General features: G+C 32.2%; 43 protein-coding genes, 1 long non-coding RNA gene, 1 other non-coding gene and 2 pseudogenes across 58 annotated transcripts; 26 read left to right on the top strand and 21 right to left on the bottom strand.

Moving 5' to 3' along the window:
• Window positions 1-615: 615 nt before the first annotated feature.
• On the bottom strand, window positions 616-19,564 carry LOC144844484 (RUN and FYVE domain-containing protein 2-like). Its single transcript, XM_078701417.1, has 14 exons — window positions 19,403-19,564; window positions 10,900-11,082; window positions 9,974-10,091; window positions 9,465-9,566; window positions 7,826-8,023; window positions 7,104-7,272; window positions 6,672-6,773; window positions 6,363-6,479; window positions 5,580-5,747; window positions 5,076-5,173; window positions 4,442-4,528; window positions 3,522-3,746; window positions 2,887-3,013; window positions 616-2,705 (listed from the first exon to the last, which is right to left on the bottom strand). The coding sequence occupies exons 1-14, from the start codon at window positions 19,551-19,553 to the stop codon at window positions 2,562-2,564; spliced, it is 1,989 nt and encodes a 662-aa protein (XP_078557543.1). The 5' UTR covers window positions 19,554-19,564; the 3' UTR covers window positions 616-2,561.
• Window positions 19,565-19,717: 153 nt separating this feature from the next.
• LOC144844385 (ragulator complex protein LAMTOR3-B-like) lies at window positions 19,718-23,453 on the top strand. Its single transcript, XM_078701276.1, has 6 exons — window positions 19,718-20,044; window positions 20,330-20,364; window positions 20,493-20,551; window positions 20,662-20,795; window positions 21,384-21,447; window positions 22,929-23,453. The coding sequence occupies exons 1-6, from the start codon at window positions 20,033-20,035 to the stop codon at window positions 23,009-23,011; spliced, it is 387 nt and encodes a 128-aa protein (XP_078557402.1). The 5' UTR covers window positions 19,718-20,032; the 3' UTR covers window positions 23,012-23,453.
• Window positions 23,454-42,423: 18,970 nt separating this feature from the next.
• On the bottom strand, window positions 42,424-53,430 carry LOC144844824 (protein NDNF-like). The gene is made up of 4 exons (XM_078701912.1): window positions 52,746-53,430; window positions 45,787-45,996; window positions 45,517-45,635; window positions 42,424-45,209 (listed from the first exon to the last, which is right to left on the bottom strand). The coding sequence occupies exons 1-4, from the start codon at window positions 52,799-52,801 to the stop codon at window positions 43,840-43,842; spliced, it is 1,755 nt and encodes a 584-aa protein (XP_078558038.1). The 5' UTR covers window positions 52,802-53,430; the 3' UTR covers window positions 42,424-43,839.
• An 18,239-nt stretch (window positions 53,431-71,669) lies between these two features.
• On the top strand, window positions 71,670-78,318 carry LOC144844762 (uncharacterized). Its single transcript, XM_078701817.1, has 12 exons — window positions 71,670-71,708; window positions 72,227-72,301; window positions 72,830-73,084; window positions 74,189-74,351; window positions 74,576-74,709; window positions 74,985-75,236; window positions 75,341-75,435; window positions 75,598-75,778; window positions 75,962-76,149; window positions 76,662-76,898; window positions 77,065-77,213; window positions 77,311-78,318. Exons 2-12 carry the CDS (start codon window positions 72,238-72,240, stop codon window positions 77,567-77,569), a joined length of 1,977 nt encoding a protein of 658 aa, XP_078557943.1. The 5' UTR covers window positions 71,670-71,708; window positions 72,227-72,237; the 3' UTR covers window positions 77,570-78,318.
• Window positions 78,319-84,889: 6,571 nt separating this feature from the next.
• On the top strand, window positions 84,890-93,744 carry LOC144844996 (low-density lipoprotein receptor-related protein 6-like). Its single transcript, XM_078702112.1, has 8 exons — window positions 84,890-84,944; window positions 87,832-87,902; window positions 89,687-89,929; window positions 90,077-90,236; window positions 92,240-92,379; window positions 92,818-93,069; window positions 93,366-93,476; window positions 93,705-93,744. The coding sequence occupies exons 2-8, from the start codon at window positions 87,842-87,844 to the stop codon at window positions 93,734-93,736; spliced, it is 999 nt and encodes a 332-aa protein (XP_078558238.1). The 5' UTR covers window positions 84,890-84,944; window positions 87,832-87,841; the 3' UTR covers window positions 93,737-93,744.
• Window positions 93,745-96,270: 2,526 nt separating this feature from the next.
• LOC144844858 (A disintegrin and metalloproteinase with thrombospondin motifs 3-like) lies at window positions 96,271-113,476 on the top strand. The gene is made up of 14 exons (XM_078701953.1): window positions 96,271-96,450; window positions 101,649-101,685; window positions 103,506-103,861; window positions 104,913-105,051; window positions 107,823-107,995; window positions 108,562-108,645; window positions 108,938-109,085; window positions 109,261-109,366; window positions 109,524-109,667; window positions 109,919-110,066; window positions 110,394-110,504; window positions 110,769-110,874; window positions 111,037-111,187; window positions 111,675-113,476. The coding sequence occupies exons 1-14, from the start codon at window positions 96,403-96,405 to the stop codon at window positions 111,859-111,861; spliced, it is 1,938 nt and encodes a 645-aa protein (XP_078558079.1). The 5' UTR covers window positions 96,271-96,402; the 3' UTR covers window positions 111,862-113,476.
• A 216-nt stretch (window positions 113,477-113,692) lies between these two features.
• Window positions 113,693-118,248, top strand: LOC144844815 (A disintegrin and metalloproteinase with thrombospondin motifs 5-like). The gene is made up of 11 exons (XM_078701905.1): window positions 113,693-113,773; window positions 114,224-114,271; window positions 114,643-114,758; window positions 115,030-115,113; window positions 115,579-115,720; window positions 116,050-116,155; window positions 116,483-116,620; window positions 116,869-116,986; window positions 117,128-117,329; window positions 117,560-117,701; window positions 117,872-118,248. The coding sequence occupies exons 1-11, from the start codon at window positions 113,704-113,706 to the stop codon at window positions 118,068-118,070; spliced, it is 1,365 nt and encodes a 454-aa protein (XP_078558031.1). The 5' UTR covers window positions 113,693-113,703; the 3' UTR covers window positions 118,071-118,248.
• A 576-nt stretch (window positions 118,249-118,824) lies between these two features.
• Window positions 118,825-123,842, top strand: LOC144844702 (AP-1 complex-associated regulatory protein-like). The gene is made up of 6 exons (XM_078701728.1): window positions 118,825-118,988; window positions 119,516-119,588; window positions 119,720-119,842; window positions 120,308-120,477; window positions 122,241-122,314; window positions 122,962-123,842. The coding sequence occupies exons 1-6, from the start codon at window positions 118,948-118,950 to the stop codon at window positions 123,348-123,350; spliced, it is 870 nt and encodes a 289-aa protein (XP_078557854.1). The 5' UTR covers window positions 118,825-118,947; the 3' UTR covers window positions 123,351-123,842.
• Window positions 123,843-124,942: 1,100 nt separating this feature from the next.
• On the bottom strand, window positions 124,943-128,949 carry LOC144844542 (cilia-and flagella-associated protein 96-like). The gene is made up of 8 exons (XM_078701497.1): window positions 128,826-128,949; window positions 128,274-128,403; window positions 127,772-127,991; window positions 127,439-127,576; window positions 127,210-127,285; window positions 126,838-127,017; window positions 126,428-126,606; window positions 124,943-126,124 (listed from the first exon to the last, which is right to left on the bottom strand). Exons 2-8 carry the CDS (start codon window positions 128,362-128,364, stop codon window positions 126,076-126,078), a joined length of 933 nt encoding a protein of 310 aa, XP_078557623.1. The 5' UTR covers window positions 128,365-128,403; window positions 128,826-128,949; the 3' UTR covers window positions 124,943-126,075.
• Window positions 128,950-129,943: 994 nt separating this feature from the next.
• LOC144844677 (marginal zone B- and B1-cell-specific protein-like) lies at window positions 129,944-133,831 on the bottom strand. Its single transcript, XM_078701700.1, has 4 exons — window positions 133,466-133,831; window positions 132,527-132,639; window positions 131,688-131,792; window positions 129,944-131,298 (listed from the first exon to the last, which is right to left on the bottom strand). Exons 1-4 carry the CDS (start codon window positions 133,727-133,729, stop codon window positions 131,109-131,111), a joined length of 672 nt encoding a protein of 223 aa, XP_078557826.1. The 5' UTR covers window positions 133,730-133,831; the 3' UTR covers window positions 129,944-131,108.
• A 1,180-nt stretch (window positions 133,832-135,011) lies between these two features.
• Window positions 135,012-143,556, top strand: LOC144844681 (uncharacterized). 2 transcript variants are annotated; one of them, XM_078701706.1, is made up of 14 exons: window positions 135,012-135,167; window positions 136,437-136,567; window positions 137,017-137,096; window positions 137,497-137,754; window positions 138,215-138,476; window positions 139,050-139,105; window positions 139,435-139,476; window positions 139,996-140,085; window positions 140,419-140,505; window positions 140,818-140,892; window positions 141,508-141,576; window positions 141,887-142,006; window positions 142,652-142,717; window positions 143,061-143,556. In XM_078701706.1, the coding sequence occupies exons 1-14, from the start codon at window positions 135,162-135,164 to the stop codon at window positions 143,336-143,338; spliced, it is 1,620 nt and encodes a 539-aa protein (XP_078557832.1). In that variant the 5' UTR covers window positions 135,012-135,161; the 3' UTR covers window positions 143,339-143,556. The 2 variants fall into 2 exon arrangements, with proteins under 2 accessions (XP_078557832.1, XP_078557830.1); XM_078701704.1 differs by having other exon boundaries at window positions 139,432-139,476.
• Window positions 143,557-164,980: 21,424 nt separating this feature from the next.
• On the top strand, window positions 164,981-199,203 carry LOC144844926 (pituitary homeobox 3-like). Of its 2 annotated transcripts, none has more exons than XM_078702039.1 (3): window positions 164,981-165,239; window positions 187,746-187,969; window positions 196,827-199,203. In XM_078702039.1, exons 1-3 carry the CDS (start codon window positions 165,005-165,007, stop codon window positions 197,352-197,354), a joined length of 987 nt encoding a protein of 328 aa, XP_078558165.1. In that variant the 5' UTR covers window positions 164,981-165,004; the 3' UTR covers window positions 197,355-199,203. The 2 variants fall into 2 exon arrangements, with proteins under 2 accessions (XP_078558165.1, XP_078558166.1); XM_078702040.1 differs by lacking the exon at window positions 164,981-165,239 and adding an exon at window positions 184,648-185,128.
• A 14,671-nt stretch (window positions 199,204-213,874) lies between these two features.
• LOC144844932 (uncharacterized) lies at window positions 213,875-240,270 on the top strand. Of its 2 annotated transcripts, XR_013612481.1 has the most exons (5): window positions 213,875-214,187; window positions 222,549-222,911; window positions 223,241-223,353; window positions 237,375-237,405; window positions 240,026-240,270. It is a non-coding gene; the product is annotated as an uncharacterized LOC144844932 (long non-coding RNA). The 2 variants fall into 2 exon arrangements; XR_013612480.1 differs by lacking the exons at window positions 237,375-237,405; window positions 240,026-240,270 and adding an exon at window positions 231,865-232,196.
• An 18,767-nt stretch (window positions 240,271-259,037) lies between these two features.
• Window positions 259,038-270,827, bottom strand: LOC144844922 (aminopeptidase A-like). Of its 3 annotated transcripts, XM_078702031.1 has the most exons (22): window positions 270,736-270,827; window positions 269,789-269,840; window positions 268,716-269,013; window positions 267,996-268,140; window positions 267,507-267,635; window positions 266,990-267,110; window positions 266,032-266,186; window positions 265,617-265,730; window positions 265,044-265,178; window positions 264,673-264,738; window positions 264,386-264,451; window positions 264,022-264,191; window positions 263,457-263,536; window positions 262,980-263,107; window positions 262,612-262,667; window positions 262,354-262,501; window positions 261,856-261,932; window positions 261,189-261,290; window positions 260,720-260,890; window positions 260,204-260,344; window positions 260,025-260,106; window positions 259,038-259,918 (listed from the first exon to the last, which is right to left on the bottom strand). In XM_078702031.1, the coding sequence occupies exons 2-22, from the start codon at window positions 269,808-269,810 to the stop codon at window positions 259,775-259,777; spliced, it is 2,550 nt and encodes an 849-aa protein (XP_078558157.1). In that variant the 5' UTR covers window positions 269,811-269,840; window positions 270,736-270,827; the 3' UTR covers window positions 259,038-259,774. The 3 variants fall into 3 exon arrangements, with proteins under 3 accessions (XP_078558157.1, XP_078558156.1, XP_078558158.1); XM_078702030.1 differs by lacking the exons at window positions 269,789-269,840; window positions 270,736-270,827 and having other exon boundaries at window positions 268,716-269,237; XM_078702032.1 differs by lacking the exons at window positions 268,716-269,013; window positions 269,789-269,840; window positions 270,736-270,827 and adding an exon at window positions 268,519-268,618.
• LOC144846693 (5S ribosomal RNA) lies at window positions 261,403-261,520 on the top strand (annotated as a pseudogene).
• A 514-nt stretch (window positions 270,828-271,341) lies between the features above and the next one.
• Window positions 271,342-281,149, bottom strand: LOC144844925 (uncharacterized). Its single transcript, XM_078702038.1, has 6 exons — window positions 280,858-281,149; window positions 279,030-279,088; window positions 276,131-276,526; window positions 275,319-275,478; window positions 274,328-274,383; window positions 271,342-273,622 (listed from the first exon to the last, which is right to left on the bottom strand). The coding sequence occupies exons 1-6, from the start codon at window positions 280,983-280,985 to the stop codon at window positions 272,991-272,993; spliced, it is 1,431 nt and encodes a 476-aa protein (XP_078558164.1). The 5' UTR covers window positions 280,986-281,149; the 3' UTR covers window positions 271,342-272,990.
• A 1,106-nt stretch (window positions 281,150-282,255) lies between these two features.
• On the bottom strand, window positions 282,256-288,724 carry LOC144844923 (uncharacterized). Of its 3 annotated transcripts, none has more exons than XM_078702034.1 (6): window positions 288,527-288,724; window positions 287,229-287,299; window positions 286,438-286,806; window positions 285,952-286,130; window positions 284,486-284,531; window positions 282,256-284,070 (listed from the first exon to the last, which is right to left on the bottom strand). In XM_078702034.1, the coding sequence occupies exons 1-6, from the start codon at window positions 288,673-288,675 to the stop codon at window positions 283,295-283,297; spliced, it is 1,590 nt and encodes a 529-aa protein (XP_078558160.1). In that variant the 5' UTR covers window positions 288,676-288,724; the 3' UTR covers window positions 282,256-283,294. The 3 variants fall into 3 exon arrangements, with proteins under 3 accessions (XP_078558160.1, XP_078558162.1, XP_078558161.1); XM_078702036.1 differs by having other exon boundaries at window positions 286,438-286,545; XM_078702035.1 differs by lacking the exon at window positions 287,229-287,299 and having other exon boundaries at window positions 288,527-288,676.
• On the top strand, window positions 285,594-342,897 carry LOC144844930 (15-hydroxyprostaglandin dehydrogenase [NAD(+)]-like). Its single transcript, XM_078702043.1, has 8 exons — window positions 285,594-285,648; window positions 338,797-338,891; window positions 340,268-340,394; window positions 341,009-341,115; window positions 341,296-341,392; window positions 341,598-341,674; window positions 342,101-342,252; window positions 342,375-342,897. Exons 2-8 carry the CDS (start codon window positions 338,799-338,801, stop codon window positions 342,484-342,486), a joined length of 765 nt encoding a protein of 254 aa, XP_078558169.1. The 5' UTR covers window positions 285,594-285,648; window positions 338,797-338,798; the 3' UTR covers window positions 342,487-342,897.
• On the bottom strand, window positions 289,040-295,422 carry LOC144844879 (uncharacterized). Its single transcript, XM_078701982.1, has 11 exons — window positions 295,354-295,422; window positions 294,326-294,464; window positions 293,802-293,869; window positions 293,324-293,716; window positions 292,583-293,052; window positions 292,350-292,504; window positions 292,075-292,142; window positions 291,581-291,967; window positions 291,017-291,162; window positions 290,634-290,685; window positions 289,040-290,258 (listed from the first exon to the last, which is right to left on the bottom strand). Exons 2-11 carry the CDS (start codon window positions 294,433-294,435, stop codon window positions 289,414-289,416), a joined length of 2,694 nt encoding a protein of 897 aa, XP_078558108.1. The 5' UTR covers window positions 294,436-294,464; window positions 295,354-295,422; the 3' UTR covers window positions 289,040-289,413.
• On the bottom strand, window positions 296,164-301,184 carry LOC144844825 (uncharacterized). Its single transcript, XM_078701913.1, has 7 exons — window positions 301,115-301,184; window positions 299,641-299,765; window positions 299,164-299,198; window positions 298,549-298,911; window positions 298,290-298,441; window positions 297,899-297,944; window positions 296,164-297,545 (listed from the first exon to the last, which is right to left on the bottom strand). Exons 2-7 carry the CDS (start codon window positions 299,763-299,765, stop codon window positions 296,689-296,691), a joined length of 1,578 nt encoding a protein of 525 aa, XP_078558039.1. The 5' UTR covers window positions 301,115-301,184; the 3' UTR covers window positions 296,164-296,688.
• Window positions 303,461-305,334, top strand: LOC144844710 (QRFP-like peptide receptor). The gene is made up of 3 exons (XM_078701738.1): window positions 303,461-303,526; window positions 303,861-303,934; window positions 304,358-305,334. The coding sequence occupies exon 3, from the start codon at window positions 304,366-304,368 to the stop codon at window positions 305,332-305,334; it is 969 nt and encodes a 322-aa protein (XP_078557864.1). The 5' UTR covers window positions 303,461-303,526; window positions 303,861-303,934; window positions 304,358-304,365.
• Window positions 309,469-312,680, bottom strand: LOC144844913 (uncharacterized). Its single transcript, XM_078702022.1, has 5 exons — window positions 312,501-312,680; window positions 311,520-311,596; window positions 311,073-311,408; window positions 310,305-310,604; window positions 309,469-310,112 (listed from the first exon to the last, which is right to left on the bottom strand). The coding sequence occupies exons 1-5, from the start codon at window positions 312,665-312,667 to the stop codon at window positions 309,724-309,726; spliced, it is 1,269 nt and encodes a 422-aa protein (XP_078558148.1). The 5' UTR covers window positions 312,668-312,680; the 3' UTR covers window positions 309,469-309,723.
• LOC144845179 (uncharacterized) lies at window positions 313,877-315,138 on the bottom strand. Of its 2 annotated transcripts, none has more exons than XM_078702342.1 (3): window positions 315,008-315,138; window positions 314,389-314,685; window positions 313,877-314,301 (listed from the first exon to the last, which is right to left on the bottom strand). In XM_078702342.1, exons 1-3 carry the CDS (start codon window positions 315,036-315,038, stop codon window positions 313,937-313,939), a joined length of 693 nt encoding a protein of 230 aa, XP_078558468.1. In that variant the 5' UTR covers window positions 315,039-315,138; the 3' UTR covers window positions 313,877-313,936. The 2 variants fall into 2 exon arrangements, with proteins under 2 accessions (XP_078558468.1, XP_078558469.1); XM_078702343.1 differs by having other exon boundaries at window positions 314,389-314,472.
• Window positions 325,112-328,987, bottom strand: LOC144844931 (uncharacterized). The gene is made up of 5 exons (XM_078702044.1): window positions 328,891-328,987; window positions 328,278-328,430; window positions 327,180-327,250; window positions 326,326-326,430; window positions 325,112-325,609 (listed from the first exon to the last, which is right to left on the bottom strand). The coding sequence occupies exons 1-5, from the start codon at window positions 328,896-328,898 to the stop codon at window positions 325,410-325,412; spliced, it is 537 nt and encodes a 178-aa protein (XP_078558170.1). The 5' UTR covers window positions 328,899-328,987; the 3' UTR covers window positions 325,112-325,409.
• LOC144844924 (uncharacterized) lies at window positions 329,640-338,370 on the bottom strand. The gene is made up of 5 exons (XM_078702037.1): window positions 338,126-338,370; window positions 335,074-335,213; window positions 333,033-333,380; window positions 331,633-332,053; window positions 329,640-330,204 (listed from the first exon to the last, which is right to left on the bottom strand). Exons 1-5 carry the CDS (start codon window positions 338,221-338,223, stop codon window positions 329,640-329,642), a joined length of 1,572 nt encoding a protein of 523 aa, XP_078558163.1. The 5' UTR covers window positions 338,224-338,370.
• A 109-nt stretch (window positions 342,898-343,006) lies between the features above and the next one.
• Window positions 343,007-345,251, top strand: LOC144844929 (uncharacterized). Its single transcript, XM_078702042.1, has 3 exons — window positions 343,007-343,374; window positions 343,558-343,707; window positions 343,981-345,251. Exons 1-3 carry the CDS (start codon window positions 343,368-343,370, stop codon window positions 344,664-344,666), a joined length of 843 nt encoding a protein of 280 aa, XP_078558168.1. The 5' UTR covers window positions 343,007-343,367; the 3' UTR covers window positions 344,667-345,251.
• An 849-nt stretch (window positions 345,252-346,100) lies between these two features.
• Window positions 346,101-348,292, bottom strand: LOC144844870 (tripartite motif-containing protein 2-like). Its single transcript, XM_078701965.1, has one exon. It carries the CDS (start codon window positions 348,264-348,266, stop codon window positions 346,101-346,103), a length of 2,166 nt encoding a protein of 721 aa, XP_078558091.1. The 5' UTR covers window positions 348,267-348,292.
• A 3,184-nt stretch (window positions 348,293-351,476) lies between these two features.
• On the top strand, window positions 351,477-355,376 carry LOC144844768 (methyltransferase-like protein 27). Its single transcript, XM_078701826.1, has 6 exons — window positions 351,477-351,750; window positions 353,073-353,203; window positions 353,464-353,586; window positions 353,907-354,045; window positions 354,393-354,485; window positions 354,779-355,376. The coding sequence occupies exons 2-6, from the start codon at window positions 353,087-353,089 to the stop codon at window positions 354,961-354,963; spliced, it is 657 nt and encodes a 218-aa protein (XP_078557952.1). The 5' UTR covers window positions 351,477-351,750; window positions 353,073-353,086; the 3' UTR covers window positions 354,964-355,376.
• A 1,116-nt stretch (window positions 355,377-356,492) lies between these two features.
• Window positions 356,493-357,920, top strand: LOC144845520 (uncharacterized). The gene is made up of 3 exons (XM_078702909.1): window positions 356,493-356,664; window positions 357,107-357,319; window positions 357,647-357,920. Exons 1-3 carry the CDS (start codon window positions 356,593-356,595, stop codon window positions 357,845-357,847), a joined length of 486 nt encoding a protein of 161 aa, XP_078559035.1. The 5' UTR covers window positions 356,493-356,592; the 3' UTR covers window positions 357,848-357,920.
• A 10,775-nt stretch (window positions 357,921-368,695) lies between these two features.
• LOC144844927 (uncharacterized) lies at window positions 368,696-372,653 on the top strand. The gene is made up of 5 exons (XM_078702041.1): window positions 368,696-368,813; window positions 369,292-369,515; window positions 369,946-370,004; window positions 370,495-370,949; window positions 371,343-372,653. Exons 1-4 carry the CDS (start codon window positions 368,696-368,698, stop codon window positions 370,937-370,939), a joined length of 846 nt encoding a protein of 281 aa, XP_078558167.1. The 3' UTR covers window positions 370,940-370,949; window positions 371,343-372,653.
• LOC144846686 (5S ribosomal RNA) lies at window positions 370,297-370,414 on the bottom strand (annotated as a pseudogene).
• Window positions 372,638-404,762, bottom strand: LOC144844994 (A disintegrin and metalloproteinase with thrombospondin motifs 3-like). Its single transcript, XM_078702110.1, has 23 exons — window positions 404,327-404,762; window positions 403,556-403,604; window positions 402,820-403,208; window positions 401,075-401,189; window positions 400,033-400,229; window positions 399,018-399,101; window positions 395,624-395,762; window positions 392,823-392,931; window positions 392,215-392,355; window positions 390,856-390,991; window positions 390,470-390,589; window positions 388,016-388,149; window positions 387,343-387,406; window positions 385,546-385,657; window positions 384,315-384,448; window positions 378,562-378,682; window positions 377,214-377,294; window positions 376,499-376,662; window positions 375,847-376,012; window positions 375,513-375,648; window positions 374,895-375,099; window positions 374,324-374,462; window positions 372,638-373,989 (listed from the first exon to the last, which is right to left on the bottom strand). Exons 1-23 carry the CDS (start codon window positions 404,387-404,389, stop codon window positions 373,763-373,765), a joined length of 3,225 nt encoding a protein of 1,074 aa, XP_078558236.1. The 5' UTR covers window positions 404,390-404,762; the 3' UTR covers window positions 372,638-373,762.
• A 2,374-nt stretch (window positions 404,763-407,136) lies between these two features.
• On the bottom strand, window positions 407,137-412,750 carry LOC144844302 (small ribosomal subunit protein RACK1). The gene is made up of 7 exons (XM_078701144.1): window positions 412,540-412,750; window positions 411,072-411,240; window positions 409,833-409,980; window positions 409,253-409,348; window positions 408,127-408,237; window positions 407,783-407,923; window positions 407,137-407,530 (listed from the first exon to the last, which is right to left on the bottom strand). The coding sequence occupies exons 1-7, from the start codon at window positions 412,646-412,648 to the stop codon at window positions 407,357-407,359; spliced, it is 948 nt and encodes a 315-aa protein (XP_078557270.1). The 5' UTR covers window positions 412,649-412,750; the 3' UTR covers window positions 407,137-407,356.
• A 3,768-nt stretch (window positions 412,751-416,518) lies between these two features.
• Window positions 416,519-418,180, top strand: LOC144844992 (aggrecan core protein-like). Its single transcript, XM_078702109.1, has 4 exons — window positions 416,519-416,817; window positions 417,033-417,057; window positions 417,319-418,119; window positions 418,167-418,180. Exons 1-4 carry the CDS (start codon window positions 416,533-416,535, stop codon window positions 418,178-418,180), a joined length of 1,125 nt encoding a protein of 374 aa, XP_078558235.1. The 5' UTR covers window positions 416,519-416,532.
• A 7,549-nt stretch (window positions 418,181-425,729) lies between these two features.
• LOC144845196 (uncharacterized) lies at window positions 425,730-426,815 on the bottom strand. Its single transcript, XM_078702377.1, has one exon. The coding sequence runs from the start codon at window positions 426,766-426,768 to the stop codon at window positions 425,917-425,919; it is 852 nt and encodes a 283-aa protein (XP_078558503.1). The 5' UTR covers window positions 426,769-426,815; the 3' UTR covers window positions 425,730-425,916.
• Window positions 426,816-433,047: 6,232 nt separating this feature from the next.
• Window positions 433,048-435,028, top strand: LOC144845214 (aggrecan core protein-like). The gene is made up of 4 exons (XM_078702396.1): window positions 433,048-433,346; window positions 433,563-433,587; window positions 433,850-434,963; window positions 435,000-435,028. Exons 1-3 carry the CDS (start codon window positions 433,062-433,064, stop codon window positions 434,767-434,769), a joined length of 1,230 nt encoding a protein of 409 aa, XP_078558522.1. The 5' UTR covers window positions 433,048-433,061; the 3' UTR covers window positions 434,770-434,963; window positions 435,000-435,028.
• Window positions 435,029-445,652: 10,624 nt separating this feature from the next.
• On the top strand, window positions 445,653-450,563 carry LOC144844316 (serine/threonine-protein phosphatase 2A catalytic subunit beta isoform). Its single transcript, XM_078701163.1, has 7 exons — window positions 445,653-445,868; window positions 446,941-447,150; window positions 447,429-447,602; window positions 447,868-447,957; window positions 448,435-448,596; window positions 448,880-448,998; window positions 449,349-450,563. The coding sequence occupies exons 1-7, from the start codon at window positions 445,761-445,763 to the stop codon at window positions 449,419-449,421; spliced, it is 936 nt and encodes a 311-aa protein (XP_078557289.1). The 5' UTR covers window positions 445,653-445,760; the 3' UTR covers window positions 449,422-450,563.
• Window positions 450,564-453,915: 3,352 nt separating this feature from the next.
• Window positions 453,916-453,989, top strand: Trnan-guu (transfer RNA asparagine (anticodon GUU)). Its single transcript has one exon. It is a non-coding gene; the product is annotated as a tRNA-Asn (tRNA).
• A 996-nt stretch (window positions 453,990-454,985) lies between these two features.
• Window positions 454,986-467,125, top strand: LOC144844311 (germ cell-less protein-like 1). Its single transcript, XM_078701158.1, has 16 exons — window positions 454,986-455,132; window positions 455,691-455,814; window positions 456,199-456,295; window positions 456,575-456,672; window positions 458,101-458,147; window positions 458,494-458,559; window positions 459,019-459,084; window positions 459,693-459,777; window positions 460,246-460,333; window positions 461,160-461,291; window positions 461,916-461,985; window positions 462,970-463,051; window positions 463,382-463,443; window positions 463,748-463,831; window positions 464,351-464,438; window positions 464,828-467,125. The coding sequence occupies exons 1-16, from the start codon at window positions 454,987-454,989 to the stop codon at window positions 464,996-464,998; spliced, it is 1,506 nt and encodes a 501-aa protein (XP_078557284.1). The 5' UTR covers window position 454,986; the 3' UTR covers window positions 464,999-467,125.
• Window positions 467,126-467,658: 533 nt separating this feature from the next.
• On the top strand, window positions 467,659-469,694 carry LOC144844748 (very long chain fatty acid elongase 4-like). 3 transcript variants are annotated; one of them, XM_078701795.1, is made up of 3 exons: window positions 467,659-467,768; window positions 468,434-468,559; window positions 468,786-469,694. In XM_078701795.1, the coding sequence occupies exons 2-3, from the start codon at window positions 468,434-468,436 to the stop codon at window positions 469,347-469,349; spliced, it is 690 nt and encodes a 229-aa protein (XP_078557921.1). In that variant the 5' UTR covers window positions 467,659-467,768; the 3' UTR covers window positions 469,350-469,694. The 3 variants fall into 3 exon arrangements, with proteins under 3 accessions (XP_078557921.1, XP_078557922.1, XP_078557923.1); XM_078701796.1 differs by lacking the exon at window positions 467,659-467,768 and adding an exon at window positions 467,829-467,939; XM_078701797.1 differs by lacking the exon at window positions 467,659-467,768 and adding an exon at window positions 468,049-468,159.
• A 1,226-nt stretch (window positions 469,695-470,920) lies between these two features.
• Window positions 470,921-475,287, bottom strand: LOC144844763 (very long chain fatty acid elongase 6-like). The gene is made up of 2 exons (XM_078701819.1): window positions 475,226-475,287; window positions 470,921-474,506 (listed from the first exon to the last, which is right to left on the bottom strand). Exon 2 carries the CDS (start codon window positions 474,490-474,492, stop codon window positions 473,659-473,661), a length of 834 nt encoding a protein of 277 aa, XP_078557945.1. The 5' UTR covers window positions 474,493-474,506; window positions 475,226-475,287; the 3' UTR covers window positions 470,921-473,658.
• A 1,148-nt stretch (window positions 475,288-476,435) lies between these two features.
• Window positions 476,436-480,344, top strand: LOC144844126 (thioredoxin domain-containing protein 15-like). Its single transcript, XM_078700864.1, has 4 exons — window positions 476,436-476,511; window positions 477,066-477,498; window positions 478,334-478,461; window positions 478,574-480,344. Exons 1-4 carry the CDS (start codon window positions 476,463-476,465, stop codon window positions 478,783-478,785), a joined length of 822 nt encoding a protein of 273 aa, XP_078556990.1. The 5' UTR covers window positions 476,436-476,462; the 3' UTR covers window positions 478,786-480,344.
• A 75-nt stretch (window positions 480,345-480,419) lies between these two features.
• Window positions 480,420-485,686, bottom strand: LOC144844125 (core histone macro-H2A.1-like). 2 transcript variants are annotated; one of them, XM_078700863.1, is made up of 8 exons: window positions 485,550-485,686; window positions 485,313-485,426; window positions 484,912-485,018; window positions 484,349-484,666; window positions 483,856-483,946; window positions 483,493-483,582; window positions 482,615-482,798; window positions 480,420-481,973 (listed from the first exon to the last, which is right to left on the bottom strand). In XM_078700863.1, exons 2-8 carry the CDS (start codon window positions 485,401-485,403, stop codon window positions 481,808-481,810), a joined length of 1,047 nt encoding a protein of 348 aa, XP_078556989.1. In that variant the 5' UTR covers window positions 485,404-485,426; window positions 485,550-485,686; the 3' UTR covers window positions 480,420-481,807. The 2 variants fall into 2 exon arrangements, with proteins under 2 accessions (XP_078556989.1, XP_078556988.1); XM_078700862.1 differs by having other exon boundaries at window positions 485,313-485,686.
• Window positions 485,687-486,816: 1,130 nt separating this feature from the next.
• Window positions 486,817-546,388, top strand: LOC144844305 (uncharacterized). 2 transcript variants are annotated; one of them, XM_078701147.1, is made up of 13 exons: window positions 486,817-486,945; window positions 500,883-501,047; window positions 524,880-526,231; window positions 526,450-526,590; window positions 531,532-531,660; window positions 537,250-538,014; window positions 538,353-538,481; window positions 538,623-538,825; window positions 539,180-539,579; window positions 539,799-539,863; window positions 540,442-543,128; window positions 543,695-543,882; window positions 544,381-546,388. In XM_078701147.1, exons 3-12 carry the CDS (start codon window positions 524,941-524,943, stop codon window positions 543,852-543,854), a joined length of 5,970 nt encoding a protein of 1,989 aa, XP_078557273.1. In that variant the 5' UTR covers window positions 486,817-486,945; window positions 500,883-501,047; window positions 524,880-524,940; the 3' UTR covers window positions 543,855-543,882; window positions 544,381-546,388. The 2 variants fall into 2 exon arrangements, with proteins under 2 accessions (XP_078557273.1, XP_078557274.1); XM_078701148.1 differs by lacking the exons at window positions 486,817-486,945; window positions 543,695-543,882 and having other exon boundaries at window positions 500,877-501,047.
• Window positions 546,389-547,547: 1,159 nt separating this feature from the next.
• On the bottom strand, window positions 547,548-552,001 carry LOC144844300 (peptidyl-prolyl cis-trans isomerase-like). Its single transcript, XM_078701142.1, has 5 exons — window positions 551,809-552,001; window positions 549,227-549,257; window positions 548,956-549,141; window positions 548,098-548,173; window positions 547,548-548,004 (listed from the first exon to the last, which is right to left on the bottom strand). The coding sequence occupies exons 1-5, from the start codon at window positions 551,875-551,877 to the stop codon at window positions 547,872-547,874; spliced, it is 495 nt and encodes a 164-aa protein (XP_078557268.1). The 5' UTR covers window positions 551,878-552,001; the 3' UTR covers window positions 547,548-547,871.
• A 1,407-nt stretch (window positions 552,002-553,408) lies between these two features.
• Window positions 553,409-560,926, top strand: LOC144844317 (uncharacterized). The gene is made up of 8 exons (XM_078701164.1): window positions 553,409-553,552; window positions 555,051-555,222; window positions 555,615-555,773; window positions 555,950-556,078; window positions 556,499-556,590; window positions 556,988-557,187; window positions 558,165-558,277; window positions 558,823-560,926. Exons 2-8 carry the CDS (start codon window positions 555,070-555,072, stop codon window positions 558,898-558,900), a joined length of 924 nt encoding a protein of 307 aa, XP_078557290.1. The 5' UTR covers window positions 553,409-553,552; window positions 555,051-555,069; the 3' UTR covers window positions 558,901-560,926.
• A 2,535-nt stretch (window positions 560,927-563,461) lies between these two features.
• Window positions 563,462-574,302, top strand: LOC144844310 (5-phosphohydroxy-L-lysine phospho-lyase-like). 2 transcript variants are annotated; one of them, XR_013612416.1, is made up of 13 exons: window positions 563,462-563,516; window positions 564,707-564,825; window positions 565,539-565,698; window positions 566,279-566,353; window positions 566,981-567,080; window positions 567,783-567,896; window positions 568,508-568,590; window positions 569,102-569,202; window positions 570,211-570,335; window positions 571,304-571,458; window positions 571,705-571,794; window positions 572,258-573,556; window positions 573,639-574,302. XR_013612416.1 is itself a non-coding variant. In XM_078701157.1 (12 exons), the coding sequence occupies exons 1-12, from the start codon at window positions 563,464-563,466 to the stop codon at window positions 572,607-572,609; spliced, it is 1,527 nt and encodes a 508-aa protein (XP_078557283.1). In that variant the 5' UTR covers window positions 563,462-563,463; the 3' UTR covers window positions 572,610-574,302. The 2 variants fall into 2 exon arrangements, 1 of the variants encoding a protein (XP_078557283.1); XM_078701157.1 differs by having other exon boundaries at window positions 572,258-574,302.
• Window positions 574,303-576,716: the final 2,414 nt, after the last annotated feature.

Raw genomic sequence — 576,716 nt, 5'->3', positions numbered from 1 at the left:
CCTTTAAGAACAAAGCGTATGAATGGCACACGTATCAATAAGCAAAGAAAGGGTTTTTCATAACAGTTTGTTTTTCAATAATACTTATCCATTAATATATCTGCCGACAAAGACCCCGAAGTGCTCTTATTATAAGCTGGCATACGAACCCAAACTTCGTAAAGAAATGTGGTTATGAGGGCCTAAAACAATATTTGATGGCATACGCGCACATTGACCAATAGTAGGCTACACGCTTATGAGGTCACTTCAAGCCACTTTTATGTTTTGTTAATGGTTGAGAGTATTACCAACGGCTTACTGAAAAGAACTTACTTTTTAAAAACACCGTACATTAAAGTGTCGGTATTGTGTGTGTATTTAGATAAAGTATACTCGATATCAAGATACCCCCTTCTCCGTTGCTTGTTGCTATATTTAACTGTTGTTTACTCTAGTTAACACTTTTGAGTGTTTATTGTAGAACATCTTTAAACTAAAAATAAACTAAAAAAATAAACTATGCATGATCTCTCTCCTAAAAAAACATATTAGGATTGTAGGGAAGAAAAAAACGATAAACTCAAAATAGACAAATTATCAAAAATACAAGAAAATATACGCAGTATTGTTTTGAATTTCAGTAATATTTAATTCCACATAATTTATCTTAGCATTACAATTTAATATTCAGGTAGCCATGCTGTGCATTACAGTAGGCCTACAGTCTGGTATTTCATATCACTAGTGAAATTACTTTAAAAGTCATAGGCTTACAAGCTGTAGTTTTAGCAATTTACTACAAAATTGTGACAGACATCGATGGAAGGTGACAGTTAATTTCAAACGTCATATTAATCTAACATAGTTTTACATGTTTACTATTAAATAGTCAGGTAACAAAAATAAACTCTTCTGCTGAATAAACATGGCGGCCATCAATTGAATTATGAAAGCACAAAGGCACATTTAAGATACAATATAGATATATACAGTACAGTAATATGGTTTCTGGATTTTCAACATTCAAATCTTTACGGCTAATCAGAAATGAGATACGACTCTTTTTTCCGATAAATAGATCTGTTGATAAATAAAAGCATCATCCCAGCTCGAGCGATCATCCAATTCTCTGATCAGCAGCGGAAAACATTAAAAAAGTAACTTTTTACAGGACAAAAACAGTTTTTCATTAAACATTTGAAAATAAAACTATATAGGCCTAACTAGATTTAATAATCATAATTAAGGTTGTCTTGAATAGTATAACTTTGTAAGAATGTATTGGATGCGATGCCTTCCATCGTGTGTTCACCTTACAATGTCTATTATTAGACCTTGACAATGGAGGCATATTTTCCTGTCGTCACCACACTAGCACACGATCTGACACTACCGCTACTGATAAAGCCTGCAAGATTTGTTGATCAGTCTGAGAAAATCATCACAGGCCCTCATTTGTTAGCTTATACAACAGTCTTTAAAAATCAGGCAGCTGAAAGGTTTACAACAATACAGCAGAACTCCTATTAAGGGGAAACAATCGGGACCGGATAATTGTCCCTTAATATGGGTGCCTCCTAAATAGAGGCGTTCACAAGGAGGGATTCTACTGTATTAATACAGTACTGTAAAAACTGCTACACTTGTTTAACGTATAAATAGAAACCGAATATAAGTTTAATTCTTTGGTTTCATAAAGGAAGAAATTGAATGTTCAAAAAATAAATTATAGAAATTATTAGTAGTATAGTATGTAATCATATATATATATATATACTAAAACAGATTATTTATATAAAATTATATAACAAATGAATTAAAATAATTATAAAGTATATACATATATTATGTATAATAACAAACATAAAGGTAATTTTATAAACATCTTTTTTACAAACATATTTTACGCATTATGACATTGAAATTTGACATCATTATACAATTGTCACAAACTATAATAACAAAATGAATAATAATAAAGTTTAGAAATGTAACATATGAGGATGGACACATTCAATTACATTGTAAACATGATATATCGAAGATGACATTTGAGAAAAATAAACAGTTTGGTGTCCATTTAAAACATAACGGACCATTTTATGGTGTGTTGACCATGGCGAACAAGTACACTCTGTGACTGCCTTAGGCCTGCAAAGGCTGCAATCATTGTTACCTCTCAGACTTAACAATACTAGCATTGATCATGGAAAGTAAGGCATTCGTATAATAGTACTAAAAAAGACATTGAGTTGCCACAACTTTAATAAAAACCCATAATTGAGCATCGATTGATGTTTAAATCATTTCATTTTTATAGCAAGCACATAAAGTTTTTCACAATGCTGCATGTACACATACAATTTACACATTTTGAGCATAAACTTTTTTGTAACCGCTGAACATTAATCTTGATCACTTAATTCCCATGATAAACATTCAAGCCATTTTGGTGCTATGTTTATACCATATAATTCATTCATTCATTCATAATATATTCATTAATATTGGTGCTGCATGGATTTCGAAACAGTAAATGGTAGAACATACTAGGCCCTGGCAGTAGTCCCATTTCAGAATTATGCAGACGATGCTGAGTACCTCTGTAGTAGATTTGTATGGCACTTGTCACAAACCCTAACTGGCTTAGCTGATGATGGCAGAGGCATGTAGTTATCTGAACAAGAATTGCAATAAATTCCTCCACAGCTTCGACAATGGTGCTGTAACAAAATAAATTCAAATTTCATTCCATGTTACTTTCCTACACTTTTATGCCTGCCTTGCAGTATGATTTATTTTCTAAACTTGAATCCATATGACATAAAATAAAAACATAGTATAGAAATGCGAATAGAAATGTACAAACATAACGATCTGTTGCAACTGAAACACAATACTTACTTTACGACGAGCAACAGAAAACTGTTTTTCACACAACATACAGGAGAGGGAGTCTTTATCGCTTGTCCACACTCGTTTGTCTAACGCTGTTACCGTTTCTTTCATATCATCCATCTTTAATTGAGATCTACATGCAATTGAGAAACACAGGAATAAGAAATAAAAAAACAAATATATAAAATAACTTTCATTAATTATACATAGATTTGTAATTATAATATAACAACATTCATTTTAAACAATAAAATATTTAGATTCATTTTCCAATTACAACTTACAGAAAAAGAGACTACTAAACTTAATGTTACTATAGAGGGCAGCATACACATAATAATAAGAACAGGAAAACTACTGTACATTTACAGATCAAACAATTTAAGGTTACTATAGTTCAGATCACTTGTTATACACAAAAAAAAATAGGCTGTGTAGGGGCATGACTTCAAACTGGTATATCTTTTGTTCCGACATTTCTTGACAACACCCATTTCTTTTTCTTTAAAAAAAAGTATAAATTATAACATTGTTGTTAAAATGCTTGTAAGGTATCTGATTGGTTCCGTGGTGTCTTGAGCTACGAGTGCGCTTGAGTTGACAATCAATAATATATCTATGGATTAAATACAATAACTTACTCGCTAAGTTTTGATCCCATTTCTGTTAATGCTAGTTCTTGCTCTTCACAAGTTTGTTGTAAAAGTGTGTGTTCATCTGCTACTTTGTTATACTGTTGCCTTAAACTTGCCAGTTCCTCAACATCTTTTTGAAGCTGATTAACCAACTCTTTCTCCATGCCAAGATCCTTCTGTAACTGGTTGCGCCACTCACGTTCAATTTTTAAATCTGTTTCTAAAGCAGAACTAAAAGAAATTGAAAAGATATTATTTTGTAAACAATTTCACATATCTTTCACAGCTTTTTAATGACATGAATTAAATTCCCAAACATACATTTGATTAATAATAATAAGGCCTAACTGGTCAGATATTTTTTTAGGCCATTTAGTGTTAAATGAAATTATGACTTTTTGTTGAAAAAAACTAGTAGGCAAAAATCTATAACATAAATAGAGGGCGCTATTGCCTTTTGAGAGAGATGTTGGTCTGAGTTCTCAAGATAATAATTTTTACAAAAATTATATTAGATTTCTATAATACTTAATAGAAAATGGTTTTTGGTCATCAGAGTTTGGGAAACATAAACTTTTAAGAAAATAATTGTATGGAACCCTTTCCACAAAATTAGATACAGCATTAGTGTGGTGGAACAGAGATAATTTTACCCCCATAACATATTACATTTTTATTAATAAAATTAATTTCACATTCTTGATAATTACAGTATGTAAACAAAAGCATACAACAATTACATTTAATAAACAACAAACGACAAATATTTATTTGTGACAAAGAAATGATAAATTTTTGGTTTGTGGCAGAAAGAACATGTTTGTTGATCTGTACAACAAAATCAATTTTCTACAATTATTATTAGTACACCAATGTCCATCCATGCTGCCTTACTAAAACTGGCACTCATACTCTGGAAGACTCACCGTTTGAGGTCCTTTTCTGCAAGAGTTTGCCCCAGTTTACGAGCAGTTTCCATGGCCGCTTGTTTATCATTTTCACATATCTTTAACCTGCATGCATATATGTAAGAAGATGGAAGGCAAATAAAAGAAAAGGAAATAAAAACTTAAAGGAATTACTAAATACACAAGTAAAATAATAGTGATACATAAACAAAGGTTCCAATTAACTATATTTAAAAAACAAAACAGTGAAAGCTAACAAAGTTGATGTGTATTGCATTGTGGATATTTGACGGCAAGCAAAACTTTATGGTGATACACACAGAAGTAACTACATATCATTAGCATTGAACCAAATAAGGGCATATGGGTTGGAAAAATAACATAATTAAGTTTTAATTTGCTTTTTGTTAAGAATGTATGTTAAGTATGGAATATTCTATGTGCAACATGTAACAATACATATTGTTTAATAAGGTTATGATGAGTTTAGGAAATATTACAATAAGTTTGGTATAAATAAAAAATTAAAAAAAGAAATAAATATTTCAATGTAAACAGTCAACATGGGTAACATGCACACAAAGTCAGAACACAATGAGAAATAACAGGTGAATATATGTAAATTTTATGCAAATTGATATTTACTACCCACCTTTCTTCTAGTGCTTTTATAGTGGCAGCCATTTGAGCTGTTTTTTCTTCTAATTTTACAACAATGTCAGTCTTGTGTTTGGCAGTACTTTCAAAATTCTGAATTACAAAAACAGTCATTTTATGGTACAACAAACACAACCTGATATGCAAGTCGGCCTAACTTGTGGTGAGGTAGGCCTATCAGCCTACCTTCAAATTCTGAGTAATATTCATGCATCTATGTTGGTCATTAGCACAGACTATATGTTGTTAACTTAGCCTGGTACAGGGAACTGGTTCAATTCTAGTCCACCAAGTACACACAAATATAAGTTGCCTATCTGTTAAAGTTGTTACTAAAAATACTAATCATGCAAGTGATCACATTTTAAATACAATAATAAATAACAATACTCCTCCAAAAATCTATTTAAACAATAAAAACACATCCAGAATTCCAGAACCGTATTAAGCCAGCCTAAGGGTGTTGTGTATTGGGAGATTTGACTGCATTTTAACCAACCTGTAGTTTATTATATAAGTCTAGGTTGATGGTCTTTATATCACCCAGTTGCTTTCTTAGAGATACTATTGTGTCTTGCTTTTCATGGATGTCTTTTTCCAATAGTTTCATTGCCATCTCCATTTCTGTCTTCATACTCTTTTGCAATTGTAGGTCCTGCTGTAGTTCCTACAAAAAAAACCAAGACAAATTAGTTTAACAATATCATGAAAGTAAGTTCATCAAAAAATGTCAATTTTTTTAGTATTTTGGAAGTTTAAGAATTTTGAAAGACCACGCCTAGCAATTGGTAGTGTTCTGTATCTTCAATAACCAGTAGTATTTGGTAACTAAACAAACGCTACTCAAAATGTAAATGTTTATTAAAGTTGAGCCCAGACAACTGTGTATAATGCAACCCAACCCAATGTAATGTTGTCTATGCTCGTCACATTCTACAATATTAAACATGTTTAATATTCTCAAAAACTACTATCAAACGACTCATCACATTGGCAACCTGTACTCCACAGACAGAACCCAATGTTTTGTTTCATTGGTTGAAATGCTATCTGAGGTGAGCTTTAGTGGATAATGGCCAAAGAGGATGTCTGTAATTACTAACATATACCATCATATATGTTTGGGATGTATGGATTATCATAAAAGGTAAGGCGCTGTCTACACTATCAAAAAATGTGTGATGTGCTCAAATATGGTTGTGATATACTTAAATACAGTAGTGAAATGACATTTTTTTTTCACATAACATTTGATAGAGTGACAAGGCTTAATACAACTTGCATTGCGTTCATGTGTTTGACGTTGCAGATCGTCTTGTGCAGACTTGTAGAGTGAATCTAAACCAGCTCTAGATGTGTTGTATGCTTCTCTCTCAACATCCATATCAGCTCGTACAAGCTATAAAATACAATTTCCACCTTAGATTCAACTTAGATACCATTTTACTATTTAATATTTGTATTGATGGTCGGTGGCGAGTCGGGGTTATGGGTAAATGAACCCCAAAATACATTTGAAAACCACCTTGGAGTTGGGGCAGGGCGACGGCCCAATCTGGGGCTGGTATCTTCACTAATAAGAAAAACCAACCTCAATTTTCTTGTTGACATCTTGAGAAAGTCTGGCATTCTCAGTTTGATACTTTTCATTCATTGCTTGAATACTTAAAAGATTGTTATTGGCAACTGCAAGCTGAAAAAGTAAAATATTGTTACATAAAGAACTTAATTACAAGAAACTTAAGTTTTGTCAGTATGCTTGTATATGTTTTACAAAGAAATGGTTACGAATAAACGACCTACATCAAGAAAACACAAAAAGACTGAACTGGATAACTTTTCTGCAAAATTTTACTGTACATAAATTTGTTTATGTTTAATTATATTTTTGAAAGTTTGATCTTTATATTATTGTACACAATTCCCCAAACTGATTTAGCAAGAGTAGTTAAACAAATGTTCTTTAAAAAAACCATTTTCTTGTAAAATATTGAGTTCTTTAATTATAAATGTACTATATTACCTCTTGCTTCATCTGAGAGTTATTCTCTTCAAGACCTTTGACCCGAATTTGTAATGAGCTGATCTGTGCATTTAGATGACGATTCAATTCTTCTAAATAATTCTTCTGATCCAAGATAGAAGACAGATCTGAATTCTGGGATGGGCCACCTCCACCATCAGTCGAACAGCTGAAATGAATTTTAGAAGGAAATAAAAACATGCCGTAGCAGTGACATGGGTAGAAGATGAACTCTGGGATGGTCCACCGCCACAACCCATTGAACAACTGAAATGAATTAAGAGGTCATAAAAACATGCCGTAGTGACATGGGTAGGAGATGAACTCTGGGATGGTTCAACTCTACATCAGTTAAACAGCTGAAAAGAATTGTAGAACATAAACATAAGTCCCCTAGTCACATGGGTAAAAAGCCAACCTAGTGCATTACCTATGCTACTATGTACAATAGTCATGCTAGACTACCCATGAACTTTGTAAGAATTTTGAATACAACATGTTATCGGTATGTGTGCAGGCAATACTATGTATAGGTAGTACAGGTGGTATAAAGTATAGGAAAACTGGAGAGAGGTTAATTCAACTTTATTCCTAAATTAACAAGCCAAAGTCTCATCAGCCTTAAGCCAGCAGGCAGTCTATTAGCATGGACAATTTAAATAAGACAAACCCAAATTTATATAAATGTAATTTAACTGTAGTAGTAGTTACAAGTTGCATACCCAGCACCAGTATCCTCAGGTTTCTCCAAGTAGTTTCCATCTTTCATAAAAACACTGATATCAAGAACCGATGGAGCCGAATCTAAATCATCTCCTTTTAAGTACAAGTTACAATCAATAACATTCAAGCCAACTAGAAGTCCTGCAATGACAGTCGCTTCCTCTTCCATCAATGCAGCTCCAGGGTCATAGAATTCACTACAAAATAAATGTGACGGGTTAGATAGGCTATAGACACCATCTTTAATAAGCACAATCTAGTAATTGCTACAGGCATAAGGAACAATTTCAAAATGATTGTACAGCATTGTTTACTGCAGTGACTGCCTTACCATTCAACAAACAAACATTATTTATTTTTTGTATATGGTTTTGTAATTGGTCAAAATACAAAAACGTTATTCAAATTATCTAGTAGTGGAGCTGTGGCATGCCTTCCAATCCCATGGTCCAGGGTTCAATCCTAAACTAGTGCCATGTTCCCTCCTTCTATGAGTACATTCGGAAATCAATTTTTTGTTTCAAAACAAAAATTGAAAAAAGCTGTAATACTTTAATTACATGTGTTTTTTCTCGTATTCTAAAAGATTCAAAGTTGCATAGAAAATGGATTGAACTTCTGTATATATAATTTCATGTATACTTTTACGTGTGTTAACTAGTATCAGTATAGCCATAATAATGTGTTGTTTTGTAAACTATAGTAATCAATAATATAATAATGTCTACAGTCTACATCCAATAAATCCCAAAACATAATCCACATGTATTTTAAGGCACTATATGTCAACAAATAATTATTAGTCCTCTCTCCATGACGGTTGTCACATAATGCTTTGTTTTATTTTGTATTGTATTTATATGTTTCATATGGACAGTTTGTCTGAAATAAAGTTGAATTGAATTGAATTAACTCACGACTCTTTCAACTCCACTCCTTAATCTTCAAAAGAAACTTAGTTTATTCATTTTATTCAATTCACAACCAACAGCGATGAAACCGCCACTAACAGGTTTATAAGCATGATAAAGTATTAAATAGTGTATCCATCCTGTAATTGGCGAGTCACTCGAGTTACGATATTTAAATTCCTCTTTAAACGCATTCAGTACTAATATTATGTCGGTCATTTTGAAGTTAATATTTCTAATGGTTTGAGGCAATTAAAACAATGAGCAAATAAAAAGAAGATAAAAATGCAATATGGCATTTACAGGTTGTGACCTGAACATGTTGCAGTTAAATTAAAAGCGTATAATATGAAATGATGTGTTAATGATTGACACTTGTGACTTGATGGTTGACTAAGATAAATAACAACACAACTTCAATCTCAATACTCTTTAAAACAATTTTGACATTTTCATTCAACTATTACCATTTAACCTATTTTTCAAATAATAACAACTTGTTAAAAGTTGTAACCGGGTTTGAGTGTGAAGGGTGAATTGAGTGAAACCGCGACAGAAAAACACATCAGTGATATTCTGTTTTTTATTTTTAATTCTGAGTAATGTTTACAATTATCTGTAAATGTCAATAAAAAACTGTTTTTGTGTAAAAAATAGTAAAATCACTAATATTATCTTTTAATAGAAACAAGATTAAAATTGTGTTTAACAGTCAGCGATTATTTACCCGAGTATGTCCTTCCGTTCAATCAGTGCTCGGAAATAATCGGATAGTTTCTTCTGCATGAGTGCTAGTCTTAACCATGCTCGACTACGACCGATATTTGTCCTAAAAAATCAATGAAGAAGAAACAGGAAACAGCAAGATTAATCAATGGTACTGAAATTGATTGCTCTTTGCTTTTTTTCAATAAAATAATAAAGTCACTGTCTTTTATTTAAAAAAAATTATTTTAATTTCTCAAACATTGCTGCAGTGCTCTACTTTTCTCAATTTCTCAATTTAATTTATTTTTTACAATATAATAACATACAGGATAATAAATACAATGAAGTAATCATATGGGGGGAGGGTCATATAAGTCAGAAAGACTTATAGTTTGACCCACCCCAAGATATAACATTAAATAAAAATACAGTATGCAATAATATTCATACTTAATACAAAATAAAGTTTAAACGGAATAACTTATATTACCGGAACAGATGAAAATTCACGATTCTATTCATACTTACTTTAATCCTGGTAGATTTCTGACACTATCTGTAATATCCTTAGCTTCTGGCATAATCTTTTCAACTGCTTCTAATGCGCTCCAAAACTCCTTCTTCTTTTCTAGAACAAATTTTTTACCTAAACAAGTATTTAATGAAAGAATACAGAGTTGGTTTCGTGCATATATTGTAATTTAAATGTAGCTCAATGTATAAAATTACTATATTTCACTTTATATTTCAAAATAGAACATAACCATTTGCAATCCCAATGACATACATACTATTATTTGCTTTTGAAAGTAGGCTTGGGTGATGGTTGGAGGACTTCATGAACTAGGTCATTTTTATCAGGATTTGGAGTGTTTATAGATAGTTTACAAACTATATGGTTTACAAACTTGTGCGGAATTTGTAAAGAGAATTCAACTGATACTTAATCAGTTCCCACCTCTAGCTCTCAACTAAATTAACCTCTTACCCCCTCATTTTTAACAGTATTTTCTACAGTACACTGCATTTTATTGCTATACTTGTCAGACACATGCAATTAAATATCATCAATTTAAACCTAATGATTTCTGACCACACATACACTGCAAATTCACCAACAGCAATGACAAGATTCCGTAACGTGTGGTCCAAGCAGGATATAACACATTTAATATTACCGCAATATATTTAACAAGCAGACAGGTGGACAGACATCCACATTAATTGGAAAAAACATTAATTTTTTAGTAAATGGAGCATAAAGACCCCTGGTATTGGTAGGGGAAGGAAATGACATTGAAAATAAAAGTACTGTGATCATACTTTTAAAAACAGAATGTAGTACTGTTGTAACTAGATAAAAAAATTGTTCGACCTGCTACTATAAGCTAACTCAAACCTTGTATGCTTATTCTGTAGCGACAGTAGTTGGTAAATCCTGTAGTAAACATTACCTTTCAGTCCATGTGCCAAAATGTGCTCCATAACCACAAAGAATTGCTGTAGTGGTATATGTTCATCATCCAAGATCCGTCCTTCTTCTAGCGCTGACTCAATAAGTGCTTTGATGCACAGCTTAGCAATGTTGAGCAAGTTAGCTCGTTCTACAAGCACTGGGTTTTTAAGAACACTGTCATCTACGAATGAAAATTATTTAAGGTAACAAAATATATTTAGCGAGTGAGGATACAGAAATGTGTGTTACCTAATGGGAGACCAAAGCAGATGATTATTTACTTTTACAGTATAAGAAGTTGAAAAAGCATTCCCAAAAACAAACAACACAATCCTTAACACTTTTTGAACATAAGGTGTTTGATAGACACACAAACTGTATCCTCTATTATAACAGTACATGCCTGAGCTTATACTTGCAATTTGATTGGTTAATTATTTGTATAAGAAACTGTGTTCATTAGCATAATATATAATGCAGTCAAAAAATCTGGACATTTATTAATATTTTGCTTAAATCAAGATACCTGTAGATAAGGTTTATTTATCAAACCAGTTTTTTTACCTTAAGAAATAGACTTTGAAAAAAAAAGTCATTGACTTTCTAAGGAAGTTTGACCTGACACCTGTAGAGGTTTGAATTGTAATTGTAATGTAATAAAAAACTTCACAAATTATATGTACAGATACAGAATTCATCTTTGGTTTAATCCCACATGTTCTTGCCATATGTATGACACTTTTCTCTATGCACTTTAGCAAACTGGTTAATTAAATCATGATACTTGATAGTGTTTTGCATTGACTGCGACATACATGTCAAGCTTGACATTACTTGTATTAACCGAGGTTAACACATGAATTTTAACTACATTAGGGGTACATAGATACATACTATTTTGTAAATTAACATTACGTTTGATTGTAAATGAAACATGACATTAAATGAAAGCAAAGTACAGAAAATATAAAATATTTAATAAAAAATATATTTATCCAAAGGAAAATTGCTGAAAAAATTACAATGTTGTGGGTATCAGTGGCTGGATCTCAATGGAAAATGCAAAATAAAAAAAGCAAAAAACTAAATCAAAAAGATAAAGTAAAACAGCCAGAAAAATAAGCTTGAGTTTTCGGGCAACACTAGCCCTTCATCAGTGATTTAAATAAACAAAACATGAAAAGTGATATCATATCTACGGGTGATCTAGAGTAACATCATGTTTTTGTCTTAGACTGAGTATTTATTTTTCCAGGATATTAAGTATAAGAAAGTGCTAGGAAATTGATTCCGACTGGAACATGGTTCAGTAATGAAATGAATTATATGTGTAATATAAAATGAAATACAAGATTGCAATCAGCAATGAATAATGCATAAAGTGGTTTGTAGGAAACATTACCATGGCCTCTCAAAACTAATGTACTAATTCCACACATGATGTACGGTAACAGCAGTAAATCTTTACTTAAAACTTGCTTATTTAAATGTATGCACCATTTTGAGATTTCAGATTTTAAACAGTTTTTTGGGGTTAGGTCTTATATTTTCATATTTTGACCTCACTACTAATTGGACGAATCTCTGAAATATTTATTCCTCCTCTTCCATTTACTAAAAAATCCGTTATTTTATTTTCATCTAATAAAAAGGTAATACAATGATATTTTATACCAGGCTAGATCCAGGGGTGGTGCCATATTTGACAGTTAAAATGATATTATAAACCACTATTTGATATTTATTTTCGACAGAATATTAATATTAAATATTAACCCTTGTTTCCGGTCCTGTATGCAGTGTAAAAAGTACTGTTGTGACTCTGAAAATTTATGGTTAGGATGGGTTTAATTAAAATCGACAGGATATATATTTTATCATGTGTCTGCAGCTATCTTCTCCTTTTGACACAATAATTACCATGTACTGTATCTTGGTTGAAGAAGAATGAATTGTCTACTGCTACTAATATAACTACTGTAACACAATATGCTTCACTGATGACCATGTCAGAGATGGTAAGTTGTAATGTATTGAGAAAGAGGGACATGGCAGAACACATCCTCCTCCCCCTCTTATTTGCTGGGCAACAAAATTGGAGTCGAAAAATGCATTCCAACAATATGTAAATGTAAGCAATTGTTAGTTATGACCTTTGGAGAAGAAAATATTTTGTTTGCAATACATGTTACAATAATGAACAAGGTACTTAGACTGCATACATTTTACAATAGAGTAGAGAACTGCATAATCTGTCTGATGTGGGAGAATTCAACAAGTCAATTAGTTACTGTAGATGTACAGTAGGCTAGCTGTCTATGAATTAAATTGAAACAACATTTTCCATAAAATAATATGTGCTTGATATTTTTTTTGAAATAATTATCAAAGAGTGATAGGGTGGTATATTTTTATAGCATAACAAACAACTCACTGTACTAATATACAAGATATTATCATAATGAAAAACACATCATTGTACATATATAAATGTGCACATCCTATTAAAGTATTAAACACAGACACAAATTTATTTCTAGGTTTATTGGTAATCTGGTGCATGTATTAAAAAGCACTTCTATCATTGAATATCTTTATAGATGAAAATGGTTTAAACCCCAAGATACAAATACAAATCACACATTAATAATTTAGAGTATCTTCCTAAATTCACTGTACTAAACTATCATAGCAGGGAGCTGTATTATTATGCACATAACCCTTATAACTTATAAACACTAATTATCATATTGTACTCTATAAAAATATACAAGAATGCGAATTAAGGTTCGTTTTCAATTTCAGTATAAGCATTTTGATGGGTTGTATGATATTAATTGAAATAAAAATATTATTGTATTTTGGACAATATAAAAAAATCAATCATACTCATTCACTTGATATTTGTACTACGGAAATAAGAAAAAATAATGTACAGTATATGTCACAAATTATTATGTTTACAGTAACCATGGAAAACAAGAACAAGTAATGGCATTATGTTAGATAGATTGTCAATATTAGGAACAGTTTTTATAAATTATATAATGAGTATTATTAAAAAAGGTATGTAAAATAAATAATGATAAATGAATTAATCATTAATAAAATAACATTGAACGTTTCTTGAACATAATCATTTTAGAAAGTACTGGATAAAAAAAATCAATCAAAAACATTTGTTTTCTTATCAAATATAACAATGAAATGACAAAATCTAAAACATGTATCAAGCAGGAACAATAGGAAGAAATACACTAATTGATGGTTGATTGCAATGACTTCCTCTATTGGTTGTTTCAGAGTTCAATGATATGATGACAACATAACATTTTATTAAAAGTAGTGTATTTTTCCCAAGATACTTATGATTTAACATGCATGCAGTGCTATAACAATCAGGTTTAATGCAATTCAAGTTAATAATTTAAAATGTACTTGACTTGAGTAAATGGAAGCATTACAGTATGCTGTGCGTCTGCAAAAGTAATGTAATTTAACACCATGCATTGCGAAGATTCAATGAAGTATAATGTTTACATAGAAATTATCTAATTTTGTTCATTAGTATGATCAGGGAAGAGTTAAATTCCCTGGTATGATACAGTGGTTACTATACTTAGAATAGGAAAGAGTGTAAATGCTAGAGTACAGTATGTTTAGATCTATGGAGTTTAAGGGGAGTTTATGCCTTTGTATTGCAAGAGAGGTCACGTTATTTATATCGTAATAGCAAGTGTTCAGATTCGCAGATTTGGGGAGAACATCCGGCATGCAATGGGTAAATTTGATTGGTAGAAGGTCAAAATCGTTGATGCATAACTTTTGTATCGAAGCGTCGCACACTTGTACCTTGAGCTGTCGTAATGAACGAAAGTAAATATCCTTGCATTTAATTTGTGTTGATATTTCTTGCAGTTACTAAATGCATCTGGGCCCATTATTCATTTTTCCCCTGGTTCAGACCTATAGAGTTGTACGCCTCATACAATACGAAAGCATAACTCTCTAGTAGGTCTGGACAGGCACTTAAAGTACCAATCTATGTACTACTATAATATTAAAATGAAAGATGTATTGTCCCCCTGAAAAAATAATTCTTAAAAAAATTTTTGTTGAATATTCCATTTTAATGTAACATAATAGTTATCCACTTTGACCAAAAATTGGATAAAAAAAATATATATTTACCTGAAAAAAATGTACGGTAATTTAAAGCAAAAAATGGTCAAATTGGCTGCCAGCCAATGGATTTTTGGTTGATTTTAAAGGCCCCTTCCCTACGTTTTTTAGATCTAATTTAAGATCACAAACTATATTTAATGTAAAAATAATACTATATGGTCCTATTGCGATAACTTTTTTCGTCTTTAAACGGTTAAAAATGTGAAAAATAAGTCGATTCTAATAATTATAGCGGCCCGCTATAAATCCCAAAATGCATTGCGCGCAGATTGATATTTTTGTTTTTCAACTGTAATTCGCCCACTTTTCGATCGATCGTGAGGCCAAAACAAATGGAAGACTCCTAACTTTTCAGTGAAAATACCGGGTTTTCCCCAATTTGTATCAACAGAGTCTGGCAAAAATAGAAAGACAATTAATGCAGCAACTATACAACGTCAGGCTAGGTATATAGCTAGCGTACGATGTTCGTACGTTACCGATGTTTACCAGCTAGGCCTACAAAACTAAGCCTAGCTAGGCTAGGCCTAAGACCGTCCACGAGAGGTCGATCGCCGCGAGCTACTTAGGTAGTGCATTGTTTCTCACTTTTTATCATAATTTACCATAAAACGTACATGGAATGACATGGTTTAATGTTTTTAAAGTGATATATATGTATTATTTTCCAAAAAACGTCCAAAATTGCAGGGAAGGGGTCTTTAACCATTTATTTTGTCATTTTATAAGTGAAAACATTATTTTGTTTGTTTTTTTTTCTATGGAAGTGATTAACTTTATTAAAACTACAAAATAACATATTCAACGTGTGATTTAATTAATCTTCATTTTCATGTTTTTGGGGGACAATACATCTTTAAATAGATATAATTAACATATTAATAGGCGAATATCACTGTTGCAATATTTAAAAAGTCAAGTACATACGATCCTTTTTTTTTAAAGTTGAGAATGATACTGTAAGTTGTTGTCTTTAAGAGTCTGCATTAAAAAATGTTGAAGTATGATAAAATGAAAGAAATTAAAGAGAAACCTCATCTGTCATGTGACCATTTCTACGACATGTGCAATGTTAAGTGTATGTTTCACAGCATTAATTACTTGAACATGAATGTCAACCATACTGTACATGTGTAAAACCATAACAATATTATCATGTTATCAAGTCAAAATTATGAATATTTTTTACTCAATGAATCAAAGTACAGTACAACATACAGTAGTATGTAAAATTTATTTATTAATATTGATAAATGTGATTTTATCTGAAGTCATCATGAAAGACTGGAGGAGAGTTTACTTGGTGGTGCACCATTTTAATTGATATTTTGACATTTTAAAACATAAATACAATCAAATTAATTAGATGTAAATATTTAAATATTTCTAATCAATGTTTTGCATCCCAATTTAGGTCTAGATGCATTTAATAACTGAAAAATCAAAAAAATTTAAATGCAAGGATATTATTAAAATGTGCATAACCATTGTGATTTTTTTTATAATCATATCATGAGAATTTTAATTTTGACCTTGACCATTTTAAAAGTAAAGTACAATATACACACTCCTTGAAAATGACATCATATTGTTAACAATTATATTATTGTATTTAAACCTACCATCTGTTTCCTGGTCTGATTCAGCCCCTTCCTCTGTACTAGAATTCTGCTGGGCAACAGATACGTCGGAAAGCTCCCTAAGGCATAACCATTCCCCATCCACAGACACACGGAAATTACACAGATAAATTGTATCATTTGCCATTGTACAAATTATTTTTTACAGATGCAGCATAAAATATACTGTCAAACACTCCCTTATCTATCTTGTTAATGCTGAGGCTCAATACGTCATCTTCTTCTAACTGCTGTTGGGAAACCTTGTAATTAATTTGTTGCTGTGTTAGCCTCCTCGCAGGTAAAGCTCACCAGGTTTTTTTGTCTTGATACTGTACCATACTAGTATTGTAAATATGCAATGAGCAATATGTCAATATATGATTATACTCCAAGCACTTATTGACGACCACGAGGAATAAATGATGCCAACGTTTAAATAAACCGACACTAGAGACTGCTATAATTTATCCAATAATTTGCATATAAATATCTGTTCATAACGGCTTAAAACATGTATCTCGTACACAGCCAGTGAGAGTGTGGCTTTTAAGATGACATGCAAGCTGATTGGGATCTGATTAATTTGTATACGTCAGAGACTACGGTATCTTCTATAGATTTGATAACACATTAAACGCTTCATTGCCAAATTGGGAATACAAAATTGTATAGGAAAATAATCTAAATTTATGTAGATAATAGGAAAAAACGATTATACAGTAAGAATATTTTGCCCTCTAAATCATTTCTTGGTAAATTGTATTTAAAAAAAAAAAGATTTTTGCTCATAGTGTACAGTAAATGATTAATTTTCAAATAAATATAATATTTTATAATATTGTTTTTTGATGTTATCCTGTTTTATATGTATTTTCTTGTTTTTCCATTTTTACTGCATCCTACTTATTCATTGTACTAGGCCCAACCATTCACTTTTTCAGTTTATACGGATTGGACCCCATTGGAAATAAGTTTACTTTTTATTTGTCGACTTAATGGGTTATCCTGGTATTCTTTTTTAATATGTACATTGTATATTTTAACTATTTTATGAATATCGAATAAAATCAATCAATCACAGAATAAATTGTTCTCCAAAACAATAAATATGAATAAATTTAAAAACTTTAAATAGACCATTTTATAGCTATTCACTTTCACAAAAAAAAAGAGATTTACAATTAAGTCCAACTGAATCCATGTAATATTAATAAGCTAGCAGAACAATAGACAAATATTATTTTTTTGTATCAATCAATCAACTCTGATAATAGGCTCAATTTGTATCTAGCAGGAAGATCCAGATTGATACAGTATTTTACATGTTTAAGATATTGCAATTCCATGGTTAGCTTTACAAAAACATACAGGCTTATTTGTGAGTCATCTCCAGCCCTCCTACTAAAATGCAATTTTTACCGTTATTTTGGATAAACCAAAAAAATCTCCAAATATGTATTCATTCAATTTATATTTTTTCTACCACTTTAGATATGATAGAATAGAAAACATACAGAAGGTAAAAAAAAAATCATTTTTTAAAAACAAAGGCAGCTTGGAAATCTGGATGTTTATAATAAATGTGTGCGTTGAATAATTTTCTGCCTGACATACTGTAAATCTTCTAATTGTAACCCTGGGTTATTATTCTTATTGTTTTTTAGGGTGGGTTACTATTAGAAAGGGGGTTACTATTAGAGTAGTGAGTTACTAGTATTACTAATCTTAAATTAGGCACCTGAAAATATTAACCCACCCCCAACTTTTCCGGTCAGCAACTCATAGCAAAATAATAAAACAGTACAAATAAACAAATTTGGTAACTTTATTTTATAAACTTAAAAACATGCAATCCTCCTCCACTCCCGCGATCAACATGCATTATCTCCTTATTTTCAAAACACGGCTGCATCATAAGTGTTTGTGACTCTAATAGTAACCCCCATGGGGTTAGGTATTAGTTGGGAGGTCTGAGTAATAACAAAAATAAAAAATATGTTGGGTACATGTTTTCTTTGTCTCCTGTCTAAACTTTACAAACATTTCTAGAGGTATTATATTTAGTTTTTACTGAACTTATTTACTTTTGCTTATCGATTGAATGTTCAAACCAAATCTTAACATCCTACTTCTCTCTTTGGAACATAAAATAATTAATAATGAAACAATACAAGAAACTTTTTATTAAGATACATATAGGGACTAAAAAGTGAAAAAAAAGTGTAAAAGTATAAACAGTAACATTAAAAATCTTTAAAAATTGTATTGTTAACAATTTAATTATAGATAAAGACACCGGTGTAATGACAGATTTGAAAAATTACAGTACTCAATAAATAATTACTTTATTGCAACCAAAACAAAATAATTATACATTGTTAATTAGGGACTCTACATCTATGTAGGCCTACTTGTTTGTAGCTACCGAAAATTATAGCTACTGTAGGTCTGCATTTAATAATTTAATTAAAAGTAAAAACAATATTTTATTTAAAATAATTGAATTGCTAATTATTCATTTCATTAATTAACTCTCTGGGCTAAATTAACATGTCGGGTTAAGCTAGGACCGGCCTAGACTAGCCTAGGCCTGGTAAGTATTATTGATCGGGTGGCTGGGTTGGGTTTTGGGCGTGTGCAGTCCAGTCAGCAGTGAGTGCAGGAGGCCTAACTAACGGTCCATTTTCCTCTTACCTCTTCTCTTTGATACAAGCTTCTTTGGTTCTACTTTTTTCGCAATGGTAGCCTGTGGCCATGCCAGACCCTCGTCATTTTCATTACTTGGGTTATCATCACCAGAAGCTAGTCTCATGAGAGTTTTTTGCTTCAAATTCATTTCATTCATGCTTGACGCCATTTTTGTTGTTGTTGTTAAAGCGCCACCAACGTTGGTAAATCCAACCGTTACATTGGGTCTTAGCACAAGGAGCGAGCATTTTAACTTTTTGACGACTGGTTAGAGCCTATATATTGTTGATCTGTCACGAGATTCGTAAATTCACGAGACGTTATTTCTTCAGTACTCCTCCTTTTGTGTCTAAAATTTATTTGTATTTTAACAATTAACATTGAGTAGGTCTTAAAGTAGTTAAAGTTAAACGTATATCACGTTGAAGATCCCTACATTGGTATCAACTAGGCCTATTTTAAATCCCATCCTAGGCCTAGGCCTAATTCGCCTTTACTTTTGCCTTCTGGTAGGGTTGGGACAGGGCCCTGTGGCTTCGGTTGGTTTGTAAATCTACCTACCACTAGGCCTAGAGTGATTCAACGTTTGCCTTTGTTATTGTGATCGTTTATATATACACATTCAAACAAAGTTGAATGATGTCTCAAGTAAGTCATACTTTATTTATTTAAAAACATATTTGTTACAAATTACATCAATCAATAATAATATTATTAATAATATTAATATTGTTATTGACATTTTTAATGCAAATAATTGGCCTATTAATTAGATTGGATGATGAAAGAAAACATCATCAGTCATTCATTATAAACATATGGTCTGAGAACAACATTATTGTAATATACATGCCTACTTATATATAAATATATGCATTGTGCACACATTATAATTAAATTAGCATTAATTTATTAATTTTGATTGTTTTACAGGAAATAAAAAAATATTTTCATATGCTCATGGAGACGTAAGTAAAACTTTGAAGGGGAATATTTTGTTCTCATCATTTTAGTCTACGTATCACCAACTCTATCCTTTACTGATGATACTGTTATTAAGTATTGACATTCTATTGATATTCTTTTAATTTTATAGAGTGGATGGCCTTGATGCCATAGTCGTTTCAGATGGAGACGGTGTTCCAGTTCTTAAAGGTACAAACTTTAGTTTGTTGGTTATGACAATCAGAATTCACCTTTTCGCTACCAAATGCAGCTCCCGAACTGCTCATTCACTATACTAAGTACCCTTTTTTTCCTTTTAGTTGCATATGAAAGTACACCAGAACTGGCACTGCGACCAAGCTTCTTGTCCACATTTGGGTTGGCTAGTGGTCAAGCGAGCAAGCTAGGTCTAGGCAAAAATACAACCATCATAAGTACATACCAAAATCACCAGGTAAGTAGTAATTCAAATCCTTGGGCTGGCCCAAAATGTGTTTTAAAAATTAATTTGACTTTATACTGTATTCAATACTTTGTACTTACTGTATATTATCATTTCCAAATAGACACGACCTGAACAAACAACAGCAAAAGATTTAAATTTTTCGTGCAGTGAAACAAATGCACTTATTTGACTATATTTTTAGATTGTAGAGCAGGAATAATTATTCTGGCATTGTAGCTTTATTTAAACATTCTTTGTTGTCCATCGGAGTCACATTAACCAGTTCTGCGTTTCTTTGCGAAAAAATACACCAGTTAAAATTTGATAATTCCCTGATGGTAATAAATCGGATGCATTAGAGTTAAATCAAAGTTAACAACACAGAGGTATAGTCAACCGATCAAATACAGTGGATGTAACTTAGATATGATTCAAATCAACTTAAGCATGTCATAGAATGACTTTAACTCTAATGACATTCTTTATTTGCTTGTTCTTGATAAAACTTACAGCTGGCTTTGTTAATGGGATACTGTACAAGCCCAGAACACCTGTTTTGACGTGTAAGCATTGATTTGATTTGCTCCTTTTTTTCAGGTCATAATGTTCAACAAGCTTCCTATTGTAATTACATTAATAGCAAGGTTAGATGCAAATTGTGGTGAGTTTAATTCTTTTTTGGAAACAATTCCTTAAATATGCAAAATAACTTTGTTTTTATTTTAAAGCATAATTGTCAAAATAAAAGAAAAAATGTTTTCAAAGACCCAAATTGAATCTGGTCTTGTGAAGTGCCAAGAACCGTTTTCAAATCTCTTTTGAGGAAGCAATTTTAGCTGAGGTCTCAATTTAATAATACATCACCTCTTAATATTCAGGAAAATTTGACTTATTTGACTTACAATGGGATTATTTACAAGACCAATTTTGAAACAGCTAAATTATATGAATCTTACATGATACCAGTGATTAACAGAAAGAAATAACATCTTAGTCTATTTATAAAAATCTATAAACCGACAATAGCCCTTTCTCCTCGAAAAGAAATGATGATGGTGGCTTGTGGAGAGGCTCCCACTTGAGGCATACCATTTGTGGGGAGGGGTGTTCAATGAAAATTTCTACTTTTCGAGGTATATCTCGCTCTTCAAGGAGAAAGTGCTATTGTCGGTTTATCCAGGTAAGCTAGCACTCTTAGACTACCAACACCACTGTTGGTTTGTGTAATCCATGTATTGGTTTAAAACATATTGCTTGTGGGGTTTACAGTATGCGGTATACTATAGAAAGAAAGTTTTTAAAACAAAATTGTACTTTTGATTGTGTTATATACAAGTCATGTCAAATTCTCATTTATGGACTTTCTCGGACAGGGCCCAATTGGGCAGTAAACCATTGAATGCAGTACTAAATACCAATTTATTGAGAAAGAATTATGTATAATGTAGGGCAGGTCAATTTAAAAAGACCCATGCAACCTGTATTGTCTATCGATTTCAGGAACTTAGAATGGAATGGATAACTACTTTTGTTAAATGTTCATAAGGATATTGAAAAACTACTAACTTACTTTTCCTGTCTGTGTAGAGAATCTGCCACTATTGTAGTATCAGTTCAAAATGTAACATTGAATGTCTGTTTATGTACTTATTTGTGCAGTGTTTACCAACGTGTCCCACATTAGTGTTCCACATTATTCGGCTAGTACTAATAAAAGCAAGCAGACACTCTAAAGGGAATATCCAACACACTAACAAAAATACATGAAAGAATCAACTGAAATTTGACTCTGGGAATTGCAATTTTTTCTACCTTTTAGCTATACACCAGGGCATGATAAAATATATGAAAATATGTAGTTTGAATAAACATGTCAATATACACTGTATATTGTACTAAATATGAGGTTATTTATGCATTGCACTATGTGTAATAATGGTTTAGCATGTGTATGTATTGCCAATTTCCTCTAATGATGAACAGTACAGAAAGTATATTGGTGTTTTTTTCATTCACCATTTATGTTTGTTGAATTCATACTTAGACACAATGTAATATTAAATCATGGTTTATCACTTCACACTCATCACCGATATTAAATTGGTTACGTTTAAATTTCTTAATGCCCCCATTTTTCACCAGGTATGCTACTAGCTCTGGAGTCATCATTTGATGAGGTCTTACAGGAGTTAAAGACTGCTGTTGATGTACCAACAAACGGTTGAGGTCAAATGAACTGGATAGTGTGAATAAAATACTATTATTCTGAAGTGTGTACAGTGTACTAATTTTTTTATGAGAGGAGTTATACATGTTTCATTATTCTGTTTAATCGAGATTAACTCACAATACAGAATATTTATTAGCATGTTGTCTATGCTTTTTGTATTATTGCATTCCTACAATACAGAAAAGGATATTCATTCTATTTGAAGATCGATAATGCATTTACATTTTCCTTTTTTTCTCTTTTTCTTTTTTTGATTATTTTGTATTTTATGGTATGTTTATTACAATTGGAAAAAGAACAAAATTGTTTTATTTCTTTTGACAAAATTACAATAAAATTAATTGATTGATATGTGAATAGATAGGTATAGAGCAAGAGTGCAGTACCACGATTACAAACTCATAAACACATAGAACAAGACCAGTGCTGGAACCCATCCTCTACCCAGGAAAGATTGAAATTAGTAATTCCACTCTTCCTTGTTCTACCGACTTTATGATAATTATTGTGGAGTTGAAAAGGCTGGAAAATTCCTATGTTGCTGATACACAGTATAATTATGTAAACCTTAATCCAAGTGTATATACTGTACTGGTAACTCAAAGAAACTGATTTTCCATGTAAATTATATTGTTAAAGTAAATACAAAGATTTCAATCTTCTAAAATAACTAGAATTTAGAGGAATAAAACTATATTATACTATACAGTACTATGTTTCATTATGTTTGTGTTTGAGGTTTGTACCTAATTGTCCATGTGATGACAGCCTTTTGTATTCAAACGCAAGTGGTATGCATGTATGGTTTCATGTATGTAGTAATCTGAATATTCGGGTTCGAATCTTATATTTCGCAAACGTCGTTGGAGTTTTTATTTCATCTGAAATTATTCATTGGATCTTTTCTTCTATAGTGAATATAGTTTTTAGAATATACGTTTTTATGTCAATTTGTGTATATAATATCATTTAATTGCTTATGTATATTGACATTTGTGTGTTACATAACGTAAATAAAAAAGGTCAAAATAGTGTTAAGTACGCTCGGAAACTAAGTTCCACCTCTTTAACTGTACTTTACATAGTATCAGGTTGCACTAAATGCTTATAGCGCCACCTTGTAATATAAATCGCAGCGAATACTACAGTATTAAGAGCGAAATAATATTATTAATAAGTTTATATATTTCACAATATTTAAGTTTAAAGGTTAATACAAAGTAGAAAAACATTTGATTTGAAAATACATGTGTGTGAATAGCAAGATAGCGGGTAAGGGTAATTAAACACATTCGATTTCTCAAGGTACTTTGTAAACTAACATTTAACAAATATTAATTGTTTTGTGATCTAAGTAAACAACGTGTCAAAAACTAAATTGATTTTTGGGAAACATTTATATAGTTCGATATTAAAGATGATGTCAGAAAACTTACCGCACAACTTGCATACACTGATAAGAGTAAACAACGTGTCGTGAAATTGATATTGGGGAAACATTAATTATGTAGATACCAATTTTCCGAAATTTCAGAAATCAACCGTACAACTTACATACACTTTATATTAAGTAGGCCTAACTGACTGAAACAGTTTGTTTCCTATGAAGGAAGGGTTAATATTAAGTACTGTACAGTAGATGTCCTATCATTAAAGTGTGCCCATAATGTGGGTATCCCCCGTCTAGGGCTTGGCCGTGTGTTAACACAATTAAACACGTGAATTTCGGGTTTTATAAGACATGGCATGACTGTTAATGTTATTAAAATCATATCGCATAGTCTGAAAACTGAGCACAAGTTTGAGAACAATTCATAGCAACTCATTACACACAACAGCTCACACTTACAACATGATTGATGATTGTCTTGACATTTCACTATCTTAACACACTTGGCGGTTTAAGAATGATTAGTTTTTTTTTTCATAACCCACACAATCTTTAAAAACAATTAAATATTAAAGCTATCAAAATGTAAATGTGACATTTGGAAACTAATTGCGTGAAGGTTAGAGCTGTTTTTTATTCGATAAAAATTGCATTTGGCGGGTGTTCAGCAGTAATTACTGGTTCGTAAACTTGAACTGTATTAAATGTGGGTGTGTAAAATTGCGTACCGTAACTATTCGAGGCCCTGGAGTAAAGGGGTGATTATGTCCCTTGATTAATTCAAGCATTGGCGTGGTGGAGTTTTAATTTAGGCTTACAATAAAAACAATGTTATCCACAAAAACCTTCTGAGGTACAACAAAATTGATGTTTGGCAGGCAACTTGTTGAAGTACAATTAATTTTAATTATAAAGCAGTAGGCCAATAAATCGGTTTTTTTTGGCAAGATGATGGAAACTATATCACAGGCCTATATCCATATTTTGTAAATTTTACTAGCTGTATGCATTGTCTGTTCTTGTCTCTTTCAAAATAAGGAATTATGTGCTGTGTTTTTCTCTGTAAACAAAATGACATTGTAAATTTTAAGGAACATCGTAGGCCTATAGTAGAAAACTTTCAACAGAAAGTAATAAAAACACAATACGCTAATTTCTGGTCATTAATTTCATTTCCTTATTTATTCGGTGTATTTCAATATATAGGCCTACATAACAAAAAAACTGAAATTGGGGAGACCAGGGTCAACCTAAGTGAACTTAATCACTGTAGCTGAGCCGGTTGACCCAACCCCAAAGTCAGTTTACACATAAAAGACACAGAATACAATTTAAGCCAACTAGCCTACTTTTTCTTCATTTTAGTTAGATAAATGATATACATTCACTTGGTACGTGGTGTCCGGCATCTTCTGATTCACATGCGAGTTGTTTTTTCCTTTACATCGTCAACCCCAACAAGATTACTATCTGAATGATGCGTATACTTTTGAACTTCCGCTGGCTCTAAAAGGCGTAATCTTTATAACCAGTTTTCACATTTTTCAGTTACACTTCCTCTTTTTAACGCATAGCTTAAGCAACATGCAAAAAAACGACGTGTTATTATAGATGACATATTATTGGCAACATGGGTAAAGTAGTTTGCACGAATTGTCTATAAAAATAAAGTATTGTGTGACTATACTAAAGTATCGCTGCCGTAAAATCGTGTCTTAAACACGGTTAACGTATGTAGTTTGTTAAACAAAGGCACAGTTATCATTCATGTTTAACAGCAAAGTGATATTACCTATACATTACCTCATCAATACGGTATATTATAGGGCCTATTGCAAAAAGACATAGCCGACAAGACCTATATCCTTATTTTTAAATGTGCTATAAAACATACCTTCAACCTAATTATGACAGGTTCGAACTATGATTAGAGCTAGGAAATATTTGCATAAAAATACATATTTGAAAAAGGTATACACACTTCAATTCCACACACGTTCCCATGATCAATATGACCTTAGAAAAAATTTGACGTATAGGCCTACTGTAGTACATTATAAATCAGTTAGATGATTGTAGTATTTGATTATTGCATCATTAGTACGTGCATTAGGCCTAATTTCTTCAAAGCCTGTCGAATCTATTATTTGACAAATTTGAGTGAATCCGATAAGTCCGATTCGAACGTTGACTGATGCTGTCAAAGGAAAAGGGTAGTCACGTTTCAGACCTGTATTTTACTTCTAGAATCAGCTTGTTAAATGTCAGCCTTACATGTATGTAGTGACATGACAGCCTTATTAAGTTTTCTAGAGCACAATGTAACAGTGTAGTGTCACTCATTTTTTTTACACGATAATCTAAACAATATACTACTATAATGCTCGGTTAAAAACGTTGTGCCCTCCTAAACTATTTCAAATCGCGATGGTTTGAAGCATAGGGTAATTCTCCATGCTTGAACTGAGACTTGTGGTAGGCCGATGTTTTTAGTGCCTGTGTATGATTTGTTGGTTTCATTTGACATCAATTTAATGTTAATTGTCTGATAAACAAATAAATGATTTCATATTATTTACTACCGTATGTTAGCCCCTAAATTTAAATCATTTTGAACATTATCTGTAAAGCCTATTGAATGATAGTGAAAATATTCTGATGAGGAGGTATCTGAGGATTGGTCACGGGGACTTTCAACGCCTTCACGAATTATGTCGATACAAAACATAACATCCATCTGTTTCTTCAAAAGCTTAACACCCAGAAACGAATTTACAAATGATGGGCTGACGGCTGATGATATCCCAGTCAAAGGGGGCATGAACCCATTTCCACACCTTTTCGACATGGTCATTCAGACATTTAATTCGCACACCGCTTCAATTAACTGAACCCTCTGCCGTTGACGAAATGTAAACAACGCATCATCAGCCCCCAAGCAAACTTGTCCATTCGTAAAATTTGTATATTTTCAACAGAATGGTAACAGTTATAATCACAAACAGTGATAACAAAGACAAAGTACATGTTGCCTCTTCTCAGATCAGCACACATTCATCCCCGTCCCGCGCGGCTTTGTTCGGCTCTCGCGTGTGCCTGTTGTGCTTAGCGTTACTTTTTAAACACGCTTGATTTACTTATGTTTATTAAGTCGATCGTAAGACGTTACTAATGATCTTTTACGAATCTCAATTAAGTAATCGATAATTGTATGTTTGGGCACGCGTATGTGGTTTGCTAATAACCCCGGTGGAAAAGTAAAAGACATCGCTTTAGAGAATTTAGAAACATGAACATATATCGAAGCTTTTTTGTTTCCTATTCAGTTAAACACATTAAATATGATATAATGTCACATCATGGACCTGGTCACATTGACTGTCATCATCCATCCATACTCGTGTCACAGAAATAACACGAAGGAAATACCTTGAGAAAAATCCACGCAAATCCACAGATAATCTAGTTTTATCATAAACATTATAAGGAGCGGATAAAAGTTAACCGAATGGGCATATCCTATAACTTGTTTCTTGTCTATAACACCTTGAAGTGGGAACGAGCAATATACATAATACAGTCTATATCAACTTATAAAAACATACAATAAGTGTGCTTAATTACATTTGGTTTGAAGAGGTTTGAACATTGTTGGTAGAGTGTTTATGAGCCAAATTAATTATTACGTCATTACGCATGTGGTTCTTTGATTAATTCAGTCTTAAAACGTTTCAGAATATACGGATACATTTGATTAAAGTTTAAAAAAAGGAAAATAAAATTAGAGAACCGGTACTTTTTTCCACCTATGTATATAGAATTCAATATGCTTATCGTAATATGTTTAAAACTCCACAATGAATGAGTAAAATCGAATGACTTATGTTGCTGAATGTACGGTATCACACTTGTAGCGCTGCAATACAATGTAGGATAGTATTCCCAGGGTTCAATTAATTTACTTTTTATTTAGTTGATTTGCTGGATTTCCTTTCGTTTTCTCCAGCAAGCAGGATTGCGTGACTCTTGCGCAATTTTGACCGTTTATGTGATGTATAGCTTCGAGTCGGCCTACAGTATTCGTCTAGTAGGTTAGAGACGGCGATTCAGAGCTTAATATTGGTAAACAAAAATTTAAAACACAGGCCACTTGAGAATTGGGGGAAGTCTAGCTTTGAGTTGCTTAAACAGAAATCGCTTGAAAGCTTGGTAATTTAATATAAATTGTATAGTGACACTGTAGTATAGAATTTGCCTATGATTAGTGGATAAATTATAGACTACAGTGCCGAGTCGTTTCCTAAAAGTATCAGCCGATTCTCGCACGGTAATAGGCCTATAATATTCTTGGCTTGACAAGAGTGGGAAGCTAGAGTATACTAAACATTCAGGCAGACAACTAACAACATAACGTATTTTGCAATGTTTAGTGAGGGACCAGTGTACTCAGTAGATAAGAGACTACAGATTCTTATGTATTCGCTCATTTTGGTCAAAATCAATTTCAATAGCAATATAAAAAAAGATTACAATCAATACAGTAAAAATGGTATTAAAAGATAAAAAAAAAATATTTAAAATTGAAAGATAAAAGTAGGATTCTGAAGAATAAAATGTGCGGTTACTGAAGAAATAATCATGTGTACTCTTAATCTTATGATAAATTTATTGATAGAGTGTTTGACCATGAACGTTTTCACCCGATTATGGAAACACCCACTTTCAGCTATGTTTTTTAATGGAAATACCTTGTTTTTTGGCCCAAACCCATGTTCTTTTATCCGTGACAAAAGGCCTACCAAGGTTATTTCTAAGTTCTGTGCTAAATTGCCTGCCAATTTTGAGCAGCTAACCAACCGCACTATAAGCCCAATCTGTTGTCATAAACGCAACAAATGATATAATTTACTAGCTTGTTAAACAAAAGTGAAATTTTTAACGCAACATTTGATAATTTTTATGCTTCGCTGATCACGGCGCCTTTTGCCGTTGTCCACTCACAAAACGTGTCTTGTACTCACGCGTGCCGCTGTAAACTCATTTTACCTTCACCATGGACTTATAAATAAGAAAAAAATATTAATATCTAATATATATATCTGATTTATAGGTCCATGCCTTCACGATCAAACATTAAATAGAAATGTAGCTTTGTTTTCTTTTATTTATAGTTTATGTTTTTTTTTGTATTCGTATTTAATGTTATATTTTGGGGTGGGTCAAACTTAAAGTCTTTTTGACTTATATGACCCTCCCCCCACATGATTACTTTTTGTATTTATTATCCTGTATGTTATTGTGTATTGTGCTTGTAATAATACCATATTTCTTGCATTTTAATAATTAAACTACAACTACAATTGCAGCCCTATAAATTAGCATTCGTCCATTTACGAATGACCCACGATTCGACAAATGTAGGGCCTATACCAATATCCTACTAACAAATAATTATTAAATTCTATAAGTTAAATACAATTAGAATTCGTATTACAAGTATCTACTTACATTTCAGACTGTACCTTGCATTTAATTATTAATTCTCACACATGTCCATGCATTAGCTGTCTTGTTGTAATGTTTAGAAAACAACAATGTTTATTATTTACCAAATTTGAGCATAAAAATAAAAGTTTTGAATGAGTTGGCCTTTGCCTATAGGGCTAAGAGTAAAGCTATGTCTATACTATCAAACTAGTTTGACAAAAAAAGTGTGATGTGCCCAAATCTGGTAGTGATATTCTTTAATATGGTATAGTAGTGATATGACATCATCATGTCCATATATGGGAACATCACACTTTTTTGTCACATAAAGTTTAATGTTAATGTTTGATGTTTGTAATATTTTCTTATGGTAGCCTACATAGCTGCTGCAGCTATAATCCATTACCTAAAACACTGCAAAAAGTCATGGGTCTAGCTTACATTAAAACAATGGAATTAACATTTTTTTTTCATACATCGTTTTTTTTTCATCACATAAGGCAATACAGTTGAATTTAATGTTGGTTGTCATATACTACGGTATTTAAAATTGACGAATTGCTGAAGGTTAACATTAATCAGTACAATATTCGAACAATTGATTTTATTACCTTGAATTATATAAATGTTATGTCTCCTAAAGGCAAAACGTACATATATAGTAATAATTATTATATCATGATTTAACCATAGGACAGCAGCCAATTTGCGCGTTTTAGTCAACTTGAATTTATGGTTCTGGACAGGCTATAGAGTATACGAGTGTGACTAATGAAACGTGTTGTAAAGAACACAAAACATAACATCCCTATGCGAATAAACGTGACACAAGAATCATCAGTTTGCCCTTGGGTGACTGTATTAAAAAATGTAACACCAAGTGCAAAATTCGACATTTGCATGATATTCATTATTGTGGTTTTTAACTCGTGCCAGCAAAACGCGAATTTACACAGACGAGCGGTAACGGTAATAAAAATATAGAATCTGTTAGTTATGACCATTTACACACAGTGCGGAGCGGACGGGCGGATAGATACAGATTCTACGTTGGAGAAGCTGCGCGGTTACCGTTATCGCTGGTATGTGTAAATTGGTCTTCTTAACGCCATTGCACTATTTGGGCGCAAAAACAGTATCGGAATAGCAAATATAGACTCATTTCATTCGTGTGCCAATTTTGTTTAAGTGTGCATAGAGTAACATAATATGAGTTTCACATTGGGTTATTTCCTGAACCCGTATGGTAATTCTCGTCATTTATCTTTCATTATATCTTTCTTTTACAAGCAATCAGCAAATAAAATTAGCTTTACAATTACATTTACACATTTTTAAACTTGCATTTGACGTTGACATTCATTTTTCCACTGTAATATTGAAATATAAAGTAATCCGAAACTAAATCTACTACATGTTTGTATCTCATCGGTCATACACGACCGTATTCATATGACAGATTTCAAAGCGTAAAGTAGAGCACGAAATTGTAACACTGCATGCCTATACCCCAGGAGCGGAACCAAATAGTGAAGGGGATATCTGCCCAGAGATGACAGAGGCATGACAGTTTAATTCGGTAAACATAACATAGCAAATCCATCTTCAATAAAGTTGAACCAGCATGCCATCATGAAAGGAACAAGTTAGACTTTCAAATTGTTCGGTACGTTTATAGGCATCTACGATTCTGCAACGGTCACTTGGTAGATGTTAACTGACTATTGAAAGTCATCTAGATATGAGTTTACGTGTATTAATAGGCTGATTAGTTATTCAGAAAACAAAATGCATACTCATTATCAAGAGAAAGTATAGTCCAAACAGAAAATCATCTTTCTCCATCATAAGACGTAAACTCCAATACATAGTCAATTTTCAGGAAGGCCTTCTAATGGTATTTAGGAAAAATGGTTAAGATATACATTATTAAGATAGACATAAGATTCAGAAGATCTGCTTCTAGACAAAAATTATGCATTCATATTCATTAATAGTGCACGGTAGTTTAGAGGGCAAGTTACAGATGTATGTTGCATGCATGAATTTCCATTTCTTTTCAACATGCAATTAGGCCTATAAAGACAACTGTGGATGTCGTATAAAACATGTTACATTATTATCACATTTTATGCAAAATAATGTGATTTAATTATGAATCTTATAACATTGTAATGTAAAGCTTTTCTTGTGAATGACAAAACGTGATTTTAAAACCTAACTCTCACGTCTTTGACCGGTTTACACATCTGTAAACTCTAGTTAAAACACATTAGTCGGTGAAACGCACACGATCATGACAATGTTTCTAGATGTGTTTCGACATGATACATCATTACTTAATTAAGGTCAGACAATGTTCACTATAAGGGTTAAAGATATTGTCTCTTACGCAGTCATTAACCTCGATATAATTCGAGGGATTGCTATTGGTAGCGTGCGATATCTGCCGGTAGTTTTTAACTTTAATTTCAGAAGGCGTTTATACCTTAAGGGTTATTAACAACACATTACTGTTTGCTGTTAGACCTACGGTTTTAAAATTAAAGAAACAGCCATTAATTTAATTTATTTGATCAATTTAAATCATTCTATATAGCAATAATTTTAACAGATTTTAAAGTTTAAGCCTGATTCAGAACTACCTAAATTTCAAATAATAGGCTAAGCCACATTATCTTTTATCTCCACGACAAAGGTTGAATTAAATTATATTTCCATTTTGTGTTGTCAATAATAATATTTGTTTAAAAAAAATGCATGCATCATTAACACACAGTAATGACTAAAAAAACTATTGAAAAAACTAATACTTTATGTTAATTTGTTTTATAATGAGTTTCGTGAAGAGTTAATAACAGCTTCGTTTTATAGGCCCTATACTTTCCCATAAAAAAAGGTTTGTGCATATAACAAACGAAATAATTTAAAGTTTTGCATCTAATTCGTTTATATTTACAAAACCGAGACCAGTAAAAGGGATAGATGGAATTGTAAATTACGACACCCGGCATATTGATGATTTTAGGAAGGTTACGTTTTTAAAAATTACCAATGTCTGTTCAAATGGTTAACTGCACTCTCATGAAAAAAAAATACATAGTTATTGATAATATATAACTATTCGTAACAATTCTACATGTGGGAATTTCGTGTTCGGATCTGTCTTTGTAGCCTATCACAACATTATACGACACCTAGAATCGGCATTTCATTTCCTAAATTAGGGACCGTGACCTGATTGTGACTGTTAAGAAAGATTAGAAACATTAAAATAATGTCATTATGCCAATCCGATGACACTGCGATTTCTTTAGTGTCGAATATTGTGAACTAAGCCATCTTTCAGCCGACAATGAAGTCTACAATAATAGCTTATATGAACTTTCTGGTCGTTTAATAGGTCATAACAATCATTTTGATATATACAACACATGGATCTGACGTCGGGTGTGGTTGTTTAGGCGTACCCCTGTTGATGAGACGTATGTCTGTTTTAAAACATGTGAAATAATGTGAAAATGCATTTAATATTAAAAAAAAATAACAGAAACGTAATGTTAAACGCCTTTGATTTCCTTTTAAGTATAGCAATTCATTATTGTCCGAGGCAGACATGACTTACCATATCATTATCATAGATATGTAAGACATGACGTAAAAATGTCTTCCTATATGTACAAGTAAATTTCTTTCTTTCATAATACAAACGTATGAAATCTGCCACAATGCTCATAGCCATTTGGCTGACCTGATACGGATTGCGGATGTTATCCACTTGACACGTATAAACCGCTTCTAAAAAGCTAATACATCAACCAATTGCAAAGACTAACTTTCAAGACATGATATCATAGTTCGATTTATTCTTAAGGTGGGTTCCCACTAGGACGAATGATTATCTATTATTTCGATCCTTTTGTTTCTCGATATTTTATATAGAGCTTCGATCATCAATGATTTGCACACCATATTAAAACTCTATATTGTATTAATTTTTAATTGATAGTTTCCGCTGTTTATTTATACAGTATCCGATTTAATTAATGCCTAATTGTTTTATTACAGTAATGTCCTGGCGAACGTTGTAATCGGGCCAGACTTCAATTCTCGTCATGTACGCTTGACATAAGGTCAACTATCGTACGCGATCGTACATAGTTGATATAGTTTCTTCAACCTTTTATTTTTAATAATTATATATATTTTTAAATAAAATGATTTGTTCGCATGTAATGATGACATTTTTTAGTTTTTTAGCTATAGCTCACTATGTCAGTCAGTTGGTTGTCGGTCGGTCGGTAAACACTAACTCAAATTTGCGCACGCGACTGCAGCCATGTATGGCCTTATTTCTCTATTAAAAACTATAGTAACAAATATGGACAACTGGTATTATGATAACTGTAAAACATACTGATAAATAAAATTATCAATGAATTCAACCAAAAAGAACAGTATCGATTTTTGTTAATTTACTTACCGTACATTTGAAAATGTTGAAGACGTTTATACAATAATTCTATTATTATTATTATTCTATCAATAGTCTGCGCTTTAATATTCACAATTGCTTATAAAATAGTATCACATTCTAATAATTGCAATTCATATTTTGATTTGATTGAAGCTGATGACTGATAGCCTATCTGTAATGTTAGTGTGTTGATAACGCCATCAATCGTCATCATGCATTTCGTGATCCAATATGAATTCGAATGATTTTATTTGTGAATCGGCATCGTGCTCTGGGCTCTAAACTACACGTATCTATCAATCAACTTGGAGGCATGACGCATAACACTCACTCGCCCTAATCAGAGTAACCTGCTTGCTTATGCCACCTACGCTTAAAGAAACTAAATAAGTCAAAACGGAAGCATTTGAAACTAATTTATTAATGATAAATATAGAAAGAGACAGGTGGATGTTAGGTAAAACATAACTTCTATAAACCACCGCTCATCTCGTCGTTGCGCCAAAATGAGGATACAACAACAACAATAAAAACAAAAATAAAACGACTTTTGTATGCTTGTTATCTTGTGTGTGTATGTTCATTTTTGACCTATGCAATTATACAACATTCATTCAGCTTTAGAAATTTCCAGGTAATTGTTAGATTCATTTAATTGAATAGAGTTAATTTAGATGTCATTTTATTATAATAATTATTTGTTTTATTACCTCCTATTATGTAGTCGATCTCGTGTGTTTGCATATTTGTTTCTTTCTAGATTTGTTAGTTAGCAGGATTACTCAAATAATTATTGTCCAATTTTCATAAGATTTTAAAGGATGGTTTTATAACTATATGGGAACACGTCATGTTTATATGCAGGCGAAGGTTTGCGCTCTCTAAGTGCCCTTAATATTATACAGTAGATTAATTTGCATTTACAATGAAATGCCATTATTCTGTACATACTTTCTTTTAAAACTACCAGCACAAGGCCTCTATAGTACTTATGTTTTGATAGATGATTTATTAATATTTCATTCCCATAAGTCGAGTAGATGAACATACGATTATAGTGGGTGGGTGGAGGGGGCTAAGTTAACTAATAACCCAAGGAGATTTAGTAGTTTATCACTGTCTTGAGTATTCAATAAATGACGTTGAGACTATTAAAAAAAGCTAGCAAAATCGATATGGTAATTATAAAAATGACGATGAAATATAGTAGTATATCATAAACTACTCAACTATTGTATTACGACAGGCTAAACGATTAAAAGACGATTAATAATAATACTACACCTATAATAAATTTAAGATTTGAAGACAAGTTTGTGATGCTTATATTTTGTGGCCGAAGATGCTAATAACAAAATAAATTGCATGGTCACTCCACATACAATACACGAAAAACAGGTTAAGTTTAATTCGCAGTTGACTCATGACATTTGATTGGTTAAAAATTGGATTTTCTCACAAAGACAGACAATGTTGGTAGGCCTAAATATATTTAGGTCTGAATACCGTACGAATGCAATAGGCTATACATAGTGATAAGGTAATAGGTTAACACAAACAGTTTCACTTTTCCGGTCGTTGATTGGTTAAAAGTACGATTACGTCAGACTTGCGGGACAAGTTTCTTATATAACAATTGGAATTTCGGCCGACGAGGAATACATTCCCGAAGAGGTCGTCGAAACCGGAACTTCCTCTATATTTCTCCACACAGATCATACTATAGAAACTCACTCAATTGCCTCAAATCATGCTTTCCATATGTTCAAACAACATTAAAACTTGTCTTACTCTGACAGTTGTTCCAGCTGTCCTGGTAAATAACAGACTTTAAACGATTCTGGCAATCGCTCTATTCACTCACAAATGTTTGCCAAAAAATGTTTATTCTTTCCTAGATTATGTTTTGAAATGTCATAAATTGAAATTTATTTGTAGATTTGCCTTGAAAAAAGGGTGTGAATAAATTGATACAAATTGAATTAATTGGTTACATTATATCAAAACAACATTGAACTGAAAATCAAGTATAGTTTCAAATTAAGTCAAGTCAATCAAAAAGTGTATTCTCTTCTTTCTTCTTATTATAATAATAAATACAATTAATAGGAAGGAGGAAGATCATGGATGGTAATTATTTGAAAAATTGATCAGCTAAATGAATAAAAGATATGATAAATATTTAAGTAAAAAAGATTTAAAAACAAGAAGGCGAATCACGAAAGGCAATCCTGTTCTGGAGGAACCGGAGGTTAAAGAAATACAGAAGAGAATGCAATGATTTTTGTAGACATTTTAGGTAACATACGGTAATATTAGAGAGCGATATTGAGTAGTGTATGATTGATAACCTAATCGGACAAGCATGATGAGAGGTATGTGATCGAGACCTGGCTGTACCGTATTGCTTGTATAAGGTAAGATCGCCTCGTCCATCAGATGGGACGTAAAGCCGATGCACATAATTTTAATGCACATGTGCAAGATTATTCGAATATTAAGGGACCGGGGGTGAGAGTGAAGGTGTGGGGCGTCTCTGAGTATGCTTATCATGTTGATGAATAATACATATATTTACATTTATTACGTCTTATGACTGCAAAAACTATTTATAATAACTAAAATCATTCATAATACGAGGTCATAGAAACATATTTGACGACTTTCATCAGCTTAATTTCTTATCGTTAGAAATCTATTTGCCAACCTTTACCATGTGAATTATACAGTGGAAAATGTTATATAAACTGTTTTCGTCTTACTGAAGACAGAGAGTTTCCTGTGTATCTGTTTGACTGTTTAATATATGTGGAAATACATTTAAATTAAATTTGACAATATTATACAGCTTTTTTATACACACTTACCAGAAAGCATTAAATATAATCTGATCTAGAAACGGTATAATGTAACAAACATAATAAACACTATAATATATAACCATTAACGTTTACTTTTGTATAAAGCTTTTTAGAAAAGTTTAAAATATTTTTATCAGAATGTCCTTTAAATCCCACGATAATTTAGACTTCATCATTTATTAATATTATTGTAATTTAATAGTCCCCATAAGTCTGTTTTATTATACAGCATTTAATTCGAATACGCCTACATACGATTTGGAATATTAATAAAAAAAGTTTGATGAAATTATGTGTATTGTTGCGGAACGAAAAACTTTTGATCCAGAGTGTTGTTTGATATTAATTTAAAGAAATTTAAAAAAGAAACTGAAGACGTATTATTGATTAAAAATAAATGTAGGCATTTATGTTGATGATGAATACCGTAAATTGGTGTTTACCATGTATTTCCCCCATGAGTTTACAAGCAACAGTTCCTGCTCTGGTCTTAAGTTCTGTCTACATTGTCAAACTTGTGATGTGCCCAAATATGGTAGTGATATGCCCTATATGGGCACATCATATTGTTTTGTTACATAAACTTTGATAGTGCAGACAAGGCTTTATGATTGGTCAAATTAAGAGTCATATGAAACTTTTTTTTTTAATTAATTGTGTGCATAATTCAACTTAAGAGTGTTGGTTACTCTGGTCTTAATCAAAATAGTTTTTAAACATAAGTCAGTCTTCATAAATGATAGAATAAATTACTGTATTCTCTGCATGAATACATTCATTATATTATTGTCAAGGCATCACAACAAAACTTCAAACAAAAATGTATAAGCGATGAGGCGCTTAGTTATCATACGGTATGGTTATTTTCATACCTTAAAATAATCATACCGTAAATGATCATTGGTGCTGAAGAAAACAAGTTGAATGGCTGAATGTTTGTACGTTTAGTTTGATTTTTTTTATTATTGAATAATTGCATTATGATCGTTATCATTTTTACCGATGATTCACAATGACAGATTATAATATTAATGTAGTCTGTGAATCAGTTTCAGAACATGCATGGATGGCAATACTGCTTTAAAGTTTGACCCAGAACAGAAAAAGGAGGAAAAAACGTTTATTTCAATAACTATAGACATTACAGATCAATTTTAGAAACAATATGTACCGGTGTTGAAGAGTTTTATACACAATATTGAAAGAAATTAAAATGAAAATAAGATTGTAATTGAATACACCTATTTAAATGTTGTGTGTGCTGTTCGCCGACTTTAAACGCAGTTTATAGTGGAAAAATATACATTTAAAGCAAGGAATACTCACACATGTGACGTCATTTCTGCTTTAACAAAGTCACGTTACTGTTTTGTAAAATTCATTAGTATCCCTAGTTTATCATAGGCATTCAACCTCCTGATGTAACAAAACATACCTCTATCCATATGACAAGAAGTGATATTGTTTTGTACATTTCAGTATGATACGTTAAGTGAAGACGTTAAGTCTTTCAAAAAGTTTCAATCAGGGATAGGGCACGTTACACTGTAATGCAAATGTAACGCTTTGTACTGTCACATTTGCAATAGAATTGTCACACATTGTAATATAACATGCCTCGTATCTAGAATTGAGCTGCCACACTCTGTAGCACTTTACTTTTACGAAGTGCGACAGGGATAGGTTCAATTAAATTAAGTTCAACCAGGAAGAAATAAGTATGCACTTATTTGTGCATGATTCATTCATATTAATGAAAAGGAGAGCAAAATAGAATTACCAACATAAAGCCTGCCATTCGAACAAACACAAAATGACACATGTAAAGGAAGCCCTTGCAAAAATTGCACTAAACGAATTTAACAGAAAAGAAGAAGACCAAAGTAAGAAGAGTACCGAAATCTACATGGATCACGAAAAAGGAAATTGAAAATTATATATAGACAAACCATCCTGCATAAGAGCAAAATGGTGTAAAATATTGGATAGCGTGAGGTCGCAAGATGATGATCGTAACTGATGATGATGACGACAATGATGACATTATTTTCTATAGAACTTGTGATATGAATAATTTGGTTGAACTTTGAATGTGACATTATCAACTCTAGGCAAATGTGTTAGAATGTCTGAAAAATAATACATTCTTACTTCGTTGATATTGTATTAACAATTTTTTTTCTTCACTTTTTTATTTTGTAGGCTTAAATGTAACTTCTTAGACCAATGTGTTTTAGACATATAGAGTATGAGTAGTTTTATAAAGGAGATTGTCTTGGTTTAATATCTTTCCCGTACTTTGTATAAGTATTTAGTCCTCACAGCAATCTAAATAGTATTGTAATTTTAATAGCAGATTGGATAGTATAACATGATGATTTTATCTACACCTGTATTTGACACTCTTTAGTATTGGTTAGTAATACACAACAAATGCACGGCACGAAGGTGTTAATAAAGTTTAATCTTGGACCTTTGACAATCAGTGGCTCATGACGATTATAATTACCTTTTACAAAGGTTAATATAGTAATTTAAACAGCCTACGCAAACAAGATTATGTCCATGATTATTTTACAAGATTGATGACATTTTGATTTTAAAAGCTATTAATTTCGAATGATTTAATAATTCTTTAATTAAAATATTAATATTGATTGATCAATTAGGGTTGAATATCAATATAATGCGTGCGTGTATTTATTTAAGCACAATGGGTGTATTCAGTAATGCAAAAGCAAACAAAAATTTAAACTGATAACATATTATAATATAGTTATTTTAAAGGGGAGCTCTGGGGTTAACATTTCTATTGATTATAAAATAAACTTTTGGAACAAATCGAACCCCACTTATTTTCCGACAGCGGTTAAGCAGAATGAGCATCGTGAAATAAGCACTTTTAAAAAAAGAGTGGTAATTACACGACTCTTTTATTAGAATGAGAAATTTACTCCCATGGATATAAATTGAAGGAATTCCTTTTCACTTATGGTGACACAACATTGTTGTTAAAATGAATTATTAAATAAAAATAAACCACCTTCTTTTCTGATCAGCTTGAAATTCAAAATGTGGTATCAATGGAACTGAAAAAACGCTAATAGTTTAATTAATTACATTGCATTTTAATTACATTGTATTTTAATTACACTGCATTTTGATTTTATGTATATATGTTTTCAACTTATCTACTAACCGAACAAAATAAGTGCGTGGTGTTTGGTATCGTTGAATATGCCTTTAAAATCATATTCTGAAATAGTATATCAATATGTAAACAAATTAATATGTTTATGAAAACTAAATATGTAGGACTTTTGTCATACTCGAAAAACCCATCACTGACGTCATAAACGAAGGCGCTAAGTTGAGGTGACGAAGAACCACGCTGACGTCTTTTTATAAAATGTTATGCTTGATATTTTGCTGTAGGCTCTTATTTTCACATATGCGAGTGGATATCTAATTCATGTCGTAAGCTGACTGAGAAAACATTACAAAAGTACTTCTGCCCTACTTCTTATAAGTAATGGATGGTTAACTACTTACCTAAAAACATTTTAGATGATTACTTTATATTAAGTTTGTGGTATGACTTATTTGATTTATTTTAACAACTTAATTTTGCAAACGATTTTAAATTAAAAAGTAGACCCAAGCGAAAATTGAAATAAACAATATATTTAGGTATTAGCAATAACAGTGTAATTATTTGTATTATGATCTTGCATATTCATTTTATATCGCAGGCATAAACAATTTTTTGTCTACAATGATGAATCAGGGACCTGACCTGAAACATGCTGTTCACGTCATATTCATTGTTGATCCAGGTTAGGCTATTCTAAGAACATTAATGCGAGTTAAGGGTACCTTCATGGATTTTCTGTTTAATCAATCTTTCCTTGTACAGCATTTGCATAACCACATTATAATACTTTAATTTATCCACAACGACGAAACCAACAACATACTTTACTTACTTTGTTTATAGTTTAGAAACTCCATATTCATAGGGAAGTGGTATCGGTATCACAAGAACAGTTAAATTGAATATAGGAATATACACCTACCCACACCTACACGGGATCAGTACATTTTTCAGTTTGTCAAAGATAGAGATTATGTAATACCACCATCGAAAACCACCATTAAAAACTTCATAACATTACACATTTTACATTTCATAATCAAAACAAGGTGTCATCTTCATATTATCAGATTACAAAATGGTCATGTAACAATCTGTCATTGTCATTTCTCACGATATTATCAATATTTTTGATAAGATCCGAGATCAAACAAAAATGTTATAAATCATCTTATTTCATAAGCATTCTCATGTCGACGAGTAGAAAAGTTGAATAATATAACATAAAATCATGTTGAACTTTAAAATAGGCCTACAGGAAAATTCGAGGACCAAAACTCGATTCAATAAAGTGTGTGAATTATGAATGTAGGCCTATAACAGACGTTCATAACCGGCGGTTGAAATGACCGCCGGCGGCCGAAATAATTAGATAGCCATATCTATAGATTTTACCCCAGTGTCGTAAACCCTGTCTGGTAGAACTATATACGAGATATGGTCAAAAGTTAAGATATTTAGTACTAATAATAATGATAATTATATTTGGGTGTTATATTTCCATTATATAGTAAATCCTGTGTTTATGTAGGTCTAATGTAAGTAATAATAATTGACTGTATTGACTGAAGAAGAGTTTTATCCCTTTACGACTAATGAAATCGAAGATGTGTGCACAATTGTCAGACGAAGAAGAAAGACACTATAAAATGAATTTGATATAAAAGGTGACTTTTAAATTTTGAATTTTAATTTCAAAGTATAGAACAATCAAAGTGTTTTTTAGTCTCTCTACAGCTCACTATGTCGGTCGGTCGGTCGATGGGTCGGTTGGTAAACACTAACTCAAATTTGAGCACGCGACTGCGCAGCCATCTATATGGCCTTGTTAACTTCTGTCCTGGCTATTGGATATTGTATTTTGCACATAGTCGCGAAAAATAGGTATCTATGTCAGACTACATGGAAACCATCGTTGGTTTGTGTATTTCAGTACACCAAACTATAAAAAAACATCGAAATAGTGTATGTTAGGATATTAACAAATTGACTGAAATAAAAAATACTTTGTTTGAGCTGTTAGTTTATGAACATTTATTGATATGTTGTTTGTTTAGAACGCCATCCTATTTTCACTATTATGTATTAGGCTTCACGACGAAAATATAATGGACCAGTAATATTTAATTTTGGAATGATCATTACAATATCAAACTGCTTTACACTTTACAATAATTAGAATATAATTACAGCAGTAACTACGTCATATTTACGCACTAATTAACATTGTATTATATTTAATATACGTGATTAAGCTTGGTTACAACTTGAACGCAACACAAGTAATCTGACCAATCACGACGCGATGGACGATCCTAACTGTCGCTTGTGATTGGTCAACTTGAATGCGATCACAGTACGTGGCACCAAAGTAAGATCAAAGTGAGGTACTAAATACCTTGTGATAAATTCCGTTATTACGACAAATCTAGTAACAGAATCTATTACGAATGTGTTCAAACATGCGCACAGTTTTTCCACTGATTGCTACCCCTTTGTACCCAATAGTATATCGAAAAGTCACTGTAATAATAATCCAAGTACACTAGTCTAATTGTTATAGAGGGGTACTTACATAATATATATAAAGCTTTTTTATCATCACTGTATTCAACATATTTCACTATTTGTTACCTCAATGAAGCTCTCTACATTTAATAACATTATTAATATATAACATCATTATGATATTTTAAGATATAACATATACAATAAATATAATTTAAGGCTGCCTTGCCACTGAAAACCGTTTTATTTCAGAGCAATTAAATATACTATTTTCGACGTGCCACAGATCAATCAACAACAGATTATTAATTGTCAGATAAATAGTTGTTTTATAATTTATACATTAATTATTACATACATTTTATATTACGGCTGGACTGGACAATAGCGGTTTTATGCAAATGTGTGTATGTAAATAAATAAATCACATTTTAGCACCTCCGACTTGACAATAATAATCTAACTAAGCCAGTATTCATGAATGTCCGTACCTCTTCTACACTTGAACGTATTTATTTATTTATTTATTTTAATTGGATATATCTTCTCATAAGATTATATATCTCTCTGATAAAGTATTGTTCATTGTGCTACTATACAGCCTTTCTTGATGTAACACCTTCACAATACGGGTTTTGAGACCCGATCGTCATCACCAAACAATATAACGTTCTTTCAAAACTAAAATATTTTTACAATATCTTTCGAGCGTACTAATAATCACTATACGTTATCAGTATAACATTAACAGCGCCATTATCAATCATAAGATTGTCCAGATTATTATCAGGAGCGTTCTTTTTTCATCATCCAAGTACATTGACATTCGTGGCACAGTGCGCGCGGAGATAACCATGTTACGATTCATCTGATAACATGGCGAAGATGTTATTTTGCTACTAATTTAATGACTGTAGCCAACACTAACAGTTCAGACAATTCGTCGTCAGCAGTATTTTTTCGTCTTAACTTTCACGCTTCTATAAGCTAATGACTGTTTTCCATCCCTACTGACGTACACATCAAATATGTAATTAGTACCTTTTTTAAGATTTTCCACTTTTTTAACCATAACCGTGTCCTGCTCTGATGGATCGTTAACTTTTGTGCAGAACACTTTTTCACTCCTCTTTCTCATTCCAGGTCCGTGACACGAGTTCATAAGACGTAAGTTTTTTCTACCACCACTGTCTGTTGACGTATCTTCACGTCTGTATAGACAATATTGAGCCGTTTCACTTGAGGTTAACCAACCAAGAGTAACTGAATTGCATTTGCGCAGATTTCTATACGGATTTATTCTGTTATCATCCGGCATTCTTGGATACGGATACTTCCTTGGTTTTGTTGTTGCAAATATTTTAAAGTGAATAGCCTCTTTCAATGAACCAACAACTCTGATATAATACGTTCCTTTTGCATTGTTAACAGTGAAACTTTGTAAATCTTCAACAACACCAGATTTCACAACACTTGTTTCTTGCCAGATTTCCACAATAACTGGATGTGTACATGGCTGTACAGTAACTAAAAGCTCTTTATCTTTGTTTCCAACGTCTATCTGGAATGTCTTTTTCGGTTTTGATTGCTGCACTGAAGAATCTAACATCTTTCCGTCCTTTAGTATCACCACCTTCTGGACTTCTTCACCAGCAGGTGTTGTGACTTGAATGTGTTGGTAAACTGTGCTACGGTTAGTTTTAGTGTCAACAGCAAAAACATCGAAGAAATATGTATGGTTAGCAATTAGATTTGTAAACGTGTGCATTTTCTTCGTTCCAATACACTCAAGTGTAAAACTGGAATTGGTTTTTATTTGAGTTTTAGTAAGCGATTCGAGTTTGTTTTTTCGTTTTCTCAATCCTTTAGAGTTCCTCCTACCCTTTTCATTACTGAATCCAAAGCCTACGTTAGGTACAATGGGTCGACGATCTCCGTACAGACGTGATTCAATGCCACATAATGTAGGGTAATTACGCTCAGTATTCATTGCCACGCAGTATTTTATTGGCTGAAGGTAAACGGTCTCCGATAGACTAGATTTCCACGCAAGAGAAACGCGATCTTTGCGCACCGCAGTAACATCGACTCTTGAGTCTGATGGTAAAACAGGATAAATGCGATCAGAGTTTGGTGTCGTGGTGGCGTAGATCTTAAAACTCGAATCATGGTCTACAGCCCGCACCTTTAACATGTAAATCCCTGCTGGTGAATTAGTTGATGAGTACGTACTAACATTAAAGCCTTTGTATGTTTTTAATATCGATCCTACTTTGCTTGACTGCGACCGCTGATGTTCTAGCTGATCGTTAATACCTGGAGATTAAACAAAACATCAGTGTTATAATTTGGGATTGGGAATTGGCACGTCCTCGTTTTTTGTTGCATGTAAAGGTGTGTGAAACGATGTATTTAATTTAATATTACATAATACATTGACAACGAATCCATGCCAATATGTTTGGCTCTTTAGGCGGTTACACAAATGGGTGGTTTACACAAAAATGTGGTTGTTTGTACATTTCACGGCTCAACACCCACTGTCTTAACTTCTTTTCTCATTTGACTCTTTAACTTACTTATTGCCACATATTACTAGTTATAAGGGTAATAAAACACCAACCTGAAGCGCTACCCTCTTCGGGTACTTCAGGTATAGATAGATTCCATTCTAATGTCGACGCACACGGTGTTATTGTAACTTCTAAAGGAGGACCGTCTTCTTCAACCAAGAAAAAATACCTGAAATGTTGAAGATTGGAATTGAATGAATCGATCGATCAATGAATCAATGGAAACCTCGTCAGATTTATTTACATGGTATTTCTGTAATTCTCATATTTCGTAATTCGATGTTCACTGAAATTAGTCTACAAAAAGGTGTTTCGCTTACCGTGTTATTTTTTCTGTGACGGCGTATGCATTTACTTCGGCCCCGTCCGGTATGAGACTAGAATCATGGAATGTTTCAGGATTTCGCATTTGGTGAATAAATAACTCTTCATCTCTGGTTGGCAAACTCTGGCATTGAGTTGCTGTAACCAGCCAGGCTAACATTAACGTCAAGATATCTTTACATGCAAGCATAGTTCGTGTTGCCCTTCTGAAATTAAAGATAAAATACATTTCAAATGAATATTAATGCCTTAATGTATGGATTTGGTTAAAATCAATAACTCAAATTTAATTGTTTGTTTACGTTTTCTAATTTTATTTATTCGAACTTCATGAGTTTTCCTTTCTTTTTCTTTCTGTTTTTTTTTCTTTTCATTTGTTATTGCTTTCTTCTTTTTCTCTTTTCTTTTTTTTAGGTGTTTTGCTTTTTTCTATTTTCCTTTTTTCTCCCTGTTTAGTTTTGTTTGATCGTTTGTGCATTGTATACTACTTGCTTTATTTAGGTATTGTGTTCCAAATTATTAGTGTGCATTAATGATAGTTTGTGTCAATCATGGTTGTTGCAAATGTCGGGTCTACCTTATACTTATTTAGGCCTATTTGTATAATTTGTTTATTGGAACATGTTGAGGACATGATACTTGTGCACCTTTTTTTAAGTAATAATTTGTATGAAATGTTTTGTTATTGTTATTCAATTCGCAAAACAAATTTTAAGGCGCTCGGACAAATCCATAAAGTCAAACAGCCCGCGTGTACAAGAACACTACCCTTATTGTAAAATTAATCTTTATAATAGGCTTCACTCAAGCAATTGTTAAACAGTTGTTCTTGCCTCCAGTGAGCTTAAGTATTTCAGCATGAACAAGCCTGCTTAGATTCATTAGTGATGTCCAGGAGGGTAAGATATACATGATGCATTATAGTAAAACAAACTAACGTTTTATAATCAAATAAATTGATCCGATTAGTGGTATAGGGGTTACATTTCTACTGAACACAATAGAGAATTGAGTATGGCACGCGCACTGCGTCTGCCAAATTAAAGACCGTTTTGTTTGGAATTAATCACCGCAAAGTTAATAGGTGTACTAAGACAGGTGTTGGACATTATACACAAGCGTATTAATGTGATGAAATACAAAACTAACTTGTTTAAATATAACATTATTGATTTTAGTTAAAGGTAACTTTTTTGGTAATGATGATCATTATTGATAGTAGAATAATACATTTTGTGTTGAGTTCTGTCAGTACATTCTCCTTGCAAAAATCCTAAAACCACTTCCGCAGCCCAAGATGTTTTTTGCCGGTTTCATCTGTAAGTAGGCTACTTATGATACAATTGAGACATTGTAATACACACATTCTCAACAAACTCTTTGCCTCAATAAACCTTTGTATAGAATGGCGTTAACAATTAACAGTACATCAGTACTATCTAACAATATACCCGTGTTACTTTATGCTTGTTCTTATCAATTATAAACATTTTATCTCATTTTTATTTTCCATTACAATGTTCTCTTTGTTAAATCTAGTTTCGTTGCACTTTCATTTGTCGAAGAGAGATGATTGGGAGACACATATTTGGTAGATATGTGCTTGCAGAATCAGATTTTCTCTCCAAAGATATACTGTATTTCTTCTCTAGTGAAAAGCTAGCACATATTATTTTGAATATTGCAAAACGGGGATATACCTCATTGCTTAAATACTTAAGTCAGACCCGAGCCCCATGGGACGGTCACTCAGAAAAAAAAAAAGGTTAGCGTTAAGGTCGAGGACGTATTATATAGTATGATTTCAAGTCAGCTATATTTCAAATCGGTCATATTAAAGTCAACGAATGATAATTTAAACGGAATCTTTAGAATAAAATTATTTTGTTGAAGAAAAAATTTAAAATTCATGTGTTGTTTTCAGTGAGACACATGTCGACCGAAAGATTGTTTTACGCGTATTAATCAGATTAGCCGAGAAAAGAAAACCAAGGTGTGTGTAACGACAGTTTAGTAACTAAATACGTAGGATAAAATTAACAAATTAACAATTGTAACATTTACTTAGTGGCAATGTCAATCTAATAAGGTATGGTATACATTTACCTATTTTGCTACCAGCAATACAACAATTTGAAATACGAATCAAGGACCGCTCCTGTGTATCAATATCTTTCTACGAAAATAAGTAAACCACTGCGAAATGTATACGTACCAATAAACAAATAAAAATCAACGCAGAGATGATATCAGTAAGTCTACGTTTTATAGTGTAACTCAAAGTGTAATTGATATAAGGCTTCTATTAATTAGACAATCTTTTTATTTCTAGCGTGAGGCTTCCAACTAAAACTACAGACCGACATTATTGAATGATTATTATTATTATTATAAAATAGACGTTTGAACATTTGTATATGGATATCATTTAGTAATCCATGATCTCTCGTCTATAGCAAATATGTTTCCAATGTTATTACTTTACAGTATATCACAAATATTAAAGGTCATTAGTTCACTAAACAAAATAATTATCCAAAAATAACTTGTCGAAGTCTCTGCATAGGCAACAATTCTTGTTTAGGCCTATAGAAATAATATGTAAACTATTTAAAGATGTTTTGTTCTCCTGAAAAAATAATTTGTAAAAATGTTTTTGTTGAATATTCCATTTTAATGTCACATTAATAGGTAATTACTTTGGCCAAAATTTGGATAAAAAGACAATTATTTACCTGAAAAAACTTTAAAAACAAAAAGTCATATTGCCTGGAAGTCAACAGGTTTTTGGTTGAATTTAACCGTTTATTTTGTCTCTCTTTTTTGTAGAAGTGATTTAACTTTATTAAAAATGCAAATTGGCCTATTCAGTCTTTTTTTTATATTAATCTTCACTTTCATGTTTGTTTTGGGTACAATACATCTTTAAAAATTAAACATATTATAGGTAATCATTAATCTATACTAATTTAATAGGATTGTTTTTCAAAGTTTCGCGACAATGATAAAAGCAAGAAAATCCACAAAGCAGAAGTCGGTCGGGTAGAGATTCCACATTGCTTGTAGGCCCAATGTGTGGCTTTTGTTGACAGAGATACGGAAGCATGATTAGAAATTTTGATACATTTTTATCTTAATGTAATTGATGAAACTTCTCCATTATATTAATCTGTTATAATAAACTCAGGTTCATAACTGTTGCGGCGATTGACACGAATATTTAGTTCACTTGGTCAGGTAGGATTGGACCACCACCGATTCGTCAAGCTGAAGTAGCAGAACACAGCCTAGGGGAGTGTTGAAAAGTTTGTATTGAGGTCAGGCTTTTATCAGATAAATTGTCTAAAAAAATAAACCTTGTCTCCATAAGCTATAATAGTGCCTCGGGGATGGTTGTTATTCGACCGTTTCTCTGGATATATTTATTATGTGAATATTTTACAACTATAATTATTATGTCTGCCGATAATATTATTGTTTTTTCCTCGTTATTTTTTGTCCCCCACCTCCACCATAACATTCAATATGGAGTATCAATTATAATTGAATTAAGTACACAGGAGCTTCATGAAGTCGAATAATAATGGAAGAGACTGCCTCTACTGTAAAAGATAGACTGCGTATATATCTGTGTTTTTACAGATTTTTACACAGATATAAATAATTATGATGATTTTGGTGATTATGATTGAGAAGTAGTACTATAAGTAGAGGCATTAAACGGTTTAGCAACATTATGATTGAGCTCAGATGAAATAGCTCCATGCTCTAATTATGAAGATTGTCATAATGACCAAATAAGTTCTTTGGTATTCGTATAACTAATTTACCAAAGTAACCAGATAGAACATAACATAGTGTTGAAAGAAATTACACACACAATATAGTGTTGAAAGTAACTAGTATATACTCAAAATATTTATGGTTGAAAGTAACTACTACAGAAAAGTAACTACACAAAAAAAGAAAAATAGTTGAAATAACTACACAAATTATGGGTTGAACTTAACTACACGAAAAATATGTTTCTATAAACTCACCAGCAGCAAGAGGGAATGAAAGACGGGTATGACCAGATAAAATACCTTTGCCAGAATGGAGACGGATGGGAACAACTCAGATATTAACGATAAAGATTATCGGGCGAAAAAACAACTGATAATACGAAGAAAGGGGCGTACATTAAACCTCCATGCTCTCAGATTAAGTAAATCTCCATATGAGCTTTTAAGAAACATGAGTAAAGGGTGATTTATTGAACGATCAAAAATTTGAACAGCGAAAAGAGTCCAGAGAGACGGACATAATGCTTCGTACTTCTTGCTGCATTTGTTGCTTCTGTAAAATGGGTCTATCATCATTAAAACTATTTAATCTATGAAATCATTGAAATAAGGATACGGAAATAATTTTATTGGAAACAAATATTGTAATAAAAATATTGATAAATAAAGAAATATGTACACGGTTTGTTCATTAATTTAACTTTTCCAAATGAACGCAACTTATCTTATTCCCATGAAATAAAAGCTTTTGTAAATAAATAGTGGTGTTGTTAGAACCAGATTGTGAAGATAATGTTTCTCAAATGAGTTGCCTTTAGGTAAATTAAGTAAATGTTTTTCACTATAGTTATTTCACAACCGAAAGGCTAATTTCGGGATTTTCTGATTCAAAGTTTGGTACTGAAACACGCACTCTATACTTTGAAGGAAGGCCTTAAGCTTTAGGTTTGGTGGAAGACGGATGTTTTCGTCCAAACCCATTCCAGTAGAGCAACATTAATTTATTTGAAAAAGTATAATTTACATAATTGTATATACAGTACTATACTACTATTTAACGAAAAAACGTTGAAGATTTTCCAACATCTGGTAGGCCCTATATTATGACAACCTTTATTTACGGGCGAACTTTGACATAATTCTATTGAAAAAACTTTACTATTAATTAGATCACTTAAGAATTTTGAGAAAAAACTAAAACCTCTCACGGAATTATTTTGCTTAATTCATAGTACTTTTCTATATTGGGACACTTGGTTTCCTTAAATCAGTATACATAAATGTACATAATGGCCATATAAATATAAAATATCTTAACCGCACAATATGTATTTTCTTTGTATGCCGTTTGTTGGTCGGCATGATCCTAAACACTACAACTGGTCCTAGCACCTTACACATATCCAGTTATGTTGAAGTGATTATTATGTTACAGATTACAGATTCAAAAGTAAATGTGAATTGGAATATAAAATGACAACGCCTATGCCACATAACGGTCAATTATTAACCGTTTACGTAGTTTTATTTTGACATCAATATTAAGGTATAACGGGTAGACACCCTGTAATCGAACGTCCATGAATCAGTTCCGTTCTAACTTCTTTTAAAGAGGTCAAATTCAACCAGAACATGAATTGTTCGCCATGCAAGTATACTATATTGTTTGCATGTTAAAGAAATATTATTCATAATAATATATCAAAATAGTAAGATTGCAAAAAAAATTGTAAAAAAAAATCACGCACGTTTTAACGACGAATTTAGGTCGTAGACACAGTTAATTAATGTGTTATTGGAACTTCCGATTGTAGTACTATGTGAGTTAGCATCCAGTCGAGTGTACTTACTCTTAGACAGTCCATGCTTAACCGCAGCAAAGAGACTACATCATTGATTAACAGACAATTTATAATGTTTTCTCGGTTATTGACCGTCAATAACGTTTATTTCTTATTCACGTTTAGTATAATAACAGTTTCAGTGTTATCAACATTTTGTTATCGAAAATCGATTTTACATTCATCTGTTGGTATGTTTCGGACATTTAGACAGTTTTCGCCATATATCAAAACATTAACTTGAAATAAACAAGAAGTTGGAGAAACGTCTGTATATAGGAAAATCTTTTATACCGATTGTGATTGATATGATTGTAGACTGTTCTGATATGAAAACGAGCGAGGGCGTTGTAATAGAGGTTCTTTTATAATGGTAGGCCTACTCTAGTTTTAAGTCACTACACAGTTCCGTTTTTTTTAAAATTGAAAATCACTATTGCACAAGTAGGCCTATTGACTTTTATTTCTGTTTAGTAAATTAAGCGCTGACATGCAGAATCGATAAACGTATCAATACATATAATCTTATACTCGTATTGTAAGTTTAAAATTAATTTCAAGTGGATTTGTCTACCTCTCCGTGAAAGTCTAAACCGGTTGGATGAATGCCACCCCGTAATTAGTAACGGCAGCTGTCAGAGTATACAACCGGTGCTGTAATCTTTACAAGAATATTTTTCTAATTAATTAATCAGATTAATTGATTGCTTGTTTATAAAGAAAGTTTAAGTCATTATGAAATACAAACTTTTTAAATTAAAATAATACAATACGTTAAACATAGATGTTAAATCTTTTTTAATATATAGGCTCTAGTAATAAATGATATACTGTGTTTTCTGTTCCAGGAATTTGTCTTTAGGAAGAATAGGCCTAAAACTTTTAGTTTTTTGGATATTTTATATGTCTTTTCTTCTGAAAATGCATTTCGATATAAATACATATTTGGCATGGTAAATAACACCTATAACACTCAGTAATTCAAACTTATTTTTCTCAAACGGTTTCTACTCTAACTAAGTCTTGCCGAATTAATGTGATGTACAGTATGCTTGATGGCATACTGATAATACTAGTATTACTACAAATTTTACATTCTTAGAACTTTTTCTGATGTGTATATTTGTAGAATAATTGGCATTTTAATTTATTTTACACAATATTAATTAATTTCAACAAAACAGCAGTTTTGGTCTACCCAATTACAAGATAAAATATTGTTACTGAACCAGCCGTACTAATATTGGAAAACATGCACTAGTAACCTAATTATTGTAATGACATTATATATAATATCAATTTAAAAAGACCATGTTGAAGATGCATTACCTTCTATCGATACATTTCCGACTACGTAATCCAGCCCGGTAAATTCCAAGATTCATCTTGATATAAATAAATGTTTGTAATTTCGAAAAAATCAAGAAAAGTTAAGATCCACATTCATATTCAATGATTTTTACATTCCATACAAAATAATAGTTTAGTCATTTCAGCAACACACGATCCATGTAAACGGTTGTCTATTAAAATCCACGATTAAATTCACATGGCATGCAGTCTTATGGTCGTATCAGATTATACTCAATCAATACATTTCCTGACTCCGACAAACGGCAGAACATACAAAAAAGCCCTTATAGTTGGTTTGTTACTATTTTACAGTTGGTTGAACTAAAACGCAGGCGTTGGTAATGTGGTACTGCACACGCGTCCTATTCAGTTGAGGATTAAACTAGAAGTGAGCGCACCGGCTACATCAGGCAGTATTAAAGCATGGCAGCTCCTCCTTTTCTGCGTCTATATTCCCTCTCACTGAACTCTATGGAACGTGAACCGTTTCTGACAGACTAATACCAAAGGCGACTGGTGTATATGTGTGCCTGACGAGTTGTGAGTAGCACAGTATTAGTAATCGGAGTCGGTTTAAATAACCCAATAAATTCGATGTATATTTAGAATTAAGGTGAAGGTTCCTTCGAGAAAACCCGATACATGTAAAATATATTATGCTGCGTAAAAGGCTTCGTTCGAGGCACGTGTGCTTTGGGCCTTGTAAATAATACATTATTAATGTTATTGAAGAACTCTTCATAATGAGCCAATGGAATTTTACCTTGGTGTCATTGATTTCTTATTTCAGAATAAATAACGCATTTTATAGGGTTGCAAGATTTCAAATCAAATGACAGCAAAAGAATGACACAAAAACAGGCTAATTAAAGGGTCATGGTGAATCAGCTACGTGCTATTAATGGAGCAAAATGTATAATTGAAGATTTAATGTTTAAAATGTACTAATAACATTATCCAAAAACTGCTGTGTAGTCATAATTAATTCAATACAATAAAATCGTCGATTTTATTATAATAATGTAATGTTAATAAGTATTAATATTTACAGTTTTCTTTAATTTATTTGTCTATATTGATATTGGCCTAATTTGCCAGTTCAATCTGTCCCTATAATATCATACGGTACCCGATACGGTACGATAAAAAAACCACACACATTCCCAATTTTTTTTTTTACGCGCTCTTCGTAACGACGGAGGCGAAACGCTTGTTCGTTTACACACATACAGTATTATATGAAATCCTCAGTAGCACGAGTCATGGCGCATTAGTCTGCTTAGATATGACAAATCACATATAATTTACTGCTTTTGGCCATCCTATAATGTTACAAGTCACCACCAATCAAATACAATATATTATTACTGTTGGAATAGATTATTGGTTTGTCAGTTCGGAAACCACAAACCTTACCGGGATACGTTTCTAAAACAAGTAAACCTGGTAATTATTTTGAGAGGCCGTTGCACTATCAGTCAAGTACACTAATACAAAAGGTGGCGCTATATAGATATTTCTGTTTAATTTAGAACAAAAAACAAAATTGAAGAATGCATGTATTTTACAAGCAGAATAAAAATAATGAAAATAATGCGGATTGATTGTTATGCAGTATATGGACCTAGCAGGTTCAGTACAGAGTGTAGAGCATGACGCATACGTCCTGTACAAATTGTACCATTTTCATCGGCGTTAACGTAGGCCTACTTGTGTATCATATACCGTACCCGACGAATTAATCATCAGTACCGGTTAGTTTAGACCTATTCATGAATGATTATTGCTTATTTCACATTATTTAAAAAGTGTTTTCATCCGGGTGTAAGTGCATAACGACATACTCCATATTACTTAAGTAAGCACAATTAAGTTCAAGTTGTAAATCTCTTCTTTGTTATTTATGTATACACGTTGTAATAACAATATCATTTAATCAATGATCTCATGAGAGAGAAACAATACAAATATATTAATTTTCTAAAGGAAATTTGTCTTCAATGAACGTGCATAAGACTCTTAAAAATATTGATTACTAAGAATAAATTCTACCTAAGATGATCAAATCCGTCTTTCAAATATATACACAAACATTTACTTTCAACGTTCAGTAGAGAAAGTTAATTGCTTATTTCACGAACATTTTTACACAATCTATATACTCAGTTATAAGAACAAAATGAATTTGGAAACATGAAGATTGTTTACATGAAAAGGTAAAAACAACCAACAACTATTACAAAACGGTTGATAAAAATAGTTATTTTATAAAAAAAGCGTAGGCCAACATTGGAACATTTTGATGCTAAAACGCGGAAAGTTTTAACACAATTGACTGATACTTGATTTGTATGAAGTGTATAAAGGTACTGGATTATAGAAATGATTTTGGCCTATAACTACAGTTTGTAACCATAATTTTGTGGTTTATTTTTTTTGTTTAATAAAAAAAAGATTATTTTTTGAGCGTTTTAATTCTTCCTGAAATCCATTGAAATGGAGTTTCTTGAAACCTATTTAGAATGATGTAGCATTATTCAAAGTTTATAGGTTCAAGTTAAAGAGTGTTTAAATGGTGTGAGTAAGTCGAGCGCCGAAAGTACTTGCAGACGATCTATCGACAGGGATTGTGTGACGCGTTACACTAAAAATTATGCGTCTGTTAACAGCTAATTGTAGCAAATAGTTCACTGACATGAGACGTTTTTAGAGTCAATCGGTCAGAATTGTCCTTCCGGTCAGCGCTCTATGCTGCCTGACTCATCTTGTACAATTAAGTGCCTGGGAATCCCTGATGATAATTAATATAGTGGCTTTTAAATTATCGATTTCAATATTATAGCTATCGTATACACACTATACCTTAAAAGCGCGTGTTACAGTTTTTAGTCAATGGATTTCTCGAATATGTGCTAAGATTCAATCCATACGTACCAGATTTTCGACGACTATTAATAAAATACTCATATTCTCATACAGGTGTCGTCTTTCTTATTTCGGATTCCATCAACATGTCCCCATTAGCCACGAATTCATCGTGTTAAATCGATAGAATAGAACGAGGATATTCGGTGCGTTTAAAATATTTATATAGTATAAATGAACACCCGTTTTATGGAACAAGGGGTTGTACTTGGTTTGAGCTGCTTGTTGAAATCAAATTGTTCTCACGCCCACCTGGTCTCGAGATACCGTTCAACACGTTCACTCCTATGCTCTACCTTCTCTCACAGGTTTAAGGTCAGACAGTTTGCGAGTGCCAAAAATGACACAGGAAAAATTTACTAACGACCCTTTGGCCTGTCAGGTGCAATTTGAATGACTATCAAATGGGCTACCCCAAACAAGGCATCACGAAAGGGGATCTCATCAAATATCTGCCCTAGGCCCATAGCTCTTCAACTAACTACTTCGCAACGGGCAGTATTTGTTTTTGTCTGCGTGTGCGAGTTCAAATGGGGACACCCAAGGACAGACCTGTGCAAAATACGCTCCACCAGTAAATAAATGGTGGCACAGAACAATAGAGATCTCAAATGTGATAACACGTGACAAAGAACTAAGTGTATGTCCAGTACGAAAAAAAATGTCATCAATTGCTAAATAAATGTGTAGGCCTCCTACGTGTAACGCGAATGTATTTATGTATCGTGGACGACTTGGATATCTGTGTATAACGCATTGCATCATTCATAGATGTTCACATCCAAGTTCATAGTAAGACACCTTTTAAAAGGCTGAATAAAGTACGGTTGCTAAAAACTAAACCTTTCAATTTTTATCCACAATTACCATAAATGAATTACTATTAGGCCTACTATATATTACATTGTCACCCAGAGTCCACTAATGCCACATCCATTATTTAAAATAATAAGCTAATTTAATGCACTTATTTGTGAATGTGATTTTTAAAAAACACTTCATAATCTTCATAGGGCCTAAATTAATAATAATAGATCGTGTGTGGTTTTTTCCTGAAAAAATATTTTTTGGCAAGTTTGCCTTTAGATTAAAAATAATAGAGTCTTAATTTAAATGACATAGCCAACTAAAGAGACGTGACATTTTAAATAGTTCCTTGCCGGGAATACGTAATCGGAATACGAACGTATCAAGGTGTAGACAATTCCAAAAGTTACAACAAGGAAAATGATCTTGAACTCATTTTTAACTTTTCTACTATGGTGGATAATTGTAAATTATTTAAACGCAGCGAAATAAAATAATAAAAACAATATTCTTACAGATAAATGTATACAATTTATAACTATTTTTTTTTTTATCTTTTATGGGTCTCTCCCATTTATATTCATTCGTTAATGTATGCATATAATTATTTTGATTTACAATACTGTAATTCATTATTATATAATACAATAAAATAATATTATAGATCAAGTTATCAATTTAAGGCAGCACACAAACAATGCTTTTTTCATAGTACTGTATACAAATATTGCACATACATTAAAATGATATTTATTAGTTTACATTTTTATTTATACAGTTGTTTAGGTAACTAATAAGTTTCGTTTTTTTGTTGTTTTGTTTTTTTACAAGCAATTTTCATGAATATACATAGTTATTATTTATAACATAGATGCTATGTCTTTTCTCATATTTTTTTCAGTTATAAAGAAATGATGAAGTGAGGCATACTTCCATTTATTTAGTTGTTTTAATACTACTTTGTATATACATAGCAAACTAATAGAAAACACGTGATCATACATATGTATTTCCAGTTCCAAGTACTATGTTTTTGAAATTTTCCTCATATTAAATCTATTTAGTGTATTTATAACTAGTTACTGAAAGAAATAAGGAAGAGAGAAGCAACATTAAGATGAAAGCAATCTGAAAAAGGAGGAGAGGAGCAATTAAGATGAAAGCAATCTAACAAAGGAAGAGAGAAGCAACATTAAGATGAAAGCAATCTAAAAATGGAAGAAAGAAGCAACATTAAGATGAAGGAAATATAAAATAGGAAGAGAGAAGCAACATTAAGATGAAAGCAATCTAAAAAAGGAAGAGAGAAGCAACATTAAGATGTAAGCAATCTAAAAAAGGAAAAGAGAAGCAACATTAAGATGAAAGCAATCTAAAAAAGGAAGAAAGAAGCAAAATTAAGATGAAAGAAATATAAAAAAGGAAGAGAGAAGCAACATTAAGATGAAAGCAATCTAAAAAAGGAAGAGAGAAGCAACATTTAGATGTAAGCAATCTAAAAAAGGAAGAGAGAAGCAACATTAAGATGAAAGCAATCTAAAAAAGGTAAAGAGAAGCAACATTAGGATGTAAGCAATCTAAAAAAGAAAGAGAGGAGCAACATTAAGATGAGAGCAATCTAAAAAAGGAAGAGAGAAGCAACATTAAGATGTAAGCAATCTAAAAAAGGAAAAAAGAAGCAACATTAAGATGAAAGCAATCTAAAAAAGGAAGAAAGAAGCAACATTAAGATGAAAGAAATGTAAAAAAGGAAGAGAGAAGCAACATTAAGATGAAAGCAATCTAAAAAAGGAAGAGAGAAGCAACATTAAGATGTAAGCAATCTAAAAAAGGAAGAGAGTAGCAACATTAAGATGAAAGCAATCTAAAAAAGGAAGAAAGAAGCAACATTAAGATGAAAGAAATATAAAATAGGAAGAGAGAAGCAACATTAAGATGAAAGCAATCTAAAAAAGGAAGAGAGAAGCAACATTAAGATGAAAGCAATCTAAAAAAGGAAGAGAGAAGCAACATTAAGATGAAAGAAATATAAAATAGAAAGAGAGAAGCAACATTAAGATGTAAGCAATCTAAAAAAGGAAGAGAGAAGCAACATTAAAATGAAAGAAATCTATAAAAGGAAGAAAGAAGCAACATTAAGATGAAAGAAATCTAAAAAAGGAAGAGTGAAGCAACATTAAGATGAAAGAAATTTAAAGAGTCAAGCAACATTAAGATGAAAGCAATCTGAAAAAGGAGGAGAGAAGCAACATTAAGATAAAGCAATCTAAAAAAAGAAGAGAGGAGCAACATTAAGATGAAAGCAATCTAAAAAAGGAAGAGAGAAGCAACATTAAGATGAAATCAATCTAAAAAAGGAGGAGAGGAGCAACATTAAGATGAAAGCAATCTAAAAAAGGAAGAGAGAAGCAACATTAAGATGAAAACAATCTAAAAAAGGAAGAGAGGAGCAACATTAAGATGAAAGCAATATAAAAAAGGAAGAGAGGAGCAACATTAAGATGAAAGCAATCTAAAAAAGGAAGAGAAGAGCAACATTAAGATGAAAGCAATATAAAAAAGAAAGAGAGGAGCAACATTAAGATGAAAGCAATCTAAAAAGGGAAGAGAGGAGCAACATTAAGATGAAAGCAATCTAAAAAAGGAAGAGAGAAGCAACATTAAGATGAAAGCAATCTAAAAAAGGAAGAGAGGAGCAACATTAAGATGAAAGCAATCTAAAAAAGGAAGAGAGAAGCAACATTAAGATGAAAGCAATAAAAAAAAGGAAGAGAGAAGCAACATTAAGATGAAAGCAATCTAAAAAAGGAAGAGAGAAGCAACATTAAGATAAAAGCAATCTAAAAAAGGAAGAGAGGAGCAACATTAAAATGAAAGCAATATAAAAAAAGAAAGAGAGAAACAACATTATAAGATTAAAGCAATCTAAAAACGAAGAAGAGAAGCAACATTAAGATGAAAGCAATCTAAAAAAGGAAGAGAGAAGCAACATTAAGATGAAAGCAATAAAAAAAAAAAAGGAGCAGAGAAGCAACATTAAGATGAAAGCAATCTAAAAAAGGAGAAGGGAAGCAACATTAAGATGAAAGCAATCTGAAAAAAACTTTCTATAATCAATCAAGGCAATCTTACAATCCTGTAAGTCAACGATGAGTTGATGAGATAAAATTCTTCTTGAAATCAAATAGATTAGAGCCTAGATCGTGTTATAACTTATAATAAGATTCGGATAGTTTTAAACCATTATCCCAGCTTCTAGTTAAGAACAAGTTAAGCATCAATGTTTATTGGCCCGTTCATATCATATAAGCTGCGATTTCTATTCGATAGGTCCTGATCAAATTAAAACAATGGAAATGTGTTTAGCCTGGCTCTTCTCAAAATTTATAAAAACCTAGTAGGAGTCGTGGAACCTTCTCTGAAACAACAACGTATTTAATATGTTCGTAGAGGTTCTCGGCATGGGCCATCCCGCTGATTACGTTTTAACACAAGAATTTTCTAATTATAGCTAGAATCTTTTGTAGGGTAGCCTTATTACTGCATAAACAAGACGTTTTTATACCGTTTACATTGTTTTTGCGTAAATTTGATTATAACAACTATAATAACACGATGGTAATTGGAAAGATTAGAAAAACTACCGCTTAGAAAACAACATTCCAAAGAGTTAACAATGCAATGTATTTAATTCTAGTTTTAAAACAACGCCATTTTCTAATCAAGTTAATTCAAATTTATTTTAAACATTTATTGGTAATAATAAACAATAATATTAAATCACTGAGCAAATAACGATTTCATAAATATTGAATCTAAAAGTTTTATTGAAATCAATAACATTTCATTTTTTAAATTAAGTATGTTATGGATTTTATTTCGATTTTGCTTATTAGTTTGTTCTTTCAAAAATATATAATTATTATATAAATATACTAGGGCCTATTATTATTTAAAGTTCAAAATCTATCTATTAGGTAGGAGTATACGATAGTTAATTTAACTTTTGTAAAATTGAAACAGGAAATATTTAAAGAAAACACTTTCAAGTAACCAGTTTTTTTTATAACATTTAGATTCGGGTGGGTCTATAAATTTATGTTAATTAAGAGTTGAGAGTTATTGTGCCCACACGCACACGCAACTAATTTGCACGTAGACACTTTAATTCAAAGTAATCATATTTTTGGTTAAATTTACATTATTTCACAAGGTCATAGAACGCCTATCTATTGATGTTAAATTACTAGAAAATACAAGAAGTTTACCGACATCACGCTAGTTGCTTTAAAAAACATATTTCTCGCGACCTTCGTTAAGGAATAGGTCAGATGTTTAACTTCCCGTCTCCGACTCGGCGGAGGTCGTATTATCTAGCGTTATCGATACCATAGCCAAAGTAGGTGAGATCTAATTAGGCATCTGTGCATCCAGGTGGTTGACTTAAGTTTATCACCTGCAAAATCACCTGTATCGCGACTAAGTAGAATTAATATGAAACGCCAACATCGTCAAATATTAGTACGTACGTAAATCACTTATATTTATTTAATGATTCCATAATGTTAAATTCGTAACAAAGACGCTATCCTAAAAAACATTGGCTGTCCTGCTTGCCTCATCATCAATTCGCTGTTGCATTATACAATGAGATTGCGATAACAGTGAAATAAATTGCTTAAAGTGAATCGCTTGCTATACCAATTTTATTAGGCCTCTATTGCTGTGTACGTCCTTTCGTTGCGTCCTAGTCGGAACCATGATAACATAATAGGTCATATTTCTTTCTGTAGCTTACCATGCAAACAATTAAGCACCCTGATATGTCATAAATTAAGATAAAAATATTAACAATCTAAGCCTACTAAAGTATATAATAACTTTTCAAAATTAAAATTAAGATGGGGGAAATGTGATATATGAGTTTAGCCTACCTTGAATATTGTATTCCAATACTGTTGTCAAATACCGTAACTATTGTCAGAATTTAAACATACATGGTACCGGATACATTATTTACAAAAAATAAAATTTATCTTTCAGAAAGAACGAACATTGCAGGCTAATGTGGTATCATGCGTACAACGTCTTTTCAGGATCAGTTTATAAAACTATAAACGATTTTCATGAAATGTCTTGTCGCAGTTCAGTTTCAACTTTTCAGAGCAAATTCTGATCATCAATCGGTTTACAATACAACGATTTTCTCTGAAAGGAACCTTTTCATTTAACACATACAAGAGGCTTTCTTCTGGACCCGGTCATGTCATATAGTTAGTATTCCATGTGCTGATTACTAATCAATCGATTCGCTCTCATTAGTGTATCCGAAGCAAATTAATCTCGTATACAATGTTTCGAGGTGATGTACTCAATGTACAATGATGCACACTAATATTGTAAAAAAAAGTGATTGACATTAATTGAAGAAAATTCCTGAGTAGAGACGTATATCAGATTATGGTGAAGGTAAAAAGGTCACTATATTGCATTATGAAGACGTTTTATTTGTTTATACACTGTTTAGAACGTGTAATTTGTTTATGCTAACTTTACAAAAACATTGCAAAGTACTAAAATTTGTATATTATTTTTAAGATGTCAACAAAATATTATGTAATAAATATTATGTAATAAATATTATGTAATAAATATTATGTAATAAAAGTGACATCCTTTCTTTATTATGATTTTGGATTGAAATTTGCTAATTTTAGATTTTATCAGATCAGATTTGACTCATTATTCAAATTTAAAGCCGAACTTTTTAAAATTTAGATTTCTGATTGTTAAATCCCTGTTTTCAGTTAACAATGTGGTAAACATATTTTAAACAAGTTCGTATATAGGCCTACATAAAAATATTCTCTTCTACACAATAATTGGTATGAAAAACAATGGTATTAGAACACTGGGGAGTGTTTTACTACATGTATTTTAGTATGTAAAATAAAATCATCAACATGTATAGATTTAGTAAAATATGTGATCTAATCATATAGCAATGTCAATGAGGTATTTAAATTCCATCTTTACTATAAAATTCCGATGTTGGCACATCACCCTAAAAAGTGCTTCAGACATTGGGTGATGATGTGCAAGCTTGTAACTGGCAATACATATTCTCACGCATTAGAAAGAATTTATTATCCTTTATGACTTAGCAATTATTGACTGTATTATTTTGTATTTTTTATGAAGCAATTTTGTTTATCAACATCTGGTTGTGCTTCAGCGGCTGTTGATGTTAATTTGGACATCACCGCCTCAAGATAACACCCCATGTTCTCACTGTCCGTCAGCACGGAGCACAAACAACCTGCTACAACAGCGTACATAAGGTGATTACACAAAATGAAATACACGATAACAGCCATATATTGCGATCTTTATTGATTATCTTTTACTAAAAATAACCCCATGTTACAAAGCTGATCTCATTGATAACACTACCAACATTCAGTAGGCCAAACCGATCCAGCGAATAAACTTCTGACCCCTTGATGTAATTTTAAAGATCGAGAATGAAACGTTTCATTTCTGCAAACTACCAATCAAATGCATGAATATAATGTTATCTTAATATAAATCAAATATGTAGTTGATAAAAATGTCAAAATGTGCATCAATCGAGCACGTCTATGATCGCTAAAATTATAGTTTAATCACAAACAGACAAAACCCAATCATAACTAATCATAAGGTTAGTATTGACTTCAACCTTGTATTATCGAATCCCTTTAATATTTATCAATAACAATAACATATACCTTCGAAATCAATTTTAACGCACTGATTACCATCAAACGTATGTCAAGTTTCTGGTATTAATACATGAACATAATAATAACATATTGCCCTCCACTCTGGGAAAAATTGATATTTGAAATTGGAGGTACATATTTCTCGGCTTATTTCTTAAATACTTTCAATTGTACGATAATCGCGGTTCGCATTATACACCTGTTTTGTAAATGATTATTGAACGCTAACATCTGTGATAGAAAATGATTGTTAATGGACGTTCAACACAATATTGCAATAGTTTAACATTACTATTAAAATGATAGTTACATTGTCAATAGATATGTCAATCTGATCTATTAATTTGTCAATCAACTCCTTTACAATGACTGACTCATTTGGGAAATATGCAATCTGTGTTTCAATAATTTTCGATGATTATCATTTTGTTGGTATGTTGAAACACTACAGTATAACTGCCCATTAATTCACACTTGCTCCAATTATTAAGAATAAAAAATAGAGAGAAAAATTAAATTTTTAAAATCTGTGTTAATAATTGTTGATGATTATTTTTTTGTTGGTTACTGTGTACCCACTAAAACATTAAGCCATTGAGAATAAATAAGTTCAATGTGTTCCTATTATGATCTATCGGATGAGAATATAGAAATACGCGCATTTTAAAAGATTAGGAGCATTTTTGAAAAACATAAAACACAAAAAAAAATAAACAAGAATTGAAAAATAACAATTAAATAGATTGAGCGCTCAGAAACTGAGGAAGATACAAGGAGTGATCAACAATAGAAGGTGGCAGAGGGCGTGCTATTTAATGTTTCGACCCATATTGAAGATACAGATAACTCGAGATTTTAGTAAGCTTTTGCGACCAATATATCAATTTCCTAAAAATCAATAGGCAGGGTCTGTTGGTATATAGCTATTTGTAAAAAAAATTGATAAAAATAAAAACGTCAGGACCATAAGTTAGAGATTGTTATATAAAATATACAAATGAAGTTGGCAGTTTCAAACATTTTTGCTAAGTAGTCCAAGTAATGGTACATAAGCTACTATAGTTTGTATGGCCAGGTTAATGTTGAATGGATTATCATCATAGACCAATGATAGAATAGTAAGAATGTGTGTGTTTTGTTGATACACATAACGACCTCTTAATTATCATTGTATTCCAGAATATCGATTCTCAAAGAATGTGGAAAATACCCACATGTTAAATAATCAAGGTAAACTCAAATAGCCTACAAGCACAAAATTGTAAACTGTCCTTGTGTCCTTTCTGTCAAAACAAGCATAATATTATTTATAATTGGTATAATACAAAATAATGATATAAATAAATAAATGCTAGTAATTACAGTATGTTATAAACAACATTGTATTCACTTTCATGCAATACAATCGACTCAAATATAAACAATTAACAGTGTACTATTTAGTTTTGTTTATGCAAGTTCATTTTAAAGAATTATTTTATTCATTTAATTAATGAGGTTTACCATAACATGTTTAGTTGATCAGACAATAACGACCCTGGATTGCATGATGTACCATAAGCGCGGGAAATGTTTTGTTCCAAATAACACTTCCTTCCTTATAATACCAGAATATCTATCTGTCTTTTTCTATACTGTAAACCTGTTAGGCTTGACGAAAACAATGTTTCATGCCTTTTGAATACAACCGCAGCAATAAAGCGCTACTTTAGGAGTCGAGTCCCATTGGAAACTGATCGACAAGTACGTTCTTAATGTCAATTAGCCTGTAAGCGGATTACTAGTTGTTTTGCTAATTATGTTGTTGAAGTAAACAAGTTAGACCTAAATTGCCACAATGATCTTTATTCTAAAGATTAGGTTGTATGGTTGTTTCTCACAATAATTATACAGTGACCCAGCTTTTTGGCCCTCTAATTTAGTATAAGTATACGTGGTATCGAATTAAAAAAGTAGTCTTTGTGTCACGTTTTTGTATGCAAATAGATTACATTATTTTATTAGCTATTAAAACACAATACTATCTTCTGTGGCTACACGTTCATAATAGAAAAATATGCAAACCCCCCAGAAAGCATTCCATATCTTAAAAAAAAAAAAAAAATGTTTTATTCCTCCTCATTTATATGTCCTCATAAAAAGTTTAGTGTATAGTGTATTAATATTGGCATTGCTAATTAAGGTAGTGTTTTCATACCAACCGTTTCAGACCTAACATATTGCTTGCTTATAAATAAGGTGAACAAACAGACAGACAGACAGAATTGATAGTAAAGATACGAATGGGTGTTCAATTGAACAATAAACGCTTTTGCATCGCTTAGACGTCTATCTTTCATAACATGTTTATAACTCATATATAAAATCTATTTATGTATGTAGATCTTGGTTCATGCAAGTCATTGGTACTGAAAATAGGTCAGGTGAGGACCCATTCATTAGATCTAACAAATTTATAAAAATTAAAATGTTTAATGTGTGATGGCAACTGTTCTACTTTTGCCAACTTTGCCTATCAATTGCTCTCCTTAGGCCAGTCCATTGTTTTTAACAAGTAATTTTTAACATATTTATTTACATTATACAAAGAGGCTTGGTGTTTAAAGTAGTTATTTTTTTTTTAATGTTTTTTATCCGTGTCTTTTTTTAATTGTTATTTTATATATTCACTCATAAGCCAGAATTGGCTGGTCTTGTATTACACAAGAGTGCGATTAATAATATAAAAATTCTTTTTATGCATTAGCTTGATATACAGCAACAATTACGAAATAACGAATCATTGTATCAGAATATATTTTTGAAAAAGTGATATACAATGCATAGTAAGCACTGTCTTGGTATTAACAATATGTAAACTAAAATATAAGGTTTGAAAACTTACCAATTGGGATCTTCTTGATCTGAAAGTAGTTATTTGTTGGTATTCTTGAACTCTTCTTTTCTACAAACAACTTTTTATGATTTTTTTGTGATTCAATTCCTTACATCCAAGAGTTGGAATGTCGCTGGAGAACTCAAAGTTGAAATACACATGTTGCAACTGTTACAGTACAAGACAATTTCCAATAACCCTTTCGGATAACTACTAAATAAATATTAATAAAAGTGTCTATAATAAAGGTTGCCGAAAATTGATGAAACTCACAGGACTAAGTCATCAACAATAAGGACGTCTACGGAATAAGCAGGTTAGGTAATGGACGGGAGGAAAGAAGGGATTTTATTTACAAGGAATTCAGTTTCTTATTGGGGGTCTTTGTAAAATCAAACAATGGCCTTCATTTATAGTGTTCGGCTTGAGATAAGCGTTCAATATTTATCGATTTTACCAACATCAATAATCGCGGTGTTGCGACGTTTGCGTGCGGGTATTTTGTTTTGGATTCCATGGATGTCTAACACGTTGTTTTCTAAGTAATTACAAAATGGAACAACTAAACATGACAGAACTATTGCCGTTCTTATAAATGTTATAATTTTGCAGCTATTTTGCCATTCTCTATTAAACAAAATTGGTGTTTGATTTGATAAAAACGAATCTCAACGCCCTAAGCTCTGTCTACACAATCAAACTTTATGTGACAAAAAATGTGATGATGATGATGATGTCATATCACTACCATATTTGAACCAATCATTTTTTTGTCAAACTAGTTTGATATTGTTATCCATTCCAAACAATAAATTAAAGAATAATATATTTAACTCGAACAATATTTACTAATATCTTCATATAAATAAAAAGAAGTCTTCGCTTTCTGTCAACCGGTTTTTTGATTTTAAATGTTTAGACTTGCATGCCATCATTGTTATTAATTATATATATATTTGGATAACGTCATATATATATATATATATATATATATATTATATACATATATAAAATATATATAAAATATATATATATAAAATATATATATATATCATATTCGAGTCTCGGTTGGGGCGACTTTTTCTCATTCTCACAGATTTCCTCATCTTTATCGTTTCAAATTAATTAATTAAATTTCAGTATATCACCGGGCGGTTTAGAATTAATGTTCTTTGCCTGATTTGTTTATATATATCATATACATATATAATATATATATATATATTAGGCAATGAACATTAATTCGAAACCGCCCGGTGATATACTGAAATTTAATTAATTAATTTGAAACGATAAAGATGAGGAAATCTGTGAGAATGAGAAAAAGCCCCAACCGAGACTCGAACTCGGACCGCCTGCTTGATATGCAGATGTCCTAACCAAGCGACTCTTTAACATTCTCGGCGTGGTACGGCGGAACAGCACTAGTCCTCAGTTGTACCCACGCGCAACAGAGATCAAACTTTCAGTATTTTTGTTCACGAGGCGGGATCTCCGAAGAGATACTTTTATATATATAAACACATTAGGCAATGATACCCACAGCATTGCCATTCTTTCAGTTATTTGCCTTTGGATTTATATATATATACTGTACTATCTGCAGATTGGATATATATATATATATATATATATATAAATCCAAAGGCAAATTACTGAAAAAAATGACAATGCTGTGGGTATCAGTGGCTGGATCTCAATGGAGATACAAATAAAAAAAGCGAAAAGCTAAATCAAAACGATAAAGTAAACAGCCAGAAAAGTTAGCAGAGCTTTCGGGCAACACTAGCCCTTCATCAGTGCAAGTGAGGGAATTTGGATAAAGTCATAGCATATGAGTTGGCAAGTGCTGCCTGGGTGGACAGGAATAAAAGAAATATAACACTAGATTTGAACTCGTCACTACGGACGAGTTAGGTTATCCGCAGCGCCAACGCCACGTGCACGTCATACGTTAGAATATTGCGCACAGAAAAACGATTATGCCATTGAAAAAATGTTAGTGCGCTCTCTATTTTGTGTCACGTCTAAGTATATACAGTATAACACTATATACTGTATACGTACTACATACAGTGCAGAATAGGTGAAAATAAGTGACCAAAGTTATTGACGCTTTTGGATATGATGACGTCACAAAAAATTTAAAAATGGTAAATCATGCGAAAGATAATTGATTGACCTAGACAATATAAAAACATGGGGGAAAATGAAATACGGATAAGTGGAGATGCGCTCTATTAAATGTGATGAGCTATGACGAAAGAGACAAAAATCCTCTATTTTATATTCGAGTGGCCATACGATGACGTCACACTATCGGGTTAGCCATATCAATGCATGATTCGATATCTACAACTCATCTACTTTCAGAATATGTAATAAACAATAAAATTCACCTTGTAGTTTAGAATCTATGACTGTTTAAAAAAAGGCATAATTTTGACAAATTTTTGAATTTTTTCATCAAAAACTCGCGCAAATTATCCAATTCCACGTGCTCGTATGACGTGACTTTGAGTCGAAATTGTTTAAAAGTTGGTAAAATTACTAGAAAAGGCTGGAAAAACATAAATCACGCGAAAAAAGTATGTTTTTAACGCTATGTGCGCACGTGCGCGTAAAAATGTGCGCGCGCGTGGGAATTTTTGGCATGCTCAAAATGACATGAAACGCATAGAAAGTTGATTAGAAATTGATTTTTCGCATTTTAAAATTTTAAACGCGCGTGCGCGCGTAACTTTCTGTGAAACATGCCATTTTCTCTCCATAGAAAGTTAGCGCATGATATAAATTAAACTTTTGCTAAGTTTCAATTTAAATGGTTTAATGGTTTTTGATCTAAATTAAATACGCGAAATTCATAAAATCGCGCGTAACTTACGCTGCGTAACTCGGACGGGACCGAAAACCTTATTACGACATCTTCAGATAGAGGTCAATCTTCTGATTAAGTTATACAATGTTATGTTGAGAAGATTTAGAGATACACGCGCAACAAAATTTTGGGAAAGAAAGAAGAATAAGAAAGAAAAAAAAAAAAAAAAAAAAAAAAAAAAAAAAGATCCTGACAATAACAAGGGGTTATCCGCCAAGTGCGGATAACCAAATAGAAACAGCGTGTTGAATAGTGGGTGGAGACTGAATAAGAGTAGAAAACAAAGAAGGTAGCTTGGTAGAGATATAAACATATATATATATATAAATCCAAAGGCAGATCTCGTCAGTGCAGCTCAGGTTTCAAAATGAAATATAGCGCAGAACTGGCACACCACAGACTATATTATAGTCTGTGGTGTGACGTCACAATGATAGGTGGCGCTAGCGCAACCAAAAATGCGTTCAAAGTTACTATGTTGATAAACTATAGATATCTGTATTTCTATCAAAAATTATGTATCTTAGCTTGATTTTTTAAAAATAAGAATAAATAGATTGTTAAAAACAAATATTTAGTGATCTTTTGAAATTTTAGTTTGTTTTTATTGAAAATAAAGCCATTATATTCTAAACCATTGGTGACCTTGGAGTCACTAAGGCAGGTTGAACGTTTTCTAGCTACGAAACAGCGCCACCTACCATCGTAACGTCAGCACTGCAGAACTCTAGGGCACGAAACAATAACAAAAACAAAACGATATCCACAATAGAGGTATTTCATTAACCATTGAAATAGCGTCGTCAAACTTCTAATTATTTGCTTTTTTACCACACCATTTTTTTTTCAGTTGTTGGATATTGCCCTTGTGATTTGCCGTAACTCATTCATCATTTTCGAAAACCATATTCAAGAAAAATATTGTATTATCCTTGGTATAATATTAGTTTTCAATAATGTTATGAATGTTTATTATTATTGTATTAGTTATTCTTATATTGTTTTTATTATGATTAAACCAGACCCCTGACGGGGACAGACGTTCCAATGTAATAGGCATATTTCTTTGACTAGAATTCTCCACGATATCACTGGAATAGCCTAGTCTATAATAATAACCGTCTACACAACAACCCACAAAATTAAAGACGTAAATTCCGACATTAAGGAAGCTTACCATGGCAATAATGGTAAACGATCGGATCCACGGACTATCAGGTTCAAGACGATCGGGCCCATTTTAGACATAAGCAAAAGAATATCGGCCCAACGCCTATACTATCGTTCAAATTGCAGTGTCTTGAAGCAATGGTATAGAAAACCAATGATTTATACATTTTTTGTGGTATTTATCAAGTTTTTATAGGTGTTAGAACTACCGTTTAATAACATAATTTATTGATACTGCCAAAGTTGATTTAATATATATAAATAAATTAATAGAAAAACATAATTTTTCTTTTTTGGTAACCCATTACAAATTGACTTTATTTTGCTACGTTTCGGCTACTTGATCGATCATCGTTTTTTGGTGCTGTCTGGCGCCACCACTTGTTCTTATGTCAGCTATTCGCTGGCGTTATTTTCTGTTGTTCTGATCCAGATGGATTCTTTTACTTTTCCTGCTAGATAATATCCTCTCGTATAGAAATCCTTTATTTGTGTCCGATTATACATTACGTCAATTATTAATATTAATCAAGCATAACGCATTCGACTATTGCCATGACAGAGGTAATGCCATAGTAGTGGCAGCCTAATATTATTTACCAATGATCTCAGACCTTGTACTCAATTGTTATGAAGTGAAGCTTCACTCAGATTGTCTCAGCTTATATTATGTTTAAGTATGTTTAATTGAAACTGAAAAAAACAAGGCCAGCAGCCATTAAGTCGCGTGCTACAATGCATAGTGATACCGGACCGACAGACATACAGACCGACAGACAGACAGACCGACCAACCGACCGACATAGTGAACTATAGAGTCGCGTCCACGCGACTAAAAACAGGGACATTTCTAAACAAAGCCATATACATGGCTGCGGTCGCTTGCTCAAGTTAGTGTTTACCGACCAACCGACCGACCGACCGACAAAGTGAGCTGTAGAGTACATGTGTTCAATGTGTAATTAGATTTAAGGATAATAACGGTATTAACATTTACCAACCGACCGACCAACCGACCGACATAGTGAGCTGTACAGTACATATTGTGTTCGATGTGTAATTAGATTTAAGGATAATAACGGTATTAACATTTACCAACCGACCGACCAACCGACCGACATAGTGAGCTGTAGAGTACATATTGTGTTCAATGTGTAATTAGATTTAAGGATAATAACGGTATTAACATTTATAAGGGAAAATCATATGAATCAGAAACGGTATAGTTTTATTTGTCTTTGGTATTATGATAACACTGATTTTGTTACTCGGAAAAACCCATCAATTGATACTACGTACTTTGCCCGTGTAGGAAGTTGTGTTTGATGGGGTGACGTCATGGACCTATCATTAATCACAATTCAAAATCAAAACAACTGAAGCGAAGAACTGAATATGACTAAACATTACGCAATTCTATTGAGCCTAAAATGTAATTTATAATATTTGCTTCCTCATAATTTTGCACAAATCTGTTTCGATGATCATTCAGTGAAGTCTAGTTTAATATTATTATCTGAGTAAGTAATATAATTTATTTATAAAATTAAGAGTTAGGATTCTCAATTAATACAATAGTATTACTTGTAGACCATATTATAAATCCAAAAAAGTATTATTACAACTTACTGAAAACGTTACGATGCTCTGGGTATCAGTGGCTGGATCCCAAAGGTAAATCAAAAACAGACATAAAGAAACTACTAAGCTCATGGGAACACCATTGCTTCATCAGGTATAATATGTAACTGTTACAAAACAGTAGCATTCATGTGAATGTAGGCTGCATAGAAAGAGTTTTTAAAAATGTGTTTCAAAATATAATATTTGCTGTGTATACACCATGTTATGTACTATATTTATCATTTAAAAAAACAAAAAATAAAACAAACAACAACTCATCATCGTAGCGTGATTATCATGATAATTAAGATAAGAAAACAAATAAAAGTCTATTAAATAGACAAATGTTGTGATACTCTGAAAAGACGTATTAAAGGTATAGAGATGCAAGTTTCCGTTGTTTTTTTTGTTATAGAGTAAAGTAAAATGGCAGAATTATATATAAATGTAATGTATATTCTACTGATGTTACGCATAGGACTCGTTGTCGGTAAGTATTTTCTATAATAATGAATGCATTTAAAGCCATTAGCCTATGTTACTGTCAAACAATGGATTACATCTTTTGAGTACATATTTTTATACACGAGAAGACGTATGATGTGTTTTAAATGAATCTTAGGGCTATAGATTATCCAAAAAATAGAAATACAATAATAAGCAGGTGTTACGTTTACAAGATACAAGATAACTTTATTGTCAAATAGTTCATCAACGAAAATTTGAAATTGGTTTTTCTTATGGCAACTTAATATAAAAATAGAGTAAAATCAATAAAATGTTAAAACACAAAGTAAAATACACAGAACTGTAAAATATGTACAGATAAGGATAAATGCTATCAGGTGTTCCCAGGTGTTCGAAAATACCATTATTATGTATATACAGTAAACACAATGGCCAATGCCTAAACATATAGGCCTATTGAAATAAAACCCTAAAAAGAGGAATGAATGAATGTATTTTATTTATTGTTACTGTAAGTATTTGTTTTCAATTAAACGTTATTATTTTACAGGTAGTGGGCATATTGTCTTCGTTACCAACCTTGACCCACCAGGCATTTATATGTCAAGTTTAGGTTCCAGCGGCAGCAGTACGGATCTAAGTTTTACATTAGCAATTGGGAATATTCAACTAAATAGACCAGTGGCTCTTGATTATGATCCTAACACATCAACAATATATTGGTCTGACGTAGGCAAGTCTTCCATTGAACGCTATTCATTTGTCACTGAACAACATGAAGTTTTAGTGTCTTTTGAATCAGGAGGTTAGAACAATTCTATTCTTTTATTTTCTCGATTTTATGAAAGATATAGTCCCATTGAAAGTATTTTTTTTAAATATTTTTGTTGAAAATGCTATTCTAATGTCATATAATAGTTATTGGATCGAAAAAAAACATTATTTACCTGAAAACTGTAATGTAAACAAAAAATAGTCTAATTGACTAGAAGTAAATAGGCTTCTGGTTAAATTTAACCGTTTATTTTGTGTTTTAAACATTTTTTTTCCTACGGAAGTGATCAACTTTATTAAAACTGCGAAATGTTTAGGAGAATTTTATTCAGTTACAATTAATATTTACAACCATCTGTTCCATTGTTAAACTTACGTCACAATCCACGCTGTTCTACAAATATTATTTTTATGAAAACTTTTGGGGAATACCAGTTGTTAGGAATGTTACTATATAGATATTTACATTAGCATTAGACAAACAGCGTGTAATTTGTCTATTGTGTAGTATACAAAAGACTGCTCGGTTGATATAATATATATATGTCATAAATTGACAGATTTACTGTCCTGGAAAGGCGAGTCAATAAACTTACAACGAGAAATATACTGTCCATTAAACTAATAGAAAACATTTATTATTGTTTTATAACACATCACCTACGTTCTAAGGTAACACACAGCTTCCATCCAAGGTGGAAGCTATGCCAGCACAACAGTTCTTGATGCGACACTACAACCCCTTGCTTGCATTTCATTCTCAAAATGTGTACAAAAAGCTGAACGTGAAATTAACTATCCGTTTGGTAGAACTTACTATTTACGGCACGTGATACGTTATTAACCAATCAAAAGACAAAATGTGTTATAATAATGTAAGCATCATATGTAGCCAATTCGTCTCATTTTATGTATTATGTTTTATTCAAACCGTACCTTACGGCTTATTTTCAAAATGTCTAAAACCTAAAACCATAATAATACACTCATAGAATTGAATTTTGTATTGTGTTAAATTGTATATAACCTCTTGAAGGTTCGAACTTTTGTAAAATATACCTTTAGTCTTCATATATAAATCAAGACTTCAACTGTACAACATTAAGGTTTAGCTTAATTTTTTTTTTAAATAAAGTTGTGGATGGTTTAGCCATTGATGGAACTGGAAATAAACTTTACTGGACAAGTACTGCAGAAGACCGAATTGAAGTAATAAATCTGGATGGAACGAACAGAACAATTTTGTTTGACACATCATTAGACGAGCCACGAGCAATTGAGATAGATACAACTAACGGGTATACCACTCAATTTTCAATTAACTTGCTAGGCCTACCTGTTTTCACTGACCTAAGTCTCTCCGTATAAATTGATATTGTTTTTAATTTTATTGATAATTGCTTCCGTAAATAACGTGTGGATTACGTTGAGTATATTCTGTCTATTTCAGTCACTGATATATCTGTTAATATTAAAGTACTGTAAACTAATGTAATAATTAACAGAAATTGTGCTTCCCTAGATACCTGTATTGGACTGATTGGGGTAGCGGAACACAGATGATAGAGCGCGCGCAATTAAACGACTCGAGTACCAGAACCGCGCTAGTGACGACAGAACTTGTTTATCCAAACGGCCTTGTTTTATCAGTTCCTGGTAAGTCAAGCTGTTAATCATTGTTAACCCCACCCCTACCCCATTTCCCCCTGTCGTTCGTACACCATTCATAAAACACTCGAGATAAAATAATCGAATACGATTCATTACGAATCTTGAAAGTGCACATTTTATTACGATTTTGAATAAAAATTAATCTGGTGAAGTTTTATATCGTTCCAACATAATTAGTGATTGCACCCGCCATCAAATGCCTAATCAGGCCTAATCACTTGAATTTGATTTCAAATTGGTTCAATATAATTATTTCCAAGATGGAAAAATGTATTGGTGTGATGCTGGAACTGATAGAATTGAAGAAGCTAACCTAGATGGAACCAACAGAAGAACAATTATTTCTGTCGTTGGAAGGCATCCTTTTGATATTGAAATTTATGGAAACTATCTGTATTGGTCCGATTGGACAGGTGCTGGTATATACCAAGTTGATAGAAGAACTGGAATTTCATCATTGAAGGGTAGCGATAGTCGACTTACTCAACCAGGGGGCTTATGTATTATCACAGGTAGTATTCTCTATTTTAAATGAATCCTATCAAATCCAAGTCTAATTTAACGTTGTTTCATATATTACTGATAATGAAACATTTGTATACGTGATTTATTTTAGACTTTGAACCACCAACTCACTGTTCAGTTTTAACTCCACGAGCCTCAACTTGTGTTGGAAATGCGTTGGAAATTGGTGATCGATATACAAAATCGGTAAAAATGTAAACATTTATTTTCAGAGAAAAAGTTGAATTAAAGTATTGTATGTGCCCTCTTACTTGTAGAAGTAGCCCAAATGCCTTTTAGAGATTCATTCAAAATCAGTCGAATTTCCAATTGTTGTTGTGGTGTAATTTATTGAACGATTATTTTCAGACGGAGTGTGTGATCAAGTGGTCGGCTTGGATGGATGCATCGGGGGTATCTTCATATGACGTGAAAGTTTGCAAAATGATTCCTAGTAATAATGTACTCGATTTACCTAACAAGTGTACTACTCTGAATGTTTTTCAAAGTAGAGAAGAATATGAAGCAAGATTTAATCCAACGTCTCCAGGTATTACTTTGTTTTCAATTTTCTAAAAAGTGAAACGAAAAAAGGAAGACAGACAATTCCTTCTTTGAAGGGTGGATGTTGTTAAATTGCAGTCGCACTAACAGATATACTATTTCTGGTAGCTTCATTTTATGTTTTTTTTTATTTCGCCAAATAAGAAGCATAAGCTATTTCCATACACAGGTGTATACTGTGTGGTTTTGAGTGTCAATGATACTGCTGGTAACACTCGAAATGCACGACGTTGCTTAATTTTTGATAACCAGAGTGAAATATCAATAGCAGGCGACAGTTCCATTCATCTCACCGTTGATGGTGTGAAGTATAACAACGATTCAGGAGTACAAATACCCATAAATGGAAACGAACAAGTATATTTTTATTTTTAAAATAGTTTGATTTTAAATTAAATTATGTGTATTTGTTTGTAGTAAATGTTGGCTTATAATCAGATGATAAAACAAGGATAACAAGTACATATGTACGATATTCGATGATTAAAAAAAAACATTATTGTAAAACAACATTTAAAATAAAAATATTAATAATATTAATTGTCATTAATATCAGTTAACTTATCAACGGATTTGTTGTATTAAATAACTGAGATAACGTCAACCACTGATTAGGCGTTCAATAATGTTTGTATATATACTTTTGATTATGTAAGTAAGTAAGTAATATTTATTGCTTTTCAAATACAGTACAAATTTATAAAACAGTATAATGTAAATGAAATAAAAAGAGAAAACATTAAATATAAAAATACAAGACTAAACTAGAAAAAAGCATGGGATGGCCCTTTAAGCCCAGAGACTTGTTTCTTTTAATAACCATATTATTATAACCATGTCTTAATCCACCTAAACTGTTATGTTGATAGATTACGTTATCGTGGAAGAACCGATTTCATAACAAACTACATGTCAATGAAGGTTTGCTACTCACAATTAAGATCGATGACGTATTTGAAGAAGCATACGATTCAGATGCCCCGCCAACAGGGCGTCCTCTATCAGCGATTTCTAATAAAAACGGAATTGTGAGATTCGAATATGCTGTGACACAAGATGGTGTAACAGAAGTCGAACAAAAATGGGAGTTGTTACCAAATGACTTGGTACTTTTAATAATTATTATTGTTGTTATCAATTAAATAGGATGATACAAACATGTAAACACACCAATCTGATTGGCTTTTACTACTTTAATATGACAACGGAGTAAGATACACGATATTTAAAAAAATGTCTTTACAATGTATACTATGTGTTTTACAATTTTAGGATGAAATGGTAACATTTGAACTTGAGACCGAATTAAACGATAAGCTCACATTTTGGGTACAGGCTACAGACGTGATTGGAAACAGGAAAACTGATTTTGTATCAATCCACACTGATCCATCAGAAAAGTCAACAAATGAATATATCATGTATGTAACGTCTATCTATTATATGTTTCAAATGTGATTTGTAAAGAAATACGCTAGTTAGACTGTGTACATTACTACTGATACATTTTATTTTTAGAGCACTTTATGGAACTGTTCCTTCAATCGTATTTGTTTTACTTTTGGTTATCATCGTTTTTGGGGTTTACCGTCGCCGAACACCTGATCAAGTTCCAGACACCCCACCTTCCCCGGGTATTCGCTATGTTCCTACTATATATGGCCAGAGGCCGGAAAGACCAATTGATGAACGTGATGATGAACATCTCTACGAAAGTGTTGTAGGATCTTTTATTGCTGAACCACCGGTGTCTGAGCATCCATATTATAAAAATTAATATATTATTAAAACTACATTAAAAAAAAATTAAAACAATATACTGTATAGGTGTCTTAGTCAAACAGCCATTTACTTTTCTGTAATACTGCAATATCGACGTCAGCACAGTTTTAGAGAATGTAGGCCTATAGTTCTGTTTTATTTCATATGATAAAGTCTACTAATAACTTATATTTTTTAAAAATAATAATAGATGAAAATGAAGTCTGTAATATTTTAAACAACGAGAATTTAACAATATTTGACTTCAAAATTAACATCACATTAACTACAAAATGCGTATTACAGAAATGTGTATTATTTTAGTATATCTCTTTATTGCTATAATCATGGAAGAATGGAATCCCTGCTATAATTATCTATTATTTGTGTATCATTTGTTTGAGTTACAAAATATTAATTTTCAATTGCTGGTGTTTCAAATTATTAATTTCCAATTTGTTATGATATAACAAGACAATATTACTTTTAACCTTTGAAGACGCGAGGTTTCTACTCCCAAGTGACTGAGGCTAGTAGGTTTAGGAAAAATGCGGAATACATTTTTATGACTGTTACTTTCTGCAATGTATTAATGTTATGTGAAAAGTTTCTGCCTTCCGGAAAAATTGCATTTATTTTACTTAGGTCAAAAAGTGCAATTCAGTGACCCCAAAAGGTCAATCCGTACATACACGGGCCTCGAGTCCCGGAGCAGTAAATTACTCCTATGGGAGTATGGGATACGGGCCACGTCTTGAAAGGGTTAAAATCTCATGTTATGCTTTCTTAGTTTTCAAATTCTTAAAAAATAAATGTGTATATTACTCATGCATTGTATTAGGTTTATATATTTGAGTTGTTAACACAAAACATAATTGTGTTTTTACAATATAAATTAATAAAAAAAGAGGGAAATTGCACACAGTGTTCTTATTATCCTTGGTTGGTAAATATACAATTAATAAATTTAAAAGACAAGGAAGCAGTATTGTGTAGGGGGTTACCTGACGTCAAAGAAAATAGGAGTCTATCGGGTATGCACTTCATTTGTTGCATCGCACAAAAGACAAACAAATAAAATAACACAGAGCAAGTGATCCGTTTAAAGATGTAGGCTAGTGTCCCTCAAAAACATAAAAACTGATTAATAATAATAAGACTGAAGATTAATTAAATTATAGACTATAGGTTTGACGCGCTGAGTGTGTGGCAACTCGGGCAGCTGAGGAAGGTATTGTTTTCCTCTAGAATTGTGTTTCCACTCTGAATTTATATGCGTTGATTTTTCTGTGTTACCTGTTTACTTATAGTGGCGTACCATTGTTGTTAATTAGGTGATCATTTAGAATAAAATGATCACCTATTGTTATTGTATAAAATCTTTATTATTTTTTTTTTTCTTTTTATTGTTTCTGTACACTATTTTGTGTAACAATTATCTCAAAAAGTTTAATGTCAATGATTACAAAAATTTCAGAATATCTTTCAAATAATATAACTTAATCCTAATAAGCTTTCCAGCGTGATCACTCATCCGTGACGACATTTATACGCCATTTTGCGAAATCACATTATCAATCATATCTCCAAAATTCATTATCACATATTAATGAAATTCACTACACGTAAACTTCAGATCAAGGGTAAAAATATTAGCAAATAAAAAGTTGCGCGTTTCAAGGTCATGCATTTGAAATCGCGCGCTAAAAATTTAAAACGCGCAAAATTAGGTTTTGATCAATTTAGAGCATGAATTAGGCCATTTGCGTGTTTCCAAAAATTACTGCGCAAAAAAAAATTTTGCGCGCGCGATACTTAAAAAGCGTAAAAAATATGAATTTTTTTTACAAATCTCATTCTACTCACCATCCTTAGTACATTCACCAAATTTGAGTCAGTTCCGACTTAAAATAACGCTATACGAGCACGTTAAAAATGACAAAATGCGCACATTAATTTTACAAAAGTTCTGAAAATGGTGAAAAATAGGTCTTTTTTAAAATGAAAATAATTCTTCAGAATGCAAGATGACCCCCGATTTTTTTAACTTATTCTGGAAGCCATTGAGTTGTAGATATGAATTCATGTACACATTTTACGTACAAAATGTTTTGACGTCATCAAATGGCCACTTGAATTTAAAAATTAGGATTTGTTATCTTTTTGTGTAGATTATCACATTCAACAGAGCGCATCTTGGTTATGTGTGCTCGAATTTCGCACAACTTTCAGTATGTGCTTGCTTAATTAATTATCTTTATCATGAGTTGACACTATCTTCATTTTAATGACGTCATCACGCGTAAAAACTTGAATAACGTAGGCCGTGTAATTTCACCTTCGCAGTAAATTTGAATATCTTACAGCTCTTCAGAATTGAAGGTTACCTTGATGATTATAATTTATTATGAAAGCTGATGAAATGTAGATATTAATTCATATAAAAATTAAGCCTATCGGATGTTGTGACGTTAACATATGGCCAGTTGAAGTGAAAAAGTAGTTTTTTCATATTTTTCGTCAAAGTTATACACAATTCAAAGAGCGCGCACAGCGCTTCTACGTGCCAAATTTTTTTCCAAATCTTATATTTTTTTGCTCAATTAATTTATCTTTCGAAATTGTCATCTTAAAGTTTAGTTTGATAACGTCATCATGCCAAAAAATTAGAACATGTGTGTCCCGTAATTTCACCTATGCTACACTGTATATAGATATACAGTATATACTGTACATATTGTATATGGCGTATAGGCACAACTCAGCACTATAAGCATATAATAGGATGGCATACATCAACATTTTCCGATCGTATGTTAACGTACGTGCATGTTTAAAAAAAATTAATTTCAGTAAAATGATAAAAATGATCACCTATAATTCGTCAAAGTGACGAATTAAATTCTAGTTTTGAATTATTATTGGCGTTTTGGTGTAAATATCCCGAGCCGGTACCTAGCCCTGACTCGCTCCGCTCAACAGCAAAGCAGGGGACAATAGAACAGTTCTCGGTACCGTATTGTTCCAGCTAAATTCACATACTCGGCCTAAGCTGTTCACTCATCGACTCGCCTGAGGTATTACGTAACCAACATTCCAGAGCGATTGTAATTCAGCAACATCTAATTTGCATGTCGGAGCGGATCTGCTGTTTATATTATGCGGTGCTGAACTGTCTGTATCCAGTCTATTGTAGTCAGTGTTCCCGGTACGGTGTTTTTTGGTGATTGTTTTCGTGACTGTGTTTGGTGAATCGTCTGTATTATTAGTACTGTATTAATCTTGGTGTGTTTCTTTGGATTATACTGCAGTCTTTTTCCGTTGATTGATATTATTTGTGGTACGGAATTTTGAGTCGACATAGCGTTTATCAACATGTGTCTCACTAGAAGCGAGTTTTATAGAATTGGACAACTGAACTTAGCAGTTCCCACCAAAGATGTTTTTATGAGAATCAATGAGCTTGGAATAGCATCAACCAAGCCCCGCGGATGTCGTGCCGGAAAAAGAAAACAGAGAGAAATAAAGGTTAGAATTACACCACGTAGAACTAGAAACGGGGAACACCGATCGTCGAAAAGTCAATGTAGAACGATTAAGCAAGATAATCTAGTTGAACTCTCTAATGGGAAATGGACTCTTCCCTCTTTATTTATGACAAATGCTCGATCTCTAAATAATAAAATGGATGAACTGGCTACACGCGTTAGGAAATCTAAACCTGTCGTGATTGCAATTACTGAGACTCACTTAAATCCCGCGTTTCCTGACAAGTTGATAGAGTTAGAGGGATACTCGATGGTGCGACGTGATAGGCAAAATCGCAGCGGTGGAGGTATCATCATGTATGTTCGTGAAGACCTATCTTATCGAGTTTGGTCTGAACTTAATAACGAATCACTGGAAAGTGTGTGGATAACAACCCGGCCAAAACGTTTGCCGCGACAATATTCGAACATCTCCTACGGCCTTATCTATCACCCGGAGAGTTCTGTAAATAATGATTGGGAAATGGCGTCTCACATTACACAGAGTTTAGATTATATTTGTAGTAAACATCCGGAATCATGAATAATCGTCACAGGAGACTTCAACCGAATGAGAGACAACCTTATTGTTAAGTATCCCTTAAAACAGATCGTTAAAGTTTCAACTAGAGATCGCGCATCACTTGATTTAATATATACTAATATGAGCGATGTTTTTAATGCACCTACTAAAGAATCACCTTTAGGACTGTCTGATCACAACGTCATCGTATGCACCCCAATCGTAGGAACATTTAAATCGCCTAACGTCTTCGCTTACCATACAAAACGTAGCTGTAAACCGGGTGCCAAGGAAAACTTCGAACGCGACATTAATAACATTAGATGGCAAGATCTATATCGAATGGATGGATGCTGTAACCAGTTTGAACTGTATCATAAGAACATTTCTGAACTCTTAAATTTACACTTCCCCCCAGTAACGATTAAAAGACTTCTTAAAGATAAGCCATGGGTAAATAATGCGTTTAAAGGTATCGTTTCTAGACGGCAAGCAGCTTTTGCAATTGACCCCATGTCTGCCGAATATAAGAAACTTAGAAACTTATCTAACCGAATGGCTAAATCTTTGAGAGGTGATTTTTATCGTAATAGTATTGCCCAGTTATTCTCGTCCGATTCTAAATCTTGGTGGAGGGGTATTAAACAATTTCTTAATCTCGGAAAGGGTACTAAGTACTTTAAAACTATGGCTAATGAATTATGTAACGGGAACGTATACGATCTTACCACGAAAATTAGTGGTTTTTTCCAGTCCCTGATTTCTGAGTTCAAACCTCTTGAACCAAAAACCAATGATTGTAACACTGTAGTACCACCCCATTTAATTATCACGCCAGAGACAATTGAGTCTAAGCTTAAACTTGTGAAATGTAATAAAGCCCCAGGCCCGGACGGAATCCCTCCGTGGGTACTACGTGATTTTGCCAATGTCCTTTCCAAGCCAATAAGTGCAATAGTTAACTCCAGTTTAAGGGAAGGGGTTCTCCCCATGCTTTGGAAGTCAGCCGATATAATCCCCATTCCAAAGGTTAACCCACCTAAGGTTCTTGAGAATGACTTGCGTCCTATTTCGCTGACTTCCACCACCATGAAAGTTATTGAAGGGATCGTAGGGGAAATGATTTGGGTCCAAATTAAAGATAAAATCAAGTTGAATCAATTTGGTTGCTCTAAGGGTGTGTCTACCACTGACGCTCTTATACTTTTGTTAACCGAATGCTTTAATGCTACTGACCAAGGAGATGAAATGAGATTATTATTGCTTGATTTCAAAAAGGCTTATGATTTAATTGACCATAATATATTAATTGATAAGTTGTATAATTTAGGGGTCGAAGACCATTTAATCTCTTGGATCTATGCTTTTCTATGTGATAGAAAACAACGTGTTAAACTAGGCGATGAAGTGTCCCCTTGGACAGTCGTTAAGGGTGGTATCCCCCAAGGATCCTGGTTGGGGCCCATGTTGTTTATCATCTTTGTCGACGATCTTCTGGATGGGGTGCCGTGCATGAAATACATGGACGACACCTCCATCCATGAACGCGTCGGCAACGATGGGGCAACTGTACTCCAAACCACTCTTGACGAAACTGTCCAGTGGGCTAAGGATAACAATATGTACCTTAATATTAAGAAAACGAAAGAGATGAGAATTAGTTGTAAAAGGTCAAAGACTGCTTTTGAGTCACTCCATGTTGGAGATTGTAATCTGGAACGTGTTGACGAATTTAAACTTCTTGGTGTAATTATTTCTCATAATTTGTCATGGCAACCTCATATTGATCAAATGATTAGTAAATGTAATTCTAGAATGTACTTTCTCAAACAGGTGCGGAGGGCAGGCCTGGATGCCCCCGCACTTGTCCAATTTTATACTAGTATCATTAGACCAATATTAGAATATGCGGCCCCAGTTTGGGGATCAAATATTACGAAGCAACAGAATCAACAACTTGAACAAATTCAGAGAAGGGCCTTTAAATGTATTTTTCCGCATGCTACTTATTCCGATGCCCGCAGCTTCCTTGGTTTTTCTACCTTAGAAGACCGCCGTGTTCGACTGTGCAAGGATTTTTTTGTTAAAATCAAAGACCCCAGTCACAGATTGAATCATTTGTTACCGGAGGCTCCTTCTGCTGCTTATAATCTTAGAAGACTCCGTGAGTTCTGTATCCCTAGAGTTAAAACTAACCGTTCAAAAACGTTTATTATTAATCACGGATTATTCCAAAAATGGTAAACATTTTGTGTTATGTTTCCGCGACCTTCCGTACCTTTGTGTGTAAATATTATTGAAAATTTTTGAAGTTTTTAACATTTTTTAAATTTGTAAACATTTTTAATACTTTTAAATTTTTATCCTGCAGACCTATGTCTTTAACAATTTGAATTTTATATTTATTGTTTTTATAATAAGTGATTTTTAATTGTAATTTTGTTTTAATTTTTTGATTGTATGTTCTACATTTCTGAATGTCTTTTATATTTGTATATTGCATTTTATTTTTCTGAGTGAAACGCTTTTGTTAAACTTCAATCTTTCGTTTGATTGCAATAAAGTTCTATTCGTATTCGTATTCGTATTCGTAGGTTATTTTGTAGTTTTAATAAAGTTGATCACTTCTGTAGAAAAACAAAACTAAAAAAAAAATGTTTCCACTTATAAAATGACAAAATAAATGGTTAAATTCAACCAAAAATATATTGGCTGGCAGCCAATTTGACTATATTTTGCTTTAAATTACAGTTTTTTCTCGACCTAATTTTCGGTCAAAGTGGATAACAATTATGTGACATTAAAATGGTATATTCAACAAAAAAATTCAATAATTATTTTTTCAGGGGGACAATACATCTTCAAGGATGACTTAAAATTAACATAACAATCGTTAGGAAACACGCCAAATCATACAATATTTCAATCGCAATTTGCATGGTGCATTAATTATTAGTTTAAATTTCTGTGGAATTATCTTATTATGTATATTTCAACTTTTTCCTACAAAATTTACATACAGACTCGATATCTTATATCTTAACCTAGCCCTACCCAAAACCTTTTCGTGCATAACCATATTTTGAATTCTAGATATTATTGTGGGGGTTTTTGTGTTTTTTTTTATAGAAATTCACAATCAATTAGGTCAGGTAAATTGTCAGTACTAATACACATTTATTATGAATATTATAAAGATTATTCTTAGTTTTCCTACCATACAATAAAATATTCACTGAAGCATAAATAAATCGAATCAAAAGAGGACCAACTACCTGTTTGTTACACGGATTCCATTCGTTCGGTAGAGTTTACAACAGCTTAAAATAACTTGTCTGTGGGTAAGTTTTATTGTTAAAAAGTAGAATTACAGTACTACGTACATCTGAGATTGAATAATTACTATTGTTTATACAATTAGTTCAATCAAGGCATGGAGATATGATCAAGGCAATCTAACAACAGGACACTGAGCTCGGCTTGCCAAGATAGGAACTCGTACAGTCCTTTGATCTTATTTTTGACAAATACCAACAGTGTATGTACATAATCTCCGCGACTCGCGGTGTCTGTTGAGGGGCGTGGAACTGATCGTGTCGCAACCACAGATAAACCCTTTGGTCCCCGGAACTCAGCATCCTGTTGTTAGATTGCCTTGGTTCAATAAGCCTATCTATTTGATTAATCAATTCTGTAACCAATTATGTTGAATGATTTGTTGGTTTTTCAAATCTTAATTAAATTGTTATTAATTTTCTATGGTTATTTGTTATTCGTTTTCTGTAAGCCTCACACATTTATTATTAACAAAAGTAGACCTTTCTTATTCACTATTTCCATTTGACACTGTAGAAATTCGAAATTCAAAAGAATTCATACAATACAATTGTTTTAATATATTCACGTTATTTTAAAATTTACAACAGTGCTAATAAAATAACTGCCAGAATGGCCGTGCTAAGCTAAATGTCATGGGTGTCTAGAAAACTCAGATCTCAGATCTGAGTTTTCTAGTTCCAAAATGGAACTAGAAAACCCAGATCATCAAATGGATCGTTCCATTATTATCAGAGGGTAGCTTGTTTGAAATACTACGTACAGAATTATACGTTTTCTTACTAATAATAATAATTATTGTAACTTGTAGTAGCGGCCTATGTTAAATCATAAAGAAATACAGTATGCACCTTTTAAAATGTAGGCTTAGCATTTAGGCCTAGCCTAGCTAAGCAAACTCAATTCAAGGCTCAACGTGTGGGCGCTATCGCGATGTATCGCGAAGAGTAGGCCTAACCCGGGTACTAGGCTAGAAGTGGTCAACTCGTACCCAAAATAACTCGTACCTATTCCCAACTTGGCTAACTCGTACCTCAACAAACTCGTACCCACACCAACTCGTACATACCTAATTTTTAAGCCTACATTTTAACGGTAACATGCACTGTATTTTCTTTATGATTTAAGCCGTAGGCCGCTTCTACATGTTACAATATTAGTAAGAACATGGAGGAAATATACAGTATATTTCCTCCATGGTAAGAAAACGTATCAGTTTTAATAATACTCTAGTATTTCAAATGACCTACCTTCTGATTAATAATGGAATGATCCAAATGACCTACCAACCAATCATCTGAGTTATCTAGTTCCATTTTGGAACTAGAAAACTCAGATATTGATATCTGAATTTTCTAGATCTAGAAAACTCAGATATCTGAGATCTGAGTTTTTTAGACACCCAAATGTTATGCATTCAATAGAACATGAATCCAGTCATATGAATTGTGTGACCCTTGACCCTACACTTTCCACACTCGCCATGAATTATACTATTGATCAAAAGTGTTTTGGCTCGATCGGAGCAATTTTTAAATTACATGAACTTAGTGGCGCCCTCCTTGATATCGGATTCATACTCACCCTATCCCCAGGATTGTTTTCTTTTCCAAGTTTTAGCTCGACCGGAGCAATTTAAATTTTCTGAGATTTCATCTTGACCTATGACCTTGACGACCTAACTCGTTTTTTCTTATACCGAGTTGCACCCACCGCCATGTTTCAGCTCGATCGGAGCAAATTTTTTATTTACCATGATATTTGCATTGCATGACCTTCGGTGGTGCCCTTCTCGATATCGGATTCATACTCACTCAAGTCTGAAGACCGTGCGACTCGTCGTAGTCTCTGAATAAACCCTAGATTTATATTTAAAACAAGAAATATTTCTTACAAAAAACGCCGCTCGACATTTTAAAATTAATCATTGTTCTTTCTATATTAATAATTTATAGAAATATGTTTTTGTTACCATGGAAACGTGTAACAAAATAAAAATATGTAGGTTAATCGCAAAACTACACAAAATCTAACTAATTTCTGCTAATTTTCAACAGCATTTGAAGGAAGACATGTGTACCTTTCCAACAATGTATTATTTGCCAACAAATATTAATCTACTAATTAAAAAATGGCATTTAAAAATGATCAATTTTGAACTTTAATGTGCTGTGTGTGTGTGACCTCAACCTTTAGGCATGCAACTGAATACCCTCTAGAGACAACGTGACTTCACGGTGGTACAAGTGAGAAAATTCTTCCGTCTGTTGATTCGCGTCAACCAATCAAAGGGCGAGAATCCAAAATCGTTCAACCGTGAGCCCTCATAGACTCTCTTTTCCCAGACATTGTTTGGGTCCAGCAGCTATAAATTATAGTCGAGTTTACAAATTTCCAAAACTGTCGACCTTAGAACTATAGCTACCGCGATGATAAAGCTTCTTAATGAGTATGTCCTCTTGGGACATTGCTGGCTAATGCCGCGGCGCGAAAAACTTAATCCCCATGGCAGTGGTTTAGTATATACATCGACCAATTTAGCCACCTTCCCGAACTCCGATCAAAACCCAACGGACAAGATATGGATGGGGAGATAAGCCGGTTAGACCAGATGGCGAGTTTGTAAAATGTCGCGTCTGAAACTTAGTAGACTTTTTCGCGATTTTTGGAAAGAAGGAAAGAAAAAAAGTATCGTTTGTGAAACAAAATCCAGTTAACAGCAGCTGACTGGATAAAAACTTGTGGTAGTATATAGTGTATTTTACTGCAATACATCCCATTGTTGAAATGGGGGAAAAAAAACACGACATTTGATACTATTCGATATCATAATCAAATGAAAACACATCCCTAAGTGTGTTATAATAGTCTCTGGTGGTATTTTCTGTTTAGAAGCAACACGATGGCATTCATACTTTTTGCAATGTACCTAATGACGTCACACGTAGGATTCATTTTCGGTGGTAAGTAGCCCATATTGAACATTGTCTTTAGGATTAGTAAACTAAACATTGTCCTCAGATAGGTGGTAATTCTACCGTCATGGGCTGTTTTGTTAACCAGATCACCATGGGAGAACCCTCTACCCGTCTCCTTAACCTATTGGCATTTTGACTCACTCAATAATGCTATATCATCAGTTTTAAAGTTATATAGCTGTATAATACAACTCCCAAACAGCATTTCTACTGTAAACAGCTTAAAATAATTTTACAATATTTCTATTGTACTTTTTCCCGCATACTTCTTTTTGTCATTCAAATTATTACAATATACGATTTTTATAAGATATTTATTCTAACTTTAAAAGAAGATTCAACGGCATCTAAATAAAAATTATATAACATACGCCTACGGTCGACGACCACTCAACCGGACCGACTTACCTAAAACGTTCCGCCGTTTTGATTTAGCCTTTTACTTGTCATTATTTGCATCACTATTGAGATCCAGCACTGATAATAACAACCAGTGAATCCATAATTACTTAATTTCATCGAAGCGTTTACAGAGATTTTGGTCTTTAATGCAGTAGTAAAAATATATGAATAAGAATATATATCATATATCATAATTTTTACTCTACAGCTCACTATGTCGGTCGGTCGGTCAGTCGGTTGGTCGGTAAACACTAACTTGAGCACGCGACTGCAGCCATGTATATGGTCTTGATAAAGTTATATAGCTGTATATACAACACCACAAACACCACAACAGCAATCATAAATAATTGTAAATCTCGGAAAATATCTAATATTCTTTATTATAGACCATTTTATAATTCTACTGTAAACACCTTAAAATAATTTTACACTATTTCTATTCTTGTCATTTAAATTATTACAATATACGATTTTCATAAGTTATTTCCTCTAACTTTAAAAGAAGATTCAACGGCATTTAAATAAAAATTATATAATTACTACGGTCGATCACGACCACTCAACCGGACCGACTTACCTAAAAACGTTCCGCCGTTTTGATTTAGCCTTTTACTTATCATTATTTGCATCACTATTGAGATCCAGCACTGATAATAACAACCAGTGAATCCATAATTACTTAATTTCATCGAAGCGTTTACAAAGATTTTGGTCTTTAATGCAGTAGTAAAAATATATGAATAAGAATATATTTGCTACACGAGCGTAGTGATATTCAGGACATTTCAGCGATTTAAAATTGTTCAACATTTTCGCATCACACGATCTATATGGCCGCCTGATTTTTTTAATTGGATTTTTCAATTCAATTCAATCTTTTATTTCGCAATCTCTTGTTCTAATAAAAATAAACATAATTACGATAAGTTAACAAAAACTCGTTATGCAAGCTGTTGAATTATATGAATTCATGTAAAAAGTTTGCCTATCCGATGTTCACGTCTTTAGTCATTATAATTCACCACATTGAAAAGACCGAGTATTTCGCTTCTAGATCAAGTTCAAATGTGTATGTCCAATTTCCTTCAAATTTAATTTCTTTCTCAAACAGACAATGCTTCATGTTAAATTTCGTTATCATTAAAACATTCCAATTAAGGTCCCCGTGATACACCTGCTACAATCACTATCAGCACTTTCGACATAAGTTCCGTACATCGCATTATGTCGGATAAATTTCTTAAACAATCCTATTTCATTCACACTTACTATTTTTGTAAAAGTAAATATCAGAAAATCATGGTCAACTTAACGAATTAAAATCTAGTTGTAATTATTGTTGATACAAAATTGTTACTTTACAGGGGATATAATGTTTGTGGCCAACCTCAACCCTCCGGGAATTTACTCTTCAAACATAAGTCCTGAGAATACAAGCTTACACTTTACTGAACCGATACAGGAAGTTTCACTAAGCAGACCTAAGGCTCTTGATTATGATCCGAACAATTCAACGTTATACTGGTTTGACGTGTCATCACCTTACATTGGATGGTATTCGTTTGCCACTAACGAAAATGGAGTTGTTGGTAATAATATATATGGAGGTAAGAACATGTTTTAACTATTTATGTATTATACTATATTACTATATTATTAGATGTTTATCTAGTAACTTTTTCTCTATTTTCACTGTTCTATATCAGCTTTCTATTAATATGTTAGATCTATAGAATATGCATTTTCATTAATAGTTGATGCTTTAGCCGTTGATGGGGAAAAAAACAAACTTTATTGGACGATTTCTGCAGATTCTAAAATCGAAACAGTAAATACCGATGGAACGAATAAAACGATTCTAGTTGATACTAATTTAGATGAGCCGCTTGCGATTGAGGTAGAAACTATTAACGGGTATGTTATAATGATTAATGAATTACTATAGATTCACTCACTCACAACTCTATAAAATAGTAATAATGTATAACAATTAGGCATTTAGGGTAAACTGGGGTAAGTGGGACACATAAGCATTTATTCATTCAGAATGTCCATAATTTAAGCTGGAAATGTTTGAAATTACTCACAATGCAAGAACAGGTACCCTAGCACATTATTAAAAAAAAAAAAATTTCATAGAGTAATGCATTATGGGAGGGGTGTTAGGTAACTATGGGTGTGTCATCGGTCCACATACCCCAGCGAGTTGGGGTAAGTGGACCGGCTTTAACTTTCAAAGTAAACCATAATAAAACACACTATATACAACATTTTAGTGTTCACTTAAGAACCTTTTAATCAGTACTTCAATTGTTTAACTTTAATATGTGCTCAAACCAACAATTGATGAACTCAAATTATTCATTTGATTGTTATTTTGGCCGATTTCACAATTTTTCCTAATTTCGACATACATTACAAACATACGTAGCAAGTTCTTTATTTTTTCCATACAACCCAGTGCAAGATTCATGAAACCATAAACTACAACCTCCAATACATTGCCACCAATCATCATCTTCATTATCGTCCCAATAAAAGCCATTGCAGTGGCCACAGTATTCGGATGGATCATTATTTTCAGGAGACACGGGTCGGTCTGTTTTTGCATTTTTCGCCTTTTTCTTTCTTTTTCTTTTCCATGTGCTCTTGTCTTTTCAATCTTTTGTCTGTTTTTTCTTGATCTTTTTATTTTCTTTTTTCTTCTCTTTCATTTTTCTAAGAATTTTTGTCCCTTGCAATTACTATAGATAAAATTGAAAAATATTATTATTAAAAAATATTTAAAAAGTAATATGATAATAAAAACTGACTTTCAATTACCAAACATTACTTTTAGAACCAAAACAAATTATATTTCATCAAATGTGTAATGTGTAAACTACTGTTGTTGTGATAAAACACTTGGTGTTCAAGAAAAAACATAGAAAATGTATACACATATATAAGAATTTAATACTGGTCCACATACCCCACTAACGGGGTAACTGGGACGCCTTATTTATAATACAATTAAATAATTGAAAAAATATCTGAAATCATTTTCAAAACAATTTTATGTTAAAAATATGTATCTAAAATACAACTAGATACATGGCTGTTTAAATTTATGTTTTTAACTAAAATTAAAATAAAATTTAAAATTACTCCACTAAAATAATCCTAATCCAAGATGGCGCCGGAAAATGTATAAATTACCACCAAAATATTACATAAAATTTGAAATAATATTAACATTAAATCTTAAGGGAATGCATTTATATTTTTGTTATATTTATATTAAAATGTGTGGAAACTATTTTTTTTTTAATATCACGATTATTTACGTTTAAATTATCAAAATAAAATCTGTCACTTATATGAAGACACAACATTTACAATGTCAATAACTATGATTTTGAAACTTAACCCTAATTTTAAAATAAAATTATGAAAATATAACTTACCCCTAGGCCTTGTTAAATGAACAGCAAGCAAGCCCACACATGCCCGACACACAGTGGACGAAAAAACTATTAGAATCGGCCAAAAATAAGGCTAAAATCGTACAAATATAAAAGGAACTAAAAACACACAAATCTAGAAATACTAATGATTGATTTTAGATGAAATAAAATCTAACTTAGAATCAATATTTTGTAAAATTAAGCAATTTTTCTTAACGGGAACACAGCATGCAATACCTCATTCGAAAGCTAACAAAATCTGTTTGTTTGTGCAAATTTGATTGTGTTCTCTGCTTTAACAATAGAGGGATATAATCCTGTTTAAATGCAAAGTGGTCCGGCTGCCCCACCGGACCACTTACCCCAGTTTACCCTACTGCTTTTATTGGTCGAATCTACGTTGTTGTAAACAAACGTTGTCAGAGATAATATATATATTTAGATAGATATAGATAAATTATTCTTTATCAGAATCAGATACCTTTACTGGTCTAATACTGGGAACAGCGTGCAAAATATAGAGCGAGCGCCATTAGATGACTTGAGTAAAAGAACCCAAATAGTTACGGGCGGACTTGTGTATCCAAGTGGAATTGCTTTATCAGTTTCCGGTAAGAAATTTGTATTATCAATATTATTGTTATAAATCTTGGTTTTGTGCTAATATCTCAAAAATGCCCTTAATGGCAGACTAATTGTGGAGACGGTATAAATAATTTGTTTCGTATTTGCAAGAATGTCCGACTACATTACTGAAGGGCCTACTAATTCTGGATTTGGACTAACTTTTATAAGGCCCATACCTTGATTGTTAATTAATTGTATAGCTATTTCAGACCTAACTAGCATAATAGTTAAATAAAAGTATCAGTTGTTTGAGGTAGTTTGGGGCGTTTTAGAGAATTATACATGTTATTTATTTTTATAAAATGTTACAAAAATGTGGATTTTTTTTAAATGTAGTAGGGCTAATCACAGATTGAAATCTGTTTATTGACATTGAATTGAAATCTAGTATTGATATAATAATTATAATCATTATCTTCAAGATGGAAAGATGTACTGGTGTGATTCGGGAACTGATGTCATTGAGGAAGCTAACCTTGACGGAACCGAAAGAAGAATTATTGCTAATGTGACAGGACACCCTTTTGATATTGAAGTTTATGAAAACAATCTGTACTGGACAGATTTGACAGGTGGCATACATCGATTGGATAGAATGACTGGAATACAATCAAAGGAGAGTAGCGATAGTCGGTTGCTCCAAACAGGATCCTTGTATGTAAGCCCCTTTAAAGGTAACCTTTTAAAATATTATAGTATTCAAACTCACATTGTTTAGATAATATATCAAATCACAGTCTTTACTGCAGTACATGCAATTTTGTGCTGCACCACCATGCCACTTCGCGAGTGTTAAATTGGAGTTAATGTCTTACCTTCGCCAATTTTCTCACATGCCTTCTGTTTCACACAATCATTAAAATACATTATAATTTAAATAAAGGGCTCTAAATATCTATATCCCATCATTGTATACCATAAAGTAAAGTAATAAATATTTTCATATATTTTCATTAATTTATTTATAAAGTTCAAGATGATTGCGGTGGATGCATGAATAATGGAAGCTGTGTTTCTACTGAAGATGATATAAGCGCCTGCACATGCCCGACTGGCTACATGGGAGAACTCTGTGAAACAAGTAATTAAAAGAAAGATTATTTCTCATAGAATGCCCACGGTTTAGAACATTAGGATAAACCCTAACTCATTTCAATTGGAATTAGGTTTTTGTCATGTGAAGTCAATTTCAAAACAAATATTCAAAATTGTATATCATTTGAGTAATAACTAAACGACATATAAATCATTCCTCTTATATTTTCAATGTCTTAATTTAATTTGTTTCTTGTTTTTCTTCTTGTTTCAGTTGTTGGATACTGCCCGTGTGCTTTGCCATAACTCGTTTGTCATAAATCATTTTCAATATGTTAACCAAATGTATTATTGGTATTATATCTATCGGTAATGAGTGTTTAATAATTTTAGCATAGTTTTAATCATAGTCATAATCATAGTTTTTACTTTTCGTTGATTATAATATTAAAGATCGTGGCCAATTTCCTCGAAGTCTGCTGTAAAGCAGAAACGGTCAAGTGAATAGAATTCGAATACAAATTAACATAATAAGCGTTTTGTCATTTATAGGCCTATGTATTATGTCAAATATTATTATATATTATTATATATTATATTAAAGTTGGTTGTCTAATATAACCGTATATAGATCTTCTTTCCCACCGGACGTTGGCCGGCGAGCAGTCTTAAAGTAAAGTAAACTGAAATTGCATTTTCTCGAGAACTACTCGTCCAAAAACCTTCATTTTTGTACAAGAGGCAAGAGCTATAATTTTGGATGTGTAATTTTAAAACATAATTTGATTTAATGTACAGGTTTTTTGATACGAGTAGTTTTAAAAAGCTATTTCTTTTCAAATTCACCCGTTTGTTTTTGGCGTTCCTGTTCTATTGTTAGTCAACTGAACCTACCTTTACACCAAATTCATATACATACTTGTAGTGAAATTAGTCTACACACAGCATTAAGACACAAAAATATATATTCATTAATCAGAAATCTTTTGTAGGAGAATTTCACAGTAGGTTTTCTGGTTGTTTATTTAACTTACACACAACTCGAAGTCTGGTAATTTTCAGTTTATTAATCAGAATAGTAACTTAAAGTTATTCTTTACACATATCAGTCCATACAAGTAATTCCTCCATTAAAAGTTGTATCTTATGATAAAAGTGTCGATTTTTCAGTCTTAATTGTTTTGATGTTTTCCGTATCAAAGTAAAGATACATTGTATTTTAACGGCAGAATATTAATACTATACGCCCACTATATAAACTTTGTCAATCAAAGTGTGTACGACTAGTATTTATTTATATATATTATTATTAGGTCAGAGGTCAATATAACAAATTACAAATAGAAATATGTATGTTGTAAACAATTGAGACCAAAGGAAACCCTATACAGTTAGCAGTTGAAAAGATATATACTATGATCATACATTAGGCCATTTGTCACTAACATTTTAAATAAAAGAAAAACGTACGTAAACATAAAATGAAACAGTATGTCATCAAAGATCAAATAAAGCTCTGTCTACACTATCAAACTAGATTGACCAAAAAAATGTGGTAGTGATATGACGTCATCGTGTCCATATATAGGCAATCGCATTCTTTTGTCACATATAGTTTGATATTGTAGACAGAGCTTAAGTTAAAGAATTACATGACATATGAGCTGTTGATACATAACGGTATGGTGAAATTGCAACATAAATACATAGAAAGAAAAGAAGTGAAGGAAAAGGAAAAAACAGATTGAATTAATAAGTTCTTTAACAAAGTAAAACACATATTTAGAACAATATAAATTTAGAAACTCCAAAACTGTATATGCCTATAAAACATTGTATTGTATGGCTTTCTTCATAAAGAATGTATTTTCTATACCAACACATTTTTTTGCGCCAATTTTTATAATAACTGTACACGCTACAAATAATAATTCATGTTTAGATTTGCGTATTAAAAAAAGGCAGTTATACGACGTTCCGCAACCTTTTTTGACCACGACCCCATGATCCTATTTTGGGAATTTTCGTGACCCAACATTGATCTTACAGAAACACTCCACACCCATCGGCATCATCTTTACAATGTTCTACATTTGTTCCTAATTTGCTGACATGTATTTGTGTTCTCAAAATTGAGGGCGCTAAGCATAACATTTACGAGATCGAATCCACACAAAAAAAATACTGACTGAACCAAGATTTAAGTGACCCAGTACTATTGTCATGTCCTCTCCCTACATCTGGTAATGTCGTGGAAGCGACCTCAATGATGTGGCAGAGACATTGTGTCGTTTCCAGGCGTCACTAGATGCATAGACTTGCTTGTGTGGTGGAACGGGGGACGTATAATTATGTGAACCCCACACAGCAGTAGCTCCATAGCTTTAACTTAATTCCACCACGACCAGCATTGGGTTCGAACCCATGACATCCGTGTTGTTAACACGACCCTGCTAAGTCGACTGAGCTAACCGGTCATCTTGGATATAAACAGGTTACTACCAGCTTTGACGGTCATGAATATATTTATGACGTAACGATGAATTACGTAATTATGAAGTACGTATAGATAGACTATTGTCATGTCAAGTCATGTACTGTGGCGTCACGGGTAATGCTCTGCGGAATACAATAAATAACACAAGTTGCTCTTAGGACGATTAAAGATTATTGCTCTTTCCTTGTTTTAGTCTATATTTTAGGTTTAGATATTGAGAAGGCCTAGGACCTTTACAGTATTTTATTTATTATTATGTATTCTCTCCTCATAGAGGTGGACTAATAACCATCAAGAAATGCCTAGGTCAAAATGACGTCACTATAAAATGGAATAGTCTACGTCTTAAAACCTACGGAAACGTAAGTAATTCCAACAGTCGACAGTCACCTTCAAGACTGCCTTGACATTGAATGTTAAAATCTTTGTTCCACGCCGATTGGGAGCAAGACGGTTTATCAGCTACTGGATAAAGATGGGAGATACTCATAAGGTTCTAGTGCTTCTGACTGTGTCTGTTCAGGTAAGGTATATTAGGTTAGCCTATGTATTTATGTAATGTGAAATGTTTAAGATGAGTAGGCCTACTTGGTGGAAATCACGAATAAAAAATGTAGGCCTAGTCTACGTTGTTTCTCAGATGTCACAATTCTAGGCGTTCAACAACTACAAAACTTTCTAAATAATCGTACTTTAATATATTGTCTATATCATGTGAGCACACAGTAATAATAAGACAGAAATATAATGTTGTGGCGCGCGTTGGGCTAGGTAATAGTATTGTTGCTGTGATGCCTACCAGTCAGTGTTTATTATTTATATGTTCTACGTATACATTTTTAATGGGTAGGCCTATACATTCATGAATTTATGCTTTATGTGTATATATTGAAAACAAGAAAACACAATGACCGTAGTTAGATTTCTACAAGTATAATATACTCTTAAGGATTATCCTACATCACCATGCCCAATTAGCAACCCAAATTTAACCTAGTCCTATCTCCCAACTAACCTCCTCCACCCACCTACGTTTGGTCACGAGAAATGTTTCTTTAGACATTGAATGCGTTTTAAGCACTGCACTATTGTTACTGCTGTGCACACTAAGCAATAATTAATTATACAGTATATAAAATTAATTATATTGGTTACCGTACTGTAGTTATTGCTTTACTTATGCACCTACTGGAATTTAAAATAAATATATAAACGCATAATGATATAAATGGATTTATATACAAATAAAACTGTAATCTGACCCTGCGTATAACGATTAAGGTAGCACAGACGCTCAAAATGAAAGTTTAACACCTCTGCCCAGGGACGTATTAATATTTAACCCTCGAGTAATCTATTTATGACTACTAGTTTTATATAATTTATATCACTCACTTATTTTAATAAACATTTCATTGCATAACTATACACGGCATATTCTAAGTTACATTCACATAATAAATGATGTTCATGTGATTGCACTTTTGCGTTGTTATTGTAGTATAGTCATAAAATACAGCTATCTTCTGTCGGAATATTTTCTGCCTCCTGGTTTGTCGTCAACCGAAAGTTATAAACAAACTATATTTTAAAGGCACAACTTAGCCTATATATACTGAGACTAACCATGGAGAAATAATTTTAGCTATAACATGCCATCTTTCCCAAAGATATACCTATAATTGTACCATTGCACTCATAAACATTATTAATGTGTAGGCCTATATCATCTCAACTATAACATAACAATATTTAGCGTGTTTTGCTTGATATTTCAATTTCCCGTTGATTATAATGACATAACCGACTAAAATACAGCAACCTCTAACTAGTTCAACCAAAGGATGTTTAAGGTTGGTTGCTATCACGATGAAAGTAATTTCTTTGCAATGGGTAATTGCTCATTTCCATAGATCCGAATAGGTTGATGATAAATGTGTTTTTTAAGAAGCAATTTCTCATAAAAAAATACTTGTTACATTTATTTCATAGCTCACAATACACCGAAAATACCGAAGAAATTAACCTATCTGAAAAAAATCATCTCAAATTAAAAACTGGCACCCAATTAAAATGATTTTCTTATTACTAATTAGCCGGATGAAAATTACAGTAGTGATCACATCGATATAGGTGAATTGTTATCATTATGTTATGTTATTAAAATGTATAATTGTATAGATTGATAACGTCGTTCTTTTTCTTTTCTAGGTAAAACTGTCATTCATTTAGCAGTTATATATCATAGTGTATTACGATGAATAGAAATAAAGTCACCAATAGCCAATTAAGTTGCTTAACTGCAATAATCTTACAAATACAAATTCATTTCCAATACACACACATCTTTAAACTAATTTGTATTCTGTCAAATTACACGCGAACTTGTACGTGGCAGTTCTGTAATGTAAATAACGTGTATAAAAATACCTGTCAAGCAGATTTTTAATTTATTTTTACATTTTTAGTAACTATTTCCAAGCAACAACATGCGTTACAGTTCAATAAAAAATGTTCCAATCTTTAAATTCACCATTGAAATACATACAGTAGCATGCAAAACCCGTAGTTTCATTTGACCACTTACGGTACAAATACAAATAAGTTGATAGCCTGTGTTTGATCTTAACCCTAAAATTGAAAACTGGTTCCATTAAAATTTGGTCTGTCAAGAAGATAATTAGGCCTATTTATATTGTAAGTATACACGAACATTTTATTATATAAATAATGTTCCCAATGCTTTCTCACTCATACGGTATTATTATTAATGGATTGTGTCAGCATCCCCAATGTATTATAGTGAACTTCCCGATTACAAATTAACGGAACCTTACAATATATAAATATATGGAATCGTGTTGTATTAGTTTAGTCATCACTCTGGGCACTCCACACAATGTAACGCTGTTTCCTTTTGATTTGATTCTAAATCAGATTCTCAACATTCCAATTTAATAAGAATATTCACTATGTTGACTTTCAATGAATCAATATCGATTCGTATCGGTTGTTATTGATAGATATAGATAAAATAAAATTGTTTATATTGTGACATTTATTCTAATCTATGATGAATTAATAAAGACATAGGTATATTATAATGCTATTGAGATGTGCACTGTAATGTTAAAGCAAGTATTTTCGTCACCCTCACTTCTGAGTCTTTGGTCACTTTAAACTATTTTGATGTTCAGGCCTATTTATGTGAATCTGAACTAATAATGATGCTAGATGTTCTAATATAGGTTTACTTAAATGTAAAACATTAGAATGGTCCACATGACAAACCATTAAATGATAGATGATTTAATAAGCTTGAATGTATTAAAACCTTAAACATCAATCGTGTGAACAGTTGCATGTTCCATAAAATTAGTTTTTAATGAACTTCCTGGTGTTATTCATTGCCAAGGTTTTCTTCTTTAAGCCACAAATAAGTTACATATAATCCCACAAACGTCCTTTAGGCCTATGTGAAAAAACTTTGATTCTCTATTAACAATTGCCTGAATTGATTTCGAACATACTGTCCAACTTAAGAAATGTATACAACATTATGTTTTAATGTGTATACTCTCACCAATATATATAATATTTTAAATTTATTCCATAACCTTATCTCATTTTTTACACACCCATCCTGTCACACTGTATTCAGATAGGCATATTACGAGTAGAATCATTAAGGCCGAGTTAAAAAATAATATTGGTAGTTTAAAGTAGGGGCCTATAAGGTATGTGTGCACTAATAACTCAATATTATGTTGATACATCACAGTTAATAGTAAAATTCCTAATACAAAAAAAATGGCCTTATGAATGTTACCACAGTTACCAAACATAACTCCACTGAACAATAACACAATTAGACCTAATAACAGATACTAAAAAATGGGATCGTGTCTAGAATGTTTTGTAAAAAAAACAACAAAATATCATAAAGTGGGTCTATGTACTTCTTATTTATCCGACAGTGACTCATAAGTTCGTCTGCAAATCAAGCCAAGAATGTACTCTGATAAACACACTTTGAAGTGATAACATTTCAAACGTCGTAAGATTGCTATCCACTTATAAACAAAATAATGAAGTACTAATATTTAAAAAAAAAATACATACATAAAGACACATAATATTTACATGAAAATTGAACGCAGAGCTCTTCAAATTGTATAAATATCTGGATACTATTGTAGAAAAATCCATTATTTCTAAAATATCTTCTCCGAGTGCAATCTTTAACAACAATAAGCCTAATAACATTTTTCCAATGTATTTTTTTGTATAATAGCTGTAGTGCTTTTTGATTTGCATCATAAGAGTGACATCCACTGTTGCATGATATTATCATTTTTGGATTGATAACAATGATCGTAAATTGTAGGCCTAGAACAGAATTTCCTTTCGGGCATTGTTTGAAATCGTTTCTAAATCTGGATTTATAAATATTATTAGATACAATTATTTTGTAAATTTTCACCTGTGTTTCTGTAAACATGTTACATTTGGTATTTTTTACTAGGGCTATCTGTAGAAAACTTTAAACCTAATTAATATATTAGTTTACGTATAAGAGTTATCCTTCCTTTAGGAATGCCAACATTACACGTTTCTACAATGTCTTCTATATAAGTTAAGACTGAAATAAGATAATAATTCAATGAATGTTGTACCGTCTGATATTCAAAGTCAATAAGGTAATGCATTTCGAATGGATGAATACTACCTCAACAAATTAGAGTTCAACGATTCCTGGTTAATCCAGTTTGTGTTTTCCTTGAAAATTGTGACATCCCTTATGGTTGTAAGCAAGGCTAAGGACAGTCAGCGTAAGACCCATGGGGGATGCGATTAACTCTCATCCTTATGGCACGAGATGTTTAGACAATTTCGAAGGAAATTGGAGGTGTGATATCATGTAGATGTCCGACACTTATTATCTTTTTCCACCCTAGGGCAATAGATGTTGGCCCCTGTAAATTATGTGATTACCCTAAGGGTGTGTATAGTATTACGTCGGTGAGGTAAATTACAGCATGGAGGGATGATTACAGTGTATACTTAGTATATTATCTTGATTATAAAGTAAGCTATACTAGTATATTGAATCAGAACTTAGAAAATAATGTAGATGGGGTAATCAGTTGAATCAGTTGCAAACATTTGGAAATGTATGGTTTTTTTTTCAAAAGTAAATTATTTAGTAACCGTAAGGCTGAAAATTAAATTAAACCTTAATTCATGGCTAAGTACAGATAATTTAAGTTGATGTACGATTTGATCACATTAACTGTTATTTATATGACATTCGCACTAATCACATCAAGCTGCCTTCTAATGAACTGTTGAATGTGACCTATATTTGAAGGGGTAAGAGCTTGTTATGTTTGTCGAGAAAGATAAATGATCGTCAACGCGACCAAAAACGTACGTAGCAAAGAAATCTATTCAACATGAAAAAAATGAAAGTCTGAGAGACAAATGAATTATTCTAATGTTTTCTGTCACTTATTTATAAAATGACAAAGCACAATTGGTCTATTGGTAATACCAGGTCTCAATTATACTTTTGTATAGTTTCTTTTTGTCTAAATTGGTATATTTATGAAACAGATTTGAATGATAACAGTTACCGTGCTGTCGCAAGTTAGCTTGTCCGTCACTCGCTTGACTGATAATTATTTGTGACTAAAACCATTTACTAATTTTGTATTTCAGATATTGCTAATATGTGCCAGTCCAGCAGAAACTGAGGGTAAGTTATGCATCAAGTGATTAAGTACTAAATTACATTAGAATTAAAATTTGTCCCAAAGTTATTTATGCTACATTGATTTATAATTTCTACATACTTATAAATATAAAATGTGTATTTAGTATTAATAAATACGGAAATGAAATGAAACACCCATGTTAGTATGATTAGATGTGGGTTACGCCGTCCTTACGGGTATTAGCAAAACAGTCATTCTGTCGCCTTATTACACGTGATCATTCCAATAAACCAATTTAAGCAAATTATTAATAATATCAGATTGACACTTTTCGATCTCAACTAGTTTAGGTTAGATATAAATATTTCCAAACGGAAATGTTTGTCTTTTCTTAAAACTAGTCGACGCCTCAGATAGTGCGTGGGTATATTCCTAGGCTTCCTAATTATAAGTTGATAGGCCTAACTCTTTTTGAACAACCAATATGACAAAGTTCGTGCGCACGTGTACCCCTTTCTTTCTTTGCACCTCTTTGGTGGTTGACTCTTATGTGAAAAATTAACATATCAAATCAACGAATGAAGAATGCTGTGCGTAATTCAGTATATAGTGATTATGACGAGAGTACTATTTAGTGTAAATTTATAAGGCATAATAACGATTACCACTGACCTGAAATTTTGAATTTTATCCAAGTGCCTCAAGGCAAAAATTGTCGCAAAGTTAAGGAAGAGCTTAAGTTTCCAGCAATTTAATTGGGGATACATTAAACAGTAAACGATTGAAGCGCTGCGGTTATAGTTTGCGATGCCTTTAATACCCACCTCTCCATAACAAACAAATTAGTTTTATTATATTCACACAACATAAAAATGTAATCAAATCCGATTAAATCTAAACAAAAATAATAAATATAATAAATGTACGGTATATCATGTTATGATACATTCACGCATAAATAAATAAATGAATGCACATTTGATAAACTAGTAAATTGTAAATAGTTCGATTCAGATCAGTTTACTGTATATGCAGCCGAGAGCTTAGCTTCTGAAACACAAAAGCAATATCAAGTCTGATTAAACCAGTCAGTTAAATAGTTAAAAGCTGAAAAAGGTTTCAACAACATCATAACATCTCTTGTTATATATCCGGTTTGAGGTTTGGCATTTGTTTCCAATATTATTGAAAACAAATACCAAAGAAGAATATTCTACCTAACTAAGGATATTAAACCTAGTTTATGAAGAAAATCTTCCTTACAAAATATGTTAAATGGCAGACTGTCTTCCTCGGAAATCTAAGACATCAAACTTCGTTAGCGCTGGCTTTGATATCACAACTTGAACTGACGAGTTCTTAATTATTAATAATTAGTTATAATTATTTATTGAGTCAAGTTTTCCGAAGTACACAGAAATAGTTTAGTGTGATAATAATGATGAGTCAAATCCTTTATAATGATTATACATTTAGATTTCGTAGCCTGTTTATGTTTAAAGTTCTCCTGCTCAATATAATACCAGGGGTGCAGGTTGTATTTTAGCAACATATTAGCTTGAATATGAGTGCGGTTATAGTTTGTTTAATGAGGTTATGTAAAAAGAAAATGCATAACCTCAGCTCGCATAGTTAGGCCTACTGATAATTACATATTTGTTATAAATAGGCCTAATTTACCGTATTCTTTATTGGAATTTGGAACATCAAAGTAGGCCTAATTATTACTTTGATGTTCCAAATTCCAATGCAGAATACGGTAAGTTATGTAAATAAAATATAATACATTACGTGATACTCTCTCTTTGGAACAGAACAGATATTTGTATTAAAATATTTTGCGTATAAACATATCTTACAGAGAGTGTAACAATGGTTCGGCCGTTTGTCTCAAACTCAGAGGGTGAATTTGTATCCTTCGAATTATTTAATGAAGAAGATGAGATCAGAAAAGATTATAATCGTGTACGACGAAGTAACGAGGCTGGTTCAACCAATGACCCAAATAGGTACTTTGGTATGAATTTTTACGGTGTCATCCTGATCCTAAACCTCACCCGTAATGAACATTTACTTGGCCCAGGCTTTTCAGTAGAAACAGCAACTGAGGACGGAATAGTAGACGTCAGAGCATCACATGAGAAACAATGTTTCTTTGTTGGCAGCATTGTCGATGATGAATTCTCAGAAGTAGCCATAAGTATTTGTGATGGAATGGTGAGTGTCAACCATTTATTACTTTTAATATACAAATAATAGTAATAATTAGGTGAACGATCTATATCCTGTTATTCAGGATAAATACATCAAACTTTTAGGTTTTATGTATTTATCCTGAATAAAATGAATTTAAAATGGTAAAATATATTAAGGAAGAGAAAATACAAAATGAACAAGACATATTGCAGAGACTTCCAATTGGACTCCTGACAAATTAGCTTTTGACTTTACGGAAAGTTAAAAGAGTTGGCAGACCAAAAACTAAATCTGGATATGAAACATAAACAAAAAACTAACAGAAGCAAAATACATCCATCGAAAAATTAATGAAAGACCATTGTATGGCTTTTTGTACAACTCGACTCAAAGAGAGTCATAGAAATAAAAAATAATACAATATATCCTTATATCCTCAAATACTGTATATTTGAATAAAGACATTATTTAGTAGCAGTCTTTAAACTTAATGCCAATGATATTAGTTTGTTGAACTTGAAACGTAATGCTCTGATTTAATGATTATGAGCAATGATGACGAGAGTTTTATGATATAGTTATTAAGTAAAACTGTCTGAAAGAGAAAATTAGTGAATATTATTACTGTATGACTTTTCGTAAACTATTTGTGATTCAAATTCCCTATAGCAATATAACGTGCGTGATAACTAATAATTACGCACTTTATCATCTCAGTAGAATATTATATTAGGATTGGTCACTATATTATACAGCTGATGATCGTCTTATCAGTATTAACAAGCCAACCCAAAGGAAGCGAGTCGTTTTATTGCAAACATGGTTCAATTTGACATTGATTACTTGAATGTAAATACAGTACAGTGCAACTTAACTACAACTATTACGATATACACATAATAAAATGATTGTGTGGTTCTTATTATATTATAATTGACATTGAAAAAAAAATTGATAGTTTCCGTTGAAAATGTTTATTCAATTAAACGGTACTTTCCATGCGGACAGTGCTTTAAAGAATTTTGATCTAACATTTAAAATTATACCATATTGAATATTTGTTGTATTGCAGAATGGTGTATTCAAATATCAAGGAGGGGAATACATAATTGAACCTATAATAAAAGATAGAGAAAATACAGACGCTGGAATGCTTCACAAAATTACACACTTTAATCAAGATACCAATACTATATTAGACTTTAGAAATGGTGAGTCGTTTTTTAATTTCATGTAATTATCAAATTTAAAGTATATAATAAAATCCTCATATGTTTTATAAATCAATGGTCCTTAGCGTGATATCTTTCTGCTATGCCATCCTAGGTAGTAGCATTAATGCAAAAGATAGAGGAAGGATATTTAGAATTGTGCGTAAATAAAGTAGAATGTTAAACGTTCCTGTAAATGATCTTGAATTTAAGTTTGATCATTCTGTTTTAACGCTGGTCAAACGTATTATGTACAATCACAGCCATCCGCTGTTTGCAGAGTACAACCTACGGCGTTCTGACTGTCGTTTGTGTTGTATCCTATCTAGAACTACTAGGTATCATAATTCGTTTATTCCCAGCTCAATTATAACATATAACAAGGTGTGCAATAGATATTTTTTTGTGTTTTGTAGTATGTCATAATAATAATAAAAGTTTTTGAATTTGAATTTGAATTTTTTTAAATTTAATTATTATTGTTCCTTTTGGATTGCGCAGTTGTGCGGTTATAGTCGGATTGTTTTCGAGGAAATGTATTTGAAAGTCTGCTATTAACCAGCTTTTGTGTATTCCCAGTTTAAAACTTAATTATTGCTGTCAGTGTGTGACCACTTTGATCCTGTACATTTATGACTGATGATGGTGATTCAAGAAATGTTATTGGTCCATGGAAATGGAAATTCGTTTTGCTTGGTATAATTAAAACAATAAAACAACAAAGAAATTGCAATTATTAAAATAGATTAAAATGCACAAAGTATTGAAGGGACTTCTGGATTCATAATATAACATAAACCGAATATAATAAATATTATTATTATTACGTAAACGTTTACCTAACAATTTATTTTACTCTATCTTATGCCACGTTCTGTGAACTGAGTAGAATAGCAATAACTATTTCCATCACCGTTGTCACCAGTGGCCATAACCAAAAAGTTGGCTTCTTAGATAATTCACTTTCATGGCCTAATTTTGTTTGGCACTTTGTTTTAAAGATTATTTTAATTCATAGCATCGTTGGAAGCAATTTGCTGTAGTCTTGTCTGTCAACAGTATCATACGACTGTTTTCTGAATACTTGATAAACAAACAGAAGTCAGTATTCCTCCCTGCCATGTCACTCATAATATTCTTAACTGTGATGATCTTGAGAATTAACGACTGTCATGAATGATTTTGGATAAATTGTATTGCAATGAAATATTGACAAGACTTAACTGTTTTCGTATTTCCCTCAAAGGTTTTTCTTTAAAGAACATTTACACCACATCACATTGTTCTTTAATATTATTATTCCTACATGAAATGTTCATCAGGATAGTGATCTTCTAAGCATGGCTAAATATTAAGAAAATGATGTAGGATATAACGTGACGCTAAGAATGTTTAAACGGATTTTGGTTGGCGAGTTGATGTTATAACGGTAATTGCCAACTACAGATCAAAGTGAGTTAAAATTAGACGGCGGAGAAATTACTTTAGACCTGCTATGTATTTTAGCAGGTGTATTTCCCATCCTATTAAAATTTTGAAACTGGTACGGAAGTCTTACTTTATCTGTTATCCTACATTCGATGTAAATAAATGGACAGTGTGTTTCTACTTCCCATCGCGGTTGAATTTGTTTTTGTTAAGTTAATGGAATCTGGAAACACTTAAGTGAGATACAGAGTGATATGAAAAACGTATGGGAAGTATATGCCGGTCAATTTCAATTCAATGTGAAGATCAAGGGATGAACATTTGCACCTGTGCCTAGTTGAACTGCTATTTAGATTTACTTAATACAGTCGCATATCGGTTGGTTGTCGCATTTCTCCATTTAGTATTATTTCATGAAATATCATTGATATATAATGTAATTAAACTATAAAGATAAAATCAATGGGTGTCTCAATCTTAAGGATAGGGTGCTGCTGTGAACGCCCCTTTTGAATGTAAATTCTGGCGACGTCCATGCTAAGCAAGTACCGTACTTAAGCTCAGAGTTATCGGATATTTAATTCGTTAATATTTTGTTAATGTTTTCCACAATGTGATGTGTGTCTATGTTGGTGGCTGATTCAAATAGCTGATTTCAAATGTCTAAGTCAATCTAAATCTCCAGCTTACCTAAGAATCAATGCATTATGTGGTCTAACATAAATATAATTGAAACAGGAGGACAACACTTACCTGTTCTGCATTGGAGTGTTTTTTTATGAGAATATAAGGAAGGAAGTCGTTAAAGTGATCTTATTTCTATTTCGTATAAATTCTAGGAAGGGTAGTGGGGTGATATTATATTTAATTGCTTATTAAATAATATTGTACAATAAACTCTTTATAATCAGTCTTGAATCGTAATACAAAAATAAAAGCAGTGGGTTGGAATTCAACAATTTATGCACGACACATTCAAATAATGATGGGAATACAAATCTAATGGATAATCATGTACAACATTTTTTTTTAAATAAAAAAAATTAAATTAAATTACATAAACAGTATTTTCATTTCAATCATTATCATCAGCTGTTGTCAGTCCACTGCTGGACGAAAGCCTCAGCATGTTTCCGCCATAGTGTACGATCTCTAGCTGCTCACTGCCACTGCACTGTACCCCAATACTTGTCTATTTCATCTCGCCATCTCACTCTTTGTCTTCCTCTATTTCTGCTCCCATCCATCGGTCTCCATGATGTCATTAGTCCATCTATTGTCTGTTCTCCTACTGATATGTCCAGCCCACTTCCACTTACTTAATTTACTTATCATTTCAATAGATACACCAGATCCAAAAAATAAAAACAAAAGAGCAGATAATAATTTGAAAAGAAGACAAAAACGAGGAGCTAGCAAGTACTACGCAGAAGTCATCGTTAATGTTGACTACTCAATGCAAGAATTCCATCGAACACGTGATCTGAAGGAATATGTATTAACACTCATAAATATTGTAAGTAATATAATGGATGTGAAATTGTGACTATAGAATACCATAGATGAAAGCTTCTCGAATATGGCATCTAATATTTTTATAGTTATATTTGAAGTTGAAGGATTATTATTCTTTTACTGTACTTTTATTAACAAAAACTCGGTTTCCATTTTAACTTAATATTTGTTTAAAGATTTAAATCGAACAATAACAAATAATTATTTTTATTAACAAAATTGTAACCCTAAAATGTAACTAGGTTTCCATTTTAACTTAATATTTTTTTAAAGATTTAAATCAAACTATAAAACATAATTCTAAAAGAACATTTAATGACACCTGATATGTTACATATATTAAATGATTTACGGTTTCCCCAATTATATAGAAATGTGCAAGTTATATATCACTGAAATCTAATATATCATAATAATAAGTGCAATATTTTTTTTAAAGGATATATCATATTACAATTAAAATCTCACTTGTGTTCAATTATAAATGAGATGATTGATATTTTATCCAAATCACTAATGGTACTCGTTGTACTTAATTTGTCACAAAAACATATAATCTTACAACAGGTAGACCAGACATTCCATCACCAAAGTCTTGGAACAGAAATCAATTTCATCGTTACTAAATTGGTTAAAGTTGGCCAATCAGTGGTAAGACTAGTTTTCTTTTACTTACGTCACCGTTTACATTTTGTACTAGTTTTAGTTTAGTACTGCCTTTTTAACTGTGGTATAATATTGCATGACATTAACTCAAATAATGTGAGAAAGTACGAAAAGTGCACATGACACCAACATTCATGAGTACAAGTGTCTGTGTATTCGAGTAACACAGTGCAGACAAATACATGTATAAATAAATGTATTAAATAAATACATTTATTGCATTATTATTGTTATAATTATTAAGATAAGATTTTTGTTTTACCATTTTAATTTATAGTCGTCAAAAATGATTTCTCCGGACAGTATGGAAAAGAGTTTGGCCAAAGCTTGCGCTTGGTCTAGTCGAAATACATATCAAGAAAACGGAATCGGCAAAAAAGCAGATATAAACATATATCTAACCAGACTAACAACAAAACGAGCTGGTAAGAAACATTCATAGTCAGCGTGTAACAACAGTTAACAACAACAGTTCACAACAACAACAATAACAGTTTTACAAAAAAATACACAAAAATTGAAAGTTAAAACTATAATCGTATACTATAATCACATTTTGAATTCCTTGTGCATTATTGATTCCGAACTTTTCTTAATTAGGATATGCTCTCGTCGGTACAATATGTGGAGATCGACAGAGTTGTATTATTGGCAAAGATTCAGGGCTTCGGTCAGCGTTGGTTTTGGCTCATGAAATTGGCCATTTGTAAGTAAACAAGATACCTATCATTTTTTATATAACAAATAAACTTTTTCATTAAATTAACTTTTAGTGGCATAATAATTCCAATATTCGACTTGAAGTGACTAACGTTACAGTATAAAATTGCTTTTCCATTGGTCATTTACGATCGTTCTTTTAGACTTGGATTTGAACATGACAATGCAAAGTCTGGATGTCAGAGTGCGGCGGCCAAGGGATCATTGATGGCAGACAAGATTACATCACAACTTGCTGGTTTCTTTTGGTCAACATGTAGTGCAAGACTTCTCGAGAAGAACATCTCGTATGTAAATCTTTCTTTATATATACCGCGAAAAGTCAAGGTTCTATCAACTCTTACCCTCGAATTAGTACGGTGGATGTATGGCATAGACCAATGTAGCATTTTTAGCAATTTAATTAAATGACTGTCTCCGAAGATACAGTTAGGCCTGAAACTGAGAGCAACAATGAAATTAATAAATTGAATATAAACTATTCAATATTTATCGTTCTAAATTCTTCTTATACAATGCTGTCGTTTTGATGTTTCAGAAGTTACAAGTGTCTTCATGACAACCCGTTCGTTGGTGGATTGAGACAGGATAGCCTACCAGGAATCAAGTTTACACTCGATGACCAGTGTTACTTTATGCACGGTGGAGATTTTGCACACTGTCCATGGGCAAATAAGGCGTTCAATGTACGTATGTTTAACATTATTTAAGTTATCAGTTTTGATCGAGGCCAATATGTTACCACTAGCCACCTCCATTTCATGTTTTAAATTAGCTAAGGTCAATATAGCGAAGAGACGAAATCCTAAGAAAATCATAATAAAAATGTTTGACAAAAATGGAATATTCATTCAATTTATTATCTAATTTTTTATTTCCAATATAATTTAATAATTAGTCTTTATAAAATCTCAGCTAAGAAGTCTTGCAACTTCACGTTCTCATGTTCTCATACTGATATCTTCAGGACAGACGGATTGATTTGAATTACCCAAGATTCTTTTATATTACAGAAAGATCCATGTGAGTTACTACTGTGTAGTTCAAAAGGCAATCGTAACTACTGTCTGCACGATATTGCACAGACCCCTCCATTGGAAGGAACAGAGTGTGGGGAAAATATGGTATGAACAACAAACTTTTTACCTTTTTTAGTTTCTTTCAGTACCGTATCGTATACCGGATCGTCTTTTCTTATAATTTACAATAATGACGGTAATTAATTACACACATTTCAAGAAAATTATCTGTAATACTGTACTTAGAATACCATCTTGTCTTTTTAATTGTTACAACCCATAAAATCAGAGTATTATCAATAGAAAAATATCTTTTATGATTTGCGTAGTGGGCTTTCTAAATATATCATGTCGCGTGTTAATTTTTAGTGGTGTCGAAGAGGTCAGTGTATACCAAAAACACCTTTAACGGAAAAGAAGAAGTTTTCTTGGGAACCAAAGGGATGGACAGAATGTTCAAAATCTTGCGGAAAAGGTATGATATGATAAAATATTAATGAAAAATAATCATGTAAAAATGTACCATTATTATTATTGTCAAGTCTCAGCATTAACGTTATCTTGCTAATTAAATCGGAAGCATTATCAATACTATGCAATCCCAATTATAAGAATTATGAACAAATTTGATTACTAGGTTGGAGCTACAAAAGATTCCAATGCCGACGACTTGGAGATGATAAGATCGTTAACAATAAAGCCTGTAAGAAGGGAAACTATAATCAACAATCAGTAAAGAAAGAGTGTAATATCAAAGCGTGCACCGAAGAAAAGAAAAATAAACCAACGTAAGTTCACTCACTCTATTCGGAGCTGACGGACTTGTGGCTCTCCACATTATTATCATCCATGTACTCCATTTCCCCAGTGTTTTGAAACTAGCGTCTCTTCGTTAGGCCTAGTCTACCTAGTCTACGTGCTCTCTGTCTAGAATATCAAAGAACGATCCGTGTAAGAAATAGTTTTCTCTACAAATTAACAGTTGCAACAGAGTATCCTTTACAAACTGATTTAATGCGTAAACTAGTACTGTAGTTATTTTCAGAAGTTGAATCAGCATTTTAATTTTAAATGAAAATATAATTTCAGCTTCTTAATAGAACCATTGTGTTTCTTTTCATAAACACACATTTCGGTTATAAGCAGCTGTGATCAACACGGTTATTGATATATAAAAGCAAATACTATTCATATGCTATTCAATAAACATAAATATAATAGTATCATTGTATAAATTAAACATAACATAATAAATATTGATTTTTGTCTTATCAGGTATGCTTGGAAATTGTCAAAATGGAGCCAATGCAGTGCAACATGTGGAGACAATGGAAAGCAAACGAGAAAAAGCAAATGTATCCGAACAGTGAATGGAACCACCAAGTCAGTAAATGTTAAGAAATGTAAAAAAAATACCAAACCCAAAACAAAAAGAAACTGTAACCGCACCTCATGTGCTTAAATGATTGTAAACAATGCTTATTTTTGCATCATTTGTGTATTTTAGATAGTTTTGTAACTGTTTTAAACTGGTTTCTTGTTTAACATAATGTCCTAGGTCAATTCATTCGTGTGAATCGAAAGCGTTCATAATGCGCATGCGTATTGTAGTATTCATCTAATGCGATAACAATCAACGTGTTATCTCTTTACTTTGCCTAAAACTTGTATTGTCAATTTTATGAAATGTTTTAGACATTGTGCCGTTACCATACTCGGATATTATTTTAACCTGATTTGTGTTTCTTTGCTGTTTCAAAACACATACCTGGACTTAGGCCTACCATTGCCTTGTCTGTTGTTGTAGCACTGCATAATCAATGTTTTCGATATTGTATTATTACAATCAATACAAAAAGAAATATAATATATAATGCTGTGTGCATTACACAAAGAAGAACTTAGGTGGCCGAAATCGTAGTATTAATATTATTCAATTCATTTAATGCATTGTCATTGTTTAAAAGTTTTTTTGTAAGCTTATTCAAATGTATGCTAGTTAAGTCTTCACTTTTAGCCAATAGAATTGCAATTATCTGATTCATGTTTTCGTAGCTAACTGTATTTCAAATTATTGCAAGGAATGTTCTCATGACATGGACAGGAAATAAAGTCAGCGAAAACAGAGTATAGATCAATATCCGAACTCACTGAGGGCATTAGCGTCGAACATGTTGATGCAGTGCCAATTTGTTACTTCTCAAACAATGTACAACTAAGCAGTATTTTCTATGTAAAGATGATATGACTAAACTTTGACTTCAAGAAAACGTATCGAGGCTTTCAAAAATCCCCACGACTACGTGACTGATAAGTCATTAAAAAAAATCTGAATTACAACATTCACTCCTGTGGTGTACGAATTGTCGGAATTGTTTAAAACTCGTGCGATGATCTGTAAAAAATACTACAGGTAACCTACTTCAAAATAAAACTACTGAGGAATGGATCATGATGAACGTTAATTAATCAACACATGTATATTTTAAACATTATTATCTTATTACCAATGTTAAAATACTTTTTTAATAATACTCATAAGTGTAAAGAATATAGGCCCACGCAGTATTATACAATCGGGACATTGTGATGTGTGTGGCCAAATTGAAATTGAGGTATTTACAGAAGCTATCACACCAATGAGGTTTCATTACGCTCTTTCCATATTGCTACCAAAGCAAATAAAAAATAGTGTTTCAAAACTTTGCTAATGATTGGTACCTTATTTGAGAACCTACATCTCATTGTTAAAACGTCATTATTATTGCTACTGTAATGTCGGTTACTTTCTGTGTAGCTGTTGCGGTAAACAGTTTATAACCAAATCCATAGGGACATAATAGTAGACTAATAATCTAGACAATATCAACATTAGTTAATGTAATTGTTTTCGATGACGTCGTATGTGACTGTGATTCTATAGTCTTATCTATGACCTATAATTTAGATTTAATTTGAGTATTGTAAAGATTTTCTGTAAATGGAATCATTAACCTTTCCTTTGATAATAATCAGTATTATATATTACAATGCTATAGTGCTTATGTAAAATAAACTCATCATTTATTTTTACATAATATTGTGTTCGGCTTTTGTTTGTGGAAAAATCAATGTATATAATTATAGATAATCACATCATCATTGTCTTTATAAATTCGTCATTTTCAAATACAATATAATTTTATTATTAACCATCTGACATTTTATGCACGGACTTGTTTACCTGACGATGTGTTCACCTGCGGCATGCCAGTTGCATTCTTGCCGAGCATTTTTGTTAAAACTCTAAAGGAGTGCACATGCTATGCAGGCCTGGATATTTGATCACAAAATGAGCTCCATTTTATTTAGTAATAGTACATATAATAACTGGGGTAAGATTAACAAACATCTTCACTTTGTTGAAAGCAATCATTCTGTTTAAGTCAGTGTTTCAACCATGACATGTTTACATCTTAAATCTTAAATGACGAAACCCTGCTTCTTGGCTATCTTGACTTTACTTAAGAATATTGATAAAATATTAGCCTTTGTACTGATTAAGGTGTGTATTCTGTATCAGGAAGGTACTATCATTTTATTATTGCCTCATGCTACCAGTTATATCCTTAAACAATGCTTCCTTTTTCCTTTATCGTGCAGTATGAGGTCATTTACTTAATTCCTTGTTTAATTACCTCCCCCAAACATACACAAGTTTTACTCAATTAGGCCTATATGTCAGTTCGGTTAGATTGTTTAAGAAGTAGAACTATTAAATTCAAGCGGTGTTTGACGTTAAAGAATGGCGATACCAGTCTCAATTGTCTATGTTTTTCTGACAGTAATGTTAATAGCTGATTCGGAGTGCTACAATCCAATGACGTCATACGGTATGTTTTATTCTAATACTACACATTGTTGTTCTATGTACTGAATTACTTTTCACTGTACATGTTTTTCTTACTTGTTTTTTAAGTAAAATTAAAAACGTTTTAATTACTGCTTTTCACAATATGGAAATCGTTTCTTGTCAATGCTTAATAATTAATATTGCTTTAGGAAAATTCTGAGCAAAACAAGTAGATATAGGACAATGCTTTTACGGATAAATTCCTGCAGGAAATAATTCATGGCGGGTCTTTCCCTTCCACACATCAATTCAAAAATGTGTTTAAGTTTCTGAGAAGAGGGCACCTTTTAAATTACATTATTATAAATACAGAGTAGCAAATGAGTAGGCCTATTTATTCTCCCACTACAGAAAACAATGGTGGTTCATCTGCTTATCATATCAATGCAATAGTTTTCAGTGAGTTCAGTATGCAGGAATATCATGGGGAAGATGTGTCAAGATACTTGGCCACACTGGTGCAACTAGTAAGTTGTCAGACACGTATTAAACATAACGACATTATCAAATACATGACAAACTTCGCATAAATGGAACACTGAGCCGTTAAAATGTACTCCTAAATGTTATCTTCAAACTAAGTAAGCCTGCGTCATGGCAAATGGCAGAATAGTCGATCAACTCTGTCTTGAGACTGTTTGCAAACGTACTTTTTGAAATAGACATAAGAACTGCAATAATGTACATTTTAAAACGATAGACAATGCAAATACATTTTTCAATTCAATCTCGTTACAGGTGAATGAAGTATTCAATAGAAAAATCCTAAATCTGAATCTTACCATTTCAATAACCACAATGTATTTAATGAATGAATTGGAGGTAATGTATACAAATATACATTTTATTATTATTATATGGCAATGTAACAACGTTTTATGTGACAAAAATATAGGTTACCGTTTTAAAGATGAATATACCAATGACTCGATTTGTTTTGTTAATGTTATGGTGCCACATAAAATATGGTAATGTTGACGTTTTCTATAATCAATTTAAAGGAAACTTTGAATTACACTTTCCTTTTTTTCAAAAATCTATCTAAACTATTGTATTAACAAAGCATGCCTCTACGCAAGCGCAGCTTTGGCAACCCAAGTTATTAATAACTAGTATCAACAAACTTCACTAAATTCGTTCACCATTATATCAATAATAGGCTTAGGTTTCAATTAAAACAAGAAATTCCTTTCTTGCATATGATACTATTATAATCCTTTTGTTTGGATATCAAACTCATTAATTTGTTGAATCGTTAGATTATTATTTTAGTGTTATTATTTCTAGTCTAAAGATAAGATAATTGAGAACAACAAAATGAGAAGTCTGCAAAGATCATGCTATTGGGCTTCTAAACAAATCAATGAAAACGACACTGAAACAACAGACCTTGTTCTTTTCTTTACAAGAAAGAATTTTGGAGCAGTTGGTATGTTTTATAGCAGATGAATTGTTATCTTACGTTAAATAATGTAACAATAAAATTCTTAAAATACAACCTCAGGTTATTGTACTTTTAAAGAAACGTGGGAAACATTGGCCGTTTGGTTGTTGGATTTTTTTATTTATTTTTTTTTGGAGTATGGCACAATTACCAAAGATGTCAATGTGATGGTATGTAGAAGATATACGTTGGTACCGTATAAGTCAGTTGAATTATATTTCAAACTTGTAGGCCTATATTGTTAACTGTAATTAGTATCTTTGAAGAGGCAAAGTAGACGCATTTTCCAACATTTGTACTCTACGTGTTTGCAGGTTATTCACCAGATAATGGAATGTGTGATGGACGGAAAAGCTGTGCTTTGATAAAGGAAAGTGGTTATATGACATCTATTGTCATTGCTCACGAAATAGGTCACCTGTAAGTCCCCGTATTTATTTACATTCTTAATTTATTTAATCACATTTTTAACAGTCTTTACCGTATTATAAAAAAAAAAATTAAAAGACTAAAATGCACAGTGTAGACTGTTTTACTTTATTAGATGTAATTAAACTCTGTTTACAGTGTGGTTAGGCATACGTCAGTGGACAAAAGCAAATTCTGAATGTTCTGTAATAAAGAAAACAGTCTTCTGATCTGATAGGCTACTTGGTTATATAATAATATATATAATTATATAATTATATAATTTCTTTATAGTTTTTCCTGTCTAAACTGTAAAACAGATTTGTGTTATCTTGATAGTTTTGGACTTGAACACGATGACAATTGTATTTACGGTGATGTTGACTTTAGTATTATGGCAAAAACACTGAAAACTACTATATTCTCAAATTATCAATGGACCAACTGTAGTCAGACCATATTATTGGACACGATAGGGTAAGTTTTGTAGGTGAATGTTCCCGAAATGCAATGATTAATCACATAAGACATTCTAAGTAGTGTAACCAAGTTTACAATTCATTCTGGAAACACAAGAGGCTGTGAGTGGTTTTAATATTTTTTTAATGGTTGTACATCCCACTAACATTTTATCTTTCTTCATTTAAAAACATTTTTTTTTTTTTAGGATTTTACGATTGTACATTCTCCTACAAACATTTTATCTGTTTTTTCTCCATTTGTAGTGATTTTAGTTGCCTTGAAGACAACAAACCGTCGTTTAGCAGGAGTGATTCCACTAAATGTGTCCACGTTGCTGGAAGAAACAAAACAGCATGCCCATGGTACACAGAAATTGATGACGTAAATATATTATATCACATATCAGGTTTAAAGGAATGATAAGATTGTTCCATGTCTTTAATTTACGGAATCCAATGAAAATTGACAAACCAGTTGAATAAATAGAAGGAACTTTTTAATTTGCATTTGCCTATATTATAGAGTTGCTTTTCTGGTATTTGTGTGAGAAAGAGCAGTGTGAAAAAACAGGACCAAACCACGCCCACAATTGTATACCAGGAATCACCAAACGAAGCATTGGATACCACTCCCACACAACCTGTCACACTTGCGCAGGAACCACGACCTGGATTTGACTGGGTCCTGAAAGGCTGGACAAAGTGTACTTTCCCTTGCGGTGGAGGTAAGAGCGGTGACATGAGAAAATAAACGAAATTAAATATTACATTGCAAAAAATAATAGATATCATAGTCATGAATACTCATATGTCCCGCTTTTTAATCTTGCTTTTGAACACAAGGTATACTGAACACAGGCCGTAAACATCACGTAAAAACGCGGAAAGAATATACAATTACAATATAATAAAACAACTTAACATCTTAGTAAACTGTATACACTTTTATTTCCAGGAGCAAGTTATAAAGAATACGAATGTAAGAGTTTGAGCGACAACACAGTGAGAGCAAACATTCATTGCAACCGCGAAGGATTCAAGCCATCCGCCAAGGAATGCAACACACACCCATGTGGGCCTATATCAAATGGACGCACGTAAGTATTGACATTATTTGTGGATATTTTTATAATATCTCCTGTGGATGTACTGTATAAGCGCATTTATCTCATTTCCTATCAAAGTTGTCACGCCTTTTCACTCGATTTTACTCGGTTTTAAGTTTACATATTGCTTTTTTTAATTGATCTTTATTATACATTTTCAGCTTCCGATGGAAAGTAGGGTCTTGGTCCGAGTGTCAAACTAAAACATGTGATTCAAAGAAGCCTAAAGGTAAAAAGACAAGGAGTGTAAAGTGCATTCGAACAATGAATGGAAAAGACAAGTCAGTGAATAAATCAAGTTGCATGAGTATCCGAGAAATGCCAACTACAAAGAAAACATGTAGGCCGAACTGTAATTAAATTGTGTATTTTTTCACAACGCTTGGCCTACAAGAGGGCCGATAATATTTTTATTTTATTTTTCAACATCAGAGTAATAAAATTAGAGTAGTTATTGAATACTAAACAAATAATCATCTTTAAACATAATTAAGATGGACAGGAACATAAACTACAAGAAAACTGAAATAAATTAGTAACAATTTTTATTTTTTTATTTTTTTCATCTATGTAATGTTGACTCGATGCTGGTATTGGATATTTCTTTGTCAAAACTACTTTAAAGTTAAAACTTGGTCTCTGCAAATGATGTTTGCATATTTATTTTCCTTCTTTAGACAGCGTATGGCGAGGCTAACAGAGAACTGTTCATATTGTTCAAGTGCAAGTTCAAATGAAAATAGGTCTACAAAACCATATAATCAAATAATTTAGCCACCTAGTCAAAATAAGTGCTCAAATAAGCTATTTATTAAGGTCGCTGCTACCGTAGTTCTTGTTACCAACAGTATACAATAGTGAATAGCAGCTCTGTCACAATAATGGCAATTAATAATACTTATACAAACTTGTATAGATACGCTGAATGAAGACTAAAAACGATGGCTCAATCAGTAGACCAAACTTATTGGGCCAAAAGAACCAAGCATATTTGTACACTAAATGGAAAGAAATTGAATGCAGCTATGGCGCTCCATATGCAAAGTGAGTGTATCTCACGTGATGCGTAACGTCAGCATACATGTGATCACACGGGCTGCGGGCAGCAGTCATCGACGTAAACAACAACAGCCGTACGATCGGTGGCCTAGGGTAGCTAGGCCTGCTTTTTTGTAGTTATGTCAGCAGAAAGAAGTACTTAAGTTATATTTTCTATAATAAATGATTATACATAGTAATGGGGAATTGTTTGGAAACACTTTTTGGAAGAAAACCACGGTGAGAAATAAGTAACCAATTTTATTTAATAGGCCTAGCTAGGACAGCTAGAGGCCACTGGGCCTAACTAGGCCTAACTAGGGAGCCAGCATGTAGCGTACTCTGTAGACCGGCATCTCTAGCCTAGGGCTAGGCTAGTACAGTAGGCTAAGTAGTACTACTAGCCTAGTACTAGCTAGGCTAGGCCTACCTACTAGGCCTAGTAATATAGTATTTTAGAAGCATGGAGGAAAAAAATAAATAGATTGTGAATGGTAGAATTAGGTAGGCTAGCAAGGTAGCTCTAGATGCTAGGCCTAGTCTAGTTAATAATACTTAATAGGCATAAGGCCTAGGTTGTATAATGATATAGATAGGGCCAAAACAAAGGCAAATACTAGCTAGAGGCCTGTACAGACAGAGCAGTACAGTAAACACTCTGTCAATAATATTTATTACAATAATTCAGTGTACTGTAGGCTTACTGTTTCATACAATGACTATATAAGTTATAACCTATCCTATTTATATTTATTTTTCGTTTTCAGAAGAAAAGATTATTTTCGTGGAAGGTATCAAAATTGTGACGTAGGAATAGAATTTGAGAACCTAATTGAAGATGTATGTATTCCTATTCAAAATGGGTTGCCTATTCATTTCATTTTACATTTTTTAAAGAGCATTAACATTTAAAAAAAAGTCTTCTGATAGATAGAACTGTCATTAAAGATGAATTTTACTTTATTCTCTAGGATGGCTGTCAAGCAGATGGTAATGCAATTATTACATACGAAGAGAGGGAACTTTTGAATGACCATAAATATAGAGATTTAGTAGCAGCCCAGAAAAAAATTGATGCAGAAATTGATCAAAGGGTATGGTTATCCACATCGAAAATTGTTTTTTTTTTTATGATTGTTTGATGGTAGACGAGTAAAGAACTGATAAGTTTTTAAGAAAAAACGAAGTAAAATAGTGTCTAATTTATATAACAATAATAATTACCTAAAACTTTTTTAATAATTTGAATTGGCTGGAGTTCTAAATTAATTTCGTAACATAGCATTTCAAATATTAATTTACTTTTTATGGATTCACATTGTATTATTACCCATATGATCTGAAAATGTGGAAAAAAAATCATATAAATATTCACACATGATACTTGTTTATTTTTAATTGTTTTTGGCAAAAAAACTTTTAAAATTGCAGTTCTGAAAATATGATAACTTTGTTTTGCATGTTTTTGTGATACTTCAGTACTGTTTTAAAATTATAATTCTTAATTTAGATATAGAATACGAATTAATAAAATATATAAAAACTTTTTTAAATATTAGTTACAAAGAGAAGAGGAGGAGATAAAACTAGAAGAGGAAGCTTTCATAGCAGCTAAAAGAGAAGCTTCAAGAATAGCAAGACAAAAGAAATTGATTGATGATGAACATAAGGCAAATAGTAATGGTCAAGTGAAGTCATGGCTGGGAGATGATGAAAGCCAGTGGGAAATGTATGTACTATTTATTAACATTATTCTTTACAATTTCAATAAATGTTCAAGACTATTAAAAATCAATTTTAAATTGATACATGTATTATATATTTCTTTTATGAAGCATCATGTCCCATTGGCACTGTCCATCATGTCCTATTGGCACTACCCACTATTTCCCATTGGCACTGTCCACCATGTCCCATTGGCACTACCCACTATTTCCCATTGGCACTGTCCACCATGCCCCATTGGCACTGTCCACTATGTCCCATTGGAACTGCTCACCATGTCCCACTGGAATTGCTCACCATATCCCATTGGCATTGTTCACCATGTCCCATTGGCATTGTTCACCATATCCCATTGGCATTGCTCACCATATCCTATTGGCATTGCTCACCATGTCCCACTGGAATTGCTCACCATATCCCATTGGCATTGCTCACCATGTCCCATTGGCATTGCTCACCATGTCCCACTGGAACTGCTCACCATATCCCATTGGCATTGCTCACCATATCCCATTGGCATTGCTCACCATATCCCATTGGCATTGCTCACCATGTCCCATTGGCATTGCTCACCATGTCCCACTGGAATTGCTCACCATATCCCATTGGCATTGCTCACCATATCCCATTGGCATTGCTCACCATGTCCCATTGGCATTGCTCACCATGTCCCAGTGGCTATCCACCATTTCCCATAGCACTACCCACTACAGTGTCCCATTGGCATTGCTCACCATGTCCCATTGGCATTGCTCACCATGCCCCATTGGCATTGCTCACCATGTCCCAGTGACTATCCACCATGTCCCATAGGACTACCCTCTATGTCCCAGTGGCTATCCACCATTTCCCATAGCACTACCCACTACAGTGTCCCATTGGCATTGCTCACCATGTCCCATTGGCATTGCTCACCATGCCCATTGGCATTGCTCACCATGCCCATTGGCATTGCTCACCATGTCCCAGTGACTATCCACCATGTCCCATTGGACTACCCTCTATGTCCCAGTGGCTATCCACCATTTTCCATAGCATTAGCACTACCCACTATGTCCCATGGACATTGCTCACCATGTCCCATTGGCATTGCTCACCATGTGACTGTCCCATTGGCACTGCCCACTATATCTTGGTGGCTATCCACCATGCCCCATAGTACTATACCCATTATGTCCCATTGGCACTGCCCACCATGTCTCGGTTGCTATTCACCATGTCCCATAGTACTACTTAAACTTCTCCTTCATGTTCCTAAATGGAAACTTCAGACATATGGCCATCGTGCATTTTCCTGTGCAGCACCCATTTTGTGGAATAAACTGCCAATCGACATAAAGACATCTGAAAACATCAACACTTTTAAAACACGACTAAAAACCCATTTTTACACAGAGGCATTTCCTTCTTAACTTTGTCAAGCGCCTTTGAACATTATTATGGATACTGGCGCTATATAAATCTGATTGATTGATTGATTGATTACTTACCATGTCCCATTGGCACTACACACCATGTTGCAATGTCACTACCTGCCACAATTATAATACTTTCCACCAAGTTGCAATTTCACAGTGTAACAAACAAAAAGCAGGCTAAATAACATTAAAGTGGCAGTGGTATATGTTATCACGTTATTCTGAAAATGAGAATTTATTGACGTCTTTTTGTTTTAGGAACAATTTTTGTACTACTAAATAAAAAAATCCTAGTATGTTTTTAATGCTGTCACTATGTATGAATTTAATTCTCTGATTTCCATTGTAGAGCTGGTGGTCAAGATGATTTTGAAATGTTTTTAGATTCTGTGAAAGCAAGATCATTGGCTGTACGAGCAAATGGTAGGTTTAAACTAAAAAAATTGGCTTGAACTTGTAAAAGATGTATTTCTCATGTACAGTAGGTTACACTGTCCACATACATTGGTGCGTTGTATGAAGTAATGCTTCTAAGTTCCAGTTTATCAACGGGCAGTTAAGAGTTTATTTTAACCTGTAAATTTATCTATAAAAATTACTAAATAGAATATACTTAATCTAGCCACTGTCACTCCAAGTCATCAAAATATGTTTAAACCATGACAAATATTAAAGATGTATTGTCCCCCTGAAAAATAATTAAAAAATTTTGTTTTTGTTGAATATGCCATTTTAATGTCACATAATAGTTATTGACTTCGAAAATTGGATCGAAAACAAATTTATTTACCTGAAAAAATGGAATTTAAAGCAAAAAATGGTCAAATTGGCTGCCAGCCAATGGATTTTTGGTTGAATTTAACCATTTATCATGTTATTTTATAAGTGAAAACATTGTTTTTTCCCGTTTTTTTTCTACGGAAGTAGTAGTGGTAGTTTAGTAAAACTACAAAATAGCCTATTCAAAGTCTGATTTAATTAATCTTCATTATTCATGTTTTTGGGGGACAATACATCTTTAAAGAAATAATTTATATCAACCTTTTAAAATACATGATCTTTAAATTCAGGTATGCTTATTACTGGAGATCAAGATACTAGCCCACCTAACGAAAAGTCGTACAGCAGTACAAAAGATCAAACTGTGTCATCGGATGATGCATCGTGGGAAGGCAATTTTGTAAATGCTGATATGACACCAGAACCTATTGTTATTGCCGCCCCTCCTGTGTCAGTGGGTAACCATTTTGGAACAACAGCTAGAGAAACAGAAGACGTGTCTAATCAAACCACATTAAAGACTTTTGATGCACAGCCAATCAAAAAAGACATTCCAAAACCAGTAGAACACGCTGCAAAGGGCTCCACCTCACAAAAGACCGTATTGGATTCCAGTTTGAAGGACTTTGATGATTTCTTAGATGAGCTTGAGCTCGAATTAGATTTGTCCGCATCATAAAACAGTTTAAACAAAGTATAATTACATTTTCTTAGTACAGTTTACTCTTCCAATACTGGACTCTCTAAAAACTAGTACTCTTTTTAACCATTAAAACACTTTCTTTTAAACCAGAATTTCTTCAAACTCGACACATCTAACCCAGAAGTATCCGGTATTAGGAGAGTTGACTGTACTCGTATATAAAACTTTACATTGTTTCAATAATTTTTTTGTTCATTATCATCTTTGTATTACAAATTCTATTTTTAGCTGTTTAAATGCTTGCTTATACACTCATATTTTGGTATAGTGATTCATACTGTATTTGTTCATCATCATCATCAATCTTTAATATACAGTAAACACTATTTTAGCTGTTTTTTTCTAACAAATTACTATGGAAATAGTATGTTACAGTACTGTAAAATGGAATTTAGCCTATACAGACATTAAATATTGGTTACTGTATGTAGTCCAAATTTTATTTATTAAAAGGACAAGGTAAGGATATTTGGTAATTCAAGTTTACACTTTTATATAAAATGTATTAATACTCATAGGTAATAACATCACTATCTGTCCTTAAATAATAGTTCATTCTTATATAGCGAATATAAGCAAGCTCTCAATGCGCTGCACAATATTACCCAAATCATTTTTTTAATCATACACGTATGGAAACATAATAATACGTAATCAGTGCAAAGTTGTGTCTTGATCTAACCAGTACCCATTCTATACCCCTGGGTGGAGGGAGGCAAATGTAAGTAAAGTGTCTTTCCTAAGGATACAAGCAATGCAGCGAGAGGTATTTAAATTTAAAAGAAAATATCAATACTTGTGTATTTTGAAAATAATATAAATTTAAAATGTTTTTCTTTACTCTCTTAAAATTATGATTAATTGTTTTAAGCAATATTTATTTTAAAAATACTGTAAATGTTCAATTTATTGTCATTTTGTTTATTATTTTTTTATAACATAGATTTTGAATTTCATAGTTTAAAAAACTAAATTGCATGTGCTGTACATAATTATTCTAAAATAAGCAATTAAAATTATATTTTATTTATTCCTTTAAAAATACTGAATAGTAAACTTTAGACATAATCTAATACTGTAGTAAATTAAAATGTATTATTATTATTAGTTAAATATTGTTCTTCTACAAATAAAAATAAGAATGTCATAAAAAATAGATTTAGAATGAATTTAAGATATTAAATATTAATAAAGAATATGTTGGTAATACCATAGAGAAATTAAACTAAAGTGTCCTTTGTAAAAATAAATATTTTCTGAACAACATTGAATTCTTACATCACGGTGGTTAGGTTTTCACAATTTTGTATTTTCTATAAAATATATTTCTTTTATTGCACATTTAATTAAAAGAGTGTATATTTTGCTTTTTTTCCATTCCAAGAAAACTTGTTATTTATTTGAATTTATGGTTCCTTATATTAAAATAAATTTAATCATATTTCAAAGATATTAATGAATATTTTGTTTGCATATTCCCTTTGTTCTATAACATTTGTTTTGGTGTGGAAACGAACAGCAACAATTACATGAACACAAGTAAACAGTACAAAGAATAAAACAGTAAATAGAAGAAAATTGAACAACCTTACAGTAATGAGATAGTTGATAAAAAAATTACAGTTTTACTTAGTATAATTTATTAAAATCGGTGTATCTCACATATTTTGTTACCATTAATTTACACAATGTGGACAACAAGTTCCTAAACTAATGCATATGCTATAAACAAATAGTGTATATTTATTACAGCACAAAATAAGCAAATGGGTTCCATTAAGAGTAAAATTCACAATATTAATTTATATATAAAATATATATGATCCTATACTGAAGACATTCAATGTTAAAATGTATGTGAAACAAGCAATTACAATAAGTTTGCATAATTACATCTGACATAATAACAGATTCATAGAAGAAAATACAAAAATTAGTTATTTTATTAGTAGTTTATATATAATGCGGCTTTATTTAAAACATTTTAGATGAAGCACATGGATTTTATTGCAAGAGTCATGCAGTTGGCCGCGCCAAGATTTATTTACATTTATGTATATAAAATGGATAAAGTTTCATTTTAAATTTGTTCTATGGGGCTTTAAGTGTGATTTGAAATCACATTGCATGTTAAGAAGTTATCTGGAAAACGGTATTATGGAAGATCCTTTGCTACAGACTTAAATAATTTAATAGTTATTGGCTATATTTTTAGTACTACTGTACATTGATCTGAATATTAACACATATATATATATATATATATTTTATATCAGACTGAAAAACGACATATGACAAGTCAAAAGTAACAAGGGGTTGGATTTAGATAATCAACATATATTGTTGAAGAAAGTCTGATCGCAAAGTATTGTTGTGTTTCATCAACACTGACACTATGAAACACTATAAACAATAACGGTTCGATGAAATGGCTACCGTTCTAGCAGTCATATCCTAAAACTCTCAGCAAACTTTAAGGATCCATGAGGATATATTATTATCAAAATATTAACTTATTTAACATCTTTATTACTTCAAATAGTACAATACACACACAATATAAAAATATACAGAAATGTTCATAGTTTACAGGTGGTTTTCATAATTAATAATCCATTTAGGAGCTTTGGTTTTTATTAATTTTTGGTACAGTAGTTAATGGCTATCAAATAATCTATAACTTCAATTTGTTCTGTCCTTATTAAGAATAAGATGATTGTGCAACCATAAAGTTGTTACGATTTATTCGTCTGCAAGAAAAAAAAAATTAAATTTGAGATATATTTTATACAACCAATGAAGATATTATTAATAATAATGATATCCTGGATTTATATAGCGCCTAATGTTGGAAACCTCTAAGCGCTGAATATCATTACATACATAAACATACTCCCATAATGCAGCTAGTAATCAGTGCAAAACTGTGTCTTGATCAAGATAATGCAGTCACATTTTTGGTACTGTACCATTTTGGTTATTCGTAATTCATTTTTTAAATTTAGTTTTTATTGTAATAGTTTATTTTGTTGGTACTACACCATTCCACTTACCTAATAACATTTTGTGTGACAATTGAGTTTGTTGGGGCACTTTTTGGTCCTGGTGATGGCATGAATATTTTCCCACTGCTGTTCATTGATGGTGGTCCTTTCTTTATAACCTTTACCCTGTATGGATCCTCCGAATGCGAGGGGTAAGGGTCAAAGGTCCCTGCTTTTGATCCAGCAATCTAAAATAATTTCAGTAAAAAAAAGTTTCACTAATAGTAATACATTTATATGACTTAATTCAATTACAGAATATTTTATGGCAAATTGTATTAACTTTTTTTGCATTCAATAGCCTAACAAAATAACAACGTATTGAAATATTTATTTTCAGTAGGTTCGTAACCAAAAATACTCATTTAAGTATACATCGTGTTATGTGTAAACTTTTAAAAGTAAAAATAAAATTCTACCTTTTTTGCAGGTGAACTTGGTTTAAATGGTTTAAAGTCCTTTTTGACACTTGGTTGTTTTTTAACAGGTGGAAGAGGCCTATCATTTACATATGGATTACCATCAAAATAAGACTTAGGGTGCATATTTAACTTGAATGATCCTCCTTTCATTGCCTTTTTGTGCTCACCTAATTCCTTCTGAAATGCAAATACAATCAGGGTATAAAGGTAAACATATTTGCTAAAAAATGAATAAGACACAAAACAAATATCAACTTTGGTCAATTGTGATATTGCCTGACTGCCAAAAGCTAAGTAGATTTTGTTACGCTTTTAAGCAAAACATCTGACCAATAGAATAGAAAAATGAATTATTGATGTCTTACTTACCACTCTTAATTCTTTTCCTTTGTCATAATGATTTGAAGAATATGTGTAACCTTTGCCAAGTGTTAGACCTACAAAACTGCACAAAATAACATCTAAATTATTGAACTGTATACATGTTGTACAATATGTAAATATTACTATTGTTAATATTTTATACATTTTACTAACAAAGAATAAAACAAAATTAACTCATATTTTTCATTTGCATCTAACAGTAATTATAACATACCCATAGCCAGTTCCTATTTTTCCTGGGTTGGTAATAACATTCTTTCCTGGTGATTTATATTGCTTCCCACCTTTCTTAACCGGACTAAAAGCTGATACCGGACCAGAAAATGTACCATAATGATTTCCATTTCCAGATCTGTAAAAGAAAATGAAATATGTTTATAAATAAAAATAATTTTATAGATCTTTTTTTAAACTCTTAAAACTCATTTACTGATCATGTACGGTATACAATAGGAGTTAGCTATTAAATGACCAGATTGCTCATGTTTGTATTTTGGACCTAAATTGTTACAGAATACCATAATTATTTAAGCAACAAAGCACTCACGGTTTTTTATCACCATTGCTGGGCAGAAATGCTTTTCCAATGTTTTTCTTTGAATTTTGTATCCTTTCTTGCCGTCGCCGCTTTACTGGATCACTGTACGCTTCTCCTTCTAACACACGGTTAAACTTGGAATCAAAATAGCCCACCTGGTTTGACGATCTAGTCTTTGATCCTCCGGGTAACATTTGTTTGTTCTTATGCGCAGAAACATTAAATGCTTCTATCAAACAAAACAAAAAAAGGTCACAGATGATTAAAATTATATAACGTTTAATACTAAATAAATAAAAGACAAATTTATAATACTGTAACAAATACATTTTTGGACAGCACAAGCAAAAAGAATGCTGCAAAATAAGACATATTTAAAAATGGTTGAGACTTGAAACTGAATGTCTGTTACATATTAATAATGGTTTCTGTATTGTTATTGAAAAAGTTAAAATCTATAAAAAATAAATTTAATATTTGCATTAAAAAATATATATATTATTACACTTACTATTTCCTCCTCCAACATATCGATCTCCTATTGTTGTGTATCCCATCTCTTGAAAGAGACCAAGTCTTTCCATATCCGTTTTTCCAGCCATATTGTTCAATTCTACTTAGCCTTAGGCCTACCCCTGTTCCTGAAATAAAATAAACATGTTAATCAACTTCAAATAATGAATACTGTAGGCCCTACTAGGCCTACCCTAAGTTAGTTAGTAAATGTGCACTTACATCACAAACTATACTAGCCTACTAGCTAGTACTACAGGCCTAGGCCTATGTAGGGCCTCTCTAACTAGGCTAGGTACCTGACCTAATCTAATTAATAATAAAGGAGGGGTGCTATATCTGACGATAGACAGGCTATTGCATATGCCTAATTAGTAATCAATCTAGGCTACCACCACTCCTAGTCCTAGCTAGATATTAAGTACAGCCCTCCTCGCGGTGGTGTTGGACACAATACAAGCAAAACATTCTACACATAGAGGCCTACTAGGCCTACACTATATACAGTGCCTAGCCTGTAATGTATCTATTATGGCTTACTTTTACTTACGATTGTTTCTTTACTTTAGCAACGTGTATTATTATGTTCTCCAAACGATTATCAATATGTCAAAATCATAATAAACAAGAAAGTCCTTCTCAAGTCAAGATGCTGTGTTGTGTGTGCCGCACACCGTGTGGGGGAATGTGATGTGTACACAAAAACAACAATACTGGCTTTAGTTGCTAGGAGACAAGTCAAGTAAAGTTTATGACACGCCAAAATTGCAATTTCCCAAGTATGTTGGGTATATTTTAGTTTCCTTGTGCATCACTAATATTTGTACGCTAAACGTTATTATTTATTAATTCAAGATGTAATATGTATGTAATTTATTCGTAAAACATTGAAACCGTCATTATAAACTCTGACAAAAACGAGATTATCAATAAGCTCTTTTGCGTGTCATAGTTAAGCAAACTCTGCTTGCTCAGTCCCCGAATAAGGTCTGGTTTTAAGTTAAGTTTGCTTTAACTTTTGGCATAAAGAATTAAAAATGTGCTTATGCGATCCTTGTTCACTCAAACAAACTTATCTGTAGTATCATTTAATGTTTACAAGATATATTTAATCGTACGGTACGTAAAAATAGGCCTATAATAGGCCTAAACAACCAGGGAAGAGCAAAATTACAATTTCACTCTTCCTGTACGATTGAAACTAATTCAACGACCAACGAAATATCAATACAGATCACTAATTCGACAAGAAGATGGAATCCAGTATGTGACATGTCAGACTCTTTTGATGTTTAGGGCCATTTGTTTTTACGTTGGACAATTTGTTTTTACATTTAGGACAATTTGTTTTTACGTTTCGGACAATTCGTTTTTACGTTTAGGACAATTAAGATTAAATGTAATACCACATGCATTTCGTTCGCATGCAGCGCATCCGGGACTCGTCACTACTAACTACAGTAGTAGAGAAGAAAAAATAAATGATATATCATTATAATTAGCTATAATATTACATGCACTAATGCTGGGCGGGAGCGAATGAATCGATTATTTTCATTCATGGACTGGCCTAACGAAGATTGCTTATAAAAAGACCTAAACATAACCATTACTAGGGCCACGAAATAAAATAATCAGCAAAACGATTACAATGTTCACCATACCATAGTTGCATACCGTTTTATTCATTACTATTACAATATAACCATAAAACAAAACGCATATAAATACTTTTTTCCTTTTATACATTTTGTTATTTTATCTTCGTACACTTTTAGTTTATTTATTTTCAGTTCTAAAGAATTATAATATGTTCTAATTATTCTAAGTATTTCCTGATTCAACGCTGTATTTCAAAATACAAAACAGTGAAGCATTATGGACACCAAACAATGAAACATTGTAATCCATATGTACATCGTTGCATCTGTAACACACCCTAAAATACACGATTATAACATGCACCTGAATACAATTATTATACAGTAGTAGGCATTATAGGCCTAGATGTGCAGAGCTAACTAATAAGTTTTAGATCGTAAGTTTTTCCCGACAATATACAAATATCTTATCTTTCCTACAGTTGCACCATGGATAAAACATAACAAAATATATTTCCTCCATGGTTGTTATTGGTCAATTCGCTTGCGTTACGTTACGCCGTGCTTACGTCCAAGCTCAATACTTGCGCTGAGAAGCTTGTAACAAGTATTGTAGGCCTATGCATATACCACCGAGTCTATTTTATGAAAATTGATATAATTTTCAAATTAATTTGTTGAATTCTAATAAAAATGTCAAATACCAGTAGTGCTTAGTTTGAAAATTCATAGTCTATGAAAATGATATTTCGTTATATTTTCGTGTATTGAAATGAAAATCATAATATAACGTTTTTTTTATAGTAGGACTATATACTCTAATAATAAAAATGCAAGCTATAAATGTTGTACGATAATAATATGGAATGTTAAAGTATATTATAAACACTAAATATATAAATATTATTTTATCAGTATACCAAAATAAAAAATGAATGATTTTAAGGGCTGAAACAGTTTGTCCGAGAACGGTTTTTTTCACTTTCACTGAAGTTAAATAATAAAATTGGCCAAAAATGTCCACCTCACGTAGGCATACTTATATATAACAATTAATTATACACAAATACAAAAGCATATATCATTAAAATATCTTGTAGAATAACGTTGTTCTTATGACAACAGAAACCAGCAATAAATGAAGAAAGAACATTTAAAATGTAATGCATTAAAATGTATATAATAAAGTAGTAAAAACTTATATTTCAGGAGATAAAAAGATAACCTAAATTTTATAGTTCTTCTTTAGATTTTTGTTTCTTATTTTTCTTTTTTTTACTTTTCTTAGTTGGTTCTTTATAATTGTAGCAATCTTGTCCAGGTTGTCTACATACAAACTCTTGTAGTTTGCCTTCCTTGTAAGCCTCATAGATCTCTTCCTCGCCCAGTTCACCAACATATGTATCACACAGTTGCATTAATCTGAACGTAAACAAAATCATCAGAATATGACCACCTATTAATATAACTAAATGATGTCACAATACAAACAAACCTTGCATAATTATATAATTTTTATGACATAACATGTATAATTATTTTATACTTTTTCGTACAGTAGCTGCTAGTTATTTGGTGACATAAAATTATTATAATTTTTTTGTTTGCATATTTGGGCTTAAATCTTTACCCAATCATCATTTAATTATGACTCCAAATTAAGCAATTTAGCCAAGAACATCACATGGCAAAAATTTTTTCAAATAATATTCTTATTAATATTTTTCTGTCAATCAGTACAATGTTTACATCGGGTTAGAAAACATGACCCAACAATCCATAAAGGTCAATAATATTTAAAGCAAAAATACCTTCCAGGCCATTTTCCGCCACCAGCCATCACTCCTGGCACATCAGCTGTTTCAAGACCTGGTCCAGACAGCCTGGGTATCCCCTTGATCTCTTTCACTCCAACACTGTAATAAGAACCAACAAAACAAACACATGGATGCAGCTAAATTAAGAGTGGAAGAAGGTATGGGCAGATGTTGCTGCTTGTTTTGATCCTTAAGGATCGTTAGGCAGTATTCCAAAGAAGGAGAAGATGAAGAGAAAGCCTAAAGACAGAGAAGAGTTGCGAAAGGATGTCCAGAGAGACTTTCTTCTTCCGAAGGTCTTTGATTGATATATGAGCCTGTGGCCATATTCACCAATCACACTTAAGTGATATATTTCCCTTAAATATTAGGTATTTCACTTAACTCAATAAATATAGTATTTCCCTTAAATTGTCTATTCATTTAGAAGGAGATTTTGTTAAATTTATATCTCGGTATCTTTATTCAATAAATAAAACAATAACAATATATAAATACAAAGGCAGCACAAATGCTGAATTGACGTATTCTTTACAAAAAATAGAATAAAAAGAGGGTAAGTGTTTCCCTTAGCCTAAGTGTGAATGGTGAATACGGCCACTGGTTGCTAACTCACAAGGCACCTGGACAGTATTGTACTAGCCCAGTAATTATTATAGGCCTACTAAATCAAACCTTACATGCATTATTTTGTTTTGTTTATCTTGTGTATTATTATTACTATAAAAGTGATGGGAGAATGTGTATTAATAAGGGTTAGTGACAATTATTTTAAGTTGCTGGTAAACTGGTTTTAGATTTCTCTGTGTTGCCGTCTTGAAATGGATGCTTACTTGTCAAATTGACTTCCGCAGACATCTTCAAAAAGGTCGAGTATTTCAGATTCAGGTAGATTCTTCTTAAGTGATGGACGTTTCTTATTTGCTATATCAAACTTTTCTTGCATCTAAAAAGTGTACGAGAAAAAAAATATATTTTTTGATGATAATAATAGAGAAAAAATAATTCAATATGTATTTTTTTTATTGCAGAGAAAAGTTAATTTTTATAAGTTAAAGTTTATAAAATCTATACTTTATTCAGTACAGTACAGGCCTCCATGGTATAGATGATTATATTTTAATACCCTGTTTTTATTGTTTCAGATGAAAATTTAAAACAGTGAGAATTATTAATATAAATTTTGCACAAACAGATATATTCACACATTTACTTTTGTATGATCACTCGGAAATTATTGTAGTACATTGTTTTAAAAATCAATAGATTAAAAATTTCAATAATGTGTGAAGTTGTTAATTGGAAACAATACACTGATAGGTGAGGAACTTCACAAACAGCTGGTTTTGTATTTTGGTTTTAATGGGGTTTTGTTTTTTATAAGTCAAACGTCCAACAAACTATATATAAAAAAAATGCTTGATCGATTGACTAGGATTGATGTAAATGTTACTTTTTTTTAGGCACAGATACTGGAACATGTTAAAATGTTTATAAAGTAAAATGTATGTAGGCCTAAATACACACTAATTTAAACCATGTCCATGCCACCTCAACTAAAATTCTAAAAATATCTCCAATAGGTCTATAAATAAGTATAAATAAATAAAATGCCTATTTAGTATTATAGTAGGGCTAAGCCCACTTTACTCTTAGTTTAGGAGCTTGTTTATGCCTAGTAGGCCTAGGCCTAGTCTAGCTAGTTCTCGATCCTCAGTCAGTCCGATAGGAATATAGCCCACACCTGACCAGGAATAAGAAGTGTAACCTACCCTAAAAGTTAGAAGTCTACATGCGTCACATTTAAGTGCATCTGGCATGTGTTGTGAATGAGCATGTTCGTCATCCAGGTCCGGCGTCTTGAACGAAAGTTTGCCTGAGGTTGGGAAGTCTTCATCATCGTCTTCATCATCATCATCCTCGTCGTCTGGGGTAAGTGTCATTCCTTGTAAACTGCAAGTGCATCGATTTACTACGAGAGTAAACCCGATTAACAGTAAAAACACAAGGTTATGGCTTCTTGTTACCACTACCATAGCTGAGTACTTTAAAGATTACTTAAATGAGTAATTTTAATCCTTTCAGCCCAGGCCTAACAAAATTCGATCTCTGCTAAAGCGTCGTGTTGTTCATAAACACGTGAATTGAACCAATGAAAACTAAACACGTTTAGAGCATGTGCAGACAATCATATATAGCGCCACCAAATTTTTAATTATTATGATCCCACATTAATATTTATGGGGGAAAAGTGCTGAGATATTATACATTCTTTTTCTTTTTTTTTTATTCAGTTGACAACCAACAGCGATGAAACCGCCACTAACAGGTTGAATCTAAACATAATAATAATACATTCAAATATGCAACAATAACATAAACAAAGATCGGAACATTATAGAGATTTAACAATTTTATCCTTAAATACATTTAAACGATCATAAAATAAATCAATATCCAAACAAGTAACACGTGAATTTTATATATTTTATATTTTCTGAAAAAATTAAGAATATTTTACCTACTGTAACTTTCAACATATAAAACACAAATTATCCTGAGATTCTGAATTACAAACTGGTGAAATTTCTTTAGAAAAGGTTCTCTGCCATAAAAAAACAAACATCGGGTCAAACTGTGAATTGATGATTCGCGTAATAATAATTATTATGAAATTGCCGTGAAATTATTATTTTTTTCTTTCAAAAAATCGGAATAAAAACCCTAATTGATACACTTTTACACATAGGAATCTGAATATCAACAAATCGACAAAAAAGTGACTGGAGAAAACTGTGAAATTACCAACATGAGTTATTATTAATATTATATATAGAAACCAATGATGCCATTTCCTTATGGTGGTATTTATTAGGTACACTTGGGTATGCAATATTTGAGACGACCTGACCTTAATGCTATAAAAGGAAATCATAAAGAATAACTTTAGTTCCTGTTCGAGTGGCTTACTCCAGTGAACCATATCATTTTGTTTTGTCCTTGAAGTACTACCGAGATGATATTCATAATTAAAGGGTCTACTTTCTTTTGATTGAGGGCTTATTAGCTTTAGTTTCCAACCATCAATTTAATTAGGCCTAGGCCTAATATTTATTTTTGAACTTCTCAATAATCTAAGACTTTATTTGCTCGTTCAAAAAATAGCGGTTAAAGGATTGATTATAAAAACTGTTTAAACTAAAAATCGTCTGCTGATATATTTCATAATAATAATTATTCTTTGTTTAGTTTTTTTTGTTTTCTTAAATAAATATGTTCCGGTTACGTTATTAGCGGAGGTGTAATATCTGCCATATTATTCGCTGGCATTGGCTCAAAACCAGGAAGCATTGTTTTGTTTGGATCTGACGGCAACGGACAATTTCTTAAACTTATCCTCGTGTACTCCTCGCGAGCGGTTAATACAAGATTAGATATCATCCTAAAGACAAGATTAGTATAGACATCATGGGGGTAAGTTGATCTTGATTTTATAATCACTTTAGTAATATGGCATGACTATTGTATATAATAAGACATGGGACTGACTGGACTACGGATGGTATAAATATTTAGGCCTTCTCACATTGCTGAGACTGCCCCAAGTTTACCACTGCTTACCACAGTCATGGCTTGGATTACAAAAATAAACAGTTGTTGTATAACTCTGTGGTAGTTAATCGTAAGATGTTCTATGGCGTGCGTTCTAATATAGATAATTGCCATATTGAAATTGTACTCTAATATGTAGTAACGTTTGGGTAACGTAATAATTGTGTTACGTCACTTCTTTAGTTACGTAACGATCTTCAGGACAGTGAAAAAAAGTATAGGCCTATTTAATAATCAGTCACACAAACCGGGACACAAACGTTGGAATGCCTTTGAAATGTTATAATGATTCAGTTTAGGTTACATTTTAGTTTAGTTTTTTTAGTATAGGCCTATCAATATGTGTATAAATAAAATGTGCTTATACAACTTTAATAGTAATCAGACTAAGGGTTAGTATTCGATAATTATCAAATTGTCGTTCGATTAATCTTTTCCACTTATCATATATGCCAGGCTATACATTTTGGAAAATAGGCCTATAAGCATGGAGTAAATAATAATTTCTTTTTATTCCATGCTATAAGTATACATATAATGTATGTATAATAAACTTAACAATGTGTAATGCGTTCAATAAGAAATAATATTTGAAATAGTTAATGCAACTAACGGCACAAGATGATGATTTAAGTGAAATAGGTTACCGGGGTCTTTCAAGGAATACAACCTTGTACGTGGTCATGGGATATGGAATTAGGTACGTCAACAAGGAAATTATTGTATTAAATTCCTGCTTAACATATTATTTTTACTGGGTAGGTAATAATTCATATGTAGGCCTGACCACATTCAAATAATATCAAACGGGCAATCAATCCAACATATTTTTAGTATCGCCACAAACAAACAATTTCAAACATATTATGATATTCATCTTTTAAAAAAAGTTGTTACTATTTTAGATTCTAAAATATCTTCATTTTTATGGGTGGGGGGAAAGTGAGGGTTATATAATTATTTTCGTTTTACTTCTATGTATTTTATTTCTCTGTAAGCATTTTATGTTTATCTTTCTGTTTACCAAAAAATAATATGTAATTGTTATCATTTTTCATAATATAATTGGAAAGTGGCCAATCTTCACCTCATTGATAACGCTATACAACATTTTTGTTTTATTCTTTTCAGGTTTTTAACCATTCATGGCTGGAGATATCTCATCTTTGGCTGTTAATGGTTGTGGTCTATGTCAGCATGAATATGAAAGGAGGAACGTTTTGTCAAGCTCTCGATGAAGATGATGACGATGATAAATCAAGGTATTTATTTTCATATCTGTATTAATTTTGTTGTTTCTTTGTTTTATGTTAATCCACCTGGCCATTCGAAGTTTCTATTTTGTCTGGAAAATAAAAAATGGAATTTCGAGCTAAAGTATTATACGTATGAAACGCCATATGTGCCAAAATATATATATGTTTTTACCAATATTAACTTGAAATTCAGTCTTGAAGCTAAACTTCTGTGATATTATAAATAATGTTATTGAATATATTTCTTTAAAAAAAAACAGGAGTAGAACACGTTTTCTTCAATGTCTCACAATTAAATCACGACAGAACTAAACTTGTCTGATCTCTGGTGCCCACTCGTTAAGTTGAAACTCCCATCAGCGATCGCCTTATATCGGATAATTGCAGTAATTGTGGTTTAATAATCAGGGTGTGTGCGTGTGTATGTGATATGTCTTTGTTGTTATATTTCATAGGTGTAAGAAGTACGTTATATACACACAGAATGATTCAGGAGAATGGAAACATAATAATAATTTACCTTGCTTCACCAAAGGTTTGTTGCACAATATTTTGAGAAACCTTATATATTACAATAGCATCGACTTATATTTATTGGTTAAAATAAGAACACATGTATCTTCCTCATGTTTTACAGTACGAATTATTATTTGTAATTCATTGTTGACATAGTTTAATTCTATTATTATTATTATTACCGTAAAGGGTTACTTGAAACCCTGAATCTATCTGGTCTAATATAACTGGGCATTATTATAACACCAACTACAACTCTGTTCGAGACATTGGTTTTATAGTTTTTAATGCAAATTATCGAGAAAAAAATCCCACCCGAAATAATATTATTAATTAGGAATATTGAACTTAAAAAAAAACAAAAACAATTAGGCCTAGCCTAAATGAGAAAAATTGTCATATGATACTCTACATTTCAGCCTCTGGGTCAAGTGAGACTTCGCCAATACAGAACTTGCCAATCAACGAGTGTTATGAGCTCGACTCTCTTTGCACAAATTTTACACTTTTCTTGCCAAAATTTGCTGATGATAGTGATCATTCATTTATGGAAACTGTGTTAAAGGAAAGTGGCTACGAATCATATCGATTCTATTTCTTTGAAGAAGAAAGTTGTTCAAAATTCGTTTACAGCTCTGGAATTCAACCTCTGTTGATATGTGAAAACACAACACAAGGTATGTGTCTTAATCAGTTTGTTGGTGGTTTTGTAAACTGGTTGTTTTTTAACCAAAAGCAAAGTGATTTTGATTAAATCAAACAAAATTATCAAATATTTATTAAACAACCAATAATTTTAACATGTATTTTAGAAAATCAATATTTAGATAACTTGAATAATGGAGAATATAAACAATGAAGAAAAGATAGCAAATAACGTACTAATTAACAATAAAAATAAACCAGAATTAATGATGTGATAGGAATAATTAGTATGGGAAGTTACTTTATACTTGCCTATGTACTTTTTGTTATTAAACCAAATCAAGTGTACTATTGGTTGACATGACTACCTCATTTTATGTTGTGGTATTTAAGTTAATTAGTCTAAATCACAAAGCACGAGAAATAACGATTGAACAAAATGGATTTGAATTGCTTTATTTACATGATCATAAAACTGCTTTTATCACCTAGATATCCGGGATGATCCAAGCTTAGACTCGCAGACAGATCCTCCGAATCGACGGTTAACTCCAATTTACAAAGCTCGGAATAATGGATTTTCTTCTGACAATTCAACACACGAAATAGACCAGTTTGCTAAAAGTTCCATGTTATTGCATGTGGCGTACGCCCTCACTGGGGTAGCAATCTTCTCGGCTTTTCTTACGTTGACTGTGTGTTGCGTTAGTCATCATAAACGACGTAAACACACTCTGGACAATGGCAATTACGAGTAAGTTTTAAGTTTTTATTGGGAATCAGGAGTAACTTTTTTTCTTGTACACAATTACACGAGTCCCTCTATTTTAATATCATGTCGTTCTTCCACCTATTTCGTATGACACTAAGTATAATGACAGCAAGTTAATTTGCACTTTAAACGTTACGTTGACCCTAAAGCTTGGTTCTCACTGGAGACAAAACGTAAGGACGTAACGCAACGCAAGCGTGTTGACTATGCGTGGTTCCCACTAGAACGCAACGCAACGTAACGCAGCGACGTATCGACGCAAAGTGTTGTATTGCGTAATCACAAGTGGGAACCGACGACTCAATAGTGCTGCAAACATCGCAGGTTTGATTTCACGCAGGCGGGGGCAAACACAATTATTGGAAGGGCATTTTCTTACGTTGCGTAGATTGCGTTACGTTGCGTCGCTAGTGGGAACCAAGCTTAATGACAAGCGAAAGTTAGAATAATACAACGCTTGTGATTGGTCAACTCGCTTACGTTGCGTTTACGTCGTTGCTTTACATCCTAGTGGTAAGTAATGTTATTAATCTATTGACTTTTATGTCTTCATAGCGCCGAATTTAACTTAACTGTTGAAGAGGATACACCACTCCCACCACAAACAGAAGGTGTGTACTTATGCTATTGCTATGTCTCCCATAACACATCATTGTACATTCAACTTTGCAGCTTCCTGGGTATTTTTGTGTTACAGTGGTGGCGCCAAAATTTGTCGAACGCGGGGAGCTCCGTTGATATTAGACATATTAAGTGTAGTTTTAGTCGCTTTAAGGCGAAAATGCTTGATGGGTACACCATGGATTAAGGAATGCATTATCCATGGGTACACTCAGTAGGGTATTGTTTTATTCTAGCGCCACCACTGGTGGAAATCTGTTTGTTAAAGATGTTGTTGTTCTAACAGTTTTATAAATATCGCCCTCTTTGTTTCTAGTAGCTAATCATGCACGACCGGAACCACAACCTGTTTCAAGTAAAGGTAAACTTAATTCTTATTCCAATGATTCTTAGTATTCACCACATCATTACCGTTATGCTTACATCTCAAACAATTACACACATTGTAATTCAGATAAATAGGAGTTGCTTTGAACTTTTTTAACAATTTGTATCTTTTTATTATTTATATTTGAATCTTTCTGATCTACCATGTTGGTCTCACTACATTTTGTTCGCACTAATGTAATTTTAACTTTTAAATTGTTTTTAAAGAATACAATGCCTAAATGAAATAAAAAATAATGTAACGAAGTTTTGTCTAAAATGTGTGTTCGCCGTTATTAGGCTGCATAATCCAAATACATTCAGTAATAAAACAGTTTGACCCTCCTAAATTCTGCATAAGTTGGCCTAGTAAGTCGTTTGCTAACTAATCAAGTTTATGTATTATATCTTTGATATTTCAATTTCTTCAGATATCAACAGTACACTAGTTAATTAATGATTGCAGTTCAGATAGGACTGATTAATAATTAGAATTGTATTTTATTTTTGATAGTGAAATTTGAATTCAATAACGCTATCTACAATACATCAGGACTGATCACTACTGTAATTATTCAACCAGAGGAAAATCAAGCTGGTGGAGGTGATGAAATATATTTGTATTCACATTTTCTTCACTCATAATAATCTATGCCATATTTTAGATTCCGTTTAACATTTCTAATGTTTAATAATAATAAGGCATTGACAATCGGTTAAGCAAAAAGTGCATTTTAAAAAGTGGTAGAAATTCCATTTAAAGCTCGAATGATGTCATCAGCGTTACTTCTTCAAAAATATTAACACTAACACCTTTAAACTTATATCTTCGGCAGACCAAGGACGTTTATAAAGGAATAATACGAATATTATTATTATTAATATTTCTAATATTACTTTCAATTAAATATTATTAATGTATGAACATATTTTTCAGATTCAAATATTCCTTTGGATCACCAACAAAATGGCCACTGCCATCAAAATGATAAAGTTCAAAAAGTTCTATCCAAGTCCAACAAAGGTAATTCTTCTAAGATTATTTATATCTTTCCCTGGTAATAGATATCAAAATATAAACCAACGCCTATTACCGGATACCAGCCAAATCAAGTTGTCGTGTTCACTTAAGAATTAAAACACAAAAACTAAGTAAAGTACTTATATAATATAATACCGAATCTGTATTGAATTGAGAACATATTTATATTTCCTTGTACTCCCGGTGAAAATTCTTAGATAAGCTACTTATGGTGTATATTATGGGGAGCATAATAAGATGTAAGAACAAGATAATCTTATCATTTAGTTTTTCAACGATGATTTTTGTCAATAGATATTGATCAGATAGGCAGTTCTACATTCCCATCTGGTGAATATCAAGAGTTTGCAGTTGAATTGAAATCAAAAGGTAAAAACTGATAAACACATTATATTCTCAGTATAAATATAATTATAATGAATCCAACAGAATCGTACTTTGAATGTGGTTTTTAGATTCAATTTCACCTATATCTGAGATTTAAATCATTGTTCATGGCAATTGTATTGCGCTTAATATATATAAATTGATTAAGCATTTGCTTATAATATTAACATGTTGTTATTTGCAAATACTCTGCTTGAAAAACGATTTATATATCGACACTATTACACAATCACTTCCAGGGACCAAAAATAAAACGTAAAAATGCATCCTGTTTCAAAGCAAAATTCTTGCACAAACGAAGCTTCTATTTAAAAACGAATGGCTGTGTTTATATAAATTAAACTGCAAAGTACTGAAAAAAGGGAAGGAAGGTTATTTAATTAGATGCAAAATAAGTACAGTTATAAGAAAAATCTAAAACATAGAAGACAGCCGGGAGCTTTCAGAAAAACATCTTTCGTCGAGCTATAATGATAGTTCTTGATATTCCTATAGTAATGACGAACAGGTTATATATGTTGTAACAAACATGGAAATAGTAGAGAAAATGTATATACTCGATAATTTAAAATATTTAATGTACTGGTTTTTTTTTAGTAAAACGAGTTTTGAGTAACCCGACTTATATAGATGGTGTCATAAGAAGCCCAATTCAAGCAAGACAAGGTAGTCATAATGTTTTCATAATTTTTATTTTCTAATAGTACACGACACAACTAAATTGACCACAACAATCCATATTGCATTTGAATATTTACACATTTTCTAAAGACAATATTGTGTCAAGCTATTATTAGTAATTAAACTTTCAATTTTGGAAATGTTCATTCTATAACCAAAAAGAAAAAGATAACATAAAATAGAATATATAGACCTTAAATAGATTTAAAAGAATCACAGGCTTGTGTGACATAATCTCGTCATGAAAATATACTTAATTACAAGTGACAAATATTTGTTTATCATTATTTTACAGTTCCAAATAAATCTCTTTCAAGTGGAAACTTAAAATCGTTAAATGCAATTACACAAGCAGCAGAAGCACCGCTACCAAAAAAAGAAATGCCAATAAAATTACCAAAGAAAGAACGGACAGGTAGGCTACACACTCACTTATATTTATTTGTATCAATTCTAAAATTGCGTTTTAAGTGGGGTTATATTGAAGACTGCACACAATGAAGCATGCACAAAACATTGACTAGCGAAAGCTATCGTAAACTCAATGTTGCTTTTGATTAAAAATAGGTCTAAAGAAATGATAATTTGATAAATCAAATGTGTTCAACTTCCATAACCCCGGGTAATGTAATGTAGTTTTTTTTTTCCGAGATGGCCTAATAATAATATAAAAACTTGATAGGCACAGAGAAACTCTAAACCATAATACACTGGCCAAACATGATTCGAACCCACACTTTCTGTTTAGGTCTATTATACGCAGACATCCTACCGTTCATTGGGACATTCATGGTATCGTTTAAATTCGAATTAATTACGATTCTCAATAATAAGTACTGTGGTTTATATAAAAAGGCCGGTTATGGAAAATATTATCAGATAGTAACTGATAAATGATGAAAAGAGAGATTAAAAATAATCTTCATTAATGATTATTGGAGACGTGAGAGCAGCCGCGTGGTCCAAGAGGATTATACCACGCCCTCTCAGTTCTCAAAATAGAATCGTGTTAAACATTGTTCTCACAAAATTCTTGCTTTTTTTGTGATGTCAATTTTAGGAAATTATCAGGTAGATACAGAACAGGCAGCTAGAAAAGAAGAAATTCGAATACACAAATCACAAGGTAGGCCTAACAGCAACTAACATTATTAATTTTAATTCCTTAATGTAGTTTTTAGTTTATTTTCTAATTTTGAAATTTCTTTAGAATTTTAACAAATATAACCCTATAATTATTTCAAAAAAGTATTTTGTTTATAAAATTGTTTTACGTACATATTATTAGATCATAGACTGGTTGAATTTGGTGATAAGCCCTTTTGGTAACCCCAGCTCTTGAATGAATAAAGACTGTTCTGGGGAAAGTTTGCTTTTCACGTAGACCCGCCACTGGGGAGCACTGCCTTGCTACATTTAAATATAAAAACAGAATTGTTATGATACCAGTTGATTTGATACAATTTCAGATGGTAAAAGAGTTGATTCCCCACGAATTGAAGACAAATATCCTGCTATCCAACCGCGGGATATGAGCTATATGTACGTACAATTACCTAAAGAGTGGTCTCAAAACGTTCCGATAGAAGAACCAACAGTTCCTTACGCATCCACCGATGTTACAAAAACCGTTTTTAATCATGTATCCGTACCAAAACATAGGACTAACGGTCAACGACGTATTGATGACGATGGTGTTTATGAAACATATGACAGATCAAACAGAAAGATCAACAAAGCAGTTTGAACTGATGGTTGTTAGATTTTGACATTGTTGCTGCTTGTGATTGATAACATAAATTGTAAATTATTTATTCATATCAATTATTATATTAAATTATATTAATTGAACCGTTTTATCTATAACTATCTAATAAATAGGCCTATAGGCATAACATACGTGCCTAACATTCATGTTAAAATCATGTAAAAATTCCGTGTAAAGTATTTGACAGATAATTATTAATAAAGGTATAATTGAATAAAAAAGGTATTGTTTATGTTTATATGACTCTTGATATATATATATATACTATCATATTTAGGCGAAGCTATTCTGTCAATGATTTACTTTTAAGGTTCTCCTTTATCTTGTATTTTATTAGATGGTCTCTCTATGAAAGCAACTATAATGCAAAGGCATCCAATAACCAACGTTAAACTCATAGCACTCATCAACACTATTGTTACTACTAGACCTGTGTCCATGCCAATCTTTTTATATGCATTTTCCATCACATGGGTAACGCTTATAAAATTAGACATACGGGTATTTTCACCAGTTTTCATTTTGTCTGTAACGCTGAAATTGTTGTCGGTCGTCACTACATTTCCATGTGTTATCCACTCTTGGACGCCTCCAGTATCCACCGGCCCATTGGATGTGTGTTCACTACTTTCACTTGTGTATTTTCCATCTATGAAGCTGTGTTCTTCTGTCGTAGTAGAAATGCTGTCCTCATAAACATTTATATCAGGCGGAATAGTACTTGAACTTTCCTTGCCGCCAAAATAAACATAACCGTTGGTAACGCGAATATTATCCCTACTGATTGTCTGCTGTATTACGTCAGCAGTAACTATAGTGTCTGTAGCGTTAACTAAACTCCCAGTTTTACCGCTAACACTCTTGTCAGAATTGGTAACAGTTTCATCAGTAGGCCTAAGACTAAATTTATTTGACGTTTTATCGAAAACACTTTGATCAGAACTATTAATAATATTTATATATCCGCTTACAGCATGTTCTTCATCAGAATGAGTAGCATGAATAGCAATATATGTATTTGTAGTGGTAACTTTTCCATAAGTATCATTGAACACTTGATTATCTGCAGAAATAACCATTGTATCAGTAGAAATGGCATGATCAGTTGTAGCCTTTTCTTTCGTAACGCCAAAGACATTTATATCACCAGTTGCAATACCATTGCCTGTTATAATACTAGTATTAATGTCAGCAGCAGTTACAACTGTCTCATCTGTAGTCGTACCTTTTCCATCAGTAATATTAAACCCCTGGTTGTCTGTAGAAATAACCATTGTATCAGTAGCAATAATTGCGTATTCAGTTGTAACCTCCTCTGTCGTAACGCCAAAGACATTGACAACACCATTTGTAACACCGTTGCCTGTTATTCTTCTAGTACTAATAATGTCAGCGACATTTACTGTAACTTCGTCAGTTACAACTATCTCATATATAGTTGTAACTGTTCCATTAGACTCAATAAATTCTTGGTTGTCTGTGGAAATAACCATTGTATCGGTACCAATTGCTTGTTCAGTTGTAACCTTTTTTGTAGAAATACCCATTGTATCACTAGCAATTGCCTGTTGAGTTATAGTTTCCTCTTTCGTAACGTCAAAGACATTAACATCACCATTTGTAACATCGTTGCCTGTTATAATACTAGTAATAATGTCAGTTACAACTATCTCATCATATCTCATCATCGTAACTTTTCCATTAGTCTCATTAAACTCGTGGATACTTGCCTCTCTTTTGGTAGCAGCGTCTTTTTCAGTAACTGTAACCACTTCGACATTATTGACATCTTCATTCGCAACATTGTCACCTGTACCACTGGTCATAGATCCTCCGATGGCAGTAGTACCATCACCGTTGGTGCCAAAATCAACATTCAGATTTTTAACCTCATGATTCGAAGCACTCACCACTTCTTCAGTAAATACATCTTTCTTAAAAGTATCAGCACCGTCCAGGACAATTTCTTCCGTCCCATTCCAGTCTCGTATCGTTACAATCACGTCTTTGCCACTAGTCATGCTGCTATCGGTATCTCCTATACCTCTTAACATATTTTCATCTTCTTCAGAACCTATCTCTTTTGTCTCAACGACACTTATTTCTTCAATATTGCTTATAACGGTATATGCAAATGCTTCTTCTGTATACATAGCGTTGCCATCACTCTTTGTCGTAAGCCCTACTAGGTACAGACCATTCACATCATGGTCAAGAATTCTTGTTGTATCACTTTTAGAAGCAATTTCGTTTGTGGTATTTTCAATATCAATTTCCTCCTTTTCAGGGTACCATGTGTCTGTTCTGTACACAATCTCAGTATATGTCTGGAATGAATCTTCCGTACTGTTGACACCACCATAATTGTCGTGTTGTGTTGAATTAATACACTTTCCACTTCTAAAATATTCGCAACAATTATGCGGATATGTAGAATGGGCACAGTGCATTACATTATTATCTTCGTCTCGAAACCAAATACTGCTTGTTTTGTCGCATTTGTTGTTAGTTGTTTGTTTTCCTGAAGTATTGCACTCGTTAGTTAGGTCTGAAATCAGTTAAAGGATACATTAATTCTTCAAAAATAATTTCTTCATAAACAATGTTTATGATTAATATTACTATACTGTATAAGCTATTCTTAAATTGTGTTTAAAGACTATGAAATACTTGTTATATCATGTCTTCAAATGAAAAACAACTGAATATTGAAAGATATGGGTACTTCCATTAACTCTCTTGAAATACAAATAACTGAACTGTACAACTCAGAATTCATTTTATAATGTATTCGGTTATTGCACAGGTGATCAATAACATACCTATATCACACTGGGTAATTAAATCCAACTTCCTATACCATATGAAACGATAGGGCACCGATGTAAACTCAAAAACCTCCTTTTCATCTTCACAAAAAACTGAAATCAAGGTGATATTGTTCTTAAACTCGATGTGGATCGTCTGGAATAAATTATTCAGGGAATTTGTTGAGTTACCTTCACGTACATCAAGTCTATACACATCATTTCCCATAACTTTTTCAATACTTATGTAGTTTTCTCCAATTTCGTAGTTTGATGAGAAGTAAATGACATCATGTCCTTGCTGCTTATGAGAGAGGAAAAGTAATTCAATTTTGGACACTTTTTCCAAAGGTATCGCAAAGTATAACTCGTTGTTGTCCTGTGAACAATCTGAGAAAATAATAAGTGTTTGCAACATTACAGTTAGTTGCATAATTGTTTTATTTAATACATCCTGCAGCAATATGTCTCCGCAATGTAGAAAATGGAATATGACCACTAACAGTGTAGAGTTTTATTATATTAAAATATATTATACAATTTGTAGAAAAAGAAGAAAAGAAAAACGTTACTTACTGAAGCTACAAATGTTATAAGACTATCAAACAAACAATCTTATTAATTACATTTATTTAAATTTAAATTCTGTAACGTTGTTTAAGACTACAATAGATGGGCCTATGTTGAAAGTAAAATTAGAAAATGTTGTCTACCAACATTACCATAATGTTGCTAAATTATGCTAAGATATACCTGATTCCGACTTCCAATTCTATATCAACAAGTGTAATTCCTGGTTAGTAAGAATGAAAAGGATTCTTATTGGAATAATTCCTAAACTTCTTTCAGAACAATTAATGTTCATACAAAACCATACTGATATAATTTAAAATTGAGACAGATTTTACAACTATTCGCAGCTAACATTTCAAGATAAATGTTGACAGGCCCGACTAAAACAAGACTTTCCTATGAATCTAACAATGACAATCATCCGATTTTCTGTCACAAACTATTACAGTCATAAGTTTAGGCTTCGGTTTGGAATTAAAAGTTACCTGATCCCAAATTGCTGTTCATTAGTGGTGGCAATAATGCATCTTTCATAGATATTTGCAAGACAAGTCCTAATAAGAAAGCCAAATGTTTTTCCATATTCGCACTTACTACTGCACCACATTGCCGATTATTGAACTACGGTATTCTTTGCCGCAGATATTTATTTAAAAACAATTGTGAATTCATGTTTCAAAACGTGAACTGAAAATTATCAAACTGAAATTTAATTGGTTGTAGAGAGATGCCAAAAATAACTAGTTAATTTGATTTATTTTTTAACGTTATTATAATGCAGTAATGTATTCATCAAATTTGATATTAAATTGTTATAATTGATATTGATGTAATTTAGATAGTAGGCCTATTATACGTAATGTATTGCATTTTGAATGTCAACAAGAAATTAATTGAAATGATTGAATTATTATTATTAGGCCTACTTCCTTAGAAAATAATGTTGACAGTTATAGGTATGCTTCAAATTCAAAGTCGAATAGCACGCAGGCCTTTATTAACTTACGTTTTCTACGGTAGTTGATACTGTAATTGTTTAGGGTCATTTTTAATTCATTTTTTTTTTTCAGTTTTGCAATTTGTATCAGTGGAGGCCTAGAGTGACTATCAGTGACCATTATAATTAAATTAAATTTACTCTTTATTTAGTAACGAAATACTTGTGTCATCAGATGTACAATTGTAAAATCCATTTTTAAAATAAATTATCAGGTCAAGAGATCATTAATAGCATCCCCTAGCCTGTTACTAATAAAATAAAAGGACACCAAAGCAGGACAGGTAGAATGAGATTATAATTCATTTTACATATTATTTGTATTGTTAACCGTTAAAGAAATTCTACCAGGTGCATACAATAGCCTTGGTATGATTCCTTCACCTGCGAATCGACTTCAGTTGAGAATCACTGGCTGCGTAAGAAGGCCGAGGTAGTAAGATGATGGTAGGTCAACGGGCATCCTCTCAGCAGGTATCATTATCTACAGGAAGTGATCCTTGGTTCACGCCAATCATCTCACTACGAATCCGTATTTATGCGTTAAATCATTTAGACGCTGATCCCATATTTCATAGTGTCGATGTCAGAGATTTATTCAATTTGTTAATTCTGGTTGTTGTTACCTCAGCTCTAATTGAGCTATTTTTTATCCTCTGTTAAACAGGGTAAAGCAAACTTTATCCAAGACCTTTTAATTAACTGATGAAATGTATATTCATTTTCATCACGTACTATACTTACTGTAGGCCTACTTATAATATACATTATTAATAAATGTGAACATATAGACTATAACAATGTATTTTAAGACATTATTGTACACAATAACTTACAGTTCGTATACTCATCATACTCCTATTTTTTAACTTATATTATAATATATATATATTCTTCTCTGATTATACATAACTACTTCCACTTCTTCACTGTTTAATGATGATTATGAATATCACTTTTTGTAATATTAGTTTAGGTTCTAAACAAGACATTATTCCAAATATTTTGTTCATACATTAACATTTCTTAATGTATGTTTTAGCAATCAAGTTTCCATTTTATGTTAATTGTTGTATGGACATTCATTCATTCGTTCATTCATTCATTCTATTAATGTGATGGCAACAATTTTTTGTTACATTATTTGTTTCACTAAAACACGTGTACATCGCAATAAATTTAACTCGACATGACAATAACGCGACAGTAGTAAATGACATAGATCACAAAAACCGCCACTTAAATTAGCAGACACATAATTCATTTTACGTGGAAATCTTCTCACACCTTAACAATGACAGAAAACAAAATGGAGGCATGTCTGCTGTTTATGTCCGAGTATTATTATAATTATTCCCCGGATTAGAGATCATTATCGCTATCTGCACAAGATTATGGTACAATATTTTTTTTCAAAAAAACTGACAGATCTAGAACGTTGATCACTTTGTGTAAATATAGTAACACAGAATGGCCGTTCAGGAAAGAAGTGAGATTACTCTTCGTTGGGCGACTTTGCCCCTGGGTCGAGGAGACAAACCTGGATTTATAAAGTGTCTTATCACAAGGCCATGTTCAATGTGTAAAACATTTTGAAGTCGTTTCATACCACTGCGTTACATGATTTCATGTGGATTTATTAACACTAGTTTCAGTAGTCACGACTGCCGATTGTTTTGTATCATTAAGGCCTAATATCTTTTCTTTTCAGTGTGATGATTTCCCAATTTAGATATTAATAAAGATGGAAATCATATTATTTCATTGCAATGAGCTAATTTAGTTAGTTTAGAATGTCAAATATAGTTTAAATTTGTAAAAAAATAAATGTAAACCAGCTCTTTAATCTGTAAATGGGGAAAGGAGACCATTTGAAATCCCGAATATCTTTATTTATTATTGATCAAATAAAAACATTTGTTTCATTTTCAAATAAAACCTCATCATTATTCCTAATTTTCGTCAGTTATGTTTACATCCTTACTTTCAGTAATGCTTTTGAAAACGTGTTTAATGGTAATTTGTTCTATTTTGGAAAAAATCGAATTAATTTGAAATATTAATGAAGAGATTTAATTTAAATGCATTTAAATGGCGTTTAATTGGTTTTATTTGATTGATTTAATTAATTTAATTCATGGACGAACTTTCAGTTGCAATAGATTATTGAATCTTACTCATTTATCTGAAAAGAAATTGAGACACGTCCATCGTCGGGTTTGTTATGATGTGTTTTTTTTTTGTAATCTGTTCTTTAATCATAGAACCGGGTCTATCCGGGGTCGGTCACTAGTGACGTGCTAATGCATTGCACCTAGCATGTTCGCCCTTCCTCTTCTCAACTAATGAATTAGGCCTAACTATTCGTACGTTTTCCGTTCTTCAGTAAATTTAATTAATACAAGTCTCTTGGCCAAGAATCACACACATAATTGCATTAGTATTTGTATTGACATAAACTGACAATAATGGTTATAAACTAATTTAATAAAAATAACTATTATTAATGATACATCTGAAATTCAATAGTATCGATTTGGTCTTTTTATACCGCCCTCTATAAACGATACAGTCATTAACATTGATCCTAATACTATTTCTTATGAGTTAAAATGACTGAGAGTTAAACATATTATCCCCCTGAAGAAAATAAAAAATGGCATATTCAACAACAAATTGCCATTTTAATGTCTCATTAGGCCTATAGGTTTTTCACTTTGACGAAACATTGGATCGAAAAATATATATATTTACATTACAAAAACATTTTAAGGAACACTTTTTAAAGGGGAAAATAGTTAACCAGAAGCCCATGTCGGTAAACGATTTTTTTGTTAACTTTGACCGTTTATTTTGTCTTTTTAGAAATGTTAGAAATAATTAGGTTTTTTTCTGAGGAGTTGTATTCTTTCTTGTTCCACTTTATTTTCATGTTATATGGTACATCTTTAATGTGTAACTAAAATATTAGTAGTAAATGATAAAGTTTTTATTGGAAAATAATATTTTCCACAGAATAATAATTATTATAAGTATTTTTTTGGCAATAAGCCTGTGAAGTTACTTCAATTAGAAGTGGTGTGTGGTATAGATGTGTTTTCAATGTATTTAAACGATTTATATATAAATATCCTTTTATGAAATTCTGTGTTCATGGGCTTAACGTCTGGAAGGACAGCATGCATTCGTACCATGGTTGCAGATTAACAATGTCTCTCCCAAACGTGCCCATTTGCTAATCCACCTTATTCATTTCGACTCCTTGAAAACAGATCATGCTTCTACACTCGGGGGTATATTTTTATCGGTTTTGAATATCTACACATTCAAGTCATCATATCGCTGACAATTTTGGCCAAATTAAAAGAGATCTTCTCAGAATGAAATAAAACGAGTGTCAAGGACAAAACAGTCATTTTGCTGACCATTAATATTATATCCTACCGTCTTTATTTCTGTCTATAATAAATTACTGTTGGCTACCTATATCATTTGTCTATTAATCTCCAATTTCTATGAATTTTGATAATATCTAGCCAATAAATATTTATTTCCATCCGCTGAAAATAATAATCAATTGAATTTATTGTTTTTAACCGCACATTTTCATATCCAGCAGTTCTACATGCAATGTATCCGTGTATTTACCATTCAGTTTACCACAGAATATCGTTCTCTGCAAAAATCAAAACCAGACGAAAATAAAAATATACAAGTTGTTTTGGTGTACTTAAACCAATTATTCTCTTTTCAATACATCTATTATAGTTCACAACATAATATTATCAATCCCAACCCAAAATACCTAGTACAAAATCTTGAAAACAAACTGACCTGGTCGTAGTAATGACCATCGCTTCCCCGTAACAATAATATTATACCCTACCATTTACTTGACCATATTCCCTTTCAGGCCTTAATAAATATACTGGTCTTATAAAACATCTCGTTTATATTTCTTAGTAGTTGTTCAGAAGGTGAATACGTCAATGTTCACTAGAGCATATTGTTCTTTGTTAGGTGGGTTTACCATCTATATGCAAATTACCTTTAATAAAACGTTGCACAGGTGGAGTGTGGGCCAGTCGACTAATGCGGTTCGTAGTGGTTGTAGCAAAAAGCCAAAAAATGGCCTGTTGTGATGTGTATAATTTATGTGGTTGTCGACCAGTTAGGTTCAGTTAAGTATAGTTTACATTTGTTTTGAGACTCCGAAAGAGTAGTCCTAAACTGAATAATTCCGAACAAACTAGGTTTGATGTAAATTGACTTTATAAGATATCCATCGGACTGACAATAACCGAATTCAACTAAACTAAACATCTTCAGCAATCCGGTACACTGATTAAACAAATTAAACGAATATAGCTTTAACCAGAGAAAAGTGAAATTAAAAAGATTCACTTCCCTGGTTAAAGCTATTCGTTTAATTTGTTGCTGCTTTAACACACCCTACAACCACACATTCCAGGTCATCTCCCCTCTCACATCACGCCTTTTTTCACTCGCCCTTTCCCCAATATCTCTAGGTCTACTCTCATAGTATGATACAAATCCCGCAATATTATTAAGGCTTGCTTTAACCAAAAGAGTGAATCTTTTTACTTTCACTCCTCCCTGCTTTAACACAGCCTACAACACGCCCCTCGCCCTTTCCCCAATATCTCTAGGCCTACTCTCATAGTATGACACAAATCCCGCAATATTATTGAGGCTTGTCAAGTGATAGGTGCCCTCTATAGTTGTGATCGAAGAGAAAATCAGAATCATTGGTATTGTCAAAGGTCACAAAATGACAGAAAGAATGGCAGAAAAAGGTATGTAAACATTTTAACATTATTTTAATGTAACCATAAGTGAATTGTGTACGGTAAAAAATAATTTGTTGTCGAAAATTATTAGTTTACGATAAAAGTTATATTTTGAATTTATTAATTGGAATTCCTGATAATTATGATATTATTAGTAGTTGCTAGTTCACGAATTTAACGAACGCAAATAAAATGACATCACACTATGTTTATGACAATATACATATAATAATAAATACACACAATATCAGAAATAAGCTTATACTACAAGGTGTGGGACACAGATATTATTTAGGAAACCTTCAACAAGGTTTGATGTCTTTTATTGTAAAAATTGTAGTAAAGTAATAATTTTATTTTATTTTGATTACTTACCGGTAACGGTACGTATTATTTGGATTTATAATATGTTTATTAAACTTAAATTAAACTTAATTTATACATTTTCTCGCATCTAGTAAACAAACTACGAACAGATACAATATTGAGCTTGAAATTATGTTGATATAAATACTATCTTTTACAAACACAACATTATTTTAGATGTTGGAAGAATTTCATCTGGTTGTGGAATAGGTATTAAATACAATTTCTTTTAGAACAACCAAAAAATAATATAAGCGAACTTACAGACGATGAAACGCCAGTTGAGAATGGACCTGATAGGTTTCGAAACGTACTGTAAGTTCGCTTATATTATTTTTTGGTTGTTCTAAAAGAAATTTTATTTAATATTATTTTAGATGTTTAGAAACTGAAATATACAATTATGAAATAATACTTATATTAAAGATTTTAAAAAAGAAATCAAACTATTAATTTGAGTATAATTAATTATTCATTCGTTCAGTTTTAAATTGTTTTCAAATGAGTAAGATTATAAGTTACTGTAATGCAAGTCTCATGTTAAACTTTTTAACCATTTACAGAGTAAATAAAATTCAGCATGGATCTGTCATTCATCCATTCTTTTATTTGATCAAAATCAATTTAAATAACAAGACAAAATACAAGAAGAAGCAATAGACAAAAAGTTGGAGTTAAAATGGTATAAAATGTCATTAAACATTAAAACTATAAAGCAGGAAAACATGAAATAAATGTTTCTTTTAACCTCAGTAACATTATTTAAAAAATATATACATATTCGCGGTAAACAAAGTTTATGTATTCTTTATTTTTCGTTTATAATTTTCCGCAGACAGAAAATAAATTTCACTATTCTCGAAAAACAAGAAGAAAATCGGATTGTTGTCTGTTTTTCTATCTGTATCATGAGAAAGTTGCCGTATAATCATGTAATCAACTGATTTACTTTTAATATTGAAGTTTTAATTTTGAAAGTTGATCAATTATTAGTAAAGATGTATATTGTCCCCCAATAATTTTTTTTTTAAGAAGATGAATAAAATTAGACTTTGAATACAAATAATTAGTGAATTCTTTTAAATAAATACAAAATGGTTAAATTTAACATTAAAAAAAACTCCATTGTCTGACAGACAATTTGACTAAATTGTTGCTTTAAATTACAGTTTTTCCAGGAAAATTAAATGTTTTTGATTAAATTTGTGGTTAAAGTGAATAACTATTATGTGACATTAAAATGGCATATATTTAATAATGATATGTTATAAACATATTAATCAAAACTTACCTCAACAAAGTGGTTGTTATAAAACATTACGTTTGTAGTACGGTAAAATTGTAATTGCGAGATTTTGATGTACAGGTAAATGGCGTATAAAATTGTTGTTTTTTTTTCATTTTTAAATTATGTGATGAACATATTAATCAAAACTTACCTCAACAAAGTGGTTTTTATAAAACATTACATTTTTAGTACGGTAAGATTGTAATTGAGGAGTTTGAAATTGAGAGATTTTGATGTACAAGTAAATAGCGTATACGATAAGTTGTTTTGTTTTTTTAAATTGTAAATACTGAACACGTTATTTGTATTTTACCTTAGGCTCAATGTATTATTACACATTTTCTTTCTAATAATTATTATCTATTAATTTTCGACATAAATTTAATATTTGTTTTTATCAACATTGCCGTATCGTACAAACCATGATAGTATAATTTTATCATAATAAATTTATATCAATCTGGCAATCAGATGAAATATCAACGAGTGTATAAATCCAATTTTAACATTCACTTTATCCTAATGAGAACTGCATTATCAAGCCGCTACATTTTTAATATTTTGTAACTGCTATCAATTCCATTAAAGTCCGCGATATAAATATGCCCATAAATCAAGTGATAGTGCTCGCATTATACACAGAACATTTCAATGCAAGGTCACGTTGTACGAACTGTACGTTAAATAAAAATTAGTTTCAAGCCTAGAAAAAAAATAATTAAAAGCTATAGATATCAACAAAGTAAACTATTGCCGCCATGTTGAAAGATTCGTTGAGTAGCAGTAAGTATGTCTCTGATATTTTAGGATAAAAAGTATGAAGTCAATGCATTTTGACTGATGAAATTTCTTTTTCTTGTGAATAACGAAATATGAACGGTATTATTATTATTGATAAATGAGTAAGGACTTGCGCGTACTGTTTTAGTCTTCAAAATATTGACGTTGATTGACCTGCGCAGGAAGTCGAATGGGATTTTGGGATTTATTAAGTAGGACTTGACTATGACCTTACAATACGACTCTTACGATTGTGTATAAACACTAGCGTTTAATCAATTGGCCTACTGTAGTATTTTTACTTTATAGCAAGAGACATATGTTTTTAAAAACATATGGGATATTCATTGTATCATTAATTCGGGTATTTTTCCTAATAAACACATAAACAAACACAATGTTAGTAGGCCCAATTGTTAAAGCGAAGCTAAGTCTATCTTATTGTTAGATCTTAATATATACGGAGGCTTAATATAAACACTGAATTGAAATTCTACATAAAAAGTCTTAAATAATACAATATATTTGTAGTAAAATGTAGCACTAGTTCGGTATTCGATTGTGTGAGCATAAGGTGTGTTGTATATATTATCGAATAACTCGAATTCGAATTCGTTTTTGCATAATGTTATACGGTATCAGACACAAAGAAGCGTATGATTGTTTCTTAGAAAAATATTTGAATAATAAAGAACAAATATTAATTGTAATGAATGTGCAGGTTGTTTTGGAAAATATTTGTTAATAATAACCATTATATATCATTATATATACACCCGTTGTAATTCGATGGGAAAGCGTTTAAACGTTATTTATCGGCGGTTATATCGAAGATTACGGAGGTTATAAGAGAAAACTAACTGCTATTTGAGCACTCACATCGGTTAACTCAGATATGATTCGAATCAGCTTAACTCCGTTGCGTTGTGTGTGAACGAAGTCGTATTCACACACATTGACTATATGGTTTTATAATTTCAGATTCCCGATCTTGCCACGTGGAAACTCATAATGGTGCAGATCATGCACGTTTATAAATATAAAAATGACACATTCAGTACATTTGCTTTGTTTTTGCAATTAGCTAAATCAAGTATAATAACAATAACATTGTGAGATCGAGGTTCGAATCCAATTCTCGTCACATTGCTTGTATCCTTAGGCAAGATACTTTACTTACGTTTGCCTCTCTCTCTCATTGGAACCCGGTTAGATCAAGACACAACTTTGCGCTGATTACTAGCTGCATTGTGGGAGTATGACTGGGGTAATAATGTTCAGCGCTTAGAGGTTTCACAACATTAGGCGCTATATAAATCCAAGATATTATTATTATTATTATTATTATCATCATTTTGTAGTTACATTACTTTTTTTCATAATTAATATTAACTTTTCATTGGTGGATGTTTTAGCTTTACCGAAGTTAACATGTGATTATCAGTTTCAATTTACTGCGAGTCTAAATCAATAGAGAAATGATTCTATACATTGAATTGCATGTACAAGTATGTGAAAGAGCCTACCCATTGGTTGACACCTCCCTGGGTAGTGATTGCTTGTCAGTGAGTCGGGATCTAACATCGCTGTAACGTTGATTAACGAGAATTGTCCTATATTACATCCATTATCGTGTTCCTTGCCTAATCCGTCGTCAGCTGGGAATGTTCTTAAATATATCTTGGGAATAAATGTTTTGTAAAAATATCAATAAATTTTCCAAGTATTTTACCAGGTATATAGAATACAATATTTCATTTTTAAAAGGATTTGCTATGATTATTTCAAATGACTAATATTATTACGATTGCTTTCCGTATTAAATTTCGACTATTTTATTTTGAAATTGAATGTTTTAATGAGTGTAATATGACAATGACTTTTGTATCTTTGGGTAAATTATTATGTTTTAACTGAAAATCCAGACCGTAGCTGTTGGTGCTTGTAATCACATTGTATACAGTATGTCATTTATCAATATAAAATACCCAACTTTTATTACACGTTTTATTTTTTTCTTGTTTGTTTGATTCAGCGATATATCATCAATTAAAGCTTCTATTTATTAATATTTGTAATATACACATACATAAAATAAAATATTATCATAATTACGTTACCCGTATTACAAATTAATAAAAATTATAATTTGTTGATCATTTTCAACAATTAAATCATTATTCTTATTGCGGATAGACAAGCTCCCATTATAAGAAATCTGTTGGTGCTAAGAAGCACAAAAACAAAAACGGAACAAAGCGTGTGATATTCATCCTTTTTAGGAAAAACAATAAAAATACATATAATAACATATTATCATAATTACGTTACTCGTATTACAAATTAATTAAAATTATAATTTGTTGATCATTTTCAACAATTAAATCATTATTCTTATTGCGGATAGACAAGCTCCCATTATAAGAAATCTGTTGGTGCTAAGGAGCACAAAAACAAAAACGGAACAAAGCGTATGATATTCATCCTTTTTAAGGAAAAACAATAAAATATTTATGGTATCAACATAATAAAATCAATAATTTCTCAAAATCAACGAAGCGTTTTTAAGAACACCATATTAAGAAGAGGAGCATTAATGCATACCGTGGCTTATCAATGTATTGATTATATACATTTTTTTTAAATAGTTGCTTTAAGTATAGCATGAGAAAATGTTGGCTCTTATGAGCGTTATCTAATAACACACTTAACCAACCAAAATTTCCAAAATAAGCTCATAGGAAATTAATTAAAGCCATGCTTCTGTTAAAGGTTACTTATACAAAATAAGCCAGTCTGAGACATTTATTTACAAAAAAAAATAGGCCTAAAAGAAAAATAAAAAAAGAAATTGCAAAATGTAGACATAAAACTGCACATACATTACAGACACCTGTCTGAACTTCAGATAACACTGCAGACAATGTATAGGCCTAGATTATACCATTAGAATACTGCAATCAAGCATTTAAATAAATCTGGGAAAAGACATTGCAAAACATATAATTATGTAAAACTATTGGATGGTAAAACGAACGTTACTCTTAGAATAACATATAGTTTCACTAACATGTTAGCTAACGGCGGAACTTTAATCGAACGATAAGTCGGTATTGAAATTTATAAACGTATTTTAACCGCTAACAGTTCCCGCAATCGACGTGTCGAATCCATTAAACAGTATGATGAAGTGATAGTTTTAGTAAATGAACTCGGTCCCTAATTCTACTGATTTGACAGAAAATGGTCGTTTAATAAAGTCGACTTTTATTCGTTGTTTTATAAGCAATTATCTATTTGACTTGGTATAAGAGAGGCCTTGCAAATGTTACATAATATTACATTAACCTGTATATAATCATGCCTTTTTTAAAGTTTGGTTTTCGGTACACCATGACGTATGTTTTTTTTTTTTAAACAGTTTTGGTTGTTATGCTATTGTCTGAGAGAAGCTCTGCAACTGTTACATAATTTAACTTTCCCCTGTATATAATCATTATTCCTTTTTTAAGTTAGGTTTGCGGTACACCATGACGTATGTTTTCTTTTTTTAAACAGTTTTGGTTGTTATGCTATTGTCTGAGAGAGGCTCTGCAACTGTTACATAATTTAACTTTCCCCTGTATATAATCAGTATTCCTTTTTTTAAGTTAGGTTTGCGGTACACCATGTATGTTTTGGTTGTTTGATACAACCGTCTTGTGGAGAATTTGCCATTTGGATAACAATAATTCGTTAATTATTAATCCTCATTTATGTTGACATTTAGGCCTTTTAATATAATATTTTTGGAGCAATAAAAGAAGAACGCTGTTTAGATCTTTATCATTTTTATGTCACGGAAGACCTTTTTATTTTCAATATGAGAGCTTATGATACATGCAATCGCTGTATCATGATTGCAACGTACCTTCAACCTGGCTCAGTAGCATTTAAATGGATCAATGTTTTGAAACATGAGTATTATCAAATTATTCAGTGCTTTTTATATTTTTAATTTCGATTTTAAATATGTATATACTTAAACAGGTTATCTCGCTAATACGCATCAATATATGGATATGCTGGGAGGAATTATTGGTTAGAAAATGTATCACTAGGTTTATCTAAAAGCTCAAAAGGAAACCTTTTCTGAGTGAATAATCTGTGAAAAAACCGCATCGAAGGAGAATAAAGTAGGCTAATATAGTGCTCATGATATTAATACTGTAAGGATGTCTGTAGCACGAACCGTTCGTGTTTTGTCGCAGACCGTTTGTTTTTCTTTAGAGTAGTCTACAAAATCAATCAAAACAACGTAGAAAGAATACTGATTCTGTTGTTATTTGAAATGCAGTGGCCTATGTGATGATAATTACATTTCTTTACAGATTAGGCTAAATTATTAGGCCTATTTATTTTGTTTGTTAGCGGTGCATCTTCTCATGAAGAATTGTATATAGTCAACATCGCACTCGATCGACACAATCGTTTCATTTAAGGCATTTAACAATATTAATATTGCCAAATTGCTTATTAATGAACGGATCGCTAAAGATTGCAGGAGCAAAAGCTTGGAATAAGATCCCTGTAAAAGTTCAAGAAAGTTTGTCTGTAAAATAGTCTTAAAATTAATTATAAAAAGCATTTCTCACGTATTAATATTAACGTTATATTAAAATTCTAATTAAAATATAACAATCAGTAAATGTTACTGATTGTTATATTTTTTCTATTTAATTTTTTTTATATTTTTTTTATAGTTGTTTCATTGCAGGACCATATTGAAAAACAGAAATTTTGTGATCCTTTCTTTTCTGAATTATGTTATCCTGCCTAAATATGTTTTAGTAAATTAATAAATTAAATAAATATACAATTTTATACCTATGTGTTCGCTTGTAATTAATACATTTTTATGTTTAATTCCGGCTTAACACATCGTTTATATCAATTAAAAACTGATACATTGTGTAAATTATTTAAATTGTTGATGAACGCATTACAAAATTGTGCTGTTGTGTAATCTAGGCCGCTAGAGATTTCGTGTCTGTAATTAATGTTTCGTGTCTGTAAAGCGACAGTGTTGCTCATTTATAACGAGATAGCAATAGTACAAGAAAACTTTAAAATCTTTCCATAAATGGACATTTCCTGAATTGTGATTGAAAATAATAAAAACTGACTGCTTTCTGGTTAGTTCTGTAATCACCCGGAAATGATTCGTAACGCATCACAATCTTCCACGTAAACGCAAACTTCAGATGTTTTCAGGCTCTAAGCCAATGAAAAGTGCTTGGTGACTTTTAAAAGTTTTATATAGAAACACATAAAATTATTATAGTATTTGCATTCCTGCTTTCAAAATAAGGAAGGGGGCTTTGTAAAATTTAAACAATGGTGTGACACAATCAGTACCCAACTCCACACCCCCGCTCACAATCTATTAAAAAATATAATCCTACTTCACTGCAGATATAAATGAAAGTAAATAAGGTACAACAACATGATAAACTTTGTAGATAGTCTGTGTTAGCTATCAAGTGGCTATTGGGAATTCATTTATAGAATTGTAGTCAGTCGTTTAGATGTGCGCACATAATGAAATTATAGTATCCAATAAATGCATTTTAGCCCAGTCGCTGGTAATCCAACCTTATTGCGTTAACACTTTACATAATGATTCGCCAAATATACACCTGCGCTAGTTAATCACTTTACAGTCGTAACTTTATGACAAGTCTATGCGCGTTGTTAAGTAAATGTACCCAATCTATGTATTAACATACTGGATTAGAAAAGCGCATTATCGTTTATGCCTACTTTAATACTCTTTGTAAATGAAATAATTGCTGTTTATTTGTGGGATTCCAAATAGTCCAAAATACAACTAATATATATTTCAACACTATCGACTAAAACCTGTGGAGAAAAAAAATAATGTAAACGCTATTATTGAACCGTAACGAATGTAATACATTACTGATTGCTTTACAGAGGCGAATAATTGAATCGAGTATTTTTTTGTAACGTACCGTTTAATTTAACAAACACCTAGGCCTACTCATTTTATTTCATAAAAAGTACAAGAATTCACAAATAGGCCTACAATAATTGGTGCAAAACAAAAACTTTACTCAAAAAACTGTGTTTAGAGTCTAAACACAAAGCTCCACACGATGCTTGTCCCCTCTTTTTTGACGCGTTTAATCGCTAAACGTGTTTAGATTTAATGCGCTTAGCTATAGCTTTATCAAATCTGCATTTACTGTATTGCATTGACTGACTTGATATCAATAACATTTTATTCGAACTTTAAAGATGTTCTTTCGTGTTACGGTTTTTTGTTAATAATTAATTAAGTAATAATTGAGTATAGTTGTTTTGATCTTTTGTAAAAATGTCATTCATTTTTTTTCGAATTAAATTATTTGAGTCATTAGGCCTATTTTTTCTCTAACTTTTATTTTACTTACTCTGGACGCACCTTCATTCAAGAAGTGTGCCACTTTTTCAAAAGTGTAGCTTCCAAATTAATTATTATTATATAACCATGATATAGGCCTACTGTACGTTTTAACCGTTATGCACTATATTTGCGTATTCACTTTAATTTCACACTATTGCACGCGTGGAATACTTTAATACAGGGCTTTTACTTGGTTGTTTGATTATTTTGTAAGTGCATTGATTGTTTAGTAGCACACGACGACTGATTTACAAGCACTGTGTAGGCTTCATCATCAGTAAATTGTTCTCGTTGTACGTTACTGAACCAGGTTTATGACATAAAATTCCACATCACTTTAAAATATCAGCCAGTTGTAGTAATGGCTGCTAATAATTTTGCATTTGTAATTAAGTATTGATCTCATGGGAACCTATTAGGCTGTTTTCCCATAGGGTCTGCACATTGCCTATATATAGAATACAAACAAGGGCAATACAAAGTGTTATAATAATTCAATACAACATTATATATATTATTTTATTATATTATATATATTATTTTCATATAATTATTATAGAATCAAATATATTTACAGTGTAAATTCGCGTGAAAACAGGCTTAACTGTGAATATAACTATTGACATAATGCGGAGTACAGTTCAGACAATATCTACGCATATCAAAAATATCTGAACATAAATTAAGATAAACAATTTTTATAAAGACACATGAACGCAAGTAATTTCCAATAGGCCTAAAGTATAATTCTTCATACCAATACATTGCAAAAATGTAGGCCTATTTGTGGTTCCTTATAGCTTCCGATATCCCGGGAAATCATTTTTGGAACAAAGAAATGTTGCTCATCTGATTTTATTTATCATTATCAATCACAGTGTAAACATTAAAAAAGATCGTCAAAATATAATTTTGTAAAAAAATAAAGATCTAATTACTTTGGAAAGTAGATAGATTTAGATATGATGCACCATCGAACTGACGCGTTTCAAGTCTTCTAAAAACAAAATAATGAAAATGGATTCTAAATTAGTTTGAATCTGGGTCATGACCTTATTTTAAGTGCAATAAGGCATGTTCATCCTCATCATGTACAAAAAAGTCATTATTCCTTTATGTTTGACATCCAGTTGATGATGTACTTATCAAAAGTAAAAAAGAAAACAAATATACCATCAATCAAACTGATTAATTATAACATGTTAAGTGTTAGGCCTACTATTAAATGTTGTAATTGTTTATAACCGCAAGTTGATTCTGTAACATTGTCCAGATCCTAAATTATCTGTTACATAACGTACACACTTTGACATTGTACATGCTATTCGGACATTTCCTCAAGTTTAAAATTATGTCCTGTACCAAAAAAATACAATTTACTATGGGAATCATTTCAATAATGCCACAAAAAACAGAATAAATTAAGGCTGGACATCATAACAAATAAATAAAAATTATTATGCAAATTAGAATAGCATTTAGGCTTAAACCTATGAGACAAGAACTTCTAGATAAAACAAGTATAACTCCACGAAATATGTAATAAATATCAAGATCAATCGTTTTGATTTTATTTATTTTATTTCAAAAATATCTTTAATAAGGGTGGTCTACCCAGCCGAAGCTGATCATAGGGACACTCACACCAAGACAGTGACCTGACATATAACAACAATTAAAAACAAAATTAAAATAAATAGAATTTATAAATATAAACAAAATATAATAAGGGAAAAAAAAGAATCAAAACAGACATAAATTAAAACAATGATGAAATAAATTTGACATATTGGAGAAAAAAGACAGGAGATAGGAAGCAATTAAACAAGGAAGAGATGGTTTAAAGATGTATTGTCCCCCTGAAAAAATAATTCTGAAAACATTTTTTGTTGAATATTCCATTTTAATGTAACATAATAGTTATCCACTTTGACCAAAATTGGATCGAAAAAAAACTGTACTTACCTGAAAAAAATCTAATTTAAAGCAAAAAATGGTCAAATTGACTGCCAGCCAACGGATTTTTGGTATAATTTAACCATTCATTTTACAAGTGAAAACATAATTTTTTTCGTTTTTTTTTCTATGGAAGTGATTAACTTTATTAAAACTACAAAATAACATATTCAAAGTCTGATTTATTTAATCTTCATTTTTTATGTTTTTGGGGGACAATACATCTTTAAGACAACTCCATAAAGTCACTGATGCGAAACACCAAAATAGCCCTCCTCAAAAGCAGAATCAAGACGTGTTGTGAGCATTGTTTAGATACGATCAATGCTTTAACAAAATGTGTCAGATCAGAGCCGTTGCTTAAAACTAAAAGATTCCTCTATGATTCTTTTTTTAGGCTCCAATATCCAAGGAGTTGAAAAGTGTTACGCGTTTAATAGGCCACTGAACAAAATCGAATTAATTTGATAGAGTGTAGACTCTAACGCCATATATTTTTACCATTTGTCTTATTTTTTATAATTATAAACATACTGTATATGCGCGTAATTGTATTAATATAAACTTACTGGTAGATATTACTTTGTGAATACATACTGTATACGATTGAAAAGAGTTGATGGAATTACATATTTAAATTCTAAAACATTTAATATAAATGTACTGGTCCCCCATATTGTTTGTATCAATAATGCTTATTGCATTATTTAAATTAAATGTTGATTAACATTAAATATTAATTTTTTTTTCCACTGGACGCTAATAATAATTCTAATACTGACTAGGACAGGAATTCTAAAATTACGGTATGTTTGGCTGTGTGATACGGCACTATCTTTAATAAGGATAAATCGGCTTAAACTATTGCATTAACTTATTGTAATGTAGGCATATCTGAATTAAAATTCTTAATCGATAGTAGAAAACGTCTTACTTATAGTTTTAGCACATTTGTGGGCGTACTGAGGCTTCAGATTGGTGGAGTAACACATCTGTCCATTGTTCTTAGGTACGTCCTGACTCCCGTTTAGTTTTATTTTTTTAAATTCATGTGGGTACACCATCCCCCTCTGTTCAATGAGTCTACTCAGATGTTCTTGTTCGTGTTTGCCTTTGTCTTTATAATTTGAATAATACACCTGTTACAACAGAAAAACAAACTGTGTTTGACACAAACAAAATGTAAGAGGTCGAAGATGGATCGGAGAATATATTAATGTGTCAGGTATTGAATTGTTATGTAGTTCAGTAGCTTTTAGATGTTACACACCTAATTTAACTCGCTGTCATTGCGTACTCAGCCATGTCATAATTGTATCCCCCGAAATCCTTAACTTATTTGAGGTTTATTTACTACACAGTTATTCATTTAATGTACGCAAGCATATGGCAAGTCCGTATAGTGCAGTATAGGATCTGCTATGATTATACGGCTATTAACATTTACGCTGGCTTTATATTATAATATTGTTGATTGAGCGATCAAGAAACTATTCTTAAGCGATTTGCCTGCATGTTTCTACTGTCAGTTTGCTATTCGTTCACAACCATTATTATAACCAATGTGTTCATCTCCAGTTCAAAAGGATTCAGCCGACGGCGCGACGAAAACGTTCACGATGGATCCGGGACCAGTTCGATATAATGGCAGACAGGTGAGGTGGCAAGGATCTAGAGAATTCGGATTTCGACCTCTTCGTTATGACCATTTACTGTGTGTATCATCGAACGATTTCGGGGATGTCCGTAGAAAGGAAAGCAATAAATTGGGACCGGACAAGCCACACTTGAAGCCGTCCGTTCTAACGCCCTGCATCAGCTCCGGGCTACAAGCAGATACGTCAACCAAAAACGGTAAGTTAAGTTGTGGTTCTATTTAATTTATAATATTGTTAATTGGATTTCGTACATTAATGTAAGTTTATATCTTAATCATTTTAAAAATTCATATTAGGCTACTATTATTAAACAATTAAACAGTTTTGTCGTGCACTCACACCTGAGAAGTACACACAAATTATGTCTGTGGCGGAAACGGTAAAACGTAGGGGTATTTTTTTAAGGCAATGAGGGTTGAGGAGGGGGAGGGGGTGGTTATGTCGAATCATGTATACCTACTTGCATGGTAATGTTTTTATAAACTCAAATAGGCATTATTCATGTAAAGTGATCCATTTATAATACAATGTGAATTATTTATTAAGGTTGCAGCGTAGCGATTAAAGAACCATAATACTGAACTTCACCTCCGTTATGACTCGAGTTTAGTTTTACTCTTAAATAATTACCGGTTCCCGTTCTCATTTGCAACAAAAATTCAGAGAGACTCGACAAATAAGCGGACAGAGCAACAATGCCCCACACACTCTTGTCGTCACTTCAGGAGGTAGGCCTTGTTTGTACCCAGCCAAATCAGTGAATTACCTTACCAGTACGGTATGTCTTGCATTATAAACGCCGTCACCGAGAATTATGTTTCGAATGATATATAATCAAATGTACATATTTCTTTATCGTTATATTTGGACATTCAATCGATTTGTCACATTCAATATGTTAATGTTTTGGCAACATGACTGCCTAATTACTTTATGATGAGTACATATATCATTGGACGTCCATCGTTAATACTCAATTTCTATTCTTATTTATTAGACAATTGATCACTCACACTATCAATACATTTTATATTAACATCATTACAAATGACACGGTACATCACGGGCTTACAATATTTTAGCAATAGAAAGTTTTTAAGGTGAAGACACAATGTGTATGTGATCTGATCATGGGTATACGTCCATACATTTAATATTCTTTACAAATAGTGCATGTATAAATCTTAATACATGTTAAGACTACAACTTGGATGTAGCAAATAATATTTGCAAGTCAAGTAAAATCATCTTTGTAACGATGGATAAAAACTAGTATAACCTAATGATTTCTATTTCTAAATCTGACACTCAGTTGATGGAATTTGTCTCTCATAATCAAAATAAAACTGGTTTTGTATGACCAAGTAAGATTCGTGGTAAAAAGGGTAACAGACGTACAATGTAATTGGTTTTCTCATATCTTTGTTAGAAAATGAGTTATTTAGATGCAAATTAGGCCTATTACTGTATTTTCTAGAAATCTATCATTATTTTTTAAGTATTGTTTTTTTTACATTAATGCAAGTGAAAAGCAGCTGTGTATAGTATAATGATTCTATAATAATGGTACATTAATAACAATATATCTTTAAAACTTTGATTAATTGATTTAGTTGATTGATTGATAACACATTTTTATTTCTGACTAAAAACAACATTTTAAAATAATACAAAATGATATAAATGCATTGTAGTCGGGATCAAATCAAAAAGTGCAAAGGCACTTGTATTATATAAGATAAGATAACTTTTTATTGTCATGACCACAACAAGGCGAACATGAAATTTGTTTTCCTTGATGCTTAAATTACACACACAATACAAAAAAATATAACACTTAACAGTAATAAATACCAATACTTAAAATATATAAAGACTAACATTAGAAAAATGACATGGTTACAAGAGGGATAAAAACAATTAACTATCTTTGAAATGTTGAGTTGAAAAGAACATCGAGCAGTATTGCATATTAAAGGACGGATTCTACCTGAATTATTAACTACATAAACCAAAACAAGGTGATATACAGGTCTAAGTAAGTAAATCAGAAATTAAGACAATACAAACAAGGGGAAGGTCACATCGGCTTGTTTAGCATAGTTAAGGAATACTCTTCCTGTTAACGATAGTTTATAGGTTTGAATCATATATAGATGACGTTTTATCAGGCGGATTTAAACATAGAAATGTTCGTTTAAGTTATATTATCAAAATAGGTTTTAAAATCATTTTGGATTTAATGTGGTACACTGTTTTTATTCTATTGATCCAGCAAGAAACATTTTAAAGTAGATTAATGAATCGTTTCATTTTTTAAGATTTAAGTTTTCAATTTTATATGGAAAGGTGAATTGTTTAATTAATTCGGCATACGACTGTTCAAAACAACTAAACTTCTGTAGCAATATTATTCGCAATTTTATTTCTTATTATGATGGTTAATGTCACAACTTCTTTACAATCACCTAAATTATTTATTAACATGTCATTTTAAAATTGATATATTTTCATCTGTTCACACTCGTTCAATTAGCTACTTCCATTTCCGCTTTAAAGGTTAGAAGAAGAAAGTGTGATTTGATTTATTCAAACTATGGGCCTACATTTTCTAACTGATATGTTGGCTTACACACGTGCGCTGATTATCTAACCGGATTACATTTTTAGTAACTTTAGTTTGTGTTGTAATTGTTTTTAAATAATACTTTAAGCTTAGTTTACACTGGACAACGCAGGAGAGTTGAAAAGTCACAAGGACAGTTTAAATAATCCAGCACTTGATTGGTCAAATTGCTTGCGTTGCGTTTCGTTGCGTTCAATCCTTGTCTGAAGCAAGCATTATACAAGTCTGTGTATTTTCCAAAGGTATTAAATAATTGTGGAATTGAGTCTGTATGCAGTACTTGTCCTAGGATAAACCAGTCTTAATGAGTACAAGCAGAAACATCCATGGCCTAATTACTAATGAAGTAAAATAAAAAGCTATGCGAGATTATAAAATATTATGCTTCCTCGTACAGTAAACCATACACGCAAGTAAATAAATAAAGAATAATATACTTTTATTTGTATGTACATACTGTAATCCAGCAAAATAAAATTCTCTTATAGTCTGGAACTAGTATGGCAATTTAGAACCAATCCTTTCTTAAATCATAGAACTAAATTAGAAGTTATTTTGTTTCTTTCAAATCTTTACTATGGGAAGTGCACACAAAAAACAATATATCGTCAACATGCAATCCTTTCGTTGTTCATGACGCACCATGCGACTATACGCAGCACGGTCCAGGCGAAAAGTCTTTTTGCGCATGCTCAAAAACAATTTCGTTGTTTTGTATTATGATTTAAACAGTCCGTAGTAAAAACAAATCAAAATTGAATGTGTTACTCTAATGATTTTCTTCCATTATAATCACGTTTTTATTTCATTTATTAAAACACCGGGACTTATTTCAACCTTTTGGATGTCACAATTAAAATATATAAAAACAAACAGTATGTAGTATAACATTCACTTAACAATTAATGTATTCATTTAATGTATCACATTTTTTCAATAAGCTTTTGTTTTGGTATAGGCCTACATAATTCGGTGACGTCAGCTTTCAGAGATTCGAAAAACCAACTTAGAAAATTACAAAAACAAGTATTGGAAAAAAGCACCTTGTAATTATTCGAAGTGATCGTTAAACGTTCATCGATAAGCCATTGTCGAAATTGAAATAGATTTACGATTTACTCATTTCAACATATGTCTTAACTTTTACGTTTCATTAAAAATGAAAGGTTTTACAAGCTATAACTCGTTGTGGATATTTTACCGTCGCGTTGTTGACATTGCATTTGATTATGGGAGCTTTACATTCATTGATTTCAATTAACTGCAGAATTAATCCAATATTCGTTTATATATTTAAAAAAAAAACAAATTTCAAGTCCAACACTTCCTCCTGTCACTGGAAAATACCAACCTTATTTTTGTCTTGACATGCCTACAAAGCTGTGCACTGAAATGAGCCTGGCTGTTTGATAATTTTTAACGTAAAACATGACGGCCCATTAAGCGTCGTGGAGCAACTAAACACAGTCATTCTTGTTACATTAAGGAGGATTAGGGAAAACTGACAATTTACGATAACAAGGAACACAAATAGCAATTAAGTACAAATTTGATACGGTTTTACTAGTATTATTTGTTCTCATGTCAGGGGAAAGTGGATGGAACATAAAACAGACTTTCTAGTTTATCTTCTACAAGGATTATTTGTAGACTTTGGGTGAGAATTACGTCGGCTTGTGACTAAGTCTTACAGGCTTTTACCTGACATTATTTGAGTTAAACTACAGCCTTTGATTTTCAACACTCTTTCTTTTAGTCTATGCATTTCCATCAGTAACTGTATCTGAGGTATTAGTTTTAAAGTGGTGTAAATGCTGCGAAAAGAGGGGACGATTTTCTTTAAATCCCTGAATAATGCGCATTGATAATGATTTGGGTTTAGTTGAGTTGTAGCTGAAATTGATTTAGCTCTTGATGTATCATCAAACCGTTTATCCATTGAACTATTTGTATATTTTATGATTAATTATACTAAAACAAATTCCACAACCATTAGCGTGCATAACTATTGAAGAAAAGAAAATCGATGAACAAAACAATCGATTTACATTTAGAATAAAGAACAAACTAAAAAGTTTGGTATACATTTTTAATAAAGCCTTAACAACAAGTTTATAATTGAAATATATGTTATTATAAAAAAATTATTAGAAACAAAATATAATAGACGGCTTAGTTACTAATACAAGACTCAAACCAGCAAATAGAAATAAATATCTCAGTCTGCGTATGGTATCAGTTCACTTCGGTAGGCCTACATAGGCAAAATGTTATTCATTATTATATAACAAACAATTCTAGCTTTAGCACGCACCATACCCGATAATCGTACAATTGCTTCGTTTATAGACGAAGGAACATATCCACACAATGTCATACTCAACAATCGATTGCAGCCGGCCCTTTTATATCCTTTTAGTTCACAAGAAATGGGTATCTTGTCTTTGTCTTAAAATGTATACGATGGTTAATAGAACAATTAGCCATTAAACATCCAACATAGCCATACAAACCACCAGGCTATACAAACAAAATATGACATTGATAGTAGATTGTAACACATCTTACATTAACAAAATCTTTGATAGAAATATCAAAGGAAGATTCTAACGGATTTATATTGACTTCTTTGTTTATAAATATGGATATAATGGATAGGTATGTATCCATAATTAACATTATGAATTTGAATTTAATTTTTATTTCAACAATATAATAACATAACATACAGGATAATAAATGCAATGAAGTAATCATCATGTGGGGGGGAGGGTCATATAAGTCATAAAAACTTTAAGTTTGACCCACCCCAAGCTATAAAATTGAATACGAATACGAAAGAAAAAAATATACATAAACTAATAATAAATAAAAGAAAAAAAGCTACAATGTCTATTTAAACAATTTTATCCTATCTTAACTGGTCTTGAATGAATAGCACTTATAGTTCAACTTCCATTTCAATTGAAGTAAAATAGTTAAATAACTGGTAAACGTACTCTTGTAAGCGTATCCTAATCAGTGACAATAATGTTTATTTTAGACCTTTTGATAGATTTATGGTTCAAAAAGGTCGTTATTAATACCAGTGAAATTTACATTTTTTACGACAATAACCTAACAATCCATCAGAAGAAAACGGTAATTATCTATCGAATATTATTTTGTCTTAAGATCTTAAGAATTGATCCATGTGCTAAACATCTATGAATGCCCATTCACAAACACCCCGACTTCATTGTTGATTTGTTTTTCTTCAATTATTATACTCTTTAAATCTGACTACACGAACGCTTCGAACTTGTATCCGATTCAGTCAGTTCGTTCCGGCCACCATGCATTAAGATTAAGTCACTAATATTGTTGTTGTTTTATTATTATTGTTGTATTAAAGGTATTCCGAATCAATGTACTATATAATTTGTCTGATTTAATATTGTTTTTGATACTGGTGCTTCTAATTACGTACCATGAAATCATTCTTTTTAAAATCTAAAATCCTTTCCAACCCATAAGACTATGTCGAAAGAACATAAAGGGCGGTTGACATAGCATTCACATGTGCACACAAAAGAGGAAAGATGTTTGTCAAATAAATCAGCATTAGAAGAGCTTAATGTAGTGGTTCCTACCTTTCTCAGACAGAGAATCAAATTGCAAGAACAGAACTCTGACTGATAGCATATGAAGTAAAATACGACAAATTGATCTCCGGATCGTGGTAAAGACCGAAATGTTCTGGATAAGTTCGTATTAAATGCATATATCATATAATTCTATACAACACGTTAGTAACTTACACTGAAATTGATAGAATTGGGATTGGAGGAATGTTCGAACAATGATTATGTATACTTATATATTGTAATAAAACTATCAATAAACAAGACGACGTGTTGAATGTTCATTTAGCACATGAGTATGTGTATCTTTGCCATTTGATTGGTTGTTTTCGTATCACGTCCTGTGCATTAGTTTCTTTTATTTCAACGATTGAACTTACCGGTACTATTGCACGGTCCGATTTATGTAAACGTTAGGGAATATTGTGCGCCGCAGCGGTATGAATATTGCACGCGACCGTATATTGATCTTTGCGGTCAAAAGTACCACTTTTATGCATGGCGGGTTTATTGAATCAAAGTTGAACTACAGAAATATTTATTTTTATTCCTTGAACTCTGGGGAAATAATTTATATTTAACTCGGCTCCGTTGAATAGACAAATCCAAGAACAAGAGAATGTCACTTTTCTTTAAAGTTTTTTACTCTTCTTTAAATATTCAATTTTGTTTACTTTCTGTTGAAAATTTAGTTCACGGGTTCTGAGGTTAGTAAGATTTTGGAACAATAGTGCTAGTTTACTGCCCAGAGGGCCCATTAACGGCGTGACGGAACAGATCTACCATATCTTATAGAGATTTCCTTTCTCATGATTTGAACGTGTTGTGAGTTACCAATTATCGTTATTCAATTATGTGGAGAGAGGGTGCGATCTGAGTAATATATCAAAAACTGAATGCTAGATTCAAAGTAAGCACGTTCCTATAATCTCTCTTTAGATTGAACGTTCCGGGTAGGTCCTGAAGATTAATAACACATCTCGACGAAATATGTCTGAACCAACTTTTCCACAAAAGTCAATAATAATAAAGCGTTATCGTTCGTTAAAATTTTAATTCAGACCTTCTTTTTTTCAATGAACTCTTTGTGTACACCATCAACTGAATAGATACCAACTGTTCATTATAACAAAGTCATACTTCACTTTATTTTACATTGTAAATTATTCATATAATCATCATTAAATCAGGTATTAAAAACTGTATTTTTTTTTTCAAATTACAACTTTACCAGACTTAAAAATTACTGTTATATACAGATAATATTATACAGACATTGTTCAAATATTGTCGATAAATGTATTATAACACCGGGACTATCGAAGAAATTTAGCCCGTTTTATGTGCATTTTTTCATTTAAAGTATAAAATCAAGTAAAAATAACAATTATTTCCTTAATTCATAAACAAACATAAATATAATTTAATATTTTACTTAAGAATCATTGGAGTCGTGAGAGCAGCGTGGTCCAAGAGGATTGTACCACGCCCTCTCAGTTCTCAAAATAGAATCGTGTTGAACTTTGTACTCACACAATTCTTGCTTTTCTTCTAATAAATAACATGAAGTATGATCAACTTGTGAAAGACTTGTGTCATCACACAAACAGAATATCCTAAATGGGTGCTCAAAATACATTGTCAACAGATGAGCTCAAAGAATAACATTCATGCTACCAGTGTGACATTTCCCACAATGTTTAAAACTGTCTTCTTTCTATTTATTTAACATGTTATCAAATTCAATATAAACTAGAAACATATAATTTGTATAGGTAACTGCAAGTTTTCTTAACATTTTGTTTGCTGAAAAACTTTCAACATAATGATTTTTTTAAACATTAAACTATTAACTATTTAAACATACCCACACAATTTACCAATGTCAACAAAAGCGAATGTCTACAACATATATATACTATAATAATTACAGTAGTATTAAGATCATAATATAATTAAATAAATAATAATGTACAATAATAACAAAATCTATAATTGATATATTAATATGACTTGTAACTACACAAAAGGTATTGTTTTTAGTCGCGTGCAACGGGACTCTACAGCTCACTTTGTCGGTCGGGTGGTCGGTCGGTCGGTAAACACTACTTGAGCATGCGACTGCAGCTATGTATATGGCCTTGTTTTAAATATTTTTACACACAGAAAACGCACAGAAATATAACTTCGATTGAATAAGAACAATTTGGAAAATTTAGGCCACCGCACAGAAAAACCAGTCCCAACCCCGGTTGTATTAATTTAAATGGTAATTCATATTTTTATTTCCCCCTTACATCCAATCAAGGATTTGTGTTATAGCTTGCATTTTAACAGTTGGATAATAAATAAACTAACTTTGCATGACAACTGCTACCCAAACATCGTTGACTCCGACCGACTTTCTTGAGAGCATGTTCTAACATGAAGTTATGGTTTCCCACAAGGCATTGCAGTTTCTTCACCATATTAATCCATTTGAAAATAAAAACATCCGGAACTTTCCATTACCATGGGAATGTGTGAGTAAAATCGTGACAAAATGATAATGAATCGCTAAACTTACTTACAAAACTGAATTTTAAAAACAATACTATGTTTTCAACAACACAAACAAAGTTAACATACGTTCACATACAGCCCAACATCATTGAAATAATGTATTACTTTTACAATATGATTCACTTTCTTTTAATCGACGATTAGTGAAGTGAAGCTTAATTCTAGATTATTATTGTTTAATTAATAGCGATATACCTTAATCCAAAGTTACGACAGAAAGTAATCAAGAATGAAAACGTAGATTTATTTGACATAAACACATAATGATGTGTTATTTATGATTTAGTAATGGTTGTTCTATAATGTTTTAATCTATATGTTTTCACTTTCAGTAATACACTAGATCAAACATTCAGGTGTGCCCTATTATAAACACAATAATATAGTCAATGTACTTTATTTCTTTAAAATAAAGATAAATAAAAGATGAAAACTAATTATTTTCTATATAAAACGAACTAAACGTTTAACGTGAAGAAGACTAAATTTTATTTTGTTGGTATTGAATGAAACAATGTGTGGGCATATTCGTCACACACAGATAGGCCTATGCATAACAATGGGTTAAACTAATATTGATAATTCTACTGTTGTTACGCACAACGTTATTTTGTTACCATTTTTCTTAGTTCCTTACATTTTATAATGTTAATAAAGGCCGAACAAAGACCACAAATATATGCATAAACACTATAATACCAGGGAAGAGTAATTTAACTCTTCCCTGATAATACATACAGTATAATATGCGCATAATATAATGATTATCAGAGAAATCAAATGTGAACTCTTCAAATTTGTGTCCTGGTTGTTTAAATCTCAAAATACATTCATGATTGGAGGCACATACACATTTTAAAACACCAGGTAATATACTGAACAATGAAAAAAAAATTCTGTGTGAATGAGACATTAATTATTATTAATCATACGTATTTATATATACAAATTAGGTGGTAGACAAAACCACTTCATCCATTGCGCATTGATGGGGGTAAAACTTGAGTTGCGCTATTATATACGTTCTTACGATTCGTCCTAGTGAGAACCAAGCTTAATCTGTAGCATATACCTGGTAAGGCGTCCCATAGTCTGTGACATGATCCAATCTTACAAAGAACAGTTCCAAATTTAGAATGTTTGACATTTGCCCAGACTATGTGATTTGATGATAATGTTAGAATGTGTTCCGGTTTCTTTTTACAGAGTTTTGGTCATCACAATTAAATTGGTATAATAAAATACCTAAGTAATGAAATTCAACAATTAGGGGCCTATAGCAGTAGAACAATTACCTCAAAAATGACAATTTAAAACGGAATGAAAGACTCAAAAGCTGTAGAGCACTGCATATTGAAATTAAAGCCACCCGACTGTTGCTTCTGGACACTGATGGCGGTGCTCCACATATATATGCTAAGCGCAATGTATTCCATTTCAATAAGTTTAATATATTCCTTAGAAAGAAAGATACCTGTAACAAACGGATATTCCAATCATGATGTACCTGCATTAATTTCATGCAAAGTTAATTCAGGGATGTCGAATTAATAAATGGGATATTTGTTTGGATTTCAATAGCATTATTTGAATAGAAAACTCTATTATTTTCTAAGCAGAACAAACATGAATAACTAATGGATTGGTAAGATTAACCATCAGTTCTCTATAAACGAAATTTACTGATGGTTCTTTAAAATGAAAGATTTAGAACATAAACGGTTAATGGAAAGTATTTTGGTCAAAATATAAGAGTACATTTACGGTACCTATATGTCTTTTGTAGGCCTTGATACTGTCGGATTTCTGCATGTCAAATGTTCTTGTGTGTGACGAGGCCTGAAATTATTTGAAAAGTACAAAATTTACTGCATTTTTATGAATGTTTATTCAGTTTTTATTGGTTTACATAGGCCTACACGTCGTGAATATTCATAATTATTTACTTCTAAAATGTTACCCAGCTTACAATTTAAATTTCACGAGCTATATATATATATATAAATATATATGGGTATAGGCCTAGTTTTTAAACATCATATTGCACACATCCAAATTGAACTGTGAAAATATTAGGCCTATTCAAAATTAAACGAGAGCACTTATAGCGAACATGAATATTAATAATATACAATTTTACAAGTTTTTAGTAATCGCATTATGGTTATTTTTATTTTATTAAATTTGCAATGAAAAAAAATTAAATTAATAAATTGTATCACTTTTTAATTATATATTCACTATTTTTATCTTAATCGAATAGTACCAGATTGCGAACAATATGATTTTAATTTGTATTAGAAAAAACATGACTAATAAACCATCATGTGTTCAAAGCCAATGCTTTCAATACGTTTGCGTGTCCTTGATAAATGCCATATTTTTTTATATACAAACATCCATGAACGTAGCTGCTAGTGCTTAACGGTTTTGTAATGACATTGACATTAAAACTGGGTAACTGCGATGAACAGATACCTCACCAGGCGGTGCGGTGCGGTTCCACTTAATTTCTATTTAATTCCGATAATCAGCAAAACGGTTATTTTCTAATAAGGAATGATACTACGTTTACTGCAATTGTTATTATAGTTTAATTAGGGATCTTCCTGGTACAATCTACATGAATACACTCTTCCTCTCTTTCTAACCAAATCTAACAATCCCTCTCCTCAGCATCTGAGATACTTGATTTGCCCGCAGGAGCATTGAACGCATTTCTCGCGGCAGTCCTATTGCATTTTCTTGAAAGCATGAATACACTCTTCCTCTCTTTCTAACCAAATCTAACAATCCCTCTCCTCGGCATCTGAGATACTTGTTTGCCCGCAGGAGCATTGAACGCATTTCTCGCGGCAGCCCTATTGCATTTCTTGCAAGCATTCAATCACTCCTCACATGTCACATGTCAAAAATGTAATATCGAAAGTTATACCTATAAATTAATTTTTCCCGTTTCAATAATCACCATATGATATGATAAACACGTTTAAAAATGTGGGCACTAATTCGAGTACCAGTACTTTATACCTTATTTGTTTGTATGTAAATAAAATAATTGAAATATTTCGGAAACTTCGGAAAAAAATCCATGTTATAGACATAATGTATACTATTATATTTACTTTATTTCTTGTACTGTAAACATACAATGTATTAACCGACAGAAATAACGTTTAGTATACCGTATGTAATAAAATCCGAAAAACAAATTGTATTTCAGATTAATTTAATTATAGATCAACTAAATCAAACATATACGAGATGCAATTCGCAAAAATAAAAAAAAGTGCAAATTACATATTATATTTATATCCTAACAATAATCTGAAATAAAGACATTTTTATTACGGATAAACGTTTTAATAAAGCTGTCAATCGAATCACTACCGTAATTTATTATCACATGTGAAGAGAGATGAAATTGGGCTAATATTTTGCGCATAAATCGCAATAGCAGTGGTAAATGTCGTAGTCTCTAGTGAAATGGTGTCAATGTGGAAGCTAGATATTTAGGAGAGCACTTAAAGATGGGTTTTACTGATGTTCTCCAGGGAGAATGTGCAGTCGATTACATGCACACTAATGAATGTCAAAGGAAAAAAGATACATTTAAATGAGAAACATATATTATACTGCAATTACCACTGTTGGTGTTAGCGAAGTTTAACTTCTAAATGCACATCACAATATTGTTAGAACGGAAACATTAGCTGAACAATACTTTATATTTCTCGTTAAGAATTAATTTAGAAACATTTGATTTTGTATGGAATAATAATTAGTAAAAATCGGAATGTATATAATGCCAAGTTACTTTACGCCAATCATAATTAATTGAAAAATATAATCAATAGGATGGTAATTAACCCTCAACTAGCACACTCTACCGACTGCAAGACACTTCCATTTTGTTGGCCTGTGCATATAGTTCAATATAAATTACCGCTGTTAACTAAGCCTGTTAAACATTGCTAAAGTCGTTTTCTATATATCAGGTTTATCTGACATGATAAACTTAATCTTCATTTACAATTATGATTTTATTATAATAACTATTAACACTTATGATGTTATCTTTCGTTCAAGTTGGATTAGCGTGCGGATCAATGTTTCGCGAACTGAATCAATTGAATTTATTGTTCGCAAGCTAGTGATTGGATATCCACTATCACGTGTAGTGTGTCATGTGACGTGTAACTAACTAACATGACATTTCCCGTTTTATGCTAATTGTAGAAAGCCTATTTGAGAGATTGAGTGAACTGGATTCTGTTTTAGGAGAAATTGTGTATTCTTAAAAGGCTTTCCGTAAATCGTTAGGGTTATTCAACAAATAAAAATATGTATTAGAATGAAGTGCGAGTAGTACAGCAATAATTTACGATAGATGTGAACAATAAATGACTAATATGTTTTTATTTAATTGTATTGTGTTGGTTTTTTAATTAAATTATTTTTAAAAAAATGTATAACTTTACTTGATTTACTTTTAATATGAAGATGTTTAAATATATTTTTTAGAATTATTGTGAAATCCGTTTAGTTATATTTTGGACACTGTTAACTACAATTTCCAACATTTCAAAACAGTTCAAATATGTTCTTACAATGATGAGAATTTGAAGAAAATGAAAGTAATTACAATCATAGCAATAATATCAACTATAAATATTCACTTTAAAAACTAAATAATAAATATACATCTAATCACATTTGATAATATGTTCATTCTTTTATATGCTGCACAATCATTGATATAAATTATTTAGTTATTATATTATATTTATTTATAAATAGATATTTTTCATGAATTCATGAATTCATATGAAACATAAAACAGAGGGAGAGATACAAGAGCTGTCATTGATTATAGTGTCTCTCCAATGGCCATTGCATAACAAATATACACATGCAAAAATAATATTTAAATTGCAAAATAAGATATAAAAATAAGAATAGGCCTATACAACTATAATTAAAACTGATCATTCCCCATGCTACAATAACCTGTGTAATTTTTATAACCTAGTCTTAATTTTCGATCCAAACAGATTACTGGTATCCAAGCTATTATAAGGTCTGCTAACGCATCTTGGACAAACTTGACTGATGCCAAATCGTTTGTGTTTTCAATATATAACATAATGTAATTGATTTTAAAAACATGACAAGATAAGAAGAGGGCAGTATGTATTCATATTTGTTGAACGAAAGCAATATTTTCTTTCAGTTTAAGTCTATTTAAGAATAATTCAGCAGAAGATTTTCTCTTCACGTACTTGTTAGTTTATCCACGGTTTATCCGGCAGGCTTCAGATAGAGGGGTACCTGTGTAGTCGCTTATCAATAATTATATTTAATTATAAACTTCATAAAAAATACAATGCAGTACAATTGTTTGTTTTACAACATGTAAATTATAGGTTCGTTTGCGCGTAGGCCTACGCTAAGCCTCGATCACACTGGACTTCATTTAATCAAATTAACTGAGTCGCCGACTAATTGACCAAAAGAATAGTCTAATCCGAACGCTGTATCATGGTTATTAATGTTATGTTTCACCACCACTACTGGTAAAATTACGTTGCTGTTAAATCTTGGTAAAACTACAGTCACCGTATGAGTGCGAACATGGTCCATGGTCTATATATTGAGTAAAGTTACCGCGATTAAGTAACACCATTTTTCAGTCCAGTGCGAACAAGGCTTTAATTGAAAGCACATCGTGTTTGTGACCCAAACTTTATTCATTGACACGTATGAATGTGTCATTCATTTACATTGAACCCAAAGTAAAAAGAACTTTCTTGTTTTTCACTTGCTAAGTTATCTTGTATTATTTTAAGTACGTGCTTTTACCAAGCAGACCTAGCACATTTCAATATGCACTTGGTTTAATACACATGACAAAGACACATAGCTTAATGTTTCTTGAGATTATCCACTGTTTTGTTTGTTTAATTAGGCCTTTTCATGGTTTACTATTCATTTGTCGTTTAAATGACAGTAACATTTAAAGAATACAAATGAACATAATAATTTATTCACTCTTTATTCAATCTTTCAAAATCACAAAACACAAAGGCATAATAAACACATTAAATTTACAAATCAATCAATATTTATAAATTCTTCAAACTTTCAAAAACATATTTTAATAACAAGCAAGCAAAAATAAATTAGTTAACAAATTCATATTTTTGCGCCGTATACTTTCCATTTGCAACCTTTCGTTTTTACAATTACATTTTCAATATAATTATTATGTTGTTTTATTTATTTTTATTATCAAATATATTTTCTTGCTATGTGTCTGTTTACAACCATCGAAAAAAAAAAATATGATAATATAATAAGCGAGAAAAAAATACATTAACCTACATTTGTATTCCAAATTAACCGAATTTCTATAGGAAATATGGGGAGCCATTTCTAAAATACTACCATTTAAAAACGATGTAACGTTAGTTCCAAAATTCATTGATTCTGAATTTTAAAATGTGTAGTCCTACTCTGATTATATCCTTAAATATTTTAAACTATCAATTGAGTTGCATGTAACAAATTAGGATAACTATAGTTAATAACAATATTTAGTATTTCCCTGTGATAAAAAATCATCTGATAGGAAATATACTAAACTTATAACTTTGTATATCAATCAAAAGTATAACATAGACGTACATTCATGTGTTAATATAGAAAAAATAAAGGAAAGTAATGGTCTGTATGCGTACGTGATATTTAACGGCAATTCTGTCTGCTTATTTTTTATTTTTAGAAACGACTACCGTACATTACGAAACATACATCACCTAATAGAATACAAATTTATGATCCACGAATACATACACACATAGACATAAATGTATTAAAGGAACTCGCGTGTATGTGTACAGAAACATTGCGCATTTGACATGTATGCTTAATTACATAATGATCATCATAAATATGAACGAGAAAAACAGTCTAGCCCATATATTCCCCCTGATGTAACTGGTATTTTAACGACCTAGATTTAATAATGGAATTTCCAAGTTGATTTATAGATTTGAAAATGAAATAACGGAATATCAATAAAACAACCATCTTGCGAATAAGCCGAGGTCCCAGTGGTAAATGTTGGAGTGCTAAATGTTTTTCATTGATGCTTTTAAGACCGCATTTGTTTAATTTACTGCAATTGTGTCACTCTCGGATTAAAACTGAAAGGTTTGTTCATTTATACCTAGAATTACATTCAGAAATCGCGCAAACACCGAAGGGATTTTTTGTAAATATGCATGTACAAGCCCCAACGTTACAAACTTGATAGAAAATGATTTGCCTTACCAATGTATCGTTATACTGCCCTCTACGACATTTTAGCTCTAGTTTGTTCATGAACTATAACCTTTAATTTTATATTACTTTACATACATAATAATATACGTGTTATGTTTTTCTCTTTGTGTGAATGTTTAAATTTACTTAGCGTAAGTTAATAGAAATCTTAACTATAAAAAGGGTGATTTTAGTTCTATTTTAATCAATAAAAATATGGTTTTGTTTAAACAGCCAAACAAAACAAATGGTTCTGGAAATTAGTCGTATGATCAATCAATGTTTAAATATTGTTTTGATCGCAAAAGTAAACGCAATAGTATAATATTAATTCTTATTTTGTTAATCTGTATTTTGAATTTCTTTGTTTATATATAATGAGGCCAATTGACAAAATATGTTCTCTGTTGTTAAGGAGATTGGATTTCCCTAAAATGTCACCGGTAGAATGCTACATAATACGTGTTATAATTGACTCTCTTTGGCCTCTAAACAAATTTATGAGAATTACTTAATTATCTAATTAGACACTTACATTAGTTTAATAGATACTTACATCATTGGTTACAGCTCATCAATTGTACATTACGACTCCCATAAAAGAATTGGCAATATCAAAATTCTATATTCCTTTTCAATAATATTAAACTCTTTGTTTCGCAAAAAACATAGATAACATTTAAATATTAATGTTAAACAAATTAGTTTTCCTCTGTTATTTTTTAGGAAAAAAAAAAATTACTAGTGAAATAATCTGTATGCAATGTGCCACTATATAAAATAATCCAAGTTGTTTTACTTTGGAGGTAGAACTTTATTTTATCGATTTTGTTTTTGTGAAATATATTTACTTTGGCATATTCGTTTTGTGTAAAAATACATATCTTTCCACAATTTTGTTTTAATTTTTCCCATTTATAAACAGTAACAAACATTCTGCTCATGATCACAACCCATAACAAAAAGAGAAGATCAACTAAAAAGAAATTTGTTCAACACTCAGCATATTTCTTTATCTGCATGACGTTACAGAGGGATTCTATAATTATAAACTTACTTATAATTAATAAGTTGCAGAGTTTGAAATACATTAATGAATGAAATTAAAGGAGTATAGGCCTACTCACGGTAAACTTTTTCAAGATCAATTCGAAAGGAAGGTTTTGGTTTCCCTCTTATCCCAGCAAGAAACTTGCCCACCTACCGAATAGAAATAAATCAATTGATGCTATTAAGAGCTAGTGTCATACCTGTAATGTTTTATCGTGAGAGAGAAAGCACTTTGGTAATTTAAAACATGTTAGCGGAAGGATTCTGTCAAAACTTTTAAAAAAATAATTGTGTTCTTTCCTTCCGTTCCACTGTATATCGAAAATTTTAATTTTAAAATAATAGTTGACTTTTGTATGTTTTACTGTTTAGGCCTAATGTTTTAAAACTCTTTAAAAAACAAATAAAGTATTGATACCATTCATTGTAGGCCTACAAAACAAAGGCCTTAACAAAAGTATTATCATTATTGATTTTTAATTGGTTGTAGATAAGATACCTTCATTTAGTAAATTAATGTTTTTGTACACATTTGTTTTCTTTTTTTATTATTATTTCTTTTAAAAACCTAAGCCAATTTATTTTAAATATATTGAAATAAACGATATTATTTTATAGTTTGCGCATGTTTGAAACTGTTGTACACAATTGAATATTGAATCCAAAATAATGATATTTAGATTTTTAAATTTACTAAAAAAAGGTAGAAAAAACCAAGGACATGTGTATATCTTTACTTTGTTGGTAAATCAAGTGTATTTTCCTATTGCTTTCTATTGTAACAATTAACCAAATCGATGGATTCATTTGAGATTAGTCTAAGTTAGCTTTATACTCCCGGTATAGACTTACAAGATCCAGAATAAATATGACTTAAATCAGAACTAAACACAGACTTGTGCTGAGCATATCGTAGATTGCATTGGATTAGCATAAGGAAGGCCGAGTTTAGAGTAGACTAGACGGCGGATAACGATGTTTCATGCAGGTAAACAAAGATATTTTCAATCTTACAAGCTAGGCCTAGGACTAGGCTAACAATCGTTTTGCTTATTTCGTCACATTTTTCGAAACATTAATTAACGCGATTATTACTAAAAGAAATTATATTTTCTCATTTTTTTATGTTTTGATAATCTAATTTAACTCAGTAAATTAATAACGTATTTGATAGCACTGTATTATATCCCCTTCAAATAATCCGGTAATCATTGTTTAAGGGCTATTGATCAGGGGATTCTGTTGCCAAATAGCTACTTTGTGGGATGAGTGTATATAATCAATTATATCGTCTGTAATGTAAGCGTGATACCGTGGTGTCTGACGGCCAGAGTGCATTTTGTTACCGGTGTGTGTGTATAATTTATTGTCATGAATTTCTAAACTAGAATTTTGATATGTTTCAAATTTAAACAGGTGTAATTTGGGTAATTGTTTTGCTTTTTTGTCTCTATGGAAAAGCTTCATTAATGTTCACATGATAATTATTCTATTACTTTCGTCTGTTTTCTCTGTCTCACATTTCAACCTTTCAAAATAAAAACATATCAAATGTCATTCCAGATAATCTATAATTTAGTATTAAGTAACAATAACATATTTATTTCTTTTATAAATAAATAGTTAGATTATTTATTTATTTTATAAATTAATAAATTGTGTTTTAAATAATGTCATTTATATTTTATTAGAAGCCTGTCATTATCATTTCAGTTGATAATATAATTGTTATGAAATGTATATTCTCTAAATCACTGCATTAGGATTATTGTACTGTAGATACAACCTACAGAGTAGAAACTGCATATAGCGATTCTAAAGTTATACCAAAATATTCTGCATAATACGGTAATCTACAATTCATCTGCTATACGGTAGTTTTAGTTTTAGAACTTAATCCAAAAGTTACTTTTCTTTGAATGTGTTTTGACTTTTTCGTTCACCGTTGATTAGCCACAATATTGTGTTTCTTTTGGCCTAATGGAAAGTTTTGTTTCATTACGCTTTAATCTTTAGAATGTTCAAGACTTTGGCATTTTCAAAACTATGCCTACAGAAAATCGTAATTTAATAATAAGTATTTAGCATCAGGTATATTTAGTTATAACTTTCTTAGAGAGAAGTAATTTTAATTGATGTGTTTATTGAAGTAAACAAAACAATTTTTTTTAATGATAGAATGTGTAAATCCTTACTTAACTTGTTGGTATGTAAATGATGTACCGCTATTCCTATATACAAACCTGTAAAACAAAAAGTGGTTGACGAAAACTGCCAATCAAAACACCATGCCTGCGCAACCGATTATGCTTATTGGTTGGTTTCGTTTTGCTATATCCAATTGTTCAACTATGTACTCGGTTGAGTAAGCTCATAGTCCCGCCCATTTTAGCTATACAGTAATACTTGAGAGATGTCGTCTATTTCACATAGAAGTTTTATGCGCATACCAACATAGGTTTGTGCGCTTTATGAAAGAGCACAGTTTTCCACTGACTATTATTAACCCAAGCGATTTTTATTGAATCATTCCATAGTCTCTCGATTTCTGGAGGAGTTAGTGTGATCTGTCTTTTGTGGTGTGGTCTTCAAATAATTCCACAATATTTATCTGCTGATCTTTTGAATTCAGATTAGATAAACTTCTGCACTTTATATTTTGAACCTGGTTCGATCGACGACCAGGTACCGAACTCTTTGATACGTTGATTATTACGAGTATGGACGGTTTGAACGATTCGCTACCGATTCTTGAGGAACTAGTGAATTCAGAAGGATCCAGAAATCATTCCAGACTTGCCGATATGACAACACTCCACAGTCAACCCCCAGCCCAGTGTCAAGCAAGCCCTGAGCCACAGACGACCAACTTAGGGACGACAACCCCTCTATCATCACGTAAGATGCGTTATCATTGTTTGTAAGACATAGTAAATCTCTTTTGATCTCTAGGATTTTCATTGATCCACCTAACTAGGAGTTAATTAGGTAACGCAATTTAAACTTTACATGTTTTGGAATTATGACTTGATCTATTTAGGATTAGAAATTATCGCTTAGGCCTATTACCTGCACAGATCAATTGAGGATTATATCAATGATTCTGGTTGAACGCACAGACACAGTATCGGTTGCAACCTAGCCCTCATAAATACAAATCTTAGTGGCTTAAGATATCACCATGCTGATTTAACTGAAAATATTATTGAGACTGAAGGATGTTTTCCTTTAGTTGTTACTCCTGATCCATAGGCCTGCGCCAAGAATAGTTGTTAGTGTTATACAATAACTAGTTTGTACAGTATATCTAATGTGTTAGCTGACATGATCTGTTAAAAACATTATAAAAAAATGATAATTGCATCTGGTTACTCTATTGAAACTCGTTCCACAATCAATTTTATTTTCTAATTCACCAGGTCCTTTACAAAATTAATGTTACGATATTCATCGGTCCGCTCTCTGCTAGGCCTTATACATGACACCAGGTATACACGTAGGCCTACTCTATAACATTTAATAGGCTTTTCTTGGTAACTGAAAGTATTGTGTTGAATCATGTGTATTCATTTAGAAAGATCTTTCGAAAATAGATCAGTGTACCACAGACAGGTAAATTGAACGTTTAGAATGGTAGAAGAATGATAAATACATTTATCTAATTGCCAAATATACAAAGGTGTTCGTATTCAGTGAAGGACACAATTGACACACAATGGTACCTCACTGAATAATAACTACAGTACAGTTACTTTTTATATTATTTGCTAGTTGGTTTTTAATATTCATATTCTATGCACAAGTTATGAACTGTGAACACTAATATGTTATATTATACAGTGCCATGACGCTTTGTTAGTTATATAACAATACATAATACTACTGAGGTGAATACAACTGTATGTTGGTTTCTGTAATATTATCTTTATCGTGCCTTTTTGAGGTTTTTATATAGCATGTATTGATATCGAATATTATGTTTTAGTTTTCGTGAAAGTTGTAGAAACCATATGGCTGTTGAATACAGTTTGTGGTGTCTAAGTGTCCTTGGTCAACTTTCAATAACTAAAACATATGATAGAAGCATATCGACTGCAATAGTTATTGTTTGAGAGTTCCTTTTTATTCTATTGACCACAGCCGGGTCGTGAGCTCGTAGAGGAACTATTCTACTCACTCCTTCCTGGCACACATTTAAATAACCTCCATATCTCGCACCCAATAACAATGTAATATTGGGACGATCTACCAGTTCCCATGGTGTTCACAATCTGGACCACTTGGACAATGTGTGATGGTAGCCTCTGTATGGTAACTCAGCACTCGGTATACTCTAAGTTCTAGTTTCACTGTCCCGGCAAAATGATAACACATTTAACAATGGGATATGCTTTCGAGATTATAGTTGTTAATTAATACGAATTTCCTGCTAGCCTTGTCCAAAGCATGTTTTGGAGATCCAGTATAGCTAATAGTAAAAAAGAACGCTTCCCAGCTTTCATTACAATACCCTGGTTATTGTAGGCCTATATTGACTTAATGTCACCGGACCGTATACAGACCGCATCGCCGTGTATACTCATCTAGCATCTTGCTTTGTGATAATGTTTACTTTTTGCTACCTAAATTCGTTCGATTTCATTTTGCTAATTGATTCAGTTTTGATGGACAAACTATGCGCATACCTGCTGGTATGGGTTATAAAGGTCATTTTATAAAAGTTGCTGGGTCTAAAAAGTATCTACTATCCGAGTTTTCTCGGACATGGCCTGTCAAGTTACAATTTTATCTGGCATTATTTATTGTATTATAACAGTTAATAGGCCAAACATATTTGCATTGAAATAATGCTATGGGTATATTATGGGTTCAATTCCTTTACCTGTGCCCAAGATATGTAAATACAATTTTATTAATTTAATTCTTTTTTTTATTCTTTATTTGAAAGTAGAAACAGTGGCGTAATGTAAATTAAGCTTAGCTCAACTAACATTGTTGTAGAGTTTTATCCTCATCTTTTGCAAGCAAATGCAGGCTTGGGTTGGGTTAGCCAAGAAGAAACATGAAAACACAAAATTTTCCTGAAATAGATTTACAAATACATTTTATGGGCCTACTGATGGTTGAAGGTCCTACTACTGCGTGAATTAATCAGAAATTCTACCTTTTTAATGTTCGTTTGTACTTAAAATATTTAATGCATTTTAAGGTACGCATAATCTAATCAAAACTAATTAAAGTGATCATAAGATACCGGTATATTACAATTCTTGATAATGTGAGAGTTAATAGAATAATTTGATTCTGTGTCTTGAATATATACTTTTATTTTAGTATCGTTTATAAGAACTATAACAATTGATGACCACTTTCTAAATAATTTATGGCGCAAGTTTTTTAAAACATAATGTTCCAAAATTCCATTGGGGATGGCAATCGTAACTTTTATATCAATGCGCTTTCAATCTTTCTCTTTAACTAGCCATATTAAACGAAATGTCAATTTATCTTACAGCTAGCACAACCGCTGAATCTAACAATGAATGTAATCACGGTAACGGGTCGGAAGAAAACGGCGATGATGCGAAAGGGCGGCGAAGACAACGTCGTCAAAGAACACATTTCACCTCTCAACAACTTCAGGAGCTTGAAGCAAATTTTGCAAGGAATAGGTATCCAGATATGTCAACAAGGGAAGAAATATCGGCCTGGACGAATCTAACTGAGGCAAGAGTAAGGGTAAGTATGGGCCTAGAAACCCGTGTAATCAGTTATTATTTTTCTGACAAAAACACCATAAATTCACACATAGTTTATAACACCACGTACATTATGATATCCATACTTTCTACGCGTGCGCTAAGTTGTCTGTGACGTAAGAAATACACGTACAACCGTAATAATAATAGTACCCACATTTGCGTTTTGTTAATCATTGGGTAAATATAAATAGCAAAAAATGATTTAATGGAATACAATTTGTAATATACTGTACTGATATTTAGAAAGTTTTAATTTGTATGTATTTCAAATGCCAAACTATTTCTGATATTTTGTTTCAATTTTTGCTCCTGAATAGTGTTTTTGTATCTGAATCAGGCATTGTTTTTCATATTTAGGGAACTATGCATTAGAATAATTATCATTATAACATAACAAACAGCATTACTATTGAGCAACATATTATACATGAGGTACGGGTACGATATGTTAAACTAGGTCTACGGTAATTCTACCGGTATTTTCTTTAATTATTTCATCGATTGTTATGTTTCATAACAATAGGCTCATACCGTAGATTATTACAACGGCAATAATTTCTATTGTATTCATATGAGTCAGTGGTCAATACTGGCCATTTTACGATTTTAGATTTGTTATGTTAATTATAATTTGCATATTTATTCCAGTCATTGATAATTTTTTTACTCCGACTATTAATTGTGGTTCTTGTTATTTCCAATTAACAAATTGTATTCATCATGGAGAATTTCAATATGCTTATTATAATTTCTTTACATCGTTAATACTATTTGTATTAAGATATGTTCAATTTGTCCATTCTATTTTAGCTGAAGTATTATAGGCCTTTATTATATACCATGTATCATAACCAACCAATATTTAACTAAAATCTACAAAATCTCTTTAATAACACCGACACCCTATGTTTTTTGTTATTCTTTCTAATCTTTATTTAAACTTATTAATGCAAGTGTAAATTAAATGTGATTAATACACATCCACGTGAATTAATTAACAATATACTCATCTTATGCTATCCGTTCACTTTTGGTCGTGTTTCTGTAAACATTGAAACTTGTTTGTGATGGTGGCAAGACTCAAATTAAATGTCATCTTTATTATCTTTAAAAATGACTGAACTAGTAATGAGTAAATAACGAAGTAATCGTGATGGCATATGCAATTGTAATTGTCATTTTAAAATTGATTCATACTCAAATTCTACATTAATATCATCGTTTAACAACGAATATAGAATACAGTTTAAACATTAATAACAATATTTAAAAATCAGTGCGGTGGTTGTTATAAATTATGATTAAAATATCACAATTAAGTGTGTGACGCGTGTTGTATTAATGTATGTTGTAAGTTGGACTCGGCAAGTCTCGTTTGGTATCTAGTTTTTCACGCAAGAAAGTAATTCCTAATACCTATTATTGGTCACATATTTCTTTAATTTAAAAACTTTTTTTATTAAAATAATAACAGGATATTTGCCCTGTTATGATGTAATTAATATCCTTATTACTTCTATTAATTATTATTTTTATCATCATCAGTTCTTATAGAACGTTATCAGAATTTATCTAATTTTTTTGTATGTTATCAGGGGAATTATGAAAATTGTAATGAGAATGCTAATTATCGTGTTTTGCTGCTACGTTATTATCAATTAATCATCTTGATGACAAGACACAAATTAAAGAATAAAACAATTAGCAACGCGTCTTAACTACTTACTGAACGATCATATTCATAATTTGGTGCATAAAAACCGCGTGTTTAAAGTAAGCAAAGCCCCGGCTGCTAACGAGAGGTCGGTAGTGAGAGGTCGCATTTACAAATCGACCAGAGGGCGTTTTTTTTAAATCATTGGTTAATTTTATTTTAATGTCTGTGGTCGAAATGAAGCTTAAATTGGTTCAGTTTCGTATATCGGTACCATTTATTGATGATCCAACATATAAGAAGAGTGTAGGCCTACACGAACAAATTTGGTTTTAGTAGACACGGTACTGATATTGTACTGGTAATACCGGCGTGATTGCTGAAAGTATTTCAATGATTTAATTTAGAGATAATAAATAAAATAATCATTTACTTTGTTGTAAATGTTAAGGTTATTGCAACCCTCTCTTATGACCCCCATGGCCTGAACGAATGTTCTAAATTGTCCCAAAGGATTCTGGAAAACATAAACTCTCAGAAATGTCATTTTTATTATTAAAATGTTTTAACAATTCAAGCGCTGATGAATTCAATTTTCCTCTAATTGGCCCTATACCTTAATACGATTTAAATAAGAACGGAAATTATTATGATATTAAGCTCTTGAATCTTTCACTATGCTGTCATGCATAAGTTAAATGTTGGATATGTTTCACTTATTCATTATGAAGGGAATGTACTCATTAAATCATTATCAATTACACTAGATTGTGATCATCTTAAATAGTTAAAAGTGAAAAACTGTGGTTTTATTTTTCAATCTTTTTTATGGAATGTCTCATATAATATTTAAGAGAATATATAATAATTCGAAAACTGACTTCATAAAAAATATTTACTTAACTAAAACCAAATTAAGCACATGAATAGATAAATCTGGTCCCAGGTCCTATACATTTTCAACTTGTGATTAATGATATAGTAATTAATAATATATAAAGCTACAATAATTGCCATGTTAATTATGATTATAGCCATGCACTACAACAATCAAAAATCATTTTCTTCATTAACATCATTAATATTTCGAAGCGATTAAAATACTGCGGCGTTTAGGTGAATAGCCTAAGGGGTACTTATAGCGAGTGACTTTAAGCTTGCTTAGTACTAACTGTTGACAGTTCGGTGAAGTACAGTAACCCCCGGGACATTCTTAAGGTGAAGTTTGTTTATAAGGCTAATTTGTTTTGTACTATACATCTTTTAAAAAAAAAGATCAATGGATCAATGGAAAGATCATTCCCGATATAGCCAGCATAGACCAACAGTTATGTCCGCCTCGGCGTTCCATACCTATGCATTATTGATCTTTGATATGTGTTTTAACAAAGCTATAATATAATACAGGATTTTTTGGGATTACACTTGATTAATCCACATGAAATACATAGATCTACAATACAGCAAGGGAAGTTCACTTTCTCTGGGAAAACGTACATTAATAAGATATAATGTTAATATGAAATACATTTATATCGATGGTGTATGAAATTATTATTTTTCATATTAAAGAGTTTATTTTATCAGCTTCAAGCAAGCTCAAAGGTTATGGGTTTACCACCTGGAGCATAGGCTATAGGCGATAGCTGGAGGCAGGAAACCAGTCGTGATATTCCTAAGGACAAGTTTTATTTGCTATTTTTCCCAAGAGCCAGGGACTTCCCTACAAACCACAACGACACAATCGGTTCAATGTTGAATAATGGTATCTGAAGGAAATCATTGTCCATACACACCCTATTACACGACCAATTCGTCTATAAAAACATTAAAACTGTAACTACACATTAATATTGATATGTATTAGTCAGATATACCACATTAATGCAGTGCTAAGCCAACGTTGATAGTATTGATTATAAAGATTATGTCCATTGGCTGTTTAAGCTTAACATATTGTTCAAATGATTTCCGCCTTTATAAATCTTTTATAGACCAATAATATGATAACTTATTATATATTTGATTTCTATTAGACCTATTTGGCGTAAAAAGATTTTGATACTTTAGATTAGCCTAATTACGCAACCAACATTGTAAATTGCTAGTCAATATAAACAACTATTTCATACGATAGCCTACAATTACATGTGTTTATAAGAACGAATACTGAACTTGTAACGTGTGTATCCAACATACCACCACTCCTACTTATCTGAATTGTATTATTCATTTTAGGTTGACAAGATAAGAAAAGACTATTATTAATTCTGTTTTAATCAATGTATAATCGTATATCAATATCTGACAGTACGGTAGATCATCAGAACTTAATATTATTTCTATTTTTGTGTTATTATATTGTGTTAATAAGTGAATAAAGATTAGAAAATGCTTAAGTCGAAGAACATAGATTAATACGATGGCGGACATGGTCTTAGGGGAATTGGCAAGGAAGCTTTGGTTTATTGGCAATCGAAATTGATTCGAGAAACACGTGGTTAAAAATCAAATCGTGCTACCGTTACATTCATTAAGTGTAAGTAAATCCCATGGGGTCTACATTGTGTCGTACAACATTGTAAACACATAGGCCTAATGACATAGCCACACTAGACACAACATGGCCTCCTAACAATATTTTATTACACAGTAACATGAAGGAAAATAGTTTCCCCCAATGATTGAAAGTATATTAGCTTGCTAAAATAGTAAGCATAATGTATATTTGACAATTTTTAATAAAATGACATTGGCCTAGGCCATGTCTCTAAACTATTATTTCTCGGCCTGATGGTTTACGTATTAAACTTCAATGTTGGGTTATTTTGTATAACAGTTTACAGAATTAAGCCACCTCCATCCCTTCTTTATTTTGCTATTTTGATTAAGACAGTGGCATCATCAAATCATTTACGGTAGGCCTAGGCCTACATTGCATGTTGACGGGATGAAAGAAACTCTCGCTGGGGAAGAAATATAAGCATAATGTTCCTAATAATATTTGGTGTCCTTGGAATCTAATTATGTGTATATATAGTTATGTTAACACGTCTACTATCTAATTTACACCGGATAACAATTTGTTGTATTCATCTTCTTTGACCTTCTTCATTTGACCTACGTATCCTCAACACACCTTTTCATCCCACATCGTGCTCAAGGTTTTTTCCCAATACGTTTCATTCCGTGGTTTCTATTATATTTATTCAAGTTCAGAACAATATAACATAAAAGCCGAGGCCATAACAAACCAAATTCATTAGTCATGATTATTTATGTTTTTGTTGACATCGTTATGAATTATGAATACACAGTTTATCATATTCCTTACAATAATATCCAGTACCGTTTCTAATCAAACAGTTGTTTTATATTTTAATCAGATTTAGAATAATATAGATCAGTAGGGAATTTTTGTAAAATTTGCTGTTTAATTATGACTTTAAACAGCAAGTTTTAAGCTGACTATTGTTGCTTAAACTCCTTTCAAACAAATTCTTTAAATTGAATAGAAAAACAGAATAAAAGGTGACTTTTGAAAGAATGAAAGAATGGTGAATAGTTTTAATACCTTTTGCTAATCTGAATGAAAAAGATATATATATATACATTGTGTACAGAAAGCTTCCTTGAATCAATGAAAGTCTATCTTAGCAGAGTTGTTGAATACTGTATTTAACCATGGGGGGTTTAACAAATATGACATAATGATTCTTTGGTTTAAATCCATTTATTCTTTAAAGAAAGATGTAATTAGGAACAAAATGCTATTTTAATTCAACCTGGCTAGTCACTAAATACATTATTGATATCATTCATGACACTAAACAATTATTATTTTTTTATAGGCGTTTATGCACATGTGTTAGTGTTTATGTGTTGCTAGGCCTCTGTGATTAAATAAAGTTGAATTAAATTGAATTGAATAGAAGACGCGTATAGGAGAAGGAGGGCTGTCAAATATAGTGATAAATTATGTTGGTATATCTATTAGTATAATACTTTGCCATATCTATTCTTGGGATGCACTACAACTGCGGATGTACTTGTATGGTTCAGGTGAGCCGTTTCGATAGGCCTATCCCTTTAGACAGCCTTAAACGCTCCTGTTTTGTCACACCTTGTTGGTTTGTGTCCGCCATCGTAAATAGAATCAAGGGTAAATTGTATTTTATTTACTTCACACTGTATGTTTGTGATATATGCTTATCAGTATTCTACCCACATCATTATCGTGATCAAAATTACTATTAAAACTACAGACAGTAATAAAAGTGAATCGTTGGTCTGCCTCAAATCCACTTCTTGTCCGAGTAAACATGAATAACAATCCAAATAATCACTAGACCTAATAATGGTATGAATGTCTTTGTAAAGTGGCCGTTAATTAGATAAAAATTATAATATTAATAAGTACTCTATACAGTATTTTTCTTGTTCTGTTTGATTATCGATTTTATTTGAATTTATTTAGAAAATCATTAAAAAATACATACAAAGTGATAACATAAATTACTGACATTACAAATAAATACATTCGATAACAACAATCAAGCGAATTCGTATAATTTCTAATACGATATCTATGTGCCAACAGCTGATAAGTCATTACATAGGCTGGTTGCTTCTAGCGTTTCTGGATTACGGAGAATAGGATATAATATACAGTGGGTGACAACTTGTATTGAATGTTATTAGTTTTAACATGGATAAATTACTATATAAAAATGATACCATAGAAATATATAAATATATGATCATTGTTGTTGTTATTTTAACAGATGCATGTTCAATCTAGTTATACCGTTTCAACCGGGAATTCTTCAAGTTCTGAATCATTTTTATTTGATATTTCGAAATTTTCACTTTCCATGTCGGGTCTTCGAGATAATAATATTACTCGGGGCAATTTGTCGTCCACTAATTTAATCACAACTCGACACAATCTGTTAAGAACATTTGGTATACTTTACAGGTATTGTTTGACTTCGTGTTTTACCAAAATTAGGTCAACTTTGACTAGTTTTTCAAGATTTATAACAAAAAAAACATAAGTTATTAGTTGAAGTTTCGATCACTGTTATCAAAGCTGACTTTCCCTACAATGTCATTAATTCAAGTGGCTTAAAATACATTCATATACTGTTTGGTTAAACACACGACTAAAGACTTAATCTAACCATGATCTAACTTAATACAATGTAACGTGCATCTCAACACAATCCAGTGAACACACTGCCATATAAACATCAGAGTGTTATTCGTATTATATGTATGCCTATATATTTGATATTGAAACGCGGTACAAGCTTTAACAAAATTAACAAACTAAAATAGTCATCTAAATATAATATAATATGAAGCGCTTAGAAGCACTGTGCAATAAGAGATTATAAGAACGAATATAATTATTATTAATATTACAATTAGGGCAGTGAAATTAAAGGCGGCTTTATATTTGTTTTCTTTTTGTTTAAATGTGGCTCTTATATGGTAATTGAGATAAACTAATTATTCAATAATGTTGAATTCTATATAAAAACGTATGCCTAACTGTTGTAGTGTGAGCATGGAAAATGCTAGGTTCTATTAAATAAAAGATAATTGTTGTTACACTCTTGAAAATCTGTAACCTTATTTCAATCAACGTCTGATAACTAACAGTGCTAAATTGCCGTCAATTAAGATATCATTCACGGTACCCAATTTGTGGAGGATCTATGTGTGGGAACAACACACAAACTGAAGGATAACACACCACTTCCATTGAATCCGTCCACACATACCTTTTAAAAACCGTCCCATTTGCAGTTGTAAAACTGGTGATGGACAAAGGCTGACGAATTCTTTAATTGTAAAATTGTCGTCAAATTATGTGTATCTGCCAACGGGCTAGATTAAATACATCCTTAATTTTGACCCAATTTTCCAAGCAACCTCTTTTATACCTCTGATGTTTACACTGGTCTTTCTCCCTTCATACAGATAGGCCTACACTACAAGATTTTTCCATTTGAGTTATTTTATTGTAGCTATAAATATTACTTCTTAATTATAGCATTAACGAATTTTTTTAATTGGACCTGCCATTGGTTTAAGTTTAATTTACGTAATTTACTATATCGTCATTATTAGATACGGTATTTTAACGCAATTGTGTTTATATCGTCTTAGATACGGTATTGTGGCGTAATTGCGGATCGTCATCATTTCTTTGTTTCTTCTTCTTTTTCCTAAGTTTAGTAAAAGCAAAATGTGGCTCTTTAAAATCGGACAGTCAAACTAAATACAATGTAGTAGTATATAAAACTCATATCTTTCATATATGAATTGTTCATATTTCATTAGTATAGGACAATCTAGTAAATAGTTATAAATAGTTATAATGTTTTAAAGTGCGCAGTGACAGCTCTTTATAATACATAATATAAATTTAAACGAAAGTTATGATACATCACAACAATAATTAAGATTAAATGTAATTTACATTACCTTTGCATATTGATGTTTCTCTGTCTACCTTATTTATGAACGAATTCTGTTGTTCCCGGAGGACTATTGTTAGTAAAATTATTGTAGTAGATAATTGGCTCTTTCTTGAGAAAGGAATACTACATGCGTATCAAGTAATTTCCACTATTTGTTTGATTATTATACTAATAAGCCTTAGGTGAAATATGGATGTTACAATAAGCTCATTAAATTAAGAGCTAGAATATTCAACAATTTTGAATACACCGTATGTCATCGGTACATCGACATTGGAATAACGATAGTCATTATTACAAGATTAGAATAATAGTTTACAATTCTTTCGATTATTATTTGGCAAATTAGTAATAAAATAATAGCAATAATAGTAATAATAATAACATGATAAAATAATAAGTTTAAATTAATAATCAAGAAGTAAGAATCATGATAATAAACCTGTATTATTTAAAAATAAATGCTGATTAGATGCGGGGTATCTTGGCTTAGTTACACACTCTCATCAATGGTAGTAAATGCGTAAACCATGATAAAGAACTTCAAAATACGTAGTAAACAATACGATTGTCTGTAAGGTTATAACATATTTCAACCTATAATATAATAGTATTGAATAGCCTTATTCATTGTTTGAATATAATGCGTCTGGTTTTATGTCTGACTGTCATTTTGTATCTTTTTACAGGTATGGTTCAAAAACAGAAGGGCAAAGTGGAGGAAAAGGGAACGAAATCAATTAAACGAATTAAAACAAGCAGGATTCGGATCCCAATTTCCAGGAGGTTTAGTACAACCATTCGATGATGGCGGTCTTTATCCTAGCTATCCATACAACAGCTGGACCAAAAGTAGCAATCCACTAGGATCAAAAGGATTCCCATGGTCGTTAAATTCCGTCAATCCGTTAACTGTCTCGAGTCAACCAATGTGCTTCACCCCACAGACAACGATGAGCACAACGTTTTCGTCTGTGAACGGCGTTGCGGGCAGCAGTTTGAACAATTTGAATAACAGTGCAAGTGCCGCTTGCCCGTATGCTTCGCCAGCAGCTCAGCCATATGTATATAGAGAACCATGTTCGAGCAGCATTGCTTCTTTAAGATTGAAAGCGAAGCAACATTCCACATCAATGGGTAGCTTTAACTATCCAGTAGGCAGACAGAACTCTTCTTTATCAGCGTGTCAATATGCCGGACTAAACGGACCGGCATGAGTTTCTTCATATTTTCAAAAGAAAAAAAAACTTTAATATTAAAATGGAGGTTTTTGATTCCCAGAGTAACTTATGATGTCTGCGTCGTATGACGTCTGAATCTTATGACTTTTATGATTCTCAAAGTACCGTTAAACAATACGAAATGATGCAATTTACAAACCTGCATTCTTGAATAATTTGTTATCGATGTATATAATAACGCACAGAGTCAACAGAATAGAGATGACTTTAAAAAAAACGAACTTCCACTCAAAGTAGTGTTTAACGAAAATTCAAGGTTTTGTAAGAAATTAGTTTTATTTCGTTTTGTTAGTGCAAATGATGTTTTAAGCCTGTTTTCACTAGGTGAATATATTCGCGCGAATCGGACAAACCTTAGTTTTGATTGGTTGCACAATGTTTACGTCACAAAAAGTAGGCGAAAATATTAATACACATGCGCACTCGTTTTCAATTGCGCGAATAAATTCGCCTAGTGGAAAATAGTCTTTCATTATTGAGAATTTCCATTTTTCGTTTCTGTTTTAAATATATTGTGGCGGGGATAAATTTGTACAAGATAAAACATACATTTGCACAATATTTCAATAATTGATGATGTTGATTAGATGTTGCCATGGTTGTAATGTACCGCTCCGAAACGCTCCCCTGCCTGCTAACCCAGCTTGTTATTCCGCTCGTCCTTTTAATACAGTTGCTATTATATTAATGCGCTCTTTGTATTAGATTCAAACCAAGGCCTTGATGCTAACAGAAATAAACTATACAATGTTGTGATTTATATATCAACAAGTAATTTACAATTCTTATAATTATATATAAGCTATGTTTATAGGTTGGTAGAATTACCGTACCAACGAATTACACAAGTCTTGTATTTTACGCACTTTTCATTGCAAATACTGTATTCAATCTTGTGGCATTTTCCTTATAAGCAAGAGTTCTTTCTCAGACATAGAAATTAGGATTTAGTCTCGTTTTTGTCAACTTTTTAAACTCTTATTATATTATTTTTGTGGTATTTTCTGAATACTCATAATACATTCTTGCCAACTATTTCTGTAACAACATTATACGAATATGGTGTTAAGCTAGGTAATATTTTGGGAAGCCTATGAACAAACTAGTTTGACCTGTTGAATCTGCATATTATAATTTATGATTGTAAAAATGTCAATGATTATAGAAAGAAATTGTTTCTATGTGACAGTAAATGTCAGTCAGTCCATATTACAAATACTGATCGATAGAACTTAAGTAACAGTCAATAGGCAAAAATAATTGCTGGACAAATATATTTTATTGACAGATCTTACAAATTATTATTATTAATAATAATATTATTATTCAGGGTATTTGTCTATTGTATTATGTTATATTTTATATATCTATATTATTATATTGAAAAATTCAGAAAAAGGCGTAAAACGCTAAATTTGCGTAGTTTACGCACTGCGCAACGATACGTGCTTGACCGATTTTGAAGCAATGCAATGGCGTTTTTATTTTCCCCACTAGGGATAAAAGTGTGGGGTTTAACAAATATCTTGGCATTATTTCTCTTTTATTTTAAAAAAATCAACTATTTTAATCAATGTTGATGGATTAAAGACATTATTCTACGTATGTTGTAATTTCGCGCAATGTTACGCGAAGCACTACATTTTATATTAATACCTCAAGCCGATTGACCATTCATTATTCTGCACGTGTTCAAAGTACTGTTATTGTATAATATACGCGTATAAATATACAAGTTTTGCTTAATTTGTTCTCTTAAAAAAATGTTATTGGTCAAAATTGGGAAAAGTTAACAGTTTGTAAATAAATATTGTTGGGCAAATTACCTATAATTGTTGTCGTTCTCTTCGTTTGTTTACATTTCTCACAATAAAACATGAAATGCTTCCACAAAATAATATTACTACGCAGCAGCCTTGGGTCAACAGCTCACATGCATTCCGGCATACACGACTGCAAGGAAAGAAACCCGGTCTAGAGTAAGTGTTAAATGTTTTAGTTTGTTGTTATAGTTTCTATTTTGTTTAACGCTCTGTTTTTGTTCTCGTTAAACTATATGCATCCTGGTTGGCATGCTTTTAAATTCCTACTACAAGTTGTTAAACGTTAAAGAAACAACGAGTGCATATTGTCATATATGCCATTGTCTTACCGGTATTGTTACGTACAATGGGAGACTAGGATATGTGAAATTCCTCAGACAATCAATGGACAAGTTATAACGGTAAGTTAAAGCAAGTAGACTGTGTTAACCGATTTGTACATTCCCTACACCATCACATTATGTCGCATTCACAAAGTGTTGATGCGTTTACATAATTGCTTAATATTTCCTTATCAAAGCCCACACGTGGTGGACACACGTATAGTCACAAATACTGATATTTTGATCGTTTTTATACATATTAATTATCGAGTTTAATTAAGCGATTAATAAAGCGAGTAACATAAGTAATGTAAATATGACGGGATACGGAACATACACTAAACATGGAATTAGTTTATGGACTAATTTCTCCGAGCACTAAACAAAAGTGGTATCGGATAACTAAGTTCAGTATTAAGATAAACGTCATACATATACCGTAACGATTGTATAAGCAAGCATTCTTTGTGTTTTAGTACCACACATTAAAGATGTCATTATGATGTAGAAGAAGAATTGAATCCGAATATAAGGTGTAATGACGACTTCCATTCTGAGATAGGCCTGAATAATGTTATCAAAATTAATTAATTATTTAGTGATTAGTGACCTGATGTTTAGTAGGCCCTATAAAATCAACAAGTGCAATTGTAGCCAATTAATTAAATATTATTAAAAACAGAATACCCGATGTCCGGAGTATGTTAAGTATGTCAGTGTTTAGTCAGGCGGAGTAATGTGAATCTTCATAAACCCACCTATTATAAATAAATACACATGTCTATTGTGACTAATTACCAGTAGTTTAACGCTCTAATAATATATTATTAGGCCTACACGTTGTATCGTATCGAAATCAGTGGGTAATTGTGCATGAGCCTATCGGTAAGATACCCGGACTAAGTGTGGTTAGTGGCATCCAGACTCCAGAGATAATGAATAAACGTTATTAAGTTATTAATCAAGTCGTTTTAGAAATATATATATCCATCGTTACGATTAGTAGTAGCAGTTACAAAGCTAAAATATGAGATCCTCTTTACATTAAAAATGGATTACTCCAAAGGTCTTTCTATACACAATAGATCATTACTAGATTAAGACTTTAAGCAGGTCTTCGTTGCCGACTTAATTGGGTATTATGTGTTAGCATCAAACATGAAAATCGACTAAATTAATCTGTAGCACTAGGAATTCCCATATGATGGATACTAATCATCGGGGTATTTGTGCCATGAAGTTTCCACTCTAAATTCATGAACACTAGAAGCAACGTTTAACTACTCATATGCGTAATGTCAACATTCGAATCGATGTGAACATGCGCATTGGTTGTCTATTTGCCTCTCTCTCTGAGGTGTACCGTGATAACTATGTAGTCGATGTTCTCGATTTACTTTTCGCTTTGCGTCTCTTGTCTCTGGAGGGCTCAACTTGTAATTGCTTTGGTAGGATTAATTTACCTAATTTACGGTACAAGTCAATGTTCAGTCTTTCACGCTTGTCTTGGCGAAACATTTAGCTCAGTAATTGCTCATTTTGCGATTAAACAATTTCACATTTAAAGTAGGATCTGAAATTAATGCATTTTACAACCAAGATGATATTCTGTAAACACGTTTTACGGTCCGGTAATTCGGAATGTAACAAGACTCCTTGAAAAGTACGATTTCATAATTGAATATCATCACTTCACATAAACATATCATAATATCACGATTTGTTGTGTTTTGTTCATATTGGTCCTACATAACAAGTGTTTACGTCATACTAATGAAACCTTACCCATCACATATTGAAAATGAGAACACTTGTACTATCAAGTTAACTATTTGAATAATTAAACTTTTAATCCCATCAAGTCAAACCTGTCATTTAAGCTATATAATATTTCCTCATTCATTATCTCTGATTACCAAATAAAAATAAACCTGAATTTAAATGACATCATACGTCATGGAGATAAACGTATGAACATCATATATACTTTTTCTTTAAGCCGATATTACGAAATTACCTTAGAACAAACATTATTTGAAAATATCGTGTATGAAGTTTCACTTTTTGGCAGTTATTCATAAGGGTGGACATTATACGCCCGATGTGTCAGTATGAAGCCATGTGTTATGTTGTCCATTCCATATGATGGCCCAGTTGATTTATTTTTTAATTTTTAATGTGATCTCCCAGAAAAGTTTCAATTTATGACTAACATAAAAACGTGACCAAACGTGTAAAAATAGCGGAAAAGTATACGGCCTTCGCGTGGAGAGGAAAAGATCGAGCAAAACTATCCTAACTTCGAAAACAAACCTACAAGATGTAGTTCTACTAGTGTCAATCATTCGTGAAACGTTCCACAAGCAAATTAACGTTTTATTTAATATTTTTTTAACGCGCGCGGTAAAGTCAGTGTAGAATGTACTTTTATTAGGCCTATATAACGAAAATATTTGGTTTCATATGAATAATTATATTGAAATCAAAATAAGCATACAGATTAGGCATTTTTTAATTTGAAATAAACACCATGTAGGCCTAAATTGTCATAACCTGAAACTATATAATTATATAATAATATAATTATTAAATAACAATATTAATAATAAACATAAAAGACTGAAGCAGAACTGAGGGAAAGGATTCACCCGTTAATTTGAATCTAAGCCGATTATAAAGAATATATAACTTACATAGGCCTAAAGGACTTTATTTCAGCAAATATCAAGAAAATATGCACTTAGGCTCTACAAGTATTCCATTTTTTTATTGTTGCCAAAAATTAACATTTGCCCATACTGTATAATATAATATTAGAAATGTATATCTTACTTATTGACTGGACTTAATAACTTGTCCATTTTACAAAATCGCGATGTAATATTATCAATTGCATGGTGTTGATATGCGGGGTGGGTCCGAAGTCTCAGGCCTAGAGCTCGCTAAGATGAGGGTGATATCCCTGATGTGATTGCTTGTCTGTTTGACAGTTACAATTATCCATCATTACTACTTGAGGTTGAATCTTAATTAAAACGGAAACGAATTCTTCGTATATTGATACTATTAGTTACTTGTACACCATCTGTCAATTTAACTAACTAGGTTTTAAAATTCAGAAATTATCGGATCATCACTACTTGGTTTTGCCACTCAGCAATTACAGTATATCGACCACTGACGGATGACGTATTACATGCGCAAACTCGGGTGGACAAAGCGATGTGTTTATTGGTCATTGCTTCTTTACCTTTTTTATTCGACTCTCATACCCTGCGGCTGTCAACATCTCATCTAGTTATCTAATTAACATACAGTAAATTTACAAGATTTAAGAGGAAATTTGGATAACTGAAAACATAGTAGACTTTGTTTCGATGAATTATGAATAACAGCACTTTTAGACAATGACCACGTCCTCAACTATATCTCGAAAAACAAGACTACAAAGAACAAACTTAAAACACTTGTTGACCAAATCAATGATGACACATCCAAAACATTAAATACAAATGACCTTACTACCGTACAAATTAAGGTTGATACAGTATTAGTAAAATAATAATAAAATAATTAAACCTGGTACTATAAATACGTGTTTTAAATGTTGATATATTATAATTAGGCCCACTTTATTACTATAGTTTTTCTCCTATATGATACGTCGGTCGATAGCTATTAAAAATGGTTAGGGACTGTTTTGTCTTAAAAGTTTCTCCAAGAGTTTCTCCAATATTCACTTTATTTTCCATTTTGTTTTTAAATAACATTATGATGGTCCGTTGTTTTTTTCTCATCCAGAAGACAATGCCCGTCTGAAAATTTATCGATAGTGACATCATAACATTTAAGCCCGTGTAAAGAAACTCACTTTTATCAGCGTCTACTGTGATGTCTATCTTCGTTGTTTCAATGTTTATATTGTACTACTTTCATAAAGACCTAATTTTACAAGACTGCCATTTTTCCTGGAGACACTAAATACATTCTGTGATCGTGTAAAAGATTAGTAACATTGAAAGAAAATATGAAAAATCAGTGATCGTATGCTTAGACCATGGCAGACAGAAGTCTATTTTTTATTCCACTGCCAAAATGACGGATGATGACCGGAGGAAACGGAGCAGAGTCAAGGGAAGTATAGTTATCGACTACTACAAAATATTAGGACGGAAACAGCTGCCATCTTGCCGCCGGACAGTATTCTTGACTTCTCGCATCCCCCAACACATAGCCTATTCATGTTATGTTGTATTAATGTTTTATAATGTTGTTTTACCTACTTCATGTTAATCCATCTCTTGATATCTGTTAATTTAATATTTAAACCTATTAATTTAACGTAGACGGCTTCGGTCAAACTTTTTGCTGTTCTCATCCTATGCCTAAAAGGGTCCTAGCTTAAGACATTTATGTTACGCACAATGTAAATAATGTTGGTTAATGTAGGCATACTGTAAATAAATCAATACAAATAAGATGCGGTAAATAGTGTTGCCGATTAAATCAAGCCTTAATTTCATTATGAAACATAGCCTACATTGTGAAAACGACGACTATATACTTACGGTTATATATTATACAGAAAGAAAAACCTATATTATTATACAGTGTTTGTTCAATAAAAAAAAAAGGAGGAAGTGATGTATTTTGACTTTTGACTTTTGCGCCAGCGGCTATTCATAAAATCAATAGCCTACTATATCTAACATGTGCATCGCTGCCTCTTTTGAGATAGCAATAGAAAGAATAGATAGCGAAATAATCAATGGAATCGGTCATGGAGCTGAACTAGGTAAGCTGGAGCCGTTGTAACAATAGAATCTGCCGTCACTCAATGTAGATAATATAAAAATATAAACAGATAATAAAATGAAAGGAATGGAAACAGTACTACTGCGTAGCCTAGTTTCAATATGATTGGTTGTGAAAAACCAAAACATTGGACTGTTTGACAAGATACACGTATAAAGCGTCGACCCTTCACCTTACACAAAATAATATTAAAAGATTTGGATGAAGTTCAAGCATAATTAATAACGCTAGCAATAAAGAAACTGTCAACACTTCGTATGTATACAAGGATTTCTGAAGCTTTTCAATGGATTACAATAATAATAGCACAATTAACTAAGCAATAAAATGAATTATAATAGTCGCAGATATACCAGTATTTGTGGATTGAGGATTTACACTCTTAATAGATAAATATCGCATCGGTACCTACTAATTTTCGTTTGGTAGTAAACATCTTCATATCACAGTGAGATTAAAAATACTCCTTGTTGAAAAACTGCATAAAGTTTTTTATCATAATGGTATCATCAAAGTTATGTGCCAATCGTAATAGTAGTTACAGTATATCAGGGTCTCCCTGGTTATATTGTTACATTTACACCGCAGGCTGAGCCTACACTCCCAAAATCATTTAATAACTACTTTATGAAACATAGTCAATTATAGTCATAATACACGCAATGCAAATGATTATCTTTTACCTAAATGTACTATATCAAGAACTCTGTTAAATATCAAGGAGCTAAATTATGGAATTCAATCCATGTAGATATTAAAAATGCATCTACGACTTCTAAATTTAAATTAGTATACAAGAACTATTTATTTTCAAGATATGATGAACGTTAAATATATATATATATATATATATCACAGATTTCCTCATCTTTATCGTTTCAAATTAATTAATTAAAAATTTCAGTATATCACCGGGCGGTTTAGAATTAATGTTCTTTGCCTGATGAGTTTATATATATATATATATATATATCATAAGACCAGTTAAGATCTGATAATATGGTTTAAATATAAATTGTAGCTTTGTTTTCTTTTATTTATTATTATTTTATGTATATTTTTTTTCTTTTTCGTATTCGTATTTAATGTTATATCTTGGGGTGAGTCAAACTTAAAGTCTTTCTGACTTATATGACTCTCCCCCACATGATTACTTCATTGCATTCATTATCCTGTAGGCCTATGTATGTTATTATATTGTGGAAATAAAAATTAAATTGAAATTGAATTGAAGGTGTATTGTATAGTTGGTTCTAATAGGGAAATTCCGTTATCAGTATTTTTTTTGCATAATCATAAGTCTAACCATGTAGGCTAGAAATGAATAAAGAATCAATTCATGGCATACCATAATACAGGCTCCAAATATGATATATCTATTATGATACTTTTAAATTTCCTACGATAGTTTATAAATTCCAGAAAATCGAGTGGTATGTTTATCATATTATTATAAAATATAATATGTAATATGAAATTAAACCTTTAAATATTCCACATGAATAAAACAAAAAAGGCTAGGCCTATACTGTAATATATCTATATTACCCATTATCTATTACTGCTACATTATATGTATGATATTTAAAATATATTCGTTTAAATATTCACTAGACGAGATTTGTTATCTTTACCCAATAAAATGTCAATCATATTAATCTAGTTCTGCAGGTAGATTGAAGAAGTCTTGTTCCAGGAAGATGTATCTCCGTTGTTAACGTTAATAGTTTTCCGTAAGAATACGGATTTGACCTTGACTTCCATTGAGTCGACCCGAACTGATGACGGCGGTCTCTCGATCTTCCTACCGATTATTATATTTAACAAAAGTCCTTGATTACACTATGATTCTTCTATTTGTTTGTTGCATTATTTCAATTAGCCGATTTTTAAAGTTTTATTTCAAATTAGTATATCATGAATTCATTAGGTATTATTGTTTGTATAGGAGAATCTTGGCATTGACCTTGTCTACATCCGGGTAAGCTACACACTTAAGTATTCAGTAGTGTTCTACAATCTTTGAACATAGCATGTGCCAAGGCAAAGCTTTTCAGTAATAAAGAATTGAACAGATAAATAACAATGATTATCATGTAAAAATAAGTTTTTCGCCACTTACATTGTGGTAGAAATCATCCTTGATGGAATAAAAGACCAGACAAACTACAGAATAAATACCGTAGAAACGAAACGAATTCCAATTATGTAGGCCTAAAGATACAAAAGAGAAAAGTTTTATTGTCATTTATTTTATAAGAGCCTGTCATGTAATTTAATTTATTACTCTATTTTTCTTATCAGTATTATCCATACTTTTCTTTGAGGTTATTACAAACATAATATTAATATCATTATTGTGTTGTTTTTTTGTTGTTGCTAGTTTTACTTGAGGGCGCACCAAGTATTTAGTAAACTCTTTTAATGAAAACGAAGTACACATCAAATAACACGGTAAATAGACATACTGTTAATTATAAAAAAGGTTTTGTTTTTAATAAAGTAAATTTTAGCTATTTTCTTGTATCAATTTTTTTTGCGTTGTTGCATATTATCTTCTGAAAATACAAAGAATCTGTGTTTTTGTTGGTTAAGTTTCTTCTTATTTTTTTTTGTGTCAAACTTATTACGTTCTGTACGTAAAATGCTTATGATACGTAATAACAAGGTAATGTAACTACTTTATAGGTAATAACTAGGTCTCTTTTTATACACGAAACAAACATCGCATTGCATACAAAATAAAACAATTTTGTTGTTTATTGACGTTTAATCAGAATCATATCTATTTTAAATTGTGAAGTAAGAAGAAATGCTTTCATATTATTTGTTTAATGCATTTTATTTTTTCATTTTATAAGTACAACAATGTAGGTCGGTGCAATTATTAAAGAAATGACGAACAACTCGACGATGATTCCAATCGTGGCGTAAGAGGGCGTTGTAACGTTTTCGTGTTCGCAGAAAATAATACCGTTATCCTCATGAAATGTCTCCATGGTTACTGCATTGTAATTGATTTGACTTTTTTTCTGATATTCTTTGGTTAATTTGCATCTATAAAATGTTTAAATAGAAATATTAAATTGGTATTGATAATAAATTATCAGTTTAAGAAAATAAAATATTTATAAAATCCTACTCTAAATACAAACATTGAAAAATTAAGAAAATAATAGTAATAGTAATAAAAAGAGGTGCTATATGTGTTATACTGTCGATTATGTACTGTGATACAATATTTATTATAAACGAATTCGGTCAATAAGAAAATTAAAATCAAACAAAATACTGTAAAAATAATTTGAAGATTAAATAAAATACTGGAAAATATCGATTTCATAATGATATTAACAAACATATTGAACAGCATGACGAAGTAATGCCTTCAACTGACCTTCATCAAGAATAGTAGAAAGTTCACATTCATGATTCAATAATAAATCTCTGTCTACACTATCAAACTTTATATGACAAAAAATGTGATGTGGGCATATATGGACAAATGCTAATGTCATATCACTACCATATTTGGGAATATCACTAGCAGATTTGGGCACATCACGCTTTTTTTTGTCAAACAGGTTTGATAGTGTAGACAGAGCTTAACATAAACTAACAACTTGGGATCTCAGTCATGGATACTGGCGCAAACTTGACAATTTCCGTCTTTAACGAATAGGCCTACGGTACATAATAATTTGTTTTGGGGTTTTTTTGTGTTGTAAATTATTCCCATATATTATATATAACATGATCATAATTATTATTAAGATTTAGTATTTTGAATAATACACCTCATATGACATTACATAATTTAATCTAAAAAAAGGGTTTGTAAAAAATTGTATTTTAAATAATTTTGTTATTAATAAGTGAATCTATTGTTCACCGTACGTAAGTATGTAAGTAGGTACGTATACAGACGTACATAAATAATAACCTGCATATAAGCCTACGTATATTATTATTTAGTATAAATACTGCTTGTAAAGACAAAATATTGATAACAACAATAAATGCATACATAAGATACAATTGTCGTAAAATATCATAATTTATGCATAGAACGTATACGTAAGTATGTAAGTATACGTACATAAATAATAACCTGCATATAGGCCTACGTAGATTATTATTTAGTATAAATACTGATTATGACAAAATATTGATAACAATAATAATGTATACATAAAATAAAAATGTCGTAAACAATTTATGCTTATAACTTACACTATAAAAATAACTAAATCATCATATTTATATATAATACACATCACGTTATTTATAATTAAGAAAACTGATGTATAAATATTAGGCCTAGGCTATAACAACGTTAAATTAAAACTCTGCTCTCGTCGTCATCTATATTAAACTTGATTACATTAATTATTCGCTAGATATATCAACGCCTTGACATTTAGATAGAAATAAAAAATTGTTAATGAACGTACTGACCATTGGCTCGCTCCCAATGGATATAGGCCAAGGTCAACAGCCGTATTTCTCGACAATAAAACACTGATAGGGATTAGGATTGGGTCAGACGAACGGCTTACACTAATCCGAATGCTTCAATATGTGTTGTTGTCATTAACGGTACGCCACAAAGATACTACTTACGGGGATTATGTTGCCTGATATGTAGGCTACTAAACCGATATGTGTGAAATGAATATTGTTGCAAAAATGCTTTTTACACCAAGGAGGAAAGTAACCATTAGTCAGTAATACACTTACGTCTTAAAGACGATAATATATATATTTTTTATATTATTGTCGATATACGGTACAACACAGAATGTCATGAATTTGTAAATATTCTTTGCTTTCCAAAAAATCGATATTTTATATCCTTAAGTAATACAAATGGTATATTGAGTTAATTGCAAGTATTGTTTGAAATCCCTTTGGCTTATATTCGGATTGAGAAAAGATATCTGATCAGATTCAATATTAAAAGATTAAGGTATTTTGTAAATAATACGGGTAATATAGATGATTTTTGTTTGGATTAAATAGTTCGCATATAAGCAGTCTTAGTAAGATATATAGTGTACATGCGTAGGTAACATTGATTTATTTTCTTAAACAGAATGGAATAAGAACTATGTTTACTACTAATCAAAAAGGTATGTAATAACATTTTTATTAATTACCGGTACCTTATAGCATTATTAAAAAAAAAAAATTCGTTTTCCTGTGTGGGTGAAGTAACGAAGTTTATAATATAAAAATGAATTTTTTATTAAAATTCGATTTAAAACCATTTATATTGATATATTTGATATTTTAATAGTAATAATGTTTAGTTTGAGTAGATGCACGTGTTGGAATATTAAAACTCAGCACATTAACAATTTCGACGAAAATATGAGATGAACATAGCCTAAACATCTAAAATTGGATAAAACATAAAATAAAAAATCGTAACATTAAGCGTATTTAAACGTAGGCATATATATTCAAGTACTAATAATTTAACTGTTTAAATAACTCTAAAACGGATAATTGTTAAATAAAATAATTGCAAAATAATTGTAAAATGATGTATAGCCTAAATACAACAATTATAATAATAATAATAAAATTGAAAAGCGTATTTTTACAAAAGCGTTTTATTGATTATGCAAAACGAATATTCAAGTTGCATGTATGCTTATGGTAGTTTAATTTTATTCAAGGGAGAGATTATAAGCATAAATAACATATTCATTGATTGATTGATTGATTGAAATAGGCCTATATATATTGCAAAGGGCCTATAGACACCAATATTGTCCACTAGGCCTATAACATCATGTTTGTTGTAATTTAGTGTTTAAAATAGTTGTGAATACCGTAACCATTGTTAAGAGTATTTATTTATTTATTTTTTTAGCATTTCTGTGATACATTTTATACTACCGGTTTTTAACTAAAACGCGTTTTTATGTTTACAAACGCGTTTTTCCATGAGCAACGCATAATCCAATAAAATTTGAATGGAAAACAACTACTGTAGCAGTGTACAAGTTGCAGGTATACTTATGTTTTATTGGTTAAATAAACGAACTAGAATGATCATAATATTCTGTACAGGTGTTGTATAATTCAATATTGAATTAGTATTCTTGGACATAAACCGTGTAATCATCAAGGGAATAACAATTTTGAAGGTTAAAATGGACCATCAATCATTTTGATGGACATCTGTCATACTGACCCGCTTCAATTCGTCATAATTACCGATAGTTAGTTAGAAATGCATTTCTTTGTCGTGGTTGCTTTTAAAAATCATACACGTCAATAATACGAGTGGTTGACCAACCGGAAGCGTCCAGTGAAGGTCAGGCTATGAACATCTTTTGCTTTAGCAAGGCTATTCCAAGGTGTGGACATCCGTTAAACGGACGCAGTGTACGTTTCTCCTGCACTAGCCCCTTCCGACTTCTTAGAATGGACAACTTAGATAAACAGGACATCTATTAAGGTCAAGAATAAACTAAAGCCATTATAGTATATTCTAGATATTATCACATCACGAATTATGTATATTATTTTACAATTATTATTTTCTCACGCTTGTCAAAATTATGATTGATGAATTATCCACAGATATTACCAAAAAAAAAAGAATTATTGAAAATATTAAAATACAAATTTCTAAATAGAATTATGTTTACTTTTCTATGATTAAGATAAAAAGAAATAGAAAGAAATTTATGGTGAGTCTTTATTCGATATTTAATCGTGTAATGTCAATCAATCAATATCAATACTAAAGAATAATCATGTAACCTTAGGCCTACATTATAAACAAATATTAATCAATCGTCCAGTCAATCAACAATATCCAATCAATAAATCATTCATCAAATGAACTGATAAATAAATAATTTTTACATTTTAATTAATCTATAAGATAACAAACGTATAAATCATTTTGTCGACCTGTCACACACATTAAAGCTGTCATTAAAGTTTGAATTTTTCCTTTTTTTTATTTTATATTATCCTGTTTGTAATCCCTCTCTCCTCATTTGCTAATAATTACCATTAATCGTAAATAAATATTGTTATAAAAACAAAATTATATAATCAATTATTATCTGATCACAGAATTACGTGATGTAATCAAGAGAGGACCTCGAGTGACTTCCAATGATACATGATGATGATAAATATTAACATATTTTTTGTTATTTTACAGTATTTCAATTTAAATAACATTTTAATAATAGGCCTACGTATATAATATGATAGACATGATAAAACAAACTCTTTAAAACTTATTTAATCGTCTTTAAGCTTACGGTTAATTAACACACAATGTTAGGCCACGGGATTTTAAGATGCTACATGCTAGAATATAATATGATTTTGTCCAAACATTGCAGTGATATTGCCATGGTCTTCTCACAGTTCTGTCAATCTGCTAGACTGGTTTATGTAAGCCTGTGAATGAATTTTCTTCTAAGCAAACACAACTACTGTGATTTCGATATAATAAAATTAGTATATCTGCAGTGTATCCGTAATGAAATAATATAAGAAGAATATTAGCTATACCGGTTTTAGTTATTATTATATATAGGCCCTATATATTATATATTATAATTATTTTTGAAATAGTATATTCTACCTGCATCATATTATTTAGGTGGCTGCACAATTGGCAACAATTATAACCTAAAGCATTGTCATATATCGATATACAATTTTACACGGGACTCCTTAACAGAGGGATTCTCCTCCTTACCTTTACTATAGACTTGTTTAATTTGTGTTTGTGATTCACCTAACACATTCCCATTACTGTAAGAATGCCTGCATGTACTGAGGCAGTGCACAGGTTTGTTTGTTCAACATTAACCTTTCGGTATTTTGGGTCAACGAAACATTTGAATATTAATGTTATGTAGTTTTTAACACATTAATAATGTGTTTTGCCTTTTTACCTAAAGGTGAAAAAACCAAGGCCACGTAGTAATATAGTACGTGAAACAAGAGTACAACCTTATTATTTAAGAACTTTATCGTGTTAAAGAAGACATTCATTCATTTTTTGTTAAGTTCATAATATTCTGATGCATTTTGCTGGCATACAGTAATACAAACTATACACAATTATGATATCATATTTTCAATAATAAAAACTAATATTTTCAAAATAACGAGCTGATTATTATCTCTCCATTCTTCTAGGAGGGGGCGCTGTTTCTGCATGAATTCATTGAATCAAATCTCATTCTTATCTCACTCAATATCGAACAAACTAATATTATTAGCATTTATAACAATGATAATATGTCTAATTATTTCTCTGATCAACAACATATTCTAATATTAATTATTATTATAATTTATTCTAATTTATTAACATATATTACAATATATAATAAGGAAACGAATAAAATAATGATTTTTATTAGTATTAATTGATACGGTACATTATACCTTACTCAAAGATATATTGATTTTTTTGCAACATAATTAAGGCAACTTTATACATTGAATGTTAATTAATATTACTGTAATTATTGTATTTTTATAGTAATTGATCCTCGTTTAAATCTTAACCAGACAATCGGGTTCATGAAATCAATATTTCTAATTTAAAAATTGGAAATGTTTTTGACAATCAATGATAATTGTCAAAATATTCTTCTGATCAACAAAAAACAATTATAATACTAACGATATTATTATAATGTATTCTGATTTATTAAAATATATTAATAACAAGAATAGATAATTATAAAAAGGAAACGAATAAAATACTGATTGGTATTTCTGCAAATAATTATGCTAAATTCATACAATGAATATTGATTAATATTAGGCCTATGTATTTTATAGCAATTGATCCTCTAAACCTCCAATTTATTAATCAATATTTCTACTGCCAATTTAATCTGTATATTTGCTTATCTTAATTATTATTATTAATTATTAATTATGATTAAATGATTATGATTGTTATTGTTCGCAATACTTTTTAATCTTTTAAGCTACTTGTCCGTTAATATTTTTTATTTTATTTACTATCATGCTTAATCGAAACATATGATTTTAAATAAACATGCAAGATTACATGATGATAACATGGAGCTATAAAATTAAATTCTAATTTTATAGCTCCATGATGATAATGACACAGTAAAGGGATAGGCCCTACGATATATAAATATAGCATATATTATTAGATAATGTGTGACAGGTTATCAATGTGAATTGCATGACATTTGTATATTTTGATTCCAATATTTGTAGGTAATCATTGAATATGCTTAGTTATTCGTTTGTTTATTAATTATGTATACGTTTTAATAATTAAGAATTATCGGACCACGATAGCCACTTACATAGAAATTAGATTATTGTTAGGCTATTTAATGATAAATCCTACGTCCTTGTTGCTACCATAGGGGTTAAGCTATCTATTACATTTAGTTGCATTTTGACTAACTGATGAGCTAATTTTAGGCTAATAGTATTATTAAGGATTCATAATAATAATAGTATGCTGTTTCTTTCCTTTTTTAAGGCTTAAGTTGGAAAACGTCATAGCACACATGACGAGGCTTTATTGGATTTAAGAATCAAGGCGAAAGACGCTACTGTGAATCCCTTCTCTGATCTGTCTGTGTTGTGTAAAGATTAGCCTAATGTCATCAGAGCCAGCCTGGCATCACGAAACGATAAGCTACCAGTCGAGTATTTCTCTCCATCACTTTAGGGCCGCAATATGGTCAAAGACATCGTTAGTTAAGCAGTAGACTGTGTTGCTGCTGTTTAAAAAAAACAGGAATGGAATGAAAACAGCCTAAATCAGGACTGACTTGGAACAACGTGGTATTGTAAAGGTAATATGTGTGTTAGTACTATCTGTGTATAAGTATACCGTAATTTATTTATGTATGAATGTATTTCAATGCAGTAATACATCGTTAAATATCAAATATTGGGTTAGGAAAATTATGGGGACAAATACTTAATGTATATAATCAATTGCTACCGATGAGTTTATTCTAGGTTAGAAGATCATTAACGAGAATTCGTTTATTTTCTTTATACGGAGTGGACATCTGAGTGTAGGAAAAAATGTGAACTGATATCGTCTATGCGTCGCTGAACTCCAAATGAACTCGCCATGCATGTGCGCACGTACCGGATTGGTTGATTTAGGTTATATTTATTGCGGAAAATACGATTCACGATTGTCTGAAACTTCGAATCAATACCGTTCTCTTAATGCTATTCCTCGACTGTTAATCTCCTTCATTTATTTTAAAGTGCTAATTTCTGATGCATATTCAACTGATGGACATTTTTTAGTATTAGACCTAGTATATTGGGAATTGTGTCTGTAAAACAAAGCGACCATTGAGTTTGATGATTCGAGCTGCGGGATAAAGCCAATGTCCTGAGCTTCACCTCCGGGCGAACTCATCTCTTTAGTAATTGAGATTTTTATCGGGATTTTGATGGGTCGAAAGGATTGGCCTTTAAGAATCATTTTTTCCTGGACCTTGACCTTGAAACCCGTACAGACAATATTCCACGCTATGAACTTCCTGTGTTTTTATTTAAAACAAGAGAAAAAACAATCTCCTTTGCCTTTTATTTAACTGAATACCGACTGATCCTTGTGTTCATGAATCTATATTTATACCTCCATGATGTATGGTTGGGCTTAGTATTAGCTATAACTTTGTATTCTGTAGGTTATTCTGACACAAAGTAGTTTCCTTTGAGTTATTGTAAACGCCTTTTCTTCAAGTTCAATGACTGTCTTCTTACGACTTCGGGATAATTTGCATAATTATTTGCATAAGAATGATCATTTGTATATTAGTAATTTAAATATTCATATAATTTTTTTTTAATTTAAAACATTTATAAATTGCAACAGCAGGTTGGATTTATAAATCGGTATATTAAAAATCGGATTTTAATTCACGTGTGAGTAGCCTACCGATAGTTATAGTAAGTGGTCACTATATGTCAATCAAACTTACAGGTTATTGAAAGGTCAAATTGTCCTTGTGTGTTTAATATAAATTAGTGTACTGTACATATAGTATATATTTATTTAAAAAATTAAATATATATATATATATATATATTGCTGTTTAGTGATGCATTGACTGTGTTATATGACTAGAGTTAGACCTTATAATTTCAATCATATATGCGATTTTATTTTCTTGTTCTTTTATAATTTGGCGAATACAAAATTGTTGTCCTCATTGCCAAATTAGCGAATGTATTTCGCCTCCGCGATGGACGTCCAGTATCGGTAGCGTTCAGAAAACTACAGAATACGCGATTGTATAAATGTATGGATGTGGGCCTAACTATAAAAAATAAACATTTTGACTACACACATGAAGAAGACGAGGCACGTGTTGTATAGGTTCTAGATAGTGAACACTCCATAATTATGGAACGGATTAGTTTACTGTGTTCATATTTTTGTATACAATGTACCGGTACTGCACATAATTCCCAGAAGAAATATTATTTATTCATCTCATTTATTATTTGTTATCTTGCACGGTAAGTTTTTCAATATAGTAAATAGTAAATGAGACCAAGGATAAATCATAAATAATAGTAAATACCTTTACGTTGGAGGAAATCATAAATATCTATGGTAAAACTATAATCTTAAGACAAAACTTGTCTTCAAAATTATTATTTTAAATTATGAATTTAAAACTACTATATGAAGCATATGCCTACTTGAGATGTCAACACATAAACTCATGAAACGAAAGAACAATATTTCCGGGGTCAACAAAATAGAAATACAGAAATTTTACCATAACCTCGATAATAATCTCATGTCATGGAACAAATAATATCAATTCAAAATTATTTGATATGAGCTTATGTCAAGTTCCGTATCATATAAAAATGTATTTGGTGTAAATTTCTAAACAACAAGCTCAATGTTATACACTTTATTGAAGTATTTTTAATGTTGTAATGTGCTGGCGATGTTTTTTCATTACAATTTTATTGACCCATAAATGATATTTGTAGGTCTAGAATAACTTTAGAGTTTTAAAAACATGTTCTTTGCTCTTTAACAAGTCGCCGGATTCACATAATACAATATACCACAGTCGTGTTTAATCTAGTGACAGTATAGTGACAGCATTTTGATAGAAAACAAAACAGGAAAATATATTCGAAATTTTAGGCTGAAGCCATATGTTGCAATAAGGTGCTATGGAATTTAGTATTCATGTTGATGAGATATGGGGCCATGTAAAGGGAAGACTAAAATTACCATCTTTAACACTACGTAAAAAACACCAAAGCAGGTTATGGCATTCAAGAATAGATAGTTTTCCAGGAATTCTTGTCTGTCCATGTAGTTTGATTGTTCATTAAATTATGTACTGGGATTATATTATATTAAATCTTAAATATAATAAATCTTATATTAAAACCTTCTCTTCACATTGAGCAAGGGCCTAGTAGGCCTACTTCTGCCCTCGTGCATGTTTGTCTTGGGTTGCAATTGCTGCCTATGTGACTACACGTCCTGATGCACATCTCGTGTTCTTTTCTTGTTTATAGTTCTTCTCCAATTTCATTGTTCTTCCTCGTCTTCTCTTGCCTTCATGGCTCCCATGGCAGTGCTGCTCTTTTACTCTTGGAATATGGTTAATACATCAGACTCTTAAACAGCACATTGTCGTGTTAATTGTTTAATAGTGCATCTTTGCTCACTCTTCTCTAAGACCAAGCTCTATGTAATATTTGTTTTCAAATTTTCTCTCTTCACTTTCTACTAAAACCTTCACTATCGAAATTATCACAGCATAGAGATATACATGAATGTGCAGTTGAATGTATTTACATGTGATTTTTAACCGACTAGTTTGTATGTACACTGTAGGCTACATGAGATATATAATTATTAAGTTTAGGCTATAAAATACTAAGCATAAAATATGTTCAACCTTTTCATATATGCTTGGAAAATATTATGGGAAGAGATCAGAACAACCAATGTAATGTAAAAGAACATGACCCCTGGTTTATAGCCAAATGAATAGTTCATCAATGTTTATTATGTCTAGCTAATGAATATGAATGCTTCAATCTACACAAATGAACATATTGTTGATTGCATGACGTCATGCTAATATAAAATAATATAATATTATTCATTCCTCAATAGTCAGATTTTTTTACGCGTATACAGTACTTTGAATTATGACATGGTAAACAGAGGATCCAATTCTTGTTTTATGTTCAAAGTGATTTTTAAATCATTTAGGCCTAACGGCAAATTCCAATTTGAAACCAGGCAATTCTTTTGAAAAAGAATTGCCTGGTTTCGATATGTTCGTCAATTACATATTTAAAATAGCAGAATGTCACTCGTGATGGACAATTATGGATAAATACCGTATTGTATATAAAATATTTATTTTTCGTTGATATTAGTTACTAGTTTCCATATATATTATATTAGATACTAGATGCAAATGCGAATTGAAAAACATTGCCTTTGGCAAAAATTGTCAACTACGTCCTAAACTCGCAATTTTATAAAAGTCCGGTAATTTTTATCTAAATTTAAAATACTGGTAAATAATAAAGTTGTTTTTAGAACCGGTAGTCAATAAAACTATTCTGATAGTTAACTTTTGTATACGATGTCTTTTCAGTAAGGCTTGCCAACTGTAACCATGCTATCAATAAAATGATATGTCTACGAACTCTGAATGAACCCATATTAAACCGGTGTGCATTTTATTCCTGTTGATAATATAGTGCCCTGTGTCCGTTCGAATAAAACACCTCCCGCTTTCATAATTCCATTTCTTCTTATGACCTAGTGCTACATCATAGCTTATGATGATTGATGGATAGATTCTGCTTGATTTGCTTTGTTTCATAAAACCGCTTTAGATTTTGGTCAAGATTTCGTCCATTTACAGATCTACTGGTCAAGGTTTCCAAGCGCATTATTATTAAATATTATGGAAATAAAACTATAATCCAAGATTTCCGTGAACAGGCAGGCGGACAGTCTTTCATAAAATCATAAAACAAAAACCGAAACCCGGTAGTGACGATTTCTTTTGAGTTTGTAAACGATATAATCAGTCGGTTGTTTCTTTACCGGTATTGCCATTAGGACCTTGATCTTGAGGTGGTTATTACCACCTGATCGTAACTTGTGGTTTTGACATCGAGAGTCAAAGACCAGATACAGTCTGTATAATCATAATAATAACAACAAGGAACTGGCAAGATGTATGTCAATCAGTTGAGGTCAGAAACCCTCTGGTACATGATCTATTCACGTGATTTCAAATCAATTTAATTCAATCATTATTTTAATACTTATGTATAGTATTATGTACAATACTATACCGTAATCATTCAGTGATGTATGGTTTTTCTTCCATGGGCCTACATTCATTTTGTTTACTCTGTGTATACTAACTACATTCATTAGCCACCATATCATTACCGGTATATCACACATTATAATCTTAAGTATCACATCATGATAATCATTTAAGTATATACTCTACTACTCATTAAATATATAATCTGCATTATCATTGATATCACCTCATTATTATAAATATTCTACATTATAAACAATACCACAAAGTCATTGCCATTTATTTTATACCATTATCAATACGGCATCGTCCTTATCAGCCCCATCATTATCAATTCATTTTTAAAACAATTTACTTAAGAATAAGAATAATAAATTAACTCAAAATAATAAATAATAAGAAAAATAAAAATCTCTTCTTCTTCCATCGCAGTGATGTGCCTTTGTAACACATAATGACGGCTTAGTAACGCTTGGATTCTTCTTCAGGGCGTTGATGCCTCTGAGTGACATCATCGTTGCCATTTTGGCACAATAAAGACTGCTCTACATATTACAACTGAAGAAAACTTATAATTAATTAATATCGTAATAACATCGAGAAAAGAATGTAAATAAAACAATTAGGCCCTATAGTTTTTGGTTAAAAGAAGATTAATTTATCATTGTTTTATAATTTATTCATGAATATATATTTTTTGTGTGTGCTCAGATTTATTGTAGAGATAGAAAAACTAATTTGTAATCACAGATTACCTAAAAATACATTTTTTAATATTACTAAAATAAGTGTAAAGATACAGCGCGTTTGTTAAATCTGCGTCTCAAAGACAATGTTTCTCCGTGTAGTTTCCAAGTAACGAGAATAAATGATATTATGTATCAGTGTATCGCAGGATAATTTATCTCATTTATACATGTCTTCTACCATTATTGAATATCTATACCTAAATTAAGTGCACCATCTGATTTTAATTTTTTCAAACCCGAAGATAAGTAAAAGAATATAAGAAAATTGTTGAAATATTTGCTAATACATTTGAATTTTTATTAATAAAGTAGGCCTAAATAAACCAAAGGCAATCTACATGCGATGTTACCGTGTTTCATTTTATGTATAGCTACTCTGTAATTACTTCTCATCGATGCTTTCTATGACTGCAGAAGGCTCCAGGTTCGAATCTCGGTTGTGATCTCTTTTTCTCATTATCACGTTTTCTTTTTAACCGTTAACATCAATTTTGTTTTTCTATGCATGTGTTTTCTACGCCTAAATTTAGGTGTATAAAGGCGATGGACGAGTTATTGGTAATAGGCCTGTTTTTGTTATAAATGTAGAAAAGAAATAAATATGTTATTGAATTGAACGGTTAGTTTCAATGTTATGCATTGGTTAAACAATTTTTTATTTCATTTCCATTTTGAATATCTAGTTCACAAATGTTATGAAATTAAATAATTGAGTAAGTTATACATTTCAATAACAACTCAGCAAGTATCAATAGTATAATATTGGTAAGTTCACTTTCTATGCCGAGAAAACAATTTTAACAATGGTTGTATGCGACTCCAAACTCTTTTATGTTAGCTTGGTAATACAGATCTGAAAACTGTTGTCAAATTTCGTTTGTTACTGGTATTATTGCATGGCCTTGTTCTTTCTAAAAAGTTAGGTTTGCCTTCTAAGTTACAGTCAGTCTAAATCGAGTTCACTGTTTATATTGTCATATCAACATTTGCCAAATTCCTCTTTGTGATTTTATTTTCTTTATCAGTTAGTCCTACTGTTAAATGCTTTTCAAAAGCTACCTTATTTTCGTCAAGGTGTGCCACATTCTGTTAAATGTTTCCAACGTTTAATTTTGAATCTTGAAAATCAACAAAACTAAGCGGTGGTATAAACAAACAAAACCTTTATTTAAGACTATTATTAAGCTCTATCTACACTATCAAACTTTTTGTGTCAAAAAAATGTGATGTGCCCATATGGACATGATGATGTCATATCACTACCATATTTAGGCATAGCACTACCATATATGGGCACATCAAACTCTTTTGACGCATACAGTATAGTGCAGACAGAGCTTTATAATTATTGTTTTATTTCATATTCATAATGAACTACCAGTTGAACCATACATTGTATTAATAACTGCTGTACAGTATTAATATAAGTTGTTGATATAACATCATATAAAATTGGCAACTGTGTTTCGATATCTATAGAAATTACATGATCCACTTTCTGCAAAATACTTCGAATTGTTTATTTACTTCAAAAGCAGGCTAATTGGAAAAAAGGAAATTAATTGGATGAAATTCAAAACTTCTGAATTTAATCATTTGTGTTGTTGAATAACTCCTTGTAAGTTCCATCGAGTCGGTAGTCAGTGTGCCAAACTTTGTAATAACTGATGTTAATATTGCCACACCATTTGGATGGACTGACATAGCTACAAAGACCTTGGCATTTGTGGTGACAGTTGAGTACCACGATACCACAATCTTACGTAATCACACACGAATCGTTGCATCAGGGTGTTAAAGATCATGAATGACGTGCAAGTGCATCATTGTAATTATTCCAGGTTATAAAAAGTCCATGTTATTTTGTTGAACTTCAGCATGAACCTTACAAATATTTGTGTGATACCTGTATGAGCTCTCCTTAAACATAATCATAGTATATTATTCTCAAAGCAATGATACAAAAAACGTCAACCTTTATTAACGACACGTGAGTAAAGTAAAATTAATAACATATATGTAATGTAATGTTTTTTAAAGTTAAACGTTTTTTTATTAAAATTCAGTGGTTTTTCTCCTTTTTAAAATATAATTTTTGAACAATAATAATCGATTTAACTGTAACCTGAACGGAAAGCTAAAAAATAAAAGACAATTTGTCTTTGTGTTTATTTCAATGGTTTTTCAGCCATTTTAAAAAATAATGCAAATTTAAATTTACTTTGTTGTATAAATGTTAATGATGCCGACACAAAACGGAAAATACATTCACGTGATGGTTATCATTGAACTATCAACTTGGACGTGACATTGAAAAGATCAGTATTGAAATGATACAAGAGATCCCGCTTTTTTACATCTTTACCAAGATCAAGAACTTCTTAATATAGGATATTATGAGGATTAAACGATTAAGTCTTCCACACACATCAGCTGCATTATAATATACAATGGTTATAAATAACATATCCTTCCAATTTTACGGGAAGCCGTATCGATTTTATTGTTGGGTATTTTTCTAAAGGTCACTAAAATATTTTATTTGGGGGGACCAAAACAAACATTATAAAACCAAATACGTCCACTATAAAAATAAATTGTTCTTTGTTAGTGATCTTATAATAAGTTGAATTAGATATCTTTTTTAATGGCCGGATAGATATAAGCCTTCGGATCAGTGCAAACGTCGTAACATGCCATGTGTTCCTATTGAATATCATAAGCAGAGGTGAGGGATAAATGATGCGTTATATCCCACTCTTTAGGGCCTAGTCCGGGGAATTTACATAGGGATTTGTTTCTACTTACCCAACGGAAATTTAGGGAGAATAGTCTAACTAATACCTTAATTCTAGCTACAAAGCCGGTTCTTTTATAAGAGATGCAGCTATAAACACTTGTTTCAGTTAGTCTAAGTAGTATCGTGAGAGCACATATTGTTCCTAATTTGATTTTTATAACATCAATTATATTTCTGTAAAGCAATACAGGAAATCGTCCAAATAATAAATACAGTGGATATGCTATACAAGAGAATACGAGATTAAAGGTAATTCCTTTCATTAATGTATTGTTATTTTTATACTCTTTTTAGTTTCAATGATGTGACGACAAACTATTCAAATTTGAATAAATACAATAGGCAATTGTCCAATTAAAAGGTATGTAAGCTTTTATTTCAGTTGTGTTTATTTAAAGTTGAAAGAAAGTAAGTAAAACTCAACGGTCCCTCCAACAGGTGCTTTTGTGTTAGGCATGTCAATTATTTAGAGTACAATTATGAGAATGGTTTGTAAACTTACTCTACGGTTTATAAAGTCAACGAAAAATAACTGAGCCAAGCCTATGTAAACAAAACTTCACACCGGTATACAAACCAAAGTGACCAGGGATAAACTGGCATCGGATGCTGTGTCACGGCCTAGAGGAAAGCAGGTCTAGCGTTTTGAGAGCTACGGTAGTAATTTTAACTGTTCGATTAGGCCTAAGCATTTAGTTTAACAACACTACCGTATTATTACGTAAACAAATACTAATCGTGGCTTAGGATCAGCTTTTATTTACAATAGTAAATCGCTATTAATGATGTATAAATCAGACAATTACTGGATCAATAAGCCATACATTTCTAAAAGACGACGGACTCTAGGCTATAGATCAGAAAGCATTGGATGTTAATAGTATTCCGCTAAACTGCGTCTTGTTTAGTCAAAACAGGCCACGGCCTAGAAGGCTTCGTAAAACAAGGCCTACATTATTATACCGTACATTATTTTGTCTTTTTAGAATAGGCCTACAGTAAAAACAAAATGGTTGTGTTCATGACGGGATCACCTGAGAAAATAATGTGTTCGAAGAACAATGACGAAAACTTCGCTGCGTTAATCGTGACAGACACTGTACGTATAATGTTATTTTTATTTTTTACTGACACATAATTTGAAACTAACAATAACATCTTATCTTGTTTTTATTTTAAACAGAACAATTAATTACACTATTTGTGCATTCAAAGCTTTTGTCAAACAAATTTTTCATCTCAGTTTTTATTTTAGCAATGATTAAATTTTGTCAAATAAACGAACTTTAAAGGTTAAATAAAAAATAACATTTCAATAAAGCTTACAACAATTGTAGGCCTAACAGGTGTTATTTTACGTCGATGATACCAATATTAATCATTCGTTGTCAGTAGTGTATTATTAGTATGATATGTTGTATTTGATTTGTTCTCATCTTTGCATCACCTTGCAATCTAAGCGCAATATGTTTGATAAATGGGATAGGGCAAGCTGGGTATAGTTGTTATCAACCTTGAATATTGGCTTCAAACAAACGCGTGGTATATTCATATTTAGGAAAGATTTATAAAAAAAACAATAGAGCAATGTTTCAAAATAACCATTAAGGGTAATTTCTACAACAATGATAGCTCCATTTATTACTAAGAATATGCTACTGTTTCAAACATTAATTTGTATTAATACTAATATTTTATCATATACCAGACAATATTATTATGTACATCTGCTTTTTATCGATCGGTTTATCTAAGCAAGTTAAACAATCAGCCATTAATGTTGTAGGGCATTGGATGATATTCTAGGCCTAGCTTTGCGTCGTCGGCTCGATAACTCGACACAAATACCACTCCTAACAGTACTGACGAACATTACTTTTCCATTGTTCCCGAACTCGCTGTTATTTAAAAAAAACCAAAATGATTAACAATAGACATATTTATCTGTTATCTGTTTAATATTAAAATATAGTTATATTATATTAAAGATTATATTGGGTTTAACATTTAAGATGTCTTGGAAGGATGTGTATTTTGTGGGCTTCTTATACTTACGAGTAATAATAATTTTATACTCGAGTATAATATAAGTTTTATCACTGTATTTAATTTTTATACTGTTTTATTAGTGTAATTAATTAATTAATTAATATAATTTTAATTGAATTACAATTGAATTAACTTGGCATATATTATACTTTTTTTCTGTTTGTTTTACTATATAAGGAGTGAGTGCAGAATCTGTTTGGGCTTTAGACTATTCTCTCCAGATTAATATTGGTTTGTGACCAAATAAATATTTAGATTTAAATTAAAGTAGGCCTAACGGTATATTGTAAGCTTAATCAACACTAATGTTATGTTTATATTATTTATATTTAATATTTTATTCTCACTTTACTGCTATCATTTTCAATATTTCTTTTTCTGCATTGGACAATAAAAGCACAATTGTTATTATCAATGCATTTACTGTACAATTAGACCTATATATACAAACGTTCAAAATCATATAATAATTCCTAATTCATGTTTTTATCATTGATAAATATAACACTCTTATTTATAGAAAACGAATTCATACGTGCCAATAGCCAATAATGATTTATAGTGTCATATCAAGCAACCATCACGCCTTTCATGGTTCGCCTTTGATTTGCTTATATATACTCTTACATCTGCCGTATCACAATTAATTAACTCACGAAAATTAAGTTTTGTTCGTGAAGTAATTTTCATAGGAAAAATGATAAAGATTAAGAAGAAAGACTATATTTGAAATGTATTATTGTGTGTGGATAGACTGTTCTAGAGACTTCCTCAACGCGGAAATGTGTCATCCTCAAGTATTCTGTCATAAACCAAAATACCATTCAACGAGAAATGAAAAATGAGTTGAAGTGAATTCGCTTTTAACGTTTATGTCGTTTTTTTCTCTCTCTCTCTAAGATTCATCTGGTCTTCACTAGGTCAATGACACGTTTAGTTATTCACTTTCTAGTTTTATTACCCCGTATGTACACGTCAGTCGGTCATTGGCGTTTCCATCCTTTGTCCACACATCACTTGTCTATTGGGCAAGACTGGATTGATGGGCACATTTGAGTGATGATTGCCTACTGACCAAAGAAAAATGAAATGTCAAATAATAACCTATTGTTTACTAACCATGTGATTCACAAATTTCAAGCAATAACATGCCTTGTAAAATGTACGCATCGTGATATTCGACGCCAACAGTAAGTTAATCATAAAATGTTTCATTACATACACAGAATAAAATAGCACCCATACAAATATCCTCAAAATTTTAGATCAAAATAAGAATTAGATTCTGACATAATATTAAAGATTTTTTTTTTATTTTGAAAAAGAAAACACGTCTGTGGTACTAAAATATGGAAATCGTTTCATAATATTTGTTTTAATATTAATATTTTATAATTAGAAAATGTTAATTTTATCTAATCACAACATAACCGTCATAATACTAACCATTAAAGTCAAAATAAATATGGCAATTCGTAAAAAACGGTAATAGCCTAATGATGTTTATAAGTATAATCTAAAATACTATATTATTAACTATTCACAGAAAAAATGGTAACATGTTTTATGTAAATGTGTTGACTAAGATAACGTTTCTAAATATGGCCCCATTGGTATCATTTAGTTTTTGTGAAAATGAAATACATTTTACAATTTAATTTTACTTCTTCAATTTACACGCCTTTATTGTGGTCTGGTGGTTTGTTACCAGGTTTAAGACATTCATTCAATTTTTTCTTCAAATTCAAATATCATTTATTTTCGTCCAAAAGACAATAAGTTAAAAAAAAGCAGTAATGACAAGTTGAAATTTACAAAGAAAGGACGAGAGCAGGATCCAAAGGATTGTGGCGGGATTGTCTAAGACAAGTTAATAATGTTTAAAAAAAGATTAGCGGGTGACAGCACTAGAAGTTGAGAGGGGTAAAGTGGCCCAGAGATTATAATACTGCGTTGGAAGTAGTTAATCTGATAAAATACTTTTGTTGCAACTTTTAAATGTGTTGAATTATACAATAAATATATTATTATAATAATTATATGAAAATATCAAAATCCATAAAAAAATATCGAATTAAACAAAATGTTAATACATCAAAAAAGAACACACAAAACATCAGATAGGAATATAAATGTTATTTCTGGTTCTCGTGTCATATTTATTTATATTTATTTATTGGAAGTGAACAGGTCATTAAGATGGCATGGAAGAATAAAATGGGTAGCAGAAAAACCAAAAACACCTTGATGGGTTAGCTTTGTGGTGTAGCAGTGATAGTACCAGCAAGTTAAAGGTTTAACAATCCCTATCGATATATAACTTCTGATTTAAACATTTATATTTGTTTTGAAAAAAAGAATATTGACATTTATAGCACTCTGAACCATGAGATGTATATTCAATTCCATTGATAAGAGTTTAAGTTGGAAATTACTAAATAATCTCAAGCTGGGCATCATATTTTACTGTTACTTCTAAAAGTTTTAGGGATTGATATTCACAATGTTGTCCATCATGATATTTCATATCTCTATTATAGTAACAATACAACATTCATTTAGGCCCTATTGTTCAGAAAATTGGAATTAAAATTGTTATGGATGCCACAGCAAAACATATCTTCGATATGTGAATAGTTGTACTTCTTTAGAAAGACTGTTCAAATGTAATCCCATGGTATAGTGCTGCCACCATGTATTTTGTCTCATTGCGATTGCATATTTTGAACGTTTTAAATTGAGAGTTAGACCTATTTTATAGGTTATTACATCATGTCCATCAGAGCACTGGTATTACTATTTCTCATTAACTTGTTTGTTGTAAAAAATATTGAAGCGACCTAGTTATTTCCATTTAACACACTGCGGTTTCATTATAAAATTGACCTACTTGTAGCGAGTGACCGCAATTTAACCATACATATTTAGGCCTATATGTTATTATATTGAAGATAATGTAAGAAAAACTGTCAAAATATGCATTACATAATACTAGAATAAAATAAATGTTGGAACATCAATACACTAACAAACTAATTAAACTTAATGAGAATTCGTTAATTAACTTACAATGTGCAGGCCCAACTCTAAATATCGTTTTTCATAAACGTTGGAATGTTATACACCAACAATCTAATGCGACTTAGTGATAATTCGTTTCAATTTATTAAGAATGCTGTAAGTCCCTAAACTTAAATATTACAGTTTTATGCATGAAAGAGCTGCTACAAAATATAAAGGAATATCAAGAATATAAAAGGTCCTGGTCTATATGATAGAGCAACATTTTATCAAGAGCAAAAATTGTATATCTGCAGATGATGACCTTTGGAATTATTTTTTTTAGACAGATTAAGATTTTTTGCATTTTAAGTAAATAGGTAACTTATAAAAATAAGTAAATTATAAAAGGTAACAACCTGATTTTATCAACTTTATTTTTGTTTGAAGGTTTGCATATCGAAATCAAATGTTGATATAAAGTTTGCGGTACACCACGTTATATTAGTTCTGGCAAGAAATGTTGAGTTTTTCAACGTTTTGATCAATATACTTTGATCGTCCTAGGGAGTGAGAATGAGTGAGAAAGGACATTCTCACTCCTGAGGACGATTATAGTATATTGATCGAAACGACGAGAGACTCAGTTCTGTTCAGAACTAATATACGTGGTGTACCGCAAACTTTATTTTTTTTAATACATCACATTTGGTGTTAAAAAAATAGAATAGGCCTATAGAAAACAAATATCTCTTCAATATCAAATGTGTCTTTTATTAGTAATCAAATCATAAGAGGAACATAACTTGACGCGTTTTGTTCACTGAAACGAACTCTTACTTAATAAACAATAATGATATGTTGGTATAGGCCTAACGCTCTTGCTTTACGCAATACAAATGACGGTAAAACGGTAATTATCCAATAAAACAAATAATAGTTGTTATGTTAATTAAATCTTTAAAGACAGTATTGTTGGTTTGTCATCGAGGCACATCAATATTCATTTTGATAGAATACCGTTATTTAATATAGACAATAATAATAGACTCCATTACACACAAATATTCACTATAATTATATAACGCTGCATATCATTTGAAAATTATGAAATTGTAAACAAAAAAGATGACTCATTATTGACTTGTCCTTGAAACTCAAGGACATAACCAAGGACAAAATTGAAAATTGCATAACTAATTTATTCGGCCATTCTAGTTTTAAAAACACTTACTAGTTTGTAATAATAATAACAAATATCGACATGACAAAATCAATGAATTTTCTTATAATGCTGATTATTAAAGTATTTGAATTGTAGGCCTACTGGACAGTTTTAACGAAAAACATGTAAGACAATTCACTCGAAAACAATATAATCATGTAGGCCTATGCGGAAATTATTTTGTTGTGCGTAGACCCGTCCATGCGTAGACCTACCCGTCACTTATTCGTAGTCCAGTGCAAGGTCAGTGTTGTATATGCTGACTGGTTCGATTCATTTCAAGCGTTCTTCTTCTTATATCGGCAGAAAATGCTACAAGATGTATGTCATTGTGCTAGTTTTTATATAATAATAACACATCGAATACTGTAACAACACAGAGAAGAAAACACAGACCGAACTCATCAACAAATTAAGAACGAAAACAAGACTGTAAAAACATCAAGTGAAAATACGATCAGTTTTAAAATTAACAAAAGAAGAAAGAAAAATAATAATTATCATTATTGAAATAATAATTTGTCTTTTTAAAATAATAATTTGTCTTATTAAAATATGTACCTAATTAATTTTTATTTAAAACGACTAATATTATATAGAATTTATTTATTATTGTTATTTAGGTTATCTATATTCTCCAGGTGCGTTTTAGTTTTGTAGTGGTCAATATCTGTTTAAATTCTCTCGTGTTTTCGTTGGCAATGGTCAATATCGGCCTAGTTTTAGATTGACCTTTATATTGGCCTGATTTCCTAGTTTTCGTGCAAAATGAGCAATCTATTTTACTTGTTAAAACAAATAATAAATAATTATGCCCAATATAATTGTTTAATAGCAATATATATTGTATCGATCGGATTATTTTATTTATGACTATTGTTTTTATTATGTAGGTCAATGTCAATGTTGTATTTTAATTATTTAAATTTTGTAGGCCGCTCTCTCGTTATGTATGTTATACCAATACAAACGTCATGCGATTTGTCCAATCAAATAACGTCATGATCAATAAGAACAACAATATCGTTGTGTCATCACGATATTAGGGCTCTTACTAATCATGACGTCATTTTATTGGACGTGTATTATTCTTTTATCTACATCGCCTAGTGTAGGCCTAAATGGGCCTTAAAGGTCTAATTTTGTTGTATTTAGCTCCATGGTTTAATCAAAGAAGAGTATTTCAATCTTTCTTGGTTTAGCTAATCAGTATTTCATATTCATGTTCGGAATTTTTGCAAAACATCATTACCAAATTGTTAATCATTACAACCATTGTAATTAACGCTATTCCCAATTCAAATAACATTCTCATTATTCATCATCATAACTACCAATAGTTGATGGCAATTCGGTAATTTCTTCGAAATTACTGCCCCCTTTTTTTCTTACGTGATGGAAGCTGATCCAACTTAGCGCCGCGACAAAGTTTATTTCGTTTACTTTTAAAACCTGTATTTAAACACATTACTTGGGAGGGACAAACATATATTAGACTTTTATTTTATTTGTATTTTTGAAAATTATCTCAATATCCCAATTTATGATGTGGTTTTCTGTTATAATAGTAAAATATATGCAAAAGAACATTATAACTAACAATAATTAATTATATTTATAATAATGTAATTAATTTAATATTAAATGGTACTTGTTCATAGAAATAAGAGCGCTATATCAAATTTGTAATGTAATACTTATACTAAGTGTGAGATCAAATGCGGTACGTTTTATGCCCTTTTATTGATTTAAACTTTGCAGAGTGGAAGTTTATTTTTAAAACACTTTCAATCGAAACCAACAGCCTATTAAACAGTTATTGAAACGTCCCTTAGATTGAGAATCCATTTCATGAGTGTAGCCTAAATAAAAACAATGGTACATTATAATTACCAAGCCAAGACAATGTTTAATAGTTTAGAAACGTTTAACCGGTTATGTAATCAAATCCGAAATAACTCTAAATCATTCGAATTGGTGGCGCTGTTAACACTCAAACTTTAGAGTTGATAATGAATTAATCAGCACTCAGAATTTGGTAAAAAATTAAGCATTTAATGTATATTACTTATTTTAGACAATATCATAATATAATTCCATACCAATATCTGGTACCATAAGATTAAAACAAAAAGTAAAAACCGTTACACTAGTTGGCAAGCAATTTTACTGACTCTAAGACATAAAAAAAGAGCCACGATTTAGAGATTTTAGAGAAAATCCTAAAAGTACCGGTAGATTAAAGAGACTGTATAATGTACTAGTACTTTGATGTTTAATACCGTAACAAACGAATGTAATGTTGTAGAGTTACGTTTAGAACTTTGAAGTATTTTATTTTAAATCTGATTTTGTCGAGCTCATAGAAATATCGTTTATTTTGGACTATATAAATTCAATTCTATTATTATTATTTATAAAAATAGGATAAAATATTAAAACTTATAATGTAAATCTATTTGACCTTAACACTATTGTTATCTTGACCGAATACTTAAAATAATTAGGTCAAATGGCTATTCATATCTTACGTTAATTTATCTTCAAAATATAATTTTATTTAGGATCTAGTTCAAATTGTTATTGTTTTAATTAATTACTTTAACCTCACCTACATTTTATAATAATATTATAAGTTGACGTATTGTGTAAAATACCGAACAAGACGTCGTTTTTGCACAAATTATTGCCTTAATGAACAAAATTTTACCTATTAATTATGAATTAATTTATAGTAATTTAACTCCAATGGTGTCTGTTTTTAGGCAAAATGAGATGTGGTCATGTAACTCGTTAAACTTACATTTTGTCGTCGCTGCAAAACGAATACTGCAATAAAATCTAAAAAGTGTTACAAAACAAAACGTAATACTATACACAATATAACTGTCCATAACGATATAATATTTGATATTACTAAAACTTTACATAAAACAATGTAGGCCTATCGTAAACATTGCCATTGAGAACTATTTGTGAAGAACCCGGGAATTCGTACTACAGACAGCTACATGCAAATTATGTTGCCACGTGACTTTGAATTATCGTAGGTCAATGTCAATTTTTATAATAATCCATACAGTTATATTATCGATAGGTTTCTTTGTGATGTAATATTATTATGTATGAGAATCCTAACAATACTCATTTAGATTAGAATTTCTTGAAATTGATCACTTAACAGAATACTAATTCCAATATATTAATGACAAACGCTTTTATCAACGCCTTGATTTGTTTCAACGTAGGCTGGTTTATGTAATATTTTGACTTTAATAATATTCTATAGGACAGGAGAGTAATATATCTTTCACTATATAACTCTTTTATTCTAAGGTAAGGCTAAAAGGATTTAAAATGTTCGACGGATGAAAGAAAGCCGCATGCATATCAAAGCTGGTCGGTGTCGTTCTGATCTACCACACGCTAAGGCTGGCCTTGGATTTGAACTGCCCTACTTCATATATTCATCAATAATTACGACAGCGTCAACGACAAAATTCAAAATGGCGCTGCTAACTGAATTTTAACGAATTGCACGTTTAAATATGTAACAGAAAATTTCATTTTAAAATAGTTTTCATATCTGAAATTAAATGTTACCACTGTTATATTATTTATTTTAAACTATTGTGTTATTTTTGTCATTATAGTAAATGTTAAAACGTTAAATTATATCCAGATTTGTCTTTTTATTTTTAAGTTTTTAAATTAACGAATATGATACATTCTTCTTGTATATTATTTAGTTAATTAATTGATTTATTTTAATTATACTCATGCGCAAATTATAATAATGTTTTGATCTATATTTCGTTAAGTAAAGCTAACGAATAAAATACATTTAGGGAATGTAATACAACGCAAACATGAATTGTAGGCCTATGATTGAAGCAGTTTTTTTAAATGTTAATCAGTTTTATTTGAAATGCTCTTATAAACTTAGTATAGACGCAAATAACATATTCGATTGTTTTTATTATTTGAAATTAAAATAACCTTTTTATGTATACATATTAGGCTATAATAAAACATATGTAACATGAGTAGGCCTATACTAAACATATATTTAAATTAATATTATGAATATCTATATTATCTATATACCTATCTTATATTCTATACCTTACCTCATATTTCACATTCATAAATACAGTATTTAAAAGTAAATCGAATTATATTTAAATTTGTTTGAAAGTATAGTGTTATTGAATATTTTAATTAATGTGAAGCCCGCATATTTGGTAAACATTCATTTTGTATTATGCTTACCATAATTAATAATATTATTATAGTTTTCGATTATTAAATTAATATTCCCTTCTGTATTTTGTACTAGTATCTTTATGGAACATCAACATATCGTTACCAAATGTAGAGAAAAGATTTTCGGATTTTGTCGTTTTTATATTAAATGTAGAATTACATATTTTATTAAATGAAATAGAGCATAGAGATAGGCATTTGTTGCTATTATGATTAGTTTACGCGAGAAGAATTATCTAAATTTTGAAGAATAAATTAATAAAATTAAATTTATGTAGCATAATTTCTATATTAATGTACTTATTATAGCTAAAAACAAATAATTTGTCTTTTAGTATAAACTCAAACACTTTTTGCTCATTTTACTCAAAAGTACATTTTTTAGGTGAGATAAAGGGCAGTATATTCTATAGCATGTCTAGATAACTACAAACATAAGAGAGCAGTTGTCGCGGACTTTGCTTATCTCGACGAATGTCAAGGTTATGTTAGGCCTGGCTAAAACGTTAACATGTTTCCCTTCATCTCCAAGTTTTGCCTCTCAGCGTTCTATCAGATTTTGGAGATTATTTCTATATTATACTAAGCGTAATATCTTTATCGACTTAACTGCTCTATGTAATCATTGTTATGGTATTCACAGACGTGAGTTATTTCTGGCGAAGAACTATCTTTTTATCTGTTACTTCTGTATAAAATTAAATAAAAGAATAAAATAGTTACTAATTAGGTTAGGTTTTATTTCTTTAGAGCAACCGTCAACTATTTCAAGTTCAAAACACCGTGAAATGTCATCTTAACAGTAAATGGAAGTTACAATAAAAACTATTTGTAAATTGTAGGACTCTTGAATCCATTTTGTTTAGTTTTGTTTACCAAACAAATCAAGGTTATCTAACTTACGAAAGTCATGGTCAAAAGTCAAACTAAAGATGGCTTTAAGGAAACATATTCGATAGAATGAGATCTCAAATTGTTTTGTGGTTGTTCTGTATTGTACCGCTGGATTAGGAGCGAAGGCTGTACGGCTTACTTCATGTTTGGGATTGTTCCTTCAATTAAGTGAAGAAAATTCTATGTAATTGAGTGTCTTTGCTTGGTTGGCGTACACTTTACATTTTTTTTCAAATTACAAAAGTTCTGTAACAAAAGACAAACTAATTGAAAAGATAAATAGTTCATATATATAATAAATGCACTTAACGTGTTTGGTGCACTTATTGCCACTGTACTTTAACAAGCTTACCTTAGACGATTCATAAAAAGAAACTTGGTTCATGTCCTCTCCTCAAATATTTTTCTTCTTATATCAATTTACAAACAAATTACTAGGAAACAATATACATATATTAATTCACATAGAATCTTACTAAAGAAAGTAAAGTTTATTCACTATTGAAGGAACAATTACAAGTAAAGTTAATTTTGTATTACTTTCATTTAAATCATCCTGGTTTTCCTTTGTTTCTTCACATATTATTTTGAGAGAAGTAAACTAAAGTGAAATGATAAACGAGTGAGTTTACTGACTGCCATTAAAGATTCATTGCTTTCCAAAATACGTGCTTTTGGAAGATTTGTAGGAAGTTAGTGAACCGTTTGAATTCTGTGAGCATTTATACAACAAAGTTGTTTGTTCTGAACTAGTTAATTTCTACTTAAGAAATGTTACAAATTACTATTTTACCTTTTTCATTATCCAAATAAATGTATTGGAAACATGCACACTTTTTACAATAACAAAAATGTTGAAATACCTAACTTTACTGACAGTATAAAAAGCTCATTATTTTACAGCACTAAAGCTTTCAACGAATATGGTCTGGAAACATAAATTATTTAAACCCATATTTGTGTTTTTTAAATTTAAAGGTATCATTTAATCAAATATTTTACCAGATATGGCAGAGTCGCTTTTCCATTTACTAAGCAGCAAACGTCAGCTAGATAACAAACACTGCAACAGTAGAAAATCTAAGACTTTGGAAGTAAATGGTACTATGGTATAACAAACTAAGATTCATAATTTGGCCAATTAAAATTCAAGGACAAGATATTTTCATTTTATTGTGTAAACGATCTTCTGTAATATGTGAAATTGTTGTTATGATATTTTAGTTGCAAATTTATCTAATGGATGAATACTAAATGGCAAGGTCGTATTTACTGAGTCTCCATCAACTGATGTAAGTGTACAACTATAAAATAAGTTTCAAGTTTAATTATTTAAGATAAATATTCCCATCACATCAGTCGTGATACAGTATTATGTGCACACAAACTAAATATGTGTACAAATCTTTTCAAGTTACTATTACATAATTGTCTGTAAGACTTTCAAATTGAAGTGGATTTTCAAAAATAATGAGAATTCCTATTTTCAAATACTCTACACAAATGTGTGGAATATTGATATATTGATGATTTTTTTCCAAGGCGTTGGTTATTATGATAGTTTTTCTCAATAATTTAAAAGCATTTGATCTAATAATATGTTTAGGCCTATCCTTTCAATAAAAGAGCAGAATAAAATCAACGATTGTGTCCAAATTTAGACCTTATCATTTCTTGCTAAAATAGACAAAAATGTTTATTTATTGTGATGGCTTTATAATCGCGAGTACATCAAATGTATACATTTTATGTTATTCTAGGTTATTGTTTTACTAACTGATCATTACATTCATAATCAAGTAAATGATAATGTGTGCATAGCAATCACACTTACAATGTTCCCCTGGCACTGTATACCAGGCACATAATGTCTTGTTGTCGTCTTCTGATATAATGACAAATATTAAATTGTTATTATATCATATACAATTCGTAATGTAAATGTGTATCGGATAGATAAATATCTAAGGTATAAAATAATGACGAATAAAATTATTAACACAGCGTATAATTCGCAAAAATGTAATAGAATTTATTTAGAATACGGATAAGATAAATATGCCAAATATTTCTATTTTATTTTAAAATACAGTAAAGCAAAAATTACACATTACAGACGGGCTAATAACATAATTAAGTTCAAGAAGAGTGTCCACATTAATCTTTCTATCACCTTTCAGAATCCATGACAACGGATTAGAAAAAAACGAGTAGATTCCAATCACTTTGCTAAACGTTGATTTATCCTAAGAGGTGACTTTGCCGAGACAAAGGCGATTTATTGTAAACGTACCGGTATTATAAAGAAATTGTCAAAAGTTTAAGAACAGTGAACTATAAGTTTGAAGCGCTAATTTAATAAATTGATTGTTTTGTTCAGGCTAATTTGAACTCGTTGTTTTTGTTTAAAAAAATGAGTAACTTATTCTACATTACATTTTATTGAACACTTTATTTGATAATTAATGTATCGTACATGGAAACATTATAACAAAGAAGACGAAGAATTTGTTTTGTAATAAAGAAAAACATTATTTTGAAATTGAATTATACCGGAGGCCTATAAATACAGAATTGATTTAAACGAAACTATTTGTTTATTCTTGATAATCAATTATCATAAACTTAGAAAAAAAGAAAATCCAAAATGTGTGGATATTAAATGAGTGTAATAAGTCTACTGGTTAAGTTATATAGTCACTAATGTTGATAAATATCAGAAGTAGGCAATCAAATTAATTGAATAGAATCAATAAGAAAATCAATTATTCTTCATATTGTTTGGACTATGCCTTAGGTTCAAATAACTAAACTTAGGTTGTTAATGAAAAATTGTTGTTATAGAGTTGGTCAGTCTGGCGCTGAATTATTATCGTATCTTTAAATAGTAGGCATGACGATCGTAGTATTTGACCGTATTCGATTTTACGTCGTGAAGAAGTTATTTTGAGAAAATAAAAAGATGATTGATTTATATTTCAATCCAAACATTGGATGGTACCATATAATTTAAATAGCTTTTCTTGTCCAGTCTAATCTAAATAATAAACACTCCATATGTTTAGGCTCAAAAAACGAATTTATTATCTTGTTGTCGAAGATGTTTATAACTATAAAAATTAATGAAATGCAATGTTTAGTTCGTGCCACATTAGTGATACACACTCTATACTTTAATTATGCGTAAGGGTGCCGATATACATATGTATCTGTATGTACTTTGTTTTTAGACTATTAATGTTCCATTTAGTATTTTAGTTACCTAAGCACTTCAAACTGTTCTTTTATCTTTGCCGACCAATTCAGCTGTCGCTAAACAAAAAAGACAAACTACCGCGAGAGCTTTGTCCTAAACTAATCTGTAGACATATGTATATAAAACTGTAAAAAGTCTTACATCAATTTAATTATTAAAAATTGAAAATTATTATAAATATAATGATGCTGATTTTATTATCATTATTATTATAATAAGTATAATTATAAATATTATGATAATGTAGTAAAGAAAATAATGTTAATATTTATATTGATTTTCTCGATTTCGTTGAAGTTGAAGTAAATTTTGGTATAGGCCCTGTCATGTGTCAAATACAAATAACTCGGTTTTCTAGTATCTTTTCTTACATTATTATGAAATGCAATAAGTAGGTATATTATCCTAAATGTTCTTTATTTATTTTCAGATGCTGAAAGATAAAAGATGAAAGAAAAAAGGTAAACATTATGAGGAGGAACTTTTTGTTAAAGATGCACTGTCGATAATATGAAATTTTGGTAGCTATAGTTTTATTTTAATTATTAAACTACTATACTTATTTTAGATTAGACAAGGAAGAAAGAAAAAATAAATCCATTCTGCCAATTTGCAGATAGAAATAGTGGAAATCAATTTGAACGGAAGCAAATGTTAAAATTCGGGTGTATGTGATGTTAATTTACCAAAACTGATTCTCTTTCAGGCCTACTTGTTATATATATATTTAGGCTAGGCCTATGTGTGTTTAGATTATATTTATCGATAAGACAGTGTATCTGTATAATAAATAGGTCATTTTAAACCTTAGTTTAAGTGCGACAAACTATAACAGATTGATGACAAAAAATGATACGCTTTTTAACTGAATTAAGTACTTGTAATCTGGCATCACAAAATGGCGTGCAGAGAACAATCGGATATAAATCCAGTGGCTTAAAATCATATAACTAAAAGGACATACTACATACTGTACTAATTTTCCACTGGAAAAGAATAGATACCAACCAAAGTAATTAAAAATAGTACTAATAATGACGATAGATAATCATCAGAAGAACGTCAATAATAAAAATATTATACATTAATGCTATTATTGCAAATATTAATAACATAGTTTTAAAAACTGCCTGTTTTTATTATTATTTTATTATCCTATCATGCTTTTATTACAGCCTGTGTTTTGAATTTTTAAACGATTTTATTTTCGTGATGTAAACTTATCGTATATTATATGCCGTCTGAAATTATTCTAGTTTAATGTATTAGCTAGGTTTGTGACGTAAATATTCAATGGCGAAACCCATGAGTTGCACACTGATAATAATGTAGACTTTTCTAAAATAATTACCGATTCATTAATATATACATTCTTTGATTTTTCGTATTTGTTTTATTGCTTTGCGATGTATTACACAGTCGAAATTGCATTTTCATGCATCTTCTGAACGTGAGAAGGACGTTTATCTGCAATATATTGACAGGCAGAGAAACTCAAATCGCCAAGTGATACTGTGACAATTAATTGATTTAGTTTATAAACGATTATTTTGAGGAAATCTGTGAGAATAAGCGAAAGCGGCCCCTAAATGTATATAATTAGATAATAAACAATTAAGACTAACTTGAAACCGAAGTACAAAGTATAGGCCTATACGAGCTATAAAAATCCATATAAATAAATTAATAAGAAGATAATAAATAAATTGAAGACTGTGCCTCGGCTTCATTTATAGAGTATTTTTCATTTCCTTGTTTTGTACTTTATTGAAATGAAGATTTTATTTTCTGTTAACACAATGATAATTTGTCATAGGCCTAAGTGTATATATATAATACATAGGCATGTGTTTTGAATGATTCGAGTAGTTATAATTGGCCTTGATATTAACATTACATAATTATATTGGAAAGAGCATTGATGGGTCAAATAAACTCGATTCTATCCAGACACAACCAGGGGAATAATAGTACATCATGTTAAACCCAATATTTTCACTTCTGTACATTATATAAACACATGTTCTTCCTTATTGGGCGTCTGTAACCGTGTGAATAAGTTAGACATTTGCACTAATTTGTCTCTTGGTCTCCATTATGGAAAGTACATAATATTGCAACGCAAATATTGTTTAGCTTGTATGTCGCCATGTAAAATACCAACCATACTGCAGTGTTTTAGTCCATTTTTGTTTTGCGCTATACACAGTAATATTCAATATAATGCGATTTGTAAGATGAATCTATTAGGCCTAAGGCTATTTCAGTATTTTGAATTCAAATAAAATCATAACGAATATGCAGATAGATATTTGATAATATTATATATAAACAGTAATGCATTGTTTTTAAGGTGCGCCATCGTAGAATAGAACCATTCATTTAAAAATTGTATATAATAATTATATTTTTTTTTTCAAAAGCACATTAAATTATTTTCTATTCAAAAGTGTATTATGACAGTCGAAAAATATAACCTATCAATACCATTATTATGTCAACGTCGATAGCAATGACAACATTATTCATAATTATAATGTACCAATATTCACATAAATAATTAGATTATTATGTACGCAGTCTAATATGAACATTGATGAATAATCGATGAATATATTACACATATTAATATTAAAGCTCTCTTGTGATAGGATATTCTATAGTTGCAGAGCATTTAGTATTCTGTTTTATTTATGTATGGCCAGTTGACCTTTCTTAATTTACGATACCATGTAACACATTCTGTACGTCTGGACGGTATTAGTAATGTTGTCTAACGCCATTATAGTTATAAGACTTGTAACTTCACAAAGCCGCGGGTTTAACATTAATTGCTAATGCCGGTTAAACGAATATTTTAATTTATTGTTGAAATTCTAAGAAATTATAGAGGTTATTATTGATTTCAATATTTATATTATATTTATATAGCATATATTTGATATTATCGATGGAACTTGATATGATATAATTCCATGGATCACATGCTAATAGTATGCGTATTATCTCATTGAGCCTACCTTTAACACTGGGCGTTTGACTATTAAGGAATATTAATAATGTACTCCATTTGATTCATAGATTGAAATACTGTCTCCAAGTAGGCCTTGTAAGGGTGTATTTGATAATACGATTCAAAATACTTGAAGACTTAGCTACGACGACCTAATACAAGTGACAGCTACTATCAGTTACATTGAAACGAATTTGAACAGGAAAAGTCATGAATTACGAAATCGATATATGTCACTATTACTTTATTATTATTGACTTAATTGTTTGATGAAAACTATCTTATAACATGAATCAAAAATTGATTAATTCAATAATTCACTTAGCATTATTTACTTTCAAATTACTCTTCAAGTTAAATTAGTCAAGTTGATTGTTTTTAATTTGAGACATCAATCGAATTAGGCCTAACTGGTTTTTTTATTGAAACTTGATTGTAGGATAATAAATGAAATTATATTATGAATGATTACACCATAAGAGAAGAAGAGTATTTATTTGTAAACTATTAGTTAATTCGTCAATGTTTTGCGCCATGATACCAAATAGCAAGCAAATGAATCCTTGCATTATTAATAGTACCTGTATAATGTTTTGATCTGAAATATAATACAGACATATAATAACATATCATATTTTATCTTGAATTACATTTTACATATTTGGATGTACCTGCAACGATACAAAACTTTTATAGAGGTTTATTTAGATAGTTAATGTACAGTTTGCCCTTGACGTGACTCTGCACGTATACATGCGTAGTATAAATACGAGTTCTGTGGTTCAAGAGGAAAGGTTACAGTATCAAGTATAGAGGGCGTATGTACACTTTGAACGCTTCACTCTCGGTGATCCAAAATTATTTCAAATCAAGACGGTAAAATCTAGTAAGATAACAATTATAGAATTAAACCTAAATGTTAACATAATAAACAATGATTAATGGTGAATATCGAGTGCTCATAATACCTTTAATATGATTGGGGATTTCTAAGTGTGTAGTCTTTAGTGTAGGCCCTGTAGAAGTACCTATGCACAATCCCTGCAAAAATAATATGTTCTAATCTTTAGCCTTTTCGAAGGATACTGTACTTATATTTCAGCTATAATATTATGGATGTTGTAATAATGGATTTGTATTTGTTCAGAGTATAACTAAAAATGTTATCATTTTGATGTTCACTAAATAAGTATACTATAAGATTGTATGATATAGACATAGGCCTACATTCATGCTAGAGAAATTACAGTTACAATTACTACCACAATCAAATTTCTTTAGTATTATTCATAGGAGGCAGATTGATTTCCTAACGTTTGTCAGTCATGATAACCAACGTGTTGGTCTGACTAAACGAAGTGTAGTTTTTAATTGACTCATTTGTTTGCACAGGATTTGAAGTAGTTTAGCTTGATATCACCCGTCACAACGCCTATTGTAATATAATACTTCGATATAAAACTGTTCCAATGAAATTGATCTTTCATCACATAAGTTTGTGTAAATGTTTGTTTGGTGGAAACAGTATACCTGTAACGCTATTTAGAATCTAATAATTGAAAGCATATCTACCTCTCCAACGCATTTGCTATCAATTAACATTTTCAATTATGAGTTGTTTTGATGGTTCCCGCGCGCTATCGATGATGTACTTTCTTCTGTTTTGAAATAATAATAAAATAAAGATTATCATACAGTGTTGTGCAACAATATTTGAAAATAAATGCTCGTCTTAAACATAAAATAGATTAATACAGATTGTCTGGAGAGATTAGATTATAAATAAAAATCTAAATCTACAAAAGAATAATTATTTTAAGGATTAGTTATGTGTGCTAAGTAAGTAGCTACAACAAAGGTTTGGACAACGTAATCGAATAATAGAAGATTGATTATACACTTGTTACGAAATTTTCTATATGGATATTATTCAGATTTTATAATCAGGATGGCGTTCCCAAAACAATGGGAAGACACGCTTTCCTGAAGATTATTACATCATTGTCTTAACTAAAGTTTAATTATTTTCCATTATAATATTTGTATGGATAAATACAATGTGACACTTGTGATTTAATATTACGATTCAAATACAATATTACAAGTTTTCACTTAAAGATGTATTGTCCTCCTAAAACATGAAAAATGATTAATAAAATCAGACTTTGAATAGACCATTCACTTACGTAGAAAAAAAAATGTTTTCAGTATAAAATGACAAAATAAACTAAAACTAAATTCAACCAAAAACCCAACAAATAAAATAAAATAGACATATGGACAAGAAAACGAAGAGATTTTCATTGTCATTCCAATGAATAAGATTTTAAAATGTAAACTCCCTAAAAAAACTAAATTTACAAATTAATGACAATACGCCTGAAAATAATGATAATGTCTTTACAATGTTTAATTCACTTTTGCTTTTAATACTTACTTTTTTTTATTAGCATGTTGGGTTTCTGAATCAAATTAAAATAGACGAAATTGCATTACATGTTTATTTAATTTTTTTGATTAATGAATTGTTGTTGGAAAACAACTTTATATAAATACCTGTTGGCAAGAGAAGATAAAGTAGTAATTAGACTGAGTAGACTGAGACTTATCTGAAATCTAAAGTTCGCATAATAAATCTAGATATATAGTGCGACTACTAAAATCGCATGCCGACTGTTAGTAAAGTAAAAATGTCAGAAGTATAAAATCAAGATTTCAATTAATCACTCAATCAATCCATCATGTTTCGTTCCTCATTACATCATTCTACATTTTTATAGAAAGAAAAAGGCCTATGAAAAATAAACTACTTTCATTTGAACACATTTCCAAATAATATTCGCTTTCCATCTATGTTCAACCCTGTAACGCATATAAATATTTCAATTTGTAAACAAAATTAGTTATAAAAGTATGTATTTAAGCAGTGTGTTCCTTTCAAACAATTACAAATTAAACATAGAAATAAAAAAATTTAAAAAATCATAATACAAATAAAATTACAGTATTATTAACTTTAAAATAGACCATGTCTTCCATTTGGATAATATTAATTAGTTAACGTTTTTTAGTCGCGTGGACGCGACTCTATAGTTCACTATGTCGGTAGGTCGGTCTGTCTGTCTGTCGGTCTGTCGGTCTGTCTGTCGGTCTGTCGGTCTGTCGATCTGTCTGTCGGTCCGGTATCACTATGCATTGTAGCACGCGACTTAATGGCTGTTGGCCTTGTTATTGGACTTTTTTGCCTTTTGTTGATTCGTCCCACTTTTATTTTATCAGCTTTCTAAGAATAAATATTATTAAATTATTCTTTGTAACATTGTTAACATGGTTTAATTTGTTAATTTTACAATATTCTATCAATTCATACAGTACCGGTATTGATATTCATATTCACGTCTTCGATTTGGATAATATTAATTAGTTAGCGTTTTTTTTTGGACTTTTTTGCCTTTTATTGATTCGTCCCACTTTTATTTTATCAGCTTTCTAAGAATAAATATTATTAAATTATTCTTTGTAACATTGTTAACATGGTTTAATTTGTTAATTTTACAATATTCTATCAATTCATACAGTACCGGTATTGATATTCATATTCACGCTAACATATTTGGTAAATTGTTATTATTATATTGGACATAGAAAAAAAAGAAAATTGAAAAGTAATTTGAATATAATTTACATAAGCAATCATTATACTTCTTTTACCAAGGTCAAGTTCATTTTTATGATGAAATTATTGTGTCAATGAATACAATTTAATATATTAAAAATAATATATTATTAATATATTAAAATATTATTATGTTGCTTCTATTAATTGTTATTTTCGCAACAGAAGGATATCTTGTATAATTTATTACAGTCTCATGCATACAGATATTCAATATTGCAAAATTTATTTTGGTTTTCAAGATTTTCTAAGATGAAATATTGAGTTTGACCTTGACTCATTTTCATCATTGTGGAATTTAATCTATTTCATTAGCTCTCTTCTATATTAACAGACCAGCATGTCAATGCTCTATACATTTTACTCTCCATGGACGCCAAATCACCTGGCTTAATTTTCAATCTATCTTCAAGTCAATCAAAAGTTTTTCCTTGGTGCATTTTCAAATAGGCCTACATTTATTCTTTAATTAGAAAATATATGAAAGTATTGATTTGATTTTTCTTTTTTAAAAAGGAGAAAGTATTGTTATTAATAATGTCTGCCCTGGTTTCCGTCCTACTGTTGCCCAATATTCTTTGAGTATACTTCTTGGTGGCTTCTACTTTCCCAATGAGTTATTGTCAAATAACTGAATAAATGTGTTAATTGAAAATAGGTGTTTTACTTCGTCATTTTGGTGGCTTGTACGTTCCCAATGATTGTCTTTATTCGTCACTTTGGTGACTTGTATCTTTGCTTATTTTGTCACTTTGGTGACTTGTAACTTCCCAATGATGTCTTCTTCATGTTTGTTTTGTGAAAGTGTCATTTAGGCCTAAACTATCAAAATAATAGGCAAGATTGGATGAAAATGTATCCTTCGTTGCGTCGATAGATGCCTACATTGCTTTCTTTTATTTTCTCTTAAAAATAATCATATCATAATAGTTTTTCCTTAATTTACTATCTCGAAGTTAGTATAAGTAATAACTTTCTTACATTTAACATCAAGAAAATGTAAACTTCAGAAAACTGACAAATTGCAATAAATCAAAAAATCATGAAATTATGACCGTTTAATAATAATAACTATGTGTGTTTTGGTTGGAAAGACATACGAGCAAGCACTGGAGTCTAAATTAAATACAAATATGTATTGTATTTTTGCAAACTACCGTTATCGTTAAACTTGCACATGTATTTCTATTTTTATTATTTTCAAACTAATCTTGAAACCTGAAAAAGCATTCTGGTTAATCGTTTGTGCCTAATATCAGACACGAAAATGTGACTTTAGAAAAGTCATCAGCTTAATTTTAAGTATTGCATTTACCATTTTATTGTCACTGCATGCTGGTTTAATCAACAATTTTTCTTGCATTTATATTTTTTTTGTCATTTTTGTTTCCAATAGATTCGGTAGACAACGCTCGATTTCAGACCAATAAATGAAATTCAAAAGGGTCGTGAAAACGGGTCAAGGTATATATACGGTTGAGTGACATAAACTTCACCAGTAAGTCTTAACATTATTTTTCAACTATGTACACAAACTTAGGTTTGTTTTACCAGTAAGTTAGCTTTCATCCTAACACTCGCCGTGCGTAATGTCGAGTTTACAAAGTATTAGATATCGCGTTTATACGCAAACATCCTTCACTTTAGCCGTAAGGTTCAGTCTATCAACAGTACTTAATAATTATAATAAACGAACACAAATTGATTGTGTGTTTCCAGCTTAGAACTAAATATAATGGTGTAAATGATAGTACAGTTTAGTATTGAGAGTCATTTTATTTCAACAAACGTTTATGTATGTCAACATGACCTGAATTGAAGATTTAACTATTTTAAACTAAAATGGGAACTTCGACAATACAACAGGATTGTATTTGTAAAACAACTATAATGAGCGATTCATTAACCGGACTAGACAAAAACGCCTAACAATATCCTAGATTTGTTGGACATTGGAAATAAACAAATTCATGGGTGATAATAACGGATAGTGAATGAATTGAAAGATTTTAAAACCTGGATAGGAAAAGGCATTAAGTGAGTTTTGTTCCATTAAGCTTTGTAATCTCGACCTAGATATCCTAGTTTATTATTAGATCAACTGTGTCTCATCATATACCGATGATATCAAAATTCAGTTCATTTCAAAATAGTTTACCATTTAAAGTTCTGCAAAAAGAAGTGTTACATTCTTATAAACAAAATTCGATTGTTCATTGAGGTGTTTTACTTTTATTTACTGTATAGACCTACGTGTTTTAATGTTTAAATCAATACGTTTTTCATAAAGCGTTCAAACAATTGTGAAGTTCATTATCTATTCAACTCATTGTATTTATTGAGGTTGGGTTGATAGTAAACATTCCAATGGTTATTTAGTTTGTTTTTTGTACGTGTACTTATCAGTGATTTTAACCTTGACTTTGATATTCTCTCCATATTTCGCGTGTAACCTATTTTTGGTAGCGGTTCTTTGTTATTTGTTTATGTAACTTCACCTACTAAATTGTTGATTTTTAAAGAATTGTATACAAACAGTAATCGTATGTAATCCCTGTGTTAGAAATTATGACCTTATTTCATTACTTGCTTTTTTCAAGAATATTTCGTTAGAGTCTCTTGAGGATGTGGTCAAAAGTCGGCCGAGTATTTAAATCTTTAATTCTATTCAGGTCACAGAATAATACTTAGTGGAATTCAAGTGTTTCTGTTTTTCTCTTCAGACAGACAACTATAACACACCTGAGTTACGTCCCGTGAATGACAAATTTCCATCACGCAATGATTTTTTTTTCAGTACTAACTTAGGCCTAATCAAAACAACGAATTTGTAGTCCAAACTTTGAAAATAGATATTGTAATTGGGTGTATATTAATCTATATAATTAATAATTTCATAAATTTAAATATTAGTTTCTGTATAAATACAATGATAAGTATTAATCCACAGAATAATACTTTAAAGATGTTGTAATACACAATAAGCCCACTTACCAGGTCAATCGTTAGAAGGCGCTGTTTAAGATCAACAACATAGTTGCATAGTTGCGAGGTAATGGATATCTCCTTGTTTTTATGCAAGTTTGTCATCGTTGGTTGCATTTGTCAATAACATATGTGATTTACTACCTTACGGCAAAACCACTACGTCCACTGGGTGATGTTCGACCGCTTTTCTAAAGTCCTAACAAATTAAATATTAATTAGATCGTAATTTCAAACAGTACATAAAACATTATTCATTTTAAGATAATAGGTAAGGTTTAAAATCCTTCACATTCACAACATCAAGCAGAACTTCGTCCTATTCCCTGACATCATAAAACTCCATTTTACTATTATTTTACTTTTATTTTACTTTATTTACCAATTGTTATAGGTTGCCGTTTGTATTATTTACATTATTAATTTAGGCATTATTAATACTTAGCTGCTTTTATGGATTATATGAATACAAAGAGTTAATCTAAAATACTTTTCATATAAACTGACATGAACACCTTGATGTTCAATCCAAAACGTCATAAATCAACATAAATCCGACGTTAGTACAGTAGGCATAGTACGCTAGTAGACCTAAATGTATTTTAACTTACCCTGTTAGAAAAAAAAGAATAAATATATGATTGGTTTTTTTGTGGTTGAGCAAAGTACATTTAAAATATGCGTTGACGAACACATTTTCTTTTCAATGTTTTTGAATCAATCACTGATCTCAGTAATAAGATGATACATATTTTTTGGATATTTAGATGACTTTGATGAGTTTGAAGTTGTAATCGATCAGAAGATGGGATATTTCACCCGTCCTACTTTTGTATAGTCACATCAATTTTGCTAATAGTGTGAAGAGAAAGAGAAGAAGGAGAGTGAGAGCTGGTTTGCGCGCTTGCGATTAGCAGACAACTAATGATAGACTGCGACTTACTCACTGATGAAAAACAACACACACTTTCATATAAAGAATATTAGCGGCAATACAAAGGAAATTTTCCTTTAATGAAAATTATGAAAAATCACCTAGACAGGTATGAAATTCAAAAACAGCAAATCTCAGATTTACAATCGAGTCTTTTTCATCTCAATAATTATTGGCTAATAAATATTCATTTTCTGATACATTTCTCAAAGAAAAAATTGTTATAGGCATAACGAATAGATACAGTGTTGTTTATTATCATAAAAAATTACTCATTTTCGTTTTGCTTCTTTTTTCTTTTCTCAACATTGCTACTCATTTTCCATCTGTACTGTCCATTCAATATATTTGTTCTCATTTTTCCATATTTGCTTTACATTCACTATATCTCGTGTCTATCTCCATCGTGTTTTTTTTCTTTTAAAATGTTTTCCTATCTCTATTTTAATAGTTTTATGTTGAATATTTTCGAAATACTAAATATTTACTGTTGTAGAATATATTGAAAATATCGCACCCACTAAATTTATGTGAAAAACAATATTTTTTAATTATTGTGTTATTCTTTACCTTCTTTTCAACTTGTCTTTCAATCAAGAATTATTTTATAATATTTTTGTGTTACCATCTTGTATTCTCTTTTATCATTTGTCTTTCTTTCCTGTCATTGTTCTATTATCTCATATTTAAAACCTATGCTGTATGTTTTTAGAACTTTATAATAATTATTTACTCTTATACTTACTTTTAAATTTGCACTGTATGCTGAATCAACACACGCGACGATTAAAGCCCTAATCAAACGTCATGTATGTGAAGCAGTTTAAAGTCGTGGAATAAAAAATAAGTGTCTGGATTAGGAATGAAGTGTAGAAGATTCAGTGACTTTGATTTAGGTTTTATAACACCCTCCCAATTGACAAAGGACTTGTCTTGCTTATATTCAAGTTTTGAGAGTAGATTATGCGATCAGGTATTAAGTAAAGTATATATTTAGGTGTAGATATCAAACGAAGAACAATCTCTACACTTGTGACATATATTGTTGAAATGCACCACGCATCACTGGAATGGAAATGTATAGTAAATAAAAGCTTTTCTAAAAATATGTTTTCAATAGTCGATGAATTCTTTGTGCTTGAATTAAAAAGTAAAGTGTTTGAGATGATGTATTAACAACCCTTGGTTACACTAATCCAGAACAAATACGGTAAAAAGAAACGAAAATATAATTGTTCGGTTAAGTTTCTACTATAAATTACTAAAAAACAGAACATTTTTTTAACTCGTTCAGCAATTTCCTTGACAACAGCAGAAATAGTTGTAAGGAACATAAATTTGTTAAATAAATTTGAAACATTTTCTAATAAAATAAAACTGTTTATTTGCTTTTTACTATTGTATAATAACCTAAAAGTTTTGACCTCAGCATGTAATAAACAGGAATTAAATGCTGTAAAACCTCTTATTTGGTGTATGCACTAGGATTTGCAAAATGGTGCTTTCGGTGTTACCTAACATTTTGCAAAGTGCGCTCTGTTCGATCGTTAAATGTCTATAACTTAATTCTGTAAGCTTTGGAACTTTGCTTTTGTTTAACATTGCAATATCTAGCAATTACATTTATCCATTCCGAATTATGTTTGCGTTTCAACTCAGCGTTGTGAGGTCGTCAAAGATGGGGAAATTCGTGCGTGTTTAGTGCATACACGTGGATTACAGCTGCAATGGTCAAAAGATTACAGAAACAATTCGTGAGGGTTTAGAGATCAAACAAATCTCTCACCTTTTCTTAAGCTTAATAAAAGCGCTTCTTTTTGCAAATGAGAAACTTGTATAAGTACAGGCAATGGAATTGAACTGTTCGCCATTCATAATTCGGCGCAAAGATTTGCTCAACATGATGAATTCATTTTGCCGCCATCATTCTTCAGTTGTGTAAATTCAATATGTACATTGCTTCTAGACATGCTGGCGCCATATGAATGATAGGCATGTCAGATGGCCGACCTTGAATGGCTTGGAAAAAACCAAGATCAAAGCGGCTATAGTTTGCAAGACTATTTCTCTTCAGTTTGTGCTACACTTAGGGAACAGGCACTTCGTCACTCAAGCACTATTGAACGTTGGTGTAGATCTTTGATTATTCAAATCAGAAGACTCCATATTTGCTGCTGCAAACAGATGAGTTTATGAAGCTAGAGACCAACACTTCAGTGGGACGTAATGACATACACTTAATGAAATTGACACTTATTGAACCTTTCAATTAGGAAAATCAATCGACATCGAAACCATTTCATTAAACATGGTTAATTGAGATCGTTTTCCGTCCAATGATATCATATTCCATATACATTCTTTGTATAATTGTTACTACACAATATAACATAATTCAACCATCAAACACTAAGAATATAAGAAATATAAGACGAATCTTACATGTACTTGATATTCTGCTTTAACGAATATTTTTATACTAAAACATTGGATCCATTATCATGTTTATAAAACACATACAAATTGTAATTATTGTATTATAATATAATTTTTAGATATATCAGTAAATTAATTACTAGCGAACAGAGAAACAGTGCAGTAAACCTGTTTATGAGGCTTTTACTATAGGCCTAGTATTATGCATATTATTTAATTTTTATTAGGAAGTAGAACATTTAAACCTTTACATTTAAATAAATGTAATTTAAAATAAATTTACCACTGCATTTCAGATGTTTTTTTAGTTGTAGGGCCTACTGTATTTCGTAATGTTATTTTGGTTAATTGTTCGTCTCTGTTATAGGCCTATGTGTTGTTATTGCGCTATCATTACTACATTCTTGCCGCTGTGGTTGATATGAGGCTTATATCGGTACTTATCTTATTTAGACTTATAAAGTACCTTCAAATAAATATATAAATGTGTATAATAATGTTTTAAATAACAAAAAATTCGTTATCATAAACACTGGTAAAATAAAAAAAAATAAAATGTAGGCCTATAGGCCTACATTTCGTAAATATAATATTTGTTGATACATATGTAAATAAGCATGATCATTAACTAGGAATGATATAGGGACTGTGTGTAATGTCAACAAATTATGATATTATAAGGATAAATTGACTTTCATTTTAAACGCCCACGATATTTCTTGTAGGCTAATCGGTTTAAAAAAATATATATTTTCTCTAATAAAGTCCAATGGTCATACGTTGCAATTTAATATTAAATTAGGTTAAATCGTATGTGATGACAACCTGGCTAACGTTATTTATTTTTTTAGGATATCCAGAATAACCTATAATGTGAAGTTGTTAGATTCGTGAGAGTGGTTGGTGCAAGGCCAGGGAGTATGTATATGAGGTAAAATGACTAATCGTACTTCGCAGAAACAATCGGTATACTTTGAGAAGTGGGACAAGGTTCGTCAAGTGTCTAGCAAACTCATTCACAAAAACGGATTTTAGATTCTTCTTCAGGATACATGATATACAAGGATCAAATAATTATACTGCTATTACATTTATAAAGTTACAATCACTAAGCAATTAGGTCTATATAACTGTATGTTCAATCGATACACTAATAAATTTGTATCCGTGAGAAATGAATATTCAAAATAAGTTCATACTATTATCAAACATGTTTTCCAGTCTCGATTTCATCAATAAACCTAGCTTTAGACATTTTATTCTATAGAATATTTGGGATTACGAACCACAACTAGGTCGGACTGGTACCCGGCTAAATCTTTAGTCTTCCGGGATTCGTTTTTATGTTTTCGCTAAAAGCAATATGGGATAACAACTGCAGAGAAATGAATCAATAACCAAGGCAAACCTTGACCCTGGCCTTGAGAATGGCTTTCGATGCATATCATTATGACTGATACGAGAAACTAGGACACTCGATGCAGTGGACGTTTGATGCATAATTTACAAATCATTGATATGCTTCAAGTTAAATTGTATCTGCTTCAATATTTCTGATTAGTTTCCAAAATCAATTTACCTTTCCATAATTATCTTAAAGTTTGGAATGAGTTTTAAAATAATGTGTATGTTATTTCGTTAAAAGAACAACTCTTAAAACAGAGACACTTTGGAAAATTGTCAATTTCTGTTAATATCAATTTTATAGATACCAGGTTGACATATCTGACATGTAAATCCTTTTCATTAAAATGGTAGAACACGATTGAGGCCGCTAACAGGATTTGAAACTTCTCAAAAATGAAATTGCGTTAGAAACAAGTAGGAATTGAATGCTTCAATTATTAATCCAAAAGATTAACTATAGTGTATGCCCTTAGATTCAAAATTCATCCATTGATGGTTTGAATGAGATTACAGAATTGCATTCTCTCCTCGTGAGAGCAATACATAATGAAAAAAGGGGAGCCTTTGTTCTCACCGACAAGAGATTATGATTCCAATTCAAAACTTAATTTGTAAAATGCTTCATAACGCAGTACTGCCATTTATATTTTAAAATGTAAAAACCCTAATTTCATAAATGCCGAAACTATGTCTGTTTTCTCATTTACGCAACATTAATACAACTATAGTATTTTTATACTTTTCGCTAATATGTCAAACAGGCAAATAATTGTCGAGTTTCAAAACAAGCAATATGTTAACTTTTAAACATAACGAATTTCTAGAGAATTTTGAAAATCTGTATAATGTTTATAAATGAATTAAAACTTAAATAATAAACCGCTTTTTATGACCTATCATCATAGGAATCTTCATGCTAAAATGTTGTTATTATGTAATAATTTAATATAGATGATAAATGACCTTATATAAAGATAGTATTAACATAGGCCTAATTTGATTTTGGTTAAATTTGCCTACTTATAGGCTTAAACGTATTTTAGGACATAACTTTTGGAAGGTTCTGCAAGCATAGGTTATCTTAACTGGTTAATTATTATTATGCAATATTTTGAATAACGTTTTTTAAATTAATATTATAATTGCAATAATGACTAAGTTATTGATAGTTATAATTTTAGAGCGTTCTTCAGTAATAAGTGACTTCTTTATTGATCATTCACAAGACTATCTTGTCTGCTGCATGAACGCGCACCAAATGCAATTGCAAACATTTTATTGTAGCTGACATATTTACACAAAAAATTCATATCAAAAAGAAAATCTTTAAGGAAAACTACAATTGTATGTATAGGCCTATTTGTTGTCACTCGATTCTTTGTATTTATCTCCACATCATTCTTTTTTTTTTTGTAAATGTGTTCAACAATTATTATGTTTATTTTTTTTTCTAATAATATATGCCTAACAAAAACTATACATTTTCAAACCCTTCTTAGTTTCCAGAGACCCTATTTCATAATATTTTATGACACATACATTATACTATTTTGTCTTATTATGTGATTAATTATGTATTTGTATTCATATTATGTTTGTTCTTCCAATGTACAAATCGTTTCATCTGATTGTTGAAACGTCACTAGTTGATATTATTTAGAAATTATTAAAAAACAAATGCATTAATTATAATAATGTTTCAGTTACTACCTGCATCTCTGAAGTCCTTGTTATTGATATCATGTTATGATGATATATATTTCGTTGTCTACAAAATCAGTAACATGAGTTTAAAATGGATAACATGCTGTCTGATAATGAACAAAATTAATGATACTTTATTGTTTGTCCATGGTCATCTGATAAAGTCGCTTGTACAGCAAAATAGCAGTATTAATTTTTTTTTATGATGCGCTACGCGACTACCATGCGCAGCTATTGTGTCCAAAGCTCTGCCTATACCTTATCAAACTTTGTGACAAACAAATGTGATATGCCCAAATATGGACATGATGATGTCTATCACTACCATATTTAAGCATATAACTACCATATTTGGGCCCATCACACATTTTTTTGTCAAACTATAGCTTGATAGTGAAGACAGAGCTTAACATTCATCCTGCGCATGTTTTTTTAGCGTGCGCAAAATTACCTTTCGCCTTGACACAGCTGCATTAGTCAAATGGCGCGTCGTGAAAACGAAAGCTCGCTAGTTTAGTTAATTTTGGTTTTATAACAATTATTTGTTTATTTAATCAGGTAAACACGTCTTAGTGTTGAATCGTTAGTTCTTGCTTTACACAAACGAATATATAATAATAATAATTATAATACTATTAATAATAATATATATATAATATAATGTGTAATAAAAGCTCTATCAAATAAAAATGTCGGTTTGAACAGTTTAAATATTATTTCAACAGTGGGATTGTTAATATTTCTACATAATGAACACCAGACTAATATATATATATTAACAGTTGTTTAATATTCTTAACAGTTTTGCTTCAAAAAGAATAATAGCCCTACATCATATATTTATTTTAGATGTAGTAGGCCTACCGTTGTAAATAATGTATTATTACTGTAGAGCGCTTTATTATTGTATTGAAGATGTATGATAGAAACATACATCTTCCAGATCATTTTCTATATTTATGTATTTTTCTTTTTAACTATAATGCAAGTAAAATGTATTAAAGTAAAACTTCAACAAAACATGTGTTACACTTTATGTATTATTTAAAAGAACAATATATAAATTTGTTTATCTTAAATAATATCAATATCATTTATAACAAAATACAAATTCCATAATCTACATAATCACACATAAGGTTATTAACGAATTTACAGACTTATGCGAACAACCTACGTATAGGGGTCAAAATAAAGTTATAATCTCCAATCTGTTACCCTAACTAAGTACATGATATTTGTTCAGTGTATCCAGTAAATACTCGTACACCTACAAATTAGGTGCTACCACAATCATTATTTTTATAATAACTGTCAAACCCGTTAGCAATAGATCGAAGCGGTATACATCAAAACATTCATGGATAACAAGATGAGAAATTGGTAATCGTCTCAGACTGGTACTAAGACCGTTGTGTGTATCGAAAGGATCAAGCAAATCGAGTAAATACGAAATAGGACGATAAGATAGTTTGTTAACACAACATTGTGATATTATGTCTTGACTGGCGTAATGGATTACGACGTATATCACGCTCGGTATAAATGTAAAATTTGGAATTAAACATCCGCGTGTAATGAGTAATTGTGTTTGAAGCTTCATGTATATGATAATAAACCATTGCATATTAACTATACACTGAATTAATATCACCTTGAGGAAAAATCAGTTTTTTTCTTCTGATTTTTTATCGTAATCTCTTTGATAAAAGGAATGATTGTGGATTTGCCTTGAAGTAACGCTTTCATCTATTTGATGCATACACTATATATGCGAATGAAAACATTACAAACTTTGATTTTAAAATTACCTATTTACATCATACAGAATTCTTTCCAAAAGTCGATATTTTAGCCCGTTGTGATACTATGGTTATATGCACCTAATGTGTTATACCTAGTAAGAAGTTGTATCGAAAAATAACAGGATCGAAATGTGCCTATATTTTGTGAATACATCCTTGTACTATAATAAGGACCAATAAATCGACTTTCCATTCCAAATTATTATGCGATAATGCTATATTAGCTATTTGCTATTATAATGAAATATATAGGCCTATACTTATTTTTTTTTAAAGACAAAAGTATTGAATTTTAAAAATTCAATTATGCGGTAATACAGTTTGATCATACCTGTACATTGTCTTAAGAGTATCTTCTAAGTGATAGCCTTATACAATTATGGCAGAAAATGGACACAATTTGTTTGTTTTTCGCAAAATTCTGTATAGGCACTATAATTACTTAGTACAGGGATTTTTTTTTAAAAAGGCCAAAATATCGACTTTTCATATTTCAATTATCAGCAAATTAACATTGCTTAATTATATGATCATTGTGTTAATAAGAGAAAAGCCAAAAATCGCACATTTCAATTATTTTGAAGAATATTGCTACATATGCGTATATATTGCGTTATCATCATCTTATAGACCCATACGGTAGTAAGCAGTTATGTCAATAAATAAAAGGGTCAAAATTTAGGCCTTTTTTTGAATAAAATCACTGTACTATAGTACAGGGATTTTTTCAAAAATGCCCAAAATACGCACTTTTTTCAAAATGTAATTATTATATTATTATTATATATAATTAAGAGTATTGCTACATATGCGTATATATTGCGTTATCATCATCTTATAGACCCATAGTAAGCAGTTTTGTAAACAAATAAAAAGGGTTAAAATTTGGCCATTTTTGACAAAATTACTGTACTAGCCTATAGTACAGGGATTTTATCAAAAAAATTCAATTATTATGCAAGAATATTACCACATATGCGTATATATTCCGTTATCGTCATCTTATAGACCCATAGTAAGCAATTATGTCAAAAAATAAAAGGGTCAAAATTTGGCAATTTTTGATAAAATTTTTATACTATAGTACAGGTTTTTTTTCGAAAAATGGCCAAAATATGCACGTTTCCAAATTCAATTATTTTGCAATAATATTGCTTCATATGCGTATATATTGCGTTAACATCATGTTATAGACCCATAGTAACCAATTATGTCAAAAAATAAAAGGGTCAAATTTGGCTTTTTTTCGAAAAATGACCAAAATATGCACTTTTCCAAATTCAATTAATTTGCAATAATATTGCTAGATATTCGTATATATTGCGTTATCATCATCTTATAGACACATAAGTAGTTATGTCAAAAAATAAAGGGTCAAAGTTGGGCATTTTTTTAAGGATTTTTTCGAAAGTTTCGAAGTTTCTTCTTCTTTCTTTCAACTTTTCAAAATCCAAGTATTATGCGGTAACATTGTTTAAAAATATCTTTATAAGCTATGTCGAAAAATTGTCGAAATTCGTTTTTTTTTTAATTCCATGTATTATAATAGTACAGGAATTTTCTTTCAATTATTATGCGATAACATTGTTTTATATGAGCATTGTGTTAATATCATAGTGGTAGTAAGCAGAAAAATATATATAAACATTACATAAACGGTATGATATTTAGATATAATTTATGTTTTTAAACTTTGATGATGTATGACAAAATAATCAGGAAGTTTCTCTTTGGTGCACTTGTTTTTGCCATCACATTTTCAAAATTGTTTCTCAAGAGAATGAGTAAAGCTTATAAATTTTGAACGAGGATTTAGCGAAAATTTCGTTGATTGATGGGGCAGGTGTGGTACCATTTTGTGCTTCTTATTCGTTTACAATGTTCCACGTATGCAAAAGACATGATGTTTGTGACGCACGTTCTAATTTATAAAATCATAACTTAACAATAATAGTAAGAGAGTAACTATAACAAAGAACAGGTGAGTTGTAGAAGTAGATTGTTGCACCTGATTAAATCTGAAGAATTTGTGAACTAATTCTCGATTATTATTGTTTTCCACACAGAAAACGATAATTATTTTTCCATTCTGAAAAACCTTTCCATTTCACATCAATTTGTTTACCATAGCAAGTCTTGTTTTCTAGATTTAGAAATAGAACCGGGTTGGAGATAGAAGTAAGAGGTCTGATCTTGATCGAAATTATTTAACTTTTGTGAAAAGTAGAGGAGAAATGTTCAATAAAATAAAACACTGTAGTCTATGCTAATTTATTTGACCCATTGAAGTTTCCCTCCGAGAAGAGTTAAACTTGAATTATCGCCACCCAAATAAGTAACAAACCAATTACACTTTATTTCTAATACATATTGTGCCGTATCATATTGACGGTGAACAAATAAGTGTGTGTAAGTTTAAAAGTTAATCATTAGAATTACTGATAGGAGATATCAATAAAAATACAAAATATTACAATAATATAGATTCAAATTCATACAACCTGCATGTTCAATTTCAACGTTGAGGTCTCACTTCCATAATTATAATATCTAATATAATAATAAAGGACATGATTTCAAACAGTGGAATACTCAGAAAGAGATTTGGGTCAACCTTGAATTAAATATTGAATGAATGTTTTCAATTACTTTTAAAAAAGACATGATGAATGGAACCACTGAAGTCAGCAACACACGATGATATAAGACAACACGTGCCTAAGTTAAATGATAATCAATATAATTTACACTTAAATTAAACACTATTGAATCAAAACAAGTAAAAGTATATTATTATGTCATTATGTTTTATATAGCCTAGATTACAGCACTGATTAACATTAAGCATGTTTACCAGAATACAATAGAATAAGAATAGAGATTATCAACTGTTTCGAATATCAATTGCTTTGTATTTGAACAAAAATAATGTTTACATATTAATGAAGTATTTTTTTGTTGAAGTTTAAATTTCTTAAGAACAAGGCCAACAGCCATAAGTCGCGTGCTAAAACGCATAGTGATACCGGACCAACAGACAGACCGATAGACCGACCGACCGACCGACATAGTGAACTATAGAGTCGCGTCCACGCGACTAAAAATGAATAACATTGTATGTTCACATTTCATGCAAGGCTATCAGTATTAGTTGTTCAGTTTATATTCTATTTCTGGTAAACAAAATAAATCATGTTCATAATACGTATAATTAAGACTGTGACAAAATCAGTACACAATAATGAATATAACTTGGACCGTGTCGCTATCTCGAAATTCTTCATACTCTCAGTGAACTGTAATTACGCGCACTTTTAAACGATTTTGTCCATTATACTATCATTTAAATTTGCACTGCTGAAAATACAATATGAAATATTAAAAGCCAGAAATGGAACGTCAATTATTACAAACATTTTTTGTTACACGAATAGGAAGTTGATCTTTGGAAAAACAACACGCTTCCGTTGATTTCCATCACAAGTCAGTGTTGAATAATCTTCTTCTTTATGTATTGGGTGAGATAAGTTCCACTACCAGTTGATTTACCTTTAGAAATTGCCGACTTATAAGCTCTTGAATCTGCATAGCTTAATCGAGATAAAAGGATGACCATAACCCAGTTAATGCTTGCTTGCTCTTCTTCAATATGCAAATGTAAATTGTGTGTTGCAAATATGAAGTGTCGTTATCTCATCTGTTTTAAATGGTTACAACATATTGGCATACATCTAGAGCTTATAAGTTTTCAAATACGCTTTCTTTTTCATTTGACAAATGTGCGATATTATAAACACATATTTAAATAGGCCGTTGTCGCTTTCTATCTAATCTTTACAATTTTACACCTGCCTCACTAAAATAAAATAGTAAGTTTTACTAAGATATAATCGATGTATGTTAGAAAAGGTTGATTAGGCCTACAGCGTACAGTAGTCCGTTACAAACGATGCTCTATTGTAGAAAATTGGACACCTAAAATGAATCATCATTTGCTATTATTGGTCAATCATCTTGAAATTTTTCCAAAAAAAGACTCACTGGCAAAGGGATTTTCGGACGTTCGAAATTCTTTTTAAATTTATTATTCAATTATACAATAATTAATGATTAATTTAAAAAAATATAGACAATTATTTTATTATTTTAATAGTTCGGCTGTATATCAATAATGTACAATACATTAACATGATTCAAGTTATATTATTTTCTAATTTTATTTGTCCTTCATTTAATATAGTGCGCCATACAGCTAAAGTTTTCCATTAGTATGACGATAGAGGGCGTTAGATGAGCAAATTTACACATACTATTCTTTATCTGATTCTGTTCGCTCAATCCGTTCAATGAAAAAATGTGTATATTTGGCGAAAACGCGTAAGTTTTCACAGGTCGAGCGATAAAGGATAATAATACCTTCATTTTTAGACCTCAAATTACAATATTTTGACCAATACACATGGCATATGTCATTCATATAACACAGCAGTACAAGCTAGGTATTCATGTCGACACGGATAGAACGTGCACTCTATAATAGTGAAAGTGTATTATTGTGTGTTAAATGCACAATGTCTGAAGAAAAAACATCTGATTTTTCAGAATTGTATTACTATGGAAAGAATTTCACTCTTCAATGAATTACGTAAAGACAGACACAGACTTAATCATAAATTCATAAATTGATGGGGAAAATCAAAACTTTAAAAACTGAGTGTATATTGTTAATGTTTACGTATAAGCAGTTAACTATTACTTTGATTTAAGCCTACTTGCATGTTTCCATTCCAGTTCCAAATATTCGTATTCAAAAAATATAAAAACGCTCAATGGTATATAAAATATAAAACAGCAATTCAATGCATTAGGCCTACATGTTGTCTTTAAGCCACATTTCGATCTTCATTTCATTTGACTTCAGCCATTCGATATTCGTCTGTACACGTTCCAGAGCTTGTTTACGCCCTCTTTCACCAGCCCCGGCATCTGGGTATTTCATAAAGAAATCTTTCATCTATAAGAAAAGTATTTACCGGTAATGTTAATCCATAATAAAGGTTATACAATATTATAGGCCTAACCTAACTACTTGTTATAACTATTCAGAAAAAAAAGCTTACTTGTTGCTGCTTGAATTCTGTTGCATACGATTCACAAATGCTAGGCACAAGACGACCCAGTGACCTAGAGCTTATTCCAAATCTTACAAAAAAAATGTGTTTACATTAGTTTGCGGATGCAAAAGTTATGGTTTATTTTATATTTGTGATAATTTTAAAATTTCGGAGAAATACAATACCTATCGACGAGTTGCTCCCAGTTAGTTCGAACCCAGTCCCAGACTATGGGATTTCCTACAGGATTGTCAGCGATATAGTTCACTACCGTAAAAAAGTCTTGCGAGCGTACTTTAGTTTCATTCATGGCATAATCCAAGTATCTAGAAATAGGAGAAGAACACCTAGTTAACATTGAGGACTGGTTTGGTTTACCTAAAAATATGTGGAATCATATATACGAATTAGAAAAACAAAACAGTTTACGTTTAAGATGAGGATTGTAAACTTTTGGAAAGGCTGTACATACTTTTGTTTCATTATTATGCGAAAAATGGATGGCCAATTATCAGTTTCAAAGGTTAATTATGAAGACATACGGACCTTTACCCCGCCAAAAAAAAACTTTATAGCTATTTGTATTACCTTACAACCTTGATAAAGTCACCATACCATGAAAAATTATTACATGGATAATATAAAATCAGTCAAATCAATCTATGAAGTTTCCATAGCATAATAATTTAATTACTGCCAACCTGCAAAGCAGCCATACATTTCTTGTCCTTGCCATGCCATATAGAAGACGGCTTCTCTCTTGAGATACATTTGCGTTAAGGTACCCTTCCCACATAAAATCCCACTCCTTTTGGTTTCCAGCTTTCTCCATGCCATAGCGATAAATCATAGACCGTAGATTCGGTGAAGTTCTATAAATATTTTCAATAATTTTAAAAATAAATTTAAATAATTAAATACAATGTGAAAGAAAAGTATTATTATTAGGCTTAATCAAAAGGGAATCAGTTAAAAAAGACATGATTGGACGTGTATGTATCATTATATACATTCGCACATGCCCAAAAGTCAGAGAAAACGGGCTATGTACGATTTTGTACGGAATCAGAATGCGTTAGTATAGGCCTAGTGTGAACGGTTCTAATTCTGATAATCATTTTTATTCGATCACGGACTCCGGGCTCAGTTTAAACGAAACCTTAGCCTCACCTTGTGCCATCTAAGTATTCTTTGAATTTGTTTTGGGCTTCTACAAGACAGTCTGGATCACCATGACTACACGAAAGGCTAATGATATCTGTACGAAGGTAACTAAAATAAAAACAAAAAATGATAGTATAGTGCGGTCTGTTTTGACAGATCTGAAGCAATTATTGACGTGTTTGTACTATATTTTTGAATTTGCAAAATTGTGTGAAATCATCAGAACGGCTTTACCACGTTGAAACACCGGTTCTCGTCAGATCACCGAAGTTAAGCAACGCTGGGCCTGGTTAGAGCTTGGATGGAAGACCATCTGGGAATATCGGGTGCTGTATATGGAGCTGGGGTCCTGTTAGGCATTTGAAATCAGCACTGCTGACTCTTATGGCAGCCCCTGCATCTAGTATCTGCCTCAGACGTATTGGCTTATGCCTTTCCTCTGGTCAAGGTGGGCACTAGACGAGAGAAGCCCTTGATCAATGTTAGGACCAATCAAGGTGCTTTAAACAGTCTTGGCTTTGTTTGTATCAAACCTGTTAGTGGCGGTAATTATCGCTGTTGGTTTCGATTGAATAAAATAAATAAATAAAAATAAAGAACAATAATTTGCTTTAATTGAGTCAGACAGCGTTGGTCTCCTTTTTGTTTTAAGTGTGGTTTTTTACATCATTACCTTTCAAGATGTCCAGTGTTCGTATCGTCCCACGTTAGTTCCTCTAGAAGTGGTTTTACTTGACGTTGGACGTATTTCTAAAACAACAAAATAAAGTTTTTTATTTTAATTAAATAATCATTAAATTAGTAAAGTTCTGCAATTGTTAAGGCTACATTATCCGGGCTTTTGTTCGAGCAATGTATGTTTACATGGTGTGAAATATCGCACAATGTCGATGAAAATATTCATGGGATGGATTTTTCAAAACAGTTAGTAGGGGATTGAAAAATTGGAAATTCTACAGCTAATGAAATATGACTTTAGAGTGATCGATTGTTGTAGCTGAGTAGCTTTGGCACATATGACGTGTCATAACTATACTGGTGGCACTATAAAGTAACTTGTGGTATGTGATCGTCAAAGTTTGCATTGTCTGCTAAAATGACGACATCTAATAACGGAAACTGCCATGGTTAAAGTATAATGTTCCGAATTCATAGTGCCGGCGTAGCTTACCCTCCAGTCTGCAAACAGTGGTCTGTATCGTAGGATTTCACTTATCCAGTTTATGTTGCTGTAAGCTGCATCCCACGGAATATACTCTGTTTCCTGATTGAAATACTTTGTGATGTTCAGTGGTATAAAATAATCAATTTGCCCAGACCTTAAAAATAATATATGAGACAAATGTTGGACAACAATAAAAACAAAAAACAAACACTATAATAATAATATTATTATTTTTCAATATTGATAATAGATACAAAAACTAACCTAGCCAGATTGAATGCATCATCAATAAGTCCTGATCTATCAGCCACAGGTATCACCTATAGACAAAATTGTTTTAAAATTGGAAAACACAAATTAAGTAGACTCGGTAATTGTAGTTACAAGGTACTAATGATCAATTTGTTGAAGTATACCACGTGTCTTGTCTGAATGAGTGGGTATCACAAACTTTAACCAGAAACGAAGTGAGCCCCCATCGTTGCACCGATATTATACGTAAACACATTATGTTTTCATTTAGCCCTTTTAAGAAAAATGTATAGGCCTACTACATAGACAGATAGAAATATATATGATGATGTTATATGATCATTGATTGATACAAATAAATAAAATGGCTGTTTTCTAACCGTGTGATCTTTCTGAAGTTCCTCAATGAGGGCATCCCATGTGTCTGAATCGTAGTTTACACGATAGTATCCAGTCTGGTTTCGATTCGCTATGACCCAATTAAATGTATCTGGAGTCGTTAATTCCACTAGAAAATAAACGAAATACCATTTTAAAACGTTCTCAATTTATATTGATGAAAACATGAGTAGCCTATTATGCAAAATCCAAATTAAATTGTTTGTGAGAAAATGATAGAAAGCAATGTCATGAAATAATTGTTTCTCGAAAATGGTATTAGTTAAAGATAATGAATTACGCAAATAGATAATCCAACCATCTGTTCGTTGGGTCCATTCGTACGTTCAATCGTCAGTTCATTGGTAAGATCGTTCAATCGTATTTCTATTCGCCATCTCGTTCATTTGTTGATTCCTCATTTCTCAGTCCGTTAATTGTAATAATCGTTATTTCTTTTACTTATTATTCATTCTTACCGTCCGCGTTGGTTGGAATTGTTTTGCTTCCGTCTTCATTGTTATTAAACAAGTAATCGAAGTAAATATTCCATTTATAACTGAAACAATTGTAAAACAGATAAGAACATTATAATTTTGTAATACTTTGAAGTCAAGAAACAATCAAATGATCAATGAATTTTATCTGTTTTACGAAAATGCGTATATCGACAATCGATACATTTTTTGAGTATTTATTTTTATATTTATTCAGGGCCTACACACGTAAATAGGAGCACTTGTATATAGTATACATCAATCTCCATTTTCTGTTGTTTTTCTGAAGGTTTCTCTAATTTATTATTTCATATATATATATTCGGACAAATACATTTCTCAATTTATGAAAAATCAATAATTTTTATTTTTTTAATTATGATTACTGATTATTAAGTGTAGCAAGTGTCATGTGCTAATGGTATGGTGACAAGTAACATTGTAACTTTTACATGTACAGCGTCCCAGCATCCCACTCTCCATTCCCTCTCATTTTATATTCAACAAGTTATTCATCAAAATGAAACGTGTAAATGGTCAGTCTTACTTGAAAGAAGATCCGAATTCATCTTGGCTTTTGTTAGCTGCCGGATCAACAAGAAACCACTCTTGAGAAGCACCTAGTTCGGTATTTGTATTGCGTTCTAAATTCACAACAGGAAATCCCATCTGAAGTGTCCAAGTGTCCATTAGGCCTTTAATGTCCATGTTGCTAACCTTAAAAATAATACATAAGTAAAGTATATATTAAGCTTACCATTTATAACGTTGGTATCTTATGAACAAACAGATACCATAACCGGGGTTAACTGTGTTCTGGCACCATAATTTTTTTTTTAAGAGATTCGTGAGGAGGACGGGTGAAATGAACAATTTGCCTTGCAAGAATAACAATTATTTTTTATACTTACATCAGTAAGTTCTTTCCACAGATCGTCAGTTTTAGCATTCGCGTATGAAAATTTATTTAAGTAGTTCTGAAAATTAAAATTCATTATTAATAGGCTATTATTATGTTTGTTTATTCATACTTGCTCTTTAGGTTTTTTTGTTTTTTTGTATATCTCTCATATAATAACGTTTACTCGCCTTTAGCCCTATTATATCTCTTTATTTGATAATTTGTTCTTCTTTTAAAGTATGTCGGGGGTTTTGTTTAAGAAAATTAATAACGTTACTAAGTCTCTATGATACTAACCGTTAATCCTTCTCTAAATGTATCCTCTCCCATGATGTCATTTAACATACGTAAAACGGATGCACCCTGTAAAACATATAATATAATAATGATAATTTCAGTAATATATGTAATAATTCATAAATAGGTGCTGCTTAATTGTTTTTACAAATATTTTCAGAAGGTCTCGGATGATCTTAATTTTAAAATATTTCTGTAAATTGACTGTTTGCTTCACCGCCAAGAAGCTTCTCTAGTTCGCGTCTACGCAACAATATTGACCTAGCAGCGCTAACTTTTAGCCATGCTTTTAGTAATTACTATTTCAGAAGAAGAAGAACCTGGCTAAAAGTATCTTTGGAAATAAAATGTGTAAATGTAAAATGCATTACCTTGCTATACGAAATAGAGTCAAATATTTCGTTTATTTCATCTGGATGATTGACTTCAATAATTATAGGATGAGATGAAACAATCTGATCGAGTCCCATTACATAATACATATCTTCAGTCACAAATTGGTCAAGCTGTTACGAACAAATGATGCAGATTACACTTAGGCCTATAGAAGCTTTATAGTTTTCATATAGGCCTAACCTATTCTTTCTATGCTAACACAATCCCTTTGGTCACTTCGTACAGTACAGTAGGTCTTTGCATCAGAGAAACTCAAAACAGAACCAGGCAGTGGGCGGGGACACAAGAAGGAAACTTAAACCCTATTACAATTATATCTTTAATGCGGTATTATAATCACGCAGTATGTAAAGAAACGAACACACAGGGAAGTTCCGAAAACTTGGTTCTCACTTGTTGAACGCAACACGACGACGTAGGCACAACGGAAGTGAGTTGACCAATCGTAAGGAACGAATGATCATTGCGTCATTGGTCAAATTAATTGCGACGCGGTTACGTCACTGCGTTGCGTCTAAGTGTAAACCAAGCTTTAACTACTAAAATACCATTTGCCAGTCCGGTTCTGCATGTGCGACTCCACTATATTCTAAAAAGCTAGCAAACCCTTCGTTAAGCCATAAGTCATCCCACCAATCCATAGTTACTATATTCCCAAACCACTGCAAGAAAAAAAAGACACATGTATAATTTAAATAAGGCACAGGTGAAAAATCAGAGAAAATATTGTAAGGGATTGCGGGAAATACTGCATACTGTACTGTACTGTATATAGTATAATACTGTAATTTTAAGAAATGTAGGCTACGTCTTTCGCACTGAATAGAAAATGCTGGTACTCTATCATTATAGATTGAACCCGTTATAATAATTGATGTATCTATTTTATTGTTACGGTTCATTAGGCACACATTGTAGGCCTTATTTGAGGGGGTGGGGGATAGTTTGAATGATTTGGTTTACCTGGTGCGCAAGTTCATGAGATATTACAGCAGCCACTCTCTGTTTGTTAGCTTCTGAAGATTCTAGATTATCATACAACAAGTTGGTTTCACGGTATGTAATCAGTCCCCAATGTTCCATAGCTCCAGAAACAAAGTCCGGAATTGCAATCATATCTAATAAAAAAAAATACATATATTATGGGATCTATTTATCGTTGTATCGTTCATTGCGATACTGATCATGTTTTGTTTTGAAGGCATTTTCAGTTTTGAAACATGTTGTTAGAAATACGTTGCAATCGATGCTAATCATACTAATTTTATTTGCATTGACGTATCTACAATTTAAGAAAGGAGGATTATCAAGTAATGTTTAATCCGAAACACTTTTCTCTTCACTTTATCTTTAAGGGATAGTTCATCAAAAAAGTAATTATGTACGATTATATTTATGAGCGTATAGTTTAGTTAGTTTAATTGTTAGCTAGTTAACATGACATCGGATAAAGTGGTATTCTTATCAATCATAATGTGTTTAACCTTTAGTTTTGATCTATACTTCTGTAAACTTGTTTAACCTTCAGTTTTTATCTATACTTATGTAAACCTATTACCAACATTGATGAAAACTATGCATGCCATCGCAAAATGACACGTGATTATGGCATGACACTTGACGTTTTATAAGCCTGGGGTTAATCATAGAGATATTATAGTTCACTATAATATCTCTATGGGTTAATTGTCCATTCTGTTTTACAATGAAAACTATAAACTAGGCTATATACCATTTATATATAACTATATAGACCATGTTTACGTCATGATTAATTTGATTCCTATCTATTCTGTACGCATAAGGTGCGTAATAATACCTTTGTAAAATAAGAAACACATTAAATAATAATCTAACCAAAGCAAGAACTATTCAGTAACAGAGTAAATACAAGATCACTAAAATATGTTTAAACACTTACCGAGTTTAGGCAGTGGATATGGTATATCAAAATAATCTTCGTAGTAATCAGTTACAGTTATGCCAAGACTGAGGGCGTATTGAGCCTGGTCAATTGAATCGTGTGGCGCATAGACCCTAAACTAATCAAGTATAAAATAAAACATCTATACATATTGCACTGCCTATTTTTAACAATATTATTTTTACTTAATCAATCGTTTATTGTAATATGTTAAGGGCATGTTGTCTGGATTCTAAGTTAATCAACATGATTAAAATCCCAGATTGCCGATTGCCCATAGTGTCATGTAAATTTCTATTAAATGTGCAATTTCTTTCACTTTAAAGTTAATCTAAAAAATGTATATGATCGGTTGTGACGAAAATGTGTCACTGAAGTGACAAATATAGATACATGCATAATCGGATGGGCCATGGTTGAGTACTGGTAAATTATGTATCCAACTATTGTAATGGTTTGATTTTCACCGAACATTGTAAAACAACAACGCTGATTACCGTTTCTTATTCATTACCTTAACTCCTCTAGCGGTTTCACCCTCGATGTACGAAAAGTCGCAGACGATAAAACAAGCAAGATAGGTGCTCATTTTTACTGAAGTATGGAAACGAGTATAAACAAGTCCATCCGGTTTATATTCAATCTAAAATATAATATTATAAGTCAAAAAGAAAGTTGGATTATGGGTTGATCAGAATCGAGGGACGTTTATTATTGATATGGACATAATCTATATTACAGAAAACTAAAAAATACAGATTAAACAAGTAACGTGCTATCACGGGAATTGTAGAATGTCAAATAGTAAATACCATACTGTATTCCACTGAACAGATGAACTTGTTTTTCACGAACTGCAGTAAAATATGTCATTTAAAAAAGATGTAAACTTAATTTAAAGTAGGCCTTAACAATTAATAATCTAATTGAATGCCTTAGGATGTTTGATGTAATAATGTGTAAAATGTATTATTTGAGCAACAGTCTAGATCTTCTGACTTACTTCCTTAACATTCATGTTTGATAGAGCCTCGTATCCATTGGCATGCACCAATGTAGTTGTATAATTAGCTTTCAAGTTTGGTTCATCGAAACATGGAAATGCACGTCTGGCATCCGTTGGTTCAAATTTGCTTGTTGCCATGCTCCTGTAAATAAAATAAAACGAAACGTCACTAATTGACCACCTGCTTGAAATTTATTGTTCGTTTTATTTTTTTTAATATTGACTAAAATTCAGGTAAACAATAGAAACGTCGAAAAAGCCAAATAAATACATAAATGTATATTGATAATGGCGTCATAAAATGTTTCAATTTCATATTTACACTGTCATCGGGGTCATATAGGCCTACAACAGATTGTGTAAAATAGAGATTTTATAATGGAGAAAACAGTTTAGTCGACACTGTATTATTATAAACGAAGAAACATCTGTATCATTAAATGACCTATGAAGTTTTTTGCATTTAATTGATTAATGAATATTATGTTTAAATTCTATATTATAATCAATGTTGACTTACGTCAGGAATTGTGTATTAATTGTAAATAGTTAGAACTTGTTTTGTATCATATAGGCCTACATGCTATACATGTTCTATAGCCTATATGGTATACAAGTGGGGCTACGACCGTCTCTCCCAACGATTGAGCTACAGGTAGGTGTGTCTTATTCAGCAGTACTATGTTTCTAGGCCTACAATATGAAAATGGCACTTACATTAGTTTTCCATCTTTGTTATAATATGTGCTCTTATAAAAGCCAACAATATGGCCGACAAGTGAACCAGTAAATTCGTAATGAAGGATGTAATCTCCAATTGGTAGATCCTTCTTTGTTTGAATGACGTAAAACTCATTTTCTGTGTATGGAAACTCATTTTCTTTTTCCCACTCTTGTCCACCCTCCTTCGAGGTGATTTTGGTATTAGAGATTGTAAGCTCTTTTATATGTACTAGAACGGTGTCTGTAGGACTTGATACGGTGACATCTATATCGACAATTCCACTGAACGTATCTGTAGTCAAATTAGGATGCAAGGTTAGATCGTACAGGTTCGGTTTGATGTTGGATGGCATTCTTAATTCCTCCCATACTTCAGCTCCTTCCACAGCAGAGAAAATAACAACAAAGGCCAATATACACACGTAAAACCAATTTTTATCCATTCTTCGGTTGTTTAAAGACGACACATAGAGAGAACACCAAGTTAACCCGATACAGGTTTATACTGAACAACTCGGGCGTTGCCTGAATTAGTGTATATATATTAAAGTCCATCTGATAAGAGAGACTATAAGGCGATATACTCTGTAGGGCTAAGGTCGCCTTTGTAAATATTGACCCTATTAATGCATTCAATATTTGATAAGAAAATCGGTTATTATTAACAGAACATCATGTATGCCCGTATAAATCGAATGTGCGTTATTGCATGTAAAAAATCAACAGTGAAAGCATATTGTCTTTTGAGTTAGAGTTGATAAACTCCTTAATTGTGGTATTGTCATTATTATCAAGGAAGAATGAAATACCCATCTTCTTTGGTATTATACATTAGCGTTGATACATTTTGGCATTGATGGAATTATATATTTGTATTAGAATGAATATGGATGGGTTCAACTATTTGACACTAAAAATGAACCCTGCCATTTGATTTTTATTGAGTGTAATCTAACGGTCAATAATAAAACGTTGTTGATCCTCGGATAGGTAGCTATTGCGACCAATCACGACCAATCACGTACTCTAGTATTTACATAGGTTAAGTAATAGAATCATAATTATACCGTTATCATCTGGATAGTTCATACTTCAGCTACTATTCTACCATGGCATTTTCTTAAAAAGAAGGACACAGCTTTATAATTTATCTGAATAAAATATTACGCCTTATACATTTACTATAATATATTGAATTATCTTATGGCATTTGCCTTAGTAAACATTAAAGGGCCCAAATAATTGTATTTAATCTAAACGCAACGAATTCATAGTAAATTATTAAAACATTTGAGGTGAAAATATCTCTATAATACATGGTGTACACATCATATATGTTATAGTTTGTTTTCAATAGGCAACTTATATTGATTATGTAAATTCACCTAGAAGGTCATGGTTTGTACATATAAAAGAAATAAATCTTTATTGGGATTTTGTAACTCTATACGGGTGGCTATGGACTAATATAGACTTACTTGGCGTAGGCCTAACTGTATTACATTAGTATTTTACAGAATATTTATATTCAATTGTTGTGGGTTCATCTCCGTTTAACGCCACTAAAACCATTTACTTGTTTTATCAACGGACTTTCAATGGTGAACTATGACATTAACTAAATCATAGTTTAAACCATTAGCTATTCATGCCATGGAGCTACAAATTATAGTTTCATGTTTGAACTAATCTATAATCGAATCAATAAGATTCGGTGAGCCTTCAATGTGCACTTTTGTAGCATCTCTCTATTTATATCCACGTTAGAAGCTTCTTCCAAGGGAAACATTACATATCCTAACTAAGTGAAACATTACATATCTTCGTTATGAAGCTTGTCGTTGGCTCTGTTATGATAAACTACTAAAGGGATATTATTGACTTTAACTGTGTATATAAAATTGCGCCACCCATTCTAAACGTAATATGCAAATTATTCTTTTGTTTGATTATATACTGCCTGACTGTAGGAATTCAAGAAGATTTGTTCAATCGAAGATTCAAAACCTCTCACCAGTAGAAAATCTGTACACGGACCAAATGGAATGTGGCGTGGTTGTATATTCTTAGTGCCAAACGATCACTTGCCGATAACCGTGCTTTACTATTCACATTTGACACTAAACTCATAACTCTACATGTACACGATCAGTCAAAACACAATACTCTGTGGGTACAGTCGCTCCATTCAGCCAGCGGGTCTTTCAAATGGTTAAAGAGCATGCGCGAGCTGTTCGCGCTTGAAACATAAATAACACAAGGTTTGAAGTTGGGTGCGCTGTTGTTTTGGGGTTTTCTTCTGTATAAAAGATAGTTAAATTTGTTCGACCACAATTCCATTTTTATCTTCTTTAAATACCCTTAAAGAATGGTAGTGTAAACAGGATGGTTTAAGATAATTATTCCGAAAATTGTCTACTATTAATATTTAGTTATTTGTTGTTTTCTTTGTGAATTGCGTTCTGTTAAAGGTTTTTAGTTCCAGCAATTTACATATTTAGTATTTTTGTGATAACAAGGGCTTGGTTCTTTTAGTTGTTTTGAAGGATTGGCTGAGCATATCTATTATTTCCGATTCTATTACTTTGAAGTTAAACAAGCAAAACGTTGTTTTGAAGAAATTTGTTTCGTTTTATTATCAAAATCATAGCGTCAATAATAGAAAGATACATTATGGCATAAGCAGATTTTACAATATTAACTTATAATTAGTTTTATTGTATGGGTTGAAAATATTAAAACTACATAAATACTTGTCATCCGATTCTCGTACTGTATCAGAGACAGCGCCTGTAGTTTCTTTTCTACACAATTCTCGATACTGTATTTAGATTTACAGTCATAGGCATGTAGGAATATTTGGTATCGTTTCACATGTATCGCCTAGTGTATACCTTAACCTAAACGTACATGATATACGCACCACATGTATGTGTATGGAAATTACCGAGAATCGGTATCTTTTCTGACACTGCACTACCTCTTTTTTCATTAGGTTAACTGGACAAACATGGGCATCCATGACCTCCGTGAATTGTCTCTAGACACGACACCGTACGAGAATCGCCTGGATTGATATGGCGGACAGAGGCCTAGGCCTACAGTATAATTAAGAATTCTTAACTATTTAGACGATACATTATTGCGTCTATTGCGTGCAAAGAGTAATTACAACATGAACCTTATAATATCCTACAACATTTTATGTGTTAATTAATTTTTAAATCTCATTACGTTTATATTTCTTGGAACGAATCATATACTGTACCGTGTTTTCCGATACATTAAACTCTATTTACAAAGATTTGAATATTTACAACATAAATCATATAATAATTATAACATTGTATGTGTTAAAATTAATTTTAAATTCTTATTACTATTTTCGTTATACTTCGTACAAAATGCTTATGTTTATTTCAGATAATATCCATACAAAAATGATGAATTGTAGGCCTATAATACAGATTTAGCAAATGAATCTAAAATGGTATAAAACGTATGGCAATACAAAAATCAGACGTTATACAAATTATATGTCTTCCTATCCCAGTTAACTCACAACTTACAAGTTTGTACTTAAATTAATTATGGTCCTAGTCACTTTGGTCGTTAATCAAGTAGAAATACTGTGTCAAAGATAATGGCACTGGATGGATATCTGTATTTCATGGTATCATTACATAAACTGGAGGTTCTAAAACACTTCTTCAATGTCACTCTCCAGCAGTATTCCAGTTAAGTTGCAATGTCGGATAGACGACATTTTTGTCGTCTTCAATTTGAAAATGTTCTTAAAGAACTCACTAATTACAGAATTGAAAGAAGCCTTGCTTTATAAACAAATGTGTATACGATGCAAGCCTATAAACACTCGTTGATGCAGTGCAATGATTCAATATTAAATTTGCTTTCATTTTGCAATGTTTATTTTTGAGAAATTAAGAAAGTAATAAAGAAATGAAACAAGTTTAATGAAATGATAATAACTGATAATGTGATACCAGCAGTTAAACGTGGTTATCTGAATTAATAATTTATTTAAATATTTATTTAAACTTCACAATGGCTCCTTTCAACCGTGTCACCGTAACGTCACAGCTATGTCACCAGAACGTAGTCACTTATGATTATGCCTTGCTGTTAGTAGGCGAAACGTCAAGTTCTCTGGAAATGTAAGTACCGATATCATCTTACAAACCTGACACTATATTGGATCATATAGAAGTAACTTTTTATCACATTAAATATTAGGTAACTGTAACACGACTATTTATGCGTAACTCCGCCACTAATAAAACGACTTTTAGCTTGGTTATGTTGTTTTGCTTTGTGTTTCTTTCTTGGAAGTGAAAGATGCTTTGTTCGCAATGTTTTTGGAGATTTCTTTAAGGGCTCTTCGATAGGAAACACGGAGTCATAGATGTTTTCAGTGTCCTCATTGCCATCAATCTCTAAAGTGAAATATTGCGGCTCAGTTTCACTTTGTGTTCTCCTTGATTTGGCGCTATAACTTGGCTGTAACAGATCCGGCCAATCATAAACATTCTCGTCCGTTACGTCGGCATTCAGCATCGCACCTGTAGGTAAGGTTAACGTAAGAGGATTTGACGTCATCGGTAACGATGATGTTGACGGAAGATCTCTAAAACCACATGCTTCATACGTATGCTGTAACGACTCTTCAGATGTCTGTTTGTTTAAAACAAAGTAACAAGGCTCTTCACCAGCAACACCATCTTGCCCGCTATCTGTGTCATTTGCATCACGATCTAGTTTTGCATTCTTCAAATCTGAGTTGATCACGCTTTGGTCAGGTTTGAAATCATTATCTAGTTCAGCGTAGTCAGAAAATTCGTTTCCTTTGGTATCTTTGTCATAATCATTATCACTTGCTATGTCTGAAATAGTTGAGAAAAAAAACTTGCTAAACAGTTCTTGAATACCGACTACTCTCAGCTCAATGTCTATTAAATTGGTTACATTATATAGGCCTACATTACTAACTATTGGTACATATGTGTGTATTGTTTCATTGCATTTATTATACTGTATGTATGTTATAATATTGTGGAAATAATTTGAATTGAATATTAAACTGTTCAATTTTGATTGGCTCAGTTCTTATAGTCTTTTCCTATTTGTATGTAAGAGTTCTCTTTAGCTGAGACTGAGGTTTATCTGAATTCATTATATGGAGGCAAATTTAACCTATAACTGGTAAATTGGTTACATTATATAGGCCGCCTACATTACTAACTATTGGTACATATGTGTGTATTGTGTAATAATACTGTGTACGGTTTGTAGTTCATTTAGGTGCAGTATGCAGAATTGGTACGTAAATTATAGATAGATTTACCAATGTGGCTATATAACGGTTGAATCGCTTCCGTTTCTAAACACGCGTATTATAAACAACTACAATGGCTTTTCTTGAAAATGGTCAATAACAACTATATATAGTTATGTTAAAAAATCATGTATTTTCATGGAAAGAGTAACGAATTATGTCATTGGTTAGTTTTCATAATCATTCCTTGCTTTTGTTTGGCTGTTATTATTAATTATAAAATTAAATCTGTTTTAATGTTAGGCCTACTTACAACGGTCTTCAGTCTTTCTTTCTTCTACAGAAGATGATTTTGAAACATTTTCCATTCTGTAATTGTAATAAAAAATAAAAAATATTCAAGATCATATCATTCCATGCTATAAACTTTAATGTGATATAACTGGCTCATTTATTATGCATCTCTAATCCTAAGCGATATTTAATGTACATCGTGTTCAGGTTCATTGTGTAGAGACAACGTAGTAGTAAGGAATCGGACTAGACTCGAGTTCATGCCAGTGCCGTGTTGTCTATGTCCTTGCATTGACTCATCCTTCAGATAGGACGTTAAGCACACGAAAGTTACACAATGCTCGAAAATAGCTTAGTATACTATAATTAGAGGATACTTTGGTGTGCTAATGATGGTAGACGATGTGTTCATGGTTATGCCATGAGCTGTTATATACTCATGAGTATCAAAATATATAATGAAGCATATTAGGCCTACGGTTATTCTTAACATAGAAATAAACATACAGAATTTCAACAAACAAAAAACAATGTCAATGATTGTATACTTTGGTAATTAGCAATCGAATCTCTTTTAATGGAAAGCTTTTATGACCGCGAATAGATTACTCTATAACATTTTATGTAAAATTATTACTTTATATTAAAAGGTCAAGGTTATACTTTATTTACTTCAATACATGTTTTTTTTTTTCAAATAAAACGATTTTGTTATAATCAAAAGTCCCAAATACATAGTACAAATTATGGTATCCTCCCCGTTGTCTCTATCTCTCTCCTCTCCGAAACCCTCAGTTGACATGCTATCGTGTGTGTTGAGAGGAAAAAGGTACATAATGTACACCATCTATATAGTGCATGGATAAGATTGCAACTTTAATCAGAACTGGTCGTGGGTGGAACAACTATGGTTTATTGCAAGTTTTTAAATGCGCATTCATATAATTTAAGTTTCTTTTACCAATTTCAGCCTCAGAGGAACATATTGAATGAGTACATATAAACCCTACCTGTTATGTGAATTAATTCGAGATTTTCGTAGGCTCCTAATTATTAAACCAATAATAAGTAGTGACGCTAACATTCCAACTGATGAAGCGATTATGATGGTGATGATTGGTGTATTTTCCTGACCATTCGAGTTGATCGATTTCGTATCAGCTCTTGGGCCTGTAATAATAATAGTAATAAAATATAAAATGTTGTATAACCATCGTGATTGTATCGTGATCCGATAACGGAATGAGAAATTAGATGACAAGAAGAAAGGCTATAGGCCTACAGAGAAAATAGAGGTACAAAAGAGAGAAACAAAAACAGTCATAACATCATTCGAAACAGCTCGATTAAAACAATATTCTTATCATAAGGTACTGAAATAACCAAAACCTATTATGTATTTTAAAACTTATGAATAAAGTACACTATTACTTTATCACATTATACATTTTTAGTCGCGTGGACGCGACTCAATAGTTCACTATGTCGGTCGGTCGGTCTGTCCGTCTGTCGGTATGTCGGTCTGTCTGTCGGTCCGGTATCACTATGCGTTTTATCGCTTTTCTGTACTTTTTGAACTGTTTTGATGTACAGAAAAGTTTTAAAGTACATTACTTTTTGAAAGTTCATTTTTTTCTGAGAGCACGCGGCTTATGGCTGTTGGCCTTGTTTTTTAATATGTGGATGTATTATTCCTAAAGTTTCATTCTCAAATTCAAATAGCATTATAGTAATTGCATTTTCCAATCCGTAGGCCTAATGCCATGGTCTTGACTTATTTGTATTGGTATATTTGTTAATACTTTTATTTGTTAATACTTACTATACAGACCCTGACAAAGCACCTTCATGTTGACTGTTGTACAACTTTGTTGTTCATTTATCTGTCGCAATATTAACTTGGAGTTTTCATTTTTTGCCATTGCAAAGTAACAATTATGGTTTAGTTCAATATTTTCGGCAACTACTGAGCCACAATTGTTATAAAATTGAAAATAACTTGAAAAAGTTTCGTTTAAAGAAATCAATGTTGAATTAGACATATAAATCCAAAAGCGATTTGGATCATCACTAGAGTTTTGTTTATTAACCATTTTAAGCAGCAAATGTAATATACGTGGATTAGTTATGGATGCTAACTCCCCTCCTCCTGCTTCCAAGCATTCTTGAGCAGCATTTTTGTATGGTACACTGTTCTTCCCAAAATAAAAGCATAAGCCTATATATAAAGAGAAAAATATTATTGATGAAAGTAAAAACATTTGTTATAAGTTAGCCATAATGTCGTATAATACCAATATGCATGAATAAGAGTAATACCTCATGCTTATTTATATATATATGAGGACTAGTGCTGTTCCGCCGTACCACGCCGAGAATGTTAAAGAGTCGTTATCCAATCGAGTTCGAACAATACCATGAAAGCCCCAGTGGTCTAATGGTTAGGACATCTGCATATCAAGCAGGCGGTCCGAGTTCGAGTCTCGGTTGGGGCGACTTTTTCTCATTCTCACAGATTTCCTCATCTTTATCGTTTCAAATTAATTAATTAAATTTCAGTATATCACCGGGCGGTTTAGAATTAATGTTCTGTGCCTGATTTGTTTATATATATATATATATACAAACATAAACCACATATAACAAGTTAGCTGATTCTGCCCAATTGTATTATTACAACAAATACAAATAAATAACATTATTTCTCAGACATTAACGTCAAGTTAAAAATGTCTACTAAAATGTCATGGGCATAAGTCAAAAACACAGTTGTGAATTGGAAACAGTTCATGTCAATAATTCTTTTTATTTTACAGATTTGTTTTATATAAAAAATTATCAAGAGTCTTGAAGAAAAAAACATTTTCTTCGGTGGGCAATGTATTTCAATTACTGTACGTAGAAATTAGGTTGAATGAAAAATGTCTTCTACTCCATCTTGTAACATAAACAAATTGAGTTTTAACAAGAGGAAGATACAAGGATCGCTAGTTGGATTTGTGTAGCCAAACCTGATAGATCAAGCATACGTATTTTCACGTAACGCAATTCAACGTTTAGACATTATAAGCACGCAATATAATCTGTACCAGGTCGGATGGATTATGTGGTTGAGGGTTGAGGTTTAGCGAAATATAGGACGTCAGTCGTGCAAAAAAAAAACGATTGATGGTAACCAATAGTTGGCTTTGAGTTTAGATAGACCAAGTATGTGTGTTTCTGCGTATTGCAGTTCACAGTTTAGATAGAACAAATGCATTGTTACAAAATATAGACATAACACCAGTCCAGTCTAATCGTGCAATTATGTATTTGAACAGTGTAATATGATCGTTATTATGGGCATTAAAAGCCATTAAACAGGTGATGGAATAATTATTCAACAGTGATCATCTTTCATAGACAATTTTCTAGTACAGTAATTTGTGTAAGTCAATCGTTGCTTCAATGAAACATACTGGCATGATTGACGTTATTAATGCGAAAGATTTTTCATAAAATGTAAATACGCACAATAGAACGTCTGTTAACAACCGGGATGTGTGCACAATATTAAAACCAAAAACGGAAGTGGCAAGCAGTAAAGTAATCTATTTTCCTGAAGTATTATTTCGATGAATAAAAGGAGTGCCAGCCAGTTTATTTTAAACTATATAAAATTCTTTTCTCGTTCATGTTGACTTAAATGTATTAAATGTACAACTGATTTCATGATTCCTTTTTTCAGTATAAAATTAAAGAATGTATTACTCAGTTTGTGACCCTCGGCAAAAGCATTAAAAAGAGACTTATAACCAAAACTTAATTTTTCAGAAATAAAAAGATACATAATTCACCGGTGCATAATTGTATAATAAAGAAAAGTATTATCTTATTTTACAGAATTTAAGTTATTAGGGTTAGGTTTTGTTACTCCTGACACACAATTACAAACATTGTTTTCCACATCATGACAAATAATCACATTAAAACGCGATAACGTAAAAACAACCGTCATCGGGGCTGATGTTTAGTCTTGCATGTTCAAAACTATTACATCACTATAATTATATTATAAATCATCTTATTCTCTGTTGTCTGATAATTTGATACTATCGCACACAGACAGGCCAAAGGCAACAGTTACTGCTATAACGTTGTCCTTCATAACCAGTAATTGGCACCAAACGTTTTTAACGTAATTAGGCCTGAATACAATGTAAATAACACTGCAGTAGGGCCGGGTAGGCTGTTGACCGTATAAAAGAAATATAATAGGCCTATCTATCCAGGTATGCATCAAATACACTCATTACCAGGTCTATTATCTCCCTCTTGCCATTGATGATCTATGGTAATTATACCCGGATGTTTGACTAATTACTGGTTAAATTGTATAAACTTGTTACGCTATACGACGACTCTCAAAAGATTTGTACATGGCCTCTGGGAACAGACAGATATCAAAATTTAACCCGATTCCATTAAAAACGTATGCTGAAACTATTAGTCTACAGTAGGCCTATATAGTTAATAATAATAAATTGGCATTTGTTGCTGTTACGATAATATTAGTAGTAGTGCCAGTAAATTTATGTTTACAATTCTAAGAAAATAATAAATAGGCCTATAAATTTTTGTTTCAGTGTTAAATTAATTGACCATTCTAAACTCTATTTTGTTGGCTATAATGATGTAATAAATGATACGATGTCTAACTTATTACTTCAACTTAAACTTACCATCCGAGTGTAGGTTACAAGGTTCGTTTCCTAGATCGATGTCAGCAGTTATATTTGCACTGAAAAATATTACGAAACTAAAATGTTAACATTGTTTTTAAGTTCAATAACAAACCAATTTTTACGATTCTTACTGAAAAATTAAACTGTTATTTTCTTTTTTTTAATTTCTATAACTGAATAATAATCACATTTTCATTGCTACTATTAAACATTCCTATCTTATTTTGTAGATTATCTAATTTGATTCATTTTAAAATTCCGTATTAGCATTTTGTAGAACATATATGTTTAGTATTATATACTGATTTCATAAGGGAAGGAGGTGGTGTTTAGCATCCAGGTAGTGGTAGAGGTGGTGTTAAGCATCCAGGTGGTGGTAGAGGTGGTGTTTAGCATCCGGGTGGTGGTAGATGTGGTGTTTAGCATCCAAGTAGTGGTAGAGGTGGTGTTTAGCATCCAGGTGGTGGTATGAGTGGTGTTAAGCACCCAGGTAGTGGTAGAAGTGGTGTTAAGCATCCATGTAGTGGTAGAGGTAGTGTTTAGCATCCAGGTAGTGGTAGAGGTGGTGTTTAGCATCCAGGTGATGGTATGAGTGGTGTTTAGCATCCATGTAGTGGTATGAGTGGTGTTTAGCATCCATGTAGTGGTAGAGGTGGTATTTAGCATCCAGGTGGTGGTATGAGTGGTGTTTAGCATCCATGTAGTGGTATGAGTGGTGTTTAGCATCCATGTAGTGGTACGAGTGGTGTTTAGCATTCATGTAGTGGTAGAGGTGGTGTTTAGCATCCATGTCGTGGTAGAGGTGGTGTTTAGCATCCAGGTAGTGGTAGAGGTGGTGTTTAGCATCCAGGTGGTGGTATGAGTGGTGTTTAGCATCCATGTAGTGGTAGAGGTGGTGTTTAGCATCCTGGTAGTGGTAGATGTGGTACTTAGCATCCAGGTAGTACTAGAGGTGGTGTTTAGAATCCAGGTAGTGGTAGAGGTGGTGTTTAGCATCCAGGTAGTGGTAGAGGTGGTGTTTAGCATCCAGGTAGTGGTAAAGGTGGTGTTTAGCATCCAGTTAGTGGTAGAGGTGGTGTTTAGGATCCAGGTAGTGGTAGAGGTGATGTTTAGTATCCAGTATCTAACAACTGGATACACTACTCTCAACATATAAATAATCTCTTCATTATGTCATCATTCATAATTACATCTATATCAATATGGCTAAATATTTTGTTATCATTATTAATATTATTATTATTAATACTATTAAAGACTCGTTACAGTCTATACATAATCGCCATCAGGAAACAGGTTAATGGCTTTTATTATTTGTTTAAAATAATATCTCAATACCAGCATTTATTTCTATCATAGCTCTATTTCACCATATGGCTATGCCCAATTGACGAAACATTCATTTTATGAATTTGGGGTTGGGTTCGACCCGGTCTTTCCCTTAAAATTCGGCAAAACCAATACAAAGGATAAGACAATATTAAATGTTGGTATTTATTAGGCCTATCATTATTAGTATTAAATTGATTTTGATTTATAAAAAAACATGAGAGTCACGATAACCCTCTATATCATCTCGTTTCAGATAAAAAAAAATTTTTAAATAAAATGTTTTAAATAATTCTAGGCCTAAGTATGTAATAAATAACAGCATATCCTCTGTAGGCCATGTAATGATTCGCCTAGCAAATACTCTAAACAAAGGTTCACATGATAGAGTGTAAAAAGGCGGGAACGTGTTTGTTGATTTATAATCTATGGTTATCAGTAAGCTGGTCATCGCTTTATAATATGCCTAAAATATTATTTTATTTAAATAACTTACGTGCCGACATCGCAGCTATTGACAATCTTGACGCTGTCTTTTATCTTTGTCGTAGGAGTCACGTTAGGTGTTTGTGAAACAACCGTTCTAGACGCAACTAACGCGTGGAAAATTAACACAAGTAGCATTTTATCCTGTTATTACAATTGCGATTTTAGCACACGCTTGTTAGGCAAGTGTAATTTCCGTGTAAATAGCAAAATGTATTTGGATTCATGTAGAACTGATCTAAAAATGTCCGGGATGATACCACGAATCTCTCAATAGATGCGATTGGTTGGCGAGATCAGTAAACTAAATCAAGTTCATAAAGCGATCGTCACAGCCGGCGTATCACTATACATGGTATTGGAAGTACTTCCGGAATTTACTTCCTTGCGTTTCTCCTGAATTATTAAACCTGCATATTGATAGTTGGGCTATCATGAACACAATCACGAGTCACGGTAAAATAGTCAGTAAGTCCGTCTGTTGCAGTCTCAAGATGAAGTTATTTCGTATAATATGCGTATTATACATGGCGCACGATAAACACGAAATATGCCTCTGCGACTTGGCGTACTATTATTTTCTATCAATAAAAGCGCCGTTCCGCAACCTATGAGTCGCGACCCAATGTTTGGGTCGCGAAAAAAAATGTATGGGTCGCGAAATTATTTTCAATACTGAAACTTTGTATTAATTATACACTGATCTATGTGAAATGTTCTCAGTTTTGTAGAATCTACAACACTGATTACATTTTATATCTACAGTTTTTCCATATGTTAACGTGCGGTGAGTCCGTAGCGTAACACACAATTGGGAAGCGACGACGGTGCAATGGACGCTTTTGACGCATAGTTCGTTGTTAATATACAAGTGTGGCATCCCCTTTTAGGACGTGGATTTAATAACCTACCAACTGGTTCTACGACGCTATTTTTCTGTAATTTGCAAAGGAGTGTGTAACTTGACTGAAAAACTGCGAACTTTGATGTACCGGCAGAGGGAACTTTTACAATGTACATTAGCATAATAGAAGAACAATATAAACAGGTCCATCCCAAATTACACTCATAAGCGATGTTGTTCAGGCCTTTATGGTTCGGGAGAACCCCTTGACGTTAGCATTGAACGCAAATGTGTTTACCGGCGGAATAGTTGGCTACGATCGTTTTGCCAATTACGAGCGCGCTATTATTAGAGTGTAGAGGTGCCATTTATCATACTTTTTACGTGCAAGAGTACCATTTCTAGCCAGGGGTGTCATTTAAACAAATTGTGCATTTTTGATGTGCTGGCAACAGGCTGTGGGTAGCAAAATGCCTATGGCCCGATTATTGGAGATTACTATAACGATAGTGATTATGTATGCATCATGACTATGTATTAATATGACGGTAGAAATCGCAAAGATAGCTTACCTATTTTGTTTTTATTCATATAATTCGTATGGTGTTAATATAAATCGTTATTCATTCATTCATCTTTTATTTCGGGAAAAAAAAATTCTCCATAGCTCAATAACAAATTAGTGTACATTATTATAAATATAACAAAAATATATATATAGGGCCTATAGATATATAAAAAAAAACCTACGCCACATAGTCACGTGGTTAGAACAATAGCTTTATGATACAATTACTTACACTGTCATTCATTTGAAATTAAACTATATCTAATATAGGTAATATTATTTTACCATTTCATTAACTTGTATAACTTTTATAAATCTAAGACAATAGCATTGTAATAATAAAGCAATAGAAAAACATAATTGCAGGTTGTCATGATAGATACTGGGGCCGGATTTATCAAACTTGCTTAGCAACAAAATCGTCTTAAATCCTTGATTTTGCTTAAGTCAGATCAGGGCTTCCCTGGTCAGACGCATTTATATATCTAAGCAAAAATATTTGCTTAATTTTGTATAAATATATGTTGCTTTGATTTCAGTTTAGAGCGAATGATTTTCGTATGTATTTCCGACTTTTGTGCTCTTTTTCTATTTCAAGTAATAAAAGCATAGTAACCAGAATGCGCCATCTTTTGTTGGGATTGAAAATGCGGAGATGAAATATTATAGCGCTACCATCGTTTTAAAAAAAAGCTAATGCGCACGCGTAAGCAAGAATTTTTTTTCCTAAGACATAATTTGCTGCCCTCTCGAGTTTAATTTTACGCATGCGCAAAGTAAATTTTATTTGCTTAAGCACTTCTTAAATATTTCAGCTTAAGCAAAAATAAAAGCAAATTAATATTGATAAATGCCAACCCTGGACGACAAAATATGCCAACCATTCGCCAATAAGCACAAGATTCCTTATACTGGCGCTCGTACGCAGTTAATATCAGCATTGCGTCTGTCATGTCGCATGATGTTAAGAGGAGAAAATGTCGAAAATATCATGTCATGAACATAATTATTTATGGTACGATGTGTAAACTAATTTCATGTTAAAAACGAATACGTATTGTCGTCAAAGCACTTCGCCATTTGGCCAATTTCACAAGAGGCTTCACTCTTTCCTTCGACAGCCATATAAAAGACTGGTGGTTCGACCTCTTGGTATAATGGCGATTCCGTAGATTTCTTTCTTGTATTATCATGGTTAAATGATGAGTGCGTTGGTGTCTGATTCATACGAGCCGATTTACATTCTTGACATCCTTTTCTATTGCAGCCTGACGGAATCATATGACCATGGAGATCTTTGTATACAGATACATCCATATGCCTGTTCGGTGTGCGACCAGCGTCATCAAGATCCATGTAACAATTACTCTCCTGTTTCTGATTTGTGGTATGATGTGTTGTAGCGTCAACTTCATGACCATTACACTGTGTGGTGCTGTCTAGATCGGCATATGTGTGTGCTATGGGACCTTGGGGATTCAAATTATTGGATTCCGTTTCAGAGACGTCTTCAACTTCTAAATAGGAAGATACATTATGATTCTGTCGTTGATGTTTACGTCGTTTTACTGCTAAGATCGATTTCTGGCGGTGTTCATTGACAGTCTCACCCAGACCCATGTATTCGACATCCTCGTCCATTCTTGCTACAGGTGCATTTGATAACATGTACGCGGAGCTCTCATCTTGTTCGGACTGTTTATTACTAGGCCTACTTTGGAAAGTTGGCAGTGTAGGGTAAGCGTATTCGCTGCATTCGCTCAGAGTGGGTTTGTAAGTGGCTTCTGTTACTGGTGTTGGAAGCGAACGATCTGCAAAACAAACACAATAATAACATTACTGTCGACACCATTCTAAAATATAATTAGAAAATTTGGAAATACATTGCAAAACAAAAAAATGAATACATGGTCAAGTGAGAGTTGTGGGCTGATACACGACCTCGAGACTATTATTGGATAGTCTTCTTAGAAATATACATAAGGAGAGATTAACTATCTTCAAAACCCACTACTGTACTAGGATATAATTCACGTTATTTCGATACAACGTTAAAATCAAATTTCCCTTTTTGATAAATACATTTGTGTAATTTGAATAGTTATAAAAAGCTTTGGAAATGTTTGAATAATTAATTTCGACATATGCCTGGTCTTTCAAAGTTGTTTATGTGCATTTGAAATACAATACACACTATGAATATGAGCAACGGAAGTATTTTCTTACTTGTATATTTCATTGAACCACTGATCAATAAAGACTTCTTGTGATACTGAAAGAAAAGGAAATAAACATGTTTATTATTGACATTTTAGGAAATCCTCAACCAGTCAGATGACTATAACTGTCATTGTGATTAGGGAATATAATAGTGTCATCAACGTTTAACTACAGAAGAATCCTTGATTTTCAATTCCCTGTGACGCAACGTTCGCTTCATACAACGCATGCGTAGCAATCAAAGGAAAATACCAGAACACTAAATGTACTTCCTTATATAAATTCATGAACATCCCCTGTATCCCAAGTCCGACACTTCTGGCCAATCAACGACATAATTGATGTGACGTCATCTATCAACAACTTCTTTTTACGTGAGTCAGGTCGAGTCTAAGATTACAATAGAGTGCCGTAGTAGGCCTAGTTTTCTTTTTATTCAGAAATTAAACTACGACGTGACTGATTGTTTGTATAAGGATAGTGTACCAGCTACGCGGTTTTCCGCTTACCATTACCGTTACCGTTCGTCTGTGTAAATTGGCTTTTATAATGGTTTCCTATGGTGTATTACACGCATACGTCGTGATATAGAATAATAAAACTATTTTCGGCAAAAATAGATCTTGTAACGAATGGTTGTTTAAAGATAAGATTTGTTTGTGATTTAGCATGGTGGTTTTTTCCTAGAAAGTGTGAAAGTGTTTATGCCTATACAAATATATTATCATATGTCTAATTAAATTGTATGAAGTTTTCTTTAGTATTTCAATATATCCACGGATTGCTCATTCTTCTGTATATATTATTTGATAATATGGGGTTTTAATTGGTATTGTAGTCCGAAATTCGTGTGCATTGTGTTCCTGTGGACCTAAAACTAGCCTACCAATGTACTTTTCCTAAAAGCTAATCTAAACAGAAAAAAATAAATAAAAATACTGAGAAATCTAGAATTTTCTTTTCATTAGCGAACGTACTCTTTGTTCTATTGAGCTCCATTACGTAACAACCATTGTCAATTATTTCAACGTTCCCGTTGAGGTTCATTCTTATTTAAATACTCAAATATCAGCTGTGGTCTCGCTTGCTATTCTACAGGTTTTATGAACATCCGCTTCAGAAGCAAGTTTCCCCAGAACAGCAGCCATCGGAACATCCCCGTGTAAATAGTAAGTTGAATGTATTTTTGTTATTTCAGAAAAAACATCTATATTGATAGCAAATTAGATAATGGCTACTGAATTATCATACCAGAAAAACCGGGACAGGGCCGGCGCTTTCGCACCTAAAACTTGGCATAAGGTTTCACGGTCACTCACCATCACCGCTGCGCAGCGAGTGAATGTTTTTAAATTGGGTAAGCTTGAAATTGCATTAGCACCTACAGGGCCATGTATACTTACTTTTATTTCAAGTGTCTAAAAGTGCAATATAGTTTAATAAGAATAAATTAAGCCAAAAGTAAGACAAACCTTTTGTTTATAGTAACAGCAACACGTTGTAATTATAAGAATGATTAGTACATTGATTGCCCCAGCAGCTATAATGACAATGATCAGCATTTCAATTCCTGCTGTTGGAGAAACGATTGATGTCGGCGGGATGATGGTCTCATTTGTCGGCGATGACGTAGACCCTTGTGATGCATTGGCTATATTTATTTCAAGAGAAGTTTATCTTTAATATTTAATCTTTATCGAGAGTTTGGTGTTAATTTTTGTGCATAACGTCTAATAATTTAAGATAATTTACGGTGGTTTCCGATCGTATAAAGAAAGGCCTTACCCTGACAATATTCAGCATAAAATATCTTCTTTTATAAATGTACGAATAAATTATTTAAGGCAGAATCGCTCAATGTTTGAAAAAAAACCCTTCTAATATTAAATTGGCTGTAGTTCCTAACCGACAACTTCCGACAACAGTAAGTTGTCGAGGTAGTTAAACAGTAAACTTACCTATTGTGACCGTTTTTGAACATGCATAATAATAAGTGCTAAAATGCTCACTGCAGTCTGTAGACGTGTTATGAAAATGTACCTCGTAGTAATCGGTATTTGTCCGCGCTATAACAAATGCACACAAATTGTCACTGCTTGCATTATTGAACGGTTTAAAAGCCGTACAGTCGTTATTTTCAGTAAGTAAGTTAAAGTTTCTAAACACTTTTTCAGAAGTAACAATGTTTAAACCGATGTTTAAATCAGTTCCATTAAACAACGTCATTGCAAGATGATCTATCGCCATAGGATCTTTGAATGTCACTAGTTTCCATGGTGGTTCACATTCTTGAATGGTATATTTTTTTATTTTATAACAAATTGCCTCTGAAAAAATAATAAAATAAGTATAGACAATTTAGCTTGTCAAAACAAGAACAACTATATCCAGTTGGGGCGGTGTTCGTAACAGTGTATTACCATAACTCAAATAGAATTCGAAATTATTCAATGAACACCGCCCCTATCATATCGTACATATTCAACATTCATACCACCGGTTTTTTCGTTAAGGTCAGGCGGATATTATAGGTTCAGTAATGACTAATAATTATTTGTAATCATTAAATTAATTGATATTCGAAAGAGTGTTAGTCGTATAATAAACTATAGTTGAAGTACATACATTTAATTAATCATTAATTAGGCCTGATCATTAATTAGGCCTGATCATTAATTAATTATTAATTAATCACAAGACAATGATGATGTTAATTATACCACACAAAGCGTGTAATGCAATAGTTTACCGTTTGTGTTTTTAGAAAAACATGTTGTATTCTGTTCATTAAGGTTTGTCACTGGATTTTGTACATCGGACCTGTATAGAAAAAACATATTGCAATCAAACAATCTATTCGGTACGCAACAATGAAGAGACGTGTTATAACATGATGAATGTCACAAATTCAATTTACTGTAGGCTATATAAACGATTACAATTAGAGAAAACAATATTTGTCAAAAGTTAACCGATGTTCATAAATTAGGTGTTTGGAAAGAAAATATTAAATAGACCAGGAACTTGTTTGTGGTTATGAACTTAGAGTTTATCTCCTACAGTATGTTATTAAGATCATTACTTCGTCCTTGAAAACAAACACATAATGCATCATGACTTGTAAGGATTTCCTTAGATATTGTTATCTGTAAAAAGCCAACCGCGTGATTGATTGCATTAATTCCCGGATAAGAGATTATATTTTTATTTACTTCAGAGTAATTATCCAAAAAAATATCTTAAATAAAATATGGTAGAATAGTAATACTATTGACAAATCATTGTACGATGTGCATAAGTTATTCAGGAAAGATATAGGAATAGGTCACAAAACGTTTCCGGTCCAAATAATCTATGACCGTAAACACAATTAAAGTCGAAGTTGCTGGCAGTTTTTAATCCTTGTACTGTATTACACTGGAGAAGGTGATTTATTAAAATAATAATAATGGCATTCAGAACATTCGGCAAGAAAAATAATTAACAGAATGCACAGTAAAACATAATGGCATTTGAAGAAAAAAATAATAATAATAGTAAAAAATAATACTTTTTAAATTTAGAAAAGTTCAAAATGAACAGTGCAATCTCGAGGTGGGTCTATGCATCTCCAGATTCAGCTTAAAGTACAATATTCTATTTTCTAAATGATAACATGCGTTAATTGCGAGATTCATTCTTGATATCCATGCAGTATTATAGGCATATTAGGCATGAGAAGAAAATATTGACATCATTTGAGTGTCTAATCAAACATACTATAGACAAACATTTAATAAACCCATGATGAAATTTCAATTGACAAACAATGTCTATTTCCATATTCGCATCTAAAGCCTTGTCTACACTATCAAGCTTTATGTGAAAAAATGTGATGTGCCCATATGGACATGATGATGTCACATCACTACCATGTTTGGGCATATCACTTCCATATTTGGGCACATCACACTTTTTTGTCCAACTAGTTTTATAGTGTAGATCATGGAGAAATAAGTTAACTTATTTCTCCATGTGTAGATAGAGCTTTACATTCAAGACACTTACCAACATCGTCTGGTAACATGGATTGTCTGCAGACCACAGTTACATCTTAAAACAATGCTCAGGCCTATAATAACAAGCGTCAACAATTTCACCGAATCATACCGACCTGTGGCTGACATGGCTTCAAGCCTCAAACGAGAGTAGACCATCTTCTGCTACCGAACAAGTCTTTAGGCCTACAGTTATAAAACCAACCGCATTACGTGGTTTAAAGAATTTCGGAATACGAATTCGAAACGGAAATGACGTAATGTTTGATTGATAATACCTATACTGTTTAAGATAAGGTGAACGATTCTGTATAGGGTGTGTAATATCCGAAATCTAAAGCGTCACGGTAAAAAAGGTACTAATCATGTGGAGATGAAACCATGGAGGAAATATCTATACAATTTTCCAGATTTAACATTTGTGATATTTTAATTACCAGAATTACAACATTTCCTTTGATTGATTGATTTATATGATTGTTGTGAAAAGGAAATTGTACAATCTTTAACTATTTTACTAAGTTTTACTACTATATGTTCTGCACTACATTATAGTGAGTTTTCATTACACCAATCTCATTACACAGACTATGTTATGAGCTGGTAGTTAAGCTTGCATTCCGATCTTGATGGAAAAACACTGAAACATATGTATACTTAAAAGAAATAAAATTCATAATACCACAAGTTCCAGTTTATGTTTATTAAAAGCTATAAAAGTCATATAACTGAAAAATGATCCATTAAAATAGAAATAAATACTATAGAAAGTCGTAATTATTTAATTAATGAAAGGTTTTCATCATTAACAATCCAATAATTATTGTTATCGTTTAGTGATACTGTACATGTAAGCTTCATTGTAACCGGCTTCTAATTCAAACTGGTGTATCTTTCCTAATTTGCCATAGAAATGTAGTCATCATTAGGCGTAGGTTCCAGTGATATGTAAGTCGATTCCAGATTTGTTTCGTTTACTACTTTAACTGTATTTGTTAAATCGGTATACGTAGATGGAGTTAGGCCTTGGCTATCTTGTTCTAAAGCTGTATATGTATTGATATCAGTAGGATTTAACGTTGTGTAAGCGGGTAATGCTTCCCTCTCAGCAGAGTTTAAATTTGTCGATTCTGGAAATAATGCTCTATTTACGATATCGTTGCACTTCTCTTTTTGCGTTGATGAATCGTCACTGGTAGCTATCGGAGTGAGATACAGGTCATCATTATGCGCATGACCAGAATTAAAGTTCGATTTCATGTAACCATCCTGATCTAAGTGGTTCGTCTCATTTACATGGTTAACTTTGTCGTCATGACTGAAGTTAATACTACCATCTTGACTTCGGTAATGTACTCTATCCTGTGTTTGTCTATGTATATCCTGTGACGAGTGGAACTTACGTACCAAATCATCAGTATTATTAAAACCAGACTGAGAAGACGTTAAATACTTCCTCTTTATTGAAGCATTGGCATCGACTTCAGACTGTATTTTTGTTTGATATGGTAACGTACTCCATTTATTTTCTGCCACTCTTTGAGGCACCAATCGTTGAAGGGATCGCGTTTGTGGAAGAAATTGACCACCCTCAAAGTGCAATGCACTTTCGGAACGTGATCGGAGAAGATCTGTATATAGGCCATTATCGTTGATGGCAGCATATAAAGGCTCCGGTTCATATGGATATTCATATGTTGCGTTGGCAATGCCACTTTGCATCGGAATAACAACACCTTCATCTGAAAAAGAAGAAAACATTTGAATTCAATTGTTCCTATTCCACGATTTTACAAATAATGGATGCTAATTAAAATGCCTAAGTATGTGGTACGATGACGATAAACAGAAAAATAGTTTTTTTAGATTTTTTTTTTAAACTAAAATAAAATAAATTATAAAAGGTTTCATTCTAAAAATAAGAATCAATTTTCTTCATCAATCAAAATATTTCACAAATCTAGTCAACTAATGACGTCAAGATCAATTCAAATCGTGAATGCTATCCTTCTTATTTACCATGACATCATGTGATGATCTGAACATATTATTTCTATCGAAGACAGAAATGTTATGAGTTCTAGGAGAAAAACTGTGTTTGGTTGTTTGAAACTTACTAAAGCCTTTTCCATGAGCGGGTATTTCTGGTGTAGTTTGATGGGTCTTTCTCTAAATAAAGTAAAAATAATAAACACAAATAAGTTCCTAAGTTAAAAATCAGATCATAGTTAAATTCACAATGATTGATAATGTAGATATACATTATAAAACCTATTGTAAAGCTTTTCAATTTGAGATATGAATTTTATATATATTATATTTTCGTCTATAAATAACTGCCACAACATCTAAATCAAATTGTTAAGTCTGTTCCTCAATGCTAGTCTAAGTTCCAAAAACCATTGGCATACATGGCGGGTAATAACTATACTTGAGCAGCAAAATAATCGAAACGCCTACTGGTGGCGCTACATACACAAACAATCACAATTATTCTAACCTCTTTGAATTTTCCGTAGCAGAAACAACCAAGCGACAATACTATAACAGCCAATACAGACACGGCGATTACCATCACTATTAGAGAAACAGAGAACGTATCTGTCGACGCTTGGATATCGGATGAATCGGTGGTGTAAGTGAACGCTGGTGGAAAGAATTTAAAATATTTATTTTAAAGAATGTTAATGTTTTTTCCTGATAGGTTATGATAGAAAACCTTTCTATCAATGTCTTCCGCAAGAGGTTTAACCTCTGTAGGCTTTACCATTACCAAGTCCTCTCCTCCCACATCGTAACGTAACATGTCTAAAGTTCTAGCAAACTAGTTTGGCAAAAAAAGTGTGATGTGCCCAAACATGGTAGTGATATGCCCAAATATGGTAGTTATATGACATCATCATGTCCATATATAAGCACTTCACATTCACATTGAGTTTGAGAGTGTACACAGAGCTTTGCTTTATCCTGAATCAAACCAACCATATCCGTAATAATAACTCTACATCTCTGAGAATGTCATGAATAAGGAGATTCTTTTTCTGATTAATTAATTAAGTTTTACCTTTTGTTGTTAATTCCTGTGGCTTGACAGATGTGAAACAAGCAACTTTATCATCCTTAGAACTTGTGCACGGCTTATCCTTAGAAACTTTATAAATCTCCATGTGGTACCCATCTTCGTAAATCTCAAAAGTGGCACATCCGTTTTTCTTCATCATTACGTTTGAATGAATCGTTTGATTCACACAATCGGATGTAAATTTATTGATAAACTGTTTAGCCTTCATGTCTAATTCCATCTTAATTGTAAATCTTGAGTTTGGTGTCAGATGATATTTAGCTTTAGTGATAATGTAGTCAAACTCTTGTTTATTATGAATTATTGATTTTGTCCATTCTTCTCCGCATTCTTGAAAGTTATCCTCAAATTTGTAGCATCTTCGTTTATCTAAATATTGATATCAACAGTAAATTATATTCTAGTTTTTATTAATTTTTGTGAAAAAAATGTCCATATCGGATTATTTTGTTTAAAAAAAGAACAAACCGGTTTACCTAAATTATCGCTATTATAGCATAGATCATTCCTTCCTATACGTTCGATATTTGGTGAAACTTGTGTCCTGAAATAAAAATAGAAAACACAAATTGTGAGAATTTTTATAATTTGAAATCTTAAATTATAAATGTAGTATTACTGTAGCTTTTCAATGTTACTATTAAATTAATTAAATAACATAAGAGTCACATTCTAAAACGTTATTTTATAATAAATAATTTGTTCCGATGGTTTTGAAACATTTAATAAATTAAGTATATACAATACTTACCAACAACTATCTATTTCGGCAATTACATTTGCATTAGTCGACTCCTTCTTTATCTTCATGGTATAATCAGTTGATAGACGAAGATAGCTAGTTGGTATATCACTAGTATAAAACCTGTTGGGATGTTTTAAACCACTGGTAGTAACGTCTGTAGATAGAGAAATAGAGCTAGTTAGTCTACTGGTGTAGAACCTGTTGGTAATTGTTGAACCGCTGGTGGTAGCGTCAGTATACAGAGGAAGAGAGCTAGTTGGTAAACTACTTGTGTATAAACTGTTGGTATTTGTTGAACCGCTGGTGGTAAATTCTGTAGACAGAGGAAGAGAGCTAGTTGGTAGACTACTTGTGTAGAACCTGTTGGTATTTGTTGAACCACTGGTTGTAACTTCTGTAGACAGAGGAAGAGAGCTAGTTGGTAGACTACTTGTGTAGAACCTGTTGGTATTTGTTGAACCACTGGCTGTAATTTCTGTAGACAGAGGAAGAGAGCTAGTTGGTAGACTACTTGTGTAGAACCTGTTGGTATTTGTTGAACCACTGGTGGTAACGTCTGTAGACAGAGGAAGAGAGCTAGTTGGTAGACTACTTGTGTGTAAACTGTTGGTATTTGTTGAACCGCTAGTGGTAACTTCTGTAGACAGAGGAAGAGAGCTAGTTGGTAGAATACTGCTGTAGATACTTGTTGAACCACTAGTAGTAATGTCTGTTTTAAATTGTAAACGATTTTAAACGATAATATTATTATTGCACAGACCAAAACTAACGAGATTTGTATCCATCCATGGAACCATTAGTTAATATTATTAACGTCATTAATATTATTCCATTCTCCCATTAGGCCTTGCTAAAAAAAATGTTTTTTATTTATTTTTAAAATACAGTTAAATGGTGACAATTGTTATTGACACAATGTTTCGTTAACATTAATTAGTTTTTAAACTTATGGTTTCAGAACATAGAAAGAAATACGTTACCATAAACAGTTCTCATTGTAGTCGGTTGAATAACATCGGCGAGGCACAGAAGATAATCGTCAGATTGTCTTTGACAAGAAACTTTTTTACCAATTCTAAAAATGTTCATCTTATAACCGTCTTGATCAATTTCAAAGGTAGCACATAAAATAGTCTTCTTTGACACGTTCTTTGAAACTTCTTGGGAAACACACTCCGAAGTAAATGATTTCAGAAACCGCTGTAATCTTATTTCCAATTCCATCCGAACTGTAAACGTCGAGTTGGGTGTAAGAAGATATTTGGCTGTTTCGACGACATAGTTAAAGTTGTTCATGTTGCTTACCACTGGTTCTTTCCAACCATTTCTACATTTATCCGTATCGTTTTGGAACATAAAGCACAATGGTTCATCTAAAAATAAATAATTATTATTTGCTGTGCTGAATAAATTGATATTATTGTTTAGATTTATTTTTTTAATAATGTCACAATTTACCTGTATTTTGATTTCTGTAGCATGCATTCGCCTTATCCACATTCTCGATACGATCTGAATTGTCTTCCCTTTAAAGTCAAACAAGGTTTTAAAGAAAAATTATTCGCAATGAGTCGATCATACTTTTGTATTTTGCATTCATTAAACATTTTTTGTCTTATGTTTTAAGATGACGGTAATTTTTAGTTTAGCTTAGCTTAATATGTCGGTCGGTCGGTTGGTCGGTCGGTAAACACTTACTTGAGCACGCGACTGCAGCCATGTATATGGCCTTGTTAAATTACATTGTCGTGTATTTTATTATCAATCAAATAATATACAATGTGTTATTTTTTATGATTAGATATATTAAAGGCAAGGTTAACAAAGCACTAAAATATAGAAGCAATCTAAGAAAATCATACTTTCAGCAAATACACAGAACGGCCAAATTTCCCCAAAAGTTAGACTCGTCTATTCAGGCTAAATGTGTATTTTGGTGATTCTAACTAATGTTGTTAAATTAACAAGTTATAATAACTAACCAACAACTACTAGAAAGAGTGGCAACGTCCATCGCTGCTGCCAATTTATCTGTACTCAGAACATTACAAAAGAAAACCAATAGCAGAGGCAAAAGACTGACAAGTTTCATCTTGACTTCAAGATGTCTTTTCACATTGGCTGAAAACAAATTATATATAAATTATTAAATTAAATGTGATACTACAAATAATTAATTTATGATGATAATTATTTTGACAACAAATTCCAAATAAGCAAATTATTAATTAATACAACGAGTGCTGTATATTTACTGAATGTTTTTGTGCAAAATCTGACAAAAATATAATCATTGTCATGATTTTTTACTTTATTGTATTGCACCGTGCTTTTAGCCTCAGAATAGCACACATTTATAAATGTATTTTATGGAAATTATATAATAGGCCCTAAAATGGAATTTAATTTAATTGAGTTTCTAACATAATCTAAAATTATAATTATTATGAAACTTATATAATGCCAATAATCATTTGTAGTCATAGACTCAGATTCAGGTATCTGTTTATGTGTTTCTGGTGGTTTCAAAAATTTTCTTTGTGATTTATTTAACAAAAGAGTAAAATACTGAGTTTACATTTTATGATTGTCTGCCATTACTGTTTCACAATAAACTATGTCGTCATCCCTTGTTGAATTAATGGTGGTAATGATTTGTTAAAGGATAATTACTGTCTTCGTAACTTTATGTTTTATAAATATTTCTGTCATGCTACCAGTCAGATTTTAGCACAAACATGTATTAATATACAGTATTCTATGTATTCAAATCAAAATAGGATATACGGTCGCCCTTACTGGCAGATTATATGCCTACATTAGTACTGTGATCTGAGGCCAATTCGCTGAGTTGATCAGCTGTTAGGCCTACAGTAGCATAAATACTTTTGTAGACTGTTTTTTCATCTGTCCAGCTCACATAATATGATAAAGGTGAACATCACAAAATACAGGATAACGCTGTAATTTTGATATTTACTAGTTGAACAATAAAAAGTGACATACTTACTAAATATCTGTATATTCAAAGGTTTTTCTGTTCCTTGATGAGTTTTTTAGTTATTACGATGTTGGTTTCTACACTTTCAGTGCCATGCAAAGGAAGTAATACGGAACAATCAAACGCCTAATGCCATAATACAAGGACAAACTACCGGAACTGACGAACTTAGGCCCACTACCAATATGGAAATCAGTGTTGTCATTTTTTGCCATTCTCTGGGACCTAGTTAACTATTCACTTTTCCTCATATACTAATGGTTTTAGCATAATGTAGCAATACAAATAATGATTATTATACAATAAATCATAATGCATTGCTATTTGTTTGTGAATGTATTGTATTTTATTTCTTTATCGATACGTCTGATAATCCATACTGATCAGCTTTGAGTTAAACAAATTAAAATGAATACAACAATAAAATAAAATAATTTAATATAAATGAAATTTCTTATTTCTTCTTTTTTTTGATAATTATAGAATGTCAAGATAATTTTGCCTAGTCCGCTGACAGCTAAAACACTTCCGTTAGAATAACTTACAATTGTCCTTGGCTCATATAATATGCATATAACACGGAAACCACGTCGCCGATTTTTCTAAACGTTTGTGATCATAATACGTTTAATATAGAGAATTGAATAATAAACATTATTACAAAGATTTCGGAATGTGTGTCGATTCAGAGATTTTGTATTATTCGAAAACATTCCAAATTCTTAAATTTAGGATGTCGATCGTCGCAATACGTTAAAATGACTCTATTAAATAACATTTTTCTTTCATTACTTTAATAAACAAACGTGGCACTTGAATTAATGTAGCAGCAGATAGGCATACGCATTTCATTGTTTTTTTAACTACTTATTATTATATATTTACTTATAATTAATTAAAATGTAGATATATTTACATGTAGTATCATTACTGTTTTTACAAGCTAATTTATATACATAAAAAACAGAAATGGCATTTGTACAATTTAACTATGGTATGGAACAACTAACTAAATATAGATGGGTGCGAAGATAAATTAGTATTTTGATATATGTTAACAGTGTTACTGTATACTTTGTTATACTTGTTGTCGCTTTTGTTTGCTGATGTACTGTACCGGTACGTACACTCTCTTTTTTAAATCAAATTTGCAGGTGATGACGATTATTAGTATATCCTTAAATTTAAATTACATATCACATCCGCCATATCACTATAGTCAAGTTCATATTATTATGACATTGCTTTGTTTTGTAAAATATAAACATATATATATTTATTATTAACATTAGGTCATTAGAGACAATTCATGATCCACAGGCTCTCTATTCGCAAAATGCTTATTTAACTATTTTGTATCGATCCTGTTATGTTGTCAACCGCCTTGTGAATGTCAGTATCCTGTGCAACAGGTTCAGGAACCTCCTTCGTTTCGTTACCGTCCTTCTCAAGTAGGAAGTAATCATGATTCAAGTCGTTTTGTGGATGTGGTTCAACTTCATCAGTGTCAACAGAACGAACGTTTATGGGTTTATGCTCAGACGTTTCAACAACATTATTGTCAAGTGATTTCAGTTCATAACTTTCAACAGTACGATCACAAATAGTTTTATCTTCACACTTTTCAACAGTACGATCAGATGGTTTATCCTTGTTATTTTCAATAGAGGCACAGTCCACAAATTCAGGTTCAACAGTAACTGTGTGTGTTACATCGTTTTCTTCGAGAACATAATAATCCGGTTTTAACTCACTGTATTCTCCATCTATGTCGGAACATGTTATTGAACTTCGGAGGTGATGAGTCACTTTGTCGTTGTCAACATCGTCACCAGACTGACCAACGTTCTCTAAGGGAACACATGGTAGTTTGTCAATAACCTCGCTATTTTTTCCATTTTTTGAAATTTCATTACCTTCTTTTGCGATTCGTTCACCTCCATCTTTCATGAGAGGCATGTAGTTTGATTTAGCAGACGTAGCCTCTAAAGATTGTTTAACTTTTTCCATGTCTGGGTAAGAATAATCTGATGCTTTTCTGATATCACTCTTGGTTATACTATGGTATCGAGGAATGTCTAAAGACTCATGACTTAAGTACATATAGTGGCTTTCATCTTTCCATTTATCAAATTCAGCGCTATCAGCTTTTGAAAATCTATGATTAATTTTCTCATTAGGAACTCTAGGAAGAGGACGGTCTGAAATTATGAATAATACTATAAATAAGAAACGAAACGATAATATTAATATTAAAGATTATACATTTTAAAATATACAGTCAAAAATGAAGATTCAGCAATTGGTAATTCACCGCTTGTAATATCATGTTATTGGTAAACGAACATTGACACAATTTAAAGTAGGTCACAACAAAGGAAGTTGATGTCAGTTTTTTCAGCCAAAAACTTCTATAGATAATTTATAATAATGTATAACAGTATTAGTATCTTCAACTAACCATTGAAGACCTATGTTTTATTGGTATTTCCAATTTAAAACTTAATAATGTCATACTAAAATACCGCTGAATTGAATATGTATCGATACTCACTTGATGGGTTTCGAGACAGCGAATTATGACCATTTGTCATCCTAGACTAAAAATGAAATATAAAATGTAGTTTAGTAATGATAATAACTGTAACCATTTGGCTTCGATTTTTTTTTTTTACTTTTAAAGTATCAGAATAACCTACAGACAATTGTATTATTTTATTTTTATTCAAATTTGAGTGAATTATACAATGTAAATATACATTATAAATTTAATACAAACTACAATTGTACAATTAGGCTATGCCCTATATAAAATTTGATTTTAGAAGTACAGTATTGGCTGTTATATAAAATCAAAATAATGGAAATTTATTGCATGAAACATTCGAATGCTATTACAAATATTGTTAGATTAAAATAGAAGAAAAACATTTTTTCAAACTTACTCGTTTCAATAAGAACGAGACAAGAAAAGCAACAACTATCATTATAAGAAAATTAGCAGAAACTGCGACGATAATGATAATCTCAATGCTGATTGGTGATCCATCCATTGGCTCTTCTGTTGTAGCTTTTCTCGGAGAGTTTGTTGGTTTTTCTTGAAGAAGAAAAAAAAACAAAATAGATTGTGAAAAGTATGATATCTCCACATGCCTTTCATTGTTTTCCCGGCCCTTGTTTGCAAAATTTAAAAAAATTACCTACCTGTACCAACATATTTATCTCTTTTGCATACGGTAACGTCTGTAGCAACTTTGGGACACTCGTTATGATACCAGATACAGTAACCCCTTAACGCACGATTTAAGTAAACCACAGCGCACGAGTCTTGAGACAAAGTTAGCGTTTCCAATCCAAGACAGTTTTCATTACTTTGAAAGAATAGCAAGCCAGATTTTGTGTTTTTGTTAACTTTAAGCCTCATTGTACACGACGCCTGAGTAGCGAATTCGCTTCGGGCCAAAGTTGCTATACGTTCTAGTTCGTGTTCTCTGTGAATTGTAGGTTTTTTCCATGGTGATGAACATTTGTTTGTACCTTCATGCAAATCATAGCAGAATTTGTGACCTGTAGTATAAAAATAAAAAATACTAAAACACAACTCACTCAACAACTATAATAAATCGACATCAACAAACATGATTGTGCTTACTATATTAACATGTAGGCGTATTATATAGAATTTCAGATTGCATAATTTTTTTTTTAGATTAAATATTAAATGATTGAAGTTTAGGATTTAAAACTCATAAACGTTTCACAAATAACACCACGAATTATTTATAATACTTAACAATAATAATAATACTTATAACTTACTACATTCATCCATTGGAGAATTTGGAAATTCCCTCCTGAAAATATAAAATGTTTTCATTTATTAAAGACAAAACAATAACTGACATTAATCTTGTAAGTAAAAATAAGGCCTCAGTGGCCTCGTTTAAACAAATAATTAATGTTTCCGTGCCTAAATGCTTGTCATAAGCAATATTGTTTAGAAAAAAGATAGTGAGACCTTGGGTGGTAGTTGGAAAAATAAAATAACAGTAAATGAAAGGAAGGAACGTTTTATAATGACCACGTATGTAACATTAGAATGTATGTATGTTTTTCTTCTGCAGCTGAAGCGTAGAAACCCCTTAGATACTAATTTTAGAAGAATTTTACATTACAGCATTTATTAAGAATATTATTAAATAATAAATTTTATTATGAGATTATTATCGAAAATGACTTGTATACATAGCATAAAGTATTTCATATACAATATTCCATATTTATGCTTATACTGACCAACACGTTGCATTTGGTTGAGTTGAGTAAATTGGAGTGCAATTAACAGCTTGACCTCCCAATGATGATACTCGCTTAATTAATAAGCCGAAAATAACAACCGAAACTATTCTATGCCAATCCATCTGAAAAACAAGTAAATCGTCAATTTTATTATACGTCATGTTGATATTTTTGTTACTGGTTTATGTTAAGTCGAAGAACCGAATTTGTATCTCCCCGATTTGTTCCCGTCATCTTCAATCGCTTATATTATTGTTTTTTTTGTTTGTTTTTTATTTTGGCTATATCACCAAGAACATAACAGTTTCACTGATTTAATTACTAATGTCAATAATTATTAATCTGTCACGTTTTTGTTTTTGTTTTATGTTTCGCCTAAGTGAAAGTGGAGATAATTATAGTGACTGATATTGACATTTTAAGTTAGAATGCTTTCATATTCATGCTGACCGAAATTATACACATTTATAGATACTTTCTTTATTGAATATGATAACCCTGGAATTCATGTACGTTAAAAGGCCCCTAATACTCGATAATTGATCATTTATGGTTCATCGTTTCTTTTTCATGTCAGGGCTAATTCTGCGAAGGAAAAGGATGTTTCAAATTATTGAACTTCTGGGCCACAAATCTCCTTCCTTCTACTTAATTCTGCAGAAAAATAATTAGATCTTATTTCCTCTTATCTGCACACGCTCAAGTCAGTTTGGTTAAACATACAGAATCAATTTATCTCCAGTGTTATTTTCAAGGATAGTTGAAAGACTTAATTTGAATATTTAAAATACAATAACTTTTATAGTTTGATTGAAATTTGGTTTTGTAATTATTATTATAATTATTATTCCACGAATCGAAAAAATATAGGAAGCTTTATTTTATAAAATACTTTCTCTAGTTTTTGCAATTAGTATCTTTAACAAATATATTATTATGTTAATTATATCATGTATATTCATACAATAACCTAAACAAATCTGTTTTGTCTTGTCTTTTTACTAGACCATATTAAAATGAATAGTTCGTAACTGAAAAAGCTGGTAAAATATCAAATCAGTACTTTGAAAACGTAACGATAAGAAACAATGTGTGAGAAAAAGAAGTAATAACAACCAAGATTGGAACTACTGTAGCCCCTGCTTGATAGCATTAGATCATCCATTTTGTATAATTCAAGCAAGATCAATTTGGCCTGCCTCCTTGGTTCATATACTTAGTTTGAAAGCATCGAATGGTTAAATGAATTCACGACCAAGAAAACTCTGTCCACTACCAAAGTAGGGCGGTTAAACAACAACACAATTCATCATTATTCGTCAGAATTGCGTGCATGAAGTATGCTACAATTTTATTGTTTTCAAAATAATACTTATGTAATTATTTGTCAATAATTATATAAATCTTCTTAACTATTAAAACTCATATCTAAATAATATATTTTTTATTTGAAAATATAACAAATTCTTACCTTATTTGACAGTTTGTTCTGCTGCTTTCACATGAAGCATTTCAGGACATTTCAACGTACTAAATGAAACATCAGTAGTTTATGACGATTTGAACATCTTTTGGACGGCTGTAGTTTTTGACGTCATAATTTGCGTCTTCCTACAGTGCAAAATGACTCAATGCTCGTAGTTTGTGCCCTTCGGACTCGCCATACTTAATTAGATCATGCTTGGATGTTAGCCCTACAATTGACTGACTGACGGCAGGATTGAAATAGACCTTCACCGCAAGTCATTTCTTGGTAAACTGACCTGTACAAAAAGATCAGTATTTGGCGTTAAACATGAAAGTATATAATTTGTACAAAATAATTATATTTAGGTTTAGTCGTTTAGTTTTATACTAAATTAAAAAGTAAATTGAAATATTCTTATTGACGCCAATCTAAACTAATTGACACAGACATAAATTTGACATTACGTAATGTATGTAGGCCTACTACGTTTGTTAAGGTCTGGTATACTGACACAATTTGAAGCTGATACATTAAACAATTAATATTCGTAATTCAGCACACATATTAATATAATAAATACATAATATAATTTTAAGGTGCAAGATACTTCGTGTTTCTTGTTGTATCAACGCAGGGCGAAGGCCTCCCCAAGCTGATTCCATCTCATCACGGTCTGGTGTTTCTTTTCCATATTCGCGACCTTAATATTAATATATAGATAAACCAATAATTAACCGTTTAATTTAACGTATATTCATGAATTACCGTACTGGCATGCAGTTATTAGGTGAGACACCATTTTTAACCCCTTGCTAAATTTCATTTTTATAAGAACATTCTTCAGTTAATTTACGTTTAGTTTATTATTTTTACTGAAAGGCTACCCTACTAAAAGAAAACGAAATGAATAAATAAGTTATAAAAATACGTTTTCCATATTCTTCCAAATTTTAATAGTTTTTGTTCTGAAAATTATCTTTCGAAATTGTCATCTTCAGTTTGATTTTGATGACGTTATCATACCAAAAAAAAAGAATATAATGTGGGTAATGTTTATGCTACACTGTCACTGTATATAAATTATTTACAAACACAATAGACAATTCAACATTATGCTTCAAGTATGGCGTACACCGTTTGTTTCGCCCTCATGCATTAATTGACGTGCATGTTGCGTGTGTGTGTCTTTTTTAATTAAATGCCAGTAAAATCACAAAGATCACCTATAATTCGTCAAAGTGATGAATTAAATTGTTATTCACATTTATTGCAAATTTAATGCGCACGATAATACATTACGTGACAGTAAGGAATTAACTTATCTTAAAATGTAATCCATGTGTAAGGAAAGAAAAGTTTACCTAACTTTTTTAATATAATAATGTGTACCGTCTTGGTTGATGATGAGACAAAGGAGGGGGTATACAGAACTGATTATCCACAATCATTAAAATACATAAAGACCTTAAAAAGAATAATAATTATATAAGTGGAAACTGACCCCTAAATGTGGTACCTCAATCGAAATTTTAATTTCGATATCAGAAAGTCTGATTTGTCATAAAAATAAATTTAAATAATCAAGGTCATCAAGAGAGGAAGATAGGGAATATGAAACGTTGTGTATTCACGGAACCTAAAAGTTTAATTTAATTTTTTTTTACGCATTAAGCTTATGTTTCGTTTTCTAAATTTTCAAAACAAATACCATGTTAGTCAACGTCTGATACGCTTTAATTGGAACCCCTCGCTTGGACACTCCTAGCAAGATACTCTTTGCTGTGAAACTAATATAAATATGTCAATGATTAAGGGGACATCCCAACGCTGTTCCCTTAATACGGTTATACTGTATTAATAATGTGAGGATGAATAAAATGCCTTGCAAATACAGTTTTCCATAAATGGAGCTTGAAACAACTGGGTGAATGTTAATTTACGCTGGCAACAGTAAAACTATAATAGTACATGCATTAATTTAATGTAATATAAAAAGTACAAAATGTAAAAAGTACAATGTACCAAGAAAAGCAGAAACAGAATCGCAAACCGGAAACTTTTGGATGAGAAAGAAAAAAACGCCTAATTGTAGGCCCTGTGTCGATGTATCAATTTCTCTCGTTGCCTCCTCCTGGCCGGATGCCATTCGGCCTTTAGCGGACCTGGCCCTGTGCCACCCATTCTTCATTGGGCTTAAGAGAATGAACACTGTCTCGAATAGCCTTTCTAATGCATCTCTTGCTGATCAAATACATGACAAAGATATCTACCAAACTTTAAATTGTATGCAACTTGGCTGTCGTTCGCTTTTTTTTATACCGGTACCGACACATTTTATTTTTATTACAGCATTATCACTGGGTGGTTTAGAGTTTAAAGTCTTGCTGATACAGTATAATTTAACAAGCATAAAACGTAAGTCTACTGTATATGTTGGGGACTTTTACATTTATAATACACACATTTGGTGCTATAATGATGCAAAACCTCTTCGCGTATTTCGTAAGTCTGAATACCGACCACTGAGTGTAGCTGTTGCAACGATTTATAAGCGATTTGAAACATTATCTTAAAAACAATGTCATGGAAAAAAGATGTTCATGGTCAGTCTTTTGTTCAAAAAATGTTTTACCAATAAAAATATAGTATCTTGATATATTGGCATAAAACATATTTCGAATCTACTACAAAACAATAGTAAAATATTATAGACTATCATAAAATACATACTAATAATATTATGTATTAGTAGGCTTTTAAACGTACGAGAGGATTTCGGATTTCATTAGTTATATATCCACGTAACTGTGAACTTGAGAGTAGGTAAGTTATTTTTCATTTGTTTAAGGCGATCCGATTTTTTATTTAAATTACCTGAGAATTTTCTAGTAGGCTTATCTAATTTTAAATACGTTTTATAAGTAGTTTGTGAATGAATCATGTAGTTAAAATTTCTTTATATATAGTTTGATAGCAATTCATTTTTTTAGATATAACCAGTATTATATTATGCAATCGAGGGATGAGAGTATTTTTTATAACATTTACATTGAAAACCGTTCAATCAGTCGATTTTCTATAATCTATTTTTTTTAATCCCATGTTCTCCTATTCCGTTGTATTATAACGGTTGTGGATTCAACAATTCAATAACTTCACAATAAATGTTAACGTATACATTATCTGTAGGCCTAATAGTACATTCATGGCAGCAAAGTACATTATATCTTGGTTTTAATTTTCCAGTGTACAAGATGAGTTCCACGCCGCCTATGCTATGTGATTCGAGAGAAACACCCTCCACCGCCACGTGGTTTACAGTTATTGAGTGTATCTTAGCCATAATTGGTATTGTTGGAAACCTTCTTGTGATTCATATTTACAAAAATAAAAACATGAACAAATCGTCCACATCATTTTTTATTGTAAGTTTAGCCTTTGCCGATTTAATCTCATCTGCGAACATGCTACCACTGCATATGCTGTATAATGATATAAATAATATCTATTTTTGCCGATTTGTTTCTAGCGATTACTTATTATGGACATCAATATGTGCTTCTTCGCTATTACTAATGATCCTCACGTTAGATCGGTACAGTGCCGTGTTGCACCCTACAAAGCACAAACAAACCTTCTCCCGATCAAGATGCTGGATTTTAGTCATTATCGTTTGGTTTTCAGCCGCCATTTTCAACACGTTTAACATATGGATAAATGTACTCGACAACTGTACGTGTACAGTTAGATGGCCAGGAAAATATTGGCGAACCTTCATCGGTATTTTTAACTTTCTAACAAAGTACACAATTCCTGTTGTTATTATGATTACTGCAAATTATACAATAATACGTTCTTTAAAGCAACAAGTAAATATATTCAGAAGAAGGACTAGCTCCATAAATAGCCCTGCAATTACACTCCATCAGGCAAAGAGAGATATAATGAAAACTGTGTTTGTTGTTACAGTTACTTTCGTTACGTGTTGGAGTACCGAACAAATTTGTTTCTTTATACATGCAATTGGACTATTTGAACGTTACGCTAAATCAAATTTAGAAAGTGTCCTAGTGCTCTTGGGTTTTGTCAACTCTTGTGCAAATCCGTTTATTTATATCACTACAAATAAACAATTTAATAAACACTTTCGAAAACTGCTGCTAAAATTTAAAGTTTGCAATCCAGTTTCAACTGTCGATCTAGATAGAGATATAGTTAAATAAATGTACTAAGTTAATTATTATTATAAATATAATGTAATTATAACTAGTGTAGTCATTACCTTTGGCAAAAGAATTCTGTAAATGTGTAATCTAAACTTTTGCTTAATAAATGTAAGTTTGAATAATAAAGTACAAATGAAGTTGTTCTACTGTTATGACCTCAATACGCTCTTGTTTACAGTCATTTCTATTAAGTAACATCAAATAATTGAACACATTAAAAAACAGCTATGAAATGTATCCTCGCTGGATTGCCATATCTCTTGGAGTTCGCTTAATTAAAGATTGACTAGTACATTCCACCAAATGCTAGAACAATTTATTTTGATGCTCACTAGCCTCCCGTCCCATTGGCCAACAATGTATACATTTTATAAAATATTTTAATAACTTTTTTATCATATCTTGAACTCCTATGTATTAATATATTGTAATATCCAATCACAATTAATTGATTGCAATAAAAGATTTTGAACTTTCAACGTTTCTTTAATTTGGCCTCCTATGTTCCAGTAAAACAGTCATGTGTCGTATGTAAAACACATGCATCGACAAGAAGAAATGTCGTGGAATATAAGTATCCGAATAAAGTAAAGTTCAAAATAAAACATAGGCATCTAATCATTCGTTTAATGCAGAATTGATAACATAAGCTATAAACTAAATGTTTTTGTATATGGTACGGTAATAAAACCAGTTATTATACCAGTCATAATACAGTAGATTGATATCCAAGAATAATTCATCAGGAAAAAACAGAGTCGTGTTTTAGTATTTTATATATTACGTTTAATGGACACATAAACCTTAAAAAGATATGGAAATGAATATTTATTATACCTATAACAACTAACTTTTTGACTAAAAACGCATAAATGTATTATCGTTTGATACCATATGGAATATTTTATGTATCACGTGGTTTGATGTCGATAATATGTAAATATACACTTTTACCATATTATTGATATTTTATGTTCTATTAGTTTAAAGTATATTACAAATTACAATCTTGTGGAATGAACGACTACGAAAAAGCTACTATGGGTGATATTAAATCGGCTTTATTGTCAAACTCTAAGAATATAATTCAAATACTGTACAAAAATATACACGCACCAGAGGATGCCTTATAAATAAAAAATTACAATAATATAACATTTCAAAAATCAACATAAATAAAAAAAATACATTATTAAAAGGAAAAGCCTTGTATGCCTAATATATGAATCAATATACAATGTTACCGGTACATGTTAAAAGATGACATTTTTATCAAATTTGAGACCAAAAAAAACTAAAATAGCTTTTAGTGAACAATAATTCTTTCAATTGTAGGCCTAGGCTATATTATGCCGCTTCTTTCTTTTCCAGAAAACGGGATAAAAATTAACTAGTAGTAAAGCACATTAGCAAAGAAAGCAAATATATTCACTCTTAAGCGAAAGAAAATCTATTATGTTGCAAGTAATTATAAATAATAAAATATAATGTACTCGTTTTCAACAGAGGACTGAAAAACGCAGAGAACATTTTCTCGAAAGATTTCCTCTACAAATTCGAGAGAGGGCGCCCTATTGTAGAATGGTTGGCAGCCGTCTGTCTCGAGAGACAATAGGTATGCGCCCTCTATCCGTCATTCGGTGCAGGGTCACAGCGCCTGCTGTGACTAAAAAGTCCAATTTTTGAGCGGCATGATTTGTCACATTTTGGGCAGATGTACGTCGGCTCCTGGTCGGTTGGAGCAGAGGATGCTCTCTCCTTTCTACGTTTCTTGAGTAGCGTCCATTTCTTGTCGCGTCCACTCTCGCTTGTTTGGACACACATCTTGATAGTGGATCTCCACATACTGCGATCGGATGCAACAGCCTCCCAGTTTGTGACGTTTGTGTTGCCCGACTTAAGATCACGCTTGCATACGTCTTTAAAGCGTAACATGGGCCTTCCTTTAGGTCTAGTTCCAGTGACAAGCTCACCATAGAGTAAGTCCTTTGGTATTCTTCCGTCATCCATGCGCCTTACATGGCCCAGCCATCGAAGGCGTCTCTGGGTAAGTAGTGAGTACATGCTGGGCAAACTTGCCCGAGTTAGAACGGTTTTATTTGAGACATGATCATGCCATTTGATGCCGAGTATCCTTCTCAGGCAGCGCAGATGAAATGAACTCAATCTGCGCTCTTGGCGGGTGTAAAGAGACCATGATTCACTGCTGTACAATAGGGTGCTTAGGACACAAGCCTGGTAAATCTTCATCTTGGTGTTTATAGTCAGCATGCGGTTTTTCCAAACCTTATCTGTTAGGCGAGCCATGGCTGATGTCGCTTTTCCAATCCTGATGTTGAGTTCGGCGTCAAAAGAGAGGTTACTGGAAACAGTGGAACCAAGGTAAATGAACTTGTCCACCACCTCAAGAGTATAATCGCCGATTTTGATCTCAGGAGGAGCATTGGCTGCGTCTTGACTTAGAACGTTCGTTTTCTTAAGGCTGATGGTAAGGCCAAACTCCTCGCATGCATGTGAGAAGCAGTCAATGAGGCGCTGGAGTGCTTCTACACTGTGGGCTGTGATGGCAGCGTCATCAGCGAAGAGCAACTCTCTAATAAGTAGACGTCGCACCTTGGTCTTTGCACGAAGGCGGGCAAGGTTGAAGAGATTTCCGTCACTTCGAGTATGTAGGTAGACTCCTTCATTTGACTGACGAAAGGCATATGATAGTAACAGGGAAAAGAATATGCCGAAGAGTGTAGGCGCCAGAACGCACCCCTGCTTTACTCCACTCTTGATGGGAAAAGGATCTGAAGATGAGCCATCATACTGCACAACACTGTGCATGTCTTCGTGAAAGGAGGTGATTATCCCCAGAAGCTTTGGAGGACATCCGATCCTTTGTAGTAGGGAGAAGAGACCTTTCCTACTGACAAGGTCGAAGGCTTTCGTTAGATCAATGAAGGCAATGTACAGGGGCTGCCTCTGCTCACGGCATTTTTCTTGTAGTTGTCTCACTGAGAATATCATGTCGATGGTTGATCTTCCAGCTCTGAAGCCGCACTGGGCTTCAGGATAGACACGTTCTGCAAGTGATTGTAATCTAGGTAGTACAACACGTGCGAAGACTTTACCCACTATGCTAAGAAGGGATATTCCACGATAGTTGTTGCAATCGCTGCGATCACCCTTGTTCTTATACAGTGTAACGATGTTTGCGTCACGCATATCCTGGGGTACTGAGCCTTCTTCCCAGCATTGTAGCAGAAGCTCGTGTAGGTTTTGTAGTAGTGTGGAGCGTTTACCAGCCTTGAGGACCTCTGGTGGGATACCGTCCTTTCCTGGGGCTTTACCGCAAGCCAAGATATCAATGGCCTTGCTTAGTTCCGCCAGTGTAGGTGGATTGTCGAGCTCTTCCATTATGGGGAGAGAATCTATGCACTTAATGGCTGAGTCAGTGACAATGTTTTCTCTCAAGTAGAGTTGTTGGTAATGCTCTACCCATCTCTCCATCTGCTTTCCACGATCAGTTATGATGGTACCAGAGGCGGTCTTTAATGGTGCGATCTTCGTTGCACTAGGTCCAAAGGCCTTTTTTATACCAGCGTACATGGCGCCAGTGTTGCCATGATCAGCAGAGAGTTGAATATCTTGACAGAGGTTCAACCAGTATTGGTTGGCACACTGTCGAGCTATCTTTTGAGAGTTATTTCTAGCTTTACGAAGAGCCTCTAGTGTTCTTTCTGAAGGGTCTCTTTTGTAGTCAATTAGCGCTGCACGCTTTGCCTCTAAAGCTGGCTCCATCGCAGAAATTCCTGATTCAAACCAATCAGGGGTTTTCCTCTCTTTCACGCCGAAGATGTCTTTGGCGGAGGTATAGATGGCATTACGAATATGAGCCCATCTCATTTCAGAGTTGGCTTTTGGACAGTCTTTCAGCATTTCATCGATGGTTTGGGCAAAACGAGCGCACAGGTCTGGCAGATTGGTCTTAGCTGTGTTGATGCGTGGGCATCCTATGTGCCTGGAGCGATGAATTTGATTTGGTTTGAGACACACTGTGCTGCGCACCATAGAGTGATCAGTATCGCAGTCTGCACTATGGTAACTGCGAGTGATGTTTACGTAATTTAAGTAAGATCTTATTGTAGAATACTATAAATATAAAAGGGAGCATTTAGTATTATGAATATATGTCCCATCGACTTTATTGAATGCCTTTTAATTAGTTGACAGTGATTATCTAGAGGATTACATTCAGTTACATTTAAGCAATATCAGCTTCCTTACAATCTCTCTTTTCAATCCCAATCCCATTACTGAATTGTTCAAAATAATCAGAATACTTCAATATTATGTTATCATCAGGAACGATGGCATTCATTTGGTTTAAATCAAATACTGTTACTTGGGAACAACATCAGCATACGGATATGAATACTCCTGTTCTTCAGCTATTTCAATATAATCATCTTTATTCTCGTCTGTCGGATTTAAAACATAATAGGAAGGACCAAGCTTATCGTAGGAGGAATCATTTAAATCATCTTCAATAGTTGGCTTAGTATTGATAGTATCAAGTACTGGGAGTGTTGGGTATTCGTATTGCCCACCAGAATAAACCTCATTTTCTACGGTAATTGACTTTGGATCTTGTGTTGCAGTTTTACTGAGATAAGCGTAGTCTCCTGGTAAAGAAGTTCTGTACTTTGAATAAAGGTCTGGTTCTTTTGTATCACCGCCATTCATAGTTTCAGTGTAGTGTGGCTCATTCTTTTTGGAGTTTTGTAAATCTGTGGAAAATGGGTGATAATGGTGAAAAGTATCAATATTGGCCTATTATTTCTACTATAAAACATGCAACTGGCAATTGTTGATTTGTCTAAACCATTAAAAAAGATTATGCTTGTAATTAATAATATTGGTCGTATCAGATAATGGAAACTCAGATATTACCAATAGAAAAGTTTAGAAAGAAAGTTTACCTTGATTGTTTTGTTCATTTGGTTGATCTGATTCAGTGGCGACACCTTCTTGAGATGACCGTTTTCTATACAATATAAAAACAACCAAGATGACAATGCAGACGATAGCTACTCCTAGAGCAATCGAAATTGGAATAACGGCATCCGACATTTTAGATGAACTTTGACCTGTTTGCTCCTCCTGCAAAGTAGCTTTGGACGTCACTCGTTCATCATCAGTTACGTCACGATCTATACTAGTTTCTCGAATTGGTGTGTTAGTTGTTGGTTCCGGGTTAAAAGGCGTTTCAGTTGTCGGCCCTATATCAAAATGAAATAAATATATAAACCTAGACGCATATCTATATATAAATTTACGTAAGGGCAAAATTCGGTAAATCGCGCTTTACTTCTAGAATTTGTACTCGATGGTATATAAAGTTGGTTCGTACTTTCGGTACTGATTTTAACCACCTGATGTAACCCTGTTTACTAATTAACTAACTTATTAAATTAAGTTAGATAATTAGTTATTGACGATTAAAACGAATTTAGGTTCAACGATTTGCCCCAAATAGGGGTGCGTAATTAGAACTGCTTTATCCTACAATCACATTTTATTGTAGTATGTTTTTAAATTTCATTTGAATAATAATGTATAGACTATCCAATGAGGTACTATCGTGGTACGTGAATATAATTTGATTTGATGTAAGTTGTTTAATAAGTTTTGTAATTCATAATTTTACAGATTTCACTGTGAAGACAGTATGGTATTACTACACTTACTATATTTTTGACATACAAAGCCGTGACCATCTCTATGTTTTTCTTTATTTATTTCATACTCCATCGGTTTAATCATTATAACGGTACTTTCGCCGTCCTTTACATTAAAGTTCGTGTTATACTCAGAGCAGCTATCGGTAAAATCTGGTACATCCTGTAAAGTGGGGTCGACCTGCAACCAATACTGTGCATCTGGTTCGTCTTGTATCATTTTAGCGACTGCGTCAAGTATGAGGACGCTGTCTATTTTTGCGGGCTCATAGCCTTCGTCATTGCATTCATTTTCATAGTTTTCATAATTCCCCGATGGTAGAAAAGTGTAACATGTATACCCGTCTGAAAAATAAATTGATGAATTGAATTGTACCAGTACTGCAAACTTACATGCAGGTGTCGTAATACAATCGAATGTATAATAAACAAATCATCATTTCTAGTGACTCTTACACTGTGTAGATTCAATACAGGTTTCTTGCCTTCTTAAGTCACCATTGTGGTTTTCAAGATTTTTATCTACACCATCCCTGAAAAATAATTATTGAAAATATGTTTACTCCTTAGTTTTAAAACTAAATTTTAATTTAAAACCTTGACAAGATTCTGAAGAAATCATCTAAAATGAAAAAGAAAGAAAATATAATAAAAATGATTACAGGAGTAGGTAGGACCTACAAACAACATATTTTCTTTCTCCAAATTAATCTAGGCCTATATATTAATTTATGTGTTTGTTTTTGTTTTGTTTTTGACTGCTTATTTGTTTGTTTTGTTTTGTTTTTGACTGCATTTCTTTGAAGGCCTAGCCCCAGTCTTTAGGTAGGATAGGCTAGCTAGGCTAGGTAGAGAAGCTAGCCTAGTCCGCTGTGTTGGTCTGCCTAGTAACCAGCCTAGCATTAATATGCCACAATACAGGTTTAGGCCTACACAAAAGTTGTTTGTTAGTAGCATCTATACCTAGGCCTATATTCATTTATTTGTTTTTAGTTTGACTGCCATTTTATTTTTATTGATCATCGACGCGTTACACATAGGCCTACTTCTTCAGCCTCCTCTCCATTCGTCACCCCCCCCCCCCCCTCCCCCTAATCCCAACTCATTTGTGAATGCCACTTAAGTGTTTCCCTTTGTTAGGGGAATTCTTAAGTAAGTATTTCCCTTAGCCTAAGTGTGATTGGTGAATACGGCCACTGGTTTCCATAAAATCGCTACACGACAGAGCGTAGCGATTCTATGGAAACGCTAGAATTTATCGGGATCTAGTACGCAAGCGCTAAATATTCTTTGGTACGCGTATACGATTCATCGCCGACAAAATCGGCAAAGTTGAACATGGTTGAGCTTTGCCGATTCCTAATTTATCTTTGTTACGTGTACGACGTACGAATCCTTTGCACATTTTCGAAAAATGGTATGAAAAAAGACACTTACCAACATCGTTTTATCAAACTGCCACCACCCATTCGTTTCTGTCTATTAAGTAATGTTCCTTCGTTTGCTAGCGTTTCTTCGCCATGGTTTACAAATAGTGATTCATGACTTGTTGTTACGATTGCAAATACGTAAATTGTTGCACAAACGTACTTATTTGGCGACATTTTGTGATCAACTTTCTAGCTTCCAAAACGGAGTCAAGTCTAAATAAACCCGGAAACTGACTGTTCATACAATCATTTTATTATTGTACGTAAAACACAATAATAGGCCTATATTTGATTTAAAGTCAACCAACCTTCATACTTCCATTCTTTCCGTTAAAAAGTAATAATACATAGAGGAAATGATTCCAGTGATTTCCTACATCAACGATAAACCCGATTGTTTTAAAATCGAATTAGCTAAATTATTTATAATGTAATAGTAATGAATTAATTTACCTGTTAAACTTATATACCTGTAGTAACTTGACAGATAGGCCGATTGAAGTCGTGTCGAATAAATGAACAGACAACCCCTTGTTATATTAAGATCTATTTTTATTTAAATTCATTATATGCGTCATTGATGAAAACAATGAATAAACCTTACTGTGCCGGTACTTAAAAGCCAAATAGAGGACATGTATTGTGTAGGACTACGATTACGCTGCGACTGTAAAAATGCAAACTATAGACTTACGCTGACTTGCTAAAATTTGTCTATAAGGAAATGATCATTATTGTTGGAATGTTTACCAGAACTATCACTGGTATTAGGTTTAGTGAAAACATCACTTACTTAATTTTTAAAATCGGACTTTGAATAGGCCATTTTGCAGTTTTAATGAAGTTGTTCACTTCCATAAGAAAAAAAACGGGGGAAAAAATTATTTCACCTATAGAAAGACAAAATAAACAGTTAAATTACCCAAAAACTCATTGTCTTCCAGACAATTTGACCATTTTTTGCTTTAAATTACATTTTTCTCAGGTAAATAAATTTTGTTCAGACCCAATTTTTTGTGAGAGTGAATAACTATTATGTGACATTAAAATAACATATTCAACAAAAAAATTTAAAAAAATATTTTTTTAGGGGGACGATATATCTTTAAGGGAAATAGAATTGGGCGCACATTTTCAAAATTGCTTATGATCATGCACGTTTGTCAACTAATGATCGATAAAGATAGACAGTAAACAAAACGGTAAGATCTGAATCATGAGTAAATTTAGGTATTTATTTGTGCTGTACATCATAAAAAAAATAGCAAACATCAATTGATAGATATGAAGAGCCCAACATTTTAACTAAAAAACACGGTATATTATAGTAATAAATTCAATTTGACGTAACTTCGGTTATTACTATAAATTCTGATTCCGTTACTTTTCTCCAATAACCATGTTAATTTGCTGGGTCTCTGAAAACCTATATTAAACATTTGCTTATGGTTTTACTTTATTCTGTAGTTCATCAGCAATAGACTTTCTATCGGCATATGCGTAACTATATTCTGGTGGACTAGTATGTGTGTCTAACTCATCATAAACGAATTCATCAGTACTTTGATGATTATTATAAGTAGGAACATCAATATCCATATACCCGCTGCTACCGTTGTAAATACCAGCAGGTTGCTGAAATAGATGTGGAGTTTCCATCGGTGTTTCGTAGATATAGGTACCTTCTTGTGGGAAAGACTTATCTGGATTCGTGTGGACATTGTCAACTTTAGGATTCCTCATCAGGCCTTGGTAGTCGGTGGATTCATAGGCAGGTGGTGCTGTTGGAATGACCGATACTACACATTCTGAAAAGAAGGAATATGAACATTTAGGTTCCTCATCAGATTGTTATTTGGTGGCCCTATGCCTCAATTAACAGTGTATAATAATACCTCTTGAAGATGGTTCAACAGCACAGACTACCGTCTGGTTTACATTCTTCTGGTGGGACTTAATTCTACAGCAAATGACACAGCCTACGAATAAACCAAGTACTAGCGTCACTGCAATGATGCTAAGTAAGAAAATAATCCAATCGAAGGATGATGTATGTTCTGCAGTTGGGTTTTTGGCTGGGAGGCTTACAGATTGGTTCATCGTTGGTGCCATACTAAATGAAGAAGAACTACTAGGATTGGGGGAAGTTGATGTATGTTTTGTTGATTGAGTAGGCTTTGCTGTAGTTCTCTCTGTAAGAAATGCAACATTTTAATGAGTAACTTGAAATAACATAATCCCACCTCAACAATAACTTTCCATGTTAAATAATATATTCATTCATTCATTCATTCTTTATTTAGCCTTTAAAATCGAAATACATTTAAAACATAGGTAACAAAAACAAGACAGGTGGAAATCTAAGGAGGCAAGGATAAGCAAAAGCAATTAAAATTGCTGTAGCTCACAGGCTTGCTTATCCATATTATAAAAACGTAACCATAAAATATATTTTAGCTTCAACTTAATAATATGTAGGCCTACTGTAATTTTGAGCAATAATATAAAATCTACCTTCTTTTTGACATATAACTCCTCTCATCATCCCTTTATCAGTCGACCTCTTTTTTGATATTCATCTCTTTTTACTTCCATGACTGTGGATTCCTCACTATTTAAAGCAAATTCATTACTAACGCAAGTACATGCTATTCTCTCTAAAAAGAAATCGATATTGTCTAGTTCTACGCTAACATCAATCCAGTATTTCGTGTCTCGATCAAAACTTTCAAACACCGATGCCGCAACTTCGTCTAATAGCACCGCATCGTTGATGACGGCTAAACGTGTGCCTTGTGGACAGTTGTTAGATGCTTGCGATTTTGTCATGTCGTAGTTGAATATGCTTACTTCAAATGACGGACGATCTATTGAAGATAAATTGAATGTAAATACAATATGTGTAGTAAGTTGTAAATAAAAGTATAAAGGATGGTAAAAGGTGTTTACGTACTTTCTCCTAGTGTCAACCATCGATAATATCGGTTGTAATCAACATCATATCTGAAAAATAGAATTCAATTCGTCTTTTATATGTATGTTTACACGGTACCTTGTGTGAGGTTTATCACCGTACACACATACAGGGGAGGATCCATGGGGCGCGCGCTCTCTCATTTTGACACCTAAAACATTTTTTTGGGTTGCTTCTTTTTTTTGTGGTAAATATACGTCATTTTTACTCAGTTATGAATTGTATATTCATTTTACATAATAATATCTGTTTCGAAATACCGTATTGGTTTCTGTATTAACACATTAAGTTTTTTTTTAATTACTTTTAAGGAATGGCTAAGGATAACTATTATTTCCGACTTTGAAGTGATAGATCAAAATCGTAGGCCTAACCAGATTATTGTTTAATTGCTTCCAAACCTCTTTCTAACCATAGTGAAGTAGAATATGGAATTGGGTTGTACAACACTCTATGATGAATACTGATGAATATATATCTTTAAAAACTACATGAAAAAACCTTGTTTAATGTATGTTCAACTATTAGACTTAAAACTAACCCCACAAACACTACCACCCCCACAGTCCACCCCATCCAACAACAACATGTTGGATCTGAGGGTTTCCCGGAGGTATTACAAGGCTAAATCAACATTTTTGCTTTGAGAACTAAAACTGAATGACAATAACACACACAGGAAACAATATTATAGATTGCAACTTTTCAATTTGCTTTAAAGTTCAATGAAACTTTCAAGGATGATCCAGAAATGTTTAAAGGATTATGTTGTTGGGTAAAAATAAAGTGTGTGTATTTAGGCAGTATTTTTGTTAAATGATTAATTAAACTTTACGGTGATCGATGACCTCGTCGAGTGGAGTGGTCAAGTGGTTAAAACAGGTCCTCGACCATGTACCATTTTCCTGGCGGTAGAACAAGTCTTCACGGATAAGGACTTAAACTGGAGGTCCAGTGTACACATCTGGCTCGTGTGCACTATAAAGAACATATGTCATCTTTTGGAAGAGTAGGGTGGTTACCTCGATGTACGGTCCATTCATCCTCTGTTGGTGTGGGCAGACGAACGAGCACCGCGTCCGTTTGATGGCAGCAGCGACCCAAATGGTCTTTGGGGAGAAGAAAGTTATTGTGTGTGCCGTCCATACATGTGCGCGATTCAGCCCCGTTAGGCTGGAAGTCACAGGTTATTCCCCCACATCTACATTTACAGCATTATCACCGCATCTTCAACCGGACTGTAGTGAATATATGGAGTTGGTTCCGAGCGTTCTCAGGCGTATATATATTCACGCGACGTACACTGACACTGAATAATTTCTCATACAAAAAGTATACTGTATTCAACTAAAACTTTTATTTCTTGCAACTCGATTAATACATCTTTCTACCAGTCTAGACCTTTCTTCTCTATAATCTATACGTCTATCTACTTTGATCTTATTCTCTCTTCTCCACTAATATCTATTACATTCTACTCTTATACTGGACATGCAAATTAGGAGCTTCAGAGGAGGATAACATTTTCCCTCCAAAGTTTCCCTCCAAAATTATACGATTTTGATTGGCTAATAAAATAAAGCAGACCTAGTCTAAAGCATCCTTATCTAAACACAGGGAATCAGAACATAAATATTATGACATTCCCCTTCTTGGGAAAAAGATTGTGTCAATCTTTCCAAAAATTTAACATTTAAAACCATTTTACTTAAAACTATCTACTAATAACACCTCTATAATATTATTTATGCACGACTTAATCCATCTGCATTTCCATTTAATGATCCTTTCTTGTAAATAACTTTAAATTTATATCCTTGTAAAAACAGAGCCCATCTCATAAGTCTAACATTGGCACCCTTCATTGAGTCCATCCATCTCAATGCCTGGTGGTCAGTATGAACTTGAAATTCACAACCATACAGATAATACTTAAGTTTATTGATAGCCCAAACAATAGAGAGGCACTCTTTTTCTGGCACAGAATATCTCTGCTCATGTACAGATAACTTTCTACTTAAATACACAATGGGATAATCATTACCCTCACCATCTATTTGGCTCAGCACTGCCCCTATGCCATAATTTGAGGCATCGGTTTGCAATATAAACATCTTATCAAAATTTGGGGCTTTTAATACATTATCATCAGTAAGTCGTTTCTTTAAAGTTACAAAGGCATTTTCACATTGTTCATTCCACTTAACGGTATTACTTTTACTCTTTAAAGTTAAATCAATCAATGGCTTAGCAATATCGGCATAGTTTTGTACAAATTTTCTGTAATAGCCAGTTAATCCGAGAAATGATCGGACTTGTTTCTTAGACAGAGGTCTGGGGAACTTTTCCACAGCCTCAACCTTATCAACCATGGGTCTAATTTCTCCATTACCAATCTTATGCCCCAGAAATTCTACCTGTGCATAGGCAATTTTACATTTCAAAGGCTTTGCTGTCAATCCAGCACTACTTAATCTTTCTAATACATCATTCAAATGAAAAATATGATCTTTCCAAGTTTGACTATAAATACTTATGTCATCTATATATGCCTTAGCATATCCCTCAGTACCTTGTAATACCTTATCCATTAATCTTTGGAAAGTACTAGAGCTATTTTGCATACCAAATGGAAGTACATTGTAACAATACTGTCCAAATTGTGTAATAAATGCTGATTTGTCTTTGGTCTTAGGATCCAGAGGCACCTGGTAAAATCCTTTAGTTAGATCTAACGTAGTTATGTATATTGCGGATGATACCTCATCCAACATTTCGTCTATGCGAGGCATAACATAAGGGTCAAATTGTGTAGTCTTATTCAGTGATCTAAAATCTGTCACCATTCTAATTTGATTCTGGCCTTTCTTCAGGGCAATAATAGGTGCAGCATAGGCACTAACTGTAGGTTCTTATATACCCATAGCCAACATACTATCTAATTCCTCTTTCAATTTACCCTTTAATGATTGGGGCGTTCTATATGCCCTATGCCTTATAGGCATTTCACCATTAGTCTTAATTTCATGTGTCACTAAGTGAGTTCTACCTGGTACATCCGAGAATACATTCTGTTGGTACTTTAACAATTCTGTTAATTGTTTAGTTTGTGTATCATTTAAATTACTACTAATGTTAACATCTCTCCATGTTTGCGATTGATGATAAGACAATCCTATGTCTATTTCACTATCTAACTCATTGTCATGGACTGTTTCATTTAAGTCTACTTCTTCTATCGACTGGACATTTGTCACTACATAATAACCATCTTTACTTATTTCTACTTTATCATACCACCTCTTTAACATATTAACATGTAGAATTTGTTTTTCTTTTCTTCTACCTCCTATGTATATTTCATAATTTACATCATTGACCTTTTTAGTCACAGTGAAGGGGCCTTGCCATTTACTGTCTAACTTACTATTTCCTACTGGAAGGAATATCAACACTTTGTCCCCTTCTACAAATTCTCTATCAATAGCATTCTTGTTATAATTGTGGGACATAATTTCTTGTTGTTCAAGTTTGTTTACATTAGCATCTTTCATTAATTCCTCCATTTTTTCTCTTATGTCTAACATGTATTTGATAACATCAGTAGATGTTTCTTCATCCTCTACCCAATTACTTTTGAGTAAACTCAAGGGTCCCCTCACCTCTCTACCATAAAGCAATTTAAAAGGTGAATGGCCCGTCGCTTTACTAGGAACTTCTCTGTATGCAAACAGAAAGGGGGGTATGTAGTCATCCCAATTTTTTCTTTGCTTAACTGTAAGTGTCCTTATCATATTCTTCAATGTACCGTGAAATCTTTCAACAAGCCCATTGCTTTGGGGGTGGTACACTGTAGTCTTTAATTGATTAATCCCCAACATACTACATATAGATTGCATAATTGAAGACATGAAAATAGTTCCTTGATCATGTACAATCTCTTCGGGTAATCCTACTCTAGTAAAGACTTCTATTAGAGCCCTGGCTACTGTTTCAGCTCTAACATTGGGTAACGGGATAGCATCCGGATATCTCGTAGCATAGTCAATTATAGTAAGCATATATTTGTTATTACGGCTTGTTCTAGATAAGGGTCCAACAATGTCTATCGCTATACGTTTAAATGGTGTACTTATAATCGGTAATGGTATCAAAGTATGTTTCCTTTTACTTTTACCCTTATCTACCTTTTGGCATTCCTTACAGACTTTACAATAGACTACCACATCTTTAAATATACCTGGCCAATAGAATTGGTTCAGTACCCTACTTTTAGTTTTCTCAACACCCATGTGACCTGCAAATGGCACATTATGACCTAAGTGTAATACACCCTGTCTACACTGAGTGGGTAATACAATCTGTTCCACTTGGTTATTCTTATCTTTAATACTACTCCAATTTCTCATCAATATACCTTGTCTCATAAAGAAACATACCCTATGCTGACCTATTTCTTCTATAGGGACTACCCTATCAAACGCTCCTTTGAGTGAGTCATCATTAGTTTGTAATTTGATCAGTTCTTGTTTAGTTAGGTTCAGCTTGTGCTGTTGTTCATAAGTTTTACGTTTGACTGTTTTATCTTTAGCTTTTATATCCTCATTTTCGTCAAACAAATTATTCATTTCTGTTCCATTCATATCATCTAAACACTTAGTTTTATTTACTTTGTTGTCATTTACTACTGTTTTCAACAATTGTACATTAGTTTCTTTAGGCGGCTCTTCTATCGGCTTAAAGTTACTATCTTTCCCTAACAATATCATTTCGTCTTGTATTCTAGCATCATTTTCTATTCTGGCTTGCTCTCTAGTTAGGACGAACATTTCTTTAGCCATTGTTTCCCCACAATTCTGGTCCAAATCATGACCCAATAACATGTCCCTCTGTAATCCTTCGATTACGGCTACAATCACTTTTCCTGTCACTATCTTACTTTCTATAGCTACCTCAGCTAAGGGAACTGTAATATCGCCTCCTATACCTCTTAACGTAACCCATTTTCCTGGCAAGTAACATTTGTTAGGCACTAGACTTTCCCTAACAGCTGACTGGGTACATCCCGAGTCTCTGAGCATAGTTATATCCTGTCCTTCTAATTTTCCTGGTAGTGTACACTTCTCCATTTTATTTTCTACACTATCCATAACTACTTGGGGTCTATCTGATTTTATTCCTTCACATCTTAAGCCATCTTTCACATTCGGGCCCTTCTTAGCGTCACTAGTCTTTCCTTTTGCTACCATCTTAGGACAATCCCCTATTTTATGTCCCTTCTCCTTGCAATTAAAGCATAGGCCATTAATCCATTCATTTGAAGGTTCTCTCTGTTGGAAATTTCTACCATAGTTATGGAATTTGCCTCCCCTTCCGCGATACCTATTGTATCCTTGCTGCCTAGCTCCAGGGTTATTCTGAGTCGTACTATTCTTAGGTTTACTATTTTCTTGGCCCTTATAATACGTAGGCTTATTTTCAGAATTTACGGCATTCCAATAGCCACGGCCACCTCTATTAGCTATATAATCATCGGCTATCATAGCCATATCATAGCTCTTATTTACTTGTTTATCTCTAAGATAAAGCCTCAGATCTTCAGGCATTTTATCAAGTGCCTGTTCCATTATAATCATTTCAATAATGCCTGCAGCATCATCTTCTTTTACATTAGCACATTTCATCCAACATTTTAAATAATGGGAGAGCTCATTCAGCCATTCCCTGATGGACATATCTTTAACTCTGTTTGAATTTCTGAATTTAAGTCTGTAGGTCTCTGCGGACACATCATACTTTTCTAAGATTGCCTTCTTTAAGGTATCATAATCTACACATTCTTGTACGGTTAAGGATGCATAGGCTGTCCTGGCTTTACCAGACAGTTCAGGTGCTAACCTAGCGGCCCACGTATTCTTATCCCAACCTGTGGCTTCTGCCAAGTGTTCAAATGTTCTAAAATATATATCAATATCATCTGATTCCTTCAAAGTAGGAACCTTTACCTTCATTTCATCTACTATATTCCTAGCATTACTGTAGCTAGACCTATTTTCTAATTCCATCATTTTCACTCTTTCTTGTGATTCAATTTTTCTTTGCTCTATATCTGCTTCTAATCTTAATTGGTCTTGTTGGTACTGTAATTCTAACTTTTTGTTTTCGGCCTCGAACTTCATTCGAAAATATTCGAGCATCATATCTTTAGGCATACCTCCGGGTATTTCAGGCAAATCAATATCCCTAGCCATTTTATCATACATTTCATTGACTTGGTCAACCTCTTCTTGGTCAACCATATCTTCCCTAGTATCTTTTTCTGACATAGTCTTATCTATATTTTTACCCGATCTTAAAGTTGTCATGCTATCATGCTAATAACAATTTTACTAATGAAATTTGTAAACTTATGTATACAAAATATGTTATAAAAGTATTTGTATTACCTTGATTCCATTCAGATATGTAAAAATATGAAATCCACATAAATTTTTAAATGCAATACAATATAAGAAATTAATTTACTTCAGAGTCACAAACAACGTTCCTTTCAAAATACAAAATCCAACATGCAATATCCAAAAGCAAAGTACAAATCACAAAATCAATCGTTCCAAGTTCGCTCCGTACAAAAATTTACTTTCGAAATAAAAATAGTTTACAAAGTCAACTTTGCAAATCTTCTCAAAATTTACTGGGCTTCCTTCTGTTACTTCAGTCTTCTTCTTTCAGATCTCGGTGAATATATATCTCCGATGAATATCCAGCAGTCTTGAGCTCAACAGTACTTCTTCTTCGTTGTAATATCCAAACAACGGTATAAAAACTGTCAGGAATCCAGATCTTCGTAACCATTTAACTTTTTGGTTACCGATTTAACAGGCCCGTAGAGTAGGCACTGTCACTTCTTCTTCTTCTTCTTCTTAAACAAAAATTTTTACCGCTGCCACCATGTAGTGAATATATGGAGTTGGTTCCGAGCGTTCTCAGGCGTATATATATTCACGCGACGTACACTGACACTGAATAATTTCTCATACAAAAAGTATACTGTATTCAACTAAAACTTTTATTTCTTGCAACTCGATTAATACATCTTTTTACCAGTCTAGACCTTTCTTCTCTATAATCTATACGTCTATCTACTTTGATCTTATTCTCTCTTCTCCACTAATATCTATTACATTCTACTCTTATACTGGACATGCAAATTAGGGGCTTCAGAGGAGGATAACATTTTCCCTCCAAAGTTTCCCTCCAAAATTATACGATTTTGATTGGCTAATAAAATAAAGCAGACCTAGTCTAAAGCATCCTTATCTAAACACAGGGAATCAGAACATAAATATTATGACACGGACCTTATACTTCTAAAACTGGGTTTTGCCATTTAATTTTACGTTCTTTTCAATTAAAAACATAGCTTAAGATATACATAATATTTTGAATTTTTTTTTTTTTAATTGAGCTTTTTATTCGCCTAAGGCCTATAGAATATGTAAGAGAATTTAAATGAAATCCAATATCTTACTTGCATCGTTTGACTAGTTCACCCGGTCCGCACCTAACGCCTCCTGGCCCACCTGGTTTGCGTTTCTCCCTAAAATGTTCCACATTGGGAAATGACTTATCTGGCACTAAATTACATGTGACGTTATGGATGAACACAAATATTTGGGAGATGAATACGATATAAAATATGCTCATGGTGGTCTGAAAAAAAAACGATAGATATTTACGAATAAGATTAATGATTAAATGATATGAATAATTACCATTTATATTATAAATAACCCTAACCCTAACCCATCACTACCAACATCAGCACCATCTTAAATGCGGTAGGCCTCAGTAGGGCTAGGATTGAAGATATTTAATCACTGCCTCAGTTGAATGCTCTGAGGTCTAACAAAAAGGGTTAATTTAGTGTGTGTCGGCTTTACAGAAATGTTGATCAGCTCCTAAATGTTCGGATCAAGACAATTAAAACCCGAGAGAATCGCCTCAACTACAATGGTTCTCTCCAAAGCATAAACTTTGGTTTTCTAAATTAATGTTTTTTATCCAATTATCTTACTTTTACTAATAATAATAATGTGTTATTTTGCCTTACCTGCTTGACTTTGATAATCTTGGATTATGTTTTTACCCAATAGTGCTTAAGTATGTAGTCTGTGTTATATAGTTGTGTTCAGTTTCCGCTCATGGACCCACGTCACCTCAAACTTTGTAGACTTCAGAAGGCGTAGGAAGGATTCATAATATCCATCATAGTATTTTAACTCAAGGAAAGGAAATTATAACAATATACGTATTTACTTTTGCTTTACTCATTTTTGCCGACGGAAACAAATCATTGACGGTTTTCAATGTTTCACAAGTTGTACAACCTGTGAATTGGTGAATCACTGACCATTATACAAGACTCTTGTTTACATTTTTAAAAAAAAGCTAAATCATCATCAGCATGATGTACAATTTGCCACTTGTTTATTTATTTTATTTCATTAAAGCTTAATCTAACAACAAATAAACAGAAATATCTGCAACATTTAAATAAGTTACAGTGTCTTTACTTGTCCTTGTAATACGGCTTTGCGTTGCGTAATAGGGTGCAGTAAATGCACGCAGGTGTTTGGCCCGGAAAGCAGGGGAGTAAAAATTGTTGTGTATGGTGGCTTATATTATTATTGTTGCAGTGGTGCTACCTTAACTAATTACACTGAAAGTTTCGGCCATAACCCTGGCTAAAAATTCCCACACCATTGATACAGATCTACTTTACACAATGGATCAGTGGATCGTTGTAGTAATGTCAGAAGCTAGTTCATTGCCGTTTGGTATAAATTAACACTTTAAACAATTTATTTCCATTTTTTTTGCTTCAAATGATCTACTCGAGACAAGAATATTGGTAGTCCGCTGATAAACATTTCATTAGAGACGTATAAAAACATGCATTGATACATTGAACAGAAAAGCAATTGACCATGATATAGACCTATCAGAAAATCTAATTAAACTAGAAAAAAAATCTGTACATTTTATCTTAAATCTCAAAATAGATTATAGTGACAATTGAATAATATTAATGATATTTAATTTATGATATAATTGAGTACTGACGTATATGATACATTAAACAGAATAGCAATTGACCATGATATAGACCTATCAGAAAATCTAATTAAACTAGATAAAAAATCTGTACATTTTATCTTAAATCTCAAAATAGATAATAGTGACAATTGAATAATACTAATGATATTTAATTTATGATATAATTGAGTACTGACGTATACATTTATCACCAGAGGAAATAATATTAGTATGTTGCATTATTTCTATTTCCTCCCTACCTACAATCTACGACTTGTATCGAACGAACATTTTTCAAAATGTCTCCTTAAAACCAAGCACTATTGTATATCAGTGAGCAATTGAAAAACAATCATTCTTTATTTACTCGATCACACTCAATTGATGAAGTGAAGTGATGGAACACTTTTGTTCTTCGAAAACTATGGCAATCGATACCCAGTGATTTGGAATTCCTACAACAAGGTGCGGATTGAAAAGAGAACCAATTGTTATTCTAAAAAATGCTAAGGTTATACAAAAAGCAACAGTTTTCTGTAATTTCTTCTTTTTTATATAAAAAGGAACGGTTCTTACCCGGTAATACTCAGCATTAACAAGGTTGGCTCATGCAAACAATACGATATAAGGGAAGGTATACTATAGTAAGGTAATCACATAAATGAATTATAAGTTTGTACATTTCCAAAGTGCAGTTACAAAAAGTTTATTATATACTGTAAAAACCAATCATATCATGATTTCGAAAACTTTAGAGTTTCAATGGTATTTAACAACTGAAATTTTGAACCCACATGATGTTATGAAACAAGCTAAAAATAAACATGCTTGTAGACATAATTTCTAGGTGTACGTGTATCTGTCAATATCAGAGATCCCATCATCATAAATAGCATTGACTATTCCATATTCATACACAGAATCAAATTGCGGCGGCTCGTATTTTGTACCGTTCTCCTCATTTGGTGTGGTAGTTACATCAGCAGACGATTTTTTTATTTTTTTGTCTTTTTTGCCTTTTTTACCATCAGAATCTTGTGAAACTAAACATAAGAAATCGAAAAAAAGAAGAAGCATGATTTTAACATATAAAACATTGATTTGAGAAAGTTTCAATTTTCCTCCTAATTTGTGAATTACATTTTTCATTCAGTGATAGATAGTTTTAATCTATCTATAATTTTATCTATCTAATAGTTTAAATGTTACGTAAAAAATTAATTGGTAGCATTAACGAGAAATATACAGAATTCTCAGTACGCTGGTGGTGGGATGATGGAATAGCCACGTAGTGTTACATCACAACAAAATAATGATAGAAAAAATAATACAATAATGTTTGGCCTCGTATAGTGTCAACCACATGTCATTTAGTATCAACACTTGGAAGCCCTCTATCACACAGTAACTTCCTGGCTATTATAGAGGGTGCATTCAAACATCTTTTATGTCATCTTTATTAATCTAAATTTATCAAATGTACCGTATACCTTAAATAATACAAATATTTATGATTATTTTACAATGTTTTAACACAAATTCAAAGGTATTATTAATTAACACTAATTATAAACATTTTCAACCGCATTTTATTGAAATGAAAAGTTGTGCTTCATGACTCCTTTTCTTCGTGTTAAAGCTGAGCAGGAAAATAAAATTCACTCTCTATAAATAGGCTTATGTAACCTCATATAAATTGAAGGAGCATTTCCAAATAAATTGTTTTTAAGACAGAAAAAAAACATAAACGAATACTAACCTGCAGGCGATGTGGTGATAGTAACCACATTATCATGGATACTTAAATGCACGTACTCTCCCTCAAAGTTTGTCTTGTACATGTCCGAATAATCATTTGTATATTCTTCAATTAAACAGAAAATGTGTTTTTATTATTATTGTATATTGATTAAAAGCATTGCATTCCTAATTACCGCGATTTCAAATTACAGACCATAAGCGTCATGGTCGAATTTAAAAACGACGTTAAGGCCCATTTACACTAGGGCGATAACGATCGACGATAAATAGATAAACATACCATTTCTTGGATAAAATGAAGGAAATTAGAACAGTTTTCGTTCTAGAACTATAGGATAATCATGTATGCTGTATTTGATAAAAATAACATTTTTGAAAATCTAATCAAATGACGTCATGATCAATAAAAGCAATAACATAGTTCTATTGTAACGATATTATTGCTCTTACTAATCATGACGTCATTTGATTGGACGTATGGAAATATTATAGATGCATAGATGATAATCCTATAGTTCTAGGATGAAAACTTTTTTTAATTCTTTTGTTTTAGGTATGAAAAATGCATATTTATCTTTTTATTGTCGATCGTTATCGCCCTAGTGTAAATGGGCCTTTACACTAGCTAAAGGAAACATTTGCCCATAGATTATATAATAATCCTCCTCTGTAATCCTATCTCTACAATTCGTTTTATCTAATTTACAAACTGCATGTTATGTAAAATATGCATTATTGTAAGGATGGTGTCTTTTAATATTGACTTAATTGGTGAATACGGCCGGTCACAGTATTCAGGAAAAGAAATTGATTATCAGAAGATCGATGGAAATTTTTTTTTATTGTCTTTACCTGCGCTATGCTTATATTCGCTCTCCACTTCCTCCTCTTCATCATAATTAATTGCCATATCATTGTAATCACTAGTTCGTAAATACAAGAACATCGTACCAATTACAATTATTGTTTTAAACATTATAGGGAGTTTTCAATTTGGGACGATCGAAGACCAACCTAAGGTCACGGGTCAATCAATGTGTCGTCAGTCGTCGCCCGGGCGCGATATTTCTTTTCGTACATAAGTTGGGGACCCCTCGTGAAACGTCACAAAATAAACATGAATATTCATTAGTCATATCCTTAATAGTCATAACTACAATTCGCTAATGCAAACGATTTCTGTCGAGCCGTCTGTGTAGTCGAGTGGATAAGGCTATGGACTTTACATGTCGATGTATGGGGTTCGACTCCCATGAGCTCCTTCTTTTACTTTATAGTAAGATAGAGATTATTTAGAGGGTTAGGTTTATTTAGGAAGTAGTTCGGCTATCTTTCACATGGGGTCCCCAACTTATGTACGAAAACAAATCGCCGCCCGGACCTAGAAATCATCAAACCTAGAAACCTGCAGTGTCCGAGTGGGAAGGGAGAAAACACGTCCCAATATCTTCGGTTGCGCACAATAAATTATCAACGTTGGTCGTTGGTTGCCGCAATTGGAAAGCTCCATATCAAAAAAACTAGCAAATTAAACTTTAATAAACTAAACGCAAACGTATTTTTTTCAGGTAATCATTTAAACCTAATTGTACAAAAAAATGGAAACAAAAAATGGGCTATTGTCGAAATAGAAATAATGCCTCTCTAACTCATTCACGGCATGCTTCTATCGTTTGACGCTAAAAAGCTGCACAGGGTGTATAAGCTTAGTTCACACTAGGACGCCCAAGCGTCGTGCCGCCCAAGCGAGTTGACCAATCACTAAGTGAGAGTTCAGATGATCTATCGCGTCATGATTGATTAATTTACGTGCGTGGCACTTAGGTCTTTGCGCTGTCTCCACGTGGAAACCAAAACTATACACTATAGCAAGTTACAAAGAACTTGGACGTTATATGATAATTGCGATCGTGTTAATCAACGCTGAATAGTGTAAAAATACTACTATACCTTTTATCCAACCTCTTTTTTATTGTAGCGTAAAGGGCAGCTAAGGCTACAGACAATGCAATTACAATTCCAAGTATGCCTACCCAATCGTGTATATTATCATTCGACTCTTTGCCCGCGACTGTAGTGCTGGGCATACGCATACTAGGAATCCTGTGTTGAAAGAAGTCGGAAAGTTATGTAAGAAATATGTAACATGACAATGATTTGTTCTATCCAACGAGCCGTGTTGAATAGGCCTTCAACAATATTTTCTCTAGAGAAGTAACATTAAATTAATTAATTATTTGATTGTTTTATAAAACACAGAACATTATACTGTAACACTAAACTGTTATTCAATTCTATTTTGAATATAATGCTGAAGTCTATAGGCGATGCGAAACCATCTGATTCAGCCGCAATTCTGAACAGAAAAGACGGTTCACTTCCATTTCCTTTTAATGTTACCGTTATTGTGTGTTTGCGATATCCACAATCAAGCATACATGAGTGGTTGTTGCTGTTGCTGCTTCGTCGTATAAAACTAAAACCATACTTTGCCAGAATGCCCTGTCTGTGTAGTTTATATTATGCTAATAGATAAATCTATATAATAATCAAGTATACTTACATACTCATATTTATAATATATCAGAACCAAAACCAGAAAATGAAATAAAAGATACTGTATATAATTAACTGTTGTTCTCCGTGTACATATACAATTGACAGGTTTGGATAGAGTGACGATCAGCAGAAAGGTACTGCGTGTTGTTGACGCAAATGCACATAAGTTATTTATTGTTCTTAATCTAAGTTCACTGTTAAAATAATCAAAATACAATTCCTTCATAAAATATTTATTTACGTTATTTATTTATCCTTTAAATGTATTCATTCAATATTAATGTTTATTTGTTAAAGTTGAACATTCGTTAAAACAATATACTGAGCCTCGTTCTTTCTTCATATACAGTAATAATAATTAGTATTGAGGACACCAGAAGTAATGATATAATATTTTCAACTTTCCGCTATGAATTTTTTTGGAATTTATTAATTCTATTGATACATTTTGAAAACCTTTTTTGTATTGTTGCCACAGCTGGTGGCCTATTGATCGTGTTTTTGGAAATGGATGAAATAATAATTTTTGAAAAAGAATAATAATAATAATAATGTTTGTCCTACTCAAATTGTAAAAAAATATAATATATATTTTTTCTTAACATTACAATTTATTCAATCAAAAGTATATGTATCACCTAAGCACCATTTTGATCTAAAATCCATGCACTCTTTTAAGATTTAAATTAAACATGTTTGCAGTTGAACGGAATAACGGAATAGTATCAATAATGCAAGTAAAAGTCATCAACGTCATATATCACCATGTAAATGATGGACTCGTTTTTTTCTCGGTCTATTTTTCTTTGTTTTCTTCACCCATTTTGATGTCGCGTACGCATAATCATATGACGGTTCTTGGACGTTTCCAATGTATTGTTGATTAAAAGGACTTCTAAATACATGGTTATTGCTTGTATAGGCGTAATCATATTCCAAACCACGGATTTCATACAGAGCAGATGATCTCGAAGAACCACAGACTGATATTCCACTGCTCGTTCGGTCTAGGTCATAACTGCGCACGCGTGGTTTGGGTAGGCGGCCAGGCGACGCATTCTGAGCTTTCAAAAGATCTTGCTGATAGTGTAACTCTTTTAAATTGTCACCGTATTTTACATCAGTGCTCATTGCTTTCGATAACCTGTATCGCCTACAATCCTCCTGACTAAGTTTCTGACTGACTGAATCAATTCGTGTGTTTTGGTATCTTTTTGTATTTATGACTGAATATCCGTCTACATGATCACTTACAGCATTCCTAGCATCGACCTCTTCATATTCTTGGGTTTTGTCAGCAAGCTCCGATGCGTTTGACCTGTGAAATAACCAACATTATTATTATATGTTTGATTACAAATACGATGTGATGTGGTTATTTAATTTTTAGAAGTTTTTAAAATTATTTCGTGTTAATGATACTTTTTGTTTAACTTTCATAATGCAAAAAAGGAAATAACAGAAAAAAAACATCAACGAAAGAAAAGTCAGCTAACATGAAAAATATATATCTAGATATTTTATAAATAAGCGTTCACATTGTAGTATACAGTCAAGCAAATAAACAATTTATATATTATAATAATAAAAGGAGACTGTTATAGTGCCTATAACAGTTACTCTGACATTTCCGGTCCACATTGAAGATAAAAATAGCTCGATATTTTGATAAGCGTCACCAGTATATCGTAATGCTTTATAAACATCTAACAATAATTAATGAAACTAGGAATAGGAAGGGTAAAACAAACTTTTTTTTAACTAATACGCAATCGAATACAAAAGCTAATCCCCCAGTTTCCTTTATTCATACATTTGGCGGTCACATCCTTCGGGGTAATATTATATTCAAATAGTATTACAAAACAAGGTACTTGGCAACACTGCCAAATAGAATAAAATTGTTATACGTCATCACGGGAAGTAACGTGCTTCGAGACAGGCACGCATTGACACAATACTATGAAACGCCAACATCTACTAGAAGAGCTACAGTAGCCTACATCCGAAAGATTGACGTCAACAACTAAGTTTGTAAGAGTGCGTGAGTAAAGGAATATCAATACATTTATGGGGCATTGGGCATTAAAAAAGGTCATATTTAGTGGGTCTAGATTATAATTATTTATTGACACTATAATTGCACGATTCCTAAACTATTAATCATTATTATAAGATATTAACTCAACGAATGAGCTGTTTTCTATTAATAACCGTAATATATAAAGCATAATACGTATAGTAATATGTTTTTCCAGGGACGCGAAATGACTTCAAACAATTAAGCCTTCTCCTATAATTATGCTCTTATAGGTAACATGTGTAAACAAATGTTTGTTTATGGAAGAAGGTAAAAAAATAGCTGACCTCAGCATACAGATCTAAAACAACTTGTATGTAAGAGTTGGGAACACAATTCGGATGTAAATTTTTAGCCATAATGCAACTTATACAAATGAGTTTGATTCATTTGAATCATTATTTAATATTTCAAAAGATTTTGAAATTTTTAAAGTAGATTGTAATTAAATAGTTAAATTAAAAGCAATTTCAAAAGAAAACTTGAAATTAAGCTGTTAATTCCTCCCTGCCCTTTTGACCTTTACCATCTGACACACTACATTTATTTAAATATTATTTTTTAAATGATAAGGATCATCGGCTTATACAGTCATACACACATATCTAAGTAAAGAAATCAAAACATTAATTATTTACATAACTCTCTGGTGTACTAAATACTCACCACTTAAAAATGTCTGTTCGATTATCATGTCGTCTTCTAAAGAAACAACCAATCAGTAAAGCGAATCCAACCATAACTATTGTACCAACGAAAAATATGCCAGTGACTATATGTGTTACATTACCCTTCTTTTTCTTTTTGTTGTGAGGTTCTTGATGATTCACTACCATTTTCTTCTTTTTAAATTTTGATTTTGTTACTGCATTTTTTGTGGTAACGTCTTGAGGCCACCAAGTTGGTGGTGGAGTCAGGCCTGGACCCAGGTTTGGTCTGTTAAACACATTTACTGTTGGTGCATTAGGGCTACTTGGTGTTCTTTTTGGCATTGCTTGGGTTACTTTTCGTACGATGGTTGTAGGAGATCGTGGTTTTTTTGTTGGCTTTGCTGTCAGTGGAGCACAATATGAATTTATTGGTAAAGCTGAAATGTAGAAATAGTAAAATATAAATAGCTAATATCATATCGTATAATTATATCCACAATTCAGAACCTACCACAATAATCTTTTTTTTTTGTTAGGCCTTAAATCAGCTTTAATCACTTTTTAATATTCCAGTTTAAAATTACATTATCACAATGATATCGCGAAATGGTAAATTACTTAATGGGAAGTGTTGTTTTAATTACTATAAACTATATAATTGATCTTTGTACAATGTTATGTAGCAAACTACTCCTAATTGAATTAATAACGAAAGAATGTATGGACCTGGAAATCAATATCACATGGGTCTAAATAATTGACCTGGTTTTTTTTTTCAAAGTGAAACAATTTGTGGCAGTCAAGTTCAAATTTCTAATTTGACCAAAAAATAGGTGTTTCCGTTTTTTTACAAGGCCATTTAATACATGAATGTAGTTTTGAAACCTTCACAGCTTCAAAGTGTATAATTATATTAATACATCATAACTTTGAATGCTACATATTGCTGTTTCCTTACCAAATTTAGTAGCTATTTTTAGAATACACCTGTTTGTTAATTTTCTTAATAAGTGTATACCGTTAGGCTACAATCAATTATATAATAATTAATAAATTGCAGGTAAACAAATGTTTATTTTTGTAATATTGATGAATGGGAAGGAAACCTAACATGCTTGTATATCACACATTCACACTGGTTACTTTTAATCAGGGAAGACTAAAATTATTACAATTTCAGTCTTCCCTGCTTTTAATAGACTTTTCCATTAGTTAACGAAACAGCGCCGTCGTTCATATAGCTGTTCATCATTTGTTTATTTTTTTTACCACATTTAATAAGGATGATCCATCCAGCAATTGGTGATCTTTAGAAAAAATCCTGACATGTGACGGGACTTGAACCCAGGACCCTTGGAGTGGTAGCCAAGCATTATAACCAAGCCACAATTCCACTCCACTCATCATGATACTTACGTGCGTTTTCACACAGGATTGAATTCACTGGTTTGAATGTCCCTCTACAATTAGATGCCTGTACATCACTACCACCATATACATTTAAGGACTGCACATCCATGCACTTGTTCTGTATGATTGAGTTATAGTACCATAGATCACCAGCTATGGTTTTGTAAGAATACTTTATTTGGTAATCAGTAACAAGATTACTTGCTAAGATTCTGGAGAAGTCATAAAGCTCGTGGTTCATGTCGATCTTGGCGATACCTCCGCTTGCACGTCGACATAGATTATGTGAATCAACACATGACAATTGTAAGTAGGATGGGTATGCAACAAACATATAGCAGTGTGGACGGAATCCTAAATAAAACACAAATAAATACAATAGCATTGGTACATTTATATTAATGACATTCTATTCTTTGTATGCATTTATTTGCACAGATCACTTTATTTTAACTTCAAACATTATGTAATAATAATATCCTGGATTTATATAGCGTCTAATGTTGTGAAACCTCTAAGCGCTGAACATTATTACCCCAGTCATTGTTTGGATCAAACACGTATGGAACCATAATAATGCAGCTAGTAATCAGCGCGAAGTTGTGTCTTGATCTAACCGGTTCCCATGTAGCATCGTCCGAATCCCAAAAATGTATTTATTTTCGAATAGAAAAAGACATTGACCTAACTTTTTCAATCCATTGAGTAATTTGAAAGCATTGAAGGAACCGAGAATTATCGTTTACTAAGTCACTTTTTCAAGATGTGTACGTGTTATTTCAACATAGTAATGTGTACATTAAAAATATACGAGTCATTGCAATTATTCTGCGCATGCTCCGAATTAGAGTTTGTATTCTTATAAGCTTTGATTCAGGATAAAAAATATTACGTTTTACTTGATACAGATAATACAATAATTGCAAATTATTTCACAATACCTATAACTTTCACATAGTTATAAGTACGTTTCACATTGTAACAGCTAATGCATTGACTGCTATGTTACTTTACGTGACATATTGACGTTGATATAACAGTATTTATCGTTTTTCTAATTTTATCACTAAAATACGAAAAACCTTTTCTAACTGTTGTCTAAATAACATCGGATATTTTGGAGTGCATTTTATAATGTTTTTATCGAGAAATGACAATAGTACTATTATAATTTACTCTAGAATATCGTCTACTTGGCAGTATCACTCGCAGATGATTAGATAATACAATTTTACTTCGGCATTTTCTTGTTTTGGCTGTTAGACCTATGACCAATCCGTTTTATATTCTTACTCATTTCTAAAAATAGCGCAGCCACCAACCTGCCCTGGATGAATAACTAATGTACTACGCAAGCATTAGATAAAATAACAGTATCGTATTAATTCTCGGTCCCAAGGCTTCAAACCATAGGTCTACAATAAAATGGAATGACTATTTGCAAGTATATTTTTCTATCATCTTCATTCTACGTACACCGTGGGTGCCTTGTTGAAAAAATGAAGCATACTCAATGCTCATTAACCAACATTAGTTGGAAACTATTTAAAGGGATCAAGTAAGGAAAGCATCCTATGTGTATGCGCAAATGAATTAACATATAATGTGAACAAGCTCTTAAGATCGTCGCAAATCGAAAGCTTCCTAATTATTAGTTTTATCACGATATATCTGCACGTTTCCATCACTCAGAAACATTTTTTATTCCGTTTTCTCGCACACAAGCAATTAGCCTAAATCATCATACTATCCCTCTGTTATTTCACTTTGGAACACATTACCTCAATCTGTAGTTGATTCACAAACCATTTTATCATTTAAAATAAACCTTTCGAATTATTTTAAGCACATTTAGTGCATTTTTATTTCTTTTTCGCTTACTGTTTTTCTGTATTAATTTAAGATACAGTAGTTTAAGGTGTGCTTAATTTAGCCACTAGCCTTAGCGCCTATGTGACTACTGACTTCTCCGGGAGACGTGTCTCCGAATTGTCATAAATAAATACATTTTAAACAAATATAATGTATAGGCCTAACCGTTACCTACCAGTGTTGCATTCTCTCTGATCTAAGAACTCTTCGTGGATGAGTGAATGTTCTTCCTGATGCCACATGCCGTCCTCCTTCTGATACATGATGTAGCACGTGGTTGCACCGCTACCACGAAAAGCTTCACATGTGAATCCACTAAAATGTATATTAAAACATACTGTTGTATTATTATACTTTTTTCTACGTATTTTAATTTTAAATTATCACATTTGAAGAACGGACAAATTTAAATGGGATTGGAATAAACATGTAGGAGGTATAATTATTATACTAATTATTATCAGGATAGAAATCAATACATATATATGAAGGGCTAGTGTTGCCCGAAAGCTCTGCTAACTTTTCTGGCTGTTTTACTTATCGTTTTGATTTAGCTTTTCGCTTTTTTTTTTGCATCTCCATTGAGATCCAGCCACTGATACCCACAGCATTGTCATTTTTTCAGTAATTTGCCTTTGGATTTATATACATATACGTTGAGCTTGTGCACTCTTTGTGTTCATAATCAGTGTACCATGTCCCGCATACCCGGCTCAACCTATATATTGTGCCAGTTCTGCGGTACATTTCATTTCGAAACCTGAGCTGCACTGACGAGATCTAATAAGATCGAAACAGTACTGTCTGCAGATTGGATATATATATACGTTATATTTTATTTATATTTTACGCAGATTTTGTACTTAATACACATAATTATCTATTATTTAGGATTACGGTATCATCGCATGGACAATTTTTCTCTTTATCGTTATAGTATTAACTGTTTTTACACAACTTTTCTTATGCCTATTTAAGATCGAAAATTATAGTAAGATTTTAGGCGAAAAACATATCGATATAATCCCATATAGTCTCAAATGCAATTGAGCGATTTTTTGAAATTTGAAAGTTGTTAGTTGTATTCAATAATACTTGATATCGTTCATTTTATTATAAAAAGCTGTCTACACTATCAAACTTTATGTGACAAAAAAATGTGATATGTCCATATGGACACGATGATATCATATCACTACCATATTTGGGCATATCACTACCATATTTAGGGCACATCACACTTTTTTTGTCAAACTAGTTTGATAGTGTAGACAGAGCTTAACACTATTTATTGCATTTTTCAAATTGTGCTTGTATGTAATCGTTGTAAAGGCAGATATTTTTAATATATAAACATAAGTATAAGTAATTATAAACTAATAGAGATTAACTAGGGAGTAATAGGCCTATTGGGTTTATTGCTCAGTCGGTATGGCATCCGTCATGTCGATGAAGGTCTTGGGTTCTGATCCCGACGGGACCAAGTTTTATTTTTACATTTATTTTTAAATTAAGAATAGTTACTGATTCATCTTATCATGGGTCTACCATGATTTAAGCTGTATTGGTAGCGTAATCAATGATTCCCACATAATTAATAGGTTATACCGTAAATGATCTAATTGAATAAACATCGGACTTGCAGCGGTAATAAAGCCCTGCCGTCCAGTAAGTGCCTCATCACGAATATAAAGGTTAGCCTATTCTTTGCAGTGTTTCCAACACTATGATTTCAGAAAAGTAAAGCTACATTGATTATTTTTTATTAGCTTTGGTACACCAGACTCAATATGAAAATAACACTAAGTTGACGTACACGTATAAAACTGTAATAATCAATAGCCAGCGTTCGAAAAAACTGCTTGCTTGCATATTTCTCCGTTATGTTTCAATGAATCGCTTATTTTAAATGAAGTGTTGGCTGACGAAATAAGCACTGCATACCGTAGTAAAATGTGCAAGACCAAGAAAGACCAAGAATACGTACCTCGCGGTAGTTTAGTTGAAACCATAATTCTGTACTGTACAAGCAATTAATGAAACACATTTGAATGTTATTTATAATCCAGCTTATCAACATAACATGCACATCATTAAATCGGTCGCGTCGAGCATGATTAAGAGTTGTTTTGGGCCGAATTATGTTATTATCCTATTATAGGATGTATTGCTCTGGTGCGTTTCCATATTCAATAATAAAATACATTGGAGATCTTTGGGATATTACCTCATGTCCTATTACTCATGCCCTCTTCAAAGCAATATTTCCTGTCAAAATAATATCCCTTGAAGAGTAGACCTAAAACTTCAGGCTAGATCCACATTAATGTTTACTTTTAAGTCATTTTAGTTTTACTTAATTCCATAGTTGGCATGTTGTACATTACGAACGCAAAGAAGGTTATGCAAGAATAAAATAAATGTTTGATGCGCAATTCATTTCCTGTTTTAATTATACTAATTTTTACTAATTTAATTGTCATCATAATGAATGACATGTGTATAATATACAAATATAATTAATTTTCTAAATCTCTGACCATTGTTAATGCTATATTTATATTTCCATTAAACAAAATTGTAACAAGGTTTAATAGTAGGCACACCAACGGCACTACTTTTGTTAACGGGAACCGAGCTGTTGTATTGTGGGAATGTGACGTGTGTTTTGACCCGAAAATGCAAATGCAAATGCAAATGCAAAAGTTCGATAAGCTAAATTATATGATTTATTTATTTTAAGATTGCTTATCATATATATTATAATGTTTAATTTATTCAACTTTATACTTGTTGAATATAATATTTTCATTGCAAATTGCATGTTGCATTAGGCCTATATGATAAACCCTCAGAAATGTATTGAAATACTTAACATAGACAATTATTTTACTATTTCATCTTTTAAAGCAAGCTTCATAAGAACAAGAACAATACATAATATAACAAAATCAGAGAAAAGATTAACAAAAGCAAACACAATTTATGAGGTAGATTTTGGCAATTGCGTGCAACAATTGTCATCGATCAACTTTGAGATTAATCAATTGTAAGGGTGTTTTAGTAGATATCGTAATTTTTCAGATGCCAAAATATACTAATAATACATTGATTTAAATTGGTGCAGCCTTACTTTGCATCAAAAAGGTTAAATCAATACATTTGACTATCAACATTATAATTTACAATAGCATAGTGCAACGAACGTAAGTTTGCACGTTACTCACCATCCGCACACCCCAGCACCTTCAATCGTACCTCCATAACCATTGGCATTGCAATGCTGTAAGAGAATTAATGTCCATAGTACTCGAAACCACCTCATTTTTGTTGCTTTTTTAAGTTTGATGATGCTTATTACAGATAAAGTAATTGTCTCTTTTTGAAGGTTCGGAATATTATCCAATCAAATGACCAATTCATCATGTTCTCGTCCAGCGTTAAAACATGGATGTATGGCTACGTAATCCACAATATGAATCTGATTTTTGGAACTTCTGAGTAAACGTAGAAAGTTATAACTTTTATAATTGAAATAATAGAGGGCGTCCTTTGTGTACAAGTTCCTATACAAAACTAATACCTAATTTTCTACTGAGCGGATATGTATGATGGATATATGGGTATATGTGTGTGGATACTCGCGAACCACTTCAAATGCTGACATTGTTTTACAATTATAGGCCTGAACACGTACACAATGTTCAGAAGATTTTCAATTTCACTAGTTATATAATAGATTATACTGAATTGTGTTAACCCCATTAGAAAAATGGAACATGCCAATCACCTGTGAATCAGTGGGTCGGTTGTTTTAAAGGTATGTCACTCGATTATTTAGAGTAATCATTAGATTCAGTACACACCTATATTCTATTAACTTTGTTTTTCTAACCAGGCATGGCAGTATCTGGGAAGATAGCGCTTGTTACAGGAGGTGCCGATGGCATTGGAAAAGCTATCGTTTTCAAACTGTTAGAGGAACAGGCTAAGGTAAGTAATCAATGAGGTGATTACGTCATTACCTCAGCACTTACTACGTAGTTATGACATCATAACATTGTTTAAGGCTTGGTTTCTCCCAAGTATAGAGATGCAACGCATAAGCGCAACGCGAGTGATTTTAGCCTACCAATCACAATTGCGATGGATTCAAACTATCGGTTGTCATTGGTCAACTCGATTGCATCTAGCTATCTGTCGTTGCGTTGAGTCTTATGTGTGAACCAAGCTTTACATTGGGTTTAGTTCTATAAGGGACGCCATGTCCATGATTATTTTACTGTTTCAATTGCATTTTATATTTAAATATCGACACTATAATAGTTCAGGCACTGCGTTCTTTTGTCACAATTGTAAATGTTCCGTATTGTATAGAGTTTTATTTCCAGACCTCCTTTATACAATTATCTTATTTGTTCCGCTATTAACCATTAAATTCAGGTTTAATAACCGTGTGTCTGATAGTGTATGAACTTGCAATAAAAATAATGGTCAAGTATGCCGCGCCTATAATCTTGAAAATGCAAAATATGAATAAATTAATTGATACATTGTTTTTACATTATTGATGTCATATCTGTTGTAAAAAATATAAAATAATATCTTTTAAACGAAATGGTAAATTTGTGTAAGTAAGCCTCTACAGGTATTGCTTACTGACAAACGGAAACAATTCCTAACGATTCCTGATTCAAGGTTAAAACAAAATAAACAAACGATTGTCTATAATCCAAGCATTATAACGCCATCATGTGCCTGGGTCTACGAGTATTTTAATATTGCTATTCATGCATGTGGTAATATCGTGTATTTTAAAAATTGAAAATATGGTTAAAGTACTTTCGTATGCTAAACATAATAATGGGATCTTTTCACATCAACTAACAGGCTAACCATACGGTATATACAAGTAGTTGAATTAGTTGAAGTCATTAATATATTTTGCAGGCTTATTTTATTTAGGCCTAGATAATAATAAAATATTCAGATTGCTTTTTTTATGTTCTACATAGACCTTAGGAGTGAAAATGTGAAGTAATAATTAATGTATATGAGGTATATAGGCCTATGTATAATTTATAAAGCTACCAGTATATAAAAGGAAACGCACAGTTCACGGCTACAGCTAATCGTTCTTATTTTCTAAAATGTCCAAACATAGGCAAAAAGCACTACAAACAGAGGAAAAATCCGATTTAGGCATTAATTAATTCTTTATTCTTACAACCAACAGTACAAGGCACCAATTACAGGTTGATAATAAAATATACATTTACACAAAATGAACTTTATATAATAGATTAATGTACGTGTGTTTAATATTGTTGTGGATGAGTAACAGCATATTTTGTACTAACTATTTTCAGGGAGTAGCTATTTTGGATATCAACGAAGCCAATTTGAAAAAAACGGAAGACGAAATCAAGGACAAGTTTGGAAATGAACGGTCGATTACCATCAAATGTGACGTAACGTCACAAGCTTCGTTGAAAGGCAAGTTTATGCTAATCTATTTGTTAAATGCATGGTGCAGCAGCTTAAACATGCATGGTGCAGCAGCTTAAATATGCATGGTGCAGCAGCTTAAATATGCATGGTGCAGCAGCTTAAATATGTATGGTACAGCAGCTTAAACATGCATGATGCAGCAGCTTAAACATGCATGGTGCAGCAGCTTAAATATGCATGGTGCAGCAGCTTAAATATGCATGGTGCAGCAGCTTAAATATGCATGGTGCAGCAGCTTAAATATACATGGTGCAGTAGCTTAAATATGCATGGTGCAGCAGTTTAAATATGCATGGTGCAGCAGCTTAAATATGCATGGTGCAGCAGCTTAAATATGCATTGTGAAGCAGCTTAAATATGCATGGTGCAGCAGCTTAAATATGCATGGTGCAGCAGCTTAAATATGCATGGTGCAGCTTAAAATATATTATAATTGAAAAGTGCATTAATGTGATCAAAATATATATGATGTTTTCCACTCGAGATACGAAGCATTTATCACTACAACAATCACATTTTGTATATGCTTTGAACATTTCAATAACCAGATAATATTATATATATATTCACAAATAATATTGTATCTTTTTCTTGTACAGAAGCATTTGAACAGGCTAAGGCACATTTTGGCACACTGGATATTGTCTGTAATAATGCAGGCATTGTCAATGAGGTTAATTGGTCTCTCATGATAGACGTTAACCTGGTGAGTTCTAAAAATTATCAAATTTCCAATTCATTCTTTCAAAAATGTTCAACATTATCCCTTCACCTTTCTCCCCATCCCTTCCTCCCACCTTGATCAACAAATTAATCAGCTGTTATGCTCCCTTAATGAGACAACTTGAATTGACTGAAATTATTGTTGGCTTCTTTTCTCTTGTAGAAAGGTGTGATGCATGGAACTTACCTAGCAATTGAGATGATGGGAACTAGGAATGGTGGAAACGGTGGAACTGTTGTCAATATGTCATCAGTTGCAAGTAAGTATAGGCCTAGCACAAATACTACAACAAATCCTCCACAGGCCTTCTTCGTTCCAAGTGTGATCCATACTGATATTCGGAAATATCACCAGTAACAATAATACATTGGATGCTTTACCATGTTTTCATACCAACCCACCCCAGTACGTTACTAGAGGATTACTATTCGACGGATATTATATTAACATTTGAACTGTTTTAGGTTTAAGGTGTGTTCCTTACATGGCAGCTTACACTGCTACTAAACATGGGATACGCTCCTTCTCTGTGGCACTACAGGTATGATTCATATATTACTTTCAGTATTCATACTTTCATAATGTTACGCAATTATACATGCATTGGAAATCATTATTTTTGCTTAATAATATTAATAATGATGTATTTTAATGAGTGAATAAATCTCCCAAAAATGTTAGTTCCGATCGACTATTTTGAATGCCAAAAAATGGCGGCTCGATTGGATTTATACCTCGAAATTGCTGTGCTCCATTGTATATCACGTCGAGCAATTAGTTGAATATCATGTGACAAATAATCGTCCAATCATGACAAGGATATACTGTTTTAACAAGACAGTGTAGGCCTTACATGCTGTTGCCAAATGCTTAATATACGTGTTTATATCCAACCTGGTCTGTGACAATGTCAGTTTGCTTCAAATATATAAAATTATATTATGCTTAATGTCCAATTACTGAACAGGAACAAGTGCAATGCAAGGATAATGGAATCACCATCAAAGTTCTATGTCCATCACTTGTTGCTACACGGCTTATTAAAGAGGACTTCGTTGTTGACGACGAAAGTGAAAAAGTATTTGTCAGTGCAAAACGAGATGCCACTCCTAAGTTATCGTAAGATGTTTCAGTTCGTATTTATCATATTTAAAATATAATAATTATTTCCTTGTGTTTATCATGTATAATATACAGTATTTTATTTCCTGTAACATTTATAAATAACATTTTTTTTACAGAACTGATGACGTAGCTAATGCTTTCATGAAACTTCTTGAAAGTAAAGAAATGATTCTACTTGTTGCTGTTGAGGGAAATAAGGAGATACCATCAAAGAGCTTTCTAGGTTAAGACAATATAAAAGAACTGTATTAATATTAAATCAAAATTATGATAATTATTCAATAGTGCCCTTATCAAAAATAATGATTATTAATCTTTTCTATGTCTTTAATGGTAATAATATGATGTTAGATGTTTACAGCTTTTGTCATCATCTTAATAAAATTGATAAAGTTTAAAAAAATAAAGTGAAATTGAATAAATACTACAGTATAATATATCCGTGTATAAAATATGTTTCTAATTGTCATTAGTAGTGCCTGGGTGATAAACCGTAGGTATAAATGGTATGTTGTTGTATTTTTTTTATTTATATAGGCCTATGTCCAACAGTTTAAATTTGATAAAGATAATATAAAAGTGTTACGAAATTAGGCATTGAATAATAATAATGTTTGTATCACCGGTGTGTGTATGAAATGTGTTTCATTGCTTAATTGCTATAGTGTCTAGAAATTTAAATCGCAAGTAAACGATTTTTTTTTTGTTATGATTATTAAACTTTGTATTATTTGGTGAGGTATAGGCCTAGTTCAGAAGAGTATTTTTCGGGTTTCACTGTTGGCTCGACGGTCGCAACATGCAACTAACAGCGAATTGTGACCTTTCAGATCATGCTTAAAACATGGAAAAACAACAACAAAAGAGTGGAAGATCCAGTGGAGGGAAGAGTGAATATTTAATAATATTGCTAGTTCAAAGAATTGTCGTTTAAAGTCTATGTCGGAAGTTAAGTGAGGTCATTGTTAGACAACAGTTAAAACGGAAGAGGTAATGTCGTCTAACTGGTGATAACGATTATTTGACTTTATCAACAATACAATATGGACATAAGAACGTGTTAGGGTGTTGCTGTATGAATGTTATAATGACTTTTTCTTCAGTGAAAAATGTCAGGTAGGTAGCTGAACATTTCCTTATTGTCGATGATGTTCAATGTATCGCATGCTTTGTATCTTATTTAATATATTAATTTATTTCGATTAGGCCTATAATTTTAAAACAAAACTTATCCTTTTCCGTATGTAATGTTTGATTACAAAGAGATTTATATTTTTTACTTCCTTGTTTCCTGTACAGATTATGCGACATATACTGGGATATTAGTATTAATTTCGACAGTAATTTCAGTGATATTGGGCGTGTTTAAATGCTGTGTTCGTCGAGCTACCATCAAACAAACGGTTAGGCATGAAGATGAGTCGGATGACCAACCGGATCAAACCGACGGTAAGCACAGATACCCTAGATAGGCTTATTTAAGCATGCAGTAGGTATTTTACACTTTAAACTAAAAAATACAAAAATGTGAATGTTTTATTTACAACTATTTTAAATGGAAGTCATTTTAAGTAATATGTACCAATAACAATTGTCATTTGTTTTGGTTGAATAAATATTGCGAAACAAACAACTTACCTTGAAATTCACGTGGCAATGGAAATGCTATTACATTTACCTTATGAATATGCTATAATGATGACAAATAATAATTATTTACAGGTCTATGTCTTACTGAAATAATGGTAGAAAATACAAATGATGGGCAGGTGAACGATGATAGCGAAATAACAGTTAGTGTTACTGAACAAAATGACATGAAGTCAAAGCAGACAATTGAACAATTGGAAGAAGGAGAACATAGGCCTACTGATGACACTGTTGCAACTAGTGAAGAAGATGAAGTAAATAACGAATCTGGATTATCAGAAACAGATGAATGTGGATATTCCACCATAGATGAACTGTCGGAAGATGATGACGATGAGAAGAAGCGAGATGAGGGGTTATACCATCATATTGAAGATGTATCTTCCCAAACCAGTGATAGTGATGATTCAGATAATATGTACACTGACATAAAAGATTTGTTTGAACTCCCTGCTAAGCCTAATTATTATCTCTCACTATGTGTTGATTCGGACGATGAGGACTCGGATATTTATCATAATATATCGCCTACTGTTAGTGAAGATGGAAGTGAGCATAATTATACAACTATTGAGGAGTGGAGCATGAAAAGTACCGAGACGTTATGCTCAAGTATTGCTATTAGTGAAGATGACACTGGGTATCTAATTGTAACTCATGGCGAAGAAGGGATCCATAAATCTACAGAAAGTTTAAATAATAATAATAACGAAAATACACAAAACAAAGATGAAATACATCCTGATAATGGAAATTGAGCATTATTATATATATTAAGAAGTTAGCAGTTAGATCATTTTAGTTTTGGAAGTGTATCACTCAAATCAATCCGGTTTTTCTATCAACATAATATTTGTTTTATAAAAGGTTATTTACAATAGAAATGCTAGAGAAAATTTTTTTTTTAAACCATGTTAGAACATTGGTAAACAGCTTCAGACTAATCGTTTCCTCGCAATGTGCTTCCGGTTGTATTTTAAAATATAAATAAATATAAGATGATCTATACTAGGCTATGTACTCATAAAGAATCATATTGAAAAAAACGTTTGATTTGATACAGCCTACAATTTATTGTAACACTAACTATTAGTGAAGATATGCATTTTAATTAATGCAAATGTATCTTCTCTCGCAGTCAAATTATGTACACAATAGAAGTGAAGGCTAGCTCAGATAAATAGAATTGTTTGTTATTCAGTTGTCAATCCGGGTATGTCTGAAAAATTCCAATAAACGAAACTGAAACCGGATGTAAATTAATATTTTTAGCATTGTGTCTGTTGATAAAAACACAATAACATACATTCGAGGAATACAACCTCACCACACAATTCAAGGAAGACATTTTACGATTATAAATCGCTCATGTGAACTTACTTAGGGTAGAAAACAAGGCCATATACATGGCTGCAGTCGCGCGCGTGCTAAAATTTGAGTTAGTGTTTACCGACCAACCGACCGACATAGTGAGCTGTAGAGTCGCGTTTGCACGCGACTAAAACACCTAAACAAGGATTGTACACACTGAATGAATAAAAAGCGAAATACAATATTTTAGGCAAACACTTTATTTAAATCAAAAGTAACATGTAATTCAGTGTCTGGTTGTCTTCATATGAATATTATTCTGCAAAAATAATTCAGAATTATTTTTTTCACATGTCTAATGGGCTAATACATTCATCATTGAGTGCTGAATATGTTGCCCAATTCTAAAATGATTTTCAGTTAGGTCGATACAAAAAATATTTGCTTAAAATCACAAAATGGCTTAAACGGAAGAGATACATCATATCTTTACGCACGTTCAAACCATGCGTCAATTACAATTAAACTGAGGTTTATTGTCAGTTTTCATAATAATAATCGACTAAGAAAATAGATAGTCCTAAACCAAATCAAGACATCATTAATGTTAACAGGATGCCACCAATGACGGAATTCAAACACTAACAATTTCCGATATATTGATGTCATGTTCAAATGTTTGTTACTGCTATTCAACGTAAAGTCAAATGACTGGCCCTATATAAAAGGTGGTATAATGGATCATTTTCCCTATAATATTTACATAAGTGGTACAGCCAATAAGCATGAATATAATTTCTGAAAATATTCTTTACAATATGATTTACGTTTGTTATTGTTTGAAATATAGTACAGCAATGAATTTGATCATTTATCATTGTTTAATAATTATATATCTTGACACAGTTGTCGCCATAATTTGCAACAGCTACTTGTCTAGGTCTGTATGACACAATCGCTAGACCACACGGTATATTAAGATTGTCGTTTCCAGTGTCAATTCTTCTAACAAATTCTCCATCTCCATTAAACACTTGTAACATTCCGTGACCGGAAACAATAACGTTTCCATCGTCATCAACTACTAGACCAAGTGGACACTTTAAATTGATATCATTATCAATATGTTTCACAAGAACTGTTACAGCATTGGTCTTCTTATCTAATAACTGTAGCCGATTGTTTCTGCAATCTGTTATGACAATACCATTGCCAAGCATGGCTGCACGGTAGGGTCTATTGAAGTAGAAATCCCCTTCATTATTGGAAATAACTTTTTCCAAAAACTGTCCGTTGTCAAAATTGAATTTAACTACACAGTGGGCAGTACGATCTACAACATACAGAATACGTGTACACTCATCCAAAGCAAGGCCTGCAGCAAACGTTAAGAAACCTTTTCCAAATGATCGTATGGTAGTACCGTCATTTTCACATACGGTTACACATTTATTTTTACTGTCACTGTATATTATTAAACCGTCTTCCTTGGCTCTACACATCATGTAAACGTAGCATTTCGGCGGCATGCTAATGGTATCTACATGCTTTCCTGTTTTGGAATCAAACTTCAGAACTTCCCGACTATTCATTGAAACTAACAGATATCCATCGTCAGCCATTACATCTGTAGCTTTGCCGTGTTGGTTTTCTAATTCGATGTGTCCAAAGTCACGGATTGTCCGAACCAAACCATCGTTCTCTACAGAGATTACTAAAGGAGATCCCTTTATAAGGAAATCGTTAACTTTCACATGTACCTCGCTTAGCTCTGAGCAGCTACAATTGGCTCGGTAAATCCCGTTTTCGTGATAATGAAACACCACTGGAGTTTCTTGCTTTCCAGATACCGTCATCAGATATGCTGAAATGTCTTCTACTTTTTCTAAAATTGGAGTGGCTATTTCAACAAAGAATGGTTGGTTTTTGGTAACAATGATGTTTTCATCCTGTTTCCTAATTTCAAAAAGTTTATGTACTTCAAGTGTTTCGGTAACATGTCCAATAGTTGTCTTGAGAGATTGAGTCTCTTCAAAATGTAAAAGAGCACCATTGACTTGTTCTTCAACGGTTGGGTACGAATGAACGGTTTTCTTTAGTTTGTCTAACAGTTGATCTTTCGCGTCTAACGCTGTCGCCGGGTTTGAATTGTTGACAGAAAGATGAACAAGCTGCTTTATATGTACAAAATCATTACTAGCAGCATCAAATTGATCAATCATTTTAAGAACGGGGACTTTCTTACCATCATACATCGTCTGAAGACTATCTATAAGCTGTTTGCGTTCTTCTTGTAGTTTAAGAATCGCTTCATCCACGGATCTATTAATTCTTTGTTCGCAAAAGTTACGTTCCAACTCAAGCTGGTCAGCCTTCTTCTTCCTATTCAGCTTCTCCTCTTGAATTTTAATCTCACGCTCTTCCCCTTCATCGATCAACTCGGCAGCAGTTTTCTTGAATACCTCAAATGCATCTAATATCTTTATAACATTATCGCTATTGTGACACGTTTTATGTTCGATGATAATGCATTCGACACAGATGGCTTCTTTACAAGTATTACAATAGAATTTAAGGGATTGATCCGTGTGATTCTTACAGTGCATTGACAATAACTGACGCTGTTCTGGTGTTAATTTTCTGAGTTCATCGTCTGAATATAAGGTATGTGATTTGAGAACGTCCACTTCACTGTGACTTTTAACGCATGTAGCACAAAAGTTTTGAGAGCAGTCTTTGCAAAACTTAACAGCAGCAAGTGTACAATAGGAACACATAAGTTCACCGCCTTCCAGGTGATCTACATATTCTAGAAGATTATTCACAAAGGTGTTTGGGGGAATACTTTCAAGTCCACCGTCAGGAATCTCAAAGTTATCCATGCAAGTGGGACAACTTAACTGATTGTTCTGTTCCACCCAGTCCATCAAACATTTCTCGCAAAAACTATGAAGACATGGTAGCGTTTTCGGTCGATTAAATCTGTTCATGCAAATAGCACACTCCAGTACACGGTCATCTAGTTCTTTAACAAATGCACTTGCCATATTCTTGTAAAATAAACTTGATTATTTGAAAACTTGATACGGAGGTATATATTTAGGATACAAAAAATTATAAACTAGAACGGAGCCAGTAGTTTACCTTACGTCCTGGTCCAAATGTAAAGAAATAACAGAAGGTGTAGCAACAGCAGCAAGCGTTATATGCTTCAAGCGAAGTGCAGTTGTTCAATATAGGAACTGAGAACAATATAATCTGTTGATTATACAGATTATAAACATCATACCTATATTTAGTTTCTAATCGTAGGCCTAAGTGTATTTACACAAAACAGAATCATGTTATCAGAAAATTGACTTTGATCCTAGTAATAAACTTGTCTCCTTTAGCAAATCTCTATATACAGTAGTAAACACAATAGTTTGTTTTACTATATTATCAGACCTCTATTGTAACTACGTTTGTTGGTACCTGCAGGTGATGATGTCAGCAGCAGTTATGTGACGCGAATTAATAACAGCAAATATATATATATTCTTTGGTAATAGGAACAAACTCACGTGATATCTATTGAATGTCAGGTGATTCTGATCTATAGTCGTGATTGATATTATTTAACACGAGGTAATGAATAAAGTTAGCCAGTACAGTTATTGTGAACCACTGATTAAAGACTTCCATGGTCTAATTACAATTTAAAAGAAACACAAAAAGTTAGATCCCTGGAACCTATTATAGGATTGCTTTATTCTTAATAAAAATTCAATAATATTATTAATTTTAATAATATTTAACTGTTATTATAGTAGGATACCATCTTTTTCTTTAATTTAGCAATAATTAATTTAATAACATTGATGTTTAGAACACTTCCAAATGCATATCAGTGGATTAACTGTTAACTGATAATATATACTGTACTGTAATATACCATCTTTTTTCCAAATTAATAATAATTGTTAATATATAATAACCTGATCTAAGTGGCCGAAATAAATACATAAATCTCTCCAGCAAATACAACCATCATTAATGAATTATCGTCAGCAGATCATTGATTAAACCCCCAGGTAAGTTACGGTAAACTGTTAGTTTGTTACACTTTGCTAATTAAATTAAGGGAAATGATTGATGACTTAACGGTTGGGTAAGTTTAATGTTATTGGTCAGTTTTAGTATCTATTTCCATTAAGTGAACATGATTGGTTTATTTGTTATAATGATAAAGTTTGTGGTAGTTCTGAAAACAACTGTTGCACTTATCCTCGGGGTGGACGCGAGAGAGAGTGCAGGTAGTCTAAAAATGGGGAGATTCAAAGGGACCAGCTTACCAGCTTACACTTAATATATAATATGTAAATATTTACCGCCCACCATATTATCTACTAACATTTATTTTACCATTTATCTAATTCAATAATATATTATATATATTTTTTAAATTTTGTTTTCTTTCTCCAAAATTATATAATGTAACCTAAATCTAAATAAAATAAATAAATAATACAGTACTAAAAATAAGACTAAATAGTATAATAAAAATAGTATCACGTTTAATTAAATTACAAATAACTATTAAAAATTAAATATAATAAGAACAAATAATCATATGACAGTTGCATTTGTTTTAATAATAACAGTATAATAAAATCAATTAGCAATTATATATATATTTTTTTAATAATAATAATGATAATATATTGACTTTAAACTTGAAAATATTAATAATACTGATAATAAATAGATAATAACATTAACTTCATCATATAGGTTAAGTATTGTTCGATCTGTAAGATTACCTTGTTTTTACTATTTCATTTTACTTGTATAATTCGCTTCTTATTTAAGACTTAAATGTTATTTTTGATACTTTTCTTTTTGTTTTTACATTGCCTTGTAAACGTGTGCCGCTGATACAAAAGCGTTTGTTCATTAGAGGGCGATATTAACACCTATTAATAGTAAAACATGAGAACCGACGAGTAGTAGTAGTAGTAATAGTAGTACAGAGTACAGTAGTATGTAGTAGAATTATACATTTGTATACAGTATCAAGACATTTTTTTTTGTTTATCCAACCGGGAGAAGTTGTATTTTAGCGGAAAATCAGGAGATGACACGAAATATTGGAAGACTTCCCGTGATATATCGGATGACGGGAGATCAGAACCTTTACTTTTTTTTTATTTGAACAATATGAGGGTAATCCATCCAGCATAAGCTGATCATTAGGGACCCTCAAACAATACAAACAGTAAATACAAAATAAACTATAAAAATAGTATTTGTCTTCTTTTTAATAATTGTGTTGTTAAAGATAATTCTATTGATCTCTTTTTTGACCGTTATAATTGTTTTTTGTAATAAAATTAGTAAGATTGTATAACTTTGTGTTGTATAGGTCTTAAGATATTTATATATATATATATATATATTTGGTTGGGGCGACTTTTTCTCATTCTCACAGATTTCCTCATCTTTATCGTTTCAAATTAATTAATTAAATTTCAGTATATCACCGGGCGGTTTAGAATTAATGTTCTTTGCCTGATGAGTTTATATATAGGCCTATATATATTTCTATATATACAGTATATACATATATAAATCCAAAGGCAAAATACTGAACAAATGACAATGCTGTGGGTATCATGTGGCTGGATCTCAATGGAGATACAAAAAAAAGAAGCGAAAAGCTAAATCAAAACGATAAAGTAAAACAGCCAGAAAAGTTAGCAGAGCTTTCGGGCAACACTAGCCCTTCATCAGTGCAAGTGAAGGAATTTGGATAACGTCATAGATATACAAACTGGCAAGTGCTGCCATTCTGTGAGGGGCGGGTTTCCCGCTGTTGAATGAGATTATGAAATAAATGAATAAATAAATACAAAATTAACAAAGATATAAAAAATAAATATATATATAAATATACAGTAGGCCTACTATGAAAGAAAGATAATTAAGAAATAATATCAGAAAGAGAGAAATAGATGATTTAGGCCTAATCAGATAAATAATTTAGATTTAATTTAGAAAACTGATGACATAACTGATGGTGATGGCAGGTGGAACATTACAACCACATGAAATACAAACAAATGGCTTGCCATAATCCCAGTCTTGCTTGGGTGAACCTGAACTATGGGGGAACTGTAAGAAAGTAATTCCTCGGTGATTACATCCATTGTTTGCAGACTATTATTGTGTCGTTTATCCATTGAGCTATAAAATTCCCATACCAAGGTCAATTGAAATAGGCAAGTCACCATGATCACGAATACGATCACTACCTCATAATTAACCAAGGTGACCTGAGCCCGTTTATTCATTTCTATAAATATTACGCCTTCATTGCTATTATAAACAGTAATTTCTTCCATCACGATTGAAATACTATATTTTGAAATCATCATTCTAATCCTACGTACGTGTTTATAAATCTGCAAACACGAAGAAATAGACGTATTTATTTGTGTTAGCGTCGACTGGAATACGAACACGCTGTCTTCCGTCATTAGTATTGTAAATGTAAGTATTATTACGTGTAAGGATGTTTACTTCATTCTAGTAAGTAGGTCTACACACAGACGGCCTTATTTATCGACGAAGTGTTTTTTTTTTAAATATACAATATTTGAGTTTATGTTTTTGGATTGTTTCCTTTTAGCTTATTCTATTGTAGAGTAGCATATATATATATTATATATATTTGTTTATAGACTACTGAAACTGTATTATTTACACAGTACATCCACGTATGACTCTTCTTGGTTTAGTCATGAAGTTCCATGGTTTATTGATAATACACTGTTTCTCCCAAAAAGGAGAAATAAAATGATAGGAATTAGAATATTAGAAAATATATGCAAAGACACAAATATTGAAACACTCATTCAATCTTTATTTCAGAATGTCATAATAATGCTCATAACATATATCCATAGAACATTTAGAAAATAACATAGTTAACCATAAAGAAGAAACTAAGAAAGTATCGTATCGCCTACCTATAATCATGGAGGTATACAATAATAATAATATATTATTTTATACCTCCATGCTATAATTCAATGATAGATGTTAGCAGAAACATGGACGATGGTAATATAATTACACCATAGTACAAAAGCAAGAGCGAATTAAGGGATCGTCTTCCATACCACTGTGTGTGGATTATGCTTATTTCTGCTTTTATACTCAAGGCAATCTCATTACCTTGCTATTAACTATTATTTAGGCCTGTAGCTACATAAATTCGTTAAGGCAACATATGATCACATTTCGAACATAAGATTTGAGTTATTTGTATTACACAGAGACTAACTAAAACAGCAACTCAAGAATCAAACTACCATATTTTAAAAAATATGGCTGCAACAATGGCCTCCATGGCAATGCTGCAACCTCGACCAATAAAATACGTCAGATTGAAGCCACGCCCAATACACAATTGAGTGGTTGTTTTAACTAATTAATTTGAACATTAATTCATTTAAGGAGTTCATACCATGTGTCACTCCACTGTCGACAAGTGGTAATAACAAATTATTATAGTCTCTATAGAAAAGATTTGCTGGGTATAATTTTCATTTTCTTTCTTCTCACCTTTATTTTGTTAGGAACGCACCAGAGTCATGCGAGCGTGCTTACACTCTTTAAAATGATGTTGTAACTTCCCCAGAGAAAGTCCATACAGATTTATATCCATATTTATCCGATTTATTGGTGTCGCGTTCATTTGCAATATAAATCCTTTGCAGACATGTGATTTTGTTATGATAATTAATAAGAAAGAATTATTAGAATTTTGTTCCTATTTATGTACTGTTGTCTGTATCTCTTTCAAATAGTTGTTGGTATAACCATGGCTGCTGATTGGTCTAAAAAAGAAATAAAGGAGTATGTATCAACAATGGAAGAAGTAAATACACATGAAAAACTAGGACAATTTTATGATGGTTTTGCTCCATTCTACGATAAAGTGAGTTTTAATAAATACCATTTCACTAAAGAATAAATTAAAGATTTCTGTAAAGAATAATAATAATATATACCAAACTATAGTTTCTATATGTAGATTTGTGGATAAATATTATATATACATAAGTACTCCCATGTAAGTGTAATGCTCCAAATGTATGGTTAGAATTAATTGTGTGCTTAATATGAAAGTGTTGTCATTTGAAAGTAACCGAAAAGGATAAACTTTCCACTCATGAAGTAAATAAATCTTAATTTTAGGCAGTGAAATCTTTTGGATACGTTGGTCCTTCTCTTATTGCAAATTTTCTTCAAAAATATGTTAAGTCAAAAGATGCGTGGATATTTGATGTTGCAGCAGGAACGGGCCTTGTAGGTGAATGTGTAAGTATTAACCAGGATAATCAATATATTATTGCTATATGACTCCAATCCAATGAACAGTAACTTGTTCTTTTTTAATGTCTTAGACTTACAACTAACTGCCTACAAGACAGGTGTTTATATAATATGTACATTTCTTACAGTGACCATTTTAAATTCGGATTGGAAACCAATTTATTCAATTCCTAAAATATTTTAGGCAATTATAAGAAAATATTAATGGCAAACCGATTTCGATATACTACTCTAATGCCTATCTCAATAGAAATACAAACTTTAAAAGCTTGGTCATAAATTAGCTTCTGATTTTCTCTTATCAGCTGGTTGATACTGGTTATACTAACATTGATGCAGTGGATGGCAGTGAAACAAGTATAGAGGTAGCTCGTAAAAAGAACATCTACAAAAACCTATATGTCGAATGGCTTGGAGGTGACAACAAATTGAATATCAAGAATGGTAAATATCAGTGAAATCTATACATTTTTCATGTAAATTAAATCGGATACATTTACAGTGTCTTGAATATACAATCTGATGTACAAAAACATTTTGTCACATTTCCATCACATCACTATTCCATAATTTAGTATGGACCGGTTTATTTGGTATATGTGATGTGAGAATAACCTCCATCTCACGGCATAACAGGCGCACAGGTGTGGATGACATACAAAACTATTCATGTCTTACAGCATGCCATTAAACGTTTGTTCATCCACGACAGAGGGACCAGTACACCGATGATGTTTTTTGCAACATTTTTTAAACAAAATGAATTTTATCTTATTATCTAAACATTGTAGATAACTATGATGCATTGGTATGTGCAGGCGGGTTTATGCTCAACCAATTGAAATCGGATGTTTTTCCGGAATTTATTCGAGTTGTAAAACCAGGTATGTGCTAGAGTTAATAGGAATTCTGTGATTAAATCAACAATTCTCCAATTGTATAAAAATAATTATTTTTTATTTATCAACCAAAACCAACAACAACAACAAATTCTCCACTTACAGTATGGTTAACACAACAAGCCATCATTACACAATCTCAGAAACACTACGACGAGAATATATATTTTTGTGTTTCAAGGGACAATACATCTTTAAATTAAACATTAAAACAACAATATAACCAAGAAAAAAAACATAATTTTTAGCGTTTTTTTATTTGTTTATTTTATATAAAGGGGGCTACATTTTAATCAATATGCGGACAAAGTGGTTCACAGTTGAGCCCAGTTACAGAGATGGAAAGTTAGAAGGCGACATGGCACAAGTGGAAGAAGAAGGAAAATGGAAATTAATTGAAAGACATACTGATATTCAGGAAAGCGATCAGACTTCAGAAACATTTGTCTATCGGGTATGCTAAACAAAAATTTTGTAATGTTTTAAAATTGTTTAATACTGTATAAATGTACGTTTTTTGAAATGATTTTGTGATAACTGAACACATTTGTAGACAACCTTCCAGTTTTGATTAATGGGCATTTGACTTTACATATGGGTAATACTAACATAACAAAAAAACAAGGTCAGTGTTCTACATCCTTATTATAATTTTAGGTGATACACACTAGGTGAATAACATCAGTGTCATTGTAAGAAATCGTTTTATTTATTCTCGTTTTTGTTAACAGTCGTTCTCTAAACGCTAACTTAGCCAAATATGTACTGTATATACTATTTTGTATTTCACTTCCACGAGCCGTGCAGTCTAGCGTAACGCACAATTTTATGAATCTTCTTGTGTAATAATAAAAACATATATTTTAAAATGTATAATGGGTCAGTTTCTTGTATTATACAATGCACATGTGCTTTAAAATATAAAAATGCTCATGCCACTCAGAGAGCACTACATTTCAAACTCTTTGGCATGCACACTGTCGTAGCCACCGAAGTATCGTTTACAACTTCTGTGCTTTTTGTTCTTGATAAATACGATTTATTTTTATGAACTCAGAAACAATTACACACGTGCAAAAAACCTGCGCTCGCCATTGCGCAATAGTTTATGTATTTTTAACTCGGCTCCTCCAACTGATTAAAATGTGGACATTCGTCTCTTTCTGCGTAGTAGTAGCGCGTACCTCGCCTGTCATTTTTCTTCAACATTTCAATAGGTTACTGATGCAATCCTGATTTTGAATTGCTACGCGCCGCTGACGCAATAACAAGTGCAGGTGAAAAAAGCAATATGATTCAACCATGGACAAATGATTCAACTCGCATGACGAATAATTTTATTATCATTTCATTTTTATGACGTCAATTTCACATCACTTCTGCTATAGAATTCTGTGGTGAACAGCGTTAATTTTAGCATTATACATCTCATGTTAGCACACATTAAGAAATACCATTTTTTACATAACGTTTATTTCTGCAGAACTCATTTCGATAGAACTGCTATTATTAGAATCCTTTAGACTAATTTTGATGAAGCTCTTATAGGGAAATCTCATACATTATAATTTGATGTGATGAGAATCCAATGTTAGATAATCGATGTGTCCAGTTAAAATATGTTCAGGTTAATAAAACTGGAGAGACCGCTCGTAATGATGGCTACGCGTTTACTTCAAGTATACTAATTTCCATCGATTTGATGAAATATCTATAATATTGAGATGAGATAATATGGCCAATAAGGGAGGAATAAATAAGTAAAATAATAAATAATTTTTAGGGTGGAGAGTTTATCTTTTGTTCATGGTTGACCTTTCAATAAAAACTGTATTTCGCGGCTTATGACAACCAAACTTACCACACCTATTATAATTAATACAGTAGGCCTTTGTGTTTAATATTTGTTGGGGTTAAAATGTAGAGAATGTGGAATACTGTTATGTATTGAATTGAGTTTTAAACATTTTGGCTTAAACGGTTAATATTTAACAAAGCCTTATGCGTTATGTATATTCTGCTGGTATAGGCTATATGAAGCGTCGGTATTAAAATTTACAGTACTGTAATAACATAACCATAAAATACAAAAATGCCTGCTGAATATGTCGCCAAAGAAGAAGAAAAAGAAGGTCTGATATCTACTCCAACACAGGGTATTGAGGTAAGTCATAAAAATAATAATGACTATAATTATTAGCTCAATCTTCAACCTTTAGGCCTAGCTTTCAATTTTGCAGTACCGAAAAGAAGCCCATCTCGAAACGAGGCCCATCTCACTAAATCAATATAATATTTTTTTTTTCGAGTAAGGTATAAAAACGTGTATGATAGTGTTTATCATATATCAACATTGACCCTACAACCCTTAACTATCTCAAGAATCAAGCCTCATGTTCATGTTATCAAGCCTTGTATACTTTTTCCAAATGGTGCGTCTTATAATCTTCTTCTTGTCTGCTTTGTCTGGTCTTATTTGTTATCAATCAACCTTGGAAATGGTTCCATGATTATTCCGAAACGTTGATCCTCTTTTTTTATATAGTGGGGGGGGGGGGGGGTGTTGTCATTTCATCTTAAAGAAAACAACATTCGTTTATTAACAGGAAGTTGCACAGTTATGGAGTTTTGATATTATTGCTGCAGGAACACTAGAGGGATTAGGTATAACAGAAACAGTCAACATCATTGTCCTTTTCTACAAACTTCAAATGAATAGAATTTGGCTTTTCTATGCCATTTCAACAATTCTTGGCTTGTTGCTCGTTACTCAGTTGGCGTCAGGTATCCTTTTTATCGTGAAAACAGTTAAACAAAGCGTAAGTGTAATATTATTTAATGTTTTTCTATTAATTATTAAAAGAACCGGCTTAGTTGCTTGCATGCGAAATGCATGTGCATGGATTTGAAGAGAGTGAGCTGGCTCTCATCATCCCCCCTTTATGTTTTAAGTGAAATGCTTCTTGGTGAGGATGATGGAGAACTTCCAACCTTTTCCCGGCACCTTCCAAACATCCTTGATCCGCCTAATTGTTTAACCACAGTATGTAGCCTAAGTTTTTGTTTTTTTTTGTATTTAAAAATGTGTAGACCTATTAGTTAATGATTATGATATCTACACATTATTTACTGTTATCTTCTTACAGAATATGCGAATGCGTAAATTTTCGACTTTACCAGAGGAGGAAAAACAGAAAGCTAAAACGACTATGTATAGAATGAGTGTAGCAGTGTTGATAATGGTGTTCATAGTCACAGCCTGCAATATGTTATTATTGGCTGCTGTTGGTATTATTAGTCCTGAGCACCACGCCCACATTACTCTGCAACACCACGTTATTCCATAATTAAATATTGAATGTATATAAACGTTGACGTGATAAACACACTCATCTCCTTACTTCTGTAGAAACACTCCTATTGAATAAATCATTTTGTTTGACAAATCCAAAAGAAATTACTCACATTCTTTAGCTTTCGCCATCTTGGCTGATGGCTTGATCACTGCTACTTCCTGGAAATCTATTGTTATTGTTTCTAGGTGACGTCATACTTTTTCGTAGCAATGATGTGTATACGTGATCGAGAAATACAGCCCCTTCGTCGCGGTTGATTGCGTTAGCACCTCCTCCCTCCCCTCTTTCTGATTTGGATTGCCTCTCTGATTCTACGCTTGAATGGGTTAGAGTCTCTATCAAGAATTTTTCCCCCCATTTTTTCCTGATCTTCTTCCTCAAACGTGAACTTGATGTTGCCCGCTGGATCGATGGAGTTGAGGTGGTCAGTAAGTTTTTGTGTACTGTCTTTTTGAATTATCTCTAACACATCATCGACGCCACAGCTTCGGCTTACAATCGAGAGGTGATGTAGCGATGGCTTCCCTCTCTAACCATTCCATAAACAGATTGGCCAGGATTGCACTAACAGGACTGCCCATGGCAGCACCAAATATGTGACGATAAATTTGTCCTCTGAAGCTGAAATATGTTTTTGTGCAGATAAATTCTAAAAGAGCAATAACATCATCCGGGTTTAAATTAGTTCTTTGGTTTAGAGTTTTGTCATTTATCAGTCTATCTTTAATGACGTCCAAGGCTTTTTCGATAGGGCTTTTTCTCGATCACGTATACACATTATTGCTACGAAAAAGTATGACGTCACCAGGCCCGTAGCCAGGGGGGGTTTTTATGGTTCGGGCGAACCCCCTCTTTACAGCGAACCCCCCTTAGCCGACTGCGAACCCCCATCCCCGACATGCCCAATACCTCACCCTCATCTCCGAAAATCCTCTAAATACGTGCCCCACAGTACAAAAAGTTGTTCGTAAATTGAAAATTCGTAAACTCGTTCCTGAATAACTCATATACAGTAGGCTACCTTCTTCCCTGTATGAGCGTACTTTGAGCGATACGTGTCTGTAAATTTCTAAGAGTTGCAAATGAAAAAAAAATGTTTTGTCCCTGCATGTAACATGATATTGACGCGTCTCACAGCGAGCTGGGGCACGAACGATTCGTACAAAGGACACCGCCAGACAACTGCGTACCTATAATTGTTTAGATCACTGGCAGTCAGCATGCATAAAGTATATAGCCTTTCGATGTACATCAGTATTTATGTGTGGCTATGAATGAAGTATAGTGTATCATCATCATAGAGGATTATAGTGAATATTAATTATTTTACACTATAATATCTATGGTATCATGTACTGTATGAACCGATTATTTGTTTCTAGACGACCAGCCGATACGTATTCAACTGTATCAATATCACCTATTTACATTGGTATATTTAATTTCCTCAACAAATTGTTATAAATAAATATTATAGATAGAGCTATAATAAGAATTGCATTTGCCTTCACCCAGTGTGCTTTTTTCGGGGCTTCTCCTAGACGTACGTTCGCATTGAACTTGAACGCAAAACAAAATACCGAGTGAATGATCAAACAATCGGCGGTTCCGCACAGAGCACGCGCATCTAACATACGGCAACAATATGTTATCGTCTTGCTCATTGGTAGCATGCTGCATGAGAGTGTCTTTTCCGGCCATCTAGGGGTGTCATTTAAACAAATTTCGCTTCGCCTCAGGCCCCACCCCGGGGGAGGGGGTGACCCAAATACTTAGTGTCCGAACCCCCCCTTGACAGATCCTGGCTACGGCCCTGGTCACCTAGAAACAATAACAGATTTTCAGGAAGTAGCAGTGGACCGGATCACTTGTGATCAAGCCATCAGCCAAGATGGCGAAAGCTAAAGAATGTGAGTAATTTCTTTTTGATTTGTCAAACAAAATGATTTATTTATTATACAATCCTACAAAATGCACTTATTCACGGCACTCCTATTGAATTTTAAAATAATATCTCTCTCTAAACTTGGTGGACAAAAGTATCCTAATTAGAGCGTATAGACACTCGATTCTCGGTAGCTACTATTCTCTATTTCTGCAATTATATACATAACCTAAACCCTTAAATAACCTGTGAACGTCATCTTCGGCATGTCTTCGGAAGCAACGTCTTCGGAAGCATTTGGATGCTCGGAAATTCTGCAATTCCAAACAAAGTTCAAGAAAAGATGTCAACCCTGTTCTGATTGGTCGGTTAAAAAAAAACTCTGGATTTATAAATAGTTTATAGGGAGTGGATATACTTCCTGCAGTGGTAAAAGCTTGAGTGTAAATAAAATAAAACAATGATTATATTTCCTGAACTAGAAATTATAAGGCATATAAAAGCTGAATCAGCAAATATACAAATCTTATTTGGTGGCGATTGGAAAATTGAATGTTGCCTACGAATCGTGTTGGAGTAGATTATAATTGTATTTTGATATACTTTCTAAATCTTTACAGTCTATAGGTGACTAAATTAAGTTAACATTTGCGCTATTGATTATTACGGTTTCTGCAATGAATTCGAAGTTGATCTGTTGAGGTCATGTAGGCCTACCCAAGGAGAAATAAAGATATATGCCGATTTGTCGAAAGTTCTAGCAGGGACAGAGTGTTGGACATGACTGAATGAGTCACGTTTCGGCTTTGGATCTATAAGAGTTTACCATGATTAACCTTCGAACGTTTCAGAAAATATTTTGAATTCGCTCAACATCATCGGCTGTGCTGTGCATTTTTACTATTACCTTCCTCCCCCTTTCATTGCTTGCCAAAGGAAATTCTCTGGCGATGGATTTGAATGTTACAGAAGCGAGTTTGGACGTGGTCGAGTCACTGATCAACATCGGCTGTGCCTTGTCCGTTCTTGGTTTCATCGTAAATATTGTAGTACTTCTCATTATTAATCGAGTTGTTTTCATTCGTAAAACTACACGCTGGTTTATTTTCAACCAATCATTAATCGATGCGACAGGGTGTTTACTTTTCTTTGTATTATCATTATTACCTTTCTCCCCTTTTGATTGTTTTTACTATGGAATTCCTCTATGGTTGTACTGTGCGACGTTTACACTCTCGATGGCATCTAGTGTAAATGTATTATTTATTTCGGTTGAGAGGTACTTCGCGATTATAAAGCCATTTTGGTTTGAAACTCATTACACAGTAAAACGAACAGTAATCATGATGGTGTCTGCTTGGATTCTTGGTATTCTGTGTAATCCAACAATGTCAATTGTATTGTATAAGATTATAAAAAATACCCAATGTGATTATGATGGAAAGAAAGATTTAGCAATTGCAATTGCACAAAATATAATCCAAGTCATATGTATATCTACTATATTAATACTTGTACTTATTTATACAAGAATCATTGTCGAATTGGTTAAAATGAAAAATAATGTTAGCAATCAAATGACACCATCCATACACGTAAAAACACTAAAAGTGTTCATAGCTGTGAGCACGGTCTATATAGTGTGCTTTGTGCCTATTATTGTTTTGTTATATAGAGATAAAGATTGGATTGGAAAATACATTGCAGTGGACTTGGTAGTATTGAATTTTGCTCTTAATCCGTTTATTTATACGATTTCTTTATCCCAGTTCCGAACTGAAGTGATCAACATTTTTCAGACTGGATGTTGTAAAAATAGAGGAGAACAAGGCAGCACAAATGTAACATTAAACGATATTTAGTATGTAAAATGTAATGTGCGCAAATAGGCATATTTTTTATGTTTATAGAAATTATTGTTTATGGAGATATAATTGCATGGATGTACTCCTTTGGCAGTTGGTACACCAATATGAATAACATCCAAGGCAACATCGCACAAGGTAACACAAATGTAATAAGATCAAATAATATTTAGTATATTTATCCTTAATTATCAAGCGACAATTATACAATTTTTTTTTTATTTAGAAATAAATTAAACAAATTATCAATAAAATAAAAAATGTTTTTATTTATCTTTTTTAAGGCCTCTTTTATTTTCTCGTGGAGTTGCATTACTTGTGGATGTACGCCCATACTGTTTACATGGTTCCTCCAAATTTTTCTTTTGTAGCTTTTACATTATTATCACTGTAAATATGAACGAACACAGGTCTACAAATTAATGAAATAGTAATAAGCAATAACACACTAAATATAAAATAGGGAAAAATTGCAGACTATAATAAGCACTCTTGAATAAGCCATTACCAACATTATACACTATTCGATTTAATAACATTACTTTGGTGATTGTATTACAATAGAACTCCTCCTTTATGACGCCTCTATTCAGGAGAAACTTCTATTAAAGGGACACGTTTCCATGTAATTAAAAGGGCGAAGTATATTTTAACAACCCCTTTCAAGATACACCCTTACTAAGGGGACACTCTTTTGGGGTCCCGGGGGTGTCCTCTTAATAGGAGTTCTTGTTGTCTATTACTTATTTTATAATTAGTGCATTAAGTATGAATTATTCAAAATAATTTTTGAATTATTTACACGTATTACACTGAAACCTTCCAGAAGTAAGTAATTCTCTATAAACATAATTACACAATAGCTATACTCATTATTGAGTCAAAAAGATACAGGCTTCGTCATTGTTTGGATTCGGGAAAACGACGTGTACTGTACAGCTCATATAAATCAATTGGTGATGTTTGATCTCATTTATTAGCAATTATTGTTTTTGGTATTTAGCAAATTATATTTAACTCCGATTTGTAATTTCACATAAAATATCTTATGTTGTCTGTTGTATGCAAACAGTAGTAACGCTATATTGTTTCACTTAAAAGCAATTGTACATATAGCAATTACAATCAGATTGGAAATAAAATTATTTAAGCACAATGTATTTCTCGTGAAATTTCAATTCTAAATTATAGATGAACAGTAGTAATATAATATTAAGGGTAGTTTTATATAGCGCCTAATACAATGTTTCTAAGCGCTTTACACACAAAAATTATCCATAAAATATCCTAAGATAAGCAAAAAAAATGGAAAAAAAGCAGAGGAACCATTTACACCGCTTCGTTCTCCAGCACATTGAAGCAGAAGCAGCAACAGTAAAAATGCACTTGTCTATCCTATCATACCAACAGAAGGAGTAAAAAGATGTTGCTTAAGATTTTAATTTTTTTATCGATTGCTATAAGTCATTCCTCCAACATTTCCGATTCAAGTATACTGGATGTAGAAAAACAATAAAGGCCTAAAATGTAAATGTAAATCAGCAATTTCTTACCATAAGTCCTAATTAAGTTGTGATCAAAATATAACGACTGACCTGTCGACGAATAATAAGAAATTCGGTCCACAAAACATAAACGTTAACACCATCCATAGTGTTTTAGTTTTAATCACTGCTCTGTATCTATAATTGTTTTTTGTACAGGAATGTGAGGTAAAAGTTAATTGCGCTATGCTATTGCTATTAGAATCATTGAGACTAATTAAAATGATACTTGTTGGTAATATCATAAATTATTAATTGGTGTCATGCGAAGATTAATCTAATAATTAATCAATTTGTCCTGTCAAAATGATAGAAACGGCTTTGCTGAGTGTCCATTTATATATGGTTAATATTTAACAAAGTTCTTACCTCAGCATTATGTATATTTTGCTGGTATTTATGTTGGTATTTAAAGAAATTTAAAATAGCCATAATAATATAAAAACTATAAAATACAAAAATGGCTCAAAGAAGTGCTGAATATGTCGCCAAAGAAAAAGAAGGTCTGATATCTACTCCAAAACAGGGTATTAAGGTAAGGCATAGGCCTAATCTAATGATAACAACATTTAGTCAATCCTAGGCCTATATTGATATCAAGCCTTGTGATGTGATTGTGCAAGAACTTCACAATCTTTTCGTGATGAAGATGTTATTAATTCCGATGATGATAAACATAATTATATGGGAGAAAAAAAACTTGGCGGTTCGGTCCTGGTAAATCATGCACGTTGATTCCCAAGTTATGAAAAAAACTAAAAGATGTACAAAATTAAAGTTTGAATAATGTAATTTTGTTGTTTCTTTAGAAAGTCATTCACTTTTGCCAAAACATGATGGTTTCGCTTATAAAAATTACAAAATAAACAGTTACATTCAAACGAAACCCATTCACCTCAAATGATAAATTTTGTTCTTGAAAATGGTATGATGGTTCTGAAACATTAATCCTCTTGGGTTTTATTTTTAATTGTAAAGAAAAATAACATTCGTTTTATTAACAGGAAGTTGAACAACTATGGACTTTTGATATTGTTGCTGCAGGAACACTAGAGGGATTAGGTATAACAGAAACAGTCAACATCATTGTCCTTTTCTACAAACTTCAAATGGATAGAGTTTGGCTTTTCTATGCCATTTCAACAATGCTTGGCTTGTTGCTCGTTACTCAGTTGGCGTCGGGTGTCGTTTTTATCATGAAAACCGTGAAACACAACGTAGGTGTAACAATCTAACGTATTGTCATAGGCCTAATTTGTTTCTATTTGGTCTACTACTATCAGAAAAAAAAGTTAGCGTATGCTATACTTTCAAAAATACACCTGTACACAAAGGATGTGGAGGAGCTTACCCTCCTGTTTATTTTTCAAGCGCTCAACCTCCCCTTTATTTTATTTTTTTTAAAGCAAAATCTCTATTTTTGCCGAGACTTTCCCAACATCTTGGATGCTAAATTAACCAATATTACATTTACTCTTCTCTGAAATAACATACCACGGTATGTAAGCTTCTCTTTTCAATTGAAAATCTGTAGACCCATAGTTATGATTTTGTTTAGACACACATAGCTGCAGTATTTTGAACCTATCTTCTTACAGAATATACAAAAGCCTACGTTTTCGAGTTTACCAGAGGAGGAAAAACAGAAAGCTAAAACGACTATGTATAGAATGAGTGTAGCAGTGTTGATAATGGTGTTCATAGTCACAGCCTGCAATATGTTATTATTGGCTGATGTTGGTATTATTAGTCCTGAGCACCACACCCACATTACACTGAAGCACCATCTCATTCCATAGGGATATACATTACCATAGTATTCCAGGAATACACCATGTCATTCCATATGGATATACATTACCATAATATTGATATGTAGTTCTTTGATAGTAAACCAGTTATGTAAACTTATGTATCAAAGAACTACATATCAATAGACGAATCGAAACCAGAAGAAATGTTTTCATTATTACCATAATAGTATTCCAGGAATACACCATGTCATTCCATGGATACCACCATGTGATATCATGGATAACACCTTGTCATTTTCATGGATACACTGTCATTCTTTTGGGATGCATCATACAGAGAGATTGTTTTCATTTATTGGTACAATTTATGAAACTATCTTATATTTTAACATGTATATTTAAAACATATTTTATGTCTAATTGTGTTATCATTTAATATTATTTTGTTATATTTTGTTATTACTATTTCCTTTGTACGGTTCAAACTATTTCAACTATTGTATAATTCTTTTAGATTTAATCACATTGATTTGTTGTTCTTATCTTTTTAATATTTGTATACAATGTCATCCATTGGGATTTACTATGGATACATCACGTGCCATTCATTTCATGGATATCATTCCAATATCAGGATATTGGTCCAAAAAGACAATAATATCACATGCAACTGAAATATCTTAATTTGTATACGGTATACCTATGAATATTTATTTATGGACTACATTTGAATGTTTGAGATTCAAATTGAATATTCAATATTAATATAGTTTACCTTATTATGTTATTAACATTATTTGTTGATAGTAATGTGCAACCACGTGTCTTTGGTAAACTATAGATAAATATTGACAGCAAACTCATTCCCTTGTAATTGCATATCTAAATTGTTGTAAGGACAATTTGTGAGCCTTTTTTATGAAATCTTAGTGGACAATGTATTCCAACCAATTCGATGGCGAACATAGTGAATGTTAGTTTCATTTTGTTGTGATTCACAAACATCAGTACGTGCTCAAAATGTTCTTATCATTGCGGTAATCAAAATCGGTAATATTTTTTCAAGGAAATAACAATGTATTATTATTCAGTTTTTTGTTTCATAAAATCAAGATTAATATTTCGTCGCTTGGAAATATTGATAGCACGTTTGTATACTGGCAGTACAAATAGTTTTCTGTCTGAAAAATGATGGCTTTGTAAGATTATACATGCTAGAGACTTATTTTTTTTTTTTTTACAATCGTGTTAAGATTGGTACCGGGTAATAGTTGTATCCATTCAGAACGTGGGCTATTTCCTGCAGTGGATATAAAACTTGAGCGCAGACGAACTTGAGTATTTTTTAAGCACTCGAAACTATAAAGGTGATTGGAATCAGAAAATAATTCGACGTAGGTTTGCTACTCTTGCTGTTGTTTTTTCTGGGAAAAGTTTAAAGTTCGACTTTTTAAATCATGGATGGATGACTGATGAGTGCACATTGCGCTATTATCTTGTATACCCAGACTCTGTTTTTTTATGCCATGAATTCAAGTTGATCTGATTTTGAGGCAGAAACCGTTACTGTATTCAACTTGTTGGAGGCCAGAAACTTTGTTAGAGGTGTTGGACAGACTGAGTTGTTTCAGCCTAGCATCTATAGGTGGTTTTTGCCAAAGGAAACTCTCTGACGATGGCTTCGAACATTACAGAAGAGAGTTTGGGCGTGGTCGAGTCACTGATCAACATCGGCTGTGCCTTGTCCGTTCTTGGTGTTATCGTAAATATTGTAGTACTTCTCATTATTAAACGAGTTGTTTTCATTCGTAAAACTACACGCTGGTTTATTTTCAACCAATCATTTATCGATGCGACAGGATGTTTACTTTTCTTTGTATTATCATTATTACATTTCTCCCCTTTTGATTGTGTGTCGTACTATGGAATTACTAAATGGTTGTACAGTGCGACGTTTACACTCTCGATGGCATCTAGTGTCAATGTATTATTTATTTCGGTTGAGAGGTACTTCGCGATTATAAAGCCATTTTGGTTCGAAACTAATTACACAGTAAAACGAACAGTAATCATGATGGTGTCTGCTTGGATTCTTGGTATTCTGTGTAATCCATCAATGCCAATTATATTATATAAGATTATAACTCAAAATATTCAATGTGATAGAGAGAAAAAGGAAGAGTTAGCATTTACACTTACACAAAATATAATCCCAGTTGTATGTATATCTACTATATTAATACTTGTACTTATTTATACAAGAATCATTTTCGAATTGGTTAAAATGAAAAATAATGTAAGCAATCAAATGACACCATCCATACACGTAAAAACACTAAAAGTGTTCATTGTTGTGAGCACGGCCTATATCGTGTGCTTTTTGCCTATTATTGTTTTGTTATATTCAGGTTTAGGCGACGTGATTAGGTTTGTTATAATAGACTTGGCAGTTTTAAATTTTACTCTCAATCCATTTATTTATACGATTTCCTTATCCCAGTTCCGCACTGAATTGATCAACATTGTTCAGACTGGATGTTGTAAAAATACAGGAGAACAAGGCAGCACAAATTTAAGATTAAACGATGTTTAGTATATTTAGTATGTAAAATGTAATGTGCGTAAATAGGCATATTGTTATGCTTATAGAATTGTTTATGGAGAAATAATTGCATGGATGTACTCCTTTGGCAGTTGGTACACCAATATGAATAAAAGCATGGTGTTGGGTTTGTTTGGTCCTTTATAATATGTACGAACACATGTCTGTAAATAAAATGAGATTATTTTATAATGTTTTATTTATCTATCTATGACATGTCAATTACCTTTTTATCAAATCAATCAAATAAAATCTGCATTTGTTCCATCATGGAGAAATAAGTTATTTCTCCATGGTTCCATATTGAAATGGAAACATTCACAATTACATCATACATAGAAACAAAGTTACAATTAAAAGCATTCATTAAAACATACATCAATTATATGTTTTATATAAACTTGTTTATGTTAACCATTGTGCATTTTCTGTGTTTTTAAAACTGCAGGAAATTGTTCATCATGCTGTGGACATGTCAATAAAAAATTATGGCCTGTCTTATGTTCTCTGAGAATGATATCGGTTCACACAATAAAATAGAAACGTGCATCGGATAACAATTTTGTTGTGGCTTGATATTAATAGATTTCGATGATAAAAGCGATAAAGAAATCAGTACCGGTAACAGAAGATCGACAAAGTAATTTATACTAAACATAATATTGTCATCGTTTGAAAATAATAATTCCACGTTTGAATCCAATCGAACGTTCGATTTTAGGCATACTCTCTGATCCAATAATTGAAGAAGCACAAATTCGAATCAACGTCATTACTTTTTAGTGATGGCCTATAGTATAATGCAATAACTTTGCAGCAATATTTTTAGTTACAATACAATCGAACTGAAACAATTAAAGGTCCGCAAAAGAAAAATAGGCGGGCCTGTTATTATCATTTAGCCTAAGCCCTAATATGTATAAAACAAAATAAAATATTCTTTGTTACAAAAAATGTATTTACATAAGTCTGCATAAAATATTGCTAGGCCTAGGCCCTATATTAATTTATAATACCAACGCACCACACTAATGCCGTACCGGTACCGTTTTGGGCATCAGTGATGTTATGCTAATTTGGTTAACAACGACCGTGGTAACGGGACGCTTTTGTAAATGTAAACAAACACGTGTACATAACTAGTGTGCCAGAGTAGCTCCGGGGGTATCTGCCTGATTAAGAAGTAATCATGGCTTACGTAAAACCTAGAAGAAGATCTTACACTAGAAATTCTACGTATTCCGATGCTACCTGGAAGACTCCAACTGGCAGTAATCCGATGGGGAAGGGAGCAGTACTTTTTACCGGTAAGCTACCCTAGCTATCTAGGGCCTAGCTAGCCCTAGTACTAGTGACTAGTAGGCCTAGCTAGTAGGCCTTGGTACTCTAGCTAGTTAGTAGGCTAGGCCGGCGCCTTCTACACTTCTTAAATATCCCATGCATGGATGGGCATAGGCCTATATCGCATGCAGCCAGTCTAACTAGCTACTGGTGTAGGCTAGGCCTAGGCCTATATTTTTACGTTTTAGTTGTATGCATTGTTAGCCTAGCTAGGGAGGTTAGGGTTAGGAGAGAAGATATGTTAATTACTAATAATAAATACTAGGCCTCCTAGGCCTACACTCTCATGGTATGGTTGAGAGTTGATCACCTCCGTCATGGATTATTAAATATGATGAAGTATAAAGGACAAAGTGGCTTGCTATTTTAATTTTTACTCTTTGTGTTGAGCTAGACGAATGCATATCAGAATATTATAAATGAATGTCTACCAATTACCAACAGGTCCAGATGGGATAGGTGACTACAAAGTTAATGTAGTAACAGATGATCGATTTGTTGGAATTGGAACTATGTCTGCAGAAGGTACAAGCGAACTTAAATATATTATGAGAGCTTCACCAAAAACACCTCATCCTCGACCGAAAACAAGTTGGGTGGGTGAAATTGGGTGGTTGATCCCACCGTACAAAGACTACAGAGCTGTATCATCTCGACAACAAATAAAGGTAGACAAACATCATCTCCTATTTTCTATTTATTTTGTCCCATGAATTGATTGAAAGCAAATTTTAAAATTATAAGTAACATATTTATTTTGTAGCACATTCCAGAATCTTCAGTGTGTTAAAGACAGCATCATAACAAAAGAAGAAAGTAACATAGACATACAAATATAAACAAATAATTTGATAGTACAGTATTGTACATAATTTTTTTCTGTTATAAAATAATGCATTTTATATTATTATTAAAAAGCTCTGTCTACACTATCAAACTAGTTTGACAAAAAAAGTGTGATGTGCCCAAATATGGTAGTGATGTCATGTCCATATATGGGCACATCACATAAAGTTTGATAGTGTAGACACAGCTTTAAACTTTTTATTTTCAAGTAATTTGTTAAATGGTAATAGAAAATCTTTAATTGACTTATAGAATGGCGAATTTCGAAGAGCAAATGAGAATAGGCACACGCATTTGTACCAGAACCCTTGGTAAGTTTTTTAAAATAAATTAGATTAAAGCTTTTTTTTATTTTATTTTTTTTAAATTTTATTCAATCGAAACCAACAGCAATAATTACTGCCACTAACAGGTTTGATACAAACAAAGCCAGGACTGTTTAAAGCACCTTGATTGATCCTAACATTGATCAAGGGCTTCTCTCGTCCCACCTTGACCAGAGGAAAGGCATAAGCCAATACGTCTGAGGCAGATACTAGATGCAGGGGGGCTGCCATAAGAGTCAGCAGTGCTGATTTCAAATGCCTAACGGGACCCCAGCTCCATATACAGCACCCGATATTCTCAGATGGTCTCCCATCCAAGCTCTAACCAGGCCCAGCGTTGCTTAACTTCGGTGATCTGACGAGAACCGGTGTTTCAATGTGGTAAAGCCGTATTTTATGCATGATGGATTAATTGAAATTAATTAATTGAACTCAAAACACACCAACAACTGAAATTCTTTGTTCAACTTTGTAGGTACCCAGGGCCAAATGATGCAGAGTATTCATCTATGTACCGTTTCACAGGACGTAATTTTATTCCTACTGAGAAAAAACCAAAGCCTTCACCGTTTCCTGCAGCATCCAACGGAATGATATCATCAGCGTATGCAGCTGCCAAGACCGTCAGCATACCCGTGCCAAGAGAGCAAGCAATATTATCTTCGTACTGTTCCCGAAACCATGATGGACAAATACCATCATTGTATAGTAGTCAACGTTGGTTCACGAATCATTCAGAAAACAGGAGGGGATCTCGGACGTCGTTTAGTGAACATAATTCACATGATCAAATCTCTCAAAATGGATCTTTTCCTCAACCAGGCAGATCAAAACACTCCTCTAACAATAATAATTCAGTGCAACAAAAAAGTTCTATGAAAGTCAGGAGAGTACCTGAAGCAACACCAGTGCAATATTGATTTAATGATGGTAAGTTTGTATGTTTCTTGTATATTGTCCACATACAATATATAGAACCCGTCTGTTGGATCTCTATTAAGAGAACACTGAAACGAATGGGTGGAAATATGTTTTTCATCCTCACAGCCAACTCCTATTCAAGGTACACCCTATTATAGAGACATTTCCTTGAAAACCCTGTCTCCAATTAATAATGTCTACATTCAGTATTTTTGTCTATTCTCTCAGGGACACTTCTCAAATATTTCTTTCTGATTTACACTACTCAAACTTTGCATTGATATACCCATTCACATTATCTAGCAAAACTCAGAAGTTTACACACACTGGGGCGCACCATACACAACGTTGTTGTTAACTCGATCGGGGTAATAATACAATATCTATTGCATTTATTTTCAGGAATGCTTTCGTCAAGAGCTGGTGTACAAGTATGATGTTATTAAGAACGTATAGCCTTATTTGCAATGTATTAGCATTTAATACATTAAAAATCATGTTGTATTGACATCAAACCTACATCTTTTTATACAATTAATTTGTCTTGTATGTAGGCTCCATCATGAGTTTTTAATCATTTATTACACGTACTGTTAAAACATTGAACCAGACTACTTCTGCACTAAGGGTAAAGAACGCACAACAGCTCTTTAAATGTTGATTTGGCTGGGTCTGCTTTCAAACAAATAGCTAAATAAACACTTAAATCTAGAGCTTTTAATAAACAGTAGAACCCCTATAAACTAGACACTTCCGAAACCCCACAAAATGTCCCCTTAATAGAGATGTCCCGGAATAACGGTGGGCCTTAGTTTTAAAGCATTTCCTCTTTATCATTTGAATTGATGTGTCCCAAAGTAAGAGTTCTACTGTTAGGTATATGAAACGGTATTCTAACAATTTAAATTGTACAGTTATTTTAAAACTTCTAATCATAAAGACATTTTCATTTTCACACTTGTGCTAAACAGCGCATAGAGACTATTTGTATTTTGCGCTATATAAATTTAAAAGCTTTAAACCATTGATATGACATCGTCATGTCCATATATATATTTTTGTCACATAAATGTTTATAATGTAGACAGAGCTTTTTTTTTCAATCAATCATGAATTCTGCATTATAATTCAGCATAACATATTATGGCACAGTTACGTAATATTTCTAATTTTAATCTATATGCAGAGATTTTTCTATTGGCTAAATAATTCCATACAATATTAATAAGCTCAAGTTCAGAAAGAAATGTTTATTTTTACAATCAGATGTATATAAAAATGTATAATCCAATGATTCTCTAGGTTCCTACCGCCTATCAAATTGGGAGTGTTCTGCAGAAAATGTTTTACAATTTGTTAATTTGTTGAGGCATTATGCTTATTGCTTGCTCCTGGTGAGATTGTGCTTGATATGCCAAATAAATATTATAATATTTTGAATGATCAGATAAGTTAGAGCTGAAAAGCCAGTTGGAACCAAGTATATATATACTGATAGTACTATATACTGTAGGTAAAAGTAGCAGAACAAGCATACATTGTATTCAAACTATACAATACTTTTAGAAACCAAAGATTTTGATGTGCTAGATTTAATTGCTCTAAAATTTAATTATGTGTATTTTTGTAATTTGCTAAATTGTATTAAGTGTAGATAATTGTGCAATATTCAGTGCAAAATGTTGTTCTAGTACTATTTTCACCTTAATAAATATTTCTAACAAACTTTAATTACTTTTTGTATTTTATTACAAAGTTATATACAATACCACCATATATCATGTGTTTTAAAACAAACTATAATGGTTTAACAGTATCAATTAAAATGTATCAAACAAAACATGATTATTTTAAAAATTTGAATTTACTTTTTTCATAAATAACACCAAGAAAACTTCCACTAAATATTGTATTGATACAGTATTTTAAGTTCTGTACAATTTAAGATACTGATGAGTAGAGTTTGATCATTGCCTACCAATTACAGGTTCTGGTTCAAATCTTTCCTGAAGGTAATAATAAATAAAAATATCTGTTTCAACATGTTTGATTTACTTTAATCATCTGAATACCAACAAATTGGAAGGGTATGTGCCTTGAAGCAAGAATTTTCTGGATCCTTTAATAATAAATAAACCAAATCCGCTCCAAAGACCACCTATTATATGATAAACAGGATAAATTTGATATTGGCAGTTTGAAAAAATGCACTTAAACATTAGTAATCCATCGGGGCCGGTGTTCGCATTGCAGCGCCTTCTAATTCTCGCAAAGTGTTTAGGTTTATTGGTACAGTATTCTAATACATTTACTTAAAAACTATTAACATTAGTTTAATGTTAAGTTATAAATATTAAATTGTATATACATTATAATACATGTAGGTTCATTGAGCCATATCAATGTCATATTAAATAGCACCTTGTAGGATTGTCTCTGAAATCAGTATTATTTGTTTCATTTTATTTGTTAAATCCAAGTAAAAAGAAACTTGAATATATACTACACGAAATAAATGATACTTATTTCTTTACGAGCGCCACCAGCAATAATGTGTTCGTTTTACGAATATTAAGCTGAATATCTGTCTAGCACCTACAGTAGACTAGGTGCAAAGATTAAATTAAAAATTATATACTTTTAAATATTTTACTGCAAATAATTTGTGCGTTCGAAATTTGTTAGAGAATTGTATAGCTATTACTATTCTCCTGAATTTGAAAAAATAACTAACAGGTTCTGTCAACCTTCCTACTACAGTAATTGCGTGGTAGACTTTCAGCATTTGTATGATAGATCTAGGTGGAAATGACTTGTATCTTTCATCCCGTATTTCTTCTATTTTGTTTTTCACGTTTAGCTTCTTTATCAAGTTTCTGTGAAGCATTCTGGTTGGTTTTTGCCACCTTGCTAGCTCTGATCATATCCTCCAATAGCAGCCTTTGTTTTAAACATGTCGAACAGCATTGTTCTCGATAGATGGTTAGTTTACAGTATTGTTGGTATGTTCTTAAGCTGCAAATCTTGCCTCCTGCTTTGGGATTGCAAACTGGAAAAAAATTGGACATTTTTAAAACAATTTAGATAGAAAAATGAAGATCTAGACATTTCTACATACTTTCCTTTATCAATATTTTTATTTTGATCTATGTAACACATGTTTGTGTTGATCTGATAAAAACAGAATAATTAATACAAAAAAAACATTTTTTTAAACTTATATTTTACTACTTTATTTTGGGTGCGTAGTATGAACTGTAAAATATTACAAGTACTATGCTTTGGTATGTACAGTAATATGGTAACTTTTTTGCAATGATCCTTGATTATCTTCTTTCAATATAAAATTGACAGTTCAAAAATATGTAATGGAAGTTACTAACCACATGGTCCCATATCACAAGGTTTGGTACTTCGATTTTTGTCTTTGATGTCACAACCGTAATCTGGGTTCGGCTTGCCGTCACGTGCTACGCATGTTATTTTACGTGTCTGAACGCCCTTTTCACATGATACCGAACACTAAGATAAAGAGTAGAGGTAATCAAATGTTTATGTATGAAAATCGTCAGTATTTTAATAACAATGAATCTGACAAGGCAGAGTCTGCCATGACTATTTCAAATTTTGGGATAACCCATTGCCTATTAAAACAAACGAATATTAACGCATTGAAAACATTGGAATGTCATGTTTATACCATAGGGTCTAGAAAGCACAGTCTGAGGCAAGCCTACTACTATGTTAAGTTTGAAGCTATAATTGTACACAACAACAAAATCAGTCTAAATATACTGCAACTGTAGTAAGACTAGGATACCTATAAAGCCCAACTCTCATTAATAATCAAAGTGTGCATTTATGGCGGATTGGTACACTTAAGTCAATTATCTTTGTTATTATCTACAAAAAATATCTACTTGGAAATCTTTTTAAAAATGATGTAACTCTTACTTGAGACCATTCACTTCTTTTCCATTTGCCTACACAAAGTGAAACATTGCATAGTTTACTTATGTCAGGTCGTTGACCTTTACACAACCTTATTGGAACTGTTTCGTTTACTCCGTTTTCTTCCATTACACAATCAACCCAGCGACGTTTGTAGCTATTTAGACCACATGTCTCAGAACATTCACTCCAATTGTATGTACGCCACCTTTATCAAAACAAATTAAATGCGATTAATACTAAATTGATTGATTGACAACACATATATCTACATGTATCTCTAGCAATTCCCTGGATATCTGCTTTATTTAATAAATGCAGAAACAACACTGTATTGCATTTGGGATAAATGACTACTAATGCATGATCTTTTTATAATCAATATCATACAGAGAATTATAAGTATATCATAATTTCTATACCTCAAATTACTAAGCATATGGTCTTTTAATGTAAAGCTGCAGAAATCATTCATGAAGGAACAATCTTGCAACAAGTATTTCATTTTAAATTAATAATAAATACACCACATTTAAAAACAAGCTACAATCAATAGCCATGGCTGTGTCATGGACGTTATTCATGAATTATTTATTCCAGCGAAGAACCATGAGAACTTACTGAGCTACAATACAATCGCGTTCATTGCATACTCTACTAACTGGAGTGAGAGAATGGCCATTTGAAATACAAAAGAACTTGTCCACTACACGGTCAGTACCATTTTCTACACAGTCAAACATTTTAATTGATGTGCCTATGGTGATAAAAAACAATATTTCAAAATGAATAGTGTAACAATGTAAATAATCCATATGATTCACAATGTAATTCTGGGGTTCTCAAATTCATTCTTTTGATTTCTTTTTTAAATTAGATAGTTAGTTGCTGTAAATTTAAAATGCATAACGATGATGACACATGTGAATTGAATTGATTACATAAATGATCATACCATTTCCACACGATTTACTGCATACAGTCCACCCCTTGTCTCTCCAGTGATACAATCTCTTCTCTATATTCTTTGTTTTATGTGAAATTTGTTTTATCACTTTGTTTCTATTTATCACGTAACTGTAGTGAACAATGATTGGTCCTTTGTCACTTCCTTTACCTAGCTATAAATAAAACAAATAATGACACAAACGTGAGTGCAAGTTTCTAAAGAAATTTCTCCACTCTGTAATTTTCATGCAAAATGTTCTTTTGCATATTATAATTTGTGTACAGTATAAGTCAAGGTTGGGTGGGTAAGGGGAATGATGTAGCTCATGGGGGATAACAATGCAGTCAGTATGGAATCAAAACTGCTCAGTAATAAAAAGTTATTTTCCAAATTTAATTCAATGCAGTATTATCTAAAGTGAGCACACTTTTATTGCTGCCTCATACACTTCGCTTTTTTGGAATTTTGCCCCTCTTATTTTAATCATATTTACTGTTAATTTTTATTTACTAAGAATATTATAAGATAAATAAATGTTACTTTGATTGATTGATTGATGATTGATTGTTCGTGACAGGCTATGTGCCTGTTAAGAAACATGAACGTAAGATAAAAAGAGAGGGCTGGACTCTTCTAAATTCATGTCAAACTTTCTTACCAATACTGTTAGGTTGGACCGCATTGGACCTCGTGCTTTAAGTATCTCAAGCCCATCTTCATTAATGTACACAAAGCTAACTCTATGATAAACAAATTCACATGACGGCCCCTGTGTGCTCTTACTGTTTAATATATACCGTCTGTGTAAATCATCTTTTAGGGCTAAAATAAAGAAAATGTTTGATATTCAATACCGTGTATGACCTAGTATAATCTCAAGCTAAAGTATAATCCCACACCCTAATTTGATTAAATCCAGACACAAGAATGTTTGTAAAATTTATATAAATGCAACCACTAATTGTTGGCAAGTTATGTAGCCAGCCCCGCTGAGAGCCTACACTCGGACAATAAATAAATAACGAAATTAAGAAACATAACAAAGACATTTTGAGAAACTACTGACATAATTCATGGTCACATCACTTTATAAAACTTTCAATTACTTTGTTTTTGTGGTTTTTTTTATTCTTCTATATATTTATCATCATGATATAGTATAAAAATGAATAGCTCCCTCTAATTTACATCAATGCCAAGATAATATCAAGATAAAGACTTAATACAAATAACATTCTAATAATATGTCATGACAAATCCATTTATCTTATTCTTAATTACTGTACTGTATACTGTTTCGGTAATGATTTATTTTTAATTTAATTAGCAAACAATTATGTTAAAAGAGAATAAAGTAAAAAAACCTAATTTACCTAAAAAATGATTGCTTTTAGTGACCTCTTGTACTCTAATATCATATGCTCCTATTGGTATTTTAAGTGCCACTTGATATGCTGTAATAAAATGAAGAATCCACTTCTGTTACTAGACAAATTGTATATCATGTTTATTATGTATAACATGCTTTAATAATAAATGGGGTGCCTCGTATCTACTATTTTTTTTTATTATATGGTGCATGCTATGAGGATCTTTGGTGAACTGTAGGTTATATTATGCCTAGCTTCATATTACACTGATGCATGTGTTATGACTACAGACAGTGTGGCGTAACGGCTATGATTGCTCACTGGCTAAACTCAGGGGGCCCAGGGCTTAAGGGACTCCAGAGCATGAGCAGTTCAATGCAACTACCCAGTGTTGGAGGAGCACTTAGGAGTGCTAAACCAGGGCTCTTCGTTATTGACTCCAGAATAATTATGTGATATTGCATAATATTAAGGAACTGAACTATTATAGTAAATGCAATTTTTCACAAAATAAATAAATGCAGTCTGCATATATATAAATGATCAGGGATCACGGAACAGAAATTAAGTTGTTTCTATTAATACATTGCATTGATAAGCATTCAGTTTTTTAGGTATCATTCCGAGGTAATAAATATAATAATGGAGACCATTAAAAGTACTTTCATGATGCTAATAATACAAAAATAAGAAACTTTGACGCCATTTTTTAAGTAAAAAACAATTTTACAACATGATTAAAAGCAAAATGATACCCATAGGAGATTTAACATTTACTATCATTTCCTATATTATGGTCTAGACATGTACATATGAACACATGTCAAGTTTGACCTAATTTGGGCAAGGGCCTGAAACTAAAACATCAAGAATAACTTTACATCTCAAGTCTTGTATTCTTATTTATTATAACCAAAAACAGATATTGTGCATTACATAACTGTAGGTGTCAACAAGTAAAAAGCGTTTTATTGGCTGTTGTACGTACAAAACGAATCCGTGAATAATTTTAAACCTTTTTTATGTGATTCTTTAATAAATGTTAATTTTAGTCTTTACAAAAATTAAAATCTTGCTTTTGATTTGTGATTTAGGACCATCACATTGATGCATCATTGTTTATCGTCTGGACCAAAAAACTACCAACATGTTGCTGTTGTTGATGCAATAGAGTAAGAAACACATCTAAACTTCCTAGCATGCGTAACTTATGAATTACATGACATAACCTGTTCATAGGTCGTCGATCGTCATAGCCACATCATGACAAATCAACAATGTTGGCACATGGAGTGCACCATAGAGATAGTGATCTCTATGAGTGCACAAAACAATTGGTTAATACACTTACTTCTTTTTAATCGTCTTCTTTTTGAAGAATCGATTTCTCTGCATGTTGAATTATTCCCTCCACATACACCACATCTGTCAATCTCGACTTTCGATCCTAAAACCTTGTCACAGCCAATTCTCTTAATCAAAAAAACAATAAAATCATGTCTTAAAGATTCCATATTGATTGAGTTATTAAGTTTTACTTCTTTTTTTTTTATACTAACTACAAATAAAAACATCTCTTTTTCAACAATTATAAAACTTTTGCACAGTTAATAAAGTATCAGGTAGAAACACTATCTTTGTGCAACTTTTACATTAATCAATTTTCTTCTCACTAGTTAAATATGTAAAAGTAATCCAGAATTTATTGAGATTCAACATGTCTACATGACATACATAACCTAACCCCATCTAGAATTTCAAGACATGCCTCAATCACAAAACATATTTGGTTTTAAATCAGTCATTCCCAGAGGTATTAAATTATACTTCCAAAATTATTTGAGGCATGTTAACTATGAGAAATGTAATTTCCATGTGATGGACTACATGATATCTACTAAAGTACAGTGACTTTTGGTTCAACTCATGGAAAAGTATTTTCAGTTGATTCTTCAAAAACCAAACACTTAATTTCATTAATGTTTTAAAAGACGTAAATTCTTTCTCACTATTTAATGATGTTTGAAATGGTATATTACAATTTTCAATGATGTCTGTGAAGTTGGTTACTAGTTCCTAGTTCCTAGTTCCTTATTCAAATTCAATTAAAGGGACAGTCACAAATATTTTTAAAAACAGATTTTAATACGTAATAACTGTCTAACTGATTTGTTATTGCATCAACATGTTAGCCTTAACCTCCTCTACTTCTTCCGGTCAAAGTTCAATAACATTTTATGCATTTACACCCTCTACGGCGAATAAGTAACTAGCTTTTACGAACGTTATAATACTTGACCTACTTCCTTTTTTCAAAATATTTTGGTATGGATCGATCACCCTTGACCTACTCTTCCATTTGCCACCCCAGTTCCGCGAACTTTTTTGCGTCTACGCCCTCTACGGCGAATAAGTAACTGGCTTTACGAACGTTATAACACTTGACCTACTTAATTTTTTCAAAATATTTTGGTATGGATCGATCACCCTTGACCTACTCTACCAATTGCTACCCCAGTTCCGCGAACTTTTTTGCGTCTACGCCCTCTACGGCGAATAAGTAACTGGCTTTACAAACGTTATAACACCTGACCTACTTAATTTTTTCAAAATGTTTTGGTATGAATCGATCACCCTTGACCTACTTTACCATTTGCCACCCCAGTTCCGCGAACTTTTTGGCATCTACGCCCTCTACGACGAATAAGTAACTGGCTTTACGAACGTTATAACACTTGACCTACTTAATTTTTTCAAAATATTTTGGTATAGATCGATCACCCTTGACCTTTTCTATCATTTTCCACCCCAGTTCCGCGAACTTTTTTGCGTCTACGCCCTCAACGGCGAATAAGTAACTGGCTTTTACGAACGTTATAACACTTGACCTATATATTTTTTTAAAAATATTTTGGTATTAATCGATCACCCTTGACCTACTTTACCATTTGCCACCCCAGTTCCGCGAACTTTTTTGCATCTACGCCCTCTACGGCGAATCAGTAACTGGCTTTACGAACGTTATAACACTTGACCTACTTAATTTTTTCAAAATATTTTGGTATGAATCGATCACCCTTGACCTACTCTACCATTTGCCACCCCAGTTCCGCGAACTTTTTTGCGTCTACGCCTTCTACGGCGAATAAGTAACTGGCTTTTACGAACGTTATAACACTTGACCTACTTAATGTTTTCAAATTAATTTGGTATGAATAACATTATTTCACATAATTGTTTTCTTTGTACACTATAATGGGTAATGTATTAGGTAAAACAACTTAGTTAAAAAAATTACTTTCGATCAAAATTGTTGTATTCTCTTTACAACTTTTATACCTCATGGAAGAATATGTGCTTTTTAATTGGCAATATTAATGGTTAAAGGATTATTAATGAATATCTTAATTTTGATATTATAAAGTCTATTAGCCTAAACCGTTTTCAGGTATTTTTTAAAAACATTATTTCAACATTTATTTTTGTGCGCTATAGACGGGTACTGTAGAAAATATAGTTTAAAAAATATTGTTTGTATTGTGTTTAAAACGACTATTATCACTCAAGGACTAATGTGCGTTTGAATTGTTAATTAATAAAGGATTATTAATGAATATGTTTCAGGTAACAGTTGATATCATGAAATTTAAAAAATCCACATTAGTGCCTATTTCACCCAATTGTTTAGTTTGTGAGATATAGACGGGTACTACAAATATAGTTTTAAAAATATTACTGTATATTGTGTTTAAACGACTATTATCACTCAATGAATATTGTGCGCTTTTAAATATTAACAGTAACAGTATTAATGAATATGTTAATTTTGCTGTTATAAGGTAGTGTAAACTGTTTTTAAGTAACAGTTGCTGTAATGACATTTGAAAAAAAAAACATTAGTTCAGCTTTGTTTTTTTTTGTGCGCTTATAGATGGGTACTGTAAGATGATGTCATTGTAGGCCTATGTGGGTGATTTTTAATTCAGAGATTTGTTCAAACATTCTAGGTCTACAGTGGTAAAACATTTAGTAATTTATAGATTTTATAATAAAAGACATTTATGCCATAAACGATATGCGTAAGAACACCATTTAAACAACTTAATGTGATGCTTAACATTTAGATACAATTATCTTCCTACATCATATTACCTAGGAAACAAAATGCAATGGGAAAAAAAATTGCTTTTGACAGTTTTGAAAGAAATTATTGTATAATGTTATATAAGTTATGAAAGAGTAGTAATAGGCATATTTAAATTGTTAAATAAAAAATTATTTCAGCTACTTACAGTTCAACATTACATTCGTTACATTACAATTATTGTATTGTTTTTAAAACAGCTTTCATCACCCAGGGAATGTGCGCTTTTTAATTGTTAATTAATAAAGGATTATTAATGAATATGTTTCACATTAAAGGTTAAGGCATATTTCACAATATGTTAATTTTGTTGTTATAAAGTCTATAAGCCTAAACCGTTTTTCAAACACTATTTCACCCAATTGTTTAGTTTGTGAGGTATAGACGGGTACTACAAATATAGTTTTAAAAATATTACTGTATATTGTGTTTAAACGACTATTATCACTCAATGAATATTGTGCGCTTTTTAATATTAACGGTAACAGTATTAATGAATAATATGTTAATTTTGCTGTTATAAGGTAGTGTAAACTGTTTTTAAGTAACAGTTGCTGTAATGACATTTAACAAAACCGTCAGTTCAGATTTGGTTTGTGCGCTTTTATAAAATGGGTACTGTAAGCAAGTTTAAAAAGATATTACATTGGGATCGATTGCAACTGTTTATTGAAGTGGGGTGGTATTGAATGACTATGCAGTGTGTCGTCACATGTTGACGTAAGAAGTTATTTATTAGTTCTTAGTTTATATACTACGATAGAGCCTACTTTAAATGCTGTTTTAATTTCAGGTAGTCATGTTCTACTTGTGTTGAAAAGTGTTAATGAATAAAACGGAATAAATAACTTGTGGTTATCGTTTTTAACCAAACTGTTGTATTTGTGTTTGCTTCAGAAATTATCTTCTAGAATCGTAACAAGTCAAAACAAAACTAAAATGAATTCGCCGTAAAAGGACATAGGTAAAAGTTCGCGGAACTAGTTTGGCAAATGGTAAAGTAGTCAAGGGTCATCTACCCATAACAAATTAATTATTCGCCGTAGAGGGCGTCGATGCAAAAACTATTTGGAAAAAATTAAGTAGGTCAAGTGTTATAACGTTCGTAAAAGCCAGTTACTTATTCGCCGTAGAGGGCGTAGACGCAAAAAAAGTTCGCGGAACTGGGTGGCAAATGGTAGAGTAGGTCAAGGGTGATCGATTCATACCAAACTATTTAAAAAAAATTAAGTAAGTCAAGTGTTATAACGTTCGTAAAGCCAGTTACTTATTCGCCGTAGAGGGCGAAGATGCAAAAAAGTTCGCGGAACTGGGGAGGCAAATGGTAAAGTAGGTCAAGGTTGATCGATCCATACCAAAACATTTTGAAAAAATTAAGTAGGTCAAGTGTTATAACGTTCGTAAAGCCAGTTACTTATTCGCCGTAGAGGGCGAAGATGCAAAAAAGTTCGCGGAACTGGGGTGGCAAATGGTAAAGTAGGTCAAGGTTGATCGATCCATACCAAAACATTTTGAAAAAATTAAGTAGGTCAAGTGTTATAACGTTCGTAAAGCCAGTTACTTATTCGCCGTAGAGGGCGTAGACGCAAAAAAGTTCGCGGAACTGGAGTGGCAAATGGTAGAGTAGGTCAAGGGTGATCGATTCATACCAAAATATTTTGAAAAAATTAAGCAGGTCAAGTGTTATAACGTTCGTAAAGCCAGTTACTTATTCGCCGTAGAGGGCGAAGATGCAAAAAAGTTCGCGGAACTGGGGTGGCAAATGGTAAAGTAGGTCAAGGTTGATCGATCCATACCAAAACATTTTGAAAAAATTAAGTAGGTCAAGTGTTATAACGTTCGTAAAGCCAGTTACTTATTCGCCGTAGAGGGCGTAGACGCAAAAAAGTTCGCGGAACTGGAGTGGCAAAAGGTAGAGTAGGTCAAGGGTGATCGATTCATACCAAAATATTTTGAAAAAATTAAGCAGGTCAAGTGTTATAACGTTCGTAAAGCCAGTTACTTATTCGCCGTAGAGGGCGAAGATGCAAAAAAGTTCGCGGAACTGGGGTGGCAAATGGTAAAGTAGGTCAAGGGTGATCGATCCATACCAAAATATTTTGAAAACATTAAGTAGGTCAAGTGTTATAACGTTCGTAAAGCCAGTTACTTATTCGCCGTAGAGGGCGTAGACGCAAAAAAGTTCGCGGAACTGGAGTGGCAAATGGTAGAGTAGGTCAAGGGTGATCGATTCATACCAAAATATTTTGAAAAAATTAAGCAGGTCAAGTGTTATAACGTTCGTAAAAGCTAGTTACTTATTCGCCGTAGAGGGCGTAAATGCATAAAATGTTATTAAACTTTGACCGGAAGAAGTAGAGGAGGTCAAGGCTAACATGTTGGTGCAATATCAACTCAATTAGACAGTTATTACGTATTAAAATCTGTTTTTTTTTAAATATTTGTGAATGTCCCTTTAATTGAATTTGAATAAGGAACTAGGAACTAGGAACTAGTAACCAACTTCACAGACATTTTTCAATGCTCAAAAACAAATTTTCAATTTCACTGCACAAAAACTATTGAATTGGGTTATACTATTGATGGTAGAACGTAAAATATAGATAGATATAATATGTAGGCCTATTTTCAAATCTAAACAACATCTATTTTTTTAAGTTAGCACTGTAGAATGCTTGTCATTTCTCTTGTCATCCCCTGGCTGTTTATTTTAACAAGTTTTGATTTTAGCATCTTGCTTATTTGTTTTGGACGTAGGCCTATCTCAATTGATATCCTGCCATTATAACCTACAGCATTTTTGGTTTTTTTTCCAGAAATTGCATGTATGTCGGATGCAATCCATGACTCAATCTTAGTGTGTGAACATTTTTTTCATAGCAATCCCACTCGGACATAGAGAGATGATAATTTAATCATGTTCTTTTAAATTCAAACAGCAGTTAAAATTGTTTACTCACCACACATCTCCCTTCAATGCAAATACCATGTGGGTTTTCATATGAGCAAGCAACACCATCAATGACGTTCTGATCAGTGACCACCACCGATTTTGTGTTGAGTGACACACAGGATAACTTACATGAAAGACTTCCTAAATGCAAGACAGCTATGTTAATCAGTGTCAGATATCATAATAAGAATACAAGTACTAAAAGTGAGATAGCAAAATCATCATTACACTGAACAAAATAGTACAGTAACCTTACGAGCTAGCCAATTAATGCATTGTATATTATTGACTAGTATGATTATATCAACTGCTACAGTTTTCTTTGAATAATGTGTGTATATTATGTCTATGACAAACAATTAATGTGCTTTTTACTATGTGTTTATATATCAGGGATCATGTCAAAATGATTCTACTGAATGTTGATTTAAATTTTGCGGTACACCACGTATATTTAGTTATGAAAAAAACTGTTTCTCAACGTTTCGATCAATATACTTTGATCGTCCTCAGTTACTGCAGTGTGTATACCCAACCAAACAGGGTAAAGTGTAAAAAAAAGGTAGTTACTGCAGTAACTGCAGTAGAATAATTTTGACATGGTCCGTTTATGAATGAAAAATTAATTATTATTATTATAATCAAATAATTATTTATTTTATCAGGCAATCTATACATACATAAAAAATACATACAAAAATACTGTACTTGTGAAACTAATGCCTAAACTATACTTTTTATATACAGATGAAATGTGACAACATGATTAACATGATTGACTGTTGTGTTTATAAATGTCAAGATTAAATTTTCTAAAAAAAAACTCAGAAAATGAATTTCAGAAATCACATGTTGCCCTAGTTATGACACCTTTGTTTGTAACCCATCATAAATTAATGACATAAGGCACATGTGCTGTTGATATACACCTGTTCAGAATACATGATACATATCAGGTGAAACCAGTATAAACAAATTTATATCAAACACATGTATGACATAATCAATTTTAAATTACTTCTTCCCCACCCCACACATGTTTCTTAGGTAGTGGCACGGTTTTGGTCATGAAAACAAATCCTGGTACTGTGCCAGACAGGATTTGAACTTTGCACCCTGGGATTAGCAAGCATGTAATTTAATCACCAAGCTATATTGCCACTATCCATAATTCTAAAAACAACACCCAAGAATGAAACCTCTCAAAGTTCCAAACCATAAACGTGGAGAGTACCTACTGTTAAGAAGTTCTGAAGGAACCCAAGAGTGTGGTTCCCCTTCATGTAGCCAGTTGGACAAGTTATCCTTACACTCATCAGCTCTGGGGTCTTGAATTGGATTTCCACAATCCTATAGAACAAAGAATAAAAGTACAAAGTCATTCTGGCGTTAAATGATCTGAATTGAGAAAGAAACATTCATAATTAGATTAGATTAAAAGCATGAGAAATAAAGTGTAATATTAATTAATTAAATTATCAAATCACTGAAGTTTTATTAACAATGAGGTGCTGGTGAGTAAACGGTTTGTTTCATACTATATTAAAGCAGGTTTTCTGTATATAAAGTGCAATATATTGAAATTTACACTTTGACCTTTTGTTTTCACGTTTTGTCTTATTTTCACATTATGTTTGTTTTTGTTTGTCTTGTTTTAACATTTTCTAAGTTAACTTGTTTTCACATTTTCTAAGTTAACTTGTTTTCACATTTTCTATATTATGTTTTCTGTCTTAGTTTCATTTTTTTATATTTTGTCCCTTGTGACCAGATCTATTTTAATAGTACAGCTAAATTGACGATTTTTAGCTACATTTAGTCTTTTATAATGTACTCTTCCATACTGTATAACATCTTTGTTATTATTTATGTTATAATATGAAAGTATAGTAGGATTATCTAATTCCACATATATCCCATGGTATTTCTCTATTATCATCCACTTTTCCTTAAATCTATCCCATTTTAATCCATATAGTCCACTCACTTCCTTTTCAGATATTCCCATTTTCATTTCAACCTCAATTTCTTTTCTGCATTTATTAATAGTAATTGTTGATTACAGTATATTATAATAAAGACACACTGATCAATAGCAAGTCATGAGTGGTTTGTGTGGCTTGACAAAAAATGACCAATTATGATCAAATACTGGATAGAAATACGATATATGTTTGCATTTGTTCTGTGAAAAAGAATCCTACAGTGTATATGGTTGGTACTTATTATAGGGTCTATTAAATTATATTGTATTTCAACATGAATACAAAATGAATGTAAAAAACACAAATTTGCTAACGTCATACTCCAAAACAAGCTTATTTCCCAATTAAAACGGATTTTGTCTGCGAGAAAAAGACATCAGTTTATTGAATGATGTCTGAGGCAAATAAATTAAATAATTGCTTCCTTGGAAAGAGTTATTACCATAGACACAAGGACTTGCAGTAATCCAAGTCCCCTTAATGGCACCATACTATGCAGTTGTGGTAGGAAAAATACATAGCTTTAAAATCTATTGTGCGACTGGGTTTTAATTTGAGTAAAAATTGTCTATATTATTATTATACTATTTATTTGGTGTATAGTTTGTTCCAGACATTCGACTCAATTGAATTACTGGATGGAAATAATGAATTATAGACATGCTGCTCTTCATCATGGGGAGGACTGTGTCATTATGACGCGTTGGGAGGAGTCTCCATTAGTTTGATGATGTGTCATTTATAAGTGGGCAAGAAGAATTTTTCTTGTGGACCTTAAAAAGAGACTTTATTGACCACTGTGTGATCGTTTCATACTGCAATAATACCATGAATTGCCAATATTAGGTCAATAAATGTAGAAAACATACTGTAGCCTCCTGAACAGTAGTATGAGTGTATATTACGGTCATGACAATCTGTTATAAATCATACACAAAACACCACAGAGAAACAGAAGTCATTCAATGCATCTGCATAGTTGAAGGATTATTTTACATGACTATGACATTAACAATTCATTTGAGTATTTCAGACGCTTAATCATCTTACCTGTGTATTGCACAATTTATATTCAAAAGATTTTCCTTCACATTTCTTGCCCCCAAACTGAGCTCTGAAAATTTATAAAATCATATAATAAGTGAGATGATTATCATGCTAATTTTTCATAGTATACAAATAATGCACAAGTCAGAGTGCATTAGTGTAGATGCGGTGAACTCGAGGGTATTTATACGATACGATACAAGGAAAGTTTATTGCAATTTCAAAATACATTAAAATAGAATTGAAAATAAATATGTAAAAATTTATAAATCGTATGCATAGAAATATAAGAAATTTTTAGAAAAATACATATACATCTAAGCAAAATACTATATACAAGACCGGACATTTATTTATAATGTTGAGACATGCACGACATGCAATACATGAGAGTGCGCCGCATCTTCACTAACGTACGAATTTAGACTTGCATGTGCATTATTTGTTTTATAACATGGGTCTATGAACTATTTCCATTTATACCTTTTTGGGTGTATATACCTAGGCCTCCTAGAAAGAAGCTAGGCCTATGGCAAGCACCACTGCCAATAGCTTGATTCATGTTTTTGTGTATCTTCTTTTATCCCCCTACATTATCAACCCTCCTTTCTCTCCACATGTTTAACCCCTCTATCTTTCTGGATACAACTCCTTTATTCAGTACAATTAAATTTACCTGGGCTTATCACAATATCTGCGCCGCTTGCTGACACCAATACCACAAACCCTAGAGCACACTGTCCATGCAGTCCACTTACTCCATCCACCATCTTGATAATTTATATGAATGCATGATCCATTGATACACCACTAGAAAACATGAATTTACATTTAATTTTCAGTCAAATTAATAAAAACTATGAAAGGAAGCTGAGGAAGTAAATACGTTTAAAAAAGTATATAAACACTTCTTAATTGATAATAATAAACTGAAAAATATTATTTTAAGCATAAAATATAGTAATTTTGTCACTAAATATATAATTAAAAACAGGCAGGATCATGTATAAAAATAAAACAGACAAATCTCTTGTTTCTGCCTCAAAATAAAATATTTATTGTACGAGTACTTTCGACCATAGGTCATCATCAGGTACTGATAGAATATAATATTTTACAGTTTGTTATATTAAAAGAAAACTGATTTGGTCTGAAAATTATTAAGAAGTACTATAAATAAATGAATTTAAATTACAAAGTAAACAATAGGAAATATAGGATTTATGTTGGAAATACAGTACTTTTATATTTATTTTTAAAGTTGTGTCACTATATAATGTTATTTGTATCAATGCATGTAAACTTAATATTGTATGGCAAAGGTAAAACAATGTCAGAAATAAAGGAAGACTAATAATCAAAAGTCTGACTACTGTGCAATTAATATACCCTAAGGGATGGGGTAAAATTGATGGTTGCCAGGTTCAACTAATAATCCGCTGAATCATCTTGAATATCCAGAGATTTAATCCAAGCAAGATTTGTATGTGTCATAGGTCAAAACTGGTGTTGGGATTAACTTGTCGTTCTTTTTTCAAAAAAGAGTGATTTTAATGTTTTTATGTTGTATTAATAATGTTTGTGAATTGTGAAAGTATTTGGAAATTTGTATTTGCTTTTATTAGACAATTAGTAAAATTTAACCAAATCGTGAATTGCTATTATTTTTGTTATTGGTTTTTCTTTTGAAATTTTTCTAAATAAAACAATGAAAATTTTTTAATATGGTTTTAAATTTATATATACTGTAATTGATATGTCCTTGCAATAATCTGAACCTAATAGTCCTGTAATAAGTAGTAAAGAACATTTATATCACATTATCCAATAAGGAGACCTTAAATGGATGTATCAAGGGAAGAGGCCTTATGATCAGTGGTTAAACCATGGAGAAAACATGAACTTGAACTTAAATACAAGGTTTTATAGACATTACATAAACCAGTTTATCTACACTTCCTCTCTTCTATAATAAGTGTAATTTACTTAGTAAATATTATGAGCAATATGAAAAAAAATGATGAAGGAAGAAAAGTAAACATCCTTTGTAAACATATGCTTAAGGACATCTTACTATTAGACCAACAGATGGAGAAAGAGATAGAAACATTTAAAGGAAAGAATAAAAAAAAGTATGTGCTAGAAACTCAAGGAAACATATGCATCCTAATATTATTAATGCTATTTAGGAAAATAGCATCAAAGATCTATAATATGCACAAAACAACAGGATACTAAGAACAGATTAACAAATTGACCAGTTATTAGTCCACCCTGAGGATGGAATTCCAGAAGGAAAATTGTGTATGGAATTTGTTTGGGTGTGGGCAAACTTGGGAAACATGATAGACCTTACGTCATGTCACATCATAGCTTGCAATGACGTAGATAACATCAGTTTGGCTAAGACATGGATTTGTTCATGAAAGAATATTTGTATCACAAGTTCAAATATTAAACTTTGTATTAATCTAGATCAGCCACACTACTACTGTAATGTGGGTCACCAGCACCTTAAATCATAGTATGCTGTAACCAGTACAAAATGTTCCTATTCGGTATCATTTGGGTAATGGAATCTTATTCGAACACCTGAGATATGTGTTCAGATTCCAGACTACACTACAAAATGTTTATGGATATTAATGTGCAAGCCTAGAACATAATTTATATACCCATTTTGAATACCATTCGTTGATTATGTATGGGGTTTACATAGCATCTTTTGAAAACATGAGGAAACTCTGAAATCGATTGACTTAAGTAAGAATTGATCATAAATGTTCCATTATTGCTTTTTTTATAATTAATCTTCATTTCACAGATGCCTTCAATTGGACATTTTCAGGTTTGATGCACATTCAATTTCCTACTAAACAGTTTAATAAGAAACAATAGTCAGAAAAAGTTTTAAATGTACATATGCAGTACAATTATATGTAGGGCAAAACATCTGAATAATTATTAGTTCCCTCACTGTTTATTTGGTCAACTGAATAACAACATATAAAAACGAAAAATGGGACAGAAGCAGCTTAAGAAAAGTACATTGCAGTAAATAAAATAAGTCAGCTATCCCTGATGCAAAGCGACTCCTTAATAGTTAATAGCATCATTAATATTCACTTACATGATCTGTTTTACAAAAAGTTCCAGGAAGGGGTGGTTTGGCTCGTCGTTGTGAGAGACAGGTAGGATACATAGAGTCAGCACCACATCGTAGATAACGACAATCAATCTCCTTATTTTCCTGAAGGTAAAAAAAATAACTAAATGTTATAATCGCCAGGCAGGGTTTTTTTTAACTTAAAAATTGTGTATAGCAGTGATGTAGCCACAGGAAATAAAGTGGTGTTAGAAAAGGGAAAAATCTCTGTTCAAGCCATTGGGTTGTCAAACGCTTCTGTGAAAAAGTGGTCAGACGTACACCAACCGTACTGGTGGCTATACGGCCTCTATAGTAAAAAAAAGTAGTATAGTTGAAGATACCAGTAGTACAATTTTAAATATACTTACTACAACACAATGTCTATAGTCTTCACCATGGTTGAAATAGCATTGCTGATCACGACTATACAATTCCCCCGGTAGCATCTGTGATGCCTTTTTGTCTAGTACTTCAAACGGACTGTCTAGCAGACAAAACTTTGATCTTCACATCAATCGGAAATGGAAGGAAATTAAATTGTCTTCATTGTGCCATAATTGAAAGTAAAAGCACAAAATTGTTGTTTCTTTAATAGTATTTCAAAATTGCAGAATTAATTCAATTGTTACAAACATTCCTAGCCTGAATATAAAATGTTAATTCGACGTCTGTGTTGTTAATTTAATTAGTTGGAGAAACAAAACTACTAAATTTCAAATTATCCTGCGATTTTTGTTTATAGTTTTCGGAAAACAATAGTGCAAATCTTTCATATCAATTTAGTAGGTCTATAAGTGGTATCATTGATTTAAATTGCCATTTAGTCATTAAAATTAAAGTTATTTAAGTATGATTATAATTAAATAAATAAAATATAATTATCTAAATCAACATTTCAATTTTCTTAATATTTCTATTCTTTATTTATTGCTGTAATTTTATTTTCCTTCTATCTATTATTTTAGCTTTATTGAAATAAAATAAATAAATTGCATATAAAATATATATCCTCCTAGTCCTTCATTAATAATAAACATACTAAAACATTTCTGCTTAATAGCAACTTTAGTCAAAAACATCCTAATCAATCTGTCAATAAAGTTCTTCCCCAGGATACAAATTAATTTATGCAGAAAATTCATAGTAATATTATTCTTTGCCATTTGAATGTTGATTGATATTAACGTTTATGTTGCTAAACCTCAAAAGAATTAAAAGATTTGATGAAAGTGAAAAAAAGTGAAAAAGTCTCAAAATCTTTGTTGTTTTTTTTGCAGTAATGGTCTGTCTTATTTATGGGTAAACAGTGTCGTAATGGATATGAGTGCTCACTGGCTAAACCCAGGGGCACTGGAGCTTATGGGGGCTCCTGAGCAGTGACCAGAGGGGAAAAAACAGCTTTAAAATATGTAGAAAAAGGCTAAAAATGCACAAGGCCTTCAGCGTTGGAGGGCCACTTAGGGTTCCTAAACCAGGGGCCCCAGGCCTCTGCGTTATGCCACTGTGGGTAAATTGCTATAAACATTGAAACACATACACAACTTTCCAGGTCAAAAAAACTACAGCTTTGTTAAACTGTCATGTTATTCATTTATCAAAGACCTTCACTTTTTTTAATTCTCTTAATAGTTTAAATGTTGTTTTCTAATTTGATATTTATTGAAGAACATTATCTATGGCAGAAGTCATTTGGCAAAAATAGAACATCACATTTACAGAATACTCACTCTATGTTATCTTTAAATGCTCTCAGGCTACATTCCGACCAATAGTATCCACTGTGGGCTTTCACAAGTGATGACATCACACTTGATTTTTCAGCATCCTTCTTACAATCTTCTATATCATTATCATGTATCATTCCTAACCTAAAAGAAGATATTATCGATACATAAATGGTACTGTAGTTTTTTGTAAGTATATGAATATTATTTTACATCTCAGAAGATAGCAATATGTATATTTGACCACTCTGACATGAAAATGTATTGAATATTTTGTATATATAAGTAACACTCAGGTACAGCTCCAAATTATTGAGAAAAGTGGGTTTAGACAAAAAACAAATCTCAATCTGCCAAAAAAAAGTTTTTTATACGTATACGTATTACTACTATTAATTTCAGGTTAGCCAAGTAAACTTTACTAAACACATTGCTAAATTGCATCCATTTATCTGTATATAAATGGAATATAGTAGAACCCTCTTTTTGGGAACCCCTCCCTTGAGACACCCCTATTCAGGAACTTCCCTATTCAGGAACACTTTGTGTGTTGTTTGTTGTGTCTGAAGGGGTTCTACTGTAGACATATTGTAGATTCGTAGCTTACTCACATATGTCCTACTTCATGTGCTATTACAAAGGCAGTTTGTAACAATCCATCATCCCTTACCACAGCACAGCTTATTCCACTCTTACACATACTATTCGTCATGCTAAGACCTGCAATGTGGAGAACATCAAAATAAATATGAAATACTACTTAGTTACCAGGGATATGTGTTAATCATGCTGAAATAGATAAAATTGTACAACAAGATGACTCAAAATAGAGTAAAAAAAACAGATCTACTGGTGAATTAGAATAAGAGTTGACCATAATAAACACAAGCATGGTGTAGTAAGATCAAACCTAATTATATTATATATAAATGTGGGATTGCTACCAGTTAAAAAGGTAATATTTTTGGTAAATGGCAAAAAAAAACCATGTTTTAACAGTGGGTTGTATCATTGTCACTCGGCCCAATACTTAATACTCATCACCACAACATGGATTATGAACAAAAATTAATAATTTTTTAAGAATAAATCTAAGTCAAGAATATGAACTTTTTCATAATGAACTTTATGAACTTCACATCTGACCTAGTGTAAAAGGATTAAAGAAGGTACAAATACAGATACAAGTTCTCTAAACACTTCCTGCCTGGATCAATATATATTTTTTCAATGACATTAACTTGTTTTCAAATTTTTTTAAAATTAATAAATTTACTCAAAATAGGATGATAATTAACAATGGCGAAAAACATGAATTACCACTAGAAGTAATTTACAAAACAACAAAAATGTATATAATCCTAAAAATAAAATAAAACATTATAAGGCCTACTGCATGATAAGAGATGTCTAACAGGTTAAGGTTCATAATAGAGGATGCAATGAATTTTGTATAGGCAATTTCTGTCACTGATATTAAGGATTTAGATTGGATGGATGGGATAGTTGTGTTGAACTACGGAAGACAAATTTGCTCTGGCTCCAAGTTACTGATCGAGTGCAGAAAAATGTCAACTTAATTTGCTCTTTATAATAGCAAGCTCTAAATGATAAGGATTTTAGAACAGTTATCTAATCACAGTAGCTTGAAGCTAGAGTAGTTTGTACTTTAACAGTTGCTTTCACTAAATTTTAAAATTTCTTAAAAAGGTTTTTAGCATGGATCTGTATTTACTCGCTTGTCACTCTAAGTGGTGGGTGGGAAACGTTTTTTTACAGCAAAATGTGTATAAAAAGTAGTGTTTATTTAAACACTCAAATCACACCTCTTCACTTTGTGACTTGAGGCCTAATACAAAGGCTAAAGTAAGTCTGTATTGCTAAAGATTGACTAACAAAATGCCATGCCTTTATTCCATGCTTAAATGCATTAATATTTTAATCATAAATTAATAAACAGTAAAACAGAATCATGCATGTGTCTTCGTTATAAGATGAAAAAGATGATGGGAATTTTAATTTTAGTGTTTTTCATTTAATGGTAATCAGTTTACAATGCTACCTGGAATGATAGATTTTCATTTTTAGATTTTTAGAAGTAACAAACAAATATTTCTTTATCTCAACCATTACTGATAATAACAACTCTATGTTAAGCATTGTTTATAACTACAGTGTGTGAACAACAATAAATAAATACCCTTTTTTATTATTACTGTACCCGTATTAAGTTGGTTTACAAACTACTCATTAAAGGTATTGAATGCAAACAAGCAAACAACCTACAGTATGACTGATGGACTGTAATAGTACATTAATTGGTAATTTACTATAATATACTGGATTTATAAGGAATACAGTAATTACATTGTAATACTATGTAGCTTTACATTGGGTGGCTGCCAGTACAATCACGTTAAACTAAAACCTGTCAAAATGATTAATGATGCATTAATAATTCCTGTCGAAAATAGGATATTAATCATGGAGAGCGTTCAAGAACATGTTAAAAATATCCATATAACTGACATCAAATCCATAAAAATGGATTCTTGCTGTCGTAAAAATAACATAATGTACTCTTTATTTTGATTTATATACAGCTTAAATTTTAACTGAATAAAAAAAAATATGAATTACAATAAACAAACTGTAAATCAATATTAAAATCATGAATATATCATTTTGATAGTTGTATATAAGTACTTGACGAAAGATTGATGTTATTGAAAGCTTTGTATTTTCTTTCTGCCGCTTTTAGTTAATCATTTTCCTTATTTTATAAGCATCTCAATAAGATCCAGCCACTGATACCTATAGCATTGTTATTTTTCAATAATTTGCCTTTAATTATAATTTACTATATCTATATCAATTATTATTTATTGTAATTTTAAGAAAAAATTTAGGAAAATTCTTTCCATTAACATTTGCATAAGTTCATTCTTTGACTCCACATTAAAAAAAATATGGGAACATACTCCCATAATGCAACTAGTAAAAGTTGTGTCTTGTCCTTACCAGGTACCCATTTGTACACCAGAGTGGAGAGAGGCAAACATAAGTAAAGTGTCTTGCCTAAGGACACAAGCAATGTGACAAGCAGTGGATTCGAACCCACAATCTCACTATCGGTGATCCAACTAGTCCACTGTGCCACACGCCCTTACGGAGTTAAGGGAGACCTTTATTATGACTGGTAAAAAATAAAGAAGAAACACTTATAGAAGTAAGTTTGCCAACAAAGTTACAGAAGACAGGACTTATGCATGGTCATAACATACTAAAATAACAGACTTCTTTTGCAATTGGAACACTCCAGAATTAGATATAAATTGATTCCAAACACTACAACTACTAAATAAAAGCAACAAATTAAGAAACGCACATGCAAGAAGTGGTATAGGCCTACCTGCGACTAGTAATGTCTTTCGGATTATAAAGGCTGTAAAATCTGGAATACGAGTGCTGGTTTTGGAAACATTTTGAGCTAATAAAGCCACACTCTGGAAACTCGAATCACGAGAACCACTAGTTTCAATTTCAGTAGACTACCGAGAACAAAAGTATAATTGATGATGAAAAGGAGGTAAATTTTATTTTATTACCAGGTAAATAAATATATATTGAATAATTAATGAAACAACATCCAGAAGAATATATATTTAAAAAGCAATCAAAGCATTAAAACTAAGATTTTGGAGAGAAAAAAATAATTTTTAATTTAAAAAATAAAGCTAACAAATAAAAGTTGAGATTATAGGCAGAGTCAGGGAAAAAACAGGGAGTGGGGCGCTTAAAGTGTCCAATTTTTTAAAGGCAATCTTTTGCTCCATTGATTTTGATAAAATAAAGAAATTACCAAATTTATTGAATGAAATTGTACACATGGTATAGAAATTGGTGGGATTAAAAGGTATATTTCAGATCCCAAGCTATATTCTAATTTATTTTTTTTAAGGTGTCCCTAATATTCCTCTAAATATATTCTGATGTATGATGAGGATAGATAAAACCTTCCCAATATTAAACTGTCCTGTAGCAGAATCCTTCAAAATTACAGACAGCGATGCAATCACTCCCATAAATTTAACACAAATACATTTTTATATCTTTATGTACCACATGTTCATTCCTGCATGTCAAACGATTTGATCTCACCGCATAAATGTGATGAATGAATTGATTTAATGGATTTCGTCTGGGAACCCCCTCGACAGTTTTTATTTCCATTCAAAATGTTTTGCTAACATTCCCTGGACGACAGTGTCCATTAGGTTTAGTTTCTTGATATAGAAAGCATGGTTCAAATATAACTGATAAATTATTTTTAAGGGAAAAAATGAGAAAATATGCGTATCAAAATAATTTTTTTAACATAATAAAATCTGGAAAAAGGCTGGAATGATGTTACAGTAGGTTAAATATGGGATACACATGTTATGCTGTATCACTGAATTGGTCTATGATACTGGAAAATTTACAGATATAATACTAAGAATCGGCTCATAACAACACAAATTTGTTTAGGATGACAAGAAAAAGAACATCTAATTATTCAAAATCACAAAATCAAAAAAAAAGTCTAAATAACTGATTAAGACTGGCATGGTTTCATTATCTTCCATTGAAAAGTTCAAACATTTAATCAAAAGAACTTCTTGGAAAACAGTCAGATTAAAGTGCAGTAAAAGTTGTAGAATTTGGCTAGTCTAACACTTCAGCTTCAGGGTAAACTATCATATCATTTCCTCTTAGTTTAATACCCAATTACACTGGATTTCAAAATTGTTTTTTGTACTATTCCAATCAAGGAATCAATGTTCTAGAATATAAGCTTTTTCACTATTAAAAAAACAACTTTGACAGACACAAGATTAGAATACTGATAGATCTAAAATTAAAAACAGACTAGACTTCTTATTCACACAGACTAAAAAGAGACTTTGAAAGACTATTTTAATAAGTATTAAATAAGAATTTAAGTTCCACGAATTGTTAAATGAATCCTTATACCTTGACCTTCGTTTAAAGATGACTTTAGTCGGTTAATTCTTCATATAAATTTAAGAATTGTGCAGTTTTTGATTCATTTAATGACCCTTTAAATTGCATCAGTCTTCTATTCCTGTTTGCCTCATGATCGAAAGTTTTAAAGAGGTTTTTCGAATTATGGTAATAGTGTGTTACATTAACTATCCACACAGAAAAAAGCTAAAAGACAGGTACAAATACAACATTTCACATACTTTTAGCAATTACAAAATTTTCATAGAAAACTAACTAAAAGAAACAAGCTAAACACATTCCAGAATTATTAAATTGCATTTACTGCGGTAAGAAAATGGTCTTGCTATTTCAGTAGAAAATTTGCATGGTTTATGTAATGTTGAAGAATAGACTAGTCAGAAGCGAGAACATTTTTAGTTTGGAGTTGGGGGTTGGGGTGGTAGGAAAGGAGGATGGATTAACAAATAGGATTCAATGACAAAAAGCTATAAACGTGAGTATAACATTGTTTTTAGTAAAGGGAAAGCTTTCATTTTTCATTAGGCATGCTATACAGTAACTGTGTGTTGTTATTACATTTTCTGGTTAATACAAAGTACCTCCCTAGTAGAACAATAACAAAATAAGCAGCAAAGAATGTTAAAGCCATTGAGTAGTAAACAGTAGTGAAGAAGTCACTTCAACAGGCTTTTTAGCTATGAAGGGTTCATTATGCAAAAGGCAAGCTATCATAAATTGAAACAAACTTGCATCGAAGGACTACCTGCAGGAGGTGACAGATTTCTGAAGAGGAAGACAGCAAAATCATGGTTGCCTGCAGTAGCATCATTATGGTTTGAACGCATCCATATCCATCTACAAGGGATTTTAAGACGTTTACGCAAATCTACTTTATATTTCTCACTGTAGTTTCTGGACTGAGCAAAAAGAAGACGAATATAGATGTAAAACTATGCAACAAATCAGGAGGGAGAACAAACTCCTAATATTGTAAATTACAAGTATTGATTTTTAATAATAAAAATAATATAAAATTATAAATATTATATATATAAATTATTTATGAACAATTAATCTTGAATTACAATTACAGGACAATGCTATTGAAATGCGTAAATATAAGTAAAACCATTTTTAACTGGTATTATAAAATATTGTGCATTTAATCCTGTTTTGCACATTTTTCGACGATTGTGTAATTGATATAAATAAACATTTTTCATGTATTATCTCCAAAGGGCATAACACCACAGAAGGCGGTTTATTGTTTGCTATACCCTATGGGTCTTCTGTAGTTATCTATCAACTTCAAATGCTGTGGGCCAAACATTCAATTTAAACTCAATCCAGCGGCCTACTTCCTCGGGTATTATGTTATCATTCATGTTATTGAATTTTCATAGAAAAATTGGATTGGATAAAAAATAAAATTTAACATTGTCAGTCATAATCAAGGCCATACGATATGGTTAATGTCAATGTTTTACAAATGTACAAAATAATGTTTACTGATAGCCTTGATTTGGAATGACATCTCCTTTAAGAATTATATCAAGTTTATGAGGGGCTGAGGTAGTCTTAGCTAGTAGTAAAATTGGGTTGGTCTTGGTTTGAACATTCGTATGTGTATACTTTATTAGATGGTATAGACCTACTGTATTTGCTAAATTAGGATTCTGATAAAATAAATATACCAGACCGAACCAGGAAAAATGAAAAAGAAGGTTTGTGGGAATTACTAAAACATAGAATAACATTGTAGAAAATGTATTAAAGTTATTATATATTGTTCTTACCTGTCGTTCATTCAAATAAATAATTTTTATAACCACCAAAGTAACTTTACTGTTAAGACTCGGATGATTAAATAATTGATTAACCTAGAATTAAAATGATACAAATAATAATTATAGAATGTATGTTAAACACAATAAATGTTAGTATCATTTTCATGGTTCATCCTGTTGTTTATTGAGTTAAAATAGGAAAAGAAAGATTATTTCATTTTGAACAGACCAGGTGTATTCTGTCTCCTGGGAATGCAAATTGTTCACTGTGTCTACATCATTAATCAAATTAATACATTTTTAAAAGGATAACTGTAGTTGCTTTAATCAGATAATTACAACAAAAAAGTCTACATTAAAGGGTGTTTCACACCTGTTCCGGCACGGTTCTCGTCCGGTGCCGACAAATCAAATCAAATGTCAATGTTTTGCGTTTTCATGACGCTCCATGCGGATATGCACCAATCGATATGAACACGAAACATTGATGTTCAGTTTGATTTGTTGGAGCCAGACTGGAACCTTGCCGGGGCGAGTGTGAAAGAAGGTTTAAAGAAGGTTTAAATTTAGAACCATAATTTCCCAGTGAAAAAACACCATGTATGGAATGGCCTAATTTTCAGGCAAAATATCTACCCAAACCAACTTGAACAACTTCATTTGCAAGTAAGATTATTCAAGTCAGCAGGGTTTTTTTTTTTGTTGATTCTTCAGCGCTTAGAGGGGCCCTGCATTTTGCTTTATATTAAGTTGAACTTTATAATTATCATTATTTAAACAGATTTAAGTTTTGAAGGAAATGAATGGTATGTTAAATGTTGATCCATAAATAAAATCCTGATGATAACTACAAAGTAGCTTTGTGTCAGTGAACTATTAGTTAATTGGTCAAACATTGTTTTCTACTCCGATGTATACACTGTACTGTATAATGAAAACAACTTGCAAAAAAGGGTTCATAGTACAGTTACAATTGTGTTAGAGTAAGGCAAAACATTTTACCAATTAAATAAAATCTTCTTACCATATTTATAAGTTGTATAACATAAGTTTCCACGTCGATTGCTCTATGGAAAGCATACATACTGCTGTCCACTGCTACAAGAGTTTCCACGAAATACGGCCTTTCAAAGTGTGTTGACCTTTTGGACCTAAACTCTTCCAATATCTTATGAGGTTCTTTTGAATACAGATTGTCTTGTACAAGGTTAACTTTTGAATCTGTCAAACAAAAGGAAAACAAATTTATTAATTTTTAACTTATTCTTTTATTTGAATGGTTCCAACATCTTTTTTGTATGTTGGTGGCTTACAGTTTCAAATTACAAAACATAAATTAAACAGAAGGGAGGGGTGATCGATATTTTTGCTAAATTTTCTAGAGAATTTCAAAGAATTATATAAAAAGTTCAGTTAATATAATATTTTTATAGAAAAAAATTAGAACCTTGAATCTTAAATCCAAACAATTAACTTATTTCCTCTAACCTTGATTATATTGAGTAATACAGATTGACTACAAACAACATTAAACATTTCGATAAAGTATGTTTCAATTTATTTACTTATTATTATTTGGAAAACTCAGTTTCACATAGCGTCTGTTTCTGCTGCATAGCGCCGAATAAACTGTTTATTTATTTAAAATTGATTTAAAATATAATTTTTATATAGACTGCATTTATGCTCAATTTTTGCTCCTAAATAACTGTTTAAATCAGTGGGTGGTCGTCGACAGAAATCGTTAGCAGTACCCAAAATGCAATGAGCATTGGCGGTCAATTCAAACATTACTGAAGTGTAGTTGACACAAGGTCAGCGGCTGTCAATCAATCAATCGTTTCTGTTGCAGCTAAAAGTTGCACAGCAATAACCGGTTAAATGGCGTTCTAATACTGAATTGATTGGCCGTTTTTAACCGTTAATATCAGGCTGCCACTTAACCGGTTATTCAAAATTTGTCCTGTTTCCCAAGAAATAGAAGTTAATTTATTCACATGGTTATTTTTTTGCAGCAGAAACCGGACCCTATTGTAAACTGACACAAAACATTGACCCACACTTACCAAGCTTATTAGTTTTACAAATAACATGAACTAAACCATTGCTTGCATTACTATCAACATGAGATTCCGAAAACTTTATTAAAAAATCTTCATTCTTCCATTGAATCCAACCATTCTGAATTTTAAAAAAAACAAATATCAGAAATATCTTTAATAATTGTATACTTTGCTTGCTTATTAAGTACTTAACTACTGTAATTTAAATAAAAATATTAATCACTGCTCTGACTTAAATATAATGGTAAATGTTTTAATTCATTAAATATTCTCGCCATTCAACTCATAAACATGCATTATTTGTATACCATTGAACATGTATGAGTTGTCACAGCCTTCATATAAAAAAGAAATCGCAATCAGAGATACCATTTCAGGTAAAGGTCACAGGACAATCCTCCCACATGCTTGTATGGAAAAAATATTAAAAGATCTGATTGCTGACTTCTTGGTACCAACATACAGAACAAATTTAATGCATTTACCAGGTATTTTGTTTTATCTCTGCAAAGCATTATTTTGTTATGCCTATAGTATGATCAAGGTATTGAATATTTAAACTATTATATAATGTATTTTTTTAAATAATTGTTTTGTTTACTGTATTTATATTTCTCCATATATGAATGTACTGTTTATATTTTTATGTATAATGCTTAAATGGTCTGAATGTTTTGGTTGTTTAATAAATAAATAAGATATGCCAATTTTTTTAATTATTTAAATTAAATTATTTTCCAAGTTGCAATGCTTCCATCCTACAATCTCTCTGTTGCCAAATGGTACTGTATATTTTTATAGGCTACTTACACACTATATACAGCCTTAATAATCAGGTGACATTTTACATCAGTAAGAAATATTTCACCATAAACAGTATTAAATGTCATTTACACTTGTATCCATTTCCTCCTATTTCTCCTAATGTCATGGTTGCAAGGACATAATTTATGTTGTAATTGAGAGATGATACTCTAGCAACATTAAATCTTTCACTAATTAAGTGAATTGAATTCCTTAATTGCAAAGTCTACCTACCTCGGATAAACAAACAATGCAATTATGTTCTTAAAATGTGTTTTTTTAATTCAAAAGTTATGTGATAATAAATGTAAGGTATATAATTACATTTCATAAATCAGAATTACCCACAGGTGAGTAGAATAGGGTTTCTTTTGTTAGAATAATTTATAGGACTTTGGATCTTGTTTTAAAAGGCTATAATAATTTGTAGGGTTCAATACGTCAAGATAACTTTTGAAAGCAACTAATCAACAGAAAGTTAATCACATCCAATTAGCCTCCCCCTCCCCGATCCCATTTTTGCTGCATAACACTGAATACCCATTTATTGAAAATAGATGGAAAAAATAAAATTAATATATATTAAACAAGATTTCTGCTAAAAAACTGCAATAAAAATACTAAAATTCAATGCACTCGGGTGGTAGAATTTTCAAATGATATTGTAAGTACAGTATAGACTAGTTGACAAAACGGCAGTCAATCAACCGTTATTTTGCACTGTGGCTAAAAGTTGCACAGCGATAAACCTGCTAAACCTTTAGGGTGTTTTTACTGTGTTGAGAAACCTGTATTTTATTTTTAAATTTGTCCTGTTCCAGCTGCTAAGAAAATGGTGTATTTTATTCACACAGTTTTATTAATCGGTTATTTGCTGCCAACAGAACCAGTGGTATTTTGTTCCAAAACACATCGGATGCAAATAAGAAAAAAATGTTACTTACCAAACCTATATTACAATTATTTATAGAAACAATAGAATTATATGAATTGTTCACTATTCCTTGGTAGAAGCATTTCTTTTGCACAGAGTTTGTAGAGATCGTTCCATTATCAAGGTGTTTCTCAATCGAGGTGTTTGGTGCCACCAGATGCGAACTTAAGCTTACGTTTAATACAAATTGTTCACCAAAAGCCGAAAATGTATAAAATATTGATGAAGAACTATTCTTTGGAATATTTGTTGGAATGTCATAGTCCAGATGATTGTTTGCGTACATCAAATATTCCCTGTATTTCTCTTCTTTCTCAGTTGACAAATTGTAGGAAATATAATCACCATTTGACAAGGAACGATAAGGTGTAATGTGTTCATAATGTTCACAAGGGGAATCTGAAAGTATTGAAAATAAAATTGAGTAAATTAATAACCATATCATTAATTATATATTATTCTACATACTGTTTGACCTTAAGGAATTTTTTTACATTTTTTTTTTTTTATTTAAAAATAAACTGCATCAATTTCCATTATGAATGATTTGAATTGTTTTAACATCCTGTAAAATATTTAATTGGATTGGGTCAGTGTCAGTCTGCAGATACTTACAATTACAACCCAATAATATTGTCAAGAACAAGGCCATTATTTTTGTGTACATATGAAGTTATCCACCCTTACTCTGGTGGGAACATTCTGCCATTAACACCTGAAAAGGGTACATTACAATTCAAACTTACCATCAAAGTGTTCAGTCTTTGAAAAATCCTGCTTTGCACAAATAACAACCTGTAAAAACAATCATCATTCGGTTAACAGTGTACAAACCATTTAATTTAAATTTTTTTTATTTTTTTATTTATTAATTACTTGGATATGTTAATACTTTTAAAGTACTTAACTTTAATTTTAGAAAAAGTATGCTGGAATTTGGAATTCTACAGAACTACGTCCCCTAAATCCCCAACCATTCCTCCCTCACCTTCTACCACCCTTTGCTATGCTAAGGTTTGCTTTGTTGAAGAATGAAATCCTTGACAAAACAAAACTCACTGTGCAAAAGAACACAAGTGGCTGGCGTGGTCATCGGATCCAGGATTTTGAAATAGGGGCCAAGAATTAATAAAATGAAGTGCTGAATCTAATGTTCTATCTATTGCAGTGTAAATTTTTAAATTTAGGAGTGGCCCGGGCCGACTCCTAACACCTCTATCCATGGATCTGGCCAATTTATTATTTTTCTTTTGGCGGCATGGTTGACTGCTCATTTAGTGTCGATCAGCATGATCGATCTTGAAAACAAGGCATTAGACATTAGAATACGATTCACCTCATCGATTTTAACATTTTTTTTTACACATTCTTGACCGTGCCGATAGAAAAAAACTGATGAACATGCCCTGTAACCAGTGCCAATAGAAACTTTTAATTAAATGTACGGTTGACCGTGCCAATAGCCTCAACCCAACCTATACTGTTCCAAATGATAACCTAATGGCATCATTACATACCATAGTCAGAAGTGAATAGACAATGATGATTACTAAATGTTGTGACAGTTCGTGTCGAATCATCTGTCTACATTAATGATCAAACTTGATCACTTTACTTTACTCCAATACAATAAGATTTGTTTAGTGTATGTTCAGTTCTTTTGGTAAATATTTCCTCTAAGACACCTGGGAACAAAAACAGCAAACAAATTCAGACGATCGACCATTCTTATCTTAATAGCATCTCAGTCGCTGGTCAGTTATCAACCCCAGTACAGAAAGTCCTCCTAGAGTTCGCAGCACTGAACTCAATTATCATTATTGTCTGTAGGCCTACAGTTTCCATTGAGTAAATTATTCCATATGAGTTATTGTAGACATACACGCTGCAACGAAAAATATGCACTTGTCGCGTTTAGGTACCTCTTGACTGGAAATTAAGTCTCGTAAATGTAACACAAGTGCTCACAAGTCGACAGTGCATCAATGAGTACGTGCTGAATTCATAAGTTTCCGTCAATTGAAACGCAAGAACTGTCAATTACCTTGGAACCGTCCATTGTGTCCCATAGGTAAACGTAATAATGTACGCAATTTAAAAATAAATTAACATTAACAACAAACACATTTTCGTTGAATAAAACACTATTTAAGTATAAAGTATTTGATTTGAAATTAATCAACAATAATATGTATAATATTTATTCATTATAACTTTAAAGTTGTTCAATGACTCCACCTTTAAATAAATTAACCGCAGGACGTCGGGAGGTCAGACGCAGTCGCGGTCAGAGGGAACCAACACAGAGTGATATTACTTTTTACACGGTGCTACAAAGGGTCTTTATTATCACACCTCGTCTTGGGTAATACGATGATGATGATTCATTCTTTGAAGTTCAAGAAATGTCAAAATATAGTGTAAATATTTATAGGCAAAAACGCAGGAATGTCCCCTCTCCCCGACAGGAAAGAAATGTCAATTTAAATGTTTTTTTGGCAACAAAGAACGGCCAAGGAAGTTCAAGAATTCGGTGATGATGCCAAATAATCAAGTTCAATTTCCGATGTTCTGTCCAAAACAAAGGCCCTTTTATGATATTATTATTAGTATATAAGACTTTCTCTGTGATAAATCTTTAATCAAAACCCTTATGAGTTCATCTAATAACATATTAAATTCCGAGAATTTTAAATTCTAATTTAATTCCTCTACTAAGTATTTGGAGTATTAATGCATTACTGTATTATATAGAAATTCTACACTTTAATATGTACTGTCTATACACACACTTCTTTCTCCACATCTGTTAATAAAGTTGTACAATGAAATTCAGTAGGCCTCTAATCAATTCCATACAGAGACATCATACCCATTTCCAATTAATAGTCTCTTCTGGATTAAATTTATCCACGTTCCTACTAACAGCACAATCACAATAGCTGACCACAAGGCATATCAAGAAATTCTGGCACATTAGATTTCTTCATTTTGGCAAATATTCCATTTAATTCCCACATGAATTGTAAAATGTTCCTATAAGTGGACTCCCATCCTTTATAGATGGATAGTAAACTAAACAGGAAATTGATATTTTAATTTATTTAATGTATATGATTAGTGTGGAGACGCCTTTTCCTAATTCAAAGTTCTTTAAGATAATTAATGATTATGTAAACCACATATACGAGTATATTAAAACAAATTTTGGCTTATACCAGTCATCTGGTTTGAAGAGATATATGTATATATGTATATAAATCCAAAGGCAAATTACTGAAAAAATGACAATGCCGTGGGTATCAGTGGCTGGATCTCAATAGAGATACAAAAAAAAAGCGAAAAGCTAAATCAAAACGATAAGTAAAAGAGCCAGAAAAGTTAGCAGAGCTTTCGGGCAACACTAGCCCTTCATCAGTGCAAGTGGAGGAATTTGGATAACGTCATAGTATAAGAGCTGGCAAGTGCTTATATATATATATATACACACGACATCTGCATATTAAGCAGAAGGTTCCGGGTTCGAATCTCGATTTCCTCATCTTAAAATTAATAAAATTTCATCAGTATATCACCGGGCGGTTTAGAATTAATGTTCTGTGCCTGTGTTTATAAATAATGTGTATATATATACTCAATAATAAACAGAATAATCAAATAGGTTACATTATGCTCCATATTGATTTTGTACTGTATACTACTAAAAGAGTTAAGATCAGTTTTCCGACACTGCCAATTATTTCCACTTGATTACCTCTAGAAACATGGCACCAAATTGAACCCTTTTTTATACTCAGCAGCCAGGGAGCAAAATGTAACACAACTATTACTCCTGTCCAGATCTTAATCACCCAATTGTATTGATGCTATAATAGCAACATATGTATTTCAAATAAACTTGTTTCTGCATTTAAAGCCGATTTTCCACTAGGCGAATTTGTTCGCGCGAATCAAACGTTTCGAAGAGAAAAAAATCGCCTACTCCCTTTCCACTACATGAGCGAATAGCTGCGACGTTCATGTTCCTCGCGTGGTTGCTGAGCATTTCGATTCGCATGAGTGCTCTTGAAAGCGTCATAGCTCATTTCCTGAGATCTGATTGGTTGCTCAATATTTCGCTTCGCAAAAAGTAGAAACAATTCGAACTAGTAAATTTCGCTGCAGCGAAAAATCAAGGAACTAGAATTCGTCGCAGAAGAGAGTATCAGACAGAAACTCGAATACGCATGCGCAGAGCATGACGCTTTCGATTCGCGCGAACAAATTCGCCTAGTGGAAAATCAGCTTTATGTAACAAAACACTAAAAAATGAAAAGTAAAACACACATTTTCTTTGTTCTTCTGTATATTCAGAAGATTTATTTATGATGTGATTTGCATTTTATATTATTTAACACATCTATTTTGTTATCTTTTTTTTCTTTAAAAAGACTTTTAATGTTGTTACATTGTTTTTTTAAGTTAGTTGGAAACTTATATTTTAAAATAATGATTTCTTATAATGGTTCAGTCGTTAAAATTGACCATTTTTTATCAAGCTCGAAGAATTAACGAGCAATCGACACTTGCCAGACACGGATTAAGCTATCTGTATATCCAGCAAAAAGTGTCTGACCATCCGCAGACCAGGCCAGGCAGAGGCAATCTGGAGGCCGGCTCTTGCTACTGCTTGAGATGACGTCAAGTCTTAATTCATCAACAATTGTTTTGGCTTCTAGATCCTGCAAGATCAAAGTTTAAAATTGATTCCAATTTTATTTTAATACAAGCATTATTTGTTCAATTTGTATATTGTAAAGTAATCTATACTCTAATAAGAGTATAGTCAGGGGTTATTTTTAACTGGCCTGACAATTGACAATTTCATGTATTAAATTGAATGCTAAAATTTCACCAAGATTTGAACATGTACACTATACACAAAGAAAAACAATATATCATTGTATATTATGATGTTTATAATAAATACTTACCCAAATCTTGATGGTTGGGCCAGTAGCAGCGCAGAGCCAGTAACGGTTTGGACTGAAACAGAGCGAGTTGATTGGTGCTCCACCTTCTAAGGTGTACAAGTGTTTGCCCTCATTTAAATCCCATAGCATAGCTTGCTCATCCTTAATAAAAATGTTTACAAATTTGTATAATCCTACATTACATGAAGCGGTCCAAATAATCAAGAAATAATCTTAGAACCTACTTGAAAATTATAGCCTTTTTCACTTTGAAAGGCTAATATTAACCTAAATATTTTGAACAAAAACTTGTGAGTTTGTTTCTTTAAATGTCAGTTACATGCCTTGTTGTAATTTTAACTTACCTTGCCACCAGAAGCACAAAGAGAACCATCTGGAGAGACAGTCACACAGTTCAGATAGCCACCGTGTCCAATATGGTTTGTCTTCAATTTACAATTGGTAAGATTCCACACCTATTACATAAACAAAATTGTTACTCTAGTGATCACTATAATATATGTACAAGTTGCATTTTATTAGGGAGATTTTAATGTGCTGCTGTGCGCATTCAGGGATATTGGGGTGTGGTTCCTCTCTCCTCGACAGAGTTTCTGTGGCTTCTAAGTCCAGGCGATGACCAACATATATTATATATGGTACAATCCCGTCATGACAGATGATAACCTCAGGTCCAAAACATTATTTAACCAAGCTAAGTACTTCTCTGCTACGGATGAGCCCTGTTGAGTTCATTTATTTGTTAAAATATTTGTATATAGAATTTTATAAGGATCTGCAATTAGGTTTTTAACTACTCTGTTGGTGACCTTTCACGTTCAGCAACATATGCATTGGTAGATAATTGGTGACCAGTTACCAATTTAGAACGCCAGGATGTTCGGTTGGAGGCGAGAGTTTCCCAAGAACCAGTGGGAATATTAAAAGAAAACAGATCACGCTTAATAACATCTTTAAAACAGAGTTTTGAACGTCCGCATGGTCGAGGTGAGTCAGCCAGTTCACCGTAGAAAATATTTTTTGGTAGACGGTAATCTTCCTGCCGAATAACATGACCAGACCAGCGTAAGCATCGTAAATATGTCAGTTGTACCAGTAATTGACAACACAGCACTATTGGGTACACGATCACGCCAAGAAACACCTAAGATAGAGCGCAGACAGCGAAAGTGAAAAGAGTTTAGTCTTTTCTCCTGATGACGATACATGGTCCAGGACTCTGAGCAATATAACAGGACACTTAGCACACATGCAATGTAGATGTGGGTCTTCAATTTGATGGTAAGGTTACGGTTGTTCCATACACGAGCACCAAGTCTGCTTTTTCAATATGTGTATCAAGCCCAACATCTAGTTAGTTAGTGTCACTTACTGCAGAACCGAGATAGGTGAATTTAATATAAAAAATATATAAAAAGAACTTAATATAATATCTATATATATAAATTAAAATAATTGATTCTATAATACCTTGACATGTTTGTCCCAGCCACATGACACAATGATGGGATTATTGTTGCTTGGTGAAAATCGTACACAAGAAACCCATTCAGAATGGTTATCCTCCTAAATATACAAAATGTAAACAAATTTTTTAATTGTTGTATGGAAAAAAGGAATATCCAAATAATTCAACTGATAGACAATAACATTTTTTAGTGCTGTACATTAAAGCATAAACAATCTTAGACATTTGTTAACTCATATTACATTTAGGCTCGGAGAGGAATATGCTAGGACTAGACTAAAACAGATTAGACAAAACCAATACATTTTTTGTATTATTCAAATCAACAAAAACAAAGAATACAGATTGCTTTTAAAGCTTATTATGAGATTTAGTACATTGTCCTTTCTTTGTCAAAACTACAGTACAAGTGTTTCAGGGAGGATCCAAATTTCGCAAATTGTAATGCAAAAGATAGGACATCAAATTAAGCTCAGCCCTTCATTTCACCATTCAAAATCATGGATTCGTCACTGTGTTTCATAAATAGAAGACAACAGAAAGTGTTTAACGATCGTAATATTTGTTTACAATATCTCTTACCTGGATTGTATACTTGCATACACCTAGTGTGTTCCATAGCTTGATGGTCTTGTCTCTTGATCCTGAAACAATTTGACGATTGTCGGCAGAGAAAGCAACACTTAGCACATCCTTGGTATGACCGACAAACTCCCGTGTTGTTTCACCACTAAAAGAAATCATGATAAGAAAATATGATACATAGAATCAACTACTCCAATTTTAGCAAGAACTTATCCGTAAAGAATATCCAATCAGTGATTTTAACCAAATTTATTTCAACTTTGAACTTACTGTATTGGATCAGATGAGGTCAATGTTTGTCTCAGTGTATTTGGAATAATCAACTAGCATGGTGTTTAGCACCTGTTTGGTCTTTCCTTATTATTATTATTATGATTTCTACAGTAGGCCTACTAGTAAGCCTAGAAGTGAAAATTATATTGCCAGCCTACAATGTTTTAAGAAATTACGTAAATTCCAATATTAGTTTTTTTTTAAATCTTCCTTCTCCCATGATGAATTTATTTAACATTGCTTTTTTTGCATTGATTTTAATCATGGTCATAATCTAAGAAGTACTGATCATAAGTTTCAGTTAACTATTCCTTTTGTAAGATTAACTAGTTCTTCACACTTTATTTATGTTTCTGGCACTTTAATTTGGAACCAATTAGATACTAGTATTGTTAACTCTTCCTCTCTCAACTTTTCGTAAAAAACTTAAAAATCATTTATTATCATTGTATTTAAACTAGACCTTCAAACTGTTTTTGTCATGACCTTATTTCTTTTATAATTATTATATACAAATGTATTTTGGGGTGGGTCTTGTCTGACAAGAAATCTCTTTTTGCAAGATCCTCTGGACAATGGTATTGTTGTATTTCATTATTATATATTACCATTTTTTTATTGTATTGTTTACCATTGATAGAAATTAATAAATGTTGAATTCTATCATGTAAAGACATCTGTAAAGTGTTTTGAAAAAAATCATTATTTATCTTCTGTTTTTGTTAGATGCTGTGATGCCTGAGAACAGGGTGGTGGTTGTTATCATGGAGAAAATAATATCCATATTTTAAATTTAATTTTATTGGTAAAAATTCTTCTCAGCTAAATCATATCATTTATTTTCAACAAAGGTATTTTAACTGGTTAACCAGTGAATTAAAGATTTAAAACATTGACAAGAATCTGTAAAGTGAATTCTTTAATTAAAAAAATGTGATAGATTTTTCAAAACTAATACCATACCTGGTCAAATCCCAAAGACGCAAAGTGGAATCCCAGGAACCGGACAGAGCAAACTGACCATCAGATGAAATGACCACATCAGATACGAAGTGACTATGCCCTGTCAGAGACCTCTGAGGAATACCATAGTTTTCATCTCTGGTTAGCTTCCATACAATCACAGATTTATCTAAATAAACACAATTTAATAATTGATATAACTATTAATTCGCTTTTTTTCTTTTTATCATTTCTAAAGTCGAAATCAGCACATTGTTAGATCAAAGTGAATATTAAATACCAGATCTTAGTAGATACTGTAGTGCCACTTTTATAATTCCCCAATCATTTGAAAGGATAAAATGTGTGAGCTGAGTACAGTTAATGTTTGATTATTTCTGAATTCCCTATTCTTTTTGTTTCTATATTTTTTTTTTTACTTCTCCTCTCTTGAGTAGCTAGCCTACTACTATCTGTACGTCTTTTCATGAAAGGGAAGACATCTTCGATCGATGAAGCAGAAATAACATTGCGCAGCATTCATATTTTTCCGTTCAAAATTTGTAATTCCTTGACTAAAAAAAGATTATCCTGCATCACTGTATGATGATTAAAAACAATTTGAAAAATTGTTTTGATCGCCTACAATACAACGAAAAAAGATGATAGCTAAAACACATTGAGGTACCGTGATAAAACGGTGTGGACAGTGTGCCCTACTGTATGCTTTAACACTGTAATGTGTCTTTTTCCCGTTGGATTTTAGGCAATCAACAATTTTCTAATTTTTTTTAATCATTCAGGAATGTCGGTCAATCTTTTAATTACCATGGTATCCTGAAATCCCCTGAAAACACTATATTTCTGTTGGCAATATATATGCTTCTCTGCACAGCATTGTTTGTCATTATTGAGCAATCAAAGATGTCTTCCGTTTCGTGAAAAGCGTATTACTTAATTAGCTGCTAGCAAGACTAAAAAAAAGGCCTAGGCTAGTATAGGGGAAAATATGACTGGAGTCACAAGAGACTGACTAGGCCTAGAGAGTTTATTATTAATATTATTAGCCTAGGCCTAGGCTCTAGCATACAATCCTATAGTTAGGCCTAGCCTACTAGGGCCTAGCCTACTTTTACTTAGCCCGGCTACTAGGCTACACTGTGTATGACCAGGGGTATGACCGATTACACACCACTACACACACATATAGCAAACGACTAGGCCTAGGCCTATCCTAGTAGTAGGCTAGCCTAAATAGAGTAGTTTAAATGTAGGCCTAGTAGGCCTCCCTAGCCTACTCCTACTACTAGCTAGCCTATATTATAGTAGCCTAGTAGGCTAGGAGGCCTACGCTGTGTGGGGTATAATATGTAAGGCATAATCATATAGGGGCCTACTGTTTAGTATTAGGTAACTGATACAGCATGTTTTACGCTACTCGTCATATTCATACAGGCTAGGCCTACACATACTGTCATACAATCCTTACCCCGAGAACTTGACAAAATCATGTCTGGAAATCGTGGTGCAGTTGCAATTTGAGTTACCCAGCCATTATGGCCTTTAAGGGTACCCTTAAGAGTCATTTGCTCAGCCATCTTTCAATGTTGTTTTGTTGTTTTCTTGATTTAAGCGGATTTTTGTGGCCCTTTGCCACGATTCTGTACAGACAGAAAATAGGTGAGCTGAAAAAGACCGATTTGTTTGTTCGTTGTAATATATGTAGTCTCTCCTCCAGTTACAACAATTTCGGATGGTTGTTTGTGTAAAGAATGGTTTCAAAACACAAAGGTCAACTAGCATCAATACGCATCAAAATTGAATTATAGTAAAGCCACACACACACACACTGTAATTTAATGTTAATTTTTATTATATTATATATAATAAATATATCTGGCTATTCTAGAGATCGCGGGCACTCATAGTAATGATTAATTAAAAAATAACGTAAATTAGTTCTTTGATTTATAATAAAATAACATATTTAAACAATGTTCCACTTATTTTAGCTTTGTTCAACGTCAGTATTTTTCTAAAGACTAATAAAGATGTTAAATATGTTTATGCGGCAAATCTCATGGGCGGGGTTTGGGGCTTTGTGTCAAGGCGGAAAATGTCCGGCCCGGTGGCAAATGTCCAGGAGGCAACCAGCCTGCTCCCCTCTCTGATCTACCACGTGTTATTTAACAATATTTCATGTCATCAAATTAATATTTATTAACGTCGGATCGGTCAGAGTCATTGTTCCTCTCTGTCAGCAGATCATTAATAATAATAATCTAATTGCTGCACTAGGCCTACACATGTCATTATTAAAATTACTGTTAAGATGAAAGATTGTAAAGAAAATGCAATTGGGCCTAAACCCAAGCAATATTTATATTAGTACTAAGAATAGTCATTTATCATCTGTTGTTGTAATAAGAAACATTTGTATTAGTTTAAAGTTTACACTATGACTGCAATCAATGAATGACATAATTAGAAACGTGTTTATATTGTTTTAGGCCTATTTAGAACAAAATACATTCATATAATAATAACATAATGTCGCTGACTTACAGCACTAGGCGTTCCGTCGAGTTTGGCTGAATTACTTGTTTCTCGTATTTTGTCATTCTTCCTCTAACTTTTGAATTTGAGATAATTTGTTTTTCATAAATTGGCCTTAATTGAAAGATAGATTTGACATATTGGGAAAAGTATAGTATTTGGTGTGTATGCGTTATTATCAACGGTACTGATTCTTCGTGCAGTAAGAACAGTTAGATTACAGAATAGACTGCATTTTTTTTACCAAATAATACAATTTTTGTAAAATTCTTACAGACAGAATACATTTCTCAAAAATCATCTTTTCAATAATTTTTTAATAATGTTTTTTATTAGAGTTCTCATCCTAATACAGTGATTTCACAACGTTCTCTTCTGGGCTGGAGTTACCAGCTTCTTAACATCGATCGTGCTGGATGTTTGTTGTTCCAGGAAAGTTTACTGTTGGTCTGTGAATTACAGTAAGCAAAAATCAACAAGAATAAATAAGAAAATAACAAATTCGTTCGAATATACATCGAAAAGGTATTTATTATTGTATGCATTCTAGATTAATTACCTTATAACTATCATTGTGAATGAATGTTAACAAGGCCATATACATGGCTGCAGCCGCGTGCGCAAATTTGAGTTAGTTTTTTTTAGTGTAGAGTCACGTTTGCACGCGACTAAAAATGTGCCTATATCGAATATTGTATTGTTGTACACACGAATTAAGAATTAATATCTGTGCATAGAAATACACTTAAAGTTTACGATTATATTGCCTTAAAATATAAAAAAAAATATTTTATTGTTATTGATTTTATCGAGTTCATTATTTTACCGTCAGAAACACCATATATACACTATGCAGGAATACAGATATTTTTTTTAATTTATTATTTTCCACTGCACACAAAATATCAATGCGCTTAAAGCTCTGTCTAACACTATCAAACTAGTTTGACAAAAAAAGTGTTAAGTACCCAAATATGGTAGTGATATGACATCATCATTTCCATATATGGGCACATCGCAATTTTTTGTCACATAAAGTTTGATAGTGTAGACAGAGCTTTAAATAAGATACAAATGGTAAATAAGTAAAATAAGCAATATAAGTGTGTGGACGGAGACTAAAATAAATTTGAAAACACGTATAGGCCTACTTTTACGACAAAACGCTTAAAATATGTAAACACATTTAAGAAATTTTTTCAATAGGGAAACTTTTAGTAAACAAAAAGATGCCAAAACACTTTTTAAAAAGAGCTGAAAGTTAAAGATTGTTTATTGTTTTGGAAATTCATGACAATATACGGAATATAAAGATTTTGCATTTGCTTCTCGGTAGTGTTACAATTATATTTATGTACATTGAATATTTTCCTATTATTATTTTTACAGGTAGGCCTACTGGATAGAGTACCAAATGATTCGTTGCTTTAATGTTAAAAAGCAGATATTGTGCTATTTTGGTCACATTAAGCGGCGAAATTTTAATAAGTGTTTGTAACGTCACCGTAAATATATCAATTTTCATAAATATACATAATTTGTTGGTATACAGGTATTAAAACAGAATGATAACTTGGGATTATGCCAAGTAATATAATTTCGGAGACTATAGAGGCTTCAGATTATAATTGTGTTTTCGTGAAAATAATTTAAATTGGTGATAGTGTTACTTTGATGTGATAACATTGAACGTGAAATCGATTAGTGTTGAAAACAAAAGAAGCAATAATAAACTGCAGCGAGGATTATTAAAGAAATCGTGTTTCATGGTTAAACATTGAAATTTCTCGCTACTTATTGTATTGTTTATTATTATCTCCGGTTTTTTAAAACTTTAAATTATTACAAACCTCTCACAGCTTTGAATGATATGGAAACCAGTACAATAATTGCTAATCATGAGTGTACCAATTCAGTGTTTCGATTACTAGCTACATAAAATTGGAAAACAGGATTGTTTGAGGAGGCATGGACACGTTATTAAATCAATATTGCTTACCTTGACTGTATCTATACTTGTACTTTTGAATGTTAAACTAACATTTTAAACTGGATGGTGGTTTTGATGGTTTAATTGTATTGTATTTCATTTGTCTTTTACCTTAATTCAATTTCAACTCATGTTTGTTATGTGTGTTTGACATGAATAAACAAAGGAAATAAATGAACTAAAGTTATATTAATGTAAATGTATCTTCTTTTATACATATATTTGAAACAGTAAACAATCAATCTCTAGGCAGGAATTTTTACTGGGTTTTATTACAGCGTTTTTTCTACAAAAGGGGCAAATCGTCATAGGCAAGGTTATTAAAGCTTTAGGTCTAACTATCATTTCTGCTGATATTGTCTAGTTTGAAAAGGGCACTTTATGAAAAAGCCCTGTCTACGCCGGGCTTCCATAATTCCTGAATTCAGCTATACCGAACGACACGGACATTGCCATTTTTTAAAATAAATTGAACGTTGAGATTGAAAATTACTTCGCTATAATCTTTTGTACTGACAAACGCGATACCAATATGGTGTTTACAGAATCTGAGAGGTTGTTAGAAATGTTTGAACAGGCGATCTGAATCCACAATTTCTGTATTAGATTTAGAAAGAAAGAAAAAACTGTTTAAGGTTTATTATATTTAGGTCTATTTCAAATTAAAATATTAAATTACAGTTCAACAATGATTTTAACGAAGAACGGTACATTGTAAATACAAACAGGTATTGCAGTGATACACCAATCATCAATGTATATCTTTATTACCACAATATTGATTTTGTACAAACATAACGATTTACTATACCAATGAATACTAAATGTAAAAATCGATTTTAATTTTTATTATCACAGACAAACTCTTCTTTTTTAAAGCAGTAAGCAATAGTACATTATTTGACAAAATAGGATCATTGAGGACAGGTCAACATTATGTTTTTCCCCGTACTCTTTTGTTTAATCGTACTCTGCGGTGAATCTACTTTTGCGAGTTCTCAATTATATACAGTGATTTCACAACGTTCTCTTCTGGGCTGGAGTTACCAGCTTCTTAACATCGATCGTGCTGGATGTTTGTTGGCTTGTTCCAGGAAAGTTTACTGTTGGTCTGTTAATTACAGTAAGCAGGATCGTTTGTGCCAGATCAATAAAAATGTACAAGACAAAGCATCTACAGAAGATTTTCAACAAGAACTTTCATTTGAATACATAGAGAAGGTACTTATTCGACTTTTATTTTTGTATTTTAAACCCTATATATATTGCTTTTCATTCTTTACGTCAAATAAAAAGTTGGTACATGGAAAATACAGTAGGAACATATAATATTTTAACTATACATACATAATATAATATAAAAAAATACAATTATAATATTCAAGTTCATTGTGTAAAATATGTCTTTTAATTGTGGTATTATTTCTTATGTATAGGTATTGGATAAAAGTTTCAAGAATCGTGAGTATAGAACTAATGATTTATGTAGAATAATACATAGATAGGCCTATTTAAAATAATCTCTAATTAAAAAAATAATTATTCAATTATATCCATAATGTGCTGTGTCTAAATACTTTTGTATTTCAAAAATCAATACTGTGATAGCCTTATAACTGTGTTATAAGACACAAGACACAAATCATTTTCGTAGAATAAACACAATACATAACTCTCATCAATGAGATAATTGTTGATGAGCGGTTCTTTCGTCTTTTTCAGATGGTATTTATTCTAGTTCAACTACTGCTACTTACGAAGTAGCATCCAGTACGTGTACCAATAACCTAGGTTCACTTGCATCTTATAAACTACTTTACAACGCATATCAACCACGTATGGACAACTGCATCGAAGGATGGCTGATTAGTGGTGAGATAGCCTTCACCGAAATCAACGGAGATAAATGCACATTGAATTCACCAGATCAACGAAGTAATGTGTTCCCAGACAAGACATATGAAAGTGGCTATTATTGTTACAGGGGATATAATCAACAATTATGTTTGTTTGATTATATTCCGACAATCCAACGAATTATAAGGCTAACAGGTTTAAATTCTGATAAACTGAACGCCAATGAAGCCGATACAAGATGCAGTACCCTCTTTGGTGGTCGGCTGGCGACTCCTTTTGAGGTTTTTAACGCATCATACTCACTAGGCGTTGATCTTTGTACAAATGGATGGTATTTGAAGGGATTGGGAGGAAATTCTTGCACAGGTAATATTCCGTCGGATTTTTGGCTTTATCCATTTGGTGACTACATTAAGCTACACGACCCATCAATGGAATATTTCGCCATGTGTTATATTCCTTTACCAAACCAGAACATCACGTTTCCAGATCCATTTCCCTCTCATCGTGTGATGAATGTACGTGGAACTGAAAGATACCAGCTAACGTACCAGGATGCAAAAGATAGATGCTCTGCTTACACTGGAGGAGCACTAGCAACACGAGCACAACTACAAGCGTCACAAATAGCTGGTTATGATTGCTGTAACGCGGGCTGGGTCGAAAGTGAAGAGGTTATTTACCCTATAACGCATGTTAGAACGGGTTGCGAGAATTATGGAATTAATAGTTGGGGATTCGAGAATCTTGAGGTTAAACGTGATGGTTATTGCTACATATTGTAGGCCCTAACAAGTGGAAACTTAATACAAATCCTTGTTCCAATAAAACCGTAACTATATAAACTGTCATGAGTGATGCAGGATGCGGCATATATTTATCTCATAAGTGCACAGTGTTGTAGATTGCACCAAGGCCGAGGCTCTGCTGATTTTTGTCATACAAATTTGAACAATTGCCATTTTCTATATTTATTCCCGTCACACACTGAACAATTTTCCATATCAGAACAAAGTCCCTCTTTGTGAATGTACGAACATACTATATATTGATATATGATGATATATATATATAAACAAATCAGGCAAAGAACATTAATTCTAAACCGCCCGGTGATATACTGAAATTTAATTAATTAATTTGAAACGATAAAGATGAGGAAATCTGTGAGAATGAGAAAAAGTCGCCCCAACCGAGACTCGAACTCGGACCGCCTGCTTGATATGCAGATGTCCTAACCATTAGACCACTGGGGCTTTCATGGTATTGTTCGAACTCGATTGGATAGCGACTCTTTAACATTCTCGGCGTGGTACGGCGGAACAGCACTAGTCCTCAGTTGTACGCACGCGCACCAGAGATCAAATTGATACGCCCTCATCTTACAGTATTTTTATTCACGAGGCGGGATCTCCGAAGAGATACTTTTATATATATAAACAAATCAGGCAAAGAACATTAATTCTAAACCGCCCGGTGATATACTGAAATTTAATTAATTAATTTGAAACGATAAAGATGAGGAAATCTGTGAGAATGAGAAAAAGTCGCCCCAACCGAGACTCGAACTCGGACCGCCTGCTTGATATGCAGATGTCCTAACCATTAGACCACTGGGGCTTTCATGGTATTGTTCGAACTCGATTGGATAGCGACTCTTTAACATTCTCGGCGTGGTACGGCGGAACAGCACTAGTCCTCAGTTGTACGCACGCGCACCAGAGATCAAATTGATACGCCCTCATCTTACAGTATTTTTATTCACGAGGCGGGATCTCCGAAGAGATACTTTTATATATATAAACAAATCAGGCAAAGAACATTAATTCTAAACCGCCCGGTGATATACTGAAATTTAATTAATTAATTTGAAACGATAAAGATGAGGAAATCTGTGAGAATGAGAAAAAGTCGCCCCAACCGAGACTCGAACTCGGACCGCCTGCTTGATATGCAGATGTCCTAACCATTAGACCACTGGGGCTTTCATGGTATTGTTCGAACTCGATTGGATAGCGACTCTTTAACATTCTCGGCGTGGTACGGCGGAACAGCACTAGTCCTCAGTTGTACGCACGCGCACCAGAGATCAAATTGATACGCCCTCATCTTACAGTATTTTTATTCACGAGGCGGGATCTCCGAAGAGATACTTTTATATATATAAACAAATCAGGCAAAGAACATTATTATTGTTTATATATATATATATAAACACAGTAGGCAAAGAACATTAATTCTAAACCGCCCGGTGATATTCTGATATTTAATTAATTAATTTGAAACGATAAAGTATATATATTGTTCTTATTTATTTTATGTATAGTTAATTATTTAGTGTACCAATCATGTATAAAATTACACATATTTTAATTACAGTATTATTAATATTTGTACCGTTGCACTTATAAACATTCATTATTTGTATATGTTACCAACCGAATATATACAATTGTTAATAAGGTACACCTTAACTGACTAAATCTAGATACAAATAATTATGGGATTTCTATCAATGTTAGTAGCAGAATTGGGTGATGACTAATATTTGTTTATTATTTCATATAAATACGGTAATTATACATATTATTCTGTACTTTATCTACTACATTTGTTGTGCATGTTTTTGAAAACTGTTTATCTATTCTTTAATTACTTTTTGTATCGGAAAAGATTACCATAATTAAATTGAAGGTCTATAATTATTATTAGCATTATTTTAATATAAACATGACAATACAATAGGAATTATACAACATGAATTGTTAAAATAATACAATTTATCTAAATCATTTTTTATGGCAATCAACAAATGATTAATTTGATTTAGTCTTACATTAATAGTCACAGGAGTGATTGGTTATTAGATGTATGGGTTACTACAGCAATCTAATTACAAAAGCGCAATAGGTGTGGTGAATTTTGTCCAAGATAGGGAAATTTCTGTCCAGAATGGGGAAATATTTTGTCCAGAATAAGGACAAAAGCGACAGGTGGCGCTATAATCGTGTCCAAGATGGGGAAGCTGTCCAATATAGAGAAATCCGATTTGTCCAAAATGGGGAAATTTCTGTCCAAGATGGGGAAGTGGTGGCGCTATATCGTGTCCAAAATGGGGAAATTTCTGTCCAGGATGGGGAAGTGGTGGCGCTATATCGTGTCCAAAATGGGGAAATTTCTGTCCAGGATGGGGAAGTGGTGACGCTATATCGTGTCCGAAATGGGGAAATTTCTGTCCAGGATGGGGAAATGCTGTGTCAAAAATAGGGAAGCTGTCCAATATAGAGAAATCCGATTTGTCCAGAATGGGAAAATTTCTGTCCAGAATGAGGAAGTGCTGTGTCCAAGATGGGGAAGCTGTCCAATATAGAGAAATCCGATTTGTCCAAAATGGAGAAATTTCTGTCCAGAATGGGGAAGTGCTGTGTCCAAAATAGGGAAGCTGCACAATATAGAGAAAGACAAAACATTAAAACAACATAAGAAACTTTTTTTTTGTTTTAAAAACTTAATTAAGTTCACACTTCTAATCTGAAAACATTACAAAATGTACATAATAATAACAGTACTAGTATGTTAACACTTTACAAGTACATTTGAAGTGGAAAGGTGTTCTATTAATTAATTAATTAACACCGTTATCAGCTAATTTTAAGTATAATAAACATTTAGTGAGGGATGTGGTTCCAATTTACTTCTAAAGTAAATTTTTACTGAATCTATACATTTATCTAACGTTAAAAACTACAGTGTATTATATTAAATTCCAACCATAAAAACCACAAAAAAAGTAGTACCGGCACCGCCATTATTATACCACATCAGTAAGAGTACAGAATATTTATTAATATATTTAATACATGTTGTCACTTCTTTTCTTTCTTTTTATCCTTTTTATTTTTTCTTTATTTGTTTTTGTTTTTTTCGACCACAGACCGCGGGTATTAATCTACCGTCACATGCAGTAATTCCACATGGAATTTCGACCACATGATGGAATCCTTGAGTTATTATAGTAACTCAATGGTTTAAAATCAAACGTACACAATCATTAATTTCCAGCTATAAACAAAGAGATATCATTGACAAATCGTGCAATATTTGGCCTAATTTTTCTCATTTTACAATAGTATACGAGTGTTTGCATATTTGTAACATAGTATTAATTAGTGCTTTAAATGCGTTATTTCCTACTCCAAATAGGCATAGTTTAGGGCTAATAATTATGTTGATATTAAAATATGATTAACAGCCAGTGCTTCGCATTTTCTGTAAGGTTTATGCTCAATTAGATTTGTTTTTTTGGTTAAATTTCTCTCAAAATCTTTGTGTCTACACAAATGTTATTAGTGAGCAACTATTCTGTCAATGTGTATTCCTTTAAATTTACCAGGGGGTGAATTGCTGTGCTGATTTATTATGGCTACTGATGTTCTTCCCATTTTCATGAAAACTTTACCATGCTGCCGATCATCTCTAATTCCATCAAGAAAAATTTTCATATGGATCATTTCATGAGCCATAGTATAAGCAATTCACTCGTCGAATCTGCAGCATTTTCACTATTAATATTTATTATTGATGAGGAACCAATTTTATTCTTATGCAATTGAAGTGTTTCTCCGTAAACATTACCTAAAGGTACAAGAAACACATGATCCTCGGCCTAAGGTAACTTTCCTAACAATATAGTGTTTATGTAGTTGTAGAGCGAATGTATGTCCTTAACCATCTGCTGGTCTTGCTTGTGGGTCTCTCTTCTTGCTTCGGTTCGTAACCGCTCTTGTTGATCATATATTTTCTTTTTATGAGTACATCTTTCGCACATGGCATTTGTTATGCATTCCTTATGATAAGGCTTGTGGCATGTAAAGCAGTTGATGACTTGTGGAGTGATGGGTGTGTTGCAGCAGTTTGTCAGAGGTTTAGTGAGATCCAACTTACCCACTACACTGTGTTGTGAGAGCATGCATTGGGTCCAAATATCATTAGTAGCTTCTTATACTTGGCTCCGTAATTATATACACATAATATATTCCGATACTATAGTTTCTACTGTACATGTACAGAATACGCAAAGTTTCTTGAGTTAACAAACAACGGTAGTAAGTGAAACAAATACGTCCTGCTTGTTCGACGGTCGGTAGTTGAGAGAGAGACAAAGAATAAAAAAGGTTTGCATGCCATTCGTTACACCTGCTAACACATATGCAAATTGCCTCTACATCAGCTCCCCTCTAGATCGCAAATGAAATGTTAGCGAGCGATGAATAAAAAAAAAATGTTTCTAGTATAAAACTTCCAGCACAATAAAATAACAGAATTTCTTCAACCGCAATCATAATCTGCAAGCTTACGTGGCCAGTGTACATGTCGTCCGCTACGCGTTTGCCGTGGCGGAGGTGCGACTGGAATAGCACTTGCGGTTGAGGAAAGCCCTGCTTCCGGTTGCCTTGACGATTCTGGAAAGTTTTTAATAGCTTTACCATTATTTACATAGGCGACTTTTAGTCTGTCCAAACTAACAGTTTCATGTTTACCTGCGATGCTCAAAACAAAGTATTTGTCAGTTCTGTTTAAAACTTTAAATGGCCCATTGTAAGGAGACTGAAGAGGTTTCTTTACGCTATCGCAACGAACAAACACGTAAGTACATTCACGCAAATCGTCGTGGATTTGTGCGGTGCGTTGATTCGCTCGTGTTGGCACTGGTCGAATATTCTGCATGTGTCTTTGCAATCTATGTACGTAATTCGCAGGTTCATGTGAGGCGATATCAGTAGGCGCGACAAACTGCCCTGGGAGTTTCAGGGTTGCTCCATACACAAGTTCCGATGAAGAACAGCCTAAATCAACTTTGACCGCTGTCCGGAGACCAAGAAGAACTAGAGGTAAAGTTTCACTCCACTTCTGAGGATCATCTTGAGCCTTAAGCGAAACCTTTAGTTGGCGGTGAAATCGTTCAACTAATCCATTTGACATAGGATGGTAAGATGTTGTTCGAATGCGTTTTGTGCCCAACATGTTAGATAGGGCGGTGAATAGTGCCGATTCGAACTGACGACCACGGTCTGTAGTGATGGTGGATGGCGCGCCGAATCTGGATACCCAAACAGTGACAAACGCTTTGGCTACAGTTTCAGCGGTAATATTGGTGATTGATATGGCCTCTGGCCATCTTGTAAAGCGATCGATACATGTAAGTAGGTAAGTATAACCATCCGATGAAGGTAGTGGTCCTACCAAGTCTATGTGGACGTGGTCGAATCTTATGTCGGGCGTCGCAAACGTACCTAATGGTGTTACAGTGTGGCGATGAACCTTATTCTTCTGGCATTTTAAACAACACTTAGCCCATGTCCGCACCTCACTGTTCATACCAGGCCAAACATACCGTGAAGCGATTAATTTTAGTGAAGCTCGAATCCCTGGATGAGAAAGTGAATGTAAAGAGTCAAACACTAACCTACGCATACCTTTGGGCACGAATGGTCTATGATTACCAGTAGTGACGTCGCATACAATAGTACCGCCGCTAGTCGCTATCGGTACGTCTCTCAACTTGAAAACAGACTTATGCTGATGTTCGAGCAACTCCGCATCTTTTTGCTGGTGCCTAGCCATGACGTCATAATCAATAGAAAGCTCCGATGAAGCAGACACTGCATTCAAGTCCATACGTGACAGTGCGTCTGCTACGGTATTCTCGCTACCCTTGACGTGGCGAATGTCCGTGGTAAACTGTGAGACGTAGTCCAAGTGACGTATCTCTCGCGGCGAATATCGATCTGCGCTGGAACGTAATGCGTGTGTTAAAGGTTTATGGTCAGTTAAGATATAAAATGTTCTAGCTTCTAAAACGTGGCGAAAATGCTTAACTGCAAGATAGGTAGCTAGTAATTCCCGTCCAAAAGTACTATATCTCCTTTCAACCGGATTTAGACGTCGGGAAAAAAAATGCAATTGGATGCCAAATATCTGCTACCATTTGTTGCAACACACCACCTACAGCGCAATTGGACGCATCTACCATTAAACACAATGCAGCGTCAGGATGTGGATGTTCTAGAAGAGTTGCCTCGACGAGTGCATACTTGACCTTGGTGAACGATTCAAGTTCCGTCGGAGATAGTTCAATCGCCTTTTTAGGTTTACCGACAAGTAAATCGGTTAATGGATGAATCAAATCCGAACATCTAGGTATAAACCGTCTGTAGAAATTAATTAATCCCAGAAACTCACGTAACTTACGCACAGTATCTGGTACTGGAAACTGTTCAATCGCCTCAACCTTGGAACGCAATGGCTGTATCCCAAACTCGTTAATTTGATGACCTAAAAATTGTAGTGAAGACACACCCCATACACACTTGGACGGATTAACAATGATACCAAATTCATCGAGACGTTTAAAAAGTGCCTGAAGATGCAATTCATGTTCAGCAGTATCCATGCTGGCAATAAGTAAGTCATCAATGTAAGCATAGACGAAATTCATACCCCGCAACACCTGGTCAATAAAACGCTGAAATGACTGTGCCGCATTTCGAAGACCAAATGGCATTCTTAAGAACTCGAACATGCCAAACGGCGTAGTAATAGCGGTTTTTGAAATGTCTTTAGGATCGACGGGTATTTGATGATATGCACGTACCAAATCTATCTTAGAAAAAATCTTGCATCCCGAGAGAGTCGCGGTAAAGTCATGAATGTGAGGGATGGGGTACATGTCTGGAACAGTCACATTATTTAACGCTCGGTAGTCCCCACATGACCTCCAATCACCTGTTGTTCCTTTAGGCACCATGTGTAGCGGCGACGACCAGTTACTATCTGAGGGCCGTATAATTCCTAATTGTAACATATGATCAAATTCAGCCCGTGCAATTTTCAATTTCTCAGAAGACAGTCGGCGAGGTCTGGCACAAACTGGCAACCCATTTGTATTTATCTGATGTGTAACGTTATGTTTCACGCTTCCATTACGAAAACATGGTTTGGTAATCGTTTTATATTTGTTTAATATTTCCTGAAAACGAGGATTTACTTTTGGGGTCGGAAAGACCGGACTAAGTGATGCTAGGGTACATTCTATTCCCTTGACACTGATACTAGTAGTAGCATCGAAAAGCTTGCGATTTTTTAAGTCCACAATTAAACCAAAACGTCGTAAAAAGTCGGCCCCAATAATCGCATTAGGCACATCAGCAACAGTAAATATCCACCTATACGTGCGTCGAAATCCAAAATCAACTGTTAAGGAACGCTCCCCATAAGTAGATATAGTAGATTTGTTTACTGCTTGCAATACAAAGTCAGTTTTTCGGTGCAACTTGTCTGTTATTGATGGAGGTAACACGCTAACCTCCGCTCCAGTGTCAACTAAGAATCTAAGTCCTGAAGTACGATCAGAAATAAAAAATAGACGACTACCTTCACCAACGCCAGCAGCTGTCGCCGTCTCTAGTCGCTGGCTTGGTCGTTTCCCGCCTTCTGTGAGGAAAAAGAGCATGGTGAATTACATTTATGTGCCTTGTTACCATATCGATGATGATACCAACATAAACCATCATTAGTTGTAGCAGAGGGCGAGCGTTTTCGGCTTTCACGTTGTTTACTACGGCTTCTGCCTCTGACTCGTTTCGCCAAGGAAGAAACGAGGCTGGTCAGCTTACTAACTTCAGCTCTCAATTCTCGTAATTCGTCTGACGTTGCGCGTGCACCCGTATCCTTAATTGTCATGGCAATAGTAGGTGGTGGTGGAGAAACTTCCAAAATTTTATCGGCCAACGCTGCCAGATCTGCAAGGTCCATATCCTCACGGGTGGACGCTAATATCAATTGAACATTAGTAGGCAATCTTTGCACAAACAACTGTTTCAGGATGGATGTCTCTAAATCACGCTCCCCCAGCAATTGGTACATCTTGCGTAGTAACTGACTAGGCTTGCGATCACCTAATTCTTCCGTTGTTAACAACTGATGAAGACGCTTTTGCTCCGACACGGATGTCCTTTTAACCAATTCCGATTTCAAATGGGTATATGGTCTTTGGTATGGAGGGCTTAGCAATAAATCTCGAACCTCCTGTGCGATATTAGGCGGCAAAGAAGCAATTATATACGAATACTTTGTTTCCTCAGCCGTAATTCCTCTGGTAACAAACTGAGCCTCCACTTGAGCAAACCAAATAAGTGGGTCATTCGGCCAAAATGGCGGCAATTTTAAACTTACAGCAGCCGCCACAGGTGGTGCCTCATCCATTCTAGCGGCCATTTTGATCGGTGTAGCTCTTACCGGAGAAGGTCTCGCCATAATTCAATTCACGTATCAAACAACGACAACTCAAAGTAATCTTGCAACAACGAAGTAATATATCCAATATAAATATTTAAATATTCCAAGCACTCTCGTTAGATCATGTCGGGGTCACCACTTTAGTGAGATCCAACTTACCCACTACACTGTGTTGTGAGAGCATGCATTGGGTCCAAATATCATTAGTAGCTTCTTATACTTGGCTCCGTAATTATATACACATAATATATTCCGATACTATAGTTTCTACTGTACATGTACAGAATACGCAAAGTTTCTTGAGTTAACAAACAACGGTAGTAAGTGAAACAAATACGTCCTGCTTGTTCGACGGTCGGTAGTTGAGAGAGAGACAAAGAATAAAAAAGGTTTGCATGCCATTCGTTACACCTGCTAACACATATGCAAATTGCCTCTACAGAGGTATTGCGGACATCCTTGATGCAGGGGCATTGTGGCAGTTATCAATTTCTAAATATCCACGCAAATCTCCCTTCTCAAATGCTTCAACAAGCTTTCGCCTAACAACCCTCTCGTCTTCTTCAAATCGTAGTGTTGATGGATCTTTTCCTGCACACAGTGCAGCAGCAAATGCTATACAAAAATGGCCACAAGTGTTACTTGCATAAGGTTGTTGCTGTACACCATGTACGTGAAAATTCATGTTGGGAACGCTGGGTTCCATCAACTTGCATGCCACCTGAGTCAATTCTAACGGGTAATTTCTTGCATTCAATGTCTGTAAACTATCGTACACATTGACGTTACTATTGGTAAGTTGTTGGTACCAATGCTTGTCTGATATTGTAATCCAGTGCGAGTTTCTTAGGTTTATAAACTGAACATATTGTGTAGTCTTGACAAAATTGTGCATTTGCTGTTGATAAATGGTGTCTTGTAATCCACGTGTTTCTGGATAGTTTCTCTTTAGAATTATGTTGGCGGCATTTATAATCCTATTATCTACCTCATTATGTCTCTCTTCTACAAGCTTTTTATGGTGTAATCTTAGTTGGTATTCCTCCAGCCACCAGTCATTGGGTTCATCAGTCGTTTGTGCTACAACACTTGACTTAGGCGTTGTAATAATCAGTCTTCCAAGACTATCTTTGGTTGTTTTCAGACCGAACGACTTGTTAATGTACTTAATGTGGTTTCCATTTAATTTATTATTTCGACGGTGTACTAAGGATTTTACGATAAATAAATGATTCGCTATTGACATTTCATTTAAAAAATGCTTGGACTCATTAGGAATAAAATTGTTCTGCAACTTGTGTATTTGTTTTAGACTTCAATTGTGGTACAAAATTAATTTTAAAAAAAATTTCAGTTTCACTATTTGTGTTAGCCTCATGAAATCGGTCGAAAAGCGCGTACGTGCTGCTTTGTCCAGTTACAGGATGCCCGGTTTGCGACGTCGCACGAAGCCCATTAAGCCATGGCATGTCTATTAATAAAGTATTAACTTTTGCACACCAAATATTCTCCTCTGTAGAATCAGCTTCTCTTCCTTCGAATGGAAAGAACATTGGTTCTGTTTGACCATCATAATGCAAATTGTTACCAAAGTTTGCAACAACGTGTGTCATGTCCATGTCATTATTATATTTGGCTTATGTTTCATTGACATGATTATGTCTGTGTAATCTCGAGGCGATTCTGCTCGTAGTACAAACTTAATTCCGTAGACTACTCCATGGGGACAATGTGATGTTAATATTCCCCCAGAACACCCCCAGATTTTCTTCATTATTTTATTGAAATTATTATGGTTCTTGGCTAAAGCCTTCCTTATACTACAAATAATGTCCAACTTACTTTCTTTTGATGCAAGATTGATAGTTTTAGCTATTTTCTTGACTTCCTTAACAGTAGATTGTTGGAGCAATCTCTCCTCACTCATATGTCTGCAGTCAGCAGTCAAGTTACCGTCTTCTGAAACTTTCCTGAATTCTGTGTTGTAAATTAAATTGTCTTTTCTTGTATGCTCACCGATAAACGGAGACCATTCGTTCAGACCAGCCGTTATTGGAAAAGGATTTACGATGCCTCTAGATAGTATATGCAAACTAACTCGTTCATAAAATCTACTTTTTCTTTACATTCATGAGGCTTGCCAAGTTCAGACAAAGCTGTCCTAAAATGAACCTTTCTGTTCACATCCATGATCATTATTGTGGGATGGTAACCACATATATTGCAATGCATATCTTCATTGATATTTGATTGAGCTTCAAATGCTAAATAAGCATTCAGCACCAATGTTTGATCAATTTCTATGCCCGATGGTTGAAATTAGTCAAAATTATATTTTTCTGCTAAAAATTTCTCTATTTTAGACAACATTTCCCCACTTTGGACAAATCGGATTTCTATATATTGGACAGTTTCTCTATTTTGGACACAGCCCTTCTCTATTCTGGGCAAAATTTCCCCATTTTGGACAAATCGGATTTCTCTATATTGGACAGCTCTATTTTGGACACAGCACTTCCCCATCCTGGACAGAAATTTCCCCATTTTGGACAAATCGGATTTATCTATATTGGACAGTTTCCTTATTTTGGACACAGCAATTCCCCATCCTGGACAGAAATTTCCCCATGTTGGACAAATCGGATTTCTCTATATTGGACAGCTTCTATTTCAGACCCAGCATTTCCCCATTCTGGACAGAAATTTCTTCATTTTGGACAAATCGGATTTCTCTATATTGGACAGCTTCTATTTCAGACACAGCATTTCCCCATCCTGGACAGAAATGTCCCCATTTTGGACACGATATAGCGCCACCACTTCCCCATCCTGGACAGAAATTTCCCCATTTTGGACACGATATAGCGCCACCACTTCCCCATCTTGGACAGAAATTTCCCCATTTTGGACACGATATAGCGCCACCACTTCCCCATCTTGGACAGAAATTTCCCCATTTTGGACAAATCGGATTTCTCTATATTGGACAGCTTCCCCATCTTGGACACGATTATAGCGCCACCTATCGCCTTTGTTCTTATTCTGGACAAAATATTTCCCCATTCTGGACAGAAATTTCCCCATCTTGGACAAAATTCACCAACCCGTCTCCAAAAGCGTGGCTCCAACTACACGTTTAGTATTGATTAGTTGCTATGACGACCATCCAATCTACCTGAAGCAACATCATTATTAGTGCAGGCTATCTGATGTAGTAACAACAATATTGATGTATTTGGATTTCGTCCGAAACCTTCTGAAAAATAACCAATTATACACTATTTCTTTAATTATTATATTATTATTATTGTGTTTGTTTTATAATCCATGAATTTAATATGGATGACTAGTTTTTTTAATATTTTAAAGGTCATTATATCTGAATATTATGAACAAACAAAATATTATTAAGTTTAATGTACATTACAATAACAACTTTAGCGTAAATAATACAAATCTGGATGCAATCAGCAACACGCCTGATAGGATTCATTATCTCGTTATGAAATGAATACCGTTATTAAAAATATTGTCTAGTGGAATCATTAAAGTTTAGGCTACTATCAATAATGGTGATTTACTGCAGATTCATTTTGATTATATCAAATATACACATTTTTTTAAACCAATAAACACTGCGGCAACTTATTTCAGAAGGACAAACATTATGTATTTTATCGTGCTATTTTCCCCCGTTTTTCTCTGTATTGAGGCTGCTTTTGCAAGTTCTCATCTATATACAGTGATTTCACAACGTTCTCTTCTGGGCTGGAGTTACCAGCTTCTTAACATCGATCGTGCTGGATGTTTGTTGTTCCAGGAAAGTTTACTGTTGGTCTGTGAATTACAGTAAGCAAAAATCAACAAGAATCAATAAGAAAATAACAAATTCGTTCGAATATACATCGAAAAGGTATTTATTATTGTATGCATTCTAGATTAATTACCTTATAACTATCATTGTGAATGAATGTTAACAAGGCCATATACATGGCTGCAGCCGCGTGCGCAAATTTGAGTTAGTTTTTTTTAGTGTAGAGTCACGTTTGCACGCGACTAAAAATGTGCCTATATCGAATATTGTATTGTTGTACACACGAATTAAGAATTAATATCTGTGCATAGAAATACACTTAAAGTTTACGATTATATTGCCTTAAAATATAAAAAAAAATATTTTATTGTTATTGATTTTATCGAGTTCATTATTTTACCGTCAGAAACACCATATTTACACTATGCAGGAATACAGATATTTTTTTTAATTTATTATTTTCCACTGCACACAAAATATCAATGCGCTTAAAGCTCTGTCTAACACTATCAAACTAGTTTGACAAAAAAAGTGTTAAGTACCCAAATATGGTAGTGATATGACATCATCATTTCCATATATGGGCACATCGCAATTTTTTGTCACATAAAGTTTGATAGTGTAGACAGAGCTTTAAATAAGATACAAATGGTAAATAAGTAAAATAAGCAATATAAGTGTGTGGACGGAGACTAAAATAAATTTGAAAACACGTATAGGCCTACTTTTACGACAAAACGCTTAAAATATGTAAACACATTTAAGAAATTTTTTCAATAGGGAAACTTTTAGTAAACAAAAAGATGCCAAAACACTTTTTAAAAAGAGCTGAAAGTTAAAGATTGTTTATTGTTTTGGAAATTCATGACAATATACGGAATATAAAGTTTTTGCATTTGCTTCTCGGTAGTGTTACAATTATATTTATGTACATTGAATATTTTCCTATTATTATTTTTACAGGTAGGCCTACTGGATAGAGTACCAAATGATTCGTTGCTTTAATGTTAAAAAGCAGATATTGTGCTATTTTGGTCACATTAAGCGGCGAAATTTTAATAAGTTTTTGTAACGTCACCGTAAATATATCAATTTTCATAAATATACATAATTTGTTGGTATACAGGTATTAAAACAGAATGATAACTTGGGATTATGCCAAGTAATATAATTTCGGAGACTATAGCGCAGATTATAATGGTGTTTTCGTGAAAATAATTTAATTTGGTGATAGTGTTACTTTGATGTGATAACATTGAACGTGAAATCGATTAGTGTTGAAAACAAAAGAAGCAATAATAAACTGCAGCGAGGATTATTAAAGAAATCGTGTTTCATGGTTAAACATTGAAATTTCTCGCTACTTATTGTATTGTTTATTATTATCTCCGGTTTTTTAAAACTTTAAATTATTACAAACCTCTCACAGCTTTGAATGATATGGAAACCAGTACAATAATTGCTAATCATGAGTGTACCAATTCAGTGTTTCGATTACTAGCTACATAAAATTGGAAAACAGGATTGTTTGAAGAGGCGGTTAAATGCAGCATGGACACGTTATTAAATCAATATTGCTTACCTTGACTGTATTCTATACTTGTACTTTTGTATGTTAAACTAACATTTTAAACTGGATGGTGGGTTTGATGGTTTAATTGTATTGTATTTCATTTGTCTTTTACCTTAATTCAATTTCAACTCATGTTTGTTATGTGTGTTTGACATGAATAAACAAAGGAAATAAATGAACTAAAGTTATATTAATGTAAATGTATCTTCTTTTATACATATATTTGAAACAGTAAACAATCAATCTCTAGGCAGGAATTTTTACTGGGTTTTATTACAGCGTTTTTTCTACAAAAGGGGCAAATGGTCATAGGCAAGGTTATTAAAGCTTTAGGTCTAACTATCATTTCTGCTGATATTGTCTAGTTTGAAAAAGGCACTTTATGAAAAAGCCCTGTCTACGGGCTTGCATAATTCCTGAATTCAGCTATACCGAACGACACGGACTAAACATTGCCATTTTTAAAAATTGAAAATGACTTCGCTATAATCTTTTGTACTGACAAACGCGACACCAATATGGTGTTTTGTACGTCAATACAGAATCTGAGAGGTTATTAGAAATGTTTGAACAGGCGATCTGAATCCACAATTTCTGTATTAGATTTAGAAAGAAAGAAAAAATTGAAGGTTTATTAGATTTAGGTCTATTCAAATTAAAATATTAAATTACAGTTCAACAATGATTTCAACGAAGAACGGTACAATGTAAATACACAAATCATCAATCATCAATGTATATCTTTATAGTACCACAATTTACAATATTGATTTTGTACGAACATGACGATTTACTATACCAATGAATACTAAATGTAAAAATCGATTTTAATTTTGATTATCACAGACAAACTCTTCTTTTTTAAAGCAGTAAGCAATAGTACATTATTTGACAAAATAGGATCATTGAGGACAGGTCAACATTATGTTTTTCCCCGTACTCTTGTGTTTAATCGTACTCTGCGGTGAATCTACTTTTGCGAGTTCTCAATTATATACAGTGATTTCACAACGTTCTCTTCTGGGCTGGAGTTACCAGCTTCTTAACATCGATCGTGCTGGATGTTTGTTGGCTTGTTCCAGGAAAGTTTACTGTTGGTCTGTTAACTACAGTAAGCAGGATCGTTTGTGCCAGATCAATAAAAATGTACAAGACAAAGCATCTACAGAAGATTTTCAACAAGAACTTTTATTTGAATACATAGAGAAGGTACTTATTCGACTTTTATTTTTGTATTTTAAACCCTATATATATTGCTTTTCATTCTTTACGTCAAAATAAAAGTTGGTACATGGAAAATACAGTAGGAACATATAATATTTTAACTATACATACATAATATAATATAAAAAAAATACAATTATAATATTCAATTTCATTGTGTAAAATATGTCTTTTAATTGTGGTATTATTTCTTATGTATAGGTATTGGATAAAAGTTTCAAGAATCGTGAGTATAGAACTAATGATTTATGTAGAATAATACATAGATAGGCCTATTTAAAATAATCTCTAATTAAAAAAAATAATTATTCAATTATATCCATAATGTGCTGTGTCTAAATTCTTTTGTATTTCAAAAATCAATACTGTTATAGCCTTATAACTGTGTTATAAGACACAAGACACAAATCATTTTCGTAGAATAAACACAATACATAACTCTCATCAATGAGATAATTGTTGATGAGCGGTTCTTTCGTCTTTTTCAGATGGTATTTATTCTAGTTCAACTACTGCTACTTACGAAGTAGCATCCAGTACGTGTACTAATAATTTAGGTTCACTTGCATCGTATGAACAACTTTACAACGCGTATCAACCACGCATGGACAACTGCATCGAAGGATGGCTGATTAGTGGTGAGATAGCCTTCACCGAAATCAGAGGAGACAAATGCACATTGAATTCACCAGATCAACGAAGTAATGCTTTTCCAGACAAGACATATGAAAGTGGCTATTATTGTTACAGGGGATATAATCAACAATTAGGTTTGTTTGATTATATTCCGACAATCCAACGAATTATAAGGCTAACAGGTTTAAATTCAGATAAACTGAACGCCAATGAAGCCGATACAAGATGCAGTACCCTCTTTGGTGGTCGGCTGGCGACTCCTTTTGAGGTTTTTAACGCATCATACTCACTAGGCGTTGATCTTTGTACAAATGGATGGTATTTGAAGGGATTGGGAGGAAATTCTTGCACAGGTAATATTCCGTCGGATTTTTGGCTTTATCCATTTGGTGACTACATTAAGCTACACGACCCATCAATGGAATATTTCGCCATGTGTTATATTCCTTTACCAAACCAGAACATCACGTTTCCAGATCCATTTCCCTCTCATCGTGTGATGAATGTACGTGGAACTGAAAGATACCAGCTAACGTACCAGGATGCAAAAGATAGATGCTCTGCTTACACTGGAGGAGCACTAGCAACACGAGCACAACTACAAGCGTCACAAATAGCTGGTTATGATTGCTGTAACGCGGGCTGGGTCGAAAGTGAAGAGGTTATTTACCCTACAACGCATGTTAGAACGGGTTGCGGGAATTATGGAATTAATAGTTGGGGATTCGAGAATCTTGAGGTTAAACGTGATGGTTATTGCTACATATTGTAGGCCCTAACAAGTGGAAACTTAATACAAATCCTTGTTCCAATAAAACCGTAACTATATAAACTGTCATGAGTGATGCAGGATGCGGCATATATTTATCTCATAAGTGCACAGTGTTGTAGATTGCACCAAGGCCGAGGCTCTGCTGATTTTTGTCATACAAATTTGAACAATTGCCATTTTCTATATTTATTCCCGTCACACACTGAACAATTTTCCATATCAGAACAAAGTCCCTCTTTGTGAATGTACGAACATACTATATATTGATATATGATGATATATATATATATATATAAACACAGTAGGCAAAGAACATTAATTCTAAACCGCCCGGTGATATTCTGATATTTAATTAATTAATTTGAAACGATAAAGTATATATATTGTTCTTATTTATTTTATGTATAGTTAATTATTTAGTGTACCAATCATGTATAAAATTACACATATTTTAATTACAGTATTATTAATATTTGTACCGTTGCACTTATAAACATTCATTATTTGTATATGTTACCAACCGAATATATACAATTGTTAATAAGGTACACCTTAACTGACTAAATCTAGATACAAATAATTATGGGATTTCTATCAATGTTAGTTGCAGAATTGGGTGATGACTAATATTTGTTTATTATTTCATATAAATACGGTAATTATACATATTATTCTGTATTTTTCTACTACATTTGTTGCATGTTTTTGAAAACTGTTTATCTATTCTTTAATTACTTTTTGTATCGGAAAAGATTACCATAATTAAATTGAAGGTCTATAATTATTATTAGCATTATTTTAATATAAACATGACAATACAATAGGAATTATACAACATGAATTGTTAAAATAATACAACTTATCTAAATCATTTTTTATGGCAATCAACAAATGATTAATTTTATTTAGTCTTACATTAATAGTCACAGGAGTGATTGGTTAGTAGATGTAGCAATCTAATTACAAAAGCGTGGCTCCAACTACACGTTTAGTATTGATTAGTTGCTATGACGACCATCCAATCTACCTGAAGCAACATCATTATTAGTGCAGGCTATCTGATGTAGTAACAACAATATTGATGTATTTGGATTTCGTCCGAAACCTTCTGAAAAATAACCAATTATACACTATTTCTTTAATTATTATATTATTATTATTGTGTTTGTTTTATAATCCATGAATTTAATATGGATGACTAGTTTTTTTAATATTTTAAAGGTCATTATATCTGAATATTATGAACAAACAAAATATTATTAAGTTTAATGTACATTACAATAACAACTTTAGCGTAAATAATACAAATCTGGATGCAATCAGCAACACGCCTGATAGGATTAATTATCTCGATATGAAATGAATACCGTTATTAAAAATATTGTCTAGTGGAATCATTAAAGTTTAGGCTACTATCAATAATGGTGATTTACTGCAGATTCATTTTGATTATATCAAATATACACATTTTTTTAAACCAATAAACACTGCGGCAACTTATTTCAGAAGGACAAACATTATGTATTTTATCGTGCTATTTTCCCCCGTTTTTCTCTGTATTGAGGCTGCTTTTGCAAGTTCTCATCTATATACAGTGATTTCACAACGTTCTCTTCTGGGCTGGAGTTACCAGCTTCTTAACATCGATCGTGCTGGATGTTTGTTGGCTTGTTCCAGGAAAGTTTACTGTTGGTCTGTTAACTACAGTAAGCAGGATCGTTTGTGTCAAATCAATAAAAATGTAAAAGACAAAGCATCTACAGAAGATTTTCAACAAGAACAGTTTGAATATATAGAAAAGGTACCACAGTTAATCACTTTTCTTATTAATTTCATTATTTCCAATACTACAGCCTTTCTATGGCATCATAGGGTCTTCTTATTGAAGTCCAATATATAACATTATCAACAAATACATTTTTTACGTCATTATTTCAGTGCATAAAGTTGTTTTTTAATGCTTTATTTTAGATATTGGACGAAAGTTTTAAGAATCGTGAGTATTATAATATTTGTTTGATAAAATGAATCACCGGGTTACAGACGTAATGACATTTCAGAACAAACTAATCTCTTCATAATTAATGTATGGCAAAAATACATATTTGAATTAATCAATGGGGTGGGTCAAACTTAAAATCTGTCTGACTTATATTACTCCCCACCCCCCCCCCCCCCCCACCCCACCCCACCTGATTATTTCATGTATTATTATCCTGTATGTTATTATATTGTGGACATAAATTTAATCGAAATTGAAATATATTAGCAACACGTATTTCTGCCATCAATGGGAAATTAAAAACTCAATAACCAATAACAGACCTAATTCGTTTTAATTTAAGTTTTAATACGTTTTTATTTTACTTTTCCATTGAAAATCATCTCATCTAGGCCTGGGTTCTTTTCTTCATATTGCAATATATTTCTTTCTTCTCTTTATTGATTTGTATGTAAAGTGCCCATTCCATCCATAATAACTGAATATCAGGTTTTACATTTACATACAAATAATTTTAAACATATACTTTAGCACAACAAATGTGAATATTATAATCTTAGATAATCTTCAAATGATCTGGTGATGTGTAAAAACTAAGATCTTCTTTTTTAGATGGTATACATTTTATTCCAACTAAAACCAATACGGCTTACGACATAGCCTCCAGTACGTGTACCAATAACCTAGGTTCGCTTGCATCGTATGAACAACTTTACAACGCGTATCAACCACGTATGGACAACTGCATCGAAGGATGGCTGATTAGTGGTGAGATAGCCTTCACCGAAATCAGAGGAGACAAATGCACATTGAATTTACCAGATCAACGAAGTAATGTGTTCCCAGACAAGACATATGAAAGTGGCTATTATTGTTACAGGGGATATAATCAACGATTAGATTTGTTTGATTACATTCCAAAAACCCAACGAATTATAAGGCTAACAGGTTTAAATTCAGATAAACTGAACGCCAATGATTCAGAGGCAAGATGCAGTACCCTCTTTGGTGGTCGACTGGCGACTCCTTTTGAGGTGTATAATGCATCATACTCGCTAGGTGTTGATCTTTGTACTAAGGGATGGTATTTGAATGAATTGGGAGGGAACTCTTGCACAGGCAATATTCCATCGGAATTTTGGCTTTATCCAACAGGTGGTCACATTAAGTTATACGCTCCATCAAAAAGGTATTTCGCCATGTGTTATATTCCTTTACCAAACCAGAACATCACGTTTCCAGATCCATTTCCCTCTCATCGTGTGGTGGCCTTACGCGGAACTGAAAGATACCAGCTAACGTACAATAATGCAAAGAATAGATGCTCTGCTTACACTGGAGGATCACTAGCAACACGAGCACAAGTACAAGCGTCACAAATAGCTGGTTTTGATTGCTGTAATGCGGGCTGGGTCGAAAGTGGAGAGGTTATTTACCCTATAACGTATGCTAGAGATAATTGCGGAAATGGTCCTGGAATTATGAGTTGGGGGTTTAAAAGTTTTGATTCGACATATGACGGTTTTTGCTACATTCAAGATCTCACTAATCTTTAAAAATAAGCATACGCATTTTAAATCCATTAGTAGGCCTAATTAATGAGATAAAAGGAAGTTTTGTGAATTGAATGATAATGATTTAAACAATGAACAGCAAAGAATGCATGGTATTAGTAATCATTCTGTTGTTAATTCGCTAAATTTTCGTGTAAGCGGTGTGAGACCTTTTGGTAGAGCGCCTCAAAATATTCATTATTAACATATAAAGACAAAATTAGGTTAGCCTCTAGTTATCGATTAGTGTGAGATTTTGTTTCTTCAGAAACTGAAAATTGCAAATCTAAATGAAAGGTCCTATCTGTTCAATTAATTTTCGTAAATAGTTCAAGAGGCTAATTATTATATCATTTAACTAGCTGTAGAGATATGAGTGTATCTATATTTATTTTCTCTATCATGAAGTAGGCCTATTTGAATTCCTGTGTTGCTCTTCCAATTTAGTAAGGCATAGTGTGATGTTTTTATCAGCAATAACAGTAACGTAACAGTGGTAAATGTTTTTTAAAACTTGTAATCGGGGTTGCAAACTTTCAGAAGACATAACTTAACTCCGTAATATTAGTATAATTAGCTAAACATTCGTCATTACTATAGTTGTCATTAGTTTTGTTAGACTAACTTAAGATATAACGAAATTAGAAATGTTACTTGTATTATTATTGTTGTTGTTAATTATATACAAAAAAGTAATTTTACCTATATAATAAAAGCTTTTATCTATAAATATATTGATCATCCTCAAGACCTAAATTTATCATAATCTTATTGAAGTTAACCAAAACGTATAATGGTAAGTGTATTAGTAATTAGTTAAATGGTCTGCGTTATTACGCCTACATTTCGTCAATATTTTATGGTTTGTTGCAATAAAGAAATAAATAATGTAAACTTGTATAGTTATTATCTTATTGTTGTGTAAAAATAATCATAAAATAAATACATTTAACATATCTATCTAACTTATGAAATAAAAATTACAGTTTGTCAATAAAATTTATGAATGTTTTAATAAAGAAATGGAAAATGTACAATGTATGCCAATACTATCTTATGGTTGTTTAATCATACTATAAGCATAAAATAAGTAATTAGTTAAGTACATTGAGCATTTATATCTCAATAACGAAGATCAATGTTTACTATACCTCTATATAATGTATACATTTATTAAATTACTGTATTCGGAATCATTTGAGTATACGGACGAGTCGAAGATCAACATGTATTTCACCGTGCTCTTTTTTTCGGTTCTACTCTGCGGTGAATCTACTTTTGCGAGTTCTCAATTATATACAGTGATTTCACAACGTTCTCTTCTGGGCTGGAGTTACCAGCTTCTTAACATCGATCGTGCTGGATGTTTGCTGGCTTGTTCCAAGAAACTGTACTGTTGGTCTGTTAACTACAGTAAGCAGGATCGTTTGTGTCAAATCAACAAAAATGTAAAAGACAAAGCATCTACAGAAGATTTTCAACAAGAACCGTTTGAATATATAGAGAAGGTATCGTATTCATTTTAAAACGTCTATTTCTTATTCGTGACCCAGATATCATGATCAAAATTAAATATAAAAGAGCCGCTAGAAATTTAGATAGTGAGCAGTATAAAGATCTATTTTAATGCGGCATTGTTATTTTTTATGTATAGGTATTGGATGAAAGCTTCAAGACTCGTGAGTATATAATTGTTTTTTCCAGAAAAGGTTACAGAGATATTATAGTACAGTGTTTGTAAATAAATATATATAGCGCTTTCAAAATTCTTAACTTTATCAAAAACTAGGCCTATAATTATTTCCACAAATAAAGTTTATTGGCTTACCTAAACTTACTTTTATAATATCAATCAATCAATATGGTTCATAAAAAATAGAATTAATACAAATATATCTGTATGTATTCGTATCTTCGTTTATACATTTTCTTTTATACAACATATTTCTCCGAAATGAAAATTTGTTAAAAAGTAGAATATAACAATAAATAAATAAATAAATAACGAAAACATTAAGCCAAATGTTTAGATCTAATTTGATTAACAAAAAACAATGAAAACTGTTATTAATCAAACCAAGTACTCTTAGAACAGTTTCGAAACTCTTTGTGCTATTTCTAGTATCGGTACAAACAACTATTATGTTGGATTCGAACTATAAGGTTGTATGCGTTTCTGTTTCAAAAATATCCATGTCACTTTATTTATAGTTCCAGCTTCCATATACAAAAAGAGCTAACTTTATTATTTGTTTCCAATTTTAATTGTTAACGTGATTCCAACAAAAACAACACCAACTACAGAAAAACAACAACATCCTATAATGTCATCTGCTGGTTACACTAAGTTCCTATAAATTATTTTAGAGCAATATGAAAAAATAAATAAGCGGGTTTTTTTTGGGATGGTATGTTTCGCTTTAAGGAAACTTTGTATGGAATGATTGTCATTAGCCCTTGTTAAATATCGTATATAATTGCAATACATTTTTCTTAACTGTTCGACTAAGAAATCGAAACAGATATTTATTCAAGAGAATCGCACACAAATACACTATATTTAAGCCCCCATCCTTGTACGTACGAACAAACTACTATGGACAAAACTGGACATTACACATGTATTCCGACCTTTAGATTTGATATTATTTTCTAAAAACTGTGAATTAAGTAGAATTTTTTTTTTTAAGATATTGTTTATACTGATCTGTCATTCTATTCAAAATTTCGGAATGCAAATTTTAAGTTCAGTTTATTTATCAATCCTAGACTTTTTCTTTTCAGATGGTATTTATCCTAGTTCAACTAATGCTGCTTACGAAGTAGCATCCAGTACGTGTACCAATAACCTAGGTTCGCTTGCATCGTATGAACAACTTTACAACGCATATCAACCACGCATGGACAACTGCATCGAAGGATGGCTGATTAGTGGTGAGATAGCCTTCACCGAAATCAACGGAGACAAATGCACATTGAATTCACCAGATCAACGAAGTAATGTGTTCCCAGACAAGACATATGAAAGTGGCTATTATTGTTACAGGGGATATAATCAACAATTAGGTTTGTTTGATTATATTCCAAAAACCCAGCGAATTATAAGGCTAACCGGTTTAAATTCAGATAAACTGAACGCCAATGAAGCCGATACAAGATGCAGTACCCTCTTTGGTGGTCGGCTGGCGACCTCCTTTTAACGCATCATACTCACTAGGTGTTGATCTTTGTACAAGTGGCTGGTTCTTGAGAGGATTGTGGGGTAATCCTTGCTCGGGGAATACTCCATCAACATTTTGGAATTATCCAACTGGTAACTACATTTGGTTTTACGACCAATCAACAAAATCGTTTGCAATGTGTTACATTCCTTTACAAAACCAGAGCATCACGTTACCAGATCCTTTTCCCTCTCATCGTGTGATGTTCGTCAGTGGTGCTGCACAATACGAGCTTACAAAACAGGATGCCGAGAATAGATGCGCTGATTACGGTGGAACACTAGCATCACCAGGACAACTAGGAGATGCACAATCGGCCGGTTATGATTATTGTAGCTATGGATGGGTTTCAACTGGGGGGAAGGTCATGTACCCTGTTGTGCGTTCTAGGACGGGTTGCGGTAGTCAACCAATGATGAGTAAGAATATCCGGAGTGGAGCTAAATACGATGGTTATTGCTACATACCATGAGTATTGTAGCAAGTGGCAACCTCAGGATGGTATGATGCGAACACGCCTTTCAGAAATCCTGGATCATCCATGGAATTTACTAGTTTCGGAGAAGATTTAAGTCTCTTTCAAGATGACCAACACCGCTTGTGTGAATGGTCACAGAAGTGGGGATTGGAACTCAAATTTTAAGAGAGCTCATATTATTGTTTTATTATTGATTATACCATTACTGATAATTGTATTGAAAGCGTTCCTACTCAAAAAGATCTTGGAGTTTATGTTGACTCTAAACTTAATTTTTCTGTTCCTATTTAAACAGTTAAAAGTCAAGTTAAAATGGCAAACCGTATGTTGAGGCTCATGTGGAGAAAGTGTAAAGATCTTCACCCGCAAACCAAAATGTCTCTTTATCAGACGTTAATTCGATCTTCTCTTGATTTCGGTTCTGTTATTAATTTATAATTCAATTAGTTTGGTTCATGCCAATCGTATAGAAAAGTTCCGTCTTGAATCAAGCAAACTAAGCAAATTAATTCAGTTACTGTAAATGTTTATCACCTAAATTACGAACTCGAACTTACCTTGATCTTCTTTATAATTCTGTACATAGTAATTTTGATTGTAATTTTGACCCAACATTGCGTATTTGATCTTACAGAAACACTCCGCCCCCATTCGGCATCATCTTTACAATGTTCTACATTTATTCCTAATTCTGACGTGTATTTGTGTTCTTAAAATTGAATCCACAGAAAAAAACTACTGACTGAACCAAAATTGAAGTGACCCAGTACTATTGTCATAGTGTCCTCTCCCTACATCTGGTAATGTCGTGGAAACGACCTCAATCCTGTGACAGAGACATTGTGTGGTTTCCACGGCATCACCAGATGCATTGACTTGCTTGTGTAGTGACTTGCTTGTGTGGTGGAAAGGGGGACGTATTACTCTGTGAACCCCAAACACAGTAGCATATAGCTTTTCCACCACGACCAGCATGGGGTTTGAACCCATGACATCCGTGTTGTTAACACGACGCTGCTCAGCCGACTGAGCTAAACGGTCATCTTGGATATAAACAGATTAATACCAGCTTTGACGGTCATGAAATTTATGACGTAACGATGAATTAATTAATATGAAGTACGTATAAATAGACTATTGTCAGCTGCGATTTCTACCGTCATATTAATGCATAGTCATGATGCATACATAATCACTATCGTTATAATAATCTCTATTAATGGGGCCATAGACATTTTGCCACCGGCAGTCTGTTGCCAGCACATCAAAAATGCACAAATTACCCATGGTGGGGCCTGTGGCAAAGCGAATTTTGTTAACACCCCTGGCTGGAAATGGTACTCTCGCACGTAAAAATTATGATAAATGGCACCTCTAGTTGTTGGCAAAACGATCGTAGCCGGCCAGCTACTTTTTCCGCCGGTAAACACATTTGCGTTCAATGCTATACACTTGGTTCCCACTAGGACGCAACGCAGGACGTAGCCGCAACACAAACGAGTTGACCAATGACAAGCATCAGTCGAATAATCCATCGCTTGTGATTGGTCAACTCACTTACGTTGCGTTACGTCCTTGTCTTGCGTCTTAAGTGGGAACCAAGCATAAACGTCAAGGGGTTCTCTGGCTGGGAGTGTAATTTGGGATGGACCTGTTTTTACTGTTCTTTCTATTATTCTAATGTTTATTGTAATAGTTCCCACCGCCGGTACATCAAAGTTCGCAGTTTTTCAGTCAAGTTACACACTCCTTTGCAAACTACAGAAAAATAGCGTCGTAGAACCAGTTGGTGGGTTATTAAATCCACGTCCTAAAAGGGGATTCCCCACTTGTATATTAACAACGAACTATGCGTCAAAAGCGTCCATTGCCTCGTCGTCGATTCCCAAATGTGACTACGCTACGGACTCGCAGCACGTCAACATAGGGAAAAACTGTAGATGTAAAATATAATCAGTGTTGTAGATTCTACAAAACTGAGAACATTTCACATAATTATGTATACACTGATCTATATATATATATAGATCAGTGTATACTTGATAAAAAGTTTCAGTATCGGAAACAATTTCGCGACCCATCAATTGGACGGTACGGTAATTTTTAACTTTAATTACTGTTGTCCATTCATCGTATATTTAAAAGACCTTTTTATGACAATTTTACAATGTTAAAAGTTTTCTGTGGTCTTTTAATATTGTAGTATAATCATGCCCTAACTACGGTATTGTATTGATTAAAAGTGCGGACCGTAGTACACTAAACAACCGGCCGGGTCAAATTTCTTCGGTGCGAATTATTATACTATACTTGCATTACTAGTAATGCAAGTATAGTTGTATTGAATTTATGAAACAGAAATATATGTATTGTAACAAATATATAAAATGATATATGTATTGTAAAAATCAATTTCATGTCTGCAATATAACTTATAGCTATTCGTCAAGTTCCCTATGTATTTTCGTGTGCAATTCATGGGGAAAGTGTAAACATTGTGTTTTATGAATATTTGCTGGTTATAAAAACCCATGTTGTCAAATTTATAAAATTTATCTTTGACCTCTGACCTAAATTTGAATAGTTTGACCCATTGAAAACAAAATGGCCATATCTTTGCAATACTTAGACTAAATGAAATAATTTTAGTGTCAAATTATGTAGAAGATGCATATTAATATTCGTTCTAATGGAAAAGTTTGTCCAAAAATGGACATTTTTGCCATTTTTGACATTTGACCTACATATCATATAACTCCGTAACTAAAAGTTGGACAAACTTTAAATAGGGCTCAAATTAATCTGAAGTTATATGTTTCTATTCAGTCTAATACAAACTTTTTCAAGAAAGTGATCTAAAATCTTTTTATTGACCTTGACCTGCACTGGTAGTACACATTTCTATAATCTCAAAAACTATTGGCTGTAAAAGATTTTATTTTGTGAAATTGTTCGAAAATTTACATTTATTATTATGTTGTAGGCTATAATAACAATATTTTATAAAAATGTAAAAGAATTCTATTTATAATCACTAACTTTGTAATTTATTAACATCACTAGCGTTTGTTATAGTATTGAAATGTGTTATATTTGCTGATTTTAAGCACTTAACATGAATTTATTAGAATTATATGTGTATTTAATATAAAATTTTATTTTTTTGATATAAAGAAAATTGAATTATCTATCAAATAAGCCTATACCTCTTCGGTGCGAATTATTATGCTACCCATTACTAGTAAGTATAGTTAGTTATTACTGAATTGTATTGCATTTATGAAACAGAAATATATGTATTGTTAAAAATATATCAAATAATATATGTATTGTAAAAATAAATCTGAGACTATTTCATGTCTGCAATATAACTTTATAGCTATGCTGATTTTTATAGTTTGGTTAAAACAGTTGTATATCTTGTGTCAAATACCAAGTATCGAAAAATCCATCGAATCATTTTGTTAATAATCTTTGAGACTGAATAACTAATTAATAGCTGAGTAGACAGGCCTACCGGAAAAACATCAGAGCCATTATTAATTCTGACTCTCTAAAAACATTTTTAAAACAGGCCATACTGCCACCAACGGCAGTTCCGCATGACGTAATATCGCCATTTTGTCTTAACATTCAACCGCTCCTTTCCCCTTTAATAAACGACACCGAAAATTGACAACAAATTGATGCGAGTGCAGTTTAAAAACTTCCAAACAATATAAATAATTCTCAAAATCATGACAGCTGCAGACAAGAATTCTGCTAAAGAGTATGACGGTTGGATTGAGCAATTAAATGAATGTAAACAGTTACAAGAAAGTCAAGTAAAACAGCTCTGTGAAAAGGTAATTTTTTTCTTGATCATACGGCCTAGCCTAGGCCCTCTAGGGCCTAGCCTAATTAGGCAGGCCTTGGCTGGGCCTAGCGGTTGTGTCATTGCTAGCTAGTTAGGCCGAGTACCGTGTAGTTCCGTGGTCAAGCTTAGGCTAGGCTAGGCTAGCTACGGCGGCAGTAGAAAACTAATAGTAGCCTAACTAGCCTAGTTTTAAATAACAATATAAATTAGGCCTAGAGAGACTAAAAAGACTTTACCATTAAATTAATAATTATAGGCCCACTCCAGTCGGATGGCTGAGACTCGAGAGCAGTTACTACTAGGCCTAGTTCCCAGACTCGCATAGTAGCCCATAAACCTTTTCTTTATTTTAAATTGAATTGTGAATAACCCCATACTGTGTATGTAGAATTTTAAATTACAGAATACAGTAGTTTTTAAAGAATTGGTAGGCCTATTAGGCTAGGCTACACTGTAACGATTACTGTATATCCCACTAAATGTTATTTCTTGATTTCTCAACAACTTTTTCGTAATAGTAATTAAAATGTATGAATTTGCGTTAAATAATAAAGTAAAGGTCATCCACTGAAGTGCTACACTGTACCTCCCTGATTGAAGAATATATTTACAAAACGCAGCAGGGACATTAGTGTACTATGAACTTTGGACCAATAAAATATTGATTGCATCATGTATAACAATTTAAATTAACCTATTGATCAATGAATCACTCACTCAGTACACTAATAATTTGTTGCGAACTAAAATATAAAAAGAATAGCACAGTAATAATTTCTATTATCTTTTAATAATACTATATTTGAATGCACAGCTTTTCCTTAAAAGGGTAGCTCCGGATCTAAAATCTCTACCATAATATTAGTATATATACCTTTGCTACAACATTGATATATTTGTCAATTGTAAAGCAGTGAAATCATCTTACCTTTTGAAGTAAAGTATTTTACTGTGTTCTCATTTCCCCAGAGCTACCAACTTTACATTTATGTATTGTCAAACATACTTTACTACTGTAGTATATTTTATTATTGAAGTTGAAAATTCTAATTTATCGTCAGGCTAAGGAAATCCTTACCAAGGAATCTAATGTGCAAGAAGTAAAATGTCCAGTGACCGTATGCGGAGATGTTCACGGTCAGTTCCATGATTTGATGGAACTATTTAGAATCGGTGGTAAATCACCAGATACTAATTATCTATTCATGGGTGATTATGTTGATCGTGGCTATTATTCAGTTGAAACTGTCTCACTTTTAGTTACCCTGAAGGTAAGTACAAGACTATTGTTTTGTTTAAAAGATATATTGTCCCCCTGAATAAATAATATTTTTGAATATGCCATAACATACAGTAATAGTTTGGGGGTTTTGAATTTAGCTGCTTTTTCATGTTTTTGGGGGACAATACATCTTTAAATAAATATTTGCTAATATCTTTAAATTATAATACAAGGATATACTATTTATAGTATGTTGTTACTTGATTGCAATGCATTAATATTGTAAATGTTAATTCCAAAATTTATTATTATTTTTGTTTATTACAGGTTCGATTTCCAGAGAGAATTACCATCCTTCGAGGAAACCATGAAAGCAGACAAATCACACAAGTTTACGGATTCTATGATGAATGTTTAAGAAAATATGGTAACGCAAATGTGTGGAAATATTTTACAGATCTATTTGATTTCCTCCCTCTAACAGCACTTGTTGACAGTCAGGTAATTATTGTTATATATTATAATTCTTAAAGTTAATAATTATGTACAGTATGTTTAAATGTGCTGCTTACACAGCATTTTTTTTAAGTCCCTATATACAATATTAGACAGTTTTTATTTTATTTATTTTTATTTTATTTCAACAATATACAATAAAGGTGGTTCATCCAGCCAAAGCTGATTATTAGGGACCCTCACAGAAATACATTATGACAAGACATAAACATGTAACAATTTTTTAATTCTTTTTTTGTCATCTCTACAGATATTCTGTTTACACGGTGGCTTATCACCTTCAATTGACACATTGGATCACATCAGAGCATTGGATCGGTTACAAGAAGTTCCACATGAGGTAGGACTATTTTTCAAATTATTTTACTTGGTTGATAACATGGTAAAAATTCAGGGCCAGTCAATCAATCATCGTTCCTGGTGGGCTAGTGAAAACTGAGGACTAGTTTCAACCAATGCAATCTATCAACAGGACACTGAGCTCTCACCTCGCTAAGATAGGAACAGTCCTTTGATCTTATGTCTGCGGCGCTCGGTGTCTGTTAAAGGGCGCGGAACTGATTGTGTCGCAGCCACAGATAGACCCTTTAATCTCCGGAGCTCAGCATCCTTGTTTCAACCATGTATCTTCCCATTCTATGATGTTGGAAATGTGCGTGTAATGAGAATTCATACATGGACAGAAAATACCATCTGTGTGAAATAAGCTTTGTTGTGTGTTGTATTATGCAAAGTAACTGGCCATCAGTCTTGCATAAAATACTTTGTTAATATTCTGTTTTGATTAATTTCAACCAATGCTTTCTCGATTTTCCAGGGACCAATGTGCGACCTTTTATGGTCTGACCCAGATGACCGTGGTGGCTGGGGTATATCACCAAGAGGTGCTGGTTACACCTTTGGACAGGACATTTCTGAAACTTTTAATCATACTAATGGACTTACTCTTATATCAAGGGCTCATCAACTAGTTATGGAAGTGAGTCCAAACACATTTTCAAATATATTATTTTGTTTGATATCATTATTGGCTTGCCATAAATAATTAAACATGTGTATGATTTTTGTGGGCATGTCCCACTTTTATTTCATTTGCATAATAGAGAACTTTCTTTCTTCTCTGTTTTTTCTATATATTGTTGATAATAACACTAATTTTGGCTTCTGCACACCAGTAAAGAGACTATTCTACATTGTGCAAGACCATTTTACATTCACTTTGTGGTACATCATTAATTCTATTTTACTTTTGTCATATACAGGGATACAATTGGTGTCATGATAGAAATGTGGTAACCATTTTCAGCGCACCCAACTATTGTTACAGATGTGGAAACCAAGCAGCTATAATGGAACTTGACGATGCACTTAAATATTCATTGTAAGTCCTAAAAATCACTCCTGGTCTATATATATAGTATATTAGTTAGTTCTGAGCAAAAGATTGTGAATTGAAATAACACAGACCTCTCCATTTCTAATCTTTAAATGTGGCTTCATTATATGGCTCTGGATAAATTATTGCACCCTCTATAGAACTTGGTTAATTATCTAAAGCTCTGTCTACACTATCAAAAATGTGATGTGCCTGTATATGGACATGATCACTGCCGTATTTGGGCACATCACACTTTTTTTGTCAAACTAGTTTAGACAGAGCTTTATTTCTTTAGTAAAATTAAGTATATGACATAGACAGTTGTTCAATTTGGTCTTTTTTTGTCATTTCAGCTTACAGTTTGACCCAGCACCACGTAGAGGAGAACCACATGTGACAAGACGCACTCCAGACTACTTCCTTTAAACACAACATCAAGATTAAACTGGCAAAATCTGCTCCAAAGTCTGTTTAAAAGAAATCTATTAAAATGCTCTGTAATGGTGTAGCACAGTGAACAAGTGTTTAACAGCAAACAGTTTTAATATGAAAACAGGTATTGGAAAGCACTTGACAATTCTGTTTCCAAAAGTATGTCATTCTATATATCTATTACACGTGGTTAAAAGTAGTTGAAACTGTTTAGTATAATTATCCATATCAGAGAATTCAACATTTTTGTTGTGCGATTATTTGGTTTGTTTCTAGTGAAATGGGAGTTTGTAAATTGTATTGCTAATTGTTTGTAATGACCCATTCCATGTAAGATTATACCCTTTTGTTCCTCACCATATCTTGTTTTTGTCAAAAGTTGTGAAAGCCGGCTGTCTTCCTACACAATACCATTTGGGGTGAATATCAATACTTATAGCAGCAAATAATTGGTGTTAGTTATTGGTATATCATTGTGTAGCCTTTACCAAACTGTGTTACTTCTTTAAATATAAAATCTATTTAATATAATTAATGAGGTTGGATGCAGGAACAATAAAATGCACAGAAATAAACTACAGAAATATTGGGCTGTCCGCTAAAATACTTTTACCGTATAATGTTATGTTTTTATGTGTAGATTAAGTTGCAGTAAACAAGATGATACAATCAATTTTGTATGTGTATAATTATTTCATCCCTAGATTTGATATGAAAATGGGAAATGCCCTTTTTTTTTACCTTGGTTGCAACTAGATTAAATGAATATCCTTGAGATTATCGTTATTCCTCTACAGGTTTTCTACGTTATTTTTAATTCTGTTGTGTATGCTATATCACAAAGTATTTTGGAAACTAATTCTCAATATGGTAACATTTATATCAAGGATTTTCTGGTTAAAAAACAGTCATTTAGTTGGCGTTTTTAATGGCATCTACAGCTACTAATCTAATTTTTATACATAGTGGTATTAAGTAAGCTTGCATGCATGATACATACGTGTGATTTTTTTTTCAAAGCATGATTGGAGGGTAGTACAAATGGCTTCATGTGCGATTGAGGCCTTTTAAAATGTGCATACAAATTCTATTTCTGTCGTAATAAATGTGAGATACTCTTTTTTCGTTGAAAGTAATAGTTTTGTATTTTACATTTTGATGGTGTACATGTCTCCAACGACTTTTTGTGTCGTCAGAGCTACTGGAGGTCTCTAAGGATTACTGGTTGAGCCCTGAACATTTTTCTTGACGTGTATCCCCTTCGATTGCTATAATTTAAATCATATTATTATATATTATATATATATTATTCAAGCATTTTTAAAACTACTACTATTTAATCTTCGTTTTCACGACGCGAAATATTCTCAAATGCCACCGAACATGCGCAGAATGACTTTCTCGATAGTTGCGTAGTCCGTGGCGCTGAAACGAAGTCGACTATGGTTATTTAACCTACTGTAATACAATGTTTTTTTCTTATAAATGTATTGTAAATAGTTTTTAATCATTCTATAGAAAGATTTTATAGTTTGTTTTTTGGAATTACTAATACAATAATAACAATAGACATCTATGCTTTGGTCGTTAAAACGTCTTCTCAGTTTCAAGCCTATTCATTCTTTTCAAGCCACATAAAGCCCTTATAACCACATCTACATCTATAAGCTACTGCTGCATGTTAGCACATCACGTGCATTTAAACAAGAGAAGGTGTAACTTCTGACTCAATTGTGGATCAACTACAGTACATTGATTTGTGTATTGTTGATCTAGACACTGTTGTAGATCATTCTAGTGTAGACCTATAGACATTCGGACTTTCTTATCGTGTCCCTGTGTAAAATAGATCGATAATTTAACGATTGTTTTTACTATTACGATTAACGTGTAGGAACGTCTATTGCCTGATTATGGCATGGATAACAGAAGTGATTTGTTTTTTCAGCAACTTATTGTTAGCATACTGACTAAAGGTTGCTCGTTTTATTAAGTGCTTCTCAGTCAAGTTCGGTGGCTGCATTAGAAGAAAATGGAACATGAACCTGGAAATTCGTATCGTCAAATTCTCGACAAACTAAAGAAACATTCGAACCGGATATTTTCGAAAACTTATGCTCGAAATCGAACTTACGAGCCACACTTATCGACTGTGCTACGAGAATTAGAAAAAGAACGGGATTTAAATATTCGTAATTCTCATGAACAAATATGGAAAATATCATCACAAGATTGTTTGAAACCCAGATTACCAAAAAACAAACATCAACCGTTCTATTTGGGAAAACAACGCTCGATTTCTCTTCCTACCCCTGCTGAATTATCGTCTTTACTGCCGAGAGCTGTTGCTCGAAAAAAACGGGCTGCTATGACCCAATATAAACAGGTATCTAACAGAAGATTATCCACTGTTCCTGTTGATAATGTCCAGATATACCACTACAGGCAACTTGGAGAAAACGACGGTGAAAGAGAGATAACTCTTGACCATGGAGATGCTATCGACAAGAACTCCTCTTTGGACATTTCAAGTGGTAAGATCCTGAGTCTACCAGGAAATAGAACACGGAGACAATCTATTTCTGAAATTTTTACAGCGATTGATAATGTCAAAGAAGTGACTTCGTTGGCAAGACGACTTAACATTTCTAAAGACAAAACTGATGACCGCTTAGTGAATAAAACCAGGGAAGAATCTGGTAAAACCAATATAAATGGATCTCGACTATCTGCAAAACGAAAATCCCGGAAACGTATTACCTTTGAACTTGACTGTGGCAAGCCAATTAATAGCAGTGTGAGTAGAGCAACAACAAATTCAAAATCACCAAAAATATCGAATTCATCTTACTTGGAAATGTATAGAAGGCAACTTGCTGAACATACACGTAATCAAACAGAAATGTCTAATATTAGTTCCGCTGACAAACTTTCTACCTACATGCATGAGCTGCGATCAAATGCTTCGTCTGCACCACCAACAACCCGCCGCCGAGAAAAGACTCTTTTACTACCTGTACGACCAAAAACGACGGATTCGGGTTCAAAAAAATTACAAGAAAAAATGAACGTATCGATCACCGGGCGGTCTATTGCAGAACGTAATTCTCAATCAATTTATAAAAGAACCGAACCAAATTTTATGAGATCTACGACTTCATCTACTGGCAAAAAAAATAAACGTGAACATTTAAATCTGTCTAGTATTATAGAAACTCCAGTATTTATAAACTAACAAATAATTATAATTATCAATTTGTTTTGGTATTGCCTCTTATTTTAATCGTACTAATAGGCTATAGTATATATGGCTAAAATAGTCTATAGTATAAGACTAAAATAGTCTTGAATGAACTTCTGAAAACATCAATGCATTTTATTCTTAACACATTGGTTTTCAACGGATAATGTTCACTCAATGGTTATTCACATGAGTCTTTATATACAGAAGTAAGTTAATTTTAAGAATTAATTAAATAACAAGATTACAGTCCCTATGCAGTTTCATTGTTTTTTTTCCAAAGTGCTACTTAAACCAGGATGAAAGCATTGATGTTGGCTACACACAATAATGTAACAGGTATACCTTATATATGAACTAATTAAACCCGACCGTATGAGAAGAAAAGAATCGATTGAGACAAATAAAGAAGTTGTCTTATCTTTAGTCATGAGGATTTAAATTGTTAACGAAGCCTTGAAGGTGTTCTACTGATATACCGCTAAATCGATTGTCATTTACAATAGTACGCGACAGAACTGAGGTTAAAAAATGTGAAACGAATTAGGAAACTTTAACTGAAAATAACCATACAAGAATCAGATCATAAAAAACTTTCTCATGAATTTAATATGAAAAAATATTAAATTTTCAATAGTATTAATATTGTTTTCAGATATAAATAATAATTAATTTCCTTCCCTAGAAAGTTATGAAGTAAAGTGGGTCTTATTTTTTAACTTAACTGTAGGCCTACATATTTCCCTGAAATAATTTTGTTTAACAAGTTGTTAGTTATTTACCAAACAAAAGAAATCATTGGGTGTTCAGTTCAATTAGGCCTAATTTTTGGGGGTTTTTTGCGCAAAAGTGACAAAATGTCCTATTCTAAATTTGATTTTATTAATTTTTATTAATATATCTTTTAATTTACGAAAGAAAGATTTACCTTTACCCTTTTCATCAGTACACAGGCCTAATGAAAGACGGCTGGTTAATAAAAGCGTGTGTGTTACGAGGTATATTCAGAGAGCGTCATTCTGACGATGGAGCATTCTCTACTTCTCTACGGAGCGCCATTTATGCCTTTATTTACTTCCGAAATAGAAATAGTACTACGGTAACTGGTCCAGTGGATCAAGTTTAGCACCGGTGGAGCGCAGTGATATAAAATACACATAAAGTCACTGAATTTTTGTATGTTAATACACTGTGCTTTTTTATATAAATTTCACAACTTCCAAACAATAAAACATTCTAACCAATATGTCTCTGTGGCGCAATCGGTTAGCGCGTTCGGCTGTTAACCGAAAGGTTGGTGGTTCAAGCCTACCCAGGGACGATATGATTTTACTCAATTTCTATTTTATTCTTTATATAAATTTCACAAATTAAAAACAATAAAACATTCTAACCAATATGTCTCTGTGGCGCAATCGGTTAGCGCGTTCGGCTGTTAAGCGAAAAGTTGGTGGGTCAAGCCAATCCAGGGACGATGTGGATTAAATCAATTTCTATTTATTTTTATATTTATATTCTCTTCATAACTATACATATTAACCTTGTTTTAACCAAAACGACCTGTTAGCTCAGTCGTGGGTTCGATTCCCATGCTGGTCGGTGGAATAGAGTTAAAGGTATGCGATCAACTGTGTTTGGGGTTCACAGAATTATACGTCCCCCTTTCCACCACACATCATGAGGCGACAACATCAAGGCATCTGGTGATGTGCTGGAAAGGACCCCAAAAGGCTGTGCCAGCGCCTTAGTGCTGAGGCAGGGAGAGCACATTTAACATCTTTTTTTTTTTATTTAATTTTTTTTTTCAACCTGTATTCGATCTCGTAAATTTTATGTTTGCCGCCCTCAATTTTAAAAGAAATTGAATTTATATTTTCATCGCAGGTGTACGAAACGGTTTGGTATGCCGTGCGTTCAATATATTGTTTTGTAGTTTTAATAAAGTTAATAATTTTCAATAAAAAAAAAAAGAAAAAAAAATAATGTTTTCACTTATAAAATGACAAAATAAATGGTTAAATTCAAGCAAAAATCCATTGGCTGGCAGCCAATTTGACCATTTTTTGCTTTAAATCAAATTTTTTTCAGGTAAATGCATTTTTTTTTAATCCAATTTTTGGTCAAAGTGGATAACTATTGTGTTACATTAATCTGGAATATTAAAAAAAAATGTTTAAGAATTATTTTTTCAGGGCGACAATACATCTTTAATCAATGTTGCGAAATTACCTCATGTTAGTATGTTACTGTGTATGTTTTATTTGACGTCTGGATCGAAAGTCTATTACGTAGTAAAAATTAAAATTCATAACAAAAAAATGGGAAACTACGTTGCAGGATCGGCACAAAGTGACTCTGAAAGAGATAGTAATTCAACCAATTCAAACAAATTTAATTTAAAAAAACGGCGGCTGGAGGGTCAAGTCGATGATGATTTTGAAGAGGTATTACACACCCCTAAAAGGTAACGTATTTATATAAATATTGACTTGAAACTTTAAACGGCTAGGCTGCAGCATGCAGGCCAATCATCATGAATTTGGCCTGTCCTGTCGGCCCAGCCCTACTGGCTGGTGTGGTTGACCTTCCTATAATAAGCCACCAACAAGGTCAGTATTTTGTTGCGTCAACAAACTGTAGGTTTTATTTACGGCTCTCAAACATTAAAGCACTGTTTGTTTCACATGAATATCAGATTTTAAACAAGCTTAGCCTACTAGTAGTACTAACTATAATATATAGGTAGGCCTAGGCCCTAGGCCTAGAGAGTAGTAGGCGTGCTCCACCACTCAATTAATGCAATTGATTAAAATATTATACTTATTTTATATAGCATTTCCTTTGCTTCCTGACCATCATATTCAGGTACATACAAATAAAATACTAATAATTAAACCATGGAGGTAATTTACCTCCATGATTAAACTATTTTTACTTAATTGAGCGTGAATTGGATGGACAGTAAGGCCAACTGTTAAACCCATTTTTGTAGTCCCTTTTTTTAAATTATTATTATTTACAGGAAACGGTTGAAATCCACATCCAAATATATATTCACAACCCTTTTTGTAAATGGAGAAAATTCAGATATCTCAATAGTAGCACTTGGTAAAACATGGAAACTACACAAGTTATACTTATGTCAGGTAATATTAGTCAAAGTTACTACTAGTACTATATAATAATAATAATAATGATCATTTAATAGTGCGTACTATTGCACGCCATGTGACCCACAATTGTCTAATCAAATGACAAGAATTTATTTAGGTGTTATATAATACTAGTTATTAAATAATTGTTTAATTTTCTTTGATAAGGTTTTCTTTTAACTTTTTGTAATTGAATGTTAATATGTATGGAGTGAGTGCAGAATCCATTTAAATATTATTATTATAAAAGTATAAATGTTATTTTAGTTTATTTGTCTATAGATACCAAGACACTCATCTTTTCATTTCGTAGATTGAAATACAGTATTTTTCAATTGTTTTTTTAAATATTTTACTAATTAAATTCTTTTATTTCAGTCACCATACTTTTCTAGTATGTTTAGTGGATCATGGAAAGAGTCCAGTTTGACAGAAGTGGACATGAATATACCAGACGCTAACATTAACATTGAAGGTATCATTTACAGTAAATCCTTATAATAAAAACTTGCTACACCTGCACTGCTTCAGTGTGTAAAATGGCATCCTGCACTTTCTGCTCAATTCATCAAAGAACATTGTATTGTTAAAAAAAGTATGCATAAAAAGTTTTCATTTAATTACAATTACATCACTTTATTTATAGTCTTGTTGCACAGAAAGATAGGAACGGTCAAGCTATTTAGGCGTGTTCACCCACCCATACTACCATCAAGCAAATATCACTGTGCTCATTTCTATTTATTGTTTTCAGCATTAGATGTTTGTCTTGGATCGTTATATCAAGATGAAGTGGTCATTGACCCATCAAAAGTTGAATCAGTTCTAGCCGCATCATCACTACTACAACTAGTAAGTGTATCCTAAAGTTACTGTACAGTCAGTAGGACTTGTCATCCCCTTTTTATATCAAAAGTGAATAACCACCCTGGAATAAAATATCCTTTCATGGTAGCACTATTACCCCTTCTCCTCCTTTGCCAAGTAAATAAAGATAAATAAGACCACTTAATGCAATTGGATAACGATTGGTGAGCAAGACTTTCTTTTGTTTGCCCTACTAACTTTACTCAGTTGGTTCTATTGTTTTTGACATATAGATTCTATTGCTTGTGGTTTGCCAACAAACAATTTTTATTTTTATTTGAACCATATTTAATGAGGGTGATCCATCCAGCAATTGCTGATCATTTGTGACTCTCAGAACAGATACAATACACAAAATACAACAATAACAGTAAAGTTAAAGAAAAACAAAAGCCTATTAAAATAAAATAAATAAAATGAGAATTAAAAATCTGAATAAGAAAATTTTGAATATAGTAAATAACGGATAAATTAAAGCCCCCTTCCCTACGTTTTTTAGATCTAATTTAAGATCACAAACTATATTTAATGTAAAAATAAAACTATATGGTCCTATTGCGATAACTTTTTTCGTCTTTAAACGGTTAAAAATGTGAAAAATAAGTTGATTCTAATAATTATAGCGGCCCGCTATAAATCCCAAAATGCATTGCGCGCGGATTGATATTTTTGTTTTTCAACTGTAATTCGCCCAGTTTTCGATCGATCGTGAGGCCAAAACAAATGGAAGACTCCTAACTTTTCAGCGAAAATACCGGGTTTTCCCCAATTTGTATCAACGGAGTCTGGCAAAAATAGAAAGACAATTAATGCAGCAACTATACAACGTCAGGCTAGGTATATAGCTAGCTTACGATGTTCGTACGTTACCGATGTTTACCAGCTAGGCCTACAAAACTAAGCCTAGCTAGGCTAGGCCTAAGACCGTCCACGAGAGGTCGATCGCCGCGAGCTACTTAGGTAGTGCATTGTTTCTCACTTTTTATCATAATTTACCATACAACGTACATTTAAGACAAGGAATGACATGGTTTAATGTTTTTAAAGTAATATATATGTATTATTTTCCAAAAAACGTCCAAAATTGCAGAGAAGGGGTCTTTAAATTAAGCAAAAATAATAAATATATATACTTACTATATCTAATATTTTACAATTTAAAGTCTGGAAAAGGATACATAGTTTGGAGAAAAGTCATAAGTCTAGTTTTGAATGAGGAAAAGGATAATGAATTGCAGATAGATAGAGGAAGATCATTGTAGAAATAAGGGGCCTTGTAGCTGAAGGAGAGTTAATGAAATAATAATAATGAAATAAACAATGACACATATGCTGGTACTAAAAATGACTGAAACTATTGTATCCATGTAATATCACAGGTTTGATTTTGTATAACATTAATTGTTCTTTCAGGATGGATTGATTCAGCAATGTTCAGACATTATGACTGACACAATATGGTAATTATTTGATAAATGTAATCCCATACTATACTGACCTCGATATAAGCCCATATTTAAATTTGGGAGGGGTCGGGGGAAATTTAAGTTTAGGCCAACAGAACATTTTAGTTATGGCGCTATGGTAATTGAAGTTGTAAAGTCAAAATAAAAAAATAACAATTTTATCTACTTTAATTGTAATGTATTAAATGTACAGTATGTATCTTTGCCACTTGTCTACAACTAATTCTCACCCCCCCTCCCTCCCTCTAATTTACACCTCTTAACCCTATGAAATGTGGAAGTTTACCATATTAGATTGATTTAAAATACAGCAGAACTAAGACTAAACTTTTCATTACAGTCTGAATACAGTCTGTTCATACTATATCTCATCTTCTATGTACGGAATACAACAGACATTACAAAGGTAAGCTGCCACGTGTCTCATACATTTCAACAACAAAAAACACCATTCTAACATAGGTCACTTATTTTAAAAATCTATTTTGACAAACCAAAATTAGTTACTGACTGACAGTTTCAGTGCTCCTTTCACAAGCACTTTCTTCAGAGTGATGATTATAATTGTTAAGCAAAACGCACACTGTTAGGTGGCGTTCGCCTAATAATAGGGTCGTATCTTCAAACCAGATGAAAAAATAAATAAATTACCATATTTTTGTTTATTAATGTTTTTGTCAATTAAACGAGTCTTATTTTTCTTTATTTTTACCACAGTATTTACTTTAATATTGTTGTTTATTTGCATAAATTAAAGTAACAATTTACTTTACTATTTTGCATATTATTATGACCAAAGTAAGCTGCCAGTTTACAATCATGAATCTGAATTAATATCCTAATATCTCTATCTCCATTACTATAGTTGTTTTGAATGGCTGGAAAGGAATCTTATGATGACGACCAACATTTCATTATTAAAAGAAATAAGGTAGAAAAAAATGAATAGTATTAGTAATCACTAGGATATGTATAATATCCTGTTACGCAAACCAGTTTGTCACTTTCAGTTCTTCTCTGATTAACCAATAAACAAAAAGGAAATATATGATTGTTAGACTTTATGATTGTTTTTCACAGCATTTTGTAGTCTGGGTTCCAGACTTAATATTAATAAAAAGATAAATATTTTGGCACATATGGCGTTTCATACGTATACTACTTGAGCTTGTTTTCAGACTAACATAAAAAAGACAATAAATACAGACTTTGGGCAAGTCTAAGCATTTAGGTGTAGTTAAGTATAGTTTAGTTGCTACTCATATTCTGGTAAAACCCAAGTCAATATTTGATATACTGTACCACACACCACCAGCCATCGTCTTTAACTTAGCTTTGAGCCCATTACAAGCTACATGAAGGCTTAGGTAGTTTCGTGCAACACAGTACAGTGAAATGCTTAATGCCTATATTTAATTCATACACTCCCCTATAAAAAGACAATTCCATGGCTATGGTTGGAAATAGACAGTACCATAACCAATCAGATATATTTAAACTTGTGATGTATAATTTTAACATACAGTACTTTATTTTCAGTGTTGATCTCATGAAGTCATTAATCAAATCTTCTAGCTTGTTTGTACTACAAGTAGAAATGGATATTTATTCTTTAATTAAAAAGGTAATGTAATGGGTCAACACCTATGCATAGCACTATTATTCAGCAGTGAGTTCAACTATAGCTGTACAATGCATACTAGTTGTTTCTGTGTTCCAAATAATAATAACAATTGTAGCTTTCCTTTGGGACGATTCTATTTGGGTGAAAACACGCCTATTATGAGGGCACTTGCCTGTGCAAGGAGCAAGCAAAAATATATATTTTAACACTGCAATCAACCCCTATTTAGGTTACACGCCTATAGGGAACACATTATTAGGTCCCAATGGTGTCTCCTTATACAAGTTATATACTGTTTTGTAACCATTTAATACTGTTGCTTGTTCATGTGTCCCACCATAGAGATATAATTAATACCTCCTTGAAGCTATCAGAGGCTATTGGAACAAATTATTCTCTGCAATGTCATTAATGTATATTATTCGTAGTTCGATCAATAATTAATGTTTCTGCTCTTCTATTCTATAGTATGTATATTTAAAGTTAACGCCACATTGGAATGGAGAAACCAAACAACTTGCTAAAGATGCTGACATCTACTTTAGGAGCCTTAAAGGTAAATCTAATTACTAAGCTTAAAAGAAACACTTCTGTTTTAGTTCATGTTATTTTCTTGTCAAATTGTATTGTTGTGAATTGTTGTGAATGGATGGACCACCCTCGTTAAATATTGTTGAAATAAATAAATTGCACACAAAATTAAGGGTTGTAGTGCGTTGGCATATTGGTCTATATGTAAATCTAATTTAGGCTAAAAAGAAAAACTCACTTCTGTTTATATATTTTATACATTCTCACTCCTGAGGACGATCAAAGCATATTGATCGAAACATTGAGAAACTCAACAGTTATTTTCAGAACTAATATATGTATATATTAAGTAAATATAGAAGTAAATAAATTGCACACAAAATTAAGGATTGGTCTATGTGGATCATTTTATATGAAAATTACAGTAACTCAAAAGTTATGTAGGGCTTACAGCCCCTGGTGAGCTCATAACTTTGTCCTAATGGTATCATCGATCGAGAATGTTATTGTGATAAGTATTCCATTGAGAACAGGAGTGTTTATATCCAAGATCTAGAATCTTTACTCAAACTTACATACTGTACATTATAACATATTGTTTGAAGGTTTGCATGGCGAAATCAAAGTTGGTATAAAGTTTGCGGTACACCACATATATTAGGATATTAGGACGATCAATGCATATTGATCGAAATGTTGAGAAACTCAACAGTTCTTTTCAGAACTAATATACGTGGTGTACCACAAACTTTATATCAACAATACTGTACATTATAACACTTACATATAATGTATCGTCTGCTTTTCCCAGATTTCATTGTTGTTATAATTTATTGCCTATTTCTTTTTAGAACCTGGTGAATTTTTAAACTCAGACGCTGGTAAAATATATGAAGATTTATTTAGAGGGGTTCGACTTCATCATATTATCAATGACTTGTCTTCAACGCGACTCATTGACAAAGACAAGATTATCCCACCAAGTAAATAAAAGTTTAATTCATCTCTTTATAAAATGTATTTATCAATAATGTTTAATTTAATAGTGCTAATTTATAGTACAGGTTGCTCTGGTTTTAAATATTCCTCAAACTTACTATATTAGTGTATACTAGATTTTGTACAGCTAGCACCATCTTCACACTTAACTGAGATATTTCACTTAAATATGTTTAATACTATATATTGTAAGTCAAATAATATTTAACAATATCCCTTAAGTGGTATTCACTTATTCACAATTTTTAAATTTTAGCGATAAATATTTCCCAAAGTGTGAAAAGTGAATGTGGCGACAGAGTATTTTTTCTTCCTATTTATTATTTGAGAATTGAGAGGTAAAGATGAGAATAAGCATTACTGGGGATTATTATACTGCTGTAGAATACATGGTTTTTGTATACTTTACCTAACCATGTTATGGATTGTCATTTACACACAAATTTAGATGATGACTTCAATCTGAACCCAAACAGCTCTGTTCTCTGTTTCTGCCATACCTACCTTTAGCTAATAATAATAATAATAATAATAATGAATTATGACACTGTAATGAGTGAATATATTGTATTAGATGAATAGTAATGTAACAATATATTTTATTTTAGGTTGGATACTTCCAGTGTATAAACAGCAATGGCAAAACATGTTGTGTGTTGAGCAAGGACAAGATAAAGGGTGAGGAATCAAAACTTTTGTGAACAATTCTAATAGGCATACTGCCACTGCCTCTGGCCTAGATTGAACTTCCTCAATCAATCTCCAACTTATTCATTTTTATTATTTATGTGTAATTAATATGTGCCTTTATTAATGAATATTAAATCTGTTTTAAGCGTAACGCAGAGGTCTGAGGCCCCTGGTTTAGGAACTCTAACTCTAACCCTACAACACTGGATGCCTGGGACTTTCTTAGCCTTTTTTCGACATATTTTAATGGGCACTGCTCAGAGGCCCCCATATGCTCCTGGGTTTAGTCAGTTACGAAAGTACTACTAAATTTCAAATTATACTCTTCTAAATAACCATCTTTTAAAGACATTAGGGACTTTATGAAACACGACAGTTAGGGGAGAACAACGAATATCATGTGTTTGCTAAAATCATATACAGTCGATGTAACCGTTTTATTAGTTACGTACCCTTGCGCGAAGACGACGACCGACTGTATCTCTCTCCGATCCCTCCTCACCTGTCTCGTGGCGTGGGGCCCTTCTTAATCGCTTGGCTCTGGTGATACAGCATAGGCCTAGTCTTCCTAGCTAGGGCCTCGCATTCAAACGCTTTTAACACAGCCATTTTAACCCAATAAAAATGTTATTTCATTAAACAATTAAATTAGAAGTTCAAATATTATTTAGAGTTTTGAAAATTCCACGTTTAAGTGTAATTTGAACTGGTATTTAAGGTTATATATACATTTTTTCTAGTTGTTTTAGGGAAAATGGCAACTTTATCGTTCTTAAGAAGTTAAGACGCTAAGCTCCGCCCACTTTGTTAAAGCTCATGCATAAATTATTCATGAGCACCGTCCTGTGGCTTCCCATCATGTTTCGTAAATCCCTAATAGGTAGTTATTGACTGGCTGTTGACATTAGTAGTGATGAATACTTCATATTTTTTTAGAATAGGTTTGATGAAATATTGTTTATGTTTTAACAGACCAACTGAATCGGAACTGACACCAGAGCAATTTAGAAAATATGCAATGAGATGTGGTCGCATTATATCAAAGGAAGGAGAGGTACACGTCAATAAATCCATATGTCACCATTGTTTCAAATGTAATATAACATACAAACTGTCCTTAGTAGGTGTGTGTACTTTATACTGTTATCCTGGCCTAACACTGTGTGTGTGTCTACAGTAGTACTGTATGTGTTTCCTTTACAATGTTGTTATGGCCTAGCATGTCTACAAAGTTTACTTTGAATATCATACAAATAATAAAAATTCTAAACAAAATTAATACACGAACAGCATATAACAAATAACAATATAAATATGTACAATAATTGCACAAAATCTGCATTGTTATAAATAATTTATTATTATATTATTTATTTTGTTAAAGTATTGTTGGAGGTGGACTGGGTTTAACTATGGAGTTGATTTATTGTTAACTTTTTCTAAAAGGTTTGTTTTATTTGATTAAAATTTACACAAAACTGCAGCTGCAGATGGACAGATCGTTGAAAGTAGATTTCTGCTTCCAATGATATAAATAAATGTTTAATTAATCTTCCAGTCCTAGAAGTACTCTGGTACAAATATATCGTAAAAGATTGTACAATTTGACGGTGGGTCATAAGTTCAAATTCTCTCTGATGGACTCCATTCGTTGTTGTACAAGGATTACTCTTGTTCAATTCCACTGCCTGAGATATTCTCATTTGATGTGAGAAGACTTATACTTACATTTGTTTTATTTATATTGTAGGCAAGTGATTTTTAAGAGGAACACCAACACACACCCTGTTAGTAACAGTGTTAGTTTACAGCCAAGTAGGAAAATCATGTTTCAGTAAGTATTTTTAAAAATTGATTATACATTATCATTGTTGTCATCGTAATCATTGTTATCCTGTCATCACATTATCATAATTATTATTGTTATTACTATCCCTGGGTCTCATTATCATAAAACACCAACACACACCATGTTAGTAACAGTGTTAGTTTACAGCCAAGTAGGAAAATCATGTTTCAGTAAGTATTTTTAAAAATTGATTATACATTATCATTGTCATAATCATAATCATTGTTATCCTGTCGTCACATTATCATAATTATTATTGTCATTACTATCCCTGGGTCTCATTATCATAATCACTGTACAGTCTAGTTTTAATAATCATCATCATCATAACTAAATACATTGAAGAATTGGGACATTTTAGAATACGTTGGTTTGTGTATGTTTTGACAGAATTAACTGTACCAGATATTATTGGCTTAGTTAAAGCTGTTTGTGGGTTTGTATGTGCATTGGTGTGAAATACTGTTTTATATTAGTGTTTATTTATGTGTATTTTTTTTTTAGAGTTACAGTGACAACATACAATAGCCAAGGCCATAGTAAATATACAAAATCATCAGGCTTAAAATATCTTGATCTAAAAAAGGATCAAGTAAGTATTCATTAACAATTTTTTTATTTGCGATTACCATGAAAAACATTTCTTATTCCTATACCTGCAAGAGTTTATTTCTCATAAATTTGATAATGATGGTGGCAGCCGGCCCGGGTCCCTCCTAAACTCCCAAATTGTAATGTAAAAGATAGGACATCAAATTAAGCTCAGCCCTTCATTTCACCTAGATAATCAAGGAGGTATGTTATTTTAAATGTACACCAATGGTGATCCAATGTTTACATGGGACCTGTTTGTGTGTTTTAATGGCAAGGAAAGAATGTTGGTCCTTTTGGACATCAAGACAAGTTTGGTTTGGAGAGAGTCTTGTGGTTCTTGTATTTGCTGTACATTCATTGATTGGGATGTTATTATTTATTTTACAGGAAAAGGTTGTGTTAGAAATGGATCCGTCAGCAGAGTATCCGATACAGATTAGTGTTTATTATTTGTGTTATTCTTTACCAATGGACTTCTTACAACCTGACTCTGTTGAGAACATATCAGAACAATCTATAGCAGAAGAATCAAATGAAACACAAGAAGGCTGGTTATAGATTGTGGCTAAAACTTCATGAGTCAATGTCAAGTAAATCTCTGTCTACACTATCAAATTTTATGTGACAAAAAACGTGATGTGCCCATATATGGACATGATGATGTCATATCCCTACTATATTCGGGCATATCACTACCATATTTGGGCACATCACATTTTTTTGTCAAACTTGTCTGATAATGTAGACAGAGCTTAAAGTAAGGTTCCCAGTGCAGCCTGTAGTTTCCTCAAAATCAAGTAGAGAATATCTCACTGGGTGTTTCAGCTTCTGCAATTGTCTTCTGGCGTAATGTGGAAATGCTTTCTAGTGATCATTAATTCAGGAGATGGCTGGTAGAAGACGCAACCAAAACGTACCAATCTAGGAAATAACATGGTGTACCGCAAGCCTACATTTGTACAACAGTTTCTTCTCAAACCTTGGAACAATGAGATTTTTAGTTTTCTGATTATTGAAAAATTGCTAATCTTATGTTTCATTTCAGAAAGTTAAATCCAAAATTATCACCTAAAAACAACTCATTTTTATTATATAAAGTACTTTTTTATGCAAATATGTATATTGTGAATATATACAGTGAAAACTGTACTGGTGCTATGTAGATGTTTAGTGTGCTTGTAAATCTTTCTTGACTTTCTAATGGTTTACAGCCTACTTGTTGACATAAACTTAACTTGTTTTGTCTTTTTAGGAGCCTTAGAGCATAAATGAAATCTTGTAACACAACAATATTGTTAAGGAAGATAACAAAAGAAATGTTAAGTAATATATAAAGTGATGTCTATGTCTATGTTTATATATATATATTCTATTATTATAAATGGTTTTAAATATTATTATTAATATAATTTTTTAGATCTGACTGACTAGGCTTAAACCTATTAAGGAGATACCTTTGGGACCCAACAGTGTCACTGTATAGGGGTTGGCTGTAGTGTTAGCACATATTTCCTATTGTTTAGTTAACAAAATTACTACTATTATTAAATTGGATCAATGGTGCTTGAGCAAAGAAACCCTTGATAATTAGTCATTCAGTTCTCTCTAAAAATGTCATCATTATCAATGGTTTCTCTTTCAATTAACATTTATACATTCAGTAATTTTATGTAGGCATATAGGTCGAGTAAGAAAAGCCCCGAATCGGCAATCACTCCACCGTATGAGGTGATTTGAAATTTAGTGCATGGGTTACTAATAATAAACGATCGACAGTTATTAAATAATGATAAACTATAACAACTTCCTATGTCTGTAAGTAGTATCTGATGCAATACTGGTACGCATTCAGCAGTCAGTTTAAGCACTAAAAGTAATTCCACCATGGTATAAGCGAATTAGAAGAATTAGAATTTTAAGTTGAAAGTTTTTTAAATAGTAGTTCATTTTTAATGTTACTATGTTTTCGGACAGTTACGGGACTTTTACTGTATTTGAATTGTGATCTCATCATCATATTCACAAATTATACAAACAATCTACTGAATACTGAAGCCAAAACGTGATGTCCAATTAATTGTGTACGGACACTCCGACCAAGTTCCATAGGGAAGGTGGATATTAAATATACTCTAGTTCAATAAACACGTAATCTTCCGTGCTAATTCCTCCATGCTTAGTACGAGATTACATTTACTTAGTTTTCTACCTTGGTTTGATAATAGATATCCGAGATCCTTAGTGTGGTTTAGAATATGTATAGTGATAGATCGTATAAATATAGTATAAACCTATACGGTAAAAGAAGCTTTATCATTTTTACATTTTGTTAATAACTTTGTTAACGTGTTCGAGTCTAGGTTTGGGTATACAGTATTTTGTTTTGATTTCAACATTTTATTCAACATTTATACTATCTTCCGCAAATATAATTTAAGTTAGTTAATTACTTATCTAAGGTTTTGTATCATAAATTAGTTTAAGATATACAGAAAGAGATGCGTGCTTGATATTATAAAAATATACCGGTGTCTTTGACAAGAACAGCTACTCCCAGGCTGAGCTAGCTATATTTGGACGAGGACCCTGGACGTTGTTTTCTCGTGTTTAATTGTACTTTAAAGGTTACGGGAACATAATACGTGTGTGCATAAATATATAACATTAATAATAAATTATTTTAATACCAAAGAGCAAATTTGTGTTCATTTTTACGAAGTTTTCAGTTAAAATTGTTTTCTTTTTTTTCATACGCATTCAACAGCGAGTGACTCGCCAATTACAGGATGGATAAACTATTTAATACTTTATCGTGCTTATTGAGGAGTTGAAAGAGTCGTGAGTTACAACCCTGGCACTAGGTCAGGATTGAACCCCAGACCTTAGCGTTTGAAGGCAGCACGTTAACCACCAAGCTACAGCTCCACTTTCGAAACTTTATTTACAATAAATAAAACATCTTGTTTATTTGTACGCCGTGCAAAATGGTTTTGGTACTTATAAATGAAAACTACAGACTGAGACGTAAGCCTATTTTTGACTGCTTGCATTGATAAATTGTTATTCGGTCGATATGCGGCGTTAAAAGTGAAACTTTGTTCGGCGAACGGACCGAATACGAAAGTACAAAGCACCGAGTGTACCCGAAAGGGGGAAATAATCAACCTGATCGCAAGCTGACCTGGTAAATTATTCAATATGGAAATGCAGATTAGGATCTTATTCGTCACGGTATGGTGGTTTTAACTTAATTTGCCCTTGACCAAAGGTGAACTGAGCAACGGTATTCAACTTAAAATTCAATAAAAATCAGCGAATTAATAAAAAGGTAGGTGGTATAACATTTTAATTGAATATGTTTCACGACGTTCCTTTTTACAAGGTTCGGCCACAGTCCAACACTAATTGAATGTTTTCTGTAAGACTAAGAAGGGTTCAGTTTTAATCTTACTAAAATGCCAGATTCTGAGGAAAACATAAGATGTGTGCAGATGCCTAGGTAGCGTTTTATAAAGCCAACAATATTTGTACGCCTGTGCTCTATTCCATTTGCCTGCCTGTGCCCTGTGAAGCGAAAGGGATTTCCCCGTATCATCACATACCGCCTATATTAATCGAATACCATATTAATTCTAGGCCTATCAGACAGCTATGTCAAGGGGCTGGGTGTACGAGGTTGTATCGTACTCCCTGCGTTGGACACATGCCATTAGTTTATTGTATGTGGAATAGGGAAGTCCCCTTTCTATATATCGGTTCACAGGTTGCGTTTTCTCAGAAATGTTCTGCTGCTTCCTAGCCAAGAGTTCAAAGTAGCAAACTTTTTTCATCTTTTGATGACGTAATAGAATGTTCTTCAACCCCAGGACATATAACAGTCCCTCCCTGAATAGAAGTACGCAGTCTTGGCTAACAGATGGAAAAGAATAAAGCCAATAGCGGAAAAATTAACTCTGTCATATTTAATTTTATTTTATGTTATGATCTCTTTAGATGATTTGGCACGTCGTTAAACTCTTTGTCGGACTTCAGTCTTTTCCTGTAATGGTAGGCTATCTGGTTATGGTGTTCTTGGCACCCTTTTACCAAAAAATCACAGAACCGATGTCCTTAAGATGGGTACGTACGGAGTGATTATTTGCTTTCCAAAAACGACATTCATGTCAAGAGGAAATGTTGTTATACAATGATCTAGACGAAGAATGGTGGTGATACTGATGGATGAGATGTGGTCATGAAGAGTGGATGATTGAGGGAGAAGTTTTTATTACGTAACTCGAAATGACGATTGCAAAAAGTAAAGACATCAAGTTCAATTATATTAACATCAATGCTTCTTTTTCAGATGATGGTGGTATATAACTTGTTCTGTAGCTTAGCAAGCATCGGTACGTGTCTTGCGTATGGTTACGGTATGTACGATATCGGTTCAATTTTTGTACTCAGTTCAACTGACGTTCTCAAATACGCATTCCTCGTGTACTGGATCATGAAAAACGTCGAACTTTTAGATACTGTTTTTATGATACTACGTCACAAGAGTCGCCAGGTATCGTTTCTTCATGTCTACCACCACTCGTCTATGGTACTTCTCAGTGACTTTGCTTATCATCACTCTCCCTATGCTGGCATTGCGTTTCTTCTTGCGTTAAACTCATTTGTACACGTCTGGTTGTATTATTATTATAGTATAACAGCCTATGATTCGAATCAGTCACCGGCGTGGAAGAAACGAATAACGCAGCTGCAGATTGCGCAGTTCGTCATAGCCATATTCCACACTACTATCGGATATAGATCTCATGGATTCTGTGTTTACAGTATACTTTACGCTTTTAGTATGATTGGTTTGTTCAGTAACTTCTACTACCACGCATTTGTCAGAACAAGAAAAGCGAAATCATCCTGATGACGTCAATGTTGCTACGTCTTGATAAAATCCTGACGTCACATTCTGCCACAACACTCGGTGTAACTCAAAACTGTCATGATAATGATGATTAATGATTCAATATAAACTCAATCCTTTGGAAATTAGATGTATACTTCTGTATGTATACTTTAATTAATCAAAGGTCGTGTTTGTTAATGTGTGTATTTAAAATAAATCGACATCAGTGTCTGTACCAAATGAGTTTCTTACGAGATTATTATAAGTACTGTACAATCCCGGCCTAATATTATATTAAAATGCATCAGCAAAATTCAAATTACTGTATTGTACAATTAAATATTTATAATTACTTGAGCCTAATTATAAGTTTCGTCAATTCAACAACTACTACTAAAGAAATATATGAATAAAAGAGGCTGATTAACTATTAATTTATTCTACTAATTTCAATAGAATTAAGTAATGTTATATATTCGTTGTGACGTCATCATTTCTTAACAAAACCCGGCGATAGTCCAGACTAAAGGTGTCGGTAACTTTTATTGATCCGATCGATACAACTAGATACTGTTACACCAAATTGGATATTTTTCTAATAGCTGTTCAAATCATCCAAGCAGTAGCATATTTTATGGATTGCCGAAGGACAAAAATGATTTATAGCATCGCATGCATTTATGTTTCATACTTGGCAGTGGCACCCTAAATCACCTCATGGATATGCTGCATGATATCATTATTTTAATGACAGCGATTACTGCAAATCATGCCATGACGGAGGGTCGCGCATTTGATGTCAACCTTTGACTCAAAACTGATCATTCTATACGAAAAACACGTGACATGATGCCCCCTTGAGTTCCGTTTATTACAATTATAATCCACTTGAGATGATAAAAAAAAAGACCGTATGCCTACAATAGGAACAATTACTGTATATTCAAACGTGAACTTTAGAACCTACAATCACACGTAACAATCATTATCTCATCAAACCAAACAGTATTGCATAATTTCTAAGAGGTGTGGGGGAATTTCACATACTTACGCCACGGAGAAACGTTTTTTGGTCATCCTATCTCACGTACGGTAGCCTACCAATGAAATTATAACTCTATACATTGGTGAAGGTGGATTATTCAATTCAATTCAACTTCATTTAACCACGGAGGCCCAGATCAACACATGGTTGTTCTTCCCTGGGGCCGTGCACAAACAAAAAATACAAATACAATTTCAACAATGTATATCACCATTCTGTAGTAAATAAGGAAAACCAAGAGTTAGTGGGGTGGGGGGAAGTAGAGTGAGGTCCATGGGGAAACAAAGACGCGAAGACCAATTTTAAGGGGCTGCTAGTTGCGATAGGAAACGTGTTGCGATATAGAAAAACGGCAACGTCTTCAGTTCCGTGAAAGCTAACAAGTAGGCCTAAAGTATAAATGAACTTTGAGTTGATCCTCACGTTAGCACAGTACAGTATAAATACTGTATTACATAGAATATATAATATAGAATAGTTGAACGTCATGTAGGCCAAAACAAACAACAGACATAAATAAGAACATAAGCAATTCGACTTTGTTTATAATTTTTTTATTTAATCCCACCTGAACCACATTATTCGTGAAAATGTAACAATTTAAGTATATTTTGTTTATTACTAGCTATTACAAAGAACATTTCTATGGAAATAATTTCCGACTTCAAGCCAAGTTTTGTTTGGCCATCATTTAGGAGAAAGTTTCCAACGAAACGTTAACAGTGTACGATGCTATCAAGGCCTGCTCAACATTTCACAATAAACAAATGCAACTAATACTTATATATTAAATACAACCAACTGAAATAATTCTTTGAATTACAAATCATATATTTTTGGAACATTTTCAAATCACTCCGAATCTTAAAGATTACTATCATTGCAAAAAGTTGTACAAATTCCAAAAAAAAAGAAGTTTAAGTTAAGTATGCATTAGATTTAACCAAAACGGATTTACATATTTAAAAAAAAAATTAACTGGTATCTATCTAACAAATCTTGTGTACCTTTAATTAAACATTCTAACATTGTATTCAAGTATAAATAAAATAACCAATATTATATTTTTAATTGTTAGATGAATGAAAATAACTTTACAAACAATATGTAGAGACAACATCTAGTTAAAAACCAAAATGATTAATAATAATTAGAGGCAGTGTGATTGGATGGTCCTTAATTAGAGGCAATGTGATTGGATGGTCTTTAATTAGAGGCAGTGTGATTGGATGGTCTTTAATTAGAGACAGTGTGATTGGATGGATGGTCTGTAATTGGAGGTAGTATTATGTATATATGACATTTAAAGCACAGTTTAAAATCTTATTCACCATATTATCCTGTCTGGTTGACAAGTTTGGGTTTTTCTGCCTGCACATTCCATTTTACTTGCATATTCAGATAACATCAGAAATTTCAGTTAAATTAACATTATACAAAGATATAAATGGCAATTAATATATATGAATATAAAAGGTATAAACGACGTATATTAAACAATTAGAAAACTTGATAATTTAATAGTAAAGTAGTTTTCTTTAGTAAAAATCATTTTAATAGATTTTGTTTGATGGATAAACATGGTAAACACATAGTATAAATAATATAATACTGAAGTTTAACTTGAATGTCACAATTTTATAATGTTTTTAAAAATTGTTTCAAAACAAAGAATTTGCATGCACACAACCATGAATTAACGTTGAATTTATGAATAAGTTTATGAACGATCATATTGAATTTACAAACATTCTCAATTACAAAATGTATTGATACAGATTGAAGTCAGATGTACCTCAACGAGGGATGTTTTACCATAGACGTACTATAAGAACTAGATGGTCAACACAATCACAGCTTGTGGAGATGAATATGATAATGGCTATGCCTAGTTGACTCTAGTAGTTTTAATTATAATCTCTATATTCTGTATTCATATATAATTCCTGTAGTAAATTTGTAGCAAATTATATGCAACTGCATGGCAATGAAGATGGGTAAGATAATGATAAGATGAGGTCATCAGATAGCAAAACAATACAGCTGCATTTTAATTAAGCAGAGTTTTACACTTGAACTTTGATATAACTATCTACATTATCTACTAACCTATAAATATGAGCTGCATTATATATTAATTAAACTGAGATGGCTTTTATATATTTTTATGGCTTATTACTGATATTATAACAGCTGCTATGAGGTTTTATTGTTTATGGAAAATAAAAAAATTAAATTAATTTTGAAAAAGCTGCTGTGAGAAATATGCTTAAACTTTATGGACATTTTATACTTTACTAAGGACTTCAATATATCTTTTTACTTACTTATATCCTGTTAGATTACTTTACTACTAAACCATAGACCTATACCAAACAACTTGGTTGATACAAGACACTAGATCTACAAAATTTGTATTAATACAATACATTTTTGTAAAAACATTCAGAGCAGCATTCAATTCAATTCAACTTTATTTCAGACAAACTGTCCATATGAAACATATAAATACAATAAAAAATAATACAAAGCATTATGTGACAACCGTCATGGAGAGAGGACTAATACTTATTTGTTGACATATAGTGCCTCTTAAAATATGTGGATTATGTTTTGAGGTTTATTGGATGTAGACTGTAGACATTATTATATTATTGATTACTATAGTTTACAAAACAACACATTATTATGGCTATACTGATACTAGTTAACACACGTAAAAGTATACATGAGATTATATATACAAAAGTTCTGTCCATTTTCTATGCAACTTTGAATCTTTTAGAATACGAGAAAAAACACATGTAATTAAAGTATTACAGCTTTTTTCAATATTTGAAGATGAAAAAATGTAAATACTACCAAATTCTATATTTTCTTAAATACATAGCAGTCTACTGTAATTAGTACAGTAATCATAGTGTAACATTAATACTGTACTTTATATTAAGAATTAATGTTTTTCCACATTAACTGTTTAATATTACACTTGATTAGCAATATGTTATATTTGGAGAATTGTTTAAGAATTGTGGAAGGAAGCATACAGTAGGAGTGGTGGGATAAAGTGTAGCAAACCATTTCAGTAGTAAACTATTTCATTTCATAACAAGAAATATTTAAAAGATTTTACTTATTTAAATTTATGTATGGAATTTTTCAATTACATACGAGAAACAACACTTTAAATACCATGATTCCTTTTAAAAAAAAGCATACTTGTACAAGTTTTCTTTCATTGTACGGAATTAATAAATTAAATTTTAGTTTTATGTAGATTATCTACTGCTTTTTCAAGTGGTCTTTTTCAATGGATTGACTGCTTTTTGGTAGCATATATGTATTATAAAAGAAATGAGCAAAAAGGAGGAAGTAACTAAAATACATAAGAAATGAAACTCTCAGATTCATGTCGGTCGTCGAGCAGACTTCCCCTTGTTTCCGGAACATGTACGCATATCCGTTGATAATACACCCGACAATCATTTGTAGAAGTTGCAGCGTCGTAATCATTATGTTGACCCACGTTGGCACTGGCATGATCTTCGAAGCTTTCAATGCGTAATAAGTGTACATCAGCGCATGCACGGTGTAGTTCATGAGAACGAAGTAACGACCAGGTGCAACAAGATGAGCATAACTGTACCATGCGTACAGTAATACGGTGATGTGGTGATACCAGTGAAGAAATATCAGACGCTGTTTACGTAGAATGATGAAAATTGTATCGCCTAACTCGGGTAGTTTACTGCAGATGAATAACCACGACCAGAAACCGGTTACGCCTTGGTAAAATATAGGGTCACACATAGAAGCTTTAAAACCGTATTGTTTCACAAAGAATACGTAGTCTGCCCATAATCGTATTGCTCCCATCCAACTAAAAACCGCCAGTGTCATTGACCAGATGGTCAACGGCATCCGGAGGTCATACCGGGGTCGGTTGGTCATAAAGAATTTGCCACCGAATATTAGCACCACATAGATGGCCGAATACAGAAAGGCTTTGCTCCAGTTCTCCGCAAACCAGTTGACCTTCGGCCGATGATCAAAACCTTTTTCAAACTCAAAGACATTTGAGAACTGAAGAGATGTTCTGTTGATTTCAACAACCATCTTGAATCGGTCTCCTAAAAAATGTAATGTTTGTTAAATATTAATGCTGTATGTAAAGTCTTTTCATGTATTTTCTTCAGTAAACATCCAAATGAATGCAATCAATAGAGTGGTACGGGTAAAACTGGAAAACTGTGACACCAGCAGTAAGTTTAATAGGTTAAAACAATTTTAAATTATGTTTATCCATTTATTTGTATGTAAAATTTTTTTTTTTTTAAATTAGTTAAATATATACATTCTAAACATTAATATGCAAGCCAAATTTCTTTTTTAGTGCTCCTTGAAAGGCCAGATGCATAAATTAATTCTTCCTAATTAAGTCCTACTATTACGTAAAGTATCTTCATAATAGAAAGGAAATCCAGGGTGGGTGGCAATGCCAATGACCTCCATCAAAACGGAAGTATTGAAATATGGTATAGTAAGGGGTATATGGATGGCGGGTACATATTTTGATAAACAATTCAAACAATTTAAATAAACTAATAGCGGCACCTGGTATATAAACCGCATTTGGATTATCTTATTCTTAAGTATCAACTCTAAACATGTGAGTGGTGGGATTATCAGACCACATCATCGGCTGACAAGAAGGATACCACGCCCCTAATAATTAATCCAACCTCTAATGACATGAAAATATAATTATTTCAAATTCGCCAGGTTAAAAAGAATAAAACTATCAAATCATCATTAAAAACGTCAACGCATAATTTATGAATAAACTTACTATATGGTGCTCTACGGAAACGTGGAACAACCGGCCCGGTGGCTAGCTCAGTGCTTTCAGTCGAGGATCAGTACAAAATAATTTTTGAATGAGAGCTGTTCAACTGATTGATCATACACCCTCTAAAGCGGTGGCGCTGTTCGAAATGTTTTTTGTTTTGTTTTTATGTTCGATCATGGGCATATACTAGCTCCATGGTTCGATTCTGGTACTATACATATTAAGATACATTACTACCACAAAAGGTAACTGCATTATCCTCACAATAGAAAAACATTTATAGTAATTCATGACCCAAATTTTCTTTTATTCTAGTCCTACTGGGCGTAGTATGCTTTATAAATTACCTCCATGAACATACTAACCACATAGTCGATATTCATATTAGAATATTTCCAAAGGATTAATATCTAACTGAAGTCTTTATAATATCAGTGCACTGAAATCATGTGAAAATAATCCAAACAAATAATCCCACAATTGTAAAACGGATAATTTAATAGTAATAATACTATCCATTATTCCATGGAGGTATTTTATACCTCCATGATGAAATCTTATGTACCCACGGCCTCCATAGCTTACTTATCACAAGAAACACAACTTAATAAATAATCGGGAAAATTTATTTTTGAGCGTAAAACAAACCAAAAAACACATTCCTTTTTTAACACATAAAAATAAATATAGCAGAGGGAGTAGTAACTATACATAGGACGCTATTTCTATAGTAACCATCGATTTAATTGATTGGCTAGAATAAATCACGTGACAAATCATTCGATTTTTATTTCATTTCATTTACCCTTTGATGGCATATAATATAGACAATCATCAATGCCGTGATTTTTGTCTCTCTTGCATCATTAGTGTATCAAAACAAATATATCACTGATGATATTATTAGTAATTACTGTACGTGACAATTATTGCAATTTAACCCACCTCTCAGGTCTTGTTCAATTTTGAATATGTGTAAAAAGTTTTCAAAAACTTGTATGTGTACTCTAATGAAATTCAACAAATTTTGGCAATAGTAGTAATGTAATAATTTTTGTAAATATTACATTTTAAATAAGAGGAGACGAGAGAGAGAAGCTCCTGCTGGTTTCAAGATGTTCATGTTGTAATTTAATTTTATTCCAGGCAACGCTGCTGGGGAGGAGGAGACTAATAAAATGCTAATCTCAACTCCAGAGGGCAACATGTTCAAAATTTGATTATCAAAATAAAAAACATGGTTGTTTTCCAACTTCAGAGTTTGTGGTCAATACTACTTCTGAAAGGTATTTTAATATTTGAATTAAATATAGTGGAAATTAAAATCAGCGTTTTTTGTATTTATTGTTTGTGGTAACTGTATAAGTTCCTTATATATAAGGAACTAGACTAGGGCCTAGTCCTAAGCCTACTCTAAGTCTAAGACTAAGTAGCCCAGTAGTAGTAGAGAGACAGAGAGTGTAATTCGCTGCTGTAGAGGTTTTCCTGGTCGTTTCGACCTCTCAATAACCGGTATTAAATAATAGGCCTAATATAAATAATATTATAATAATGCCATGCACAATTTGATGCTACCATATTGTATTATATTATTAACGTTTTTAAAATAATTCATATACTGTATAGGCTATATTTTTTTTTATATTTTACTCAATCTATGTAGTAGTATAATACAGTAATATTATTATTAATTATAAGTACTATTATTATTATCATTTAAAATTATCAATACATACATACATTGGATGGTTAATTTTATGAGTAACTTTTTGTACTAAACAATATTTTCATAGATTTGTTTACAGTATTGATGAGTACATTATTTCACTTTTTTGCATAGGTGTTCTGGCTTGTCATGCAACAAAAAATGATGCAAATGCAGTGGACACAGAAGTATTAGTAGAATCTCAAGCACAACAAAATAACGTCACCATCTATAACAAACAACAAGAGTTTTTTCAGATGTTAATTAATGCATCAAACTCTCAAAGTCAGAATTTATTAAACGATATCAACTCGCTAAACAAAACAAAAGTAAAGTATCCATGCATTGTGCAAAATGAAGATTCACCTGCCATTGTTAGAATTGTGAATACCACTAAGTTACTTGATATAGTCAGTGTGAAGAATGCAACAAACACATCGTGTGCATTCGTAATGTTCTATGCACCATGGTGCAAGTTCTCTGCAGAGAGTGCACCGTATCTCAACGCTATTGGACGTGCCTTTCCAGGGCTAGATGTCCTTGCTGTTGATACTATGCAATTTAACAAGTAAGCTAAATTTGCCCTTTATACCTCATTAATTACTCCATCCTTGGACTTCTGTTCTGTTATCTACAACTCAATATCCCAAATACATGCCACCAGTATCGATCGGATTCATACTAAATTCATAAAGTTCCTCGGCCCAGCAGCTGGTTCTCTCAACACCAGTAAATTCTTGCCAAGTACTACAAACCGACATGATTTTTCTTTTTAAATGCCTAAATTCAAAGTTTGATTGTAAATTTGTCTCTCAATTTCATTTTTCGTGTCCCTTTCTTTTAAAAGTGCAGTTTTCTTGTGTTAATGTATGTAAAAACGGTATTTTTTGTTGGGTTGCTCATTCATATAATAGTTTAGTTCATATGTTTCCTTACATCGATATTTTTAGTCTGTTTGTTTCCTTGTTATTTTTTATGTAAATCAAATGTATATTTTATGGCGATCCTGTATTGGTGTTTTTCTTTACACTGTTGGATCTTGAATAAATAAATAAATTATAGCTTTCAGTGTCATTATACAATTCTTATTACCTTCAACTGCAATGAGGAGAGGCTAAGATCAAATTACTGAAAAAATGACAATGCTGTGGGTATCAGTGGCTGGATCTCAATGGAGATACAAAAAAAAAAAGCGAAAAGCTAAATCAAAACGATAAGTAAAACAGCCAGAAAAGCTAGCAGAGCTTTCGGGCAACACTAGCCCTTCATCAGTGCAAGTGAAGGTACTTGGACAAAATAGATATATATCAGGCAATCGCTGCCTGAGTGGACAGGAATAAAATATAATGTAATAAATATAATCTTTCTTCTTCGTAATAAACCATGGTTGCTTTTTTTTTCAGTTTAAATACAAGATATGGAACAGTAGCTGTTCCAAATATATTACTATTTTATAAGGGAAAACCTGTTATGAGATTTAATTACACAAGAACCTTTGAGAATTTTAGAGATTTTATACAAAATTATACAGGTAAAGAAATCAATCTACTATTATTGTACTTATTACTTATTACATATTATTAATACTCGGGTATAAAAATGCATTAAATGTTTAATAATTTGTGTTTAAATATTATTTTTAGGTCTTCAACCTGATTCGTCAGTTGATGTATTACCTGAAGATTATGATGGGCCCTTACCAAGCATACCAACAAAGGAACCTGATTACATCTTATGGTTTTCAATTGTATTTTTAAGTTTGTTTACAATATATATGATGTATCAACATTGTGGTCAGGCTGTCGCTAGATTGCACCAAGAAATGGTTGGTGATGTACATGAACATATAGATTGAGAACATTTAGAGAAAGCAAAGATTTGATTGCAGCCATCCTACAATTCATGTGCCATCCATGTTCATACTGTGCAAACCATATTTTCCCACATGCTGTCGTGACCATAGCTTTATTGCCGGCCATCTGTGGGAATTAATACCAGCAATATTATTTTGTAATTAAACAGAGCACACGCTTCCCTCTTTTGACAGCCAGAATTAAATTATTAATACAGATTATTCATGTTCCCCTGTTTAAAAAGGCCTGGATCCACCCCTGTTAAAGGAGAATAAATATCTGCAGTTGTGCAATTGTTTTAATTTGTATGTAGTGGAACCTTACATTTGCTCTGCGCTTGTATTCCACACAATGCAACGCTGAAAGATGAACACTTTGGAGTCGAATTCGATGCAACAAACCTGGTTATAAGTTTGGTGCGAAAAAAAACCTGGTATAGGATTGAGCCTGAGAAGGAAGCTGGATTTGATACAATAGAGAGGTTTCGCAATCTTACGAATACGATAACGAAAACGGATACGTCACGCACACGTATTCGTTTTTCGTAAGCCAGTAAAAATCTGTTTCGCATGGCAACGAAATATTGAGGGCGCCGTCCAAAATATGACTGCGGTAAATTTGAGCGAAGCGCAGATACGTGTTGCTTGGTGTGCTTGGCTGCCTAGGCCTAGCGTAACATCAAAGTGAGTGAGGACTTTAAAAACTGCTATTTATCAAAATTGACCTGGCATTTTAGTAAATTACTTTAGTAAATTACTTTCAATAAATCTATAGTTATATTATAATCATGAATCATTCATGATTCAAATGCAAAATGTGCAAAATAGATCAAAAACTATACTCGTTTTGTAGTTACGAATATGACTGGTGATATTCGTCAACACGAATACGCTTACGACTATGATATGGGGATCAGCTCAAAAGTTTCACAAATGTGTGACGTATCCGTTGTCGTTATCGTATTCGTAAGGTTGCGAAACCTCCCTAATATTGCATTCCACTGTGTGCTAGTACAATAAATAAGTAGACAGAATATCCACTTTACTTCCATGCAATGATGATAATTTATGAATAAAAAAACATTCTAATTATTTTGTCACACACTTTTATTATGAATTTATTTCAAGTTTCAGAATAATTTAACATTCATATATTATGGGCCGTTGCCAATTATATTTGTTGATAGTTGATAAGATGGGTGGTTGTATTTGTTTTTAAATGGCCTAAGAGAATACAGTAGAATCCCTAGTAATTAAAATAACACTTTCAGGACTCAATAATGTCTCACTGAATAGGAGGACCATAGTGTTAAAACATATACTTCCCCTTTTTTTCTACCCTTAATACAATGGCATTAGCAGTAAAAAATTATGTTCTATCCCATTTTTTGTTTATGTCTTAAATGTGCTACTGTATCTAAAGCTCTGTCTACATTATCAAAATTTTTGTGAAAAAAAATGTGATGTGCCCATATATGGACACAATGTCATATTACTACCATATTTTCTAGTTTGATAGTGTAGGCAGAGTTTCAATTTAACAACACAGGTTTTTCAGTGTGTACAAAAATGGTTTATTTCACAATCACATTGTGTTTACAATAAAAAAGTTTAAAGGGTAAAAGGCAATTCAGTATTTTGGCAAATAGAGTGCAAGTGTCAATTCTAAAAAAACATTTACTACATATATAAGAAAAGAAAATGGCAAAATAAGTTGTTGGCATATTAAAAGTTGCTTTGAACTTTGACCTAAACTACAATTTAGTTACAATGTGCTGTCTACAGTATCATGGTTGGAAAGGTCTAACTTGCTATACATTTATCTGGCTAAATTGATCTCATGATTGGAAAGGTCTAACTTGCTATACATTTATCTGGCTAAATTGATCTCATGATTGGAAAGGTCTAACTTGCTATACATTTATCTGGCTAAATTGATCGGGACAACTAAATTAAACTGATTGGAAAACAGACATTTTGTTTAAATATTCTTTACTACTACACATGGTGTAATATAAATTGCATGCAAGTAGACGCACATTAATTGGTTTTCATTTACTTCGATGCCTTTTTACCGTTAAAGGTAAATAAAACACTTTCTACATGATGCACAATAAAATAATAACTGGTACGGTAAAAGTATTAAATAACTCTTATCCAGAACAAACATAAACATACATCTAATCCTATAATATATTTTATATTTCTTATAATTAATTTAATGCTTTTCACAAAAATCCTCACATTTAGACTGTAAATATATAGTAACTAATTAAACTATAAAGTAAATAAAATTCTCACTAATTGAAATGCAAAATAAAATAACTACAAAAATACAAAACATAAAATCAATAAACTATGATAATTACTGTTAAGAAAATTTTCTATAAATTATATTTCAAAATATAAAACGAATTAATGTTTAAAGTAAAACAAATCCCTGTATTCTACTAATATGTTTACTTGACTTTTTTTAACTCTTTCCCTGAATAGATAGTGTTAAAGATGTATTGTCCCCCAAAAACATGAAAAATGAAGATTAATTAAATCAGACTTTGAATAGGTTGTTTTGTAGTTTTAATAAAGTTAATAACTTCCATAGAAAAAAAAACGGAAAAAATAATGTTTTCACTTATAAAATAACATAATAAATGGTTAAATTCAACCAAAAATCCATTGGCTGGCAGCCAATTTGACCATTTTTTGCTTTAAATTTCATTTTTTTCAGGTAAATAAATTTTTTTTTTATCCAATTTTTGGTCGAAGTCAATAACTATTATGTGACATTAAAATGACATATTTAACAAAAAAAAATTGTAAAAATATTTTTCAGGGGGACAATACATCTTTAAGCTTTCATTTCTGAACGGTAGATGAAAAAGATAGTAATTTAATAGACCATGAATTTACCTTCTATCTGCTAAATAACTATCTCTTTCATCTACCATCCTGAAACAAACGCTTTCTAATTGTTTTACTGAAGAATGCAAATTCATTGTAACATTTATATAATATAAAAATGAGTTTAATCTGTTTCTAACTTGGCTAGTTCACTTGTATATACCCCAATACTCTCCTTGTCATACAAAACAAAATAAACCTGTTTTAATGATGATGCCATCTTACTTACAAAATAATTACTGATGGTCTTTAAGATGGTTTCTGCTGCAGCTTGTTTGGGGAATCCACCCCTATGAAATAAAGCAAATATTTGATATTATTAAATAATGAATATGACCAATTAAAGTACATTCATAATACTGGTAGGTAGACAGCGATTTTTTTTTCATACATAAGTTGGGGACCCCTCATGAAACATCACGAAATAAACATGAATATTTATTAGTCATAAGGTGTGACATAAGAATTGATCTAACTACAATTCACTAATGCAAACGCTTTCTGTCGAGCCGTCTGTGTAGTCAAGTGGATTAAACTATGGACTTGCATGTCTATGTATATGGTTCAAATCCCATGAGCCACATCTTATTTTATAGTGAAAGAGATTTTTTAGAGGGTTAGGTTATATTTAGGAAATAGTTCGGCTATCTTTTCCCAGTCCCCAGCTTGTATGTACAAAAAAAAAGCCGGCAGACAGTTAGTGTTAACTTCAAACTCAATGTAGTTTATACTCAGGCAGTGCATATCTAATGTGTGTAAGCTTATGTTACCCTTCCCTCCGAAATTAGATCTGTTGATATAACCATTGAAAATGTTGTAACCATTGGCCAAATGATATTGAACTTGTTGTTATTCACTGAATATACATTACGTTGTCTTTGTCAGTTTGGTCAATATAATGAACTGTTTTGAGAGAGTTTTCCATGCTTACCTTCCACTGCCAACTGAAGGTAGTGCAATTGTTGATAAATTCTTTTCATCTGCTAAAGCCAAACAATTCTTAACACAGTTCTCCAGCCTTTGTATAGCAACACTATTGTTGGTTCCACTCCAAACTGGACTATTGCAATGTATCACCCACTTTGCAGGGAAATTGTGACCTAAACATATAGCAGCTGTTAACGAATAAAGAGAGAGTGACATCAAAAAATGTTTAGGTTCTGTTGGAGGTACATTTGAAGTTGTTTCTAAACTAATACAGTAGAATCACTCCTATTATGGGGACACCTTCAAGACCAAACAAAGGGATGTCTTCTTAATAAGGGTTGGACATATAGCATATTGAACCCATTTGATTCACAGGTGTCCCCTATATAGGGATATCCAAAAAGAAAATTACTACTGTATTAAATTTCCTTTGTCCTATATGTACTTCTTTATACAGACATATTTTGAAGAATGTGTTATCCTACTATGGGATGGACACTATTGCTCTATTTTTTAAAGTAATATATTTATATTAATTCAAAATAATTATTTCATATATTATCATTATTTAGTGAATTATATAACACCTAAATAAATTCCTGTCATTTGATTGGACGATTGTGGGTCACATGGCGTGCAATAGTATGCACTATTAAACGAGCGTTTAATCGTTAATAATGAATGTTTTATATTCGTGTAATGGTACAAATAATGGCATTTGGTGAATTATAAAAGGTTAAATATCAACTCGGGATCACCTCGTTGAAATATAACCTTTCATCATTCATCTCATGCCATTATTTGTACCATTACACTCATAAACATTCATTATTTGTATACTACTACCCTGTTAATACTAGACTATAATTACATAGAACAAACCTCCTGCTGTATCTAATGTTTTCTGACTTTCCTTTAACTTGTCAACTTCATTCATGAATTCTTTTCCACCAGCTTTTTCAAGGGCAGTACCTAAAAAATAGATCAAGATTTTTTATTTAATTTTGGAAAGAAGTAGTTTCATTATTTAGTGATGGCACCACTAAAAAGAACAACTAAAATGTTTATTTTAAAGTTTGATTACTTTTGGTATGTGTGCATGATTGTTTATAACGGTTTATAAAACAACAGAAGATGTATAATGTATAGTAACATGCTGATCGGAATAAAATAGAATAGTTTATTGTTCTTATTGATCATTTTACCCTTTTCGATTCCCATTATTTCAATGGTTTTAAAACTTACCAACTTGACCTCCCATGTAGAAGCTATCATTAGTAGGATTTACAATTGCATCTACTGGGATGCTTGCTATGTCTGACTGAATTACAGTTAGCTGAAAGATAAGTTAATCAGGTTCAGAAGCGATTTTGATTGAAAATTATAGTTTGCTTTGCTTTGCTTATCTTTTAAAAAAAACAGTTTTTGACCCGTAAGAGTCAATGTGTTGTTTCATCATTCATGACAGAAAGGAACAATAGATATTTTATATATTATAAATGTGTAAAATATTCAGAATCTATCATGTAAGAAAAGGGAAGATACTGTATGTGGAAGAGGGGACCAAACAATGGATATGGAATCCACCCATGGATCTACAGGTCCATGCTCCATCCTTTAGGAAGCAGAATGAAGTCAACTTGTCCCATTTCTATACCCACCTTTGAAAATAAATATTCAAAGCCAATTCCTTTATCATACTGGTGACTACAAACATACAGATTTATGTGAAATTTACCTTTTGTCCAAGAAAAAGCCTTTTCTCTGATAAAATAGCCAGACCACCCTTCTTTAGAGCTGCGGTAGCCTTTCCTTTATCGTTTGAGTTTCCTGCAGAACTTTTGGAGTTTGCAGCTGCTGCTGCTGCTGCCGCCGCTGCCTTCTTTACGTACATCTTTTTTGGAGGCATTTTCAATTTTTTCGGAGGAGCTGGGGATGGTCGAGTTGTACCGTCGTAAATGATTTTGCTCTTTGAACCACGCTTTCCTCTCTGTAGAAGTTCAGGGTGGATACGAGGTATCACACCACCACTTGCAATTGTAACATTTTTCAAAAGCTAGAAACATGAACATGAAATAATGGTAACGAAAACATATATAATATAAAGCAAGAGTTGATGCTATTTAATTCCCAGACATGTCTAACATTGGTCAATCAAAAAGTGTATATATAAAGATCCATTTTTAAATAGGGAGGTTGGGGACAGGGTGCAAGGCTAAAAAATATAAGTGCTAATCTGATGGGGAGTTGGGGGGGGGGGGGAGGTGTTCCAGCTGAACAAATTTTGATGACATGTCATACCTGATGAAGTTCCTCATCGTTGGCAATTGCTAACAGAATATGCCGTGGAGTAACTCGACTCTTCTTATTGTCTCTTGCTGCATTCCCTGCCAATTCTAACACCTCCGCTAAAAACAAAAAGAAAAACATCAAATCATATGCTATTAAATAAAACTAAATCTAAAGAATTCCATTTCCATCCTGAAAATATGCATCCGACACATAATACATACGTGCATATATAATTTTCCCTTTTGAATGTTAAAATCAATATTATTATTTATATTTATTTATTATATCATATAATAAATACTGTATTTTAAATAATAATATTATTTTTATGCAACTAACAAAATTAACTATATTGGCGTCTTATGTCTTATGCTTAGCTTTAACAACATAAAGCTAGGCTCGATACTAACCTGTTAAGTACTCGATAACAGCAGCTAAGTACACCGGTGCTCCCATTCCGATCCTGTACTTGACAGTATTCGTACGAAGATAACGATGCATTCGGCCTACTGGAAAAAGAACTCCTGCACGAGCAGACCGAGAAATACTTTTACCTGACCGTTTCTTTGCACCGCCTCGCGCGGACATGTTGAACAATATTATCTTCTCCTTTTTAGCCTATTTTTAACTAAAACACGCTTAATCACCTTAGCTTTTATGCTTGTTTAGCTCCTGCAAAAGAAAAAGGGCAGCTCGCTCAGAAGACAAAGCAGCTCAGCAAAACACAACAATGACCTGGGAAGGAAATAAAAATAAAAATCCAAGAGGTGCTCTTTCCCCCTCTACTATATACTACACCAGTAGTAGTTAGTAGCTAGCTGAGCGCGCGATACAATCGGCAATGCATACTCAGAATTTTACAGCAAACTTACAATTAATACATGCTACTAAGTAATTATTATGCTTTACAATACGTAATATTTAAGATATCAATTTTAAAATGATAAAAAAGAAAGAAATTATTGATTTAGTCGCGATATTGTTGTTAATTGGTAATATTGTGATAATTGTTTTAAATGATATGGCGCCCTCAACGTGTATTAACTTTAAAGGGGGTGGTGTAAAGTTAGTTTGCGTACTTTCAGAGAGCAGACTATAATGTTCAGCAAAAACTTTTATTTTTGTACCAGTGCCACCCACCTGTCTAGCCACCTGTAAGAATACAAGTAAGTATTCTTTTTATACAATGAAATGAGGTAGAACATAATTTGATAACATTTAAGAAAAATAGCTGGATTACTTACCTTACACAGAGATCAGCTAGGCTAGACTATAATAATATTACATTATTACTGTAGGTTAGGCCTAGGCTACTGTAGTGTAATGGTGATTAAATTATAATTAGCCTAGGCCTAGCCTAGCTAGGCCTAGGCCTAGGCCCCTCTACTAGTCCTAGGCCTACTTACTAAAAGGTAGGCCCTCTAACCCTAGGCCCAGACCTTGGTCTAGAAAGAAGCTAGTCTAGCCTAGGCCATACCTACTGTACTATGTGGTAAGCCTAGTAGGGAGGGTAGCATAAAAATAAATAGAATACAACTAGGGCTAGGCCTACACTGTCACTGACACTGATGTCATGAGACAGGCGCCTTTTTTGGAGTAGGCCTAGGCCTACCCATGGTGGATGATAGTGGGTTGTGAGTTGACTTTCAATTTTTCATATTTGGGAAATTTCAATTAGCTGGTCTAGCAAGTAGCAATCTCAAACTTGACATGTATGATTTTATTCCATCCTTTAGTTAGGCTAATTATGGAGGATTTGTTGCTTCTTTATTATTTTGTTACAATTTCTTTGTGAACATTTCTTCATGGCATTCCATTCATTCCCTCGTTATTTCTTGTAAACTAAGTGTAAAAACCAATTCAGTAAATTCGCTGAATCATATCTAACAAATTGCCAATTTAAACTTGTTTTTCAATTTATCAGGAACATTTCCTATCAAGCATGCAAGTAAATTTCACAGTTCAGTTACTGTAAAAACACCTTAGATAAATCAACTTTCAAAATTTAGTACACCAAAGGAGATTTTATCAAGAAAATAAAACGTAGGTAAGTCATCAAAATTTGAATAATAATATATGTCAACGTTAAAAACATCTTCTTGAAATATAAAAAGCATCTTTGAAACAAAAATGCATTTCAGTCTGTTGAACTTGATGATATCAGTTTGGGTGGATTACAAGGCGTGTGTATTTTTGATGACTGATTCTTGAAGTTATACAGTCAACTCTTCCCCATACCGGACACCTTTGGGCTGGCTTAATATGTCTGGTTTTCTGGAAATCCTGGTATTCGGAGTGTGTTTTTAATGATAAAAATTAATTTGAGACCTTTTGAACCCCAATAAAAATCTGGTTTTGGGAGAGTTGATTGTAGTAATCTTTTTACTGACCGGACCAATCCATTCTATTTTTGTTTGTTTTACATTATTGTTTTGTTGATCACATATATAAATGATTAATTTTTTTTTAACAATTTTTTTTTTATTAAAAAAGAGTATGTTATTCTTTGATATGAGCAATCATTTTATTATACAGTATCAATATTTTCCAACAGTAATATTAAAACTTTTACCGAGACAGATTGCTTTCAAATGTCAGCTTTTATCAACTGGTAAATATGTAATCTTAGATAAATGTTAACTTGATTTGTAGTGTTTTTATCATAAACTGCTATAAGGAGATTTTTTGTGTTATCAATCAAAATATGATTGACAAGAACTAGGGTGAATCTGACTCAGTCATACGAAGGAAGTGTATGATGAAAAGCATGTTCAAAATCATTACCTACACAGTATTCATATTCAACCACAATTAATAGCATCACTTTATTTCACTTTTCATTTGTTTTTTTTTTTCTATTTTAAGAAATACCTAAATGGTCAACATTAGTTTTATTTTTGAGCAAATGAATAGGATGAACTACCCTTTTCAATTTTAAAGCTCTGTCTATACCATCAAACTTTATGTGAAAAAAAATGTGATGTGCCCGAATATGGTAGTGATATGCTTAAATATGGTAGTGATATGACATCATTATGTCCATATATGGGCACATTTTTGTGTAACATAAAGTTTGATAGTGTAGACAGAGCTTAAGTTTTCATTTAAGTTTATGGAATATGCTTCAAAATCAAAGGTTCATCATAAAAATGGTATTGTTTGTTTCAGTCCTGTCGGCACCTTAGCACTGATTAATTAACAGATAAAATACTTACTTGTTCAGATAAACTGAATGTAGACAAATAGTGCGGTGCCTTATTGTCCAGTCTACCTGAGTGATTGTTGGACTGCTGACCAATTGGAATGTACATACTTTGTACAACTTTGGTATATTGCGTTATCATGGTGTCCATTAGGTAATGATGATAACGCAATATTTGAAATGAATTTGATTGTAAATTGTAATTGTAAATCAAATAATGATTAACTACAATATTATTTTAACTTGATAATGTAATAATACTTGAAAAGCTGATACAATAATTCATACTAATATCTCTAAGTCTCTGTCTACACTGTCACCTAGTTTGACAAAAAAAGTGTGATGTACCCAAATATGGTAGTAATATGGCCAAATACGGTAGTGATATAACATCATCATGTCCATATATGGGCATATCACTTTTTTTTGTCACATAAGTTTGATAGTGTAGACAGATTTGTAAAGTGAAAGCAGCTTTTGAGTATTTGAAGAAGTACAGTATCTGTAGCAAGAATATGTGCATATTTTATAAACATAACTTTGTAACTCCTAGATTATTATCAAGGCGTATCCACATGATTATTCCCTTGCAACTATTCTCTTACAAAACTCCAAATCCATCTTGATTAAGACGAAAGAGGAAAGGGAGGACAGTGTGCAATGGTTGTTACATTTTATTCTTCTAATCAAAATAGAAAAGAGTTAGTTAATCATGCTGTTGGAGAGGAGGAGTACCCTTTGCTGGAATTCCTTTCACACAAATTTGTTTTCGATTCTTGTCAAGATCGGGTTAGCTTATTTGAAGAAGAAATGCAGCATCCACCTGTATGGAAAGTATTTAAGAGTGAGCCCCCTGGCGGAAAGGAAACGCATCATACTGTAAGTGCTAAAGGCATACGGCTAGGAATCTGTCTTTAAATTAATTTATATTCTTAAATACCGGGAGGAAAGGAAAGCAATCTCCTCAGCTGTATGTCACTGTCAGTGCATACACTGGGTGGACCAGGTTTGTAACCCCTTACACAAACTCACAACAACACTTTTTCAAGGTTAGATTAGTGAGAGGTTGATAACCAGATTACCAAATCACAATAATACTACTGTGTAAATGAACTCAACACAAATGAAAATAATAAAGAATTAAAGCTGTGTCCTAATGATCCCCTTTAATGCTATAAATCCTTTTCAACATTCTTGGTGATTTGATAGATTTATATAAGAATGTCTATTATTTATTGTTGCATAGAATATAGTAGGCCTACTATATTACTTACTATAGTAGGTATATTTATATTAGTATTATAATAAAAGAGATGTGATTTTAACATTATGGTAACACATAGAAACGATTTACTTAATATTATTTCTTTTTAAAAATAACCTCTAGTTATATCCACCTTTTTTATTTATCAATTGCAAGTAGGTTTAAATGTCAAGATTATGTGAGCTAGTAAAATCTACCCCTACCAGCCCAATGAGTTGTAGTGTATAATATATAACAAGACTAGAATTATTCCAGGTCCAAGTTGACTAAAGTCAGCAGCTATTGACAACTTGCTATACATGCAATATTTCTGGACCTAAACTGTTTCCTTCTTCCAATGTCTTATTTGATTTTATAGTCAGTTTTACTACTGAACCAAACTACAAGACAAAAAGAGATATTTTTGCGGTTTTATTAATTTATGTTTTGTAATATATTATACTGAATATAAGATGTTGGCGCCAGAAATATTTTGTTGTCATCTTGAACAAGGCATCTTGCTGAGATATGACACACACATTTAAACCAGCTGGCTGGCTGTTCTGGCTACCCCAGTGTTGTAGTAGCCATGATATCGAATAACAGTAATGTACCTTACTAATAGAGTGATATGGTCCTAGAAGATTACATACAATGCAAAGATAGAATATAAGTTCATTACTGAATTTTACAATTATTAAGTCCTAGGCACCCCATCCCAACCCCCTCTCATTTCAAAATCATGAATCTGCCACTATATTCAATAGTCTATTTCATGCTTAACTTACCTGGATAAACCAAGAAAAGTGCTACTGCTTACTCAAAAACACATTAATTAAACACCCCTATCACCATCCGACTATGGTTCGATTTGTGTATTTTAAATGTAAAATAATAGCTAGATAGATTTGAATAGAAAGACACAGATTATTTATTACAATTTAAGACAAGAATTATAGCTTATTTATTCAAGCTTCGTCATCAATGGTCAATAAAAATCATGAAGAGGTGATTATGAAGCAATCACAGTTTGTGAATGTCAGAGTGATGATAATACGTGTGTTTATTGACTGTTTTTATCCAGTAATTTATACATGGATATACTCATGTTAAAAGATTAGATTTAAAATTTCACCTTTATTGTCATATTTGAAGATTAGCGTAGTTTATAGGCCTTTTAAATGTCCCAAAATAATTGTCTATGCCACTATTAAGAACGAGGCCATACATATGGCTGTAGTTGCGTGCTCAAATTTGAGTTAGTGTTTACCTACCGACCGACCGATCAACCAACCAACCGACTGATATAGTGAGCTGTAGAGTCACAACTAAAAATTACTAAACCTCATATTTAAATCTTTCAATATGTTAGTGTTTTATGTGTTGTAACATGCTGGTAATTATCACACAGAGTTCTTAGTTCGAATACTTGATAAACAATGTCAGTACCTATCTAGTTTTAAGAAATGATGCCTTTATTTCTCATCATGTAATTCACTTTTTAACACTCTGTGCTGAATTTGAAACAAAATGTGGCATTACATGTCAAAATATAAATGTGTAATTCATGATTCAACAGACTGGTTTAGTTGGGTTCAACCAGCTTTATCTTTTAAATCTCACTATCGCATCCCTGTTTATAAACCGTGTATCATTTGTACAATATTTCACTAACCCTCTGTATAGTTAATTAACTTTTTTTCCCTATCCCGTTATGAATATTGGATGAATCACGCTGATCAGATGGAGCGCATTGGCACGGTTCCAGAATGGCGACAAAATGCTGTCTATCGCATTGAAACTTGTTATGACTGTATGATTGGACAGAAGTATTACAATTTTTTCATATTTAATAACATTGGGATGGACATTCTTTTAAAAAATCGGCATTAATGAATGGATTTTAAATTAATAAAATTCTGCTACTTTAACTTTAACAGCGTATGGTATTGCTTGTCCCAATCTATTTTTCTCCTCCCCTTGCATTTTTTTGACAAATACAAATTGGTTTAATGTAGTAAGTTTCAAAATTATTTGTAGGTGTGCTTTAGTGTGTCAGTTCCAGGGACCTGAATTGAAAAAAATAGGATTAGTACTTGGCTGTCAAATAGTTTTTTGATCCTAGCATTTATAAGAGCTTATATACTTTATAATTTTATCTAAATTGAATGAAAGTAAATCATTCTGTCAAAAGAAAAAATGAAAATAAAAATTATTAAAAGAGAAAACAAAAACTTTATTAATAATTTATTTTATATTTTATTATTTTTTTTGTACAATACCTATATTGCTCAGTTTTTAGTTTGAATTTATAGGTCTTTTTCTTGCCTACTAAACCAACAATAGCCTCTCTCTCCGAAGAGAAGAACACATTATGAAAAGAAGAACTTTAACATATAAATATACTCACCCCTGTCAGATAATGGTATAGTCAGGTATAGTTTCTGTCACCAGTTTCTATTACTATATAACAATTCAGTGGTCCTTGGTTTTTTTAGGACTGGTTCATTCTTTAGGGACCACTGCTTTAAAATCATATTTTACTGTTTAAAATATACCTGTAAATTAGCAGAATTATATTTTTTATTTATTTTTTTATTGCTTATAAATAACTAGTGGGCCTTTCTATCATAATCCAGTCATTAAATTAATCATCAAACCTTGAGCTGCAAACTGCAGTTGCTTAAAATATATATTCTTATTTTGACCTACAAGTATCAGGAAGGAGCAAGTTAACCCTGTCATTTTGTATACAAATTCCATCATTATTTCTATGATGTCCTAATTATTGAGTCATATTATATTAGATTACACTCAGTGATAGGAAATTACTGGCTAATCCCAGTGTGCCTTTATGTACCCGGTTCACACAAATTAAACGGAACAAATTTGGGACATCTTCTGTCCTGATATATTCTGTAATTTTTACCACATTTAATGAGGGTGATCCATCCAGTAATTGCTGATCATTAGGGACCCTCAGAGGTTCACAAGACAAACATATACACAAGATGCTCTACATAAACAAAGTCTTATTACAAGAAACTTACTTAGGAAAAATCCTGACATGTGACGGGACTTAAACCCAGTACCCTTGGAGTGGTAGCCAAGCATCATAACCACCAAGCCACAACTCCACTCCAAATCATTCATTACGTAATAATTTTCAGAGCATTTTTTAAAATTTGCTATGGAGAACATTAATGCACTCGACCATCCCACTGTAACACACTCGGATAATTATGTCAGGCATCACATGAAAATCCGTAAAAACATTGTGCATACAAAAATACTGCCTGAGCACTCGCAACCAGCGTATATTGTATGTTCACATCATTTTACTTTGGTTATTCAAATTTCCAATAGGCTTACTATATACTGTAAGCCTATATTTTAAACAGTAGGACAAAAATTAGGGCAAATGTTCCCGTAAGACCTCATGACAAAGCCTGAAGGGATGTGTGCTGAGTCAAGCGTCTAAATATAGAACAAATTAATGGTGACCCCTGGGGAGGCAGAAACTAGAGATGGGCTCTCAATATTATCAGAGAGAAGTCTAGCTAGCTTAGTAAATGGTAGTACCAAAGAGCATTGGTATACCAATCATCATAGGAATAATAATAAACAGCCATGATTGGAGTACAAACTTACAAACTTTTAATCAACTCATATCTGTGAATATTGTATTCTGTACTCGTGAAATTTCCAATCAAGTTTGTTGATTCTTGTTATAAGAATACAAAATATTCTATAAATTATTGAATATTCAGAATAAGTTAGTGAAAGTTAGTTCTTATGATTATTTTAACTATGTTTTAGTAGGAAGACGCCCCTAGCAACATAACCACTATCACTGAATATGGAGTACTGTATGCCATCCGCTTGTGAAGGACCTTCGTGCGGGCCCCCCCCCTTCCATCTGAGAACTCCATAAGGAATTCTCGAAATGTCCCTGACCATAACTGCCTGTGTAGGCTGTTTATTTTCTAATATTTTAGAATTAAACTCAAGCATATGACAAATGTGATGAAGATATTGAATATGATTTGAGATACAGTATCTCCCTCTTGGGTAATATACAATATTATGATACAGAAACTGAAAACTTGGCTTGTAAATATCAACAAGATATAATTGTACTACTAGATGACTGAACATTATTATTATTATTATTAATTGAAAAATTGAATACTGTAAAGTAAAACTCATACATTTTAAAAACGAACACAATAATGGCATTCCATTGGGGTCCCCAATATTATAATTGGAAGTAGCAACAGGACCATTTTTAAAACTTCTTTTAAAATAGGCCTTCAGATTTTAGATAAAGAGACCATAGGAGAGACCATTTAATACCTAGGATTTCTAGCCTAGACTTACAAAATAGAGGATCAAAATCAATATAACTGTTGTCTTTGTGTCTCTGCCTTAATAAGAACCCTGGCCTACTGTACATACAGTACAAACAAGGTGTAGTTATTGCTCTCTGATAGTAAATTCATTTTAAACTATCACAACTTTTTTTCTTCAACAGCAAGACAACCTCTCCTTTGAAAGTATTAACCACATTTAATTAATTTTTATTCTGTGTCATTTCCTTTGTGGTTGAATAGAAAACTTTCTTTATTATTTGAGTATATCAAGATGATTTTTCTCTTCCTACATTTTCACTATTATATTAGGCCAAGTAAAAATTAATAAAATAAAAATAATTGTTCGTTTCAATACATGTCCAGTATTTTTTTTTTTTTATTATTAGAGGTTTTAATATTAGATATATTATTGATGCACAACAAGAGAATGAATACGTAGTAAAAAGAAGCCATGAAGTTCCAAAATTTGAAAATTTGAGGAGGGGGATGGAAAACTAACATTTTTATTTATTTATTTTTTTGGCCTTTACTATGGTTGTTTTATTTTGGTTTGTATATAATTCCAATTTTCCTTAGAAAAAAACCAGTAGATTTTCCTTGGCTGGGATGTTTTTTTTACAGGTTTCCAGCCCCATGTGTCATATCATTCTGTTGTGTTCATATTTTATTCATAAATAATTGTAATATTTCTGCATTTTTTAACATTAAACCTGCCTACTAAATGACATGCAGCCTACTATATACAGTATTTATTTTCTGTTTTTTAATAAAGTTAGTATAGATTGAATAGCCAATTTCTGAGAAATACAGCATTAAACTTCTACCAGGGGTAGCTTCTACTTAGATGTAACTAAAGACTAAACTTGATGTCCAAGAAACCTCACTCACTCACTACTCTTCTGTCCACAAGGCGTGAACTCAATCAACAGTTATTTACCAAAAGAATTTTATTTGAAACTTAAACCTGATTATTAGTGATGATAACCGAGTGGATACTATAAGGTTATTGTACTGTATAATGGAATGGTCATCTTGAATGGCCGCAAGGATGTCCACAATTGACCTGTCCACCTACCCTGCCCTAGGCTAGTCTTTTCATTGTGATTTTGGCTTTTAATATGTTAGGCTGAGCTGCTGGTAAGACTCAAATAAAGGTAATGTTTCAAACCACAGTTCTACCATCAATGGGATATTTATACGTCAAAGTTTTGAAATCTAATTTTTATTGAATATTTTGTGTACTTTACAATAAACCTCATGTTTTTAGGACTTTTAAAAATCATTTTCAAAAAACTTCAGTTGGAAAATATTTAAGGTAATAGTAGAAACATCTTTTAATAATTATAATAATATTACGACGACAGTACAAAATATGATACAAGAAAACTGATGTTTTTCGATTACAAATCAGAGCCCTGGGCATTTTTTAGATTGGTTAGTTCCACATCAAATTTAGCTTAATTAGTTTTAAGGAAGTACTGTATATTTCTGAACTTTTATCAGGTCATGTTTTTAATATAGTTATTAACTGTATTATTAAATTTTTTACATAGGCGGCTAGTTTACGTATTGAGATTTTAATTCAAATCGTAATTTTACCCCTTCATTTCCCCTGCTTGTGCTACCAGGCCCGCGAAAATATACCCTGTAAATGCAGCACCTTCCCATATGGACTGTAGTATTAATGTTTGTATATTTATATATTAGATTTGCAAATTAAATACAGAATCTTTGTTTGGTAGGATTCATAGGATTAAAAATTCATGATATTAACAATCGTATGATAGTGGAATATCCCATTCACTCCCTCCTCCAACAAACCCGAATAAATTTATACTACTACATCTCAAGGGAAGTTCAAACATTTTAAAATTCCTTGATCTTCTTGTGATCTACCTGATCTATGTATGGAGTTTTGATGTTGTCAATAAGAGTTTATTGAACTCTGGTATCAGTATAGTTCTCATGGGTAACCCCAAGATATATTCAAAACATGTGCGGTCTACCACCAAAAAAGATTTGACAGATTTATGAATGAGGCTTGTGGCGGACTTGTGTGATGTCTTATTTACTGTGTACAATCACCTTCCAAAAAAATGTTATTAGTTTGTACACTACACAACTGTCTTCAAGTATAAGTGACTGAAAAATTTATGTATTCAAACTAAACTGTTAAACTTTAAACTAGTAAAAGTGGAGGTATAAAATACGTCCATAGTAATAGGTTATTCCTTCAGATATTAGTTCCTGAAAATACAAAAATGCCAGTATATTGTGGTTGTAATAACCCAGTTTTCTTCAACTCTACTATTAAGAGACAAATGATTCTCTGTTTAGTTGGCACCTTTGTCACTAGATTCTTGCCTTCTTGGATTAATTATGCTGTTTTTGACACAATTATGACAATAAAAACCCAAAACAAATCACAATAATGAAAGCTAAGACTGTAATATAAAAAAAAAAGCAAAGTACAGTAAATCATGGAGGTACAATTCATGTGGAAATACATGCTTACAATAATTTATTGTGAACGAGTTTTTTCATGATATTTTGCATTAAATTAAAATAAATTTTAAAGTGCAATTTTTGCTGTCTATCAGCAAGGAGTGTATAGTTCAAACTTGACCAATTCACATCATTTTCAGACTGGCTCCCACCAGTAACCTAAGAGGGAGAACCCTATGCTTAAAAAATATCCACTTAACGCCTGTGTCTGTCCTAATGAAAGGGCAGTCAAAACCTTTTACTGTAGGTAATAGGAAGAACTTGTTCTTCAGTTGTCTGAATGTTGCTTTTATATTGATTGTTGTCATTTTATGTATTTTGGATGAAATAAATATATTGTTATGTAACCCAATAAGTGAACGTCACTCTATAGAGGGCGTTTTATGTTGGAACAACCTAATTAAGTGTTGTATTTATAGATTTCAAGACTCTATGTGATTGATTACTACCACGATAAGTTCATAAAATCATAGGTTACAATATAGTATATTATATATCATTATCACTACAGTATACTGTATCAATATGAGTCGTATTTTTAAATATAAAATTCCATTTATACCACATGATTTGATTCTTGATATAGATCTGTGTATTAATCTGTAAAAGAATCCATAAAACTAAACAATTTAAATTGATTTTAGATATAAAATTTCATTTTCAGCAACTATAGCTTAAAATTTTAATTGTCTTCCTACCTAATAATAAATATCCAATAATTTATATGAAAAAGGTAAAATAAACAATTACAATTTTTTTTAATGATCACAGGGAGGGGTATACCCTTTTCTTGGAATAATCCATTATCATTTTTAAATTATTTATGTATAAAACCAGGGAGGTGAGGGCATAAGCTGGTCTAAATTCCTCTAGAGATGACGTCCACTAACCAATTATGTTGTTAACATAACTTTCAAGCTCTAGAAGCAAAAGCTTTTTTTTATACCTTATGCAGTGAGCTAAAATTATTTACCGTAATAATAATATATTTATCAAGCCGGACTGATCCATATTTTGAGAATGTCTAAAGTATCGGCCTTTTTAAAGCAGTAACAAAATGAAAAAGGTAACTGGACCAGGTAGAACAGGAAATTCAAATTTTCAAAAAGAACAATATTTAACAAATACAGTATAATGACTAGTACTAGTAGAGCACCCTCTATTACCAGCTTACAACATTTTTCTTGAGAGTAAATAACCACAACATTTTAATATATATATAGATTTAAACAAAGGTAATTCATTGTTTAACTGATACATTGACTGTGTAAGCATGGAGGTGTACATCTCCATGGTGTTTTAGTAAACACAGTTACAATGCCAGATTATGTATAGCAATAGCTCACAATAGATTTAGTTCCATAAATTAGTTGGAACTATATATTCATGATCTATGCTACATGGAACCATTGTAACTATATTACATGGTGTTCCCAGTTAAAAAACACTGTATTACTTATTTAAATCTATCTTATAACTTCTCAGTGTTAACTACACCTTTAATTTATTAAAATATTACATTGTTATAACTCATGACAGGAGGAAACAGCAGTTTAAAAGTTACTTTAAAATCTCTCATCCATGTAATTTAGATAGAAATTATCAAATTATATATATTTAGCTACGGATGTAATAATTAAAAATTTGAAACAAAATGAATTAGATATGATTAAAATCAATATAAATTTGCATAATTTAGTAAAGCCTACAGCAATCAGCTGATGCATGCAATTCTACAGTTAAGTCAGAGCTCTTAAGTGCTTATATGATAACACAGGCTCAGGTCGCATGTGTTTCCGATAGTTACATATTACTTGTCGAATCTCTGCACTTTCATCTGCACAAAGCGCAATTATACTTGCATCTGTTGACGTATATACACCTAATAACATACTCATTATGATTTTAATTAAGGATATAGTTTAATTGAATCAATTAACTTGTATGTACCTTTGCATTCCTTCTTTTGTAATCACAGAATAACATGACGTAAAGGTTTTTGCTGTTTCCTTATTAATGTGACGTCTTATTTAAAGTATTTTTCATTAATATTAGTGTTAAAGAATATTTCAATTCAAAGATCAGTTAGACATACTATTATTAAAGTAACCTATTTCAATGTTTATGTAGAAAAGTCTGTGTCCATCCAATACCACAATTTGTATGAAAAACAGAAATAAGAACGATGTTTAAAACATGCAAAACATCAGAATCTGAGAAAAAAATATATTATTATTAGTCTTAATTTAAAAAATAATTGTAATCATTTTCAAACCACTTGAACCAGGTGTATTACATGGAAGTTGACTGAACTTAGTTGCATGTTGATTTTATTGTCAAAGAAATGGATGAGATATAGGAGGAGGATACAGGTGAAGGAAGGAACGGTTTAGGTGGGGGGTGGGGGAAGGAGTTGTAGTTATACCAGGTTTATATACAGTAGTTCATAACTTCATTACTTCATTTTCCACTGGAAATTATGTATAATTATCATAATCGTAATTTAAATGTAGGTCACAACGTTAGAACTGATGAAGTGTAGGAAGACAAGACACTGCTGTTTTAACTAGCATACTCACTAGCTTTTTGTAATGTGATGCTTACTAAAATTGTTTGAATTCTTCCATACTATACCCAACATGAAACTCTCTACAGAGAACTTTGGAATAGACTATTAATGTATGGGTTAAATGTTACTTGATAACTGTAAAAAAAGTTTTAAAAATAAACAATTTTAATTGATTATATTATAAATTATGAAATATAAGCATATACTTTTTTTTAAACAATTGTAGTAAGTTAAAATTTAATTGATTTAATAAAAATAATTGATTTAATTTCTGTACTTATCACTTGTAAAACATCATCATTTTGTTCTGCAATACAAATTTATTTGACAATACAGGTAGAAGCCATTGATTGTTTATATATTACCGGTTTTTTTATTATATAAAGCAAATAAAAAAAAATATTACCAATTTAACTCCACTAAATTAACTGATTTGTCACATATTTACTAAAATACCCTGGTTCATTTAATGGATTGTTTTTAAATAGTTTCTCATTCTTGCATGCAATACTAAATTAATTAAAAATGAACCAAATAATTTTTTTTTTTTTGGTTTGTAAGCAAGAGTTTCAGGTTATATATTTTAAACTTTGAAATAATCATTGATTAAATACACTACATTAATTCGTGAAAAAAGGCAGGTAAATAACCAATGGATGACTTGAATATCAATTTTTGATATTATAATTTCAATCGAGATAACACTTTATTTTTAGAATGTCGGCAAGTCAGGTAAAGACAGGAAAATGTATTGATTGTCTATTATTGCTCTCTAAGAACTTCTAAATTCTGTCCAACCTTAAATTTCCGTTTTATATCACGTCCGAAAAATCCAGCTTGTTGATATCTGATAAAGAATGAAATTGTGAAAAGGAAATTATGTTTAAAATCATAGGGGTGGTTAATTCGATTAAGCTTTCGTCAACTTTTAAGGGAAGTCTTAGGATTAGTTTAATATCTAAAATCTTTGTTCTTGTTGTTTTGTAAATTCAATAAACGTATTGTTTTGTAATTTAAATTTTCATTTAGTAGTAATACTATAGAAATATATAGATTCTGCACATTTACTGGCTGTCATGTCAGTAGAAATGCATTTAAATTAATTAAATATTTACATATTTTTATACTATCTATCAGAGTAATGCGAGGACATGCCCACTACTACAATTTTTTTGTCTTTATTTTACTTGTGTCCGAACGTCATTCTGTATAACACAAGCAGCCACTAGATTTTATTTTATTTTGCAATACTGTATAAAACAATTAAAGCATTTTTTTTCAATTATTTCTGCCTTGTTAAATTATAAACAAATTCTGGTTTAAACAATTTGTGTCAAGTGGGGTAAAATTCACTTCATACTTATAATACAAATGTACACTACAATTGATTCAGTTTTAATACCAGGCCAACATTAATTTAGTTTTTTAAATAATGGAAAGATGTTTTGACAAAATTATTCAACTATTAATATTGATACAGAAGTTTGGTAGCCAAGCGGTTAAGACAGTTGACTGTCATACAGAGAGACCCAGGTTCAATTCCTGACAACTCACAATCCACTCAGCTGTAAATGATTGGTTGAACAATACTGGGGAGGATAAGGCGGCGTGAAAAGTAACTGGCCACCCTACCACTTAATGCAGTGGCTTAGTACAATGAGCTCCTAACAACTCATTCCCCTATGCTCAGAATGAACACGAGACTCGCCTATTATTTTTCCAAACTCTTTGCATACTTATTAATAGGTCTAGTGTGAAATGTATAAATTATGTATTTGATTAGTTTGTTTGAACAAATCAAACATTAATGTTGTGAGTAATGTTGTTTTAATATTTATAGGTTTGTAGCTAACTTTTTACATTCAACAACACTCACAGCTTAATCAATGAAGTTGTCAAATTCTTGGTGTAATTAAATTAATTAACATTAAGAGGCTGTCCGGATCCTCTTAAATCAATTTCCCTGTTGACATAATGGAATGTTCTCAGGCTACCTGTAGTGAAGGCCAAGTAACATTAACTTGAATCATATACCATTGCACTGCAAGCTTGTCATATTTCACGTATTCTTATTCTCTCTCTCAACAGGATTCATGCTCCATAACCAGATTCTTTAAAATAAAAGTGAAACTCCAGCTCAATCAACGGGAAACAAATTTTCTTTTTTGTGGAGATAACCATAGATTTTCTACTGCATATACGTAAGAAGAATAGGTTAAAGAATGCAGTTACTTTGGGTCTTTAAAAGTTTCGGTAAGTTTTTTTATTTTATTCTTCTATTAATTATTTTTCTTGTTAGCAGGAACCTGCTGTGATAATATGTATTAGCCGATGCTACTGTCAATGCCAACAAAATAGCCTCAAGCTTAAAATAAACTTTAATACTCGACTTTAAAGAATTTAGTTGTTCTTTAATTGTTTTGTGACATTTAAAAGCTCCTGTTTTATAGAGAGCCATTTGTAAACCAAAGTAGCATAATGTTTTAAATGACATTGTTGTAATTCTAAACCTTTTATTTCCTAACTGTACTTGACAGGTTTGCTAAATGTCTGGAAATAAAACTTGATTTTGCATTTGCCTCACTTGGGTTAGATCATGATAGCATGTTTGGGAATTTCTTAGATACATTCCATAATGAACCAACATGTTCGAAAATGACATGACTATTTTCTATTGCATCCACCTAGACTAAGCTAGCCCATCCACCTAGACTAAGCTAGCCCATCCACCTAGACTAAGCTAGCCCATCCACCTAGACTAAGCTAGCCCATCCACCATCAGTTCATAGATGTTGATTATTCTAACTAACCCCAAACTACAACATTCATAAATAACCTTGTATGACAAAAGTAGCAGAAAAGGGATGATTGCTTTATTGACAAACCTTGTATGGTTAAAACTGTATACAGCATGCTATTAAAATAAACAGATTTCCTCCTGATATTCATTTCTTTTCTGGCAAACACACTAAACTCTTTAAACATTACTAAGGAAGATGATTCGTAGAGTGCCAGCAGAGTTGAAATCAATAGAAAGAAAGCCTTCCTGTCTGGAAGTTAATCTTACTGACCCTACCCAACTATATCACTGCATATTAGTACTACATTCAAGTGTTTTATAAAACTTTAAATAATAATGTTTTAACATTACAGTTTGTGTTTGTACAGTTGTACATCTAATGCTGGGACTGGGAATATAATTGATAAAATAAGCCTTTAAGGTATAGCAGACCTGGCCTGGTTTTATACAAAAAAAATCCACTTTTGAGAAAGTAATGTGTCCTACTTTTAAACTTCATAGGTTATGATGAATAGACCTTCACAGTTGTATATTCCAATGTTATCATATGTAATTATAGTTACAGATATGATGCATAGTGTCTGTTAGTTTTCTTGTTCATATTTGGCATGAGCCTAATATTTACCCCATTATTAATATGGGAAATTTGAAAAATTACATGTGAAATTTATAATTTACTGTAAAAGAGGTTTTGTATAATTAGAAAAAGGAACATGCTTTCTTTTTAGGTAGAATAAAATTGTTAATAGATTGTTCATAAAATTATATAAGTACTTTCAATACTACTGTAATCAAGGTTTGTGATATCCCTACGTCATACTCATTAATCCACTTAAATTTGTTAGCCTTTTTGTAGCTCAGGTCAAATAGTGTTATCAATTTATTCTGTAAAAAAAGTTATCGCTAAAATAGCAGTTTCACATCCGACATAGTTCGCAGCCAGATAGACCGGGGTTCCCTTATCATACATCTACCAGTCTAGAGATTTGTTATTTTTCCATGGAAACTTAGCAAAGGTCATTAATATCTGAAATGATATTGCACATTTTAATTTGGATGTTGGATCGTATGCTTTGTCTAGCAGGGCAGGTGATAGCCTTCTTGGTTGGCCCGTCGATTAATGACTACAGGAGTGCGGCTGCATCAAATAAAACTCATGTGCTCTTTTAATGTAGGATGGTAAAAATGATGTTTTATTTCTGACAAATTCATGGAATTGATTATGAAGTCTTTTCTTGTTGGTGGTATACTATATCAGTGGTAAAGATGATGATTAACTTATTGTCAGAATGAATGTTTTACTAATGGTATATTTTTAGCATGGATGTCATTTTATAAAGTGGAAGTTGAGCTTAAACCTCACTATAAAGGAAAGGATATCGACAATTGAGGGGCGAAACTCCAAGGTCCTTGAAAATTGCTAAAATGCAGAAGTTGAAACAGCCGGGGATTTTACAGGCTTTGAATGACACATTGGTACTCTGCTCGTGGCAGGCCCTTAAATGTTAAATTTCCTCATCTTTTTCTTGTTCTATTGTACTTTATATGTTCCATTATTATTTAGTAAGGAAATGTTCTCATTTTCTCTCAAGTTGTTTCTTTCAATTCATGTCTTTTTTCTTTCTTTCCATCCAAGCAATATTTTTTGTCCTGATATTTGGAAATCAGTAGGCTACAGTACATTTGTATTGAACGCATATTTCACTGTCAGGTTATTAAAGAAAGAACAAATAAATATTGCATTTTTTTTGTCACATCCAAATGAAGAGTGTAGCCAAATTAATAAACATAACATGATCATCTTTAATTAATTGTGAAATATTAATAAGTTAAGACAGGAAATATGCCAACTTTAAAGTAATATCACAAATTAATATCCATTAGGACAGAAATTGTTTGGTAAATATCCAAAATAAATGGGTAAATCTACACAAAAAATGCAAATTTAATTGAAGTTCATCCAAGGTGATTCAAATTAAGTTTAAAAGTGCATATATTAAAAAAAAGACTACAGTAGTGTGGTTTTTATTTCAAAAAGGGAAAAACATCCGAATGTTATTGTTAACTGTACTTCGGATGTTTACAGAAAGGTAGCAAAAGTTTATAGTTGTCACAAGCTGAAAAAAATTAAAAATATTAATTTAATAATTGATAAAGTGGGACTTAGTCTTGTATAGAGGCAATGGTTCAAGACATATAAATTATTTGAATAATAAATTATTATCAAGTAACAAATATAAAACATCCATTGGCTGTCTAATAATAATAATAATTTATCATTTAATATAAAATATTTACTTCTCAATTTTTTTTATTGAGAGCACACATCTTTCAATGATTAAACAACTTATTTTACAAACAATAAGATGAAAAGTGAATTCAGAAAGCCTTGTCAATCTAGAATGGTCATGTGATTGAAAAGGAAGTCAGATTATGATTCATAATTATGCAGTGATAAGCCGTCTAGGGGGAATGTTGTACAAGAAACCATGCTGAATCAGCCATCACTATTTGGGACGTTGAGTATGTTTAAGCTATACCATATAAATGATTAATTTTGTACTATGCGTTTGTAGATAATTTCTGAGTTACTGTCAAATGTACAGGGTTAAAATGACATCATGATCTATAATCATACTAAAATGCTATGTTTAAAAAGCTTTGTGCTCAAAAGGTTTTTGCAATCATGCAATGTAATGGATTAAAATGACAGGTCATATACTTTCTATTTGGTTTCTGTTCTAAATCCAGAAATCATGATTTTTGTACCTTCCATACTATCCAGTGTGTTGGGATCATGTCATGTAGCACTGTTAATTAGTATCTTTAATGTATGTGATTTCAAGTCTTTCAATTCAGTACCAGTTATCATTAGAGCCATTCAACCATTGACATAAAATTGCTAAATTAACCAAATCTTTATCAATAGACAGTTATAAACAGATAGCATCTTATAGTTTTATTTTTTAGAAGGTGTATGTACAGTAGCTGAAAACATGTACAGTACTTACATTAAAAGATGGTATGCTGAATATAGCGCAATAAGTTGATAAATCTTATCTACTAATACCATCATCATCATCTTGTTATCTCTCTGAATTATGCATACACTTAATGTTGGCCTAGTTTTAACATGCTTAGAAAATTTACTACACGCTGTGTTCCTAGCAAGTGTCGCATTCGACCACAATCCTCCTCCTTATTGTGTTTTCTATAGCAATCCACTGAAGCATCAACGATGTTGTTTTAATAAATTCCCTGTTTTGATTACAAGGCTTCCAAAGCAGTGTCGGGCAGTTCCACACGGTGAAGACCACACCGATTGACCCTTGGAGACGACCAGTCCGGGCTAATTTTGGACAAAAATGTTTATCAACAGCGTATGTGTCATCACAACATTATTTAGGAGCTGACATTGACGTAGTTTGATAGAGTTTGTTGTGGTTCATGAGAATGGTGTAGACACCTAGGCACACTGTGCATTAGAAGGTTATTTTATATGCGAATTATTATGATCGGATTGCTTTCGCAGCTTTACTATAATTACCAAGAGAGTTATTTTGTATTTTCATTGCCTATTAATATAATGTTTATGATATAAAAACAATCATATGACCATGTTCCTAAATTATAATAATTTTGAACATGACTTGTGTCATCAAATAAAACTTTCACATGTCATTTATACAAATTTTGTTGGGATTTTGGGGGTGGGGGGATATCTAAACAAATCCATGACTAAATAAAAGAACAAATAATATAAGAATACTCCTGCAATTAAACAGAAAAAAAAATCGAATTGAAGAAAAAAATTCCTTTCGCTTTGAATTGAACAATATTAAATGCTCTCGGAAACAATTTCACTTCTGATTCATAATTACAGGATTTATTATATTTATCTATCAAATGCATACACTCAATTATGTCCATAAACTTTCACAGTAAAGTTAAAGAGAGAGATATGATTGCCAGAGACCCTAATATTTGCACCTGTGTTATGGTTATCGAACTGTTAAAATTACAGATTTAATAGAAGGCTTCCTTCTTGTATAATCTTAACCAAAGTCTTTCTGTTCCTCATTTGCTTCACTTCAAAGGAATAACTATAATCGGAAGTCAAATCAAAGTTTCCTAGTAGCTTGCTTTTCATTTATAACACAGGATATTAATGATGTAAAGTAGGTATTCAATTGGACATAGGAAGCACTCTGTTGCAGGATATTTTGGACTAATGTAGTCTAAACAATGAATGCTAATAAATTAAACGATTGACAATATGGTGGTTCAAATATCCCAATACCCTTGTGTCGCCAACCACTTCTGCACTTATTAGTAATTAGTACCTTCTATTCTGAAAGTGTACATACACAAAGTGTTATGTCACAGGAAATACAGCCATTCTTTCTGAAAGTTAATCTATAAAAAACTGTATTGTATTAAATAAACTGGTAAAATAAATGATCAAAATATTGAAAATTCGTCACAATTCAACACAAATGACAATCTCTCTGAACAATGAATATTGAGTTTGAAGGATTTTTTTTTTTAAATCAATTTTATGTACTGTATTTTCAGTGTGTTTGGACAAAAAATGTTAGTCCTTGATGTGACTTATAGATGTCGTCCAAAATATGAAATACTTAAATTAAATGTGGTTTTTTTTAATGCAACAATTAGATCCATGCTTGCCAAGTATGGGTTATCTTGCGTCAACTCATAATACAGTACTGTATCAAATAACAGATCTTTTATTGCAGATTTATATCATTTCTGTTGCAGATTTAAGAAGATTTAGATTTTTTAATAACTGATCCTCCATGTGACTTGTTTTATAGTTTTATAGAAATGAGTAAGCAACGGAAAACCAAGAACGTGAGATTTACAATAGATATATAAAAAGGGACAGCAGCCAAGACAAATTTTCAACTTCTTGAATTGTTTGAAAACTTCCTTTTAAATATTATTATTTACTATTTGTAATAAATAGGCAGCTATGCTTCAATGAATATACATTTAATTTTTAGTATAATTATCTTCTTTTGTGAAATTTATTAAAAATTAATTTCTACTCTTTGAATAACACACAGTAACTTAATTGCCCAACAAGAATAACTCTTTTCCACATCATGCAAGGAAAGAGTAAAGAAAGTCATATAAATATGACAGCTAACTATAATAACATCTTCCATCTTGTTGGGTTATCTTTCTTATTTTATCTTAAATTGATATTAAGTGTTCTTTGCTATTTAGATGGTATCAAAGATAAGATGATGATCAGTTCATATGATATATCTTAAAGTTTTACTATAGTTAAAAACCTGATATTTTTTAGTATTTTAGATAAATTTGATACATTTTTTCATTCCATACATTTTATTATTCATGAATAAGTTTTTTTTTTCATATGTGGATAAGTAAGAGAATATCCAGTTACTCATCATGATAACTTTTCTACTACTCATTCGCTAACTCCTGTGGGAACTTTACTTACTTTTTTTACTAACTTTTTTGCTAAATTATGTAAGTAGTGTTTCACAAGGTTGCTTCAAATGAGGAATAGTTGTTTTTTTGTAAAGCTCTGTCTACACTATCAAACTAGTTTGATGACAAAAAAAGTGTGATGTGCCAAAATATGGTAGTGATATGCTTAAATATGGTAGTGATATGACATCATCATGTCCATAATAGGCATATCAAAAAGTTTGATAGTGTAGATGGGGTGTAGACTTAGAATTCATTTGCTTATTGTAGTGTGGCACTGTTGGCTTGCTTTCCAATAACACAAATCTTCTGTTCAAATCCTAACTGCCATAGGATTATCAGAAAGCATGGCTGTTTGGAAATATCAATCAACAATTCAACTTGAATTAAATGCTAACAGTTGGTAACAGTTGGTGTGAGAATTTGAAGCGTTAGTTTCTTCTTCGGATATTTCATTTCACCAGTGATGTCTGCTGTACACCCAGCTGAGGAACTACAAGCACTTTGTTTCAATGAACTGGACATTCCCAGGTGTTTTACTTCAAACAAACAAATTATTCTCCAAAATACTCTTGATTGAAAATGATTTTCTACAATTCTTTCAATCAAGTTTGTTCCAGTTTTGCCAAAATTTACAGGTGTTTTACCCCCAGGGTTACGCTTCACTATGACAACAGTGTTGTATCTACTCTATGCTGGATGGTGTGGTTGGAATACTCTGTGAAGGTCATGGAATTGGAAAAAATAATAATTGTATTACTGTATCTCTAAGAGATGAATTGTCAATTTATTTTCAGGAATCAGTTGTGTTGTTTCAGATATTAACTGAAACATCTTTGAATGCAGCTGTATAGACTTACTAATTTTACAAGTTTAATAAAAGAAATTCCAAACAATAAAAATCCAATTTGACAAAGAAAGATGAGAAACAAATAAACTGATAATGACAATTGGTGACCATGGGAATATTATATAAAGATTGTATTATCTAACTTGGTGTAATCTATTCTGACATCAGTAAATGTTTGGCCGATTTTCAGTATTATAATTTTTACTCTATCATAAGCAAATTCTGTGATACAGTGCCACAGATCTGTATCTCAGATCATTATCTTTAAAAAAAACTTAACCTTAAACATAATACAGACATCACATGTGATATTATGTGACGCTGTATTATAGAGTTTGCCTACTGCATATAATGCCATGATATGTAAAGTACAGATTTAAATCATTTTACTATATTATGCAATCATTATAATTATTTACCATCAATATCTGCATCATTGTCGTCGTGAAAAGCAGCATATGTTAATATGTGCGAACCATTTATGGACTTTATTTATTATCAGGCCTACGTCATTATTTTTTCATAATCAACACATAATCTACTGTATCTATACAATATTTACAGTAAACAATTGACCCTTTCACCTGTCTAATTGATTCCTTAATAAGTGAGTATTAGCTAGTAAACAAAAAAAATGTTTTGAACTTTATACTAAGTACAGATCACGTAGTATTCATGAATGCATCGTATCACGTATTCATGAACGATTTATTAATTGACTAGTTTAATTTAGTGGTTATTATAAATCAAATTTGTACTTGTACAAAATATTTATAACAAAAAAAAATTGTTTTAACTCAGTAACGACATTTTCTTACAATTCTTGGAATTTTTAAATGAAATGCAATAAAGTTTTGTAGACATTCTGCATTGTTTTCAGTAAATCCAAATTTTTTTTTTTTGCCGATCCTATTGTATTTTTCTATAATGTCAGTAAAGATAATGTTATAACTTTTTTGTATATATTTTTGTGATTTTCTAACTATATTCAAATCAAATCATAGTAACACAAACATTCTGAAGTTGAATATTCATATAAACATTGACCTGTTTGGTCTTTCCTTGCCTTTTATATTTGTTTTGTCTTCTTTGTATTATATATGGCAAAAAATTGAATAAATAAATAAAAAAATAAATACTTGTTTGTATAGTTTCTTACAACAACGGAACCATCATAAGTGGCTAATGTTTTTATCTTCACAATGACCTTTGTTGTTTATGCTGCCATTTGTAGTATTTTCCTTTTATATTGATATTTTCAACTTGTTTCAAAATCTTTCAACAACCATAATGTGTTCTATTTTTAACATGGTAAGTGCAATCTTAGACATATTTTCAATTTTACTCTGCAAATTGAAGTATTCAATATATACAAATCTGTTTTCCAGTTTCAAACTAATTGACAAGCATATTGTTAAGCCTTGTCTACACTATCAAACTTTATGATAGTGTTAAGTTAGTTTAAGTATACTGCTGTTAGGATGCATTAATTGTAAAAGCTTTGATGAGTATATTTACTGTTTGTTTTTTTGCATTGTTTTACTCTTTTTTTACTGTTTCCTTCTCTTCCTCAAAATTGTAATTTTACATACTTAAGTTGCTATCTTATGGCAAACATTTAGAAATTGCTCTTCAGTGTACATTTTTGACATTAAAAGAACAGGAACTTTTTTATTAAAATAATTATTGATATTTAAAACATAATTAAACTAAATTTTCACATTGCCTTGCAAAACTCTTGTGTCTGACAGTACACTGGAGATACATACCATGCAAATTGCCAGTTGATGCTAAAGGGGTAGAAGATAATGTAGAATAAATCCACTATAAAATCACAATAGATGTATTATTTGAAGTGTAAAGTAATTACTGTAAGCAATTATCTAACACTTGAATATCAAAAACTGTAACCACAGACATTTGATGATTAACTATGTCTTCCTTTTGTGACTTAACACCATATCAATCTCTTTCTTGTGGCTTAGGTTTCTTAGAAATAAATCTGTTATTAATCCATTTCTGTTTTAACACTCAGTAGTGAAAATTAACTTGTAGATGCCTAGTCGGAAACATGACATTAAATTATGTTTTACTCTGTATAGAAAATTTATAGTAAAATCAACATTTTTACATAAACGTATATCATTCAATACCAAATAATAACTATTCAATACCAAGATGAGGGCATCAATTTGATCTCTGTTGAGCAGTGCTGTGCTGTACCACACTGTCAGTGTCGAATCTGTATCTAATCGGATTACAACCATAATATTAAAGCCCGGTGGTCAAATGGAAGGATGTCTGCATAAAGCAGAAGATTCCAGAGTCAACTCTCAGTTAAGGTGGCTTTTTATTTCATTCTCACAGATGTCTTCATCTATTGTTCACAGTAAATTTCCAGTCTATCACTGGGTGCGGTTTGAAGTTTCTCTATACCTTTATTTATTATAGTTTAGCTTTAAGAAAAAAAAATTTAACGTCAATGTTCAACAATAAAAGACTTCACACTTTCAGTTGAAATATGTTTGAATGTAATAAAACTTTTCTTTGACTGGTGAACATTCCGAAAATCATTTTGTTGGTTTAAATCATCTTTGTCATCTGTGCTTAGGACAACATACTTCATGTACCAGCTTAAATGTGTCCTGAGTTTTTAACTGATATTAATTTTGATGTGAGATGAACAGAAAATGTTTAATTTGACGGTTATGCACACTTTGCCACTGCGTGAAATAGTCCACTGTGGAGAAAGGTACGAATGCTTTGTCATATCCTTTATGTGACCCCAACTATGTTCTGTTTCCTTTAATAATGTCTATACTAAATAATTAACCAAATTTTCTTTTCAACTCACCCTTAAAATGTATGTTTTCCTTTATGTTATTCATATTTATTTTTAAAAAGTTCAATGCTAGACGTTCATGGCTGTATGATTGATACATTTGTCCATTAAAATATGTTAATCACAAATGGATATATATTTCTATTTTTGTGATGTTTTTTTGCAGTCGGATTTGTTATATTAAGTCTACTTTTTGTGTAATACATTAGCTCCCATTTAGTTCATGGAAATGTTATATATCCATGGTATGTGAGATATGGTTCATATTGTGTGTATGTGAGATATGGTTCATATTGTGTGGTTCATCTTGTGTGTATGTGAGATATGGTTCATATTGTGTGTATGTGAGATATGGTTCATATTGTGTGTATGTGAGATATGGTTCATATTGTGTGTATGTGAGATATGGTTCGTGTGTCTGTTATCAACCATATCCCATGAGTAAAGCATAAAGAAAGATATCAATTAAATATACAATTACTTATGAATGATACTAAACTTTTTGAACATACATGCATACTTTTTAAAAATTAAATGTCAGTAAAATTATAAAAATGATTACCTATAATTCATCAAATTCAAAGTGACGAATTAAATTCTAGTTTAATATGATGTTGCAACACTGGTTCAATCTGATCCATCATCCCCTCAACCTGTTGGAGGAGGGATTACACTCAGATTGGATTAATAATGGAATATGAATTTTGTCTACAATTAGGGGGGTGGGACTATAATCAGGCCTGGAATTATACTTGAGTCTTATACAGTAATTAAGTTACCAGCTTCCATCCAATTCCTTTACCTTTTTCTTCTTAGTTTATATGCAACTACTGTACCATTTGCCAAATTTTAAAGAGGGTCGGTAGAATAAAGTGTTTGATATTGACAGCACAGAATTTTCTCCTTGGTGTCAGTCACCTTTTAACCCAAACTATTATATTCTGGCATATCCCATTCTGTAGCAATATAAACAAGTATTAGATATGATTATTTATTGATTTTGTGGCTTTGAGTGGTTGGTATTACATAGTAATGGTATTTACAATTCACACTTATCACCTGTGATTCATAAACCAGGAATGTTTAGAAAGGAAAAAAAGAACCACGTTTTAATTTCAATAAAATAGAACCAGTATGTGGTAAAAGTTTCAAAATAAATATTATGGATTACTCATTGTTTTCTTCATTAAAAATGAACAATCTGTGTTTCTCTAGTTATGCTATTTATTTATGTCTATAAACCACAAACTAAAACAGAAAAGTATTTAAACTTTCATGCTTGGATGAACTTGGTGTGATGTAAGCACTTTGTGGGTAACTCATAAATATTCATAAGATAAACTCTAAATCCAACGAATCTTATTGGATAGTTGGATAAAAGGTGGAGTTACAAAGCCTTATGTGTTTTGTTGTAATAGTTCAGAGGTATTAACTTACAGAAATATTTGAAAGCAGTACAATGTGGTTATAAAGTACAGTGTAGTAAGGATATAATAATAATAGTAGAATTTTGCAGTTCATAGATTGAAGTCTTGGATTATTTTCAATAGACATATTGCTTTTTGGATTCATAGTTTTAGTTTGAATGAATATATTTGCTTACAGTACAATATGGTATGTATGTATACAGTATATATTATAGTATATCATTCAATGTGATATTTTCACTTGTTATTAAAGTTATGATAGTGAATGCCATCAATCATATTATTAGGTACAATTTATGCATTGGTTTATGATTTGATATTAATTTATATATATATATCTTATGTTCATTTACATTGTTATTAAACATATAGCAGTGACAGTGTGAGTGTATTTTATGATTTTATCTTTTAATATTATCACCGACACTGTTAGATTGTAGGTAGTTATTAAAAATATATTTTAAAAATAAATTAATATAATGTAAAAAACTGTTTCATTATAGTGTATGTGTGTATTTATCCCTTTTCCTGCATTAAATGTAGGATTATTGTATTGAAAATGAAACCATTTTTTTATGGATGACCTTTGACATTGAAATTTAGGTCATGGAAACACTGACCAATAGCGCCCAAGAGAGTACCACAATTACAGGCCAATTATTCCATTATGAAATTGAAAAAAACCTTAAGCTATTATTATTAATAAATTATTATTTTATAGTCTTGTGATTATTGAATCATCAATTTTAAATTATAATATTATTAATTTATTGTTAAAAATTGTTGCCTATTCATAATAGACCACACCCTTCCCTTTCTCTTAAGTATGATACTTAAATAACAAACTTCATGATCTTTTACAGTATACTTCTCTTGCTCATACACAATTAAGAAAGGTAGTCGAAAAACACCATTGAGGTGAACAAGTGTTACCGTGATTAAATAAAGTTTTTATTATTATTATTATTATATTGTATCTTTAACAGCAGTTCCCAAATTCCTGTTTAAATAAAATTATTTATTTACAGTTCAATAAATAATAATAAGATCAATGTGTAATTCACATCCATTTTCCCCTTGATAATGTCATTATTTTACTTGAAATGTCATCAAAGTGAAGAAGTCATTTAAGTATATCAATAAAGTATAATAATAAGTATAAATGTGAATAAAGTATTATAACTTTAAATGTTATTGTATCAAAAGCATTGAAGTACCATTTCTTTTCATCTAGATAGTGCCATATTTGTTAATATAATATTCAATCAATATCAAAGTTTGTTTACACCACCAAAGTATTTCTTAGAATCACCTGCGGTCATAGCAAAGTCTGGTATCATGGTGGGTGGGGAGTGACGTACCTGGGAGCTAATATTTTAAACGTTCCCTAAGGTCTAAGCCACACAGTCAACAAATATTTTAACATTTGTGTAAATATTTAAAATTGTAAGAATTATATATTGTGGATTGCTAGAGATTCCTTGTGCAAAACTATCCACATGTCGCATACAAAGTTTTGTAATTTTAATGACAGATTTTAAATAAATATTTAAAATATAATATCACATGTTGATCCAGCTATATAGACTGGCCTGGATGGCCTAATTTTATTTAGCCAGTAGGTGGCTTACACAATAATCAAATTTACCTTCATTTTAAAAAATCACTCCCAAATATCGTAAACCTCACGTTGGTCATTACACTATGTCGCTTGGAGCTTTATTGTCTGCAATTGTACTGTATAATACCTTTGCAATACAAGGTTACATAATTCAGAACCAATTTGTAACTGTACTGACCAATCATTTGTTGCAGACGTTTACTTGGCATCAATAATTCACCTGATCCTGTAATAGATATAAGTGATCTGTGAAAATTGTTATGTTTAATCGTTTTGATCTGCAAAACACATGTAGAAACCCATCAAGCTATGGTAACATGTTGCGATCGCTAGAAATTTATGACAGGGACTATTTTTATAAGACAAGTTTTAATTTTTTCGGTTTGTACCTCTTGTAAAAGGTAGGGTTTCAGTCCCAGGGTGTCTATTATATATTATTAAGTTTGATTATCGTTCATGGTAGCAGTATCACACCTTTTAAATTATTATGGATACCACCAATTGTTTGCTGTTGAGAGACAAGTATAATGTTACTAATACTTAATCAAGAGCATGGATGTTTTCAGATTCCTTCACTTAAAAACATACATAGATTGAGTTTATCAAACTTGTTAGTTAGTTAGTTACAAACATGCTTTCTGGAAACCATACGGAGAACATTGTCAAGTCCTCATTCCTTAAACAAAGTGTTCAGTGCAGCGTTTACATTTCGGAACATAATAGGATCTGTGTTGTGTGGATAAGTACCCCAACCCAAGTGTGTTATAAATTACTGTATGTAGTAAGAAACAATGAAATGTAAGCCCTTGCTTATGTGGGGTCCTCTGTCTGACTCAGTTTTCCTTCATCTCTCTCTCTCAAATCTGACTCCCCCTTTTTTATTGCCATTTTGTCTCTCCTTCTTCTAGTCTCTTACACCTTTGTCCCAAAATTTTTTTTTAAATAACTAGTTTCTTTGTATTGTATAAACCAGTATAATAAAGTATTAAATTAAACTTTTGCTTGCTTGTCACAAAATGGTTTTAGTATTATATGGCAATTTCCTTGTTTTGTATAATATATAGGTTCTGTGGTATTAATATGTTTTTTTAAGTGTTTTTTTTATTGTTAGGAATCTTGCAAATGCTGTAGAGGTCATCTTTATGAGGTCATCATTAAAGATTTATGGCATGTTATGTGACTTACCATACTGTACAACATTCAGTCAACTATTTGTCAATTTTTCTTTCTCAAATGGAATATAGTTTTATTATGGCAGATGTTCTATAGATAGAATGTGAAAATATTGAGTTATAAATTGTCAATTTTAATCGTTCATTTTTTTTAATTGAACAATTTGTTAAAGCTAATATAATATTAATTTATGGTCATACAGTATGTATAATCTATTAATATATTGTAAATGTTAAGATGATGGTTGTTTCATTGAGCTTTCTGTGATTTTTAAATTTTATTATGCTACTTCCATGAGACCTACAAAATTAGTATGTATTTTTATACAACTTTGAAAAACTAAATACAGGTAAAACTGTGTAAAACTTATCCACATTCTTCAGGGAATATTTGTTCAGTTTTTTAAGTAGTGGAGGGCCTACTGTACATCTCAACTATGCTTGGTTTCTTTATCCTAATTTGATTTATAAATGGGTTTAAAATTTAAGTTTTTTCAATGTAATTCCAAGGTCGAGCTGAGTGTATCCTTGGGCTATATCAAGAATGTGCACTTCCCATGACTTCATCCTTGGCTTTGACCAGTTGCTTCCTTTTACTAATCCGTATTATATTATTTGATACAACAGTACTAATAAGGTACACCCACATTCTTCATTGAAATATATTATTAGTTATTATTTTAGGAGAACACAGTGAGATTGAAATGCTGTTCACTTTGTTTCAGTAGTTTTTGCTGATTTCAGAAGAATGTTCTTAATAATAATATAAATCATTCTATTAATAAAGTTTTAAAAGACAGATGTGAATTTATAATAATAAATAACAAAGTAAATAAATGAGAAATTTAAGGCTGAAAAACCAGGTAAAATAAGAACAAGAAAATTGGCTGGATCTTGTTGTGTTAAGGTGATGGTTAGCAGAGGGAGATAATTATTATTATTTATTCAGCAATTATTTCCCTGGTTAAGTTTCAAGATAAATAGAAGAAAAGCATGTTTACTTTTAGTGACCTATCGTACTATTTGTCGACAGTTAAATTAGAAAGTATTATATCATAACCTTCAGTGGATTTGACACAACAATTCAATAGTTTCCAATTGACTGTTAAGTAGTATATAATTAGACATCAACATCCTTAACAATTAAACTTGGTTATTTTGCCAAGCTCAAAAGAAGGTTAACAATAAGTAAAGTAAAGTGCATAGTTTTTTTTTTCCAGTTTATTTGCTGACAGTAATGTTCTTCTGTTTGCTTCTTTTATTTCCTGTTACTGACATTTTGATGAAATAAATGTCCATTAAAATGGATTTTGTATTTTCTTCAAAATTGTTCCCCTGCATATTACTGTAAATGTCATATTTTCTTAAAGATAGGCATATGTATAGGAATCCCCAGGTACTGTTGAGTCTACTCCGTTGACAGATGGGGAAAGTCAGCGGGAAATGATTAACCCAGGTTGGTTGGTCAGTCGACCGTACAGATATAAACTTTCGTAAAATAGTTATTTTATAGTAACGTAAGGCCAACAAATTCTAAATTGAAGAATGCTCACTATCTTATAATTTTTTTCACAAATTAAGATAAGAATAACAAAGAAACAGAAAAAAGCAAATCATCAACAACAAAAAACAGAAATAGAAGTGTGACTTGTATTTTATACCAGAATTGTTTGGAAAAAAATTAAATAAATAAAAGTGAAACTTAGGGAGAAATGAAGAAATTGGTTACTCTGGAAAAAATATAAAAAGTAAAGTAAAAAATGACAAAATTAATGGTTTTTATAAAAAAAAAACAGTGTGTAGAATTTTCAGATGAAAACAAGTAATTTTACAGCAGCAGTAATCAATGCATCATATTCATTTATTCTTTGCTAACTTCTCAGAATTCTTTGACCTGATTGATACACTTTTCAATAAATTGGTTTATGATCAAGAGGATATGAGGAATTACTATGTTTCTATAAATATCTATAAACATTACTACTACAGCTTTGGCCTTGCGGAGAAGTGGTAATAAACGGGTGAACAAAAGTAGCTTTTAATACTTTAGTTCAGTTGACTAATAAATAGTAATACTAATAAGCATTCTGTTAATTCTACTGTATTAAGTTGACAGTATGTCAGTATGTAGTATAATAAATAAGATACATTTTTTTGGGATCTGGGTTGAAGAAAAGCAGGTTTTATGTTCAGTAAAATGTGTACGTTTGATATTTTTAGATTTTTTATAGTATTAGTACAAAAGTTTAAAAGTTTATAATGTCATGATCTGATTTATGTTTGAACAAAAACCATGATCAGATGACAATTTGAAAAAGTTTGTAAAGTGAAATGTATGATGCAGGTACAATTAAATTTAGGTTTATAAAAAGGACTGACTGGTAATCTGTCTTATCAACTGTGAACATTTTGATCATATCTTTTTAAGTGTACTTTTTCGGCGCCAACATAATTTGCTTGAAAACTACAATACTTGGCCATCAGTCAGTTTAAACATAGATAAATGCCGCAAATGTATGGCAGTTATGAAAATACCAATAAGATTTAAAGGGGATGGGTTTAGTGGATGGGTTACTGCTTCCGAATTAGAAAGGCTTTTGTAAACAATAATTAATAAATAATATGGTTGTGTGAAAAGAATTTTATGGAAACCAACATACATCTCTCATGGCAATTTAACAGAGGCTACCACAATTCAGCAGAGTGATATTTTTTTTGGGGGGGTGGGGTGGGGGTTGGGGGAAGAGGGGGCTAATATTATATTATTTTATTATTACAATATAAATATGGATATTATATAAATTATGACTAATTGTGTATGAAGTATTACTACTGTACATTTTATCTATTATTGATTTTGAATGTTTTTAAAAAAAATGTAATAAATAATCAATGAATGAATTAATGATGTAGACAGATCATTCAGTTGGTACATTAACTGTCAGGATTGTCTGTACATGATTTGTTGTATTCTGTCTGAGTAATTTTGTTCAATTATTTGAAGAATGATACCTGTGTGAGATTCGGTCATGGTCACTAAATTCAGTGGCAGTATACTATTCGCAAATTGTCATGCTCTCTGTCAAGAATTATTATCATTATATAGCAACATTTGTTTTTATAATTGTTGTATATTGCTGGCATGATTACATTACATTTGATTGTTTATAAAATGATTCATAAACACATTTTTGATGTTGGTACATTATATTTTGATGTTGGTACATTATATTTTGTTGTAAAAATTAATTGTAGTATTAAATGGTATTATGATATCATTTTTTTCATTTTATTATTTTTATAATTTTTTAATTGTTCAAGTAGCAAAATAATTATCAGGCCTTGTCTTTTGAAAATTATAGGTGTGCTACAAATTGCACTCCTCAATACATTCAGGGGTGCTGTAGGTGTGATGTTTGTATGTTGGTGTGTAGAAGTTTACCAAATTTAAGCGTGTTGTAAATCGCACTCCTCAAGGGCAATTCATAGATTTAGACTTCCTATGAATTCATTAAAAGTTAGTATAATGTTAGTACTTCTGGTTGAAGAAAAGATTTACAAAAGAAGTTTCTCCATCAGTTCTAATGATCATTTCTACCTGTCAATTTAATTACTGTTATTTCCATTATCACTTAACACTTTCAAAGAAATACAAAACACAATTTCTACTTTATATTCACCTTTACACAGCAGGAGACTCGATAAAGAAGAAGGAACATTGTATTGTACAAACTACAATTGAACAATTCATTTGTTCATTTGTTTAGCTTCTTTAAACAGATCTATAGTATCTTATATTCACACTGCATTGAACATACCATGGCTAGATATCTCTACTAAAACTGAGATATCCTTATTATGAATGAAAATTTGAATGCCAAATGAGAAAAAAATCTGTCATGAGCTTTCTGTGAAGAAAAGAATATCAAATCAAAGTGATTTTTAGTGTAGTGTGATCATGACCTTGGAGGTATACATTGACCTTTTTACAGAATAATTTCTTGTCATGATTGTGAATTATTTCTATAAATTACCAATCATGAAGTGGGTAACATTCAAATCCCTGGAGTCTAAGTTTTTCACATCAGTAATAATGGTACTATTCCTTCAGATAAATTGTTGGTAATGGTATTCTGTCTCAAGTAGGCTATATATTTTTACAATAAAGTAACTTTTTACCAGGCTCAGTTGAATTGTAACTACATTTTCCCCCAAATTTCATACCAAAGTCATATACAGTACTATTATTTTCTATATTTCATCTTAAAATTCATCTACATTGTATCATTAGTTTTTACTAGTTTGTGTTATAAATTCATGTAGTTATTTCATATTCCTTAACCGTACCCAGTTTAGAATAGATCAATAACACAAAATAATTTCATCATTGTCATGTGATTTTGCACATGAACTTTTATATGTATTGTTCAATTTTATTTTTTTTTATGAAATCATAATAGAATAGGATATCCTGTGGGAAAATACTTGTTCCTGATTATTTTCTCATCCAATGTCCCATGATATTTTAACACAGGGTATAATTCCATATCTCATAGCATATGCCAGATTTATTTTAAGATCGTAGTATTGATATCGAATCACAAGGATGGTTAATGTAGTGAAGAAAACACCTGAGGCATTGAAAGGGAATAACATTGCTCGAATGGGACGTGCGAAGAGAGAGTAAACCCTATCCTGGTCATGCTCAATGACCGACTTGCTGAGGAGGAAGAAGATGAAATACGCCGCAGAGTGTCAACCTGAACACAATCTGTTCAGGGTTTCACGACAATGAATTAGATGATTTTAGAAGATAACACAGCTGGGCTTAGCTGATCGGTTACAAGCATCATTGAGCCTGAGATAGGTCAGGCTACTGTGGTATGCGATCGGTTAAAATGAGGTATTGATCTAAAGTTGATGTTTTTTGCTACTATGTTACATGTTCAAACGTATTCATCCAAGGTATAATTTTTTATAATAACAGCATACATAATACTTCACAATTTGGCTTCTTGAAGATAATTTCACTGGTTGGCTGAAATCGCATATCACTATAACAAGCAAAAACTAAAAAAGGCAATGAACTCTAACAAATTTGTTTATATATTAAGAAATAAAGTACTACAGGTCTGTAAATATATAAATTAAAAATATATTTATATTAAATTTAAGGTGATTGGAAAAACCTAGGGCAAATTTACTTGTTCATATTCTAAATCACAATCAAACTACACACATAAAATACCATTTCTATTGACCCTACAACACACCTACATTCATGACAATTAAAATGTCCATGGATATTTGTACTATTTCTTAAACATACACATCTCGTCTAATTAATCGTTTTGACCTCTTTGAAGTGTACACAAAGGGTAGCTGTAATGAGTTTGTTAAGATCTTATAATATGGTCACCATCATTACTATTTTTAGCAGCGCTTTTAGTAAATTCCCATTTTCAATACTTAAAATAATAGTGGTTGTTATGATCATTATATTTTAGCCATTCAGATTTATTGGTCCTTACAGATGTTCATATTAATGCTGTTGATGATAAACATTTGGTAATTTTTTCCCAATTAATTAATGTTTAATTTTGGATTTAATTTTTGGAAATGTTATTCTAAATTTTGTCTAACTGTCAATAATAATAATTTATTGGCACTGCACTTTTTTATCACTGGCACACTTCAACTTGTGAAGGTGCGTCCAAAGAAACAAAATATAACAATAGAAAAGAGAAATAAAAAAATGGAAATGTACATTCCTACTAAAAAACAAAAGACTACTACTACTGTTACTGATAGTAAATCTCATAGAAAAGCTAAGATGTTGAGAGAGATTATCTCTTGTTGAGAGAGGATTAAAGAGCTTTATGTTGACTGTAACCCATACTGGTAAAGCTTTAAGGGATTAATGCTACCAGAACTTTCTCGCTGTTCAACCAATCTTTTCTGTATGGTTTCAAAGCATGGAGGAATTAGTTTGCTTCCTACTTGGTTTAACAAATGTAACTATTCTTACTATACCAATTAATTTAGGCTTCATATATCATTATTGCCATGGGAATATTTTTGCAAATATCATCAACTTAGAATAAAAAACCTTTACTAATTAGGAAATTAAAACCTATTATTCTAATGAGATAGAAGAGTAGACCGTAACTAATCCTCATAAGAATCAGTTGCTGAGTGAGAGTAGATGAGTTATCTTGCAGATGGATTCTAAAAGATATTAACACCAAGTTTGCAAAATTTCTTGTTATTTGATTTGAGCAAATGAATAAAAATCAGGATTTCACTTGGCAGTTGACTGTATGTTTCATTTTATATTTAATTATTATTTATCTAGTGTACAATCATATATTTTCAGTGGACTTTATGAACATAAAAAGTGTACATTATTGTGCAGTACTGTACGTTTTCCAAATAAAGTGTGTACCCACCATATACCATAGTGCATACTTGTGTACTATTCCTCCAGGTCAGTCTGAGTATGGTCTAAATGATGAGCCAAGTTCAGAATCAGATTCCTATCCCTGTGGGTACTATTTTATTTTGGCAATGGAACTTTCACCTGTTCACTAAAATTAGCCAATTTTTAATTCTTCTACAACCCAAAAGCACATTACTGTACATAGTTAGATAGTATTAGAACATTGAGAAGATGAATTTCCCAGAGCAATTTTTGCTGTGTTAACCTATTTAATTTACATTTTGTAATCCATATACTGTATTGCCTCTGCTGATTCATTTTAATGTCTGAGTTTTGCATATTTATAGGAAAGTTTTCAAATGATTCATACTGTACTCAGAAGTTTTTAAAGCTTTTCTCATTCACAAACAAATATATTTAGTGGATCTAGATGGTGGGTTGAGCAGTGGATCAGTTTGTGGTGTTTCTTATTCCATGATGAAAAAATATACTAGACATGAAACTCGTCACTTTGACGAGTTAGTTATCCGCACAACAAACGCCACGTGCACGTCATACGTTAGAATTTTGCACCCAGAAAAAGATTATGGCATTATGACCTGATCTGAAGAATATGATATGTTGTTAGTGCTGAATTCTGTCAATTTTGTGTCATATAGTATATACAGTATAAACAGTATAATCTGTATACATATTACATACAGTGTAGAATAGGTGAAATTACGGGACCCGCCATTTATTCCATTTTTTAACATGGCGACGGTATCAAAATGAAACACTAAAATACCAATTTCGGAAGGATATTATCTCAGCAACAACATATTAGCGTGTAGAAGAAATTTGGATACGTAAAATATAGATGTGCGCTCTTTTAAATGTGATGAACTATGACGCAAAATATGAAAATACGACTTTTTTTATTCAACTGGCCATATGATGACGTTACTACATCTGATTGACAAAATGTTCACATGAATTCGTATCTACAATCCAATAGCTTCCAGAAAACGTTTTAATTGTGATTATCACATTTTATTCTTACGAGCTATAACAGATTAAAATTTACTGTAAAGATAAAATTAATGACCCACGTAATTTAAATTTTTAGGCATAATGACGTTACAAAAATTAAAATATTTTTAACTCATGCGAAAGATAGTTGATTGACCTAGATAATATTAAAATCTCGGAGAAAATGGAAGACGGATAAGCGTGATGTGCTCCATTGAATGTGATGAGCAATAACGAAAGAGACAAAAATCCTATTTTTTACATTTGTGTGGCCATACGATGACGTCACAACATCCGTAAGGAAAAAAAATTCATATCTACAACATATCTGCTTACATATTAAGTTAAAAAACTCGGGGGTAACGGTTGATCCTGAGGAGCTATAATAGATTCAAAATAGGCATAATTTTGACAATATTTTGTAACTTTTGCAACTAAAACGCATGCAAATGGTCTAAATCAACGTGTACGTATGACGTCATTTTAATTTGAAATAATGTCAATCTTTTTAAAAATGACTAGGAAAGGCTGGAAAATCACAATTTAATAGAAAAAAACATGATTTTCATGCTGCGTGCGCACTGCACGCGTAAAATTGTTCGCGCGCGTGGGAAATTTTGACATGCGCAAAATGTCATGAATGGCGTAAAAAGTTGATTAGAAATTAATTTTGCGCATTTTAAAATTTTTAATGCGCGTGCGCGCGTAACTTCTTGTAAAACACGCCATTTTTAGTTAACTAAAAGTTTGCCCTTGATATGACTTAAATTTTCATAAAGGGTAAAAAAAAAATTACGCTTGGTTTTTAAGCTATGATCAATCATTAAAAATCATAAAATCGCGCGTAAGTCACGTTGCGCAACTCTGACGTCACTCAAAATAGGAGGTGCACAACTTCACGTAAATGCCCACATGTTGTAAAAGTTATGAAATGTTATGTTTACACATTTTAGAGATACGTGAGCCACAAAAAAACGGGAAAGAAATAAGAATAATACAGAAAAAAAAAAATATTGATCCACTACAATAACAAGGAGTTATCCGCTACTAAGCGGATAACTAATAAGAAGGTGTCATCATAATAGAACAGGACATGGATTGTCAAATAGAAAAATTCGGAAAGGAATCACTGCACATATTTGACCTTAAGTCAGTAATGTTTTGTTAATGTATGAATTGTGGTGTTTCTTATTCTATGAAAAAATATATAAGAAGGTGTCATCATAAATGGAACAGGACATGGATTTGTAGATAGGAAAATTCGGAAAGGAAGCACTACACATATTTGACCTTAATAAGTCAGTGATGTTTCGTTAATGTATGAATTGACTGTACATTGATAGCTGAAAGGTACATTTTGATCATTATAAATCATACCAGTATGTAGAACATCCATGATCTTGCCAATGACCCAGAGTATAGTAAAATGTTTAAACATTATTGAGAACTGACTGTCAGTTGTTCTTACCAGTAAACAAGTCTATATACAAAATACATAACAAGTTGTTGAATTACATCATGCTGTGCTCAACACCACATCAAGGGGTACAATCAGGTTTATCTGTGGATCAGCACGTTTCAACCCCATGTTTATTCCTGCTAGCATAGGCCTAGAATGTTTGTATGTCATTTCAAATCTACTGGGAATGTTGTGAAAATGTTGTATGCTCATCATTTTGAATGTTGTTGATGAGGGGATAGATTTAAAAGCATGTATTTATGAAATTGATAAGAGGCCAAATATTTAAAATATGGATGGAATTTCTTAGCGTTGATATCCAGTTCATGATATTGTTTGTCAAATAAATATGACAGATACACTGATACTGTACTTGATGAATCTAATTTGTACTTTATTAAGTTTATATATGGTAAATTTGTTGATGTATCGTTTACTGCTGTATTAGATTAACTTAAAAGTTGCAATCATTATTGCCTTAATAACAGATGTTAGTTTGTTACAGCCTATCATATTATCTATACTATCACTATATATTAGCTTTAAAACGATTCATTAAATCATATATAAATAGACTGTATATAATACAAATTTAGTATTGGGAATTGTTTCTAATTTGTTAGTATCTTCCATTGAGCTACTGCTCTTTCAGGTTATTGTTTGAAGTTTGCCGTTCAATAATTACTGTAGTTGAACTATTAAAGTGCTCTGCACCAGAGAGTTATATTCACTATTAGTATATAATGCGACGTTAAAAGTGAATTGTATAAAATTATTAGCTGGTTTGTACTCGTATAAGTACTGTCGTGTTTGTCCAATCATGTACTGTAGTTTAACATTGGGAGTAATCTGATAACGCATTTGATATGAATGTTGAAAGACTATGAAATTAAATACCTATCATTTTTTTAAATTTTAAATTAATATATGATTATTAATATATATTTAATATTTATTTATGTTTTTATTTGTTTTATTCACAGATTAACAGTGAGATGTTATTTGCATAGTCAAGTCAGGCAGTGTTTTTGAATTTAAATCAAGATGGCTGATGTTGGGTTAGGAACAAAGGGTGCACCTACCCTGACAAACGGAACAAGTGCACCTTCTACCTCTTCTGAATCAGACAAAGAAAATATGCCAAATAAATCGTCATGCGATTTTGAATCGTTGTATAACAACTTTTTGGAAAATGCATCCCCACCGGGACAGAAATCGTTGGATTCGTCATCCGTATCGTCGTCTACTCGCCTTGATCCGTTAACGGAAAACACTCCTGTACCATTCACACGACCTAATTCCAATTCCCATGTTCTGAATACAGACAATGGTAAGGGCATGCAGCAATTGAATAGGCTTGTTAAAATGATGGAACAAATGTGTGCATTAACGGAACAAAATGCCAAACTGAGAGAATATGCAAATTATCATATAGCAATGAACGATCTGGAAAGATTACGCAATGAAAATGTAAATACAAAATATTGTAACAGGTTTACGAGATTTGATGACAATTATGACGACTATTACCAGCAATCTGAAGAGGTTGTTTCCGAACCAGAGAGTATAGCGGGAGAGGATTTCAATTCGGCAAGGGAGAGGAATAATACAAAACGTAAGGGACGATCAGCAGCAAGAATCACTGGCTCTAAAAGAAGTCACTCACATGGTAGGGTTCTTGATGATGAGGGGAAAAAAGGACTTTTAAATTTTGTACACAAGATAACAAAAAATAGAAAGCAAGGTACTAAAATGGATGATAGTAAAGTAAACAAATTAAGAAATAAAAAAGACAGTAATTATAATGGAAATGAACATTTTGAAGATAGTGGAAATGCTAGCTTTGATCATTCTGATTTGAAGAAAAGTGAAAACTCTGATGAAGATGTGTTTGATAAACAATTAAGCCGGTTAGATAGTGATGGATTCTCTAATACTAAAGAAAGCGACCCTTCAACTAGTTCTAATGATGAACTTTTAGAATCTCCTAGGAAGTCTTCGATAAAAAGACGAGAACCCGGCGTACGTGTTCCACGACATAAAAAAGTCAACCTCCCTCGTCAGTCTTGTGTCGTACACGATCAAAACGAACCTGATTACGGCGGTCATAAACGGACGTTATCCTTTGATGCGATTGAGTACAACGAGAAAGAACTGAAAAATAGTCAGCTGCGAAAATCTGATACACAACCAGATATACAGGCAGGATTCCTTCAGCATGAACAAGCAAACCGTGAAAAGCAAAGAAGGTTTCTTGAAAATAAAAGTGCGTCATCGGATATGTTGGCTTCCTCAAGTACGCTTGAATCTAAATCAAATGAAAAGCGAGGAAAAGGTTGGTATTTAGTATTTTTTATTTTAAATAATAAAGTCACTCCAGCTGGAAGTTCAAAATGCTTTATTAAAAAGCTGCGGCCGGCTAGAAAAAAGAAGTCAAAAATTGGTTGCTATTATTTTTAAATGCATTCATAAAAGCAGACTTTGTAAGAAACAAAATATTTTGAGTCAGCCCAAGCATGTACAGTTTTCAACTGAATATTGTTCTATTTGTAGTTACGTCTGGATGGGATCATATAAAACATTTTATTCGCAATAAACCACCAGGCCAGAGTGATACACAGTTAAATGGAAGTACCAGAGAGGTACCAATTGGTAAAAGTGTAACGCTGGCCACTGGGACAGAACTAAGTAAAGGTAATATAGTGCATGAACAACATCAGTATTCTTTCTTTTATATGTTGTGTTTGCTTTTATGATATTTTGCATTATTTTAATTTAAATTTCTGTCTGAGAAGTTCATGTTGAATATAACCAAATCAACATGTTTTGTATGAAGAGGATTTTATTCCTAGAGGCCCATCTTGAAGTGATATGTACCTCCATTTATTATAATAGTTAAAGCCTGCTTACCTGGATAAACCCAACAGTAGCCCTTTTCCATAAAGTGTAAAACAATTACGAAAAGAGGAATTAATTAATGGGACAGTCCGCTATATCGTCCTCCCGGACCACTCCCTCCCATGTATTACCATCATCATTTCCTTTTATACTGTCGTGAAGACAGCACGAAGTCTAAGAACTGAGAGAAGAATTCACTGATTTAAGATCCCATCAAGGAATCAAGACCTTGACTGGAGGTCGTTCTTGGAACATCTCCCGTATCTCCATGTATTATAATAGTTAAAAAATAAAAGAACAATACATTTTCCAACTCTTTTATTGATATTTCAATAGTACAAATTGTTACATATTTTTTTCAAAATTTTAAACCGGCCTGTGTTTTAAAAATCAAATTTCCATTAGAAATTGCATATAATTTATCAGTATTGCACACACTTAATTTAAAGTATCAGAGTTAAGTACAATGCTGTATTACGTCTTTAAAATAAAAACCTGTTTTTATAATAACTGTATTATTACTTGCATATCTACATAATTATCTGTTACAAATCCACACCACCATGCAAAAACTGCAAGCAAGTCCATTCCCCTCTTTTCTTTGTTTCTTCTGATGATAGTAACAATAACATACACAAATATATTGCAAAAAGTGCAAAACATTTCATTATATAATGATCATATAGAATTATGCATTAATAACATAACTTTATTATCTACAAACATCTTTTGAATCACTTTATGCATCATCTCCATCATGTAATATTTTCATAATTTTATAAAATAACCTTGAATAAAAAAGATTGGTTCCTGGTAACTTTGATAATTTCTTCGGCAATGTTTTACAGTCACCAGTTACTACAACTAAATTAATTAATTTGATAGCACATTTAGATGTTTTATCAATTTATTGATGTAAATATTCAAAATTAAGTGATGTAAGCGTCAAATAATTAATTGTATTGCAGGAAATTTAATTATTTTAATTTGATTAGATGTTCTTATCACATTCATACATTTAGAAAGTTCAAACACATAGACTGAAAACCAGAAATGCAGGCTTTTAATTTAATCATTTTGTCTAACTGGTTTATTAAACTAATTTATTCATGAACATATTTTGTTTACCTCTAATCTGTCTATTTGTATGTAGAAATATTGGAAAACCAAAGATGTAAGATATTTGATAAATTTTATTTTCTGGATATGCTATCCTATTTAAAATGTTAACCAAAAAATAAATGCTGCTCTGGCAAAAAAAAGAAAATAAATTTTAACAGTTTCCAAACAATATGTGATCATTTTCAGTGGCTTTTTTAAACAATTTTTGGTGTATTAAGAACAATAAAGAAGTCTCAAATTTCCCTAAATATACTAGGTACTGTACATAATGTAATGATTGAATTTGAACCTTCATCATAGAAATTTAGCAGTACAGGAATTTAAATACATTTTTAACTAGTAAAATTAAATTAATAATTTAATTATCTTTAATCGATAATCCTGCTAACTGAATATTATTGGTAGCTATCAACAGAAAGAGATTTGTTATTTTTAGCCGCGTTATTGTAATCCATTGGAATGTTGGAACTATTCTTCAGATGTTAATACCAAAGCTTATTTTTACTTAATCCTATCAGAATGTTAAAGTAATTTTACTTTAAAATGGAATTCACTTAAAAGAACTTTTAAGAGCGAGTAAAGTCTATGCAACCATGGTGGCAATCAACAGTGTAAAATTCTTAAATAACTAGTTTCTTTATTGAAATCTCATCTAAGGGCCTTCATCATGGGTTTTAAGGATTTACTGTACACACTTGTTGTTAAAATGACATTAATTGGAGGAAAAACATACATCCCATTGTACATAATACAACAGGATATGTTATCATCCAAGGTTAAATATTACGGACTAAATACGGATCATAGTACAGTACCTATGTTACCTGACATAACCTTTGTTTATGTTGTTAAACATTGGTTTTCATTACTAATAATTTGACTTTCTTGGTGTAAACCATTTAGAATTGTTAACCATTTAGTTTGATTGTTTTTAAATAGAATTCCCTTCGACCACATGGTATGTTGCCCTTGGCGACACTAATCAGGCCCTTGCTCGTTCTGTCCCTGACAATGTCCGTAAGTAAAGTGACTGTCTGTCTGTCTGTAAATGGATGCATGGTGCATAAGGTCGAATGTGTCACTGCATGCCAACACACAGACGCTCATAGTTACATCCACATGATTTTTAATAACTTTCTGTTTGTTTTATTTCGCACATAAATGCAAAGTAACCTTATGGAATGAAAATGATTTCATGCTAAACTAATTCAAACTATGAACAAAAACATTTTGGATTATTTCAAACGTACAAAAAATCAAAATTAAGATGTTGAACAAAATTAATACATTATTTAATTTAATAATATCGAGTACAGACTTTTCATAATCATGCCATGGTTGGTAAAATTGCAGACAAATTCTGGGGAATTAATTAAATTGGCCATAATAAAATTTGATTTGATAGAAAGTTTCCACTGGATTTAATCAATAAGTTCATTCAGAGTATCGATCAATATATTTAACTGAAAATGTTTTAGAGCATGTTTGGGTTTGTCCTTTTATTTTGCATGCAAAATATTTGTTTGTATCCATAATTGTAGTTTTCATATTGTAAGTTGCAAGAATGTATAAACTTTGACACTTTCATCCAATTTGCACATACATTTTGTTTCTTATATGTTTACTACAGCACATACATATGTTTTGTTTGTGTTTAATCCATACACGATTATCTATACTGCACATACACATCATCATCTTTACTGCACATACACATCATCATCTATACTGCACATACACATCATCATCATTCTATACTGCACATACACATCATCATCTATACTGCACATACACATCATCATCTATACTGCACATACACATCATCATCTATACTGCACATACACATCATCATCTATACTGCACATACACATCATCATCTATACTGCACATACACATCATCATCTATACTGCACATACACATCATCATCTATACTGCACATCCATTTTTTGCACATTATCTGTACATCATGTTGTATACTTATTCTGTTCTATGGTCTCCATACATAGGAGACATGATTTCTTGATCAAAGGTAGATCAAGGCCCATCCCCCAAATGTTAAAAACATTATACAGTAAGTGTAGGCACATTTTGATAATTTCATTTGCTATTTTTATCCCCACCCCAGGCCCCATATTCATGCACACACTACCTACAATACTGTATGGAGTGCATATTTTTACACATGGGGAAACAGATGCACTAGATACATTGAAGTTACACATACATACATTCACTTGCACTGTGTACACATGGTACATGTCAATTGTTGATTTTACATGATAGGCTGTCAAGAATATACTATACTTACTAATGTTGTACAATATATAATCTATTATAATCTTGCATGACATACTTGATACACTTCAAACCATTAAATTAGAGCAAGATGTGGGAGATATTGCTTTAATATTCCCTAGGGTAGATTTAAACTCCCTGGGTATTGTTTATACCTACATTTGCATAGTACATTTACAAAAAACTTTGCCTATTTGTATGTAAAAATTCTCACAGATAATTGTTTTTCGATAAAACAACCACAACATTATATTGTACATATTTGGTATTATTACAGTATTGGTGAACACCACTGGGCATGAACACATCACACATTGTCGTTTATCAATTTTCTAGGTATAACATATAGAGGGCATACTTGCACATTATTTTATACACTGTTAAATGCTACATTCATTTCAACATCACAGGACAATGGTATATAATACAACTACAGTACATTACCAAATTTGAGTAGGAAAAAGAAGTAGAAAAGCTTTTTGGGTGGCTGCATTAGGTGGAAATTAAAGCAGACTTTACAATAAGCTTACGGCTATAGTTACTTGACCAACTTCCAATCTAGTAGTACAATTCCTGGGTTAAATCCAATAGATACCACAAAGAGTTTTTGTTGGCCAATTCCAATATTTTAGCCTAATCACCACATTCCTTTTAATAATAGCCTATTATTGGAAATGCCTGGGAGAAAAGCAATTTGTGTATTGTATTTCTTGTCCTATTTCTTGTTAATGAATTTTTACAATATTTGTATTTTTTAAATTTCAATGTTGCTTTGTCTATTTCAAGGAATGAATTATGCACGAACTGATTTGTATATTACTATCATATATTGAATTGTTTTAGTATTTCTTGCAATGTTTAAACTTATGTTTATATCTCTTTTATCTATCTTTCATTTAAGATCAATTTATTCTGAAATCAAATTTGTTTATGTAGTAAAAATCTTTTTCTTTTCTTTTTTTTTTCTTTCATTTCTTGTCACATAAACAATCAGAAGATAATTCTATTATATCATCTATCTATCATAGTTAAATCACGTTGTGATTGTTAGTTTCGTTTCATTGTTCATTTTTATCCTTTCAAATCTACGAAAGTTTCAAACTGTTTTTCTTCTTTTAGTTTCTAGTCAACTTCATCCTTGTTATTTTCTGATTCAGTTTCAATGTTATTCTCTCTCTGTCATTTTCCACTACTTTCATTTTCAACATTCTATTCTATTTCAACAATCTCTTTCTTTCTAATAAATCGCATGGTAAATAGCAATTATTCAACAAATATCAGTGCTTAAATAAAAATATTCCCCCCATTATTATTACCAGATAAGGCAGAGCTTCCAGTCAACAGTCCTGATCCGATACAAAGCCTACAGAAAAGCTTGCCGGTTGATTTCAACAAGTTGATGAAAGAATGGGATAAAAAAAGACTAAGTGGAAACACAAGCAGTGCCAGTGAGTTAAGCATGTTATCATCTTCCATGCAAATGGAAATAACATATTACCCTACTTTTGAAAATTTAATTTTTAATCATAATCTTTACCATTATACGTGATAGGTTCAACATATAAGCTCACATGAATTAATAATCTGTCTATGAAATGAAATATTTACAGCGTTTACTTCCATCTACATCTTCCTGGTACCAGTGAAGTCAATAATTTATTTATTGGATAGACTGCCAAGAAGTCTATGCTTCACTGCAGTATTTTATTTACATACAAATCTCAGTCAACTTTGATTTTCATTGGCATTCATCATATTACATTTTATTTTGACATTTTATTTCGTTGTGAAGAACCTCCTGCCCCTCCAAATATGACATTTATATTTGCTTACAAGGAAAAACAATTGTCATCTTACAAGTTACATCTTGTTGATCATGAGGATGGGGATAACTTTTCTTCATAGTTTTTCATCAGAATCCGCAGTTAATACTCGAACTGAAAATTAAAAATGCTAATTTACAGTTAGTTTAAGATCAAACTTGCTGCTGTGAGAGCAAACTCCATTCCCACCTATGATGCCACTCACAACTAGTGATCAAATACAAAAATATATAATTAACAGTAAATTGAATCACTTTGAATACCTTCATGTAATTTCACATTCCAATAATTATTTCATTATGTAGGCAATTATGTTTAAATTGAATCATTAACCAACTTAATATACTATGCCAATTCTCAACTCATTTTTAAAAATATTTAAGTAAACTTAACTTAAACATATCATAGCAAAATTAATTAACTAACTCCTAAATTAATTATAGGCCTATATCAACCTGTCACCATCTATTATTATACAGATATTGCCTGCTTAGAGGTGAAATATAAGATTTGACATCCCCGAGGGAATGATATTATGTTCGAGGGAATATATATATCCCGAAGCGGCAGCTGAGGGATATATAATTCCCCGAGAACATAACATCATCCCGAGGGGATGTTAAATCTTATATTTTACCGATATAAAAGGCGATATCTGTTATATTATATAGCCAAGAACAAGTCTGCTGGGTTGGGTGAAGCTAGGCTAGGCCTCCTATTCTATAGTATTTGTATTGTATGTAATGTAAACAAGCCTCCTGCCTAGACACCTTACCTTGCGAAGAATAATATACAGATAATTACTAATTAATGATTCCTTGGCAATAACATATTCACTTAGGCCTAGGTCGTTTAAATTAACAGAAGAATTTCCATCAATAAGCCTATTAATAATAATATTATAATCAGGTAGGCCTAGGCCGAATAAACAATTCATCGTCTTCTCTCGAGGAGCCGAATCTCCGGATGTTCAGCGCGTACTAGTTACTAGGTTACTACCGTGAGTATTGACCAATCACAAACGGTGTTTCATCACATTTAGGGAGGACTAATAACAAATGAGGGCGCTATGTATGCATAGTTTAAATAGTTTAGATGAATAATTTCTTCAAGCAAGCTGCGTGGCGCAACGGTGGAAGCGTTGTCTTGCGATGGAGTGACAATTCCACCCGAGTTCAAATCCAGTAGATGACTTTTGTTTATTTATCGGCAAACGCGAGTGTTGCCACACGAAAATTACACAGTCAATATCATCGAACTCGAGAATGTATATGTTTAATGACAGGGGACACGATAATTACGCGAAAATTAATCGGTCAATATCATCGTTCTCGAGGATATATACGATTTACGATCCTCGCAGCGGTAGTCATGTGACGCAGTTTCAACCAATCACGTTCACGTATTTACATAGGCTATGTAATATATAAACATAGTTTACAGGGCTATAACTTTTTTTTAAAGTTATTAACTCAATGTAATTTAATTTACTCTCTTGTTAATGCTATTATTCTTGTAGTAGGTAGTCTGCCTCGTAGCATAATTTAACTTTTTGGATAGCTATTTAAAATAGTAGGTGGCAAGCAGTTTGCTAGCAATTTTGTATACCACTACAAGCATGGGTAAAAGCCATTGTCTACTTTGTGAAGATAGGTATATCCAATTGTTATATAACCAAAGCAAATATCATTGAGGGAATCTCCCTAGTATATCTGTGCACAACCACAAAATATACAGTCTGTGAACAAGTTTTCATTTAACACATACACACAGATACAGTATTACTATTGTACAATTTAAACTTATTTTTGTGACTTTAAGTATGCTCTTAGTTTGCAGTAACCTGGATCTAATAAAGGCTAAACCTCCTCTACCCAAAACCCTGGATACATCCCTGAAACACAGTCACCACACCCCTTGGCTTGGCCACTCATCGACTACACTTTATCTTCAAATCAAATTACATCATCTATTGTAACTATAATTGAATTATACTGGCAAACAATCTTATATTAGTCATAGCAATTATTATGCTTACTAAATATCTTTCAATTTATATACAATTTAACCAAATAAGGAGAGGGACCTCAATTGTCAATTTGAGTGGATTTAAAAGTTAAAGCCAATGTTGTCAATTATCCACCTCCTAGACAACCCCAGCCTTTTAAACTGTAAATCTTTCCTTGCAATTTGCATGCAGTTGTTTTGCACTTTTTTTCAGAAAAATGTTATAATAAATATGACCCTATTGATACATACTATATATAATACTCATTCTTTTAAAATTCATATTTGATATCTGATGGAAGTTGGCAGTAAACATTAAATTGATTCAGGATTCAAGTAAAGATTGTTCGGTGCTGATGGCTATCGTTGTGATTTTGGCATACCCTCATCCCAAAGGATTATCATGATAACTGGCTTGTGACAGATATCTCGCATATAACAAAAACGTGTGTCTGAGCGCACATAATCGTCCTCATGCCAAAAGCTCTAGTACAATTAATAATGACATTTTATAATGTATAGAACAGAATTATGTACAAAGTATACAGTATTGTTGTGTTAAATTCAGATATCTTTAGTGATGGGTCTTCTATCATTTCCATTGCTATGAATCAATTACCAACAGTATACCGTGTTATCATTAAGAACCAATAGAGTTTTCAAAGGAATTGCTATATCAGATCTTATAGGACTCAAAAAGTCATCTAGTGAAATAGTCAGCCTAAAACTTATGAATTAACATTAATGTGATATTGTATTTAATATGAGGTGTTGTTTCTTACTGTAAATATGTTTGGTTGTCCTGTAATATTATAAAAGTTCATATGCTCAAGTGAGCATCACCTTCCCTAAAGGAAAACAATTTATTGAAACACCTTTATGCGTTTATACAAACAACAAACGGATAGGATATGCCTAAGAACAACAACAAAACTGTATAATCCTGGACTGTGTGTAACTGTACTGTTTGGATTGATGGTAATATTTCTGATGACCATGCAAAAATGCCTGGAAATTTTAAGATAATCAAACAAACAGGTTTATACTAAAAGCAGCTCAACCCCCATAGTGATTTCAATTACACATAGTAGTGTCTTTTTTTTTTCAATGCTTGACCAGTCCAAATCTGTCCTTCACCTTTTATTAAGTCCAGAGATTATATAAAAAAATTTTCTTCCTGACACGCACCTGTTAAACCCTGTTGTAGCAACACATGTCCAGTTGAAACTTGTCAAGATTCTGCATAATCTTGTCCAAGTTCAAGGAACGCTTCTAAAAATAGGATATAGATTAAGTTCAGACGTTATTTCACAAGCCCTTCCCCAACCTCACACCCCCCCCCCCCCTTCCCCTATTTTAAAATTCTGGATCTGTCGCTGAAAGGAGATAAATATACCATCGTGTTTCATACACCGTTTACTACCATAAAAGTTTCATATCGCATGATTACCATGCAACAAGGTAAAAGTCAAAATATGTGTCATCATGGCCATGGCTATCCATGGACGCTTTGCAGTTAAAACTTTCTTTCGCTTATCATCATGTACCATATCTGGTAATGTCATGAGCAAACTTGGCTTTTGCCAGTGACAGTTGGCAGCTAACAAGAATTGTAAAATTAGAGAATTGTTGATGTTTAGTGTGTTATCATAAATGAGAAAGGACACAAATGAGGGATGCCATGATGACTAATGAATGAATTAGTTTTCATCAAATGTTGATGTATCACTGTCAATGGACATAGTGAAATATGTTGCCTTATTTAAATTGACCATGAATTATTCATTGTTTTAGATACACAATTTGTCTATTAATCTAAAAACTGTGGGAAATTTTTCCATGAAGGTCATTTAATATTATAAAGCTTCATCTTTTCTGAAAAAAAAAACTAAAACGCTGATGACACATCGGCCTAGTGACCAATATGGGACCCTGGTGAAAGTGATATCAGTCAAATACATGGTACATAGGCATAATCTTAACAGATGGCATTTGCTACACAGTTCAGTGTACGTTTCAATGTTGCAAGATATTTAAACATTATTAAAATTCTTTGTGTTGGTATATTAGATCAAAATTAATAGTAGAATGCACCCTGCCCATCTTTGCTAAGCATTTTACTCTGTTATCCAGTCCAGTCACGTTTTTTAACCTACATAATTATAAACATAATTACATGTGTACCGTATGCATCATCTCTTGGTACCTGATTCTAAACAATCTGAAACAGCGATTCTGTAACACTTTCCTAAGAAATAATGTTATTTGTCAATTAAATTGGAAAACTGGACACTTTTGCTGGCCCATGATATTAAACTTGGGTTTAAACATTTATTTATTGACATGGTTTAAACATTTATTTTATTGAATAATAAATAAACTTCTCATATTATAAAATTACCTTTTTATTCAAGTGAGAGAGAGAGTTGAAAAAGGCAAAGACAGGAGATGAATTTATACTAGCATTTGATATTTACAAGTTTTTTTCAATATAGTATGCCAGCAGTGCTGCAATCCTAGGAATGCTTGGATAAATACCATCAACAACCCAACACTTGCAGGGAGCATCATGTCCTACTAGCTAGCCTAAACCACAGAATTCTCAGTTCCTCTTTTATCAATTCAAGTAGCCGAACACCTTATTCATATATTTATTGCACACTGTGCGTTGATCTATTAAATTGTAATGTGATAACATATACAGTTGTTAGCAAAATATATAGATAGACCATGGCTGATGATACCAAAGCTTTCTTCATCCAAGTACCACCATTGTTCCCACTTTGCTAGACTTGCCCCAAGTCTCTGGTCTTTTAGATTGTTAGTATTCCTTTAACACTTTTTTCCAGCTCAAGTATACATATGATACGCCATGTTTGCAAAAATGTTTATCTTTTTACCAATATTAAGCCGAATTGTTGTCTAGAACTTATTTGCGTTCATTGATGCCATCATATTAGATTGATATTTTATTTATTTTAATTTCATTTTTATTGTCACATGTTTATGTCTCGTCATTTTTGTGAGGGTCCCTAATGATCAGACTGGATGAATCACCCTCATAAAATATTGTTGAAATAAATTAAATAAATAAATAAATATTCACTTCATAACTTTTTATACTTAATCATCAAACTATTAACTTGTACAGGCCAAATTTTTAGTAGTTTATAATATTTGTATAATATTTATTTTTTGTTGTTGCAGATACAGCTCCAGAAAAACCATCTAAGAAAAATAGGAAGACAGGAAAATCTGGGAAAAAACCAAACCGCAATGCAAGAAATACAAAGAAAGATAAAACAGAAAATCAGCTCACGCCTGATAATGGACAAAGAAATTCATCAGACAGGGATAGTGGTCAATTGGATGTTGGTCAAAAAGTGGACATGTCCAAATTGACTCCTGATTTTAAAATGAAGTATAAGGAGTGGGAAAAGTTGCAGAAAAAGAAACAATTAGTTCGGGTTAAGTCAGACAGCCAAGCGGAACATCATGCCATGATGCGCCCTCAACCACAACGTAGTGCATCTACCGATTTAGAGCTGGTTGGTCAATATGTCACCGTACATGCCACACCAGCAGTTGTTCAATCCCCACTGGATATTGTGCCAACCAGTCAGACATCACCAGTTATTGAACCATCACCTGATGTAGTATTAACAGGCAGGTCTTCACAAGAAGACCTTGACCAAGCTACAGATAGTGCATCTCAGAACAGTGTGCCTTCATTGAACATTGCAAGTGATAATACATCAGCCAGTGAAGTGAAGTTGGATGATAACGGCAGTTTGGAAGATGGTATTTTGGTGGACATTGTAGATACAGCTGAAAGTCACATAACAAAATTAGAGGAGATGAATTTATTATTGGCAAATGAATTAAATCATAAGACTGCAAATTTGCAACAAATAACGGAAGAAATTCAGAAAATGCAGGAGGAAATTGCACAGCTTGGAACAGATATAACTAGTAAGCAAAGAGTTTCATTTCACAGTAAACACTTACAACATATTGTTATTGCTTCGTTGCTTTCATAAGAACAATTGCAACTTTTACATTGAACCATTGACAGTGAAAATGGGAAATTCACTGATTTAAATTATAGTTGTGTTTGATTGAAATGGCAATAATCATTTAGGTAAATAGGTATTCTATTCTACCCAGCTTAATTTTTTTTCCCCTGCCTCTTCTTTATAAATAACTTTGTCACCATCTATTTAACATTCATATCATGAAGAAAACTATCGCAGCCCTAAATGATGATGATAAAAATGAATATGTATGTTAAATTTGTTTTAACTTTACAGATGAAAATCGACTGAGTAATGCATCGATAGGCGTTGCCCTGGAGCAAGAGCTTTGCACTATCAAAAGTGAAGTGAAGCAACTGGAGGAACGATTCAAACCAACTGAAGCTGTCAAGAAACAAGCTGAAGGTAAAATTCTGGCATAGTTTTTGTGGAGCTTACTAAAATATATCTAAGCTTTCCACAAACATTTTGCAAACCCTAACATAATGTCCTCAGAATAAGGATATGGTTTAGCAATGAAACTTATATACACATTTAATTTTTCAGGAGTTTCCAGAGAGTGTCAAACAACACAAGAAAAGAAAGCAAGGGATGAGAAATCTTTGCAGGAAAGTCTGAGAGAGCGGGAAAGTCTTGTAAAAGTCTTGCAATCGGAAATCACCAGACAAGCCAATGAAATCAACTACTTGCGGAGCCGTCATAGAGGATCAAGAAGGGGAAACAGTTTCTGTGCCAGTGAAAGACCAGGGGTAAGAATGAGTGAGAGTTTAATAAAGATCAAACAAAGTTAGCTGGGCCAACCTAAGGATACAATTTGGCCATTTTGACCCATAAGAATATTCAGCTTTTGGAAAAGTATTAGTACAGATTCTATGGCTTTTGCATCATGTACATAATAAAGTATTGTCCAATACCATATGGTAAGGACAATACTTTCTATCCACATTGCATTTTTAATTTTTTATTGTGAAATTGTTTTTAATGTATATAATAAAGTATTGTCCTATATAATATCATATGCTAAGTACAATACTTTCTATTCACATTACATTTTAATATTATGAAATAATTGTGAAATTGTTTCTGTTTGCTAATAAATTTAGAAATCATCTAACAAAAAGAGAAGCAACAGTGACAGAATTCGAAGAGTACACGATGAAGGGAGAATTACGTTAACGGACTCTGCATTAAAAGAGGAGGTAGTATCGATAAAAGCAGCAACCAAAAAAGACACGTCAACAACTACTGCACAAAGCAACATCCCTGACAAGACAGCTGTGAAATGCTCTGATCGTCCTGTCAGTCTCATAGCCACTGAGAATGATGGAGCTATTAGCCTAACTACATCAGGACGCCCACTTAGCATGATATCTGGATGTACGGTTATTAGTGAACGAGAGCGACCTGTTAGTATTGCGTCTAGTCTTGCATCTAGTGGTTCAACTCGTTTGGAAGTTGTGACAAGTGATAGTACCCCCTCTCTTGAAACATTGCATATTTCAGGTTTGTTTATTTATAATTCAAAATAAACAATGTTAAAAAATACTATGTAAACTCAATGATTCAAAAATGTGATTATTTGCTGCACATGTTAATCAACTGTAAGTTCTTGTATTATATTTCATGAGTTGTCAAGCAATTTAGGTAAAGACTACAGTATTATAAGCTGTTTATCTATTTATTTTATATCATTTTTATTTAATCTTGTTTTTCGCATTACAGCTGAAGATATTAGATTATCTGAAATTTTGTCTGCGAGTGAAGAAGAAAGAGTAGAGAGAAATGAGGTAATCTAGCTTGATAATATTTGGTCTGGTTTTAGTCCGAAAGTTGCTGTTTTTCTTATTTCTTAATATCAATCACGTACTGTATACATATAATAAATGTGTAATGGTTAATTAATTAATTTCATGAGGTGAAAGATGAAAGGTTGGTTATGTTTTCACAATGCGAAAATGGTTTACTAGTCCTAAAGTTGCTGCTTATTTAATATCAATGATTATTATTTATACAAAATCAAAGATCAAGTTATAAAATAGTTTTAAACAAAGTTATTTAATATTACTAACGCATTAAATCTAGTATCTGCCCAAATCTATTTGAGGATGAATCCATTGTGATACAATATATCCGATGGGCATTGACTAATTATTTAACCATGAACTTGCCTTAACGGCTCAAGTCCCATCGGAGGGATTTTATCACAAAATCAATTAATCAAACTTATCCTTTGTCAGCTACTGTACGCTACTATGTTACATGGTGTCCCAATTAAACATTAGTTTTGTTTAAATCTATCTTAGAACTCTTATTATAATATAATAGTCTGTTGTATTGAAAATTATTTTTTTTAAACATTTTTCAGACGTCAGGAAAACAAGATAAAACAGCCATTCCAATCGCTCAGTATATTATATCTAAGAGTTCCTGTCAACCCCATGGTACACAACCATCTGGTAAACCTGAAAGCATCAGACAATCACAATCTGTGAAAAATGAAACTGTGACAGAGCCTTCTAAAAACATTCAAGAGAAAGATTCTGAGGATAAGAATGAGGCACCCCTTTCTCCTTCTAGGCTTACCAAAATTGAGCCTCAGATAGAACTTGTGAAATTAGCCAAAGGTCCTCAAAGTCAGAAAGTTGATATTGGTAAAAATGTTGCTGCCGCTCAAAATGATCTAGTTCGACAGAAACCAGAAATTCCAGACAAGAGGTTAAGCCTTGAAAAGAGAGAGTCTATAAAACGATTACTGAAAAATAATGCTGAAAAAAGAAGAGTGCAAGAAACCTTTGCTACAAAAGCTACAGAGAGATTTAATGGGAAAGTTGTTGCCAGAAGAGCCACATCTGATGACATTCAAAGCACTCCAATAAGAAAAGACCCAATGTTCAGCAGACGACGCGATTCATTTGAAAGTTTATCCAAACTATCAAAGGATAGTACACCGACTAAAACAGAGGATCACACTCCTAATCAAACTGAAAACCAAGTACAGAATTTAAAGCAAAAATTTATGGAAAATCGTGTAGTTAAAAATATTACAGAAACACCTCCATCGACTAATTCATTAAAACCACGTTCGTACAGGACAAAACGAGAGCTTCCAAAAGTAGGCTGCGTTAAACAATTGAGTCAAGCTTTCTCATTGGGTAGTCTTGATGAAACTAAAGCTGGTGGGACTCCACAAAGTTTATCGCCAGCATCATCTTGCAGTTCAATCCCAGTAACTAGCTACAGCTCAACCGTCGCTACTCACATTCGTCGTTTGAAAAGTCGAACAACTGAGAATTCATTCGATGAAGATCATTTTGAACGACCAAAATCTGATCCTAGATCGACTGAATATGGCCAGCTAATGCAAACAAGTGATTCACACAGAAAATCTTCTCCTGACCTTGCTGTAAAAAATCAAGACCAGAAACCAGATAAACAAGAGAAGCCAAAACCATCTCCTTCTCCAAAGCCAGTTATTTCAAGAAGAAAATCTCATAATACTTTATCTAATAATGCAGAAGATAAAAAATCAAGAAGAAATGGATCTGTATTTACATACACAGTTTCGGTCGATAGCTCTAATTCTGAGAAAGATCAGAAGATAAATGGGAATCTCGGTAGCAGTGATAAAAAATCTCCACAACCTTTTAATGTAAATGTTAAGCCGGTCACCAAAACAGAGGAGAGTGTTACATTCACTGTAAACAAACGAACAGGGCAAGGAAAGAAGATCGACAATCAAAACAATAATAATTCATCACCAATTAAACGTTCTAAACGCTGCAGTAGTGTTTCTGATAGAAAACAACTATTTGAAAAGGAAGGGTTCGTTAGCAGGCCATCACCACCAAGAACTATCGCCAATGAAATTAATAAACTCAACACATTGGGTCTTGTGGGCGGTAAAGAGGAGGAAGATTGCGAAACTAAATCATCAGTTGTTTCACCAACACCCTCATTAACCGATAAAAGGGCGTCAACTGGATCTGAGAAATCATTAAGTTCATCTGAAAAGGTATCTTCTCCATCACCTAAGAAGGTTTCACCTAAAAGGACAATTTTGGAAGTATCTCAAATGGCATCTGGTGAAGAGAAAACCAAAGCTGGTGTGCAACGAACCAGGCAACGTAAGCAAAGTTCACAGGAGAAGCTTACTGAACAAGAAAAGACCAATTCACAAGCAAAGGAAAGTAATAATAACCAATCACATTTAAATACCAATAACAACAACAGTAAAGCGATCAATGAAAATGCTGTTCAACCAACTATTGAAAAAAGGCAAAAGAAAAATTCAAAAGTTGAAAGAAAGGAATCAAAGTCAAAGCAAGACGTTCAAAAATCAAGTAAGGAAACAAAATCCGAAAGACGTGTGCGAGAACGCAATGCATCTACCTCAAAAATAGAACCAACTGATGGTAAATCATCCAAGCAAAAGCCAATCAAAGAAAGAAAGTCTTCAAAAGATTCAGCAGAAGGTGTCACAAATAAGAGATGGTCATTTACTGGAAAGCACAGAGAAGATGCTAAAGCTGATTCCAAACAATCACAGAATTCTGGTAAGGGAAAGAAACGATCAAGTTCTAAGCAACGTTCCAGTTCTAAGCAACGTTCAAATGGTTCTACAGATTCTTTATTCTCTAAAAGTCGTGATTCTAAGAATCCTAAAGAAAAAGGTCAGTCTTCAAAAGGAGCAGAAGGTCAAGAAATGCATCGTAAAGGAAGTGCAGATTCCAAAGATGGTAGTACAGAAACAAACGAACCCCAAGGAAGAAGATCCCGAATTGATAGACCTTCTAACAGGTCCCGTCTCCGTAGAGCCGATAGACTTCCATTCTTAGAGCTTGTGAAGCGATCAACATCAGTTGATGGTTCAAATTTGACAAAAGAGCAATATATGAAACATCGTAGGCCCGATCTGCTTGAGAGAACTCAGTCTGTTGACCGAACAAGTAATAGAGAAAAATCTCCAAGTGTCGAAAGGAAGGGCGAAGGATCAAAAAGTGGATGGTTTTCCAAGAAAACTGATAGTATTACCAATTTTCTCAGAATGTCCAAGTGAGTAGGCCTATGATTCTGATTTTGAATGAATGTTGCATGAAAGCCTTTCTAAAATTTGTAGTTTTAGCTCATTCAAGCAAGCAAAAGTAAACTTACTAATCCTTGATTAAAAGTAATATTATATTAAAAAGATTTAATCTTGTATTCTACTTCACCCAAAATTATAATGTAAGAAACCTTTAAAAGAAGCTCATCTAAAAAATACACGCTAAAAATGATACACAAATGTTATTAATATAAATTTTATGATCTGTATTCTATGTGTTCTGTAAACCACAACGATAGCTTTCCTTGCATAAAACTAATAGTGTAAATGTTATTGCTGTTTAACATAATGTACCCCTAACCTCTTTTAGTTTAATCAACCAATGTAATCAAAACCACTACATCCTGTTTTGCAAATGAAATTAAAATGATAATTATCTTGTGCAATTTTTTCTTAACATGAAATACAAATGCATGCTTATATTAACTTTATAATAGCTAACAAAGCATTTTTTATCATGAATCTGATACGGTAGTTGTAGTCTTATCTTTCACTGCAACCATTACTATTCCTTTAGTGTTGATGACTGTAATGATGACTGGTCCGATTATTTAGACTTTTGTCAAGCCACCCTTGACTATTTGCATGAGGATTACGCTCTGCGTTTTCATTACGATGGTCTATGGCAATTGCATAATGATTTTTGTGAAATACAAGAGACCAATATACTGACATAACATCTAGATTTGTAGTTCTGCATGAAAGGTTTGTAGTTTACTAATATAATGCCCGAGGGACTGTAAACATTTATTCCAGAATATATATACAGAAATAACTGCAGTAATATTATAATAATTATGTTAAATAGTAATATTGAAGTAATTTATATAAGGTAATGCGTGTTGCATTCTTTATACTATACGCTTCAATATTTTTCTGTGCATCCCCACATTCTTGCCAATCTAGAAATTTGAATATATCACATGACAAATATCAGAGAACAAATTCTAAACTGTCTGGTGATATACAAAATATTATTAATTAATTTGAAATGATAAAGATGATGAATTCTGTAGAATGAGAAAAGTTCCCCCAACCGAGATTCCAACTCGGAACCTTCTGCTTGATATGCAGATAATGTCCTAACCATTAGATAACTGGGGCATTCAAAGTATTGTTCAAATTCAATTCGATAGCGACTCTTTTAACACTGCACTCTTGGCAAAATCATATTTATTCGACTGTATTTTATTTTCTTTGTAGGAATTAAGTAGCAGAAGAAGTTAGAAGAGACTTTGGCATAGTATTACTTCAGCCATGACCTCATTTGTGTTGGTGCTAAGGTGGTGATGGTTCAGTACTTACATGACAAAAGAACTTCACATTAACAATGGTGCTATGATAAATTATTATGTATACATACAGACATGAATTTAAATATTTGTCTACATGATGTAGGCAAGGCAATCTAACAACAGGACACTGAGCTTGCCTTGCCAAGATAGGAACATGTAACAGTCCTTTGATCTTATGTCTGGCTGCGAAAAATACCAACAGTACTGTAATATGTACATATTCTCCGTGGTGTGCGGTGTCTGATAAGGGTTTTGGAACTGATCATGTCGCAGCCACAGATAAACCCTTTCATCTCCGGAGCTCAGCATCCTGTTGTTAGATTTCTTTGGTCTGCATAAGTCAAATTTACAAGTAAACCTTAAGTGGGATTCGAACATTCTACTAACCTCCAGTCATTATCCTGGTGTTCTTATCTCTATACCACCAAGTTTATGCCGAGTCATAGTATTGAAATTGCAGCAAATGTCTAAATAAAATTAGCTGGACAAATAAAAATTAAGAGGTACTTAATAGAGTATGCCAATGTCTAATAAAAACTAATAAACAAAATCTCTTTATAAAATTGTATTCTATGTATTATGAAAGTAAATATGTAAATTTTTATAATGGATCTCAAGTTAAGCAGAACATTTATTTATTTACAAAATAAAAATACATCTTTAGTCTGAATAAAACATTGGATGAGTGAAGAAGGGTGTGCTGGACCAAAATGCATGGCATCATTGTCTATGAAAACTAATCCAAATTTGAGGTTATATCATTTTTCAATATGAAAAATACATTAAATTTGCATAAAATATATTTCTGGTCTTGAAACACTAAGAAAAAGCACATTAAAGAGATAATTACACCATACGTTATAGAAAATAAGTGATGGGCTTGAAAATGCTATTATTTTCAATTAAACAATTAAGATATTTTTTTAAAATCTTAATTTAAATATTATTTTCTAAATCGTTTTTATGATACATCAACAAATAATGTATCTATCGCTGCCAAATGTTTATTAATTCTATTTATTCTGGTATTATATTAGTTTTATTTATGCCAATGATGGTATTTTTTAACATAGCTTCACTAATATTAGGTTTCCAACTCAGGTTTTCAAAATACATGGTGCAGATTGCAAGGGTAGAAAACGTACAGTATTTTGATTAATAGAGCAAGGGTGGAATTGAAATATGGTTACCAATTGCACACAAGTCAGTCGCTTATAGGGAGTTTTTTATTTGTTGTGACCAAGGCCCGATGTCCAGCCTAGATCAGGTCAATTGAAGTGTCTTCAGTTATCGTCTGGTCCGAGAAAGGATCAAACGGTGAGGAGCGAGGACATGCGTCCCAATATTCCTGCATGCGCACAATGTACTAACATGACGTCGTTTGGTAGCAGCAAATCAAAAGCTCGCTAATGTCAGAAAGAGTGGAATATTTTTAAGCATGCATTATTTTCTTAAATTTAATTTGAATATTTAATTAATAGCTCGTACATACAGTAGTTGCTGTAAGTACTATAGCAATAGTGAGGTATTATTCTACACACCATTGTTTTCTAAAATATAAAGGTGTTTGTATAGTGACCAGTAATCGTAGGTGCTTGATTTAAGCACGTGCTAATTTAGCCTTACTGAAATAATGCAAATATAGTGTATTTATGATTTTGTACATACAATTGTAAAGTTAAATAAATATACAACTGATTTTCAGTTGTTTTAAACTATAATTATTGTTTGAAAAAAACTTTTATATTATATCTATATATATTAATGTAGAGTGAAATATAGAATTGTATTTAATCTTTGTATATTTTTGTAAAGCAGAGGTTACATAACCAAAATAAAAATATTAGAGATTGTGTTCAGCTGAATCAGATAGGTGTGTAAGTATGCAAGCAATAGAATTAAATATACAATATGCAACAAAAATGTCCTTGTAAATAATTCAGTGAAAATGCATCCAGCTAGAATCGTTAGTTTTATATGTTTTTCCCCTGGCTCTATTTTTCCCTGTAATCCCACCTTACCCATACATACAGTTGATATGTACCTTACCCTATTCTGGGGGACACCTTCCTGCATAACGGTAAAATATATACTATACTATTCAGGGACGTCCCTATTCTATGAAACAATAGGAAGTATTGTTTCAACCCTACAGCCAGTTGGCTAGAGGCACAGAATAACAATTTTGAATGTGTAATACTACAGACAGGGGCGTGGGAACGATTTTTATGTCGCGGGGTCAGGGGTGTATCCTTGATTTTTATCAAATAGAGGGGGAGGGTCCTCGGACACCAAATATTTGAGCCCACTATGGGAGGCCTGTGGCAAAGTAATTTTAGGTAGATGGTCGGAAATGGTACTCTCGCACATAAAAATTCAAAACATGGCACCTTCCACTAGTCTAGTTGGCCCAGAAATGACGCCTTACACAGAAAAAAAATCTGCAAGTGGACAGTGTGTTCAAACCAATTCTTGTAATGTTCCCGGTTCGGGCCATGCAGCAACTCCATCATGGAATTGTCTCTCAAAGTTATATTCACAGAATAGGTTGAAGTGCGCTCCCTTTGTGCATTGGCGCAACGGCTATAAGCGCTCACTGGCTAAACTCAGCATTGTCCAGAGGGAAAAAACAGGCATTAAAATATGTTTAAACACGCTAAAAACGCCCGAGGCCTCCAGCGTTTAATGTTTGCGAGAGGGCAAACATCCTACACCAGTGTTAGTGTTTGCGAGAGAGGAAACACCCTACACCAGTGTTAATGTCTGTGGGAGAGGAAACACCCTACACCAGTGTTAATGTCTGTGGGAGAGGAAACACCCTACACCAGTGTTAATTTCTGTGGGAGAGGAAACGCCCTACACCAGTGTTAATGTCTGTGGGAGAGGAAACGCCCTACACCAATTTTAATGTTTGTGAGAGGAAACGCCCTACACCAATTTTAATGTTTGTGAGAGGAAACGCCCTACACCAATTTTAATGTTTGTGGAATAAAGAACTGTCCTATTCTAGTTGTCAACGAAATTCCACAATGTAATTTATATCTGAAGTTTCTGCTTTGGGAATAAAAAAACACATTTTGTTTTATCATGGTAGATTTATTTTAATGATCCTCAGTTTGTGCACTTTGGGCAAAATTGTCCAGACATAATTTAACAGTTTAACTGTCTACATATTACATATTATATATTCATTGTAACGGTCATGTGAAGCAGGGTGTGAAACCTAATCATTTTATAACAAATGCAACTAAAAGCAATAATTGAATGTTCATATTTTAGTTTGGTCCAATGTTTGGCACCGAAATAAAAATGCTACTTAAAAATTTAATTTCAGAACGGTACAAAACTATCTTTACAAAACATTAATTCCATTGATTGTATAGAACACTATTAATGTGTCTACAACTGTCCTGAATCACCAATGACAATCTTCTTGCTGGTTTTTCCGCTTTGAGATCCGAATGATTCAACCTTCTTGACTACATCCATGCCTTCAACCACAGATCCAAATACAACATGCTTGCCATCAAGCCTAAAAAAATTATTGTAATAAAATATTATATGGTCATACCAATATGGATCATTTTAACTACTTTTTCAAATGTCCTATGCTCTAATGCCTTACCAGGAAGTTTTCACTGTGCACAGGAAAAACTGTGATCCATTGGTGTGTGCACCTGCATTTGCCATTGACAAAATACCTAAAAAAATAGAAAAATTTGTATCAATCAGTAATTTTAACTGCTCATTTTAAATGGTTTTCACTGTACAGTAGAACCTGTTTTACGAACCCTGATTTTACGTATGCTTAAATGACTGACGACGTCATCATTTTCTTACATTGAGGGCGCAATTTAACCACAAAGCCATGGCTGTGTGTGAGACAAGCTACACATGTGCATTCCCCTACAGCAGCAAATGTTTTTATTGATACAAAATACAAGAACATTGATGTTTATCACACAGCCTGTATACTGTACTTTGGTAGTTAGGCCTCACATCTTGCTAGGCCTGCGAGCCTGCAGGCCTAGCCTAGATTAGTCTAGGCAAGGCCTAGCTAGTGACCACCTGCCTGCATGCTGTACACCGTAAGTTAGGCAAAGGCAGCCTTTTTAGCTACGATCTACATATTTGGAGGTCAATTTAAGGTCGACCTGGAATTTACAAATCCCATGTTTTACGTACGCCTTTCAGTCCCACACTGTACGTAAAATGAAGGTTCTACTGTACTTGTACGGAAACCTATTTAAACAATATATAATATGGAATTAGTACTTTTTTATATTGCACTTTTTAAATTAACATAGTGAAACCCCCTGAAAACGCGGTTACTTTATTTTTTATGCTTGGCAAGTCACGAAGTTCATCATCTATAGCAAGATGGCTTCTGTAGCATGAAAATTGTGTATTTACTATTAATTTGGCATCGCATTAAGCAATCCATTATTCAAATTATATTATGGTGGGGTAAAAATTGGTGTACCTGGCCCAGTGTGCTTCAAAGTGAAGTTTTCATCTGCAAACTTCTCTCCATAAATGCTCTTGCCTCCTGTTCCATTGCCACGTGTAAAATCACCTCCTTGACACATGAAGTCTGTGATAACTCTATGGAATGAGCTTCCCTTATAACCGAAACCTTTCTCTCCAGTACACAGAGCACGGAAATTTTCTGCAAGGATATGAAATTTTGAATGTGCTTTCTTTGTAATAGCAAATTATGATATTATTGGAATGAAAAAACAACATGTACTTACCAGCTGTTTTAGGTACAACATCAGCTCTCAACTATAAAAATAAATTATATATTATATTATTATAGTCCTAGAATAAACTGTAGACCTAGTACAGGCCTAGTAAGCTTGTTAGCATATATGAATCTAGGCTAGCCAGTAACTACAGTATCAGACCAAGAGACTATCACAAAAAAAGTAACAAATAAATCCTTCAAATTGATGAATTTACAGACGTGTTTCTTGCACACGGTTTGTGAATTTCGCATTTGCCATTTTCAATATTGTCGTTTCTATGGAACACCAAAAGAGCAACTGTAATAGCGGGCTAAAAAGTCAGTGGAATGCATATATTTAATGCATTTATTGGCGAAAATTATGTTTAATTTCAATATATTTTGTAATACAACTAAAATGTTACTGCTGATACTGAACATGGTTTTTGTAACTTTTAAGAATAAAAATCGACAAATTCATCATAAGATTTACTGTAGGTTTACCTCAATGATCTAAATAATATACCATGTGCTTGTTACTAAGAAAAATAATAATTTTAAGTTTTATCCCGCTTTGAGGCCTTTATGATATTTTATACAGTCGAAAAATCGCGGAAGTTAAATTTTTATAAAAGTCCCAATTCTTTCCTATACATTACTGTCAAATTTTTCTACGTCGAAATTCGTCCAAGTAGACGTCTTTTTGCGGTCCGAATACACACATTCTTTAGTCGAAGTCACAAATCAAGCAGCAACAACGCGCTAAAAAAGCCGATGAAACGTACGTAATTCGATAATCAAACGACAGAGGTCTCTCAAGCAGGTTGTATAGCATAGGCGGCGACCTATAACTCGCGCTAGTACAAATTACCCTTTCAAAATTGTAAATGTCACCCTCTATTTTGTTTGTTTACATAGCGCCGATCATTAGAATCATTTTAATTGATAATATTTTTAATTTAATAATTATTTTCAAAAGTCTCGGAAGTCATGTTTTATTATTTATTATTTTCTAGACCCGCTAGGCCTATATATTTTTTTTACAAATATTTAAAGTGGAAGTGTACTTCTTGGGGCTTTCCCTTCTGTTATTTACTTCAGTTATTAATATTAGTAGGTACAGACATAAAAAATCATATCAAAATAAGCAGTTTTTGACTGTCCGTTGAGGAGTTACGAATTTTTAAGTAACTTGTCATCCGAAAATAGGCTATAAACGTTATGTTATTTCTGTTGGTTACGCTTCGTTGCACGGCATTGTTTGTCATCGATCGAAGATGTCTTCCGTTTCGTGAAAAAGGCGTATTGATACAAAATACTAACAGGCAATCAATGTAATGTAGGCTAATAAATAAAGTATAATTTGTTTGAAAAATATTAACTTTTAATTTTACATCAGGGTCGGTTGATACTGATAATAGAGCAATTTTTATTGACAAAATATATTGAAATTAAATTTGTATTTCAATAATAGATGCATCAAAATAGCCGGTGCGAAACTAGGCCTACTAGCCTAGCACCACTAGTAGGTAGGCCTATAACTACTCTAGGCTAGCGACTAGCAAAACCGCTAGAGGGCAGCAGACATCTTTAGGGAATAGACAAGTGTGACCCTTAACCTGTTAAAAAGGGGTCAACTTGCGCATGAATTTACGAACTCTGATTGGCTATTCAGAAAAACCGAATGACTGTACGATCTTCTCCGGAAAATTCCGATAAAAAATTTGAAATTCCTTTGCCCACATGTCTTCGCGATGACATTTTATTTTGGGCTCGAAATGTTAGTAAAATCAGAAAAAATCGAAAACATGCCTAATATTTTGGGATTTTGCTTATATATTTTAGATATATTTATATTTTAACAGTGTACGCCTTTGGTTTTACATAAATATCACCTATATTGGATCACAAAAGGTTTTAAATCACCTGATGCTAGGTGAGTAAGCAATTCTAGGCCGCGAAGTCCCTGATGACGTCATCACACAGCCTGGCTGAGGTGGGGGTATTCCTCCGGGACATTCGCGCAGTCCGGGGAGAGGGTAAACATAAAATAAGTACTTTCTATCTTATTTTTGTGATTTTGACACAATTTCTAAACAAAATGTGGTACTATGCAAATATATATTTGTCACCATCAACTTTCTAATTAAAAATATGTTCATAAAATGTATTTATATGTGTTTTAGTAGTATTTTCACCCAGTGACTATTTGTGTACAAGGTCACAAACGCGGGGTGGGGATTCCTATGTAAACAAAGCATAGTGATGAGTGCCAAATTTTACACCTTATTTTATTCATAACTTTCGAAATACTCAATCAATTTTGTTGATTTAAAGTTTAAAATGCTTATGATTATATACTCTTTCAAACTGAACACTATTCAAATGCAGAAAGATAAATTGAAAAATACATGCCAGTCCCTATCTAGGCCTAGGCCCTAGGCCTATCTAGCTAGCGCCGCCCGGCTAAAAATCGAAGGAGGTCAGAGTACATACATCCGCCGATATACATCGACGACGATCACATCATCATCGACATATCGACACCCGGTTTTTTTTTTTGCCGGGGTCAGGAACAAAAGAATTGCAGACGGAAAGATAGTTTGTTACCTCCATGACAATTCTACCAACTGGTGCTCCATCGGCAGTAATATCGAAAAAAACCCTTGGTTTACTCATTCTGCTGATAAAACAACGACGAATGCAATTAGAAAAGGCAATTTTGAATGAAACCACGTGGGTTTAAATGAAAACTTTAGTTGGGCGGCGGCGGCAACCTGACACAAGAAGGAAAAAGAAAGGTCACAACACGTTTTTATAGAGCCTAGCTAGCTATGTGCACAAATTGGCGGAAGTTGACCGCAGCACAAAATAAAAATATGAATGAGAGTTTTGTGATATAAACAACACAATTGAATATCAATAATAGAATATTTTTAAATATTCAATAAATTTCTATTTATTCAAAGTTTATTTTTTATCGAAATATGGTTTAATTACTATATTTTAAAATAAATATTTTCAGAACTATTTTAAATGCGTATGCAACTAAAAATGTAAAATGGTTTCTGAATAAAAAATGGACGATTCCAATTTCACATGGGCATTCTCTGTAAATGTAAAACAAAACACATTATACATTTTAAAAATAAACCATGATAATCTTCATTGAACTTCGAAATTTGTTTATAGATTTAACATAAAACGGCCTGTATTAGGCCTGTAAATATAAGCTATGTGTATTACAGTATTTGCAAAAGCGAAACTCCCCTCCCTTGTTTGTGTATTATGGGGGCTGATGGAATTTTCCAGAAAATTGTACACAGAGAGAGCATGCAGAGAGAGTGCAGTGCGCAGTTTGTATTAAAGATCAACAAATAATATTAACTTTGAACTACGGCCTAGGCATAGGCAATACAAAGAATTACAACTACTACAAGAACTAAATTTAGAGAGTTACAATTTTCCAACTATTATGAATTTTCTATTAGGCCTAGCCTATATTATTTTTTTCCTCTAAACTCTACTATTACTAATACTATACTAGGTTAAGGCAGAAACTAAAGAGGGCGTCCATATATCATGAGCTCATGACGTCATAGGCCTACTTGTAAAAAAAAAACAAATTGTCTGAACATGGAGGTGTATGAATGATGCATGTTCGAGGGTAACGGGACGATTCGGCCCTGAGACGATTCGGCCCGGGACGATTCGGCCCTGGGACGATTCGGCCCGGGACTATTCGGCCCGGGACGATTCGGCCCTGAGACGATTCGGCACACTTAAATTTATCGGCTTTGATATGCATTTTATAAGCATAAAATAAGCTTTTTCCCCAAACTTTATTTCCAGAGAGACTATGGGGTAGTACTACTAGGGATAAAGATGCAATAAAGCAAACATTTTGAAAACATTGTCGAAAATGATAAATTTTTAGTCATGCGAACGATGTAAAAAAGTTACGCCCTCTGTTGGCCGCTTGGCGAATGCACGAAATAAACAAGGTTTTCGAAGTAATAAATTGAATATAAAATTACGTTTTTTAGTAATTTATTATATATATTATATCAAAATTGTCAATATCAATAAAATACGGATTGTAAAACACCTTTAAAAACTTGATAAATACCCAAAAAAATTAATATGAATTTGGTCTAAAGTGAGACGTTTCGGCACCAAAAGTGGGCCGAATAGTCCCGGGCCGAATCGTCTCAGGGCCGAATCGTCCCTGAACCATGTTCGAGGGTCCTCCTCCTAGACTAAACACCACCAGAGATATCACCAGATACCTACCACCATGCCAGAGAGCAGCCACCTGCTTGGAATTGATTATTAGGATCATTAATAATTAATGGTATATTACAAATTTCAAAGCTTCATTCTTTCAAGAAACTGATTTATATTATAATTCTGGGGTTTTTCCTTCATCTTGGAAACATGCTAATATTGTCCCAATTTCACAAGAAAGAGTGGTTCCAAAAACCAAATCTGTAACTATCTATCGTCCTATTTCGTTATTGCCTACTACTATGTCTAAGATTTTTGAGCGCATTGTGTATGATGGTTTGTCATCACATGTTGCTAATGCTTTAAGTCCTAGGCAGCATGGATTTGTCTCTGGGAGATCATGTCAAACCAACTAAAACTTAATGCTAATAAATGCAAATATTTATCTATAACACTTAAAAAAAGGCCCGTGCTCTTCCATTATAATTTGAATGGACATGATCTTCTTGAGATGGTTTATGTACAAAAGATTTAGGTATTTTTATTGATAGTAAATTAAATTTTTGTTCACATATTAATCATGTGTTGTCAAAAGCTAATAAAATGATGGGCTTGATATGGAGAAATTGTAGGATTATGAATGATGGCAGGGCACTTTTATTTTATTATACGTCCTCACCTTGAATATTGTTCCGTAATTTTCAATTCAATTTCTTCATGTCAGGCCCGTCGAATCGACGCTGTTCAACGGAAGTTTGTGATTCCTGTCTTATAACTGTGTTAATTTTGCCTTTTCCATTGATTCTGTCAGCAATCGTCTAACGATATCTGAGATGGTTTTTTTAAATAATATTTTAAATTCTAAATAATTATGACTGTTCATTAATTTCACTATTTAGTTTAAATATCCCTGGTCGTACACGAAATAGACATTTATTGCATATTCCTTTTAGCCGTGTCGACTGTACTAAGAGGGGAATTTTTCATAGACTACCATATACATTTAATAATCTAAATAGCAATCATATTGATATTTTTAATGACAGGCTTGGTTATTTTAAGAGGAAGATTATGTGTTCACTTCTTGAACAGCCTGCATAACCCGTTTTATTAATATTAATATACATTTTAAATTGAAATTGTTTATGGCATGCTGATCTATGTTTTTATATTTATATATATTTTTATCTGTGTTTTATTGTTAACCGTTTTTGATGTTGTATTGTTTTATGTTTCAAACCTGTTAGTGGCGGTATTTATCGCTGTTGGTTTTGACTGAATAAAAAAAAACAAAATTTAAGTTAAACGTGAGTTTCTCGCCATCGCAATTCCAGAATCGAATACGTTTGATCATCATATAGTAACGAAACAAACATGTTTATCCGTGTCTATTGTGAATTGTAGTGGTCAACTTTGAGGCGCTACCGATACATTTATTTGGTTAAATCAGATTATCAGTGAGGGTAACAACTATCTAGGAGATTGGTCTCATCCACACATCCACACATTCAATGAGGTTCCATTAATAATAAAATTAGTGGTTCAAAATTAGATTTCACCCTCCTCTCTTGCAGCTCATTCGAAAGTCTTTTATTTAGAAATAATCATATAGTTTTCTTTTTAAGGGATAATTGTGCAATAGTTATGGAGACAACAATTGAAGAGGAAGAGATGTGTGCGAAGATGTTGAATCAAGGAACTGCTAATTTTACGTTGATCCCAAAATCCCAGAATGCCTTAGTAGATCATCAAGGAAATAAGAAAGCTGTTGTAGAGACTATTCAATATACTTATCCAGTAATGATACATACAAAGGATTTTCTACTAGGTAAACTTATTTGTATAAATCATGGAGGTATAAAAATATACCTCCATGTATAAATCCAGTTTTTTCCCTCCACAAACTTTCAAATTTGTTACAAAATGTTATACCACATTTACACAGTTTTCATAAATGTTAAATTTATAAGAAATAATTTACCTAGTAGAAAGCAGATTTTTTTTTTGGTTTTTAAACAAAATTATAGCCTGTAGTTATCCGATTTATAGGGGTGGATGTAGATACCATTATTGCTACGAACCACAATGTTTCATCTCTACTAACAGATCAAACAGTACTATGTACAACCTGTCAATTGTAAACACAAAGCAACAAAAGACATTAATAATTGTGACTAAATATTTTTTAGCTGAAGTTACTGGTTCCAAAGTTTGGAAGTACCAACAATTGTGTTTGGGTTTACATCATTAGTTTTGGTGGTGGATTAGTAGAGGGAGATCAGCTGCAATTTAACGTTGAAATAGGTGCAGAATGCGCATCAGTTATTACCACCCAATCATCGACTAAGGTTTGTAATCCATTTTTGTAATTTATTTTTAACCATAATCATCATTGTTTCATTAAGGTGTAATATATTCCACCACCTAGTCTAAGTTGACATTCCCTGCTACTGTAAAAACTAAAAAGAAAATTTAAAAAAATTATCACTTAATTGAATTTGATTGGTTGATATTTTGATTTTAGGTGTTTATTTGTCCAAATGGATTGATAACTGAACAGTGTTTAGTAGCTAAAGTTCTTTCAGGTGCTCTACTTGCTATTCTACCTGATCCAGTCGTTTGTTTTAAAAATGCAGCTTACAAGCAATCACAGGTACAGTAAAACCCCGCAATTGCGTACAGCACGGGCCTGCTGCTGTTCGTAATTCAAAATATTCATAAAATTTAGGTTACATAGACTTCTGCTATATACACCATATCCCATAAGCATTATAGACGTGTCAAGGTTTTAGCCAGCCATAAATGCAGACATTTTAAAGTATCGATAATGAAACAAATCTAATATAGTATCATGCAACAATATAAGCAACTGAAAGTTGTAGGCTGCTCTAAGTCTAAAAATACATATGTCCGCACTGTACAGTACAGTACCCCATACAGCGAACGACACGATTTGATCACGCACGGCGATCAGAGGCCAATAAATAACAAACTTAAACATTTTGGAATAGGATTTTCTAATAATAAATCCAGTGCAAATTTGTACTCATAAATACTTTCTCTTCTGGCTCAGGTTATTCACATGTCCAAAGATTCTTCACTTATTCTTCTTGATTGGTGTAGTTCAGGGAGAATGGCAAATGGTGAAATATGGGATTTTACCAGGTATGTAGACCCTTGATCTGAGTATTGTCCCAGGCTCAAACTGTTACTTTAGGTACAGCAAAGGGCTAAGACCAAAAACAACATGGATGGCAAATATAAAAAAGGAAACAGAACTTTTCACATTCGGACCTATACACATGCTTGCTAAAAAACGTACTGGTGGCGAACACAAATGAGACACGCAATGTCTAACAACGATTAGCGTTTAAGATGATGAAAGGGCTAATTGATCAAACAGTCGAGACAATCCATCCCAAAATCTTCTCTATTAAGCAGCCAAAATTTGAAATATCGTTGTTGTTTCCAATGAAATCATTGTATTTATATTTTATTTTAACAATATTTTATATTATACTAACTAATGTTTGTTTTATATTGTTTTGCTTGCTTTTTCTAGCTTTAAAAGTAGTAACTCGGTCTTCATTGACGATAAGCTTGTCTTTAAAGATTGCCTGCTACTTGATGCAGCAAAGATAGTTACGACAAAAGAAGCAATTCGAGAGTACAACATACTCGCTACGTGTGTTATCATTGGTACATCCACAATAGAACAATGTCAACAATTGTTACATGCTTTTGGAAAGAGGCAAGCTTTAGGTACGTGAGCACACACTGTAATCTAATTCAACTAGATCCTAAAATAATTCTCTGAATCTTTATACTCTTCTGCAATACTTATTGAGGGTTTGTGGCGCAGTGTGTTGGACGTTGAACTACTGATCGTGTGATCGCGGTTCGAATCCAACTCTTTTTTTTTCAATTTTAGGCAAATTGCCAAGGATAACCACAAGTGAACTCAATCACTGTCCTCTCAAAGGTGGCTCTCCTGTTTACACGACAAACATATACACAGGATGCTCTACATAAACAATATTACAAGTCTTTGGGAGTGCAGTTGCAAATTGTCATAAGAAAAAGTCCTGACATATGACAGGACTTGAACCCAGGACCCTTAGATTGGTAGCCAAGCATCCTAACCACCAAGCCACAACTCCACTCTGCCGCATTGCTTGTAGCTTTAGGCAAGATACTTTACTTATGTTTGCCTCTCTCCACCCAGGTGTATAAATGGGTACCCGGTTAGATCAAGACACAACTTTGTGCTGATTACTAGCTGCATTATGGGAGTATGTTTCCATACGTGTTTGATGCAAAAAATGACCGGGGTAATAATGTTCAGCGCTGAGAGGTTTCACAACATTAGGCGCTATATAAATCCAGGATATTATTATTATTACTTCGTCTATCTACCTTTTATGTTGCGCTTGCCTTTTGCCATCCATTCTGTTTTTAGTTTTGTCCAATTGTGTGAAGTCAAGTTTAGAATAAAGTATTGTTTATTATTCTTTTAAACTTGTTTCAAAAAATGAAATAATACCATACAGTCATGAGTGAGTCATGATTCATTTATAATGATTGGTTTGTAGTTAGCAAAATCATTATAAATGAGAAAATATTAGTCTTAATCGATAATATGTGAAGACCAAATACAAACAGCTTGTATATGATGCATTAAATATCAACATGTTTATTTAATGGTTTTAATGGTTTTAAATTTATATTTCATTCAAAAGGTGAAAAGTTAGATGAAAACGTATTATTGGCTATCAGTGAATTAGAGTACACAGTAGGGAATGAGAAGATACCAGGCGTGGTGATTAAGCTAGCTACCACAAACACCTTACAGGTAAGTAAACACTTCCAAATTATTGCTGTAATGTTAAATGTAAAATAGTTTTCCTTTTCGCAACAGAATCTTTTAATCGTATAGATATATATCAAAATGGATATCATTCTGATAGAATCAAAACATTTCTGGTAGGATTCAAACTTGTGACCTTTTGCATGCAGGGTTAGTATGACATGACACTGGGTTCAAAGGTCAACAGTTGGTCATTAACTTCATCAAACTCCAAAAATCTCCCAATTATCGTAGTTATCGAGTAATCTGTCGTCTCCCACTATAGGTGTAATCTCTCCCAATTTGTATGTATGATGTTAAAAAAACTTCATAATAGTTCATAAATTTACCATTTAGGCTAGTATGCCACATTTAAAGGCCTCTGGTATACACATTTTTTTATACTAACGATGCAGGTCATTTCGTTTAATAGCACTCTCTATATTTGGAAGTAATTTTTAAAATTGTAACGCCCGATTTGCTCACGCTTTCGATATTTCATTTTTCCATGTTGGTACCTAACAATTATTTTTATCACATTCACACTATAGGCAGTTGAACAAGTTGGAAAGATTCTACAACATTTTTATGATCGTCTTGGAGGAAATCCATTTGAAGGAAAGTACTAATGTGCCAAGGAGTAATTTCTAATACAGAAACAAGTGCTAAACAAACAATATGAATAAACCAAAAACAGTAAAACCTACTTAGAATACGTCACTGTTTATATGGGAAAGTTGACATGCTTCTTTTCTCGGAGTTGAATTACAGTCTATTGGAGTTATATTGCAGTATAGATTATTCTATTAGCACTAATAGTTCATTGTTATATAGCGCATATAAGCAAGCTCTCAATGCGCTGGACATTATTACCCCGGTCATTTTTTGGATCAAACGGGTATGGAAACATACTCCCATAATAATGCAGCTAGTAATCAGTGCAAAGTTGTGTTTTGATCTAACTGGTACCCATTTTATACACCTGGGTGGAGAGAGGCAAAAGTGTCTTGCCTATAAGGATACAAGCAATGCAGCTAGAGTTGGATTCAAACCACGATCTCACGATCAATAATACAATGTCCAATACACTCCGCCACATCTGTATGTAGCTGTGAAATTTCAGAATCACACTAACAGTTAAGTTGGGTATAACACGGATATGATTTGGATCAACCTAAGCGTGTATAGAACAGATTTGGCAGCTTTTTATTGGGAGTAGTTAAGTTTACCGATAAATATCCGGTTTCAATTTCATTCAATTGGAAATTCTTCCACCTCTTGATTACAATGTTGTTATATTAATAAACAAAGATATTCAATTCAATACCAGCAAGTACTGTATATTCAATTTATATGTAGTATTTGGTTTATTACTGGTATCAGATTCTTGACTGAAATTCCCAATCTGTACCCATCACATGGGGTTTTTGCAATTTTTAGGTATCTCTTGATTAAAGACACCTTCCCTACAATTTGTGACGTTTTGTAAAAATAATACATATATATTACTTTTAAAACATTAAACCAGGTCATTCCTTGTCTTAAATGTACGTTTTATGGTAAATTATGATAAAAAGTGACAAACTATGCACTACCTAAGTAGCTCGCGGCGACTGACCTCTCGTGGGCGGTCTTAGGCCTAGCCTAGCTAGGCTTAGTTTTGTAGGCCTAGCTGGTAAACATTGGTAACGTACGAACATCGTACGTTAGCTATATACCTAGCCTGACGTTTTTTAGTTGCTGCATTAATTGTCTTTCTATTTTTGCCAGACTCCGTTGATACAAATTGGGGAAACCCGGTATTATCGCTGACAAGTTAGGAGTCTTCCATTTGTTTTTGCCTCACGATTGATCGAAAAGTGGGTGAATTACAGAAGAAAAACAAAAATATCAATCCGCGCGCAATGCATTTTGGGATTTATAGCGGGCCGCTATAATTATTAGAATCGACTTATTTTTCACACTTTTAACCATTTAAAGACGAAAAAAGTTATCGCAATAGGACCATATAGTATTATTTTTACATTAAATATAGTTTGTGATCTTAAATTAGATCTAAAAAACGTAGGGAAGGTGTCTTTAACAAGTTTGCATCAACCAAAAAACACCTTTTACAGGAAACAAACATTCATTGAGATCATAGTGATTACATCACTTATTGATAACATTGCATCATGTAATTAATTTTGCATTCAGATTTAAACATAGAGCTTCTTATATCATGAATTGTCAGTATTGAATATGAGCAGATGAATTAGTGCTGGTATTGTTTGTACAGGTATTGAAAGTTTAAAATCTAGACTATAAATCAAAATAAGTTTTATAGTTACTGTATCACTTCAAGGGTCCTGGGTTCAAGTCCCGTCACATGTCAGGATTTTTTCTAAGGACAAAATTACAACTCCACTCCCAAAGACTTGTAATAAGACTTTGTTTATGTAGAGCATCTTGTATACTGTATGTTTGAGGGTCCCTAATGATCAGCAATTGCTGGATGGATCACCCTCATTAAATATGGTCGTCATCTACACTAGCTATAATAAATAATGTGTTCGTTTTGATTGAAATAATGTTCGTTTGTAAAGTGTCAAACACAACTCATCATGAATGAAAATTCACTTTCACTAGGACAGTTTAATAGTGCATAACTTTTTACTGTTTTTCATATAAAAATGGGCTATTTTGGTTGTTTCTTTGTGTTTTATATTTTATTGTAATTCATTTTTTCTTTGAATGTGATATTAAACTTTATATTATGAGTTATAAAAGAGCAATTATTTTATTAATAAATAGTACTGATTTCTGTATGTATTTAAATTTTTTTATTTCCTTGAAGTAAAGAATTCTGATAATAATTTGTTGAAGCAAAAATCAATAGCAAAGGGACTGGGAAGTTAGTAAAGATTATCATTTAATCATTTCAAATTACTTTATAAAAATGCTTGGATTTGAAGGTGGCTCATTTTTCTGTGATCATGAAGTGATATGAAAGGTTTCTGCAATACACTTTTTAATATGCTTAATATAGTGAGTAATCACTCTGATAGAAGTTAGTGTAATAAATAGCCCAGAGCCATATATAGAGAGAGTTACGACATTGGATTATAGTCACGTGATATGCAGATCAATTTGTGTCAAACTTGTCTCCGTTATTGCATGTAAAGTATAGGAGCAAGAAAATACTTTAAACTTTTTCTTATATTTAAAAAAATGTAATTGCACATTTTACGGTGAAATATCGATGTGCACAGCGTACAGAAGTACTTGCGGCAAAGAATATTGCGCGCGCGTGCGCTAGTACATTATAAAGTTCGATTGATTGATTTTGGAACGAAACATCCCATAACTACGTCCTATTAATAACAATTATGTAATATTTTCAATTCATAATGCATGCTTTGATGACTAAATAAAATAATAAAGTGTCGTGGATATATTTGTTAATATATTGAATAGGGTATGAACAATATTAAAATAATAAAGGCAAATTATTACAAATGAAATGATGAACGAGTCTCTGAAAAATTGTGTCAAAAACACACAGAGAGCCATATACTGTATAAAAAGAGGGGTGAATTTGTGTGTTTTTTGTATTGGTTCATGCTTTGATGTAGCCTGACTTGCATGTAGGCCCTAGCATTTATTCTTTTGTTATTATAGACACAATATATATATGTTACCAAATTTATACCATTAATAAAATTAATTACTAAAATAAAAACGGAATATAAGCGTTATTTCATAGACAAAAAAATCTAAAAATAATGCATGAACTATAGGAAAACGCTATACAAAAGAGACGCGCGCGCCCTCAGCGTGCGAATTCTTTGACACAAAAATGGCTTCTAATTTTCAATGTCGTAACTCTTTATATATATGGCTCTGAAATAGCCCATCTAGCGCCCTCTATCGTTACCCATTCTGTGGGGAATCGAGTGTGACGTAATACTGAGCCTTCTTTGCTGCCAGGTTGTTGGAAATGGTTTCTCAATAAAAACAAAAGTTTTTCAGATAAATCCTAACATTTATGTCTTCCAGGTGACGAGAATCATTGCTTTGATACTTTCAGATTTTCTTTCTAGTGCTGTCATTGTTATTCTGTTCTGGCGATAAGTAAGTTAAATTTAATCTTTTTGCATTCATCAATCCAAATGACATCCAAATCAATCCAGGCAGGCAGGCAGGCAGGCAGGTACAATGAGACTAGAGATGAAGGCCAGACAAGGACATGGATTGTTTTATTAATTAGGCCAGGGCTAGCTAGGTAGGCTACAGCAGGATGGTGTTGTTAATTAAGGTTGATTCTTACAAAAAAGACTAGCTACTGTTAGGCTAGACCCTGTACAGTTTTACTATTTATTACAGCTCCATACACATAGCTAGGCCTACTATTCTAATTAATGCAAATCCTGACCCCAAATTACTGTTTAAAATAGGTATCATACCTTCATAATTTATTTATTCAGTCAGGTATAAAACTTACAAGTAGCTGCATGGCTAAAAATGTTGCATTTACAAAAGTATTGTACAATTTACTTTTTGAACAATAAAAAGGATGTAATAAAAACCAATTAAAAGGTACAACAATATTGTTCTGTATATCGCTTTGGCTCTATGAACTATTCAGTATTCCTTTGATTTGTTTTCTCATTGAAGAAAGTCAATTTTTATGATGAAGGTAAATATGAATGATGGTGATGATACCGAAATTGAATGAGTATCACAAATAGAATAGAAATAATATTGATTGTTTAGTTCAAACATCTTGTTAAACCGTGCCCTGTATATAAACCACAAAAATGTATTAATTTATTTTGGCCTAAAAATGTGAAGCTCTGGGCCAAATTTTGAGTTAAAATTTTAAGGGATATTCATGTTTTTTTTTTTTCGTCTTGATTTCTATTACAAATATTTGATTTTGTACAATTAACCAGATATTATATTTAAAATTGATGCCTGTATCTGAGCTTTAATGTGTCCTTGAAAAGTAAATTTCATCTAATCCAGTCATTGTGTTACCAGGCATCAGCCATGAGAGAGTCATGTGAACAGATACTTGCATTGTAGTCATTTTGAACAATTACAGTATTTTATTTCTAGCTGCCTTCTCTCTAAACAAGGTACTAGCTTTTGAGTGTCGGTAGGCCTGTAGTAAATTTGAAATAATATTTTGTTTTTATATTTTTAAAGGAATGGAAAGTTTACCAAAAGACACAACAGTGGAAAAGAGAAAGAAGTTTATAGGGTAAGAAATTTATTTTAAATGTTAAATGTTTCATATATTTGAAATAAACTAAAATAATAAATAAAAAACTTTGTTTTTCATTTAAAATTATTTTTAGGAAAATTACTAGGTTCATAGTATTTATTTAAAATTAAATCATGACTTTTTTATTCTGTTGTACATACCGGTATATGTTTCCAGCCAAAATATCAATTGTTTAATTCCACTGTTATTTACCACTGAGTTAGTATATTATTTCTCTAAATTAATTATATGGTATTACTTCCCGTATTGTTTTCCTGTACCGCAATGACCTATTGTCCTTTCATACAGTATGTAGTTCTTATGTAGTCACTTGTTTTTGTAGTCTAAAGTATCTAGGCTGATAAGTACATTGTATATACTCATACTTTCCCAATTTCCTCTGTAAATTGCCTTAATCCTGTCTGAATCCATGTTTTCACAAGTCACAAGTGTTTTCAAGACAAGACTAAACTACCAGCTGGTGTTGAGTAAATGCCAAAAACAAGAGATATTTATTTATAAAAAAACTTTGAAAAAATGTTATACAGTACACTAAAAAATCTTTCTATGGAAATTGCTGTTTTTAATATACAGTAAAAGTAAGGTACAGAGAATCATAGTCTTTTGTCTATAAATTCTGATATGCATTGTCTACAATAGTTGAGTTATACTTTCGTTTTTGTTATGGTATGTGTCAGTTCCTACAGTAGTGAGTACCATGTGGTTGACATGACAGTCGAATCCTCCAGGTGAACAACGGTTGAATGTTATTAATTTTAAGAAAATAAATCCCATGTTTTGTTTTATATGCAAGGAACCATACACAAGAAGTACTTTATTAATGTGTTTTGCATATTGACACATGACTCAATTTAGTATTTTACTGTACTCATAACAACATATATAATGTTTTAGTAACTTTAAAAAAATAGTCTGGGCAGATTGTCTTGCCTAATTTGCTTTGTATCTAGTGATGATACTGTCTCAATAAATATAATTGATTGCTTTTTGTTTGTCTTTTGTGAGATATACTCACCTTTATTTTCATTTCAGTACATTTAGTGAGAATAAATAAATATTATTGTAAATATACTGTATTTCAAACGTTTCTTTGCAACCAAAATTACTGTTTCTTTTCTTTTCTTACATAATTGATTGCTATCATATTGTAACACTTCATTTCATAGAGACACCTGTAAACTGCATTTTTCAAATGCACCTCTTAAGATCACAAGAGCAGAAGGACAGTATATGTATGATGAACAAGACACACAATATTTGGATTGTATCAACAATGTTGCTCATGGTTTGAATTTATTTATTTTATTAAATTCGGCAAACACATAATTATTATAATTAGCTAGATTGCGTCAAGACAAGCCGACTGCTTTCTTTTGCCTGATTTTCAATATTTAATAAACAGAAAACATTAATTATTATTATTGTACATCACCTTCAGTGATGATCCTTTGACAGGTAAATAGAATTTAAGAATCTTTTTGGTCAGTTGTGGTTTTTGCTAAGCAATTTTAAGAGAAGACAGATTTCTCCCATCATCCAGGCAATGACTATACAAATGTTGTACCAGAACAAACTGGTTTGTTGACCCAAAAAAGATTGGATTCATGCCAAATACATATTTACAATCCAACTTTGTATTTGATACCTTTGCCCTTTACATAATATTGTTATCCTACCTTTATGCAATTATGCAATGATTTTTCATTTCTCAGTCTAGAAGTTAGGATATTTTAACCTAGATATTCCCATGGTTCATGGTCTGCATGGAAATACTGAAACATTTTATTTTTTAGGTCCCAAATCCTTCCTGTAAAACCCATTCTGAAAATCAGGCAAAAGAGTTGTACTTAATCAATGTCTCTTTTTTTAGCATTTGAAGTGATACAAGTTAAATATTTTTTTATTTTAGACCCATGATAGAAATAATATATTAAAATAAAAAATAATGATATAATAATGAATCTTTTAAATATGTAAATTGTTTCTTTGTCAATTTAGTTGGACATTCACATCCAGATGTAGTAGATGCTGCTGTGAAGCAGATGCGTTTATTAAACACTAATTCACGTTTTCTACATGACAATCTTGTACAGTACGCTGAACGTATTACAAACACACTACCCGAACAACTCTCAATTTGTTTTATGGTTAACTCCGGGTAAGTTTTTCAAAAGCCTTATCTACACTATCAAACTTTATGTGAGAAAAAAAATGTGACATGCCCATATATGGACATGATGATGTCATATCACTACCATATTTAAGCATATCACTACCATATTTGGGTTCATCACAATTTTTTGTCACATAAAGTTTGAGCTTTGTAGGGTGAATTAATAATAATGCTGGATTTAAAGGAAAGTGATTCATTGGTAGTGGATATTTGGGTCTAGATCAGGCTAATAAGACATAAACAAAAGGCCTTGTCTTTTGAAAATTGTATGTGTGCTACAAATTGCACTCAACACATTCAGGGGTGCTGTAGGTGTGCTGTTTGTATTTTGGTGTGTAGAAGTTTACCAAATTTAAGTGTGTTGTAAATCACACTCCTCAAGGGCAGTTTATGAGTGTGTTAGGTGAGTGATCGCACAAGGCCTAAACAAAAGATCTAAACAACACACTCAGATGACCCAGCTACGATACCCATGGTCAACGGATGATTGATAGACATTGGATTGACTAGGCATTTTTTAAAATTTAAACAATACACACTTTTCTTATTAATAATATATTTTCAGGTCAGAGGCAAATGATCTTGCACTACGATTGGCAAGAGCACACACTGGACATCAGGACGCTATTGTATTAGATCAGTAAGTGGAACGAACTACCACTGTTTATCAAACATTCACCCACTTTTGATTCGTTTAAAAATAATTTAAAAACTTATTTGTTCAGCAAAACTCGGGATACAATGTGCCTTTATTATTGTTCAGTAATATAAACATTTAAAAATTTAATATTCTGAGAGCAACATTGATGTTCACTTAAGCGTGGTTCCCACTAGAGACGCAACACAAGGATGTACGCGCAACAAAGCGAGTTGACCAATGACAAGCCACTGTTCGAATAATCCATCGATTGTTATTGCTCAAATCACTTGCATTATGTCCTTGTGTTGCGTTGCTATTGGGAAACAAGGTTAATGCTAATGTTAGCAATCAACGGTTAACTGCAATTAATCTTAAAGTAATGTCGGTAAACTCTGAGCCATGCATGTGTGCTGTCTGGGATGAGAGTCATTGTTACAATGAAAACTGATAAAGAAACGAGAGCAACTGATTATGATTATGTAATATACAATACATCACAATATTATATACTTCTATATATGAAATCTCAGTGTGTTTGTTTGTAAAATATATATCATTGTGTATATTTACCATTTGGAGGTGTGTATTTATTTAATCTATTTTGCAATGATTATCTTGATTTTACAGTGCATACCACGGCCACTTGACGACTGTAATGGACCTTAGCCCATATAAATTTAACCAGCCGTGGGCTAAAGGTAATCACCACAAAGAATGGGTTCATGTTGTAAGTTTTCTTGCCTATAAAATAAACATTATTTTATCAGGAATAATTTAGTTTCAGAATTTTTCATAAACAAAATAAATATTCTCAATATCTAGCTTCATAGCAATAGCATTTAATAGATTAAAAATATTATCTTTTTTACAAGCTTAAAGCTTTTAGCTATGTAATTATACCGTACATCAACAATGAATATGAACATCCTAGGCAAGTTTTACTGATACAGAGATATTATGGAGAATTATTGTCACCTACCTTTTATTTAGTATTACTGAGTTCATTGTGTTGGTGAATTGAGAAGCCTATTTCTAATTTATATTTCGATTCATGTGTGTTTCTAAAAACAGCATTGTGTTGAAATCATTCATCCTGAACTTTCTCTTGACCTATTACTAATTAGATACCACCAACAATGCCCTTAAACAATGGTTACTAATGAACAACAAGGTGCTTTTATTTATCATCTATGGTTTCAGCATGAACCTATAAATTTAATTTATAAGTCCATGGTTTCAGGAAGTGAATCACTGGACTGTCAATCAATTATAATCATTTTTTTATGTACAATGAAAATTTTATAACAATTTGACACATCATAATTAAGAAGACCAAAAAACTGATTTTGTTACTGGACTTAAGCCAAACCAAGCATTGAACTTATATCCATATATTTTTGTTCATTCATGTATTTTGTTATTGATTTAGGCCCCACCTCCAGATATGTATCGGGGAAAACATTGTGATGCGGAGAAACCTGGAGAAGCGTATGCAAAAGAGGTCAAAAAGGTCATCAACATAGCACATTCAAAAGGAAGAAAGGTAATACATCAAACTTAGTGGTTTTAATCTTTTTTACTTTCAATGCCTGGGTTCAATTCCTGGTTGTGAACAGTACCATAATGGTCAAAGCAACGTGCCTCTACTCCTTATTTCACCTCCATTCTCTGCCTCGCATAGTTAGACTTAGCAAACATAGTTCAGATCGCTCTCTGGGATTAACTGTATATTCTTGAGGATAAAAAATAATGTCCGTTATGTTTTTATAAATGATTTTCAGATAAACTTATTTTATATTAATACTTCATAAATGATATTTTGATACAATAATAGACTTTGATAGTGCTATGTAATGTCATTATTTATTTAGATTCATAACCATTGTATTTTAATTTTTCATATGAATAATAATGCTTGTATAGGGGTGTGTGTGTTTATCTGGATGCAAGGTTATTCAAACAATGTGTTTATCCATTGGGCATAAGATTGATATATTATATATAATCTTTCTATGGTAGACTGAACCCAATAATGAGCCCACTAGGATTTGAAGCTTTGCAGCACTTCCTATATGCTTCACAGTATTATTATGTTTTTAATTTTGAATAAAGTGTTGTTATTTTAGCTATATCGTTGTTTTTTCATTGTGATAGATTGCTGCCTATTATGCTGAATCACTACAGAGCTGTGGAGGGCAGATTATTCCTCCGCCTGATTATTTTAAAAATGTTTTTAAGTAAGTATTTACTTATACCGCTGTTTCTATTTCCGAAGATTAACGTATGGACAGAGTTTCATTAAATGATAAAAAGATAAACCAATCCAAAACACCCAATAATACCTTTTTAGCCACAGGACAATGTAGCAATTATTGAGTTTATTTTAAATTTTGTTTAGGGTAATTTTAATACAATTTGTACTCTATTTCTTCTTGATATTACTGTAATTTTGTTGAAATTGTTCATATCAAGAAGTTTAAATTTATATTTTACCGTTTTACACCAAAAACACAACGACTCCCTGAGCTTATTTTAAATTTTGTTTAGGGTAACGTGGATACAAATTGTACTGTATTTTACAACTTCTTGATATTAAGTTTTTTGTAGTTTTTCATATCAAGAAGTTTATGTTTATATGTTACCATTTTATACCCAAAAAAAAAACAACTTCCCTTACAGTATAACATTCACGAACAATAAACAGGGGCATTTTTATTCAAATAAATACTTTTTTTACTTTTATTCCAGATATGTGCGTGAAGCTGGTGGAGTGTGCATTATAGATGAAGTACAAGTAGGCTTTGGACGAGTCGGCTCTCATATGTGGGCCTTCCAACTTCAAGGTTCAGGTATGTTTCTATTCTAACAATCCTTAGTTAATATATGTATATTAAAATGTTTAAATTGTAACATAACGGTGTATTTGTATTTTAGTAATATACCTTTGGGATGTTATTACCATATTAGGCCTAGTTAACTTTATAAAGCCGAACTGAAAAAGTGTGAAACCTTGGAATGAGATTATTCTTTTTTTCTTTCAATAAAAGCTATGCTCTAGTTCATGGACTAGAAGTCGTTTCCAAACTAGGCCCTTTTTCAGTTCAGTAGACAATAATTCAAATCCTTGACCTTCAGAATTATTTAAATCAAACATGGTACATGACAATTACTAGTAATACCATGGATCAAGCATGGTATCTGAAATTGAGCCAAATTAAGGGTGAATTATAGTCAATTTGGTCCGTCAAATCAGGGAAGAGTGAAATACCCTTGTCAAATACTGAAATTGTAGTGTGTATAAATGGGTACCCGGTTAGATCAAGACACAACTTTGCGCTGATTACTAGCTGTACTATAGGAGTATGTTTCCATACGTGTTTGATCCAAAAAAATTACTGGGGTAATAATATTCAGTGCTGAGAGGTTTCACAACATTAGACGCTATATAAATCCAGGATATTATTATTATATGTCCAAGAATTTATGATTATTATTATTACTCATGGTAACGTATATGAAGAAGCTCATTATTTTATATACTGTATATTTTTATGTCATTTGCTGTGCTGTTATTTTTATTATCCTGAAAATTTGTTATCCCATAAATAGTAGATTCAAATTGTTCTGAATTCATTGTGTGTATGTTTTATATTGATGTTAATACCTTTTGTAGAGCACAATTAAACATGCAATGAATTATTTTATTTTAAAAAAAGGTATATTAAAGTTGCAATTGGCTACAAATTATTAGAAAAAAAAATTCAAACTAATATCAATTGTTAAACTCTAAGATCCTTAATGTACCATACTTCCCCCCTCTGCTTTGTGGATTTCTGCACGGTTTTGCCCATTTTCAGATGTCACTCCGGACATTGTTACGATGGGTAAGCCAATGGGTAACGGCCACCCTGTGGCAGCAGTGGTTACAACTAAAGAAATAGCAGCTAGCTTCGCTGCTGGAGGCCACCAATACTTCAATACAGTAAGTAGTGTGCGACAGAAGAACGCACATTACCATGATTTCGTTGTGTATCGGTCATCAGATGTACTCCCTCCGTTTTCGTGATGATGCTCGTCGTGCCCTTTCACTTTCGGAGTGGTGATTTGTTTCTATTTACACATTTTTATTGATTAGATAATAATATATGTTAAAGATTTTATTATCCATTATACAATTGTGATAGTAACAATAATAATATAATTATTGAGTAACTACATATGATTCTAATTGTAAAAACACATTCTTAAGAAGAGAACAGAAAATGAAATACTAACACAATCTGGTCTAAGCTAAATTACATTGCTTTTAACAATTATTTTATGACTTATAATTATATGAAATATTATTAATACTAAGTAGTTTTTTCAAATTTAATTTAACAAAAACAATTAATATAACTAAATTTGTTTGCTGGTTTCTATTCATTACTTTCATCAATTCATTTTCTTTAATCCAATAAATGATCAATAATATTAATCTGACCAATAAATTAAAATTAATATTAAATTTGAATGTAATATATTATAAATAACTTATTTATGAATTTAGTAAAGCAAAAAAAAACCCCAATAAAAAATTGCAGGTAAGTACAGTATCCCAAAGACAGATACAATATGTCTGACATAATTTATAATAAATTTTGAATATTTATAGTTGCATAAATTTTGTAAATATTAAATTATTTAAATAGTTTAATTATCATCTATATTAATATATGAATGTACTATACTGTATGTCCATAAAAAAATATATAATTTAATAATGTACATAAAGATAATACAAAATGTGAATTTAAAACTTAAATGATTATGTACTGTATTGCAGACTTGTTGATAATGTCTTTGAAGTTAAAAATTGTAATATTTGCATACATATTCATGTGTATGATATGCATAAATGATTTTCAAATTAAAGATATTAACATTTTTCTATTTTATTTCTTGTTTCAGTATGGAGGAAATCCAGTATCTTGTGCCGTCGCAAACGCTGTTCTTGATGTCATCGAGAAAGAGAAATTACAGGAACATGCACTAACCATTGGTAATTTTGTTCAAAGTGAATTAAAGAAAATGATGGAAGATTTTGAAATAATTGGTGATGTTCGGTAAGAATTCTTCTCCATCACTATTACAATTTTAGCTGACTTATTCAAAGTTTGAAGGTTTAAAAGCTGGATGGAATTTGTAACTGTGTATTGAGTATAAAATATGAAAACATTTGCCATGGACTCAGTTCATCCAAACAATACGTAACTTTGTTCTCTAAGCAATTATCTTTTCACTGAGAGGAGAACAACTAAAAGAGTAAAACAAGAAAAAAAAAATGAAATGTATTATTTATTTTTTTTTAGCGGTACCGGAATGTTTATTGGTATTGATCTAGTGAAGAGTAGAAAGACAAAGACACCAGCTGCAGTTGAAGCTAAGCATATTGTGAAAAGGTAAGGGACATTCAACGCTTTACTCTTTCTTGTTGAATAACAATACAACTAGTTTGTATACTAATACACAAGTTACCTACACTAATAGTGCTGATGTGGATAAGACTCTAAAGGAGTCTTACAGATTCCTGATATCAAAGTTTGCATATTTTCAACATTAACTAATGACTCGGTAAGACCAAGTTACACAGACGAGTGGTAATGACAAGCGGAAAAAAACCTTGTAGCTTGTCCCACATAGAGTTTGTATCTATCCCGAGCGGGAAACCGCTCGTCCGATCTGCAGTGTGTGTAAAATGGTCATAAGGAATAACATAGATTCTATATTTTTATTACCGTTACCGCTCGTCGTGTAAATTGGCTTTTAAACGGCTTTAATTTGTTTACTCCTATTTTGCTAGACTGGAATCTATGAATGATATTTATGAATGATATTTTTAATTTTCATATTTTCATTGTATAGGTTAAAGGAAAACTATATTCTTTTAAGTAATGATGGACCGCATGGAAATGTATTGAAATTCAAACCACCAATGTGTTTCTCAAAAGAAGATGCGAAGCGTTTGTTGAGCAAGCTCAGAGAAGTTCTACAAGAGTTGAAAGATCTGGAACCAGAGTTGATGGCTTTGATGCACCATGTACCAAAAATGGCCCACAATCCTAAAAAGCGGCCCTTCCCAAGTGACGATGATGATGATAATCAATCGACAACTTCCAGCGGTGTTGGCATGTCTTCGACTGGCTCCCCTATAGCAGTTGATCTGGACAACGATGAACACTTTCGTGTTCCAGAGAAGGTCCCTTGTCTGGAGTAAAACCACCACCAAAAGATTTGGTTTTGGTTTTTCATTTTAATTTCATGATTTCAGTGACAAATCAAATGTTTATGTTAAGTTTGTGAGAATACAAAAGGTTAATTTTTAGTAAGTTTTTGTGTTGCTAATGTTTGGTGCTGTGTTTTATCATGTTATACATGATATATTAAAAAGTAACAATGCAAGTAAATAGAAAGCTATATTTTTGTGAATGGTTTGTGGAGCAGTTTGTTTTATTGTATATATGAGAATAAATGAATAATGAATAAATGAATGAATGAGCAAGTGAATGGTAGGTATGTATGACGCAGGACATGTTATAAACTGTCAATTATTTGATATGGATGTACGTTATGATAGAAGTTATCGAATGAAGTTAATGAATCAACTTTCCAATATCCTACCAAATGTTATTTTATTTAGTTGATTATCACTCCAATTTAAGTCCAAAGTATCACCATTTAAAAACAGTTGACTTATTTACGATCTGTTGTTTTTAAACAAAATAAATTAAAGAAACATCTATTCTATTCTGACCTACATATATATGACACAATTTTAACCTTAAAATAATTTTGTAAGAAAAGATACAGCTTTAACATAATATGAATATATTAAATAATAATAACTATTGATTTAAGATTTTCTGTTGAATAATCAAAAATATAAAGCAAAGTATTGTACAAATAATATACTATATACTTTTTTTGGACATTGTATAGAACTATTAACAACTATCAATGTAAGTTTTTGGTGAATATTATAACAGTCAGTGGCGTAACGCAGAGGCCTGAGGCCCCTCCAACTTCCAACGCTGAAGGACTCTGGTGTTTTTAGCCTTTTTGGCATATTGTAATGCCTGTTTTTTCCTCTAGGCACTGCTCATGGGTTTAGCCAGTGAGTGCTCATAGCCATAATGCCACTGATAACAGTTGAATCGACATTAAGTGGACACACAGCCAAAAAAATCTCATCAGTATCCTCGCTTTTTATTGGTTAAATTGCAGCTAGTTTAAAAATATATACTAGTATGAGTGTTAAAGCATTTTACTCAATTCAATAGTATACATTGCTTTTAATCGTAGTAAAAGTAGTACCATAATATTTACTCTGCATATTATATTCTAATACTTAGCTCTTGTATAATTTTCACTACTAAGTTAATGAAAATATAATGTAATCTTGTAAGAACTCTTATAAACATCTTTTAAAACAAAAAAGGGTTATATGTTTTAATATAACAATTAATAATAATAGATTCTAGTTATTCACTAGTATGTTTTAATATAATAAATCTATAATTTGTGTAATCTCTGGTTTTAACATATGTTTTAATATGATTTATTTAAGCAATATATTATAATTTTGTTGATATTTTAAATTGGTCTTTGAGAGGAAACCAAATGTGTCCTAGTTTAATTATTTTAATTTAATAAGGAATCTTATTTTCTGTTTTAAGCTTGATTATATCTTAAGTTGTATATGCCTTATATTGTTTGTAGTAGTTGTTATAATACTGTACAGTATAATATAACATCACCATGCCATGCCAAGAGTTTCGAGTTTGAACAATACTATGGTCTAATAATAGGATATCTGCATATCAAACAGAATTTTTGTTTAATTTGTACTATATGAGTATAGTTTTCTCATTGAGTATTTAGTTAACGGCATCATTTGTGCGTTGAGTACTACTCAAAGAAAGAACCACAAAGGTTTCTAATACGCCTGGTTCAACCCTTTCTCTTGATTTATGTACTGTACTTCATTTTGTTATTTGATTTCTTTCAATGTAAGAAATTACAACTGTCATATTATAGTTTACCATTTGTTTTGTTTGAAATTAAATGAAGCAGCTTGGAATGCATGTTTTAAAGTTTTCCATTTTCCCATAGTAGGCCTAGGGAACTAATATTGCATTTATGTCGCGTTATCGTAAGGATGCCATACAACCAATTAATTTTCAAATATAAGAGTAAAAATCCCAGTACTACTATTATATGTACACAGATTTTATTATTATGTGCATGTATTATTATTGCGTTATCATGGTGTCATAGGAAAAGAGGGGCCAATTATGAACAATTCGTGCTAATATTTCGATATATGCATGCAATTTATGTTAAAAAAGAGGGTAAAAATTGGCAAATTTTTTTTAAATCGACCGATTTATTTTTTTATGTAATTGCTTACTATGCGTCTATAAGATAATGACAACGCAATATATACGCATATGTAGCAATATTATTGAATAATAATTGAATTTTGAAATGTGCATATTTTGGGCATTTTTTGAAAAAATCCCTGTACTATAGCACAGGGATTTTTTCCAAAAATGCCCAAATTTTGACCCTTTTATTTTTTTATATAATTGCTTACTATGCGTCTATAAGATGATGATAACGCAATATTTACGCATTTGTAGCAATATTATTGCATATTAATTGAATTTTGAAAAGTGCATATTTTGGGATTTTTTGAAAAATCCCTGTACTATAGCAGTTTTTTTCCAAAAATCCCCAAATTTTGGCCCTTTTATTTTTTGACATAATTGCTTACTATGCATCTATAAGATGATAATAACGAAATATATACACATATTTAGCAATATTATTGCATAATAATTGAATTTTGAAAAGTGCATATTTTGGGCATTTTTTGAAAAAATCCCTGTACTATAGCACAGATTTTTTCCAAAAATGCCCAAATTTTGACTCTTATTTTTTTATATAATTGTTTACTATGCATCTATAAGATTATTAAAACAAAATATATACACATATGTAGCAATATTATTGCGTAATAATTGAATTTTGAAAAGTGCATATTTTGGGCATTTTTCGAAAGAATCCCTGTACTATAGCACAGGGATTTTTTCAAAAAATGTCCAAATTTTGACCCTTTTATTTTTTTATGTAACTGCTTACTATGCATCTAAAAGATGATGATAAGAAAACACAATATATACGCTTATGTAGCAATATTATTGCATAATAATTGAATTTTGAAAAGTGCATATTTTGGGCATTTTTCGAAAAATCCCTGTACTATATTAGCACAGGGATTTTTTCAAAAAATTTCCAAATGTTGACCCTTTTATTTGTTTACATAACTGCTTACTATGCGTCTATAATATGATGATAACCCAATATTTACGCATATGTAGCAATATTATTGCATAATAATTTAATTTTGAAAAGTGCGTATTTTGGGCATTTTTTGGAAAAATCCCCGTACTATAACACGTTTTTTAAAAAATGCCCAAATTTTTACCCTTTTCTTTTTATAAATAACTGCTTACTATGCATCTCTAAGATGATGATAACACAATATATGCATATGTAGCAATATTATTGCATAATTATTGAATTTTGGAAAGTGCATATTTTGAGCATTTTTCGAAAAATCCCTGTACTATAGCACAGGGATTTTTTCCAAAAAATTACCCAAATTGTGACCGTTTTATTTTTTTATATAATTGCTTACTATGCGCCTATAAGATGATGATAACGCAATATATACGCATATGTAACACTATTATTGCACAATTATTGAATATATACGCATTTGTAGCAATATTATTTTGAAAAGTGCATATTTTGGGCATTTTTCGAAAAAAATCCCTGTACTATAATAGTACAGGGATTTGTTCAAAAATCACCTATATGAGCTTTACAAAATGTGCTAATATTTGCATATACTGTATAAATCATGGAACCCAAACTAATAACAAATATTTTGTCACAAAAGCATTTTTTTAATTACATTTTACATATTTTTGCAATAAAACAAACTCTTGGTAATACTTAACTGGTAGCACATCATAATATTCCAGTGATTCTTCCGCTTCTCTGTAAACATATTCATTATTCAAACAAGATAATTTACATATACAAGTGTTTGTTAGTTGTTGTGAAATCTACTAAGCCACACCCCTACTTTGTAGAGATCTATTGGTCTATTTTCTATGATCTAGCACTAAGAAATTGTAACATTTTCTTGTTTTTTAACCTATTGATTGTATCACAGATACACTACACAGATCCTCCCTTTTGATCTATTTATAACTTGTTAACACTAGATATTTGTAACATTTTTCTTGTTTTT

The sequence above is a fragment of the Antedon bifida genome, chromosome 6, assembly GCF_963402885.1.
Source record: "Antedon bifida chromosome 6, ecAntBifi1.1, whole genome shotgun sequence".
In the NCBI taxonomy this organism is placed as follows: domain Eukaryota; kingdom Metazoa; phylum Echinodermata; class Crinoidea; order Comatulida; family Antedonidae; genus Antedon; species Antedon bifida.
This window is presented reverse-complemented; position numbering and strand designations above follow the sequence as displayed.

Excerpts from the sequence above, each read along its gene's own strand:
- LOC144844484 (XM_078701417.1), bottom strand. The coding sequence starts at position 19,553 with ATGAATGAAATGAATTTGAAGCAAAAAACTCTCATGAGACTAGCTTCT. Across the intron at positions 6,774-7,103 it reads ACTCTCAGATGAAGCAAGAG|CTTGCAGTTGCCAATAACAA; the intron begins GTAATATAGTAC and ends TTACTTTTTCAG. Across the intron at positions 6,480-6,671 it reads ATGTCAACAAGAAAATTGAG|CTTGTACGAGCTGATATGGA; the intron begins GTTGGTTTTTCT and ends TGTATTTTATAG.
- LOC144844385 (XM_078701276.1), top strand. Across the intron at positions 20,365-20,492 it reads TTTCATATGCTCATGGAGAC|AGTGGATGGCCTTGATGCCA; the intron begins GTAAGTAAAACT and ends TTAATTTTATAG. Across the intron at positions 20,796-21,383 it reads GTACATACCAAAATCACCAG|GTCATAATGTTCAACAAGCT; the intron begins GTAAGTAGTAAT and ends CCTTTTTTTCAG.
- LOC144844824 (XM_078701912.1), bottom strand. The coding sequence starts at position 52,801 with ATGAATCTTGGAATTTACCGGGCTGGATTACGTAGTCGGAAATGTATC. Across the intron at positions 45,997-52,745 it reads CGGAAATGTATCGATAGAAG|AAGGGCAACACGAACTATGC; the intron begins GTAATGCATCTT and ends CTTTAATTTCAG. Across the intron at positions 45,210-45,516 it reads CGAAGAGGGTAGCGCTTCAG|GTATTAACGATCAGCTAGAA; the intron begins GTTGGTGTTTTA and ends TTTAATCTCCAG.
- LOC144844762 (XM_078701817.1), top strand. The coding sequence starts at position 72,238 with ATGGCAGAATTATATATAAATGTAATGTATATTCTACTGATGTTACGC. Across the intron at positions 76,899-77,064 it reads AGTTGTTACCAAATGACTTG|GATGAAATGGTAACATTTGA; the intron begins GTACTTTTAATA and ends TTACAATTTTAG. Across the intron at positions 77,214-77,310 it reads TCAACAAATGAATATATCAT|AGCACTTTATGGAACTGTTC; the intron begins GTATGTAACGTC and ends TTTTATTTTTAG.
- LOC144844996 (XM_078702112.1), top strand. The coding sequence starts at position 87,842 with ATGGCATTCATACTTTTTGCAATGTACCTAATGACGTCACACGTAGGA. Across the intron at positions 92,380-92,817 it reads AATTGCTTTATCAGTTTCCG|ATGGAAAGATGTACTGGTGT; the intron begins GTAAGAAATTTG and ends ATTATCTTCAAG. Across the intron at positions 93,070-93,365 it reads GTATGTAAGCCCCTTTAAAG|TTCAAGATGATTGCGGTGGA; the intron begins GTAACCTTTTAA and ends TTATTTATAAAG.
- LOC144844858 (XM_078701953.1), top strand. The coding sequence starts at position 96,403 with ATGGGAGATACTCATAAGGTTCTAGTGCTTCTGACTGTGTCTGTTCAG. Across the intron at positions 110,067-110,393 it reads GGGCAAATAAGGCGTTCAAT|AAAGATCCATGTGAGTTACT; the intron begins GTACGTATGTTT and ends TTTATATTACAG. Across the intron at positions 110,875-111,036 it reads TTCAAAATCTTGCGGAAAAG|GTTGGAGCTACAAAAGATTC; the intron begins GTATGATATGAT and ends TTTGATTACTAG.
- LOC144844815 (XM_078701905.1), top strand. The coding sequence starts at position 113,704 with ATGCAGGCCTGGATATTTGATCACAAAATGAGCTCCATTTTATTTAGT. Across the intron at positions 116,156-116,482 it reads GCTCACGAAATAGGTCACCT|TTTTGGACTTGAACACGATG; the intron begins GTAAGTCCCCGT and ends TTATCTTGATAG. Across the intron at positions 116,621-116,868 it reads ATATTATTGGACACGATAGG|TGATTTTAGTTGCCTTGAAG; the intron begins GTAAGTTTTGTA and ends CTCCATTTGTAG.
- LOC144844702 (XM_078701728.1), top strand. The coding sequence starts at position 118,948 with ATGGGGAATTGTTTGGAAACACTTTTTGGAAGAAAACCACG. Across the intron at positions 119,589-119,719 it reads TTGAGAACCTAATTGAAGAT|GATGGCTGTCAAGCAGATGG; the intron begins GTATGTATTCCT and ends TTTATTCTCTAG. Across the intron at positions 119,843-120,307 it reads ATGCAGAAATTGATCAAAGG|TTACAAAGAGAAGAGGAGGA; the intron begins GTATGGTTATCC and ends TTTAAATATTAG.
- LOC144844542 (XM_078701497.1), bottom strand. The coding sequence starts at position 128,364 with ATGGCTGGAAAAACGGATATGGAAAGACTTGGTCTCTTTCAAGAGATG. Across the intron at positions 126,607-126,837 it reads CAAGTTCACCTGCAAAAAAG|ATTGCTGGATCAAAAGCAGG; the intron begins GTAGAATTTTAT and ends AAATTATTTTAG. Across the intron at positions 126,125-126,427 it reads GTCACACAAAATGTTATTAG|ACGAATAAATCGTAACAACT; the intron begins GTAAGTGGAATG and ends TTTTTCTTGCAG.
- LOC144844677 (XM_078701700.1), bottom strand. The coding sequence starts at position 133,729 with ATGGTAGTGGTAACAAGAAGCCATAACCTTGTGTTTTTACTGTTAATC. Across the intron at positions 132,640-133,465 it reads GTAGACTTCTAACTTTTAGG|ATGCAAGAAAAGTTTGATAT; the intron begins GTAGGTTACACT and ends TACACTTTTTAG. Across the intron at positions 131,299-131,687 it reads GGCGGAAAATGGCCTGGAAG|ATTAATGCAACTGTGTGATA; the intron begins GTATTTTTGCTT and ends GTTTACGTTCAG.
- LOC144844681 (XM_078701704.1), top strand. Across the intron at positions 138,477-139,049 it reads CTGGACAATGGCAATTACGA|CGCCGAATTTAACTTAACTG; the intron begins GTAAGTTTTAAG and ends ATGTCTTCATAG. Across the intron at positions 139,106-139,431 it reads ACTCCCACCACAAACAGAAG|TAGCTAATCATGCACGACCG; the intron begins GTGTGTACTTAT and ends CTTTGTTTCTAG.
- LOC144844926 (XM_078702039.1), top strand. The coding sequence starts at position 165,005 with ATGGATCCGGGACCAGTTCGATATAATGGCAGACAGGTGAGGTGGCAA. Across the intron at positions 165,240-187,745 it reads AGATACGTCAACCAAAAACG|CTAGCACAACCGCTGAATCT; the intron begins GTAAGTTAAGTT and ends TTTATCTTACAG. Across the intron at positions 187,970-196,826 it reads TAACTGAGGCAAGAGTAAGG|GTATGGTTCAAAAACAGAAG; the intron begins GTAAGTATGGGC and ends ATCTTTTTACAG.
- LOC144844922 (XM_078702030.1), bottom strand. The coding sequence starts at position 269,164 with ATGGATAAAAATTGGTTTTACGTGTGTATATTGGCCTTTGTTGTTATT. Across the intron at positions 263,108-263,456 it reads AATTCCAACCAACGCGGACG|TGGAATTAACGACTCCAGAT; the intron begins GTAAGAATGAAT and ends TTTATTTTCTAG. Across the intron at positions 260,107-260,203 it reads TGGGAGCAACTCGTCGATAG|ATTTGGAATAAGCTCTAGGT; the intron begins GTATTGTATTTC and ends TTTTTTTGTAAG.
- LOC144844925 (XM_078702038.1), bottom strand. The coding sequence starts at position 280,985 with ATGCTACTTGTGTTAATTTTCCACGCGTTAGTTGCGTCTAGAACGGTT. Across the intron at positions 275,479-276,130 it reads GCTTTGTCAGGGTCTGTATA|GCCCAAGAGCTGATACGAAA; the intron begins GTAAGTATTAAC and ends TTATTATTACAG. Across the intron at positions 274,384-275,318 it reads CGAATTAATTCACATAACAG|AATGGAAAATGTTTCAAAAT; the intron begins GTAGGGTTTATA and ends TTACAATTACAG.
- LOC144844923 (XM_078702034.1), bottom strand. The coding sequence starts at position 288,675 with ATGGTCTACTCTCGTTTGAGGCTTGAAGCCATGTCAGCCACAGGTCGG. Across the intron at positions 286,807-287,228 it reads TTTTTCTAAAAACACAAACG|AGGCAATTTGTTATAAAATA; the intron begins GTAAACTATTGC and ends TTATTTTTTCAG. Across the intron at positions 284,532-285,951 it reads GCTGTTACTATAAACAAAAG|TATCACAAGAAGTCTTTATT; the intron begins GTTTGTCTTACT and ends CTTTTCTTTCAG.
- LOC144844879 (XM_078701982.1), bottom strand. The coding sequence starts at position 294,435 with ATGAAACTTGTCAGTCTTTTGCCTCTGCTATTGGTTTTCTTTTGTAAT. Across the intron at positions 293,870-294,325 it reads ACTCTTTCTAGTAGTTGTTG|GGAAGACAATTCAGATCGTA; the intron begins GTTAGTTATTAT and ends TTGACTTTAAAG. Across the intron at positions 292,505-292,582 it reads CAACTAGCTCTCTTCCTCTG|TCTACAGACGTTACTACCAG; the intron begins TATACTGACGCT and ends TCTATTTCTCTA.
- LOC144844825 (XM_078701913.1), bottom strand. The coding sequence starts at position 299,765 with ATGGATTGGCATAGAATAGTTTCGGTTGTTATTTTCGGCTTATTAATT. Across the intron at positions 299,199-299,640 it reads CAACCAAATGCAACGTGTTG|GAGGGAATTTCCAAATTCTC; the intron begins GTCAGTATAAGC and ends TTATATTTTCAG. Across the intron at positions 298,442-298,548 it reads AGATAAATATGTTGGTACAG|AAAAACCAACAAACTCTCCG; the intron begins GTAGGTAATTTT and ends TTCTTCTTCAAG.
- LOC144844710 (XM_078701738.1), top strand. The coding sequence starts at position 304,366 with ATGAGTTCCACGCCGCCTATGCTATGTGATTCGAGAGAAACACCCTCC.
- LOC144844913 (XM_078702022.1), bottom strand. The coding sequence starts at position 312,667 with ATGTCGCCAAATAAGTACGTTTGTGCAACAATTTACGTATTTGCAATC. Across the intron at positions 311,597-312,500 it reads AGTTTGATAAAACGATGTTG|GGATGGTGTAGATAAAAATC; the intron begins GTAAGTGTCTTT and ends ATTATTTTTCAG. Across the intron at positions 310,113-310,304 it reads AAATGAACAAAACAATCAAG|ATTTACAAAACTCCAAAAAG; the intron begins GTAAACTTTCTT and ends CATTTTCCACAG.
- LOC144845179 (XM_078702342.1), bottom strand. The coding sequence starts at position 315,038 with ATGATGAGAGGAGTTATATGTCAAAAAGAAG. Across the intron at positions 314,686-315,007 it reads AGTTATATGTCAAAAAGAAG|AGAGAACTACAGCAAAGCCT; the intron begins GTAGATTTTATA and ends CATTTCTTACAG. Across the intron at positions 314,302-314,388 it reads TGTTGAACCATCTTCAAGAG|AATGTGTAGTATCGGTCATT; the intron begins GTATTATTATAC and ends CCTTCTTTTCAG.
- LOC144844931 (XM_078702044.1), bottom strand. Across the intron at positions 327,251-328,277 it reads AAAAAGAGGTTGGATAAAAG|TGATTACAATGATATGGCAA; the intron begins GTATAGTAGTAT and ends TTTACGAACTAG. Across the intron at positions 325,610-326,325 it reads TATCACCACATCGCCTGCAG|TTTCACAAGATTCTGATGGT; the intron begins GTTAGTATTCGT and ends TCTTATGTTTAG.
- LOC144844924 (XM_078702037.1), bottom strand. The coding sequence starts at position 338,223 with ATGAGGTGGTTTCGAGTACTATGGACATTAATTCTCTTACAGCATTGC. Across the intron at positions 335,214-338,125 it reads GGTGCTGGGGTGTGCGGATG|TGGATTCACATGTGAAGCTT; the intron begins GTGAGTAACGTG and ends TATACATTTTAG. Across the intron at positions 333,381-335,073 it reads TCAGAGAGAATGCAACACTG|GATTCCGTCCACACTGCTAT; the intron begins GTAGGTAACGGT and ends TGTTTTATTTAG.
- LOC144844930 (XM_078702043.1), top strand. The coding sequence starts at position 338,799 with ATGGCAGTATCTGGGAAGATAGCGCTTGTTACAGGAGGTGCCGATGGC. Across the intron at positions 341,675-342,100 it reads CCTTCTCTGTGGCACTACAG|GAACAAGTGCAATGCAAGGA; the intron begins GTATGATTCATA and ends ATTACTGAACAG. Across the intron at positions 342,253-342,374 it reads GATGCCACTCCTAAGTTATC|AACTGATGACGTAGCTAATG; the intron begins GTAAGATGTTTC and ends TTTTTTTTACAG.
- LOC144844929 (XM_078702042.1), top strand. Across the intron at positions 343,708-343,980 it reads CCAACCGGATCAAACCGACG|GTCTATGTCTTACTGAAATA; the intron begins GTAAGCACAGAT and ends AATTATTTACAG.
- LOC144844870 (XM_078701965.1), bottom strand. The coding sequence starts at position 348,266 with ATGGCAAGTGCATTTGTTAAAGAACTAGATGACCGTGTACTGGAGTGT.
- LOC144844768 (XM_078701826.1), top strand. The coding sequence starts at position 353,087 with ATGGCTGCTGATTGGTCTAAAAAAGAAATAAAGGAGTATGTATCAACA. Across the intron at positions 353,204-353,463 it reads TTGCTCCATTCTACGATAAA|GCAGTGAAATCTTTTGGATA; the intron begins GTGAGTTTTAAT and ends TCTTAATTTTAG. Across the intron at positions 354,046-354,392 it reads CAAATTGAATATCAAGAATG|ATAACTATGATGCATTGGTA; the intron begins GTAAATATCAGT and ends TAAACATTGTAG.
- LOC144845520 (XM_078702909.1), top strand. The coding sequence starts at position 356,593 with ATGCCTGCTGAATATGTCGCCAAAGAAGAAGAAAAAGAAGGTCTGATA. Across the intron at positions 356,665-357,106 it reads CTCCAACACAGGGTATTGAG|GAAGTTGCACAGTTATGGAG; the intron begins GTAAGTCATAAA and ends GTTTATTAACAG. Across the intron at positions 357,320-357,646 it reads TGAAAACAGTTAAACAAAGC|AATATGCGAATGCGTAAATT; the intron begins GTAAGTGTAATA and ends ATCTTCTTACAG.
- LOC144844927 (XM_078702041.1), top strand. The coding sequence starts at position 368,696 with ATGGCTTACGTAAAACCTAGAAGAAGATCTTACACTAGAAATTCTACG. Across the intron at positions 369,516-369,945 it reads CATCTCGACAACAAATAAAG|AATGGCGAATTTCGAAGAGC; the intron begins GTAGACAAACAT and ends ATTGACTTATAG. Across the intron at positions 370,005-370,494 it reads CATTTGTACCAGAACCCTTG|GTACCCAGGGCCAAATGATG; the intron begins GTAAGTTTTTTA and ends TCAACTTTGTAG.
- LOC144844994 (XM_078702110.1), bottom strand. The coding sequence starts at position 404,389 with ATGATTCGACACGAACTGTCACAACATTTAGTAATCATCATTGTCTAT. Across the intron at positions 392,356-392,822 it reads GCACATGAAGTAGGACATAT|GTTAGGAATGATACATGATA; the intron begins GTGAGTAAGCTA and ends ATCTTCTTTTAG. Across the intron at positions 384,449-385,545 it reads TCCTTCAGAACTTCTTAACA|GAAGTCTTTCATGTAAGTTA; the intron begins GTAGGTACTCTC and ends TCTTGCATTTAG.
- LOC144844302 (XM_078701144.1), bottom strand. The coding sequence starts at position 412,648 with ATGGCTGAGCAAATGACTCTTAAGGGTACCCTTAAAGGCCATAATGGC. Across the intron at positions 409,349-409,832 it reads TATGCAAGTATACAATCCAG|GAGGATAACCATTCTGAATG; the intron begins GTAAGAGATATT and ends TTGTATATTTAG. Across the intron at positions 407,531-407,782 it reads GCCCAACCATCAAGATTTGG|GATCTAGAAGCCAAAACAAT; the intron begins GTAAGTATTTAT and ends TTGATCTTGCAG.
- LOC144844992 (XM_078702109.1), top strand. The coding sequence starts at position 416,533 with ATGTTTTTCCCCGTACTCTTTTGTTTAATCGTACTCTGCGGTGAATCT. Across the intron at positions 416,818-417,032 it reads CATTTGAATACATAGAGAAG|GTATTGGATAAAAGTTTCAA; the intron begins GTACTTATTCGA and ends TCTTATGTATAG. Across the intron at positions 417,058-417,318 it reads GGATAAAAGTTTCAAGAATC|ATGGTATTTATTCTAGTTCA; the intron begins GTGAGTATAGAA and ends CGTCTTTTTCAG.
- LOC144845196 (XM_078702377.1), bottom strand. The coding sequence starts at position 426,768 with ATGGCGAGACCTTCTCCGGTAAGAGCTACACCGATCAAAATGGCCGCT.
- LOC144845214 (XM_078702396.1), top strand. The coding sequence starts at position 433,062 with ATGTTTTTCCCCGTACTCTTGTGTTTAATCGTACTCTGCGGTGAATCT. Across the intron at positions 433,347-433,562 it reads TATTTGAATACATAGAGAAG|GTATTGGATAAAAGTTTCAA; the intron begins GTACTTATTCGA and ends TCTTATGTATAG. Across the intron at positions 433,588-433,849 it reads GGATAAAAGTTTCAAGAATC|ATGGTATTTATTCTAGTTCA; the intron begins GTGAGTATAGAA and ends CGTCTTTTTCAG.
- LOC144844316 (XM_078701163.1), top strand. The coding sequence starts at position 445,761 with ATGACAGCTGCAGACAAGAATTCTGCTAAAGAGTATGACGGTTGGATT. Across the intron at positions 447,151-447,428 it reads CACTTTTAGTTACCCTGAAG|GTTCGATTTCCAGAGAGAAT; the intron begins GTAAGTACAAGA and ends TGTTTATTACAG. Across the intron at positions 447,958-448,434 it reads TACAAGAAGTTCCACATGAG|GGACCAATGTGCGACCTTTT; the intron begins GTAGGACTATTT and ends TCGATTTTCCAG.
- LOC144844311 (XM_078701158.1), top strand. The coding sequence starts at position 454,987 with ATGGGAAACTACGTTGCAGGATCGGCACAAAGTGACTCTGAAAGAGAT. Across the intron at positions 456,673-458,100 it reads CATCATCACTACTACAACTA|GATGGATTGATTCAGCAATG; the intron begins GTAAGTGTATCC and ends TTGTTCTTTCAG. Across the intron at positions 463,052-463,381 it reads TTATATCAAAGGAAGGAGAG|TATTGTTGGAGGTGGACTGG; the intron begins GTACACGTCAAT and ends ATTTTGTTAAAG.
- LOC144844748 (XM_078701795.1), top strand. The coding sequence starts at position 468,434 with ATGATTTGGCACGTCGTTAAACTCTTTGTCGGACTTCAGTCTTTTCCT. Across the intron at positions 468,560-468,785 it reads AACCGATGTCCTTAAGATGG|ATGATGGTGGTATATAACTT; the intron begins GTACGTACGGAG and ends CTTCTTTTTCAG.
- LOC144844763 (XM_078701819.1), bottom strand. The coding sequence starts at position 474,492 with ATGGTTGTTGAAATCAACAGAACATCTCTTCAGTTCTCAAATGTCTTT.
- LOC144844126 (XM_078700864.1), top strand. The coding sequence starts at position 476,463 with ATGGTTGTTTTCCAACTTCAGAGTTTGTGGTCAATACTACTTCTGAAA. Across the intron at positions 476,512-477,065 it reads GTCAATACTACTTCTGAAAG|GTGTTCTGGCTTGTCATGCA; the intron begins GTATTTTAATAT and ends TTTTTTGCATAG. Across the intron at positions 478,462-478,573 it reads TTTTATACAAAATTATACAG|GTCTTCAACCTGATTCGTCA; the intron begins GTAAAGAAATCA and ends TATTATTTTTAG.
- LOC144844125 (XM_078700862.1), bottom strand. The coding sequence starts at position 485,490 with ATGTCCGCGCGAGGCGGTGCAAAGAAACGGTCAGGTAAAAGTATTTCT. Across the intron at positions 483,947-484,348 it reads GGCTTTTTCTTGGACAAAAG|CTAACTGTAATTCAGTCAGA; the intron begins GTAAATTTCACA and ends CTTATCTTTCAG. Across the intron at positions 483,583-483,855 it reads CTACATGGGAGGTCAAGTTG|GTACTGCCCTTGAAAAAGCT; the intron begins GTAAGTTTTAAA and ends TCTATTTTTTAG.
- LOC144844305 (XM_078701147.1), top strand. The coding sequence starts at position 524,941 with ATGGCTGATGTTGGGTTAGGAACAAAGGGTGCACCTACCCTGACAAAC. Across the intron at positions 538,015-538,352 it reads GCTTGGAACAGATATAACTA|ATGAAAATCGACTGAGTAAT; the intron begins GTAAGCAAAGAG and ends TTAACTTTACAG. Across the intron at positions 543,129-543,694 it reads AATTTTCTCAGAATGTCCAA|TGTTGATGACTGTAATGATG; the intron begins GTGAGTAGGCCT and ends CTATTCCTTTAG.
- LOC144844300 (XM_078701142.1), bottom strand. The coding sequence starts at position 551,877 with ATGAGTAAACCAAGGGTTTTTTTCGATATTACTGCCGATGGAGCACCA. Across the intron at positions 549,258-551,808 it reads TTGGTAGAATTGTCATGGAG|TTGAGAGCTGATGTTGTACC; the intron begins GTAACAAACTAT and ends TTATTTTTATAG. Across the intron at positions 549,142-549,226 it reads TGTTGTACCTAAAACAGCTG|AAAATTTCCGTGCTCTGTGT; the intron begins GTAAGTACATGT and ends ATATCCTTGCAG.
- LOC144844317 (XM_078701164.1), top strand. The coding sequence starts at position 555,070 with ATGGAGACAACAATTGAAGAGGAAGAGATGTGTGCGAAGATGTTGAAT. Across the intron at positions 555,223-555,614 it reads CTATTCAATATACTTATCCA|CTGAAGTTACTGGTTCCAAA; the intron begins GTAATGATACAT and ends AATATTTTTTAG. Across the intron at positions 555,774-555,949 it reads CCACCCAATCATCGACTAAG|GTGTTTATTTGTCCAAATGG; the intron begins GTTTGTAATCCA and ends TTTTGATTTTAG.
- LOC144844310 (XM_078701157.1), top strand. The coding sequence starts at position 563,464 with ATGGAAAGTTTACCAAAAGACACAACAGTGGAAAAGAGAAAGAAGTTT. Across the intron at positions 563,517-564,706 it reads AAGAGAAAGAAGTTTATAGG|AGACACCTGTAAACTGCATT; the intron begins GTAAGAAATTTA and ends TTCATTTCATAG. Across the intron at positions 569,203-570,210 it reads CTTCCAACTTCAAGGTTCAG|ATGTCACTCCGGACATTGTT; the intron begins GTATGTTTCTAT and ends GCCCATTTTCAG.